The sequence below is a fragment of the Oryctolagus cuniculus genome, chromosome 7 (genome assembly GCF_964237555.1).
Source record: "Oryctolagus cuniculus chromosome 7, mOryCun1.1, whole genome shotgun sequence".
Lineage (NCBI taxonomy): Eukaryota > Metazoa > Chordata > Mammalia > Lagomorpha > Leporidae > Oryctolagus > Oryctolagus cuniculus.
In genome coordinates, this window is record NC_091438.1 from 87007866 (window position 1) to 87584581 (window position 576716).

At 38.6% G+C, this 576716-nt stretch overlaps 2 protein-coding genes and 2 long non-coding RNA genes across 21 annotated transcripts; 1 reads left to right on the forward strand and 3 right to left on the reverse strand.

Moving 5' to 3' along the window:
- Positions 1–34745: 34745 nt before the first annotated feature.
- Positions 34746–258613, reverse strand: PRKACB (protein kinase cAMP-activated catalytic subunit beta). 11 transcript variants are annotated; one of them, XM_070076959.1, is made up of 12 exons: positions 200351–200602; positions 81572–81595; positions 79906–79929; positions 76052–76113; positions 73932–74060; positions 67984–68082; positions 66902–66984; positions 63317–63443; positions 61937–62032; positions 58474–58596; positions 40462–40626; positions 34746–38013 (listed from the first exon to the last, which is right to left on the reverse strand). In XM_070076959.1, the coding sequence occupies exons 1-12, from the start codon at positions 200394–200396 to the stop codon at positions 37888–37890; spliced, it is 1104 nt and encodes a 367-aa protein (XP_069933060.1). In that variant the 5' UTR covers positions 200397–200602; the 3' UTR covers positions 34746–37887. The 11 variants fall into 11 exon arrangements, with proteins under 11 accessions (XP_069933060.1, XP_008263190.1, XP_069933062.1 ...); XM_008264968.4 differs by lacking the exon at positions 200351–200602 and adding an exon at positions 92988–93136; XM_070076961.1 differs by lacking the exon at positions 200351–200602 and adding an exon at positions 92397–92847.
- LOC138850412 (uncharacterized) lies at positions 185126–200343 on the reverse strand. The gene is made up of 2 exons (XR_011390149.1): positions 189611–200343; positions 185126–187280 (listed from the first exon to the last, which is right to left on the reverse strand). It is a non-coding gene; the product is annotated as an uncharacterized lncRNA (long non-coding RNA).
- LOC103350135 (uncharacterized) lies at positions 200784–256250 on the reverse strand. Of its 3 annotated transcripts, XR_001794510.3 has the most exons (3): positions 255262–256250; positions 204280–204407; positions 200784–202227 (listed from the first exon to the last, which is right to left on the reverse strand). It is a non-coding gene; the product is annotated as an uncharacterized lncRNA (long non-coding RNA). The 3 variants fall into 3 exon arrangements; XR_007924003.2 differs by lacking the exons at positions 200784–202227; positions 204280–204407 and adding an exon at positions 208050–229895; XR_011390148.1 differs by lacking the exons at positions 200784–202227; positions 204280–204407 and adding an exon at positions 233603–251102.
- Positions 255522–415822, forward strand: TTLL7 (tubulin tyrosine ligase like 7). 6 transcript variants are annotated; one of them, XM_070076955.1, is made up of 22 exons: positions 255522–255646; positions 307275–307472; positions 307673–307804; positions 309626–309747; positions 310611–310678; positions 314919–315077; positions 319805–320021; positions 325508–325672; positions 330739–330897; positions 337580–337674; positions 348659–348806; positions 348891–348964; positions 350238–350373; positions 354980–355066; positions 359084–359282; positions 365231–365436; positions 366786–366920; positions 368580–368660; positions 384609–384734; positions 388711–388871; positions 397577–397750; positions 410452–415822. In XM_070076955.1, exons 2-22 carry the CDS (start codon positions 307448–307450, stop codon positions 410570–410572), a joined length of 2790 nt encoding a protein of 929 aa, XP_069933056.1. In that variant the 5' UTR covers positions 255522–255646; positions 307275–307447; the 3' UTR covers positions 410573–415822. The 6 variants fall into 6 exon arrangements, with proteins under 6 accessions (XP_069933056.1, XP_051713491.2, XP_069933057.1 ...); XM_051857531.2 differs by lacking the exon at positions 255522–255646 and adding an exon at positions 255839–256010; XM_070076956.1 differs by lacking the exons at positions 255522–255646; positions 410452–415822 and adding exons at positions 255839–256010; positions 404321–406796.
- The last annotated feature ends 160894 nt before the right edge of the window (positions 415823–576716 follow it).

The window sequence follows — 576716 nt, forward strand, 5'->3', positions numbered from 1 at the left end:
GTAGGGACCCAAAGATCTGTTCTCTGCTGCTTTCCCAGGCACAACAGCAGGGAGATGGACAGGAAGTAGAGCAGCTGGAACTTGAACTGGGATATGGATGCCAGTGTTGCAGGCAGTGTTTTAACCTGCTATCCACAACGCTGGCTTCAATAATTTTCATATTGATTTTATACTGGATAAATATATATGTTATTAAAATCAATCCCACTTATTTCTTTTTACTTTTTCGGCGTGCCTACTAAATGTTTTTGAGAGGCAAAAAGACAAGGAGAGACAAAACTCCCATCCACTGGTTCATATCCCAAATGCCCACTACAGCTGGGGCTGAGCCAGGCTGAAGCTAAAAGCCAAGAACTCAATCAGGATCTCCCATGTAAGTGGCAGGAACTCAATTCATTGAGCCATCATCACTGTATTTTAGCATTTTCAAGAAACTTGAATTGGGAGCCACAGCCAGGGCTCAAACCCAGACAATCTGATATGGGATTTGAGCATCTTAGTTGGTGCCTGCCCCTTAAAATTTTTCAAATTATATTTGTGGTTCATTTGTGTGGCTCTCATTATGTTTCATTATGTTTCTATTGGACAGAACTGATCTACAGTATCTGGTCCTTAATTGAAATCTCTCATGATCTTGCCTCCTGCTTGCTCCTGTTCTTGGTCATTTCAATCAAGTCACATTGGCCAACTTGTTATTCCTCTAGCATATGAGTATACCAGCTATGCTCTTGCCTCAGGGCCTTTGCACCGGCTGTTTCACTATTGGATAGCCTTCCTTGCAATCACGTGGGTGTTCCTCTTCCTACTCTGGGCTTTATTCAACCTTCACCTTCTCAGCAAAAGCTTGCCTGCTCCCTGCTGAACCTCCTTGACCATACCTACCCCATTCCCATATTCACTGATCCCCTTCCATGTTTTACTCTTCCCCATAGCATTGTCACCAGGTAACATACTATCAAATTTTCATTTATTTTCTTTATTGTTTAACTTCCTCTCTAGAATCCACAAGGGCAGAGTTTCACTTAAAGGTATACTCCCAACACTTAGAACTGTACCTGGTACATAGTAGGTGCTTAAAAATGTTAAATAAACAAATCTTAATCAATCATAAAATTATATAGGTAAAGAAACTGAGGATGATATTTCCAGTGTCTCACAGTGAGTTAGGGGCCTCGTGGATGCACCCTGCATAAGATCAGATGCTATCAAGCAGAAGTTCATGTGTCACCATCTAGATCCAAGCCCTTTACTTACATCTGTGTCTCCTCACTGGCCTCTGTCCCCATTTTCATGCCTGTCCTTTAAGCCTGTGCTGTAAGGAAGAGAGATCTACAGAAGTAATGTGCTCAGTTTCACCCAGGGAATGACTTCCAATATTCTCTTTTATTCCAAGGATGAACATTTGAGATTCTTTTTTTTAAACCCTACACAGGAATTCTGTAAGTCTAGAAGTAAGGAAACTAACATTTCACTAAGAGAAAAAAATGCTTGAAGGAAACCACTACATTTGATTATATAACAAAATATTTAAACTGTCATCTGCAGGATTTAAACTTGTTTATTAGACTCATGAACACGTTTTCATTGAGCACTAATATATGCTGGGTATTTTTTTAATGCTGGGGATAAACAGATAAATGTGACATGGTCAAGGAGCTACAAGTTTAGTGTGTATTTATGGAGGAGAGGGCAAGCAGACCAATACACAGAATGTATTAGTTTCCCATTGCTTCAGTAATAAATTATCACAAGCTTAGTGCCTTAAAAGCACACGTTTGTTCCCTTACAGTTCTGGCAGTCAGAAGTCCAAGTTGGATCTTGTTCCACGGAAATCAAGGTGTCCAGAGACTGTGTCCTCTTGGGAGGCCCTAGGGAAGCACTTGCTTTCTTGCCTTTCCAGCTTCTAGTGGTTGCTTGTCTCCTTGGCTTGTAACCCCTTCCTCCATCTTCCAAGTCCATCACTGTCGCTCCCCGTCTTCGTGGAGGAACGACACAGGACCCTGCGCTGTTCTTTTGTCTGCTCGGCCCTCCCCGGGTTTGCTGCTGGTTCTTCCCGGGTTGGCTACCGTCCCTTCCACCTCCGTGGAAGGGCGGTTCCCCCTGCCACTTTCCCCACTTCCGCGGGGGAGCGGCATACCGCCAGCCGGCTCTCTCGGGGGCTTTTCAGGTGTTCCCCTTAGATGTTCCTGGTGCATGTTATCTCTCTCCTCCTTTATAGTCCTCTTCCACCAATCCCAACTCTGCTACCCACACGCCGAGTACGCTGCTCTCCTCCAATCAGGAGCAGGTCCTGCTGTTTATTGGTTGAACTGGAGGCAGCTGTGTAGAAGCTGTTTCCTCCTCTCCCAGCGCCATATTGTGGGAGAGCAGATGCATAGAATAAGTCTTAATTCCAGTAACAGTCTAGTCCGAGTTGCTCCCCACACATCACTCTAAACTCTGCTTCTGTTACCAAACACCACCTCCTGTCACTGAGACTCTTCCCTGAGGATCTTCATGGTGATACTGGCCCCCGGAGACAATCCAGGATAACCTCCCCATCACAAGACATTTGACTTAATCACGTCTACTGAGTCCCTTTTGCTGTCTAAGGTCACAGTCACGGGTTTGAGGATTAGGATGAGGACATCTTAGGTGACCTTTATAACCTGCCACATAGGACAAGGTGTGACAAGTGCTACAATGGAGGCAAGTATCAGATGCTATGAAAACACAAATGGCAAATCAGACAGGGTGTGCCAGAGGAGTGGAACAGCTTTCTAGAGTAAGTGAGTTTTTCTCTGATGCTTGTATGTTGGTATGGACCATGTATAAAAGAATGTGTAAAGGCTAATGCTATCTTCACTAGTTATCTATTGCTGGGTTACAAATCACCCTTTCCCAACCCTCGATTTAGCAGCTAAAGATAATAAATGTCCTAAGATCTCACACGGTTTCTGGGGAGCATGAGTCCAAGCGTCCCGACCATGTCCTACTGCCTATCGTCTCTCTGGAAGCTGCAGTCGAGTTGCTGGCGAAGGCTGCAGGCATCTGATGCAGCTGGAGGAGCCGTGGCTAAGTCCACTCGCGTAACTGTTGGTGGGAGGAGGCTTCAAGTCCGCACTGCCTGGGCCTCTCCCTTAAATGTAACCACATGACATGGCAACTGGCTTCTCTGAGAGTCTAAGATAGAAGCCCCAGCCATTTATAACCTAATCTCAGAAGTGACAGGCCTCACGTCTGCTTTTCTATTGGTCACACAGACCGACTTTAGTACCAGGTGGGTGGGGACCACACACAGTACTGAATTCCATGAGGCAGGGGTCATGGAGGTCACCTTGGAGTCTGGCCACCACAGTTGGGATTACAAGTAGTTTCTTTACAGAGGAGATCATGAAAGACTGGCAAGGACAAGGTTGGCATGGGCAGGAAGGGCTAGGGCATACAAAGTCTGTACACTTGGCCAAGGAGCCAGGAGATAACCTTTTTATGGATAGGGAGGCATTGCTGGGGCTTAGTCATGAGGGCCACATGTGCACATTGCTTTTGACAGTGATTGCAGGTCAGCATATGTGGGGGGTGGAGCAGAGGACCAAGAGATTAGGGTGAAAGAACCACGACTAAGGCTGCACGGTAGGACAGGGGAGAGAGGAGGAGGCTTGGAAAAAGACAAAGAGTGGGCAAGGACTGGCGAGGACAGTGGGTTCAGGCAATATCCAGTCGTAAATTGTTAGGGAGGCTGAGGGTGAGGGAGGCTGAGGGGTGCCTGTCAGGCTACTGGCTTGAAAGAGGGAGAAGAAACATTACGTGGATGCAGAAAGAAGGGCAGGTTGCTGCCTGAGAGTGAACAAGAGCTAAGATGCCCAGTTTGAATATACGTTGCCTGTAAGACATTAGGTACATCTATAACTAATGAGTAGTTAGAATGGGGTGAAATTAGTCTGGGCTAAATACAGAAAGGGCTTATCAGCATTTGTGGAGAGGAACTATGTGCTCTAGCCAGAAGAGAGCTCTTCTCACTCTGTGTTGGTGTAAGTTCCAGCCAAAGCCGAATGGCATTTTCTAGGTACCATCCTCATGTTATCATAATCCCTGTTGTATGCGATGATCTGTGCTTCTCACCGCACACGCTCTGATTTAATTTCAACTTCAGACTAACCCAGGGAAGAATGGAACACTACTGTTTCCGTTTTATAGGTGAAGAATCTGAAGAAGGTATCACTGCCATCCCTATTTTTCCTATAAGGAAGCAGACCTAGCTCAGGGATAACAGTGTCACTCAAGGATGTATAGCAAGTAAGTGATGGACAGAGCCCTCGGATCCAGGTCTTCTCACTCTGGACCGTGTACTCTTAGTTGAACTCTGCCCCTATGGTTTGTTTGTGGAATTAATGATACACTTTCTGGCATGGTTGGCATGGGCTGATGTTTACAATCTGATATGTGAGAGATGAAAAATAAATAAAATAAGAGCAAGCTCATGAATCCACACATGCAGTGGTATGAAGAAAGAGTTGAGTGCCCTATTCCTATTGGACATGTAGATGCCCAAGTATTGGCAGTGTTTACAATCTTCTTTCTAGAATGCTTCCTATTTTGATATTTCTAGAAAAAAGTGGCAAAGTGCTTTAATTCACTTTAAAAATAACAAATTGTTCATTCTCTTGCCACAAGAAAGTACCAGCATCCTGCATTAGCCAAATGGCTTTTCAGCCTTAGTATTGCTGCAAGGGAAACTCCCACAGTGGTACTTCTCATTAGAAAGGGGAGCGGGTGGATGATGGATTTCAGACAGATATATCTGTTTTCTTAAGGAAATACCCCACAATGGTGGACAGATTGTTCTGGAAAGAGCTGTCTATTATTTATGTTAAACCTCACTTTTTTAAACGATTTATTTATTTATTGGAGAGGCAGAGTTACAGACAGAGAGGGAGAGACAGAGAGAGAGGTCGTCCATCTAGTTTCGAGCAGCCCCATTGCTTAGAATCTCACATATGGTGTGAAGTGGGAACACTGCCAACCAACCCGTCATAATCTGCTTTGCCCCATGTTTATTGCCTTTAAGTCATTTCAAGGTGAAACTCTATTCCAAGGACATTCCTGACAACTGCAAGGAAGCTGTGAAGTTTCTCTTCTTTCAAGGGGACCCAGGCTTCCACATTCTGATCTGTATTTGAATGCTATTCCATCAGTCTCTTCTTAAATTCTATAGTATAACTGTGGATATGGGAACATTTCTTTGTCTTAAATTTGGGTTTTATGGGGTTGGTGCTGTGGTGTAGTAGGTTAAGCCTCCACCTGCAGTGCAGGCATCCCATATAGGTGCCAGTTTAAGTCCAGGCTGATCCACTTCCAATCCAACTCCCCGCTAATGCACCTGGGAAAGCAGCAGCAGATGACCCAAATGCCTGGGCCCCTGCACCCACATGGGAGACATGGAAGAAACTCTTGGCTCCTGGCTTCAGATCAACCCAGTTCTGGCAATTGCAACCATTTGGGGAATGAAAAGCAGATAGAAGATTGCTTTCTCTCTCTCTCTCTCTCTCTCTCGCTCTCGCTCTCTCTCTCCTTCTCTCTCTGTATTTCTGCCTTTCAAATAAATAAATAAATAAATGTTAAAAAAATAAAGAAACAAGAGAAACTGGAGCAGTACAGAGATGACTGAAAAACCCCAGTGGGCTCAGCCATTGGGAGCTCCTAACAACTTTGGACACAAGAGAACAGCTTGCTCCAACCTGGCTGCTACTGCTTAGTAAGCTCCACCTCCTTGATCTCACTGCCCCTTCCTCCTCATCTCTGTTCCAAGATTCTCGGAACCTTGTCAAACCCCCAGCCCAGGTTGGCTGTTCGGTCAGTCTCATTTCCTCGCCTTAATGATTGCTGTGTAGGTGAATGAAACTGCTCAGTATTTGGAGGCGTCCTAGATCTGGCTGAAATTGTTCAGTCTGGAGGGGGCACATGTCTCTGTTGTGACAGCCTGTGGGCCTTAACATAATTTCTCAATTTAGTTTTGGGTTTCCAAACATGAACACCTAACCAATATTTATTTAATCAACACTCATTAACAGTTTTCTTTCCCAAGTAATTTCAACATATGATGGTTGTCATTTCTTTTGTTTCCCATTCCATGAAATATATATTAAAATAAAGAAAGAAAATGTTGAGACTTTTCTGTCTGACTCTACAGTGAATGAGGTGCTCAGGTGCATGTCAGTATATTTGTTTTATTGTTGTGATAAAACACATAACTTCACACAAATGGGCTAAGGGTTGCAAAAGCTACGGAAATACAGGCTAACTGGAAGCCAATCCCCATCCCAAGAGGCCCACAATACGTCAAATATTGAATGCCTGAAGCTTTCTATGACCTGCTTGCACGTTATTACCACAAATTCTTTTACTAAATCAGCCATGAGAAATCAGCTCAGGGCCAGAAGGCAGCCAACCAGTGGACAAATACAGCCTTCAGTTTGAAACTCTACTACTGTTACAATCATAGATATCTTTAGGCTAGGACAGTCAGCATCAAGCGGCAATGAGGATTAGGGAATTAGCAAATGTTAACTTTGGAAAACCTTGGCAAGAAGTTGTTGTTTGTACAACTTGTCAAGTTTTCTATATTTGTCTTTGTAACTCAGCTAGATTTAATTTTGCTTGCTGAAAAAAAATCATTTTATGATTTTAGTGAAATGGACATCGTCTGAGAGGTTTTCAGAAAAATAAAATTCCATAAATGTATTTCAGGGTGGAATCTGGGATCTGTTTGGTAGCCTCCCCCTTCTCAGGAACACCTCCAGTCCAAGGAGAGGAAGTGCCCCACGTCCGCACACGGCTGAAACTTTCACACTGGATTCTAAATTGAAGCAGCCACAGAGCCCCAGCCCCCTCACCCTCACTCTGCTTCCTTTCGCGTAACCCTGCTCTGCTCCCTCCAGCTTTTCCTCTCCTCAGTTCTTCCAATTTAACAACTCTCTTCCAGCTGACAAGCTTCTCCCTTCTTCTTTTGCCCATATTCCCTATCTACACTGTTTCTTACTTTTTGACCTGGTGCTTGTTCCAAACACCACTTTGGCCACTGACCTTTCCTGCCCAACCCTGTAATGTGCTCCTGAAAGCACTGACCCTTGGGAGGTCCACCTTGTGTTTCAGGGGTATTTCAGCCAGCTCCTGGATTTCTTGCTCTGATTGGAGGCGTTTCTGCTTCTCCAGGCTACCTGGGTCCCATGTGGTAAATGAAGTTCCACCTGAAAGTGAAACCATGCCGAAGCATTCTCTGCTCAGAAAATATCATGGGATCTCACCCAAGACAAGACCTCATGGAAACCTTGGTATATAAAGGGTACTTCCAAAAGTTCATGGAAAATAGAATAAAAATGTATATATTGTGGTGCAAAAATTTTGAAATTCATGCATGTGAGAGGCCTTTCTAAAAGGTTGTGAAAGTTCAATATTATTAAAGTCCATGTATGGATTTCAATTTTTTTTTGCACCAAATTAAGTGTACCTTTCAATTCCATTTTCCATGAACTTTTGAAGTGCTCTCTTAGAGTGTGGTCTAGATGATCAATGCTTACTTGGCTAGTCATGTGAGCCTTGCTGAAGGACTCACACTGCCAAAAATGACACCTGAATCCCCAAGACTTGTCATTTTTATCCCTCTTTTCTGCATCAATCCTTTAATCATCGTGGGATTTCATTGCTTGTGGGGACGTCTCAGGTAAAACAGTAATGCACCACTTGGGTGTGGCTGCATATATTCCGTGTTCAGGTGCCTTTTCTGTTGTCGGGGACATGTTGACCAAGATAATGTGATTCCATTATCACTGCTGGTCCTATTTTCTTCCAAGAAAAAATGGAACCCTTACTGTTTCTTTATTGTGAAAAAATATACATAACATACAATTTATCATTTTAAGTGCATTTCAGGGGCATTAAGCAAATTCACTGTGGTGAAATCATCGTGGCTGTTAACCTCCAGAACTTTTTCATCTTCTTGAACTGAAACTCTGTACCCACTAGACAATAATTGCCCTTATCCCTCTCCACCTAGCCTGTGGCAAGCACCAATGTACTTCCATTTCTGTGTGTTTGACTAGCCTAGGAAACCTCATGTAAGGGGAGTCATGCAATAGCTGTCTTTTTTTTTTTTTAAGATTTATGTATTTATTTGAAAGACAGAGTTACAGAGAGAGAAAGGGAGAGACACAGAGAGATCTTCCATCTGCTGGTCCACTCCCCAGATGGCTACAACGGTCAGAGTTGGGCGAGGTTAAAGCCAGGAGTCAGGAGCCAGGATCTTCTTCTGGGTCTCCTATGTGGGAACAGGGACCCAAGGATTTGGACCATTTTCTGCTGCTTTCCTAGGCATGGAGCTGGATCAGAAGTGGAGTAGCTGGGACTCAAACTGACACTCATGTGGGATGTTGGTGTCATAGGCGGTGGTTTTATATGCTGAGTTATATGCCAGGCCCAGTAGCTGTCTTTTTATAACTGGTTTATTTTGCTTGGAATAATGTCTTCAAGGTTCATCCATGTTGTAGCATGTATCAGAATAAGGCTGAAAAATACCCCATGTATGAATATGCCATGTTTTGTTTATCCATTCATCCACGGACATTTGAGTTGCTTATGCCTTTTGGATATTTTGAATAATGCTTCTGTGAACATGAATGTACAGATATCTGTTTGAGTCCCTGCTTTCAATTTATTTGGGCATATAGAAGAGGAGTTGCTGAATTATATGGTAGTTCTGTTGTTAACTTTTGAGAAGCTACCATGCCATTTTCCACATTCCCACCAGCAATGCACAAGGGTTCCAACTTCTCCACTTCCTCACCAACAGTTATTTTCTCTTTTGTACGTTTATCTTCTATAACAGCCATCCTGGTGGATGTGAAGTGGCTATGTGGTTTTATTCTTTATACATCCCTCATGATGAGTGATGTTGAACATTTTTCATGTGCTTATTGGCCATTTGTATAACTTCTTTGGAGAAATGTCTAGTCAAGGCCTTCACTCATTTTGAAATCAGGTAGTTTGTTTTTTTGTTGTTGAGTTATGTCAGAAATCTAATTTTTTAAATGGTCTTTCCCAAATGCCAAATATTGGTTAGAAATAAAACATTAAAAAAAAAGTGCTGTTGTAATGAAAACTGTGGAGGTCAAACTAATCACATCAGCTGAGCGGCTCTGGCCACAGTACTGCCAGGTCACCGCCTCTTTCTTAAGCACCAAGGGGTTTTGGTCCCCAAAACAGTGGAAGAACCAAATCATGGACATCTGCAGTGTGAGCCTGTACTGTTTAACACACACAGTTCTTGCCAAAGTCTCATTTCCTTCCCCTTTATCACCATTGCAGGATCCATAAGGCTAACCTGTGTTGACCTCAACAAGGGAAGCAAATAACACATTTGGCTTTATTTAAGAGAGGACATCACGTGGCGGCAGGAGGTCCTGGAAAAAAAAGATTCCCATCAGCTGAATGAGAGAGAGTGAGCCTTTTGCCCCCATGCATATTTTTCACCCAAGAAATATCCTCTGTAAGAGTTCTGTTGACTCACTCTTTTTGCAGGAGGAGAAAACAGCACATTGGTATGGAACTGTATTAACCAGATAACTCAACAAGGGGCAACTGACCTTTGCATTGAGCTCCTCTGCTTGTGTCTGGAAATGGGCTTTGAGTGGGCTCAATGGAAACATCCCCACTGGAGGGTCCTAAGATTGATTTCTGCCCCTGCTGCTTCTGTATTACTGTGTGAACTTACTTTTCTGAGCTCAGTTTCTTACCCTAGAAAATAGACTCAGTAATACCTCTCTGGAGGGGCTTTTGGTAGGAGCAAATAAGACTTTTCTTTTTTAAAAAGAGGAAGTGTTTTTTAAATGTAATAGTCTATGCAGCACTGGTTAACCCTCAGTTTTCTGGATCCCTCTAATCCTAGAGACATTCAAAGGAGCGGGTGTTGCTTATGGTAATATTTAGTCCCAGGCTCTTGCAGATTATATTGAAATTTCTAGCACGCTGGACCTTGCCTTGAAGGCCAGTGGAGTTTTGCTTTGTTTTCCCACTGTAACCATTATTGTCCTGGATATTTGTCACTTGGCAGCACACATGCCTGCTCTGGGCTCCTCAACACACCTGTTGTGATTCACACTATGGCAGTCACAGTATCGGCTCCCCACATTCCTGCTTATACTTGCCTGGGCTGAGTGAGAATCTCCCCACAAGCAAGCACCATTCTTGAGGCCATACTCTGCAACTCACCTAAACAAGGAGGAAAACATTCTGATAAATGTGGAGGATCTCCAGGAATCTTTGGGTCCCAGGGAATGGTGTTCATCCTAGAACATGGTACTAAAATGTTTCAATGATGGGAAACAGGAGGCCTGTAACAAAATTGTGAACTTTACATGTTTGAGGCCCTCTCTTTGCTAGCTGTGTTATCTTGGGCAAGTTCATCAACATCTTGAATTTCAACATCCTCTTCTGTAAAGTTAGGTTAATAATATCCTTCTTTTCAATATGATGACAGTTCAAAGAGGTGTCAAATTTAATGTGTCTGAATCTCAGTAGGAGCTTACAAAAGTCAGTTCTTTGACAGGTAATGGATGGAAAATGTACAAGGGACAGAGCCATGAATGATTTGCCAAGTACCAGTCAGAGGTGTAGGTTGTCCATTCTTCTCTAAGGTGCCAGGGGTCAGAGAGTTCCCAAGCAGTGGGCCTTCTCATGCCACCTGGTGAGTTTCCTGTACATAGGAAGTAGGTGACTTCCTGAGATGTGGGTGGGTTGTGTCATCTAAGCCTTGTGTCATAGATGCCCACCTCTGCTCCTCTTCAGCACTCTCTCACGACGCTTGGGGGCACTGGGCAAATGCAACTCCTGTGGATAGGCCTCATAGCCTGATTGCTCCCAAATGGGTAGGAAGATTGAGCTCCTCACTGTGCCCTTTCTACACAAATGGCCATAGCTATCATTATTCAAGGCCATGCCTGTGGAGAAAATTGTTACAACTGCGAAGATTAGGGCCATAACAAATCCGTGGTTTTCAAAATAAGTTAACCCTTAGCAATCCTTTAGTCATCAGTCAGTTCCTTCTTCTAATTCCCTCATATGCTCCACTACGTCTTATCTCTGTTGCCCAAGTCTTGTATACTACCTCTGCTCTCACTCTCCCTGCACATGCACTGGCCTCCAGTTATCTTGGGAAACCCAGTTTGTTGGGACTCATTTTCACCACTGCACTTCTGAAGATGTCCACTTTGATGCCAATCCTTCCCTTCTTCCCCCCAGCCTGAGGAGATGCGACTACTTTCTCTTTTTTTTTTCTTTTCTTTTTTTAAATTTTTAGTGTACAATCTTGTATCTCTTTTTTTTTAAAAAAGATTTATTTATTTATTTATTTGAAAGTTAGAATTACACAGAGAGAGAAAGAGGCAGAGACAGAGAGAGAGAGAAAAAGATATATAGAGAGAAAGGTCTTCCATTCACTGGCCCACTCTCCAATTGGCTGCAATGGCCGGAGCTGCGCAGATCCGAAGCCAGGAGCCAGGAGCTTCTTCTGGGACTCCCATGCAGGTACGGGGGCCCAAGGACTTGGTCCATCCTCTACTGCTTTCCCAGGCCATAGCAGAGAGTGGATTGGAAGTGGAGCAGCCAGGTCTTGAACCAGTACCCATATGGGATGCCGGCATTACAGGCAGTGGCTTAACCCGCTATGCCACAGCATCAGCCCTGTGACTACTTTCTGACATGCAAGGGCACTCCTTGTACAGTGGGCTCATGTTCAATGTCCCTTCTTCTGACCAAGTGGCCTAGATTACATTTTTGGAACCATCTTCTAATCTCTGTCCATGTGATTTAGTTGGAATTGATCCCAACTCATTTCTGCTCCTAAGACAGATGTATGATCTGTGTTAGCCAATAACAACACACAACCTGCCCCTGGCTATTGTTAAAATATAACTTATGCCTTGGCCAATCAGAGCCAATCAGAGATTCTTGCCAGGTCCACTGAAAGAGGGCGTATTCATTTTCCTGAGCCTATAGGCCTTAGGGACCACGTCATGATGGAGACAGTGAGCTCCATCTTTTCTAGCATGTGGGTGCAGAAATGAGGCCAATAGGGAGGAAAGCGAAGGTGAGAAGAGGAGGAAGAAAATGATGAGGGAGAGAGAGGTGGTTATGGCGTGGAGATACAGGGAGTCCTGATGACATTTTCTTGAGATTTTGAAGCAGCCCTGTCTGGATTGCTTTCAGTGGCTTGAGTTGGCCTGTTCTCCTTTTCTCTGAAGATGATTAGGTGATTGTTTCATAGAAGTAAGGGTGGCTGGTGCTGCAGCTCAATAGGCTAATCCTTTGCCTTGCGGCGCCAGCACACCAGGTTCTAGTCCCGGTCGGGGCGCCGGATTCTGTCCCGGTTGCCCCTCTTCCAGGCCAGCTCTCTGCTGTGGCCAGGGAGTGCAGTGGAGGATGGCCCAAGTGCTTGGGCCCTGCACCCCATGGGAGACCAGGAAAAGCACCTGGCTCCTGCCATCGGAGCAGCGCGGTGCGCTGGCCGCGGCGGCCATTGGAGGGTGAACCAACAGCAAAAAGGAAGACCTTTCTCTCTGTCTCTCTCTCTCACTGTCCACTCTGCCTGTCAAAAAAAAAAAAAAAAAAAAAAAAAAAAAGAAGTAAGAGTAATTGAAAACACCCTGCCTTCCGGGCTGCCCACGTCAGTAGGGAAGGACTGTGCTTGTGTTATTCATTCCCAGCACTGTGCACAGAGACGGATGTGCAGTAAGTGCTCAGTAACCATTTACTGACTCACTCAACCATTTACTGACTGGTGCTGCGTCCAGCTTTCTTTTTTAAAAACATTGTTTATTTATTTGAAAGGCAGAGTTACAGAGAGAGAGAGAGGGAGGGAGAGAAAGCGCTCTTCCATCTGTTGGTTCACTCCGCAAATGGCCACAATGGCCAGGACCGGGCCAGGCTGAAGACAGGAACCAGTAATTTTATCTCAGTCTCCCATGTGGGTGCAGGGGCCCAAGGACTTGGGCCATCTTCTGCTGCTTTCCAGGCCACAGCAGAGAGCTGGATTGGAAGAGGGGCAGCCGGGACTAGAACCGCTGCCTGTATAGGATGTTGGGGTAGCAGGCGGCAGCTTAACTCACTACATCACAGTCACAATGCTGACCCCAAGTCCATCTCTTAACTTCACCTCCAGCTCTTATTTCCCTCATTTTATTTCCTATGTTTTAAGATTCTCCCTTCCTCAGATAATTTATTTGCTCAAGACCCTTTAAATCTAAAAATAAAACCAAGCAAACAACAACAAAGCCAAATATCTTCCTTCATTATGGCACTTCTTTCTAGCACCATGACCTACTTTCCCATCTCATCTGATATTTTCAAAAGCGTTCGTAACCCACTGCATCCTGGATTCTGCCCCAGATCTCTGAGTGTTGCCCCAGTTGTTCCAGTTGTTCCTGCCGTCGCTACCACGAAAGCACACAGCACTGTCGGTCAGCCACTCTCCTCACTAACCACAGAGTGCACCGAGCCCCTTTCCTCCTCAGAGCCAGGATGTCTCTCAGACTTTCCCAGAGTTCACCCTCTGGATCTCAGTTCATGGCTCTGCTTGAAAGTTCAGCTTGGAATCTGAGCCTTCCATTAACAGAGTATTTGGATTTTTTTTTTTCTTGCCTTGGACTGCAACAGCACAACACTCTTTCTTTGACCTTGGTAATTTGCCCCAAGTGGCAAAGTAGATCAGATCTCCATGATGCAGTGTGTCCAGAGCCTGTAAGACGTCACTTTTTTTTTTTTTTTTTTTAAGATTTATTTATTTATTTAAAAGGTGAAGTTACTGGTTCACTCCCGAAATGGCTGCAATGGGCAGAGCTGGGCCAATCTGAAGCCAGGGCCAGGAGCTTCTTTCAGGTCTCCCTCCTGGGTGCAGGGGCCCAAGCACTGGGACATTGTCTGCTGCTTTCCCAGGCCATAGCAGAGAGCTGGATTGGAAGTGAGCAGCCAAGACTTGAACTGGTGCCCATATGTAATGTGGGCACTGCAGGTGGCGGCTTTACCTGCTAGGCTACAGCGCTGGCCCCAGATGTTACATTTTGACCTTTGGAATTATGCCAAGTGGAAGATGGCTGTTGTGGTTCAGCACCCCCCCCCCCCCCCCCCCCCCGCCAAGGCTGGTGCTCTTAGCTCAACAAATATCAGGGGCCAATCTCTGAGGTAAGCTCTCTAGGTATTGAACTGGGAATATTCTCTGCAACAGCCCGGATTAGGATAGAAATTGATTTCAATTTATCTGGACAAGTATATTATTACCAAAGGCTGTTTCCGGAATGGGACTGTGAAAAGAGGTGCTTTGTCAAATTGACTCAAACAAGAACCCTTCTGGGGATGAACCCTGCCTCATTCTAACAAACACTGGAAGATTCCAGGCATCCAAACAGAAAATCAGGATCCCATGAATGTACATAAATCACCTGAATTCTTTAATTAATAGTAGCTTAAGAGAGAAATGATCTCTGTTCATTCTGCTAGTTTTGGGGAAAATATTGAGTCCTCCAGTGGCTACAGTCTTATTTCATTTCTCCATTCAGCAAATATTTAGCAAGCACCTACAGCCTACAAAGAGTTTATTATCTATGTAGGGACAAAAATCATGCAGATAAATAGCTTTAATAAAATGTGCTATTAAGTTTCAAATGGGTTTTCTTCTGTTAATTGCCCACAGGAGACTTAAAAGTAAGAGGTCAACAAATATGAAGTGCTCATCTAACTAGCAAAACATCAGGCCGACTCATTCACTGATGGCCAAAACTGGCTGTATATCAGAGTCTAGAGCAGCAGCCAGAGGTCGACCCTGGAAGCTGATTTTTCAGACAGTGTTTTTGGGTGATTCTGATGCACCCCTGGGCTTGATCATTGAAACAGCCCACTCTTTGCTTTCATAACCACACTTGACATCTCAGTGCCACTTGATGCTGTCTTATTGAGAACGGGTGTTCTCTTGGTTCTCTAACTGTAATCTCCCTGGTTCTTTCCCACCTGGTTTTCCCCAGTCTCTTTCCTGGATACATCTTTTCAACCAGCCATGTACTGGTTCTCTATGGCTTGCATGGCATGTGGTAACCCTAGCGGCTTGAAACCATGCAGATTGATAAATTTTGTAGGTGAGAAATGCACGTAGGGCTCCCTGAGCTGAAGTCTGGGTGTTGGCAGAGCTGCACTCCTTCCTGGAGGCTTCAGGACACAATCTTGCCTTGTCTCTTCCAGCTTCTAGAGGCTGACCACGTTTCTTGGCTCAGGGCTGCCTTCTTTCTTCAAAGTCAGTAACAACTGGCCAGTCTTCCGCACATCTCTCAGTCACCTGACCACTCTTCCGTTGTTCGCTGTCTCTAAGACTCTCCTCTCCTGCATCCCTCTTCATCCCTCCTCCTTTATGGTCAGCAACATTGGGCTAAGTCCTTCTCCTCTGCTTCATCTCACATCCTCTGCTGTCTCCCCCTCCCACTTCTAAAGACTTTCGTGATTGCATTGAGCCCACTTGGGTCATCCAGGGTACTCTCTCTGTTTTCAGGTCTATTGATGAGTGACCCTAATTCCATCTGGTACGTTCATTTCCTTTTGGCATTATCATAAGCTAGTCACAGGTTCTGGGGGTTTGAACATGGGCATCCTTGGGGGAAAGCTCTCTGTCATGCTGTTCTCTTTATTGTGGGTCTTTTTAGCCCTCTCTTTGTAAACTCAAGCCTTTCGGGTTGTTGCAAGTGAGAGAAGCTGAAGAGGGAGACAAAAATGTTGTCAGAAGTAGTGGCTGATCAGCCCAGGGCAACTGTTGCAGTATGAGAACGTGGCTTCAGCATTGCCAGATCTTCTGATTTTTCAAAAAAGCCAGAGCTTTAATTTTTCTTTCTCTGTTATATCCCATAACTTCCACTATCTAGAAGAATGTATTACTTAATTATTTCTGAGAAATGGAGATAGAGAGATGGAGCCACAGAGACAGAGACAGGCAGACCTTCCTTACTCTGCACATTCTCTGAAGTTCCACAATGGCTAAGGCTGTGCTGGGGATGAAGACAGGAGCTGGGAGCTAGTTCAGGCCTCACATAGAGGCGGCAGGAGCCCTACCCTGCAAGCCTTCACGGCTTCCTCCCAGGATCTGCATGTGCAGGAAGCTGGAGTCAGGAGCTGGAACCAAGACGCAAATCCAGGCACTTTGATATGGAAAATAGCATCTTAACCAGCACCTTACACAGCTAGACTAAATTCCCATTCCTCCTGAAACTTTTGAGTGTTGGCAACAAATGTAAATATTTCAAAGCATTATGCAAATGAAACCAAATGCATCTGCTGCTTTATTTGGCTTTGTGTTGTCCATTTGTAACCTCTGCTCTGTATGTTTTTCCTGGAAGTGATCCCACTATGCCAAAGGATTCAACTATCATCAGTACTGTGCATGATAACTTGCAAACCTGTTCATCCAGACCTCTCTGATGAGCTGAGAACATCTCCAACTGCATGCTGGACAGCCACACCAACTCATCTTCTCCCTGCACACACAGTTGCTTCTCAAGCACAAAAACTGGGCTTCTCACTTTCTAATCTAATAAGCATTGAATCCTGGTACATGTCCCTTCCTTACTCTTTTCTTATGGCCTTAATGGCTTTTTTACTGGAATATTGTACAACTTTTTAAATTCCTCCCTTAGGATCCATTCTTCTTCTCCCCAGTTCCTGCTTGTGTTAGTGTGTTTTATGAGCAAAAACTCATTTTTCATAGTTCTGGAGACTGGAAGTTGGAGGTCAGATTGCTGGTGTCGTTAGATTCTGGAGAGGACCCTCTTCTGGGTTGTGGCCTTGCCATCAGCACAATCTGCACATGGAAGAAAGAGAGCTAGCTACCCCCCTAGCTTCTTCTTAGAAGGACAATTTGGGGGCTGGTGCTGTGGCATAGTGGGTAAAGCTGCCACCTACAGTGCATCCCACATGGGTGCCAGTTCAAGTCCTGGCTGCTGCACTTTTTTTTTTTTTAGATAGTTTTACTTATTTATTTTTATTTTTTGACAGGCAGAGTGGACAATGAGAGAGAGAGACAGAGAGGAAGGTCTTCCTTTTTCATTGGTTCACCCCCCTCAATGGCCGCTGCAGCCGGCGCACTGTGACCAGCGCACCGCTGCTGATCTGAAGCCAGGAGCCAGGTGCTTCTCCTGGTCTCCCATGTGGGTGCAGGGCCCAAGGACCTGGGCCACCCTCCACTGCACTTCCGGGCCACAGCAGAGAGCTGGCCTGGAAGAGGGGCAACCAGAACAGAATCCAGTGCCCCGACCGGGACTAGAACCCGGGGTGCTGGCGCCGCAGGCGGAGGATTAGCCTAGTGAGCCGCGGCTCCGGCCCTGCTCCACTTCTGATCCAGCTCTGGGCTGTGGCCTGAGAAAGCAGTAGAAGATGTCCCACCTCCTTGGGCCCCTGCACCCGCGTGGGAGACCTGGAAGAAGCTCCTGTCTCCTGGCTTCGGATCGGCACAGCTCTGGCCATTGCGGCCATCTGGGGAGTGAACCAGCAGATGGAAGACTTTTCTCTCTGCCTCTCCTTCTCTCTCTGTGTAACTCTTTTAAGTAAAATAAATAAATCTTTTTTAAAAAAAGAAGGACAATTCATTCCTTTCATGAAGGCACCAGCTTTGTGACCTAATTGTCTCCCAAAGATCCTATTTTCAAATACTATAGTGTGGGGTGAGATTTCAACCTATGCACTTTGAGGAAACAGAAGCATTCAAGTCCATTACACAGCCTGATCTCCACAATGCAATTCAGATCATATCACATCTGTCTCCTACTTAACACGCTTCAATGATTTCAGGCAATCCACAAGATAAAGTCCAAAGTCCTAGCATGACATTCCATGATATGACTCCACATTGCCCTCTGCCATCATTTCTTAGCACTTTCTCCCTGCTATCTGGTCTTCCAGTATTATGGAACATCAATTGTAGTTCCCTTTACACAAGATTTTTTTTTAAAGATTTTATTTCTTTATTTGAGAGACAGGAAGAGACAGAGAAAAATGTCTTCCATCTGCTGGTTCACTCCCCAGATGGCTGCAATGGACAGAGCTGGGCCCATCCAAAGCCAGGAGTTTCTTCTGGGTCTCCCACGTGGGTGCAGGGGCCCAAACACTTGGGGCATCTTCTGCTGCTTTCTCAGACTATAAGCAGAGAGCTGGATTAGAAGTGGAGCAGCTGGGACACGAACAGGTACCGGGACACAAACTGGGATGCCAGTGCAGCAGGCAGAGGGTTAGCCTACCATTCCACAGTGCTGGCCCCCAAAATGGTGGTTAACACTTGCTGTTCCCCCTGACTTTCTATTCTTGATATACATGGAGACCTCCTCCTCCTTAAACCAAAGTCTGGGTTTCACTTACACTGTGAAATGTCCCTGAGTCTTTCCTTGTGCCCTTCTACAGCCCTTCATCCCAGCTGCAAGTGCACTTTGCTTACGCATTCTTTCCTGCATCTGTCTCATGTCACTTTCATCATTTGTCCCCATGCATCTTTATTCCTATCATCTTTGAATCACAAGGACTTATCAGAGAGCCCTCACAACAGACACATCTCATACTATTTATGAATGAACTCATGAATGAAGGAAGGAGTAATGCCAGGCAGATGGCATCTGTCCTATTTATGATCAAAATTACCCCAAGGAGGTATAATTCTTTGATGAGCTTCTCATTCCTCTCCTCCAGCAAGTTGCCATCTTCCGCCAGCTGCAGAAGCCTTTGAATGACTTAAAATGCAGAATTCAGAATTGGCTGCCAAGAAATGCCACTTCATTTCCTCTTTAGAATAAACTGATTTTCCTCATGACCTGGACAAAACAATAACCCTTGGCTAACTTTTCTGAAAAAGGGGAGATTTTTCAGGGGGAAAAAAAGGGTTACCAGCAGTGGACCTGGCCTCTGCTTGTTTTTTCAGCACGCTTCGTGTTCCCCAGGTGTGCCTGTGCAGATGTGACACGGCCTGTGTAGCGTGCACAGGGCAAGGCTACCCAGGTCAGGTTTCTAAGTCTGCGGTGATGCCATCTCAGGAAGTGCCTGCACCCTGTGAACCTTGAGGCTCCTGCAATGGAGTCACAGATCTGGGCGAAGACCACAATTTACAAAGCATTGCTCTCTCAGACGGAGAGTGGATTAGTCATCGTTCTAAAAATGGAAGGAACAGGCACAAAGGAGCCCTTGTCTTGCCAGGCCAGCAAAGCTTGTGGCCTGGCAAGAGGAGTGAGGCCGAAGAGCAGCTTCAAGGGCAGTGTCTCACACTCTGCCCAACCACAGGGCAGGCGCCAAGTGCAAGAAAGAAAAACTAGTTCCCAGGCTTGCATAGCTGCCAGGAGTCACCCTTTTACTGTCGGAGGTTTTCTCTGTCCTATGTCCCTTGGCTTATTAGCCACTTCTCCTCCTTGAGCAACAGAGGTGACCATGCACTGCTTATCTACCATAAACCGGGATGGGCTTTAGGCGCTTTTCCTTTTCTTGTTTTAATCTTGTTTGTATTTCTTAAATCTCCATTTTTAAAGTGAGGGGACTGAGGATGAGCAAGACTAAGTCACTTGCTCGATTCTACACAACCAGTACATGATAGGGGATTATAAAATCCATGCTTGCTCCATTTATGGTGCTGTTGATACAGAAAATAGCTGTGAACATCTAACTTTTGTGCTTTGGTTAGCTGTCTATTTATAACCTTCCCTGGGCCCAGGTGTGCAGAATATTGTCAGTGCAACATCTGAGCAATCAACTATCATATGTTATGCATGGGGACTGTCAGCTGGCCAGAGACCTAAGAACCAGCCAGTGCCCACTGGGACTGCCTTGTACCCGGTGAGACAAAAACAGTGAGGAATAATACAAGAGCCATGGCATCACCCAGGAGCTGCCTCAAGCAATTCTGCACATTTCTACCATGACACGTGGTGGGGATGATGTTGAGTGTGACTCTCCCCTGGGTATTTGTAAGGCCACAGCAGTCACTCTGCTTTTGGCTATGCCAAATGTGTGCTGGAGTGCAAGTAATCAGGAGAATGTTGTTAAAGGTATCGCTGCAATCTGCTCTAATGTTAAATCAAAACAAATCAATGAGGCTCTTTGGTGTTTGAATTATTATTAACTAAACACCAGCTGCTGGCTTACAGCAGATGACGGCACATCTGTGTGCTCAGAGCTCTTGTGCCTGAGAATCCCTGCAGGGGCAGCCACATGGCTGGTGAGAGCTGAGAGGGAGGGGAGCCCAAGGAGGCAAAGAGTGGTGCCTAGCCCAATACCTGGCCTGTGGAGGGGCTCAATAAAGGAACTGAATTGAAAAATTCAGGGCACACGCTGGTCTTGTGCTGAATTGCTGCAGATGCTGGCCATTCACACAGAAGTCCAGCACAAGGGAAGTCCTTCTCCCAGTGCAATGAGGACATACAGGTAAATCTTATGTCTTCTCCCTACCTGCAGATAAGGTATCATGCACGGAGAGTCAAGTGGAGGAGGTACTCTCGGAGAGACTATTTTTGAAAGGAACTGCTTGATACATCGTCGGACTGGATTCTGCTTGAAAACGAACAGCCTTAAAAATGAGTTACTTCCTTCCTTAGCCCAGTGGCGAGAAGTTTGGGAAAGAACCAGACTGATAGATTATAAAGGGGCTACATTTCTTCTACCCCGAGTGAGTGCAAGATAAATTTATTGATTCTGTTTTTATTGCTGTTTGGTGATTTTTCAGTTTTAGATGTTGTCTTATACCCTGCTATGGTTTGAACAGGATTTGGTTGCTGATCTTACATGGATGTATAAACTTCAGAGTCATGGGCTGGTGGTGCTGGGAGGGGGATGGAGATGGAGGCTTGATCCAGTCATGGTGTTTAGGAACTGGGACCAGTGGAAAGTTCTTAAGTCATTGGTGATGTGTCCTCAGAAGATGGTTCTCATGAGAGTGTTGATTATAAATCTGAGCTGGGCCCAGAAACTCTGCTTCCCGGCTCATCATGAAGTCGCTCCTCTGCACATATTCAGCTGAACCAGTGGCACCCGCTCGACCTTGGACTGTGAGCCTCCAAAACGGTACATCAAAATAAACCATTTTCCTCCATAATTGCTTACCTTAGGTATTTTGTTGTTATAATTAAAAACTGAGTGATACAGATCCAATGTCCCTGTCTCTTTCTTCATCCTAACTTTTATAGATAACAATATTATCTTTAGTTCTGTCAGTACCTTTGTGTAACTTTAAATTAAATCTGCATATGTCTTTTATATTCCATCAATTTTCAGCAAGGTCCCTGAGCTTTCATTTTGTATGACAAGGACACTCTTCTGTTTACTACTACTACTTGCTAATTCTGTCACTTTTACAAATAACATTCTATTTAGCCGTATTTTAGTATTATTTTCCATTACATAAAGGCTGATTCTATAAGGTTGAGAATTAAAAATAAATATATGCTATTGTGACTGTTGAAAGTTTTTAGAAACAGAGCCACATGTCAGTAGTGTGACTCTTGCTTCTCTCAGAATACACTGGCACCCAGGTGCTGCTTTAACAAATTGCTCCAGACTTAGTGGCCTAAAAACCATGAATCAACTTTAGTTTTGAGAGTTCTAAGTCTGCCACTTGTCACACTGTAGTAAAATCAAGCTGACAATGTGGTTGGTTCCTTTTGAAGTCTCTAGGGGGAAATTTGTTTCCTTGCCTTTTCCAGCAATAGAAGCCACTTATATCCCTTGTCTTAAGAGACCCTCCTCTATCTTCAAAACCAACATCATTACATTTCTTGGCCCTTTTTCCATCATTTCCCTCTCTGAGAAGATCCTGGAAAGGATCTCTGTGTTTACAGTCTCATGTGACACAATTAGGCCTACATGGATCATCCAGGATAATCTCCCTAGTACAAATCTCATAACCTGAATCACATCTACAAATTTCTTTTTGCCATGTAAGGTAACATATTCACAGGTTCCAAGGATTAGGGCATGGACATTTGAGAGGAGCTATTATTGAATTTATTACACAAAATAAAATGTTCCTCACGTTGAGAAAAATTTAATTCTCTTTACATCCTATCAATTCAACCCAACCACATTTATTTACCAAAACACATTACCATTCAAACTACCAAAAGTCAAAGACAAAGAGAGAATTTGGGAGCAACAAGAGTGAAGAAACATACTGCATACCAGGGAGCTCCAGTAAACTCTTAGCAGATGCCTTGCAGGTCAAGAGACAGTGGATTGCTATTCAAAGTGCTGAGAGAAAAAAACCTGCCAATAAAGTATCAAGAATACCTTACATAGCAAAGCTGTACTTCAGAAATGAGGAGAAAATAAAGACTTTTCCAGAAAACAAAAGTTGAGGAAATTTATCACCACTATACCTGCATTAAACCACAAATATAAAATTTATGAAGCAAAAGCTCCACCAGCAAAATTTAAAAATAAAAATTTTGGAAGAAAATACCATAATGTGTGAGTATGTAACACATACTATTCATAAAAACACTATTCTCCACTATCATAAAAACTATTCATAAAAGCACTATTCTCCACTATTCATAAAAGCACTATTCTCCACTGTTCATAAAAACAGCTCTATCTAAACATAATCTTGGGGCCTGGTATAGAGATGCAAAAGGTTAAGCTGATGCTTATAAAGGTGCCATCCCATACTGGTTAAAGTCCTGGCCACTCCTCTTCCCATTCAGATTCCCGCTAAGGCTCCTGGAAAAACAATGGAAGATGGTCCCAGTGCTTGGCCCCTGCCACCCAAGTGGAGACCCAGATGGAGTTCCAGGCTCCTGGCTTCAGCCTGGCCCCACTCTGGCCATTGTGGCCATTTGGGTAATGAACTAGTGGATGGAAAACTTCTCTCTCGGTGTAACTCTGCTTTTCAAATAGGTGACAACTTAGTAGAAGGTCTAGAAACTATTTTACCCTACAAGTATTCTTCAGTGTTTTTTACACAGTTTTTAACTCTCTACTGCATTTTGAGTTGTTTAGTTAGTTGTCCTTTCTGACTTCAATTTCCCTCTTCATCTGTGCATGAGTTACTATGCAATAGTCTTCTGTTTTACTCCCCAGTGGTTACTGTTACTATTTTTTTTTCCTAGAATTTGCATTTAATTCTTTTCCCAATTTTGCCATTCTCTTAAAATTTAATTTTTGAGGGTAGAGCACTTTTTTGTTGTTTTTTTGTCCCAAGTTCTTGCAGAGTTGATTTCCTGATTTGTTGCATTTGCCAACTCTCCTTCATGGCAGCTAACTCACTCATGTTATTATAATTTTTTTTAAACATCAGTTTTTGATTTTTTTTCCTCCAGCGGAACAACATGGTGTGGAGATACCACCATCACGTGGTTGTGCATTTGTCCCTGACAAATGGGCTCAAATAGTTCCACCCAGGCTAATAAAGGAAATGCTGATAACTCAGCAGAAGCTTCTCATGTGCCCTCCTGAGTTTCCTCTCTCTTCTCTTTCTCCCTCAGAGGTAACCATTATCCTGATTTGGTATTTGTCATTTCTGTCCACTTGTTTTTTTTTTTTAAGAAAATTGATTATTTATTTATTTATTTAATTTGAAAAGGAGAGAGAGGGAGAGGTGGGGGGATTTTCAATCCACTGGTCATTCACAAAATGCCTGCAACAGCCGTGGCTGGGAAGCCCAGAACTCAATCTGAGTCACCCACGTAGGTGGCAGGGACCCAATCAACTGCTGTCTCACAGAGTGCACATTAGCAGTAAGCTGGAACTGGAAGTGTAGACAGCTGGGACTTGAACCCAGAGACTCTGAAATGGGATGCGGGTGTTCAAAGCAGTGTCTTAACCAGTGGGCCAAATGTCTGCCCCTCCACACACTTCTTTTATTTTATGAATTACTCATTAACTAACATTCACTAAATGAGCATCTATGGTGCACCAGTCACACCTTTGAAGGAATGTAAAGTGCTCAATTTTATGAAATCTTCTTTGAGGTAGGCATTATTATTATTCCCATTCATTGGTGAGGAAACTAGAATACAGAAGGGGTAGGTACATTTCTCACAGCTACAAAGTTGGTTGTGTGTATAATTTGAATCGAGTTGGCTTTATAATCTCTGCTATTTACCGTTATGGTTACTCTGTATACTTGTATTCTTGCATAATATATTCATTTAGATGATATTAAACTTTGTATAAACTGTATCATATTAATGACCTTTTCTGCAATTATCTTTTCTCCACTCAGCGTTATGCTTCCGTGGTTCATCCATGTTGATGTTGGTACCTCTAATTCATTCATTTTCTGCATAGAATTCAATATGTGAGTTTAACTATTTGCTCATTTGCATTTTGATGGGTACTTAGATTGCTTCCTTTTTTGCTATTACAAATAATTCTGCAAAAATATTTCTTATATGAGGGAACTTCAAGATATTCTTGGGAGATTGAATTAAAAGGTAAGTTTATTTTGGTGGAAAAATTTAAGATTCATGCATGTGAGGAGCCTTCAAAAAGCTTGTGGAAAATATTTATTCTGAAAAATCCATGCATGAATTTCAAAAAAATTCCACCAAAAAAACCTTAACTTTTAATTTCATTTTTCCATAAACTTTTCAAAAAGGTACATCTCTCCTAATAGACAAATGAATTCCTCTAGGGCTATGTCCCTAGAGTGAAATGGATGGTCACAGGACATGTGTTTTGGCAATTTTACTGGTTTTGCTGGACTTGCCTTCAAAAATGCTTGATCAATATATGTTTCCAATGCCAGTGCATGAGAGTTTTGATTGCTCCACATCTTTGCTACTACTATTTTGTTTAGTGTTCAGGTTTTGCTCAGCTGATGTGTGTGCAGTATGGTTTCACTGTGGTTTTATCCACTGCATTTTTAGCTGGACATGCATGTTCCATTTATCCATTACTACAGAACAAATTACCCCAAAATTTAGTCTCTTAAAACAGCCAATTTGGGGCCCGAGCTGTGGCATAGTAAGTAGGCTAAGCCTCTGCAGGCAGTGCCAGCAAATTACATGGGTGTTAGTTGTGTCCCAGCTGCTTCACTTCTGATCCAGCTCTCTGCTAATGGCCTGGGAAAGCAGCAGTAGATGCCCAAGTCCTTGGGCCCCTGGACCCACATGGGAGACCTGGAAGAAGCTCCTGGCTCCTGGCTTCAGATCGATCAGTTCCAGCCGTTGTGGTCATTTCAGGAGTGAACCAGCAGATGGAAGATTTTTCGCTGTTTCTCTCTCTCTCTGTCTCTAACTCTGCCTCTCAAATAAATACAAATCTTTTTAAAAATCACATAAAAATGGCCAATTTATTAAGTTCAGCTATTTCATGGCTCACAAATTTAAATGGATAGTAGAAATGGTTTATCTCCATCCCCAAGGTGTCTGGCAGTTGAGTGCATGAAACAGCTGGAAGTGACTCACTGAGAAGGGGCGGTGTCACCTGGAGGGATCCTCATATATGTAGAGCTTAGTGCTGGCTATTGGTTCAGCCTGCAGATGAAGCTACTGATGCAGATGTTTCATATGGCTTCTAGGTGTGGCCTGGCTTTCTTATAACATGGTAATTCAGGATACTTGAACTTCAGTATACTTGACATGGTGGTTTAAAGGCTTCCAAACTGAAGCTGGTGCAGTGGTGTCACTGGTGTAGCAGGTTGAGACTCTGCGTGTGGCGTGAACATGCTATACGGGTGCCAGTTTGATCCACTTTTGATCCAGCTCCCTACTAAAGCACCTGGGAAAGCAGTGGAAGATGGCCTAAGTGTTTGGGTCCCCGCACCCAAACACGAGACCCAGATGAAGCTCCTGACTCCTGGCTTCAGATTGGCTCAGGTCTAGCCATTGCTGCCATTTGGGGAGTGGTCCAGCAGTTGGAAGATTCTCTCTCTCTCTCTCCTCTCTCTCTCCCCTCTCTCTCTCTCCCCCCTCTCTCTCTCTTTCTTTCTCCCTTTCAAATAAAATAAATAAATCTTTTTAAAAATAAATAAATAAAAGCCTCCAAACTAGAGTACCTATTGAAACAGGTCGAAGCCGTGCTCTTTTATGATGCACCCTGAGAAGTCACACACCATCACCTCTCTTGTACTCATTTGGCTAAAAGTGATCACCAGGGTAAGTGCAATATCAATGGGAATGAACATAGACATCAGTTCTGAATGGGAGCAATGACAAAGAGTTTGTGGACAGATTTAGGACTTCTAAGATATTCAGAAGGGATGTTTGGGTATTTTCCATAAAACAACATTAGTTAACAAGGTGTAGTTTGTTTTTGAAAAACACTTTAAATTTTTACGAATTATTAAATTTCATATTTTATTGTTAAAAGTCTCCAAAATATTCAACAAGTTAAAAGTTATGATGAAACTGCAAAATAAATACTTAACTTCATAACAGTTTTAAAATTCAAAACAGTGAAATAAATTCTATTGAGATAATTAAGAGTCTATACAGAAACAAATCTCTGAGTTTGATGATTTCTCTGATGCAGAAAAACATAAAGGAGAGGAAGGAAAAACCATCCATTTTAAAAGAAATATTTTGGGCAATGATTTTCCTTTTACCCGTGATGCTGTTTATTAGAATAATTTCTTAAAAGCTATAATATCAATGAAGATTTTTTTTAAAGATTTTTTTGAAAGGCTGAGTTAGAGAGAGAGAGAGAGAGAGAGAGAGAGAGAGAGAGAGAGAAATATCTTCCATTTGCTGGTTTATTCCCCAAATGGCTGCAACACTCAGGACTGGGCTAGACAGAAACGAGGCACCAAGAGCTTCTTTTGGATTTCCCACGTGGGTGCAAGGGCCCAAGGACTTGGGCCATCCTCCACTTCTTTCCCAGGCACATTAGCAGGGAGCTGGATCGGAAGTGGAACAGCCAGAACTCAGACACTGCAGACAGCAGCTTAACCTAATGTGCTACAGTACCAGCCTTATCAGTGAAATTTTATATATGTCACTCAGGTAAACCCATAAAGTTTTTCCGGAATAACAGAAAATAAATCTTTTCTGTGCAACATTATTGGGCTGCCTTGTTAAATAAGTAGAAAAGATTTGACTCACTCATCTCACCCTCTGCTTTCCTGGCTGAGTAGCACGTGTTTATTTGGAGAACTGTCCTCCCCCCATGCACATAATTCTGGTGAGGCTGTCAATCACGTGTCTCCCCTTGGGTAGCCTCGGAAGTAGGCTCTGACCCATCTCCAGCTGGGCAATTAGAGCCTTTTTTTGGGCCTTGATCGAGTGCGAGAGAGAGCTCCTTCTCCTTCATTTGGGATCATAAGCTCTTGAAAGTGCAAGCCTGGAGTAGTTTTGTTTCTGTCCCAGGGAGAGAGTCTATTGAGGGTGAAATCAATTCTGAGGAAAGTAGGGCCCAGATTTGGAGAGAGAGGCAGAGTTTCCATGATCCGGTTTGATCTTTTAGATCAGACTTCCTGAGGAGAGGAAGAGGCTAAAGGAACTTTGCATTGTGTGGTTTGTCACTTGCAAAAGCATGCTTTAAGGTTTCCTTTCTTATAGAAGAAATTATAAAGAAGTCAAACAATTCATCAAAGTAGGAAGGAGAAATTATGAAAAACCCCAAATCCCACGTCATCAGCAATGTTATTAGTCTTTTCTCTGTGCACATACATAGAGAGAAAAGTAGAGAGGTAAATAACTAGATAACACTAGTTTTAGAAAAATTATATCATACTTTTTATTTAATTTTACTTATGAAATCCAATTTGCTAGAAGAAACTGAAATGAAAATAACTATAATTGAATTTAACACAATAAACAGAAGTTGATGTCAAAATGAAAATGGCTGAGAACTGTTCCTTCCCTACCAGCAGAATTTTAAAAAATCTTAAAATTGAGAGGTTAGAGTCATTATTTTATTTAACCACATATGCTAATTTTAGAGTCTATTAGTAGACTCTGTCATAAAAGGCATCGAAATTAGAAATCTTCTATCTTCTCTCATTTCCTCTTTCCTCACCTTCCAATGTTGTCAGTCATATTATTCTGTGTTTGCCAGGGTTTAAATCATTTACATTTGGTATTACACTTCCAATGACTACAGTTTCTTATAATTAGTATTACAGCCAGGCAGAATCAGTGTTTACCATGGGCTTTATATCATTGCTTCTCCATTACTAAATTCTTTATTTGGACTTACATCCATCTGGATGTGAGGGTCCATACATTTTTCTAGTCTTTGTTTTTAGGTTAGTCCAACGCCTCTGTCTTTGTCCCTTTTCATTTGGATTCAGCTTGGCTGTGTATAACACTGTTGGCTCATACCTTCTTTTCCCCAGAACTTTCTAGTTTAACTGCCTTTTGGCATTGAATATTATTGTGCAGACATTGAAGGCCAGCCTGATTCCCTTCCCATCACCTTGAGGGTGGCTTAATTTTTAGGCACAAAATTTTAATTGTTTTAAACTCCAAAACCTTCACCAGGCTATGGCTTGATGTTGAAGGCTCCATGTCTCTTGTTTTCTGAAAAACATGGTGCTCTTTCAACAGGTAAATTCTGCTTTCACTTCACTGCAGGGCAAAGTTTCTGTGTGAAATATTTAAATACTTTTTCCATTTTATTAATTACTTCCTTAATTCAGGTATGTTCAAAGTGGATGCCCTTTATTTCCAATATCCGTTCCCATTTCTAAATTTTCTTTACTCTTTTTTCTTTTGTACTCACTGTAATCATCTCATTGTAATAAAAATCTTCCTTTCACGTTACTTGGTCTGTGGCTTCAGATTCCAGTTATCTCTGTGTATTTCTATTCTGTGGAGATATTTATCTTGTTTTGAGTGCAATGTGTGCCTTAAAGATATTTAAAACCATGCTCTAGCATTGTTATGTGCTTGGGATGGTACAGCAGAAGAAGGATAGGAGGGTCTCTGTGTCTTTAAGGTCCTGGCCAAGCTGAATTTCTCTTCTAAGTTTTAGAGACTGTTCTCTTTCTCTCTCATTTCTTATTCCCAGTGATGTTTATTTTTGGGTTTTCTAATATGTACACCTGTTTGTTTCCTTCAGTCTTCCCAGAGGCTATTTTTTTTTTTCTTTTTGGAACCACTTTCCTTCTTCCTGAAATAACTGTTTTCAAAGTTCCTTAATGAGGATGTATTGGTAGAAAAGTCTCTTTAGTTGAAATAGTATTTAATATAGCATTGTTTTTGCTTCTCTTATAGTGATGGCTAGATAAGAAAGGTGATAATGGGAATATCAATCAATGTCTAGTCAGGAAAATAATAAGCAATCTAGGAATCTCAACAGAGGAAATTATTAATATAAGAAATTGGTTACACAGGCCATGAACAAATAGAGAGCCAAACAAATGTGTTCTAAATAAACACAAATGAGTACCTATCACATTGTTACTAGAAAGTTTATAAATCCAACTATAAACAAAGACAAACACTAGGATGGTGAAGTAACCCACAGATGACAAATGGTAGGCGGCTCTATCAGCCCTAAGGCTTGAGAGTAAAGAGAAGAAGGATTCAGGGTTCAGGAGCTGCAGCCACTTCAACATGGAACCCTTTTGGTGCCCAGAAGGTAGGATGTCGAGAAGGTACAGAGAGCAAAGCAAGTTAGGGAGGTTTTGAAACACTTTGCTTTTGATCACTTCCTTGGGCCAGGCCTATCTGAATGCCTGATAACCGGGTACCTGCCTGGAAGCTAGAGTCCTCCCTAGTCCCTGAGGCTACCACTTCACACAAGGAAACATTAGCCAGCTTAGCTATGTAATGTTGAGTGAAAAAACAGTCAGTCAGAACTTCCGCAATGTCACTTTACCTTGTGTCTCATGTAAATAAGAAATTGTCCCTTTGAAGGTCATCTATCCTGGCTCCCTGCCTCCGCTCCTCAACACCATGGATGCTCTTGGGTCTTTGTTTCAGAAATCTTAGATGTGCTTACATTACTGAGGTACAACATATCTTACGTTTCTTCAGCTCAATGATATTTCTTCTATAATTTCTTTATTTCCTTTCCTTCGTCTCTGCCTTTTAGAATTATTAGACAAATCATTGTGTCTCTTGAAATGAACTTCTTGTGTTTCTTGAATGTTCTCAGGTTCTCTCTACCTTTTGAATACACATTGTCAAGGATTTTCTAGACATATATTTTAGATTACAAATCTTCATATACAAAAGATATTTTATTTTAAATTGCTTTTACATCATTGCTACTGAGATATAACATAATTATTATAAACACACAGCTCAATGAGTTTTGACAAATGTGTACAACTAAAAATGCTTTTTAGATACATTAATGTTGATTCTATCAGTCATTTGTGAATCATTTTTTGTTGACCCAGTCACCTGTTGCCAGACATTTGGATTGTTCATAGTGCAGGGGCTATTACAAAGCTGCTATGCACATTTATGTCATTGCATGGACAGAGGATTTTAATATCTTGGGTAAATACCTGGCAGTAGAATGGTCGGTCATATGGTAAATATATCAGTCAGCATTTCATTACTAAAAAACCTGAGAAGAGCTTATTAGCAAAGGTTTATTCAGGCTTACAGTTTGGAGGCTCACAGATCAGGTGGCTCCATTGGTACAGGCATCTGGAGGATGGTGGAGGAGTGATCCATGAGAAGAAAGCAACAGGGAGCAAGCTCTTATCTATCCTCCATGTGATCTCTGCTTCTAATGCCATCATGATTTGATCATGGGGCTTCACCACAGCAACCTAATTCAATCTAATCACTTCTCAAGGGCCTCACCTTCAGATGACATAATTGGATCAAGCCTCCTCCCTAATCCATGAACCGCTGACATTAATCCATTCACTGTTAATATGCCTTTGGAGTTTAAAGGTATACATGAAGCTGGGGAGCCAAATCCTATTCATATAGCAAACAGTAAGTGAGTAATTAATTTTATAAAAAGCTGCTAAATTGTTTTCCAACATGGTTTTCCCCCTTTACATTCCTAGTAGCAATGTATGGTTGTTCTAGTTGCTCTTCACCAACATGGAATTGACAGATTGACAGTCTTTCTTATTTTAGCCATTCTATTGGGTGTGTAGTAGCAGTTAATTGTGATTTTAATTTGTATTTTGCTAATTGAGGAGTACATTCAGCAATTACCGATCCCCATTACAGGGTATTTCCACTGCATGTGTGTGGTAAAGATTGTCCACCAGGTAAGGGGTCCAAACACTTAATGTCCACTCCATGTGGGCTACAGTTTTGCAAACTGTCCGAGTCTGTTAAACAGAATGTGCTCACGCACAAATTTTTTGAAGTAGGTTTAATACTTACTGATTTGATCCATGGTGAGCCAGTCTCCCAAGGCTCTAGAAAGCTACCTGGGGTGGAGGGTCTTTTTTTTTTTTTTTTTTAATAATGTGCATTTCCTTAATTGGCTTTTGGATTTTTAAAAACTTTTATTTTTCAAGATTTTTTATTTATTTATTTGAGAGGCAGACTTACAGACAAAGAAAGGGAGAGACAGAGAGAGACAGAGAGAGAGAGAGAGAGAGAGAGAGAGCAATTTTTCCATCCGCTGGTTCACTCCTCAGATGGCCACAATGCCTGGAGCTGGGCTGAAGTTAGGAGCTTCTTTCAGGTCTCCCATGTGAGTGTAGGGGCCCAAGCACATGACCATCTTCTGCTGCTTTTCCAGGCCATTAGCAAGGCACTGGATTGGAAGTGGAGCAGCTGGGTCTCAAACTGGTGGCCAATTGCAGGCGGAGGCTTAACCTACTATGCCACACTGCCAGCCCTGTTGGCTTTTGGATTTTTTTAAAAAAGATTTATTTAGGAGCCAGCGCTGTGGCGCAGCAGGTTAAAGCCCTGGCCTGAAGCGCAGACATCCCATATGGGCACCGGTTCTAGTCCCAGCTGCTCCTCTTACAATCCAGCTCTCTGCTGTGGCCTAGGAAAGCAGAAGATGGCCCAGGTCCCTCATCCACGTGGGAGACCTGGAAGAAGCTCCGGGCTCCTGGCTTCAGATCAGCTCAGCTCCAGCCATTATGGTCATCTGGGGAATAAACCATTCGATGGAAGATCTTTCTCTCTGTCTCTACCTCTCTCCATAGCTCTTTCAAATAAATAAAATAAATCTTAAAAAATATTTACGTTTAATTTGAAAAGGTAGAGTTACGGAGAAAGAATGAGAGAGAGACAGAGAGAGAGAGAGAGAGAGAGAGAATCTTCCATCTGCTGGTTCACACCCAAATGGCTCCAAAGGCCAGGATTGGGCCAGGCTGAAGCCAGGAGCCAGGAACTTCATCCGGGACTCCCACGTGGGTGGCAGGGGCCCAAGCATTTGGGCCATCTTCTGCTGTTTTCCCAGGCCATAGGAAACAGCTGATTGGAAGTAGACTGGCTGGGACGCATACCCTGGATGGAGAGGTACTTGTGTATGCCATACTTACAAAACAGCTGAGGGACCTGAAAGGCAGTTTCCCAGGGGTTATGGTTATGTGTCTCTAGGGCAATGTGATTTACTGAGAAAGCTTTGAAGGGTATGCCTGCAATCCCAGGAAATTCTTCCCTAATGTAAGATGTTACCTCTCCTTGGAGAAACAGGAATAAAGCCCAGGTTATATCAGGCAGTTCGTCAAGATATTACATTCCCAGCACCATTCTACGGTGATTCTGACAGTCAGATGTATATAAGAGGTGTGGGAAGCTTGCACTAGTCTAAGGCTGCCCAGAGAACTGTCTTGCACTAATGAATAGTGATATTAAGTATCTCTCAATGTACCTAGGTAACAGAAGGAATTAAGGTTGTTAATCAGATCATCTTCAAATAGGGAGATTAGCCTGGATTTTCCAGGTGGATCTAACGTAATCACAAGGGTCTCTGAAAGTGAAATGGAGGCAGAAGAGGTCAGAGTGATGCAGTGTGAGAATCTGGATCAATGTCACTGGCTTTAAAGATGGAGAAATGGTGTTGCGAGGCTATGAGAATGGGTGGCCTCTAGAAACTGGGAAAGCAAGAAAGAAGATTCTCCTCTAGAGCCTCCAGAAAAGAATGTAGCCCTGACGACATCCTGATTTTAACTCAATGAAACTCATTCTGGATTTAGACTTGGACTAAGTTTGTGTTATTTTAGGCCAGTAAGTTTGTAGAAATATATTACAGCAGTGATAAGTAAATGCATACATATATGGTAATTGCATACTGTGGGTATCGCTAACACTTGAATAATCAAGAGGTGATAAACCAACAGGGGTTTCCTAGTCAACCCTTCATTCCCATTCCCATTTGCCTTTGGATCATCTCATTGGTAGTATCAGCCTTATGATATGGGCAAAGACTCTAATGCAACAAATCTGGTCTGCCCAATTTTATGCTTTATTTGTACTCATTTAAGAGGATAGCTTGACACTAAGAGTAGGTCTGATCTGGAATTAGTGGTTTGAGTTACACTTGTTTTCCCCTGCTACTGTTTAGTATCTTCTGCTTGTAGTCCAGGAAAGATAGCAGGTACACTGAGGGGTGTGAGCACACTGACACATTTTTTGGTGGATTTTGCCCATGATAAATCAGTTCAGTTCTGGCCAAGCATAAAGCATCTAAGAGAGATCAATGTAAGCCTCTCACCAAGGGAATGCATAGCCCCATGGCTGTATTGGTTTGCTAGGGTTGCCACAACAAACTGAGTACCACAGATTGAGTTCCTTAAACAATGGAAGTTTGTTTTCTCATGGTTCTGGAGGCTAGAAGTCCAGGATCAAGAAGTCGGTAAAGTTGGCTTCTTCGGAAGTCTCTTCCCACAGCTTGAAGAAGCTCATCTTCTCCCTGTGTCTTCCTAGTCTCATCCCTCTGTGTGCTATGTCCTAATCTCTTCATTTCTTTAAGAAGGACAATGGTTATAGTGGATTAGGGTGCACCCATAAGACCTCATTTTACCTTGGTTGCCCCTTTAAAGATCTTATCTCCAAATACAATCACATTCTTAGTTCCTATACCAGGGATGAGGACTTCAGTATACACATTTCTTTTTCCTAACAAAATTCACAACTCAGTCCTTAATAATGTGCACAAAAGCTTATAAATAAATATATAGAAAATCTTCAGAAAAGCTAAAATGAAAATAAGAATTTACCTTCATTTCTAATATTTGTGCCTGAGAAAATTTATAGTTAATGAAATTTCAAATGATGACAGTCCTGAAGATTTTTATAATTATTTTTACAAGAAAATGTGAACATTGGAATTTATAGTAAGCTCTGATAATAATAAATAAAGCAAGCACTAGTATAAAAATAGTAAGCAGCATGTAATAAAATATAGGAATATTTACAAATGTTTGCAATAACAAATAAAATGGTAAAACTATTAAAAATTATCTAAAAAAATGAGTGTTTCTCAGAATAAAGGACAACTATAGAAGTACATACTAATCAGCCTGATTAAAATAGGTAGATACCATGTGAAGCTCCTGAAGAAAAAAGTGTAAGTTCACTTTTACAATTTAAGGATGCTGATGCAGTATCAACCCTTCAAATATGAATTTTTCCAATATTTCTTAGGTGTAATTTGGACCAATATAAGAAATAAAGAAGCAGAACTACTTTTTAGAAACTATCACATGAATATAGCAATTGCTTAATAAGCATCCACTGTGAATAGATCCTTAGAAACTCCCTTCTCTGTTGTTCTACTCCTACAAGTATCAACCCAAATGCATCAAAACTCAGAATCTATAAGTATCTGTAGTGCCAGCAAGAAAGAAATCAGGAGATAAGGGCATCAAATAGAATTCAAGACTCTGTAAATTATTTTATCTTTGAAGATACTTTAATTGTACAGTTATGGATTAATTAAAAAACACAGTTGTTTTCAGCATTTCCTAGCTATAGTAGTGCATAGGAAATTCCATTCTAAATAAAGAAGTAACTAATGAAATAACAACACACCTTAACATTTTACATTGATAGCTTACAGTGTACAAGGTGCTTTCACATACATTATTTCATTTGATTCTTACAACAAGCAGAAAAAACAATCAGGGGCAAATAAACATTTTTTTTTCAGGCTTACAATGAGTATTTTCAGGCCAATGGGCAGTCAATATAAGAACATACCAAGAACAAGACAACGATACCCAAAAGCCACAGTATCATTTTTGGTAGGCTGACAGTTTGATATCAACTGGGTATTTAGCATCAGTGAATGAGGAAGGAATCAGGACAGACACAAGGTTCTCATGATATCCAAGTAGAAGAACACTGTCAGAGATAAGTAAGATCCCCCTATAACATACCGCTTTACTGTGATGGCTTCAAAACACAATGCCCCTTCAAAACACAAGATAAAAAGAGACTCTTGTCATCACATCTGCAAGTTAGAAGAGACCTTAGAAACTGCCTAATCTAATGCTTCCACAGTACAGATAAGAGAACCATACTGATAGTTTTCTGGCCTGAAACTCACATGTCTTGACTTTCTTTTTCAATTCCCTCCTATACAATGTCATCTCTTTATTTACTGAGCAAAAGCACAATTTCTTCTGTTTCAAATAATATAACTTGTGGTTAAACACTGATTTATGCCACGGATTTCTTATTCAAGTTTTTATCTTGTTCTTGGCTACGCTGTGGCTGAATTTCATTTACTTTAAAAATATTCTAATTAAGTATATTTAGTCTTAAACAAACTCCCTTGACATATCTGAAAGCTTGCTCTTGTCCTTTAAATAGAGAGAAAATGGAATGGCTGCATAGCCTAGGGATTATCTACCTAGGTAGATTCTACAGTTGGGCACTAGGAATTTCATAGAAAAAATAATTTCAGAATTCATAGAAATCCTCTTGATTACTGAAAATTAAATTGCAATAATCAAATTGTCATCCCCATGATTTATTAAAATAATTTTACAATAATATACAACAAAGCTACCGTAGAATTTGTAGCATACATATAGAATACAATGATCATCAGCATGTTCTTGAATCTAAATGAAATACAAAAACATTGATTAAGATTTTTTTACAAATGCTATTTTAAATTTATTAACATGATGGTATATTTTTGTGACATAAAACTTGCTACAGCAGAGTATTTCAAATTTTTCTTGCACATTATAAATATAGGTGGACCAACTGAAATCAGTATTAGGCTTTACGTGAACATTATCATGCAGAAATACTTGGCAACCAAAAGACATACAGATTGGAGGAGAGAATATTTCAGACAGGATTTCTTAATGTTTTCAAAGGCTTTACAAGGGTATGGTACAGCTGAAAAGAAGTAGTATCAGTGACCTACCTGCACCAATAATAAAACAAACAAAATGGTTATATACATTAATATCAGTATGATAAAAAACAAGCGATTTTATATGCATATAGACTGATCATAAAGATGAAATAAGTTTATTTTAAACTATTTTGATGTGTTGTTTAAAGATAGGTCACTGAGACACAGATAAAATCAGGGGAAATTAAATCAAAGAAAAAAGTAGTTTAAAAATTGAGTTAAGCCATAGAATCTCAATAAACACTGAACTAAATGTGCAAAAGTGCTTGAAATTTCCACATCACAGCAATGTTGTTAAGTCAGTTGGCAAAAAAGTATAAAAAATAACTAACTCAAATACCAAAATTTGTATCTGCATGATCATTCATTCTGTTTATTGAGAGAAAAGAGGCTAGAAATGATGATTTATCTAAAAATATCATCCCTCAAAATTAAAATATAACTGTGGCAGTTTTATAAACTTTGTCCTTGTCCCCTTTCCTCTTTGATGAGACATGGGATAAAAGCAAAAGTTGCAACCATGCCCCTACCTTAGGCTTACAAATATAGCACACCAGAATAATAAGCTGGTGACAACTTCTTTTGTTCTTAACTATTACAAAACAAAACAAAACAAAACAAAAAGCTCATTTAAATAAGAGTACCTCTATACTATTTGCAAGAATCAAGTCATTTGTTTGACTTAGCAAAGTGTTTATCCAAACCAATGTTCTTTTTAGCTTGCTTCCTTCCCTGTAAAAACTTTACAATAGGGACTATTTGAGAAACTTCAAATATTGTCATTTTCACTAATCTTGTTCTATTAAAACAGCAGCTAAAACCCTTGAGGAAGAGGTAAGGTTTATAAGCCTTCAAGCCCTTCTGTAATACTTACAGAAATGCTGGTACCAAGTGAGAGAATTTGGGTGATGAGCCATATCATTAGAATTTGCTGCTGAAGGAGACACATTTGTCACAATGCACAGGGCTGGTTATTTCATTACTTAAGGGATAGAGGTGGGGGAGATAATATAAAAGGAAGCAAAGGGAAATAGAACCTCTGATTTATAGGAATCCAAATTGTTGGGTATAACTACTCAATATTAGTCTATCTAAATGCATTGCCAGAATAGTGAATTTCAAGGAAATTAAAATGAACTTCATTTATGCGAATGTCTTGGGTGGTAAGACATTATTCAATTAAAGAATTGTCTAGAGTTTTGGCAAAACTGAGTTTGAGCTGATCAAACAAAAACAATTACTAGAAAGTTCATCTTCAGGCCATTTACCAACAAAAACATTGGCAAGAACTACTAAAAGCAACAGTTGTCCTGCCCTTCAGAGATTGTGTAGCCATAACACTGTGCACCTGAAACACCAGCAAGATAAAATGCAGTGCTGTTTGGAGGAAAACTAATGAAAAAGAAGGAGGAGAAGAAAAAGACAAACCAAGAAAAGTAGTCTAGTACTGTGTTATGGCACAGGAAATGCTTACTTAGCGGTGCCTTTTTACATAGGTGGATGCAGAGTGCACACACAGATGACAGCAATAAAGACCTCACTCAGTCGCTGGAATGAAGGAACTAGGTAACTGCTTCAACAAGGAGGGTCTCAGCTCCACCTTGTCTCTCACCAGAGTGCAAAGATTGAGTGTGAGCTCTGATCGCCTCTTGTTATCCCTCTCTAAAATTCACAAAATTCTTTCGCACATTTTTCTGTTATAGAGACACGGATATCTTCTTCTTCATAGTCATCAAAGTTGCTGGTATCTCCAGAGCCTCTGAACTTTGGTATGAATGGAGCTTCAACCTACATAATTGGGATAGAGAGGAAAATAAGAGGAAAACTAAATTCCTGAGAGTTTGTAAACACTAAGGAAAATAAATTTCCACTCTTAATAACTGGTGGCATCTTTGAATGCCGTTAAATCCCTAAAATATATTGGCATCAGAAGAAGGAGCAAACAGTAGATTTGCTGTTTAACTCATCATTTTCATTCAAGGAATATAACAACATTGAGACATTCCTAGGATAATTAATTGTTGGCATCAAAATGTAGGCTCCTAAGATTACAGAATTCCAGTTTTTTCCTTTATTATTTATGTTCAAAGACTTTATTTTTCTATCCTCACTTTTATATTCCTTTCTTCTGAAGCTGACAGATAAATCTTAGACTTTCTTTTAATTGCCTTCCTTTTTTAATTTCCAAGTTTATTTTAATTATCTGTCTACATAAATGTGCAACTGTCATAAGTTGGAAAGAAATGTATCTCTTTTGGAATTATAGAACTGCTAAATCTTAAATGTTTTTCTCCTTTCAGATCCTGAAAGTAAACTGTCTTTCCACCATTCAGAGTATGGTCTTTCACAAAGATTATGTGGTATAATGAAAACATTTGAGGAAACTATTTAAAAGCTACAAACATAATAACACAATTTTCACAATCCTTACTGAATTTACAATTACACATACAATTTTTTCATTTCTTCTTCAGTACCACATTATGAAGAAGGCAGAGCAGGTATATTTTATTCTTATTTGTAAAAATCATAAAACAGAGTTGGCCAAAATCACATGACTAGTAGGAGGCTAAAGCAAGTCTCAAACTCATAATTTTCTACTTCTGGATCAGAGCTCTTTCTATTACGTATGTCAGTGGTTTCCAAATCTTTTTGATTTCTATCTCTTTCAGTAAAATAGTTCCTAGCACACATTATCAATATTTGTATAGTTATTTATTTATACATTATTCACATGGTTGACCATATAATATAAGATAAACACAGAAATATGACATTTTAAAAGAATAAAGTGAAAATAAATTGGAATGGAAATTCAAGTATCTTTATTTTTCAGCTGATTATCTTGCACCCATTGCTTTGGGGACTGCTGTTTTGTTCTAGAAGAATGAGTTAAACAGACAGTTGCCTCATGTCTAGCCAGACAACAATTTAGGATTCTACTTTTGGGCAATCATCTCTAGAGAGTGACTGTACAGTTTGAGTCATCTAGGCCATTTCTTTCTTTCTTTCTCTCTCTCTCTTTATCATCGTTCTCCTAGATTCATTTGGCTATTTCACATTCATGAACACTGGATCACAAAATAAAAACCATGACAACCATTCAAATTTACTATCTTTTTATTTTTTGCACTGCTGTGCATTCTTATAGTTGAGAAGATATTAAAACAAATGGCCAAATTAAAGTACTGGATTATTTCTATTTGTAAATCACCCAGGGATCCTAGCGTCTATTTTGTTAATCAAGATTTTGCTGTTATTAAACAAATTATCTAATTTGAACTATAATGAAGCATATCTCAACCAGAACTCAAAGGGAGCTTGGCTAATCTGTCTGATCTTTCTTCCCCAAACTACTCTTCCATCTTAAAGGTGATTAAATTGATGCTTTACAGAAGTTAAATTATTTGTTTAAGATTATAACAATAATGCTTGGTTGATCTGGGACTGAACCTCAGAGTTTATGCTCTTTTTTAACAGCCTTTTGAGAAAGAGTCTTCCTACCCTCAAGGGTCAATATGTGGAAGTCAAGCAGATGATATGAAAATTTTATGAAACAATGTATTGTGCAGTGGTTTGGAGCATCATTTGATCATGTTAAAAGGACTTTAAATGGGTAATGTGGCTCTGGGAATAGGAATCTGAAGAAAGCAAGATCAAAGATAGGCATCATTCAGTAGTTATAAGATTTTTACATTAAGTAACCTTTCTGAGTTGATTTTCTGATTAGTAAAATGAAGAAAATGGTACCACCCATTTCAAAGAATACTTTAAGGATTAATATGAAAAGTTAAAGGCAGTCGCTTTCAGTCATTATAAAGTATTGCATTGATGCTAACAATTATAGAAAAAATACAAAAATATGAAATTCTTTTTATGACAACTAAAGATTATTTTAAATTACTATGGACCCTGTTCTTGACTACATAGCATATCCATTTGTAATAACAATGTTAACAGATATGTTTCCTGAATGGTTGGAGAGTGAACTACTTTTTTGAGAAATAGAGGTTGTACTGCATTTACATTGTTTAGGTCTTGTTATTTCTTCTGTATGTTGCACTTAAAATTCTTTTACTGCTTTGTTTTTTCAATCTTTTATAAAAGTATCAATTACGAAGATACAAAAAATGTGCTTTTGATACTCAGCTAGAATATTAACATTTTCTCACTCTAATATGTGAAGTTGAAAATACTTCTACATATAATTAAACACCAACTTTTAAAAAGTCTTACCTTCCTCTGGTAAATAGCAATCCAATCTGTTGTGGCAAACCATTTGTGAGTTTTTATGTCACTCACACCATTCTTTAGATTTCCAAATCGTTTCGTCAAATCCACTTGCAGTAGGTTCCTTAGAAGATCTTTGAGATCTGAACTGAAGTGGGATGGGAATCGGACCTACACAAACACGTCAAATGATAAAACACAAATTCCAAAACTCATGATATTTCTATTTTGATTTCACATTTTTTAAAGGTAGCAGGGCATTATATTAACAAAATTGTTTAATGACAACTTCAAATGCTTTTAAGTAAAAGTCACAGTCCCTATAGTAGTCTTTTTTATAGAAAGCTTTTATTTAATAAATATAAATTTCCTAAGTATAACTTTTGGATTATAGCAGTTCTTCTCCCCATACCTTCCCTCCCACCCCCAAACAATCCCATCTCCTACTCCCTCTCCCATCCCATTCTTCATTAAGATTCATTTTTAATTATCTATATATACAGAAGATCAACTCTATACTAAGTAAAGATTTCAACAGTTTGCACCCACACAGACACACAAAGTATATAGTACTGTTTGAAGACTAGTTTTACTGTTAATTCTCATAGTACAACACATTAAGGACAGAGGTCCTACATGGGGAGCAAGTGCACAGTGACTCCTGTTGTTGATTTAACAATTGACACACCCTACAGTAGTCTTAAAGTAGAGAATTATTTGTGTGAATGAACTAAAACTGTTCCCTTAGTGTCTTGTTTTGGTCATAAATTCCCTTTTAGAACATGGAGCAGTCTCCAGGAAAATGTGCACATATTTAGAACTTTTCCAACAATATCAGTATGTTCACCCATTGTCAAGAGAGAGCTCCCTTGTCTCAGAGATGTGAGAACTGAAACTTGTTCTATACAAATAGAGCAAGCAGCATATGAAACAAATCAGCATGTACATTTTGAAGAGATCTACCAAAAAAGAAGTCTAAAAATGTTTGTAAAAACCCACACTCTTTCAAAGCACAGGGAACTATTTTTCATTTATTATAGATGGTTTTTAAGTATAACTCTGCTATTATGCAATAGTATAAAAATTATGAGAATTAACTGGGAGATAATATTGTAAAAATGCAGTTCCTGGGGCTTACCTTAAACAATGAGGACATTGAGTCTAAAATCTGAGCTTTTATCTTCAAATGATTCGTATATACATGCAAACTGAAGAAACACTATTCTCAACTCTATTCAATACTAACTCCTCAGTACTTTATGTAGAGATTTTGTTCTTTTTTTTTTAAACTAATACAACCTATAAAATTTTAAATGGAAATAATAAACTGAAACCATCATCATAACAGAGGAAAATTCACATTAGGAGAGAGAGAGGGAGTAGAGAAGGGAAAGGTGAGAGTAATGGAGAGAGTTAGGGAGAGGGGAGGGGAGAGAGTTCCCATCTGCTGGTTCACCACCCAAATGTCTGCAATACCCAAGGCTAGGTTTAACTGAAGCTGGGAGTCAGAACCTCAAATCAGGTATCCCACGTAGGTGGCAGGAACCCAATTACTTGAGCTATCACTTATGTCTCCCATGGCCTGCTTTAGCAGGAATTTGTAGGAGTGGGGTATCTAACTCAGATACTCTGATATGGGAGATGGGCTTCTAATTCAGCAAATTAACCACTAGGCTAAATCCCTGCACCTGTACTTTTAATTTTTTCTATACTGCTTCCATTATGCAATAACCTGAAAAGAGCTATTTCCAGGAAACATCTTAAAGGTTGACATTTTCATCATAAAAATATTTTGCTGTACATTTCCTTATTTATTTATTTTTTTGACAGGCAGAGTGGACAGTGAGAGAGACAGAGAGAAAGGTCTTCCTTTGCCGTTGGTTCACCCTCCAATGGCCACCGTGGCCGGAGCGCTGCAGCTGGCGTACTGCGCTGATCCGAAGGCAGGAGCCAGGTGCTTCTCCTGGTCTCCCATGCAGGTTCAGGGCCCAAGCACTTGGGCCATCCTCCACTGCACTCCCGGGCCACAGCAGAGAGCTGGACTGGAAGAGGGGCAACTGAGACAGACTTCAGCGCCCCGACCGGGACTAGAACCTGGTGTGCCAGCGCCGCAGGTGGAGGATTAGCCTAGTGAGCCACAGCACCGGCCTACATTTCCTTATTTATCCTAGTCAGAGTAATAACTAGAAGAGGGGCTTATTTTTCCAGTAGGTATATTAGTTCATAGTTTTTTCCAGTGGTAAGTCTAGTTTGTTTATACTTCAAAGAAATAACTTATTTGAAGTAGATTTTTCTTTGTTTAGAACAGAATTTGTGTGGACTTTCCAATGGTAATATGCCAATTATCCCCTTCATGATGTTCAGAATGGTAGGCAGTAATGGTAGACTACATATAAACTATTACTTCATATAAACTATCTTCTGAATTTAGGATATGCAATGCAATGCATAAATATATAAGCACTTAAAGGAGTTATTGTGGAATGCAAATAAAGTGATGTTCTTGAATTAGTTAATGTGGGGGAGTGTGTATGTATGTGTCTGTTTAATCTTCACAATAGTGATTTCCAAATGGGGAGTGGTAGCAGGTTGTGATGGAAGATATCAGAATCTTATGGGAATGTTTAAAAATTATAGACATAGTCTCCTCACCTCTCTTATCACATCTTGTTCTTGCACAGAGATACTGACAGGTATACTATGCTCACACAGTGGCTCATGATAATGAGGGGAATCTGTCATATCCTCAAAGTATATTGGAGGAGAAATAATAAGGGTCATTGTGAAAGCATGTTTTCTATGATTGTTCTGAAATGTAATTTCTTTGTTGACTGAACTTTCCAAACAGTTATGCTGATTCATCAAATTGGAATTAGCAGCAAAACTTCTACAAAATTATGTTTTAAATGCAAGACCTTTATTTGTAGCATATTAACCTGGAGACACCAATGATTTCTCTGATGGGAACAGTGACTAATTTTTTCCTTCAAAAGTATATCAACAGGAGTATTTTTAGTATATGTGCTGCCGAAGTGAGCACTCAACAGGAGTATTTTTATTATCAATTATATTTACTATAGAAAGTGAAATCTGAATCCTGGATATTGGCGCTAGAGGAGATTTAATTTATTCTATGCCTTCATATTAAAGAATCCTGAGCTCTAGTTAGGTTACCAACTCAGTCAGTGAGATCACAGAGAAAATTAGTTAATCGTTTCTATTTCCATAAATACAGTTTCCACTCAGTCCAGGATAGGGCATAATGTGATGGCAGCTGTAATAAGCCAGATGTAGAAAAGAGAAAGAAAGTCTATACTCATTAAACCATTAGGTATGAGAGAGAAGGTTCCTGGAAACTTGGAATATGGAAGAGGTGCTTGGACAACATGAAAGAGATATCTGGGTAACATAACACTTCTAAGAGTGTTTTTTTTTTTTTTTTTTTTTTTTTTTTTTTTTTTTTTTGGTGATCTTTTTTCCTTAATATTATTTCTTTGTTAGGATTCTTCTCCAACTGTTAGAGACTACCTTATACTTGAGAATTCTAATATATGTGTCTCCACTGAAAATACTCTCTCAACACATGGTGTAAATCAGAATTGTCTACTATCATCAGAAAAAAATACAGATGTTTGGCAGCCACATAAGACCAACTGAATCAGTATCTCTAGGGTGGGACAACAAAGTGGAGTCCAATTCATGACAGCTTCATGATGGCAGAGACCACAATTGATTTGTTCTCTCTCTCACTTAGAACTGATCTGGTATATACTATGTGCTTAATAAATTCATGAATTCAAATTAGACAAATATTGATTGAACACATACTATATTCTAAGCATAATACTATCAACACATAATACTATGAAAACATTCCTGCCTTTGTGGAGTTTACATTCTAGTGAAGAAGACATTCTAGTAAAAAATGATTTATATATATATATATATATATATAAAAAATTATGATTTAGCAATTGGGTTCTTTGAAAATGTCATGCTATCATTCCTCACAAAATATAGCATTATAAGATCTTTGAGTTTTACTCTGAAGAAAACTGGGAGTCATTTCAAGCTTTTGAAAGGAGTAACAGGATCTCACTGAACATTTCTAGAGAACCACTCTATTGCCTCAGATGAGAGTGGTGGCAGTGAAGACGTTAAGAAGCACTGAATTCTGTTATATATTCTAAAGGCAGAGCCAGAATGATTTCCTTCTGAATTAGCTATGGGAGGAGGATTCTCAGGTGTTTTAGCCTGACCAACTGGTCAAGGATGGTGTTGCTGACAACTAAAATAGGTTGTGAGAGGAATAGACTTGCTAGGGGGACCAAAAACCTGTCTGTTTTTTTAGGTTAACCTGAAATATTTATTACACATTGGAGTGAAGATCTCAGGTGAGAAACTGGATACATGAGTATGGAATTAGGTAATCAGGTAGGAACTAGAAAAATGATTTTTGGAATGATCAGTTAGTATGTAAAGTCATGAGGTTGGATGAAACTGCCAATGGAGGAAGTGTAGTCAAAGAGAAGAGGAATCAGAGAAGTGAAGATCAGTCAGTGGAACAAAACCAAGACTGTGAAAACTCATTGACACCAAATGAAGGAATAATGAATGAAACAAATGAAATTAATCCTACTTCCTGCTGTGTCACAAACTACTGCTTGTCTTTGAGTAATTCTGAGACTTATTTACCTACACATTGAATAAAGGATTTTTATTTGAATGGCAGAATGATAGAGTCAGGTAGGGGGTGTAGAGAATGAATCTTCTATTCACTGGTTCACCTCCCAAATGTCCTGGGGCTAGGCCTAGCTGGGGCTGGACCAGGTTAAATTCAGGAGCCAGGAAAACCACCTAGGTCTCCCATATAGGGGTAGGGGCTCAAGTACTTGGATCATCCTCTGCTGCCTTCCCAGGCACATTAACAGGAAGGTGAGTAAGAAATAGAGTGTGGTTGCCTGGACTCCAACCAGCACCACTCTTAGATTGGATGCTGGCATCACAAATAGCAGCTTAGCCCACTGTACCACAAATCTGTTCCCTCAGAGTATTTCTTTAGTATAAAGAATTATTAATGGTTTAAAAAACAACAGCCACCAACAAATATACACATAGACTGAAAGTGGAAGAATGCACAAAGATATTCCATGTAAACAGAAAGCAGAAACCAGCAGGTGTAGCCATACTAATATCAGACAAAATGGACTTTAACACAAAAACTGTTAAAACAAAGAAGGACATTATTTAATGACTGAGAGATCAATTCAACAGGAAGATGTGACTACTGTAAATGTATGTGTACCCCATGACTGGCTATTTAAAATAAGTGTTGATGGATCTAAAAGGAGATATAAACTCCAATATAATAGCAATGGGGGCCTTCAACACCCCACTTTCATCATTGGACAGATCAACTAGACAAAAAATCAACAAAGATACAGATAGACCATAGGTAAGTTAAGCCATAGGCAGATAAGCCATAAGTAAGTTTCAACCAATTCAAAAAAACTGAAGTCATACCATGTATCTTATCTGACCACAATGGAATGAAGCTGGAAATTAACAATTTTAAGAAATTCTACAAGATAAGAGTCGGAGAACTCAGAGGGCTTCCATAGCCTTGGAAACTCATGACTGGAGCATAGGGAGATTACTGATGCCATAGACAGGAGTGTCAATTGGTAAAGTCAACAACAGGAGTCACTGTGCACTTACTCCTCATGTAGGATCTCTGTCCTTAATGTGCTGTGCATTGAGATTTAATGCTATAACGAGTACTCAAACAATATATTTCACTTTGTGTTTCTATGGGGGTGCAAACTGTTGAAATCTTTACTTAATGCATACTAAACTGATCTTCTGTAAAAAAAAAAGAAATTATCAATTTCCAACTTGACTCTCAATGGGATTAAACATGACAATAGGTCTGATCTGATTTCATCATCATTTAAAAAATCATCTATTATTTTTCACTTTATGTTTCTGTGTGGGAGCAAACTGTTGAAATCCTTACTTAATGTATACTAAGCTGATCTTCTGTATATTAAGATAATCGAAAATGAATCGTGATGTGAATAGAAGGGGAGAGGGAGTGGGAAAGGGGAGGGTTGTGGGTGGGAGGGACGGTATGGGGGGGAAGCCATTGTAATCCATAAGTCGTACTTTGGAAATTTATATTCATTAAATAAAAGTTAAAAAAAAAACAGAAAAAAAAGAAATTCTAGAAAACATGCAAACACATGGAGACTGAACAACACGCTTTCCTCAGAAGTGAAATAAAAAATTCTTAGAAACAAATGAAGATGACAACACAACATATTAAAACTTGTAGGATATAGCAAAAAGCAGTGTTGGGGCCGGTGCTGTGGCATAGCAGGTTAAACCACAGCCTGTAGTGCAGGCATCCCATATGGGTGCCGGTTCAAGTCTCAGCTGCTCCACTTCTGATCCAGCTCTCAGCTATGGCCTGGGAAAGCAGTAGAAGATGACCCAAGTCCTTTGGCCCCTGCACCCACGTGGGAGAACTGGGAGAAGCTCCTGGCTCCTGGCTTTGGATTGGCGCAGCTCCAGACTTTGCAGCCAACTGGGGAGTAAACCATTGGATGGAAGACCTCTCTCTCTCTCTCTTTCTCTCTGCCTTTTCTTCTTTCTTCATGTAACTCTTTCAAATAAATTAATTAATTTTAAAAAAAGCAGTGTTAATTATAGCGATTAGTGCCTACATCAAGAAATTTGAAAGGCATCAAATAAATAATCTAACAATGCATCTCAGGGACCTAGAAAAACAAGAACAAACCAAATCCCATATTAGTAGGAGGGAAAGAAATACTTAAAATCAGAGAAGAAATAAACAAAATTGAAACAAAAAAAATACCAAAGATCAGTGAAATGAGGAGCTTTTTTTTTTATAAATAAACAAAAATGATACACCACTGCCCCAACTAAACAAAAAGGGGTGGGGGAAAGACCCAAATTAATACAATCAGAGATGAAAAAGGAGATGTTTCAATGGATACCACAGAAATAAAAAGAATCATCAGGAATTACTACAAATAGTTATATGCCAAGAAATTAGAAAATCTAGAAGAAATGGACAGATTTCTGGACACATACAATCTATCAAAATTGAGTTAAAGAAGAATTAGAATTAGTTCTTCTTTAAGGTTTAGTAGCATCCAGCAGTGAAGTCACCCAGTACTGGGCTTTTTTGGGGGGGAAGATCTTTATTACTGATTCAATTGAAAGGGAAGGAATACCCTCAAACTCCTTCTAGGAGTCCAGAACCACCTTAATTCCAAAATCAGAGAAAATACAACAAAGAAAAATATAGGCCAATTTGCCTGATAAACAATGATGCAAAATAGCTAATAGAAATCCAATGAAACATCAGAAAGATCATTCTCCCGGACCAAGTAGGATTTATTACTGGTATGCAGGGATGGCTCAACATATGGAAATCAATAAATGTTACACATTGCATTAATAAATTGAGGAACTAAAACTATATGATCATCTCAACAGATACAGAGAAAGCATCTGATTAAATACAACATTTTTTCATGATAAAAATTTTAAGCAAATTGGGTATAGAAGGAACATTCCTCAATACAATCAAGGCAATGTATGTCAAACCTGCAGTCAGCATTACATTCAATGGGGGAAGAGCTAGAAGCATTTCCACTAAGAACCAGACAAGGATGCCTACTTTCACTATTGCTATGCAATATAGTTCTGGACATTTTGGCTAGAGTCTTTAGCCAGAAATAGAATTTAAAGGGATACAAATTGAAAGGAGGAGGTCAAATTATCCCTGTTTGCAGAGGACACAATCCCGTATATAGGGGAATGGGAAGACTCTACTGAGAGACTATTGGAACTTGTAAGAGAGTTTAACAAAGTTGCAGAATATAAATCAATACAGAAATCAATAGCCTCTGTATATACAAACAATGCCATTGCTAAGATTGCCTCAGTGAAAATTATAAAGCATTAAAGAAAGAGATAAAAAGGCACAAAAAATGGAAAAATGTTCATGTTCCTGGATTGGAAGAATTAATATCATCAATATGTCCATACTAACCAAGCAATTTAGAAATTCAATGTTATCCAACTCAAAATACTAATGACATTCTTCTCAGATCTAGAAAAAATTATGCTAAAATTTATATGGAAACACAAGAGATCACAAAGAGCTAAAGCACTCTTAAACAACAACAACAACAACAAAAAAGCCAGAAACATCACAATACCAGATTTCAAGATATAGTACATGGCAGTTATAATCAAATCAGCCTGGTTACTGGCACAGAAAGAGACATGTAGATCAATGGGACAAAACAAAAACATGAGAAATTAGTCCATTCATCTACAACTAACTAATTTTTGACAAAGGAGCTAAAATCACTCCCTGGAGAAAGGACAGTCTCTTCAACAAATGGTGCTGGAAAATTAGGATCTCTGTGTGCAGAAATATGAAACAAGGCCCCTACCTTACACCTTGTACAAATATGAGCTCAAAATGGATCAAGGATCTAAATCTATGCGATGATACCATAAAATTACTAGAGGAGAACACTGAGGCAACTCTGTAAGACACTGTCATAGGCAAAGACTTATTGAAAAAAAAAAAACCAGAAGCACAGACAATCAAAGCTGAAATAGACAAAAATGAGATTATGTCAAGCTAAGAAGGTTCTGCACTGAAAAGGAAACATTCAATAGAGTTCAGAGGCAACCAACAGAATGGGAGAAAATATTTGCAAACTACACAATTTATAAAGGATTAATATCTGGATCTATAAAGAGCTCAAGAAATTCAACAACAACAAAACAAATAATCCAATCAAGAAATGGGTAAGGAACATGAACAGGCATTGTTCAAAGGATGAAATACAAATTGTCAACAGACACATGAAAAAATGCTCAGGATCGCTAGCCATCAGGGAAAGGCAAATCAAAATCACACTGAGGTTTCACCTCATCACAGTTACAATGGTTATCAAACAGAAATCAAAAAACAATAAATGCTGGTAAGGATGTGAGGGAAAAGGTACCCTATTACACTGTTGGTGGGAATGTAAACTAGTACAACCATTATGGAAGACAGTGTGGAGATTCCTCAAAAATCTGAAAATAGATTTACCATATGACCCAGCCATCCCACTCCGGGGAATTTTCCCAAAGGAAATGAAATCAGCATATCAAAGAGTGATCTGCACCTCCATGTTTACTGCAGTTCATTTCACAGTAGCTAAGATATGGAATCAACCTAGATGTGTATCAACTGATGACTGGACAAAGAAAATGTGATATATATATATATCACATACTATATATATATAGTATGGAATACTATTCAGCCATAAAAAGAATGAAATCCTGTCTTTTGCAATAAAATGGATATAACTGGAAACCATCATGCTTAGTGAAGTAAGCTAGTCTTAATATGACAAATATCATATGCTTTCTCTGATATGTGGTAGTTAATACAGAATATAAAAGTTACATAGGCGGCCATTGGAGGGTGAACCAACGGCAAAAAGGAAGACCTTTCTCTCTGTCTCTCTCACTGTCCACTCTGCCTGTATAAAAAAATAAAAAGATGTATTATTGCAACTTTTCCTTTTCTTGTTATATTTGCTGATGAATCTTTGAAAATTATTTATTTATTTATTGACAGGTAGAGTTATAGACAGTGAGAGAGAGACAGAGAGAAAGGTCTTCCTTCCTTTGGTTCACTCCCCAAATGGCCACAACGGCCGGAGCTGTGCCGATCTGAAGCTAGGAGCCAGGTACTTCCTCCTGGTCTCCCATGCGGGTGCAGGGGCCCAAACACTTGGGCCATCTTCTACTGCCTTCCCGGGACACAACAGAGAGCTGGACTGGAAGAGCAGCAGCCGGGACTAGAACCGGCACCCATATGGGATGCTGGCACCACAGGTGGAGGATTAACCAAGTGAGCCATGGTGCCAGTCCCTGAAAATTATTTTGTTAAATATTTTTGATTCAATTTATTCTAGGGATATCCTGACAAATGATGTAACTTCATATTTTAGGCAATCCAGTGTGTTTTATTTTGTATAGTTTTTTCTCTCTTTTAAAAAATCATCTTCTTTTATATTTGCTCATTGTTACTGTCTCTCAACATATATGAATTGTTTTTATTTCTGTGTATGATTCACTTTCATGTTTGTGTGTCTCATATGTTTTGTCGAAAATAGATATTTGAAGTAATATAATAAGACAACTCTGTTAATCAAAAAAAAATTCTTGACTTTCAATCCAAATTCTAGTTACATAAATATTCTGTGATCTAGGGCAAATCCTTTTACCTCTCTGAGTCTTAGTTTCCTCATCTATAAAATTATTATAGTGTATTTTATCTGGCAGGTAGGAAAAGAAGTTATATAACTCTTATGAAACTGCTTTGTATTATGCCTAATATATTGTAAGCTCTACTTCAATACAGCTTTCATTTTTAAGCTTCCAATTAGAATAGTATTTTAATGATCTGAAACTGAATTCCTGAATCAAAGAAGGAACTTGGAACAGAGTAAATCTGTAATATTAATATCATTGTGTTCCAGACTTTCCATGCAGTTTGCATTAGAAGTCATTTAGACAATAAGAAAGTTTCTCTTTTCTCATTGATTCATGCTCTACCTATTAAATTTCTGAATGAACATTTTCCCTTTTCTTTCATTTTTTAAAAGATTTATTTATTTGAAAGAGTTACATAGAAGACAGGGAGAGATCTTCTATCCTCTGGTTCTTTTCCCAGATGGCCCCAATAGCCAGGGCTTGGCCAGGCCAAAGCCAGGAGCCAGGAGCTTCTTCCATGTCTCCCATATGGGCTCAGGGTCCCAAGGACTTGGGCCACTTTTCGCTGCTTTCCCAATCAGATTAGCAAGGAAATGGATTGAGAGTGAAGCAACCAGGACTGAAATCAAAACGCACATGGGATGTTGGCAACGCAGGTGGTGGCTCAAACTTCTATGTTACAGTGCTGGCCCCTACTTTAATCTTTTTTTAACCTTCAGATTGACAGAGTGAGGTGGAAGATGGTGACTATTATCTTGTTTTATAAGGACAGCACTGCGAATATAACTGATATCCAAAAATACTTTGTCAAATTACATTTTATAACATGTTAAACAAACTGTGAAACTCACTCTGAATTGAGCCAACTCAATACAATATTTGTTCTGATTTCAGTACCAATTACAAAGTCTTATACTTTTCAGTTTGGGGAATGATTACTTTCTAAAAATTTAGGAGGAAGTTATATACAAATTTAGGAGGAAGTTATATACAAAAAGCAAATCAGTTCATGTTCTTATGATATCCACAGTGAATGATTTAAATTCACTAACTGACTTTTTTTTTTTAGAAACAAAATAATACCAAATTGAATTTATCTATACTGAGCTAAATCACAGAAATTACAAGGTTGATGCTTGACTGAAAAAAGGGAGAAATCTTACTGCTGATCTACAGTTAATCAGCAAGGAGATGGATTGTTTACCAACATTATCTTTTATGCAATGGATAAAATTTACAAGGCCTAAATGGCTCAAAAGAGTTTGTACACACCAAATAATCAAAAGTCTATTAACTTATGGCCACAAGCATGTTGGAATAAATTTTAAGAAATTGTGTCTTGGGAGTGGCCATTTAGCCTAATAGTAAAGATGCCTGTTTCCCGTATTGGAGTACCTGGGTTTGATTGCTGGCTCTAGTTCCTCACTCCAGCTTCTTGCTAATACAGGGGAGGCAGCACTGCTAGCTCAAATAATTAGATTTCTGCCACTCATGTCGGAGACCTGTATAGTCCCTAACTTTGTTGCAACCTAGATCCAGCCATTACAGGTATTTCGAAGGACTTCTCTCTCTGTCTCTCAAATAAATAAAAATCTTTAACAAGGATTTAGTTCTCTAAATTAGGTACAGCAAGTTCTAAAAAAGCTGCAGTTCTGGTAAAAGATTTATCTAGCAAAAATGGGCATATACATTCATCAATTTTTCAAAAGGCATAATAGTTTTTCATATATTAGACCTTCTATAGATAGGGTGTCAAGCTTCATACTGCCTCACAGGACTTAAGGGCAAATCTATTCAGCCTGGACTATATAGATAGATAGATAGAGATAGAACCCTAAAAAATTTTGTAAACATTGGTGCCCTGCCTGTGTGCTCGCTAACCTGTTATCCCCTTTGTGGAAACTGTGGTGGATAACCAACCTAGCTGGATGCAGGGGGCTATTACTCATCATTTTCTTGCTCCCTTCCCTTCTAGTGGCCTAATGACCACTAAAGTAAAGGGATGTCTTAAAACAATTATTAATATGAAATTTAAATGACCACAGTGAAGTGTTAAAAAATAGCCCTAGCTGATAGAATAAAAAAGGGAGAGAACGATCCAACATGGGAAGCGAGATACACAGCAGACCCATAGAATGGCAGATGTCCTGAACAGCACTCTGGCCTCAGAATCAGTCCTTAAGGCATGCGGATCTGGCTGAAAAGCCCATGAGAGTATTTCAGGCATGGAAAGCCAAGACACTCTGGCAAAAAAAAAAAAAAAACAAAAAACAAAAAAAAAAAACAAAAAAACAAACACCTAAATGAAAGATCTCCGTGAGTGAGATCCCAGTGGAAAGAACGGGTCATCAAAGAAGGAGGTACCTTTCTCTGAAGGGAGGAGAGAACTACCACTCTGACTATGACCTTGTCTAAATATGATCAGAGTTGGTGAACTCAAAAGGCTTCCATAGCCTTGGCAGCTCATGACAAGAGCCTAGGGTGATTACTGAGGCCATAAACAAGAGTGTCAATTTGTAAAGTCAACAACAGGAGTCACTGTGCACTTACTCCTCATGTAGGATCTCTGTCCTTAATGTGCTATACATTGTGATTTAATGCTATAACTAGTACTCAAACAGTATTTTTCACTTTGTGTTTCTATGTGGGAGCAAACTGTTGAAATCTTTACTTAATATATGCTAAACTGATCTTCTGTATATAAAGAGAAATGAAAATGAATGTTGATGTGAATGGAAGGGGAGAGGGAGAGGGAGAGGGGAGGGTTGTGGGTGGGAGGGAAGTTATGGGGGGGGAAGCCATTGTAATCCATAAGCTGTACTTTGGAAATTTATATTCATTAAATAAAAGTTAAAAAAAAATAGCCCTAGGTTTTATGCAAATAGTACAATTGCTTTTGTATTTTATGTACCTTTAGGAACTTCTGAATCTCTTTACCTATAGCGATAGACAAATAGAAAATGACATTTGCATCTTAGAAAATGTGTAGTGTTTAACTGCATAGGTGTGTGGTATCTAGGAAACAGAAGGTATGCAGAAAAGAGTTAACATTGTGGGCCTGGGATTGCCACCTTCTGAAAGGACTGCTTGTCAGTCTGGTCCTTGATCAGTTCCTTACACTGCAATGAAAGTTGCCCTCAATGATCAGAGCGCCTTACTATATTTAGATTGTTTGTACAGATAATATTGTTTTTGCTGAACATCTGCTTTCACTTTGGCAGCTTGCTGTAGGCTGAAGGTGCACATATGACCAGCTTCCAATGTAGAATTTGGGCAGAGTCTCTAATGAGGTTCACTGATCTATAACATTTCACATGTGTTGTCACATTTTGTTGCTGAAGGAATTAAGTGCATCCCTTGTGACTCTACTGGGACAGAACTCTTGACAGCTTTTCCCTTTTTTCCTCTAGACTTTGTCCCAATTGCCTTTTCCCCTTGCTTTGTTATCCTTACACTGTAATACATCTTAGTTGTGACTACCATTATATGATGAGTCCTGTGAGTCCTTCCTGTGAATCGGCAGTCCTGGAGATGGTTTTGGGGACCCCTGACAAGGAAAGGAATAGCCACTGGGCTGCTAATCAATTGCCCTGCAGATGGATGCTGAATTTTCCTTCCAGGAAAATAAATAGACTCTTTTGTCATTCAGTACAGACTTATATTCATACCCCTATATTTTGTACAGTATCTTCTTTGCAATGTTAGTGCTCATTAAAAGTGGCATAATATTTACCTCATATATAACGAAGCCAATGATTTTTTCAAATTAAGTCAAGGACTCTAAAATTAAGGTTTCTACAACTGTTCTTACTTGATTACCTTACTTGCAAATATCAAGTTTAACACAATATTTACTTTTAAATTTCTGTGGGTAACATAGGCAGAGTTGCTGTGGAAACTAACTAGGTTTTTACGACAGAATATATGGTGCTGAGGCATGAAATTTAAAGACTATATACAGAAACTCAGCATATGTATTGCTAGGATGAGGTACAGTTAATGCAGGAATTGTGAGTCTGTCAACTGTGCCTTTCTAAACCTGAACCTTAATATTACATGAATAATTTGACATTTAAATACCACCTCTTCTGTTTTTGAAAGGCAAAATATGTGTAGGAGAGAATCTAACAAGCTGATTGATCATCTTTCTGTACATTTAAAAATATCTGCCTGAGCTAAAATATAGTAACAGAGAAAATACTTAAAAATCTAATGCTCAAATATATTTAGTAATGTATCTAGTATTTAAGTATTTAGTAAATTATTCACAATATTCACTTAATAACTTTTTTTTTGAGAGAGAGAGAGAGAAAGAGAGAGAGAGAGAGAGAGAGAGGTCTTCCGTCCGATGGTTCACTCCCCAATTGGCCGCAATGGCCAGAGATGTGCCAATCCGAAGCCAGGAGCCAGGAGCTTCCTCTAGGTCTCCCACACGGGTGCAGAGGCCCAAGGACTTGGGTCATCTTTTACTACTTTCCCAGGCCACAACAGAGAGCTGGATCGGAAGTGGAGCAGCTGGCCCATATGGGATGCTGGCGCTTCAGGCCACGGCGTTAACCCACCCAGCCACAATGCCGGTCCCACACTTAATAACTTAACTTTGATAAGTCACTGGCTCCTATAATCTTTCATTTTTAACTGAAGGTGCCAGATTCTCCCCATATTGAATATAAAGTTATTTCCATCTTTGTTCCTTTACTCATCTAAAGCAGAACTCAGGAAAGTGGAATATTGCCATCAACTGATCTCTAGGATCTGTACTATGTGAAATATAAGTCATATCTATCACATCTCAATAAAACTATCTATTTCAACATGCAAATCCAAACTAGGATATGTCTTTACCCACATTGCAAAAAATAGTATTGTCTCTCTGCTTAGTAGCTAAAAGCCAAATTCAAAACTAATGACTTTTTTTCTGTTCACCTCATTAAAAGTACAACTTTGATCTTATATTTGTAGATTCTATATTTGCATTTAAACTTTTAATGGTTTTAATTATATAGCATTTAAGAAAATACTTTCCATACACAATTGCTTTTTCTGATTTTAAAACCATGCATTTTATGCAGTAAGATGTTTATATTGATTGTACTCCATCATATTTCTAAAAAAATGGAAAGGAAATAACTCATTTTGTGGTATGATACATTTTTTAAAAGATTTATTTTATTTATTTGAAAGGCAGAGTGACAGAGAGAGGAGAGAGGAGAGAGGAGAGAGGAGAGAGGAGAGAGGAGAGAGGAGAGAGGAGAGAGGAGAGAGGAGAGAGAGAGAGAGAGAGAGAAAGGGATCTGCTAGTTCACTCCCCAAATGGCTACAACGGCTGGGCCTGGACCAGACCAAAGTCAGGAGCTCCTTCCGGGTCTCCCACATGGATGCAGAGGTCCAAGCACTTGGCCGTTCTCTGACACTTTCCCAAGCCACTAGCAGGGAACTAGATTGGAATCTGAACAGCCCGGACTCGAATCAGTGCCCACATGGGAATTCCAGCATTGCAGGGGGAGGCTTAACTTGCTAAACCACAGTGATGGCCCTGATATGATATAATTTTATGTTGTTATTTTTTCTAGGGAGACTAGAATTTAAACTGTTATGATTTTAGGAAGTATGAAGATTATTGGATACAAAATATTAAAATTTAATATGAAATGAAACTAAGGAGCTGAAAAAATTTTTACCCAATATAGAATGAATGGCAAGCTGCGGCTGATTCATACAGATGAAATTACCTTCATTTTAACTAAAGCAATTTTTCTATGTAAATGTAAATTAGTTATGACACCATCCTTGTCAGAAAAATCTGGTTTCTCTTATGAAGAATTTAAGAACAAATAAAAGCAATATAGTAAAGATTGAAGAACTTTGTAATTACTTCTAATTAAATTATTAGAAGGTATTTCTATAATATCTGCTTATTAGTCTTTGTATTCTTCTGACTTAACCTATTTTAGTCTACTCATCATCCTTTGTATGACTCTTAGCTCTTATTTGCTCTTGAAAGTTAAATAATCACTTCTCAAGTTCTCTAAAAATAAATTACAACTTTGTCTTAATTTTCCCTCAATGTTTTGTTTTGTTCATATCAAAAGTTCTTTTACTATGACTTTTTATATTCTGCTGGGGGAAAGCAACTATAAAGACAACAAGTCTGAAACCTAGACGTTCATAAATATAACAAAGACAGCAGTGATACTTAATTTTTAAAATACATATTATATATGTCCTTCCGTATTGCCTCATCAGTATAAATCTTTCAATACTTCACTTAGTTATTTATCTGTAAGAGCTATTTATTTTGCCTTTGACATAGTTGAGGTATGAATTCTTTCTTAGTTTCCTAATTTGTGAATAATGACATAACATAAAATTCATCCATAAAATGCAGTAAAATATAAGGGAAAATCTTGTGACCCTGGTGACTGCATATATGCAGGAAAATAGGAAGGAAGGAAAATATCCCTTTCCATTTACTCTTTTATTGTATAGATTGGCTCCTTCTGGGTTGTCTGAAAGCCTACTCGTTCTTTGCTACATGGTAGGAAGCCTCAGGCTCATGGATATTGACATTTCTGTGATATAGTGTTTTTAAATAAAAGAATCTCAGGGGGCCAGTGCTGTGGCACAGTGGGTTTTGCCACTACTTGCAGTGCTTGCATCCCATATGGGTGCCAGTTCGATTCCTGGCTGCTATGCCACTTCTGATCCAACTCCCTGCTAATGTGCCTGGCCAGGCAGCAGAAGATGGCCCAAGTGTTTGGACCCCTTCACCCATATGGGAAACCCAGATGAAGCCCATGGCTACGGGCTTCGGCCTGGCCCAGCCTGGTTATTGTGGCCATTTGGGGAATGAAACAGCAGATATAAGATCTCTCTATCTTTCTCTCTCTTTGTAACTCTGCCTTTGAAATAAATAAATAAATCTTAAAAAAAAGTAAATAAATAAATTCTGAAAAATAATAACAAAAATGAAATAAAAAAAGATCTCAGGTTTGAGCTAAGGCAAAAGTGCATGACTGACCTCAAATGAAACACTTTCAGCAGCAAAATTAGAGATTATAAATGCAAAAGAAGGCGGGCTTTGGAATAACTTACAAAATATAAAATACCATGACAGCAAAACTTCTCATATACAAAAATACTATTGTTATTTTTCATATTTGCTAAAAATTAATGGCAATTATAATCAACATGAACAATTCTGTTAAAATCAATTCTATGAATTTCCATTCTAAAAGAAGTCTATCCACTTTACATTTACTTTTAATTTTGTGTGATTGACATAACTCAAACAAGAAAGCTGTCATAAAAAATCAAGGACATATAAAAGCAGTTCCTAAAACTTCTCTTCAAGGAGACATCCACATGCAATAACAATTTTTACTTATTTGAAGGGGTACTGAGAATTACCTCAATGATCCTGTGCTTTCAAAGGGATAAAAATTCTAAAAATTGAAATTGCCTAGTTATTTTGTTAATTTGCTTGTTAAACTGTGCTTTTTCCTTAAGTGACTACAGTGATTTGATACTTATGCTATTATCTTAAATGAAAGCTAGAGACAAGAGTAACAATTATGATGTTTTATTTTCCCCAATTTAAGAGAATATTCTGATAACTTATGATTTTAATCTACAAAGTTTAAGATTAATATAGAGAAATAATTAATATCAGAGGAAGAAAAATATATTACTTACTTTTCCAGAAACGATCTTTTCATAAATCTGAATTGGTTGGTCTGCAAAGAATGGGGGGTAGCCAGCTGCCATTTCATAGATTAGCACTCCTAATGCCCACCAATCCACTGCCTTATTGTAGCCCTAAGATAAACCGACACCAATGTCAATTATTACTTAAGTTACTCAAAAGAAAATGAAATCACAGGTAATTTCAAAATTATCTGGAAGCATGTTAAAAAGCTTTTAAAGCAGTTGCTAAGCAGCTATTCAGAATATAATTTTTCAAATTAACATATTGTTTTCAGGTCAGAACTAAATTAAACAAAGAGAATTTCCAGACAATAGAATTGAGTATTAAGAAAGATTATCAAATCCTCTTCCTAAAATAATTAAGAATATTATAGACAATTTCACTGGTATAATTTAGGTATTGCTCAATCATACAGAGGGAGCTGGATTTAATTACATCTTACAAGTCATAATCTTATGAATCAGATTATACATAACACACCTAGAAAGGTCAAAAGTTTTGAAACAATACAGTAGATATTGAAATTCACAATAAATACTGGAATTGACTTCAAAATATATTCTTGGAGTTAGGAGAGTAAATGTAGTGGGATAATCCCATGCATTTCACAGGATCTCGTGAATGCTAAATGGTTCATATGCAATCCAACTAATGTAAGTATTAAAGTATTCTTTTGTTAACAACTGTTTTGCTTCTCATCTTTAAAATAAATTCAAGAAAAAACCCTAGTACAACATAGGGTTTTTGAGGACTATATCAAATCAAAGGGAATAATATTTATAAGTAGTGCTTTGCAAATCGAATGTACAATTCACAGGTTGTCTGACTTTTAAAATATTAAGTGTACTAAAATTACCATCTTGAATATCTATAAGAAAATAAATAATAGACACATGTAATATGTAATAACATATTAACTTATTTATATAGTTTTAAAAATAAACTATGATTGGTGTTAACTTGCACTAAAGATTATTGGGGAAAAAAACCCAAAAGCCACCTGATCTTGAGAAGAAATAATCTGAGTTCTTCACAGATCTTTTGTTTTACCCTCAATGTACCCTCTAATTACCATCCCCACTCCCTACATTTCACCATTTTGTGAAAATTTTGGCTCTACAAATTATTTAGTTTTCAAATTATTAACTAAAGTTTAATACTACTATATGGAGATTTTCTTTTCTCTTTTTTCCTGATTCTGTATGTTTTTAAAGGGAGGAACTTGTATTAAAAGAATAACACTTTGTTTTGCTAATAGAAATGGGCATCAACTTTGTTTAACTTTCATTTCTATGTTTTAAATTGTGTGCTAATCTTCATAGTAAATATGCAAGAAACAAATTAAATCTGGGTATAGAGAATTAAAACAAATCAATACAAAAAATGCTCCATTTAATAGACAAATGGGCAAAAGACATGAACTAATAACTTACATACACACACAAAGAAATACCAAATGGGTAGTAAGCATTTGAAAAACTAATAATCAAAGACATGAGAAATAAAAAAGTAATATCATTTATTGAGTATTAAATTAGTAAATATTTAAAAAATGAGAATAACCAGTACTAGAAAGGGTGTGGTGAAACAGGTAATTTTATACACTACTGCTAGGAGTGTAAAATGGTACAAATTTTTTGAAAAACAATTTATCAATATGTATCAAGAGCCTTAAAAATATTCATACCCTTTGACCCAGTAATTCCACTTCTGGGAATCTATCCTAAGGAAATAATGTGAAATACAGAAAAAGCTTTATGCACAAAGATGTTTATCACAGTTATTTATAACAGCAAAAAATAAAAAATGAATAAAAAGAACCAAAAAAACCAAAATAGTAACAACAAACAAAAATAAAAAGAAAAGTTGAATATTCAGCAACAGAAGAATGGCTACATACTTTATGGTCCATTTGCAAACAAGCCAACAGAATGTTTGCATGCTTGTTATCATGCAACTGAAAAAAGTCACACACTCAAAACTATCCATTCGCTATGATCCCAACTATGATAACATGCATTGGAAAATATATCAAAATGTTAAAAATAAAAGAGGCTGACTCTGAGGGTGGGATTGCAGGTTTTGGAGTTGTTTCTTCATATTTTTCTGTTTTTTAAAATTTTGTACAATTTATATCTGTTACTTTTACAATATATATACATTTGTAAACCTTGTGGTGCTTATTATATCCCGTGGTCACATTATTTGTTAAAAGTAAGGAGAAGAAATCTGCTAACAGCAATGATATTTCGATTATAAAATACTAAAATATTACATAAGATTTAAATGATGAATGCTAGTAAGAGGAAAGCTATAAAAATTTTATTTTACTCTAACACTTCTACAGGTTAACCAAATTTCAATTATTCAATATATGACCATCCAGGCATGTGCCCAATGGCTTTCCCTCTCCTTGCTCCTATTTGTGTCCAATTCTTGTTAAGGTTCTTCTTTCTACTTTTCTCTATCAAAGGATGGTAGAAGAAAGGGAAAGAGAAGTTAATGCATTTTTTAAAAGATATGTTTATAGCTTTTCTCACCACATTTCATTGTTTAGAAAACTATTACTACTTTCAGTAAGACTAAAACCAACTCAATTGCTTTAAAATTCCTTTTAAAGTTGTAAATTTGAGACAAAAGAATGGACAATGAGCATATATCCTACGTAATTTTGTTTCTTTTTTTTCAAAATTAGTTAATTTATTTGAAAGAGCAAGAGAGTGAGAGACAAAAGATAAAGAGGGAGAGAGAAAGAAAGAGAGGGAGGGAGAGAGAGAGAGAGGATAGGGAGGGAGAGGGTAGGGAGGGTGAGAGGGAGGGAAGGGAAGGGGAGGAGGGAGGGAGGGAGGGAGAGAGAGAAAGAGAGAGAGAGAGAGAGAGAGAGAGAGAGCGAGCGAGCTCCTATCTACTGTTTCATTTTCCAAATGCCTACAATGGCCCCCTCTGGGGCCAAAGCTGGGAGCTAGGAGCTCAACCCAGGTCTCCTACGTGGATAACAGAAACTCAATCATTTGAGCATTTACCACTGCTTCCCAGGTCCACATTAGCAGGAAGCTGGAGTCAGGAGAGGAGCCAGGTATGAACCAGACACTCCAATATGGGATTTAACCACTAGGTCAAGTGCCCACTCCTAGATTTGCCTCTTGAGAGAATCAGCAAGTTTCCCCACTCAAGCATTAATGAGGATAATTAACAAAAGACTGTTTTTTTGCTTCAAAACATGTATCTAAAAGGCCAGATTTATTCACACAGTTTCTCAGCCCAAAGTTAAAATTAGGGGGTTAGTGGTAAACTGTAATTATTTCTTAGTTATCATGCATGGGTAGATAAAAATTTATAATATAGAACAAATAAAAATATAAAATTAGACCAATAAACTAATTTTTACAAAAGTCCACAGTGATGCATGCTTATATGTCTACTTCTTATATATTGACATTATAAATATACCTTGCTCAGGATTATTTCTGGAGCCAAATATTCTGGGGTGCCACATAATGTCCAAGTTCTGCCTTTAACTCTTTTGGCAAACCCAAAGTCTGTGACCTATAAAAGGAAAAAGAGCCTTCTGAGAATTTATTGTATCTAAATTGAAATCTAAAAATTCAGGGTTAAAAATAAAATGATGAAAAAATATAAAAAAATTAAGTTAGTCAGTTTAACAGATTAATTTGTGACAACTTAATGAATGAAGTTTAGGACAAGCCCAATTAGAAACTCTCTCCCCTAATCAAAACAAAGAAAAAACTGAAAACAACAATAACAAAAACTCTTTTCAGTCATTATCTTAAGGTCCCAGATTTAAGAAATTAAAAGTGAAAATAAAATGTTAAAATAAAACAATTTTAATGAAAATGAAACGATAAAAGTGTTCCTTAAGTTCAACATTAATTGCACCACCAGAAGTACAAAAACATCAATGGGAGACCTACTGATAATTGTATAAAAGGGGTGCTCTCACTCTCTAATGCTAGAAATGGAAAAAAAAGCATTGTACTCAGTTCAGTAGTGGTATTTTGGGTTCCTTTGGCAGTTGTATTATCGTGGTAAAGAGAAAGGACTATGGAATCACACCTGCTTGAGTTAAAATTCTGATGCTACCATTTACTGGCTGTGCAACCTTGCTATGCCTTAGTTTTGTTAGCCTTAAAATGAGGATAACAACAGTATTGTCACTTCATAGGGTTATCAGGATTAAAAGACATAATACAATTTGGTTATCCAAAAACTCTTGTGACAAGAAGTGTTTCAGATTTCAGGTTTTTCCTGTTTGGAATATTTACAAATATATAATGAGATAATTTGGAAGATAGCAAACAGTTTAAACATCAGATGAATTTATGTTTCAGATACATCTTATACACATAGTCTGAAGATAATTCATACAATATTTTAGTGTTCCTGTGTTTGGACTGCCTCTGTCACAGAGGTCACGTGCAGAATTTTCTACTTGTGATGTCATGTCAGTGCTCAAAAAGTTTTAGATTTGGGAGTATTCTGATTTCAGATTTTCAGATCAGGGATTCTCAACCTGTACATGGCCTGACTCTAATGAATGTTCACAAATTTAGCTATTATTTCTTTATTGAAGAGCCTGTGCTCAGCTCACAAATATAGATTATGGCTAATATTAAACAGGTTCCATCCTAGAGGGAATTTTTGATTCTCTATAAAAGTGGAAGAAATATGGGCTCAACTGAAAGATATTAGGAAGAAGTAACTGTCTCTTTCAAAAAAGAAAAATCCAATATTGATATCTTATGTTAAGTTTATAACTGTCTTGCCTAATATTTTTGCAAATATGTCATAAATAACATTTTCAAGTCATACCTGGATATAACCTTGATGGTCAATTAAGAGATTTTCTGGTTTTAGATCTCTGTAGATGAGGTCTAGTGAATGGAGGTACTCGAATGTTAGCACTATCTGAGCTGCATAGAACCGTGCATGGGGTTCACTGAAAAGAAATAAAACAGTAATTTTCTGTAAAATAGTTAACAAATATATAAGTAGATCAACCATGAAAATTAACATATGGAGAGGTATTTCAGGAGCTAAAAGTACTTTTTCTTCTAAAGAATATTTTTAGTTTCTAAATATTTAATATTTAATATTCTAAACTGTCTTCAATTAATATTTTATGTAAGGGATAGCATATGCTGAAAACAAACCTTAAACTAGCCATCTAATTGTAAGCTATTATTGCCTGTATTTTAATATATTGATGTCTTTATAATTATGTCTGACCTAGAGAATGACTGAAAAGCTAATGTGCCAACTGGATTTTCTATCAGTCACTGCTAAAGTTAATAGGCTCTGCTAAGGTTTGAACAGAATTTGGGTTCCCCAATTCATGGCAGGCCTTGTAAATCCCAAAGTTTTATGTTAACAATTAATGGATTAATGATGGTTGTTGATGGATTAAAGGTGGAGATGATACAGTTATGGTGTCTAGAATAGCAGCCTAATGAGAGGTCTTTAGGTCATTGAGGGTGTGTCTTGCAAAAGTAATTCCCCCAAAGGTAATTCTTGGTTACTTAAGCCAATTTCAGCCTAGCTTACTGTTTCCTAGCTCATGATGAGGTTCTCCATCTGCACACATTCCACCATCCATTGCCCTCATCAGACACCAGACTAATATGACCACCTAATCTTGGATGTGAACTTATGAAATTGTAAGCTGAAATAAACTTTCCTTTCTAAGTAGTTCCTCTCAAGTATTTGTTAAAAGTAATGAAAAATTGACTAGTATAGGCTCTACCTTTCTCACAGATTTCAAGTGCTTAAAGAATTTAACTATAGAGAAGCTTTATAACTGCACTGATTTGCAGATTAATTTCATTTTGTTTACTTATCTATTATCTCCTGTTATAAAAATTACATCTACTCAATATAGAAAAAAATAATATATTGGTGAAGAGTAAAGAACACCCACAGTCTCATACAGAAACCAGAGATACAATTTTGGCCTGTGACTTTCCAACTCTTCTACTATGCATGTCTACAGAGACAAAATGTGGGTATAATCTGTGAGTTTGCATAAACATGTACTGTTCTTGCATGCATATATTAAATCAACGTATCAGTACAATTCAGTGTCACAATCTAGTACTACAAATGGATACACCAATTTTATAATTTGGGTTTCTAATTCATTTTCTGGTATTCATTCAATTTTGCTAATCTGCCAGATAAATTGCAATGATTTTCAGATTTGTGTCTTCAGTGAATGACTGTAACAACAAATTGAATTTCCTTCAAGATACAGTCATGCATTTGATCTTGTAGTACCAGAAATAAATTTTTTTAAAAAAGATTATATAAGTATACATTGCTCCCATTATTTACCATCACTTTCCCAGGTCCTAGTCAAGTTTACATCAGTAAATACTTGTTGAATGAATGAATAGATAAAGTAAAATACTTTGAGGGGCAATATTTTATAATATTCTTCCAGTTTCATCCCATCTCAATACTTTAGCAATCTACCTTTGCATGTCAAATGTCAAGGAATGATGGGAACATTGTAAACAGAGATTGGGAAAATCATCCCAGTCATTGAAACATTAAACTTGAAAACACTTCATGTGAGAAACTTCATTTTTTTTCATGTACCTGTAAATATAAACATCTTATAATATTTATTTTTACATACTAATGTTTGGAAGAATACAGACATTACACAGATCTATCATCAAATTGCTGAACAGTGAAAGCAAAACATTCCAAATGCAACTTATTACTGGGCATTTCCAATTCATACTTAAGGAAATGCAGGAAGACAATAGTAACATTTAATGCTATAGCACCTTTAAGTCGATACATTCTAGTTAAGTAAGAGATAATCACAACGACTCTGTTGATTTTGATGAAAGATATGCTAAGCAATAACTCATATTCTTGCTGCCTCAATGTTTCTTTTTTTTTCTCCAGATTGTATTTTTTAATGTTTTTCCCATTCAAAGTATACAGTCAATAGTTTTTAGTATATTGAGGATTGTGCAACCATCATCACATTTGAGAATATCCTCAACAACTCAAAAAGGAATCCTCCTATCCTTTAGCTATTACTACTCCCTAACCTTTCTATCATCCCTAGTCTTAACACCCCAATCTATTTTCTCCACATATACAAGTGTAAGTTTTCTTTAAAAAAAAAAAAACAAAAAAAAACCAACCTTAGAGTACTGCAAGGGAAGACTTTCAAAGTTTTCCTAACATATTCTCTATTTTGTATTTCCTTCTTTTCTAACCCCATGGTTTGGAGACACAGACATTAAGCCCAGTTCTCTGCATTCCCTTTGGTCTGGTACCTATCCCAGAATGCACCATTCTCTTCAAAAGTAAGGCAGATTAATGTCTACTTTTCTAAAGCTTCATCTCATATCAAAGGACACCACTGTAAAAGGCAAAATACTTCATCTCTACTATGATCATGGAATGTCTTTGACAAGTTGGAGTAGGCTTTCCTTCATTTTTTAAAAATTATTTATATATATATATATATATTTTTTTTTTTTTACCAGAATAAAAGGAAAGGTTTTATTGTCGGGGGAGGGAGGACCCAACAGGCTGCTTCTCCATTCACAAGAGAACAACCAATTATTTATATATTTTAAAACCTCAATGTAACAACCTCAAGAATTATATTTGTGAAAACACTTTTATCATCACAATACCTTGATATCATTTTTATCATTTTTGTATATATGCCTTTCTCCTCTTCATCCTTTCAAATCTGTCTCAGAGTTGCATCATTAATATTTGTTCAGTAAATACTGCTATTTTAAAATTCAATTAACCTTTACATTTTTTGGCAATTTTTAAATAATGGACCTTTACAATGCTTACTAATGGTAGAATATTTAAATTGATTTCATAGTGCTTTTACTTGACTCTTTTTTTTTTTAAAAAGATTTATTTTATTTATTTGAAAGACAGAGTTACAGAGAAAAGTAGAAACAGAAAGAGCGGTCTTCCATCTGCTGGTTCACTCCCCAGATGGCTGCAATGGCCGGAGCTGAGCCAGGAGCCAGGAGCTACAAGCTTCTTCTGGGTCTCCCACGTGGGTGCAGGGACCCAAAGACTTGGGCCATCTTCCACTGCTTTACTAGGCCATAGCAGAGAGCTGGATCAGAAGAGGTGCAGCCGGGACTAGAGCCGGCAATGCCTGTGTGGGATCCCAGTGCTTCAGGCCGGGGTTTTAATCTGCTGCGCCACAGCACCGGCCCCTTACTTGACTCTTAAAACCCATATATGGTGTGGCTTCCTGTTAATGTTTCCACTTAATGCTTCATATAGCTAAAATATTGGTTAATTAAATGAAATAAAATTTTGACATTGGTCTTAAAAAAACTTCTGGTTTAAAACAAATACAGCATATGAAGATTTGAACAGGGGAAAAGCATTAGTTACCTGAACCTTCCAATTCTTCTTAGATGTGAAAACATTTCACCCCCAGGAACATATTCCATAACCATGTATAAATTAGAATTATCCTATGGACAAATAAGAAGGAAATAAATCAAAATTTATAAATACTAAAAAGGTACAAAAGTTTTTTTAATCACACCATGTTGAATTAGGAAAAAAAATCTTAAATCCAACTGACAGACTAAATAACATTGAGATATAAAGAACAGATGGAAAATGCTCCAGCTTTTTTATAGTGGGAACTCATTTTCTTTTCACTCCTTGTTATTTTGTCCCAAATTAGTCTGGGACTTTTGCTGGTCCTGCTCTTTTAGGGGAGATTTAAATATTGAACAATTAAACCTTGAGGCAATGACTTAAAGCTTCTGCATATGCAGAGAATAACTAAGTTAAAAAACAATTTTTAAAAGTTAATAATATCTAGATTTTATTAAAGAGACATTAATAATTTTAGTATATTAAAACGTAGGTGCTCATGTGATTTAAAGAATAAAGTGGGGTAGGAGGTTAAAATATTATATATGATTCAATAGTGCAGACAGATGTGAAGTATCATTCCAAAAGCTAAAAAGCTGCCAATTTAAAGAATATCTAGTGCAACTTTGCCAGACATTTGAACTGTATAGCAAAGCTGTTCTGCCTTGTATAAGTGAAAAGACCAGAAAATACAAATTATGAAATAAAAAGATGGTGAGATCCTGGCAGAAAAGATTTAAAAGAAGTAAAGATATGTTAAAGACATTCAGTTGCATGAGTGTAAGAATTTGCTTAATAAAGCATCATTATGGTTATTGATCACTTGAAATATTTGATTTTGTAATACTATCTCATGAATAATTATACATGTCACCTTGAACAATTAATTTCCCTAGACAGAATTAAAATCTTTTCAATTATTATTAAAGTTTATAAGCACAAAAAGATTTAAACACATAAAATCTAGAAACATTTAACTTTTACTTATACTCTCTAGGTTTACTACCTGGTTAGCTCTTACTAAGCTTTACATTTTAAAAAATAATATCAGTTGTAAAATATCTTATTTAGATGTTGTAAAAACTTACCTTAAAAGAATATTCCAGTCGAACAAGAAAAGGAAAATTCACTGCCTGTAATATTCTTTTCTCATTCAGGGTATGTTCTATTTGCTTCAGTTTAACAACCTGTGAGAGATAAATATATTTTAAACAAAATTATAGTTACTATCATTTTAAAAGAAATGTTTTCCATACAATAATGAATGTTGATAAGCAAAACTGATAAACTTGTACCATCCAGGCTTATTTGATTAAAAAACCCAAACCAAAAAAATCTAACAGAGATAAACCCTGGTCTCAAGAAGGTCAACTATGATTTAAGTGAAGAAGCAGAAGTCAGGGCAGGCGCTGTGGCATAGCCAGTTAAGCCACTCCTGCAGTGCTGACATCTAAAACAGGTACCAGTTTAAGTCCCGGCTACTTCACTTCTGATCTAGTTCCCTGCTAATGCGCCTGGGGAAGTAGCAGAAGATGGTCCAAGTGCTTGGGCCCTTGCATCCACGTGGGAGACCTGGAAGAAGTTACTGGCTCCTGGCTTGGGCCTGGCTCAGCCCTGGCGTTGCGTTCATTTGGGGAATGAATCAGAAGATGGAAGATCTCTCTACCTCTGCCTCTCTGTAACTCTCCGTTTCAAATAAATAAAAATGAATCATTTTTTTAAAAAAGAACTAGATCCATAAAAATTACTTTAAAATTAATGTGAAAATTTTAGCTCCTAAAGACTTACAGGCCATGGAAGAAGCTGGCTCAAGACATCATGTTGAGTGAAATAAGCAGGACACAGAAAGATTCTGCATGTTTGGTCTTATTTGTGGGAAATAATATTTTTAAAAAAATCGAAAAACAAAACAAAAAAGAAAGAAATGCCTGTGTATATCAGGTAACTATTGATTTTAAATAACTCAAAAGATTACTAAGGAAATTAAGGATTAGGAAAAAGTCAATAATTAAAAACTACATGAATAAATAGTGGTATAGATTCTAAATATTCAATTACACAGTCACAAAAGAAGATATGACACACTGGAAAACAAGTATTTCATCTTTCTAACAGGTCATCCAGGATTAATCAAGTCTCCTCTGCATTGTCTATTCAATAGAAGGAGAAATCAATTTACTTTGACTTTATGAAGACTGTGATTACATCCAATCTGGGATTCTGTTTGGAACATAAGAAAAGGTGACCTTAGGGAGGTAAAAATAATGCTTTGTATATGTATAAGTCATTAGAAAGCAGCATTGTGTTTTGCTAGATGCTTTTTTAAAATAAAGATTTATTTTATTTATTTGAAAGGCAGAGTGACACAGAGGGATAAACAAAGAGAAAGATCTTCCATTTTCTTGCATTTTTTATTTTATTAATTTTTTGTTTTTGATAACATATTTTCATTTTACAGTATAGTCAAAGGCTTTATGCTCCACTAAATAAAGAGTTCAACAAACTAAAAGCAAGGGCCATAAACAACAACCAAATAAACAGATGTCACCTTCACCAATACACAGTAAATTTCAAGACGGTCACAGATCATCAAAACTCTGGTAGTATATGACTCCCACTAATTTGCCTGATAAATATCCAAAACAAAGTTTGACAGAACACTATATTTGCAGCAAAAATTATATCCATAGGCATTTCTCTCTCTTTTTTTTTTATTTAAAAAAAAAACAAATTAGCTCCCACAAATAAGACCAAACATGCAGAATCTGTCTTTCTGTGACCAGCTTTTTTTTTTTTTTTTTGTCTTACAGGCAGTTAGACAGTGAGTGAGTCAGAGAGAAAGGTCTTTCTTCTGGTGAGAAATTTTATGTTTTTAATAGATAGCACTTACTATTCCAACCAGGAGTATAACAGCCAACTAAGACTGAATGTACCGTAGGCCTGGTAGGAAGAGAGTTTATTGGTAAAGGAGAAAGATCATGCATCTTTTTTTTTTTTTGGACAGGCAGAGTTAGACAGTGAGAGAGAGAGAGAGAGAGACAGAGAGAAAGATCTTCCTTCCGTTGGTTCACCCCCTAAATGGCCGCTACGGCCGGCCCACTGAGCTGATCCGAAACCAGGAGCCAGGTGCTTCCTCCCGGTCTCCCATGCAGGTGCGGGGCCCAAGCACTTGGGCCATCCTCCACTGCCTTCCCGGGCCACAGCAGAGAGCTGGACTGGAAGAGGAGCAACTGGGACAGAATCCGCCGCCCCAACTGGGACTAGAACCTGGGGTGCCAGTGCCACAGGTGGAGGATTAGCCTAGTGAGCTGTGGCGCTGGCCTGTTACCAACTTATTTTAATCAACATGATGTCCTCTAGTTGCAATCATTTGTATGCAAATGATAGAATTTCCTTCTTTTTTTATAGTTGAATAATATCCCATTACATAAATGTGTGTGTATGCATATGTATATGTTTGTATATGTGTGTGTGTATATATATATATATTTCACATTTTCTTTACCCATTCATCTGATGATGGACACCTTGTCTGATTCCATACTTTGGTTACTGCGAACAGTGCTGCTGTGAACATGATGGTACAAGTGTCTTTTTGATAAAATGTGTGCATGTCTTCTGGGTAAACACCCACTGGTGGGACTGCTGGATCACATGGAAAATCTATTTCTATTTTTAAAGAAATCTCCATACTGTTTTCCACAGTGGTTGCACTAATCCACATTTCTATCATGTCCTCACTAGCATTTGCTACTCCAGCTCTTTTGGATAACAGCTATTCTGACAGGGGTGAGGTGATTTCTCATTGTATTTTGATTTGCGTTTCTATGACACCTGGTGATGGTGAGCATTTTTTCATATATTTGTTGGCTATTTGTATTTCTTCTTTTGAGAACTGTCTTTGAGGATCTTTGCCCATTTGTTAACTGGATTGGTTGTATTATCAATATAATCACAGAAGAAGTTGAATATGGGTAAGAAAGTTATATATTCATTATATACATAAAATTAGGAGTAGACAATATTAAGCAAAGAATAATTGACTAGGGGTTAGAAGACCTGTGGTTTTTAAAATTTTTTAAAAAGATTTATTTATTTGAAAGTCAGAGTTATGAGAGACAGAGAGAGTGAAAGAGAGAGAGAGAGAGATATCTTTCATCTACTGGTTCGCTCCCCAAAGGTCCACAATGATGGGGGCTAGGCCAGGCAGAAGCCAGGAGCCAGGAACTTCCTCTGGGTCTTTCACATGGGTCCAGGGACCCAAGTACTTTGGGCCATCCTCTGCTGTTTTTCGCAGGTGCATTAGTAGGGGAGGTGGATCAGAAGGGAGAGAGAGGGGAAGGGTGAAGAGAGAGAACAAGAGGGAGAGGGGGAGGGAAGGGAAAATGAGGGAGGGGAGGGAGGGGGAGAGAGAGAGGAGGGAGAGAAAGGGAAAGAGAGAGGAGGGAGAGGGAAAAGGGAAGGGAGGGGGAGAGAGAAGGGGGGAAGGAGATGAGGGAAAGGGGGAAGGGAAGGGAGAGGTGAGGGAGAATGAGAAGGAGAGGGGGAGGGAGATTAGGGAGAGGGGAAAGGGAAGAGGAGGGAGGGGGAGAGAAAGGGAGAGGGGAAGGGAAATGGGGAGGAAGGGGAGGAAGAGGTAGAAGAAACAAGAATTAGCTTCATTCTGGTTCACTTCTCAAGTACCAACAATGGCCAGGACAGGGCCAAGCCAAAGCAAAGGGCTAGGAACTCAGTCCAGGTCTCCCACCTGAGTGGCAGGAACCTATGTACTTGAGACATCACCTGCTGCCTCCCATGGCCTGCATTGACAGGAAGCTGAAATTGGAAGCAGGAGCTGGTCATAGACTCAGGCACTATGAATTGGAAACGGACTTCTTAACTACCAGGCCAAATGCCCACCCCATTATTACTTATTTTAGCAAATTAAAGTAAGTAAACTCGGAGACATTTCAAAAGATAAAGATTTTTTTGTCCTAGTTATGCGTTTTGCAAGAATAAAAATAATATTAAATAGCAGCTATTCTTCTGAGAAATATTTAATTACTATGATTTTTTCAAGATGTAACCAACTCAATAACTGACTTAACAAGTCATAACCTTACTAAAAAAAATAGAGTTAAAGACTTCTTCCATAATACTTTGAATCACTAAAATGGTACTTTTTTTATCTTTTGAATATTTTCTGAATAAAGGCACATTCTATTAATTCCTTAAGGAAGGAAAAATGAAACATTATGGGTTATACATACAATAATATTTTATTGGCAGATTTAATATAAAAGATGTCTGAAGCATTTTGTTGTTGTTGTGCTACCAACACAAGTAAACAAGTCATCTGCCCTCTAAGAGACACCATAAGCAATATAGAAATGGGAGCAAGAGCTAAGTGCTCTTTGCTCAGACTGTACGAATTAGAAGTGTATAGCTCCAGAAATATCCAAGGCTATTAGATGAGAGGGTACAGAATAAGCAACAGAGAAGAGGAGCTACTGCAGAGCCTTGGGATTATCAAGCTTTAAATAATAGAAGAAAAAGCAGGACAAAACAGAAATACAGACTTAAAAAAAGAAGAAGAGCCCACGGGGCAGGAGCATAATCAGTAGAGTATGAGATTTCAGGAGTCAAGGGACAAGACAGTTTCAAAGGCATGGTGAGAACAGCCATTTGCTTAAAAAAATGTCAAATAAGATGAGCAGAGTCCACTGGACTCAGAGTTGAGGTCACGGAATTGGTGACACTTGGTAGTGCCATTTCAGTAGAGTATCAAAAGAGAGGGGATAACTACAGAGGAAAACAAGTTGTTGTGGACTATATAATTAACAGGATGGAAGTAAGTGGCTAGAGTAACTGAACTATTTTTTGAAGAATCATGGTTAGAAAAAAATATGAGAATGAGATGAAGATACATAACTAAATATATGTATTGGTATATTTAATTTTAGAGACTTACTCCTGAGCCATAACCCCTTTTCATGTTAAAGATGAAAGTTTAGTTAGATTGGAGATTGAACTGAAGTCTCAGATCAGTCTAATGCTAGGCTGTACAATATGGTAAGGATTAGCCACATGTGGTTATTTAACAGATGAGTTATGACTAGTTCAAATTCAGGTGTATTCCAAGTATAAAATACACTTCAGATTTTGAAGCCATAGTATGAAAATGCAAGATATTTCAATACTTCTTATTTTAATTACATATTGAAATCAAAATTATTTGAATGTTTTGGGCTATTAAACATGTTATGAGAACTGATTTCAACTATTTTTACAATTTAAAGTATGGCTGCCAGAAAATTTTAAATTGTGTATGTGGCTCACATTATATTTCTGTTGGATAGCATGAGTCTAGCCACTATCTGTAACCCTGACTTCTAGTTCAGTTCTGTTTCCTCCACATTTTTCTATCTATATCCCAATAGGCTGAAAAGTTATTCCTGGGAACATATCTTTAAAATAATATATCAAGATTTATTATTTTTCTTTTTCTTTCCTTTAATTATGATTACTAGTGAAGTAGAAGTTTAATATTTAAAGCATGAATACTTCAGATATCCTGAGTCATTAGGTTAAGCAACATGGGGTAAATACTTAAAAATTATTTTTGTTATATGTAGGTTTAAAATTTTTCTTTGCTTTAATTGGCATTTTAAGTTTATTGAACCCAATCATGTTAAATAAGAGTTTTCTACAATAAAACTGCTAAATTTCTGATACCTTAATCTAAGATTTAAAAATTGATTCCTACATTTTCCCAAAAGGCAGAAAGTATTGGACATGCTTGATCTATACATGCTGAATTCAATATTTTGTGCATAAGCATACACGTGCATATTATGTATAATTATTGAAATAATAATGTATCTTATATACTAAAGTCCTTATGCATCATATAATCACAATAAATAAGAATAAAAATTGAATATAACAATAACATCATTTGATTATATCAATACAGGTATTATGCTGCATCTGTTTAATAGTCTAGCTAATAAAACTGAAGTTTATCCTGCAGGTAGATACTGAGGAATACACTAACCTTCTGCTTATCTAAGATCTTCATAGCATAATACTGTTCAGTGGCTTTATGTTTCACCAGCATGACTCTTCCAAATGAACCCGTTCCAAGGGTCTTTTTCCTTTCAAAATCCTCAAGTCCGGCATTATTCTGTGTATACATGAAAAAAAAGACCCATAAGGCTTTAGAAAAAGATTATGGTAATTACAATTACTTTGGCAATATATAATCAGAATGTATAATTTAATTTATAAATATCCATTTAAAACAATAAAAATACTGTTGATATTCTAAGTCATTGGTCCTGTTTCCCCTTTTGAATAAGAAAGGATCTAATATCTGAAAATATAACTACATTGCCAAATACAGCATAATAGTAATGGGAGGGGCCGGTGCCACGGCTCACTAGGCTAATCCTCCGCCTTGTGGCGCCAGCACACCGGGTTCTAGTCCAGGTTGGGGCACCGGATTCTGTCCCGGTTGCCCCTCTTCCAGACCAGCTCTCTGCTGTGGCCAGGGAGTGCAGTAGAGGATGGTCCAAGTCCTTGGGCCCTGCACCCCATGGGAGACCAGGATAAGCACCTGGCTCCTGCCATCGGATCAGCGCAGTGCGCCGGCCACAGCGCGCCGGCCGCAGTGGCCATTGGAAGGTGAACCAACAGCAAAGGAAGACCTTTCTCTTTCTCTTTGTCTCTCTCTCTCTCTCTCACTGTCCACTCTGCCTGTCAAAAAAAGAAAAAAGAAAAAAGAAAAAAAGAAAAGGAAAACATAAAAAAAATAGTAATGGGAGGAAATAACAACCGCAGCTGAAATATTGAGGCTCATTACCAAATATGAATTCCTAGTACTGGTCTCTAATAAATTGGTTACACATTTTAATAATAAGAATCATGTTAGTCATACAGTCTAGGGATACTTGTAAACAATTTGATGAATAGACAAGCGAGGGATCAGCCCTTTCACATAAGATAAGCTCTGCTTACTTCATTTTTATTTTTATACATGCTTACAAAACTAGGTAACAGCAGTAAGAGAGATCCTAGAGGCTTTCTCTGTCTGATGTTATAATAACGCAGTATTACCTAAAACAGTAACAATAAGGAAAGAAGAGTTCTTCACTCCACAAAGAACCAAAAGCCAGACTCCCAGAACAATAATCAGACTCTCTTTCTTCTTCAATAGATGTTTTGTTAGAAGCAAACATCTTTGTTTGGCTTTGACTAAGCATAGAAGCAAAGAATCAGAAGCATCAATCTATTGAATTTGTTGCTGCCACAACAAAACGAAAATTACTAGGAACAAATAATGTGCTAAGTAGCAACAAATAGTAATTGCTGACCCATTTATTTAATAGGTTGTCATTACAAAGATCTCCATGAAAATCTCAGAAAAAATATTTTCAAGGCCTAGTCTTCATAATACTTAGTTTGAGAAAAATGTCTACAATATGATTCTTTTTAAAAATTAGGAATATAGTTATTAGAGTTCGCAGTTGTTGGATTTAATCTCTTGCAATTCAAACCTATCTTTCAAGATACAACATATTTTAATTTCATAATAATAGGATTCTTTACCAGTGTAGAAAGAGTATATAATTCTAATTAAATTTATTTTATAGATTAGTTTCTTCGTTTTAACAACTAGATGATTGAAATGTTTAATATAGTTTAACCAAATAATGGAAATAAATTTTATTAATAAACAGAACATGTCTTTATGCTAGTCCTTGATTTTCTTTCAATAATAAATATACCAACTGCCTCATATCCTGTAATATTTCAAGTTATATAATATCAAACATTTTGTAATCATATTGTCAAACTTTTGTATATGCTGTCAAAGACATAATTCTATAGTAACATAATAGAAAATTACAAGGGTTCATAGGAACCTGAAATTAGTATCAAAATTTATAATTAGCTATTATTGCAGAAATTAGTTCCTTCTCTAAGCTTATATAAAATGAATGTTTAATAAATCAAAACATGGCATTATGGCAAATTCCCATCTTAAGCTTGTATTTACTAATGTACTTGCAAATTGAAATTTCTTAAGTAGTAAATCATTAGGCAAGAATCATGATTTTACTTAGCACAAAGTTTTTAAATAAAGAATATAAGAATATTTTAAATATTCCTTACCGGAGGAGGATTCTCCCATTTTTTCAAAAAGTCTTCTTTGGCTTTGGCTAGAAATTCTTTCACTGAAATTATATATAAAAACAGATTTTGTCTTGTAAGAATACTACATATAAAATTTTCTCCTTAAGAAAAAGCAGACTATGTCAACTATTGCAACAAAACGTATATTCACCAACATGACACACTAGAGAGCTATTAAGTGTCTCTGAACAAGAAAGAAAACACTTTCTCAAATTTCTGTGATGCTCTAATCTTGTTCTATATGAAGATGGCTCTGATAATTTCAAATCTAATAACAAAAATACTGTTCCTGAAAACATACCTGAAAGTAATATTAAAACAGTTAGAAATTAACCCAGAACAAAATAGTGATTGTGGATCAATAAGTCTGCAGTGATAGTAACAGAGCCTTTAAACAAGACATAAAGCATCTGGAGGCCATGAACTTATTCATTTGTGGAGTCCAAAAATAACTGATTTTGATAGAAAGCTGTTTTCAGGTACAAGAATTTATGTTATTAATTTTTTGTTCTTTCTACTAAGGATAGAGAAAAGATAAAACCACCGACTAACAAACACACAAAGGATATCCACACCACCTTAAAAACAAAGCAGAACAAAACACCACAAAAACCTCAGTTTAAAAATCTCATTCTAAATCTGAAACAAATGTAAATGTTTTATTTAAAATTTATACTAAAGTAATTCAAAACCAGATATTTTTATATTGAACAGTAATAGTCATTATTTTATAGAGATGTGATATGAAATTTTAAATTTATTAATGATGAATCATTTAAAAGTATTATTTTTCATTGTTTTCCCCCAAATTTATTAACAATGGGTTCTGTTTACAAAACAACTTCAGCTGTTTAAAAACAAATAATAGAAAGAAAACTTTAAAGAGAAAAAATGGCATTAACAAAAAGCACTCATGTTTGTAGGTATAAGAGTAGAACTTAACTGTACTAGTTATTATCTTGGTTTCCTTTTGTTCAAAAAGTAGTATTACCATGAGGCATTTAAATATATACATTATTAGTTCCTCCTTGATCCCCAATGCAATCTTTGGCAAAAGATTTTTATTAACCAAAAGGCTGCTGACATTCTAAATGTTTTGAGATTGCCAATCATGTTGACTGTATCAAAAGCAGACATTAATTTTTAAGTAACAGTAAAGAATGTATTTCTGGAGATATTACTATTTTCTATAAAGTGTCATAAGTATTTTGCTCTAAAATATTCTCAAATACCTATTTTAGAAAATTTGAGAAAAATTATTTTAAAAATTACAATATTCCCATTAGGAAAATATCATACACCAAAATAATTAATTAAATAGTTGCACCTAATTAACCAAATGTGATCTAATTCCTCATCTCCCATTGTGGATAGAGGGCCAGGGTGCACTGTTGAGTGAAAAGTTCTTACATTTTCTTGGGGTTTAGGATCGTTCAAGTCATTTTATTTCTAAAACTATGTATTAGTTACAACTGAAGAATAGTGATTTTATAAGGTTTATTTTTGCATGAAACAGCCATGTCTACATATGGCTTTAACTTAGAAATCATGGCTATAAAATAAATTAAAACACAATCTATTACAAAATACAACTTGGCTTTTAAGAAACAATTTGTGATTCTCTGAATATACCTCTTATCATTAAAAATATATTGTAAAACTATTTTAAACCTGCACATCAAGTTCCAGTATAAACTTGAGATGTCTGCATGAACATAGAAATTTGGAAACAAGGAAGAGAACAAGAGAAAGAAAAAAAACTAATATTCTGTTTCAACTTTTCCTATCACTTTATGATGTGTATCTGGAATTAAGAAAAAATGTAGAAGGTAAACAATAGATATCATGAAGATATTATGAAAAAATTAGAAATGCATATTAGTCAAATATTCACTCTTGTGAATTGTTTCAACATAAAAAAGAATTCCCCTGTAAAGATTACTGTTAACTTTTTATTTTGTCTTTAAATACTCCTATGAAGCAATCTGTGTTCTTGAAACATTTTTGTCATATAAATATATACACATACATGAAATCTCTAGTTTATATGTACACTATTTAGATGCAAAGATGACCACAGTTAACTTTCTCTGAAAATATAATAACCATAATATACATCTTATAAATAACAGAACATAAATACCAAAATTAAACTATCTCACACTACATTGTATTATGAATAATCCTAAAACAACAAGCAATCCAGAAATACACATATTTACTTTCAATTTTATTATTTTTAGACAGTGGTAAGCTTAACTCTAAATACATGATTTTCTGCTTCTTTTAAAAACTTCTATCACAGACACAAGGTTTTTGTAGTAAATTGATAAGGGGTGAGAGAGACAGCCAGATTCAAACACTGTACCACATTCAAATCAGAATTTCCAGTAAAGCACATACTCTAAGGTTCTCAATTTTTTAGTTTTCTTGAGTTCTAATACATAAGCCATATGTATGTTTAACCGTTTAAACTATTGTGGTACCCTAAAATAGTCACAGGCTTTGGAACTTGGCCCATAGTTAAAATATTGGCTCTAATACTTAGCTGTGTGATCACAGGCATCTACCCATAAAGCATCTAACAGTGATTAGTAACTTTCCCTAGGGAAAAAAAAAAAACTCTCAAAGAATATAATGTAAATATATTTTGTTCTGTATTGGTTAATAAGGGAGCAAACTAGGTACTAGGGGAAGCAGGACACAACAAAAATTTTTATCCCAGTAGTATTCATTTTCAATTATATTCTCTTTCCAAATATGCTTATTTTCTCTATAGTTTGTATTTTTTAGAGAGTATATCAGATTGCATTCTAAAGAAGATGTACAAAAAGAAATCTATATGTCCATAACCCAGAATTTGTTTGCAGGAACATTCAACCATGTTCATGAGATGAAGAAAGAAGAAACAAAAGGCAATTTGTGTGCATTTCTATGGGTACATAAAGGCACAATTCTTATTCCCTCCCTGAAATACTTCTGCATTTACTTATATATGTCATAATTTAAAGTTCAGGTTACAAAGTTCGCTTTAAGCATTTTGAAAATTTAATAAAAATTCATATATGGCATAACTTTATCTCATGTAATTCAGATAATTCTACAATGAAGAACACTTTACAAATAACATTTTGCAAATGTATTAGGCATTTTGGGGTGCTCTTTTAGATAAACTAGAGTTCTGCTTAAATAAGAAAACTTGCTGTGAGTTATAATATATCACTATCCAATTCTTAAAAAGGATTATCATTCACATTTTATAAGAAGAGTTCATAAATCTATTACTGTATAGATTATGACTATTCTATATGTTTAGTTTTCTAGACTCTCTGCAATACATTTCATTTCCTTTTTTATATCTTTTTGACAATAAAAGCACAACTTTCACTTTTATTGAATGTAAGAAAAATAGAAAGGAAAAACAGAACACAGGAAATAGAGTAAACATTTTCTAAAGTAAATATTAAAATACTAGCTGTTTCATTCAAAATTAATAACTATATATATATTTTCTCAAAAACCACTCATTAACCTGAGTAATGTAACATAAGTGGTGTGTATTACAATTTGTCTTCTGCTACCCTGTACAACTTCCACTGCTTCATAGTGATATTTATTGTTTCTAAAATATCATAGAAGAAACTATAATACCTGTATGAATCATTTCTGTAGTTTAAGCCCAACATAAAATTCAACAAAGCATTTTTTTATCAACTAAAACATTTTAACTCAATACACTTAATAAAATAAAACTTTATGAGAACAAAAACTTGCAAACAACCAAATAAAAACTTTAAAGGTAACATTTATTTTATTAAAAAATAATCGCCTACCAGATATTTCTGAAGAGGAGCAAGCTTGTGTCCAAAAAATAAATTAAACAGTGATTAAATCATACTCATAGAAAATAACATATTACCATGAAGTCACCAAACACATTTCCCCAGAATATATACAGAAATAAAATGCTAATATAGAAACTCAATTATTTGACTGTATGTATTTGAGTAGGACACTTAAAAATTCAATGGGAAAGAAAGAAAACCAGTAACTACTGCCCAGTGCCAAGTTTCCTTAAAGCCACAAGTAACAAAAACTTAAATAACTCATGGTGATATGGCTAATAAGATTAATATATAAACATTAAAATACATATTCTGGACCTATTGTGATACCATTTCTAGATTTCTGTTATTAAACTCTACTATAGGAAAGACACCACAAATTATAACACTTTTTTCACTCTCTTCTGAAAGACATGAAGTTTCTTTCATATATTATACTTCCATGGTGCTGGTTTAATGTTTTCAACAATTAGTGAGCACCTTTAGCACTGTCTGATAAGGTAGTGATTTTCTGAATACTACAAAAAATAAATATCTCTCTACTGCTAAGGAGATGAGAAAAGCTAAGAGATACTATAATGGAGTTGATAAGGACCACAACCAAGGCAATTAACTATAAGGAACTATTAGCGTTTGCAGGAAGAAATTCTTGGATAGTAAGGTAAGGCATAATTGAAGACACACAGCTTTTGTACTGAGTATTGAATAATAGAGTCCCTCTGGCAGATAAAGTTGGGGAAGAAGACATTCTAAGCTGAGATGATCTTGTATAGAAGGCACAGAGGAACAGCACAGTTTATCCAGGAAATGGCAACTGACTTTTAATAGATGAAGCATAGGCTACGAGTGTATACAGCAGTGGGAGGTGCTTGTCTGCAGTGGTGATGCTTTCCAATGTGCAGGAAGGAAGGGGAGTAAACTGTATTAGTTCACAGTTGCTAGATTTTATTTCTCCTGGGAAACAGAAGATAAGCTCACTGGCCAAGATACAGGGCAGTCAGATGGAGTATAGAGGGAATGATGAGGGTTAGAGGCCTGAACATTATAAACCTTGATGGCTAATGCAGGTAGTATGAGAAAATTTTCTGTTATGACAAGAGCAGGTATTAGGTAGTATGTGGAAATAATGAATTTGTTTTTTAATGGTATCTTTCTTATAATTACAGTATCAATATTTGTTACTAAACAGATTATTATTCATGTGCTCCCCATTGTCTTCGTAATTAAAGTGTTTTCATCTCCCTCTTTTACATGAATAAAAGTACTATTCTATTTCAGAGTTATCTAGTGTATGTATGTCAAAAGCACAAAATAGGATAGAAATGGGAATAAAATAACTCATGAAGACAATGAAGAAAATAACTGAAGAGGGAAAGTAACTTTCTAAAACTTCTGGAAGGTATAAATCTAGTCAAGTGTGTGAGTCTGTCTTCTGCCATCTCTATTTCAAACACCCAACTCTTTAGAGCTCTATTTGCTTTATCTAAGAATACCTTCTCCCTCCCCACATAGACACACTATACTAAAATTCATTTCAATACATAGAATTCATGGAAAAGCTAAATACAGAATATTCTAATTGCCACAAAACACCTCAAAAATCCAACTTACAACAATCAAAGTAACAGTTATTCTGTAAAGAGAAGTTTCCTACCAGATGCATCTGATGATTTGCGTGCTTGATCAAAAAGAATAAATTAAACAGAGATTAAATAACATATAAATAACATATTCACAAGAAGTCACCCACCTATATTCACTATAGAATTTAAAATACTTGCATATATATTATAGAAGAATTATGATAAATCCTTTGAAAATATATATGTATGTATATATATGATATACATATACATATTATATATATACTTTTAACCAATAAAACCCCTACTCTGGAAATATGTTAATGAATTATAATATTCTATTCATATAATCTGAAGTATAATTCAGGGGTGCTTTATTTAGCTCATACTACTCAAGTAGGTTAATTCAAAGCAAATTCATTACATCCTTAAAATGATAATGGTTCAAAAAAACAACATTAATACTACTACTGGATTTGTGTAATTTATTGGATTGGACCATGACTACTTTTGATTTCTAAGGCATTAATCTTTATATAAAGAATAATTAAAGTATTTAATTAGAATTTCATGAATATATGGAAATTCAATAAGCAACAAAAGCTGCATTTTCTGTTGTTACATTTATTTTACTTGTCTTTGCCCCTCTTTATGCTTTATGATTAGCTAATTCTTTATCAAGTCTTGGTTACAAGTGAACAGTGTAATTGACTGACTCACTAAATTATGAAAAATAAAAACTTTTATTATAGTTTTTATACAGAAAATATACTTTGGTAGATTTTAAATAAATCAAATTCTAGAAAGAGACGCATTATCTTATTTGATTCATATCTACCTGGATATCTGGATGCACTAGGAATCCACACAGTGTACTCATTCACAACCAGTCATATGTAAAGTTCTCTCAACTTCCTCTCTATTTGAGGATGCTAAAGCTGTGAATACTATGTTTGATGGGATTTTGTAATAAAAACTTAAACCAAACTTATAGTCCTAAAACTAATGCTCCAAGGCAATCATTCGGATGCACTTTATAATATCTACCACAATTTATGTCAAGAATTTCCTTGGCAGTTCTGAATTCACACATTCTGCCTTGTTGCCAGACAGTATGATGCTAGAAGTGGATCTCTAGATGATAGGGAATGTGCATTATCAGTTTAGTAACTATCAATAAATGATTTTGTCAATTTATATTTGCACCACATCCCTAATATTCCATAGCCTTAACAAAATGTGTTACTGTCAGACTTTCAATTTTTGCTATTCTAATGAGTATGAATATCTTCTGTTAAAGATTAAACAAGTTTCTCAGTAAAATTTTGTATTTTTTCCTTTAAAGGACTCATTTATTAGACTTGTCTCTAAGTTCTTAGAGCTTCAGTTGCTATTGTAAAAGTAAGACACTTAAAAATCACTTTTCTGTTTGCTGCTGTTGAACAGAACACAATTTACGTTTATATATTGATCTTATTATATCTGGAAATCATGCCTGACTCTCTTAGCAATTCTAAAGTTACGCTAGTAGATTCTCTTTAATTTCTTGTACAGATAATCACACATCATTTATGATTAATAACAATCTGTTTTATCCATTTTTTCTTGTCTTTACTGTTCAGGTTTTGACTAAATGCAATCAAGGAGAGAAACAATGACATTGACCCTCTTTTTCCTAATTTCAGAGAAAATATTTCTAATTTTCTTCTCTAATGTCTTTCTTGTAAAGCTATATGAGGGCATTCAAAAAGCCTGCGGAAAAATGGAATTAAAACCTCAAGTTTAGGGTGAGCATTTAGCTTAGTAATTGTCAACCACATCCCCTATCTGAGTGCTTGGATTTGATACCTGGCTCTGGATCCTGATTCCAGCTACCTGCTAATACAGGAATGGACCAGGCTGAAACTGGGAGACAAGAACTCAACTCAGGTCTCCCACATGTGTCCCAAGGACCTAGTCAATTGAATTATCCATCATTTGCTGTCTCACAGTGTGCACATTAACAGAAAGCTAGCATTAGGAGCAGAGCCAGGAGTTGAACTCAGGTACTCTGATAGAAGGCATGGGTGTCTTAACCAGTCACTTAACCACTAGGCCAAATGCATGACTCCTTTGTCACTAGTTTTAGATGAGAGTGTAAATGTGACATTTCTGCAAGGGGGTCTAAATCTATTGTGTCAGAATGTCATTTGGAGTACATATTTGTGTATGTATCTATTTTGGTTTTGGATTGTGAACTTGAATTGCAGATATGTCCCAGTATAGGGTATTCCATTAGCTTCTGCTAGTCTAGAACTATCCCATTAATATATTTTATTGGTGGCTCCTAGTCCACACAATTAATATATTAAAAAACCTAATCCTACTTGAGGGAAAATCAGTTCATTATAAATTCTCAAGAGAGGTATTTCGGGGCCAATGCTGTGGTACAGTGGGCTAAACCACTGTCTGTGGTGATGCCATCTCATATGTGGGCCTGGATGCTCCACTTCAGATCCAGATTCCTGATAATGTGCCCGGGAAAGCAGTGGAAGATGCTCCAAGTCCTTGGGGCCCTTGCACCCACGTGGGAGACCTGGAAGAAGCTCCTAGCTCCTAGCTTCGACCTGGCAGAGCCTTGGCCCTTGCAGACTTTTGGGGAGTGAACCAGCAGATGGAAGATTCTTTCTCTCTGACTCTTTCAAATAAATAAATCTTGAAAAAAAAAAAAAAAAGGCCTCTCTGTCTCTCTCTCTCTCTCTCTCTCTCACACACACACACACACATACACACACATCCTTCTCTAGCCCCAGGAACTCAAACCAAATAAAACAACTGTCTTATTTTCTCCCAGTGTCATTGAAGAGGTTTTATCTTCTAATCCATGCTTTCACTGAGAGTAGGGTCCTTTGAGGATCCTGGCTTTAAGAAGAAATCCCAAATTGGGTGGATCAGGGTACTTGCCTTCTCTCTCTGTAAGGCCATTTAAAATGAAAGCTCTTTAGTCAATAAAGCATGAAAATCTCCTCATAGTAGTTTACAGCTATGGCTTTCATTTACTACTTTTTTTTGCATCCTGGGAATTTCTTTTAATTCTTGCAAATTCAGGAATTCAATTAAGGCAATGCATGTTATTGTTTACTCAGTATTTCAAGGTTTGTTGTATTTTCATTCATTTTTGTTCTAGGCTATTACCAAGTTACTTAGTCTCTAATTTTAGATTTTGGTCTTTATAAAACAAATTTTGTGTTAGGCTGTAACATGTAAATAGGCCTGAATGTTTATGGAATTCTTTATTTATCCTTGAAGTTAAAAATTTTCACAAAGACATATTTAGGAGTATGTTTAAAAATCTTGTTAAAATGCAAGAAGTTCTTTAGATTTACAGATCAGGTTTTTCTTTAACTTAAGAAGAGTCTTATATTAGATTATTGCCTTTTTTTTGACAGGCAGAGTTAGACAGTGAGAGAGAGAAACAGACAGAAAGGTCTTCCTTCCGTTGGTTCACCCCCTAAATGGCCGCTGCGGCCGGCATGCTCCAAAGCAGGAGCTAGGTGCTTCCTCCTGGTCTCCCATGGGGTGCAGGGCCCAAGCACTTGGGCCATCCTCCACTGCACTCCCGGGCCACAGCAGAGAGCTGGCCTGGAAGAGGAGTAACTGGGACAGAACCAGCGCCCCAACCGGGACTAGAACCCGGGGTGCCGGCGCCGCAAGCCGGAGGATTAGCCTGGTGAGCTGTGGCACCAGCTATTGCCTTTGTTTTATTAATCATATCTGTTTTGTGGGGGATACTATTCATTTGATTTGCAGAATGTTCAATTTTATTAACATACTTTTCACTTTATACTTTTCATCTTGTCCATTTCCCCTGGATTCTGGAAGGGCTTATCAGGTTAGTTCTTCACATCATTGATTTACCTTGCTGTATTGATTGTTCTGCTATTTACTGCCTTTAATGCAGCTTTATATTCTGCAAATGTTATGTTTTTTTTTTTTTATAATCCTTCCTTATCACATAAAGATACTGTTTTCCATTGCGCCTGATTCTTGGTCAGCTCTCATTTCATCCAGGTCTCTTGTTTTACCTTCTTATCTTTCATGTTTTATTTTCATGCTCACTTCAAACTTTTAAGGATTGACACTGATGCTCTCTATAATTTGTTAAGTTTACAACGTGCTGCAGAAATACTGTCTAAACATAAATTCAGCACATTATTAATTTACTTTCCTGCAGTGAGTATTCTGCTCTTTACTGCTTCTAATGCAGCTTTCTATTTTACAAATAATAAGTTAGGTCTAGTATATTAAGGCTATGATTTATTTTTATTTTTATTTTTGATGGTCCATAACCCTCTTTATAGGCTCTGTATTACTTTTCTTATTTATTTATTCATAAGCAAAAAGCTTTTCAAAACTTTACAAATATCCTCCAAACAACATAATTGTTTTATTTTTGAACTTCTCACTTTGATCAAGGTGCTGCTAGAATCAACTTCTCAATCTTTTAGTTTATACATATTTATATTATCATTTAGATAATAAGAAGAGTCCTGTCATAACTGGAGAAGGAAAGGCCACTTTTTCAATTTTGAATGGCTTAGTAAATTTTCGGTTGTCCCAATATAGTTGTTTGAGAGTGAAAGAAATTAGCTGTTTTGGGTCTTACATTAATTTTCCCCATGGTCTTTTATAAGCCTCATTGTTCTAAACTAGTGAAGGTGAAACATTTGTTCTCCATGAAGGCAAACTACTCAAACTTGGCTAATCCTCTGCCTGTGGCACCGGTACTCCAGGTTCTAGTCCCGGTTGGGGTGCCGGTTCTGTCCTGGTTGCTCCTCTTCCAGTCCAGCTCTCTGCTGTGGCCTGGGAAGGCAGTAGAGGATGGCCCAAGTGCTTGGGCGCCTGCACCTACATGGGAGACCAGGAGGAAGCACCTGACTCCTAGCTTCGGATGGGTGCAGCACGCCAGACGTAGCGGCCATTTAGGGGGTGAACCAACGGAAGGAAGACCTTTCTGTCTGCCTGTCTCTCTCTCACTGTGTAACTCTGCCTGTCAAAAAAAATCATTGTTTAGACTTTGCAGCCTGAAGATTAATCTCATAAGGTGCATATCTGGGCAAATACCTTTTTTTACTATAAGACGAATACACTGCTTTCCCAGTTTCGTGTTCTTTTATTTTCAGTCAGAATCTAGAAAGGGTATTAATTAAGTGCTTGTGCTGGTTTGTAAGTTCCCTAAAACTAGCAGGTTAACATCTCCTTCTTCAGGCCTTTTCCCTCAACTACTGTTGGGTCATAGTTCTCACCAAAGACTGTGATTCAGTGATGCTGTCCTATCAAGAAGCACATGAACTAGGAGGACATATAAACCATGAACCTGTCAGCTGACTAAGCTCTATCTTGTAGAAGCAGCAGAGCAACACACTCTGTATGTATCGAGACTAACAAAGCAGAAGAAAGAAAAAATGTGAGGAAGAACGTGATCTCAGCAAGAAAAACTGAGAAAGGTGCTGCTATGATCCCAGTCAACTTTCCAAATCCTAATTCTAATGAAAATTAACTCTAACTCTGCATCCAGATAAAATCTGTATTATTTTCTGCTTAAGCCTATTTGAATAGCTTGCTATTTCTTCTAATCCAACAAAACCTTAAGACAGTTCACTCGATTTTTAAGTTTTTTTTTTTTTTTTAGTATTTCTTGACAAAACTGACTTAAAGAGCAAAACTTTCCCAAAAAGATTTGAAGAAAAAAAGAAATATTTAGAATGTGAAGGCACTTTTTACATTTGTAAACAATTTTTAAATACTAGAAACAGGAAAGTCCTGATTCATACAAAATTTACTTTCTTAATCATTTTAATGTAACTTCATATTATAGAAATGAGGCAGGAATGATAGTAAGCACTTCAAAAATTCATAGAAAATTGAATTAAAAGATAACCTTATTTTAGTGCAAATTTTTTTTCCAAAATTGTTTTTTAGGTCTCTTCTAGTCTTTTTTTTAATAAATATTTTTAGTATTATTTATTTGAGAGGCAGTTACAGACAGAGAGATGGAGAGATGGAGAGAAAGGTCTTTCATCCACTGGTTCACTTCCCCAAATGGCTGCAATGGCCAGAGCTGAGCCGATCCTAAGCCAGAAGCCAGGAGCTTCTTCCTGGTCTCCCATGCAGGTTCAGGGGCCCAAACACTTGGGACATCTTCTACTGTCTTCCCAGGACATAACAGAGAGCTAGTTCAGAAAAAGGAGCAGCCCGGATATGAACCAGCACCCATACGAGATGCTGGAACCACAGGCAGAAGCCAAGCTCACTATGCCACAGTGCCAGCTCCAGTGCAAAAATTTTGAAATTCATGCATATGGGTCTTCAAGCTCATCGAAATTGTGTATTATAAAAGAAGCTATGGGGATTTCAAATTCTTTTTGCGCCAAAAATAAAGTTATCTTTTTTTAATTTTTTTCAATTCCATCAAGGTGGCATGTACCAATGCCATCTCACTAGTCCAAGTGATCAATTTCAGTTCACAATTGATCATAATGCTAGGACTAAGAATCAAAGAGATCACATAATCAAGGCTGGTGTCTGAGAATACTAACCGATAGAACAAAAAAGGGAGAGAACGATCCAACATGGGAAGGGGGATACACAGCAGACTCATAGAATGGCAGATGTCCTAAACAGCACTCTGGCCTCAGACTCAGCCCTAAAGGCATTCGGATCCGGCTGAAAAGCCCATGAGAGTATTTCAGGCATGGAAAGCCAAGACACTCTGTCAAAAAAAAAAAAAAAAATGACCTAAATGAAAGATCTCCGTGAGTGAGATCCCAGTGGAAAGAACGGGTCATCAAAGAAGGAGGTACCTTTCTCTGAAGGGAGGAGAGAACTTTCGCTTTGACTATGACCTTGTCTAAATAAGATAAGAGTCGGTGAACTCAAAAGGCTTCCATAGCCTTGGAAACTCATGACTGGTGCATAGGGAGATTACTGATGCCATAAACAAGAGTGTCAATTTGTAAAGTCAACAACAGGAGTCACTGTTCACTTACTCCTCATGTAGGATCTCTGCCCTTAATGTGCTATACATTGTGATTTAATGCTATAACTAGTACTCAAACAGTATTTTTCACTTTGTGTTTCTGTGTGGGTGCAAACTGTTGAAATCATTACTTAATATATACTAAACTGATACTCTGTATATAAAGAGAATTGAAAATGAATCTTGATGTGAATGGAAGGGGAGAGGGAGAGGGAAAGGGGAGGGTTGTGGGTGGGAGGGAAGCTATGGGGGGGGGAAAGCCATTGTAATCCATAAGCTGTACTTTGGAAATTTATATTCACTAAATAAAAGTTAAAAAAAAGATCTATTTTTTATTTATTTGAAAGGCAGCATTACAGAGAAAGGGGGAGAGACACAGAGAGAAAATGAGAGAGAGAGAGAGAGAGAGAGATCCTCCATATACTGGTACATTGGTTCACAACTCAAATGGACACAAGGGCTAAGGCTGGGCCAGGCTGTAGCCAGGAGCCCAGAGCTTCTTCTGGATCTACCACATGGGTACAGGGACCCAAGAACTTGGGCCATCTTCTGCTGCATTCCGAGGTATATTAGCAGGGAGCTGGATCAAAAGTGGAGCAGCCAGGTCTTGAACCAGCATCCATATGGAGTCCAAGCATTTGCAGGTGGAGGGTTAACCTACTATGCCACAATGCCGGCCCCATAAAGTTATCTTTTAATTCCCCTTTCTGCAAACTTTTTGAAGTACTGTCATATTTTCTGATTTGAAACAATCAAAACACATGATTGATATTTTCACTGGTAATGTAAGAAAATGTTTGAATATGTAAAAATATTTAAATCATTTATTCTACAAGTATTTGTGTTTTCCTTGCTACGTTTAGTGTACTTGGTAATTAATGGAAACACAAAGATAAAGCACTGTGTTTGGCTTAAGAAGCTCAAAATTTAGAGACCAGAAACTGACAGGCAAATATATAGTTTCTTTTTATTTATTTATTTATTTTTTATTTTATTTTATTTTTTTTGACAGGCAGAGTGGACAGTGAGAGAGGGAGACAGAGAGAAAGGTCTTCCTTTTGCCATTGGTTCACCCTCCAATGGCCGCCGCGGCTGGCGCGCTGTGGCCAGCGCACTGCGCTGATCCGATGGCAGGAGCCAGTACTTATCCTGGTCTCCCATGGGGTACAGGGCCCAAGTACTTGGGCCATCCTCCACTGCACTCCCGGGCCACAGCAGAGAGCTGGCCTGGAAGAGGGGCAACTGGGACAGAATCCGGTGCCCCGACCGGGACTAGAACCCGGTGTGCCGGCGCCGCAAGGCGGAGGATTAGCCTAGTGAGCTGTGGCGCCGGCCCAAATATACAGTTTCAATAAAATACAATAATTTTTTAAGTTTATAAGTTCACTTTGGGAACCCAGAGAAATCACTTAATTCTACAGAGTTGAAAATGGAGGCACTGAGAAGCATGGCTGCTTCTTGGAATATTCATTTTAAAGAATATAGATATGAAAAAGTAGAAAAGAATTATAAGTGGTATAGAACGGCTACATCAAAATTTATGAGACATGCAAATGAAGCCAGAAAGGTAAGTTATTAATCTTGCAGGGCCTGCTAAGGTGTCTAACTTTTCTTAAAGTTTTCATGTTGGGTTAAGAAACAGGCATAATTGCATTTTTAAAGTTGCAGTATGGAAATTTATCTGGAGAAAATTACCAGGAACTGGGAGAGCTGTGAGGCAATTATTGTAAAGGGATTGAGAAGAGACAGAGTGCCTGATCTAAAAGCATTCCCAGTGTTAGTGAGACTGGAGACATTGGAGTGATTTCTGAGGTATTTCTGATGTAGAATCAATAGAACTTAAGGTCTGAGTGCACATCTGGAAGGTAAGAAACATTAGGAATGTCTCCAAGATTTCTGTTTTTACCTCTTACATGGACAGCTAGGTCATTTACAGAAACTAGAATCATTGAAAAAGGAAGAAATGTGGTGATGGCAAGAGAAAATTCACTTTTGAAGTGACAAGTCAGGTAATGACTGAAGATGTATGCATGGATGAGATACTTTGGAGAATGCAGCAGTAAAAGAAGGTGAAAGATACATTCTCAGAAAAAAAAACTAACATTTAACTGTCACAAAGGAGAAGAAAAATCACATACACATACATATTCCACGTATAGTTACATAGACTTAGATTTCAAAGTCTAGCATTGCATATTTTTACAAATCAAATCTCCCTTCACTTGTGATTTTCTACATTAGGAATGGCCTGGGAATTTCAACACTTATGGCACTAGTAAAAATCAGTTGAAATTGAACAATTTTGAAAAAGTGAGAATGTCTACTTTCTATTGCTATGATTCTTATGGTAGAAGAAAAGCTTTAAGGGAAAGACCAATATGATCAAGTATATACTATTTACAATCCACATCTTTCTTGAATGAAAAACTAAGCAGTAGAGAAGCAGCAACAATTTTCTTCAGTTAAAACCAACATACTCTATTTTGAATAGCTCCAGAACATCACAGTGGTTTATATGACAGACTTTCAAAGAAAAACACACACTGGCCTGATTCAAAGAACCCCAAAATACCAAAAATAATCAGGTGTAATCAGTTTTCATATCTGTAGAAATACTAGGAGGAGTGTTGACAAGTTGGTTTTGTAATTTTAGTTCAGATTTAGAACACTAGACCAGAGAGATCTACTTCAACAACACAGATATGAAAGTCCAGAAAAATTCATAATATTTTCCACATAAAAATATTTCTCTACTATGTAAGACCACTCTATAAACAAATGTATAATAATGTTAAAGAGCTTTATGTTGTACTGCAGTAGGATAAAGAATATTTATTAGTGATAAAAAGCGATTTCCAGTTATGTAAGAAAAGGTTCATTGATTTGGTTAAACAGCAAAAATTCAACTCTCTCAGATTCTGAATTCCAAATTCAGATCTTTTAAATATAAATTATAGGACTGTTATGTGATCAGAGAAATCATATAATACTTCTCCTAACAAGGACATCTGAATAAAAGATCAACTTCTAAACAGTATTCCTTTTAGTTAAGCAAAAAAGATGCTACTGAATTAAGCTCTAACCAAATATTTCTCACACTGACAACAGGATATCTATTTTTAGCTGCAGGTTTGGCTTGAAGTGAACAGCTTTTATCCTATGACAAGCTGCAGTATATGCTGTAGTATATTTTCTTAAAAAACACTTTTTGAAATGTTTAGAAAATATAAATCATATTGTAATAACAAAAAGGAGAGTATTTATCACAAACATATGTATTCTAGTAAAATAGTCTCCCAAAAAACTTTTTTAAAAAATATTTAACAAAGCCATCAAAACCAACTTCATGTATTTATTTCATCACCAAATGCCTATGTTTCAATGAGTTATAGTGAAAGCAATCAATAAATCAACAAATTTTGGCAGCATCCCTTTTTCAAAATTACTATTTAAAAATAATAAAAAGGAAGATAAGCAAAAATTAGTATTAGGATTACAAAGCTAATCAAAAGGAAATTAAGCTAATTATCTGTAGGATCAGATACTAAAAAGAAACACAAATGAAAACAAACAATTTCCCTCTTATCAGGGTGGGTCTTCTACTCACTTATAACAACAATGCCTAATGGATTTAATAAATCAATCCATATATAAAATTCAGAACTGATTATTCATATTTGCCATTAACAGTAAGATCATTCCAGTTCTTACTGGCTTTTAAAAGCAATTTACAATAATACCTGATTGCACAAGCATCAACACAAAATGTAATTCACTGTAGCTCTGGCTGTATAACTGTATCTTTAAAAAATATTTTTCTCTTATCGTTAAATATTTTAAAGATATATATAGCTAAAAGTCTCAAACAGCATACTTACCACTCATGATGAAAACCAACCTTTCCAAAACATATTGTTCAAAACAACAATCCAACAGCAAAGGGAGTTATGCTAATCTCTAGAGGTAGAAGAACCGATGGTGTAAACACAGACACTGGAACATGCAGCACACAGAAAATGAAAAGAGCTTTCTTTTGTTTTAAAGAAAAGCCCCTAGAAGCAAAGCACAACTGCCCAGCATGTGATATCACTACTAAATGTCACATTAATCCCAAAGATGCATATAACCAGATTTAATTTCTTTCAAGCTGGTTATCTTAGCCTCCTTCATATACCACCAGAACAACTCAAAATGGCAGGGAGAAAATGTTCAAACCAGGATGTATAAGATGTTCTCAATTATATCAGCATGAGTTGTTACCACGGCAACATTAGACCAGAATTATCGGTTCACTTGTAACCAAGGAATAGCTTTTCTAAAGCCTTAATCAACCAAGACAAATAAAATATATTTTCTTTTTAGAGCTACATGATTTTATAATTACCACGTCCCTTAAATTTAAGCATTGATCTGCCGTTTTTACATCTTTCAAAGCTAAACAAAAATTGCTGCTTTCTTCAAATACTCACACAATCCCATGTTGAATCTGGCAAGGAACAAACAGCAGAATGATTGCACCTAAACGTCTTTCAATTACACCAGCTCTTACTGCTAGCTGTGGACCTCACTGATATTAAAATGCTGTGTGCTGTTGCTACTGACTATTGGCGATGAATCTTATTGCCCAGATCGCTGATAGCTTTCATTTTTCATGAGCCAGAAAGCTATACTGCAGCACAAATGTTAACCATTTAAAAACATTCTATATTATGGAAGAGACAAAATATAATACTATACACATGCATTTATAAAGGAGAATCATGAAATAACATAAATAAACTTCCTTTAAATTCAGCATTACAAACAGTATTGGATGCCGCCCTTGTGGTATTCCAAAGGAAGCAACACACACAAAAAGTTACTCGCAATTATTGTTGAAATATACAATTCCTCATATCAAACTGGATTTAGACAACCTATTGTACAGCAAGGTGGGCAAACTGAATGGCTTGGTAAAAGACTGTTCTGATCCCCAGAGACCCAAATTTGTGTCAGCATGGTAAAGAGATATAGAATGATGCCTTGCAAGGAGAATTTCAAGTTAATTTGCCATTTTAAAAGCTGCCAGGTGAGGCAGGACTTCTGTTGATGGGGGTGTGAGCAGGTCAGGAAATCTCCCCAAGAAACAAACACAGAGCTGGAAAAAATTGTCAAAAACAATGATTCCATTGCTCTGGTAAATGAACAATAACAAACAACAAATTGTGAAGCTTTTATACATGAAAAACTGCTGAACTTTGCACAAGAACAGTGGGAGTCTATGGTGCTCTTCCCTGGGGCTGCTCCCATTCCCTCAGTGTTCAATCAGTATAGCACTTCCAGGGAAGGACTGGTGAAGCAGCTTCACTGGTGGAAGGAGGTGACTTGATTTGGAGTGAAGGTAAAGATCCCATATGAGTGATATTTTCAGTTAAAGAAAACTGTATGATTTAATAGAGAAAGTGCTCACCTCATAGTGTAAGTCTGTGGCCCTATTAGGGGTGAGCATCAGATTGGAGGCCTAGTAAGAAATTTAACAAGGAAAATAAAAAGGAGAGAGGCAGAGAACGGCTAAATAAACTCTCCAAATATCCCTGGCTGACCAGAAGAGACCCAAGAGGGCCTCATGGAAAGTTAAAGCTAGTACAGACTCAAAAACTCTCTGAACATTGAATGTGCCCCCCAACCCACACACAGTTCTATGAGCAGACTGGCTCCAAGTGTTCAAAAACAGCTTCTGATCAACTGTTGAGTAACAACTAAGCTATGGAAACACAAGATAATCCCTAGGAAGCTAGGTTAAAAATTAAAAATTGTAAGAATAAAAAACATGAAGAGAGAAATCAACCATACATCATATGGACATGGATTCCATAGATTAAGATCAAGCAAGTTATTAAAATAATAGATAGATAATACCAACCCCAGAGAAGAAAAAATAACCAGAATCCAGAGCTACTACCAACATATTATTTTTAATAGCTCATTTTTGACAAAAACTTGTGAGGTCCATAATGAGGGGAGAAAATAGTAGTCCCTGAATGCACTCTGATGTAGCATTTAGCAGATGAAGACTTCAAAATAGCTATTTTTTTTTTTTGACAGGCAGAGTGGACAGTGAGAGAGACAGAGAGAAAGGTCTTCCTTTTGCCATTGGTTCACCCTCCAATGGCCGCCACGGCTGGCGCACTGCGGCCGGCGCACCGCGCTGATCCGATGGCAGGAGCCAGGTATTTATCCTGGTCTCCCATGGGGTGCAGGGCCCAAGTACCTGGGCCATCCTCCACTGCACTCCCTGGCCACAGCAGAGAGCTGGCCTGGAAGAGGGGCAACTGGGACAGAATCCGGCGCCCCGACCGGGACTAGAACCCAGTGTGCCGGCACCGCAAGGCGGAGGATTAGCCTAGTGAGCCGTGGCGCCGGCCCAAAATAGCTATTTTAAATATGTTAAAAGAATTAACAAGAAACTATGTTTAAAGAATTAAAGGTGGGGCTGGTGCCGTGGCACGGTAAATACTTTGCCTGTGGCGACGGCATCCCATATGGGCACCAGTTCTAGCACGGCTGCTCCTCTTCCAATCCAGCTCTCTGCTATGGCCTGGGAAAGATGTGGAAGATGGCCCAAGTCCTTGGGCCCCTGCAACCACATGGGAGACTGGGAAGAAGCACCTGGCTCCTGGCTTCAGATTGGCACAGCTCTGGCTGTAGCGGCCATCTGGGGAGTGAACCAGCAGATGGAGGACCTTTCTCTCTGTCTCTTCCTCTCACTGTAACTCTACCTCTCAAGTAAATAAATAAAATATTAAAAAAATAATTAAAGGAAAATATGATGGCAATGATGCAGCAGGTTTGGAATTTCAGTAAAAGGAGACACTATTTTAAACATAAAAATATAGACTAGAAATGTCAATAGCTGAAATTTAACAGCACATTAGAGGCCTGGGCAAAAGATCAGATAGTGAACTTGAAGGTAGAACAATAAAAAGTATCCAGTTTGAAGAACATAGAGAAAAGACAAGAGAAAGATGAACAGAATATCAAGAATTTATGGAACATCAAGGATGCCAACATATAATCAATGGGAATTTGAAGGATAGGAGACAAAGGATGCAGAAAGGATATTTGAAGAAATAATGGCTGAAAATGTCCCAATCTGACAGAAATCACTAACTTATAGACCTAAGAAACTCAACTATTGGCAACTATGATAAACACAGAGATCTACATCTAGGCACATACATTCAAGTTACTGAAAGAGGAAATCTTAAAAGCCACAAGAGAAAGGTATACCAAGAGAAAAAACGACTAATAAACAGGGGAAAACAATATGATCACTGATGATTTCTCATTAGCAATATTAGAAGCCAAAGGCAGTGAAATGATATACCCATAGTGCTATATTCATGAACTTTTTTTTTTTTTTTTTTTTGACATGCAGAGTGGACAGTGAGAGAGAGAGACAGAGAGAAAGGTCTTCCTTTTGCCGTTGGTTCACCCTCCAATGGCCGCCGCTGCAGCCGGCGCACCGCGCTGATCCGATGGCAGGAGCCAGGATCCAGGTGCTTTTCCTGGTCTCCCATGGGGTGCAGGGCCCAAGCACCTGGGCCATCCTCCACTGCACTCCCTGGCCATAGCAGAGAGCTGGCCTGGAAGAGGGGCAACCGGGACAGAATCCGGCGCCCCGACCGGGACTAGAACCCGGTGTGCCGGCGCCGCAAGGTGGAGGATTAGCCTATTGAGCCACGGCGCCGGCCAAAACTTTTTAAAGACCTCTCATACTTAAGACAATGATACCAGACAATAAATAACTCAAGATGACAGGAAGATACGAAGAGTACTGGAAATAGTAGATAGGAAAAGGATTATATAAAAATCTGTTATTCTGTTTTCTTCTTTTAATTGCCTTGGAAGACTTAAAATTGTGTGAAGCTATAATTATAATATGGATTGCTGTGTTTATAAAATATGCAGGTGTAACATGTGAAAATAATAATGAATTTGGAGAAGAAATGAAGCTGTATTGTTTGAAAATACTTCTAGTTTACCAGAAGATAAAATGAATATTATAATTTCTAAAGCAACTATTAGAGAAATAACTTTGAAAAATTTAGTGAAAAAAACAACAGAAGAATTAAAATGGCACAATTTATTTTTTTTTTCTCTCTTTTTTTTTTTTATCTTTTATTTAATGAATATAAATTTCCAAACTACGACTCATGGGTTACAATGGCTTCCCCCCCCATACCGTCCCTCCCACCAACAACCCTCCCCTTTCCCACTCCCTCTCCCCTTCCATTCACATCAAGATTCATTTTCGATTATCTTAATATACAGAAGATCAGCTTAGTATACCTTAAGTAAGTATTTCAACAGTTTGCTCCCACACAGAAACATAAAGTGAAAAATAATAGATGATTTTTTTAAAATGATGATGAAATCAGATCAGACCTATTGTCATGTTTAATCCCAGTGAGAGTCAAGTTGGGAATTGAAAATTTCTTTCTTTCTTTTTTTTTTTTTTTTTTTTTTTTTACAGAAGATCAGTTTAGTGTACATTAAGTAAAGATTTCAGTCGTTTGCACCCCCATAGAAACACAAAGTGAAATATACTGTTTGAGTACTCGTTATAGCATTAAGCCTCAGTGTACAGCACGTTAAGGACCGAGATCCTACATGAGGAGTAAGTGCACAGTGACTCCTGTTGTTGACTTTACCAATTGACACTCCTGTTTATGGCATCAGTAATCTCCCTATGCACCAGTCATGAGTTTCCAAGGCTATGGAAGCCCCTTGAGTTCTCCGACTCTTATCTTGTTTAGACACGGTCATAGTGGAGGTTCTCTCCTCCCTTCAGAGAAAGGCACCTCCCTCTTTGAAGACCTGTTCTTTCCACTGGGATCTCACTCACAGAGATCTTTTTGCCAGAGTGTCTTGGCTTTCCAAAAATGGCACAATTTATATTTACTTTATACAAAAGAAGGCCTAAAAAAGAGAGGAATAACAATAACAACAACAAAAACTATCAGACATATAAAACAAACAGAAAATAAAATATGCAAATCCAACCATATCAATAATTATTACAAAAGGACACTTAATAATGACAAAAAGATCAACATATTTGGGAAATTTAAAGTTAGAAATGTATATGGATCTAACAGAAGAGTCACCACAATACCAAAACAAAAGTGACAGAATTGAAAAAAGAAGTAGAGAATTCAATAATTATACAGTCATGTGATGCTTATTGATGGGGATATATTCTGAGAAATTCATCATTATAATATTTTATGATTGTGCAAACATTGTGAAGTGTACTTATAGAAACCTCAATGGCATGGCCTACTACGCACCTTGGCTATATGTTATAGCCTATTGCCCTGCTAGATTTACTGCTCTGATTTGCTGTGCCAGACTATTCTTGTTAGACTAGGTCTGGCAAGTAATTTTCCTCCACCATCTTACATAGTTAACAAGAATTTATCATCTGCCTTCATATCAGCACTCACAGAGTCACCACTCACTTCAACATCAGGTAATGAATAACAATTCTTGACTTGTTTAACCACTTAGAGCTGGCAGTAAATTTAATATTGTAGTTGAGTCCAGACTTTTCTTTCAACATGGCAAATAAACATTTTGTTTTGGTCATGATCATCATGGTGCTAAGGAGGATATGTTTCTGTATATTATCTTCAATTCAGCTCATTAGAAAATTTCCATAAATGATATAGGCTCTTCTTAAATTTTTATTAGTTTTGTTGCCTTCAACGAAGTAGATCCCTTAACAGTTTCTATCACTTTTATCTTTGTTTTTCAAGATCATAGCTGTGGTGATATGAAATGTGACTAATGAGCAAAAACCATCACTAATTTTCCACCTTTGCAGTCTTAAACACCTTGAATTTAATTTCCAAGTCAATCATTTGATGTAGCCTTTTACTGGTAATACTAGCAACGGATCTTGTAATGCTTAGGAGCCATGATAAACCAAGCAAAAGATTAAATCAAGCATATGAGAAAATGATGCAATCAAGAAACAGTATGAGATGAATGAGGCTGTTGCTAGTGTAATATGGCATACTATTTTACAGTAAGCTTTTTTAATAAATAAAGGTATAATCTAAAAATTATAAAATAAAGAATTAACACACAAGCCGGTAACATAGATTCTGATTATCAAGTATTATGTACTGTGCATAACTGTGTTATCCCTTTATTCAATTGGCAACACAGTAGGCTTTTTTTTTTAACAGAAGCATCACCACATACACATAATGTATTGTACTACAATGTTATGATGACTAAGATGTCACTGGGTTATAAGAATTTTTGTTTCATTATCTTATTGGAACACCATAATGTATGTTGTTTATCACTAACTAAAACATCATTATGCAGAGTTTGATTGCAGTCAGAGATTTCAATATCCTCTCTCAATAACTCATGGAAAAACTTGACAGGAAATCAGCAGCAATACTCAAAACTTGAATAAAACAAAAAAAAACTTCACATATATAAAAATAGTGCCTAATACCAACAGAATACGTATTCCCATAAAATGTATGTGGAAGTCTACATTAATCAGAGGATGAGCAATATAACACTTCTCAATTTTAAAGGATTATTAAATCAAAATATGAATTAAATTAGGAATCAACAACAGAAATAAACTTTGGAAAACTCCAAATATTTGGTTGCTAAACAAAGATCTCATGAGAAATTAGAAAATATTTGAAACTGAATGGAAATCCTATCAACTTTTATAGGATGTAGACAAAGCAGAGCTTAAAGGGAAATTCATAGCTTTACTAACTAAGATTTAAAAGAAAAAAAAAGGACTTAAATCAATAATTTAAGCTTTCACATTAAGAAACTAAAAAAGAAGAACAACAAAACAAAATAAAAATCCCAAAACAGGGGCTGGTGTTGTGGCATAACATGTTAGGCTGCCACTTGTAATGCCAGCATCCCATATCTGAGTGTCAGTTCAAGACCCAGATGCTCTTCTTCCAATCCAACACCCACCTGCTGTGTTGGGAAACCAGTGGAAGATGGCTGAAGTACTTGGGTCCCTGCCACCCACATTGGAGACTCAGATGGAGTTCTACAGTCTTGGCTTTGGCTCGGCCCATCTTTAGCTACTGCCACTCTTTGGAGGGTGAACCAGCAGATGGAAGATCTCTTTCTCTTTCCCTGTCTTTCTGTCTTTCAAATATGAATGTACATACTTACATACATACTACATAAATTATTTTAAAAAGAAAAATTAAACACCCTCCAAAAACAAACAAAAAAAACAAAAAGGAGAGATCATAGAACAATTCAATGAAATAGAAAACAGAAAGACAATAGAAAAAAATAAATGAAACCAAAAGTGTCATTGGTAAAAATTTAGCTAGACTGAATAAAAACAAAGAATACACTAATTAACAAAATCAGGAATCAAAGAACAATATCACCATTGATATTAGAGAAATTTAAAGGATTATAAGGGAGTACTAGAAACAACTTTATGCCAATCATGTAAGATAACTTGAGATGAAATGGAAATTCAAAGGACCCAGAATAGCCAAAACAATTTTTATATTACTTGATTTCAAACCTTAGGTTATAGAATCAACACAGTGTGGCACTGGGAAAAATCAAGAATTCAGAAATAGATCCATATATTTGTGGTCAATTAATTTTTTTAAAAGATTTTTTTTTTATTTGAAAGGCAGAGTTAAAAGACAGAAAGAGAGAGAGAGAGAGAGAGATCCTCTATCCTCTGGTTCAATCCTCAAATGGTCACAGTGGTCAGGGCTGGGCCAGGCTGAAACCAGGAACTTCTTCCAGGTCTTCCACATGGGTGCAGGGACCCAAACTCTTGGGCCATCTTCCACTGATCTTCCCAGGTGATTAACAGAGAGCTGGGTCACAAGTGGAACAGCTGGGACTTGAACCAGCTGCCATATGGGCTGCTGATGCTGCAGGTGACAGCTTAACCTGCTACCCATCAATTAATTTTTGACAAATGCAGAAAGGAAAACGTTTGCAACAACTGAAGCGGGATATCCACATTAAAAAACAACAACAACAACATTGATCCATACCTTATACCACATACAAAACTTAACAATGGATTTGTATGGGGCCGGTGTTGTTGTGTGGCTGGTAAAGCTGCCACCTGTGATGCTGCAATCCCATATGGGTGCCAGTTTCAGTCCTGGCTGCTCCTCCTCAGATCCAGTTCCCTGCTAATGTGCCTGGAAAAGCAGTAAAAGATGGCCCAAGTACTTGGGCCCTTGCCACCCACATGGGAGACCGGGATGAAGCTTCTGGCTCCTGGCTTCAGCTTGATCCAGTCCTGGCCCAGCCCTGGGCATTGTAGTCATTTAGGGAGTGAACTACCAGATGGAAATTTCTCTCTCTCCATCTCTCTCTCTCTCTCTAATTCTGTCTTTCAAATAAATAAATAAATCTTTAAAAAATGGTTTTGTAGAAGAAAGTACAGATTAAAATTTTCCATTGCTTTGGGCTAGACAAATATTGCTTCAATATTGGCACCAAAAGTAAACCCCCCGCCCAAAAAGAGAGATAAATTAGACTTTACTAAAATTATAAACTTTTGCACTTCAAAGATATCACTAAAAATGACAGGACAAGCTGCAGCTAGCAGAAAATGTAGAATTTCATATCTGGGAAAGAACAGGTTCAGAATATATAAAGCATTCTTGAGACTTGACAAAAAGAAGACAAACATTTCAGTTTTGAAAGTGGGCAAAAGATTTAAAAATATACTTCTCCAAAGTAAATGCAAACAGGATTACATCATCATCAGTTATTTGGGAAAACCAGACTGAAAACACAACTGAGGAACAGCAATTCACACCCACAGAATGGCTACAGTCAAAAAGACTGGTATCAAGAACTGGTGAGCATGTGCAGAAATTGCAAACCTCTTACATGAATGGTGGCAATGCAAACTGGTGCAGCCACTTTGGAAAACACTTTGGCAGTTTCTTAAATGGCACACATAAATTGATAATATGACCTAGCAATTCTATTCTTAGGTATCTATGCAAAAGATATGAAAATATATGTCCACACGGACATGCTTTCAAATATTTATAGTACCATTATCCAAATATCCAAAAACTGGAGACAGTGCTCATGGTCATCAACTGCAGAATGGATAAACAAAAGGTGTTAAATCCACATGAAATAGTGTAATTCAGTAATAAAAAGGAATTGCTGGTTGATAAGTTCTACAACACGAATATTATTTCAAAATATTATTTCAAGTGGAAGAAATCAGAAACAATATATTACATAATTTCATTTTTATAAAATTTTTAGAAGAGGAAATCTAAAGAGACAGCAGATTAGTGTTTATCTGAATTGAGGTGAAAGTAGAGATGAATTTTGGGTGATGGAAATTATCTAAAACTGAACTGTGAGAATGCTTGCATAACTTCATAAATTTATTAATTACTAGAACCATACATTTATAATGAGTTTTATGGCATATATATTATACCTCAATTTTAAAAAAGTTATCAAGTGCTATATCACCTAGGTAAAGAAAATCTACTTGGAGCAGATCTTCGCTACTCCCTTCAGTGGACAACTTCATTATGTAAATTTGAGGCTAGCAGGCAGCTATTACCTTTGGGAAATGATCTAACAAAACCTTATGGGATTTGGTAAAGGATGTTTCTTCTCAAAGCTCTGTGGTAAACAGAACTAATTAATGGGAAAAAGATAAAACACATTTGCATAAAAAATAAAACAAGAGTTCTGAATGTATATCAAAATAGAGCCCATCCTTTCTGAGGTTCAGAATGACCAGAACCTCTTTCATAAATTTTAGCAACAAATCTATGCACCACAAATGGGAAGACACACTCTAGCTTTATAAACAGACAATCTGAGTGATGATTTAGGCTTAACATTAGACACATTGCAAGGCTAAATCTAAGTGCTTGGCAAAGGCCAAGCAGGTAAAACAATAGAAGTAGTGAGTGTTACAGCAAATCAGACACTATACACCCTGATTGGAAATGACAGTTACTTAGCGCTGCCCACTATTTCTCATATGAGCCAAGCAGGTCACTATAACCAGTTTTTCTAATGGTTCAAGAATATAAAAATCTAGATATCTATATGACTGTTGATTTAAAATAATAGTATTTTATACTTCTGTATTATGTAAGTTATCAAATTCAATTATATTTTACTATTTTTATTTTTTTATTTTTATTTTTATTTATTTATTTATTTTTTAAGGCAGAGAGACAGAGGGAGACCGACAGACACAAATACACATACAGAGAGAGATCTCCCATTTGCTATTCACTCCTCAAAGGCCTGCCAAAGCCAGGGATAGGACATGCCAAAGCCAAGGGGTTGAAACTCAACCTGTCTCTTATATAGGTGTCAGGGTCCCAAATATTTGAGCTATAATCTGCTGCCATCCAGGGTGCACATCAGTAGGATGCTGTATTGGAGCAGATTCCAGACTTGAACTAAGCACTCCAATATGGCATGCAGGCTTTCCAAGTACCATCTTAACTGCTACACCAAATATCCGATCCAAATTGAATTATTTAAAAAACATGGTGAAGATTAAATAAAACAAATCTGTGAACTATATTTGGGTCATGAACTACTGGTTTACTAACCCTGGACTAGCTGTTTAAGGAAGGTAGGCTAATTTTGACAAAGTGAAGAAGGGCTGAAAACACCTCATACTTCCAATCTGGCAAGAAAGTCAGGATTGGCCAGCGCCGTGGCTTAATAGGCTAATCCTCCGCCTTGCAGCGCCAGCACACCGGGTTCTAGTCCCGGTCGGGGCGCCGGATTCTGTCCCGGTTGCCCCTCTTCCAGGCCAGCTCTCTGCTGTGGCCAGGGAGTGCAGTGGAGGATGGCCCAAGTGCTTGGGCCCTGCACCCCATGGGAGACTAGAAGCACCTGGCTCCTGCCATCGGATCAGCGCGGTGCACCGGCCGCAGTGTGCCGGCTGCAGTGGCCATTGGAGGGTGAACCAATGGCAAAAGGAAGACCTTTCTCTCTGTCTCTCTCTCACTGTCCACTCTGCCTGTCAAAAAATTAAAAAAAAAAAAAAAAAGAAAGTCAGGATTAAAAGCATATGAGTTTAAATAAAAGAAACAAATTTGCTGATGTAATCTTTGAATAAACATAATATTGGTAAAAGATGACTGTCCTCTGACTAAGAATCACTGAGGTGGCCGGTGCTATGGTGCAGTGGGAAAAGCCACCACTTGTGGTGCCGGCATCCCATCCGGGCACTTGTTCAAGTCCCGGCTGCTTCATTTCTGATCCAGCTTCTGGCTATTGTGCATGGGAGAGCAGTGGAGGATACCCAAGTACTTGGGCCCCTGCACCCATGTAGGAGACCAGTAAGAAGTTCCTGGCTCCATTTGGGGAGTGAACCAGTAGATGGAAGATTCTCTCTCTATATTTTTCTGTAACTCTCAAATAAATAAATAAATTTAAAAAATAAAGAATCACTGAGATCTCTGCAATTATCAGTGGCATCAAATCAAGAGCAAGGATACATTACATTCATTAGGACCAATTTTAAACCATGAAACTACTTAGCAGTGGCAAAATCAAAAGCTGCTGAAGATGAAAATCAGTGACTTACATATGGACCAAAATATTCACCTATTTCTTCATTTAACCATTGGAAAGATTAGTCTCTAATGTGCATTCTGGGAGGTAACAGGTGCTAGTTTAAGTGACTAGGTCCCTGCCACCTACGTGGGAGACCCAGACTGAATTTCTGGCTCCTGGCTTTGGCCTGGCCCAGTGTTGGTTGTTGCAGGCATTTGGAGAATGAACCAGCAGATGAGAGATCTCTGCCTGCATTTGTATCTATCTTTTTGTCTTTAAAATAAATTAAATAAAGAATAATTAATAATAGAAGATGAGACCTATTTGTAACCCAAGTGGGTCAGACTTATTAATTAGCAATAACTAGACCCCAGAGCTAGAAGTTGCAACAGTTTTAGGACTTGGCGTGTAATGCTGAATCCCTCAGAAAAGTTACCATTTTTTCAATTTTAACTTATTACCTCATTCTAGATTTTAAGTGATTTTCAAAATTCTTTTTCTCTCGAACAATTTTCTAGTAGTAACTGAACAATTTTCACAAATGAGGAAATTTTTTGTTCAAGGCAACTTTGCCTATTTGTGGTCTTTTATAGTTTCCTACAAATTTGTGGATTCTTTTTTCTATTTATGTGAACAATGTCAATTGAATTTTGATAGGGACTGCATTGAATCTATTTTTTTCATAATATGGACATTTTAACAAAAATCAACCTTTGTGATCCATGAACATAGGATCTCTTTTTCTATTTACTTGTTCTTTTTCCAATTTTTTCATTAATGTTTTATAGTTTTCAATTTCCAAATATTTCACCTCATTGGTTAAATTTACTCCTAAATATTTTTATGCAATTGTGAATGGGATTATTGACTTTTCTTCACATAATTTGTTCTCACTATATAATAATTTTACTGATTTTTATATTAATTTTGCTTCCAGCAACTTTACTCAATCCATTTTTTATTAGTTTCAACAGTTTTTTCTGGTGGAGTTTTTAGGAATATATATTCATGTCAACTACAAATGGGGAAAATTTTACTTCTTCTTTCTGATTTGGATGCCTTTTACTTTTCCTGCCTAACTTTACTGGCCAGAATTTCAAGTACTATATTGAATAGATAAATGGAAAGTGGGCATTCTTATCTTATTCCTGATGTTACTGGAAAAGCCTTTATCTTTTCTCTACTGAATATAAAGTTAGTTAGAAGCTTGTCATAAATAGCCTTTATTATGTTGAGGTGCATTATTTATATAATTAAAATTTATTAAGATTTTTATCATGAAAAGGCATCGAATTTTGAATGCTTTTTCTTTATCTATTGAGGTAATCATAGAACTTTTAACCTTCATTCTGTTGTATATCATATTTACTGATTTGCCTGCTGAACCAAACTTACATGCCAGGAAAAAAAAACATACTTGATCACGGCATATGATCCCACACTACTGGGTTTGGTTTGCCAGTTTTTTGTTGAGGATTTTTGGATCTATATTCCTGAGGAATTTTGTGCTGTAATTTTCTTTACTTTCAGTGTCCTTGTCTGGCTTTAGTATCAGGGTGCTCCTAGCCTTGTAAATGAGTTTATAAGCACTGTCTCCTCTTCCATTTTTTTTTGGAAGACTTTGAGAAGGAATGGCATTAATTTTTCCTTAAATGTTTAGAATTTACCAGTGGATCCATGAAGTCCTAAGCTCTTCTTTGTTGAAAGCTTTTTTTTATTTCTAACCCAATCTCTTTACTTGTTATTAGTCTGTTCAGATTTTCTATTTCTTTATGATTCAGTTTTGGTAAGTTATATGTTTCTAAGATATTATATATTTCTCCTAGGATATTCAATATATTGATTTTTATGTAGTTTCTTTGACCTTTGCACAGAAATAAAAAAAATTCTATACTAAAACTCACATGGAATCAAAGTAATCTTGAGCAAAAAGCACAAAGCTGGAGGCATTATGGCAGCTGATTTCAAAGCATACTACAAACCTGAAGTAGTCAAAACAGCATGGTACTATAAGAAAAACAGACATACAGACTAATGAAATAGACTAGAGAGCCCAGAAATAAATCCACAAAATCAACAAAAATGCCAATCACACACAATGAGAAAAGGACAGCCTTTTCAATAAATGATGTTGGGAAAACTCAATACTTATATGCAAAAGAAAGAAATAACACACTTATCTCATAGCATATACAAAAATCAATGCAAAATGGATTGAAGATTTATAAATAAGGCCTAAAATTAGAAAACTACTAGAAGAAAGTCTAGGGGAAAAGCATCTTGACATTGGCTTAAGCAATGAGTTTTTGGATATGATATCCAAAGGACAAGCAACAAAAGCAAAAACGGATATTTGAGATTTCATCAAATTAAAAAGCTTCTTCACAGCCAGGGAAATCATCAGCAGAGTATAGAGACAATATAGCGAATGGGAGAAAATATTTGCAAACTATCCATCTAATAAGGATTCAAACAACTCAATAGCAAGAAAACAAGTAACCTGGATGGGTGTTGTGGCACAGTGGGTGGGACTTCTATGATGCAGGCATCACATTGAGCCCTGGCTGCTCCACTTCCTATCCAGCTCCTGCTAATGTGCCTCAGAAAGCAGCAGAAGATGGCCCAAGTGTTTGGGTCATTGACATCCTTATGACAGTTCAACTTCCTGCAGATGCATACCTTGGAAGATGGCAGCTCAAGTGATTGAATTCCTGCCACCTACATGGAAGATCTAGATTGAGTCCCTTGCTCCAGTTCTAAGCCCCAGCTGGGGGCCATTCGGTTTCTTAGAGAGTAAACTAGCAGATGGTAGCTCACTCTCTCCCTGTTTGTCTCTCCCTCTCTGTTTTTCTGTCTCTCAAATAAATAAATAATCATTTAGAGGGGGCCTGCTCCATGGCGCACTAGGTTAATCCTCTGCCTGCAGCACTGGCATCCCATATGGGTGCCGGTTCGAGTCCCGGCTGCCCTTCTTCCAATCCAGCTCTCTGCTGTGGCCTGGGAGAGCGGTAGAAGATGGCCCAGACACTTGGGCCCCTGCACCGGCGTGGGAGACCAGGAGGAGGCACCTGGATCCTAGCTTCAGATTGGCGCAGCTCTGGCTGTTGCGACCATCTGAGGAGTGAACCAACGGAGGGAAGACCTTTCTCTCTGTCTCTCCCTCTCACTGTCTGTAACTCTACCTCTCAAACAAATAATAAATAAAATCTTTAAAAAATAATCATTGAGAAACAATAAATAAAATTCAGGGCCATGCAAGTAACAATTCGGTGTCCTGTCCAAATGAGTTTTTAAAAATTAAAAATATTCATTCCTCCCAGCAACCCTACTTCTGGGTATACATCCAAAGGAAATGAAATCACTATGTTGATACATGTACTCCCATATAAATTGTAGCATTATTCATAATAGCCAATACATGGAATCAAGCTAGTTGTACATGGATGGATGAACAGGTAAAGGAAATGCTTATGCACACACACAAACACATATACATACAAGGGTACTTCAAAAAGCCTGTGGAAATGAAATTAATTTGGTGTGAAAATTTTAAAATTAATGTATAGTTCCTTCATAAAATGCATTTTTCATGAACTTCAAAGACACACACACACACACACACACACATACACACACACATCAGAATACTGTTCAGCTTTAAGAAGGCACAAAATCCTTTTATCTGGGACAACGTGCAAACCTGAAGGTCATTATAGTGAGTGAAATAAGTTACACAGAGAAAGACAAACCTTGCGTGATCTCACTCATGGAATCCAAAAGTGTCAAACTTGTAGAGACAGATAATAGAATTATTATGCTGTAGACCAGAGTGGGTTAGAAGATGTTAGATACAGCATACACACTTATTAGTTAGGATGAATAAATTCTGAAGGTCTATGCAGTTAGCATTGTGATTACAGTTAATAACAACTTACTGATACTGAAACACAGCTAAGGGAGTAAATCTTAAGAGGTTTTTACCACAAAAAAGATAAATATGTAAGGTGATGGATATGTTAATTAGGTTGATTTAATCCTTCTACAATGTATACATGTCAAAATATCATGTTGCAACTTTATTTTATTTTTTTTATTTTTGACAGGCAGAGTGGACAGTGAGAGAGAGAGACAGAGAGAAAGGTCTTCCTTTGCCGTTGGTTCACCCTCCAATGGCCGCCGCTGCAGCCGGCGCACCGCGCTGATCCGATGGCAGGAGCCAGGATCCAGGTGCTTTTCCTGGTCTCCCATGGGGTGCAGGGCCCAAGCACCTGGGCCATCCTCCACTGCACTCCCTGGCCATAGCAGAGAGCTGGCCTGGAAGAGGGGCAACCGGGACAGAATCCGGCGCCCTGACCGGGACTAGAACCCGGTGTGCCGGCGCCGCAAGGTGGAGGATTAGCCTATTGAGCCACGGCGCCGGCCCGCAACTTTAATAAAGCTGGAAGGGAGTAGAAATAACTCTCCAGACTTAAGTTTATAAAGGATTGAGGTAATTATTAAATACACATTTTCTGTCTTCACATTTATGTTCTTACCATGGCAATATCAATTGCAACAGAGAAGTATAATGGGTCACTATATTTCTAAATTTCATTTAATGTCAATATATTGTTTTAATAATAAATTATAAAATATAAAATTTAAGAAAAAGATCACCTTCAGGGTAGGTAATAAGTATGTAATTACTTTCCAGATAGGCAATTGTTATAATTTATGAAAAAATTGTAATAAGGCATTGTTGTACCCCATGAAAAAGTGGAAAAAATTTTTGAAAATCACTAAAAGTAAGGGAGAAAATAAAGTATGCTTGATGCACCAGAAATTTTTATTAGGGAATTTAAATATTGTAATATGGTAGATGTTCTTACCTGAATAGTGAAACAAATTTAACTCCAAAAGGATATACATATACACCCTGGATGCAATTCATTTAACACAAAAGGTCAAACAGTTCTTTAAGTGTGTTCTATGCCTTCAAGGAATTCAAAATCAAATAAAGGAGATAGATAATATAAGGACTAATAATAATGCAATTTAATACTCTAATAGGAACCACAATAAAGTTAAGTATAAGATGATATGAGAACATAAGATGAAGAATTTAATAAGAATGAAGAACAAATAGCATGACATGGTGATTTAGGGTACATAGAAAATATCTGAGAGGAGCCTTAAAGTTAGAGGAAAATCTCACCACTGTTTGAAGCAGGAAAAAGTACTGTCAGATAGAATAAATACCTAGAATAAGCACTGGTACAAAGGGAATCCATTATCCATTCATTCCTGCCATGTTCACCATAGTGTCAAAAGTGTAAGACCTAATTAAGTACCCACCACAATCAGAAAATGTATAATAGCTATACACATTTCCTTGTAGCAGAATAAGCACACTCACTTATCCTGCATTTGTGCTAGTTAAAATTTTCTAGGCACTTTCAATAAAGGTTATATTATATAACTTTCTACTTTTAAAAACTTCACTGGTTCCCTACTGTCTATTAAAATGTACACCAAAATTCTGAATATCTAACAGAAAACTTTCAGAGATCAGGACCACAAACTCCATTTCCAGAGAGTATCTTACTAAATCTTAAAAGTAAATTCTAACTGTTCATGTTTTCACATACAACTTCAAAAAGTTCATGGAAAAATAAATTGAAAGAGAAGTTTATTTTAATGCAAAAAATTTTGAAATCCACACATACTTTTTTCATAATATGCATTTTCCATAACATTTTTGAAGATTCCTAATTTGCAGATTTAAAACTTTTTGCACCAAAATAAATTTATTTTGTAATCCCATTTTCCATGAACTTTTTAAAGTATCTTTGTATTTGTATATGTTATTTTCTTAAAAGGAAACCTTTTTCTCCTTCTCTGAGTCTCAAAATTCTATTAATTCCCCAGTATTCTTGAAAGCCCCATCTTCTAGCAATAATTTTTTCTTAAACCAACCTCCCATGGTAACCTATTTATACATTTTTATGTGACTACTTCACTATACCTTGAATATTATGTTAATAAATTTGTTCTTGGCACTCTTGTATTTGAGGTCAAGAACTACATTATTTTTCCAGAAACTTTTTTACAGATTACATTATAGTAATTACTTAAAAATATTTATCCAAATGAATAGAAATTGATTGCTATCAAGAAGCTTATAGGGGCAGGTGTAAGCTACTTCTTGAGATACCTGCATCTTATATCAAAGTCCCTGGGTTCAAGTCCCAGTTCTGCTTCTAATCCAGCTTCCTGCTAATGCACACCATGGGAGGCACAAGTGATGCTTCAAGTATTTGGGTCCCTGTCACCCACTTTGGAGATCCAGATTGAGTTCCTGGTTCCCAGTTTTGGTCTGGCCCAGCCCTGGTTGCTGTGGGCATTTGGTGAGTGAACCAGTGGTTGACAGATCTCTTTGTCTGCCTAACTCTATCTCTCTTTACCATTAAAATAAAATAAAATAAAAATAAAAATAAATAAAATAAAATCACTCTTTTTTAAAAAAGCAAGGAGAAGTCAATTGTTGCAACAGGTTAGCCTGCCACTTGGGACACCTGCATCCTATGTCAGGGTGCCAGTTTGAGTCCTGGGTACTCTGCTTAAGATCCAGCTTCCTACTAATGCATCCTGAGAGGCAGCACATGATGGTTTACGTACTTGGGTCCCTGTTACCCACATGGGAGACCAAGATGCAGTTCCAGCTTCTTAGCTTTGCCCTGGCCCAGCCCTAGTGTTGCAAGCAGATGGAAGATTTCTCTCTCTTTCTCTCTCTCTCTGCCTCTCAAATAAATAAAAATAAACAAACACAAAAGAAAATATTGAATGATGGCAAATGGGAAAAGTAAACAAAAAGATAAAAGTCTGCTAGCTTAGCGGTTAAAACCATGCAGATTCGCTGGTCTAACAAACAGGAAGTAAACCATCTGAAAGACTCCATACACTTTGGAAAGGTAAGACCAAAAAAGTGTTCTATTAAAATCAGTTTAGCTATCTAATTCTACGTGAGGAAATCCATTTTAAAAATTGATCATTAGTCAATATAGTATTTAAACCTAAGATTCCTGAATATAGATTTGTATCTACCGGAGAAACCATCCATCAATTCAAGGGAAAACAGGACATGTAAAGTGTTTGATAGTACTGACGTATTCACTTTAAAATGTTGCTGTTAAACATTCATTACACAAATAAAGTCAAAGATTTAAACCATGCAAAACTTCAATCAACTTTAGCACTGTATAATTCAACAGACCTCAAACATTTAAAAGCTAACAATAATAAATTTACTAGAAAGAGAACTCAATGAACATCAATATTCTCATTCATTCCGAAGCAGAACAAAAATACAGAATTGTCCCATACTTTTCCTTTGCACTTGATGTACTTATATGTGCATGGAATTAGCTGTTACATATTTAGGTTATCAAACAGGAATTCCTGTTACTTAATTTAATAGTAAAAGAAGAAACACCTGGAAACCACTATGTGGCCTTTGTTCTATATTTCTTCCTACAAATAATGTCACTGGAGAAGAAAGAAACTTGGATTAAAGCCTGTTACTTTTCTTATCTGCCTAACCTAATTTTTAGAAAATTACATGCAGTTTTTATGTTTGGTTGATCTCTTTAAATACCACTTTTGAGGCAAGCATACTCACAGTGTTTATATTCATTTTTCTTGTCAAACAAGTTATGCAAGCAATCTGCTTTACGTAGTTTGAAGAATGTAGTTTGTATGAATACTTCATATAGTCAACAACAAAAAAAAGAAGGAAAATTTCTGTTTTAGCCACAAAAATAAACCTTTGAAGTTTGAAACAGTAAGATTCCTCTACTTGTATTCTATCAGTGTTCTCTCCACTACATTAGCACATTCCATAATAAAAATCTAGAGCTCCATGCTTATTATTTTCATCCTTGCATATAAAGTTGTGTCAGCTACATTTTGGAGACAGGAAAAGAAGAAATGGGCAGAGGAAAATTAAGGAACATTCAGTTACCTTTTTAAGTATTTCATGTACATTGTTTTTTATTCACAGGGTTACACTGTTCCTAATTTTATTTGGTACAATGACTCTAATTGCCTTACTTGTTGATTTCAAAATAAAGAATCTGTCAACATCTTTTCAGTCTGTTTTTCTTGAAAAAAAAATCATGGTTCATAATATTATTTTCCATTGGGAGACTTTTAAAATGCATTTCAGAACACATCAAAGTTCCCATACATTTAAAAAATGGTGAGAGTCTAGCTTAAACATAACATTATTTTTTTATAAAAACATTTTTTATCCAAGAGACAGAGAGAGTGAAAGACAGACAGACAGACGTAGTTTGAAGAATGATTTGCTGAATGATTACGTCTGATTTGCTGGTTCACTCTCTAAATGTCTACATAGCCAGGACTAGGCCAGGTGCCAGGAACTCAATCCAGGTATCCCTTGTGACATTTATTCATTTGTAATAGATTCACTAAACACCACAATACAAGCATGAGTAACAGGTATTGGGGAATATAATTCAGTTTTGTCCTCATTCCTTATTTAACTTTCAATTAAAAGACCTTTGAAATGCATAGAAATGATTTCTGAGAGGGCTTGGGAAACTGCAACTGTACAGAACAGGGCAAGTGGAATAAACAACAAGCTTTCAAAATACTCGCAAAATTTTAGTAATGTATTACTAAAATTTCAGCCTTCAATAATTCATTAACTTGAAAATAAATGTGATTGATTCCTTATCTGTCAATTTGCTATAAAGACTAACTATAAAAAGTCAAAACCTTTTGAGTTAAAAAAAATTACGCCAAGTATGTTCATTTTTATCTTCTCCCTTAAATTTAGCTTGAAGAATGTAAAAACAAATCATGATGTAGTAAAAAATAATTCATATACGTTTCTGTAGAATGGTCAATGTGCTGTTTAAACCAAGGAGCAAATTTTGTAGACTGTTCTTACTTTGGTGTTTTTACAGCTAAGTTTTCTTCCTTAACTGTGTTGGAGTATATGAACAGAAGTGGCAAGCCTTACTGCTATTTGGTGATCCAACACCACAAATGGCAACAGTGCCAAGGGTAATTCTACTGTCCCTGTAATCACAGTGACAAAAATACTTTGGGGAGGGTCCAAGGTGAGATGTGGGATGGAAAAACTGCTCTTGTTTATATGCGAAACTTATCTTTTAAAGTGTACGTCACCAAAAATGATCCTATCTCACCATTTTAACAAAGAAATTATTCCAAATATTTTAATATGTCTAGAAAGAAAGTAATGCATACATAAACAATGTTTCCCTTTCTAGCCATATTTACAAGTAACATAAAATACAATTATGAAAGCTTAGATATCCATGGTTATAAATACAAGGTTTTTACATAGAATAATCATACTTTGCTTTTACTCTAGGAAATCCTACTAAAAACTGAAATGACTTTCACACATACATTTAAAAATAAGACAGGAACCACAATAGAAATTTAACTGCAATTCATGAGACTTCTTGCCTCTTTTAAAGTTTAAATCTTATAAATATAAGCAATTTGAAAAAGTAAACAAGTCATTGTATCTAAACTCTAGGTTTTTAATTTTAAAATACAATAAAAAATCAAAAACAATAACATACACTAGAAAGGATGTGAGGGTTTTATAGAAGATTTTCTAACTGATATTCAACTTAAATAACCATACATAAAACGAAACAATGAACAATGATTCTGCTCAACTTACAATCAAGTTTTAGTGAAATGCTTTCAACTTCATCTTGCAAAATGCCCTTGTGCAAATTATAAAAGACAAACAAAACCAGTTCTTTATGTTTGATTCTAAAACTCCAATTAGTATTTTAGCTGCTAGTTATAATGTATCATTTAGAAGACAAAAAACTTACTTGATCTGTCCCATAAGGCAGTATGTTCAGAGAAATGAAGGCTGTCATTTTCCAGGGCTGTTTTCTGATCATGTGCAGTACCTTTAGAGTGTCTATGAAATAAACGGCTAGCAAATCCTTCCAATTTCTGAAGAGCAGTAGTTGTACCTGTATACTGGTTACACGGTAGTTCTCTATAAGCTGCCATTCATGTACATTTACACTTTTCTTAAATTAACTGAAAATACTTTCAGAAGGAGTCCAACAACTTCTTACACAGAAGCTAAGAGCTATGCATGTGTCAAACTTCCTGTTTGCAGGGTATTCAAACCACTACTGCTGTTCTGTTTCCTGTTAATATAAAACAGCACATTACTGAGCTTTTCTTAGCCAAACCTTTTCATCTCAACTAGAGATGGGGATTTTTAAAAATTGCAATATTTGCTAAAGGCTCTATGTTTGAGTGTTTTAATATTAAGTATAGGTTTTGAGGAGAATAAATATAGAGTAGACTGAAAATTTTTTAAAAAGAAACATTAGTATAACCCTGCAAACAACTGAAGGCTAAACCTTCCAAATGTAACATGTTAAAATGGTAGACTAGTTTTTCCAAGAAATCACTAATATACAGATTTTATGAGTCTTTATAATTGGATAACTTTCGATAAAAATCTGGTATAGAATGGATATGACAAAATTCTTACAAAAATGTATAACACATATGTTATAATTAAGAAAAATCTGAAAAGCATTTTAAAAAGAAATGAATGTTGCTAATGTATTGACTTAACCTTAATTTATATAGAAACTACAGAAACTAAGTATGTTGGTATTGCTTATCGAGCTTAAAATCTACTAACATGTTTCTAACTTCTAGGAGTGAATTTTAGAACACTCTAAAATTTGAAAAGAGGTACAAAGTAGAAAATTTGAAGTTATATAAGGTAATTACAAATTATAATCATATATCAGCCATAGCAAGAAATTTCAACAGAGAGAGAAAAAAGTTCCTTCTAGTTGACTAAGACAAGTTAATTTTAAAATGTTAATTTGAAAGACTACTGCTTATTTGATCCTCTGATTTACTGGTCTCACTCAGAAATATATCCTTTTATAAAAGGTAAATAAAACTTGCCATCTTTAATTTGCAGGAAGAAAAGTAATTTTTGACATTTAATAAAGATTTAGAGTACCTGACTTTTGACATTAATTAAAGGATGAGAAATTTGTGTGCTATTTTTGAAAGCTCCAAATAACAGAAAAAAGGAAAAGAGAAAATAAAGATCTTTAAAAGTTCTAAAACAAAAATCTTATTTTAGATTTCCTGCCAACTAATCAATAAATACAATAGGAATAATAATGTAATCAAATTAGAAGAATTTCTAGACAGACACATACAAGTTTACAAATGAAACACTGAATTTTGCCATATATCATCTCAGTGTATTCTTCAAGAAAATCAATATTAATTTAAACAAATAGGAAACATTATCTATAAGACTACACTTCTTAAATATGAAGCTTTACATATAAATATTGCCTGTATTACAGGACAATTTATCAGCAATTGGCAATGCCTTACACAAAACAGACACTGACATCCACAGTCTTTAAAACACAACCACGGACCAGGATTTACTGTATATGCAAAGAAATGGGTAAAATTCCTGAATTCATTTGACTTGCCTTTATAATGAAAATTATCTTCATTTTCAAGGCTCACTACAAATATTACCTATTCCTAGAGAGTAAACTGCTTTCTCCTCTGTTTCTACTAATCTTACAATTTTATGTTAAAATTTACTGTTTATGAAAAGAAAGTGAGTTACTTGAATTCATAAATGCAATTCCTGTATTACATACTTGGTAAATGTTAATGTTCATTTTAATAATTTAAAGGTATAACTAGGATTATAAAATACATGAATATGTGGTAATTCATTTGTGATAGGAACATATTTGTAAGTAATCCAACAACCACCAAATTGCTTATGTGCAGAGAACAGAATACAAGCAATATCACTGAGCTTCTCCTTTTTATTTATAGTGTTATGAAATTTTACTCATTCTTTGAGATCTATTTTCATTTAGTGCAAATAGGGTTCCTAAAATAACATCTTACTTCCTTGCCTTTCATCACCCTCTTCATTCCTCTCTGACACATTAGCCTCCCCAAAATACTACACTCATGGTATTCTCTTGCCAAATATATAAATTAATCCTAACACTTCAGCCTGACCATATTCATTTTAAACACATGGCTGGTCAGACTTATTTATGTTCAATGCTGCTTGAGCTAAGTATGGAAATTCCTGATTCCTAGTTAGAACACTAGGATTAATTTTTTCAAAACAATGCATAAATTTTAAAACATAATTACTGTAGCAAAAAAAAAAATAAAAACACTTCATTAGCTGAGAATCTTGAAACACTACCTTTGAAGTTTGTACATTTTTTCCAATAAAATTGCTTCCTTTGGTTATAAAGTCCTTACAGAAAGTATAATATTCAGTCCTTAGAGAAATGTTTCCATAAATGGTTATGTGACCAGGAAGCTGTTGCTATGGAAATGCTCAATTTGATTTTTATTGAAAAAGAACTCTACTGGCATCTACTGCCAGAAAGAAACAACTACAGTTTTAACAGAAACTTAATTCCTTCATAGTTTGAATTAACCTTAAGAAGTATATTGCTTATTATTCTTCTTGAGAGTATTTCAGAATTTTAATTTTTAAAGTATTTCATTTTTATTTCAGAGGGAGAGTGAGTGAGTGAGAGCGCTCCCACACACTTGCTCCCTCACCAAAATATGACAACAGCCAGAGCTGGGCCAACCTGCAGCCAAGGCCAACAGCCAGGAATTCAGCTCAAGTCTCCCATGTGGGTAGGAGAATCCAATTACTTGAGCCATCAAAACCATCACCATCGTCTCCCAGGGTCAGCATTGGCAGGGAACTAGATCAGGAGTTTGAGCCAGGCACTGAAGCTATGTACTCAGATGTGAGATGCAAACATTTTAACTGGTGTCTTAATGACTAGGTGAAATGCTTACCCCCAGTTTTCAGAATTTTAATTTGTACTGTATTATCTAGTCATGTACTCACAGTTTACCATAAAAGCACATTTTGTAAATGAAAATTTAAGTTTCTAAAACTACAGCAATACTCAATTTCATGAGGATATAAAATCCTTATTTCTCATTCTGCATTTATAACAATTTGAATGGAAATAATAGCAATTTTTAGAGTTGAAGCTGCTTTGACTGACACAGATGATCGCAAAATGATTGTTTATTTTATACATGTAATAACAGCAAAGACATATTTGCCAAGAACTTTACAACATATAAAATAATCAGCATTTGTGAAGTTATTATAAGGCTTATGAGATCCTTACAAATGAAGTTAAGTAGCACAGGTATTATTCTTATTTTAAGATGTGAAAATAAACTTATTGTCTTGTACAACGTCACCTCCATCTTCTAACTCCAATACTGAATCTTTCAATGAATGATTCTGCAGTATCTCTTCATTTACTTGGGTTTCTGAATTCTATAAATAGTTTCAGCATGTAGCTCTTGCATATATTGTTAGATTTACACAAACTATATTTTAATTGGAGTTATCATAAATGATACTTTAAAAGTGTTTAGTGATATAAATTAGTTTTGAATGTTGAGTTACATAAATCAACTTTGCTAAACACACAAGTTTTAGGAATATTTTTCTTTTCGTAGATGTCTTGAGATTTTATATGTAGAGAATAATGTCATCTTTGAATAGTTTGTCTCCCTCCCTCCCTTTATTCCTTTCTTCTTCCCTAATTTTTTAAAAATTTATTTATTTGAAAGTCAGAGTTATACAGAGAGAGAGAGACAGAGAGAGAGAGAGAGGTCTTCCATCCAATGGGTCACTCCCCAACTGGCAGCAACAGCCGGAGCTGTGCCAATCTAAAGCCAGGAGCCTGGAGCTTCTTCCAGGTCTTCCATGCTGGTGCAGGGGCTCAAGGACTTGGGCCATCTTGTACTGCCTTCCCAGGCCATAGCAGAGAGCTAGATCGGAAGTGGAGCAGCCAGGTCACTAGCCAGTGCCCGTATGGGATGCTGGTGCTTCAGGCAGGGCCTTAACCCGCTGCCATCACAGTGCCAGCCCCTTCTTCCCCAATTTTAAGGCATTTCATTATTCTTGTCATTTTGCATTGGCTAACACTTCCAGTATAATTCTGAACAACAGCGATTACAATGGGCATCTTGGCCTTATTTCAAGTCTTGGGAAGAAAGGATTCAGTTTTTCTTAATTACACATGCTAGCTATAGACATTTCTTCTGTAGATACTCCTTATCAAGATAATGAAGTTTTTTTCTGTTTTAGTTATCTGGAAGTTTTTACCTTAGATATTGATTTTATCTAGTGCTTTTTTATCATCTGCAATATTATCACGTGGTTTCACTTCTTTGGTCTGTAATTATGGTGAATTAAATTGTCTAATTTTTAAATATTGCAATGGTTTTGAATTTTCAAAAGAAGTATCTTTTAGTTCTAGAATACTGTCTTTTTTATATGTTGCTGGATTCAACTTACTAATGTTTTGAGGATTTTTGTGTGTGTTCACAAAAAATTTTTTTTGTAGTTTTCTTTTCATTCTGTTTGAAATGTACAGAGAGAATTTTCCCATCTGCTGGCTCACTTCCCAAATGCCTGCAACAACTAGGGCTGGGTCAGATTGAAGCCAGGAATAAAGAACCCAGTCTAGGTCTTCCACATGGATTGCAGGGACCCAATAAGTTGAGCCATCAATTGCAGCCTTAGAGCATATTTAACAGCAAGAACTGTGAGCAGAGCCAGGATTCAAACTGAGGCACTCGGCCGGCACCACGGCTCAATAGGCTAATCCTCAGACTTGTGGCACCGGCACATCTGGTTCTATTCCCGGTCGGGGTGCCAGATTCTGTCCCGGTTGCCACTCTTCCAGGCCAGCCCTCTGCTATGGCCCAGTAGTGCAGTGGAGGATGGCCCAAGTCCTTGGGCACTGCACCCGCATGGGAGACCAGGAGAAGCACCTGGCTCCTGGCTTCGGATCAGCGCGGTGCGGTAGCCGCAGCGCACCGGCCAAGAGGAAAGTTACTAATAATGTGGAAATTATTGATTCAATTTTTAATTTTCTTGACCTATTCAAATACATTTCTCCTCATGTGAGTTTGGATACTTTGTCTTTAAAGGAATTATTGGTCCATTTCATTTATCAAATTTGTGGGAAAAGAGTTTTTCACAATATTCACTTATTATTCTTTTAATGCCCTAGGACTTGTAGTGAAGATTCATCTTTCATTTCTTATATTGATAATTTATGTCTTCTATCTTTTCCCATAGCCTTGATAGAATTTTATCATTTTATTGATATTTTCAAATAATAAGCTTTTTTTAAAATTTTCTTACTGCTTTCAGTTTCATTGGTTTTGGCTCAAACTTTTGTAATTTCTTTCCTTTCACTTATACTGAGCTTAAATTGCTCTTATCTATCTAGTTTCCCAAGGTAGAACTTTATGCTACTGATTTTCATTCTTTCTTCTTTTCTAATACATGTATTTAAGACTATCCATTTCCCTTTTTTTTTTTTTTAAATTTACTTGACAGATAGACAATGAGAGAGAGAGAGAGAGAGAAAGGTCTTCTTTCTGTTGGTTCACCCCCCAAATGGCCGCTACGGCCAGAGCTATGCCGATCCGAAGTCAGGAGCCAGGTGCTTCCTCCTGGTCTCCTATGAGGGTGTAGGGGCCCAAGCACTTGGGCCATCCTCCATTGCCCTCCCGGGCCATAGCAGAGAGCTGAACTGGAAGAGGAGCAACCAGGCCTAGAACCTGGCGCCCATATGGGATGCCGTCACCGCAGGTGGAGGATTAACCAAGTGAGCCACAGCACCGGCCCCCTATCCATTTCCCTTTAAGCACTGCTTTTGCAAAGTCCCCAAAATTCTGATAAATGGCATTTTGTCATTTTGCTTAAAATATTCTAAAATTTCTTGAGACCTCTTATTTGACCTATGTGTTACTCAAAAGGATGCTCTTTGATTTTCAAATATATAGGGATTGCCCAACTTTTTAATATTTTGTCTAGTTTAATTCCTTCTTGGTCTTAGAACATACTTTACATGATTTCTATTTTTAAAAAATTTGTTAAGTATATTGTATGGCCCAGAATGTGCTCTATCTTGGTGAATGGTCCATTTAAACTGGAGAAAAGTATATTCTGCAATGGTTTAATGGAATATTCTGTAAATGTCAATTAGCTTAGGTTGACTGATAGCACTGTTTGGGTCAACGACACACTTACTGATTCTCTGCCTGCTTGATTGACCATTATTTAAAAAGTAGTATAGAAGTATCCAACTGTAATAGTGGATTTGCCTAGTCCTTTCAGCTTTGGTTTCATGCATTTTGACTCTCAATTGTTATGGGCACACGTTTAGGATTATGTCTTGAAGTGACTGCTAAATAATTAATGCTTTTTTCTGAAATTAATACAGGTATTGCAGCTTCCTTTTGGGTAGTGATACCATGAAATATTTTTCTCTACCCCTTTACTTTTTAAATATATATTATATTTAATAAACTGATTATTTATATTTATATGTGTTTCTTAAAGACAAACTATAGTCTGGTTTTGTTTTTTATCATTTTGACAACAAATAGCTGGGTCTTTTTTTCATTTGTTAATTATTTGTTATAATTTTATTTGAAAAACAGAGAAAGAGATCTTCCATTTACCGGTTCTTTCCACAAATGCATGTAACATCCAAAGCTTGAAGAAGGCTGAAGCTAGGAGCTCAGAACTCCCAATGTGGGTGGCAGGGACATAAACATTTGAGCCAATACCTGTTGCCTTCCAGGGTGCCTACTAGCAGCAGGATGAATAGGAAGCAGAGTAGACTGAGATTCAAACCAGGAACTTGAACTTGAATTCTTTTGATATGGGATGGGGTTTTCCCAACCTGGATCTTTTTTCTTTTTTTTTTTTTAAGATTGATTTATTTTTTGAAAGTCAATGCTACAAAGAGAGAGGGAGAGGCATTGAGATCTTCCATCCACTGGTTCACACTCCAAATGGCCTCAAAAGCCAGGACTGAGCCAGGCCAAAGCCAGGAGCCAGGCGCTTCATCTGGGTCTCTCACATGAAGACAGGCGCCCAAACAGTTGGGCCATCTTTCACTGATTTTTTCCAGGCAATTACCAGGGAGCTGGATAAGAAGTTGAGGAGGAGGAGTTGGGACACAAACCTGTGTCCATTTGGGATGCTGGCATTGCAGGTGGCCACTTTACTCACTGTGCCAAAGTGTAGCCCCTAAGCAGGGTCTTAACTACCATGTCAAATGTCCATCCCTGCTTATTTGTATTTATGAGTTCTGTTTTTTACCCACTCTGATAATGTCTTTTCATTGTTGCATTTACATCATCCTTTAAAGTGATTATTGACATGATAGATGAATGTCCACGTTTGTACCTGCTTCTACTCATTGCCTCTATTCTTTGTCCCCCTATTCTGCCTCATCTCAATTAGTGTGAAGATTTAATTTAATCAATTAATGTAATTTAATCCAGTTAACTTTCTCTCTTAACATACTGACTATACCTCTTTTTAGAAAAGAATTTCAGGGGCCAGCACTGTGGCTTAGTAGGCTAAGCCTCCTCCTGTGGTACCAGCATCCAAGATGGGCACCAGTTCACGTCCCAGCCACTCCTCTTCCAATCCAGCTCTCTACTTATGGCCTGGGAAAGCAGTGGAAGATGGCTTTAGTGCTTGGGCACCTGCACCCACATGGGAGACCCAGAAGAAGCTTGTGGCTTCTGGCTTAGGATTGGCTTAACTCTGGCCTTTGTGGCCATTTGGGGAATGAAACTTTGTCTCTCCTTTTTTCTGTAACTTTACCTCTCAAATACATAAACTCTTAAAAAAAGACTTTCAGTGGTTGTCCTAGAGTTTGCAATTTATATTTTTAACTAATTGAAGCCTAAGTTCAAATATTACTATACTGACTCTTTGTAGTTCAGGTACATTTTAAAAGACTGTTCCCAAATCTTTCCCCACCCCTGATGTTATTCATTTAACTTTATCCATATTCTATCTTCACCCCATACATTGCTACAATTCATATTTCACATAGCTAAAGAATAGAAAAAAATAAAAGAATTTATTTTATCTTCTTTTTTTCCTTTTCTGGTTATTTTTGGTTCTTTATGTAAGTAAGTTTTAATCTTTATAATTTTCCTTTTCTCTAGAGAACTTCTTTTGTCATTTCTCAGAGAACAGATCTTCGAGCAATGAATAACCTTAATTTTTGTTTGAATAAAAAAGTCCTTATCTGTCCTTCATTTTCAAAGGATAATTTCACTGGATATAGAATTCTAAGTCACTGGTTTTATAATTTCAAATTATTTTACAATACTCTCTTCTTTCTTGGACAGTGATGAGAAGTTTTTTATAATTTGTTTTCTGTACATGCATAGGTACAGTTTTTTTTTCTTTCCTTCCTCTGATTTCTTTCAAGATGTTCCCTTCATGTTTGATTTTCTACAGTTTGTATATGATGTGCATGGTTTACTTATATGTGTATTTATTTTGCTTGATATTTTCTGAGGTTCTCAATCTATCTTTTGAAGTCTGTCATTAATTTTGTTACATTCATACCATTGGTTGAACTCTTTAACACACAATTATTCTTAGATGTTTAAATTTAACTGAAAAGTGATCCTTGTTAAATATAAGAGTGGGAATAAGACAAGGAAAAGAGGTACAGTTTGGCACATGCTCACTCAGACTTACCCCTAATGGTAGACCTAGAAACATGCCAGGGCATTCCAATTCAATCACATCAAGGTGGCATGTGCCAATGTCATCTCACTAGTCAAAGTGATCGGTTTCACTTCATAATTGATCATAATGATAGGATTAACAGTCAAAGAGATCACATAAACAAAACTAGTATCTGCTAATACTAAACTGATAGAATTAAAAAAGGAGAGAACAATCCAACATGGGAAGCAGGATATATAGCAGACTCATAGAATGGCAGATATCCTAAACAGCACTCTGGTCTCAGAATCAGCCCTTAAGGCATTCGGATCTGGCTAAAAGCCCATGAGAGTATTTCAGGCATGGAAAGCCAAGACACTGTGGAAAAAAAAAAAAAAAAAAAAAAAAAAAAAAAAAAGACCTGAATGAAGGATCTCTGTGAGTGAAGCCCCAATGGAAAGAACAGGCCATCAAAGAAGGAGGTACCTTTCTCTGAAGGGAGGAGAGAATTTCCACTTTGACTATGGCCTTGTCTAAATAAGATTGAAGTTGGCGAACTCAAGAGGCTTCCATAGCCTTGGCAGCTCATGACAAGAGCCTAGGGTTAGTACTGACGCCATAAACAAGAGTGTCAATTGTTAAATCAACAACAGAAGTCACTGTGCACTTACTTCCCATGTAGGATCTCTGTCCTTAATGTGTCGCACTACGTGAATTAATGGTACAACTAGTACTCAAATAGTACTTTATACTTTGAGTTTCTGTGTGGGTGCAAACTATTGAAATCTTTATTTAGTATATACTAAATTGATCTGTATATAAAGATAATTTAAAATGAATCTTGATGTGAATGGGATGGAGAGGGAGTGGGAGATAGGTTGGTTGCGGGTGGGAGGGAGGTGATGGGGGAAAAAAGTGCTATAATCCAAAAGTTGTACTTTGGAAGTTTATATTTATTAAATAAAATTAAAAAAATTTTTGTTACATTCTCAGCCCTTATTACTTCAAATATTTCTTTTGCTTTTCCTTCTCCTCATGATATTCCAATTATACATCTATTACACTTTTCAAAATTATACCACAGTTCTAGATGTCTTGGTTTTTCTTTTTCTTTCATTCTTGTCTTCATATTTTAGTGAAGGATGTTCCTACTGACCTATATTCTACTTCATTGATCCTTTGTTCAGTTGTGTACATTTTCTATATATCAACCCACAAAAGGCATTCTTCCTTGCTGATAGTGTGTGTTTAGCATATCATTTTTTTAAAAAAAACATTCGTTTTATTTATTTGAAAGGCAAAATTAGGGAGAGAGAGACAGAGAGGTCTTTCATCTGCTGCTTCACTACCCAAATGGTCATAATAGCCAGGGCTGGGCCAGGCTGAAGCCAGGAGCCAGGAGCTTCTTCCAGGTCTCCCACTTGGGTGCAGGGGCCCAAGCACTTGGCCCTTCCTCTCTTCTTTCCCAAACACATTAGCAGGGAACTGGATTGGAAGTAGGACAGCTGGGACTTGGATTAGCACCCATATTAGATGCTGGCACTGCAGGCTGAAGCTTATCCTGCTGTGTCACAATGCCAGTCTCTAGAATATCCTTTAGATTTTTCTTAAGAATTTCTTTCTGCTTAACATTACTCACACATACATGCTTTCTCCATTTTCTACTGGAGTCCTTAACATGTTAATCATGATTATCTTATATTCTTTATAACTCCAACATCTATGATATCTGAGTCTGGTTCTGACACTTGCCTTGTCTCTTCATACTGCTTATTCTTGCCTTTAGGAATGTCTTCTAGTTTTTAAAGTTAATCATTTTTGCATTGGATAATTGAAACAGAGGCAAATAAGAATTTATTTCTTGTTTTCTACAGGTGTCAAAAGTTTCATGTTCCTCTGGTTTTCGTATTTTTGCTTCCCTTATTGACTTTGACTTTCCCTCATACTCTTCCTTGGATAGAGTCTGTCCTTGCAGTTCTTCCAGCTGTAATGTGTTGTTATTATACTCTAGTCCTACCTGTATGGTGGTAATTTGTAAGGAATGAAAAACATTCTATACTTTTGAGATTAAATAGCATTTTATTTTATTTTTTTTTAAACTTTTATTTAATGAATATAAATTTCCAAACTACGACTTAAGGATTACAATGGCTTCCCCCCCATACCGTCCCTCCCACCCACAACCCTCCCCTTTCCCACTCCCTCTCCCCTTCCATTCACATCAAGATTCATTTTCAATTATCTTAATATACAGAAGATCAGCTTAGTATACATTAAGTAAGGATTTCAACAGTTTGCTCCCACATAGAAACATAAAGTGAAAAATAATAGATGATTTTTTTTTAAAATGATGATGAAATCAGAGCAGACCTATTGTCATGTTTAATCCCAGTGAGAGTCAAGTTGGGAATTGATAATTTCTTTTTTTTTTTTTTTTTTTTTTTACAGAGGATCAGTTTAGTATGCATTAAGTAAAGATTTCAACAGTTTGCACCCCCATAGAAACACAAAGTGAAATATACTGTTTGAGTACTCGTTATAGCATTAAATCTCAATGCACTGCACATTAAGGACAGAGATCCTACATGGGAAGTAAGTGCACAGTGACTCCTGTTGTTGACTTTACCAATTGACACTCCTGTCTATGGCATCAGTAATCTCCCTATGCTCCAGTCATGAGTTTCCAAGGCTATGGAAGCCCTCTGAGTTCTCCGACTCTTATCTTGTTTAGACAAGGTCATAGTCAAAGTGGAGGTTCTCTCCTCCCTTCAGAGAAAGGTACCTCCTTCTTTGAAGACCTGTTCTTTCCACTGGGATCTCACTCACAGAGATCTTTTGCCAGAGTGTCTTGGCTTTCCGTGCCTGAAATACTCTCATGGGCTTATCAGCCAGATCCGAATGCCTTTAGGGCTGATTCTGAGGCCAGAGTGCTATTTAGGACATCTGCCATTCTATGAGTCTGCTGGGTATCTCACTTCCCATGTTGGATCACTCTCCCCTTTATTTATTCTATCGGTTAGTGTTAGCAGGTACTAGACTTGTTTATGTGCTCCCTTTGACTCTTAGTCCTTTCATTATGATCAATTGTGAACTGAAATTGATCACTTGGAATAGTGAGATGGCATTGGTACATGCCACCTTGATGGGATTGAATTGGAATCCCCTGGTATGTTTCTAACTCTACCATTTGGGGCAAGTCAGCTTGAGCATGTCCCAAATTGCACATCTCTTCCCTCTCTTATTCCCACTTTTATGTTTAACAGGGATCACATTTCAGTTAAATTTCAACACTTAAGAATAACTATGTATTAACTACAGAATTAAACCAGTCATACTAAGCAGAACAGACAAAAAAACTACCAAGACACTTTTCAAAAGAGGAAACCCAAATGGCCAACAGACACATGAAAAAATGTTCAAGGTCACTAGCAATCAGGGAAATGCAAATCAAAACCACAATGAGGTTTCACCTCACCCCGGTTAGAATGGCTCACATGCAGAAATCTACCAACAACAGATGCTGGCGAGGATGTGGGGAAAAAGGGACACTAACCCACTGTTGGTGGGAATGCAAACTGGTCAAGCCACTATGGAAGTCAGTTTGGAGATTCCTCAGAAACCTGAAGATAACCCTACCGTTCGACCCAGCCATCCCACTCCTTGGAATTTACCCAAAGGAAATTAAATTGGCAAACAAAAAAGCAGTCTGCACCCTAATGTTTATTGCAGCTCAATTCACAATAGCTAAGACCTGGAACCAACCTAAATGCCCATCAATGGTAGACTGGATAAAGAAATTATGGGATATGTACTCTTTAGAATACTATACCGCAGTAAGAAACAACGAAATCCAGTCATTTGCAACAAAATGGAGGAATCTGGAACACATCATGCTGAGTGAAATAAGCCTGTCCCAAAGGGACAAATACCATATGTTCTCCCTGATCGGTGACAACTGACTGAACACCAAAAAAAGGAAACCTCCTGAAGTGAAATGGACAGTATGGGAAACGGTGACTTGATCAGCATGGCCCTGACTGTTGGTGGGCAACTTGGTACATTGTCCCTGTTGGTAGTTTTTTTGTCTGTTCTGCTTAGTATGACTGGTTTAATTCTGAGATTAAATAGCATTTTATTTTTACTTTACCTCTTTCCCTGGTCTGTAATCTTCAGCGATATTTCTCCAGTGATATAGCTTATATTATCTTTTATTTATTTATTTTTACATTTTACATTACTTTTATTTTCAAATTTTTATTTTTAACTTTTTATTTATATAAAGGGAATAAACTTAATGTATTTCCTATATACAGTTTTAAGAGCATAATGATACTTCCCACTGTACCCTATCTTCCTTCCTCACCTCCTCCTCCCTCTTTTTCTTATACTTCTTTTAAGTTTTACAATGCCATACTTTCAATTTACTTTATAATTATAAGCTTAATCACCATTAAATAAATAATTCAACAAGTAGTAAGCAGAAAAACAAATGTTCTTCAAGAGTATAGACAAGAGCTATAAGCAACAATCAAATCTCAAAATGTAAATTTCATTCATATACATCACATTTTTCTACTATGTATAGTAGTTTCTGCAAACCAGGGAAAACATGTGATATTCATCTTTTTGAGACTAGCTCATTTCACTAAACATAATGGTCTGAATTTGCATTTATTTTTTTCAACGACAGAATTTCTTTTTTTTTTTGGTCTCGGTAGTACTCACAATGCATATATACCACAATTTCTTTATCCAGTATCAGTTGATTGATATCTGGGTTGATTTCAGATCTTAGCTATTGTGAGTTGAGTTGCTATAAACATGGGGGTACAGATAATTCTTTCATATGCTGATTTAATTTCCTTTGGATAAATTCCCAGGAGTGGAATGGCTGGATCATAGGGTAGATCTATTTTCATATTTCTGAGGAATCTCCAGACTGTCTTCCACAGTGGTTTGAACAGTTTACATTCCCACCAATAGTGTGCTAGGAAACCTTTCCCCTCACATCCTAGCCAGCATTTGTATATTTTTAAATTTTTGGATGACAGCCATTCTACTTGGGGTGAGGTGAAACCTTATTGTGGTTTTTATTTACATTTCCCTAATGGCTAGTGATCCTGGACATCTTTTCATTTGTCTGTTTGCGATTTGTATTTCATCTTTTAAAAAATGTCTGCCCATATCCTTAGCCTATTTCTTAACTGGACTGCTTGTTTTGTTACTGTTGAGTTTCCTGAACTCCTTATATATCCTGAATATTAATCCTTTATTAGATGTATAATTTACAAGCCATTTTCTCCCATTCTGACAGCTGCCTCTTTACTTTATTCAGTGTTTCCTTTGCTGTGCAGAAGTTTCTTAGCTTGAAGTAATCCCACTTGCCTATTCTTGCCTCTATATGCTGTGCTTCTGGGGTCTTATCCAAGAAGTCTTCACCTAATTCCAATATCTTGCAGTGTTTCCCCTATATTTTCCTCTAGGAATTTAGTGGTTTCACGTTTTAGATTTATATGCTTGATAAATTATGAGTTGATTTTTTTTTTTATATAAAGTGCAAGGTTGAGGTCTTGTTTCATACTTCTGCATACAGAGTTCCAATTTTCCCAACACCATGTGTTGAAGAGGCTGCCCTTTCTCCAGGGAGTAACTTTAGCTTGTTTGTCATGCATTAGTTGGTTGTACATAGTTGGATTAATTTCTAGGGTCTCTAGTCTGTTCTACTGGTCCAACATGTCTATTCTTAAACCAATACAACCTGTTCTGATTATAATTGCACTGCAATATGTCTTAAAATGTGGTATTGTGATGTCTCCAACTTTCATTTTTATTGTTCAGGATTGCTTTAGCTATCCAGGGTCTCTTGCAGTTAAATTTCAACACTTAAGAATAACTGTGTATTAATTACAGAATTAAACCAGTCATATTAAGTAGAACAGACAAAAAAACTACTAAGAGGGATAATGTATTAAGTTGTTCATTAACAGTCAGGGCTATGCTGATCAAGTCACCATTTCCCATAGTGTCCATTTCACTTCAACAGGTTTCCTTTTTGGTGTTCAGTCAGTTGTCACTGATCAGGGAGAACATATGGTATTTGTCCCTTTGGGACAGGCTTATTTCACTCAGCATGATGTGTTCCAGATTCCTCCATTTTGTTGCAAATGACTGGATTTCGTTGTTTCTTACTGCGGTATAGTATTCTAAAGAGTACATATCACATAATTTATTAATTATTTAATGAATATAAATTTCCAAAGTACAGAATATTGATTACAATGACTTCCCCCCCATAACGTCCCTCCAACCCGCAACCCTCCACTTATCCACTCCCTCTCCCCTTCCATTCATGTCAAGATTCATTTTCGATTCTCTTTATATACAGAAGATCAGTTTAGCATACATTAAGTAAAGATTTCAACAGTTTGCTCCCACACAGAAACATAAAGTGAAAAATACTGTTTGAGTACTAGTTATAGCATTAAATCTCAATGTACAGCACACTAAGGACAAAGATCCTACATGAGGAATAAGTGCACAGTGACTCCTGTTGTTGACTTAACAAATTGACACTCTTGTTTATGGCCTCAGTAATCACCCTAGGCTCTTGTCACGAGCTGCCAAGGCTATGGAAGCCCCTTGGGTTCACTGACTCTGATAATTTTTAGAGAAGGCCATGGTCAAAGTGGAAGTTCTCCCCTCCCTTCAGAGAAAGGTACCTCCTTCTTTGATGTCGTGGAGATCTTTCATTTAGGTTTTTTTTTTTCCCCCAGAGTGTCTTGGCTTTCCATGCCTGAAATACTCTCATGGGCTTTTAGCCAGATCCAAATGCCTTAAGGGCTGATTCTGAGGCCAGAGTGCTGTTTAGGACATCTGCCATTCTATGGGTCTGCTGTGTATCTCACTTCCCATGTTGGACCGTTCTCTCCCTTTTTTATTCTATCAGCTAGTATTTGCAGACACTATTCTTGTATAAGTGATCCCTTTGGTTCTTAGTCCTATTATTGTGATCAACTGTGAACAGAAATTGATCACTGGGACTAGTGAGATGGCATTGGTACATGCCACCTTGATGGGATTGAATTGGAATCCCCTGGTATGTTTCTAACTCTACCGTGTGAGGTAAGTCAGCTTGAGCATGTCCCAAATTGCACATCTCTTCCCTCTCTTATTCCCACTCTTATATTTAACAGGGATCACTTTTCAGTTAAGTTTCAGCACTTAAGAATTGTGTATTGATTACAGTATTCAACCAAAAGTATTAAGTAGAACAAACAAAAAAAATACTAAGAGGGATAACATATTAAGTTGCTCATCAACAGTCAGGGTGAAGACTGATCAAGTCACCGTTTCTCATAGTGTTCATTTCACTTTAACAGGTTTCCTTTTTGGTGCTCAGTTAGTTGTCACCTATCAAGGAGAACAAGTGGTATTTGTCCCTTTGGGATTGGCTTATCTCACTCAACATAATGTTTTCCAAATTCCTAACAGGGATCACTTTTCAGTTAAAATTTAAACACCTAAGAATAATTGTGTGTTAAGTACAGAGTCCAACCAATGGTACTAGAACAAAAAAAATACTAAAATGGATAAAGTATTACATTGTACATCAACCGTCAGGACAAGAGCTGATCAAGTCACTGTTTCTCACAGTGTCCATTTCACTTCAACAAGTTTCCCCTTTGGTGCTCAGTTAGTTGTCGCCAATCAGGGAGAACATATGATATTTGTCCCTTTGGGACTGGCTTAATTCACTCAGCATGATGTTTTCCAAATTCCTCCATCTTGTTGCAAATGACTGGGTTTCGTTGTTTTTGACTGCTGTATAGTATTCTATAGAGTACATGTCCCATAATTTCTTTATCCAGTCTACTGTTGATGGGCATTTGGGTTGGCTCCAGGTCTTAGCTATTGTGAATTGAGCTGCAATAAACATTAATGTGCAGACTGCTTTTTTGTTTGCCAATTTAATTTCCTTTGGGTAAATTCCAAGGAGTGGGATGGCTGGGTTGAATGGTAGGGTTATCTTCAGGTTTCTGAGGAATCTCCAAACTGACTTCCATAGTGGCTTAACTAGTTTGCATTCCCACCAACAGTGGGTTAGTGTCCCTTTTTCCCCACATACTCTCCAACATCTATTGTTGGTAGATTTCTGAATGTGAGCCATTCTAACTGGGGTGAGGTGGAACCTCATTGTGGTTTTGATTTGCATTTCCCTGATTGCTAGTGACCTTGAACATTTTTTCATGTGTCTGTTGGCCATTTGGATTTCCTCTTTTGAAAAATGTCTATTGAGGTTCTTGGCCCATCTCTTAAGTGGGTTGTTTGTTTTGATCTTGTGGAGTTTCTTGATTTCTTTGTAGATTCTGGTTATCAACCCTTTATCAGTTGCATAGTTTGCAAATATATTTTCCCATTCTGTCGGTTGTCTCTTCACTTTCCTGACTGTTTCTTTTGCAGTACAGAAACTTCTCAATTTGATGCAATCCCAAATGTTAATTTTGGCTTTGACTGCCTGTGCTTCTGGGGTGTTTTCCAAGAAGTCTTTGCCGGTCCTATATCTTGCAGCGTTTTTCCAATGCTCTCTAATAATTTGATGGTGTCAGGTCATAGATTTAAGTCTTTAATCCATGTTGAGTGGATTTTTGTGTAAGGTGAAAGGTAGGGGTCTTGCTTCATGCTTCTGCACGTGGAAATCCAATTTTGCCAGCACCATTTATTGAATAGACTGTCCTTACTCCAGGGATTGGTTTTGGACCCTTGATCAAATATGAGTTGGCTGTAGATGTTTGGATTGATTTCTGGTGTTTCAATTCTGTTCCATTGGTCTATCCATCTGTTTCTGTACCAGTACCATGCTGTTTTGATTACAACTGCCATGTAGTATGTCCTGAAATCTGGTATTGTGATGCCTCTGGCTTTGTTTTTGTTGTACAAGATTGCTTAGACCCCAATACAATAGTACTGGGGGACTTCAATACTCCACTCTCAGAAATAGACAGATCAACAGGACAGAAGATCAACAAGGAGACAGTAGATTTAAACGACACTATAGCCCAAATGTATCTAACAGATATATACAGAACTTTCAATCCTACAGCTAAAGATTTTACATTCTTCTCAGCAGTACATGGAACCTTCTCTAGGATTGACCACATACTAGGCCATAAAGCAAGTCTCAGCAAATTCAAAAGAATTAGAATCATACCATGCAGCTTCTCAGACCATAAATAATGAAGTTGGAAATTAGCAACTCAGGAATCCCTAGAGCATACGCAAACACATGGAGATTGAACAACATGCTCCTGAATGAACAATGGGTCATAGAAGAAATTAAATGAGAAATCAAAAATTTTCTGGAAGTAAATGAGGATAACAGCACAACATACCAAAACTTATGGGACGCAGCAAAAGCAGTGTTAAGAGGAAAGTTTATATCAATAGGTGCCTACATCAAGAAATTGGAAAGGCACCAAATAGATGAGCTTTCAACGCATCTCAAGGATTTAGAAAAACTGCAGCAAACCAGACCCAAATCTAGTAGGAGAAGAGAAATATTTAAAATCAGAGAAGAAATCAACAGGATTGAATCCAAAAAAAATTACAAAAAATCAGCCAAACGAGGAGCTGGTTTTTTGAAAAAATAAACAAAAATTGACACCCCATTGGCTCAACTAACTAAAAAAAAAAAAAAGAGAAAAGACCCAAATCAATAAAATCAGAGATGAAAAAGGAAACGTAACAACAGACACCACAGAAATAAAAAGAATCATCAGAAATTACTACTGGACTTGTATGCCAGCAAACAGGGAAACCTATCAGAAATGGATAGATTCCTGGACACATGCAACCTACCTAAATTGAACCAGGAAGACATCGAAAACCTAAACAGACCCATAACTGAGACAGAAATTGAAACAGTAATAAAGGCCCTCCCAACAAAGAAAAGCCCAGGACCAGATGGATTCACTGCTGAATTCTACCAGACATTTCAAGAAGAACTAACTCCAATTCTTCTCAAACTATTCAGAACAATCGAAGAAGAGGGAATCCTCCCAAACTCTTTCTATGAAGCCAGCATCACCTTAATTCCTAAGCCGGAAAAAGATGCAGCATTGAAAGAGAATTGCAGACCAATATCCCTGATGAACATAGATGCAAAAATCCTCAATAAAATTCTGGCCAATAGAATGCAACAACACATCAGAAAGATCATCCACCCAGACCAAGTGGGATTTATCCCTGGTATGCAGGGATGGTTTAATGTGCGCAAGACAATCAATGTGATACACCACATTAACAGACTGCAGAAGAAAAACCATATGATTATCTCAATAGATGCCGAGAAAGCATTTGATAAAATACAACACCCTTTCATGATGAAAACTCTAAGCAAACTGGGTTTGGAAGGAACATTCCTCTATACAATCAAAGCAATCTATGAAAAACCCACAGCCAACATCCTATTGAATGGAGAAAAGTTGGAAGCATTTCCACTGAGATCTGGTACCAGACAGGGATGCCCACTCTCACCACTGCTATTCAATATAGTTCTGGAAGTTCTAGCCAGAGCTATTAGGCAAGAAAAAGAAATTAAAGGGATACAAATTGGGAAGGAAGAACTCAAACTATCCCTCTTTGCAGATGATATGATTCTGTATTTAGGGGACCCAAAGAACTCTACTAAGAGACTATTGGAACTCATAGAAGAGTTTGGCAAAGTAGCAGGGTATAAAATCAATGCACAAAAATCAACAGCCTTTGTATACACAGACAATGCCATGGCTGAGGAAGAACTTCTAAGATCAATCCCATTCACAATAGCTACAAAAACAATCAAATACCTTGGAATAAACTTAAGCAAGGATGTTAAAGATCTCTACGATGAAAATTACAAAACCTTAAAGAAAGAAATAGAAGAGGATACCAAGAAATGGAAAACTCTTCCATGCTCATGGATTGGAAGAATCAATATCATCAAAATGTCCATTCTCCCAAAAGCAATTTATAAATTCAATGCAATACCAATCAAGATACTGAAGACCTTCTTCTCAGATCTAGAAAAAATGGTGCTGAAATTTATATGGAGACACAGGAGACCTCGAATAGCTAAAGGAATTTTTCAAAATCATCATTTAAATGTTTTTACTGACTTACAACTCTAGTGGCTTCTGCTCCAGGTAGTCAGATCTCTGTGGGTCTCTAGATTTGCTTTTTTCTTTGGATTGCAGTCTGGTGGTTGTCCTGCAATCTCAGTTCTCTTATGTGTCCAGGAGAAATCACTGATCTTCAGTTTTACTGAATATTAAGTCTTCTTTCTACTTTTCATCCCTGTTTCCCAATTCCTGCCTCCTTTTGGATAGAGTGAATATCCATACATTTGTGTGGTTATTCTTTTACCTTTTTTGATGCTGTTCTGGAGATTTGATTTTTTTTTTTGGTGGGTGTATTTTTCTAGAGATTTCAATATATACATTTCACTTCTCAATCTCTTAGAATTTTGTCACTTCAAGGGTAATTTAGAAATCTTGCAATCATTTGATTTTCTATAACTTTACCCTCCCCATTATATCATAGTTGTCATATGTAGACATCAAAATACATTAGAATTTAGATAATATGATAACTTTTATTTCCATCATTATACACATTTTAATGAACCTAAGAAAACCAGTCTGCTATAGACTAAACAGAATTTCACTTTCTGTAGGCATGCAGACATTTAAATTCCAAAGTTTTATGTTAACAGTTAATAAATTGATGCAAATGGTTGATAGATTGGCATAGAGGCTTGATTCAATTACCATGTCTGAAGGTAGCATCTTTCAGAAGTGGCTGGATTGGATTAGCATAGTAGGATAGAGTGCCTCGATTGAGTAACTATGGTTTTATAAAGGAGATACCTCCTAGAAGGTAGAGGAAGAGTGTGTTCTCTGTATGTAGCTGCTTCCTTCCTCTATCATTCTACAAACTCAACAGATGCCTAAACTAATGGGCTAATCTCAGACTGTGAATCTCCAAAAACGTAAACAGAAATCAGAAATAAACTTTCTTTCTTCATAGGAAGCTTCCCTCAGACAATCTGTTAAAGCAATGAAAAGCTGACTAATGCACAGTACATTGGCAGGCATTTGGCCTAGCAGTTAAGCCACTACTTAATACACCCAGGAACCACACTGAAGTGCCTGAGTTCAATATTTGGCTCATGCTCCTAATTCCAGCTTCCTACCAACATACACCATGGGAGGAGGCAGTGACAGCCTAAGTGAATGGGTCCTTGCCACCTATAAGACACTGGATTGAGTTCCTGGCTCCCTGCTTAATCCTTGTAGTGCCCAGGGATGTTGTGGGTGATTGGGGAGTGACCAGAGGATAGAAACTCTTTGTCTCTATTAATATATCTCTCTATATTTCTAATTTCTGTGGGAGATAATAGGGTGATATATGTTCACTTCACTGGAACTAGAAACCAATCCCATAATATTTTATTAATTTAATATTAGATTCATAAATCAAATTTTTTTTTGACAGGCAGAGTTAGACAGTGAGAGAGAGAGACAGACAGAAAGGTCTTCCTTCTGTTGGTTCACCCCCTAAATGGCTACTACAGCCGGCGTGTTATACCAATCTGAAGCCAGGAGCCAGGTGCTTCCTCCTGGTCTCCCATGCGGGTGCAGGGCCCAAGCACTTGGGCCATCCTCCACTGCCTTCCTGGGCCACAGCAGAGAGCTGGAATGGAAGAGGAGCAATCAGGACAGAATCCGGCACCCTAAGCAGGACTAGAACCTGGGATGCTGGTGCCACAGGCAGAGGATTAGCCTAGTGAGCCGTGGTGTCAGCCCCATAAATTAAATTTTTATTTTATTTTATTTTTATTTTATTTTATTTTTTTTTTATCTTTTATTTAATGAATATAAATTTCCAAAGTACGACTCATGGGTTACAATGGCTTTCCCCCCCATACCGTCCCTCCCACCAACAACCCTCCCCTTTCCCACTCCCTCTCCCCTTCCATTCACATCAAGATTCATTTTCGATTATCTTAATATACAGAAGATCAGCTTAGTATACCTTAAGTAAGGATTTCAACAGTTTGTTCCCACACAGAAACATAAAGTGAAAAGTAATAGATGATTTTTTTTTTTAAATCATGATGAAATCAGATCAGACCTATTGTAATGTTTAATCCCAGTGAGAGTCAAGTTGGGAATTGATAATTTCTTTTTTTTTTTATTTTTACAGAAGATCAGTTTAGTGTACATTAAGTAAAGATTTCAATCGTTTGCACCCCCATAGAAACACAAAGTGAAATATACTGTTTGAGTACTCGTTATAGCATTAAGCCTCAGTGTACAGCACATTAAGGACAGAGATCCTACATGAGGAGTAAGTGCACAGTGACTCCTGTTGTTGACTTTACAAATTGACACTCCTGTTTATGGCATCAATAATCTCCCTATGCACCAGTCATGAGTTTCCAAGGCTATGGAAGCCCCTTGAGTTCTCCGACTCTTATCTTGTTTAGACACGGTCATAGTCAAAGTGGAGGTTCTCTCCTCCCTTCAGAGAAAGGCACCTCCCTCTTTGAAGACCTGTTCTTTCCACTGGGATCTCACTCACAGAGATCTTTTTGCCAGAGTGCCTTGGCTTTCCATGCCTGAAATACTCTCATGGTCTTTTCAGCCAGATCCGAGTGCCTTTAGGGCTGATTCTGAGGCCAGAGTGCTATTTAGGACATCCGCCATTCTATGAGTCTGCTGAGTATCTCACTTCCCATGTTGGATCACTCTCCCCTTTATTTATTCTATCGGTTAGTGTTAGCAGATACTAGACTTGTTTATGTGCTCCCTTTGACTCTTAGTCCTTTCATTATGATCAATTGTGAACTGAAATTGATCACTTGGAATAGTGAGATGGCATTGGCACATGCCACCTTGATGGGATTGAATTGGAATCCCCTGGTATGTTTCCAACTCTACCAATTGGGGCAAGTCAGCCTGAGCATGCCCCAAATTATACATCTCTTCCCTCTCTTATTCCCACTTTTATGTTTAACAGGGATCACATTTCAGTTAATTTTCAACACTTAAGAATAACTGTGTGATAATTACAGAATGAAACCAGTCATATTAAGTAGAACAGACAAAAAAAAATACTATGAGGGATAATATATTAAGTTGTCCATTAGCAGTCAGGGCTATGCTGATCAAGTCACCATTTCCCATAGTGTCCATTTCACTTCAGGAGGTTTCCTTTTTGGTGTTCAGTCAGTTGTCACCGATCAGGGAGAACATATGGTATTTGTCCATATGTTCGGGATGTCCATATCCCGGGATGCTGGTGCCACAGGCAGAGGATTAGCCTAGTGAGCCGTGGTGTCAGCCCCATAAATTAAATTTTTAAAAATACAATTTGACTTTCAATATGCTCTACCTTGATTTCAGTGTGAAATTAGCATATTTCTCCAAGTAAATCAGCAATTAAGTTATAGTACTTTTGTCAGTAAATTTATGCAAGAAATATTATATGTACACATTTTTTATATATTACATGCTCTGAGCAATTGTATATTCTTACATACAAATTTCCTTAAGATTCAATAAACTTCCATTTCTGTGTGGATATGGAACAGTAAGATGCTGTCTTTATATCTTGCATTGTCTCATTCCTCAATAATTAGCAAGTTTGTAAGCTTTATTGGATTGCTATATCCCATGATTTATTACCACATAATATTTTAGGAATTATGGAGATTCCAAGGATGAAAAATATGTAGTGTTCTCACTGAAAATTTGTTTAGATAGTTAACAGTGGATCAGTTTTCCAAATGTTAGTCAATTCCATATTAGCAAGCATACCATCTATGTTATTAATACCACATTTTCTATAAAATTTCATGTTTTAAAAAATGTGTACATATATTTCTTTCATAAATTTACTATGACAAAAGTACTATAACTTGATGAATTAACTGTTTCCTTGCACACTGAGTTTTTTTTTAAATTTATTCATTTATGTGAAAGGCAGCAGCATTAGAAAGAAAAGAGACAAGAAAAACAATCTGTTGCTTTTCTCCCCAAATGGCTGCAATGACCAGGGTTGGACCAGGCTGAAGCCAGGAGCCAGAGCTTCTTCCAGGTCTATCACGTAAGTGTGGGGGCCCAGGGACTTGGGCCATCCTCGCTGCTTTCCCAAGAACCTTAGCAAGGAATTGGATCAGAAGTAAAGCAGCCGGGACTTGAACCAGTACCCATATGGGATGCTGGCACTGCAGGCCGTGGCTTAACTTGCTGTGCCACACCACTTACCTCCACACTAATTTAAAGAACCTAGGACTTGCTATGCTAATAGATGGGTTTATGTCACTCCACTCATCAGTTATCTCTATAATACCTGGTTTCTTCTTCTTCAGAACAAGATCACTAATAATATTCTTGACTATATTACTAATTTTGTATGACTCAAATAAGGTGATACAAGTGAATCTTCTTTGTAAATGTAAATGATGACTATTACTGAAATACAAATCTTATTAATGAATATATGGCTGTTATTTATTTAAATCAGAATGAATAAAATCAAAGTACAATTTAATATTATTTTTAAATCTATGGAAATGACAAACCAAATATGTTGAACAAAAAGGTTCAACACACAAAAAAATCTGTTATAATATTTGAGTGTGTCTATAAGAAAGTAGTGGATATGTAATAACATAACAGTTAATTTATGGAACTGTGAGAGAATGCTACAGATCTGAATTAATATTTCCAGTAACACCAAGGCAATATTGCTCTCCAAGGAAAGGTATCAGTTCTCTCTATATACAGTATATAAAGGACTACATTTTGGTAAAACATCAGTTTTCAAATTGATCTTCATGGCATCTAAGGTACATATATTTGGGGGAAATTTTTAATGAAAAACAGATTGGATTCTGAATAGTAAAAATCTTGGTAAAAGTCTTTTTTGCATAATATACAACTTTACAAATTGGATTTCTTTCAAAAATTCCCACTAAACATGTTATATTTAATATAATTTTATAATATAAAATTATAAATATTATATTTTCATAAAAAATAAGCAGATGGCATTGTGGCATCGCAGGTTAAGCTGACACTTGCAATACTGGTGTCCCACATCAGAGTGCCTGTTCAAATCCTGTCTGCTCTGCTTCCTATCCAGCTTCCTGCTAATGTGCTGGGAAGGCAGTGGATGATGACCCAAGTTCTTGAACCCCTGCCACCCATTTGAGAGAGAAGAATGGAGCTCCTGGCTCCTGCCTTCAGACTGGCCCAGACCTGGCTGTTGCAGCCTTTTAAGGAGCTACCAGCTGATGGAAGAGCCTCTCTCTCTCCCCTCCCCTCTCTCTGTCACTCTGCCTTTCAAATAAATAAATATTTTTTTAAAATGTAAATATATTCATTGGAAGTATTTTTGTACAAATTAGTAAACATCCAGATAGAGAAATAGTCGATAAGAAAATTCAATGTGTTATTAAAACAACTTTTCAAAATTCAGAGTACAATGGAAAACAATAATAAATTTGATGTCTATAGCTATCAAAAATTTAAAAAAGGAAAAGGAGAAGTCATAATATTCTCATTTATTTTAGTCATAAACAATGAAATAGTTCAGTAAATTGCAAGGAATAACTAAACCCTTGTGGCAAATGATTAACTTCTGAACTCATGCTGTTTATCTAATTAAATACATCAATACTACCTGCAAGTAAATAATTTCATTGTTCTTTTCAGAAAGACAGTTGAATGATACTGTTGAGTATACCTCTAGCAGAGTTGATTAGAACACTTTTGTTTTCAGTTTTTGTTATTCCTTCCAACAAATAAAAGCTTTAGAATGTATAGCTCAAGATTTTACAGATTTTTTCAGGAATAGGAAAATTAGCATGCTTACTAATGATACATTTAAATTACTGATATACCTATTTTCAGATTTTATTTGATGGATGACTATCCCATAGTTATTTTACCCTTTTGTCTTCTACTCTTATTTTAAAATCACATGCAAATGTACACGTTTTATAATGTGTTTCAGGTAACACAGAGTAGAATTTATTCCATTGCTGTACACCCTCTCAAATACTGGTCATGACTTCAATCAGTAAAATTCTACTCATAAATGGCAGCTACTTCCACATGAACTAGCTTTATTAAGTTTTCAGAAAGTGGTTTTGCTATTAGTATAACGAACTTATTTCGAGGTTCAAGTTCCAAAGAATTTAACAAATTCCAATGCAACTCCGTCTTATTTTTCAACCTAATTAACAATTCAAGAAATAGAGAATATTCAAACTCCCATAAATACGTACTGAATATCTTTAATGTTCAAAGACTGAACTGAAGAGAATATAAAATAATTATGTAAAAAGTAAGTGTTCACAGAATTTAAAAGTCAAGTTAAATAAAATCTAGTACTCAAGATATATCATCATTTGATGACATGTCATCAAATATGTAACTGTGAAACACAGTGAAAATTTTACCTATTATTAAATTTTATTGGTACAAAAGAGTACTTTTAAAAACAAACAAATAAAATTACTCTTAAACATGCTTGTGAAATACCACTCAAATCACAGAACTCCAGTCACTGGGTCTATATGGAACACACCACAGCCAATGGGGGAAATTTTTTGGTTACTTCAAAAGCCTAGCACCCTTGATCATTTCCTGGTTAAGGGACATTGGTGTCCCAAAAGACGATAAAAAGTAGACAGGGGAGTTCAAGAGCATACTATGAATTGAGGAAAACAGACTGAAATATGTGAAATTTGAGAAAGGTCTTGTGTATATAGATAGGATTCAGACAGATGGGAAAAAGTAAGGCAATTAGAGATGAAACTATTTGAATGCTCAGAGGTAAATATAAATATGATACTTGTAGAACAAAGCTGAAAGCTCTCTGCAGAACAGAAAATATGTTGGCAAGTAATATAGAAAATGTTATATTAGTTAAATGGGGCCAGATTATGATTCTCTATGACCCAATCATTCCTTGGAAATGCCTTCTCTAACATACTCTATTCACCCAATTCACTTATCTCTTTGGATTAAGAAATGTGAAGAGAGAAATAAGATATGATAGAAAGCATGTGGGGAGAGGGTTACTTTATATAAGGTGATATAAAAATTTCTGAAGGGAGACGACACCATGGTGTAGCAGGTAAAGTCACAGCCTGCAGGACTGGCATCCAATATGGGCGCCAGTTTGTGTCCAGGCTGCTCCACTTCCAATCCAGCTGATGTGCCTGGGAAAGCAGTGGAAGATAGCCCAAGTGCTTGGGCTCCTGCATTCATATGGGAAACCTTGAAGAAGCTCCTGGCTCCTGGTTTCGGATGGGCACAGCTCTAGGCATTTGTGGTCATTTGGGGAGTGAACCAGCAGATGGAAGATCTCTGTCTATATATATCTCTCTTTAACTCTGCCTTTCAAATAAATAAGTAAATCTTAAAAAATTTCTTTTCTGAAGAATGTGACCTTTCTTTGAGTTGTTAAGATTTGTGGTATAACCAAACAGAATAAGCCAAAGGATGAATGAAGAAGAGTACATCAAGTAGAGGGAATAGTTAACTAAAAACCCTGAGATGGAAATGAGGACAGGTGTTTCAACACAGAAGTTAAACCACCTGAGATGCCTGCATCTCATATTAGAGTGCCTGGAATAGAGTCCTGCTCTGCTTCCAAGTTAGTTTCCTGCTAATGAACACTTTGGGAGGCAGCAGATGATGGTTCAAGTCCTTGGGTCCCTGCCAGCCACATGGGGGACCCAAATTTAGTTCCTGGCTTCTGGCTTTGATCTGGACAAGACCTAACTGTTGCAGGCATTTGGAGAGTGAACCAAAACATGGAAGATCTCTCTCTCTCTCTCTTTAAATAAGTAAAAACAAACTTTTTAAAAAGAAAGAAATATGGCAGAAAAAATGTAGCTACTGGACACATAATTGATTGTGAAACTGTCTATGTTGGTTGAAGGTAAAACTGGAAAAGAATTAAGGACTACTCCAAGAATCCAGGCAAGACATGACAGCTACTTGAACTAAGATGATAGGAATGACAGAAATGGACATATTTAACATTTTCATACACATATTTCATATATATTTTGGAGAACCAGGGAGATTTGGTGATAGGTTTAAGCTAGAGAGAGAATGAAAGGAAGTAATCAAAAACAATTCCTAAGTATTGGCTTGAATATCTGGATAACAATATTATAAATACTCACCCAGGACATTTCACCTTTACCCATAATCACCCTGTTAGAAGCTCAGACTTCCTCTCTTAAATACAGTACATAATCTGAAAGGCTCATTCTTCAGGTTACGTATGAAAAAATATTCATGATATGAAAGGGTGAATAGTAGTAATAACATGAAATGTGAAGTTAAATCAATAAAGATTGAACATAGATGCTCCACTTACATAAGAAGACCTTCTTCTGGCAAATTCCTACTTGTCACTTGAAGTTTAGTTCAATGTTCTTTCCTCTGACCTAACTCTTAAATATATTAACACCCAAGATTGTAATGGCCACACTGTACAATATGTGGTGATCCTGTGCCTGGCTGAGAGACTGCCTAGCCCATGCAGGAGGTTAGGAGGGCATGGCACACCATGCCTCCCGGGAAAGACCCTGGTTCGGGGCTCAGCACACTGAGACCCACATATGACCTGTCTGCTGGAAGGTGGCAGAGGCCCCAGGCACATTTCCCCACCCCCAATTCCTGTTGAGGGCCTTGTAATTGTCAACTAGGTAAACAGCTCCCAGGTGTGGCCCAGACCCATAAGACCACCTGGAAGGCTATGTAGGCTATGTGACCTTCAAACTGATTAGAGAAGTGTAGGGGCACCAGTATCAGCTTTATCTTATAGAATTAGTGTTGCTACCCTGAGCTAGGTACTCCCATTTGCCTGCCCTATAAAAGCTTGTGCCTGATTGTTAATAAACGGACATGTTCACTGAAACTGTCTCTGGTGCTTTTTGTCAAAGAACACCATTGCCCCACCATCCCAACAATGAGGGCCTCACAGGTCAAGCCCACAACAATAATTACATGTTTATATTTATAACTCTTTTTTCTGAGCTTTTCACATCATTTTCTACCTCCAGAATCCAACATAATGGTGATCACACAGGAAGCATTCAATAAATGTTTTTGAATTGATCAGTTTCTTAGAGACTCCATAGCACTTTCATGAGACAGTTTTTGGTACTTCAAGCCAAAGATGAGTCACATACAGAAATAGGGGGCCTTGAATAGGCCCTAGTATATCAAATATATTTTTACACTGGTTTAGAGAGCTTTGTATTTCCAATATCAAAGTTATTCCTCACAACAACTGGCCTTTAAAGCATTACATTTTCCAGAGACACAAACAAGCTGTGTTACAAAAAAATCTCAAAACTGTAATTCTATAAAATTTTATGATTTTTTTTGACAGGCAGATTTAGACAGTGAGAGTGAGAGTGAGAGTGAGAGAGAGAGAGAGAGAGAAAGGTCTTCCTTCCATTGGTTCATCCCCCACATGGCCACTATGGCTGGCGCACTGCGCTGATCCAAAACCAGGAGCCAGGTGCTTCCCCCTGGTTTCCCATGTGGGTGCAGGGCCCAAGCACTTGGGCCATCCTCCACTGCCTTCCTGGTCCACAGCAGAGAGCTGGACTGGAAGAGGAACAACCAAGGACAGAACCCAGAGCCCCAACTGGGACTAGAACCTGGGGTACCAGGGCTGCAGACAGAGGATTAACTAAGTGAGCTGCAGCACCAGCCAAAATTTTATGTTTTAATTCCTTCTCCTTATCCCCAGTCAAGGTATACTATACTCATTTTAAATAAACTACATTTTCAAAAGTTTTGAGCCTTTCCAAAAATCTTTTCTGAATAACCTGAATTTCTGAATAACTTTGAAAACATGCAAATACATTGAAATTTCACAAATCCAGAGATATAAAGTACTAAGACTTTAACATGCATATGGTTTCTGCTTTTATTTTAGTGCTCTATTAAGTTGTTACTGAAACCAACATTAATTTCTTTATAAGAAATTAGCAGTGATTTCAGTAACTTTCACTTATAAATTCTCTGAATAACTCTCTTCTTGTAACTGAAAAACCGCTAGCAAACTAGATTCAGTTTTAATGTCAGGTAATACTTGAAAAAACTTTAGTATTGTATTGTGAAAAAGTCAAAGTTATAAACATATACTATGGAGGAAGCAGCCCCACAATATTGTCTTGTGGTATCCTATTCCAATAAACTCTAATATAGTTTAAACTAAAAAATATATGTAAGCCTACAATTCTAGAACTGTGTTATAGCTCAAACTAACCTCATTTGGAATCTCCTAGGCCCCCAGATAAAAGATCTGGTGCCAACCAGCACAGGAACAGCTCCATGACACTGCTTAGTTCCTAGCACTGTAAGACACAAAGTCAGCCAGAAGGTGGCAGAATGGGACCATTTAGATTCTCGGCCAAATTCAGAAAAATCTTCCAGGTTTTGGCAATAAATAAGGACCACAATTTAGATTTTTACATAAATAATTTTGCATACTAGAAATCCACAAGAACATTATTCCATGTGTACAATTCAAACAATAAAATTTTCACATAAACCAGCATATTCAAAGACTAACCCCCATTCTCCCTCTCATAAACCTATGTATACATTTCTATGAAAAAAAAGTGTCCCCCAAAGTCCCCAATATCATCCCAATGCTGCATTTGAGTTTACTAATAACTTAATGGAAGATTACTAGTAAATGTTACATTATGTAATATATTTAATTTGGTAAGCTCTATAATTGTTACTACACAGCGGCAAAATGAAATCTTTCATAAAACTCCATATAACTATTTTAAAAAGCAGCTGTATTTTTATACTTGATCTTAGCCAAAAGTCCAAGAAGCAATAAAAGCAGCTGTATTTTTAAAAACTTATTTTATTTAAAAGGCAGAGTAACAGGGAGAGAGGGAGAGAGAGTGAGAGGGAGGGAAGGAGAGGGAGAGAAAGGGAAAGAAAGATTCTTTCATATGCTGGTTCACTCCCCAAATGGTCACAACATCCAGGTTAGGCCAGGCCAAAGCCAAGAGTCAGGAACTCCATTCAGGTCTCTCACATGAGTGACATGAACTCAAGCATTTGCGACATCATCCATTGCATCCCAGGCACATTAGCAGGAAGCTAGATTGGACTAGAAGGGGCACTCCAATGAGATGCAAACATCCCAAGCAGCAGCTTAACCAACTGCACCACAAAGCCCTCAACAAAAGCAGTAGTATTCATATTGAATTTGTTTAATGGTGTTTCAAACAGTGGTTTAACATATGGCAAATTAATAATATTGTTCATATTACATTGGACTGTTTTACAATAGATTTGTTTATCTCTGCATTCCCAGTCCCACCATAGGACCTAGAACACATAAAGCTTCAGAAACATTTGCTCAATTGAATATAAGATTTCAATGAGAAAACAAAAGGCTGAAAGAAGATAGTTAAGACACCAAACTGTATTAAAATAGTTCTCTTTATTTTTCCAGCAGGTGAGCAGCCCCACAATCACCCCAAGCCCTCCAAACTAAAGACAAAGGGGATAAGTGAAAGCTAATTGCCTGAAGGTAGGGACTAGACCACCTACAGAGACAAATTTAGAGTCTAAAACCAGATCTTCCAACATTAGTTAATTCACATCAAAGGAAGAGACTGAAGAATCCTGGTAAGAACTGTTGTAGAGTTGTCAGGTATAGGACAAAATTTAAGGGAAGGGAGTGGATAAAGCCACCTCTGCCCAGTGACAGAGTGAAAAGAGTTGTGTTGAGAGAAAGAGCTCCATTTGTAACCAAAGGGAAAATTGGTCTATGTCCCATGGACTTTAGAAAAAGGAGAGTGGGCAGTTAGAGTCTGAGAGGCATTTCCTCAGAAAGGGTGCTGAAATCCCAGGTCCACAGCAGTTTTACTGTGAGGCTAAATCTTAATCTTCAGGACCCTCAAGTACAGGGGCAACTTTTAATGGCCTGTGAGAAGTTCTAGCATTCTGTTCATAAGGACTTATGCTTTTTAATTTGCAAAAATAAGACATTTTAACTGCAGTTGGTTAAAACTGCTGTCTCTTTTCACTCCAATTTCCCCTCCTTCACATTTCCCATTATGTTAGGAACCAACAGAGTAGCTGCAGGTATTTTAGAGATTTTGCTGATGGGAAGCTGAGATACAAATATGCCATTTTAGTTGCAAGTGTGAAGATATGGAATTTTCAAATAAAGATAATAACATTACAGACTCTTGATATGAATGTAAATGAAGAGCACCTCTTTCTTCATATTTAAATATGTATTTAAAAACCAAGATAAAATTTAGATTAAAAACAGAAGGAAATAACAAAAAAACTATAAAGATGAGCCACAAAAATCAACAATATTATTGTATAGAAAAAAACAGATGTTTCTGCAGATCATACAAAAGCACTAAATTATTAAGACAAAAATCTAAATATATAAGCACTGTTTCATAATCTAATGAAGAGAATACACATGTTAGATAAAGATTTTTTTTGACAGGCAGAGTGGACAGTGAGAGAGAGAGAGACAGAGAGAAATGTCTTCTTTTGCCATTGGTTCACCCTCCAACGGCCACCGCGGCCAGCGCACTGCGCTGATCAGATGGCAGAAGCCAGGTACTTCTGGTCTCCCATGGGGTGCAGGGCCCAAGGACTTGGGCCATCCTCCACTGCCTTCCCGGGCCACAGCAGAGAGCTGGCCTGGAAGAGAGGCAACCGGGACAGAATCCGGCACCCTGACCGGGACTAGAACCCAGTGTGCCGGCGCCACAAGGCGGAGGATTAGCCTAGTGAGCCGTGGTGCCGGCCTAGATAAAGATTTTGAAAACTTTTGCTGATTGACACAAATACTAACTGACAAAGATACATAAAATTCATAATAGACTGTAGGAAAACACTATGAACAAGTGATTAATAGATATTTTTGTTCAAAAATTATTTGATTGGTTAAGAAAACTGAAATGATCTGAAACTATATTGCTCAGGGATGAAAGAAATCTGTCAGGGACCAGAAAATAGTGTTTTCCTCAACCATAGGTAGCTTTCCTCAACCATAATATACATATATTTAAGTGTCAGAGAGTGAAGGTAGGAGTGGTATACCTTACCAGTCTATTTCATTGAATGTAAGAGTATTAGTTGACAGAATCATCATTATTTCATGTAACACTAAGAAAGAAAAAGTCCAGCAATTAAACTCAGATGCCTTATTAGTTATAATTTTTATTAAGAAAATTACCTTAGACTTACTGAACCTGACTTTTTATAACACTCTGTATACACATAAAATGAAAAAATAAATTTAAAAATTGGTAAAAAAATTCCTAAAACTACTTCACATTCCAAATCTGCTTCTTCAAAACCATTTCTGATTCCTTCATTACTGTATTTTTACACAACTGTTTTTTATAACATCAAAAATATGGCTAATGCAGTATTCCTTGCAGTTTCTCTACCACCTCCTATATTTTCTTGTAAGCTGCTGAAATCCATTTTCATGTTTGTACATATGTAGACAATGACAATATATGTCACAAGAACTGCCTGATAGTAAATATAAGATGTCATGAAATTTAGGAAGCATTCTAATTTGAGAGACATTAAATTGTGAAAATATATGTAGGTTAGAATTAATTAAATATACATCAGAATTATCCACTTGAAAAACTTCTGTCTCCTAGTCCTGTAACTTTAGATTCTGATTTTTTTAGAAATCTTCATCCCCGGGTGAAAAAAGCCATTTGCACCTCAATATTTGTTGCAGCTCAATTCACAATAGCTAAGACATGGAATCAACCTAAATGTCCATCAACGGATGACTGGATAAAGAAACTATGGGATATGTACTCTATGGAACACTATACAGCAGTAAAAAACAACGAAATCCGGGCATTCACAACAAAATGGAGGAAGCTGGAAAACATCATGCTGAGTGAAATAAGCCAGTCCAAAAGGGATAAATATCACATGTTCTCCCTGATTGATGGCAACTAAACGAGCACCTAAAATGATACCCATTGAAGTGAAATGGACACTATGAGAGACAATGACATGAGCAGCCCTTGTCTAGACTGTTGAGGAAAAACTTACTATTTTGTTCCTTTAGTATTTTTGTTGTTGTTGTTGTTGCTCGGTATGCTCTACACAAGACCACTGGTTGAACTCTGCAATCAATGCACAATCATTCTTAAGCGTTTAAAAATTAATAGGAAATTGATCTCTGTGGAACATGGGAGTGGGAATAAGAGAGAAAGGAGATATATAGGACGGCACATACTCAATCAGACCTACCTCCAATGGTGGAACTGGAAATGTGCCAGGGGATTTCAACTCAATCTTACCAAGGAGGCAGGTACCAATGCCAGCACACTTGGTAAAGAGACAAATATAAATACACAACTGATCCAAGAGATAGGGTAAGTGTCGAAGAGAGTACACAAATAAGACCAGTGTAAGCAAATAATGAAAGATAGAATCAAAAGGGTTGAGAATGATCCTGCGGGGGAAGCAGGTCACACAGCAGACTCATAGAATGGCAAATGCCCAAAACAGCACTCCTGCCTCAGAATCAACCCTTGGGACATTCGGATCTGACTAAAAGGTCCATGAGAGTCTCGCAGGCATGGAAAGCCATGACACGGTGGCAAAAAACAATTTAAATGAAGGATCCTGGCGAACAACACTCCAGCAGAAGGATCAGGCCATCAAGGAGAGAGGCGCCTTTCTCTGAAGGGAGGAAGGAACCTCCACTGTGATATGGCCTTGACTAAACAAATTCAGAGTTGGTGAACTCAAGGGGCCTCCATAGCCTAGACAGCTCATTACAAGAGTCTCGGGTGATTGCTGACGTCATAAATAAGAGTGCCAATTGTTAAATCAACAACGGAGTCACTGGGTTCATGCTCCCCTCGCAGGATCTCTGTCCTTAATATGTTTATCTATGAAACTCAAAAACAACACTACTAGTCGAACAATACCCTATACCTGGTTCGGTTGTGTGAGTGCAACCTGTTGAAATCCCTGCTTAGTATATACTAAATTGATCTTCGGTATATGAAGGTAACTGAAAATGAAACGTAATGAAGGGGGGAGAGGGGAGAGGAAGTGGGTGAGGGGAGGGCCACGGGAGGGAGGGAGGTCGGGGGGAAGCCACAACAATGCAAAAGATGCATTTTATATTCTACTTAAAACTATTGGTTGAGCTCTGTAATTAATACACAATTACTCTTAGGTGTTTAATTAATGCTATAACTAGTACTCAAATAGTATTTTACACTTTATGTTTCTGTGTGGGAGCAAAATGTGGTAATCTTTACTTAACATACGCTAAATTGATCTTCTGTATATAAAGATAATTGAAAATTAATTGTGATGTGAAGGGGAAGGGAAGAGGGAGTGGGAGAGGGGAGCATTGTGAATGGGAGGGAAGACACGGGGGGGGGGGGGGGGAGGAGGCTATTGTGGTCCATAAGCTGTACTTTGGAAATTTATGCTCATTAAATAAATTAAAAAAAAAAATCTTCATCCCCATAAAAGAGAGCTTCTACGATGGACACACAATGCATCCCCTGAACTGGAAGTTGAGAGTCCCATGGGTATATTCTGGGCTCCTCATGTCACTGAAATAGCAGGCAAAAGGGGGGAGTTATTTTTGCTTAAAATGACTAATCCTAGTTATCAGTGAAATGCAGGTTCCTGCTATTAAATGAAGGCAGGGAGGAATATGTCTGGAACCAGATCTTGTGAGGTACCCTCTTACTGAATGTAGTTTCTGGTTCCTGGCTTTGGCCTGGCCCAACCCTGGCTGTTATGGCCACTTGAGAAATGAACCAGCAGATAGAAGATTCTCATTCATTCTCATTCTCACTCTCACTCTCTCTCTTTCTCTCTCTCCTTTTCAAATAAAGAAATAAAGCCTGACTCTGACTAAAGGACTTGGCACTGCCCTTCTTAAAATGATTCTGTGTATAAATTATTTTCAACTTATAATGGGTTTATTGGGATGTAACCCCAATTTAAGTTGAGGAGCAACTGCTTAGGAAACACGACCTGTCTCAGTGACTCAGGAATGATTGTCTGAACTACTACCTTGAAAAAGTACCCCTTCTGGGTAATATGCTAGCAGTGGGAACACAGAATGATCAATAAAATGTAAATATAAGAAATTCTCCAACAGAACAATTATTGTAGCAGCTACTCATGAATACAACCTTCCTCTCCTATATGTGTATTTATATGCATGCATTTTCTTCCCTCATTTCCCTAGTAATTTTACATAAGATTTGATAGTAACAGTTAACATTATAGTTCAGCACCAGGGTTACAGAAAATCAAGGTTACTTTTGGCAAAATTAAATGAGTGAATATTGTCATCCAGAGACTGACAGAGAGATTGATGGAATTTTGGGTCTCTCCTTTTGGGTAAAAGTTGAATATGTTTTCATTTAGATGAAAGACAGTAACATGAAGTTAGAGGTAGTATGTTGTGAATGCCATTGTATTTGGAAGTGTCAGTAAAAGGTATTAAGAGGTGATAAGTAGCCAAAGGAATGGACCATGCTAGATTGATTGATTCACTCAAAATCTATTTGATTCTCCTTCTATGATAGTAGGAGAGGCTGGAAAGCTATAAAAATGTATTTCCTGGCCTTGTGATTCCTAAAGTTTGAATGCATGAGAGTATATCACATGCACTTCTATGATATTTGAACGTATATTTCTGATGGCAAGCATGGTCATGGAAATGAGGTTTCAGTGACTTCCAGCTTCAAAACAATAAAATATCATATCAATACTAAAAGACAGAAACAGATAATAGAGGCAAAAATACAAAAGAAGAAAAAGAGGGAAAAAAAGATATCATCTGAGGTCCTGGATATTGTATTGCATAAAGGCCATTTGACTACTTTAGCTTTCAAGTTACTATAGAAAATTATTTTCCTTTTTGTTTTAATCAGTTTGAGTTGGGTTTCTGCCTCTTGCAGCTATAAGAAACTTATTAAATACGCAGAAACTCATTAGACATACTCTAGAAATAAGAATAACTTTAGGTTAGTGTACTTTTTACATATGTCAACTGATTTCTGTGTATAAATTTATTTATTTTTATCTGGGTAATAAAGTGACTCCCTACTTTCCTCAACTGAAGAAATGAATATCAAAAGTGATTCGAAAGTACAGCTGGATTTTATAAGCAGATATTATTGTTGAATAAGAAATAGAAGAGGATGACAAAGGTGTCACATGTGGCTATAAAATACTCAAATTATAACTTGGACAGCTCACTAATAATATTATGGCTCCTGCCAACAAAATGCCCCGATTCTTATGTTCCCTGTATTACCAGGCAGAGCCCTAGGTTTTCCTATTGTAGTCACTGACTCTGTTCAAAGGTCAGTGTCCTCAATGGGCAGCTGCTGTCCCACTCTTGTTATGGTCTTGTGGTCTGCTTTGGATATACAAGGTGATCACTGTCATTTTCAACTTATTTTTTCCCCTCCATTTTACAACTTTATGTTAGGTAACCAAAGAGAGAGAAAACTTTTACATCTGTTTCTTGGATTTTGGATTTCTGTCCTTAGTTTTATACCCAGAAATACTACTGGTATTTTGGAATATTTGATTCAAGTCCATTTTTCTGCTTATACTTCAAAAACTGCACAATTTTGAATTATAATATCTATTTAGAAATTGGAACATTAGAAACAAGATTACTAATTATTACTCTCATTCTGATTACTCTGCTCCTCAGAAGCAACTACTATTCTAAATTTGCTTGTAGCCTTTAATTTTTTAAAATATATTTATATATTTTAAAAATATACCTAGATACTACTGTGTCTTTTAAAACATATACATTTTTTTAAAAGATTTATTTTATTATTTGAAAGAGTTACACAGAGAGGTAGAGACAGACAGAGAGGTCTTCCATCCCCTGGTTCACTCCCCAGATGGCTGCAACAGCTGGAGCTATGCCGATTCGAAGCCAGGAGCCAGGAGCTTCTTCTGGGTCTCCCACGTGGGTGCAGGGGCCCAAGCATTTGGGCCATCTTCTACTGATTTCCCAGGCCATAGCAGAGAGCTGGATTGGAAGAGGAGCAGCCGGGACTAGAACTACAGCCCATATGGGATGCCGGCGCTTTAGGCCAGGGCTTCAATCCACTGTGCCACAGAACCGGCCCCAAAACATATACATTTTTATAACATACTTTGACAGTATGTGCTCTGCATATCTTCTTAAAAAATATTATTCCTGAGGCCCCTGCACCACGAGAAAGATCTGGAGGAAGCTCCTGTCTCCTGACTTGGTGCAGCTCATGCCATTGCAGCCAACTGGGGAGTGAACTATCGGATGGAAGACCTCTCTCTGTCGCTCTACGTAACTCTGACATGCAAATAAAATAAATAAATCTTTAAAAAATATATTTTTCCTAATGCAGGATCCTTGGGTTGGTGTTTTGGTGCAGCATGTTAACCTGAGATTAGCAATGCCAACATCCCATATTGGAGCTCAAGTTCAAGTCCTGGCTGCTCCACTTCTCATCCAATTTCCTACTAATGCACCTGGGAAACCAGTAGGATATGGCTCAAGTACTTGTGCCCCTGAAACCCACTTGAGAGACCTGGATAGAGTTCTGGGCTCCTAGCCTGGACCAACACCAGCCCTGGCCATTGTAGCCACTTGGGGAGTAAACCAGCAGATGGGAGATCCTTCCCCTCCTTCCCTCCCTCTCTGTTTTTGTTTCAAATAAACAAATCTTTTTTAAAAAGAAAAAAATGGAGGCCTGCATTGTGTTGTAGTGGGTTGGGCTACTGCCTGCAGTCCTGGCATCTCATATGGGCACTGGTTTCTGTCCCGGTTGCTCCCACTTCCGAGATAGCTCCCTAATAAGGTGCCTGGGAAAAGCAGCAGAAGATGGCCCAAGTGATTGGTCCCTTGTCCACTGATAGGGCCCTTCCTGGCTCCTAGCTTTGGCTTGGCCCAGCCCTGGCCATTGGCAGCCATTTGGAGAGTGAACCAGCAGATGGAGGATTCATTCTCTCTCTCTGTCTCTGTCTCTCTCTCTCCTCTCCCTTCCTCGCTCCCTCTTCCTCTCTCTCTCCCTCTCTCTCCTCCTCTGTAGCTCTGACTTTCAAATAAACAAATAAAAATCTTTTAAAAGAAAAAAATGGGGGAGGAGGCAAAATGGCGGAATAGGAAGGGAGCACACTGATAGTCCGGGGAGAGACAGTTTAATAAAAGTGGAGAGTAGGGGAGGAAACAGCAGAAGAAACTCTTCCGGAACGCGTGATTCACAGTGGACCTGTGTGGAGAGCGTGGGGGCCCACAGTTCGGGACACCAGCGGCAGACTCAACACACCAGCGCTGGAACACAAGGTGAGCCTAACCTCAATAGCCTGAGACACCGGCAGGCAAGTGGAGAGAGGAGACTAGAGGGAACGACCCCCGGGGGGGGAAAAGTTTACCAGGCTAACTGGAAGAGAGAGAGAGAGAGAGAGAGAGAAAAGGTGACTGGTACAGACACGGGTTTCTCTCTCTCCGCTCACCTCTCAAGGGCGAGCAAGACAAAGAGCAGGTGCCACCTTGGACATACGTCATAAGCAGAGCGACCTCAGGTCTGCACCGGCCCTGAGCCTAGCAGAAAACCTGACTCTGGGTGGGGAGAATTAACAGGAGATTAGGACCTAGTAAATATGTGGTGCTACTGAACTGAGACTGTGAAAAAAGAGACGGTGGGGGAGAGAACTCACGGAATTCACGTGAGTACTCTCCAGAGACTCTACAATTCCGTAACTTTGGCAACCCAGTGGGAGACTGAAGGAGAATTTGAGCCCACTCTGAGGGCCGAACAGATTCCCTGTGTGGTCCTTGGGAAAGAGCTTCCCATCTCTGGCTCCTGTGGGTGTATCATTTGCCTGATAACTACCTCCAACTTTGTTCAGCTGTGTGGAATTACTTCCCTTTTGAATCAAAAAAAGAAAGAGAGAGAGAGAGATCTACCACGCCTAACCTGGGAGTGTCACCTTTGGCACACCAAACAGAGCTCTCAGGCCACACCCATCTCAAGCCTCTAAGGCTCCATCTAAAACAGACAGTCCACTTAATCTAGAGTCTTAGTATAACAAGAAAAAGCACCACAGTGAAGAAACCAAATATCTCCAATATGCCAAATAACAAACACAAAAACCGAGGTAATAAAAACAAGGAAGTCACCATGATGCCCCCAAATGAAAAAGGCACCCCAATTCAAGATTATGAAGATGATGAGATAGAAGAAATGCAAGAAGCAGATCTCAAAAAATTGATAAGAACATTAAGAAGTTCTCAAAAACAAATTCTTGAACTACAGAAATCCTTAATGGACAAGATAGAAAATCTCTCTCGTGAAAATGAAATATTAAGGAGGAATCAAAATGAAACGAAACAACTAGTACAACAGGAAACTATGATAGTGACGAGAAATCATAATGAAGTGAAGAATTCAATAGATCAAATGAAAAACACAATAGAGAGCCTTACAAACAGAATGGGTGAAGGAGAAGAGAGAATATCGGACTTAGAAGACAGAGAACAGGAAAGGATACAGTCAGACCAAAGAAAAGAAGAGGAAATTAGAAATCTAAAACATATTATCAGGAATCTTCAGGATACTATTAAAAAAACCAACATTCGGGTTCTAGGAGTTCCTGAAGGCATGGAGAGGGAGAAAGGATTAGAAGGCCTTTTTAGTGAGATATTACCAGAAAATTTCCCAGGTTTGGAGAAGGACAGAGAAATCCTAGTACAGGAAGCTCACAGAACCCCTAATAAACACGACCAAAAGAGATCCTCACCACAACACGTTGTAATTAAACTCTCCACAGTGAAACATAAAGAAAAGATCCTAAAATGTGCAAGAGAGAAACGTCAGATTACTCTCAGAGGATCTCCAATCAGACTCACAGCTGACTTCTCATCAGAAACCCTACAAGCTAGGAGGGAATGGCGAGATATAGCCCAGGTACTAAGAGAGAAAAACTGCCAGCCCAGAATATTATATCCTGCAAAGCTATCATTTGTGAATGGTGAAATAAAGACTTTTCATAGCAAACAGAAATTGAAAGAATTTGTCGCCACTCGTCCAGCCCTGCGAAGATGCTTAAAGATGTGTTACACACAGAAACACAGAAACACGGTCATCAATATGAAAGAAGGTAAAGGAAGGAAACCTCACAGCAAAAGATCACAGGGAATTCAAAGCATATATTAGAACTTATCCTTGGCAAATGGCAGGGCAAAGTTACCACTTATCATTAGTCACATTGAACGTGAATGGCCTGAACTGTCCAGTTAAAAGACACAGATTGGCTGATTGGGTTAAGGAACAAAACCCATCTATCTGCTGCTTACAAGAAACACATCTTTCCAACAAAGATCCATACAGACTGAAAGTGAAAGGCTGGAAAAAGATATACCATGCCAACAGAAATGAAAAAACAGCGGGTGTAGCCATCTTAATATCGGACAACATAAACTTTACCACAAAAACTGTTAAGAGAGACAAAGAGGGACACTATATAATGATTAGGGGATCAATACAACAAGAAGATATAACAATTATCAATGTATATGCACCTAACTACAAGGCAACGGTTTATCTAAAAGATTTGTTACGGGACTTAAAGGGAGACTTAGACCCCAACACAATAGTACTGGGGGACTTCAATACTCCACTCTCAGAAATAGACAGATCAACAGGACAGAAGATCAACAAGGAGACAGTAGATTTAAACGACACTATAGCCCAAATGGATCTAACAGATATATACAGAACTTTCAATCCTACAGCTAAAGATTTTACATTCTTCTCAGCAGTACATGGAACCTTCTCTAGGATTGACCACATACTAGGCCATAAAGCAAGTCTCAGCAAATTCAAAAGAATTAGAATCATACCATGCAGCTTCTCAGACCATAAATAATGAAGTTGGAAATTAGCAACTCAGGAATCCCTAGAGCATATGCAAACACATGGAGATTGAACAACATGCTCCTGAATGAACAATGGGTCATAGAAGAAATTAAATGAGAAATCAAAAATTTTCTGGAAGTAAATGAGGATAACAGCACAACATACCAAAACTTATGGGACGCAGCAAAAGCAGTGTTAAGAGGAAAGTTTATATCAATAGGTGCCTACATCAAGAAATTGGAAAGGCACCAAATAGATGAGCTTTCAACGCATCTCAAGGATCTAGAAAACCTACAGCAAACCAGACCCAAATCTAGTAGGAGAAGAGAAATATTTAAAATCAGAGAAGAAATCAACAGGATTGAATCCAAAAAAAATTATAAAAAATCAGCCAAACGAGGAGCTGGTTTTTTGAAAAAATAAACAAAAATGACACCCCATTGGCTCAACTAACTAAAAAAAGGCCCAAATCAATAAAATCAGAGATGAAAAAGGAAACGTAACAACAGACACCACAGAAATAAAAAGAATCATCAGAAATTACTACAAGGACTTGTATGCCAGCAAACAGGGAAACCTATCAGAAGTGGATAGATTCCTGGACACATGCAACCTACCTAAATTGAACCAGGAAGACATCGAAAACCTAAACAGACCCATAACTGAGACAGAAATTGAAACAGTAATAAAGGCCCTCCCAACAAAGAAAAGCCCAGGACCAGATGGATTCACTGCTGAATTCTACCAGACATTTCAAGAAGAACTAACTCCAATTCTTCTCAAACTATTCAGAACAATCGAAGAAGAGGGAATCCTCCCAAACTCTTTCTATGAAGCCAGCATCACCTTAATTCCTAAGCCGGAAAAAGATGCAGCACTGAAAGAGAATTGCAGACCAATATCCCTGATGAACATAGATGCAAAAATCCTCAATAAAATTCTGGCCAATAGAATGCAACAACACATCAGAAAGATCATCCACCCAGACCAAGTGGGATTTATCCCTGGTATGCAGGGATGGATTAATGTGCGCAAGACAATCAATGTGATACACCACATTAACAGACTGCAGAAGAAAAACCATATGATTATCTCAATAGATGCCGAGAAAGCATTTGATAAAATACAACACCCTTTCATGATGAAAACTCTAAGCAAACTGGGTTTGGAAGGAACATTCCTCTATACAATCAAAGCAATCTATGAAAAACCCACAGCCAACATCCTTTGAATGGGGAAAAGTTGGAAGCATTTCCACTGAGATCTGGTACCAGACAGGGATGCCCACTCTCACCACTGCTATTCAATATAGTTCTGGAAGTTCTAGCCAGAGCTATTAGGCAAGAAAAAGAAATTAAAGGGATACAAATTGGGAAGGAAGAACTCAAACTATCCCTCTTTGCAGATGATATGATTCTGTATTTAGGGGACCCAAAGAACTCTACTAAGAGACTATTGGAACTCATAGAAGAGTTTGGCAAAGTAGCAGGGTATAAAATCAATGCACAAAAATCAACAGCCTTTGTATACACAGACAATGCCATGGCTGAGGAAGAACTTCTAAGATCAATCCCATTCACAATAGCTACAAAAACAATCAAATACCTTGGAATAAACTTAAGCAAGGATGTTAAAGATCTCTACGATGAAAATTACAAAACCTTAAAGAAAAAATAGAAGAGGATACCAAGAAATGGAAAACTCTTCCATGCTCATGGATTGGAAGAATCAATATCATCAAAATGTCCATTCTCCCAAAAGCAATTTATAAATTCAATGTAATACCAATCAAGATACCGAAGACATTCTTCTCAGATCTGGAAAAAATGGTGCTGAAATTTATATGGAGGCACAAGAGACCTCGAATAGCTAAAGCAATCTTGTACAACAAAAACAAAGCCAGAGGCATCACAATACCAGATTTCAGGACATACTACAGGGCAGTTGTAATCAAAACAGCATGGTACTGGTACAGAAACAGATGGATAGACCAATGGAACAGAATTGAAACACCAGAAATCAACCCAAACATCTACAGCCAACTTATATTTGATCAAGGATCAAAAACCAATCCCTGGAGCAAGGACAGTCTATTCAATAAATGGTGCTGGGAAAACTGGATTTCCACGTGCAGAAGCATGAAGCAAGACCCCTACCTTACACCTTACACAAAAATCCACTCAACATGGATTAAAGACCTAAATCTATGACCTGATACCATCTTGTTATTAGAGAACATTGGAGAAACCCTTCAAGATATTGGCACAGGCAAAGAGTTTCTGGAAAAACCCGGGAGGCACAGGCAGTCAAAGCCAAAATTAACATTTGGGATTGCATCAAATTGAGAAGTTTCTGTACTGCAAAAGAAACAGTCAGGAAAGTGAAGAGACAACCGACAGAATGGGAAAAAATATTTGCAAACTATGCAACAGACAAAGGGTTAATAACCAGAATATAAAAGAGATCAAGAAACTCCACAAAAACAAAACAAACAACCCACTTAAGAGATGGGCCAAGGACCTCAATAGACATTTTTCAAAAGAGGAAATCCAAATGGCCAACAGACACATGAAAAAATGTTCAAGGTCACTAGCAATCAGGGAAATGCAAATCAAAACCACAATGAGGTTTCACCTCACCCCGGTTAGAATGGCTCACATGCAGAAATCTACCAACAACAGATGCTGGCGAGGATGTGGGGAAAAAGGGACACTAACCCACTGTTGGTGGGAATGCAAACTGGTCAAGCCACTATGGAAGTCAGTCTGGAGATCCCTCAGAAACCTGAAGATAACCCTACTGTTCGACCCAGCCATCCCACTCCTTGGAATTTACCCAAAGGAATTTAAATTGGCAAACAAAAAAGCGGTCTGCACCTTAATGTTTATTGCAGCACAATTCACAATAGCCAAGACCTGGAACCAACCTAAATGCCCATCAACGGTAGACTGGATAAAGAAATTATGGGATATGTACTCTTTAGAATACTATACCGCAGTAAGAAACAACGAAATCCAGTCATTTGCAACAAAATGGAGGAATCTGGAACACATCATGCTGAGTGAAATAAGCCTGTCCCAAAGGGACAAATACCATATGTTCTCCCTGATTGGTGACAACTGACTGAACACCAAAAAGGAAACCTGTTGAAATGAAATCGACACTATGAGAAACGGTGACTTGATCAGCATAGCCCTGACTGTTTGGTTTGTTTTTTTTTTTTTTTTTTTTTTTTTTTTTTGACAGGCAGAGTGGACAGTGAGAGAGACAGAGGGAAAGGTCTTCCTTTGCCACTGGTTCACCCTCCAATGGCCGCCGCGACCGGCGCGCTGCGGCCGGCACACCGCGCTGATCCGATGGCAGGAGCCAGGAGCCAGGTGCTTTTCCTGGTCTCCCATGGGGTGCAGGGCCCAAGCACCTGGGCCATCCTCCACTGCACTCCCTGGCCACAGCAGAGGGCTGGCCTGGAAGAGGGGCAACCGGGACAGAATCCGGCGCCCCGACCGGGAATAGAACCCGGTGTGCCGGCGCCGCAAGGCGGAGGATTAGCCTAGTGAGCCGCGGTGCTGGCCATAGCCCTGACTTCCAACTTAATATATTATCCCTCTTAGTTTTTTTTTCCTGTTCTACCTAATATGACTGGTTTAATTCTGTAATTAATACACAGTTATTCTTAAGTGTTGAAATTTAACTGAAATGTGATCCCTGTTAAACATAAGAGTGGGAATAAGAGAGGGAAGAGATGTACAATTTGGGACATGCTCAAGCTGACTTGCCCCAAATGGTAGAGTTAGAAACCTAGGGTGATTACTGAGGCCATAAACAAGAGTGTCAATTTGTTAAGTCAACAACAGGAGTCACTGTGCACTTACTCCTCATGTAGGATCTCTGTCCTTAGCGTGCTGTACATTGAGACTTAATGCTATAACGAGTACTCAAACAGTATATTTCACTTTGTGTTTCTATGGGGGTGCAAACTGTTGAAAGCTTTACTTAATGCATACTAAACTGATCTTCTGTTAAAAAAAAAATAGAAGAAGAAGAAATTATCAATTCCCAACTTGACTCTCACTGGGATTAAACATGACAATAGGTCTGATCTGATTTCATCATCATTTAAAAAATCATCTATTATTTTTCACTTTATGTTTCTGTGTGGGAGCAAACTGTTGAAATCTTTACTTAATGTATGCTAAACTGATCTTCTGTATATAAAGAGAATCGAAAATGAATCTTGATGTGAATGGAAGGGGAGAGGGAGTGGGAGAGGGGAGGGTTGCGGGTGGGAGGGACGTTATGGGGGGGAAGCCATTGTTATCCATAAGCTGTACTTTGGAAATTTATATTCATTAAATAAAAGTTAAAAAAAAGATGAATTGGATGACTTATTTGAATCTCTTTGTAGCAACTGTCAATCTGTTTACATGTGTAACCCAAATTCAGTGTTTGTTTTTTTTTTTTTTAAAGATTTATTTATTCATTTGAAAGGCAGAGCTACAGAGAGACAGAGGTAGAGAGAGAGGTCTTCCATCTGCTGGTTCCCTTCCAAGATGGCTGAAATGGCTGCAGCTGAGCCTATCCAAAGTTAAGAACCAGGAGCTTCTTCGGAGTCTCCCATGTGGGTGCAGGGGCACAAGGAATTGGGCCATCTTCTACTGCTTTCTTAGAAATTTATATTCATTAAATAAAAGTTAAAAAAATTTTTTTTAAAAAAGGAATTTACTAGAAAAAAACAAATATGGAATAAATATGAATGCTAAGTGAAGTACAAAAAAAAAAGAAAAAAATGAAAACAAATGAAGCATCTTTTACTCATTTCTCCTTTAATGGGTGTTCAGGCTATTTCCAACTTCTATTATAACAAATCATTGAGTAATGACCATCAGATTCCTCTGCTTGTGGGCCTATTTGTGTGTTTCTATTTTGTTTATACTAACTTCATGTGCATTTCCACATTTTAAAAATTTCTCAAGTCCTAATATGCTTCTACCATGATTTCTCTTGGTTATCATTCATCCAAGAACTGTTAAACCATCTCAAGACTACAACATTTATAAAATTCATAATAATCATTTATACAACTTTATTGAGTTATACTGTTCATTTGTTTTAACTGTATAATCCAGTGATTTTTTAGTAAACTTATAGAATGGTGCAATGCTCAATACTATTTAATTTTAGAATATCATTCCCATTACCCCAAGAAGAAACCTCAAGCCAATTTGCAGTTACTCTACATTTTGACCCTCAGCTTTAGACAATCAATAATTTGCTTTCTGATTCTCCAAATTTGCCTTTCCTTTTCATATGACGAAACCATATAATATGTGGTCTCTTGTGTCCATACAACATGTGTTTTTGAGGTTTATCCATGTTGTAGCATGTATCAATATTTTGCTTCTTTTTATTACTAAATGTATTGCACTGATTAGAAAGACCATATCCTGACTATTTACTGGTTATTTCTACTTTAAGACTATTATGAATATTACTGCTATGAATATTAGTGGACAAATTCTGCATGGATATATTTTTAATGTTTATTTATTTATTTGAGAGAGAGACAAAGAATGAGAGTGAAAATGAGTGAGACAGAGAGACAAAGTACTAGCTCCAAGTTTCTGGTTTACCCCCCAAATGCCTGTGATGGCTGAAGTTAGGCCAGGCTAAAAATAGGAGCTAGGAACCCAGTTCAGATATCCCACATAGATGGCAGGACCACTACTTGAGGTATGCCTATTGCCAGGATGAACATTAGCAGGAAGCTGGAATTGGGTTGCAGCCAGGACTTGAAATTGTACGTACTGGAAAGGAGCTGTGAGATGGCATTAGTCTGGCCTGCTTCTAGTCCTGCACTCCCTCACATTCTAGATATAGATACAGATAATTCCCAACAGGAAAAAAAAAACCAAAATAATTTGATTTAGTTTTAAACTAACTAAACCCGTTTTTTTCCACAGTAGATTGGTCTTTTTGCAACTTTCAAAATGATCCATTAGATCTTAATAAACATTAACAGTATAGTAAAGATCATTCTGTGATTGGGGGCACACTTATGAATATTAAAATTTTTGGTGTTAAAGTCAATAAAAATGTCAGTACAATCACAGTCATAATAATGTCTTATTGTGCCTTAAAAGGGCTATAAGGAATAATAGGAAGGAAATCAAACAAGATAAAGGCGTCTAATCATGACAGGTCCTATAAGCTATATTATGAATAGATTTTATTCTATATAGGTATGGAGATCTATAAAAATAATTTTAAGCAGAAGTAATCATAGCAGATTTGGAATATAGAGTAGGAAAACTAAAAGCACGGAAATTAGTTAGGATACAATTATAGATATTTTGGAAAAGGGTGATAAAGTCTTGAACTAAAATATAAGTGGTAAAAAGTTTTGGGAAAGATAATTTCCTCAATTTGACTTTTCAAGGATCACATGAAATCAAAATTAGACTCGAGAACATAAGAATGATATGTATTGATCACAAAGACAAGAAGTAATAGAAAGTGACTATACTTGAAGTAATTAGTGCGCAAATAACTCACTTGAAGGAAATAAAATAGAGAAGGGAATCTCTATTACAGAGTAGGGGAATGGGGAGGCCCACAACAGAAAGAACTCAAGATTATTGATGATGCTTACAGAGCAGGAGGGAACAGAAATCAACTTGGGAGGATTTGAAAATAGAAGCTCTGCCACTTAACTAGCTGTGTGGCCTTGTTTATCTTCTCTAAGCCTTGTTTTTTTTACTAGAGAAAAATGATAATAGTAGTATGTACTCCACAGAGTTAACATGAGAAATAAATGATGAAGAGCAAAGCAGAATTTGGAAGGAAATAACAGAGACTAGAAAAATAATTGGAATATCAAAGAAACAAATCTAAATAAAACTGACAAACGCTTAGCTACACAAACCAAGAAGTATCTTTACTTAGTATATACTAAGTTGATCTTCTGTATATAAAGATAATTGAAAATGAATCTTGATGAAGAATGGGATGGGAGAGGGAGTGGGAGATAGGATGGTTGCAGGTGTGAGGGTAGTTATGAGGGGAAAAAGCCATTATAATCCAAAAGATGTACTTTGGAAATTTATATTTATTAAATAAAAGTTAAAAAAAGAAACAGAGAATACTCAAATAAATAAAATCAGAAAGAGGAAAGCATTACAATTGGCACCAAAATACAAAGGACCATAAGAGACTATTGTGAACAATTTTATGTCAACAAATTGGACAGCCTAGAAGTGGATAAAACCCTAGAAACATATAACCTACCAAGACTGAACCACAAAGAAATCAGAAATCTGAGTACATCAATAAGGATTAGTGAGATTGAGTCACTAATTAAAAGCCTGCCACCAAAGAAGGGCTAGACCAGACAGCTTCATGGCTGAATGCTACCAAACATTAAATAAGAACTACTATGAACTGTTCTCAAATTCTTTCAAAATGTTGAAGAAAGAATTCTTCAAATTCATTTTCCAAGGCCAGCATCAAACTGATACCAAAGCCAGACAAATACTCTATAAGAAAACTATAGTTCAATACCACTGATGGATACAGAAGCAAAAATCCTCAATAAAATACAAACAAACCATATTCAACAGTACATTAAAAGGATTATGCATCACAATCAAGTGACATTTATCCCTAGGATGTAAGGTTGGCTCAACAAATGCAAAGCAACAAATGTGATTCACCATATTAAAATGAAGAACAAAAATAACATGATCATATTGATGCAGAAAAAGCATTTTGACAAAACTCAACAGACTTGTATGATAAAACTCCTAACAAATTAGGCATAGAAGGAATGTTCCTCTGCACAACTTGTCATATACGACAACCCACATCTACCGTGTTCAGTGAATGAAAAGCTGAAAGTTTCCTCTAAGATCAGGAACAAGAAAAGGAATATCTACTCTCACTATTTCTGTGAACACAGTACTGGGAATCTTAGCCAGATCAATCTGGGCATGAGAAAGACATAAAAGGCATCCAAATCAGAAAGAATAAAACGAAATTGTCTGTTTTCTGTAATTCTTATATATAGAAAATCCCGAGAACTCCATCAATAAAAAAAAAAAAATCCTGTTGTAACTGACATATGAAGTCAGTAAAGTTGCAGGGTACAAAATCAACTTACCAAAAATAGTGTTTTTAATCATCAACACACTGTCTGAAAAAGAAATTAAGAAAACAATTCTTTATTTCAGTATCAGAAAACAAACCAAAACAAAACAAAACAAATACAGTGAGCATTTATCCCTGCATCCCATATTGGAGAACCTGGGTTTTATACCTGTCTCAGACTACTGATTCCAGCTTCCTGATAATGCCTTTCAGGAGAAAAGCAGCAGTCATTGTAAATGTGTTTCTGCCACTCATGAGGAAGACCTGGATTAAGTTCCTGGTTCCTGGCTTCAGCCCAGCCTCTCTCAGGACATTGTGGACACTTCAGGACTAACTAGAGAATGGGAGTGACCTCTTTCTCTCTCTCAAATAAATAAAAATTAAAAAAAAAAACTCAATAACAACAAAGGAAGTCAAAGAGCTATATACTGAACACTATAAAGAAACTTCATATAATTATTAAAGTTTTGATAACTTTCTAAAATTTCCTTTATTTTTATAATCCTTATATTCTTGGTGATCCACAGGTTATAAGTATAAAAGAGTTTCCTATAATCTAATAAAAAATTATCCTGGTAATTTGTTGCTTCTAGTTTTCTACAGTCTAGTTTAGACCACTTATTAAAAATGTGGTTAATAATCGTTAACCACAATCTATAAAGATAGTATAACTACTGTTTATTGATCAATTTCCAGATGCCCAGAGAAACACAATCATATGTAATTTCTAAACCTCACAACTTAAAACTATCCCCATTTTGCAAATGAGGAAAAATTCTGAAAATAACTCCATGAATTCTGATACAAATACTTTGAAATATCTATTACTGTTTTTTGAGAACATTTTTATTACATTTTGGAACTCAAAGAGATATAAACAAAGTTAATAAGATTAATTGCCCAGGTAAGTAATCTCTGTTCCCTTAAATAACTAGTTTCTAATTTCTCAAAGGACACTTAGTTAATTTAAAAACAGGGTGGGGGAGTATGGGGTGAGTATTTGGCCTAGTCATTAAGACACCCCTATGTCCCAAATCAGAGTGCTTGGATTCTATTCCCAGCTCTGGCTACTGACTCCAACTTCCTGTTAATACAGACCCTGGGAGGGAGCAGTGATGGCTCAAGTGATTGGGTATCTGCCACCCACATGGGAAATCTGGATGGTATTTGGTGAGTGAGTCAATGGATGGGAGCTCTCTCTCTTTCTGTCTCAAGTAAATAATTTTTTTAAAAGTGGGAAGGAGAAAAAACAACTCCTTTCTCAATTATATAAATTTATATTTGCTGTTAATAAAAGCAATATTTCCACAGAAAATAATACATTCTCATTTAATTATATAAGCATGAATATGATTAAATTAAGAAGAGATGCACAGTTTTTTAAGGATTTATTTTATTTATTTGAAAGACAGAGTAAGAGAGAGAGAGTGTGTGCACTTCCAACTGCTGATGTACTCCCCAAATGACCACAACAGCCAGTGCTGGGCCAGGTCAAAGCCAGGAGCCATTCTAACCTGTGTGAGGTGAAACTTCATTGTGGTTTAGATTTGCATTTCCCTGATGGCTAGTGATCCTGAGCATTTTTTCATGTGTATGTTGGCCATTTAAATTTCCTCTTGTGAAAATATTTATTCAGGTCCTTTGCCCATTGCTTAACTGGATTGTTTGTATTGTAGTTGCTGAGTTTCTTGAGCTCTTTTTAGATTCTGGAAATTAATTCTTTATCAGTTGCATAGCTTGCAAATACTTTCTCCCATTTTCTCGATTATCTGTTCACTTTGCTGTGTGTTTCTTTTGCAGTGCAGAAATTTCTCAGTTTGATGTAATCCCATTTGTTAATTTTGGCTTTGAATCCCTGTGCTTCTGGGGTCTTTTCCAAGAAGTCTTTCCCTATGCCAATGTCTATCAGGGTTTCCCCAATGTTCTTTAGTAATTTGATGGATGGCATCAGGTTGTAGATTTAGGTCTCTGATCTATTTTGAGTACATTTTTGTTTACAGTGTAAGATAGGGGTCTTGTTTCATGCTTATGCACACAGACATCCAGTTTTCCCAGTACCATTTGTTGAAGGGACTGTCTTGGCTCCAGGGATTGATTTTTGCTCTTTTGTCAAAGAAAAGTTGGTTGTAGACATGTGGGTTCATTTCTGGAATTTCTATTCTGTTCCATTGGTCTACACATGTTTTTGTGCCAGTACCAGGCTGTTTTGATTATAACTGCCCTATTGTATGTCATGAGATCTGGTATTGTGATGCGTCCAACTTGTTTTTGCTGTTTAAGATTGCTTTAGGGAGCTGGCACTGTGGTGTAGCAGGTAAAGTCGCTGCCTGCAGTACCGGCATCCCATATAGGTGCTGGTTCAAGTCCCAGCTGCTCCACTTCTGATATAACTCTCTGCTATGGCCTGGGAATCAACAGAAGGTGGCCAAGTCCTTGGGCACCTGCACCTGCATGGGAGTCCTGGAAGAAGCTCCTGGCTCAGCTTTGGATCAGCACAGATTCAGCTCCTGCAGCCATCTGGGGAGTGAACTAGCAAATGGAAGATCTCTCTCTCTCTCTGCCTCTACCTTTCAAATAAATAAATAAATCTTTAAAAAAAATAAAGATTGCTTTAGCTATTTGGGGTACTCCGAGTTTCCATGTGAATTCTAGCATCATTTTTTAGAGATCTGAGAAGAATGTCATTGATATTTTATTGGGATTGCATTAAATCTATAAATTGCTTTTGGTAGTATGGGCGTTTTGATGATATGTATTTTTCCAATCCATGAACATGGAAGATTTTTCTACTTTTTTATGTCTTCTTCTATTTCTCTAACGTCTTATAATTTTTATCATAGAGATCTTTGACATTCTTGGTTAAATTTATTCCAAGGTATTTAAATTTTTTGAAGCTATTTTGAATGGGATTGATCTTAGAAGTTCTTTCTCAGCTATGGCATTGTCTGTTTATAAAAAAGCTATTGATTTTTGTGTGCCGATTTTTATATCCTGCTACTTTACCAAATTGTTTCATGAGTTCCAATAGTCTCTTCAGGGAGTCTTTTGGGTCCCCTATATATAGAATCATGTCATCAGTGAAAAGTGATAATCTGACTTCTTCTTTTCCAATTTGTATCCCTTTGATTTCTTTTTCTTGCCTAATGGCTCTGGCTAAAACTTCCAGGACTATATTGAATAGCAATGGTGAGAGTAGGCATCCTTGTCTGGTTCCAGATCTTAATGGGAATGCTTCCAATTTTTCCCCACCCAATAGGATGTTGGCTATAGCTTTGTCATAAATTACCTCGATTATATTACAGAATATTCCTTCTGTACTCAATTTTCTTAAGGTTTTCCTCATAATAGGATGTTGAATTTTATCAAATGTTTTCTCTGTATCTTTTGAGATAATCCTATGGGTTTTGTTCTTCAGTTGTTCATGTGATGTATCACATTTATTGATTTGCAAATGTTGAAACTTCCTTCCATACCAAGGATAAATACCACTTGGTCCGGATGAATAATCTTTCTGATGTGTTGCAGGATTTGATTGGCTAATTTTGTTGAGGATTTTTACATCTATGTTCATCAGGGAAATTGGTCTATAGTTCTTTTTCTCTGCTGCATCTTTTCTGATTTAGGAATTTAGGTGATGCTGGCTTCAGAGAAGGAGTTTGGGAGGATTCTCTCCCTTTCAATTCTTTTGAATAGCTTGAGTAGAATTGGATTTAGTTATTTAAATGTCTGGTAAAATTCAGCAGTGAAGCCATCTGGTCCTGGGCTTTTCTTTGTTGGGAGGGTCTTTATTATTGATTCAATTTCCATCTTTGTTATTGGTCTCTTTAGGTGTTATATGTCTTCATGACTTAATTTTGGTAGATTGTATGCATCCAGCAATCTATTTTTTCTAGGTTTCCCAATTTGTTGGCATACAACACTTCATGGTAATTTCTGGTGAGTCTATTTATTTTTGTGTTATCTGTTGCTGCATTTTTTTCATCTCTGATTTTATTGAATGGGTCTTCTTCCTCCTTTTTTTTTGTTAGTTGGGCCAATGGTGGGTCAATTTTATTTTATTTTTTCAAAAAACAAGCTCTTCATTTTACTGATCTGTATTTCTGGGGATGGGTTTCAATTTTGTTTATTTCTTCTCTAATTTTGTTTCTTTCCTCCTACTAATTTGGGCTTTGGTTTTTTGGTTTTTTTCTAGGTCTTGAGATGCATTGACAGCTCATTTACTTGGTGACTTTCCAGTTTCTTGATATAGGCACCAATTGCTATAAATTTCCCTTTTAACAGAGCTTTTGCTTATCTCTTAAATTTTGATATTGTGTATTGTCATTTTAATTCATTTCCTGGGTTTTTAAAATTTCTGAGTTTTTTCTATTACCCACTGTTCATTCAGGAGCATGCTGTTCAGTATCCATTGTTTGCATATGTTGTAGAGCCTCTTGAATTATGGATTTCAAGCTTCAATCCATTGTGATCAGGGAAGATGCATGGTATGATATGGACTTTACTGAATTTGCTGAGACTTGCTTTATGGCCTAGTATATGTTCTTTCCTAGAGAAAGTTCCATGCACTGATGAAAAGAATGTGTATTCTGCAACTGTGGGTTGAAAAGTTCTCTAGATACCAGTTAGGTCCATTTGGTCCATAGTGTAGATTAGCTCTGTTGTTTCTTTGTTGATTTTTTGTCTGGTTGATCTACACATTGATGAAAGTTGGGTGTTGAAGTCTCCATTACTATTGTATTGGAGTCTATGTCTCCATTTTGATCCATTAACAGTTCTTTTAAAGAGTCAGGTGCCTTGGAGTTGCATGCATACACATTTATTATAGTTACATCTTCCGTTGAATTGATCCCTTAATCATTACATAGTGCCCTTCTCTGTCTGTTTTAACAGTTTTTGTGTTAAAGTCTATTTGGTCTGATATTAGGATGGCAACACCTGACCTTTTTGCTTTCTGTTAGCATGGAATATCTTTTTCCATCCTTTCACTTTCAGTCTATGTGTATCTTTATTGGTGAGATGTGTTTCTTAGAAGCAGCAAATAGATAGGTCTTATTTTTTAATCCATTCAGCCAGTCTGTATCTTTTTTTTTTTTTTTTTGGACAGGCAGAGTGGACAGTGAAAGAGAGAGACAGAGAGAAAGGTCTTCCTTTGCCGTTGGTTCACCCTCCAATGGCCGCCATGGCCGGCGCGCTGTGGCTGGCGCACCACGCTGATCCGATGGCAGGAGCCAGGTACTTATCCTGGTCTCCCATGGGGTGCAAGGCCCAAGCACTTGGGCCATCCTCCACTGCCTTCCCGGGCCACAGCAGAGAGCTGGCCTGGAAGAGGGGCAACCGGGACAGAATCCGGCGCCCCGACTGGGACTAGAACCCGGTGTGCCGGCGCCACAAGGCGGAGGATTAGCCTAGTGAGCCGCGGCGCCGGCCACCAGTCTGTATCTTTTAACTGGAGAGTTGAGGCCATTTACATTCAAGGTAACTATTGATAACTAACTACTTGACCCTGCCATTTTTCTGTGAATATTCCAATTGTTTGCTTTGGATTTCTTTTGTATTTTTCCTGGGGGAATTTCTGCCCTCACATTCTTTCATGAGGATGGCTTTCTCTGTGTTTCTGTGTATAGCACATCCATTAACATCTTTTGTAAGGCTGAATTAGTGGTGACAAATTCTTTCAATTTCTTTTTTTTATGGAAGGTCTTTATTTCACCTTCATTCATAAATGAGAGCTTTGCAGGGTACAGTATTCTGGATTGACAGTTTTTTTTCTCTTAAGACTTGGAATATATCTTGCCATTGTCTTCTAGGCTGGAGGGTTTCTGATGAGAATTCAGCTGTGCATCTAATTGGAGATCCTCTGAAAGTAATCTGGTGTTTCTCTCATGCACATTTTAGAATACTTTCTTAATGTTTTTACTGTGGAGAATTTGATTACAATGTGTTATGGTGAAGATCTTTTCTGGTCATGTCTGTTAGGATTTCTATGTACTTCCTGTACTTTCTGTCTCCAAATAGGGATGTTTTCTCTAATTATTTCACTCAATAAGCCTTCTAGTCCAGTCTCTCTTTCCATACCTTCAGAAACTCTTAAGACCCGCATGTTGGGTTGTTTTGACAGTATCCCATAAATCTCCAATACTGTTTCAAAGCTTTCTATTTTTTTTTTTTTTTTGGTTTGACTAAGATTTTGTCTTCTAGTTCAGGTTCTTTCTTCCGCCTCACCAAGTGTGCTGTTAAGTCTTTCCATTACATTTTTGTCTGTTGAATTATTCATTTCTAATATTTCAATTTCTCTTTAAAATCTCAATTTCATGGGAAAAACTTTCATTAATATCATGTACAATTTCCTTTAGTTCATGTGCTTCTGATTGCTTTTGAGTAATACTGTCATTAATTTTTTGAATTCCATTTCCAGAATTTCCTCAATCTCTTCATCTTCACACTGTAATATTGAAATTTTGTTGTGTTCCTTTGGGGGGGATCATGGTATCTTCCTTATTCTTGTTTTTTTGAACATCTGCATTTATTTTTAGGCATTTGTAGAATTAATTGTTTATTTTTCCTCTGATGCCTTTTATTTTTGAGCTATGCCTCTGTGGCTTAGTGAAGCATCTGCACTCTCTGAATACCAAGAGGTATTTGTGGTAGGTGTGGCTAGGGAGCTCTAGTTAGTGCTCCAGGGTGTTCTGAGTATCCAGGGTAACACTCAAGTTGGGCGTGCGAGCTCCTCTGGTTAACAGGATAGAGAGGAATATTCACTTCTGTTGGTGTGACCACCCCCTCATCTCTACTCCTCCAAGCTGAGCAATGCCCAGGTGTTAGCCCCAGTGTGTTCAATACTTGTCTGCACCACCATGTGAACTGCACAAATGATCTTCATAGTCCTCCCTGTAAGCACAGTTCCCTGTGCTATGCAACCAAAGAGCTCTGAGAGTATGCAGCAGTACTCAGTGGTTTCCCAGAAACCCAGCTACACCCTGCCTCCTCTCATGTGTCACAGTGTTTTCTCAGCTCAGCATTCAGGGCTCTCATGGTCAAGGAGTGCAAGAAGGACACTCCATCTTGCTATCTTGTTCCATCCACAGAAGAGAGACTGAGGGGTTCCCAGGGCCAGTGCCTGTGTGCATTCCACCCAGCTGGATAGAGCCTGATCCTCCTGGTCAGACTCAAAGTCAATGGGAATCGTGGGTTTTTCTCTCTGGCAAAATCCTTGGATTACAGGTGTGCACAATACCCACAGCCCTGCTCTCTTCACAACTATGCTGGGCATGTACAAGAGTCCCTACAGGCAGCACTTCCCTTCCATTGGGATGGCTCCCCCTCCCCACCCACTGCAGAGTGGGTGCAGCTGGCGAAGTGGAGACTATCCTTGCCAGTTGCTCTTAAACTACTATAGCTGGCCCTGCAGCCTGGGTAGAATGTGTCCCTGATAGTTGCTGGGTGCATGCACAACAGCAAGAGCAGCTGCTATCTGTTTATGTTCAAAAATGGTGCCAGTCCTCACACAGCTGGCCATAGGTCACTGTTGTAGGAGTGGAGAAGGAGAGAAAGAGATGTACCACTCCCCCTACACCGCCCCAGATGAGTTGTCACACTATTCCCCTCAGGGTCTGGGCTCGTCTCAAAGACAGTGGAGTCCACTAGGCTCTCCCTCCAGCTGTATCAACAGTGGCACAGGTCCAAGTGGTCTAACCTCACCTTGTTTGCCAGGGTGAGAGTTTTTTCTGGATGCAAGCTGCTGGATCCTTTGTTGTGTCCTTGCTCATTGCTGTGTGTCTGCACCTTACACACAGGTCTGAAACGTTTCTTCTGCTTTTGCAGGACCTCCCACTGTAGTTTATCCTGAGAGTGTACTTTCTCCACTTTTTTTCTATTAATTTTGCTTAGCCTGGATCAGACTACCCTTTCATTATTCTACCATCTTCTGCTGCTGTGTTCTTTTGAGCTCACTCCCTTTAATATCTCAACTCCAATATTTTTTTTTTTTTTTTTTTTTTTTTTTTAGAGACGGGGAGACAAGAGTTCCCATTCATTGATTCATTTTCCAAATGTCTACGTAGAATGGCTGGGTCTGAGCAAGTTTGAAGCCAGGACCTGGGATTTCAATGCAGGTCTCCCACAAGGATGGCCTGGACCCAACTAGCTGAGCCATCAATGCTACCTCCTATGGTCTGCACTATAGCATAGTGGAATTGGGAGAGGTGCTGGGACTCAAAACTAGGTACTCCAATATGGGACATGCTCATTTTAATCACCTGGTCAAACGGTTAAGCCCTTGACTCTAACAGTATTCAGACCATACTAAGATCTCCAATCCTTTTCACTATTCTTTATACTCTAATATGGCTTTTCTCTATAAAAAGCACAAATTTTAAGGTCAAGCATTGCAATCACCCCTTGCATACACTTTCAGCCACCTCTCTCATTTGTCCATCCATATTGCTTGGCATAATCATAAAACTGATGCAACCTTTCTACCCACTGTGTATCTGTACAAGTGCAGCTGTATGAGGCTGAAGAAAAATATAAACTACTTTAAATTTTACCATTGGAAATCCATAGCAAAAAACCTCAAGTGCATCTTTATTGATGTCTAGAAATCATGCTGCATATTTCCCTAGTCCATTCAATTTCCCTGCATACTAGAAACTTTACATATCTTCTTTTCTTTCCCAAACCTCTAATACTTTCTCCATAATTCTTACTTTCAGCTAACATTGCTTCCCACTGTTTTAAGAAATATAAGCATATCTAATTGTGAAAGATATGGTTTTTGGAAGAAAACAATATCTTCATGAACTTAGTTCTTAAATTTCTTAAATCAAAAAAAAATGTGCTAACCATAAAGGAAAATAAAGCTGATATTTTGAGCATAGTGAGACCTAGAACTTGTGTTCATTTAAAGATAACACTGAGAGAATAAAAACACAGCCCAGAATTAGAGAAAATACATATTCCTGGAAAATAACATTCATGCAAAATAATAACTTTAATGTTCTTTTTCCAATAGAAAAGTGGGTAAAAGATTCAGATACCACAACTAAAATGGCCAAAAAAAAAAAAACACACAAAAAAACAGTGCTCATCTTGATTAGTCATCAGAGAGATGAAAATGAAAAGCATAATTACATATTGATATGCACCCTCTGTGATGATTAATTCCATTTGTCAAATTGATTGGGCTATGAGATGCCCAGATAGCGGCAAAACATCATTTATGGTTGTGTCTGTAAGGGTATTTCTGGGAGAAATTAGCATATGAATCAGAAGATTGAGTAAAGATTACCTTCATAAATGTGGGTAGGCATTAACAAATTTGTTGAAGACTCAAATAGAACAAAAACAGAGGAAGAGCACATTTTCTATATTTAAGCTGAGAAATCTATCTTCTCCTGCCTTTGGATCTCAGTGCTGCTCTTGGGCCTGCAGACTCAAATAGGGTTACTCATGTAAGAGTTTCTACATATGCATGTAATATGAGATTTAATACGAGAATATTGTATTCCTACTTACATAAGCACACACCTTCTTTTAGGTCTGTTTCTCTGAAGAACAGTGACTAATATAACTAACAAAAAGTAAATTTACTTTGGCGCAAAATATTTTGCAACCCGGAGCTAGCCTTGTGGCACAATGGGTAAGGGCACGACTTTGGACAACCACATTCCACATTGGAGAGCCAGTTTGTGTGCCAGCTAGTCTGCTTCCAATCCTGCTTCCTGTTGATGCATTCGTAGAGGCAGCATATGATGGCTAAAGCACTTGGATCCCTGTCACTTACATGGGAGACCTGGATGGAGTTGTGGCTCCTGACTTTGGCCCAGCTAAGGCCTGGCTGTTGCAGACACCTGGGGAGTAAACCAGCAGAAACAAGATTCTCTTTCTGTTCTGCCTTTCAAATAAGTAAACTTCTTTTAAAAAAATTAAATCCATGCATAGCTTTATAATGAACTCTCAAACTTTTTGAAGACCAATTGATACAAACCAAAATGGCTAAAGCAAAGCAAAACAAAAGTAATGTTTGACAGTATCAAGGATGATGACTTTGTGAAGAAGTGGGAACTTCCCTTCACTGCTGCTATGAATGTAAATTGTTGCAAGCTCTGTGGAAAAATGTTTGGCATCATCTACAAAAACTGATAGGCATTCTTTATAACTGAGCAATTCTATTCACAGGTATACGCTTAACAGAAATTAGTATAAATGTATATGACAAAGAATGCTCAACAATATTCACAAAAGTTTTACTTATAATAGTCCCAAACTGAAAATATCCCAAGCATCCATTGACCGTAGAATGGAAAAATAAATCATGCTATAGTCACAAAATGGAATATATATATATATATAAATATATATGTAAAAAAATAAAGTACACCCCTATGCAAATTTCAGACATCATGTTGAGATAAAAATTCCAGATACAAAAGACTAAAACTGTGAATTTATTTATGTACAGCTCAAAAACAGGCAAAACTAATCTATTTTGACAAAATTCAGAATAGTAGGTTCCTTTGAGGGAAGGATGCTTACTTGACTTTGAAAGGGCACTAAAGATGCTTCTAGAATGCTTTTAATTTACATATTATGATCTAGTTGTAATTATGTAGGTAAATTCATTTGGCTCTTCAATATGTAAGCTTAAAAAAAAAAAAAACCCTGCCACCATGAGACTTCTGCTTCAATGAAATAAGTTATATCAGAAAAAAAAAATACCTCTTGCTGAAAATAGCATAAATACTGAGAGAATGGTGGTAATAGTTGAGTGAAAGTACTGGAAAGCAAACAAGGTGGCAATTTTTGAGAAGTCAAAATCCTGAAAAAGATGAGAAACTATTGAGCTAAAACCTAACCTATATTCTCTACTGCTTTTGCTGGCAAGGCTTTTTCGCAATTGGTATAAAGGCCAAGCAAAAAGCTACGATTCAGATACTCTACATTTGTCTGGAGAGAGGCTCCACTCATAGGGATAAGGATAAATACGGTACTGACCAATCACTACAAAGACTTCGACCAGCAAAAATTTCATTTCCACTGTTGAATACATCAACACGATCTGACTCGATTCTAAGCAATCTCCCAAAGAAATCCTCTCTGAAGAAAGATCTCTCGCTCTTGCTCTCTCTCTCTCTCTCTTTCTGTAACTCTGACTTTCAAAATAAATAAATAAATCTTTTTTAAAAAGCAACCGAAAAGTCTGGAGGTTAAATATCGAAAGTGTGCATTAGTACATTTGATACATACAAACGTACATATGTATGTAAGTACGTAATTTGTATTCTGTAAAAAGCAAAAAGAAAGGATGCAGTAGAGGCAATATGATTTACTGGCTAAAATTATTTTAAATGGATGAAAGCTATCAAGCCAAAGGTTCTAAAAAGCTACAAAAACCAACTAGGAAGAATAAATTTGCCTAGCATATCCTATTGAAACTGCCTAAAATCAAAGGCAAAGTCAAACATCTTAAAATTGAGTAAGAAAATATATATTACCTTCAACAAACAATGAAGCTAATAGCTGATTTCTCAACAGAACAATGGAAAATAAAACATGATGAAACCACACTAAAATGAAGAAAAGAATTCTCAACCTGAAATTCTATATCTATAGAACATGTCCTGGTAAACTAGTAATAAAAAATAGATAAGTCTAGAAAAATAAAAACTGACATAATTCATTACTAGGATACCTTCACTACAAAAAATAAATAAGGGCTTAGACTTCAGATCAGAGAAATACTCATGGGAATGTATGAAGAAATGAATACAACAAAGAGTGAAAAATATGAGTGATTATACATCAATAAACATTGATGGCTCAGAACAACAGTAGTCTTGCATGGTGGGGACTTAAATATATATACAGTTAAAAGCATAAAATTAACACATAAGATGAAAAGAGAGAGTGGCAAATGGAATTGGTATTCTAAAGTCCTATCCTGGAATTACTGTAAAAGTAATAATTTTATATTATACTGTAATAGGTCAGGAGTAAACACTGTAATGTCTAGAGAAACTAAGACAAAAGCAAAAAAAAACTATAACAAGCAAATGGGAGGAAGACTGGAGTACTAAAACTGATTAAAAATAGGACAAGAAAGGACAGACAAAATGAGTAAGTAGGAAAAAAAGTTCATAAATAACACAATGATAAAAATAAAACCAACTGTATCAGTAAATGCCTTAGTGTGTAAATGGACTTACTACACAAATCAAAAATGAAGATCATTAGGTGTTATTCACAGAATTATCAATTATACAAGAGACAGTCCCTAAATATAGATATTGAAAGGTTGAAAATAGGGAATTTACAGATGTATGTCATGAAAATGCTAACAAGGATGATGATTTAACTGTACCAACATCTGACAAACTAAATAAGAAAAGAAATATTACAAAAGATAAAGAATGGCACTGCATAATTATTTTTAATAACAACTGTAAATTTATATGTAAAAACATTAACTTTGAAATAATTAAAATAAAATATGACTGAAAGGAAAAATAGGGGGCCAGCACCATGGCTCACTTAGTTAATTCTCCACCTGCGGCGCCAGCATTCCATATGGGTGCCGGGTTCTAATCCTAGTTGCTCCTCTTCCACTCCAGCTCTCTGCTGTGGCCCAGGAAGGCAGTGGAGGATGGCCCAAGTGCTTGGGCCCCTGCACCCCCGCATGGGAGACCAGGAGGAAGCACCTGGCTTCTGGCTTCAGATCAGCACAGTGCTAGCCATAGCAGCCATTTGTGGGGTGAACCAACAGAAGGAAGATCTTTCTCTCTGTTTCTCTCATTGTCTAACGCTATCTGTCAAATAAAAGAAAAAAGAAAGGAAAAATAAGAGAAATCCATACACTATTTAAATGTCTCTGTACTAAAAAAATCAGAAAAAATAATAAAAATAAATAATATGAAACTATGCAATAATAAAAAGAATCTGTGTATTGGTGGGTGGAGGATTGGGAAAGGAGATGAGGAAAGAGACAAGGAAAGCACACTATAGGCACAAAAAGCAGAATACACATTGTCTTTAAAAGTCAACAGAACAGTTATTACTAGTATGTATGGTGGACCAAAAGTGAAGTCTCAATAAATTTCAAAGGATTAAAAATAGGTTTTCTGACCACAATGAAATTAGAAACCCCCAAATATTTGAAAAGTAACCAACATTGCCATTAGTCAAAGAAAAATTCATAACAGAAATTAGAAAACATATAGAGATTAAAAAAAAAAACCAAACTCACTGTTATATAAAAGGGATATAAAAAGGTGTTTCAGAGCCAGGATGGGTTTATTCTAGGTATGCAACATTGAAGTAATGTTTAAACCTCATGGATGCAGAAATAACATATGACAAAATTAAACATTCTCAATTTTAAAAAAATACATTTTAGCAAACAAGAAATAGAAAAGACCTTCCTTAGCTAAAAAGTATATTAAAATTTTTTATCTATTAAACATGACAATAGGTCTGATCTGATTTCATCATCATTTAAAAAAATCATCTATTATTTTTCACTTTATGTTTCTGTGTGAGAGCAAACTGTTGAAATCCTTACTTAATGTATACTAAGCTGATCTTCTGTATATTAAGATAATCGAAAATGAATCTTGATGTGAATGGAAGGGGAGAGGGAGTGGGAAAGGGGAGGGTAGTGGGTGGGAGGGACGGTATGTGGGGGAAGCCATTGTAATCCATAAATCGTACTTTGGAAATTTATATTCATTAAATAAAAGTTAAAAAAAAATTTTTTATCTAATGTCAAAGTATTGAAAGATTTTTCAGGGATGCCAGGAACACAACAAAAGTATCTATATCATTATTTGTATTTACAATTGTACTGAAAGTCTTAACCAGTATAATAAGACAAGAAAAAAAGGAATAAGCATTGAAAGAGAAAAAAAATTACAGTCACAATTAGGCTGAAGTATAGTTTTACTGTATGTGTCTATAAAAAATTAACATAGTCCCAAATTGCACATCTCTTCCCTCTTATTCCCACTATTATATTTAACAGCGATCAATTTTCAGTTAAGTTTCAACACTCAGAATAACTGTGTATTGATTACAGTATTCAACCAAAAGTATTAAGTAGAACAAACAAAAAAAATACTAAGAGGGATAACGTATTAAGTTTTTTATCAACAGTCAGGGCAAGGGGGCTAATCAAGTCACCGTTTCTCATAGTGTTCATTTCATTTAACAGGTTTCCTTTTTGGTGCTCAGTTAGTTGTCACCGATCAGGGAGAACATATGATATTTGGCCCTTTGGGACTGGCTTATTTCACTCAGCATAATGTTTCCAAATTCCTAACAGGGATCACTTAGCTGACTTGCCCCAAACGGTAGAGTTAGAAACATATCAGGGGATTCCAATTCAATCCCATCAAGGTGGCATGTACCAATGCCATCTCACTAGTCCCAGTGATCAATTTCTGTTCACAATTGATCATAATGATAGGACTAAGAACCAAAGGGATCACATAAACAAGACTAGTGTCTGCAAATACTAACTGATAGAATAAAAAAGGGAAGAGAGCAATCCAACATGGGAAGCGAGATACACAGCAGACTCATAGAATGGCAAATGTCCTAAACAGCACTCTGGCCTCAGACTCAGCCCTAAAGGCATGCGGATCCGGCTGAAAAGCCCATGAGAGTATTTCAGGCATGGAAAGCCAAGACACTCTGGGGAAAAAAAAAAAAACTAAATGAAAAATCTCCACGAGTGAGATCCCAGTGGAAAGAATGGGTCATCAAAGAAGGAGGTACCTTTCTCTGAAGGGAGGAAAGAACTTCCACTCTGACTACGACCTTGTCTAAATATGATCAGAGTCGGTGAACTCAAAAGGCTTCCATAGCCTTGGAAACTCATGACTAGAGCCTAGGGTGATTACTGAGGCCATAAACAAGAGTGTCAATTTGTTAAGTCAACAACAGGAGTCACTGTGCACTTACTCCTCATGTAGGATCTCTGTCCTTAATGTGCTGTACATTGTGATTTAATGCTATAACTAGTACTCAAACAGTATTTTTCACTTTGTGTTTCTATGTGGGTACAAACTGTTGAAATCTTTACTTAATATATGCTAAACTGATCTTCTGTATATAAAGAGAATTGAAAATGAATCTTGATGTGAATGGAAGGGGAGAGGGAGCAGAAAAGGGGAGGGTTTCGGGTGGAAGGGAAATTATGGGGGGGGGAAGCCATTGTAATCCATAAGCTGTACTTTGGAAATTTATATTCATTAAATAAAAGTTAAAAAAAAAACATAGTACCAAAAGGGGGGAATAACTGAGTGAGAATTTTTTAAAGGAAAGGATACTGAAATAGCCAGTACAGATATGGAAAAATAACCATGATTATCAGTCATCAAGTATGTGTAAATTAAAACCAGGACATGTTCATCAGAATAGGTATAAATAGAAATATGAAAAACACCACGTTAGGAAAGGATATAGAGCAACAAACACCCTGAAGCACTGCTGGTTGGAAATAGGTTCAATCTCTCTGAAAATATATTGGGCAGTATTTAGCAAAGCCACATACTCTATGACCCAGAAATCCAGCAATTTATTCAATCTCAAACTCAATCTGTTTCGGTCTTACTCTCTCTCTCACACATACAAATACATGCAAATACATATGTATGCATATGTATACATAAACAAATTCAGCATGTACTCATCAAAACATAAATATACTCACCAAAAATCATATATGAGCATTATTCCTTAGAGGAATAACATTATATTTAAGAGGTCCAAAGTAGAAACAATCCAAATTTATATCAAGATAAAAAATGCATTTTGTTAATCTTACACAATGATATATATCTGTGCAAATTAATGAACTACTACTATCACAAAAAATGGATCAATCTCACAAATACATTGAGTGAAAGAAGCCAGACATGAAGGAAAATGATGTGATATTCCATCTTCTAAGTCTAGTAATGATTGGGAGAGGCAAGAAGGAGTCTTTTGGGGTATCAAAAAATATTCCATTACTTGGTAGGAAATTCTCTTTACCAAATCCATTAACCTATACATTAGTATTTAACTGCTTTTTCCCATATATTTCCATTGACTTTTTACTTCCAAATATTATAACATAATCTCATAATTCTATTTCATGAAATATTGTAAAAGTAGACCCAACACAAAAATGCTTTCTCCTTGCCCACTCTGCCTCTGCTAGGATCCTCACTGTTACTATTAGAGAAATCAATGGGGCAGGGGGAGGTGGAAACTGGAGAATGTTGGGTCAGTGATACCTTTTAACACAAAAAAGACAAAGGACAAGAAGTCCTTAAGATATTTGCTTTCCCCAATAAACTTGTATAAGTAATATAAAGGGACTTCAAAATGCACCTGGGACAGTAGAATTAAAAGATAAAAATTAAAAAGTAAAACTTTACTTCTCAATGTAAGTTCCATCAAGTTCAAGACACTTGTAAGCACTCATACCTGCCACTTAGTCTGTCCCTAAGAATATTTATCAAGGAAAATAACTACGTCAATGCTTTTATATATTATATAACTGGAGAAAAATGGATGCCCTTTATAGACATTTTATAATTAAGAAACAAAAAGCCAAATGGTGAATGGCTAATGATTTCTCATTGATTTTGCCCCAAATTGCCCTTGATTAATGAGAGGAATGAATAGGTACATTGCAATGGAGACAGCCTGGCAAAGTTTTGACTAACTTTCCCTAAACCCTTCCTAATAAGCAGATATGACTGTTCTTTGCTACTCCAGAAGGTCAATAAGCAAATTGCCTTGAACATCCCCAAAACTGTTTCCATGATCTTTGTCCCTCACTAGTCAGTCTACTTCTGCTTCAATTGGACCACTTCCTCTTCTTGGTAACCATTGTTTTGATTGTGCTTTGTCTTCAGGATCAGTAAAGCCAAGTTTTGTCTCTTGCTCTAGTTCTTTGAGCCTACTAATTTAAGATCTGTTCTTAATTGCAGCTGATATGAGTGCCACAGTTTGGGCTCTTATCAAGCAAAAAGCTTATCACACTTTAATTTTTCATTCAGAATTGTGTAAGCTGAACCAGTTAAGATGTCTAAGGTATTGTTTATTATTTATGCTGTTAATTATCAATCCTTTGAAATAAGGGTATGATAAAGATTACTTTTTTCTAACAAATTGATGTGGATAGTCTGCCAGTATAGCCTTCATCTTCATCATCTCATCTTTTCTCGTTTGTTTTCAAGATTTACTTTCAAAATTTATATTTATTAAATAAAAGTTTAAAAATATTCAGAGTGGGAATGTGAGAGGGAAGAGGAAGAAGGAAGAAGGGTTGGAGTGTGGGCACCAGGGCGTGGGGGAAGTGTCACTATGTTCTTAAATTTGCATATATGTAATCCATGAAACTTGTATAACTTAAATAACATTTTAAAAATTTTTTAAAAAAAAGATGTATTTATTTTGAAAGTCAGAGTTACACACAGAGAGAAGGAGAGACAAACAGAGAGATCTTCCATCCACTGGTTCATTTCCCAAATGGCTGCGATGATGACTAGGCCAGGACGGAGGCAGGAGCCATGAGCCAGGAGCTTCTTCCGAGTCTCCCACATGGATGCAGAGGCCCAAGCATTTGGGCCATCCTCCACTGTTATCCCAATAAGGAGCTGCAACAGAAGTAGGGCAGCCAGGATTTGAGCCGGCATCCCATATGAGTGCCAGCCTTGTAGGCTGTGGATTAACCCACTGCACCACAGCACCAACCCCTATCTCATCCTTCCTTAAAGCAAGGTCTCCACCTGTAAACTCCTGATTTCTTTGAGGCATTGTCCCCATCAACTTTACATAAAGCATCAAAGACTTCACCATTCTCCCACTCAAGTGTTACATAAATTTGAGATTTGATCTTGCTTCAATTTTAGCACAAATTATTGTTGCTCTAAAATAAATTATTTTAAAACTGATTATCTTATCCTTCTTGAGAGCCTCAAACTAGATCATGTTCAGACACATAGGAACAACTGAGTATGAGTTTTAGTGTCATAATAAAAAGTTTTTGAGATCCATATATAGTTTTATTACAATATACATTTTTATGAACTTTTTGAGAGTCTCTTGTAAAATCGGGTTAATTCTTACCATAAACAAAATCAAGAGCTTGTTAGGTCAAAGAATCTAACGATGTTCAGAGGATAGGTTCCTATTTATTTACTGGATGGCACATTATAATTCAGACTGACATTTTTGTATTGCCATATATTTTATATAACTTCATGTTAAATACTCCAATATTAACAAAACTAACTTTCAAGCAAACTGTAGTCTAAAAGCTGAACTGTATTAAATTTAGGTTAAGGTCTCTGTATCTTGATTGTAGGTAGCTCTAATATAATGAATCTTCAAAAAGATCATGGAAAATACACATTACAGAAAGAGTATACATGAATTTCAAAATGTTTTGAACCCAAAGAAACTTTTAATTCCATTTTCCCAGGAGCTTTAGGAAGTACTCCAACATTGCATGCAAAGAAAAAAAAATACTTTCACCTCTTTTTCCATTGGCCTCATGTTTTATCCCAAACAAATTAAAATTACCTGTCTGGCCACTGAAGGCAAATGACATGACCACACATACTGTAAACCACAGGCCAGTTCCCTTTAGTAGATGAGAGATGAAAAGGAGAAAGAAGAGAAAGTAGAGTCAAATAACAGACTTGAAAGTTAAAGGAAATGAGATATGTGTTTTTAAATGAACAAGAAGACATATTGGATATAAAAGATAAGAATACATGATAACATAAAGACTTCCGGGAAAGCAGGAAGGAATGGGCTCTAAAATAACAATAGAGAGATTGGACTTTCTGCAAAATGTGGTGGTTTTTAAAACTCGTCTAAAAACTATTTTAATTCCTTGTACCAAGGGTAGAATCTAATTCGCCTATCTTTGAATATGAAATCACCTAAATGACTTACTTCTAGTGAACAGAATGCAGCAGAAGTGACACTGTTTGACTTTGGAGATTAGGTCATAATGGGATATTACTTCCACCTAGCTCTCTCCCTACCATGTTACAAAGAGGCCCAAGTCAAATGAAAGAGGTCACACATAATAGGTGTTCCAGACAGTCCTAGTAAGGTTCAAACTGCTAACAGCTAGCATCAGCAAGAATGAGAAAGTCTATAGGTGATTTATATTCCCAGCCTTCGAGCCAAACTAGATATCAAACAGAACAGGGACAAGCTATCTTTGCGGAGCTCCACACAAATTGTGTTTTCCTAACAAAAATAAATGTTGTCATGGCTTTAAGCCATTATGTGTTATATGATTATTTTACTATAACAGAATAAGAAGATAAAGTTAAAAACAATGGGTGTAAATGTTTGATAGAAAGAAGTTAAAGGGGTTCCCATCTGAAAGTTTTTATTTTGCCAGTAAAACATGGGTAAGATCATTTACTATAAGAAAGATATGGAGAAGTCAAAGGTGTAAAGAGAGAAAAATGAAATCGAAATTGTGAAAAATGGGAGACAGAGTTGCACAGAGTAATGTGGTAGAATTATAAGTGATGTTGACAGTCCATCTGAAGTTGAAGGTGGTGAATTTATACAGCCCTTCTGTGTGACTTTCTCAAGGAGTACTTAGCTCTTGGTTGAAAGCACTGAGAATACAGATACAGACAGCTGATTTATTAGAGTTGGACTTTTGTCTGAAGGATATGATAAAAACACAAAAATATAAAGGATTTTGGGAACCATGCAATCTCAACTGTTAAGAAAAAAAATGAAGAGGAGAACTGATGGGTGAATAGATGATGAGTTTTTTTGTTTGTTTGTTTGGTTTTTTTGACAGGTAGAGTTATAGACCGTGACAGATAGGGAGAGACAGAGGGAAGAAAGGCCTTCCTTCCATTGGTTTACTCTCCAAATGGCTGCTACGGCTGGCGCTACGCCAATCTGAAACCAGGAGCCAGGTGCCTCTTCCTGGTCTCCCATGTGGGTGCAGGGGCCCAAGCACTTGGGCCATCCTCCACTGCCCTCCCGGGCTACAGCAGAGAGCTAGAATGGAAGAGGAGCAATCTGGACTAAAAGCGGCACCCATATGGGATGCTGGCACCGCAGGTGGAAGATTAACCAAGTGAGCCACGGCACTGGCCGGAGAAGTTCTAATATTAAATGATCATAGCAGGAATATATTTTTTTAAACTTTTATTTAATGAATATAAATTTCCAAAGCACAGCTTATGGATTACAATGGCTTCCCCCCCCCATAACGTTTCTCCCACCCGCAACCCTCCCCTTTCCCACTCCCTCTCCCCTTCCATTCACATCAAGATTCATTTTCAATTCTCTTTATATACAGAAGATCAGTTTAGCATACATTAAGTAAAGATTTCAACAGTTTGCTCCCACACAGAAACATAAAGTGAAAAATACTGTTTGAGTACTAGTTATAGCATTAAATCTCAATGTACAGCACACTAAGGACAAAGATCCTACATGAGGAGTAAGTGCACAGTGACTCCTGTTGTTGACTTAACAAATTGACACTCTTGTTTATGGCCTCAGTAATCACCCTAGGCTCTTGTCATGAACTGCCAAGGCTATGGAAGCCCCCTGAGTTCACTGACTGATAATTTTTAGAGAAGGCCATGGTCAAAGTGGAAGTTCTCTCCTCCCTTCAGAGAAAGGTACCTCCTTCTTTGATGACCCGTTCTTTCTACTGGGATCTCACTCGCGGAGATCTTTCATTTAGGTTTTTTTTTTTTTTTTTCCCCAGAGTGTCTTGGCTTTCCATGCCTGAAATACTCTCATGGGCTTTTCAGCCAGATCCGCCTGCCTTAAGGGCTGATTCTGAGGCCAGAGTGCTGGTTAGGACATCTGCCATTCTATGAGTCTGCTGTGTATTTCACTTCCCATGTTGGATCATTCTCTCCCTTTTTTATTCTATCAGCTAGTATTTGCAGACACTAGTCTTGTATAAATGCTCCCTTTGGTTCTTAGTCCTATCATTATGATCAATTGTGAACAGAAATTGATCACTGGGACTAGTGAGATGGCATTGGTACATGCCACCTTGATGGGATTGAATTGGAATCCCCTGATATGTTTCTAACTCTACCGTTTGAGGCAAGGCAGCTTGAGCATGTCAGCAGGAATATTTTTAAAGTAAACAAAATGAGAGGATATTATGATCAAGAATAATGGTATTCCTAGACTTTGTGATTCTTGATCAGTTAATGAATAACATAAGATTCTTGGTGAGACTAGATGAAATGAAGTAAAGAGAAAAGGATGGGAGAGAAAATGGTCAAGAAACTGAGATGTAATAATGATGACTGGATCATCCACAAAGAATTTAAAGCCACTCACAAATAATGCAGGGCTTAGAGCACAGATAAAGATTTTGAGGGAGGTGTTGCAAAGTTTTTGATGAATGAAAAGTAAGGGCTTGGTAAATGATAGCAACAAGGATGAGACACATAGTGGTACAGTTGAACTATATGTCTCAAATCAAAGTTGTTGTTGTTGTTGTTTGAGAGGCAGAGCCAAAGAGAGAGAGTTCACTTCCACTGGTTCATTTCCCAAATACCTGCAAGAGCCAAAGTTGAGCCAAGCCAAAGCTGGGAGCCAGGAACTCAATCAAAGTCTCCCACATGGGTAGTAGGGACCCAATTACTTGAGCCATCTCTGCTGTCTCTCATGGGTACACATCACCAAGAAGCTGCAACAGGAACAGAGCTGGGACTTGAACCCAAACACTCCAATATGAGATGTGGGTATCCTAAGTAATAAATTAACCACAAGACAAAAAGCTTGCCTCTCAAATGATAGATTTTTCAAAAGGTTGGAAGCACACAGTTTTTCCTAATCCAATATCTTATCTTCCTGAGACCGATATCTCCCTAGCAGTTAAAAGTGATATGTTTGGTATATAAACTACTATTCTAAAAAGAGATAAAGAGGCATCCTCATACAAACAAATCAGATATTATCTCAAAATAGTTAGTATATTACAGAGAAAGTTCCTGCCAACTGGGGATGGTGGGAGATGATTATGCTTCTAACAGAGGCTTGAGTTTTTGATACATTTAACTATCTATACTCTTAGCTTCCAACATGACACAGCCCAAGAACTGCTAATTCTAGGGCTTAAAACACTAAACAAAATAGATGTTCTCTCTACCACCATAGATCACACTGTAGAGTAGGGGAAGCAGCTAAGAAAGTGATACAATGTGTTACAATTATAGGTGTAAAAATCTCCAAAATGAACTCAAAACAGGTTTCTACTCCATCAGTTTCAGTCTATTTCCCAAGATAACCTCAGAAATTCCAAACTTATTCCTATATAAACTCCTACATTGCATTTTCACTCTACTATCAATTTCGGGAATCAGCACATCATTATAAATATCATAAAATCTATCTCTCAACTTAAGTACAACGGCCAAGTCATATAATTTTTTGTATCTATGGACTTGCATAGTGTCTGGTACCACGCAGGCACTCAGTAAGTACACATTAAGAATGACTGAAGGGGCCGGAGTTGTGGCATAGTGGGTAAAGTCACCGCCTGCAGTGCCAGCATCCCATAGGGGCAACAGTTCAAGTCCTGGCTGCTCCACTTCCAATCTAGCTCTCTGTTATGGCCTGGGAAAGCAGTAGAAGATGGCCCAACTCCTTACGCCCCTGCACCTATGTGGGAGACCCAGAAGAGGCTCCTGGCTCCTGGCTTCAGATAGGCACAGCTTCAATTGTTGCGGCCATTAGGGGAATGAACCAGTGGATGGAAGACCTTTCTCTCTCTCTGCCTCTGCCTCCACCTTTGTCCCTCTGTAGCTCTGCCTTTCAGATAAATAAATCTTAAAAAAAAAAAAAAAAAAAGACTGAAGGATTGAATGAACAAATTAAATTAAATTGATTAATTAAGTGAATTAGATTAAATGAATGTCTTATCCCTCTGTCATTCTATGAGTTGACCTATGGCTTATTTAGTGAGCTCAAGATTACACTCAAAAGTACAATTCATCCTTCTCCAGTTTAATCTTCCATAGCTCCTACTCAACAAGGAAGTGAGCTGGGATCGGAGTAGCCAACACTATCAGCATAACTGGTCCCTATAAAAGAAGTTAAGTAACATCTGTATGAAAATGTTCTCTCAAATTTGTGGCTTACATATAATAGCCTACTGATGTTGTTGATAATCTACTTTAAAAATGTAGTATAAAAATTGAATATTCACTCTATTAACTTGGACCCTAAACTAATCAGACCTCAAGGCAGTCTCTAACTTTTTGAGGACAAAGACCTGATAGAGAAGAGAGGTTTGCTACAGATTTGAGGTTTAAATTCAACAGTTGCCTCACAAGAGTACGAAAGTTTCAGAAGTCACCAAAAAGTTAACATACAAACAGTAGGCAATAGTGAATACAATAAATTATGGCTTTATAACTCATTATCCCAAGCCAGATAAAAGATATGGCATCTTTGTAAGGCAGAACTAATTTCTATTATGCTGGTGCATCAATTCACTTAGTGCATTAGTGCATTTCTGTCTTTAAAAGAATCCTGGGGGGGCTGGTACTGTGGCATAGTGGGTAAAGCTGCAGCCTGCAGTGCCGGCATCCCATATGGGTGCCGGTTCAAGTCCCAGCTGCTCCACTTCAGATCCAGATCTCTGATGTGGCCAGGGAAAGCAGCAGAAGATGGCCCAAGTCCTTGGGCCCCTGCACCCAATTGTGAGACTTCGGACCAGAAGCTCCTGGCTTTGGATTGGCACAGCTCTGGCCATTGTGGCCATCTGGGGCATGAACCAGCAGAATGGAAGACCCCTCCCTCTCTCTCTGCCTCCGCCTCTAACTCTGCTTTTCAAATAAGTAAATGCATCTTTACAAAAAAAAAAAAAAAGAATCCCAGGCACTGGTGTTGTAGCACACCAGGTTAGGTTAAGTCACTGCCTGCAATGCCAGCATCCCATCTAGATGCCAGTTTGAATTCTGGCTGCTCTACTTCCAATCCAGCTCCCTGTTAACGGCCTGGGAAAAGCAGTGGAAGGCCTGGGAAAAGCCCTGGACATTATGGCCATTTGAGGAGTTAATCAGCAGTTGGAAGATCAATCTCTTTCTCTCCCTCTAACTCTGCCCATCAAATAAATAAAACAAATCTTAAAAAAAAATCCCGGCCGGCGCCGCGGCTCACTAGGCTAATCCTCCGCCTTGTGGCGCCGGCACACCGGGTTCTAGTCCCAGTCGGGGCGCCGGATTCTGTCCCGGTTGCCCCTCTTCCAGGCCAGCTCTCTGCTGTGGCCCGGGAAGGCAGCGGAGGATGGCCCAAGTCCTTGGGCCCTGCACCCCATGGGAGACCAGGATAAGTACCTGGCTCCTGCCATTGGATCAGCGCGGTGCGCCGGCCGCAGTGCGCTGGCCGCGCCGGCCATTGGAGGGTGAACCAATGGCAAAGGAAGACCTTTCTCTCTGTCTCTCTCTCTCACTGTCCACTCTGCCTGTCAAAAAATAAAAAAAATAAAAAAAAAATCCCAAGTTTGATTCAGAAAATCACTTGCATAGATACAGAGCAATAATGATTCAGATTTTTCATTATAATAGCAAAATGAAAAACCAAATTATTGTCAAAGAAAATATCCTATACTCTACTTCCTACAACATTCTCATAATTATGGTTTTAGCTATGTTAAATCTTTTAATAGACTGAAAGCTACATGAAAGGAACTCTTTATTCCTCATCCCCTTAGTTAAAGAATAAAAATCAATAAATAAATGCTTGCTTTTTAGCAAGTTGAAATATAAAAATGCATTAAAAGTTAAACTATACCTCCAGATCAGGAGAAATAATTTATTATTTATTTAATAGTAGTAAATTTCAATATTAGCAACAAAAAAGACACGCTTATGAATATTGATGATTCTTTCAGAAGGTATAGTGGACAGCAGGTTATAATACTTAGAAAAACTGTGAAAAGAAAAATAAAACTTTTCCAAATGTTTTTAAAGATTTATTTATTTATTTTGAAAGTAAGAGTTACAGAGAGATGGAGAAAGAGATTGATTTTCCATCTACTGGTTCATTCCCCGAGATGGCCACAGCAGCAAGCACTAGGCCAGGCTGAAGCCAGGAGCCAGAAGCTTCATCTGGGTCTACAACATGAATGTCAGGAGCTCAAACACTTGAGCCATCTTCTGCTGCTTTTCCCAGGACATTAGCAGGGAGCTAAATTGGAAGTGGAACAGCTGGGACAAAAACCAGTGCCCATATGAGAATCCAGCGTCACTGGCAGTAGTTTATCTGCTACACCACAATACCAACCTGTAGCTTTTCCAATTTTTAGATACACTAGCTGAATTTATAAAAATAAATGTTTTCAATTTTAAACATAAATGACAACTAATCAGTTAAATACATTTATTCTTTAAGCCCAGTTGATACCAAGGTTTACTCTACTTCCTTTTATTTTCTGTACTTGCTGTTTAAAAAAATTTTAACTGATATATAAAAATTGTACATATTTATAGGGTACCATGAGATATTTTGATACATATATACATTGTGTGATGTTAAAATCAGGGTAAACATGTTTCCTCAAATAGTTATTTCTTTATTATAAAAACAATAAAAATCTTTTCTTCTGGCTTTTTTTGAAAAATATACAGTACATCATCATTATGTACAGTCACCTGAGAAGAACAATGAACATATTTCTTCCAACTATAACTTAATACCCATTAATCAACCTCTCCCTATACCTCCCTTCCTGCTACTCTCCCTAGCAACCACTACTGTACACTCCACTTCTGTGAGTCAATTCTTTTAGATTCTATAGATGAGTATCATCACATGGTATCTGTCTTTCTATGCCAGGTTATTTCACTAACATATTGACCTGTAGTTCCATCAATGTTGCACAACTGGCTTGTATTGGTCTTGAAGAATAGTCTAGGGGTTCTACTGTTTGAAATTTAGGTGTAATACTTTATCCATTTTAGTATTTTTTTTGTTCTAGTACCATTGGTTGAACTCTGTAATTAACACACAATTATTCTTAGGTGTTTAAATTTTAACTGAAAAGTGATCTCTGTTAGGAATTTGGAAAACATTATGCTGAGTGAAATAAGCCAATCCCAAAGGGACAAATACCACTTGTTCTCCTTGATAGGTGACAACTAACTGAGCACCAAAAAGGAAACCTGTTAAAGTGAAATGAACACTATGAGAAACGGTGACTTGATCAGCCCTCACCCTGACTGTTGATGAGCAACTTAATATGTTATCCCTCTTAGTATTTTTTTTGTTTGTTCTACTTAATACTTTTGGTTGAATACTGTAATCAATACACAATTCTTCTTAAGTGCTGAAACTTAACTGAAAAGTGATCCCTGTTAAATATAAGAGTGGGAATAAGAGAGGGAAGAGATGTGCAATTCGGGACATGCTCAAGCTGACTTACCTCAAATGGTAGAGTTAGAAACATATCAGGGGATTCCAATTCAATCCCATCAAGGTGGCATGTACCAATGCCATCTCACTAGTCCCAGTGATCAATTTCTGTTCACAATTGATCATAATGATAGGACTAAGAACCAAAGGGAGCATTTATACAAGACTAGTGTCTGCAAATACTAGCTGATAGAATAAAAAAGGGAGAGAATGATCCAACATGGGAAGTGAAATACACAGCAGACTCATAGAATGGCAGATGTCCTAACCAGCACTCTGGCCTCAGAATCAGCCCTTAAGGCAGGCGGATCTGGCTGAAAAGCCCATGAGAGTATTTCAGGCATGGAAAGCCAAGACACTCTGGGGAAAAAAAAAAAAAAAAACCTAAATGAAAGATCTCCGCGAGTGAGATCCCAGTAGAAAGAACGGGTCATCAAAGAAGGAGGTACCTTTCTCTGAAGGGAGGAGAGAACTTCCACTTTGACCATGGCCTTCTCTAAAAATTATCAGTCAGTGAACTCAGGGGGCTTCCATAGCCTTGGCAGTTCATGACAAGAGCCTAGGGTGATTACTGAGGCCATAAACAAGAGTGTCAATTTGTTAAGTCAACAACAGGAGTCACTGTGCACTTACTCCTCATGTAGGATCTCTGTCCTTAGTATGCTGTACATTGAGATTTAATGCTATAACTAGTACTCAAACAGTATTTTTCACTTTATGTTTCTGTGTGGGAGCAAACTGTTGAAATCTTTACTTAATGTATGCTAAACTGATCTTCTGCATATAAAGAGAATCGAAAATGAATCTTGATGTGAATGGAAGGGGAGAGGGAGTGGGAAAGGGGATGGTTGCAGGTGGGAGGGAAGTTATGTGGGGGGAAGCCATTGTAATCCATAAGCTGTACTTTGGAAATTTATATTCATTAAATAAAAGTTTAAAAAAAGATTTTCTGTGTGTATACTACTTTATTTTAAATACTTCAATCATATAGCCCTAATTTATCTAGATTAAAGAGCTCTAATTTTTTAAAATTCATATTCATACAATAGGCCTTCCTTTTTCTTACTCCTATAAGCCACCTCTAATATAAACTTTCTGGTTCTGCCATATACCAAACATCACAACTACATATAGTATATATGGAGGGTTTTACATGAAAGTAGAATGCTATGTTTTATTTCCAATACTCTCCCCAGATGGGCAACATTTAGATGACTCTTTTCTTGTAATACAATATGAAAATATTTTAAAACATCAGTACAGTGATTCATAAATTTGTTTCTTGGGTCATAACTCAGAGACTATCATTCTTTAAGTGAAGATTTAAATTGTTCTCTAAATATATTACCTTATTTTCATTTGCATATATAGTTTCACTTACCATTTCTCTAACCCATACAATTTGTGAAAGCTTTCTATAATGTATAATTTACAAGAAAGTCTTTTTTTTTTAATAATTATAATAAAACCATTAGGTTATGAAGCTGGAAGAGATCATAGCACTACCATTGAATCCACCCTTCTCAATTTTATACCACAGCTTGGAGACTTCAGAAAACTCTAGGGGAAGAAAATTGATATTTACTTTGAATATAATCTATGTTGTTGCTATATTTTACATGTTATTTTCACTATTACAAATGATTAAAGTTCAATAGCTTACCAGATATATAAACTATGAAACTAGTATTTCATATGACTTTAAATTACTCTGCTGCTTTAAAAGTTACATTGCTCTAATCTGTACTTTGGCTTTTACACTTTTCAAAACAAAAATGCTAAAATTTTAGTACTTACAGTTCTTAATTTATAGAAATTATTTCAGATAACACAGTTTCTAAACAGCTGGTCTTAAAAAAGAAATAAAATGAATATGGAATGTAGGAAAAGCCCCTTAATTATCCAAAGTCATATCCCAGCCACCCATGGCTGGGAGGATGAAAAGCAGTCCATATTCACAACATCCAATCATTTTTCAGAAATGTCATGGGCATCCTGACTTCAGTATTTCCCTGACCTTACTACTTCCAAATCTACTCCTGCCCTGTGTTCATTTCCTGACTCCATTATTAGCATCACAACCTATCCATAAGACACGAAAGTTAACTTCAGTGTCACCCCCAATTTTTCCTCTCCCTTAATCCCTATGGGCAATTAGTAAAATACAGTCTGTTCTTCTTTGGTTTCCAAATTTCTCCCAATGCAGATTCTGGGCCCTATCCATGTCTCTCTATCACCTTGGTTCTCAGAATTCTTCAGACAAATGGACTATACAAGTTTTCTTGCTCCATTTGCTCCACAGTGATGCATCTTCACATGGCCATAAGAATAATCTCTTTAAATCCCAAATTTTATAATATCTTTCCCTATTTCAAAGTATAATAGCTCCTAAGTGTGCACACTAACTCTGTCCATTATGTGATCTTTGTCAATTCTTCAGTCTCATCATTTATTATATATTCTCTTCCCTCCCTACCACGAACCTCATACTCTTATCAATTAGTAACAATGGAAATTTACCTCTTTATCTTGAATAGCTACGGTGCTTCACTCCTCTGAATCTGCCTACTCTGTGCTCCCTCTACTCAGAACACCCTTCCTCTTGTAGTCCATTTAGTGAACAGTTTCCATTTTTACTTCTCAACTCAGGGTTCACTTCTCTGTGAAGCGCTTCTCGAACCTTTCCCCATCCCAGTAGAAATCATCATTTTTCCCTAGGTTACCCTATGGAACTTTCATGAAAGCATTCGTATCAGGGTTCCTCTCGTTTACTGTCGATATATCTGTCTCTATTCTGTAATAATAGGCACCCTGGTGAAGTTACTACATCCTATTTAATCTTTATTTCTATAGCCTTCCATAGAATCTGTCATATATTGGGAGCTCAATTATAAGTACTGAATGAATGAAACAACAAGGAAAATAGCTAGGCAGAATACACTTGATGGAATATTTTTTTAAAGAAAGACTGCTCAAAATAATACGGTATTGACCTACATATATATATATGTGTGTGTGTGTGTGTGTGTGTGTATATTTTTTTTTTTTTTGACAGGCAGAGTTAGACAGTGAGAGAGAGAGAGAGACAGAGAGAAAGGTCTTCCTTCCATGGGTTCACTCCCCAAATGGCCACTATGGCTAGTGCTACGCCAATCTGAAGCCACGAGCCAGGTGGTTCCTCCTGGTCTCCCATGCGGGTGCAGGGCCCAAGCACTTGGGCCATCCTCCACTGCCTTCCCAGGCCACAGCAGAGAGCTGGACTGGAAGAGGAGCAACCGGGACAGAATCTGGCACCCCAACCAGGACTAAAACCCAGTGTACCAGCGCGGCAGGCGGAGGATTAGCCTAGTGATCCGCAGCGCTGGCCGACCTACATATATTTGCCTCCTATAAATTCTGCACTTTCTATTTAACCTAATTTTTTAATTAAAAACTTAAGATTTATTCATCTGAGGAAATTTGGTTACATATGTGTGCTAACACTTATTATCACTTAGATATACTGACAATTTCATACATTATAGTAATTGTATCAACTTAATGGAATCTCAAAATTCATGATGGTTAACTTTTAACTGACAAGACCTTAATAACTATCCTGGCTTACCTAGGATTAGCTCAAGTGCTGCTTCTGCCACTCAGTCATGGCTTACTTTTCTAAGCTGCCTTTGGTGCTTAGAAAATGCTCTAGGCCAGTGCCGCTGTAGCTCAATAGGCTAACCCTCCACCTGCAACGCCGGCACACTGGGTTCTAGTTCCGGTCGGGGTGCCGGATTCTGTCCCGGTTGCTCCCCTTTCAGTCCAGCTCTCTGCTATGGCCCGGGAGTGCAGTGGAGGATGGCCCAAGTGCTTGGGCCCTGCACCTGCATGGGAGACAAGGAGGAAGCACCTGGCTCCTGGCTTCTGATCAGCGCGGTGCGCCAGCCGCAGCGGCCATTGTGGGGTACCAACGGAAAAAAGGAAGACCTTTCTCTCTGTCTCTCTCTCTCTCACTGTCCACTCTGCCTGTCAAAAAGAAAAAAAAATGCTCTAATTATCCTGCAGCCAGCAATGAAAAGCAATAATCTGTATATCCTAAGTGAAGGACACTGAGTAGGAGAATGTTAGATAATTTTATACAATAGATAATTTACACAAAAAATTCCCATAATTATGATGAACTGGATGAAATCATATGTAGGTCATCAAAACTGCATACAAGTTTTGACCTTTTTTAAAAACTAAGGAAGACGACTCCCAAGTACCTCTGCCCCATTTACTAAATTGTAACAGATATCTGCTACCAATTTTCCTTAACAAAAAGTCTGATAATGAAAGCTTTAAATTGGTAGGTAACTTTATAAGTTATACACAAATTATTAAACTATTATAATTTGCTAAGTTTATAAATGCTAATATAGAGGAAATGCTAAGGAAGTAAGTTAATTCCTAGCTCGAAGAAAGGCAAGTCTATAATTCTGTTCACCTATACATACTTATGTGGGTCCACAAATTACCAAGATACAGAAAGATGGGTTGACATTTTATTATAGGCAAAGACAGCTATGTTCCAAATCTGTGTTGTCCAATATACCAAACACCAATTAGTCACATGTATGTTAAATACTCAGTTCCTCACAGCACTAGTCACATTTCAATCCCATAACAATCACACATAGCCAGTTTTGCAATCATGTTGCACAGCATAGATGGAAAACATTTCCATCACCACAGAAAGTTGGATTTGACAGTGCTATTCTAAACTATGGTAAAATACAAGTTTTTAAAATACTTTAAAAATGTTAACACAAGTTTAAAAATAATTTTAATTGGCTATTTAACAGGAAGAGAAGGCATACATCTACAAGAATAGATAAGTATAATTAGTAATGAAGGCTTTAAATATATAAAATTTTACATGGCTTAGTTTTATGATACTAAATCTAAAAAAGATTTTCAAGGCAATTTAATCGTAATTTTCCAAATAAAACTGAATACAAAGATTGGTACAAGAAAAATTAATCTTTTTCATATATTTAAAATTTCAAAAAAACTACTGAGTGCAACCAAAATGTGCTACAATTCATAATAAACTTAAACAAAATATAAGCTCATATATGTGCTTTAGGATTGTCTTTTCCATTGGATACAGATACTATTTAGCATAGTGGTTAGGATTTCAGGTTCTGGAATTAAGTTGCCTAGATGTGAGTGTTGCTTGTTGACCTACTAACTGTGTTATCTTAAATAAGTCATTTATGCCGAGTCTTCACTTTTGCCTTTTGTAAATAGAGAAATAACTGCACTACTTCATAAGGTTTGAAAAGATTAAGTGAAATTATACATGCAAACCACTTGGAAAACTTGGAAAAAGACTATTATTGGCCCTCAAAATATGTTATCTGTTCAGAAACTTGTATTTTGTTGAACCTAATCTATTTATGGCTTTCTTTGATTTCTATTCACCTTCAAGTTATTCAAACAGAGATTCTCTGCAAAACATTCAAAGATCATTAAGTGAACACTAAGCTAAGGGGTCTTTACCACTTGTAGTCATGAGAGAATCTGTATCAAAATCTATAATAACTCTCAACATCTTTATCAAGAGTAAATAATACAAGGTCCCATTGGCAATCTGTAGGTGCAATATTTTTTAAAAAGTAATTGACAAATAAAAACCCTTCCCAGGTTAAAAGAAGTGGCATGTTGAGGCTGGTGCCATGGTGTTAGGAGTAAAAGCTGGTGCCTACAGTGCCAGAATCCCATATGGGTGCGGGTTCGAGTCCCAACTGCTCCACTTCCAATCCAGCCCTCTGCGATAGCCTGGGAAAGCAGTAGAAGATGGCCAAGTCCTTGAGCCCCTGCACCTGTGTGGAAGACCCAGAAGAATCTCCTGGTTCCTGGCTTTGGATTGGCACAGCTCCAGCAGTTGCAGCCAACTGGGGAGTGAACCAGCAGATGAAAAACCTCTCTCTCTCTCTCTCTCTCTCTCTCTCTCTTTATCTCTCACTCTCTTTGCCTCTCCTTCGCTCTCTGTGTAGCTCTAACTTTCAAGTAAATAAATAAATCTTTTTTTAAAAAAGTGGGATGTATTTTTTGTGTTGGTGACTGTGGGTAGAGTAAAAAGTAGGAAGCTGCGTAAGTAAAACAATATGGAATGATGAGTTTAAAACTTCATAGAGAATTGTAGTCTCACTTGTATATTGTGATTACTGACGCCATAAACAAGAGTGTCAATTGTTAAATCAACAACAGGAGTCACTGTGCACTTAGTCCCCATGTAGGATCTCTGTCCTTAATGTGTTGTACTATGTGAATTAACAGTATAACTAGTACTCAAACAGTACTTTACACTTTGTGTTTCTGTGTGGGTGCAAACTGTTAAATCTTTACTTAGTATATACTAAATTGATCTTCTGCATATAAAGATAATTGAAAATGAATCTTGATGTGAATGGGATGGGAGAGGGAGCAGGAGATGGGAGGGTTGCAGGTAGGAGGGAGGTTATGGGGTGGGGGGGAAGCCACTGTAATCCAAAAGCTGTACTTTGGAAATTTATATTTGTTAAATGAAAGTTTAAAAAAAAAAACTTTATGCTTCTGTGTATTAGCTGATATATTTTTTTTTGACAGGCAGTTAGAGAGAGAGAGAGAGACAGAGAATTATAGACAGTGAGAGAGAGACAAAGAGAAAGGTCTTCCTTCTGTTGATTCACTCCCTTAATGGCCGCCACGGCCAGTGCTGCACTGATCCGAAGCCTGGAGCTGGGTGCTTCCTACCAGTCTCCCATGCAGGTGCAGGGCCCAAACACTTGGACCATCCTCCACTGCCCTCCTGGGCCACAGCAGAGAGCTGGACTGGAAGAGTAGCAACCAGGACCAGTACCCTGCGCCCCAACCAGGACTAGAACCCAGGTTGCTGGCACCGCAGGCGGAGGATTAGCCAAGTGAGCCACAGCGCTGGCCAGCTGATATTTAATTAACTACACATCAACTTAGTTTGAAGAATAATTTTTATTTATTTATCTGTATTTATTTGAGAGACAGGCAGAACTCCCATCTACTGATTCACTCTGCAGTTGCTCACACCTCCAAGGGCAAGGCCTTATCAAAGCCAGGAACCAGTAACTTAATCTAGGTCTCTCATATGGGTGTTACAGATCCAACAACTCAAACCCAGGCTCTCTGATATGGAATGCAGGTATCCCAATCAGCTCCTTAGCCACTATGCTCACTGCCTGCTCCAAAGAATAATATTTTTAAAAACATAGGTATGCAAAGAGGCTACTTCTTGGTTTTTGGTCTAGAATCAGGTACATAATGTTAAGTTATTATTTCATTAAGTTTTAAGCCACATCAATACAATTTCCTAGTTCATTATAGTACAGCAGGTACCCAAATTAATGTTATGTCCAGAATTTGTGGAGATGAGACTGGAATATCCCTAGTTTATTCAATATAGGTACCACATAATCAAAGTTAACCAACTCTCTCAATCATCTGTATGCTCAACTTTATTCTTCTGGGGTACTTTTAGAGATAAGCTCTAAATTCACCTACCTGTGAGAGATTAGTCCTAACCATAAACTTTTAATCAACTTGGTATTTTCAAATCAAACATTTTCCTATTGGCAATTTTTAGAATTCTAACTTTGCTTTTTCACAACATTAGCACTTATATTTTGCCTTTCAGTTAACGTTTATATTCGCATCTTCTCTCTCAGACTAGACAGTAAAACTTTTGAGTTTTCATTTTAACACTTGGCAAATGTATTAATTGATTATCTAGTGATACAGAATGGTGTCGGGCCATAAGATTTATCCCTTACTCTGATATTATTAATAGCAGGATCTCAACTCCTGCATTTTCAGAAGTCAGGTTGTTTGGCTTTGGAATGGAATGACTACATAAGCTAATTTCTAAGATCACTTACAATTCTAAAACTTTATGTGTCACCTGAAGTTTAAGTAACTACATTCAAGTTTGGAAACATAAATGTTCAAGAATAGTTCTCTAAAAAAATACAGAGAACAGTTAGGCACATAATGCTAAGAGTTGTTCTTTCCTTAAGGTTTACAACATATCAATACAATTTCTTTTTTCACTACATTAGAATAGCAACATATAGCTAATAACATTGTTCCAAATGAAACTGCAAACACTGATCAACTTGTGATTTTTCAAATAGTTTTCCCTATGAGTAGTATCTGTTCTTTAGTCTCTGCACAACATTTTTTCAAACTATTATGATGACCTTCAGTTACCATAAATAAACAACATAAAAAGCTTAAGAACTAGGCTGTCATCAACACTTAAGATTTTAGACAAAAAGTTACTCATAGGAATCATTTAAATATGTTTAGATATGCATTTAAAGTTTCTATTCTGTTTTCTGCAGATATTCCAATTGTTTGTCACAGCTGTGAGTTTCAAATTAACACTATCTGGATAAGAACTGATTTGGTAACTTATTAACAGAAATATATAGATGACAGAAGAGTCTACTACCATCATTAGAAATATGAACACTGTACAAGATACCACTCACTAAAGAAAATCACTGATGTGATTCAATCTTCACACATGGTTTTGTAATTTAATTAGCACAGATTTTATCTTTCAGTCAGCAGAGCTTTAAATGAACAGGGAAAACATCAACCTGTCAGGTACAAATAATTCTTCATATTTTCTGAATTCGTTACATTTTTGTACAGCTGGTTACCAATTTTGTGCAATTTAAAAAAGATAACCCAAGGTCTACTTCCACGCTTACTTCAAAAAATCTCCAGATCACACTAACTAAAGTATGCTCATAAAGTTTGTATGAGAGTTCATCAAACTTTTCTGGAGCTCCTGAAAATTAACACCAAAACCTTATTGATGAGACACAAGTCATATAATCAGTTGATTTCATTCACATTAAACAAAATGAATGATTAAATCCTTCTCTATCAATTCTGCTTCAATACAGAAAAAAAAAAAGCTATTCGCTTCACCTTAATTACAAAAGTAGCCTAACTCTTAAGTTACAAACATAGAAACATTAAAAGATACTATGTACATGAACTTTAATAAATTACCAGGTTCAGTTCCAGAGCTGAGATGTCATTTACTCCTAATGATATAATAAATATCAAATGGTGTTATTTGGTCATTCCGAATTATAAAATCTAACATGAACCTTGCCTAGGCAAACCAATTTTCTTTCACAACAACAACAATGCAAACACACAGAAAACCACACAGCCACGGCCACAGCCACAGGGCAATTCAGTGGGTATGGATTTTTGCTGTTTGGTGTAAAGTGTTGAATGCCCGCACGCACTTTCAGCTCTCAGAAGAAATCACCAGTGTTCTAGAAGCACTTCAACTCCGCATGACCTTTAAGTTTTACAAGCAGTGCAGTAGATTCGGGGAGGGGGGTGTCTAGAGATAAAGCACACCTGCTTCGATTTTTCCTCTAACGGGTCAAATTGCCGTTTGATCTTACTACGTTTTCCATTCCTAATCAGAAGAGATGAAGGATCGCTAAGACTCGGGATTAACTTCCTTGCGGAGAGCCAGCCTCGCAGCCCCTCACCTTGCGAGAGGCTGGGTTGGACCCAAGTGATGGAGTGGAGAGCGCGAAGTCTACCCACAGCACTACCTGTGGCGCCCAGCGAGGGGCTCGGGTGGGATGGCACACGGGACTTCTCCTGGACCACCTTTGGGGAAGTGTCCCAGGATGTGTGCGGTCCCGCTCGCTCTGAAGAGAAAGGGCATCGCGGGACCGCTTTCCCTTGGCTCGCCCCATCCGGCCCTTCACGCTCAGCGTTCACCCCGGAGCTGGCGGAGGGCGTGGGGGAGGCAGGCAGCTGGTCCCCGGGGCCCCAGGACTGGTTCCCAGCGGCCGCCGCTAGGCCTGGGCCATGCCCGCGGCCTCGGGGGCTGTGATGAGAGGGGCGCTCCGGGTCCCGCCCCGGCTCTCCCAGCGCGTCCCCAGACCCAGCCCTCGACTCACCGCTCTCCACCTCGCTGCCTTTCTTGGCGGTCGCCGCGTTCCCCATGACTGGGGCGATGGCAAGAAGGGGTCAGGGAGAGGAAGGGGGCTGGGGCCGACTCCGCCGTTCCACAGTCTAAGCCAACTCCCGCTTCTGCACCCGCCAGAGCAAGGGTTGCGCCCCGGTGCCCGCGATCCGGGCGGGAAGACCGGGCCGGGTCTGAGGAAAGGGATTCAGCCAACTCCACAGCAGCGGCGGCGGCGGCGGCGGCGGCGGCAGCGGTGGGGTAGCGGCGGCGGCGGCGGCAGCGGCGGCGGGCAGACACTCCCCCTTCCCCCAGCCCGCCCTCCCTGCGCGCCCCCGGACAGCCGCGCGCCCCGGGCTCGGCCCTAGCCCGGGTATATCTCCGCGGGCGGGCGCGCGCGCCGGAAGTGACGTGCGGGCCCGGGCCCGGGGGGCCCGCGGTGGGTCCCCGCTCTGCTTAGCTGGGGGGCAGTGGACTGAGATGGGGCGCAGAGGCGGCCGGGGGAGGTTCCTCGCTGCTGTGTCCCCCGTCTGGCACTCGGGCGCCCGTCCTCGAGGTAGCGGGAGGCGGCGTGAGAACCGTTAGTTGTGAAGAACGGAGAATCCTCTCCTGCCTAGCGCTCCCCGCCTGGGCCCCCGACGTCCTGAGATGGCCGGGGTTGCTTTCCTTGTGCAACGCGGCGGCTCCTAGCTCGAAGGCTGCCTTCTCCCCGCCCGGGCCGGAGAGGAACCGCACCGTCGGGCTGGAGACGGCACGCGAAGGGAAACCTCTGGGCCGCGGTATAAGCCCGGTCCCTGCTAGGGTCCTGGGTCAAGCCTGTGTTTCCCTGGCAGATGCAGGTACTCGCGGAGCCTACATTGTTGTCCTTCCGGTTCTTGGGCTCCGGTACCCTAGCCCTGGGATGTTTGCAGTGAGGTTGTTCACTCGCAGGTTTTGTCAGACGTCCCAGAGGAAGATGAAGAAAACGTTACTGTTTCTGCAGAATTTCTGTGGATGTGGAGCACTGTACTTAGCAACTTTGTAGATCTCAAAGTAAAATACATTCGCCATTGTTAGTGCATTTGTTTTAATACAGAAATTAGGTTACTTGGGTTGCTATTAAGTTTACTTATCAGGTCGTTTTATGCGGCCATCTAGTATTTTCTTCTTGCATGTTCCTTTGGACTTTGTTTTGTGAACATTTATTCCGAATTTAAAGTAGAATGAGTCCTCTCGGAGGGGCAGATAATACATGAATGTATTTTGTGTCCACAGGCACTGCAGTTGTTTAATGAATACCTGTTGGCTTGAAAATAAGCTGAGGAAATTTCTCAGGATTAAAAAAAAAAAAAAGAAGGAAAAAGCTTCAATACTCACAAAAAAACAGAATGGTAACTGTAGGAGTTTCTCAGTAAACTCTTCTTATTGTTAGTTTTGTAAAAATATCACATATTTACATCATGCATAATGTATTCCAAATACAAGCAGTAGCTCATTTGATCCTTAGAACGCAATGCCATACAGCCTGGTACTTATTAACAGACAACATGGAGAAGTTAACTAACGCACCCAGTGGTATCCAGCTGTTACCTGGCAGGAGCAAGGTTGGAGCCTAGGCATTTGGGTTCTAAAGTCTGAGAGTCTGTCCATCATGCTATCAGTCAAATGTGTATGCTGTAGTAAATTGCATTTCCAATATTTGAAGTCTATAGAGTTGAAAAGGTAGATGCACAATGAGTATTCTTCTTGATGGAAATTCATTATATTGTTTTCTGGGTTTCCAATAAATCCAAATAAAACAATATGGAACCAAAGATTTTGATTAGATGATGTGAGATTTTGTATCAGCAGGCAACAATACCACGTTTAGTTTTTTGGTTGTGACATTTTGGCCTGCATAAATTAAAAAGTCATTAGCATCGAACCATATATATAATAAAAATTTTATACTCTATTTTTGGAGCAAATCCTTTTAGACTCTTGGAATAATCATATTGCCTTCACTGGTTCAGTTTTTAAATGCATGCCTTTTTAAAGACCAACTAATAATAAAAGAGTAGTTAAATGCATAATATGTCACTTGCCATTACAAACACACAGAGAGAGAAAGAGAGAAGTACAGAGAGTCAAAGAAAGAGAGTTTCCACTCATTGGATCACTCCCCCAGACACCTGCAGTACCTCAAATTGGATCAGGTGGAAGCCAGTAACCAGAAACTCAGTCCAGTTCTCCCACATGGTTGGTGGCAGGAAACTAGAGTCAGGAGCCAGAGCCAGGTATTGAACTCAGGTACTCTAATATGGGATGTGGGCATCTTACCCACTTAGCTAAATGTCTATGCCATCATGTAGTTTTGAATTCTATGTTTCTAATGAGAGGGGAGCCATAAGTTTAATAATTCATTAATTTGAAAAGGAGAGAGCTCTTATAAAGTTAGATGTAATAATAGCCTGGAAAATTAACACATAAAAATAAAATTATTTTGTTTTCTCAATTTATCATTGCTTAAGGAAGTATATTATTTGCTAATGGAAAAAAATCTATTTAAAATTATTTTACCATTTTTATTTTTTCTTTATATGGTTACTTCAGTTTTATATTATCTTACACTGCTGCTCTGATTCAATGAAGCTTATACTTTAAAAGTACAGTTTGATTGGTTAACATTCATAATTATTATAACTACATACAAGTTGTTTTCTATATTAAAAATGATTTCCCTCTAGGGAGCCACTGTTTGGGTGATATCTAAAAGACTATTTCAAGAATTGTTTCTAAATTCTAGAAGAGGCAGAAGTTTTATTACTTTTCCAGTTATTCTTGAACGATTGGACTAGTGTGGGACAATTGCTACCTTGGGCCACAAATGTCTTTGCTTTGCACCAGATCTAGATCTTTTTCCAGGGAAGCAGACTTATTAAGAAGGGAGTCATGGCCAGCGCTGCGGCTCACTAGGCTAATCCTCCGCCTAGCGGCGCCGGCACACCGGGTTCTAGTCCCGGTCGGGGCGCCGGATTCTGTCCCGGTTGCCCCTCTTCCAGGCCAGCCCTCTGCTGTGGCCAGGGAGTGCAGTGGAGGATGGCCCAGGTGCTTGGGCCCTGCACCCCATGGGAGACCAGGAAAAGCACCTGGCTCCTGGCTCCTGCCATCGGATCAGTGCGGTGCGCCGGCCGCAGTGCACTGGCCACGGCGGCCATTGGAGGATGAACCAACAGCAAAAGGAAGACCTCTCTCTCTGTCTCTCTCTCTCACTGTCCACTCTGCCTGTCAAAAAAAAAAAAAAAAAAAAAAAAAAAAAAAAAAAAAAAAGGGAGTCATACAGAAAACAGACAGCCTCCCTTTCCATATAATATTTTGGCTAACCTCAGAACATGTAAGACTATGTAGCAGGGAAAATTCTATCAGTGGTAGCTTTAAGAAATAATTATCCTTTTTTCAATAATTTATTTTTAATTAATGAATGAATGAGTTAATTAAATGTATTCATTTGAAAAGCAGAGAGACAGCTCCCATTAGTTGGTTCAACTCCAAATGCCCACAACAGCTAGGGGTGGGCTTAGGTGAAGCCAAGAGCTAGGAACTCAGTTCTCACCTCACATTTCCGTGGCGGGGGCCCAAATATTCAAGCCATTAACTGCTGCCTCCCAGGGTGTGCATTAGCCAGAAGCTAGAACTAAAATCAGACCTGAGAATTGAACCCAGGCACTCTGATATGGGATGCAGTTGTTCCAAAGAGTGTTTTAGTTATTAAACCAAATGCTCACTTCATATTTTCTAGTACTTTATAAAAAATTTTTCATGTATCATTATCTTATCTGACCCTCACAACAAACATAGAGAAATAGATATTAGCACCATTTTACAAATGTTTAAAATAAAATGCCAAAGAAATGCAGTCACTTGGTCAAGGTCACTCAAAGAGTAAAAGGCAAAGCATCAGATTACCTGCAATCACTGTGTGGCAGAAACAATCTTGATCCTCATTAAGATTAGGTTTTATTATTTCTAGTTTCCAGATGAGGAAATGAAGGCTTAGGAACAAGGAGCCTTGGCTCCCTTCTTCCTAGAATCATCTGTTCACTCAAGAATGAGAAAAGGGAAAGAATGAGAGAATGAGTAAATTTTTACTCATTTATTTTCTAGTTTTTACTTATATTGTCAACTTGATTTCTGAGTCCTTTCAAAGTAAAGCAGCATATAAACATAATGTATGTCAAAAATACTTGTTTTTCTTTTATGGTCAGTGGAACAGATAAACTTGAAACTGATAACTACTGAACAATAATGACTGAGTCATTTTGTTTTTATATTTTACTTTACATCAAATAAACGCAAGTGAAGACTAATTTAACCATCACAGGGTTGTGATTATTTTGACTAATAATCCATAATCTTTATAGTCTAATATTTTATTATTGGATAAGATTCCTAAACCAAATGCACCCCTATGAATATAAGGCAAAGTGCAAAATAATGCTTCCAAATGAGGAAGTAAATGTACAGCTAAAATGTTATAATTCTTCAAATCATGCTAGTACAGTACGAAGTTGTCTTGTTGGGAGTAATCCCAACTGCTTTATTCAATAATGAATTCAGTATCTGAAGTTTGTTATGCATTTTGTGGAATATTCTTTTTCAATAAGAAAACTAAAGTAGTTGACTTTGATTAAGTAACCTGGTAAAAAGTCAACAAAAATGAGCTAGCCCCAGAGTAGAATTATAGCTTACTTCTTTTGCAGAAGGACTAGAATACAAATGAGAAAACAAAGCAGGTTCAGAAGAGGAGAAAAATGATTTCCTTTCTTATATATAGGAACTCTCAAAGTTTACATTTTTTTCCACTGTTCTTGCTTTATTAGTGTGTTTTTATTGAAACTGTTGTTAAATGTGAATTTCAGTGGTGTGCTATACATTTTTTCACATATACATGCAGAACAAAGATTCAGATTTACAAAACACTTGCTGCTTTATGAGATTGCCAAAAATTGTGCAAATCTTTTAGGAAACCTCAGTTTGTAACTGGAGCCTATCTTGACCAAGGTGAAAAAAAGGAGAATCTGGCTAATGAGATTAACATGCTGATGTTATTGATATTGACAAACCAAAGTACGGTATAGTCAGGTAGAAAGGATTCAACATTTGCAGACAAAAATCTAAGCTCATATTGGGGTTTCACTACCATATGTGATCTCCACATAAATTACTTAATTTCCCTTGGTCTTAGTTTCCTGAGTGTAACAATACGTGGATTAAATTAAATAATCTATAAAATCACCCAGGATAACTTTGGTTATATAATAGAGATTCAGTAACTATAAATCTGCCTGCTACCTTTTAATAACATTGTGTTTTCTTTCACTTAGGTTTCAACAGTCATTCAATAGATTTGGTTATAGTGGATTTAATGAGTTCCTATGTGCAAAGCATTATGCACAGTCCAAATATGAACCCTCATGAAGTTTTTGTGCAAGGGAAGATGGATGTATAAGTAATTCTATAAAAATAAGACAAATTAAAATTTTTACTATAGTATAAATATAAGTGACTCATTAAAGAAATGAAAAGGAAAGTGCTGTTGAATCACAGACCATATAAGAATTCAGCTTTGGAATTTGATGTTAAATATGTGGGGAAGATTGTTGAGAACTAAAATCACACGAGCAGAGGCTTCCATGGAAATTATCCCTGTGTCATACTAGATCAGATTTTATGGAAGAATGCAGTAACATTTGCAACCTTCAAACCAAATTGTGATTATTCTGAGAAAACTTAAATTCCATTGAGATATGTGGGCTTTGTTTATTATGTGATAGAGAACCACTTAAGTTATTTTAAAAGAGTGGTAACATAATCTTACATCTTATTAATAAGCTAACTTTGATAGCAATATGACGGATACACTGAAGAAGCAATATAATGGCAGCAAGTAGACCTGTAAAGTGATTGTTGTAATAGAAGAATGACATGAAGGTATTAAATATTGTGGTAGTGGTGGAAGAGAAAAAGGGTGCCTGTGAGACATTTCAATGTTAAGATCAGTAGGGTTTGTTGTCTGTCAGGACTCTAAAGTATAATATAAGTGATAGATATCAAATTCAAATTAGCTTGAGAAAAGTGAATTTTTTGAGTCATAGAACTGGAAAGTCTAGGTTGGACATGGTTTTAGGTTTAAGTAGATCCAGTAATTTAAGGCTATGTATCTCCACTTATTGGCCCTTATTCTTTTTATACATTTGACTGTGTTCTACTAAATAGTTTCTGCCCACTTGACAGATTTACATCCTTCCAGTTTAGCTACTCACTGTACTGAAGAGTTTCATGTTTTCTCTTCCTTTTATTGGTTTCACATGGATCACATGATTATTCTTGTGCAAGGGACTTTGACATGGAATAAGAGAATTTCAGTTTTCTAGAAGTCTTTGAATAAGGTAGACAAAAACAACGGCCACCCAATATAGTGGAAATGAAAGACTAAAACTTCAGTTTCCTATCTTAGGTGACTGGATAAGAGAGATCCAGAATAAAGGAGAAAAAATTTATTTTTATATTAATGAGAGATCTGTGACTTGGTTCATATTGAATTTGAGTTGACAGTGGGACATCTGTATGGGGATGATGAACATCAAAGCAAATATAAAGTCAGATCAGTAGAAATATTGTTGACTAGGCTAATCCTCCGCCTTGCGGCGCCGGCACACTGGGTTCTAGTCCCAGCTGGGGCTCCGGATTCTGTCCCAGTTGCCCCTCTTCCAGGCCAGCTCTCTGCTGTGGCCAGGGAGTGCAGTGGAGGATGGCCCAAGTGCTTGGGCCCTGCACCCCATGGGAGACCAGGAGAAGTACCTGGTTCCTGCCATCGGATCAGCACAGTGCGCCGGCAGCAGCGCGCCAGCTGCGGCAGCCCTTGGAGGGTGAACCAATGGCAAAGGAAGACCTTTCTCTCTGTCTCTCTCTTCACTACGAAGACTAGAGTCAAAGCCACAGCTCTCAAAGAAATGGAGATAACATGTAAACCAGAAGAAGGCTGCTAAGGATGGACGAAGAAGAAAGAGGTCAGAAAAGAAGCCTGGTATAGCAGGAGCCTGTCATGGTCAGACAAAATCAAAGAGAACCAGGAAATATGGTCATAGAGGTCAAAAAGGAGACAAGAGCAGCAGTTTGAAATTGATGCTAGAAATTTATCCTAATGAATATGTATAAGCAAAACAGAAATGTATTGGAAGGATATACAGATGCTTGTAGAAATGAAAGGAAAGGTAGAGAAGCAGTTGGGGACATTCAGAAACCAGGCAGCGCCAGTGTTGAAATCACAGTGGCTGCTTGGCATCTATCCTTGATACAACCACCAAGGAGTGGGAGTGGGAAACTCCTCTCAGTCTTGTTCCTTTTCCCACAGTTCCATTTCTGAGGGGAGAAGTCCAATGGCCGACCTTAGGAAGTCTCTGCTTCTTACCTAGGATGAGGCAAATGATTAGTGGTCTCATAAGACTCTTCAGTGAAAGCAGAAATGTCCCCTTATCAAAAGAAGATGGAATGGAAGTTCAACACTCAATTTAAAAAAAAAGGCACAACAATGTGTGCTACAGAGGACTTATTTGATGGTATTGGTAAAGACAAGCAGTTCTCCCCAGTGGAGCTGCCTTGGAGGTAGTACCTTATGTACTTTATCATAAAGTCATAGATCTTTTTGGTTCGAGATACAACAAATATTCTGTTACCTGATATTGTGGGCAGAAGAATGCTCTTTCTAAAAATATCCATGTCTTAATTCCTAGAATCTGTGAATATATTACCTTACCTACATGACAAAGGGAAATTGAGATTTCTGATTAGCTGACTTTAAAATGGGGTAATCATTCTAGACTATCTTGGTGGGCCCCATGTAATCACAATGGCCTTTAAAAGTGTAAGAGGAAGACAGGAGATGAGGTCAGAGAAATGTGATATGAAAAAGACTCAACACCATTGCTTGCTTTGACAATGGAGAAAGGGGGCCAAAAGTCACGGAATAGGTGTGCAGCCTCTTGAGTGCAAAAAGCGTAGAAAACCAGTTCTTCTCTATAGTCTCCCAAAAGGAACATGCTCTGCCCAATGAGACCCATATGACTTCTGACCTATTGAACTTTAAGATCATTTTGTTCTAAGCCACTAAATATATGATAATTTGTTATGTCAGCTAAACTAAAACACACCACCACATTCAAACAGAGACAAATAAAGGGTTAAGTGATTTGCTAAATTGTCCTAAGCTTTAGATTCCAAAGTTAGTATTCATTATACATAAGTCACGTGTGCTAGATATCCTTGCCAATAAAACTAGTGATTGTTTGGAAACAGGATAAAAATGAAAAGTAAGTTTGATTTTCCTCTTAGTTATTCTGTTAAATAATTTTAGGGTTCAACTAAGGAAAACAAAGTTAAGTATAATTTCATAGTTTTTTTTTTTTTACCTATTGAAAGGGTTATTTAAATAATATCTGTGGAGTATAGCAGAACCATTTTATAATGTTAAGGTGAGTTTTATTTCTTTTTACTTTAAACCTGACAACTACCTTCCTCTCAGTATCATGTCCAAATGCTTTAGTTTTTAGTATGAATTACTTATAACCATAATTATTCTCTCAGAAAAGATGAACCTTACTAAATATTTTTTTTTAAATCAGTGACTATGCAAGTTTAGGAATGGGTAGAGAGAGAGAAATGTTTCTTCTTAGAGGAGATTTCAAAATGTCATGGTAATTTAGGAGAGTGGAAATGTGGAAGGAAGATATAAATGGAATAATTAGCAAGATATCAGGAGATTGGGAATATTATACAGGGTGGTGCAGCCAATGCAGATAACAGATCTGACACGTGATTACAAGTTATGTTTTACATAGCACATAAGGTAGTGCCCAAATCGTCTTCGATTAAAAGTTCTGCTTCATGGCCGGTGCCATGGCTCACTAGGCTAATCCTCCGCCTTGCGGCGCCGGCACACTGGGTTCTAGTCCCAGCTGGGGCTCCGGATTCTGTCCCAGTTGCCCCTCTTCCAGGCCAGCTCTCTGCTGTGGCCAGGGAGTGCAGTGGAGGATGGCCCAAGTGCTTGGGCCCTGCACCCCATGGGAGACCAGGAGAAGTACCTGGTTCCTGCCATCGGATCAGCGCAGTGCACCGGCAGCAGCGCGCCAGCTGCAGCAGCCCTTGGAGGGTGAACCAATGGCAAAGGAAGACCTTTCTCTCTGTCTCTCTCTCTCACTGTCCACTCTGCCTGTAAAAAAAAAAAAAAAAAAAAATTCTGCTTCATGCAACAGCAACAGTAACAGCCTTGTCAGTCTTCCTTCCTTCCTTCCTTCCTTCCTTCCTTCCTTCCTTCCTTCCTTCCTTCCTTCCTTCCTTCCTTCCTTCCTTCCTTCCTTCCTTCCTTTTATGTGAGAGAGCAAAATAGAGAGATAGATGGGGAGACACGTGGACAGATATCTTCCATCCACTGGTTCATTCCCACAATAACCAGGGCTGGACCAGGATGGAGCCAGGAGCCTAAAACTCATTCTGGATCTCCCCTATGGTGGAAAGGATCCAAGTAATTCAGCCATAATCTGCTGCCACCCAGAGTGTGCATTACTGTCTCTAAGGGTTCACATTAGCAGGAAGGTGGATTGGTAGCAGAACAACCAGAATTTAAAGCAAGTACTTCAATATGGGATGCAGGCATCCCAAGTGGTGACTTAACCACTGTATCAAACACCCACCCCAATGGCCTTGTATTTGTGGTTGCCTGAGGGGAATGATAAAATATAAAGGACCGTTTTTGCCTTTGGCTTTAAAATTATGGCTGAGAGCACTCTGGCCTCAGAATCGGCCCTTAAAGCATGCGGATCTGGCTGAAAAGCCCATGAGAGTATTCAGGCACGGAAAGCCAAAACACTCTGGGGAAAAAAAAAAAAAAAAAAAAACTAAATGAAAGATCTCCACGAGTGAGATCCCAGTGGAAAGAACAGGTCATCAAAGAAGGAGGTACCTTTCTCTGAAGGGAGGAGAGAACTACCACTCTGACTATGACCTTGTCTAAATATGATCAGAGTCGGCGAACTCAAAAGGCTTCCATAGCCTTGGCGACTCATGACAAGAGCCTAGGGTGATTACTGATGCCATAAACAAGAGTGTCAATTCGTTAAGTCAACAACAGGAGTCACTGTGCACTTACTCCTCATGTAGGATCTCTGTCCTTAATGTGCTGTACATTGTGATTTAATGCTATAACTAGTACTCAAACAGTATTTTTCACTTTATGTTTCTGTGTGGGAGCAAACTGTTGAAATCTTTACTTAATGTATGCTAAACTGATCTTCTGTATATAAAGAGAATCGAAAATGAATCTTGATGTGAATGGAAGGGGAGAGGGAGCAGAAAAGAGGAGGGTTGCGGGTGGGAGGGAAGTTATGGGGGGGGGAAGCCATTGTAATCCATAAGCTGTACTTTGGAAATTTATATTAAATAAAAGTTAAAAAAAATCATGGCTGAGAAATAAACAGTCTTAAGTTAATATGGAACAAAGAATAAAAATTCCCAGGAGGCAAGAAATCAGAGTGCAAGGGGTCCGTGAAAGTAAGCCCAGCAAAGCTGTATATAAAATCCTAAGGGGGGTTTTGGATACTAACACTCATATAATCAGGATTTGAATCAACTGTCTGTAGAAGCTGAGTAGCTGGTTGATCCCAACTGAACTCAAGGCTACAAAATCACAACCATCAATACTACCACTATCATGAATCCTAAAACTTACAGAAGGTTCTTCATGTACCAAGCTGTGCACTAAAACCTTGTAAAAACCATATAACTCACATAATAATCCTATAAGCTATTATATTCCCATTTCACAAAATGAAAATATATAGAGAAAATGAAAAACAAAACAATACAAAAATTTCCTTAACGTTTTTATACCTAGGAAATGAAGAACTATATGAATTTCAGTTGAACCCAGATTTATCTTATTCCAGAACCATACCTAGTAAAACAGTGAATCCAAATATCTTATCTGAACCATGCACATTAAAATGATGGGTGAGTGTTTGTTTTAAAAATACAAATTCCTAGATGCTATACAAGTCAAAATCTTTTTTTTTTCCTTAAGAATTATTTTATTTACTTGAAAGACAGAGTTACAGAGTGAGGTAGAGTCAGAGAGAGAGAGGTCTTCCGTTCCACTGGTTCACTCCCCAACTGACCACAACTGCCAGAGCTGAGCTGATCTGAAGCCAGGAGCCAGGAGCCAGGAGCCTCCCCCAGGTTTCCCACGTGGGTGCAGGGGCCCAAGGACTTGGACTTGAGCCATCTTCCACTGCTTTCCCAGGCCATAGCAGAGAGCTGAATCAGAAGAGAAACAGCTGGGACTCAAACCAGCACCCAAATGATATGCTGGCGCTGCAGGTCAGGGCTTTAAGCCACTGCACCACAGCGCTGGCCCCACAAGTCAAAATCTTTTGTGTGAACTCAAAATAATCTAACTTTTAGCAAAATGTGGTCTGTGTATATGGCTTTAATCCTTATGTGCTTAAGTGTGACCCATAAACCCACTTAAGTTTAAGAATCACTACACTCTTCTGTTGTATACAAATCCTACTTCCCTAGATCAATAGTTCTAACACAGGGTTGGTCAGGCAACCCTTGATTGTATTTAGGATAGTACCTAACTTTTGGAATTGGTGAAGATAATTTATATAGCATATTTTTACTATCTGTTTATGTAAGAGTACTTCAAAAAGTTCATGGAAATGTGCATTATTTTATAATTCCATTTTTCTATGAACTTTGAGGCCCCCTTGTACACATATATTGCATAGTATGGTATGGGGAAATCAATGAGAAAATGGTTGATAGAGGAAACTGAAGAATTATTGAGTCTTACTTGGAGCTATGGGCTGTGCTAGACATTTATATTAACCCTAATGTCAATCCTAAGTAATTATCCAAACTGTCTCCTCTCCCACATCTCGATAACAGAGCCCCAGATCTTCAGATTCTTTTGTGTAATTGCATTAGTTCTGTAATTAGTCTCTCTATCCCCTATGTTCCTCCTATCCCTGGTATTAAATACTCTCAGATTGTAGAGTATACTTTTAAAAGGCTGCATAAATACAAATGTGCAAATTCTATATAATAATCATAACCCAAAATTCCTGTACCCACATTCAGGCCAGAAACAGAGTATTATCATTCCTCAGATGCCTCTTACATGAGCCTGCCTGCCTCATTGCCCCCATCCAAAGATATATCCTTAATTAATTCTCTTTTCTCCTGTGTAGTTTCTGTGGGATTATTTTAGGGGTTTGTTCTTTTTTTTTTTTTTTGCTACCTAATAATATAGCTCTAAAAAATACTCCTCAGTTTCACCTGTTTTTGAAATTCAGAAGAATTTGTAAGAATTCTGTAACTTGCTGCTTTCATTCAACATTGTTTTTGAGGTCTAGTCATGTTGATGTATGTTCTGTAGTTCATTTTATATCTATAATATTTTATGAATATACCATAAATTATTTCTACATCAAACAAATGGATGTTTTAGAATTTTTTATTTGAACAATGTTTCCATGAGCACTCTTGCTTATAAGCATAGCATTCAATAGTTTATTTAGGTATATAACTAATAGTGGAATTGAGGTTATGTAGAGTTTGAGCATGTTCAGTTTTCCTGGGTAATAGAAAACTGCTTTCAAAAGTGATTTATCAATTTATATAAATGGCAGTAACAGCTAACAATAAATTCCTACTCTTGTACATCTTCGTATAATTATGTGGTCTAACATTTCCATTCTGACCAATCTGGAAAGTGATTTAACTTACATAGTGGAGAAATTGAGTATAATTTCTTATGTTTGAAAACTATTTATATATCTTTTAATGTAAAATTTCTATTCATTAGTGTTACCCACTATTCCATTGAGTTATTATCCTTTTTCTTATTGGTTCTTAGATGCCATTGGTATTTACTAAATTCTAATCCTTACAACTACAGTAACTATCTGGTTTCTATTTGTGGTTTGACTTTTTATCTTTATTATGATATTTTGATGCATTTAATATTTTATCAGTTTTATTGAAGATCATTGACATAGTTAAATGGACAATAAGGTTGTCTTTAATTTTTGTTTATATCAAAAAAATTTCATTTATTTCATATATACAGCTTTAAGAACATAATGATACTTCCCCCATGATCCTCCCTCCATCCTCCCCACTCTCCTCTTTTCTTATTTTTCTTTTAATTTTTGTAATGACATACTTTAAATTTTACTTTATAATCACATAATTAATACATATTGTCTCATGTATCAATGATTCACTCTTTTTATTGCTGAGTAGAATATCATTGAATGACTTTTTTTTTTTAATTTATTTGACAGGTAGAGTTACAGACAGTGAGACAGAGAGACAGAGAGAAAAGTCTTCCTTCTATTGGTTCACCCCCCAAATGGCTGCTGCGGCCGGCACGCTGTGCCGATCCGAAGCCAGGAGCCAGGTGCTTCTTCCTGGTCTCCCATGTGGGTGCAGGGGCCCAAGCACTTGGGCCATCCTCCACTGCCTTCCCGGGCCACCGCAGAGAGCTGGACTGGAAGAGGAGCAACCGGGACAGAACCGGAGCCCATATGGGATGCTGTTGCTGCAAGCAGAGGGTTAAAAAAGTTAACCCTCATGGTGCCAGCCCTGAATGACTATATTTTTTAAAGATTTATTTATTTATTTGAAAGTCACAGTTACAGAAGGAGGGAGAGACAGAGAGATCTTCCATGCACTGGTTAACTCTCCAGATAGCCATATCAGTCAGGGTTGGGCCAGGCTGAAGCCAGGAGCCAGGAGCTTCTTCTGAGACTCCCACATGTGTGTAGGGACCCAAGGACATGGGCCATCTTCTGCTGCTCTTCCAGCACATTATCAGGGAGCTAGGTCACAAGTGGAGCAGCCAGGACTTGAATCTGCGCCCATATGGGTTGCCAGCACTGCAGGCGGCAGCTTAACCTTCTAAGCCACAGCACTGGCCCCCCAAATGACTCTATTTATATGGTTATTAATTGACCAGCATTCCCATTAGTTCCATTTTTTTTTTTTGGTCTGTTTCAGCAAAGCTACTGTGACTATTCCTGCTCAAGTCTATCATTTTACATTTCCAACAGCATGAAAGTTCCAATCACTTCACCTCCTCACAGCAATTTGTATAATTTTTTTTGCTTTTTAGTGCTAGACACTCTTTTTTAAATTTTATTTAAGCTACACAAATTTCATGTATTTCATATATACAAATTTAGGAACATAGTGACACTTCCCCTCTTACCCTCCCTCCTGCTCATGCTCCATTCCATCTTCCTCCTCCCTCTCACATTCCCACTCTTAATTTTTACAAAGTCTATTTTCAGTTTACTTAATATAGTATAATTAACCCTACACTTAGTAAGAGTTCAATAATAGTATAAAGAAAACAAACAAACAAAAACCCTCTGTTCCTTAATGGAAGAGACAAGGGCTGTAACTTAATCATCGAATCTAAAAATGTCAATTTCACTCCAATACATCAAATTTTAGGTACTCTATTAGCTACCACAGATTAGGGAAAACATGATCTCTGTCTTTCTGGGACTGGCTTATTTCACTAAGTATAATGGTTTCCATTCACATTCATCGTTTCAAAGGACAGGATTTCATTTTTTTTATAATTGAGTAGTATTCCATGGTGTATATATCCCATAATTTCTTTATCCGGTCAACAGTTGATGAATATCAGAGTTGATTTCATATCTTAGCTATTATGAGTTGTACTGCAATTAGGATGGCAACACCTGCCTTTTTTTTTTTTTTGCTTTCTGTTGGCATGGAATATTTTTTCTATCCTTTCACTTTCGATCTACATGTATATTTGTTGGTGAGATGTGTTTCTTGTAAGCAACAAATACATGGGTCTTGTTTTTTAATCCATTCAGCCAGTCTGTATTTTTTAACTGGAGAGTTGAGGCCATTTACATTCAAGGTGACTATTGGTAAGTAACAACTTGGTTCTGCCTAGCATATTATGTCATTCACTAACCCACCATCTTGGAATCTCCAATGTTAGACATTCTAACAAATATGTCATGGTAGCCTATTGAGGCAATAATTTACATTTATTACTAGGATTGTCTTTTTGTGTGCTTACTTGCCATTCAAATATTTTCTTGGTAAATATCTGTTAAGACATTTTCCCATTTGTAATTGTGTTTTTATTATTGAATTTTGAAAGTTTATTATATATTCTGAATACAGGTATTTTGTCAGATATATATATATTTTTTTTTCATTCCATTAACAGTGTCTGTCAAAGAACAGAAGTTCCTAATTTGGATGGTGTTCAATTTTTTAATAATTTTCTGTTTTGGATCTTGTTTTATTGCATATCCAACAGTTTTTAACTTAGGCACAAATTTCAATCACAGATGGCTTCACTGGTGAATCTTACCAAAGATTTAAGAAAGAAATAGCACCAATTCTATACAGTCTTTCAGAAAATTGAAGAAAGAAGTATACATCTCAACTTACTCTATTGAGCTACCATAATTCTGTTACCCAAACTAGAAAAAGACATTACAAAGAAAAAAATCGTGAACGCACATACAAAAATTCTAAATGAAATTCTAATACACTGAATCCAACAATATGTAAAAGGGATAATACATCATTGCTAACTGAGGCTTATCCCAGAAATGCAAGGTTATTTTAACATAGAAAAACCTATCACTGTGTTAGCAACGTAGAACAGAAAAACCAAAATTATCTAAATAAATGAATAAAGCATTTGACAAAATACAACTTCCAATGAACTAGGAAAAAAAGAAAACTACTTCAGCCTTTAAATGACATCCACAAAAACCCTGCAGCAAGTATTCTTAGCGGTGAAAGAACAAATGCTTCCTCTCCAAGTGAAGTAAATGTGATGGCACAGTTGGTAAAGCTGCTCCTTGGGATGCTTGCATCCCTTTTTGGAGTGCCTGGGATCCAGTTTTCTGCTAATGTACATCTTGTGATGATGGCTCAAGTACTTGTGTCTCTTCTACTCAATGGGAAATCTGGATGGATTTCCTGGCTCTTGGCTTTGGCCCTACTCTTGCAGGCATTTTGGTAGTGAGCCAGTAGATGGAAGATTTCTACCTATCTGTAGCTCTGTCTTTCAAATCAATAAATAAACTTAAAAATGTGTATACACTGAGAATTTAGGAGTAAATCTTACAAAAGAGGTTCCAGACTTGACAACTTACAAATACAAAGCTTTGCTGTGAGAAGATTACAAAGAACTAAATAAATAGAGTGGCAATACCATGTTCATAGACCAGAACATTTGGTTTTGCTTGGATAACGATTCTCAAAATTCTCCTGTACACTCAATGCATTCCCAAGACAGATTACAACAGGACAGTGTTGTTTTGTTGTTTTTAATTGACAAGTTGATTTTAAAGTTCATATAAGAATGAAAAAGGTTTAGTATAGTAAACATAACTTTGAGAAAGAAGAAGCAGGTTGGAAGAATTGCACTACCTAACTGAAACACTTGTAATAAAACTACAGTAATGAAAAGAGGGTGCTATTGGTAGTAAGACAGACAAGAAAATCAATAGAACAGAATAGAATGTCCAGAAATGGACCCATACATTTCTTTTCTTTTCTTTTCTTTTCTTTTCTTTTCTTTTCTTTTCTTTTCTTTTCTTTCTTTCTTTCTTTCTTTTTCTCTCTTTTTTTTGACAGGCAGAGTTAGACAGTGAGAGAGAGAGACAGAGAGAAAGGTCTTCCTTTTTCCATTGGTTCACTCCCCAAGTGGCCGCTATGGCCCACGTGTTGCGGCTGGCACACTGCACTGATCCGAAGCCAGGAGCCAGGTGCTTCCTCCTGGTCTCTCATGCGTGTGCAGGGCCCAAGGACCTGGGCCATCCTCTACTGCCCTCCCGGGCCACAGCAGAGAGCTGGATGGGAAGAGGAGCAACCGGGACTAGAACCTGGGGTGCCAGCGCCACAGGCAGAGAATTAGCCTAGTGAGTTGCGGCGCCGGCTAATACATATATTTTCAACTGATTGTTGATAAAGGAACAAAAGATCCAAAGGTGTAAATTCAGCGAAAGATGGATAATCCTTTATCAATATTTTTTAACAAGAACTTTGATCTATCCCTTCCACTATATACAAAAGGTAATAATTTATGAAAAAGTTTTCAATTTTCTTATATAAGCGCTTGTCCATTTTACTTATCCTTCCTCCTTTCCCATGCCTGAATACAACAAGAAAAGACAGTTTCTCCTTGTCAGAGATCAGAAAGACAAGAGAAGTCTGGTCTTCATGATACTATGGTCTGAAACATAATATTCCATATATATATTTCCAAATGGAAAAATCTAACTCTGTAAAAGATGTTATTAATTTGCACTATTCCTGCATTGTTGTCAGAGTATATTCTTTGTATTATTTAATTATTTGAATTACATAGCTGTATGATAAAATTTTGTACATGTACTATGTATTAAAAGAATATATGTTCAATATATATGCCAGTGCTGTTGCATAATTGGTAAGGCCACCACTTGCAATGCTAGTATCCCATATGGGCACCAATTGGAGTCCTGGCTGCTGCACTTCCAATCCTGTTCTCTGGTATGGCATGAAAAGGCAGTAGAAGATGGCCCAAGTGCTTGGGCCCCTACACCTGCATGGAAGACCGGAAGATGCTCCTGGCTCCTGGCTTCTGATAGCCCCAGCTCTGGCCATTGCAGCCAATTGGGGAGTGAACTAGCAGATGGAATATCTCTCTCTCTCTCTATCTCTATCTCTCTCTCTCCCTCTCTCTCTGCTTCTGCCTCTCTGTAACTCTGCCTTTCAAATAAATAAATAAATCTTAAAAAAAGAATATACATTCAGTGGGAGTATTGATGAGAGGGATATGGGGTAGGGGGAAGAATCACCATGTTCCCAAATTTGTATATATTAAATGCATGAATTTGTATTCCTTTAAAAAATGCAGCCATACCTAATTAGCAACTATTAAAAAAATGTTCTGCAGTTGTTCTGTTGTGATTAATATATGTCTATTAAGTTAATTGTGTTAATCATGTTACTCAATTGTTACATATGTATACTGAATTTTGGGGTATTTAAAGCAAATACAGAGAGAAGTGTGCTAAAACCTTCCACTAGAATAACATAGATTTTGTTTTTTGAGTTCATTTTTCCTTATAAGTTTCCCAATTTTTGCTTCCCATATTTTGAGGCAATTTTATTAGAAGCATAAGTGATAGAATTAACCTCATTCATTTATTGAGCAAAACTTCCTGAGCTTGTAGTACCTCCCACTTATTGTGGTAGATTCTAAAAATAATAATGTCATTGAACTATCGTATGGGGAGAAAAGCAAACTCAATCTAATGCAGTCAACTTTTTCTAACACGGATGTTGCAAGTCCATGTGGGCACTAACGGGATCACTGAGAGGGAAGGCATTGAACTCTGAGGATTGTTAACCTGAGCACTGAGGTGCTAGGTGAAAGTTGCCCAAAGGATGTAGAGAGATGGCAATAGGCGTGTGAGACTTTTAACCTATCCTTATGTGTCTTTATGTTATCCTGATAGTGAAAGGGAATGGTTGAAGGACTTTTTATGGGAATATCTACTTTGTGTTTTCAAAATAATGTCTGTACCCTGATAAAGAATGAACTGAAAAAACTCAACACCAGAGATGCTAGTTGATTTCCCAGCCTTTGTCTAATCATCTTTACCTTTTGTTTGGAATAATGTTGTTAAAATACATATATACTGCTTTCCTAGGATTTTATTTTCATTCAGGGTAAATACATGATCCAATTTTGTACTAGAAGGTATAAGTTATTGGTTTATGAAAAAGCTTTCAGTTTTCTAATAAAGGTGCTTCCGCTTCTTATTTATCTTCACCTTTTTCTTTCCCAAATACAAGAACAAAAGCCACTTTCCTTACATGGAGGCTCAGAAAAACAAGAGAAGCCTAATCTTGATGATATTATTGAATCTGAAACAGTCTTCTGTTAGGCTTCCATCAGTTAGTTCACGTTACTTGCAGCTGCTGAACACCATCCTATTTGATATGCAGTAAATATTTTATTACTCTCCATATACCAAATTCTACCTTGATCCTAGGCAAAGAATCCCACATCCTCCCCTAGATACTCATCTTTTTGAAATATCCTTAGATATTTTCCTTCACAGTGCTCTTTCTATCACCCAGCACTTTAAATCTTGTCTTCTTGACAATAGAATCTATTCTGATGGACATCAGAAATCTTATACTTCTCAGTGTTTTATAACACAAATTAGGCACTCTAAATTTCAGCTGTAGTCCTGTTCCTTTCCTTCCAATTTGTATGTTACATTTAGGGAACAACTTGTCAAACCATATGAAAAATTTTTTTCCTGTGAGAAAATAATTTAAGTATGTGATAGATTAAGTATGTGATAGAACTCAAAGAAAATTTCGATTGGAAATACTGAAAAGAGGTTGTCAATTTTAAGAGCTAATTCTTTAATTTTTATTAACTTAATCAATTTTTCTGAGATTAAGAGTGCACCTCTAAGACCTTTCTCATTCTTTTTTTTTTTTTTTTTTTTTTTTTTTTTTTTTTTTTTTGGCCAGGCAGAGTTAGACAGTGAGAGAGAGACAGAGAGAGAGTTATAGACAGTGAGTGAGAGAGAGAGAAAGGTCTTCCTTCTGTTGGTTCACTCTGCAAATGGCCGCTATAGCCGGTGTTGAGAGGATCGGAAGCCAGGAGCCAGGTGCTTCCTCTCGGTCTCCCGTGTGGGTGCAGGGACCCAAGCACTTGGGCCATCCTCCACTGCCCTCCCGAGCCACAGCAGAGAGCTGGACTGGAAGAGGAGTAACTGGGACTAGTACCCAGTGCCCCAACCGGGACTAGAACCCTGGGTGCTGGTGCCTCAGGTAGAAGATTAGCCAAGTGAGCCATGGCGCCGGCTAGATATTTATTTCTAAAGCAAGTCTACTTTACAGTCAAAGGAATACACAGCTGCTATCATCTCCTTGCTAACTAGACTATTAGATTTAACAAGCCTGGTTACTAATATTCATAAAATCTGTGAAATACATATCACACTGGCTAACCACTAAGAAAAAAAGATTATTCCAATTCCTTACACCAAATTAATTCAAAATTATTACAGGTATACATACAACTAGTAAAACTCTCCAAGTGTATATTGGTGGAATAAAAAGACTTTTAACTCTATCATAAAATGGAAATTATACAATAAAAGAATGTATATATACTCTTGTATCTGTGTGCGCATACATATTGCACACATATATATCATATATGCAACCTAATTAATATTTCAAAGAGAGAAAGAAAAAGGAAAAAAGAAAAACCAAAAAAAATTACAAGAAAGTTTTATTTAAATATAAGTGGCAATTAGGAATCAGTAAGATGAGGGGCTGGCATTGTGGCACAAGGGTTAAGCTACAGCCTGTGGTGCTGTTATCTGATATGGGCACCTGGTTCAAGTCCCAGCTGCTCCACTTTAGAACCAACTCCCTGCTAATGGCCTGGGGAAAAGCAACAAAAGATGGCTCAAATCCTTGGGCCTCTCCCGCCCATGTAGGAGACCAGGATGAAGCTCCTGGCTATGGCCTGGCCCAACACTGGCCATTGTGGCCATCTGGAGAGTGAACCAGTGGAGAGAAGATCTTTCTGTCTCTCTCTCATCTCTCTGTAACTCTTTCAAATAAATAAATAAAGCTTAAAGAAAACTCAATAAGATGAAAAAGGAAAAGGAAATTGTTAATACAAGAACAGCTTAAAATATAGAAAAAGAAATTTGGATTTATGCATGTAAATTAAATAACATGGGATAAGGTATATACATGTCAACTAAAATAAAACTGGGATATTTTCTGCACGTCTGATTCACAACTGTTATAAAGAAGGATAAAGACTGTATAGTCTTCTTGCACATTAGATAGAATTTCAGTACTACATGTGGAGCCATTTCAAGCAACAAAAAGCATAAAAATGTGACATTAGATAGACTGGGAAAAGGACACTTGTTTGTAGCATGAGAACTGAAAAAAGAAGGGACCATATAACCTTGTTTGACCTCAGTTGAGGATGTGTGCCATAAATGATTCAAACATTTCATTGCTGTATGTAAGCTCAGATAGCCAGGTAAAATACTGTAAGTATTGATTTTGGGATTATGAATAAAGCTTAATGAGTAAGTGAATTTACAAACATGGAATCTATGAATAATGGAGAATTAACTGTATATTCACCTTGACCAGGAACTACTTCGCCTTCTATAGGGCCATGAGAGGTGGGGAAGGCATTGTTAACAATATTGCCTTTTATATTATATTAATTATAATTATATTATATTAATAATAACAAGCATTATTTCTGAAGCATATCTCATGTCAGGTTTTTGCAAAAATTTTTAGCTAAGGAGAGGCAGTTCTCTTCCAATGACGGATAAGAGCCTAGTCTACCTTTCAGAGTATTCTGGTGGTATTAGTTTCAGATTTGCCCATCCTTTTCTATCAGATCTCTGTCTTTAACATTAGACTTGAGAGGGTAAGCATTCGTTCTTTATCAGAACACTGGCACACTTACAAACAGATCCTAATTTTCTTATAGCCTCCTTGATGACAGGGTGGAGATATAACAGTCTCTAGCATACAGATCTCTTACCAGACTTGTTCACTACACCCAAGAACATGGCATAAGTTCCCTGCAACTTGTCCCAAAAATATTTGAACAGACATCTCTAACACCAAATCCTCAAACTCTATCTAGATCAAATTTTGGTCTAAGTTTTCTCTCTTTGACCACCCCAACTCCTTTCTCTCCCTCCATTCTCTCTGCCTCTCTTGCCATGTTTTTTCATTCTAATTCTCTCTTTTCTTCTTCTTTCACCATCTGGTGCACTCTTAAGAGAAAATTTTCAGGCCCTACTTCCTGATTTCTCAAGATGAGGTCCTGGGGCCAGTGCTGTGGCATAATGGTAGAGCTGCCTCCAGTGCCGGCATCCCATATGGGCGCCGGTTTGATTCCCAGATGTTCCACTGCCAATCCAGCTCTCTGCTATAACCTGGGAAAGCAGCGGAAGATGGTCCAAGTTCTTGGGCCCCTGCACCCACATGGGAGACCCAGAAGAAGCTCCTGGCTCCTGGCTTCGGATACGCACAATTCCGGTTGTTGGGGCTATCTGGGGAGTGAAACAGCAGATGGAAGACCTCTCTCTCTCTCTCTCTCTCTCTCTCTCTCTCTCTCTCTGCCTCTCTCTCTCTGTGTAACTCTGAATTTCAAATAAATAAATAAATCTTTTTTTTTTTTAAAAAGGATGAGGTCCTAATAAATACAGTCATGTTTTTCCCATTGACAAATAGTTTCTCGGGGGAGATTTGGATCAAGACTAGCATGACACCTACTAAGTAGAGCAGGAACAAGAAAAGACAATCAGTACATTTTGGAAAGGAATATAAACCTACCAAAGACCTACACAAAATCTCTATTCTAGATTATTCATTCAGTGAAACTATGTACTAATGTTAAATTTTCACACCTAAAGTATATGGCTGTCTCATCTTTCAATACTTTTATTATGATCTGGTTAAAACCCCACTTTACTTTGATAAATACAGTTAGAGTGTCAGTAAATATTATATATAAAGAAATAAAAAATTGATAATACAGTGAAATACAACATTTTCCTGAAATGGGGGAGTCTTCAAATAGTTCATGGAAAAAATGTGTATTTTGAAAGAAACCTATGCATGGATTTTTAAATTTTTTGCACCAAAATAAACTTAAGTACCCTTGTATTCCCAAGATTATTTAAAGCATGTTTCCTTGTAATATGAATCCCTGGCTAGAAATAAAATGTGTGTTTATATACTTTAGCTCAGAATTTAAATCATTTTTCTCAAAAATATCTTCTTTTGCTTAGATACAGATCTGTACAGTAATAGGAATATTATGTCACTGCTTCGTTTAACCTTTCTCATTGACTATAAAATAGGCTCCAAACTCCATAGCCTTTATTTATTTTTTTTAAAGATTTACTTATTTGAGAGACAGAGTTAGAGAGAGACGAGACAGCCAGAGAGATCTTCCATCTGCTGGTTCACTCCTCAAATGACTGCATCAGCTGAAGCTGGGCCAATCAGAAGTCAGGAGCCAGGAACTTCTTCTGGGTCTCCAATGTGGGTGCAGCAGCCCAAGCACTTAGACCATCTTGTGCTGCTTTACCAGGCACAATAGCAGGAAGCAGGATCAGAAGTGGAGTAACCAGGACTCCCAACTGGTATCCATATGGGATGCCAGCACCATAAGCAGCTGCTTTACCTGCTACACCACAGCGCTGGCCCCTAGCCTTTATTTCGGCTGTACAAGAATAGTTCATTTTTGGTGCCCACAGAGAAAAGGATTCAGGAATGATGTCTTGAAATGGCTGGGGGACATGATTAGGTAAGGATTTAGAGATGCAGCAGGGAAGAATGATCCAAATGAATATTCACAACAGATCTGAGACTGGAGTGTAGAACATGGCTAGAATACAGAAGACAGTAAGTTTAATTAATAGCAGTGGGGTTAAATTCTGGTTAGCCTAAAAGGAATTTTAGTTGGAGATCATTTATGGTTTCCGGAAAGGGAAATAAGTTCATAAAAAATGTTCCTTTAAGGAATATGCTTCAAACTATCGTGCAGAAACTATACTATCTTTCTGAGAATTCTAATTGTCAGTAAAATATATCAGAAATATTAAGAAAGATTTGTATTTGATTTAATTGCTTGCATATATTTCTTTTGATCATTGAAGTTCTGATAAAATGAAAAGCCTCATATATGGTCTTATCAAAGGAACACATAGAATTTGATAGAGAGCAATCAATATAATATCTTTCTTGGACCTGTGCCCTTGTGTTCTTTTTAAAGAACATTTTCTTTGAAGTTGAAAATAGGAATGAAGACTGATTTCCACTCCTGTATTTTGTGTGTGTTTATGTGTGTGTGTATGCATGTATGTATATATGATAATAGGTTTTGCAGACACTTACAAGAGCAAGAAAGTTTTTTTTTTGGCTTTAGTTTAAAATAGATACTCAATGTAACCAGGAAGAAATGCATTTGCAACTTTCACCGCAATATTATTTGAGCTAGTTTATGAAAACTTATATTTTCAAAATACTCTCACAGGCTTTGATATAATGATGAATAAGTTTTTCAGTAGAAATAAAATTACTATTTTCCTTGGGCCTAACAAGATCAAGGGTTCTGTTTAATTAAAAACATGGAACAGGGGCCAGTGCTGTAGCATAGTAGGCTGTCTCCATTTGCAGTGCCAGCAACCTATAGGGTTGCTAGTTTGAGTCCCTGATGCTCCACTTCTGATCTAGATCTCTGCTAATGGCTTGGGAAAGCAGTAAAGATGGCCCAAGTGCTTTGGCCTCTGCATGTATGTGAGAAACCCAGAAGAAGCTCCTGGCTCCTGGCTTCAGAATTAGTCAAGATACACCCGAGGCAACCATTTGGGGAGTGAACCAGTGAATGGAAGATCTCTCTCTCCCTCTCTCCCTCTTTCTGTCTGTAATTCTGCCTCTCAAATCAGTAAATAAAAATCTAAAAAAATGGAATATTTACAAAAAAGACAATCCAAAGGGGGACATTTATGATTTCTTTCAAATGATAGGTCTAATATTTAAAGTCTATGGGTCTTTTTATTTTTAGTTTTAAAGAAATAGGCTGACAAAGCAAGTAAGTAAGATGATAAATAGATACGTAGATACATAGTTTATTTTGTTCTAAAAAATCAAGGATTTCAGTTTTTATACTTAGAGAATAGAAGCTTGATCCAAATAATTTGGAAAAAATTTAAATAATTTCTGGACTTTAAAATAGGATCTAAACAAACACAAAATTCATAATTCTTTCTAGAAATTTCAAGGCAAGGAAAAGTATGAATATGTAGATATTATAATTCAGTTAAAAGGAAGCACTGTGTTTTTAAAGGGGCATATTTATAAAAGGAATTGTGTATACAATCTTCTCAATACATAATCAGTGAATATACAAAAACATGCAAAATACAAAGAATTAGGACTGGTTCATAAATTTTTAGCTCATGCATACCCTTTAAAATTTTTTTTTGATGAAACTACATTTTTGAGGCACATTTTGGGTTAGTACATGGATTATTGGGTTAGTACATGGATTATAACCTAAATAAACTTATTGATAATACCTGGAAGACTACGCTTTCCTAGTATTACATAGGTTTTTGTTGCTATCACATAGAATTCAGGAGTATTACAAAGGGTTGGCCAGCGCCACGGCTCAATAGGCTAATCCTCCACCTTGCGGCGCCTGCACACCGGGTTCTAGTCCCGGTTGGGGCACCGGATTCTTTCCCGGTTGCCCCTCTTCCAGGCCAGCTCTCTGCTGTGGCCCGGGAAGGCAGTGGAGGATGGCCCAGGTGCTTGGGCCCTGCATCCGCATGGGAGACCAGGAGGAACACCTGGCTCCTGCCTTCGGTTCAGCGCGGCGCGCCGACCGCAGCGCGCCAGCCGTGGCAGCCATTGGAGGGTGAACCAATGGCAAAAAAACAAACAAAACAAAACAAAACAAAACAAAAAAACCTTTCTCTCTCACTATCCACTCTGCCTGTCAAAAAAAAAAGGTTAAAAATATTTCTATTTTTTTCTTAAAAATGCTCAAAATAACCCTTAACAAAGTCTAAAGTGCTGATCTCCACTGATTTCTGAAGAAAATAATGATCTTAGAATGCTTGACATGCTGCCACAGACAGGCTATATTACTTTTGTTAACATGAGACCTAATGCTTGTTTAATTTGTTCACTGTTTTATTTCTCTAATTACCAGCAATTTTTGCATCTGTGTTTGGTATAAAATGCGATCTGAATTTTTTTCCAGTGCCCTTTTTCCATCCATGGCCTTGGACAGAAAATAGCAATTAACATTTTTGCTTGTATTACTGTTCTCTTTAACCTTTGGGAAGTCCATGAACAAAGCAGCATAGCCATATATGGCTATCTCAATGTTATGGTCACCCATGCATGGTTTCCACAACATAGATTTACCTCCTTAGACAACCATTAAAATTCTAACTCTCTGCTTGTAAGGACTGTATCCAATGCTGATAACCTTTTGAGTTTTGCTCACTATTCTAACTTTGAATCCCGTTCATTTCTGGCCTTTGAATTTGTCTTTTGTTTCTTTTGAGTTCAACAATAAAGTGTAAATAATATTTTGTAATTTATGGAGTGTTTGTATGTACTTGAAGCAGGTACCTGAGGTATCTTACACATCAGGTCAGTCTATAATATTTACCAGATCTCTATTATTTGGGGATTCTTTTTTGTCCTTGAGATTATTTCTTTTATTCCTAAATTTCCCATCCACTGGCCTCAGTGGCCAGGTAGATATATCCTACAAAAAGAAGTCTGTGAAAATGTTAAGTAAAAATTTCAAAATTTTAAACCAGAATCACAGTCTGAAACCAAAGAGCTTTTTGACTGACAAGGGCTAGTTCTTCTAAGGAAAGCTGTTTTGTTTTTATTTCTGAAAATTTTTGGTTTGAATCATCAAAACCAGGGACTATAGATTATAGCATAGATTATTTAAAAAGTTAAACATCGACTAGGGCAGAATTTAGAACATGGCATTAGAGGAAGCACAGAAAACAGTTGATAGCTAAAAATTAGTGTATTGACCAAGGAATTCCTGTAGGAGGAAACAAAGGAAACCTGAAGCAAAAGCTATAGGTAAACCACCCAAAACAAGGAGCCAGGTAGAGGATTTAGCTGAATCTCAAACAACAAGTCTATGAATGCCAAGGTAACGTCTGAGGTAACCACTCATTCTCACTCCATTGAAGACATCAAGCAACAAGCTACATTATCAGTGGGGAAGGCAAGTAAAGGGGCAGGCACCATCAGAAAGAACCAGAAGCCTCTCTTCCACTACAATGATAATGGTTAGCATATAGAACCTGTTCTAAGCACTGAATGGCTTATCTGTTTAATTCTCACAACTTACGAATTGGCAGTAGTGTTATATCTAGTTTTTTAATTAATTGATTAATTTTATTTATTTGAAAGATAAACAGAAAGAAAGAGAGGAACACACACTCACTCACTCACTCATTAACTCACTCACACAGAGCTCCTATCTGCTGGCTTACTCTCCAAATACCTACAATAGCCAAACCTGTGCCAGACTGAAGCTGGGAGATAGGAAGTCAATCCAGTTCTCCCACATGGGTGATGGGGACTCAGGAACTGTAGCCAATACTACTGCTTTCTAGGGTATGCATTAGCAGGAAGCCAGAACTTGAGGGGAGCTGAAGTTTGAACCCAGGCATTTTAATGTGGAATGTGCTAATCTCAATTGGAGACTCAACAATTAGGCCAAATCACCCCATTATTTCTATTTTAAATATGAAACAAAGATAGAAAATTTAAGGTTATATAACTGGAATGTAGTAGATTCATAATTTTATTTGTATCCAGATCCTACTGAAGGAAGAAAAATGAGGAGAAAAATCCTGGAGGAGGTTGAAGAGCCTGTTGAAGTTTGAACTTAAAATGACCCAATTTATATCCTAAAGAGGGTGAAATTTTACCCCAATTATTTGTGTTAGTCAGGATTCTTTAGTGAGGCAGAAGTAGTATATTAGATAGATAATAAAGATATATGATAGAAAGATACAGATAGATTGATAGACAGATAGACACATAGACAAGGAAAGCCAGTGATTAAGTTTCAGCCCAACTCTGAAGATCTGAGGACTAGGAGAGCTAATAGTTAACTTCCAGTCTGAAGACAGAAGGAAAGCAATGATTGATCCAGCTCAGTCAGGTAAAGAGAACAAATCCTCCCTTACTGTTCCTTTTGTTCTATGCAGACCTCCAATGGATTAGATGAGGTCTGCTTATGTGAATTGGTAAGAACAATAAGCTTTACACTCAGTCTACTGATTCAAATCTTAATCTCATCCAGAAACATCCTCAAACACACCCAGAGTAATGTTTAACCAAATACCTGAGGATGCTACAGCTGAGTCAAGTTGATCCTAAAATTAACCATCACAGTTCACCACTTCTCAATTCGACATTCATACAAATCTCTTAATCTGTAGTTAATCTCCAAATAAATAGGAACTTCACCTCACATATTACAACTGTTCTGTATGCAACTGAAAATGTATGCACTACAATTGTCCCCTTATTCCACAGCAGATATGTTCTGAGACCTCCAGTGCATACCCAAAAACACAGGTAATACCAAATTAGGTATATACTACTAAGTGATTAATGGGCAGGACCAAGATAATAGCATAAAATTAAGAAAGCTCCATAATGTTCACATTACATTTTAAATTCTCTCCAACTTTCTGTGAACTTGTTGACTATCAGTATATCTATTTCATCCCTGAAGTTCCTTGAACATGGATCATGACAAGTCCTGTACTGTCTGTATTTCTATATGTTATAATTAACCCAATGAAGGAAACACAATGTAGCAAACAGTGTTTCATAAATACTTGTTATCTAATCAAGGAAGAAAAATTGTCCATGTCGATACACTGGCCAAAGGAATGATTCACATCCTGGCCACTGTTAAAAACAGTGCACAATTTAAAACACATTGATTGTTAATTTCTGAAAATTTTCCATTTATTATTTTTGAACATCTTACCGTAACTAAAAATCATGAAAAGTGAAGCCTTGAATAAGATAAAACCATTATAATCTATTCCAAAGAAGATAAGGTAGAGTCCTTGAGTGATATTTATTTTTCTCTTTGTGACTCCATAACTTAAACACTGCTATATAAAATCAAGAATACTGAAATATTATGATTATAAATCAATATATCTGTGTCACAGGGGAAGGACATAAGAGAGGGCAGAAAACAAAGACACAGACACATACTCATAAGGAAATAAAGAGGACTACTCATGACCATTACACATGGCCATATTTGTAAGTACTTTTTCTACTACCCTGTGTTCCCTTTACCTTCATCAAGTACTTTAGCTAGTCATGGTTCTTTATCTAGTAAAGTGATCCAAATACCCATTACTGAATAAAATGAAGTTCTACTTGAATTGGGTTGGAGAAGTTTCCCATTGACATTAATAATAGACTATGTAATACTGAGACATCCCCAGGAAGCTCATACACAAGTCTTCCAGACAAACTCTTCCTCACAGCCATTGTGGAGCAGCAGTACAATTTCACCTTAGTTGTCAGGATCAGTCAATCATCCAGCCAGCACAGATATCCCTTCTTTACCAATTGATTCACAGAAGTGAAGATTCAAAGTAGCCAGGCAACATTCTTAACTCCTAGTTCAATGGAACCATTGCTGTATCTTCTGGTGGAAGCATTCTTATGTTTGGGAATAAGACCTCTAGGCCAGCAGAGCATAAGTTCACAGAATCAGGGAGTGGGTTCCTAGGGACAGTTGTGAGTAGTGCCACTCTCATTTCGACTCTTTGATTCCTGAACCTTGAATCCTGGCCAGGGAATAAATAGCACCATATATTAGACACTGATTTAGAGCACATACAGCATATACAGCCTTATGGAGAAACTTCCCTCAGTTACACAAGAAAGTGCCATCTAACTGGAGTTATAACTGGATCCTCAAAAGCCATTCCACTGTTCTGTCAAACCAGCTATTCAGGATGGAGAGGAAGAACTTGGTAAGACCAGCGACTTCCATGAACATGAGCTCACGGTTGTGCTTCTTTTGCTGTGAAGTGAGTTCCTTGGTTAGAAGCAATACTAGGCCAGCTCTGCGGCTCACTAGGCTAATCCTCCGCCTACGGCGCTTGCACCCCAGGTTCTAGTCCTGGTTGGGGCACCGGATTCTGTACCGGTTGCTCCTCTTCCAGTCCAGCTCTCTGCTGTGGCCCGGGAAGGCAGTGGAGGATGGCCCAAGTGCTTGGACCCCTGCACCCACGTCGGGGACCTAGAAGAAGCTCCTGGCTCCTGGCTTTGGATCGGTGCAGCACGCCAGCCATAGCAGCCATTTGTGGGGGTGAACCAACGGAAGGAAGACCTTTCTCTCTGTCTCTCTCTATCTCTCACTGTCTAAATCTGCCTGTCAAAAAAAAAAAAAAAAAAAAAAAAGCAGCAATACTATGTGGAATACCATAATGGTGGACAAGGTATTCTGTAAATCCGTGATTTGACAGAAGCATTGCATGAAACAAGGGCAAATTTGTAGCCAGAGTAACTATTCCAACAAGAACAAAACACTGCCCCCTTCTGTGATGGAGTGGTCCAGTGTAGTCATGGTGCCATATTCCAGACTCAGCATTGGTCTCTGCTGTTGGCATAATGGGCAGTCAGCAGTGAACATTGCCAGGTATGTATTGGTGAATGGAAGTCCACATTGCTGAGCCCATGCATGATCTCCATCTCTGCCACCATAGCCACCTGGTTCATAGGCTCATTGTTCACGAGGAACTGCAAAAAAAGTTTGGTTGTCTAGTCTACTTCATTATTAACATCCTCCTTTGCTGAGGTCATCCTTTGATGAGCATTCACAGAGACACATATATCTTTACATTTTTTTGGCCCATTTACCCATTTAAATAATTCTTTCCCAAATTTCCTTGTTACCAATTTCTCATTCAAAGTTCCTGACCAACTAGCCAGACCACTGGCCATAGCCCATGATTCAGTATAGCATCAGTTTCTGGCCATTTGTCCTTCCAAGCAAAGTGAACAATCAGATGCAGTGCTGGAAGTTCTGCCCACTGGGGAAATTTTCTTTCACCACTGCCCGTCAAGGATGTCCCAAAGAAGCTACAAGCTGTCAAGTTTGGTAGTACCTACATGTTAAATAGAACCACCTCTAAACTAGACCAAAGCTCTCTCTTCCTCTGTTAACTAATCATTTGGAATTCACCGTGAAGTCATATGTGCAGGCTTGGAGGAAGAAGGTAGTGTAGCTAGAGTAGGATCCTTGGGTATTTGGGCTACCTCTTCATGTAACTTACCTGTGCTTCAAGGATGTTCATGCCTAATCATAAATGCACACTCCTATTTGATGATGCAGTGCTGTTGTGCATGCCTACTGTATGGCTTGGTATGTCATAATGGCAAGTTTAGGACACATAGTAACTTGTTGATTCATGGTTAAGTAGTCGTGGGAGATGGCAGAGCTTTGCTCCAAAATCCTAAGGGCCTACACCACTAATTCACCTATAGTGACTTAAGTACCAGAAACTGCAAACAGTATTCTATCTGATGCTTCACTGAATCTGCTGGCTCATATGGTCCAAACTTCACAAGTTGTAAATCAGCCTTAGACTCATTGCAAAATCTTCCATTATGGACCATGTTCAAAACTAGCAGCTTTTGAGGTCACATGGTAAGCTGACAAGAGTAACACCTCAAGTAAGGGATGTGTTGTCTGTAAAATTCAAAGACACCCACTAGGCATTATGTCCTTTTCTTGGTTGTAAGAGGGACTGGATGCAAAAACTTATCTTTCACCAAGGAAGGGATGTCTCAACAAGATCCTGACACCTGGAACCTAGAAATTTCACATAAATGAAAGATCTCTGAGGATTTGTCAGATTATTTCCCACCTTCTAGTATGCAAATATACTACCAAATACCTATTTTAGTTGCTACTTCTTTCACACTATGATCAATCAGCATAATGCCACCAGTGTAATGGGCCTGTGTGATAGCATGTGGAAAGGAAGAGACATCAGGATCTCTGTAAACAATTATACACAAAGCTAGAAAGTTGATATACTGCTGAGGTCAGAGAGTGATGGTGTGTTGCTGGGCTTGCCAACTGAAAGCAAACTGCTTCTGATGATTCTTAATGAGAGGAACGAAGAAAAAGAACAATAGTTGTGTATCAAGTGCAAAGGGATAGTTAATTTGCTCATGCTATGAAAACACATCTAATGCAGCAGTTGGAACTGGAGTCATCATCTGGCTAAACTGTCATAATCACTGTCATTCTCCAGATTCCATCTGTCTTTTGCACAGGCCCCTTCGGATTGTTTAATGGAGATATTATAGAAACCATCACCTCTGCAGCCTTCAAGTGCTTGATGCTGGCGCTAATTTCTGCAGTTCTTCCAGGGATGCAGCATGGCTTTTGGTTTACTCTTTTCTGAAACAGAGGAAGTTCTAGTGGCTTTCCTTTGGCCTTCTCACAGTTATAGATTTCCCTCCATAGATCAGGGAATTAATGTGTTATAACACTGTGTTTTACAAGATTGTTTTTCTTAACTGCGCATAAATGGGGGCATTGCAAGCACATTAAGCTTAGTTATAAATAAAGGTGACTCTTATCTGTATTGTGACTGTAAATGTCAGACTGCTATACACTAAGCCTCCAGCATCTCAACATTCTACAAATGTTTGTAATTATTATTATTAACCCCCTAGCCTGAATGTAAATTGCTTTGGTTATCTATCCAAGAGTTTTACTCCAAAAATCAAGGATCTGCTTTTTTTCCAGAGGTCTCTTCTGGTCCCAGAGTTTCTCTGTGATGATGTAGTTTTCTGATTCCGATTGCTTCCCTTATAGTGCAAATGTTTGGCTCTTGCTGCTACCACTTGCTACTCCTTGGGTCCTTATATGAGTCTGCACAGCTGCAATAATAGAATACTGTAGACTTAAACAGAAATTTATTTTATCACACTTCTGGAAACTTGAAGTTCCAGATCAAGTTCCCAGCAAATTCAGTTTCTGGTAAGTGAAAGGTTCTCTTCAGGCCTTCTCACTATATTCTCACATGGTTTTCCTCAATGTGTGCATGCAGTGAGGTGGGGGCGGGGGAGCTGCAGGACGAGGGGAGAGGGAGAGAGAGAGAGAGAGAGAGAGAGAGCGAGAGCGCTAGCTTTCTTGTGTCTCTTATTATAAGGACACTAATCTTATCAGATCAGGACCCCTCCCTTCTGAAATCACTTTAATTGCTTCTTTGCAGCTTGGTAACAGCAACGGGGGTTAGGGATTCACCATACAAATTTGTGCATTTGTTGGGGAAGGGGTTGGAGACACAAACATTCGGTTAATAGTCCCAGTCTTTGCTTGTTGCTCCACCCTTTCCTGTGTTACCTTCTTTGCCGTGGAAGTATATTTGCTCAGTGATGGCCATTTCTTTTCTACCTTAACTCTTCAGGTCAATCAAAATATTCTGATCCATATTTTGCTGCCTCCACAATATATATATATATATATATATTTTGACAGGCAGAGTGGACAGTGAGAGAGAGAGATAGAGAGAAAGGTCTTCCTTTTTGCTGTTGGTTCACCCTCCAATGGCCGCCGGGGCCGGCGTGCTACAGCCGGCGCACAGCGCTGATCCGATGGCAGGAGCCAGGTGCTTCTCCTGGTCTCCCATGGGGTGCAGGGCCCAAGTACTTGGGCCATCCTCACTGCACTCCCTGGCCACAGCAGAGAGCTGGCCTGGAAGAGGGGCAACCGAGACAGACTCCAGCGCCCCGACCGGGACTAGAACCTGGTGTGCCAGCGCCGCAAGGCGGAGGATTAGCCTAGTGAGCCACGGCACCGGCCCACAATATATTTAAAGCTATTAACCTAGTAACAATAAATACTGTACATTATTCTATTTAATCCCATTTAATATTTTGTTGGCCACTATCAGAAAATGGCATATTCCATGGAATGGCATAAAATAAAAATTAAATTTGCATAGATTTTAAAAACACACTCTTCCCTCAAAGTTACTGTCACTGATTATTGGAGTAGTAGGGATGGCAATTTGCCTCTCTTCTCTCTGCCTCATTAAACTGAATAATAAGCAAGTCACTAGTAGTCCTACTTATTTCAGTTTCCCTGGCATTATTCCCTTCTCTCCCATCCTACCACTCCTTACCCTCACTTGGCATTGCCCACATGAACATGGACACCCACACCCACACACCCACACCTACACACTCACACACACACCCACCCACGAACACCCACACACACAAAGAAGGAGAAAGAAGGAGGAGGAGAAACAGGAGAAACAAACTCTCAATAATCTTTCAAAGTAAATATTATAATGTTAGAACTGAGTCTTAAATGGATTTTTTTTTTTGACAGGCAGAGTTAGACAGAGAAAGAGAAAGAGAGAAAGGTCTTCCTTCCATTGGTTCACCCCCACAAATGGCCGCTACAGCTGGAGCTACGCTGATCCGAAGCCAGGAGCCAGGTGCTTCCTCCTGGTCTCCCATGGGGTGCAGGGCCCAAGCACTTGGGCCATCCTCCACTGCCCTCCTGGGCCACAGCAGAGAGCTGGACTGGAAGAGGAGCAACCGGGACAGGACCGGCGCCCCAACCGGGACTAGAACCCGCAGTGCTGGCGCTGCAGGCAGAGGATTAGCCTAGTGAGCCACGGCACTGGCTTAAACGGATATTTTTAAAAGCACAACTTGCTTAAGCTACAAAAGGCAGAAACAACAAAGTTGGCAACAAGTACAATGATAGTTTTAGAGACAGCAGCACTCAGAAAGTAGAGCAGATATTAGAAGCAACAGCAGAAAACCATGAGACAGAAACCACCAGACCCTATAAAGAACGGTCAACATCTGGGCTTGGGACCCTCGCTTGCTCAATAAAAACAATCACTAAAGAATTACCAATTATTTGGCCATTGTTTGAAGTTTTTAAATATTTTATTTCAGAATAGTTTTAAATTTACAAAACAAAAATTGCGAGGCAGAAATACAAAGAGTTCCCATATGCTGTAATCCTATTTCCCCTATTTACATTTCATATTAATATCTTTGTCACAATTAATGAACTATATTCAGCTTCTCCTATTTTTTTTTAAAGATTTATCTGAACGAATTATAGGGAGAGAGAAGGAGAGACAGAGAGATCTTTCCATGCACTGGTTTATTCTCCAAATGGCTGCAACAGCCAAGGCTGAGCCAGGTAGAAGCCAGGAGCTTCTTCCAAGGTCCCACATGTATGCCAGGGAGCTGGATCGGAAGTAGTGTAACTGGGACTTCAACTCAGATCCATGTGGGATATCGGCATTGCAGTCATTGGCTTAATCTATTGTGCCACAGCACAGAACCCAGTTTCCCCAACTTTTATGCAAACTCCTTTTATCACTCCATCCCTCTCAGCTCTGGTAATCCACATTCTGTTTTCAGATGGGATGTTTGTTTTTGTTTAGCTCCTACATATAAGGGAGAACATCTAGCATTGTCTTTTTGTGTCTGACTCATTTTGCTCAACATGATGTCCTCCAGTTCCACTGATTTTGCTGCAAATGACAGCATTTCATTCTTTTTTATGGCTGAATATTATTCCATGTTTGTGTGTGTAAATATATATATATATAAAACCATATGACGATAGACACATTGGCTGATTCCATATTTTATCTATTATGAATATTGCTACTATAAGCATAGTGCTTCCAATGCTTTATTTAAACAGTAGTGAGGAAGTTATTTTTGTTATACTAATGACTTTAAGGTTTTAAGAAACTGATATTTTGGGGGGGCTGTGGCACGGTGGGTCAAAGTCCTGGCCTGAAGTGCCAGCATCCTATTTGGGCACTGGTTCTAGTCCTGGCTGCTCCTCTTCTGATCTAGCTCTCTGCTATAGTTTGGAAAAGCAGTGGAAGATGGTCCAAGTACTTGGGCCCCTGCACCCATGTGGGAGACCTGGAGGAGGCTCTTGGCTCCTGGCTTCAGACTGGCCCAGCTCCAACCGTTTCAGCCATTTGGGGAGTGAACCAGTGGATGGAAGACCCTTTTCTCTTTCTCTCCCTCTCATTGTCTTTCACTCTACTTGTCAAATAAATAAACAAATAAATAATATTTTTAAAGAAACTGGTATTTTGACTCAAACTGTACATTTTCATTAAAGGTTAACTATATGCTAACTGGAAGCATGGAGATCTTGGTTTGAATCCCAACTCTTCTGCTCTTTAACCTGTGCCAACTTGGTAAGTTTTTTAACCCCCATAAATCCATATTACTCATCCATAAAATGAGAAAAATAATAGTAACTAGCTCAGAGTGTTGTGGTGAGCATTAAACTAAATAATGTAGTTATTCATGTAGTATCTGACATGTAAGAAGCAATCAGTAAATGCTAGCATACATTTTTAAGTGCAGGGAATAAAAATTTAAAATTGACACTACCCTTAGTGGTTTAGTAGAAGTATCTAAAAGTGCAATCAGGAAACAACAAATAGAAAAAATAATTCTATAGAAAAATTGGGGAATACTATAGCATATAGATGATTTTTTAGTTAGAGCAGTAGAACTATATTTCTATAAGGAGAATGTATTGATGAAAATTTTTGAGGCAGAAAAATCAAACGCCAGCCATCCTTAGAGTGAGTAAGGTCATGAAATGACCATTTAATTCAGCTAAAGCATTGAAATCACGTTTTTCACGTATAATGGGAAAATTCTCATCCATGCCCAACATTATTTTACTCATATTTGCAATTCTGCTTTCTATTTCCTTTTTTATAAATCTAAGTTTTACTTTTAAAATCCTTTCTTCCTATAATATGATATAACTGTCAAAAAGTTAATGTGGTTTTAGTTTGAATTAGTAGAAATGTAGAGCCTAGAAAAAGGAAAATGATGGGATATCTCTACTCTGACCAAAATATCGAAGTATACTTTGGTTACTGTACTGAGTTCTGAGTACACACAATAAGGAACAATACAATCTGTAATGCTTTCCAATGAAAGCAACCTCTGTGGTGATGAGGAATTGAAATCATGAGCTATGCTAAACAGGTAGAAGATCCAGCAATGATTAGCCTAGAGGAGACCACAGGGAGAGTGGAGAGAAGCAGATGTTCCTCTCAGAATTAGCAGAATTAGCTGAGATATATGGAAACTAAAGATGTTGAAATCATTCTAGATGGGACTGTGTAATAATCTACATGGAGTTTGGGACAAAAAACTCAAAAAGCCACAAATGAATCAATTCTCTTTTGCTAGAGATGTTGGAGTTACAACTTAAAAATCTTGCTGGCCTATGTAAAAATAAACAAGAAAAATCATATCTCATTTGTATTTAAGCATTAGCTCCTTTTTTTGCACAGCTGAATATTTGTGATTATTTTATTTCTTGGGCATTCTGCTGCAAAAAATAAATAAATAAATGAAACAGGACATAAGGAAAAATAACACCCACATTGTAGAGCTCTTGGATGAAATGACACGTTGCTGTTAGTGCTAGATTCTCTTAGAGATTCTTTAAGACAATTTAGAATCTTGAGGATACATTAATGATAGAGTAGTCTGCCATCCAGACTGCCATTTTATTCAGATTGCATCCGGGATTGATAGGCCACATGCAAAAGGAGAATGATTATATTTAGTGTTCCTTAGAATGATATTCTGAAAAAATACTATCTAAGAGAAGTGAAGAACTTTTTCTTTCATCTGGTCACAGTGTCAAGTCTGGTTTTCCTGACATATGTTTATCTTGGATAGCTCTCCTTCTCTCTTCAATTCCCCAAGAAATATCTTTAAGTTTGAGCCTTCACCCAACTCCAAATTCAGTGGATGAAGTATTCAGAATTAGGACAGATCTTACAAATCTGATAGGGAGGGGCTGGTGCCACGGCTCACTAGGCTAATCCTCCTCCTGGGGTGCCGGTACTCCAGGTTCTAGTCCCAGATGGGGCGCTGGTTCTGTCCCAGTTGCTCCTCTTCCAGTCCAGCTCTCTGCTGTGGCCTGGGGAAGGCAGTGGAGGATGGCCCAAGTGTTTGGGCCCTGGAAGCACCTGGCTCCTGGCTTCGGATCAGCACAGCGTGCCAGCCGTAGGGACCATTTTGGGGGGTGAACCAATGGAAGGAAGACCTTTCTCTCTGTCTCTCTCTCTCACTGTCTAACTCTGCCTGTCAAAAAAAAAAAAATCTGATAGGGAGGAATGGTGACATTTGGCAATAAGAATTCAGAAGTGGTTTGTTTAATAGAAAAAGAAAGTGCATAGAAAATGGACATTTAAAATTTTGAACCATCTATGACTATAAACTCTTTGTACTTTAGTGAGAATCACAGAATAGACAGGAAATTCCATGAAATGAACCTATTACTAATAGCCACCCCATTTTAAGAAGTAAATAAGTGGTCCGCCTTGTGGCGCCGGCACACCGGGTTCTAGTCCCGGTCGGGGCACCGGATTCTGTTCCGGTTGCCCCTCTTCCAGGCCAGCTCTCTGCTGTGGCCAGGGAGTGCGGTGGAGGATGGCCCAAGTGCTTGGGCCCTGCATCCCATGGGAGACCAGGAGAAGCACCTGGCTCCTGCCAAGCGGCGGCCATTGGAGGGTGAACCAACAGCAAAAAGGAAGACCTTTCTTTCTGTCTCTCTCTCTCACTGTCCACTCTGCCTGTCAAAAAAAAAAAAAAAAAAAAGTGGTATCAATTACTATTGTTATTAGCTATCATTATTATGGATAGGTAGCCAGTTTAACTGTTGCCCCAAAACTATTAAAGTTTCTCAAGATACATAAGGAAGACAAAAGGGAAAAGTCAAATGAGTAAAATATGTTTGTGTCAGTTCTTGGATATATAAAATGAGAGATGTGTGTAATAGCTTTTCATCTCTCAATAGTCAGTATCCCATTCTGTGTTAGCCAGGTTTTTGTTACTTTAACTAAAAAACTGAGAGGAGCTGCTAACAAAGGAGGAAGGTTTATTTTGGCTCATGGTTGGAAGTTCACAATTCAAGAATGGGTGACCCTATTAGTATCTGATAGAGGTTGGCAATGGCAGAGCACTGGGATGTTGAGAGACACAGGAAGCACACCTACCTTCTATGTGACCTCTCCTTAAAACACCATTGTGAGTGTTCCTAAACCTAAATCAAGCCAATAAATACCAAAAGGCTCTACCTTCATCCATCATAATTGCATCAAACATCTACCCTTAATCCAGCAACTATGAATTCATTAAGAGCTAACATAAGACTTTGGAATTTGAATACCTTCATGTGTTTGGGGAGCCAAGTCCCATTCAAAAAATAACATCTTCTTTCTTAGTAATAGAATTCTAAGTTTCAACTCAGCCAAAGACTACATAACCCAATGAATTCTACACCTAGATTTGACTGTGTGACCACTCTGGCCAAAGATAAATGGATGTAAGTGATAAGTACTGCATCCAAGTCAAGTTCTTGGTAGGAAGCTGTTTTATCTTCTACTTCCTTCTTCTTTTTCTTCATGGGAATTGAATGAGTGTCAAATTTGTCAATAAGGACAATGAGGAAGAACCCCTAGTTCCTGGATGACCTGATATCCACTTGTAGACAATCTGCCCCTAAACAATTTTCCATGGTCAGGGAGCACTAATTTCTATTTTTTTTAGCACTGTGTCTTTAGTCTCCCCTTAGAGCAAGTTAGCCTAATACATGAAATATAATGCCTGGTACATGCCAATCAGCTGAAAGAGAAAAGAATACATTTGTATCATTATGAAAAGGAGAGATTTATAATTAATAAAAATACATCATTTAAGATGATGTCTAAAAATGTGGTCATTATTACAATTGAATTCTCTTGGTACAAAAACCATCATGCCTTTATGACACCTATGTTTACTGTTTGAATTTTTTGAGGAATATATTATGGGTGAAAGTAGGGGATTCTAAAGTATTGTTTAAGAGTACACATGCTTTGGAAGCTTTGCAGCTTTCTCTGCATTCAGAATATAAGCAGCAGTCTTAGACTTGGGGCAAGTACCAGGGGGCTCCTATTTAGTTGCCAGTGAAGCCAAGAAGTCTGCTCCCACATCATGTATCCAGGGCATGGATGAAAGTCTTCAAGTTATACAATGCAAAACAATGATGGCCACAATGTAAACACTAAGCAAAAGAAAGAAAAAAAATTTCATTCACAAAGAAAGCTATGTTTTTCTTTGTTGACATATTATTTGCACTCTTACTGAGCACTTGGTTCTTTCTACACTTTTTTTAAAAAAAAATTATTTATTTATTTAAAAGGCGATTGACACAGAGGTAGAGGCAGAGAGAGGGAGAGAGATCTTCATCTGCTGGTTCATTCCCTGAATGGCCACAATGGCCAGAGCTGCACTGATCCAAAGCCAGGAGCCAGGAACATCTTCCAGGTCTCCCACATGAGTTCAAGGGCCCAAGGACTTGAGCCATCTTCTACTGCTTTCCCAGGCCACAGAAGAGAGCTGATTGGAAGTGGAGCAGCAAGGACTTGAACCGGTACCCATATGGGATGCCAGCACTGCAGGCAGCAGGTTTACCCACTACACCACAGTGTTGGCCCATACACTGACTTTTCACATTGAATATATAGACACACCTAGCAACACAGCCATTTTTATTCTGAGTTTTATATTCATGTCTCATGTTCTCTGAATATACACATTAGATTTCCTGAGTCTCTACTGCCCCAGTTTTATCCTTCAATCACAAAAATCTCTGAATTTATATTTCTGCAAAAGAAAAGCCATTAACTAAATGAAATGACAGGTAGATTTCCAAAGACTACTAACCTAGAAGCCAGGCTTCTGGTTCCAGTTATACTATGACCCCTTATGTGACTTTTGTTCAATTACACAGTTTATTTGCGTTTCAATCAATAAAATGAAAGAATTGAATGGGATGGCTTCCTATTGGCCTTACGCTGTGATTCTACAAATGTGTGTTGTAAGGAGGATTTGATCCATAGGGAATCAAATTCTTTCCCTTACATTCAGGTCATGAGGAAAATGTATTTTCAAAGAATTTGTTCCAGAAAGTGTAAGCATCATACATTTTCTTGTATTTAAAGTGAAAATTCTGAAATTATGAAACTTTAAAAATAATTGAAAAGTTTTATAGAATGACTATTATGTGCTAGCCTAGATACAGAATGGGAACACAGTCCTATCCTGAATGGAGCTCAGGAAGGCAAATATCAAGAAAGGCAATTTACATGAATGATGAGTGTTCTAAAGAATAGATGTGGAAGGCTTTGGGCACTGCACACATAGGAGATTTAGGATAGTCTGCATAAGCTACAGTGTGAGCATAAAGAGGGTCAGGTAAATTTTGAGAATAAAATCCAATAAAAAATAAATGACAATTTTCCAGTGCTGAAGTAGTGCTTAGAAGCTGTATAGATCTGGGTTTGAATGCCAGCCCTGCCATACACTGCATCATCTTGGGTACCCTTTCTAAACTAGTTTTCTTCTCTGTAATGAGAAGGAAGATATTAGTATCTACCTCATAAGATTGTTGGGAGAACTGAATGAAATAGTGCTGTGCCAGACGCAATAGTTATACCAGTTATTATTATTGTTATTGCTATTTTTAAAAGTCACAAATTGCTACCAGACTTCCAGCTCTCCCCCAAATTCTACAATTAGTAAGGCAACATTGATTTGCAGCAGAAAATTTTTAACTTGTAACAAAACAAGTAATCTGTAGTTTATTCAAGAGAGGGTTTCATAAAGCTTTCCTAGGCTCTTATTCCCATGCCAAATCTGTACCCCAGGGAATAGGGGAGGAGGAAGCAGAAAAGGAGCATGACCTCTCTCTGCGAGCTGGAGCACATGTCTGAGAGCCAAGGATAAGGGATTTGGCCCTGTGCCACCCAACTACCATTCCAAAGGATGTGGACTCGATTGACCTATTTTGTATGCATGATAGAAACCTTATGGTAAGTCATGACATGTTTAATTTCAGTTAGTGATAGATACATAAGCTGGCAAAATAGGACAAACTTAAAAAGGAATGAAAAAACAATCCCATGAGGGGCAAGAGAAAGCTGTTTTTGGCTGAGCTACAAGTAGATGAAAAGAAGGGCATATTCCTCCCAAGTCAGCCAGCAGCATCCTTCCCCAGTGGCTCCAACACTTCTGCAGACGTTTTATAAGACAATAAGGTGTCTGCACCTGAGCCTCCATTCCTTCTTCAGGGCATTTCTGCTTCCTTGGCACTAGTCTTCCTTACTGTTAATCAGGCTTCATTGCCTAAATGTCTGTCTCTCATCCCTAACTCATATAGCATAATCTGGTACAGTATAATCATATGATATGATATGATACCCTTACAACAGAATATGAGTGAGCTTAATAGGTGTGATGATCTGTCCCACAATAATGTCTTAATATCCAAAATTACAAACTGATTCAGATGACCACAATTCCAAGTCCAGAATTGGACCTTTATGATGGCCCAGCTACAGCCATTATAGCTATCTGGGGAGTGAACCAGTAGATGGAAGATATCTTTCTGTCACTTCTCTCTCTCTCTTTCTGTAACTCTGTCTTTCAAATACATAAATATATGTATCTTTTTAAAAAGATTAATAGTATATTACTCTTTTAAAAAAGATTTATCATGATAATTCTTATCATTTATATATTCTGAGAGGAAACTGAAATCTTGCATTCTTCAGTTTTAAGTAATAGAAATAAGTTCTGGTTAACTTAAGGAAAAAATAAACCTTTGTGTTGATGATGGGGAGTTACCGGAATCCAAGGGTAAGCAAAAGAAACAAACTTACACAAGAACCAGGGTAATTTTTAGGGACCAGATAACAAGGGTTACTTAACTATCATATTGGAGGAACTCCACTGAAAGAATGAACTCTAACTATCACTGGTTCTCAAGATGTAAAACAGGAGACAATTTCCAATTGGCCAGCTTAGTCTTTATGCCTATCCCTTAGTTTTAGGAAGACACTGTGGCCATTCACAATGGAAAATAGGAAATGCTTTAAAATATTTGATGTATCAGTAGAGTATGTGAAAGGATTCTGGATAGGTAAGAAAATAATTTTCTTCTATGCCTCAAGATGTTGCTGATTTATGAATTTCAATATGTTGTAACCCACATTTTATTTGTTTATCCACTCAACAAATATTTATTTGACATTTGTTAAATGAAAGGCATTAAATGAAAGACATTTGGGGCAAATAAACACAAAATGAAGAATATTTATTAAATTATTAACTTATATACTTTATTTCTTGGTTTTTAATTTTATTTTAGAATGTGTGGAAGAGTAGACAGGTAGGTAGATAGATCTTCCATGTACTGGTTCATTCCCCAAATGCCTAACAATGGCTGGGCAAGGGCTAGGTGAAATCTGGAAGCCAGGAATTCAATCCAGGGCTCTCATGGGATCAAACTTCTTGATCCATCTGCCTTCCAGATTCTGCATTAGTAGGAAACTGGATTAGCAAGCTGGAGCTGGGTCTTGAACCCAGGAGTTCCAATATGCGATGTGGGAGTCTTAACTGCCTGCTAGGCAAAACACCACTTGTTTGTTTTTATCTTGAAAATTTAGATGATAATGAACATGTAAAATGTGAATATATTTTGTTTTGGCAATAAACAATAAGAGGAGAGTTGAGGATAATACTAGGGAATTTAATTTTACTCATGAAATCATGTGGACTACTACATGATACTGAAAGGAAAAGAAACCATAGCCTTTGGAAGATAAATGCTCTGTATGGTATAAAAATACACTTTTTCTCTTTTTATAATTAGATGAATTTCAGTGATTTTTCTTCTTGGGGAATTCTATGGGATCTCTTAATTTTGGCAATGACTTAAAAGGGCGATGTCAAAGACTGTACAGAATTACATTTGATGGAATTATTTCCTATGAGTCAAATTTTCATTTTTTGTACTTTTAAGGAAATTACTGTTCTAAGAATCTAGAATAGGCCAAAAGGTTAGCAAGTTTAATGTTATATTTTTTTTCCTTGGCAAATGGAATGATTTTCTTAAGGAACTGCCCTGCTGAGAAAATGCTCCATGTTTGAGATATTTGAGTCCCTAAATGTGATTGACCATATTGGCTTCTCCTCTTTAATGAGGAAGTGGAATGATGAAGTAAGGGTGGATAGAGTCTCAGAAATCACAAAGAGCTGAATTTAAGCAAACTTAGTTTCAAATTCCACTCTGCCAATTTCTAACTTTGTAACTTGGGAAGGTTTTGTAAATACATTGAAAATCCTAGTTTCCTTGACTATAAGAAGAATGTACTGTGGTATCCTTGTGAGGATTAAATCAAGTCCTTTGTATAGTGTATTTTGTTTACTAAAAGCTCAATGAAATAGATAGAACCACTACCCATTTACAATAATAATCTGTCAAACTTATATTTTTTATGGAGATAAATTTGATCCACTGAATTTCTATTATTAACAGATAGACTTCCTACAATTACTTACCAGAAATTTTAGTTCCACCCTTAAAATAATCAGACTTGATATTACAATTTTTAGAAGGTGTCTGTTACTCGGGGCAGCAAACAGAACATCTCACATCACATACCTGACAGAGTGAAGAAGTAGGGGTTGCACTGAATAAATCATATCACCCTAATATAGGAGCTATGTACAAGACTAGAGATATTCTCTGCCTGAGAGGCTAACAAGTTTGTAGTCTTCCAATTTGTCACAAAATAATATGGCTATAATTAGTAGAATAAGTATTTGAGAGTTTTTGTTTTTAATATGCTTTGTTGGTGATTTAATTTTGAATTATTTCTTCCCTAAGTGAAAAGGAGATGGTATGATGGGTTTTGAGATAGATGAGTTAGTTTAGTCTTTGGACCCATCATCGATTCCTTGTTGGACCCTGGAAAATGGCCCTGTGGCCCAGTTTCCTTCTCAGTTGCATTTTGATTGTAGAAGTGTGTTCCCTCAAACTATATCTATTTTTTTAAAAAAGATTTATTTATTTGAAAGGCAGCGTTACAGAGAGGCAGAGAGAGAGAGAGAGAGAGAGAGAGAGAGAGATGTCTTCCATCTGCTAGTTCACTCCCCAGATGGCCGCATCAAATGGAGCTGTGCTGATCTAAAGCCAGGAGCCAGGAGCTTCTTCCTGGTCTCCCACACGGGTGCAGGGGACCGAGGACTTGGGCCATCTTGTACTGCTTTCCCAGGCCACAGCAGAGAGCTGAATCAGAAGAGGAGCAGCCAGGACTGGAACTGGTGCTCATATGGAATACCAGCACTGCAGGCAGCGGCTTACCCCCTACGCCACAGCACTGGCCCGGTTCCCTCAAACTTCAGCAGCTGAGGGTAAAGATGGAGACATAGTAACCACAAATAGTCAACCTTGGCTATTCTCTGAGATAAGAGATAAAGGTATCTGAGGCATTTTGGGTTCCACTTAGGTTCTTCAGTTTTTTCAGGGAGAGGAATGGAGCTGGTGGATCTGCTCAACTCAGGACATTTGATTACTAAGGGCGTCCTTCCCTTCTGCTTGAGATTCCAGTAGCTCAGTCTGCTGCGACTCATGCTGCTTCCCCCCTAGTTTGCTGACATTGCTAATTCCAATAAGTTACTGCCCTTAAAGAAGGCTCAACTGCAATTGGGAAAACAAGCAACAACAATCCTGAAATTAACCAAAAAGACTTACTATCTTTGCCCAGGATGTTCCCAAAACTACTGTCCTGTGCTGTCCATGTGTTACTGAGTTTTCAGTAAGACTGACATTTTAGTTTTACTGGGCCCCCACTTTACCAGGACTTACACCAGGGAGCTTGGCAGCTTGGCCAGAGGACAATGTGAGCAGAAGATATTGAACCACGCTTAAATTACCCCTTCCTTCTGGCACAGACATCATGTGGAAACCAGCTTGTGTGCCTGGCTTTTTCCTCCTTTGGGATGAATGCTTTTTAAACCACTAAACTCCTTAGTCTCTCATTCAGATATATCCTTGACAGACATCAGTCTTCCAGCAAGTCCTAACTAATCTTCAATCATGGGCTACCTGAACTCAGCCAGGAACCCGGCTTCATTGTCCTTTTTATGACATGAAAATAGGAGTTAGGTCATGCCATAATAACCAACACAGACAGTCTGGCTCTATGCAGGTACCAAAATGGATAGATGACTCAGATCAGATGCCCATTTGTCTCGCCTGAACGTATCAGCCTCGTGTAAGGACTACACAGTTTTAACCCAATTCCAGATTTCGAATTGGCTGAGACCAAATCTTTATTGCCTGATGAAATTAAAAATTCAAATAAAAGCTAATTTGAGTCATAGAAAAACACAGTTATGCATAAGGGGGACTCTGGTCATAAGTTTTAATACAAACACAGCTCCTCTTCCATTTATTGTCAGTTCTAAGGTTTCTGCCTTTTAGGAGTCTAATGGCAGCTGGCTTTATGAGAAGCTGGATAGAAGTGAGAAGTCTTGGGTTCTGTTGAGATTTTTAGCAGATGGAAACCAGCCCCAAACTTTGTTCCCCACAATATGAGTAAAGAACATCATCAAGGCACTACTGAGAACTAAGAGTAGTCCTGAGAAATGCTGACTGGTTAGGGATCTCTGGAGAGAAGACAATGTTGGCTCATATCTCCTGACCCTGACAAGGCCAGGAAAGACCCATGCAGAAAGTCTGGATCTTCCTGTTCCTCAGGCTTTGGGGAAACCCAGAGAGCTGAGAGCAGGCAGCTGAATCAGAGTCTAGCAGCCTTCTCCTTTAAACCACAGACCCCTCCTTTCACTGGCTGTGAGATTCCTGTCATTTACAATCCGAGTTCCAATGAGCTGGTACAGAATCATCAATAGCTTAGAGAACAGCAGTTGTCAGAATAGACATATCATTGGATAGAGTGCTTCTGAAAGAGAGAGTGACAATTTGAACAAAGATTTGAGATCAGCATAAAAAGTTCTTTCTGGGATTGAAAATGTAACTTCTCCAATAAAATCTCAGGAAAAGAATCGAAGGAGATGATGGTCTCTATTGAAAATTGAACTAGTGGTTTGAAAGATTAAAGTCTAAAAATATATCAAAGTAAAAGGCAACAGGAAGTGAACCTCAAAAGAAAATGAAGTCCAATGCAATGCGCCTAGCATGTTTGGAATTTCACAGGAAAGAAAGAGAAAAAAAGAAAAAAAAATGGAGGTAAGGCCAATAATTTAAAATAGCCAAAAGAAAATGTCCCTGGTTTAAGATTTAAGTCTGATAAAATTATTGGATGCTAAAGATACATGAGAGAAACATCTAGGTTTCCAGTCAATAAAAGCATTAACTAGTTTTCATACATTACTCTAAGAATAGGACAACCAGAGAATTTAATGCCCTGACTAAATATCATTTACCTTTCAGCATAAAAAAGATAGAAATACAAGAAAGAATTTCCTACTTTATGTATTTTGTCACAGGTACATCAACAAGAAAAGGTCTGACCCAAGTAAGAAATAGACCAGAGTAGAAATTTCAAATAAGAGAGGGAAGAGATGTACAATTTGGGACATGCTCAATCGGACTTGCCCCAAATGGTGGAGTTAGAAACATGCCAGGGGACTCCAATACAATCCCATCAAGATTGCATGTACCAATGCCATCTCACTAGTCCAAGTGATCAATTTCAGTTCACAATTGATCACATGGATATGTCTAAGAGTCAAAGGAATCACACAAACAAGACTAGTGTCTGCTAATACTAACTGATAGAATTAAAAAGGGAGAGAATGATCCAACATGGGAAGTGAGATACACAGCAGACTCATAGAATGGCAGATGTCCTAAACAGCACTCTGGCCTCAGAATCAGCCCTTAGGGCATTTGGATCTGGCTGAAGAGCCCATGAGAGTATTTTAGGCATGGAAAGCCAAGACACTCTGGAAAAAAAAAATGACCTAAATGAAAGATCTCTGCGAGTGAGATCCCAGTAGAAAGAGGGCCATCAGAGGAGGAGGTACCTTTCTCTGGAGGGAGGAGAGAACTTCCACTTTGACTATGACTTTATCTAAATAAGATCGAAGTCAGCGAACTCAAAAGGCTTCCATAGCCTTGGAAACTCATGACTAGATCCTAGGGAAATTTCTGACGCCATAAATAAGAGTGTCAAATTGTTAAGTCAACAACAGGAGTCACTGTGCACTTACTCCTCATGTGGGATCTCTGTCCTTAATGTGTTGTCCAATGTGAAGTAATGCTATAACTAGTACTGAAACAGTATTTTACACTTTATGTGCTGTGTGGGTGCAAACTGTTGAAATCTTTACTTAAAATATACTAAATCGATCTTCTGTATATAAAGATAATTGAAAATGAAAAAAAAGAAATACCTTCTTGTAAGGATAAATATATTTTGAATTTCCATAACACTTTTACAAAAAAAAAATTGTGTGCTTAGGCAAAAAATATTAACAAATTCAAAGAAGACAGCTTACAAATTACATTCTCTTATCATAGTCCAATTAGGTTAATTGAAAATTAAGAAACACACAATGAGATGAGTCTGTTATAAAATATGAAATTAAAGAAAATAAAGAATTATTTTGGAAATATTTGGAAAATGATACACTTTTAAAGCAATAGGACACAGCAAAAAGTTAACTGACAGGAAAATGTGTTTTATCTAATTTTGTAAGCAGAAAGATCCACATAAAGGAATTAAGTACTTAACAAATCCAAGTAACAACAACAAAAGCAAAAAGAACCAGTAAAGAAGATAAACACCATGTGAGCTTGCTAAGGAAAAAGAAATGAAATAAAATCAGACAAGATTAATTATACGAAAGTTGAAAGGATATTAAAAGAATTCTAAGTAAATATTAAAGGTGACTAGGTAGCAATACATTAAATAACTCTAAAGGAAACTAATACTTCCTTAGAAAAATATACATTATCACAACTGACATAGAAGAAGTAAAAACCTGAACTGACCGAGTGTTATAGAAGAGACTGGAGAAGTGAATAATGACCTACTATTGAAAAAAGCTGCAGGCAGATGAATTCATAGCTGGTTTTTTAACCTACAGAACAGGTGATTTCAATATCATGTAAGCTATCATAGATTTTACCAAATGATCAAAAGCTCTTGCTATTTTGTGAAGTTAGACTAATTCAAATATCAAATCCTAAGATGGAGAGCAAGAACAATTAAAAGTACAGGTCAATTTTGTTGAAATGTTTAAATAACATATTAGAGAATACAATAGAGGAATGAATCAAAACAGCAATGTGTAGGAGAAAATAACTTTATTAGAGTAATGAAAGGGTGGCTGCATACCATACAGCCCAGCTATGTATTGACTATGCTAGAAAGGAAAAGGAAAAATTTTACCATTGTCAATACCTTTTGAAATGAATTAGATAAAGGTCAAACAACTGACACCTAAACAAATTCTAAGCAAGATAGGAACAGAAAGAAGTTACTTACAGTAGAGTCTACTATCAAACATCCTAAATGGCAAAAATTAAGCCATTCACTTAAAATCAGGAATCAGGCATCACCATAATCATTTAGACTGATGATTCTAGAGGATGTAAATAAAGTAAATGCTATGAATGATGAAAAAAGAGATAACATTTCTGACTGATGGAATGCCTGTTTTCTTAGATAACCTAAAAAATTCTCATGAAAAAACAAATAAGAGATTTTGGTGCTTTTGATGATTACAAACTAAATTTAGGGAAATTATCAGCCTCTTTCCTTTTAGACAAATGCATCTAGAAAAGGAATGGAAAGAACATTTCACAAATATTATAATTTGGTATAAATTTGGTATTGAACATAGATGAACAAAACCATAAAAACATTATGGGGACATGTGAAAAAATATAAACAAATGGGAAGCTTATCATTTTCTCAGATGATGATGTTATAAACATGCCAATTCTCCAAAAAAGTGAATACACAGATTTAACGTAGTTCCCATTACTCTGCTTTCTTTTACATAAAGTACTATGTATTTATTGAAGAGGTCTTCAAAGTCCAAATATTTACATAGAGTGGTAATTAGGGCTTTTGAAGAGTTGTCTGGAATGATCAAAGCAACACTGAAAAATGGTCCTGAATAGTTTAGTAAATACATCTGTTACATAAAAAGTTTAAAACTATACACAATAGATTTTAAATACCAGTCCCCCACTTCCTTGTCATTAAATGGTGGGTTAAAATGTTGAATATGGTGCCATTGCCCTGGCTCAATAGGCTAATCCTCTGCCTGTGGCGCTGGCACACCAGATTCTAGTCCTGGTCGGGGCGCTGGATTCTGTCCCGGTTGCCCCTCTTCCAGTCCAGCTCTCTGCTGTGGCCTGGGAGTGCAGTGGAGGATGGCCCAAGTGCTTGGGCCCTGCACCGGCATGGGAGACCAGGAGAAGCACCTGGCTCCTGGCTTCAGATCAGCGCCATTGAGGGGTGAACCAACGGAAAAGGAAGACCTTTCTCTGTCTCTCTCTCTCACTGTCCACTCTGCCTGTCAAAAAAAAAAAAAAAAATGTTGAATCTGGGAGACTGCATATTTTTTTGTGAGCTGCATTTTGTTCTTGCCCTGTGTGGTCTGGGCAAACTTGATTGTACACTGGAATCACCTATGTAGCTTCATAAGATTATGGAATCCAGAGTCTTACCCAAGAGTTTGTGCCATCAGAATCTGTAGCAAGAATTTTAGGGATCACTGACCACATTTTTGCTTCAAGGATCACTGCTTATTTCAGGGTCTTTTTTGAGGGCACAAAAATCTAGAAGAGGCTACCCAATGTTCCAGTAGGGAAGACTTTCATTGAAATCCTATTTTTGGAAATAACTCATTTTATGAATGTAAGTTGAAAATAAATTTTAAAAATAAATAAACAATAGATTTTCTACAGCAGAGAAACATGCAATGTATACCTTGTTTTCTGTGTATCAGGGAACAGTAAAATTATGTGGAGAGAAACATCATACGTTTGGGTTTGAAACATCCCTTTGCCTCTTTCTGGCCTTCGTCAAATTATTAACCATTGTAACTCTTAGCTTCTTCATCTATAAAATAGGGATGAAGTAGTACTTACTTCACATGGTGATAGTACTTATCTCAAATACACCAACAGCTTAACAGGTGCTGGTTAACAGCAAACAAGAATGACATTATTAAATACTTTCTTCAGCAGGAATAATTGGGGATATGTATCACATGCCTTAATGGGAGTTAATACATACTAGGAACTTTATGAATATTCTTGAATCAAGGGGCAGGCATTTGGCCTAGTGGTTAATTGTTGGGATGCCTTCATTGCATATAATAGTGCCCGGGTTCGAATCCCAGCTATGTTTCCTGATTCCAACTTCCTGCTAATGCACACCCCAGGAGGCAGCAGGTGGTGGCTCAAGTAACTGAGACCCTGCCACATATGTGGAAGACCCAGATTAAGTTCCTGGCTCCTGCTTTGGCTTGGCCTACACTCAGCTGTTGCAGGCATTTGGGGAATGAATCTATTCCCTTCCCGTGTCTCTTTCTCTCTGCCTCTTAAGTAAAGTATATATAAAATTAATAAAAATTTAAAAATTTTTGAATCAAGGTTTAACACTATGTGATGCACACTGAAGATTTATCAAAGGCAGTAAGTATTTTCTCTCTCCCTCTCTTCTTACTAGTATCATCTAAAAAACAATACCTTTTGAATGTCCCAGGTCAAGCTGGTTTGTGAATATGATTGAATTCACTTTAATGGCAGTGTATAAATAAGGTTTAACAACAATCTTTTTTTTTTTTTAAAGATTTATTTATTTGAAAGGTAGAGTTACAGAGAGACAGAGAGAGAGATGTTCCATCTGCGGTTCACTTTCCAAATGGCTTCAAAAACCTGGGATGGACCAGGCAGAAGCTGGGGGCCAAACCTCCCTCTGGGTCTCCTGTGTGGGTGGCAGGAGCCTGAGACCTTGGGCCATCCTCTCATGCTTTTCCAGATGCAGTAGCAGGGATCTGGACTGGAAGTAGAGCTGCTGGGACTTAAGGCACTCAAATGGAATACCAGTGTTGCAGACTGTGGCTTTACATACTGCTCCACAGTGCCAGCCTCAACAATAGTCTTATGTAACATTTATCTTCCCACACCAAGGCTCCCTCATTCATGAAGAAAATCTTCAGTTTTATCGCTCAGCTGCTCAGGAACAATTCCACTCCTTCTCTACTGCTCTGGGGTTCTGGTCAAGTTACCTTGACCTTGTATTGGCCAGCAGTGTGCTTCATGAGAATATGCTCTTGCCGGGAAAGCAGCTCCCTGCTGTGCAGTGATCCCTGGCAAACTAGGGAGACAATGGCTCTCTCTCCAGCTCTGTGCTGGACTTTGTCAGGAGGCTCAAAGTGTACTTCTTAGTCATCTGTGACTTTTCAAATGACTCCTCAGCTTCTGACCCCACCAATCCATCCTCAGGGGGCTCAAAATCATTCAAAGACTGGGGGAGAACAGAGGATGCAGCCATTCCGCTTCCCTCAATTCCTCTGTTCCTTTGGACAGTTTCCTAGCATGAGAATTCCACTTCCTCCTTGATTTGGAAATATACACTCCAAGGATGTCAACTGATGGAGAGAGAGAACATCAGCCCATCAGGTCCAAGAAGGACAAATTCTAAATTTCCCTAGGGTCTTATGTGGACCACCCACGATTTTTCCCTCTTTCCTACAGCCTTATCATCTAGCATCTTAGAAAAAGTACTAGTGCTCGGCCGGCGCCGCGGCTCTCTAGGCTAATCCTCCACCTTGCGGCACCGGCACACGGGGTTCGAGTCCCGGTTGGGGCGCCGGATTCTGTCCCGGTTGCCCCTCTTCCAGGCCAGCTCTCTGCTGTGGCCCAGGAGTGCAGTGGAGGATGGCCCAAGTGCTTGGGCCCTGCACCCCATGGGAGACCAGGAGAAGCACCTGGCTCCTGCCATCGGATCAGGGCGGCGCGATGGCGGCAGTGCGCCGGCCACGGTGGCCATTGGAGGGTGAACCAACGGCAAAGGAAGACCTTTCTCTCTGTCTCTCTCTCTCTCTCACTGTTCACTCTGCCTGTCAAAAAACAAAAAAACAAAAAAAACAAAAAAAAAAAGAAAAAGAAAAGAAAAAGTACTAGTGCAAAGGCACCTCGTCCATTCTTGTTCTATTCCTGTTATGTTTGCCTTTGAAAGTGAAATAACTGCACACGAGGAGAAGGCTCAAACACTGATGAGGCTCAGTGCACTCTGGCTCTGAGTTGCAGCTGCCTGGCTTCTCTGGGGACCCAGTACTCTGGCTCCTCACAACGTGGAGCTCTGGGCATATCTGTTGTGCTTGTACTCATGTGTAAATGTTTATAATAGCAGTTAATGGGGGCATAGCATAAGGACACCACATAATTTTATTCCTAATTTCTCAAAAGCTCTCTTGAGGTGGTGTGAGAATTGTTACTATCCCTGATAGTTTTTCTATAAATTCTGGTAAGGTAAGAAGAGGAAACGTGACATGAGGTCCATTTAAAAACTTGCTACTGCCTAGAAGATGGCCCAACTGCTTGGACCCCTGCACCCATGTGGGAGACTTGGAAGAAGATCCTGGCTCCTGGCTTTGGATCCACCCAGCTCCAGGCATTGTGGCCATTTGGGGAGTGAACCAGTGGATGGAAGACCTTTCTCTCTGTCTCTCCCTCTGTCTGTAACTCTGCCTCTCAAATAAATAAATAAATAAATCTTTACAAAATATTAAAAAAAAACTTGCTACTACCAAGAATTGGAAGACTGAGAAAGTAAAATGTTATTAGTGACAGTGTAAGTGTGAAGTATTACACCGAGCAAATGACAGTATAAAAATCAATAACCAGAGGGCAATAACCCCTCCTTACCTTCACAAGACCCCAACAACATGTTTCAATCTTGCTTTTCAAATAAGAATTATTTATATATAGCTGGGACTAGAACAGGTGATCATATGGGATGCTGGTGTCAAAGGCAGTAGCTTAAAATGCTGCACCACAATGCTGTGCCCATTTTTTAAAAACAAATGTTATGTTAGAGGGAAGTGGAGGAGGAGACAAAATGAATACCGATTCACTCCCCAAATGCCCACAATGGCAGCGATTGGGCTGGAGTCATAGCCAGGAACCCAAACCAGGTCTCCCAGGTGGGAGGCAGGAACCCAATTACTTGAGCCATCACCTGCTGCCACCCAGGGTCTGCATTAGCAGAGAGGTGGAGTCAGGGGCTGGAGCCACAAACTGAACCCAGGCACTTTGAAGTGGACACAGGTGTGTTAATCACGGGTTTAAAATGCTCATACTCTAACTGCAATTCTGCAGTTCTGATTTGCAGATTAGTGAAGCCCAGACTCTTCCTAATGCCTATTCCTACCTCAGGGTAATATCTGCCTTAGATACTTAAGAATCCCCTCTCTTTATTGTGAAACCCTGTTTTTCTAAAGCTAAGTTAAACTCACATTCAAATGCCAATCATATATGCAATAAGGTTTAATGTGCACCTTTCTCAGAGGCATTCTAGTGGAATGGCCCTAGTCAAAGACGCCAGGAAGCAATACCCACTCTTTCACTTACAATCTATGGGACTTGAACCTAACACAACAAACTCAGAACACAGTTTCTCTGTTTAGGTAATGGGAGCAATATTATCAATTGCACAGGAGTTTTTAATAAGCATAAATGAGGGGATGAAATTGGAAATCCCGGCTGTTCCAGGGGCGGGGACAAAAAAAGTGTCCAGCATCCCATATGATCACCTGTTCTAGTCCCAGCTGCTCCACTCCCCATCCAGCTCTGATGTGCCAGGGAAAGCAGTGGATGATGGCCCAAGTCCTTTGGCCCCTGCCACCCATGTGGGATACCCAGATGGAGTTTCAGGTTCCTGGCTTTGGCCTGGACCAGCCCCGACCGTTGCAACCACTCGGACTCTATCTTTCCCTCACTCTAATTTTGCCATATCACGTATTTTCTAAAGAAAGACCCTCCAGGTCTATAAAGTTTATCTAAGGACACGATTGCCTTCCAAGCAAGGTATTAATCTCAAACATCCTTGACTTTCTTCCATAACCTTGCAGAGTTCTGTATGCTGAAAAGGGTTTCCTCCATCTGCACTTTGCACCTGCAGTGACTCAACATTTGCTTGACAGCAACTCTGGGATTCCCACTGTCCCTCCTCTCTTATTTGCGAAGTGCCTACAGGGTGGGGGCCCCACCTGATTTTATTTGCTAACTTTCAAGCCCGCCTTGGATACTCCTTCATTCTTTGCTTCACAGGGATGCTGAGGTTAACAGATCTGAGGCGCTCCTCCAAGCAATGGGGACGTCCGGCTTGGTTGTGCCGTCGGACGTGCACCGGGAACCGGTGTCCTGGGCCCGGCGGAAGACGAGGAGATGGCGGCGGCGCGGCGCAGGCCGGCGGGCAGCGCCCCTCGCATCCCCTCGGGAGGGACCCCGCCCAAGCACTCCCGTTGCTAGGTCCTCTGTTGGCCGCGTTCGGGAGGAGCCCAGAGCCAGACCAAGGCGAACGCGAATGGGGGTGCCCGGAGAAGCCCGAGCGCCGGCTTCAGTCGGTCACCGGGACGAGCAAGCGGCTCCTCGGTGGGTACCTCGTGGCCCCGAGCGCTCCTGGCTCTGCGCGGGCAGAAGACCCCCTCGCCCGTGGTGCCTCCCAACCGCCGCCAGCCCCCGGCGCTCGCCGCTCGCGCCTCCCCGCTCGTTGCGCACCCCCGGCCGCAGCGGGCGAATGGTCTGGCCCGTCGGTAGCCACCACCCCCTAGGGCAGCGACAGCTGCTCCAGCTGCTCCTGGTCGAGCGCAGGAGCCCCGAGCCGTGGCTGCCGCGGGCGGTGGGCAGGCGGAGGGCATCGCCGGACCACCAGCGCAGGTTGCCCGGGCCCTGGGGAGCCGCCCGCGGGCAAGCCGGGGAGCGCGGGAACTGCCGAGGGACGGCCCGTGGCGGGAAGGTGAGGACCTGGGCTGGCTGCCCTCACCCCCAGTGAGTACCTGCTGCCGCCATCCCGCCCTCTCCCTCCTCCCCCCCGCAACCTCCTTCCACCGTTCCCACGTTCCGGAGGCCGCAGCCGCTGCCCTGGGGACAGTGTCCCCTCCGGGAGCAACGGACGGAGAGCTGCTGCTGCTGTCCGCGCTCATGATTCAGCACCATCCGCGCCCCGGAGGTGGAGGCAGAATGGGGGAGGGGGCGAAGTCAGTTGTGAGGCTCTTACCTGAGTTCCCAGGCTGCAGGTGCAGGAGCCCGGCGGGCAGGGTCGGGGTGGGGGCGGGGAGGCTCCCTGTCGGCTCGCTCCGTAATTCCGCCCTGTCCCCACATCCTGGTGCAAAGCTCCGTGAGTATGCGCTGAGTTCTTGAAAGTGTGTCAGAGGCATGTCTTTTTGGCACACGCGAGAGAAGTCCAGGGCTGCTTGTCAGTGCCTCTCAGCGTCTGTGCCTCTCGCTCCGTCGGATGCCAGATTCGTGCGGTCCTACGCTTCATTTCCTATCGCAGCATTCCCCTGACTCATGGGAAAGACGCCCTATCAAACTTGTCTTGTGTTCAGGGTGGGTTTGATTGGTGCTAGCAGAGAAAGAAAAGATTCAAGGGAGGTGGGAAAGGATACTTGCAGATCCTCGGTACTTACTTTTATATACTCGGATCGTATTTCATTAAATCATCGCAACCACCCCTTACCAAATGTGGAAAGTGAGGAGCAGAGAAGTCAAATTACATCCCCAAGGTCACAGAACAGGCATCGGAATACAAGTCTCCTTTAAAGTCCATGGACCTCCCACTGCATTTGAGTCGTGTGGCCAGATTTGTGTGTGCATACTGTATTAGTGATTAAACATGGAATTAATTTTCAGAGTAGTAACCTTAAACAACAGCAACAACAACCTGTAAACTTACTGCATGTGGAACTATTGCTCCTTTAGCATAAAATTAAAAAAGAAAACCTATTTTTCTTAGAAAGAAAGTATGGGGAAAATATCTGGACAACGTTGCCTGGACAGCTAGGTACTAACAGATGTGCAACACCTTTTTTGGCAGTGATATATGGTGGATGCTCAAGTGTTCAGAAATCAATTAGGAAAGTAAAAAATCTGGAAAATTTAAAGCTTTAGAGAAACATTTGAAGTAAGAATGGTTATTTAGCTCATAGGGTGTGGGACTGAGCTACTTCCTTCTATAGGAAGACAAACATATTTTTGATTCACCAACCTTCGATTTGGCATAGCAGGTGGTAACTCCAATGTAACAGACTAAGGAAATAAAATAAAGAGAAGGCTCAGGATCACTCAGAAAGTGGGGAAGTCTGGTACTAACTCATCTACAAAACATGTATGTTGTAGTAAAATGTTCTGTCTAGTGGGGGCCTGGATTGATTTTTTTTTTGCCTTGCCCTTCAGAGTCAGCAGTTGTATTGACCTCCTATACTCCTTCTGCAAGAATAATGAATTCTAGATCATTCTTCTGTCCTTTGGTGGGTCATTTGACTTGTTTTCATTTATGATTTATGGATATTCTCTTAGGATGTGCACCTCTTGTTGATGTCTCAAGAGGCAGGTTGCTATAATACAGAAGCTCATTATCTCTAGGTACTGGCATCAGATTTGATGGTAGCCAAGCACATCATTGTTTTAGTCCATCATTTGTAAAGTATTGGACATTCGCAGTGGAGAATTCCTTTGTAAATGAATGAGGATGTTGATGGATTAAGCCTACTGCCTACATAAGGATGTAAAATGGAGATACAAATTTATATTTGTTGCTTAGAGAAGACTATAAAATAAGTAGGGTGCAGTGAAGAGTCTTCAAGTTTGATCTCTAGAGGTTATTTCTTTTTGCTGTTTATGTGACAGTTGGCTGTACACTGAACCTTGGTGGGGCATGCAGTCCAATCTGTTTAATCCCAAGAAGAGTAGCAGAATTAGTAGTAATGAATAAGCAAAAAGACAACATCACTGCTATTTTAAAAACAAGGAAACAGGAAAGTGAATGTGCTAGTGCTGGACAGTCAGCAGCAGTGTTTGAAACAGAGGCATCCTGTTTTATTTAGATGACATCACTGAAAGTATGAGCGTAATGTCAACCTGGCTTTAGAATTGCACTTTCTGTGTATATTTGGCCGCAGATCATCTAAATTCCTGAGTGTTAGGAACTTAAAATCTATCTTGGGGGATGTTTACTTACACATGAATAGTTAGCACAATAAAGTTAGAATTGGCTTAATTCCAGAAAATAGTGGTACAGACCTAAGTGCTAGTGCTATAGCAATACCTTAAGAATTCAGAGAAATTGTAGAGATTGAGGGTGATCAGAGGATCAGGAAAGTCTTTATGGATGGAAGTGAATTAAACCAATCTTTGGGTTATGGGAAGGATTTTGGTAGATAAAGAGAATGCCAGGCAAAGGTTCAGCTGAGGGGCACTGTTTACATACATGCTGACAGATGATTTAGAACCTTGAATGTCAGGCAGTGAGATATGTTACTGATCTGGTAATCATAAGGAACTAATGTAGGTTCCCCTTTCTTTATTTATTTTTTAAATTTTGTTTGAAAGGCAGAGAGAGAAAGAGAGAGAGAGAAGGAAAGAGAAATAAAGAGTACTACCCAAACACCCACAGCAGTGCAGGGTTGGGTCAGGTCGGGAAGCAAGGAGCCGAAAATTCAATCTGGGTCTCCCATGTGGGTGGCAAGGACCAAAATGTTTGAGTCCTCATCTCCTGTCTGCCAGGATGTGCATTAGCAGGAGGCTGGAATTGGAAATGGAGATGGGATCTGAAACCAGGCACTCCCATATGGGATGCAAACATCTTAGCTGCTACATCAAAGTCTCACCCCCGATGTAGGTTTCTAAGCAGGCCAAGTTTCTCTTGTTCATGTTCTTCATATTCCTTTTCCCAAGCCTTCTTCCAGAAAATGGTGTATTTCTTGGTTACAGCTATTAAAAGGATTGGTTGTCAAGCAAACCCAGAAAAAGTATTTTATGCAAGTAAAATTAGTCCTCTTCCAAAAAAAAATTGCCTTTTAAAATGCTGCTCACTCATTATAGAATTATGAACAATTTGGAAAGGATAAGAACATAAAAGGGAAAAATATAATCATCATAATTTTACCAGCTAAAGCCAACCACTATTAATATTTTGATGTGTTTCTTCTCTTCTTTCTATACATAGTTTTAATCATGCTGTACACATTACTTTTTAGTAAAAATATATTTGGGGCTAGTGCTGTGGCGTAGCAGGTACAGCTGCCGCCTACAGTGCTGGCATTCCATATGTGCACCAGTTTGAGTCCTGGCCGCTCCTCTTCTGATCCAGCTCTCTGCTATGGCCTGGGAAAGCAGTAGAAAATGGGCCATGTGCTTGGGCCCCTGCACTTATGTGGGAGACCTGGAGGAAGCTCCTGGCTCCTGGCTTTGGATTGGCGCAGCTGCAGCCATCTGGGGAGTGAACCAGAAGACTTCTTTCTCTCTCTGCCTCTGCTCTGCCTTTCAAATAAATAAATAATAATAAAAAATATTTATTTGTTTGAAAGGCAGAGTGACAGAAAGAAAGGGCATGACAGAGAGAGAAAGATTTTCCATCTTTCAGTTCACTCCCCAAATGGCTACAGCAGCCAGATCTGAGCCAAGCTGAAACCAGGAGCTAGGAACTCCATCTAAGGCTCCAGTGTGGGTGACAGGGGCCCAAGAATTTGGGCCACCTTCTACTGTTTTCTCGAGCATATTAGCAGGGAGCTGTACTGGAAGTGGAGCAGCTGTGACTTGAACCAGAACTCTGCCATAAGATGCTGGTATAGCCAGTGTGGAGTAACCAGCTGCGCCACAATGCTGGCCCATGTATGTTACTTTTCATATATTTTTACATCATACATTAGTTTTGATTTAATTACAGTTAAGCAGTAAGCATTTAAAATACATAATTTCCCATTATTTTCTGTATTTTGTTAGTACCTTAAGATAGAACCTCAGAGTTAAAATTTCTGGGTTAAAAGGATGTGAGTTAGATTTGGACTGTTTAAGCAAGTTTTGAAAATCTAGATTCTATATGTTTGATTTGAATACTTATTTACATATTGGCCATGAAATATTTGCATATCAATAACTCCCTAGTTAATGACACCCAATCTGTCTGTGGCTCTTTTAGACAACCTCTTCTTTTGATTAGAAAGATGATTAAGTCATGAAGACTGGGAGAAAGGCTGCTGGGACTCAGGAGAGAAGATACAATTGAAGGGAGAGAACAGGTTTGGTGAGCAAGAGTTTCTAATCGGAGAAGGTGCACAGGTGATAGGCTGCTTTCTCATGCTAGTGTTGCAATTGTGGACCTCAACCACAAGCTTCCATTCCTCTCTTTCCTTAACACATACCACACGCTATATCTGTCTCTTTGAAACTTCAGCTTCTTCCTCCCCCCTGTATTAGATTCTTGTGCCTCCTGCTTCAGTATCCTGGTAACACAAGGCACAGATAAGAACTTACTCTTGCACTGTAATTTGGAGAATTTACATAGGTGAGGGCAGGAATTTGGGGCTTCTGCCCAGCTCTTAGCAGAGGCCCCAAGTACAAGATGCAGGGGTGAATGAGAGGCACACTTGTGGACGCTGAAGACTTCTGTCCCCTCTCTTGTGCACATTTGCCAAGGGATGGCCTTTGAACAGTCCCTACTGGGAGGTTCATTTCCTAATATGCCCCTCCAGCGTTCAGATTCTCCCTTCCCCTTGTTTCCAGTGTCCCTCTACCAAAGGAAATCCCTGCACACAGCAGAGAGATGGTGCCTCAGTTTCCCCCATCAGTTGTTGGGTAGACGTTGCTAGCTCCTTATGAGGAGAGGGGCGGTGGCGCAATGTGGGACAGGTATTTCCCCTGAGCTTCTTCCAGGTCCCATCTCTCCTCTCCTGGGGCCTCCAGGTTGGAGTCCAGGAATCCATGTAGGCAGGCTTGCCGGTAAGTGTCTCTGAGGGCCTGTGGAAGGGGAGTCAAGGCAGATGAATGTAATGAGCTGGCAAGCGAGGGAGCAGAGAGGCAGAATCTTATAGTAGGCAGAAGTCTTGGGAGACCTGGAAGGAAATGATGAAAACTAAAGCATCACATTGCAAACTGAAAAGAGGCCACCTCTTTCCAGGTCCCTAGAGAGAGATGCTTTCTGGTGGAAGCTGGACATTCAAATAGAGTATTTTAGACAGAATTTGTCCTATGTGTACATGTCACCTATTATTAAAAAAATTCACTTAAGCTCTTGGAAGGTGGTAAATCTATTTCCATTTCTTTCATGCATTATCTGTCAAAGTTAATGTGTTAATGTTCAAGTAGAAAGGTTAAATGTGGATAGGCTTGCATTTACTTCCCATTTGACATTTACTTGATTGTGCACTCCTGCTCATAGCACACACAGCAATTGACAAAGTCAAGCCATTGGGTTCATTTAGGCTATGGGCAGCGGCGCAAATGCAAATACATTTTTTTCCACTTTTTACTTGTGAACAAGTGGTTGGCCTATTTTTTATTTTATTTTTTTTGGTTGAGAATTTAGAGCTAAGTGATCATCAAGTGCTCACCTGGTTTTCTCTCATGCTGGTCTGAAGGTCTCTGAGCACTTCTTCCTTTTGAAGTTGATGATATTGTTGCTGCACTGGGTATGCTGAACCAGCCACATTATTTGTTTCTTTCTAAATTTTGTTGTGGCACCCAAGCTTCCGCACTTCTGTCTTATTTTTGTCCCTCTGCTTGGCCATGTGAAATGGAACATTATATTGACAAAGGATTAATTTGAACATTTCCATCTCTCTTACCCACTACTTTGCAGAGTGTGAACTGGTGTCACAGCTATTTCAACAAGATGCCAGTAGCCTGTTTCCATAAAATTCTCCCAATTCCATTATGTGCAGTGCACCTGCAGCAAAATTGACTTTTACTTTAAAATGAGCATTTGTCTATTTGGAGATGGATCAGAAGCAATCCAAGTAGCAGCTTCAAGATCATTTCAAGGCTATGTGTGGATTGAAATTTTAAGGCTGCTTACCTAGCCCTCTCATTGAAAGTAGTTTATCTTTCTTTGGTAACTGAAGTGCCTCCAGTTAAACTTGGTGTAAAATCTGCTGTAATTGACCTGATCTTGATACTATGTGTTACAGGTGGAATTTTGGTAGGAAAAGTTAGCAACTGTGGGTTTAATTTGAATTATTGAATTAATGGAAAAATTTTCATGTGTAATTTTCACATTACTTTTATTTAAAATCTAAATTTCAACCAATTAAAATCTGTGACCATCTGTGACAGTGATGCTAAAAACTCAGGACAACAGTTTTAGCATATACCTCAGTCTATATTTAGAATCAGAAAGTCTTCAGTGAACCAAAAAATACATTACATGCTAGTTATTTTAAGAAGAGAAAAGATAGAAATTGAGCCCTTTCTGTTATCAGTGCAATATGCATAAAACTGATAGGGGCTTTTTTTTTTTTTTTGCTCTGCTTTAGGTTTGGCCACATCTGAGATGATAATGTTGAGTTGCTTAGCATCTCTCAATCTAAAATCCTAAATATTGGCAGATATTATCTCCTCCATTTTAACAATGAGAAATATTCAGCTAAAGCTAGTAAAAAGCCAAGATAAATCAGCATGCAGAAGCATAGTGGAATTAGAAGTTGGTCCCAGCTGCCCCCTTTAGAGACTAATTGTGACACTAGATGCTAGTCTTTACTGTTATGTAAATAAGAGGATGGCCTTTATTGGTTTATTAGTCTTTTTGGGTTTCTTTCTCTTGGGGTATTTGAGGAAAAAAGGAAGCTAAGTTCATTGAATAGTTTTTACAAAACTCTGGTGTCTACTTTCAGGTCTCATTGTCTTCTTCACTGGTCAGCATGTACATACTTGAAACCATAATTTTGGGAAAATATAGCCCAGATTTTTCCGGAACTTGCCACAACAACTGGAAAGAAATGGATATTTAACTATTAAGAAAGATTTGAAACAGAAGGATCAGTGCTTCTCAAAATTAAGGAATTGTATATATGTGAAAAAGCTTTTTCACTTGTCAAAAATCAGTGCTTAATGAGCCTTTTTGACATAAAGAATAATTTACTGTTGTGCATGTCATAGGGTTATCATTTTAGAATTATTTTGTTTTAAAAATTTATCTGAGGGCTGTGACATAGGAGGTGAAGCTGCTGCCTACAGCGCCAGTATCCCATCTGGGCACCAGTTCAAGTCCTGGCTGCTCTACTTCAGATTCAGTTCTCTGCTGTGGCCTGGGAAAGCAGTAGAAGACGGCCCAAGTCCTTGGGCCCCTGCATCCGTGTGACAACATTATCATCTCAGATGTGACCCAGAAGAAGCTCCAGGCTCCTGGCTTCAGATTGACCCAGCTTTGGCTGTTGTGGCCATTTGGGGATTAAACCAGCAGATGGAAGACTTCTCTCTCTCTGCTTCTGCCTCTCTGTAACTCTGCCTTTCCAATAAAAAAAACCTTTAAAAAATTCATCTGGGATCTATAATATTAGTTGAGTTCTTTTTTTTAAAGATTTATTTTATTTATTTGAAAGAGTTACAGAGAGAGGTAAAGACAGAGAGGTCTTCCATCTGCTCATTCATTCCCCAGATGGCCACAATGGCAGGAGCTACACCGATTGGAAGCCAGGAGCTAGAAGCTTCTTCTGAGTCTCTCACGTGGGTGCAGGGGCCCAAGGACTTGGGCCTTCTTCTACTGCTTTCCCAGGCCATAGCAGAGAGCTGGGTCGGAAGAGGAGCAGCCGGGACTAGAGCCAGCAATGCCCATGTGGGATGCCGGCATTGCAGGCCAGGGCTTTAACCCATTGCACCACAGCACCGGCCCCAGTTGAGCTATTTTCATACTTGACTAATAATTTAAAGTTAAGTATGTTTTTCATTAGTGGTAGGATGGCATATAAACCTCTATATTGTGCTTAATGATGTATCTGTGGAATTTTGTTTTTAGAACATTAAAGCATTAGAATAAAATAAACATAAAATTTAGGAAGGTTCTAAAGTTTAGCTTGCAAAATTAAGCAAATACACCCTGCAGTATCTATGAATATGGATTAAGATTTGGATATAAAATTATTGAGATTTTCTCTCCTTATCACAGCTGTATATATTCTGGAAATGTGAAAGTGATCATCATATTTTCTGAAGAAAAAAGTACAGTGGTCCCTTCTTCACCATCTTTAATTGTACATTCTGTACTTCCAGTTATCTGTGGTCAAATTATAGTAAATGGAAAATACTAGAAGTAAATGATCCATATGTTTTAAATTGTGCAGTGTTCCAGTCTGATTACATTTTGTACAGTTGTGCACTGTCCCACCCAGGATGTGAATCATTCCTTTGTGGAGTGTATCCACTGTGGATGCACTACCCGCCTGTTAGTCCCTTGGTAGCCTCTTTGTTATCAGGTTGACAGTACTGGTATCACAGTGCTTGTGTCCAAGTAGTCATCATTTTGTTTAATAATGGACCCCCAATACAAGAGAAGTGATGGTGGCAATTCAAATATGCCAAAGGGAAGCCATAAAGTGCTGCTTTTGTGTGAAAAGGAAAGGAAAAACATACACCTGTGTTTGCTGCTGCCTACAGTATAATATGATATTTTGAAAGAAAGACCACCTCACCTAACTTTTGTTACAGTAAACTGTTATAACTATTATATTTTATTTTGTTTGTTGTCAGCCTCTTGCTGTGCCTAATTTATAAGGTAAACTTTTTCACAGATATGTCTGTATGGGAAAAACCAGTGCAGCTGGCCCTCTGCATCCATGGGTTTTGCATCCCTGGATTCAGCCAAGCACAGGGAAAAAATTGCTGCTGTACTGAAAACATAGAGACGTTTTGTCTTGTCATCATCCCCTAAGCAATACGGTGTAGAACTATTTACACAGTGTTTATATCATGTTAGGTGTTTCACGTGGTCCGGGGGTGATTTAAATTGTACGGCAGATGAGCTTAGCTGATGGCAAATACCATGCCATTTTACGAGAGGACTTGAGCATCTTCAGTTCCTAGTATCTGAGGGGTGTCCTGGAGCCAATCCCCCATGAATCCTGAAGTATGACTCTGTCTGAAGAGTTTGGCGCTATCAGTGGTTTCAGGCGCCTACTGAGGATCTTGGAATTTGTCTACTGTGGTGAAAGGGAGTACTCTGGAAACTTTGTCTTTCAGAATAGTGTACAAATATGGACATTTAATTACTTGGATGACTTCTAACATTTGTAGGCATTCTGCAAATTAAACTGCTTCTTCTAGCAAATATTTTATAGTTGGGGTGGGGATAGAAAGAGAGAGAGAGAGACAACAACTTCCAGTTTCTGGTTCACTCCCAAATGCCCGAAACAGCCAGGACTGGGCCAGGCCAAAGCCAGGAACCAGGAACTCCATCTGGGTCTCCCAGGTGGGTGACAGGAACCAAATACTTCAGCAATCATCTGCTGCTTTGTAGGGTGTGCATAAGCAGGAAGCTGGTCAGAAGTGGAGCGAGGACTTGAACTCAGGGACTCTGATATGGGATGTGAGTATCCAAGGCAGTGCCAAACACTGTACTAAATGCTCGCCCCATCTTTGCTCATTTTTAAACAGGGTTATTTGATTTTTTTGATAGGTCAGTTGTAGGAGTTGTATATCTATGAGTAGTCTAGATAGTAAACTCTTTTGAAATGCATGTGATTTATTTTATCCCATTTTGTAAATTGCCTTTTATTCTGTTTATCATGCCCTTTGATATACACAAAAAATTAGATTTAATGTAGTTCCGCTTGATTACTTTTGTTGTGTATGTAGCATTAGTTATTTTGGGAAGTTTAAAAATGTATTGTTACAGTTGTTTACTTATTCTTTTGATCCTTATTCCCTAAAGTCTACAAGATTTTTTTTAATAATGCCTTGTCATTATTTTATTAATTTAATTTAATTTTGATTTTTGCTGTCTGTGGAAGAGCCTCTATTTACTTTATCTAATGTAGAATTTTGTATTTATTATTTAACCAGATGTTAATAGAAATTGTGTTAAACCAATACAACAATTTAGGGAGGATTCACATTTTCACTATGTTGATTCTTCCAATCCATGAATGTGGTTTGTCTCTCCAGGTATTTAGATCTTAGTTGATTTCTTTTCATTAATATCCTGTATACGTTTTGTTACATTTATATCTAAGTATATACTTTTCATTGGAGCAGTTATTAATGGTATGCAATTTTAAATTTGTTTTCTTTTTTGATAGTATGTAGAAATGCAGTTAGTTTTAGTGTTTTGAATTTCTATTTTACAACCTTCCTGAACATACTTTTTGGTTACAGGAATTGTGATGTAGTGGGTAAAGCCACTACCCACGAAGCCAGCATATCATATGGGCCCCTGTTTCTGTCCTGTTTCTGTTCACTTCTGATCCAGCTCCCTGATAGTGGCCTGGGGAAAGCACTGGACGATGACCCAAGTGCTTAGGCCCTTGCCACCCATGTGGGAAACCTCGAAGAAGCTCCTTGTTCCTGACTTCAGCCTGGCCCAGTCCTGGCTTTTGTGGCCATTTAGGGAGTGAACAGTAAATGGCAGATCTCTGTCTCTCTGTCTTACACTCTCTGACTGTATCTCTGACTTTCATATAAATCCTTAAACAAAAACAGGCATGTCATCTGAAAATAGAGACAGTTTAATTTCTTTCTTTGCAATCTGTATGCCTTTATTTTTCTTGCATTATTACAATGACTAGAATTTTCAGCACAATGGTAAATAAAAGTGATGAGAGTGGACATCGTTCCCGTGGTCCCAGTCTTGGAAATAATTTAGTCTTTCTCTATTTACTTTTCAAATTTTCTTTTCACTGTTTAAGATTGATTTATTTTATCTATTTCAAAGGCAGAGTGCGCGTGCGCGCGCGTGCACACACACACACACACACAGAGAAAGAGAGAGAGAGAGAGAGAGAGAGAGAGAGAGAGATTTTCCCTCTGTTGGTTCGCTCCTCAAATGGCTGCAATGGCCAGGGCTGAGCCAAGCTGAAGCCAGGAGCTTCTTCCTGGCCATCTTCGGCTGCTTTCCCAGGTGTATCAGCAGGAAGCTGGGTTGAAAATGGAGCAGCTGGTTCTAAAATGGGATGCCAGTGTCACAGGTGGAGGCCTTATCCACTATGCCACAACACTGGTATATAATATATTATATTATTATAAAGACAGAGACGCACAGAAACAGATGGAGAGTCTTCCATCCACTGTTTTCTTCTCATGTGCATGCAATAGCCAGGACTGGGCCAGGCCCAAGCCACGGGCCTGGAACTCTATTTCCCACATGGATGTCAGGGACCCAAGTACTAGAGCCATCATTTGCTACCACCCAGGGTGTGCATTAATGGGAAGCTGGATCAGAAGTGGAGTAGCTGAGGCGCCAACTACGTGCTCTGATATTGGATGTGGGTGTCACAAGCAGTGACTTAACCACTGTGTCACACACTCACCTCTCAGCTTTTTCCTGTTAACTGTAGTTTTTTTGTACGTGTTCTTTTTAGTATCAAGGAAGATCTCTGTTCTTAGAGTACTGAAGCTTTTTATCCCAAATAGATGCTGAATTATATCAAATGCTTTTTCTACATCAATTGATATGGGCATATGATTTTCTTACTTAGCTTTCTGATATGGTGAATCACATTTTTTGAAAGATTTATTTATTTACTTTGAAAGAGTGACAGAGAGGGGGAGGGAAAGATCCCTAAACTGCTGGCTTCCTCCCCAAATGTCCACAATGGCCAGAGCTGGTCCAGGCAGAAGCCAGGAGCCTGGAACTCTTTCCAGGTCTACCATGTGGGTGGCGAGGGCCCAAGTACTTCTGCCATCTTCTGCTGCCTTTTCAGGTGCGTTTGTAGGAAGCTAGATTAGAAGAGGAGCAGCCAGGACTCAAACTGGTGCTTTGATATAGGGCACCACCATTGTAAGCAGGGACTTAACCCACTGCACTGTAACATCGGCCCCACTGATTGATTTTTGAGTATTACATCACCTTTGTATACATGGAGTGAATCTCGTTTGGTTGTGATGCACACACACACATAAACATATACACACATGAGGGTACTTCAAAAATTTCATGAAAGTAATGGAACTGAAAAATAAGTATTTTGGCACAAGAATTTTTTAAATCTGTGCCCAATTTTTCATAATATACATTTTGTGCAAATATCTGAAAACTCCTTGTGTGTGTGTTTTGTGTATATGTACACATCACTGAATTCAATTTGTAAAGTTAAATATTTTTATATCTAAATTCATGAGATACTGGTCTGTGTTTCCTATTCATTGTGCTTTCTTTATTTTCTATTTCTAAAGTATAGTTTATAAAATTGGTATGACTTTTTCTTTGAGTATTTGGGAGAATTCTATAATAAAATTAGCTGGGCCTGGAGATTTCTGTGTCATGAGCTCTTTAGTTACAAAATCAAAATGATTTAGAGTTAGACAGTGAGAGAGAGAGAGAGAGAGAGAGAGAGAAAGATAAAGATCTTCCTTCCATTGGTTCACTCCTCAAATGGCCGCTCTGGCCGGCGAGCTGCAGCCGGGCGCGCTACGCCAATCCAAAGCCAGGAGCCAGGTGCTTCCTCCTGGTCTCCTATGCGGGTGCAGGGCCCAAACACTTGGGCCATCTTTCCCTGCCCTCATGGGCCACAGCAGAGAACTGAACAGAGGAGCAACTGGGACAGAATCCGGCGCCCCAACCAGGACTAGAACCTGGGGTGCCGGCACCACAGGCAGAGGATTACCCAAGTGAGCCACAGCGCCGGCCAAAATCAAAATCATTTAATAGTTATAGAACCATTCAGATGATCTGTTTTGTCTTGATAGAGATTTGTTAGTTTGTGGGTTTTAAGGAATTGATCCATTTTCTTTTACTTGTGGAATTTAAGAATGTAAAGGTCCTTATAGTTTTCTCTCATTATGCTGTTAATGTGTCTAGGTTCAGGTTAGGTAGTCTCTTTTTAGTGTTCTTATTGGGCATTTGTGCCTTTGAAAATCTTTGTCATTATTGCTAGAAGTTTATCTATTTTATTGATCCTTTTAAAAGGTCCAGAGATTTTGTTTGTTCAGTTTATTTATTCCCTGTTATTTTCTTGTTTTTAATTCCATTAATTTCTGCTTCCTTTGTATTCTTTCTTTTTGTATACTTTGGGTTTATTTTTCTCTTCTGGTTTCTTGAGGAATAAACTTAATTATTGATTACAGATTGTCTTTTCTAGTTTAAGTATTTAATACTCTAAATTTCCCTCAGCCTGGGTTTAGTTGTTATATCTTACAGATTGTGATATGTTGTGTTTCCATTTTTATTCATTTTTATATATTTTAAATTTCTTTTGAGACATCCTTAACCTATAGTTTGTTGAGAAACATATTGTGTTATTTCCAAGAGCGCCACTTTTTCTAGTCTCCATGGTTGCACATGAGAAATTTGCTGCCATTTGAGTTGTTGCTTCTTTATAGATATTATGTCATTCCTCTTGGCTGTTTTTTCAAGCTTTTTTTCCTTTGTCTTTATATTTCAGAAATATAATTTGGGTGTGTTGTGCAGATCTCTTTGGGTTTATCCTGTATGGACTTTGCATTGCTTCTTGAATCTGTAGGTTTATGTCTTTTGCCTAATTCAGGAAATTTCCAATATTTAATTCTTCAAACATCTTGTCATTCATTCCTACATTCTCTCTTGGTTTCTTACAATATTAAATTATCTGCAGTTTCCCCAAAAATATTGGAGGCTTTGTTCACTATTTTTTCATATCTGCTTTCCTCTGTTGTTCTGATTGAGCAAATTCTTCTTCATATTCAATAACCCTATCTTCAAAAACTGGAAGTTTAAAAATGGATATGTTTGCTTCAGTGGGTAAGTTGCTATTTAGGACACCTGCATCCCATATCACAGCACCTGGTTTGAGTCCTGGTTACTACACTTACCATCCAGTTCCTGCTAATACCTTTTGTGGTAGGCATCAGATGATGGCTCAAATAGCTGGGTCCCTGCTACTCATATGGGAGACCCAGATGGAGTTCCGGGTTCCTGGGGTTGAGCTGGGTCAGCCCTGGCTCTTACATTTATAGAGTGAATCAGGGGATGGATACAATCTCTGCCTTTCAAATGAATTGATAATTTATAAATAAATAAGTAGTTCTATCCTCAGTCATTTCCACTTTACAGTTGAGACAATCTAGCAAGGTTTTAATTTAAGTTATTGTATTTTTAAGCTATGTGGTTTCCATTGGGTTCTTTTTTAAAAAAAAAAAAACAACATTTATTCATTTGAAAGGCAGAGTTATAGAGAAGAAGAGACAGAGAGAAAGAGACCTTCCATCCACTGGCTCACTCCCCAAATGACTGCAGTGGCCAGGCTGAAGCCCATAGCCTGGAACTGCATCAGATCCTACTGTATGAGTGGCAGGGATTTAAGCTCTTGGACCATCTTCAACTGCTTTCCTAGGCACATTAACATGGAACTGAATCAGTGGAGCGACTGGGTCTCCAACAAGTGCTCATATGGGGTGCTGGCTTGGTTGCAAATGGTTTAACTAGCTGGACCACAGACTGGCTCCTATTTAGCTCTTTTTTATAACTTTTGTTTAATTGCTGAAGTTTTCTATTTTTTTCATTTGTTGCAACAGGTTCTAAAATAAATTACTGAAGCATTTTTAAAAGATAGCTACTTTTTTTTTTCTTTTTTGATAGGCAGAGTGGACAGTGAGAGAGAGACAGAGAGAAAGGTCTTCCTTTTTTCCATTGGTTCACCCCCCCAATGGCTGCTGCAGCCGGTGCACTGTGGCTGGCGCACCACACTGATCCGAAGCCAGGAGCCAGGTGCTTCTCCTGCCCTCCCATGCTGGTGCAGGGCCCAAGTACTTGGGCCATCCTCCACTGCACTCCCTGGCCACAGCAGAGAGCTGGACTGGAAGAGGAGCAACCGGGACAGAATCCGGCACCCCGACCAGGACTAGAACCTGGGGTGCTGGCACCACAGGCAGAGGATTAGCCTATTGAACCGTGGCACCGGCCAAGATAGCTGCTTTAAAATTCTTGTTAGATAATTTTAATATTTGACTATCTTTGTGTTGCCAATGCTATGGTATTTTCTTGTTCAGAATTTGGTTTTCCTCGTTTTTAGTATGACATAATTTTTGATTGTGTTCTTGGCATCTTGACAATTATTTTGGGAGACTCTCAATCCTATAAATCTCATGTTTTAGCAGTTGATCACTGTGATTAGGTTTAGTGTGTAGGATCTGGTCTACCTTTCTGTGCTATAGTTTCCATGACAGTTTAATTTTCAGAGCCATTTCAATGGTACTTTCATGTGAGTAATTCTATGTGCTCCTCAATAATTCTGCTAATGATGTCTGTGATGTTATAAGGGACTTCTATGGGCTGCTGCCTTCTTAGGGATGGGAGGAGGTTGTAGCAGGTGCTATAGTCTTCTTATAACTTTGATCTAGGTCTTCTTATACCTTTGGGCAGAGGGAAGACAGGCACACAGTCTCTGCTGACACTCTCCACCAATGATTCAGATCATCTTCCAATGCCTCCTTTGTGAAGCAGATATCTCAGCCCAGTGCTAGGTCCCTGTTGAACTTTCCTTTTCTGGTCCTTTGCCTAGAGACAGGAGGCTTTATCTGTGCCTGTTGGTGGTTATGGATTCCAGGCCTCTGACACTCAACCCTTGGGTAGATAGGAGATAAAAAGAAAACCCAGGGAACTCAGCACACACATTATTGTTCCTCAGGTGCCAAGGTTCCTAGCCAATCTTCCTTCTAATTTCCAGATTTCAGAATCCTTTCATTGTTGTCTGATGGATAATTATCAGGGTAGTTAGTTGTATATAGAGAGGAGGAACAGGGGAAATAGAATCTGTTGTATTTAAAAAAATTTTTTTTTGAGAGAGATCTCCCATCTGCTGGTTCACTCATCAAATGTTCTCAACAACCAGGGGTGGGCAAGGCTGAATCCAGAAGCCAGGAACTCAGTCCAAGTCTCACATCTGGTTGGCAGGGACTCAGCAACTTAAGCTATCACAACATGCTGCCACTCCAAGTGTGGATTAGCAGGAAGCTGAAATCAGGAGTGGAGCCAGGGCTCAAACTCAGGCACTCCGTGAGAGATGCTGGTGTCTCAAGCAGCATCTTTTTTTTTTTTTTTTAAAGATTTATTTATTTGAAAGAGTTACGCGGGGTGGGGGGGGGCCGGTCTTCATTCGCTGGTTCACTCCCCAATTGGCAGCAACAGCTGGAGTCATGCCGATCTAAAGCTACTAGCCAGGAGCTTTTCCAGGTCTCCCACGTGGGTGCAGGGGCCCAAGGACTTGGGCCATCTTCTACTGCTTTCCCAGGCTGTAGCAGAGAGCTGGATTGGAAGTGAAGCAGCTAGGTCTCGAACTGGCGCCCATATGGGATGCTGGCACTTCAGGCCAGGTTATTAACCCGTTGCGCCACAGCACCGGCCTCAAGCAGCATCTTAACCACTGTGCCAAATGCCTGTCCCATTCTTTCTCCTTTGTTCCAGAATGAGAGTACATGCCTTCCTATATATTGTTGTTACTTGATTGACAGTATACATAGAGACTTCTGCTGTATATCAAAGTATGATGACTATCTCAACAAAAGTATTTGTGACATTTTTGAGTTGCAACTGAATTAGTGGCTTTTATCATGAAATACCCTTTTTATTTGAAGGAAAAATTGACATACAAATCATAGTTTTTCAGACTTTGCTATTTGGCAGTAATTTTTCTTGGAAATGAACAAAGTGAGCCTATCACATCAGGTAAAACCAGTGACAGGTTTTGTTGCCAATGCCACAGTTTGTGTTTGCAAGAGAAAATCAGTTTTGGAAATTTGGAACCATCACCATGAGCCTGTTAGCTTTCCAACACCTAAAGACTTTTCTGATGAAATCATGTAGTGATTTTTTTTTTAATGTTGTATAATGAAATGTATCAATGTTTTAAAGATTTGCATAAGTGAGTAAATCAATATTTTTAAATGAATAAATTGTGTTGTTATAAAATCATGCACTGGTAAAAGTTCTATTTGAAGTATAAGATATACCATTGGATTTTTAGAAAGTTATTATTAATATATTCTTGATAATGCACATTTGTAGGATGTGATATTTTTATATATGTATATAATGTAGCATTATTAAATCAAGCCAATTAACATAGCCATCTCCTCACTTATCTATTGTATTTTATACTGAGACATTTGAAATTTGCTTAGTTTTTTTGAAATATATAATACATTATTACTGCCAATCTGCTGCATAATAGGTCTCCAAATCCAAATTCTGCCTGTCTATCTACAATTTGTACCTCTTTAAAGATTTATTTATTCATTTAAAAGGGTGGGGAAAGAGAGAGAGAGATCTCCCATCTGCTGTTCCCTTCTTAAATGCCCGCAACAGATGGTGTTGCCGGTGCTACTGGGAACTCAATCTGGGTTTCCACATGATGGTAGGAGCCCAGCTATTTGAATGGCTGCCTCCCATGATACACCTGTGCCATGCTCTTAGACTTCCTAGCCTGCAGAGCTCTGAGGTAAACTTATATTCTTTATAAATTACCTGGTCCCACATATTTTGCATTAAGAAGATACTGTCCTTTCCTCATTGTGTGTTCTTTGTCAGAGAATACCTTTGTCAAAAATCAGTTAATTGAGTGTATGGATTTATTTCCTAGTCTTGTATCCTGTTCTATTGGTTAATATGTCTGTTTTTATTTTCTGTGTTGTTTTGATTACAATAGCTTTTCAACATTTTGAAATAAGGGAGTATGAAGCTTCTAAATTTCTTTTTTGGTCAAGATTGTTTTAGCTATTCAGGTGGATCATTTGATTTTGATGTAACAGAATGAAAGCTCATTAACATGATCTCAGATTTCACACTGCAAATCTAAGAGATTACTGCTTGTTGAGCTTTGGTGTTGTTTCGAATTAGAATATCTTTATTTACATGAAAAAGTTATGGAAATATTCTTATTTTCAGTTGCATGTTTCTGTGAGGTCAAATTTTCTCATATACTTTATTTATTTATTTATTTTGCAGCCAGACTGAATTTATTCAAAGAAAAGAAACTTGCAGAGGTTAGCCAACTGCCAGCATGTGCACAGACTAAACACATGGCAGAGGGCCCAGACCTCAGTAGGCTGGACCTTTTTGTATCTTAGGTGGGATAGGAGTGGGGGTGGGGGCAGTAGGTGGAGGTGAGTTTCCCCATTCAGATTCTTCAAGTTTGGTCCTGCTGGCTTCCAAAGCTGGGGAATAATGCAGGAGGTGGGGTGGAGAATAGGGTGTGAGACTGAATTGGTCTCTTGAAAGAAGGCAGGGGAAAGAAGAACCTAAAATGGCTGAGGCTTATGTCCTTGTTCCATCAATCCTGACTCTGAGTATAGATAAGGAAATGGGGCGCTTTCTGGCTACTTCTTGCCGATACAGGGTGTAGGTGTGGGGGGAAGATCTGGGTGAAAATGTATACTTGGGATAGGACTGATTGGAGAAGAGCAGGCTGTGTTCCTGCCTCATTGCTTGGGTGGGATATAGCGATCATACGCACCTGTAAGGACTTTTGAAACATGTTAATTATACATGGTAGGACTAGGAGCACTATGATCATGAGGATAAAAGGAGATGTTAACGACGTTGCCCATGGTGGAGAAGATGGCAAAAATGAGGAGGGCAAAAAGGGAAATAGGAAAGCAAGAGTCCTGTCCATATGCCTGGTTGCCATGGAGAAAGAACGCTCCCATTTAGCTTAATGTGAAGGTGCTGGCAATCAGCTGTGGGATGGAGTCAGTCTGGCCTGCGTCTGGTCCTGGGCTCCCTCATTTCTTCCCTCTGCTTATGGAAACCCTGGCTGCTGTCATGGGTTAACCAAGACAACTTGGATCGAATGTGAAACCATTAGCTTTTTTTATGAAGCCAACATATTAAAAAGATTTAAATACGTATAAAACAATTCTGGTGTTCTTATTTGAGAATTATAGTTATTTTCAAAATAAAATGTTTTTGTTAGTATGTAATTGTTTTATTAGTTATTTTAGAGTGAACAAATAGATACGTTAAACATTCATCAGTTTTGATTTCTAACATGGTACCTAGTGAAGGTATCATCCACAAAACTCAATAATTTTTAAGAGTTTAAAGCATTCCAAGACAAAAATTTGAGAATCACTAGCCTGTGAGTACTCAGGCAAGGAGAAAGGTGAAGTGAGAGGCGTGGGCATGTGGCATCTAAAATCTGGCAAGCAGAGGCATTGTGTTACTGAGTTGCTCCGTATGCCTGTTTAGTTCTTTTTCTTCTAATACTTTCATTTTTACAAAAGATGCTTTCCTTCAGGTTGACTCATTCATAGACATTCTTCTCCCTGAGAATAAATATGGGAAATAGACCAGTAGAATTCGACAATGAAATATTCACAAGGTGAAATGCTGGAAAATCACCCCTACCCTAACTCTAACAATCATCACATAAAAAAGACAACTATCTCTTAAGATATAAATTATAATAAATACATTAATACTGTTGATGTGGTGATGAAGCATGCAACAATGCAGTAACTTAGAAAGGTTTATCAAGAACTGAACAATATTACAAAAATATTTGAATTACTAGGTTTTGATTTTGATTATTATAAATGACTTTCCTTTTGTACTTTCTTCCAGTACTTTATTGAGGTATAATTTATATATAGTAAAAATTACAACTTAGTGATTTCTTTGCATAAAGAAATCTTGCATAAAGATTTCTTTTGATAAAGAGCTAACTTCACACATTTCTACATCATTAAAAGCCATTCTGGGCTACCCATGGAGGACTAACTGATTGACTATGGTGTCTTCAGGCCACAGAAGCTACAGGATAGTCTTCTCTCTGTATCCGATGGCTCCCAAAGGAAGGACCCAGATCCGTTCTGTCTAAACTAATCTATTGAGGAGGTCAAGGTCATGAGGTTCTGAGACCTTCAGGTACTTTTAATGTGTTGAACTAATGAATGCATGGAGAGTCAATTCAGAGGCAAGTTTATATCCTAGTCCACATCACTGTTTTGAAATTGTAAGCAACTAATTTGATAACAACCAAATGTTTTTCATGTTTTTATCACTGCTAGACTAGAGTTGCAGGGATTTAAATAAATGCTCTGATTTAGTTTTCATTCACTTCTTCTCCAAATACCAAAGCATTTTCCTTAATTGGAAAGCTTAATGGTATAATTTTGGTGTACACTGATCCTTAAAAATTAGTTATAGAAATGTTACAACTTTAGTGAACTATTAAAATATTGAATCTATGAAACCAGTGCTTGAATCTTACTTTCATGGTTGAGATTTGTAGTTTCTTTTTTTTTTTTTTTAAGATTTTATTTTTTTATTTGAGAGGTAGAGTTACAGACAGTGAGAAGGAGAGACAGAGAGAAAGGTCTTCCTTCCGTTGGTTCACTCCCCAGATGGCCGCAATGGTCGGAGCTGCGCCTATCTGAAGTCAGAAGCCAGGTGCTTCCTCCTGGTCTCCCACATGGGTGCAGGGGCCCAAGCACTTGGGCCATCCTCCACTGCACTCCCAGGCCACAGCAGAGAGCCAGATTGGGAGAGGGGCAGCCGGGTGCCCATATGGGTTGCTGGCGCTGCAGGTGGAGGATTAACCTGTGCCACCGTGCTGGCCCCGAGATTTGTAGTTTCTTATAGGAAAACTAGATGACTATGTTTGATTTTTGACAAAGTGCACTTTTCCTCTATAATATGTAAAATATATAGTATGCCATTCTAGAGGGTGATTAAGACAGGTAATTTTTCATTTTGTTTAGTGACTTTAATTTATATCCTATTGGAATTTCGGACAGGATTCTGGTTAAGGATTCTTTTGTTAGGATGTGACCTCTACTTTGTGGTTTCTTGCTGTCATGAAGAGCTAGATAAATAGGCTGGGAAGGTAAGAAAGACCTCACCATAGGTTATTTAGTCACCTGGGTGCATCTGAAACTCTGTCTCCATCACTAATGCCTGCACTTGTATCCTGATGTTCTGTTTAAGTAGCTACCTCAGCTTCCACAATGGGTGAAGGATTATTACTTTAACTCTGTGATGCTTAGTTATATCTTTGGTAGGTGAGAAAGATATCATATAAATTCTAACAAACTAAAATGAAGAAAATAGGAGATTCATTGTTTTGCTATAGGCTCTCCAGAGGGAATTATTCTACAAACATAAATATTTAGGTAAGACAGTCACATAACACTTGTTGATGCATTTAACCAATAAGGAAAACATTGTTCTGTTCTAAAACCAGACCAAAATTGTCTGATCTTGGAACTGCAGCGTGGCTTTGCAAATTATTGCTCATACATTTAACCTACTTCTGCCCCCTTTTCTGGTCCCAAAGAGCTAAATTTAAATTTAAATGCAAACAGTAGCAAGCTGTATGTCTTGTTTACTTTCAGTCCTCTGGTCTGTGCTCCAAGAGGAAATAGTTGGTTTAGGACCGGTTGTTTCCCTTCTTTGGACTTCATCAAAACTGTGGATGCTGAAGGCTGTTTCTTCCTGAGACAAGTCAGTGATGCTATCACCACGGCTCCTTTGGGCTAACAACTGAGCCTGTGGTGTTAAGTGAAGCCGCTCACAGCCAAAGATACAGTCATTTCAGTTGGGCCAAAAATTTGAGATAAAAGATCATATATGATTTTTTCTCCTTACATTTTAAGATTGTATGATGCTTGTGACTAGAAATTTTTTAGGTTAACCTTTCAGAAAAACTGGCAACATTTTTCATGTGGTTTCCTAAAATAGACTTTTATGGAGTTGTGTGTATGCTCTCTGGAATTCTCCTGAGCTTACATCTCATTTCTATCCTAGTGTAATTTTAAGTTACTGTCTTCTAATGCTGAAGAAATTTTAGTGTTATATATATTGTTTCCATATTCACTGGTACTTCTAGATGCAGTCAATTATTTTCATGAAATGTCTTAACTAGTCAGATCATTGTGAAAATAGAGGACCTTCAGCTAGTCAGGAACATAAAGCTTAGAAGCCATATAAATACATAAATGTATATGTGTATATAACATTAGTTTTAAAAATACATTATTTTTCAATAGTCAAAAAGTTCTACAGTTTCAATATAGTTAAGAAATGGGAAGACATAAAGTAACTTTATATAGATGAACGTAGATAAGAAAAAGAATTTGATGGAGTAAAACTGGCAAGATCAGGAGAGAACTGCTGGTTATTTCCTTTTGATTAGTGTAACTGTCAACTTTTTTTTTTATCACTACCATTCAGAAAATGGAAGCAAACTACAAGTTATTTAGTGTGTTTTATTTGGTAAGTATTCAATGTCATCATTGTTGAATTAATAGTAAGGAGGGAAACAAATTGGAAACAATCATTTCACCTTAGAATGACTAAGAGGATAGGCTGGTGTAAGGAAGGTCTGGTAACCCAGTGGGACTTCTGTAGGTGATAGATAATGCCTTCTTGCTCCTCTGCTGTAACCTCTGGCAGAGGAGAGCCTGTGGGGACTAAGTGTGGATAACCCAGCTCTTAAAGTACGTCTAGTAGGAACTGGGACTGTTTAGAAATACAGAAGATGCAGTTCACTCCCAGTAGCTTGTATTTTGTATAACCAAAATTTCATGTATAAAGAAATGGAGAGCTATTGTACCTAATTAAAAAAGTTTAACTCCACGATGTTTCGATCTCTGTGTTTTGTTCATATTGTTCAGAATGAGAGATATTCTCCTTTCTAATACAATTTTTAAGTGGATATCAGAAAGCTTTTTTTTAAAGATTTATTTATGTATTTGAAAAGCAAAGTTACAGAGAGGCAGAGGCAGAGAGAGAGAGAAAGAGAGGTCTTCCATCCACTGGTTCACTCCCCAGATGACTGCAACGGCTGGAGCTGTGCTGATCCAAAGCCACGAACCAGGAGCTTCTTCCAGGTCTCCTACACAGGTGCAGGGGCCCAAGGACTTGGACCATCTTCTACTGCTCTCCCAGGCCATAGCAGAGAGCTGGATTGGAAGTGGAGCAGATGGGACTCGAACTGGCACCCATATGGGATGCCGGCAACGCAGGCAGCAGCTTTACTCGTTATACCACAGCTCCAGCCCCCAGAAAGCTTTTGGGCTAATATAGTGGGTGTTTTAATAATGGCAGTGCACTGGAGGACAGTTGAATCTGTGTTCTACAGAAAAGGGAGGAAGGGGACAACTAAGCTGGGCCTGATGCTGTGTAGAGAAGGAAGGCACTCTAGGATTATAGGAAAACACAATGGTACATTAAGTCAGAAAGTGAATGATGTTTTCAGGGTGTTTTTTAATCTCTCTTTAGAATATCTTTCAAATTTATTTTGACTGTAACTTACGATAAGAAACATGTTTTACTTCTTGAGTTTTATGCACACATGTATACACATGCACAGAACTCAAAATTTCAAGACAGCATACTTGCAGTTAATACTTTATTTTTCTGGCACTGTAATGTTTTCATCAATTCTATTGTTACTCAATTAAAAATGTTTATTGAGACTTATATCAACAATTGTTAATGACCCTCTATGCATCATGGTTTGGTGTTTAAAAGTGAGACAAATGAAACAAAAGCATGTAGCAGAGCTCAAAATACATGAGAGATCTTCATATCCAATATGCATATTTACAAAGAAATTATTTGGCTCTTTGATAGAAACAGACTGATGGCGTTGGCATATCTGCTATTCAGAAGACAAAATTATGTAGCACAAAGGCTTTGAAAGCTGAACAGACCCATCCAAGTCATTGAAAGTTTATGAAATCTCCCTGAGTTTTAGTTTTCTCATCAGTAAAATATAATTAATAAAGCAATCTATAATGATTGAATGAAGTAACATATCTACTTAAAGTGTGCTTCTCAAAGAGGAGCCTCAACAATTCGCTATGCTCAGGTTGCATTCCAGAGCAATTGAAGTTTGGGGCTGGGATTCAGTATTTTTTTTTAAACTCCTTTTGTGCAGTCTGTATTGAAATGTCTGATTGTAAAGCCTGCAGTGCGGTGTGTGTAACAAAGCAGGCATCTGATACATATCTAGTTCCCTTCAATAAATATCAGCAATAATGTAGCACTTGTCATGTCATGTAGATGTATGCTTTGTTTTTGTTGTTCTGCTATATGATGGAATAGCCTATGACTGAGATAAAGAGAAAGAACATTGCTTATTAGAGAGGTTTATCCGGAGCCAAGATAATATGCATGAATTACTTCAGTGAGTTATGGGATTGACATTCATTGAATAGTCTCCAAAATGGAGATTGGAAACTTAAAAAATTAGATTAAAATTTAAACCTTAAATAAACTTATAGGGCAGATGCAACATCAGTTTGGCACAGATAAATACTTCAAACATGTACCAATCCTTATTTGAACAGAAATATTGTTATTAGGTGGTAGATAATATCTAATATATTTTCAGTATAGTACTTGGATTGAATTCTGGAGTTTGTGATAAGTATCCAAACCAGAGTTGAATCTTATGAAGACTGACATATATTATCAATATGATTATCTGCCATGTGGTTTCTGCTATTGTCATTCTCCAATTATCATCTCTGATGCTGTGGAATCAACCATAAGAGTCTCTAAGAATTAACCTACCAATGCTGCCACCATATTATTGTTTACATGACACCAAAATCTGTTAGCTTTCATCGTGAGAAAACATTTTAATGTGTTGATTAACAAGGTCCATATTTCAATTTTTATGTAGTGGATATACCTAGTAGTCTGCTGGCATACTTTTTGTTGTTGTTTGCTTTGATTTTTGTCTAAGAAGCTTATTTATTTATGGTAGTTTTTTCAATATGATTTTTTCTTAACTGCTTTATAAAGAACATGCAAATGAATAATTTGTTTTAAATACATAATTAATAGTTTTCATCACATATAAATAAGAATTTACTTACTCTTGTCATGGTCCTTAGTTTGCGTCCTACTTTTCAATAACAATATGAGTCTTTACACTTAGTGCATATTCAAATAACAAAACCTTTTTTCTCATGTCCAGGAAATGGATTTATAAGTGCTTATTTACTTTTTCCTTTGTGCTTTCTCATTATTAAAGCATTAGTTGGATACCTATATTCTTAAATGAGTTAATGGCACTTAGTAAGCATTTAATAAATGGTTTTATCTACTGTCAATGACTCACAAAAATGCATAATGCAAAAGCATATTATGAACTGAAAATTGGTTTCACTAAAAAATAAGAATGGGAAAAGAAGAGGGAGGAGGAATAAAGGTGGGAGTATGTGTGGGAGTGAGTTAGGGAGGGAAGAATCACCACGTTCCCAAATCTGTATATCTTAAATGCATGAAGCTGTATTCCTTAAAATGAAAAAAGGTAAATTGAAAGAGTGAAAAGAAAGTATATTATGATAAAGATATTTTCAAAATAAGCTAAAGAACTTTAAGTTTTGTGACTGAGAATAGAAGTTGCTATTTCTGATTTTCAATGTTCAACATATAAAAATGAAGTGCTTGAAATGCCAATAGGTATTATATATTCAGAGCTAAAATTAGGTATTTAAAGTTAAGGTGTCTGATTCCAGAAAGAGAAGTTAGATTTTTGATAATTTATTTTAAAAAGATTTGTTATTAAAGATAATAAGAATTTTGGAGAATTATAAGGCTAGAGAAATGCCTAATCCTTTATTTTATTTATTTGTTTCAAAATCACTTTTCTTAAAAGATTTATTTATTAGAAAGGTAGAGTTAGAGAGAGAGAGAGAGAGAGAGAGAAGAAGGAGGAGGATAGAGGTTTTCCATTTGCTGGTTTACTCTGCAAATGGCAGTGGCAAAGATCAGGGTTGGGCCAAACTGAAGCCAGGAACCAGGACTTTCTTCTGGGTTTCCCATATGGGCACAGAGGTCCCAAGCACTTGGACCACCTTCTGCAGCTTTCCTAGGCACATTGACAGGGAGCTGGAAAATATTAATAGTACCAGTTTCAGAGGACTTTGATAAGTATTGTATAAGCTGATTTGTGTAAAGTACTTAACACAGTGCTTCACACAGCAAATGTTCATTCACTCACTCAACAAACAATTCTTTTGTTACTGCTGTGACCCAGGCATTTTTCCAGGTGCTCGGGATGTAAAAGTGAGTAGAACCAAATGTAGTCTTTCTACTTTGCAAGTCCAATTAGATAGAATTAAGTAATTAAAAATAAATGCATGATTTCTATGTAAGTGCGGCAAAAGAAGTTTACCTAATGCTGTGACAGTAATGTCAGGAAAGATGGGCTTTAACTAGGGAAAGGTGGGGGACAGAAAGGTTGGGTTCCAAGCAGAAAAGATAGCCTGTGCACAATGCCTGTGTAGTGGGAATATGTGGTGATGACAGCATCACGGAGTGGAAGAGAAGGTGGCTCAGGATCAGATTGGAAAAGACAGCAAGGCTAACAGACTCTTGTAACTTGAGTTCTATCAGAGAAGCAGAGTCACTAGAAATGATATGGAATACAATATTTATTACAAGTATTAGAAGAAGTCAGTGGGGGAGGGGCACCATTGTGGTGCAGTGGGCTGAGCCACTGTTGCCTGTGATGCCAGCATCACATACAAGTGTAGGTTCAAGTCCTCTCTGCTCCACTTAGATTCAGCTCCCTGCTAATGTGCCTGGGAAAGCAGCAGACAGCCCGGCTGTTTGGGCTCTTGTCACTCATGTGGGAGACCTGAATGGAGTTCCAGGTTCCTGGTGTTAGCCTGGCCCAGCCATGGCGCTTACAGTAATTTGGGGAGTGAACCATTGAGTGGAAGATCTTTCTTAGTCTCTGGCATTCCCACTCTGTAACTCTGCCTTTCAAATAAATAAATCTTTAAAAAAGAAAGAAATGAATGTTGGGGGTGGGGCTTGTTAATCCCTGCATCTAGTAGTAGGTCAACAAGGCAGGCAATCAGATAGAACAGCCAGACATGAATTAGAACCCACTTGGACAAGTTGGAACCCATAAAGATGAACTGAAGCCTAAATCTGATTCTTATTTTCTCAAACCTTTACATTGTGAGGGATATCTACATGGAGCTAGTGCTTTTTGATGTAGAGCTGCACAGGTACCTGACCCAGAAAGCCTGGATGTTCCAGGGCTTACAGAACCTGAAGGAGAAACTCTGGCACGCTTTAGTTTAGTTTCAGGTTCAGTTGCTACTCTATACCAATAAGAGGACCAAGCAGATCAGTGCTGGGGGCAACAACTAGTGTGTGGTACCTAAGCTGACCTTCAGAACATAATGCCTGGTGCTTAACTTCTGCTGTCAAAATCATGTGCAGATTTCTCTATGGATAACTCTAATTTATTTTTTTATATTTATAAAGATTTTATTTACTTATTTGAGAGGTAGAGTTACAGACAGTGAGAGGGAGAGATAGAGAGAGAGGTCTTCCTTCCGTTGGTTCACTCCCCAAATGGCTGCAATAGCCAGAGCTGAGCCAATCTGAAGCCAGGAGCCAGGAGCTTCTTCCCGGTATCCCACATGGGTGCAGGGTCCCAAGGACTTGGGCCATCTGCTGCTGCTTTCCCAGGCCACAGCAGAGAGCAGGATTGGAAGAGGAGCAGCTGGTACTAGAACTGGCACCCATATGGGATGCCGGTGTCACAGGCAGAGGATTAACCTACTGTGCCATGGTGCCAGCCCCCAGGATAACTCTAATTTAAAACTAGGTAAAGGAAGGAATTCTTGAAAATATTGTTAGCATAGTTAATAGAGCCATTCCTTGCAAGGTATTTGTTTGCTGCTATTGGGCATTTGGATTTCATCATATAAGCATCAGAAAGGCACCAGAAGGGTCTAATCCAACTAAGATGGAGAAGGGGAAGCAGGAAGAGTAACACGACCAGATTTGCAATCAGATTTGCATTTTGTTGGAGTCTCACATTTCTTTGTAGAAAATGAATTGAAGGAGACCAAGAGTGAGTCTAGTAGATCTATTAGGAACCTAATGCTGTGGCCCAAGTGAGACATTGGTGGGTAAGAGGCAAAGGGGATACAAGCAGTAGATGATCTCCAAAAATATGTAAAGGGTAAAATAAACAGGAGTTGGAGACGGAATTGCCAAAGTTTGAGGGAGAGAAAAGTGCTAAGATAATGAGTTTGCAGTGACATTGAGAACATCCACATGGAAATGCTTAGCGGGCAGTTTTACATTAATAATAGTCATTGCTATAGTAGTGGAAGCAGCAGCAGTACTAGCTGTTAATATTCTTATTATTGACTTAATTTCCAGGGGCCTAAAGCCATTTCAGATTTATTTATTTATACACAGTACTCTGATCATTCCATGCCATAGCATAGAACTAATTTTGTATATCCCTCTTTCATTCTTTCACTAAATCTTTGCATAATGATGCATTTTCTACTTTTCCCAGGGCTAGTCTCTCTATGCTAATTTCATCTCCTTCCAGCTCCAAGAAGACCCAAGTGACCCTAAGTCAGGGGTCATTACACTGTTTCTGTAAAAGGCCAGATTATTTCTTCTGCAACTGTTCAACTCTACATTTTTAGGGTAAAATTAGTAATAGACGATACATAAACAAACAGGGCTGGCTATGTTTCGATAAATACTTATTTCCAAAGCAAGCATGTGTGGGATTTTGGCTTGTGGGGTGTAGTTAGACTTTGGTGCATAGTCTATGTGTTTCATTTCTTTTTTATTTTTTGTCATCTTCTCTAATTTTTATTATTTATTTTCTCCTACCAATTTTGGGTTTGGTTTGTTCTTGTTTTCCTAGGTCTTGAGATGCATCATTAGGTCATTTATTTGATAGCTTTCCAATTTTTTGATGAAGATACTAATTGCAGAAAATGTTCCCCTTAACATTGCTTTCACTGTATCCCATAAATATTACTATGTTATCATTTTCATTTGTCTCAAAGAATTTTTTAATTTTTCCTTTTGATTTCTTCTATGATCCATTGTTCATTCAGGAGCATGTTGTTCAGTCTTCATGTATTTGTTTATTTTATAGAGTTTCTTATGTTGTTAATTTCTGGCTTCATTCCAATGTGGTCAGAAAAGATACATGGTATGGTTTCAATTTTTTTGAATTTGTTGAGTCTTTGCTTTATGGCCTTTTATATTATTTATCCTGGAGAATGTTCTACTCACTGGTGAAAATAATGTGTATTCTGCAGCTATGGGACGAAATGTTCTGTAAATAACAATTAGATTCATTTGGTTGATAGTGTAGATTAGCTTTGTTGTTTCTTTTTGATTGCTTGTCTGGTAGATCAATCCTTTGATGAAAGTGGGGTGTTGAGGTCCCTCATTATCATTGTTTTGGAATTTATGCCTCCCTTTAGGACCATTAACATTTGTTTTAAATTGTTGGGTGGCCTAGCATTGGGTACCTATGCGTGTACTATAGGCACATCTTCCTGTTGAATTGATCCCTCAATCATTACAGAATGACCTTATTTGATGCTTTTTTTTTTTTTTTGACAGGCAGAGCTAGACAGAGAGAGAGAGACAGAAAGGTCTTCCTTTCCATTGGTTCACCCCACAAATGGCCGCCGCGGCTAGCACACTGCACCGATCTGAAGCCAAGAGCCAGGTGGTTCCTCCTGGTCTCCCATTCGGGCGCAGGGCCCAAGCACTTGGGCCATCCTCCACTGCCTTCCCCAGGCCACAGCAGAGAGCTGGCCTGGAAGAGGAGCAACTGGGACCGAATCCGGTGCCCCAACCGGGACTAGAACCCAGGGTGCTGGCGCCGCAGGCAGAAGATTAGCCAAGTGAGCTGTGGCACCAGCCCTTATTTGTTTTAAAGTCTATTTTGTCATACTATTGCTACTTCTGCTCATTTTTTATTTCCATGTGTATGGAATGTATTCTTCTATTCTTTCTTTCAATCTGTGTTTCTATATTAGTGAAATATATTTCTTGAAGACAGCATTTGGATGGATTTTGTTTTTTAATCCATTCAACCAGCCTGCACCTTTTAACTGGAGAATTTAGTCCATTTACATTCAAGGTTATTATTGGTAAGTAATAAGTTAGTCCAGCCAGTTTTCTGTAAACATTCCCATAGTTTGTTTTGTATTTCCTTTGTTTTTTTTTTTTTAATAGGAACTTTTATGCCTTCACATTCTTTGTTGATGCTGATTATCTTTCTCTGTTTCTGTTTGTAGTACATCTTTTTTATTCTTTTAAGATTTATTTATTTATTTGAAAGGAAGAGTTACAGACAGGCAGAGGGAGGGAGGGAGGGAGAGAGAGAGAGAGAGAGAGAGGTAGAGGTAGAGGTAGAGGTTTTCCATCCACTGGTTCACTCCCCAAATGGCTGCAACAGCTGGAGCTGAGCCGATCTGAAACCAGGAGCCAGGAGCTTCTTCTGAGTCTCCCATGCAGGTGCAGGGGCCTAGGGACTTGGGCTATCTTCTTACTGCTTTCCTAGGCCATAGCAAAGAGCTGGATCAGAAGTGGAGCAGCCAGGGACTTGAACTGGTTCCCATATGGGATGCCAGCACTGCAGGCAGCAGCTTCACCGGCTATGCCACAGTGCCAGCCCCTGTAGTACAACTGTAAGTATCATGGGAGAGTAAGTTGTTTGAATTTAAACATCAAATCTCAATGGATTTAAGATCAAGTAAATGATAGTTGAAGTTTCCAGCACAAATAATATAATTTAGGATTAGGTGTTAGGTGGATGCCCTCAGTGCCTTGTTCATATCTTTTGTTCTTTATCACTTCATTTTGCTCTGCTTAGTTTCTTTTTTTTAATTTTTATTTTTTTAAAAATTTTATTTATTTATTTATATATTTTTTGACAGGCAGAGTTAGAGAAAGAGAGAAAGAGAGAAAGGTCTTCCTTTTCCCGTTGGTTCACCCCCCAAGTGGCCGCTACGCCTGGCACGTTGCGGCCAGCGTGCTGCGCTGATCCAAAGCCAGGAGCCAGGTGCTTCCTCCTGGTCTCCCATGTGGGTGCAGGGCCCAAGGACCTGGGCCATCCTCCACTGCACTCACAGGCCACAGCAGAGAGCTGGACGGGAAGAGGAGCAACCAGGACAGAACCGGCAACCCAACCGGGACTAGAACCCAGGGTGCCAGCGCCGCAGGTGGAGGATTAGCCTAGTGAGCTGCGGCGCCAGCCTCTGCTTACTTTCTACTACCTGCCAATGTCTGCCTGTCTATGCCTGTTGGCTTGGGGACTTTCCTCCAAGGCTTGGGACTGGAGGCTGCTTGCTTTTCTAGGCCTCTCCTTCTCCATACCCCATCACTCAGAAGAGTGGGAAATGCCATGCAGTTAATACTCACTTATACACACAGTAGACTTTAAGCCATCTTTGACTCTGGCTGAGTTACCTATGAAGCTGTGTGTCTTCTACTGGTTCCCAGTTTCCTAGGGGAGTAAGCTTCAACCTGCCACAATGTAGCTGGGGTTGTTAAACATCCTTTATTGGCTGCCTTCCCTTCTTTGTCTTGCTTCACTGCTTCTCTAGCAGTGTTTCTGGCATTTCACAAAATAAACTAAATGCATACAATACATAATGAAATTTTGTTTAAAACATACCTTGTATATGATGGTGGTCCCATAGGATTGTATTACAGGGGTGGCGCTGTGGTGCGGTGGGTTAAGCCGTGGGCTGCAGTGCTGGCATCTCATGTGGACACTGTTTCCCAGCTGCTCTATTTCTGATCCAGCTCCCTGCTGGAAGGCAGGAAAGGCAGTGGAGGATGGCCCAAGTTCTTAGGCCCCTGCCACCCACGTGGGAGACCCAGAGAAACTCCTGGCCTTTCGCTTTTACTTGGCACAACTCTGGCCATTGCAGCCATCTGGGGAGTGGACCAGTGGTTGGAAGATCTCTGTCTCTCCTTCTCTCTCTCTAACTCTGCCTTTCAAATAAATAAATATATCTTAAAAAAGGGAAAGATTGTATTACTTAGTGGTGTCATAGTGCTCTTTGTTTAATACAGTCTGTGATGCTCAAGCAAATTAGCTAACAACCCATTTCTCAGAACATCCTTTCATAGTTAGGTGCCATACGGCTGTGCTTGTATTTGATCCTCATTTCAGAGTTTGTTTCTGAGGAAGCTGAATTAGGACAGATCTTTTGTATAATACCTACAAGGACACCTAAAAGGTGGATGGGGGAAGAAAAACTACATCTCATTTTCTTAATTCTCAGCTATTTTTTGACTGTTTCCTAGAATTTCTACATGGACATACTGTTGATATCTCAAACCTGACTTGTCTACACGGAAATCAGAAATTGAAAAGCTAACTGCTTCCACATAGATTAGGAAGAGAAACCATCTAGGATTGTGTGTGCTTTCTTTTTGCTCATCACTAAATGGAAAATCTTTTAAATGAGTTCAGTATGTACTGTGTATTCCTAATTTTCTCTGACTCGGGTGTGAATAGCACTTCATATAAATATAACTTGAACTGCAACTTCACCGCTTGCTATTTTTACATGATGACCTCAGTCTTGGCTTGAATTTCTGGAATCTAGGATCAGTTTACATTTTGATTTACTCTGGAAGTGTTAACCTCAGGTAGTTTAGCAAATATTCCAAGTGCCCAAATAAACACAAAATGTTGAAATTCATAATTATAATCCTTGTCAACTACTCAGGAATCAATCTGTTATGTAAGTAGCCAATTTTATAGATAATTTTCAGAGGTTTTTATTAATACTGCATGCTAAAATTCATCTTGGCATATGATTCATAAGTGACTTTAAATATCTTTAAAGTATTTTGAACATTCAGAAAATAAATTAAATATGACATGTAAAGCAGTTAGGTAGTGAATATAATATCCCAATTTAGGCATATTTGCTTAGGCTTAGAAAATTAAAGCAAATCTTTTACTACTTTGTCATTTGTACTAAGTATTTTTTATGAGTCATTCCTATTCTTGCTCAGATAATTATGTGTTTTCCTACAGCAGTAAAAGCTCCTCTTAGTAACTTTTTTTTTTTTTTTTTGACAGACAGAGTGGACAGTGAGACAGAGAGACAGAGAGAAAGGTCTTCCTTTTGCCGTTGGTTCACCCTCCAATGGCCGCCGCAGCCGGTGCGCTGCGGCCGGCGCACCGCGCTGATCCGATGGCAGGAGCCAGGTACTTCTCCTGGTCTCCCATGGGGTGCAGGGCCCAAGTACTTGGGCCATCCTCCACTGCACTCCCTGGCCACAGCAGAGAGCTGGCCTGGAAGAGGGGCAACCGGGACAGAATCTGGCGCCCCGACCGGGACTAGAACCCGGTGTGCTGCTGCCACAAGGTGGAGGATTAGCCTAGTGAGCCGTGGCACCGGCCTACTCTTAGTAACTTTTAATGACCATGTAATAACTCACTGTTTGGATATCACAGTTTATGGAATTCCCCCTTTGAATGCATGTAGATTGTTTTCAGTTAGACTACATACATCCTTGTTCACAGATGTTTCTCAATATTTCAGATGACTTATTAGGAGTGATTCCTAGATGTGATATTGCCAAATAAAGAGCACCAACACATCACATGTATTAGGGTTTTGCTTGTATACTTTCTAGTTTCTTTCAAGAAAGCTTCCTTTTAGTGATGGCCCAGCAGGGTTGGGGAATGTTTGGTCCATGGGCCATGGAAAGCCTGTGAAATCTTCTGGTCCTGCCCTGCCAAGGCACCTGCAGGTGGGACTTGAATCAGTGGCTAATTTTTAAGTTGATAATTTTGTATGGCCTACGAATGATACTATAAAAATCCAAATGGCCCTTGGCAGAAAAAAAGGTGGCCTACCCCTGCTAGAGAGAAAAAACATTACAGATTACCTTCAAATAAGTAGTCTAATAATAAATTACACTGTTTGATTTCAGAAATTCCCTGTGCTTGGTTCTCTAAATTATTAGTAATGAAGTCAGTGTTTTGCTTTTAAGATTTTTTAAAATTTATTTAAAAGGCAGAGTTAGAGAGAGAGAGGGAGAGACACACAGAGAGAGATCTTTCATCTGTTGGTTCACTTCCCAGATGGCACCAATGGGCCAGACTGAATCCAGGAGCCTGGAGCTTCTTCCAGGTTTCCTATGTGGGTGCAAAGGCCTAAGCGCTTGGGCCATCTGCCACTGCTTTCCCAGGCACATGAGCAGGGAGCTGTAAGTGAAGTGGAATAGTCAGGTTTTAAATCAGCCCCCATGTAGGGTAGCTGGCACTGCACACAGCAGCTTAGGCAACAATTCTAGCCCCTGGGACTTATCCCTTTAAGAGTCTTATCTAACTAGAAGCCTAGTAAAAATCAGGATTTAAATATAAGTGAGTTTTGGTTAGCCAAAATTGAGTAATGTCCCCACTAAAAACATGAATTCAGATATAATCTGCTTTTGGAATCTGCACTAAAGGTTTTATCTTGGCAACTGGGTGAGGAGTGGAGGTTGTGAGTATGGCAAACAGAAAAAAAAAGTGGCAGGCAACTTGGTTTTGGGATTTGATGCAATGGAGGGCTAGTACCCAATGATTCCAATATTTTTCTGGCCAATAATAGTTGGTCTGGGATCACAACCACATGCAGCTGTGAATTGGTCGTCCACTATTCTTTGCTTCTGAGTCTGCTGTTGTATTTTGGCAAGCCTGTAGGCATGGTGGTTTTGCATACTTTGTTAGTATTCTCTAGCAGTAGTAAAGCAGCTGTTTTTCCCAGCCTGCCAGCCCTGGTGGAGTTTACCAATGGGATTGGAGGGTCATGCTGTATGGGCATGGCTCCAGGATAAAACATCACTCCTACTGTTCTTACTCCAAGTTCAGTAGTTTTTCTCAAATAAAAGAAATTTCTTGTATGCCTTTGATCATTTTCCAAAGTCCTGAACTGATTTTTTTACAACATTGTATGGTTTTGCCATTGTTTATTTGAAGAGAATTGCTAACCTCCTATCTGTGCTGTTTTGGAAGTTCTGCCATTCTGGCGCCAATTTTAATTGGAATATTAAAAGCTTTATGTTGAGTGAGGACTGAGTTAGAAAACTGGCCTAGATTTTGAGTTAACTAAAGTACCTATTTTTTCCCTTAGGGCCAAACACTTTAGGAATTTAGAGCTTAAGTGTTTTAGGTCTGCTTTCTTTGTTTTTCAGATTAAAAATTGGAAGCAGTAGTGCCTTGAGCAGTTATCCCACAGGTTGTGTGTTAGGGTTTGATTTGGAAATGGATCATTGGTGAGGCAGTGGTTGCCTCTCCCACCTTGTGCAGTCTACAGGTACTGATGTCCCTCTCTCCAGGCCCAGTCCTCTGCCCCTGAGCTCATTGGGCCTAAGTGAGCACCTAGGAGGATTCTCTGCCCTGCCCAAAGAAGAGGTCTGACATGAGTTGTCTGCCTTGACTATGAAGCTTAGCAGTGGGGCCTGGCCATCACATTCTCCAGGAAATTCTGATATGTGTGCAAGTTTGAGAACTGCTGGCAGAGCAAAAAGGCTCAAAAGGTAGTTGCTCTTATTTTTGTTTCTATACATTAGAAATTTGGATAACCAGTAAGTTCCCGTTTTTCATGACAGCTACAATCAAATTCACTATAAGACATACTCTTGTTATATTTACTTGAAAACAAAACAAAACAAACCGCTAATTTCAACGCTACAACAGTGCTTTCTTAGAACTATAATTTTATTTTACTCACTTTGAAAGAGCCTTTTAAAGGTTTTAAAAATATCACATCACTTTGCTGCATATGAAAGAAAGGCAATATATAAGTAAAATAAATGGGTTAAATTCCTCAACCTTCTTCACATTGGAAGTCAGACTCTTCTGACGCGCTTCTTGATCGTGCCCTCACAGTCCTTGTTTTTCCACATGACATCATCCTCTGGCCATCAGATGATTTGGGATTTCCTAAAATAGTGTTCCACTATTGTATCTGCTTTTTTTTTTTTTTTTTTTTAGCTCTGACACTGACTCTGCAAATTTTGATCTGTTTGTACAGACAATGATAACCATGTCGGGACCGTCACCTGGTTGACAGTGATTATAAGATGCACCATAATTTTAAACATTTTAAATGTTAAAAATAAAACAAAGTGGTATGGCTTGGAATCAAAGAAATACTGTGTAATTATGGACTGTCTCTTATCTATTCATTTCTTCACTTCTGTTCTAGGGATAATCATGTAAATTGTTCTTTATACAATATTCTTCATCCATTTTCATCTTTTCATAATTATCTTAGCACTTCTAGTTTAGGATTTGGTTATATTTAGGTTGGCATTATCTTTTACTCCAGAAACTTTTTGCCTTACTAGAATATTTTAAATCAAATTTTAGTCTTAGGAAATGTAGCTGATTATGATAATGAATGTGTTAAGGTTCTCGAGAGAAGCAGAACTGAACTATATTTCAGTACAGATTATTATTTCTCTTTCTCTTTTTTTTTTTTTTTTTTTTTGACAGGCAGAGTGGACAGTGAGAGAGAGAGACAGAGAGAAAGGTCTTCCTTTGCCGTTGGTTCACCCTCCAATGGCCGCCGCGGCCGGCGCGCTGCGGCTGGCGCACCGCGCTGATCCGATGGCAGGAGCCAGGAGCCAGGTGCTTTTCCTGGTCTCCCATGGGGTGCAGGGCCCAAGCACCTGGACCATCCTCCACTGCACTCCCTGGCCACAGCAGAGAGCTGGCCTGGAAGAGGGGCCACCGGGACAGAATCCGGCGCCCCAACCGGGACTAGAACCCGGTGTGCCGGCGCCGCTAGGCGGAGGATTAGCCTAGTGAGCCGCGGCGCCGGCCCGATTTCTCTTTCTCTTATATATAAAGACAAAACTGTAGGCATGGTACTTTTCCATACTTTTATATTGGATTTACTCAAAGTTTACTGATTTAAATGTCAATATCATCTACCACATAGCTTGATAGCAACATCCACACTGGTTTTTGAACAAATATCTGGGTCCTGTGGCCTAGCTAAGTTGACACATAAAGTTCATCATCACAATGACCTTATTTATAATCTTTATTTATAATCTTAATCATACAATCTGCTGTAGACATCATTTTGAACTTCCAAATGATTTTAGCCTCCTCACCTATTATTAACTACTTGATAGCAAGTGGCAGGTTTAAGTTGTCATGCTCTTTTGGGTCTTGGGATGTAAGGTCAAGATGAGGAAGTTAGGTGTACTGATTAATTAACTAATTAAACACTCATTGTGGACTTAAAATCCAGAACATGACACCAAGTGCTGTGGTGAATGCAGAATATTTACACTGTACATTGCCTTGAAGAAGCTTATATTTTAGTTGTTAAAGAAGACAGCCAAGTGAAACATTTAATTGAGTAATCAAATAAGAATAGAAAGTAATGTAGGCAGAGAGAGTATTTAAATTTGTATAACTAGTGTATGTTGGAAGACTCATCTTTTCTGTTTTCTTAATGTAAGCAAGTTTGCTCTATTGTTTTCTTTAAAAAGACTGAGGAAAGATAAGTGAAGCACCTTGGAAACCATCTATTAGTATCAGTTATAGCAATGGGGCATGAGCACTGAAGCACTTACCCAGAAATGAATGGCAATTTTACAGTGTATTGATTAATATTTTTCTAAAGAATGAACTTTTCTTTTCTAGTTAGGCTTGTGTACATGAATAATTTTGGATAAAGGGTAAGACTAAAAATAATTCCAAATCTCATGAGACACAACTGAAAATTTTGTGTGTGATTTAGTAAAATACCTAATTTATAACAATGGTATACACATTGTGAGTATATGGTTGCATGTATAATTTAGTAGATTTCCATGGCCAGTTGCTATTCATGAGTATATTTATAGTCAATATAATCAATATATCAGTTTTGGATGAATTCTTAATTTTCAGGTAGTTTGGAGCTGCTAAGTATGGAAAATATGTTTATGTTGAAGGTAGGAGGCATATTTGTTTTTCTTGTTAGAGTGCGTGATAAGATGATGAGCACTAAAAAAAAAAATTACTGTGATTAATTTGTACTATTTGAGAGTGTCTTTCGAGATTGTATGCTGGTTAACTTCAGGCTGTGATTCTAGTCTGCATTCCATTATTGTTTGTTAGAATGAAAGACAAAAATAGTTCTTTTCCTTTCCACGTCTATAAAAGGATTGGTTTCATGGTGAAGAGTGTAGTGCCGGGTAGATAGTGTTGTCTTTTTTTAAAGATGTGGAAGGACTTTTGAGAAGGATTTTTAATTTTACCAGGAAGTAAACTTTTTAAACATATAAGATTTTGATTAATGTTTTTAAGAGGGCATATTAAGTAAGGGCTATTTGTATTTTATTTCTTTCCAAAGTTTATCTTGTAAATTTAGCTAGCATCTAAATTAAAGATCTAGAAACAAAATGGCCTTACCATTTCCACCTTCTTAAGAACTTACAGCCAGCGCCGCGGCTCATTAGGCTAATCTTCCGCCTTGTGGCGCCGGCACCCAAGGTTCTAGTCCTGGTCGGGGCGTCGGATTCTGTCCCGGTTGCCCCTCTTCCAGGCCAGCTCTCTGCTGTGGCCAGGGAGTGCAGTAGAGGATGGCCCAAGTCCTTGGGCCCTGCACCCCATGGGAGACCAGGTTAAGTACCTGGCTCCTGCCATCGGATCAGCGCGGTGTGCCGGCTGCAGCGCGCTGGCCGTGGCGGCCATTGGAGGGTGAACCAACAGCAAAAGGAAGACCTTTCTCTCTGTCTCACTGTCCACTCTGCCTGTCAAAATAAAAAAGAAACAAAAAAAAAAAGAACTTACAGTTACACATTTTATATATTATATATAATATAAAATGTGTAATATATATTATATGCATTTCTTTTTTTAACAATTAAGCTTTCTACATGAACTCATCCTTTATTGAAATGTCTTCTTAATCTGAGAATTTTTTTTTTATTTCTTTTTTAAAAATTTTATTTTATTTATTTGAAAGAGTTACAGAGAGAGGAGAGACACAGAGAGAGAGAGGTCTTCCATCCACTGGTTCACTTCCCAGATGGCCACAACGGCCAGAGCTGTGCCAATCTGAAGCCAGGAGCCAGGAGCTTCTTTTGGGTTTCCCACATGGGTGCAGGGGCCCAAGGACCCAGGCCATCCTCCACTGCTTTCCCAGGCCATAGCAGAGAGCTGGATTGGAAGAGAAGCAGCCAGGACTAGAACAGGTGACCATACGGGATGCCAGCGTTTCAGGCCAGGGCTTTAACCCGCTGGGCCACAGTGCCGGCCCCAATATTATATACATTTCTTAGCTTAGCAGTTGAAGACATACAGATGATATATGAAGTAGGTCCGTGAAGGAGTTAAAAATGTGGCATCTCAAAATATGCTGATTGTTCAAATCACTTGAGGAACTGAAACTCCAGAAAGGCCATTTGGCTTCTCTTGTCCTATGTGTAGCGAGCCATAAAGATTCTTTTAGGAAGGACAACCTGCGCATCCCAAGGCCAGAAAATATCCTTGATCACCATCGGGCTGCCAGTGAACCTGAATAAACAAACTCTGAAGTAATCCTTATCTTCCACTACTGTCTGCTTCCCTCTCCCTACCATATATCTCTTTGTGGTGCCTCTAGAATTTTACTGCCTTAGTCCATAGATTCATCTGTCCTGTGATTGTTTCAGAAATGTTTTTTTTTTTTTTTTTTTTGTCTTAAGAGTATGAAAAAAATCATGCTTTGGTCACTTCTTCAAGTGACCAATATCTTGGGAATCCATGTATGTATAAAATCAATAAAATGTGTGCTTTTCTTCTCTTTTTAATTAGCTCTTGTATTAATTGGGTTCCTAGGTCCAGCCGAAGAGTACACATGAGAACTAAGGGAGTTAGAGGAGAGCTTTCTCTCCCCTACATCTGTTCATTTGCGTTTTGCGTTATGGTTTTCTAAATTTTGCATGATTCTTGGACCATGTTTTAATTTTAATGGAATATACTTTAGTCCAGAGAAATTTGAAAGCCGTGAGAAATTTACCTGATTCTAGAAATCAGTACAAGTGAAATTTTTTTAAATTCAAAAACCTTCTAGAAAGCTGTATCTTTCTGGTAGGGTAGTTCAGCTGCTTAATTCCCATATTTCAGACTCTGTATTTGAGATTGGAGAATATATAAATTAAAAGATTTTTTTTAAGCCACTGTCTAGGACCCAGCTGTTTCATGGAAGAAACATGTATGGAAATCTCTCTTGTTTCACTTGAATTGTTGCATTTTATGCAAGGACATTTTGAAGTACTTTTTTTTTTTTTATTTAAGAGCGAAATAAAAAAATGAACCAGATTCGTTATCATTTGTTTTGGTTAGAACCTGGTTTAAGCAAAAGGAGAGCTTTTTTTATATATATATTACTGAAAATTTCAGGGATCTTTCAAAAGTTTGTTGTCTGTCTGTCTTTCTGTTCTGTCTCCTTCCTGTTGATTTTATCCCCAGCTTCTTGCAGAGCAATATGGAGACCAGCAATTGAAGGTATATAGTCTGTCAGATTCAAATCCAGCTCAGTAAAGACCTATGTCCTATGTTTTTTAGAATCCAAAAATCAGTTCTGGACCTGCCACTCACTGGCCTTAGATCCTGTGTTCACTTCTGAATCAATTCCATAGTCAAGAGAATGGGAGGAGTGGGCATTTGGCACAGAGACGGAAACACTGCTTGGGATGCCTGCGTTCCGCATTGGAGTGCTTTGCTTGAAGTCCCAAATCTGCTTCCAGTTCCAGTGTCCTACTAACATGCACCCCAGGAGGCAGCAGATGATGGCTCAAGCATTTGGATCTCTGGTACCCACTTGGGAGACCCAGACTGAGTTCCCAGCTTCCAGGCCAGCCCCAGCTATTTTGGAGGTTTAGAAAGTGAACCAGGGGCCAGCACTGCGGTGCAGTGGGTTAAAGCCCTGGCCTAAAGCACCAGCATCTCATATGGGTGCCGGTTTGAGACCTGGCTGCTCCACTTCCCATCCAGCTCTCTCTTATGGCCTGGGAAGGCAGTAGAAGATGGCCCAAATCCTTGGGCCCCTGCAACCGTGTGGGAGAGATGAAAGAAGCTCCTGGCTCTGGATCGGCGCAGCTCTGGCTGTTGTGGCCAATTAGGGAGTAAACCAGAGGATGGAGGACCTCTCTCACTCTCTTTGCCTCTCCTCTCTCTGTGTAACTCTGACTCTCAAATTGATTAATTAATTAAAAAAAAAAAAAAGTGAACCAGCAGATGGAAGATTTCCCTGCATCTGTCTTGTCTCTCTGCCATTAGGAAAAAGAGAGAATGGGATTTCATTATTGTTTTAGGCCAAGTAATCTATCTTTTGAGCTGGGGTTGACATCAACCCCAGCTAAAGCAGTTGGCTTAATATGAGGATAATGTTTCAGAGGAAATTCAGATTACTGTTAGCAGGAACTGGATAAATGTAGGCTGTGGCAAAAATTATACATGTTCAAAAAATCATTGCACCGCTGACTTTGTGTTTAGGTTGGTATATCTTTTTTAGAAACCAAAATAGTAATTTCTGCAGCAGTAGCATGTCTGTTAGAGGGGCCATTTAGTTAATGATAACAGTAAGTTAAAATAACAGAGCCTTAAACAAAGTAGAGATTTATTTTCTCGGCAGGAAGGCCATCCAAGACTGATGAAGCATTTCTAAGACAAAAACAATATCATGTTGAATTGCTACAGCTACTGTAATAGCATTTGCATTCCAGATTGGAATGATGAACAGCAAATATATGAATGTCCACTGATCACATACTTCTCTGACAAGGTGTCTTACTGGGAAGTCTTACTCAACAACTTCTATTCATTGGTCGGAACTTGGTTACATGGCCACGTACACTGGGGAAATGTAGCTTTTTATTTAAGCACAACGGTACCTCTAAAAAAAATCCAGTAGGTGTTTTATTAGTAAGGATTAGTGAATGACTATTAGGTAGGTTTAAAGCTCATAAAAATAGATGGAAATCTAAAGGGTAAACCTATAATATACTCTGACTTTGGTAATATGGTGTGCATTGAATAAGTTCAGACAATGAGGTCAATGGAAAAGCCAGTGGTGATTCTGATGTATTTCTTAGATGTTTGAAAATATGGTAATACTCTTTATCAAGATAAGGAACATAAGAGGAATACCAGGTTTTCAGGGGAAGTTAAAGAGTTAAGTTTTGGATATTTAGAAGTGTAAATGCTGGCATTAAATGGCATTTGGCTGATGTCATTTGTTCAGCAGCTAAACAGCTGCACATTTTTGACATCTATTGTGCATTTTCTGGCAAAGAATGGAAAAACTGATGGTTTCAGTAATTCTCCACTTCTCTATTCCCCTTCTTTAACCTTGTGGTCCAGGTTGCTGAAACCTGGGGAGAGAGTTCAGTCCTAGGTACCCTCAATTCCTACTCCATAACAAGAACAAGAGAGGTCTTTGTTGTTTACTTAAGCATAGATTGTTTTGAGAACGGGAGGTTTAACTCTCAGGTGTGGTACTTTTCTTTGAAGGATGAGGGAATGGGAGGAGGTAAATGGATTAATAAAAAGTGGATGCACATGTGAAAGTTAACAGAGCCCATCACATTGCTAAGGAGCAGCTGAGATTTTTTTGAGGCTACCAGAGAACTATTTAGAAATGCAATGTTGTCTTCTAGGAGAAATGTACCTAATGGTATTTTTGACGCTACTTGAATTTTGATAGCTATACTATGAGATAACCTCGTCTTCTACTTTAATAGCTGAATTGTACCTGTTTACTTAAACTTTTTTCAATTTACTCATGATGGGAATACAAATATTAATAAGGAAAATCTCTATAAGGTACGCTGTGTTGTCTTACTTATCAACCTCTACTTTTTCATGACATACCAAGCTAAATCTCCAAAACAAGAAGCTCCATAGAGCTTAGTGAGCATTTGGTAGGAGTGGTGTAATTTAATCGTAAACATTGCATAAATACTAAGCAAACTAAGGCCGATTTGAAAGATAAATAAGTACTGCATCAGCAGTAGGTACTGTTGAGCAAGGTCAATGTTAATTCTGTTACCAGAAAGAATAAATAGTTCTTCTGTTTATTCTTACAAGCTATTATACTTGACTCCTATCAGGTGTTTCAAAGTGGTTAATCAAATGGTTGTTTCGGGTCTAGAAAACACTACAGATCTAGCTTTGGAGAATACACACAGCCCAAGGAAGGGAGACAAAGTGACTATGTTCAGAGTAAGTAGCTTTTCTAAAAACCCTTTTAATTGGCACACACAGTGAGTGGTGCCAGCCAATGTATTATTGTTATAAGAGTTGTTTGAATGATGTCATTTGTTCACCAGTCATGCAGCTGTGCATTTCAAAATCTTTTGTCATTTCTTGGCAAAAAGCATAGAAATAGGATCAGTTATGCTTTAGAAGGGATCTGTGTTCAGTTAAAGCCATTTTGTTAATAAATGTAGAGGTTTTCCTTAACACTTATCTCTAATCACTAATTCTGTTTTCTTATTTTCTTCAGCCATTCTTTTCTTCAACTATGAAGAGGACTGAAGTCCTCTTACCACCCAAATTGATCTTTCTTCAGGCTGTATCTTGATGAATGGAGCCATCTTCTACCCAAATCCCAAAGACAGAAATCCACAAATTGTCTGAAATTACTTTTTCTTTTTTGACAGGCAGAGTTAGACAGTGAGAGAGAGAGAGACCGAGAGAAAGGTCTTCCTTCCATTGGTTCACCCCCCAAATGGCTGCTACAGCCGGCGCATTGCGCCGATCCAAAGCCAGGAGCCAGGTGCTTCCTCCTGGTCTCCCGTGCGGGTGCAGGGCCCAAGTACTTGGGCCATCCTCCACTGCCTTCTCGGGCCACAGCAGAGAGCTGGACTGGAAGAGGAGCAACCGGGACAGAATCCGGCGCCCTGGCCGGGACTAGAACCCGGAGTGCCGGTGCCACAGGCGGAGGATTAGCCTAGTGAGCCACAGCACTGGCCTGATTACTTTTTCTCTCTTGAGAACCCATGTCCAGTTGCTGTTCTGTAGTAGCAGGATTCTTTCTCCCAATGTCTGTTGCTTCTATCTGTGATTAAGCATTTGTCATTTCTCTCTTGGAATTCTGTAACATCCTCTTAAGACTCTATCTCCACTCCTGCCCCCACAGTAACTGTCGGTGCAATCTATCAAAAAGAAGTCTGGATTTTGTTAATCTTCTTGGAGTCTTTCAGGGACTCCACATTGCTGATGCTTCAGGATCAGGCCTAAGTTTCCAGAGTTTGATTTAGAACACAATACTTCCAAGGAGATACACATTGGCTCAACCAAAAGTGTTATAGCTATTTTATTTCCACCCATTATTTGAAAAGGCTAAACTGTGATATATGTACATTTATCCTTTATTGTAAGCATCATCTCTTTGGTATGTATAAACACAGGCAGTCACTCTCTGTAGAACAGGGCTGGTTACTTCATCCTCCCTCTTACTCAACAGGTATCAGACTTGGTGTTTATCATTCCCATGTGGTTCTTCATACTTTTTATTTCATGTGCGTTAATTTCATAGAGACCCATGTACTTATGTTATTTAGTATAACTTTAAGCTTAATGTGAATGCTGTACTATATATATTTTTTCAGTTGTTTCTGATCTGCATGGTTTATGCAGTTGATCATGTTGGTTTAGTTCATTTCACTGGTGCACAAGATTTTCATTCTAGAAGAACTACTCTTGTTGGTGTTGATTTGCATTCCCATTTCCCCTCCTCACCCTCACCACCATCTGCATTGTTCTTGTTGTCCATGGCCTTTTCCGATGATGTTCCCAGGCTTCTGGCCTGATACATGGGAATAGGTGTGTATCTTTAATCTCTGTCATTGCCGTTACTCCTCATAGGTTTAATGATTCTGTTGGGTTGCTTATTTATAAAATGAATGTGTTGGTTGGCCAACACTAGTAGCTGATTTGAAGTAAACTGTCTTTCCAGATTAGCAAACCTCATCTCACAAGCAGGATTGCTGGCAACAGGAAGTGAGATCCTTTGCAGCAAACTTCTTTTCCAGCTGTTCTCCAAAGCAGGTTTTGAAAGCAAAACGAGGGCCCTGCTTGGAAAATACTTTTTCTTCCAACTGTTGCTTAGTTCAGTGACTGCTGAGTCACTAGCACAGCTCTGCTTCAACACCACAGTGGGGAGGGAATAGACTGTAGGAGTGGTGTTCACCCACTTTCCTGGCACCTGCTCCATGCCACAAGCCATTGGCTCTCTAGTCCAGTGGTTCTCAAATGTTAGTGCATCAGAGTCACTTGGAAGGCCTTTCAATGGATGGGCCTCACCTCTATATGTGTGGTTGAGAAATTCTGAGGCTGGCTTTGAGAATATGTATTTCTAAGAATTTTGCAGATGATGCTGATGCTACTGGTCCTGGTACCATACCTTGAGAAGCACTGCTCTAGGTTAACGTTTCCCAATCCTTTTCATTATTTTATTGGCTCTGGACTCCTTTAAGCATTAATATATAATCTTTTTTTTTAAATTTTAAATTTTTTTTATTTTTGACTATTTTTTTTATTTTGACTAGAACCCGGGGTGCCGGCGCTGCAGGCGGAGGATTAGTCTAGTGAGCCGCGGCACTGGCCTAGTATATAATCTTGCAAACACATGAATTTTAAAGTCATTTTATAGTTTCCTAATTTGCTGATGTTATAAAGGGATTTAAGTTAACAAATTTGTAGCAACAATATATTAAACATAGTGGTGGTCCAGAGCCTTGCTACTCAAAATGTGGTCTGAGACCAACATAGCTGGGGACTTGGTAGTAATCCAGACTCTCAGGTCCTACTGTAGATTTAATGATCTGAATATGATCTTTTATTCTCAGGTAATTAGTATGCACATTAAAATTTAGGAAGCACTGGTCCAATCCTAATAATATTGAAAACAAACATTTTAACTTTTGGTGCCAAAAATGTTGATGGTGCATATTTCACTTTTATTCTCTTAATTTCATATAAAAATAGCATGGTATCTTGACAATAAAAATAATACAGCTGTCAAAATTAGTGTTAGCATTGTTTACTACCTTTTCCCCTCACTGGTCATATGATAGTTTGTACTTCCTAGCTCTTAGGTAGGGTCATGTGAGTACTTCATTCCGGTGGGCGTGTCTCTGTTACCTGTAGGAGAGCCTCCATAGCTCTCTGGCCTTCTGGAATACTGACACTGTTTAGATGATGGCTGTTCTAATAGCCTGCCTTCCTGTGTGACTCTGATAGGCAGAGCACCCCTGCCAATTGTGGTGGGTATGTAGTGTGATCAAGAAATAGATCTCAGGAGGTAGACATTTGGCTCCACAGTTAATGTGCTCACATCTCGTATTGGAATATCTGGTTGAGTCCTGCCTCTGATCCTGATTCCAGCTCCCTGCTGATATGCATCCTGGGAGGCAGCTGCAGTGATGGCATAAGAAGCTGGGTCCTTACTACTCGTGTGGGAAACCTAGATTGAGTTCTTGGCTCCTGACTTTTACCTGGTCTAGCCCTGGCAGTTGTTGGCATTTGGGGAGTGAACTAGAGAATGAAATCTCTTCTCTCTATGTATGAAATAAATGATTAAAAAATAGTTCTTAATAATTTTTAGCTCCTGAGATGTGGAAGCTTTTTTTTAATTGCAGCAAAATGTAGTCTTTCATGACTCATGAAGTTTTTTATCAGATTCTTCTTTTTTTTTTTAATAACTTTCATTTTATTTGTAAGGCAGAGAAAAGGAAGAGAGAGAGAGAGAATGAGAATGAATGTCTTCCCATCCGGTGGTTTACTTCCCAAATGCCTACAATAGCTAGTGCTGGGTCAGGGCAAAACCGGGAAACTAGAACTCAATTCCAGGTATCCCATAGAGATTGCGGGGACCCGTGTACTTAGACATCATCTGCATACAGGGTGTGAATAAGCAGAAAGCTTGATCAGAAGTTATGGAGCCAGGACTCAAATCAGGCATTCCAATATGGGATGCTTTGGTATCAGTTGGTGACTTAACTGCTGGGCCATATGCCTGCCCCTAATAAAGGTTGTTTTGGGTGGGTTTTGAGAACTGAAATGCCATATAATAGGATACAAAGTATGGAGTTAGGGTAGGGAGTGAGATAGATGCCAGAAACTATGATACTCCAAGGCCGACTCAAATATAAAATTTGATGGGTTTTGGTAGCAACATATTATTTTTGACAGAATCTTTTGTCACTTATGTGTTGATTTTGTGAATAAGTAATACATATGTATGGTACTATAAGGTGTGAATATAAGTAAGTTTCCCTTAGCCCTGTCTTGGAACCATAGTAGGCCACCACCGCCATGTGCATTTATCTCATATGTTCTCCTGTTGGCTTACCCAAGTGACAGTATAATTTGTACACTTTTATATACTTTATTTTTTTCACATAAAATGTGAAAGTAATACATTGTAAATGATACGTGATTTGCTTTACCTCTAGGGCTCCATGACAATCTCTCCTAGACCCAGATCTCATCAGTGAATTGATTTATTAACTCATTATCTTAGTCGCAATAAAAAATACAACTGATTAGGTAATTGATAAATAATAGAAGCTTATTTCTCATAGTTCTGAGAAGTTCAAAGTCAGTACACCGGCAAGTTCAGTGTATGGTGAGCACTGCTTTCTCTATTTATTCCCAAGTGTCTTGCTGCTGCATCCTCTGAAAGGGGAACACTGTGTGTCCTCAGTGCTGGAAGGGATGGACGGCATCAAGGGCTGAGTGCTGTTTTGAAACCTCTTTTATTAGTGCCTTAATCCCATTCATGAGAGTGGAGGCCTCATGACTAATCACCTTTTAAAGGACTTACTTTACTTCTTAATACTGTTGCACTGGGGCGTGAGTGGAAATATGAAATTTGAAGACATAAATGTTCAAGCCAAGGTACTCATTAACAAATGCATATTGAATACTGAGCCAGGTACAGTTCCAGGCTCTGGGAATGGAAGAATAAAAACAGATAAAAACCACCTTCTTCAAAAAGCTTATCTTCTTGGAATGACTGTGGTTATGATCAGTTATAAATAGAGGTCTTTATTATAGGCCATATGGGGGAGAAATGAATTTCTTTAGTCATGGTCAGAGGAAGCTTTAAGGAAAAAGTGGCAAATTTATCTGGATCGTAAGTGGTTGTGGTAAGTTTAGCAGTAATAATTGAGGAGAAAGTGCACTGTGGCACAAAATGTATTTACTTATTTGACTCTGTTTCAATCTTGTATATCTATTACCACTTTGAAGTTCTATTTCCAAAACTACCAGTTACTTGAAATTTTGGAAAATTTCTGAAATATTTCTGAAAATGAATTCTTCGTTTCTTAGAGATCAGTTTCAGCTGATATACTAATTCCTTTTTTTCTGTTTGTTTAGTTGAACTGGACATAAGGATTTTCATAGATTAATTTTATCTATTTATCCCTTTTAAAATTAAGATTTAATTATTTATTTGAAAGGTAGAGTGACAGAGAGGGAGAGAGACAGAAAGATCTTCCATCTGCTGGTTCACTCCCCAAATGGCTGCAATGGCAGGGGCTGTGCCAGGCTGAAGCCAGGAGCCTGAAATTCTATCAGATTCTCCTATGTGGGTGTCAGGGGCCCAAATACTTGGGCCATCACTTGCTGCCTTCCCAGGCTCATTAGCAGGAACTTGGATCTGAAGCAGAGCAGTTGGAAATTGAGCCAGCATTCCAAAATGAGATGGTGGCAATGCAAGCCCAGGGACCACAATGCTGAGTCTTGTCTTTTTTTTTTGAAATTGTTGCGAGAGTTTTCTTGTTTTGCCTTTTTCATATGATTTTAAATGTGTATGTTATAATTAACTATTATATCTTCAATATCCTTATGTGCTTACAATAAGGGTTCTCAACCTTGGGCAAGTATACTTGAATTATTTGGAGAGCTTAGCTTTAAAAATGCTAATGGCTGGGTCCCAGCTTGTGTTGGGATACAGTCTGGGCACCAGGATTTTCAAGGGCTCCTCAAATGATTCTACTTTGAAGACAAGGTAGAGAAGACACTGGCTTAAAGTATTCTTAAAGGACCTGGAACATGATTTCTGATTTTGAAAAGCAGGTAACTATGGCTTAAATGAGTGACATGATAAATCTAAAAATCTCTTGCTTAGCATAAAATGAAATAATTAGGATTGGGATAGTAGAATGAAGTCTTTGAGTTTGTTAAAGTACTTTTACCAACCATTCAGTAAAACGTATATGTGTATAGAATAATTCTATGGGCTCTGTAAGTTCTCCTTTGCATGAGGAGAGGGATGAAAATATATAGATTAAAGTTGTTTGCCTCATCCTTTAATTCAGAAATGAACAAGTCGGTAATTAGGGCCTGGTGTACTTAGGCAAACATTGTTTTCTAACTCTTGTTGACTTTGTCACCTACTTTCAATGTACTGTTACTGTAAAAGGGACCTTTGTTTACTCCAGTAACAAGATGTTGGACGAGAATTTATAAACACAAGTGGTTGCCTCCCTGAGGTATCAGAGGCCCTCCAGAAGGAAATCGAATGGAATTCAATCTGCTGAAAAGTGGTCCAGTCTATTTCCAGATTGGAATTAGGAATTATAATCCATTTAAAAATGTTTACTGTAATTTCACTGTTTGAAGTTTAGTGAATTCCCAAAACACCACCATAAGATACAGTCTGTACTGTAACAGAATGGAAAACTTCTTGAATGTCTATATATCTTATTAACAAGGTGGCTGAAAACAGTGAGATTTAATGAATAGAGAGAGTCTAGTTTTTATATTTCTAGGCTGTGGGTCCTTGATTTATTTAACTTATCTATCCTTAGTTTTCATATTTGGAACATGGGGTAAGAGGATACCTAGTTTCAAGGTTTGTTCATGAGGTAAACTATTTCAAATGGTTCTTACAGTGCATGTCCACAGTTGGACTATAATAAGTAATATTTCTCATCTTTTTTTTTTTAAAGATTTTTTTATTTGAAAGGCAGAGTTACAGAGGGGCACAGGCAGAAGCAGAGAGAGAGAGTTCTTCCATCCACTGATTCACTCCCCAAATGGCTGCAATGGCTAGAGCTGGGCCGATGTAAAGCCAGGAGCTTCTTCCAGGTCTCCCACATGGATGCAGGGACCCAAGTATTTGAGCCATTTTCTACTGCTTTCCCAGGCCATCGGAGAGAGCTGGATCAGAAATGGAGCAGCCAGGTCTTAAACTGTCACCCATATGGGATGCCAGCACTATAGACAGTGGCTTTACCTACTAGGCCACAGCGCCGGCCCTGACCCCAGTATTTCTCAGTTTTAATATTGAGTTTTATGAGAAAATTACTCTAGTAAAAATGGTACCTGAGATCAAATAAAGCTCTAAGATTTCTTTAATAATGGATCTTATTAATAATAATGAATATTGAGGATGAATAGGAGTCATAATTTGTGTAGCTGAATTTCTGATACACCTTCTGATAACCCCCTGAAAACAGTGTTGATATCATACCTTTGTTTATCATAATGAGCTTTATAATTTTTATTGTGTTTAGAGACATTTTACAAGAACTGAAAGATTCTTATAATATGAATGGGAAATTACAAAGTTGATAGTGTGGACTGGACAGTGTAAGATATTCAGAGTATAAATACCTAGGTTCATACATACTTGTACAGTGAAAAATATAAGCAAAGTATAATACAGACCGTGATGAGATGTAGCCAAAGCAAATTAGTTCATTCATAAATACATGTTTATTGTACTCCTCTGTATGTCCAAGCAGGATTGTTGTGCCTATGAATCTTCCCATTTTCTGCCCTTCAAAGTTGTTCTCGTTTTTTTTTTTTTTTTTTTTAATGGCACAAGTCAAGTGTGGCCTACTTTATGGAGACCTTCCCTCTACCCATTAAAAAGGAATCACTTGTGTGCATTCTCTGGACACGCGATCTGTACCTTGGCACTCCATTCACAGTCTCATATTTAAAGCAGTGCTGCTGCTCTGTTTTAGGGACTGGCTTGAAAGGTACTGGGGGAGGGGCGTCTGACATCAGAAGGTCCTCAGTTTAATCTTCACTCTGTCACTCCCTGTAAAGACAGGCACCATATTGTCCTTTCTGAGCTTAATGTAAATGTAAATATGATGCATGACTTAATAAAATTTTCTCCCCAAGACTAAATGCTCTTTCAGGACAAGGAACCATCACTTAATAGTTAAAAAGTTTGATAAATTGATTAAAAGGTATCATTGAGGTAACATATTTAGCTTTTTTGTTTTTTGGCTTTTAAAAATAATAGTATTGGGATATATCAAAAAAATTCCATGAAAGTTGTTTTCTAAATGACTTTGTTTTCAAAATCCCTACAGGTACTTTCTTATCCCGTAACTTCAGTGTCTTGAAATCTGAGGATTCCACCAAGATAATATGATAAGAACTTTCAGTGGTTTGGGGCCACATCCTACTTAGGCTAATGTGGGACTTTGCTTTCCTGAGAAACTAGTACAGCAGCACACACTGCTTGCTAATTGGATAGGCAGTCATGCCATCACTGCCTCAAGATGGAGGTAAGCAAATGTAGCCATGTTACGAAATATGAATGTGTTCTAGATCAGCACTGCCAACTTAAAAAAAAAAAAGTGTTAACAACTTAGATAGGACTTCTAAAGTATGATTTTACTTTGTTTTGGAGGGGGGCATTTGTGTTCCCGGTTGTGGATTTTTTGTTATTTTAGTGATGTTTGGTTGTTTTACATTTCTTTTAAAGTTATTCAGGGGTCCTCTCCCTTGGATCTGAATACAGAATTACCTTATCAAAGCACAATGAAAAGGAAAGTCGGAAAGAAGAAAAAGAAGGGGATCATCACAGCAAATGTTGCTGGGACGAAGTTTGAAATTGGTAGGTCTCCTGAGAAGCCCGGGACTTTTGTAATTGTGGGAAGAGCTGGTCTGGTGTTGAAAACAGTGTAGCATTTCAGAGAACTACCTTTAAAGCCTTCTATAGATTGTGACATAGTAGAGGGATTCCTTTTATGTGCTGTGGAAGGTGCTACGCTTCAAAAGATGCCAATCGCTTTCCAAAATTTCAGTTCCAACAAACATGTGATTAAATTATTTAGTTGAGAAACAAAAGGTTAAATACCTGACATTGTATTTTTCTTTGAAGTCCAACGTTGTCATCTAGCTGAGCTTTGACTCACATAGTAAAAAGAATTTGTCTATAGCCAACCTTACATATTCAATTTAATCTTTTCCACTGTTCTTGTAAACCCTGGATGTTCCCAGCCTCACCTGTTTGCATAAGCACAGATACCTCAGTTCAGGTGGCTCCTTTTACTCCCTTCCTCCATAACTGCCGGGAGTTCCATTTATCTCAGCAAGCTCTTCCCAGTTACTTCTGAGAGGCCCTGGATAATGTGCATCCTAGAACCCAGGGCTGCTCCTGGGCTGCTACTCTGATTTACCGCTTGGGAGGCAGCTAAAGGGCCGTGCTGCCGCTGCTTTCGCCCTCTCTGTGAGCTCTGGGTAGGTAGCATGGCAGCTGCTGAGCTCTCGGGATGCCGAGGGTACATGCCAGCCTGCGCAGATGAGAGAACGGCCCTTTCCCGACTGTTTGGTTTGTACATTCTCAGTGGGGACTCCTTACAACCCCAGATACCACCGAGTCTCTCATTGAAACAGTAAATTCCACACACACTCCTCTCCGGGCTCCCAAACGCACCCTGTCTCAGCCCCTTTCTTTTATGCCTGCTTTCCAGATACTGCTGCATAAAAGGTGCTTTCTTTCCCCCACCAACAATAATCGAGAGCTTCTAGGTATATGGTTATCAGTTCTGTACTTGATCTAAGTTGTTCACACAAATGATAGCATTTCTCCTTATCCTCATATGTAGGGTGCTAGTAAAAAGAAAACATTGTAAGAACACTGCTATATCATTCTGGTAAGACCCGGAATTCTGTTGGAATCCCAAAACTAACCTAAGTATTTGGCTTATTCTATCCTGTTGGAACCCCAAAACTTGAAATTCATTGGAAGAAAAAATCAATATGTTAACCGTGAAAATGTGAATGTGTTAATTGTGAACATGTAGATGGTTTGTACGCTTTCCTCTGAACATAAACTTTCTCAGTAAGATTAGAAGGTTGGGTGGACAGGAAGACCAGTGCTCACATCTCTCCTGTGCATTCTGCCTTGTTATTTCATAGTCTGGACAAACATAAATGACTTGGTTTTGGGTGCTAAAAATAATTCGAACTACAGAGGTAGAAAGTATAGCTTAGATCTGATGACCAGGAGCTATTTTTACCTTTGCTGCTTTTTTTTTTTTTTTAAACTTAGCTCATCATCACAAAGAAGCCATAAAAGAACCTTTTCCTGAATAGAGGTGTTGTCTCAGCTTTGTGTGTGTTCTCACTGTGCAAAAAACAATCACTAAACCCTCTGGCAGTTTTGTGTACCTGTGAAATCTGAGAAGATTGAAGCTAAGGATTTTGGGAGTAACCTAAAAACAATTCTCAGTTCTACTGAGTATAATTTGTCTCAAGGGAAAAATAACTGTTATAAGATTATATTATAACCATTGGATGTTTTGTAAATTAAATGATGTGAACTTTATGTGTGTGTGTGTGTGTATATATATATACAAAAATATACTTATGAGAAATGTTTCACACTGAATATGTTTCAGAAGTATTTTAATTCTGGCTTCACTATTTGCAGTTCGTTTAGTAATAGATGAAATGGGATTTATGAAAACTCCAGATGAAGATGAAACGAGTAACCTTATATGGTGTGACTCTGCTGTCCAGCAGGAGAAGATTGCAGAGCTGCAGAACTATCAGGTGGGAAATTAATCATGACCATTTATGGGTATGATGAAAATATTTTAATCATAATTTCCTTTAGAGGAGTTCTTAATATGTTGACTGATATGTTTCGGTTCTGACTCACTTGCCTGTTTTGTTGCTATCCAATTGCATTGACTCTTAGTTTGAAGGCTACATACATCCTTTTCAAATTTAACTTTGAACCTCTTTCAATCTTTAAGGAAGAACACACAGGAGAAACCTATTCCTGAGATGCTGCTTTGCATTGCACTTAGACATGTGTGATGTGGAATAGATTGCATAGGGAGATCAGGATGTGGAAATGTGTGGTAATGTCAGCTATATGTTGTTATCTGGCTTCATTCTTTTATTTCTAGAATGTATCAAACATATTCAGAAGAAAATGGACATCAAACTAAAAAATACAAAAACAAGGAATTTTGGACCATTGACATTTTGTGTAGACGTTATCTATTAATTTAGAGGGCAATACAAAAATTATCCATAAGGAGCAAAAACTGTCTCCATTTTCACTGATTTTTTTCTATACTGCCTAACAGTATTTATATGGTAAATATAGAATATAAAAAATAATTCGGATTGAATTACCACCTACTCAACACAGAAAATTGTAACTTTACCAACTAAATACACTTTTTTTTTGATTTCTTTAAAATTTTGCAATTTTATTCTCTGATTCACAGATTCTTTAATTATACAAATTCATTGTAAATCATTTAATTTTAAATATTTTACATTACTAATTGCCATGCTGCTAAAACATAAAACTCAGAAGATGGACCTAACTGTATTATAGCATAAGTGAATATATTCATTAAATTAATGAGATATTAATATTTACTTTTTTTATTTTCCAGAGGATCAACCATTTTCCAGGAATGGGGGAGATCTGTAGGAAGGATTTCTTAGCAAGAAATATGACCAAGTAATCTTCATTTTCTTGTAATAGTGATGATGTTTAAAATTTATGCTGTGGATATTATAGTGCCATCTTTCACAAAGTTACATTGATTCGAGATGTTACTTAGATGGTTAGATGGAAGAGAGAATTTTAGAGCTAGAAGTTTCTTAAAAGTTTCCTGGTTCTAGTCTTTTAGTTTGCAGAGGAGAGAACTAAGGGTCTGAGAAGTGCTTATCTTGGAATATTAAGTTACTAGTGGAGCTGAGTCAGAATCCCAGGACTCTTTTTCCTGCAACTTGGCCTTCTCTGAGTAGCACACGTTTTTCTTTTAAACATAAGAAGTTGTCCTTATGTGATATTCAACAGAAACTAGTTTATTTTTGGTTAAACCTTGCAGGAACTATTTTTTTTTGCATTATATGTGTGTTCCTTATGTGTACTTATGTTGGTTATTGAATGTCTAGTATACACCAGGCACTGTATTAGGTGCATGCATATATACACATACAACTAGACACATGTGTGTGTGCTTACCCAGGGACATATGTGCACATAGGTTTATCTCTGAGATCAATGTTTAGAGCAGTTATTTACTTCCATGGGAGACACTTAATAGATAATGAAGTGTTTTAGTGAAAGAACTGCAAAATTGTTATTAAGTTTATATTTTTGTTCATTAGTGTTTTTTTAAGAATTTTTTTTTTATTTGAGAGGTAGAGTTACAGAAAGATGGGGAGACTGAGAGAAAGATCTTCCATTGGCTGGTTCAGCCCCCAAATGGCTGCAGTGGCTGGAGCTGGGGGCCAGGAGCTTCTTTTGGGTCTCCTTTGTAGGTGCAAGGGTCCAAGCACATGGGCCATCTTTCACTGCTTTCCCAGGCCATAGCAGAGAGCTGGATTGAAAAGGAACAGCCGGGACTCGAACCGGCGGCCATATGGGATGCCAGCACTGCAGGCTGAGGCTTCGCCCACTACACCACAGTGCAGGCCCCTTGTGTTTTTGTTTTTAAGAAAGTTGTAGCTTAGCTTAAGAAAGAGACTTAAAAAATATCGGGACTCTAGTTAGTTTAATAAAGTTGTATTTGTGCCATGGACCACTTCGGGTTTTTTCCTCTCTTGGAAGCCCCCCTGCATGCCACTCTGGCTGGAGGTCTTTGACTCTAATAAATCTTGCTTTTTAAATCTCAAAAAAAGATAAAAAAGCAATAGTACTATTTCTATGCAGAAGTTAATAATTATGCATCTACTCATACAACAAATATTTTTCTATGGCTATTCTGTGCCCTAGAGACTGCAAATTTTTATGTCAATGGGATAAATAAGAACTAGTTTCTGCTTGTGTCTCCCAGTAGTAAGGGAGGAATGTTAAGTTGCATAAGACCATTTGATGATGCCCCATTAGAGGTGGGGTCAGTGTACAGTAGAGACCAACCTGGTTGAGGAGATCATTTTTTGCAGTTGAGAGTTAAAGTGCAAAATGGATACTGAAAAGTGTACAAGAGCTTACTCTTGGAGAAGAGGGTGAGAAGACTAGGCAGAGACAACAGTAGAGGGAAATGTATGGAGTCTTGAATGTATGGAGTGTTTGGGGGATCTTTAAGCATTTTCTTTGGTTGTACAGGATGTTAGGAGGCTCAACCTCAGTTGATTCTGGAGGTATGTGCAAAGGCCAGTCTTTGTATGCCATGTTGTTAAAATTCATTTCAGCCATCTCTTTAGTCAACAAGTTATTTTTGTCCTGAGAGAAATGGGAGGTTACCAAATGAGTTTTAGCAGGGAAATAATGTTTTAGGAAACCAGAAAACCATGGTGGCAGTTGATGAAAACAGAACTATAGGGAGAATGCCCTGTGAGGTTAAAAAATGACGAGCATCTAATAAACCAAAAGTGTGTTAGGAGAAATGGGAGAGGAGACTATGTCTGAAGCATAGCCATTGAATACTGCTCTATTGGAAGAATTAAAGACAGGGAGGTCAAACATGTCCAATATGACTCCTAGGATTCTGGTTATGATATTATGTTGGTATTTCGTTAACAATTGACTACAAGAAGAATGGACTGAGAGGAAAGGGAGTTAACCTCTGTAAAGTTTTGAGCCTGTGTTTCATTTGTCATGTAACAAACATTTTATTAAGGCAAGTATTACTGTTTACCAGTGCTGGGCCTGGACACATGAGTTTATCAAAAGCAGACTTGGGGTTCTTACAACATCCACCTGCAACTGTGATGTGTGCTGTGAAGTAGAGGCACATAGTTCTACGTTGGCGAGTCATAAAGAAAGTTGGTCTAGTTAGGGAGGTTTGGGGGAGTTCCCCTGATGCAGTGATGCAGAAACTAAACCAGAACCATCGAAGCAGCAAGGCTAGCATGAGCACAAGGTTATGTGGTGGAAGAAAGCATAAATAGTAAAGATTCTGAATAGTGTCAAGTGCAGCTGCAGTGCGGATGGATGGATGGGGAGCAGGGGAGAGATTAGCTGGAGGGGGATGCTCAGAATTACAGCTTTTATCTTACAAACCACAGGGGAGCTGGGGGTGGAGGAGACTGAGGGCAGTGGTAATACGGCCAGATGTGCGTTTTGAAAAGACCATTCTGGCTGCTTTGTGGAAAATAGGATTCCGTATTGTTGGACGAGATAAGAGGGATAAAATTTAAAAATGTAGATAAGCAATTCTCATCTTATGGAGCCCCTGAATTTCTCCTTAAGAAAAATTATTTTCTATTAGACAAAAAGTTAGGACTTTGTAATATAAAAATAAATGTAACTAATTTACTTACTTAATATTATTTAGTAAACTCAAGACAGAGCCAAGAGCAGAGGTTATCCCAAATCTGCAAATTCCTAAGTAAAACTGCATGTCTCTTTTGAACTAGATTATCTGAACAGAATAAGGTGTTTCATTTCGATAATTATGCGTAGATTTTTTCCCAGTATGAATGTGGAAGAATGGTATAACTCATATATACCACAGATAGTTTTTGACATGTTTTTCTAATTAAAGCTATAACTTGGTCTAATTTCATGTCATTGTTAAATATATTATACATACATTTAAAGGTGTTGGAAACAAAAGCATGGACTGTTAGCATGCTTCCTCAAGTTTTTTTTCTTTTTGAGGGGGTATATAATTTTAAAACTAGTCCATATTAGCCTATTTTGTACTGAGATTTAATTTATTGGCTTAATCTGGATTTTCAGATGGAGTTGGTAATTATTTCAGATGGAGCTGGTAATGTAACTTTCTTACAGGATTCTCTTAAAAGAGCACTTAAATTATCATAATCAATTGTGAAAGCCAAGTGGTTGATGTATTCCATGCTCTGGACTTAGAATTCTATGCAAACTATATACTATGGATCCATTTTGGTTTTTACTACTTCATTTGGGGATAATACTTTCCCATCTATAAAAGACTTACATACATTTAGAAAAAAAGTTTTTTTTCAAACATTTTTAATAAATAGTATTTAAAAATCTTTCTCATTTTTTCCTGGGAATTGATAAGTACAAAATAGTTAACATTTTTTGATTAATCAAAAGTCAATGTTTTATACCCAGTATTGTCCCTACATTGTATTTCAAATAGGCACCCTAATTTGCAGCTAATACAAAAAAAAATCGGGGCATATATTGTGGCTATAAAAAGCACACACAGAAGTGGTTCACATAAACAAACCTCTGAGTCAGAGGCTTTCAGTGTGGTTTTCTCAGAAATGTAAACTCTAAAATTAAACAGTGACATTAAAGGCAATCAAAAACTGCTTCCTTTAGGTGACCAGAAGACTCAAAATCACCGTTAAAGAAGCAAAGTAAATGGCTGTTGGCCTTAAAATATTCCCTACTCTCTATCCTCATCCCTGAGGCAGAGTTAATGACTCCTTCTATATGGTATCATGCCTTATAAGCCCATTAGTATACCTATTACATTCTTTGTAATTAACAGCCTATCAATAAATTCCTTGGGGGTGGAGACCATACTAATTTATCTTGATATCCCCAATGCCTGGCACATCATGCTTGCTCAAATAAATGTTTGATGCACAGTCTAGGGCAGAGGTTCCTGTCTATGTTTTTCAGTGATGTATGCCAGGTCTAGAATAGTGTCTAGCACATTGTTGGTGTCACTGAGGGAATCAATAAATGAATGTATAAGTGAAGGAATGGAGGGAATATAAATCTCTGTGGTAAATATCACTAGCATGAGAAAAGAAAATTTACAAAAATTTCAATAGAAATTATTTTTTATGTTGTCTCAAATTTACAGAATGATCAAGTCTCGGCCTCTGGATTATACCTTTATTCCCCGAACGTGGATCTTCCCTGCTGAATATACTCAGTTCCAGAACTATGTGAAAGAATTGAAGAAAAAACGGAAGCAGAAAACTTTTATAGTAAAACCAGCTAATGGTGCAATGGGTCATGGGTAGGTTTGTTTTTACCTGCAATATATAAAAAATTTAAAAATTTGGAGGAAAAGAATAAATGTGTGTAATTACCCATGGATGTGTATCAATATGAAAAAAATAATAAAACAGCTATCTATTACTTTTCTGTAAGTAAACACTTAGTAGGACTCATACTTTTTACCTCTACCATAGGCTTCAGTAAGTAATTGAAGTTACAAAAGTGAAAATGAAATCAGTAGGTTGCAAGAGTTTAATAGGAGACAAGACTTTAATAGGTTGTAAGCCTTCAATAGGAGATAACAAAATAGATAAAAACAGTTGTTTACTGATTTTTAAAATAAGCTTAAGTGTAAAATCAGTTGCTACTGTGAGCTAAACTGACTTAGAAAAGTGAAAAGAAATTTACTTTTTCCGTTGTTAGAAGTCTTGATGCAAAATATATTTCTTCTTTGCTTTCTAAATAAGTTTTCTCTTTAGGTAGCCATGGTAATTGGATTAAAGATGAGTAGCACACATTTAAAGTTGAAGTGCCAAGAACTAGCTGAGAATAGAGTATGCAACCCATATTCTTTCCTTTGCTTACTTTAGTTTCCTGCAGTGTACTTTTTCAAAGAAAAAGACTGCTTTTTCATAAAATACACTTGAGTAATTTTAAGTTTTTGATTTAGAATATTATGGGAAAAACTATTTGGAAATGTAGTTATTAGGTAAATTATTAGTTATAGTTTCCTTTTCACTTTTAATCATAGCTTAATTCAATCATGTGTCATTCTAATATTTAAAATTTTATTTATTTGTATTTATTTGAAAGGCAGAGATACAGACACAGAGAGATCTTCCACCTACTGGTTCACTCTCCAAATACCTGCAACAGCTAGGGTTCAGCCAGAAGCTTGAAACTCAGTCTGGGTCTCCTGCATAGATGGCAGGGACCCAAATACTTGAGCCATCACCTGCTACCTCCCAAATGCAAATCTAGAACTCAAACCTTGGCATTTCAATATGGAACATGGACATCTTAAGTGCTGCATCAATGCCTACCCCCATACATTATTTTTTAAATGTAATCTGGTAATTTTAAAATAAATAGTCTCTGGTGTTAGTGGAAATCTTGTATCAGTTGCTTAGGGTTAAAATGGCTCCTTGGATATTAGTATAAGAGGAAAATTTGTGGGTAGGGGGACAACTGAATTTCACATTTTTTTTCTCAATTTTAGTGTTTTTTTTTTGAGAAAAAAAATTGAGTAACTAAGTGTATTTACATTTGGTATTAGTATATTATAAGTAACTAATAATCTTCTAGTTTATTTTAATGACAACATTTTAAAAAGTAGTTGGGAAAGCAGATAATTGAAAGGGTATTCTGTGTTACTGGGTTTCGTTCATGTAATACAATAGTACCTAGGTAAAGGTTACTTCTCTCTTCTGTTGAGTATATCTATTTCCTAGCTAAACCTTTATCTAATTGTTTTACAAAGTAAAGTACTGAACATTACAACTATTATTGTTCAATTAGTTCTCCCTTCAATTCTGTTCATTTGCACTGGTTTTTTGTCATTACATATGATATCTTTGTCATAATTTTTTTTGTCTTAAAGTCTGTTTTGTCTAGCACTAGTATAGCCAACTCTAGGTTACTATTTATTTGCAATATCTTCAATCCCTTTAATTTTACCTACTTGAGTCTGATTCTGTAGGGACTTTCTTATACACTACATACCATTGGACCACTAAATTTTATTTATTCCCAGAGCAGACACACACACACACACACACACACACACAGCTGCAGGGAGGGTTGCTACCATCTGCTGGTTCATTCCTCAAAGCCTACAATGGCTGGGGCTGGGGCAGGGCAGAAGCTGGGATCCAGGAACTCTATTCAGGTCTCCCACAGTGGGTAGCAGGAAACCAATGACTGCTTCCTCCCAGGGTTCGAATTAGCCAGAAGATGGAGCAGGGCCCAGGGCCAGGTATTGAACTCAGGTACTCCAGTGTGAGATATGGGCATCTTAACTGATACCTTGACTGCTAGACCAAATGCCTGCCCCAATCATTTTTGTTTTATTTTTCCATTATGGAAAGCCCTGCCTTTTGTTGGAGAGTTAATCTAGTGCTATTTATACTTAGTGTAATTTCTGAAAGAAAAAGGATTGGTTTACTTCTGCCATTTTATAATTTGTTTCATGTATGTTCATATAGCTTTTGTTTTTTAATTCCTCCATTACTATACTGTTTTGTTTTATTTTCTTGTGTACCTTTAAAATTCTGTCATTTTTTACTGTACATTTTTTAAAAAGAGTTATTTATTGAAAGAGTTACAGAGGTTGTCCCTGTGGCATAGCAGGTAAAGCCACCGCCCGAAATGCTGGTATCCCATTCTAGCTGGGGTGAGGTGGTTTTGATTTGCATTTCCTTGATGGCTAGTGATCCTGAGCATTTTTTCCAGTATCTGCTGGCCAGTTGAATTTCCTCTCTTGAAAAATGCCTGTTCAAGTCCTTTGTCCAATTTTTAACTGGATTGTTTGTTTTGTTGTTTTTGATCTTGACCTCTTTATAGATTCTGGAGATTAATCCTTTATCAGTTGCATAGTTTGCAAGTGTTTCCCCCAATTCTGTCGGTTGCCTCTTGTGGAGTGTTTCTTTTGCAGTGCAGAAGCTTCTCAGCTTGATGTAATCCCATTTGTCAATTTCGTCATTGATTGCCTGTGCTTCTGATTTCTTTTCCAAGAAATCTTTGACTATGCCAGTGTCTTACAGAGTTTCCCCAGTGTTCTCTAGTAATTTGATGGCATTGAGATTTAGGTCTTTGATCCATGTTGAGTGGATTTTTGTGTAAGGTGTAATGTCTTGTTTCATACCTCTGCATGCTGAGATATAGTTTTTCCAGCATATTTTGTTGAAGTGAGTGTTTTTGCTTCAGGGATTGATTTTAGCTCCTTTGTCAAAGATTAGTTGGTTGATTTCTGTTTCTATTCTGTTCCACTGGTCAAGAGGCATTTTTTTTTTTTTTTTTTTTTGGCCAGGACCAGGATTTTTTGATTATAACTTCCCTGTAGTATGTCTTGAAATCTGGTATTGTGATGCCTCCAACTTTGTTTTTGTTGTTTAAGATTTCTTTAGCTATTCAGGGTCTATTTTGTTTCACTCAGTGCTTTGTACATAGTTTTTTTTTTTTTTTTCTTCCCTTTTCCTCTCTGAATAGATTTTAAATAGTTGATTATCCTAGTAAGACCCAAGTCTAGGCTTCCTCAGGGACAGTTTCTATTAATTGATGCTTTCCCTATATGTTTGTTATACTTTATTTTTCTTTCATATGCCTCATAATTGTTTGTTGAAGTGTGGACATTTGAGTATTGTGATGCAGCAATTTTGGAACCCAGACTTCTGCTCCCCACCCCTGCCACAGTTTGTTATTGTTGATTGTAGTACTTTTCGTTTAGTTACCTCTCAACTGATTTTATAAATTCTGTATTCTTTGCTTTGTATGGCCATTGAAGTTGCTGTTCTTTCATGGTTAGCTAGTAATTGGGCCGAGATTCCCTTAAATAATTGGAATAAAATAAATTGTGACCAAAAATATCTCACAATCTTCACAGAGGAGTTGTGTGTATTGTGCAGGCTGCTTACAACACTACCTTACCCCTTACTTCCTGCTTGTGCAGTCTGATGGTTGACCAGAGAGCTTAGGGTCTTCTTGGGTCAGTTCTGAGCATGCACCCTGCCTTGGGCACACAAGTGACCTTTTAGATTCCCCCAACTATGTCTGAGGTTTTTGAAGTCCCTAGATATTCATTTCCTAGCCTTTCCTCCCAATATCTATAGTTAATCTACTATTTTCCCAGCTGTTAATTGTTGTCCTAGAAAGCAGGAACTAACACATTTACTTTTAAATGTTTTTAACAATTTTACCTCAAACTAGTTGCCTCAGCACTGGTGGAGTTCTGAGTTAGGCTAGATAAAAGGAAACCTTTTGGGGTTTTCCAGGGAATCCCAGACAGGTCAAAACAAACCACCACCAGAATAAGGTTCATTTCTCCCTTTCAAGGACCAGTACCTGTTTGTGCTAAGAATGTGGGCTGATTTTCAATGCCACTGCTGAATTGGTAGTAGGTAACAGGACTACAACAAGTAAAATGCCATAAAACTGTTTTACACAGATTTAGCTGTCTTTTTTGATTAAGATTTTTTGGTTGATGCCAGCTTTTAGTTTCTGGGGTTCCAAAAATTGATTCTGACAATTGAAAAAATATGTATTTGTTTTTATTTGAGAGAGACTCAGAGACACACAACGCGTGCTCACACACACACACACACACACACACACGTCTCATCAGCTGCTTCATTACCCAAGTGTCCATCACTGGTCAGTACTGGGCTGGACCGAAGCTGGAAGGGATTCACTCAGTTTAGGTGTCCCATATGGGTTGCCTGGAACCAACTACTTGAGCCATCACCTGTTGTCTCCCAGAATTTGCATTGGTGGGAAGGTAGAATGGGGAGCCAGAACTAGGACTTGAACCCAGACATTTTGATAAAGGATGTGGATGTCTCACTTGGTGTTTTAACTGGTAGACCAAACACCGCCCCATTCTGACAGTTGTTTTAACTATTCATTGCTTTTGTGGAGGGACAGACTCTTGGCGCTCTACCCCACTATTTTCCATGTGAATATGTCTCTAGCTTTAAAAACATTTCTCCCTCTTATCAAATTATTCTTTTTATTTTTTTTCTTTAAACTTAGGATATCTTTAATAAGAAATGGTGACAAACTTCCATCTCAGGATCATTTGATTGTGCAAGAATATATTGAAAAGCCTTTCCTAATGGAAGGTTACAAGTTTGATTTACGGATATATATTCTGATAACATCATGTGATCCATTAAAAATATTTCTCTACCATGATGGGCTTGTACGCATGGGGACAGAGAAGTATATCCCACCTAATGAGTCCAATTTGGTAAGTGATACAGTTAGAATTTATGTTTTCATTTTTTTAAACAGGTACTTAAAATTACTTGTTTTTTTCAGTGGCAAAGAGAGATAGAGGTAGAGGTAGAGGTAGAGGTAGAGGTAGAGGTAGAGGTAGAGAGAGAGAGAGAGAGAGAGAGAGAATGTATACTGCCATCTGCTGGTTCCCTGTCCAAAGGCTCATTGAAGCCAGGGCTGGGGAAGTCAATTCCGATGTCAACATAGATGGCAGGAACCACTAGGTCTGCATTAGTAGGAAGCTGAAGTCAGAGTAGGGGCCAGGACAGAACCCAGGCTCTTTGATGTGGGAAATAGGCATCCTAACCAACATGTTAACTGCTAATTCAAACACCTACCCCAGCATGTACTTTTTAAAACACACATTATATGTATAAAGAATGTGTGGATCAATGTACCTCTTCTCAGGATTTTAAGATCTTGAAGAATCATGCTTAAGCAAGACTGCTTCTAACTTATAAGCAGTCTTGTGAAAATTAGAAAAGAATGTGTTTTCTCTAGACGGGCTAATTAGGTAAAAGTAACATTTGAGTATAAGTGCTTTGAGCCAGCCTGAGTTTCAGGGCACACATTTGTATGCAATGGCCCTAAATAGAAATGGCTGTAATATAAATCAAAGTAATATTCCATAGAGATACATGGATACATGGTTATGGGTTGAAGGGAGAGTTTGTGTTCACCTCCTCCCCATGAAGGGTGTAGCATTGCAACAGGCTTTGTATAAAAGTGGTCTTTGAACCTGCTGAATGTAGGAGAAAGTACATGAAACAGAAAAAGCAAAAGTTACTAGAAAGTAGAGCTATTCATTTTTGTTGAAATAGAAGTAAGTTTGTAAAATTTTAATTGAGAAAATGTGAAGTTGAGACTCAATAAGCCATTTCAGTATACATTTTAAAATCTATTATATGGAGATTTTATAGCACTTTTTCTATTAATAGTTTCTTTGTGAAGCCATAGTGTATTCATGAAAATCATAACTAACCTCACAAAAATCACAAAATATAACTTGTAGTTTATGAAAGTCAAGTTATGTTTGTTATCGGTACTTGGAAATTTAATCAACATTTAATCCTACTTTTAAATCTACTAATTATAGTAAAATTTTACCTAATTATTGTTTCTAATTGTCAAAGGCCTGGTGACTGTTTTTCCCTCAATATTCTATACACAACTAGCTCTATTAAGAATGACTGTATTTTCAATGTTAAATACTGACTGGATCATAAATGTTGATATTTTCAATAAATTGAAAAATGTTATATACTTGGCAATGGAAGAAGCAGGGAACCGTCAAGCTTATAGGAAAGAAAGTTAAAAGAAACATTTCATAAGGCATGGATATAACCAGTCACCAAGTTAAACTCTACTATGTTCTAGGCATTGTGCTGGTTTTGGAAAAATAGTGACCAAGACAGATACAGTGGTTGACCTCATGGAAGCAAGTCTAGTGGGGAAACAGGAAGTAAAATAAGCAAATATAATACCTAGTGGTAAGTGTGACGGTCTGAGAAACTGAAGGTGCCATGGCCCTGCAAAACTGGGGCACTTAACCCAGCTGGAGACAAGGGTTAGAGAAGGCGTTCCCTTGTGAACTGGAATCTGAATGTGGGTTAGGTAGCCAGGTTGGGGGAGCTCTAGGCAGATGGCCCTGTAGGAGGCAGAGAGTGTGGAATTCCTGGGAAAGTAGACACATTCAGTTTGGCTCCAGTGTAGCCTGAGAAGCTGTGGCTGTTCAGAGATGAGGCTGGAGCGTCCTGGGAGTCAGGCCGTGCAAGGCTTTGCAGGCCACGTTAGGGGTTTGAAAATTTAACGTAAGGTGGAAGGAAGCCCTGAAAGATCCTGAACAGAGGAATGTGGTTTATGTTTTTAAAAGCTCACCTGTGTATGTGGTGGGCAATGTGAGGGGAAGGTGGAGATAGGTACAAAAACCCAGAGCAAGGCAGACGTGAAGCTGTCTGACCACATGTGACAGAAGAAAGTGTTAGACAGGGATAAATAGCATTTAGGTTAGATGATGAATAAGAACATGGACCTCTGAAATATTTAAGATAATATGGGTGAAATTGCTATAAAGTGGTGACAGGCTAGATTTGTGGAGAAATCCAGGATAAAGCTCAGATTTGTGGTGTGGACCATTATTCTCTGTGAGACAGGAATACAGAAGCTATTAAAGGCTTTGTGGAAAGCTGACACATTTGGTTTAAATGCCTGAGTGCCCTCCAGATGGATCCATGTTCTGCAGGTATTTGGATATAGAGAATAAGTTTGAAGTTTGGAGGAGAGATCTGAGCTATGGGCATAATTTGGGACTTGTCAGCTAACAGATTATAGTTAAAATAATTGGATCGGGTAAGAATGGATTATGTATATTCAAGGCAGCTGTGATTGTTTGGTAGTATTAAGAAGGGTCAGCTCTAGAGGAGCCCTTTTAGGTGGTAAAGTGCTTCATTCTGATCTCTAAATTATGTTTGTAATTTGCTGAAGTACACTGGTTTAGAAAGTCATAATGAGAGATTGGGAGGAAGAAAATGTGTCCTCTAGGTTTTACTTTGTCAAGTGCTCTTGAATTATCACACAAACTTCTGGCTTTGGTTTCAACATGTATAGAAAAAGCATATTCTCCTATAAAAATGCCAAAATCTCTCCTATGTCTCTTTAATTTGATGATTGAATTCCCAGATGGAGACAGGAAAAAAATAAAAATTTTATGTAAAGTGAGACAACAGTTTTATGAAAGGTAAGTTTAAGAAAGAAGATTGAAAAGAAATAAATAAAAATGTTCTCGTTGATTGTTTTTAGATGGTACACAACAACATTTTGCCCTATGTCTTATTTCCAGTTTTTAAAATAGTGACTTTTTTTTTTAAAGATTTATTTTATTTATTTGAAAGACAGAGTTACAGAGAGAGGTAGAGAAAGAGAGAGAGAGAGGTCTTCCATCCGCTGGTTCACTCCCCAGATAGCCACAATGGCCAGAGCTGCGCCGATCCAAAGCCAGGAGCCAGGAGCTTCTTCTGGGTCTCCCACGTGGGTGCAGGGCCCAAGGACTTGGGCCATCCTCCACTGCATTCCCAGGCCACAGCAGAGAGCTGGATTGGAAGAGGAGCAACCAAGACTAGAACTGGTGCCCATATAGGATGCCGGTGACGCAAGTGGAAGATTAACCTAGTGTGCCACAGCGCTGGCCCCTGAGCTGTGTATTTCTACATGAACTAAATATTCACAAATTATATACAAAGATATTTCTAGAAATTTGTGGAAAAATGCAATTAAAAGATAAATTTATGATTGTACAAAAATGAAATGCATGTATTTGTCTTCAAAAAGTTCATGAAAATGAATATTATGAAAATATATTCAAAGATTTCAAAGATTGCACCAAAGAAAAACCTCAACTTATGTTTTAATTCCGTTTTTCCATTAACTTCTTGGATTGTCTTCAATAAGGAGATTATAAGAAAGAAAATTTCAGACATTAAAATATAATAAACATTATTTTTTGCTACCAATAGAATGATTGGCCAATCCTAGAAAAGTTTTGTATATATAAATTCATTATATGTAACTTATATGTTGAAAAACAGAGTGGGATGTATATCATTTTCATACGTTGCAGGTTGTTGTGTGGTTCCTTGTTGCCTTCATGCTGCTTCCAGCAAATGACCACTGGCAGTGAACTGTTCAGATAAAAGGGGTTTGTGTTAAGTTAGATATGAAACTGTGGAATTTCCAGCTCCACTTACAAAAAGAATGTTTTAAGAAAAATGCAGTCCGATTCCTTACTTTTTCAGAATAGCTAGTACTTCTTCATTACAAGTATTAGTTTAAAGAAATGCTTTCCAAATGGAGATTCTTTTTCTAAGATTTCTTTATTTATTTGAAAGAGTTATAGAAAGAGAGAGAGAGAGACAGGGAGAGATCTTCCCTCTACCGGTTCACTCACCAAATGACTACGACAACCAGGGTGGACCAGGCTGAAGCCAGGAGCCAGGAGCTTCATCTGTCTCCCATGTAGGTGGCAGGGGCCCAAACAGTTGGGCCATCTTCCACTGCTTTTCCCAGGCACATTAGCCGGGAACTGGATCAGAAGTGGAGCGGCTGGGACACAAACCAGCCCTGAAATGGGATCCCGGTGTCTCAGGAACTGAGAACTTATTATTTTCCTACCCTATTTTAAATCAAATATTTGTATTTTGAAAATAGGAAATGTTATAGCTTCATTAATATATTTTTTCTTAAAATTAAGCATAATGTTTATGCTCTTTAAGTGTCACTTAATTTAAAGCATTGGCTAAGTTTTATGAGGATGGAGACTGTGTCTGCCTTATTTATCTTTGTATCCACAGGGTCCAGCACAAATTCCTGCATATGGTAGGTGTTCCTTCAAAAGTGTTTAAGGAATGAAAAAAAAAATTGTTCATTAGTGGTAGTCACATGGGTTAATAATCAACATGTAACCCCAATTATCATTTCTGCTATTTCCTTCAAAGATTTCAATATCTAGACCTAAGGAACTATATTGAAAATGAAAAAGTGACATGAACGTAGTTGGTTTTAAGAAATCAAAATAATAATCATGTGAATGAAGTTCATTCATTGTGAGGCGCCATTGTTGTCTAAAGAAATGTTTGTGAATAGGATCATGAGGAGGATATGAATTAAAGATAGATCCCATGAATGTTTATGCTAGCTTGATAAGAAGGCCTTATATGTTTATTCTGTGACAATTATGATGAGAAGTTTTAAAATTTGGATTCTTTTTCAAGTTTATTTAAGGACAGTAGTATCAACAAACACAGGAATATAAAGAGACTATCACATAAGAGGTCCAACATGGAGCAATATCCACTGTTAATCACCCAGGTCATCTAGGCATCTGTTCAGCGTCCTGTGGTGCATTCTGTCAGCTGGTCCCAGTGCCCTCTGTCTCATTCATAACAATAGAGCACCTTCAGGCAGGGTGGGAGTGCAGAGGCTGCATTTTCTAGTCCTGCCTCTTGCTATATACAGCTCACTTGAGCTCTCATTTTTCATTTTTCTTTGAAAAGACATAGAATGCTCTTGCCAACAATTCCTTTTCCAAAACGGATTTGGATGAAAGCTCTAAAGGCCAAAAGTATTAGACAGATTAACTAAGACAAACTCAGTGCACTCTTCTCTCTTAGCAATGCATAGTTTCACTTTTGAATTTACTTATCCTCTATATTCTTACTCATTTGATTTTTTTTGACGTGTTTGGTATAGAAAGCAAATCTGTAGATTATTATATTCTGAATTCTTTAAGGGAAATATGCCATTCCATTCGATTTGAAAATTACCTAAATAACTGTCATATTATCAGTCTGTGTAGCTTAAACTTTAAAATTGTCTTTAATCTTTGAATGGCTTGTTTTCTGTGACATCTCGCGGCTCTGGAATCACATAGGTGCTAACAGCTTTGAATCCTGCTTGTCACAGACCCAGTTATACATGCATCTGACAAACTACTCCGTGAACAAGCATAATGAGCATTTTGAACGGGATGAAACCGAAAACAAAGGCAGCAAACGTTCCATCAAATGGTTTACAGAATTCCTGCAAGCAAATCAACACGACGTTGCTAAGTTTTGGAGTGATATTTCAGTAAGATTATACCATTCCACAATTATAATTATCTTCTCTCAGCATTAATTTAATATACCATCAAGAATTATTTTTTAAAAAGTTTATTTATTTATTTAAAAGTCAGAGTTAAAGAGAGGGAGAGACAGAGAAGGAGAGATCTTCCATTCACTGGTTCACTCCTTAGGTGGCCACAATGGCCAGGATTGGACCAGACAGAAACCAGAGGCCTGGAGTTTCATCCGTGTCTCACATGTAGGTGCAGAGGCCCAAATACTTGGGCCATCTTTTTCTGCTTTTCCCAGGCTATTAGCAGGGAACTGGATCAGAACTGCAGTAGCTGTGACAAAGCCCGGAGGTGGCTTTATCTGTCTCGCCACATCACCAGCCCCATACAGTCAAGCATTTTAAATAAATAACAAGTTACATTAGATCGGGCAAATAAAGGATAAATGAACAACAAATTACATTAGATTGGGCAAATAAAGGACATTTGCATGAAAGAAAATCACCTGTAACAGCTCTTGGTCATTAGAAATTTTACTGCTTGGGATCGGGGAGAGAAGTAATTTCAGCCAGAGGCAAAAGCTTCGGTAGAGGCATGGAGGTGTTATGATAAATGAATTATGATAAATGATGCAGGTTGTCACGTGTGTGGCAGATTTGTGAGGACTTAAGGCTGAGAACTTTAGATCTGAAAACAAAAGATTAGCTTAATGGGCAGTAGGGGTTCACTCAGTTTTTGATGGAGGAGAGTGATATAATCCAAATTATGTATTTAGAAGATAAATCTGAAAATGGGGATAGGCTATAGTAAAGGCCAGGAGTAGGTAGAGAGGGTATTTGGAAGGCCCTTTGTAAGTATTAAAAGGAAAACAAACTGTCCTGAGTTGAACCATAGTTAGAGGTGACAAGAAGGTGAACATTGGGGTTAACTAAATCTCCAAGATGAAGAAGAAGTTTTTGTAGATCCTTCCTTAAATTTTAAGGAGAAAATATAGGGAGAATCGGTGTGGCATTAGCTGAAATAGAGTAAGAAGCAATTTATTGTAAGAGGATATAGAGCTTTATTTTGATGATAAAGGAAAACATTCCTGCTCATTTGATGATTTGAAGACTTATAAGACATAATTCCAGTCTTCAAAAACTTACATTCTGATAGGAAAAAAGATGATAATATTAATAGAAGGTAGCAAGCACAAGAGAGCCTTGCATTTGGGTCTGTGGGTCTGTGGGGGATGCAGAGGGAAATCACCAAGAGTGGCTTAGAATGGATGAGGTAGGAGGAGGAGCTTCCTGGAGATGCCAGTAACTGAACTGCGGGCTCAAAGTCCATGAATCTTTGAGGGTAAGTTCCCACTTAGGTAAGTTGAATTTGAAATACTATCTCAGGTGGAAAGATCAGTTGGATGGCTAAAAGTGTACATTTAGGATGTAGTTGATAACAAAGCCATGGCAGTGAATGAAACTAAATGATAACGGTACCAAGAAAAAAAGGAAACAGATGTGAGAAGATAGCCTTTGTCAATCTAAATAAGAAATATGATTATAAAAATGCTGCAATTGTTTATTTATGTATTTAGCCTATCAGACCAATTTTGTGGATACTCCAAAAACTGTAATGATTACAGTTTACTGTCAGAGTGTTCCAGAAGCATCAAAATGGTGAACTTTATTATTTTCGGACAGTACCTCATTGATGGAAGATCACACTTGATACCTGGATGATTTAATGAATGAGTCATTGGATAAATGGCTCAATAAGACAAAGAAAGCTTTATAGACTCTTTGATATTCTGTTTTTGGTGATCAAAATTTTAGCTTCCAGATGAGTTTGATTCTTTGAGAAGACTTTGTAGAAAGGAGGAACATCTTACACTGTGTTGGTGAGGAAGGTACTGAGAGAATCAGAGAGAAAAAATGAGCATCATTAACTTTATTTACAGGATTTGTAAGTGGTACTTTCCTAATGCAACTGAATTAAGAGAAGGTATACTAGCAAGATGCATATTAATAAGAGGGTTTGGAAATTAACTTTCCTATTAGAGACTAATGAGTAATGTACAGAAATGACTCCAACATGGCCAATGTGGGCCTGTTAAGTCTTAACACTGCATGGTTTTGTCTGTAAATAGTAAGTTTAACATCCTTCTTAGAATGCAAATTAATAATCAATTACCAGTTGGTTATAATCAATCATTTTTAACCTTCCCAAATGATTTTATTATAATTATCTCTCTGCGTTTGAGTAATTATGAAAATTTGCTTTCTTCATAGAGAACTAGTATACTTAATATATCAAATTAAGATAAATCAATGGGATAATATATAAAAAAGGAGCTAGAAAATGCAATTATGTAGTGAATTTTTATCTTAATTGCTTAGTTTACAACTTCTATTAATTCAACTTAGGACATTTTCCCAATGACTTCTTCTATGAGGTTAATTTCACTCTAAAAAGTAACCACCTATTTATGAAAACTAATGTTTATCAGTACTCTCTACAAAGAACAAAGCTGTGTGCTTTTGTGCTTGTCAAGATTGAATAGGAAATCTATAAGAAATCAGACCATGGAGATTAAAAATGAGTGTAAGCACTCAGTGGATTATCCCATCTGAAGCCGTTTTTGGGTCCTTAAGGTACAGATCTACAAAATCATACTTCAGAACAATGACACCATGTTGGAAATCCTTAAAAACAGTGGGATTTTGTTCGGTTATATTATTCCTGATTTTCCCATCTATTTAGAATCCCACCTTTACAGTTTAAAAGTGTGTTGTCTTCCATGTAGCAAAAACATGTATTTGTAATATAGGTTCTAAGACTATTAGTATTCCCTGCCTCCACATCGGCTCCTCTAATCAGGTACTTTGTTTGTTCAAGTGGATTCAGTAGCATCGCCAAAGATTTAGGAGATGACCTTTTTTTGCCTTTTATACACTGTGGTGCTACTGTGAATTTATTATCTTAAACACAATTTTTAAAATATATTTTATTTATTTATTTATTTGAGAGGTAGCATTAAAAACAGAGGGAAAGACAGAAAGGCTTTCCATCCACTGGTTCACTCTCCAGATGGCCACAATGGGCCAAAGCTGGGTAGATCTGAAGCCAGGAGCCAGGAGATTCTTCCAGGTCTCCCATGCAGGTGCAAGGGCCCAAGCACTTGGGCCATCTTCTGCTGCTTTCCCAGGCCATAGCAGAGAGCTAGCTCGATTGGAAGAGGAGCAGGAGGGACATGAGCTGGCATATGGGATGCTGATTCTGCGCATGGAGGCTTAGCATACTACACCACAGTGCTGGCCCAGAACACAATTTTTTGAACACAGCTTTCTACAACATCTGTGATACTTATCTCCAAATAGGAACTCAGTTGTGGTTCTGACATCAGTGATAATTAGTCTCTATCTTTCCTCCTTTCCCCATATAATAATTATTGCTCCAACCAGGAAGTGGAATATTTGTGCCTGACCTGACACAGAGGTGAAGTTCTGGAAGAATGATAGGATACTATTCTGAAATAGCAGTAATGATAGTGATAGAGTAGCCAACACTTACTGAAGACTTACTCTGTTTAAGGCACTGAAAGAGTTTTGCATGAAGTCTAATTTTGTGCTTATATCAACCTTTTGCAGTTTAGATTTTGGAAAAACAGCTTACAGAGTTTAAGCAACATGATTGAGGTTGCACAGCTACCAAATAAGAAGGCCAGCAAGTAGCAATGCCAAGAGCAAACCCAGAAAGATTGACTTTGAAGCCATGTTCTTTACTGCCCTTCTGTAATGCCAACGCCTGTAGAGGGGATTTATAAAACAGTGTGTTATAAGCAAATCAAGTGATACAGTTTTTCCACATTCCATATCCTTGTTTTCAAACTTCAGTGGAATAATTATTTAAACATCAGCATAAATAACTCATCCTAGTAGTATTATGTGTATCCTCACAGAAAATGTTACATAGCCACTTCTTTTTAATTAAAAAAAGAAAGGTAAATTTACCTTAAAGGCAGAGAGAGAAACAGAGAGAGGTATTCTCCCATCCACTCGTTCACTTCCCAAATGTCTCAAACAGCTGGGATAAGGCTGGGAACTCAATTCATGTCTTCCCTGGGACAAGGCTGGGAACTCAATTCACATCTTCCCTGGGGTTGGCAGGTTCCCAATTACCTGCTCCGTCACCTGGTGCCTCCAAGGGTGCCTGTTAGCAGGAATGCTGGATTGGGAACAGAGTGAACTCAGGCACCCTGAAATGGCACATGGGCATCCCAGCTGGTGTCTTAGCTACTGCACCAGATGCCTGCCCCGATAGCCACTTCTTTGATAGGCAGCACTTCCTTCTTGGATAGACCTTATGGACTACAAAATCACCACTGTACAAAGAAGCACAGCTCTCAGAGGCTCTGCCTTTTGAGCTCGTTGAGCCTTTGTCTTAATGGTGTTTCCATAATGCTGTTTGTGAAATAATTCAATCTCCTTGGAATTTGTCTTCTGTGTCACCCCCACCGTCTTCTCTATGGAGCTCCTGCCTTACCTATTTAACAAACAGAAGCCACATTTGCCTATGTTTACTATACTGACCTTGTCTATGGATGTTATTGATCTTCTGCTAAATGCCAAGTTCTGTTGAAGGCACTGGGAATGGGGTTATGTAAGACAGATAAGGGCCCTGCTTCGAACAAAAAAGAAAACATACCATGTGTAGTGATGCAGTAAGGAATGGTTACTGGTGGTTACTTTGCACATGAGGGGTTGGGGAAGGTCTCTGTGGATATTAAAGAGCCAGACATGAGGACATAGGGGAAAGAGTGTTTCAGGAAGAGGGAGCAACTAGTGCAAAGGAGTGAAGTATGACCCACTTACGGGACCTACAGAAAGCAAGCATGACAGGAGCATCGTGGGTGGGTGGAGGTCAGGGAAAAGAGTTGGGCAAAATGAAGTCAGAACCGTGGCAGGGGCTGGGTGCCATGGAGCCTTGTGTATCTGGTCAGGATGCTCCTTTACGGGACCATGTTATATTTGGACATATGTAAATGAGGCACAAAAAATAAAAGGCGTTTTAACCTGCTCTTTTATCACGATCTTCATAGGAATTGGTGGTAAAGACTCTGATTGTGGCAGAACCTCATGTCCTGCATGCGTATCGAATGTGCAGACCTGGCCAACCTCCAGGAAGTGAGAGTGTCTGCTTTGAAGTCCTGGGATTTGATATTTTGTTGGATAGAAAACTAAAGCCATGGCTTCTGGAGGTAAGGCATTTGTTCAGAGGAAAGAAGTTATCATTGTTCCTTTGTATTAAAGGAGATGCCTTTCAGGGTGTGTGTGATGCTCTTGTCCTATCAGCTGACCAGAATGAAGCCTGAATGGGAGTATGTCGGAAAAAGAGAGGAAATTGAGGGAGGCACGGGCACTCTGTGGTGCAGCGGTTTAAGCCCCCGTTGCAGCACCTGTGTCACGTACCCGAGCACCAGGGCAAGTCCTGGCTATGCTTGATTCCCATCCAGTTTCCTGCAAATGCACCTAGGAAGCAACAGATGATAGCTCGAAGTACTTGACTCTCTACCACCCATGTGGAAGACCCAAGCTGAAGTTCCTAGCTCCTGGCCTTGTCCTGGTTCAGCCCTGGCTGTTGTGGCCATTTGGAGAATAAACCAGCAGATGGAAGAGCTCTCTGTCTCTCCTTCTCTCTCATCACTTTGCCTTTCAAATCATAAGTAAATAAATAAATAAATAAATCTTTTTTTAAAAAAAGCAAAGAGAAAATTCAGGGAATAAATCAGTTCTGAGAATAAATTAATATGTGTTTGATATTATTTTTCCCAAACTAGCATTGAGAGGATTTCTGGGCCAGGAACTTTGAATATATGTGGGGCTCTGCTTTATTTATTGGTTGGTAACCTGGTGTACTATTTCCTCACCTTCATGGTTCTATCATGTAATAAACTCTGGATGTTGTCTTTCCTGCGTGGGGCCTGGGCTTCAGGGTCCTGGCTTCAGTGTATCTCTCCTTAACTCTCAAAAGAAGAGAGTCTGTACTTGGTCCATTAATCAGTATTTGGTGCCTAAAACCCTGGGTGGCATAGGTGCTGCTTGGACACTGTCTTGTGTGCCTGGGTCTCCTTTCATGTCCTTCCTGGCAACTGTGTGCCATTGGGTGTGTTCCCAATCCCTGGTATGATTAGAATTGTCTTCAGTTTTCTTTGATCATAAAAGGCCATTTAACATTTGGAGAAGATGGAATAATATGTATTAGTCTGTTTTCTATTGTGTAATAGGACACCTGGCACTGTCCTTTTTAAAGAAAACAGTTCTTCATGGTTCTGGAAATTTGAGGTTGAGGAGCCACGTCCAACCAGGGCCTTCTTGCTGGTGGAGTTCGGTGCAGGGCATCATGTGCCAGTAAACATGGAGCATATGTGTGTGTGTGTGTGTGTGTGTGTGTGTGTGTGTCTCCTCTGATTTCTCTCTTCTCTTATAATGCCACCCACATGCAGAATAGGGGCTCTGAAAACTCCTGCCTCCCAAAGGACCACACCACAGCTATTCCTCCTACACTTCCTGATCTGGGGTCATAGAATCTCCTCATGGCCACTGAAATACTTTTTAGGAAAACAGCACCCATCTAAACAGTGTTCACTGGATTAGTTACATGTTTAGAAATATACTGCTATATGAGATATAACCCACAGCTGCCTTTCATTTTTAAATTATCTCCCTTTTTGTTCGTGATTCAGAAGTTAAGAGTTGCATCTGTAATATCGAGGTTTGCATAAGTAGACTGAATGACAGGTAGATTAAGATATTCAAAGTATATTTTTTAGGAATGAATTTGAAGGCCAATTTGAGGGTGTGTGTATGTTCATCTGTTGTGAACAAACAGTGTGTATCGTATTTCTATGGAAATATGTTCCCTCTGTTGGATATTTAAGTGTGCTCCAGTCTGGGTCCTAGAAATAAGGGATTTTGTTTATCTTTTGCTTCCCCCTGTTTGTGGATATGAAAACACTTGAGCAAGGCCTGATGTTTTCTTTAGATGTACTTCTTTGTCTGCAGTAATCCTTTCCTCTCGTTAGTGGTACTTTTTTCTTTTTTGTCCCTGCTACTTATCTTTGGTCTTAAATGGGCTGAGAGAGAAGAGCCCAAAGGAATAGCAGGGAGCAGCACTGTGTAGGTTCCCTTTTAAAAAACTCATTCACCTAACTGGAGTTTTCCATTAAGCTAAGTCAAAATTCACTGATTAGTTGAATTCTGTATTTTATTTTATTTTTTAAAACTCAAAATACTATTATTTGCATTGCTTCTTCATTCCTTATTCCCTCCTTCATCATTTTCATGTCGGTCAGATCATTTTAAAAAATTCCATAGTAACAAACAGCTGTGGATAATAAATATTCATTATTTTAAAACAATCAAAAGGGTCTTTGTAGTTCTTGTTTTGTATTTATTCTGCCAGCCAAAATTGTAGTGGGGCTTAATATACATCGTTTAAAAAACCTTTTGGCGCCATCAAGTGGAATAAAGTAGAAGGTGCATCTAAGAACATGGTACTGGTTTAACTAGAATAATTTCAAGTCAAATTGGTGGTGGTAAAATTGCAGAAATTTTCAAGCAGCGCAGAACATTTTTTTAGGGGGAAAAACATGGAAGTTGAGTGGATTGTGAATATACTAATGCTTTAGGGACCCTTAAATTTAACAAAGTGGTGGGGTGCAAGAAGACAAAATGCTTGCCTGCTCTGGTGGGGACTCACCTGTGCGTTTTATACAGTTATAAGTAGAATGAGGGGACATGGATTTAACACAGACACGGGATTGATTTGTCTGTGTCCGTGTGTGTGTGTGAGAGTTTATTAAAAAAGAAAAGTTTGCAAAAGAAACAGCTGAGAAGAGTTTTCAAGACTGCTGAGAGAGAGAGAGAGAGAGAGAGAGAAGGTGAGGGTGGGCGGAAGGCTGTAGGAAAGAGAGAATTACAGTAATTTAGGAACACAGAATTTGTTATTGATGCTTTAATATGTGCAGGAAATGGTTGTGTTTGTGTTGATAATAAAACTATGTTTTAGAAAATTAATAGTATTCTAATCTAATTTGTTTTCTAATAATTGTTATTGTTGCATGCCATTTATAAGCTGCTGGACTTTAATGCTCTAACATCTGCTGGGATTTGTCCATTTCAGAATGAGGGCAGGAAATGAGAAGCAAAGGAACCTCAGCATTACAGAGCAGTTGGCTGGGTAGAGCCCCAGTTCCCACAGTTTCTTCTGTCAGCGCCTTGCAGTTCTTCTTCTAAGTTTTTTCTTCACCTTTCTCATGAAATTTAAAAGCAAACAAAACCCAAGAACAATTGTGAATGATAAAATTGAAAAAAGTTTTCTGCCTTTACACTCTAGTTTATTTTCTGAAGGTACATTTGTTCGTGGGTTTGTTTCTTTTACATTATAGCAGAGAGAAGACAGGAAGGGATGTATGAAGTTGTTTTAAACGAAGACCTCAATACAGTCCAGGAGGAGGGATATGCCTGACAGAATTCCACCCTGCAAGTTGTCATGGAATTCCTATGGAATTCTGTAAAGATACACAACATTCCAGCGTGCCATTTAGTCCTCAGTTCTTAAATATCTTGTTTAGTTTAGATGAGATCTGGCACATTCAGGGTGGTATGGCTGTAGATTGTCCTGTTTATTTTATAATCTTGTCACACATAGTAACAGAGCTGTCATTCATCTTTCATTATAATTTTCAGAGATTTGCATTTGTATAATTGAAACTTTTTTCATGTAAATTGCTTTGCCCATTCTCTGAACTTGTAGGAAGAAATGTTCAGAGCTTTGAAGTAACAGATTGATAGACTTTCTTTCTTAAATTGATTTGGAATAAACGGATGTTGCAATTCTCAAGCAATTTCTTTCTCCTTGAGACCTTATCACAAAGACATGATGTCCATCACCTTGTAAATCAGAAACCTACAAAGAAGTCAAAATACAATATGGGTTATCTCTGTAGAAAGAAAGCCATGCATTCATCAAAATGCTGGCGTGACGAAAGTTTCTCATGACACACTGTTAAGAGAAAAACTGGGGTTATAAAATATACTTTTTATAGATGTGTGTGTGTGTTTTAAGATTTATTTATTTTATTTGCAAGACAGATTTAGAAAGAGAGAGGGAGAGGTAGAGATCTTCCATCTGCTGGTTCATTCCCCAAATGACCACAGTGGCCAGAACTGGGCCAGGCTGAAGCCAGGAGCTTCCTCCTGGTCTCCCACGTTGGGGCAGGATCCCAAGCACATGGGTCACCTTCCGCTGCTTTCCCAAGTGGATCAAAAGAAAGCTGGATCAGAGGTGGAGCAGCAGAACTCAAACAGGTGCCCATATGGGACACTGGTGCCACAGGTGGCGGCTTTACACACTATGTCTTGGTGCTGGCCCTGGATATGTTTTTTAAAGATAAAATGCTATTTTAAAAATGCATGCATAGAAAATATCTGTAGTACTATTTACCAAATGGTCAACAGACTTGAAGGAGTTCCAGGAAAAGATGCCAGACTGGTACATTAATTCCTTCCAGCTGAAATTGCCTGAACAACCTTGTATTGAGAAAGGGCCATTTGGCTTGGCTTCTCCTGCAATGCAGCAAGCTGTAAAGATCCCTCTGTGGGAGGGGTCCTGCCTGTGTGAAGGCCGAGAAATAGCCTTGATCACCGCAGACTGGCAGTCGGGGCTGTGGTGCACCTGAATAAACAGACTGGCAGGAGTAACCCTTATCTTCCACTGTCTCCCCCCGCCCCCCTCCCCAGTCTGTCTCCTCATGACACTCCCAGAGTTTACTGTCCTAGTCCAGAGACCGATTTGTCATGTCACCCCTTCACAGATGTGTTTGTGTGTGTGTAAAAGTATAAAGGCATCATACCTTGGTGATTTCTTGGACTTAACACTCTTTTGAATCTCCATGTACATGTGCAGTTCATAAAATTGTGTGCTTTTCTCTTGTTGATCAGCGTTGACTGCATTGGGGTCCTAGATCCAGCCAAAGAGCCGACATAAGAACTAAGGGGACAAAGGGGATAACTCCCCCTCCCCTCACTAGGTATTGGGGTTACAGCTGATCCTTTCTTGTTTATCTTTCTACAGTGAACCTGTGCCTTGTTTCTTTTTCTTTTTTAAGATTTATTTATTTCAAAGGCAGAGATACAGAAAGAAAGAGAGACAGATATTCTATCTGTTGGTTCATTCCCCAAATGGCCACAACAGCCAGGGCTGAGCCAACCTGAAGCCAGGAGCTTCTTCTGAGACTCCCACGTGGCTGCAGGGGCCCAAACACTTGGGCTATCTTCTGCTGCTTTCCCAGGTGCAGTAGCAGGGAGCTGGATCAGAAGTGGAGTGACCAGGGCTTGAACCGGTGCCCATATGGGATGCCAATGCTGCAGGCAGAGGCTTAACCTTCTACACCACAGCACCCACCCTCCCTGCATTTCTAATTAGAGAAATTGTATTGCTGGATGATTTATTGAGTGTAATGTGGTATTTCCTCAGGGTCTAGTTGTAGAATACATGCGAGCAGCTGTTTGTCTCTTGTGATGGTTTTGTATAATTATGACTAGTAACTTATATTCTTTTTTTTTTTTTTTTTTTTTTTAAGAAAACCTAAGAGGTTGGGGGTTGGTGATCACAAAGCTGAATCTCGGTTTTTGAATTCAGTAGTATTCTTAACAATTGATTTAATTGATTAAGCAATTTTCTTAAGCATCTGATATTGCAGACTTTACATTTTCTTTCCTTTCTTTTTTTAATATTTATTTATTTCTTTGAAAGGCAGAGTTACAGAGAGGCAGAAAGAGAGAGAGAGAGAGAGAGAGAGAGAGAGAGGTCTTTCATCCACTGCTTCACTCCCCAAATGGTCGCAATGGCTGGAGCTGGGCCAATCTGAAGCCAGAAGCCAGGAGCTTCTTCTGGGTCTCCCACTTGAGTACAGGGTCCCAAGAACTTGGGCCATCCTCTACTGCTTTCCCAGGGCATAGCAGAGAGCTGGATGGGAAGTGGAGCAGCCAGGACTTGAACTGGCGCCCTTATGGGATGCCAGCACTGCAGGCAGCAGCTTTTACCCATTACATGACAGCGCCAGCTCCAACAATTACATTTTCATAACAACAATAAAACCCAATATCGGTAAAGACCAAAAAAAAAAAAAAAACACCTGTAGCTATTGAAGTGGTAGAATATTGTATAGTGGATTTCAGGGTATAAACTGTCGCTTCTTACTTTTCATCTTAACAAAACCTTAGAAATGATGTCAGCAAGCAGAATGGTAGCACATTGCCTACTTATTCCCCTTACAATCCTTGCATAGTTAGAAAACTTCATGGGGTCTGTAGCTGCCCTTAGCAGTCTCTTCTGAAATTATCATTGCTGCCTTTTGAAATGGAGTTTGATGAATTATTGTTTGAGCCAGGTAGCAACAAACTAGCTTTGTTTCTAGGCAGCAATAGATGAACTTATCAGGAGGAGCTGGTTTGGTGCAGAGAGGGCACTGATCACTTCTGTATGGGAAATCTGTGCATGTATAGGATTATTATATATGTCGGTAATGTGAATGTCATCTTCTGTTACTGTGCTCCCAACCTTTCTGTCAGGGTAAACCACTTCTAACTTCCATGACGTGAAAGGGAAGGAGCCAGGTAATGCTGGCCGTGAAGACGCAGGAGTGAGGCAGCCAGGATGGACTGGCGCTCGTAGTCACTCCCTCGTAATTGCTTGACCTGTGGTGATGGGGAATGGAGATGTCCCAATGGTGACGGGGTCATCCACCTTGGGAAGTTTTGAGAGTCATTGTGCAGCCCTGCTGGTTGAAGATCCTCATTAGACTAACAAATATGTGTTGAATACTTACTGAGTTTCCAACATTAGGCTGCTTTCATTGTTTTCTTTGTAAATTTTAGATTAACCGAGCCCCAAGCTTTGGAACTGATCAGAAAATAGACTATGACGTAAAGAGAGGTGTGCTGCTGAACGCTCTGAAGCTGCTAAACATCAGGTAAAGTATTTCCTCCATCTCTTGAAACTTTTTCTCCAATTTGGCAGAGATGAGTCATTTACATGAAATTGGCTTATAACCTTTTATATTTTTTCTCTTTACACTTTGAATTTATTGATCTGTTCCTTAAACTGATACTATTTTTTTAAATAACAAAATCTTTTCCTTTCTCCCCATATATGGCTCTTCCCTCCTGTGTAATGTTCCACATATGTGGTAAATGCAGTCAGATTATGCCAGTGGTGGTATAGTTATTTAATATCGAGCATGAGGTTGAATTGGAGACGTCAGTTCCTTTAGGAGACCCTCTGGATTGCCTTCCTCATTTTACAAGAAGACCCGAAAGCACAGAAGGGTCATTCAGGAAAAAGAAAGAAATCGCAAACCTGAGTTCTGGCCTTGCTGAGCAGGGATCTCTCTGCTGGATTGAGCTGCCTGCGCAGTGAAGAGCAACGTTCTGACTAGTAGTGCAGACACAGAGGAAGCAAGATGTGTGGGCAGACGTAGAAGGAGCGATGGTGGGCTGGTTGCAGTGCACACGATCATGGATTTCAAACATTTGATGTGCTTTTAGGTGGAAAAAGCTGAACTCATCTTGAAAGAAGTGTGTCAGGAGTTTTCCGGAACTGCTTCCTAGAACGGTGTGGTGTTTATCGTTTTAAGTGTTCCAAATGAAGTTAGTGTGTTGGATGAAAGGACCTTTGAGGTAGTTTAAGCTCAAGAGATTTATGATTTCAAATATTCCAAATTGTCACTCACAAATTCCTGAAGAATTAGGGGATGCTCCCAAGCAATTGTTAAAGTATTTCCACATTTAGCAGATACTTGACCGAGAAATAGCCTTGTGTGGAAAGCATCATGAATGCAGGCATTGGAAATGTAAAGCTGTTGATAAATGTTTTTTTTTTCCAAATAAACTTTATTTAATGAGTACAAATTTCATAACAACTTTAGGAATATAGTGATTCTTCCCATCATATCCATCCTCTCACCCCCAACTCCTACCCCACCTCCTCCTCCCTCTCCCATTCCAAGTCCCATTTTCCATTAAGAAAAAATAAAAACTGTTCCCCAACAGTCAAGACAAGGGCTGTTCAAGTCATTGCTTCTCAAAGTGTCAATATCACTTCTACAGATTTCCTTTTAGGTGCTCTATTAGTTATTCAGGTCAAGGAGAACATACGGTATTTGTCCTTTTGGGACTGGCTTATTTCATTAAGTGTAATGTTTTCCAGATTCATCCATTTTGTTGCAAATGACCGGATTTATTTATTTATTTAACCACTGTGTAGTATACCATAGAGTAGTACATAGCCCATAATTTCTTTATCCAGTCTTCAGTTGATGGGCATTAGGTTGATTCCATGTCTTAGCTATTGTGAATTGAGCTGCAATAAACATGGGGGTGCAGATAACTTTTTTAGTTAATATAGCCGCTTCTTTTGTCTGATGAAAGGCTGACTTTTCTAAATTCTATTTTAGTGATCCTAAAAGAAATGAGTAGAAATGAGGGAGGTGTAGAATGAGTAGATTTTGTTTAGCAGATACACATGCATTAAGTATTTTAGATTATTTAAAAAATGTGCCTGTACATTTTTGTGTGTGTGTGAAAGTTTAGTACTATTATTCAAATAAGCTTGTGTTTAGGGTTTTTTTTTTTTTTTTTTTTTTTTTTTTTGGTTTGTTTTTGGCATGTTTTCTGAATTTGACAATGATGACACCCACTTAGGACATTAACTATGAATGTTTTGGGTCTTTTTAAAAACTTGTTTAGGAGCTGGCATAGTGGCACAGAGTTAAACTGCTGCTTAAATGCCAGCGTCCCATCTCAGAGTGCTAGTTCAAGTCCTGGCTCCTCTGATTCTGATCTAGCTTCCTACTAATGTGCCTGTGAAGGCAGCAGAAGATGGCCCATGTGCTAAGACCCCTGGCACCCAGTGGAAGACCAGGATAGAGGTCTTGGCTCCTGGCTTCAGCCTAGTCCAGCCCTGGCTGATTGTGGCCATTTGAGGAATGAACCAGCAGTTGAAAGATCACTCTCTGTGTATCGCTCTGCCTTTCAAATAAATCAATGAATAAATCGTAAAAATTTTTATTTAAAAGCTTATGTTAATATGTTACACATTTTTATGCAGTACAGTGAAATATTTCAACACATATATATAGTATAAACAGATCAAATCAGGAAATTAGTTGGATAATTTTGTTGGAGCCTATGATCTCGTCTCTTCTGGACTTTTTTTTTTTTTTTTTTAAGATTTATTTATTTATTTGAAAGGCAGAGAGACAGAAGCAGAGAGAGAAGTCTTCTATTTGCTGGTTCACTCCGCAAATGGCCACGCCAGCCAGAGCTGTGCTGTTCCGAAGCCAGGAGCTTCTTGCGGGTCTCCCACGTGGGTGCAGGGGCCCAAGCACTCGTGCCATCTTCTACTGTTTCCCAGGCCATAGAAAAGAGCTGGATTGGAAGTGGAGCAGCCAGGCAGGTCTCGAACTAGTGCCTATATGGGATGCTGGCACTGCAGGCGGTGGCTTTACCCACTATGCCACAGTGTTGGCCCCTGGACATTTTTAAGAGCCTATGCTAGGGGACCAGTATTGTGGCACAGTGGGTTAAGCTTCTACCAGAGATAGCCACATCCTTATGGGTGTCCTGGCTACTTCACTTCCAATCCAACTCCCTGGTAATGCACCTGAGAAAGTAGTTAAAGATAGGCCCCTGAACCCATGTGAGAGACCTGGATGGAGTTCCAGGCTCCTGGCCTCTACCTGGTCCAGCCCTGGTCATTGCAGCCATTTGGGGAGTGAACCAGTGAGTGAAAGATTCTTTCTCTCTGTCTTTGCACTCTGCCATTCAAACAAATAAATCAATCCCTCACCACCCCCCCCCCCCCGCCAAAAAAAAAGCAGGTGTGTGTGCATCCTATGCTGTACTAGGAGCTAGAGATAGAAAAATACATAAAATTTCCTCTCCTTAAGTGGCTGACTTATTGAAAGGGAAATATATGCTCATATATAAGTACAATAGAATAATAATCACCTAAACCTAGTTTTCTTTCCTTGCTTTGCTGGTTGATGATGAAACTATTTGCATAAAACTCCAGGCTACAAAGCAGAGAGTTCTCCTTAATTCCTTTCTTATTATTCTGAATCAACTGAATCGTGTCAAATTTGTGACTACCACTTAATTGCCTTTTCTCCTTTCCAAGTGTAAGAATTTCTTATCTCTCTCTTGGACTTTTTTTTTTTTTTTAAATCAGTTTCCTTCCTGCTTCTGGTATAACTCCCACCCCATTTTGCAGCTTCCACTCTCTTGCTCTGCAAATCATTCAACAACTCCTTGCATTTATTGAGTGCCTACTACTACTGGGGTAGGTATCAGGAATTTAAAGCCTCTACTGCTTCCTTGATTTCTAGCTTGACTATCTTGTTTGCCAATATGCCATTCACTTGGATAAAGATTATAGGCGAGAAATAGGTTTAGAGAAAGGATGGAGGCAGGTAGAAAGAGAAAGAATTTTAAACATGGTTATTTTTAGGTGCTTTGAGACATGAAGGCAGAATTGTTTAGTGGAAAATTGGACATACAGGACCCCAGGAGGTAGTGATATCTCTTTGATTGACATTCATGTGTAAATCACAATAGAATTTAATGAATGAGGTCACAGAGTGTATATTTTGAGAATTAAAGAGGGGCAAGGACAGAGAGAACCCCAAGCATTGCCAACATTTGAAGAGATATTTATAAACTCTGATATTCTGATCAGATTGTTTCTATACTATCAGATAAACTTTAACATCCTTCACATTATATACAAGGCACCTTTTGATATCTGGTGAGTTTCCACTCTTGTTTTTTTTTAAATTTTTGACAGGCAGAGTTAGACAGAGAGAGAGAGACAGAGAGAAAGGTCTTCCTTCTGTTGGTTCACCCCCAAAATGGCTGCTACGGCCTGCGCGCTGCACCGATCCGAAGCCAGGAACCAGGTGCTTCCTCCTGGTCTCCCATGTGGGTGCAGGGCCCAAGCACTTGGGCCATCCTCCACTGTCCTCCTGGGCCACAGCAGAGAGCTGGACTGGAAGATGAGCAACCGGGATAGAATCCGGCGCCCCAACCGGGACTAGAATCCGGGGTGCTGGCGCTGTGAGCTGTGGTACTGGCCTCTACTCATTTTTTAAAAATTGTGGTAAAATATACAATTTACCATGTTAGCCATTTAAAAACTTTTTTAATTAAAAATATTTTAAAGATTTATTTTATTGATTTGAAATGTAGAGTTACAGAGAGAGGGAGAGACAGAGAAAGATTGAGGGATATTCCATCTACTAGTTCACTTCCCAAATGGCCTCAAGGGCCAGGAGTGGGCCAGGTCAAAACCAGGAACATAGAACTCCATATAGATCTCCCACATGGGTAGAAGGGGCCCAAGCACTTGGGCCATCTTCTACTGCTTTCTCAGGTGCATTAGCAGGGAGCTGGATTGGAAGTAGAGTAGCCAGGACTCAAACTGGTGTTCATATGGGATGCCAGCATGGCAGATAGTAGCTTAACCCACTGCACATGACTGTAGCCCCCCCCCCCATTTTAACCATTTTTAAGTGTATAATTCAGCGACATCAAGTTACATGCACATTGTTATGGGACTGTCATCATCGTCCCTTTCCAGAATTCTTTTGATGGTGCAAAACTGCAACAATGTACCTACTAACCACTACACCTCATCCTCCCTTCCCCATTATGGCAGTCACCAATCTTCTGTCTCTGATTTGAGTGTCCTGCTGTCATAGTCCACTTTTCTGCTGGCTGTCAGTGAATCCCACAAACTGGGTAGCTTGCATATAATAAAGATCACGGTTCTGGGGATCCAGGTGTGAGAGGACTCTGCATCTGCAGAGGGCCTTCTTGCTGGTGGAGCCTTCTGCAGGGTGCTGAGGTAAGGTGGTACAGGCATCAAACAGGAAGACAGCGCAAGCCAGCTACCCCAAGTGTGTCTGTCTGTCTCTCTCCCGTTATAAAGCCATTAATGCAGTTATGGGAGCCCCATCCTCATGACTCCTCTAATCCTAATTACTTCCCTAATTTCCCACCTCTGAACACTGTTACAATGGCAATCCAGTCTCAACAGGAGTTGCTTGGTGGGAACAAACATTCAAACCATAGCACCTATGCTGAGTATCTTACGGAAGTAGAATAATGCAGTTATTTTTCCTTTGTTGCTAGTTCATTTCTATTAGTATAATGTCTTCCAGTTCATCCATGTTGTAGAATGTTTCAGAATTTCCTTCCTTTTCAAGACTAACATTCTGTTGTACATAATGCCACATTTCTATTAACTCCTTGTGTAAAACTTAGCCAAGCCTGACTTTATATTTGAAGCCCTCTGTTGATGGAAATAAACAGGCTCTGTGAAAATTTTATATGAGGTTAGTTCAGGGCAGAATATGACTGAGAGAGGCCTGGGAGAGAGATACAAGCCTGATGACTTTTAATAAGTTTTAGGAAGTATCCTGAAATGGTCAAATTCTGGTCACAATTTATGTATAACATGGAAGTAAATTTTCATTTATCATTACACTGTGAGCATGTATTGGCTTGGCCCAGAAGAGCAAATTTTAGCTAAGCAGGAGCAAATTTTCTCACAAGTTGGGCATTAGTTTTTTAAGAACATGAGTTGTTACAGACATCTTCAGATACAAGATACCTTGAAAGGAAGTTACTAAAAAGAAAGCTACCGATTATACTTAAGAAGGATGTTTCTGGGACCAGATAAGCTCTAGATCAGGACAAAGGATTGTTTAAGGTTGCGCTGAGCCGGTGCCGCGGCTCAATAGGCTAATCCTCTGCCTAGCGGCACTGGCACACCGGGTTCTTGTCCCGGTCGGGGCGCCGGATTCTGTCCCGGTTGCCCCTCTTCCAGGCCAGCTCTCTGCTGTGGCCAGGGAGCTCAGTGGAGGATGGCCCAGGTCCTTGGGCCCTGCACCCCATGGGAGACCAGGATAAACACCTGGCTCCTGCCTTCACATCAGTGCGGTGTGCCAGCCGCAGTGTGCTGACCGCAGCAGCCATTAGAAGGTGAACCAAGGACAAAAGGAAGACCTTTCTCTCTGTCTCTCTCTTTCACTGTCCACTCTGCCTGTTAAAAAAAAAAAAAAAGGTTGCTCTGAATAACTAAAACAAAACATCCTATGTGTACATTACACAAGTCAGATCGACATGGTGGATACTCTTAATAACCCAGTGTCCACATACTTCTCAGACGGTTCTCAGGAGATGGCTCTCTTGAAGGCTTTGCAAGCTTTCTAGAGGCAGTTTGTTCTCAGTTTGCCCTCTTGGCCACCTATCACTAGTTTGTGCATATGTAGGCAAACCACCAATATGATCCCATATAGCTGAGGAGGCTCATTCCCAGAAGGTCTCTCAATGGTGATGTAGCAGTGATTTCAGACTAGTAAAGCTATAATTAAATAATATCCTGGATCATATCTAATTGTGCTGTTATTATCTGGGCTTTTACTTGGATCTGTTGACATCTACAGCATCTTGACCAACATTTGCAAGCAACTCATTAGCAATAAATGACAGGAGAACAAGAATGACTATAAAAAGAATATGTCCTAGATAAGATACACTGAATCAGAAGGTAACATGTATCCTAATCAATGAAAATTTTTCTTACAAACATTGTTGTGTTCTTTTACTAACTCCAACATGTATTTGTCTTCTTTATCATAGTCAATTATTGGATCTTGTGATAGAGCTTATTGTTATCAAGTCTTGGTTTCGTATTTTTTAAAAAATATTTATTTGAAAGATAGAATGACAGAGATAGAAAGGGAGATCTAGAGGGAGGGATTTTCCATCTGCTAGTTATTCCTCAAATGACTGCTACAGTTACAGGATGCAGTCAAGACCTAGGAACTTCCTCCAGGTCTCCCATATGGGTGGTAGAAACCCAAGTACTTGGGCCATCAACAGCTGCCTCCCAGGCACATTAAGAGGAAGCTGAATTGGAAGCAGAGACAGAGGTGGGTCTCAAACTGGGCACTACGATATGGGATGCAGGCATCACAATCCATGGCTTACCCCACTGCACCACAACACCTGCCCAGGTATTTTATTTTTAACTTTTCTTCAGGCCAGGCTATTTCTGTTGGGATTAAACCATGGAGAAGAAAGGGTGGTGTCTTAGAGAGGATTAATTAAAGGGAGTCTACTAATGCTTATATGGTAAAATTTAAATACAACTCTAATCATTATCACAACCAAGTAAGAACTTATTCCAAGGATAATGCCAAAGATCCCAATCATGATCTTTAATAGATGAACAGGATCAGTGGATATAAAAATATAAGAATATAGGTCAAAAGCAAAGCAAATTTTGGAGTCATCAGAGTTCATCTGTTTGGGTCATTTTCCATAAATGCAGACAAGTTTTATCGATGGCTTCAGAAGTCTGCTTTGGTTTTATGTGTTGATTCAGGTACATGCTTGAGATTTAAACCATGTATTCAAGAGTTGACTCCCTTCAGTTTGGTGGTGCAGGAGGCGGTCAGGAATACTTGATAGGGTCATTTGCATTGAGGCTGTAAGGAGTTCTTCACTGAGTTGATTTTCAATACACCAAGTGCCCAGGGCTTAGTCTGTGGTCTTTGATGTCTTCATCTCTTGGAAGCTCACTGGGAACTTAGATGTTTTAGTTGCAAGCTCATGATTTTGGAGGTTGTTTTTCCCCTTTTCAGTTGTAGTCTAGGACAGTTGGTCAGCTAGAGTCACTAGACCGTCAGTGGGAAGACATACCTAGGTTACATTATTTTTTTTAATTTGGAGATTAGTTTCTTTAGCAAACACTTCTGTGAAGCCAGAATATAGAAGGTTGTCATTTTTGTGATTTTTAAAAATTTCAGGGGGAATCCTGGAGTGTTGTTCACAAGTCCTTTCAAAACAAATATGAAGATCAGGGAGAGGTTCATCAGGTCTTAACCTTATGCTGTGCATCTTAGCCCAATCTGTGACTCAAACTTTGGGCAGCCGTATACTCAATACATCCTAATCTCCTTATGAGTGTTCCAGGCATCAGCATCTGTTTTATCAAAGTCATTGAGTAGTTTCTTCCACTCTGCTCATCTAAACAATTCTTCAGGTTTACTCCCTGATTCCAGTAATTGAACTAATTGGTATAAATCAGATTACCCAGAGTCCTAGGTACTGGGATTAATTTGAAATTCTTTTGCAAATTCTAATGGGTCTTGGATTGGCTGATACTAAGGCTTTTGATTCTGTTTTTGTCAAGGGAGCGTACATAGTACATTGGTCACCACTGTAGTGAGTTTGGTTGTAAAATGAGTGGTTACAACATTCATTCCTTTCTCTGTGTTTTCTTTCTTTTCATTAATTATAGTTAAAGTTCCAGGTAGAGGGGGAGGAGAAAACTTGAGATCCAGAGCTGGAGGTAATTCAAAGAAGAAAAGATAGGGAAGAGCTGTGGGTAGAATAAGTGGATATGAAGGCTCAAGGGCGATTGGGTTTTTTCTGGCAGCCTCTGTTGCTCTTTTAATTTCTTTCACAATCTCAAAAATTATTCTTGAACTCCTTGTAATGAGGCTAATTTATCATTCTCTTTTTGATGCCTCAAGAAATCAGTCAACATAATTTCCCATTGACCCTAGCCTTTCCAATTTTACCCTAAGAAAAACTAGTTTTAGCATATAGGTGGGGCCGGCCGGTGGGTTAATGCCCTGGCCTGAAGCGCCGGCATCCCATATGGGCGCTGGTTCTGGTCCTGGCTGCTCCTCTTCTTATCCAGCTCTCTGCTGTGGCCTGGGATATCAGTGGAGGATGGCCCAAGTCCTTGGGCCCCTGCAGCTGCGTGGGAGACTTGGAGGAATCTCCTGGCTCCTGGCTTCGGATTGGCGCAGCTCTGGCCTTTGCGGCCATCTGGGGAGTAAACCAGCGGATGGAAGACCTCTCTTTCTGTCTCTACCTCTCTCTGTAACTCTGTCTTTCAAATAAACAAAATAAATCTTAAAAAAAAAAAAAAACGGAGAGCTACTTAAATCCTAGCATTTCCTTTTTCCTTAACTGAGGAAGCTCAAAGCCAAATTTGTATTCATCATTGGTAAAATTATATTCTCTGTCACCCAGTCACCAAAATTGGCAATCTTGCTGTCATCACAAATTCATCACTTTTCTTATTTCTTACATCTAATTAGGCTTCAAAGAATATCCGTTCATCCTCAAAAACACCATTCTAAACTCATACTCTTTCTCTAACCCCATTACTGCTTCCCTGGTCCCTGTCCTCATCCTTCATATTTGCTAAAGAAATAGCATCTCATTTGAGCATCTACCTCTAAGCTACTGTACATATTGTCAAGGGCATAATCTTTAACATACGGAAATATAATTATGCACTTTTTAAAATTCATGTCCTTCTCTATTACATAAAGTTAAATTTGAGGGATAGCCTGTTATTCAAGCCCTTCATGATTAGCTGGGATCCTTCTATTCCCTCATGGCACCAGGCATACTGAATGACTTGCAATTTTCTGGATGTCTTTATGTTTTTCCTCAAATTATTTCATTAGCCCTGACCACCAGTTAAACTCCTGCCACTCAGATCTCAGTGGTGTCTTGAAAGAGAATAGAATAGTTTCATAACACTGTTGCAAGTTCAAGTTATGACGGTGGTAGGTATACACTGGAGGCAAAGGAATACTGTCTCAGGCTGTCTCATGTACTCTCAGTGCAATCTCCCATTTAATTGAATGGGGCCATTTGTAAACACAATGCTTATTTTACATCACTACACTAGAAGCTGGCCACATGGCCGTTGTGTCCCCTTTTCTTTGGTTTTATCCTTATCTAGGCTATACCAAAGTAATGTCATTGAAAGGTATGGAATTGTAACCTCAATGATAAGAACTCTTTTTCTGCTCACTATGGCTGAGGTTGTAATTGGTGATCTTTTCATAAGAGTAGCAGTTGGAGGGAGGAGAGACTTTAGGCTTCCTTATCGCATCACCTATGTAGGGGGGTAAGAGAGACAAAAGGGGCTCACAGGAAAACAATCCCACAACAGGACTTTTCCTATATAAATCAGGGTGTTATAACCAAATTTTCAGGATTGTTAAGAAAAATGAGAAGGGCTGTGTAGATGTTTTCACATAGATGTTGATAGGCTGAGATTCCAGTTAAGATGTACTAATGAGTGGTCACTATCAATAAATATTTAAATATAAATGAAACTGGTTGAAGGGGGAGAGTAGAACCAGAATATATTTAGTATCTATTGATGTTGCCACAAATTAATCTTTGGTTTTTAAAGGTTTTTTTAAAAAAATGTATTTGAAAGGCAGAGTGACAGAGGCAGTGACAGAAAGAAAAAGATCTTCCTTCCATTGGTTCACTCCCCAGATGGCTGTGATGATCGGGGCTGGGCCAGGCTGAAGCCAGGAGCCTGGAACTCCATCTGGGTCTCCCACATAGGGGCAGGGGTCCAAGTATTTGGGCCTTCCGCTGCTTTCCCAGGCACACTGTCAGGAGACTGGATCAGAAGCAGAGCAGCCAGGACTCAAACCAGTGCTCCGATATGGGAGCTGGTGTTGCAGGCGACAGCTTAAACTATTGCACCATAATGCTAGCCCACAAATTAATCTTTATAACTTTAGGAGAAAAACATTACTGCTAACATCTGCTAGATAAGGAAACAGACACAGCAGTGAACTGACTCCTCTACAATTATTTGGCTAGTAAAGTTGCTAGGATGGATTATTAAACTCAGGGTCTCTAATTCTTCAGATCATATACCATTTCCATTTCATATTGTTATCTTCATGCATTGTATTTAACATACAGAGACCCATATTTGATGGATGGTTTGACAAACATATTGTATGGGAATCTATAAATCTAATAATAAGCATGGATTCCTGTCTGCACTGCATCTGGTTTGAATTCTGGAATATGGTCTTGTGTTGTTTATTTTAGGACCAGTGATAAAAGGAGAAACTTGGCTAAACAAAAAGCTGAGGCTCAAAGGAGGCTTTATGGTCAAAATTCCATAAAAAGGCTCTTACCAGGTTCCTCAGACTGGGAACAGCAGAGACACCAGTTGGAGAGGCGGAAGGAGGAATTGGTATGCTAATGTTCAAAAAGTAAACACAATTTGAATTGTATGATGTATTTTTCAGATTTCACTTGTAAATTTCCTCATTTCTAGAAAGAAAGACTTGCGCAAGTACGAAAGCAGGTCTCAAGAGAAGAACATGAAAATCGCCATATGGGGAATTATAGGTAACTATGACGTATGGATGGATGGAAGAAGCGCAGTGTCAAAGCAGTCGTTCTGTATGTTTTTAAACTCTTGGGCTTAGTTTAAGCAGTGTTCTTTCATTCTGAGGATGTGCTTTTTTGCATAATATCTTTCAAGAAAGAAAAGGTGGTCACCAAGTCTAGTCCAGCCATGAGACAGCTCCTTCTGGCTGACTCTGATGTGTTTGTAGATCTTTTTACACGGCTATTTTCCTGTGATGGTGTTTGCTTAGAGTGTGGGATTTTAAGAAAGTCCGGGTTCAGGTCTCTTAGTATTCTTTCTGTCACTTCATAATGGTTGTCATACTTTGTTTTAAACTCAGATGCTTCAGGAACCAGGCAAATAGTGAAAATGTTGGAAGGATCTGGGTATGAGATGATACAGGGGAGTGTGAACTGTGTTGAACTGGAGCCCCTCACAGTATCACTCTTTGATAGGATCAAAAGGGGACCCCTGGGCTCCTTGTGTTCTTTGAAAGATGGCCTCCCTTCCCAGCTCTGCCATTGCATCATAGGGATAGGGAACACTGGGCCGGCCAGCTGTCCAAGGCCTGTGACATCATTAGTCTGACTGTGCCAAGACAACTGCAGGCAGGTCTCAAATTCAATGAATCCACATATGAGGCTAATTTTTAAGTTGATAATTTTATATGGCCCACAGATGATGTTATAATTATCCAAATGGCTCTTGGCAGAGAAAAGATTCCTCACCCCTGGAATAGAGGCTCAGAATTTCTTTGACTCCTGATGAGAATGCTGTTTTCTGGCTTCAATACCTCACCAGTGGTGATGAGAAAACATTCCTCCTACCTTACTTCTACCCAGTGGTAAATTCCACCCCCTCATTAGAGCTCCTTGGGAGTAATGTGTATGTTCTTGTATACTATAGTAACTGCACTGAGCCAAGAACTTTTGCATTATCCCTCATCGCTAGAACTATCCTTTCCTACTAAGTTCTGTATTTCTACCATTATCCCAAGTGCCATTCCCTCTAACTACTTCTTCCCAAACAAAGCCTTACGCTAAACTTTCTGGAGCTGCATTGTGTAATGAAAATTATCTGGATGCATTTTAATTTGTGTAGGTAACAGGTAAAGATTTATGAATTTCTCATAATTGTCTTCATCCTTATTTCTAGCCACTGGTAATAGGACTGAAATGGAGTAGGGGTCAGGGATTGTCTATGCTGTTGACCTTTACTATTGAGCTTTGATAGAGATTGAAAACCAAATTGGTTTATATGATTTTATTGTAGACGGATTTATCCTCCTGATGATAAAATACTGCTTGAAAAGTATGAAAACTTGTTGGCTGCTGCCTTCCAGACCTTTCTTTCAGGAAGAGCAGCTTCCTTCCAGAGAGAACTAAATAATCCTTTGAAAAGGATGAAGGTAAGAGAATTAGTGCTTATATAGAGGACAACAAATAAGCCAAGCAATATGACTTCAAAAACAACCTATCTTTGTCTTAGATATAAAAAATATTTTATTATTAAGGTGTATTTTACTCCTTTTCATCTTAATGGTTAGTAATATTTCATAATGAACTAAGCCATTTTGTAAATAATATGTCTAACAGGAAAATTATAAATTAGAGGATTTTATTGTTATGTTGTAATATCAATATTTTTTTTTTGATTTTTTTAACTTTTATTTAATGAATATAAATTTCCAAAGTACGGCTTATGGATTACAATGGCTTCCCCCCCATATCGTCTCTCCCACCCGCATCCCTCCCCTTTTCCACTCCCTCTCCCCTTCCATTCACATGAGGATTCATTTTCGATTCTCTTTATATACAGAAGATCAGTTTAGCATACATTAAGTAAAGATTTCAACAGTTTGCTCCCACACAAACATAAAGTGAAAAATAATAGATGATTTTTTAAATGATGATGAACTCAGATCAGACCTATTGTCATGTTTAATCCCAGTGAGAGTCAAGTTGGGAATTGATAATTTCTTCTTCTTCTATTTTTTTTTTTAACAGAAGATCAGTTTAGTATACATTAAGTAAAGATTTCAACAGTTTGCACCCCCATAGAAACACAAAGCGAAATATACTGTTTGAGTACTCATTATAGCATTAAGTCTCAATGTACAGCACATTAAGGACAGAGATCCTACATGGGAAGTAAGTGCACAGTGACTCCTGTTGTTGACTTTACAAATTGACACTCCTGTTTATGGCATCAGTAATTTCCCTATGCACCATACATTATCCCTCTTAGTAGTTTTTTTGTCTGTTCTACTTAATATGACTGGTTTAATTCTGTAATTAATACACAGTTATTCTTAAGTGTTGAAATTTAACTGAAATGTGATCCCTGTTAAACATAAGAGTGGGAATAAGAGAGGGAAGAGATGTACAATTTGGGACATGCTCAAGCTGACTTGCCCCAAATGGTAGAGTTAGAAACATACCAGGGGACTCCAATTTAATCCCATCAAGGTGGCATGTACCAATGCCATCTCACCAGTCCAAGTGATCATTTTCAGTTCACAATTGATCATAATGAAAGGACTAAGAGTCAAAGGAAGCACATAAACAAGTCTAGTACCTGCTAATACTAACTGATAGAATAAATAAAGGGGAGAGTGATCCAACATGGGAAGCGAGATACTCAGCAGACTCATAGAATGGTGGATGTCCTAAACAGCACTCTGGCCTCAGAATCAGCCCTAAAGGCATTAGGATCTGGCTGAAAAACCCATGAGAGTATTTCAGGCATGGAAAGCCAAGACACTCTGGGGAAAAAAAAAAAAAAAAAAAAAAAAAAAAAAAAAAAAAAACCAAAAACCCCTAAATGAAAGATCTCTGTGAGTGAGATCCCAATGGAAAGAACAGGTCTTCAAAGAAGGAGGTACCTTTCTCTGAAGGGAGGAGAGAACCTCCACTTTGAATATGACCTTGTCTAAACAAGATAAGAGTCGGTGAACTCAAAAGGCTTCCATAGCCTTGGAAACTCAATATATTTTAATAGCATATTTTATTATATGAACATGTATAAGTAACTGGATAAAGAAGACGATTGAATTAACCTAGTGGTTTGCAATGCTCCTTATTTGAATTGTAACTAACAATATATGGGATTTTTTCTTGATACTACATAGACATGGCATATGAGAAGAGTAGTTAAAAAATACACATATATACACAAACTCTGTAATCTGTTTACCTTAATGAAAGATCTTTCAGTTATCTACTGAAGCATAACAAACCACTTCATTTATTTGCTTGGCTGAGCACAGCTGAGTGGTTCTTTTGTAGTCTTGCCTGGGATCAGTCATGTAGCTGCATTTATCTGAAAGCAGAATTTCTCACACTCAGCTGGAATTAGAACTGCAAGGAGGCTTCAGTCACATGCTGCCATGTCAGATAAGATAGCTGGATCTTCTGAAAGATGGGTGGATGCCTCTTTCTCTCTATGCCAGATCTCTTAAAATAGTAACTTGGGGTTCCAAAAGCTAGCATTTCAAGGATCCTCTTTATTCCAGTAGAATGTCTCCGCCTATCACAGACTTGATCTCTGCCCACCTATGTTCTGACTTGATAGATAACCTGAAAGTACAAAATGGCCACTTGTATCTGCTCACCTAGGAAGAACTTGTCCCTCTCGAGAATTTAATTCATTTATGTTGCTTTTTATCTACAGATTTCTCAAGTTTTGCAAAAATAGGATTGTTTAGTTCATCTGAATTTTTTAGTTACTAGGATGAACATATTGTCTATTATTCTCTTTCTCCTAAACAGAAGCAGACATCCTTGAGTTTCTTTTTAACTATCTCATACTGCTATATGTGGAATTCATTGAGGGATAATTGCTTAATCAAAACTTTATATCAAGAGTCTTGGTATTTGAATAGCTAACATTCCTTAGATTAGGACATAGAACAACTTATTTTAAAACTACTACTGCATAGTTAAATTTCTAGTTTCTTAAAAAAACCTTTTTATTGTTGTTGGTTGTTATTAAGGGGTGTGTGTGTGTGTGTGAGAGAGAGAGAGAGAGAGAGAGAGAGAGAGAGAGATCATCTACTGTTTTCTCCACAAATGTCCTCAAAGTCTGGGGCTGGGCCAGAGTGAAGCTGGGAGCCAGAAACTTAATCAGGGTCACTACCCACATGAGTGACAGCAGCCCAACTACTTAAGTTATCATTTGCTGCCTCCCAGGGTGCACATTAACAGGAAGCTGGAACTGGGACTTGAATCAGGGCAGTCTGATATTTGATGCAAGTGTTCCAATTGGGATCTTTTTTTTTTTATTTAGTAAATATAAATTTCCAAAGTACAGTTTATGGATTACATTGGCCCCCCCCATAATTTCCCTCCCACTCACACCCCTCCCATCTCCCGCTCCCTCTCCCATTCCATTCACATCAAGATTCATTTTCAATTATCTTGATATACAGAAGATTGATTCAGTATATATTAAGTTAAGATTTCATCAGTTTGCACCCACACAGAAACACAAAGTATAAAATATTGTTTCAGTTCTAGTTATAGCATTACTTCACATTGGACAACATATTAAGGACAGATCCCACATGAGAAGTAAGTACACAGTGACTCCTGTTGTTGACTTAACAATTTGACACTCTTGTTTATGGAGTCAGTAATCTCCTTAGGCTCTTTTCATGAGTTGCCAAGGCTATGGAAGCCTTTTGAGTTTGCCGACTTCGCTCTTATTCCGACAGGGTCATAGTCAAAGTGGAAGTTCTCTCCTCCCTTCAGAGAAAAGTACCTCCTTCTTTGATGACCTGTTCTTTCCACTGGGATCTCACTCACAGAGATCTTTCATTTAGGTCTTCCTTTTTTTTTTTTTTTTTCCAGAGTGTCTTGGCTTTCCATGCCTAAAATACTCTCATGGGCTCTTCAGCCAGATCTGAATGCCTTAAGGGCTGATTCTGAGGCCAGAGTGTTATTTAGGACATCTGCCATTCTATGAGTCTGCTGTGTATCCCACTTCCCATGATGGATCATTCTCTCCCTTTTTGATTCTGTCAGTTAGTATTAGCAGGCACTAGTCTTGTTTGTGTGATCCCTTTGACTCTTAGACCTATCAGTGTGATCAATTGTGAATTGCAATTGATCATTTGGACTAGTGAGATGGCATTGGTACATGCCACCTTGATGGGACTGAATTGGAATCCCCTGGCACGTTTCTAACTCCCATTGGGATCTTAACTGCTAGGCCAAAGACCCTTCCCAAGCCCTTTTGTACAGTAACATTGAAGCATAAATCATAACTATATAAATAAAGATTTATATTTGATAGATTGAAAAAATAAGTCAATGAAGTAGTTGATTACAACTCTTTATGCCTAACTGTTGTGCTCCCATTGCTCTGGTTTGTTAAGTTTCCGTGGGATGTATGTTTTTGTAACTTTTCCTTTACTTCAGAATGACTCTAGAGGAGTGCGAGAGAAGGTATTAGGGCACCTGTGAATTTGTGCAATGACTTGAACAGCTTTCATAGTGTTCTAAAAATATTCTTGTTCAAAAGTTAAATAGTGCCCATTAACTAAACACTAACCTTTGATTCTTTCTAATAGAAACTCTTAGGCCACTGATTAGTTTTGCGTCTGGAGTATTAATATTATTTTGTGCTAACTGGTATAGAAATTATTGATAAATTTGTAGTATGGAAAATTAGAATGGACTTCCAGAAATTTTAAAGTATTCCATGGGTTAACTTATTGATGTATTGTACACTGCAATTTTAATAGTACAGTATAATTTTAAAGGTACAGTGGATCATAAGCATACATTTGTTCACGATTATTAATACACAGTAGATTCCAAGTATATTATTTTTTGTATTACCAGATTTTAGTGGATATTTCTTCAAGAGAGTTTTCCATGACCCTTTATTTCTCCATCTTTGATCTGTGTTTCAGGAATTCATATACATTAATTTGTGGAATAAATAATGAACTTGGAAAAAATTCTAGAGAACATTAGTGATCACTATTTTAATTAAAATATTTTTTGAAGGAGGAAGACATTTTGGATCTTCTGGAACAATGTGAAATTGATGATGAAAAGTTGATGGGAAAAACTACCAAGCCTCGAGGACCAAAGGTATACTGACTCTCCCTTCCTTAGTATCCAAGTAGAGGGTACTAAATACAGTTGATTTTTTTCCTTGATGTTTCTCTTTATATGGAAGACTTGTGACACTTACGAGAAACCGTGGGTGCTGTGTGTCCAGTGAAGGTAGAATTGACAAGATGGTATTATCTTTTACTCATGAGAAGTTTCATTTTGTTAGTTTCCTTCATTTTTTTCCCCTCATGCTAGCAAAAGCCCTTTGAATCAGGGCCAAGATAGACCTAGAAGTAGTACCCTTATTCTCACTCAGTATAAAGTGTTTCTCAGATATCTATATAGATAATTAGCAAAGAAAGATGTGGCATTATGGATAAGGCAAATCATGACTTCAGAGTCTCTTACTGAGAACCCTACTTTTTGCTGACCTAGAAACATTGATAATGTATCAGTTAAAATAGGCACAGTCACTAGGAACCAATAGAAGGCTGTCATGTAGGCAAAAATGAGCAGGTGTGTGCTTTATCTGCATCTGCTCTGTGTTGGTCACATCCATATGTTCTAGTATAGGCTGAAGTTCTTACTAGTAGTGTAGGGAGTAGAGAAGGAAAGAGATAGATTGGAAAATCATTTTCATTCTGTTCCTTTTACCTTCTATTTCCACATTAGGCACGTGATGCTTTCCTGCTTTTCCATGCCTCTGAAATACTACCTGATAAATAAATATTACTGATATGTTGCTTGGTTGCTTAGAGGCCCCTTCCTAACCCAGTGTGCTGTTTCTGCCCTTGTGAAGCTTTTTCTCATTCCCCATTAGCCTTAGATATTTTCCTTCCCTTCCTTCTTTTGCTGTACCATAAATAACACTTCTACAGAGCGGTTGTAACAGATCATTATTTGTATGTTTGATCATACAAATGAGGTCATACATGCCTTAAAGGTAGGAAGTGGGTTTTCATCTTTTCATCTCCAGCACCTAGTACAGCATCTGGCATAAGCTCTCAAAATTCAGTGGTTAAATTTCTTTAAATGCCCGCAAGGTCCTAGTGGCTAGTGGATGAGATATGTAACAAAAAAGTAGGTTGCAATTTGACAAATACTGTAATAAAGGTTGTATAGTGTGCTATAACAGCATAGAGAAGAATGGGATTGGTAGGAGGGAGGTGGCTTCAAAAAGGCTTAGCTTTGACCTGCATTTTGAAAAGTTAATAGTACTGTAAACATTTCAGAGGGATGGGAGGATATTCAGAATAAAGGATATATTCAAGGCAAAGACATGAGATGTTGTAATGAAATGTATAGGATGACTGGGGTAGAAGGGTCTGAGAGGATGATAGAAGGCAGGCTGAGTCTGGTAGAAATCTTGTTTGTCAGATACTCTCCTGAAATATGTGCTGTAGTTTTTGAGGCACTGTGGCATATGTAGTTGATAATCTCTGGAAAAGCTATGGTTAGAGTATCTGTAAAAGTCAGTAACTTCATGAGTCATGACTTTCATTTGGGAAACACTGGGAGATTTCTAAGCTTTGTATATTAATTATTTCAGTTTGGAAAATTGGACATGAGACCACCTGTGGGGCACTGTGCATAGCAGAATAGCAAATGGCAGCCTTACACTGTCTAAGATTTTCCTTTGTTTCATTTATGTAAGGCTTGTCATCCAAACAAATGTAAAACCTCTTGGAGGGCTGAAGTCACATTGTATTTTCTTTGATCACACTCATTCTGGGCAAGTAGTGAGGTGCAGTAATGCATTAGTTGAAATCAAATTAATTGGATAAATTAATGTAATTGTTAAAGCCAGTAATATTTCAAAGTGGTTGACAGCAACACAATCCAGTCTGAATTAGAAGCATTTTTATAACATTTGACTTTAAATTTATAAGAATTTAAAGTAAACCAAACTTCAAAGGAGCCCTCCCTTTTTTAGAGGGATGATATCACATGCCAAACATTGATTTCCTATGTCTTACTGGTAGAAGAATAACAGGAGATCATCAGGGTTTAATAAAACTAGTGTTTGTACTAACTTTTCAGTTATTTGGGAGTCTAAAAAATATCAGCTACATGAATAGTAAACAGCACATAAAGTATTAGCAGTGTTCTTTTTTAAAAGCTGGGTGGTAGATTCTTGGACATTTTTTGTATATACATTTTATAATAAGATGGAACATAAAGATAAAGTAGTATGGTTTGTGTCACAACTCATGCCAGCTTACAAATCTGATTCTTTAATTAAGGCACTGTTTAGAGTTTATGATGCTGTGACTTCTAATTAATTATTGCTTGAACAGTTTATTGGTCAAAAAGTCCCAAATGCATATATGACACAAGGTTCAGCTATCCGTTTCCCCTTGTGATTCTTTATAGGGTCGAATAACTCATTATGTAGTCAAGCTCCTTAAGAATCCTTAAAGCTGTTTGCTACATGAAGGAAGGCACCACTAGCAAGCCTGATTGTGCCACTGTTTCTTCTGGGTATGCTAAACTTCTGAAGAAACATCCTTCCTCTAGAATTCATATTCCCCAAGACTGTCAAAATGTTTGATGATTATGTTACTGGTAAATGTTTTTATGCATATCTCTTTGATCATTCTTAGTGCTCAGTAAATATTATCCCATCAAAAGGAAAACATACTTTTAAACACAACTTGATACCTTAGTGTATTAAACTACTTTCTTGCTTTGGTTATTTTTCATCCTTTGCAAAGTCTGTAACTTAAAGATCATATTTTGGCATACTGTGTTTTCCAGGCACTTCCTGAAATGCTATTTCTCTCTATCTTTCATCCTACAGTGTTACACTAGAGGATATACCATCTTTCAGTGAAATCCCATGGTATCCAAGGATTTCATTATAGTGTATGCTAACATCAAAACATTTTTATTTGGTTTAACAGAGAAGAAACAACTAGTGTACAACTATAGGAACCTCTCCCAGTAGGAATATGAGACATATGGTGTGTGTAATAAATAGTCTCTTAAAATTACTGAGTAGCAAAACTGTCCTTCTCTTGGCTCTGCACTTTCTTTCTGAAGTTAAGCTGTCCTGTGTCTCTTCTCTGTTAATCCTTTAGTTGGCATCATTGGAAGTACATTAATTGGGGTGATTGGAAACAAGTGATTCTAATGACAGATTGATGCATCAGTACATGGCATTTTGAATCTTTACAGATTTACCCATAGGAATTATCCTCATAAAAATATTTATTCCATTGACTTTCACATTCTGTCATTTAAAAAAAAAATGTACCATGGGCACTGAAGAGCGGTGTTAAGGCAGACCCTCTCCCTGTGTGTCAGATTTAGGACTCCTCTGAGAAAAGATGTCTTTTGTGACAAGTTGGAAAAGTGGGTATTTAATGACTTTTTAAAAATGTTCCATCAATATCCACAGCAAATTGTCAATATGAGGGATATCTTTCTTCTTGCTACACCTTTTCTGAGTGCATGGGCTCTCAGGCTCTGTTTTAAGACGTGGCCTTATTTATGGTGGCTTTGCTGGCTGTTGCTTTCTTATTTTCTTTGTTCCCTCTTGCCCTTCCTTCTCCCCATCTCCCTCTCCTTTCTCTCTTATTATCTCTCTCTGTCTCTTTCACACACAAACACAGAAATATATATAAATATATACATATGTACACATTTATTAAGTTACTGAATATTAATGATACAACAAAAGTGTATCTCTTGAGTCTTGATGAGTTATCTTTATATGTGAAATGAAGAAAACCTGAGTATGCTTAAGAATTTTCTGTTTTATCTCTGATATGTTTCCTTTGTCTTGTTTTTCCTTGTTTATCAATACTGTGGTGCTTTATTTCAGTCATGTGGAAATAGCATTTTCCTTATCATGACTGTGCTGTATCATTTAGGAAACAATATTTTACAGACACAGAACTGTAAATAGGGTGACAGGCTAAGCAACAATGTAGCTTAAGCCTGCAGTGAAAGGCAGCAAGTGTATGGGGAGAAATTAAGAGTAGTAACTAACCGTGTTAAGAAGCCTTTTTAGATAGTTCTAACAGAATAACACATCTTCCTCTGTTTCAGCCGCTGTGTTCTATGCCCGAGAGCACTGAAATAATGAAAAGACAGAAGCACCACAGCAGTGATAGCAGTTATGAAAGTAGCAGCAGCTCTTCAGAATCTGATGAAAATGAAAAAGAAGAGTATGAAAATAAAAAAGGAGACAAACAAGTTACATATAATCTTAAACCCTCCAACCAATGCAAATTGATTCAACAATCCAGTAAGTCAGCTTCTTCTAATTTAGTTGACATATGAAGAATTATAAATCTGAAATCTGTTGAGCTCAGTCAAAGGTCGCTGGACCAACTGGATCCTCATCTTATATGAGGAGACCAGGCTTCTATCCCACTTCCTTCCCTAACGAGACTCAGGCACAGCCCGCAGTCCCTGGCAGGTCCTGCAAATAGAAACAAGAGGGTTGAAGGAAGGATCCACTCTTCTGTATTTCATGGTTTTTTGTTCAGTGACAGATTTTTCCTGGCTTTTATAACATATGTGCCTCCTGGCTGATCTGCTGAGGACTTTCTCTCTTAAGGCAAAAGTAGGAGGCATCAAGAAGTTCAAGGATGCGTGCAAACAAAAGATCATGCGAATTTCCCGGGAGCTTTTTGAAGCCCTTCAGACCTTCCTCTCAATCCATGCCCAGCTCTGTCACCTGAGTTGTTTTATACCATCACCTATTTTTAAAATGTATTCATCTTTCTAGGCATTTGACTTGAATGTATTTGAGAGTCACACAATTGAGAAATAGTTGAAGTTTTGTTCCCTCCTATTTTCATCTCATCTCAGGCAGGCGCTTACGTCAGGGATTTTGGTGCGCAGGAAGTATTTAGGACCGCAGTGAGCCAGCTTGTCTAACTTCCCCTCCTGCCTGCTTTTCTCTCTTTCTGCCTGCCTTTATTTCTGTGCACGTACACATTCTCTTTTCCTTTCTCCTCTCTTCTGTTTTTTCTTCAGCGCCAGGTGTGCAGTGTGCTGTTGGAGTTTGCCTGGACTCACTTGGAAAACTCCTTCCTGACATTGCCTTCAGTCCTGGACTTCAGAAAAGCCCTGTCTCTCTAGCTCTGTTTGCCTTGTGCTCTGTTGCCCTAGAGGTCTAGGGACCAGTTCAGTAATGCAATAAACAGTGTTCTTGAGCAGTGGTTGAACATACTAGCTTCCCTAATAATGGAGATACTTTAAAACTGGTCCCCTGTGCTTATGACAAAATACATCAGGAGTGTAGATCCAATCAACAGAGAATTCAAGTTATTTTGTAATGCCACTTTTATTCCTATCATTGAGGGTTTATGTATTTGGAAGGGACATGATGTGCTATGTTCCATTTCTTTCATTTATTTACTCATTCAAGAGATTTTTAGAGAGCTCCTATTCCAGGGTTTGTAAACTACTTTTCAATTGCCTCTTTTAATTCTTAAGGATTTCTTAAGTGCTTTCATTGTGTCTGTGTAAGTATACCTATATTATTTCTGCTTCAGAAGGGGACATTTTCCTACCCCAGTTATTTTTTTTTAAGTTTTTTTTTTTTTTTAATTTGAAAAGCAGAGTTATAGGAAGAGAGGTCTTCCATCCACTGGTTCACTCCCCAAATGGCTGCAATGGCCTGGGCTGGGCCAGGTCTAAACCAGGAGCCAGGAGCTTCTTCCAGGTTTCCCATGTGGGTGCAGGGGCCCAACTACCTGGACCATTCTCCACTGCTTTCCCAAGTACATGAGTAGGGATCTGGATCAAAAGTGGAGCAGCTGGGACTCAAACCGGCACCTATGTGGGAAGTGTTGCTGCAGGTGGTGGCTTAACCTGGTATGCCATGCTGCCGGCCCTATGTTTTGTCAGTTTTAAAATCCCTCTTCTATTAGATAATGGGTTCATTCATAATATCATGAATGGAAAGGGGCATAAGGAGAGAGTAGAGAACAAATTGCTAGATTTCTTTACAGTTCTGAGATTGTTCTTTGTGCTCAGATCAATAGGTTAATAAGTTGAGACCAGAAAATAGTGTACTAAAGTATGATACAGATTTTTTTTTTTTGACAGGCAGAGTGGACAGTGAGAGAGACAGAGAGAAAGGTCTTCCTTTGCCGTTGGTTCACCCTCCAATGGCCGCCACGGCCAGCACGCTGCGGCCGGCGCACCGCACTGATCCGATGGCAGGAGCCAGGTGCTTCTCCTGGTCTCCCATGGGGTGCAGGGCCCAAGTACTTGGGCCATCCTCCACTGCACTCCCTGGCCACAGCAGAGAGCTGGCCTGGAAGAGGGGCAACCAGGACAGAATCCGGCGCCCCGACCGGGACTAGAACCCGGTGTGCCGGCGCCGCAAGGCGGAGGATTAGCCTAGTGAGCTGCGGCGCCGGCCTATGATACAGATTTTTAAAAATGTTTTAAGTGTGGGGTGGCGCTGTGGTGTAGCGGGTAAAGCTGTCACCTGCAGTGCTGGCATCCTGTATGGGTGCCAGGTGAGTCCCCGCTGCTCCTCTTCCAATCCAGCTCTCTGCTATGGCCTGGGAAAGCAGTAGAAGATGACCCAAGTCCTTGGGCCCTGCACCCATGTGGGAGACCTAGAGGAAGCTCCTGGCTCCTGGCTTAAGATTGGCACATTCCTGGCCGTTGCGGCCATCTGGGGAGCAAACCAGTGCATGGAAGATCTCTCTCTCTCTCTCTCTGTATAACTCTGACTTTCAAATAAATAAATAAATCTTTAAAAAATGTTTTAAGTGTAAATCCTCATTTTAATGCTACTCTAATTCAATTATATATCCTTTTCCTATTAACTGTGGATTATAGTAGGAGTTCTTTTTCCTTCATTTTATTTTCTTTCTTTAATCCTACATTAAGGAACACCATAGCCATGCATCCTCCTCGAGTTTTGTTTCTGAAGAGGATGCAGGTGACTGAGAAAAAAAAATCCAGATTCTGTGTAGTATTTTTCTCATAGATAACTTGGGAAATTCAAACTTGCTGTAACTTCAATGGTATATATTCTGCTTTGATATAAGGTAATCATATAAAAAACTATAGAAAACATTTTTCCATGTTTGTGGATGTTAGTTGCAACCATTTTTCATCAGTCTACCCAAATATCATTGGTATATCTGGCTACTTAGTTATTCTGTATGAATTTCCAGTATATGCAACTGGAAAATTGGACTATGCTATGATTCAATAGATAGAATATTTTCACCACGCTGATCTGAAGCCAGGAGCCAGGTGCTTCTCCTGGTCTCCCATGCAGATGCAGGACCCAAGGACTTGGGCCATCCTCTACTGCACTCCTGGGCGACAGCAGAGAGCTGGACTGAAAGAGGGGCAACCAGGACAGAATCCGGCGCCCCGACCGGGACTAGAACCCGGTGTGCTGGCGCCTCAGGCGGAGGATTAGCCTATTGAGCCATGGCGCCAGCCAAGATTCATTTTCAAGTATTTTTATATACAGAAGATCAATTTAGCATATATTAAGTAAATCTTTCAACAGTTTGCACCCACACAGAAACACAAAGTAAAAAATACTGTTTGAGTACTAGTTATAGCATTAATTCACATTGTACAATACATTAAGGACAGAGATCCTACATGAGGAGTAAGTGTACAGTGACTCCTGCTGTTGACTTAACAAATTGACACTCTTGTTTAAGGCGTCAGTAATCACCCTAGGCTCTTGTCATGAGCTGCCAAGGCTATGGAGGCCTTTTAAGTTCGCCAACTCTGATCATATTTAGACAAGGTCATAGTCAAAGTGGAAGTTCTCTCCTCCCTTCAGAGAAAGATACCTCCTTCTTTGATGACCTGTTCTTTCCACTGGGATCTCACTTGCAAAGATCTTTCATTTAGGTCATTTCTCTCTCTCTCTTTTTTTTTTTTTTTCCAGAGTGTCTTGGCTTTCTATGCCTGAAATATTCTCATGGGCTTTTCAGCCAGATCCACATGCTTAAGGGCTGATTCTGAGGCCAGAGTGCTGTTAGGACATCTGCCATTCTATGAGTCTGCTGTGTATCCCACTTCCCATGTTGGATCATTCTCTCCCTTTTTGATTCTATCAGTTAGTATTAGCAGACACTAGTCTTGTTTGTGTGATCCCTTTGACTCTTAGTCCTATCATTATGATCAATTGTGAACAGAAATTGATCATTTGGACTAGTGAGTTGGCATTGGTACATGCCACCTTGATGGGATTGAATTGGAATCCCCTGGCACGTTTCTAACTCTACCATTTGGGGCAAGTCCAATTGAGCATGTCCCAAATTGTACAAGAGATAGAATATTTTCTTCCCATCCTGTTATCATACTATATATATCTCAGAGGGAACAGAACTACAGTATGGTTAGTAGCACCTGATTTTGGGCATTTTCTTTGTAGAAGTTTTACCTTTGAACACACTGGTCAGTTCTTCATTTAAAAAAGCAAAAGTCTTGATTAGTGATGTATTTCTTAAGTAACCTTTCAGTAGAAGTAGTGTCCTTCCATTTTTTTTAAAGAAAGATTTATTTATTTGAAAGGCAGAGTTATAGAGGGAGAGAGAGAGAGAGCTCTTCCATCTGCTGGTTCATTCCCTAAATGGTGGCAATGTTTGGAGCTAAGCCTATCCGAAGCTGGGAGCCTGAACCCAGGAGCTTACTTTTTTGAGTCTTCCATGTGGGTGCAGGGGCACAAGCACTTGGGCCATCCTCCACTGCTTTCCAAGGAACATTAGCAGGGGACTAGATTGGAAGTAGAGCAACTGGGACTAGAATTGGCACTCATGGGATGCCGGCACTGCAGATTTTAGCTTAACCTGCTACACTACAGTGCCAGCTCTAAGCATTGTCCTTTAAAAAAGTGGTATGAATTTCCAGTGCAGGAGGAAGTAAAGAGTTGGAACAAATGGACTTGTTTTTACACAGTTATGGCTAGAATGAGGATATTTTTTTTATACTCTCCAGAACCTAAATTAGATTCATTATCTACTCAAAATTTCTTTTAGATACATCTCTAGTTACTAGGTTTGTATCTGTGACCTTTATGAAGGTTTAATTTTTTTCTACAGTTAATGAAAAGAAGTATTTGGTTATACAACATGACTTTGTGAGTATTATTAAATTATTTAATTACTAGAGATTAATAAATTCCCCAAGCACAAAAAGAATATAGAACAAAGGATATATAGGCCATTGGATCTTAACACAGATTAAAATGTTGATAGCATTAAATGATAATGTATTTCCCTGTGTCAGAAACCAAAATTAATCTGGAACACTTGGTTCTTTCTTAAGTGTTTTGAGTATGCTGTGGGGAAGACATGGCCTATGCTTTTCCCCCAGATATTTGTTCTGATAACAACCCTGTAGACCCATGTGGTTTTCTTCCTTCACTCAAACCTTTTACTAATGGAATTGAAAATAAGTTTTTAAATTCTTTATTTTTACAAATACAAAGACTATTTAATAGGACTCTCAAAGCAACTAATTAAATATTGACACTTTATTAGGATAATCTGTATTTTCCTTCTTACTGTTTTCTAATGGTCCCTATATTGTATAACATGTTCCCCCCCCCCCCCCTGGACACTCTAGACTGCTTTCCACCCCTCCCTGAGATCTTGCAAAATCTCTCACCTAGATGCAGATTCTAATAGATGACCAATCTAATCCTAAGGCCAGGGGATGGTGTCATGTTATTATAGAAAGAGGGCAGCACCTGTAATTTGGTCAATCAGGGTTTGAGTCTGAGCTTGGCCACGTTCTTGCTGTGTGATCTTGAGAAAGTCCTTCCTCTGAGCCTCTGGACCATGTGGTTCCTAATTCAGAGGCTTTCCATGAGGACTAAGCTAAAAATGTGGCACCTTGCACAGTGCCTGGCTAACAGCAGGTGCTCCATAGATGCTAGCTATCTTTTCTTCTGGTTCTTTTTGTTCATGTTTTGATAACCTAACATCAAGGTACTGTTTATATTATTATTATTCTGTTATTGTAAGATAGCTATTCTTTCTCCGTCATGGGGATTCTGCACCAGGTTCACTATTTAAATTGAAGAGTTAATTCCAAACTCATATTCTCATGATGATGACTGTGCCTTGAAATTTATGGTCACTCTACTGCCACCTGTTCTTATTTTCAGTTTCTATAGACCAAACACAGGGAAGGGGGAACCTCTGCTAGCACTGCTGCTGTGCTTTCTGTCTTCTCCCTCATCCTTAGATTCCATGAGGCGTTCCGTCAGCTGTCCTCGGTCCATCTCTACGCAGTCACCTACCAGTGCGGACAGCCGCCCCTTTTCTGCTCAGCAAGTGATATCTGTATCACGGCCAACTTCCGCATCTAGGTCACATTCCCTAAACCGTGCTTCCTCCTACATGAAGCATCTGTCACACAGTGATGATGCCAGCTCCACCAGTTCTCAGGTGGTAAGTCCTGTTTGGCCCTTTGAAGATTGCAGGAAGCACTGTACTCAGAATCTACTTGGCAAAGGAGATCAGCTGAGAAGAGAACAGGCTGAACCCAAGCTCCTTGCTGTAATTCAGCTCATGGCCTCCTGGAATTTGGATCACTCATTTATGTTTCACTGTATTACAGAACTTGAGGGTGGGCACTGAGAATTAGCATTGTTTCATTTTTCATTTGCAGATGCAGTAGGATAATAGTGTGGAAAATCATCTAAATATATGATTTTTCAGTGTGCTATACAGTCTGTATATTTGGGGAAATTCGTTCTATGGGAAATTCATTCTAATGGGAACTATTGACTGATATGCTAAAATTATTGATAAATTCTCCTTAGAGAATTATTGATAAATTATCCTTAGAGCATAATGTTGAGTCCTTAGAGTATAATGTCGTTTATAATGTTTCCCATATACTGAATCAACATTTAGTATTCCCTTCTTAGAATGAGTCTCAGAAATTTGGTATTGAAGAAGTCAATTTATTTTGCAGGCAAGCTTACTTCTAGTACAAATAGATAGCTTTAAATTCATGTACATAAAACAGCAATTTATTTAATTTGTTTATTTAATGTGGATGGTGGTTCCAAAGGGAAGAGTTAGGAAACAGAAGCAAGTGAATCTAACTTAAAAACAATGAATGATTCTTTTTCAAATTAAGAAGACTTGCTAGGGCAGGCGTTTGACTTAGTGTTTAACTTGCTGGTTGAGAAACCCACATCCCATATTGGAGTGCTGGGTTTGAATCCCAACTCTTGCTCCAGCTTCCTGCTAGTGTGTACATCCTGGTAGGCAGCCAGTGATGGCTCAAGTAGTTGGATGCCTGCCACCCATGTGGGAGACCTGGGTGGAGTTTCTAACTCCTGACTTCAGCCTGGTTCCATCCTGGCATTTGAGAAGTGAACTAGTAGGTGGGAGCTCTCTGTCTGTCTCTCTGCCTGTCAAATACATTAAAAAAAAAAAAAAGGAGAATGAGGGATGAAGAAGAGGAAGAAATGAGGAAGAGGAGGAGGAGGAAGAAGAGGAAAAAAGTTGACTAAGGCATAGATAGCAAATGAAACTAAATAGGAAGTAGTTTTTAAACACTCATATTTTTAAGTATTTTGAGCCAAACACAAGTGGGAAAGATGCTCTTGGCGTTCATATCCATTCAATGCTAAGAATTCATGAATGTAAAGAAGTTATTTTCTCTCTCTTTGAAATTATTTTTTCAATTCAAAGTACATCATTTTTACCTAGAAATATCTTTCAGATTATACTGGCACAATGAAATAAGACCCCCCTCCAAATATCTGTATTCTTTCAAATTTAAGAGTGAGTCTTTGCAGCGACTGAAAACAAAAGAACAAGAAGATGATTTAACAAGTCAGACCTTAATTGTTCTCAAGGATATGAAGATTCGGTTTCCAGGAAAATCAGATGCAGAATCAGAACTTCTGATAGAAGATGTGAGTATCTGATCTATATAAAATGTCAAGGAGTTCATACCCTCTGTTATTTTAAAAGACATTAAAATTTATTTTTCCCAATGACATTTTATACTCAATTATATAGCAAACTTAATTAATGTTCTTTTTAACCTCTACAAGCTTTAGAAAATACAAGGGTTTATTTTAATTATCATGATTCATGATCAGTGAGATTCCATGTATAATCAGCAATGCAAAATATCTTTTAGTATAAGTCCCATTTTAATGACAAGACTCCTTCATCAAGTAAGGATAATTAGTATGAAATAAATATTGTTCTTGATGATTAAAGAAATACCAGGTTAAACCAGCTTCTACAAAGATTCACTAAGACTTAAGATAGAACGTGATGTGACGAAAAAACTGTGGCCTTGACATAAAATGTCAAGAATATTTAAATGCGACTCCTTGAATATCACATTTTTCACTCAAATTTTAAAATGACGAATGTGCAATTTTATGTGTGTGTGTGTGTGTGTTTCTTGGGAAATACATATTTGCACCACCCAGTGGAACATTCTAAAATGTAAAGTATCTGAAAATTTACATTAAAGTCAATGGCTTACTCTTAACTCTGAAACCTGGTCTAAGTTATTAAAATATTTTTGGTGACAGACTGTTTCTTCATGGAAACATCTTTTTCAAATGATCATTCTTGGATAATTCCTCAGTAATGGAATATTGTTTTCTCAGAGCCCTACATATTTTTTTTTCCAGAGGAGAAGGCACCATCTAGTGGCCAACTGTAGGATTAAAAATCATAGCCATGAACTATTTATTTTTTTTTGGTACTATTTTATACTTTCTAAAGCAAATATATACAAACAAAAAGCAAAATAACAACAATAAAAAGATTGCTGGTTTAATAAAATCTATAGTGGCAATTTATATTATTAATCATAACATTTTCATAACTGAAATCCCAAATATGCACTTCATTGTTATATATTTTTTGAAAAATTAAAATGGTGTCTTGTTTGCAAGTAAGCTTCTACTTGTTAGATCAGAGGAAAGGAAGGAAAAATAACACTATTTGTAAGGAGTTATTTTAGATGGAATATAGACAGGCTTATATAATTAGTAAAGTATACTTAATGATTATGTCAGACATTAGATTATTTACTTCATATTAACCATGTGTTATAAATATTTTAATATGTTACATCATATATTACAATATGTATACAAAAATATTACATATTTACATAGGCAAAAAACAAAAAAGGATGGCAATAACCTAATCCTATGAAGGTTGCCTTATGTTGTATCATTCAATATTCTGTTATTGTGCGTGATGTGGTGAATATAGCCCTTGGAACCACTATAGAAATCTGTTTCTTGGATTTCTTCCTAAACCTTATGTGCCTGAAGGCTTTTGACTTTCATACAATGAAGACTGTGTTGTTGGGACAACATGCAGAGAAGCTTCGGATTCAGATGTTTTCACTAGCATTCCTATGTTAAAAATGTTTGTATAAATCTTTTTATGAAAGTTGGCATCGTTTATTGAAAGTCATAGCATTATCATTGTACAAATTAATTAGTAAAATTGGTTTTCACCCATTTATTTACTATTCCTCTATTACTTCTGATGAATGTTCTAGATTAAATGTCTGAATGTTTCTCTTCTCCAAATAGATCATCGATAACTGGAAGTATCATAAAACAAAAGTGGCTTCATATTGGCTTATAAAATTGGACTCTGTTAAACAACGAAAAGTAAGTGATGCTGAAAAACAATTTTGTCCTTTTATATTATATATTAAGATGGGATCATTAAACCACACTAAGAAACATTAGTGTGCTTTAGGTGCTTGTTTCTTTGCTTACTTCTTCAAAAAATATTTCTGAGTACCTACTGTGTGTAAAGCACTGATCTGTATTCTGAAGATTAAAAAGCGAATTTAAAAAAAAGCCATGCTCTCATTGAGCTTACCATCTAATTAAGGTTTTGGATGATAAACAAGTTTATTTTAGGGGCTGGTGCTGTAGCACCAGGTTAATCCTCCGCCTGTGGCTCTGGCATCCCATATGGGCGCCGGTTCGAGTCCTGGCTGCTCCTCTTCCAATCCAGCTCTCTGCTATGGCCCAGGAAAGCAGAAGAAGATGGCCCAACTTCTTGGGCCCCTGCACCCATATGGGAGACCAGGAAGAAGCTCCTGATCAGCCCAGCTCCAGCCGTTGCGGCCATTTGGGGAGTGAACCAGCAGACTGAAGAGCTCTCTCTGTCTCTCTCTCTCAGTGTAACTCTACCTCTCAAATAAATAAATAAATAAACCAGTATACTATAGAGTGTAGGGTAGTATTAAGTATAATATAGAAAACTAATGTAAGAGAAACAAATAGAAGTTAACATTTGGGCAATGACTTGAAGAGAATCACACTGTGCAAATATCTACAGATGTGATGTATTCGGCAAAGGGAAGAGCAAATATATGAAGCCTGAAGTAGAAATTAGCTTAATATAATAAGTACATGAAGAAGAACAAATCACCATTTTATTGACTTATTTATAGGACAGTTTGGTTTTGCTGGGAAAGAGCAAGTGAGTGTTAAGGAATAAGGCTAGACAAATAGGTTGCGCCTAGAAGAATTTATAGGTTGTGGGAAGACTGGGTTTTATTCTAATGAATGGGAAGCAGTTTAAAAGTTTTGAATGAAAGAGTTGCTTAGTCTGGCTCATAAATTAAAAGGACCATTAGAGGGTCACAGATTTGGCACAGTGGTTAAGACATTGCTTTGCACACTTGCAGTCCATATCATCAGAGTACCACTTCCAATTCCAGCTTCTTGCTAATGGCCCAAATGGATCCGCACCACCCATGTGGGAGACCTAGATTGAGTTCCAGGCTTCTGGCTTTAACCTGAGCCAGCCATGACTGTTGTGGGCTTTTGGGAAGGGAACCAGTAGATGGAGGACTTCCCTCTGTCTCTACCTTTCTTTGTGTCAGTCTTTCAAATAAATAGGAAATAATAAATAAATTGAAACTTTAAAACAATGGATCATGGGAGCTACTTGTGGAGAACTGAACTGAGGGAGACAGAATGTGGTAGAATAGAAGTAGAGACTAGCTTGCAGATTCCTAGTGTAACTGATGCAAGGACTTAATGGATACTTAACTAGGGTGGTACCTGAATGGGTGGATACTGTAGAAAAAACAAGGTTTTGTTGTTGTTGTAGTTGTATTTAATTGTTATTTTGGAATGCTGATATTGATATATTGATTAGACAGCCAGGTGAAGATGTTCAAGTTGTAGTTCAAATGAGTTTAAATTTAGGGCTGGCGCTGTATATGGAGATAAAAATGAATGAGGCTCTAAGATACTTAGGGCCATGGGACCAGATGAGATGACCTGGACAGTGAGTGTGATTACAGAAGACAGGTGTTTCAGGGACTGAGCTTTGGGCCACAGCTTTACATGGAAATCAGAGGTGAGGACTGAGAGGGAGCAGTCAGTGAGGTAGAAAAAAATATGAGAACTGATGTCCTTGCATCCAAGTAAAGAAATTATCTAAGATCAGAGTAATCTGGTCTGAATGTTGCTGATAAGGGTATAAGATGTACACTGAGAAGTATCTGTTGCTTTCAATAACATGGAGGTTACTGGTGGCCCCAGTTACAACAAATTCAGAGGAATAAAACTTGATTGAAGTAGGTTCATTGGATGCAGAGCAGAAATGAAAAAAAAAAGTGGGTTGTATGGGTACTTTTTCTTTTTCAAAAGTTTTATTTAATAAGCAGAGAGACACACTGACACACAGAGAGGGAGAGGTAGTGGGGAAGCAAGAGGGAAAGGGGGAGGGACAGAGGAAGGGAGGGGAGAGAGATCTTCCATCTGCTGGTTCACTCTCCACATACTCGTAACAGTTGGGGCTAGGCCAGACCAAACTCAGGAGCCTGAAACTCATTCAGGGTCTCCATCATGAGTGGCAAGGGTCCAAGTATGTGACCTATCGCCTGCTCCTCTTGGGATGCACATTAGCAGGAAGCTGGATGGGAAGCAGAGCAGAAACTCAAATCAGGCAGTCTGATATGGGATGCAGCCATCCCAAGTGGCATCTTAACAGCTGCATCAAAACACTTGCCCCATACAGGCACTTTTGAAAGCAATTTTGCAGTAGAGGGGAAAGAGAAATATTTTGGTAGCTGGAGAGGGATGATGTGAGCTAATGAGGTTTTTTTTTTTTATTCATTTGTTTCTAAGATGAAGGTATCTACAATTATGAGAATGATCTAGAATATAGGAATAGCTTAGGGAAGGGAAATAATAAAAAAGTTTTTGAGTGGAGCAAGCATTTAGCCTCTAGAAAGTTAACATGCCTGCATCCCACAGCAGTGTACCTGGGTTCAATTCCTCGTTCTGGCACCTGATTGCAATTTCCTGCTAGTGCAGACCCTGGGAGGTAGCAGGTGAAGGCTCAGATCTGTGGGTCCCTGCTGCCCATGTGGGAAACCTGGATTGGGTTCCTGGCTTCTGACTCCAGCTGTGGCCCAGCAGCAGACATTGAGGGCATTTGAAGAGCGAAGCAGTCAGTAGGGAGCTCTTTGTTTTTGTCTGTCTCTCTAATAATAAAAATAACAATAACAAATAGTACTAAAAATTGAGTAAGGTGGGAAGGTTTGTTCTAATGCAGAACATTTATTCTAATAGAGGTGTAGGATTGTGTGCTGTGTGATGGAAAGATGGGAATGTTATGCTCTGGTAGGAATTTTGAGGAGAAGGTAACAAGTATGTAAATAGCTCTCTTGCTGAGTGGGAGAGGGGAGTGGCCAGCACTGTGACTGCCTGTCAAATGCACTGTACCATTGTTTTGGGGAGATAAACTATTTGAGTAGCTTCAGTGAAGTTGTAGTATTCCTTCACAAAGACAAACTATCATTTGTCCTTTCTAGAATCTATTGTTAATCAGACTTGATAGTAGTCAGATTATGACTTTTAAATTATAAACTTTTATCTGAGTAAACTAAGCTCAATATTTTATATTAACACATCCAACAAATATTTACTTTGTGTTCTGCCATGTGCCAAAGATAACACCACTATTGAGGAACTTATAGCAATGCTCCTTAACAGAAGTGGTTTGCAAAACATATGGTATGCCCCAATACATATTTGCCTAGACCCTGCCTCTGGCCTTGACTGATAATGATAAGAAGCTTTCATTAAAACTGGAGCCCTGAATTTCCTCAAGGCTCTGTGTGTAATCTAGAAAAGAGAACAATAGGTAAATTGCTAATTAAAACAAAATAGAGTCCAGAATCAGATTATAAGGTATCAATACATGATAAATGTAGCATTTCAAATCACTAGAGAAAAGGTGATTTTTCTGGTAAATGGCACTGAAACAATTGACTATGAGTATTTGCAAGAAAATTGTTAGAGCCTTATCTCACTATATACAAAGGTAAAGATTCCAATTTTATATGTAAAAAATAAAAATACTAAAGATTTAAAAGGAAAATACAAAAGAATTGTGTTTATAATCTTAGATTGGAAAAATTTCTTAAGAAAGTAGTAAAAGCAAGGAAGCTTAAAGGAAAAGACTGACAGATTTGATCATATAAATTTATGAATGACAACACACATCTGAAACCACATTAAAAGGCAGAAGTAGTGAAGAGAATTGCTGGGGGTGGAGTGGGGTGATGGTTTGAGGACGACAGATATTTCTAGCACATAAAATGAAAGTAACCACAGTAAACCAATACTTCCTACAAACCAATCAGCACAAGAGAAACTAGCTTGTAGGCATTGATACATAAAATGGCAACATGTATAAAAAGGCCATGAAAGGCATTTTATGGATCTTCAGATAGCCAGTTAATGTAAATAGATCCTTGGCCTCACCAATGATGAAGAAAAAGCAAGTAAAAACTATCATATTGGCAAAAATCAATAAGACAAATAGTATCCTGTGATGGGACTAATATGGATAAAAGAGCCTTTACTTTACTATTAGAGAGAGGATATATTGCTATAACGCTTAGAAAGGTAACTTGCCATATCTACTATGATTATAAATATTCACCACCTATGACTCCGCAAAACCACTTCCATCATTCTGTCCTTCAGATGAATAACTTGAATCTACAAAAGATTTATGTACATGAGCATTCTTTCCAGGGACACTCATATTTATGAAACCAAAACATTTGAAGCAACCCATATGTTTGTCAATAGAGGCTAAATAAATTTTAGGATAACCATACAATCTAGTGGTTTTCAATTGAGTACTATTCCACAATCATAGATTTTAACCTGCAATACAGCCCAAGACTATGACTTGTGATATGAAACAAGCATGCATCAGCAAATCACCCAAACTTTATTAATCATGAATGAAGGAAACACACAGGAAGCAGCCTCAAAAGGCAGGGTCTTCAGGAATCTGAGAGTCCCTTAGCTCTCTGCGGTCATGTCTTAAATACCTGGATATGTTCTGGGTTCAGAGTAACAAGTGCCAATGTTGGCAAATGGAACCTTTCAGATTTGTATGGCTTCCATTTTTATTCTTTATTCATCACTCATGAGGCCTGTGTGACTATCTTGTATTCCCTAGCTGGATGAAATAGATATTCCAGGTTTATTTACTATGAGCATTGTTCACAGAGCTTCCTGTAATGATAGAAATGTCCTGTGATAGCCCATACAGTAATCCTTAGCCACATGTGACTATTGAGCACTTGAGATTTGGCTTTTGAAAATAAGGAACCGGATTTTTTTCAATTTAATTCTAATTTACATTTAAATAGTCAGCAGTGTTTAGTTGTTCTTGCATTTGATAGTGTGGATCTAGAGAGAACAGGTAAAATTGAAAAACATGCATTGATAACATAAGGATTTCCTCCGTTTTCTTCCTGCTGATAAATTCAGTTGAAAGATTTATCAAAATGACCAGTAAAATCAACATTGCCTTGGGCATCTCAAAGAGGAAACACCTCTATTAACTTTTTCCTTTCTTTATTCCATCCTAAAAATATATCAAGATATTAAATGATAGAAACAAGTTATATAATACTATGTGTTGCCCTATTTAATTCACTTACTGTATGTGTACTATATATAACATATTCATATGTTACATATTAATATATATTTAGTATTAGACTGTTAAAAAACTGAGTACCAAATAGTTATGGTTATGATAACTTACATCTAGATGGTAGACTTACTGAGCCAGAGGATGGAAAGTGGTGACACTTAGTTTCATTTATTTCTTTTATTTTTGTGTATGTCTATATTTTTTCAAGTTACAAGAATCTTTTTTGAAAATGGAGAGATAACAGAGAGACCCAGATACCTCTGTCAGAAAGGGCTGGTGAAGTAATTGTGATGTAGGATGGTTTCAGGTCCCAAATGGTGATCTCATATTGAGATCTCATGTTGAGGTGAGAACAAGAGAGGGAGTCAGAGAGCACCGCATCTGGTCCCAGGTCCCTCCTTTTTTCACTGCTATGCACCACTTGTTTTTGAAGTTCCAGTCCCATCTTCATGAAGCTTGAAACCTGTCTGGATAGTCCTATGGTCAGGTGCTGTCTTTCCCTTTCTGACTCCTCAAGGCACTTTGTACTCAGTTGTGCTTGGAACTGCCTTGAGAGATTTTTGATTGAATATTTCCACCCCTCTGTAGCTGAGGGAGAGGTTTCATTTCCTAAATTCCTGTAGGAGGCATTCTATAAACATTTGTTAAGTTGATTCAATTCTAGACTCTTAGGAGCTCTGTCAATAGCAAACAATCTTCTTTCTGTACCCTGGTTTCTTTACCAGTGATATGTGCTTTTCACAACATATTAAGACAGTAGTCTTCTGTTGTTTACATGTCATGTGAGACAGCCTGATAAACATTGTGTGAGATGACCAAATGCTAGGTTTGAATAGTAATAATATCTATAAATTGGAAGAAATGATTTATTTCATGTTTTAGTGTTCTTGTACTCAACTGGCTTCTAAACTTTGAGTTAAAATAAATGTGTGCATATCAACTTACTAGCAAACATATATGCCTGTGATCTACTCCTCTCCTGCCCATTTGCTCTAATATTTGATGTGAATTATCTTGTGTAATCTTTTCTTCAGTTCTAGGGATGCAGGCATACCCAGCATTAATCATAACCTGTTCTGTTGAGTGATTGGGAGCACTCTCTGAGGGGCAGGGTCTTTACTACAATATATACACCTTGTCACTCTTTCTTTGTACCTCTTTGTAGCTTCTTTCTTTTAGGCACAAATCGAAAGATGGTGTATTTCCTTTGTGCTTGTAAGAAAGTAACAAGATAGTGTATCCCTAATAACAAAACTTGCTAACGTCTCAGAGTTTGTATTACTCAAGCAATTATAGTTATTATTCTGCATAGACAACTTAATAGACAATCATATCTCTCGCAGAATAATTCAGATTTTGAATTTTGATTCTCGAAGACCAGAAGGGGTTGATTTTTTTAAAAAAAGATTTATTGATTTATTTGAAAGTCAGAGTTACACAGAGGGCCGGCGCCGCGGCTCACTAGGCTAATCCTCCGCCTAGCGGCGCCGGCACACCGGGTTCTAGTCCCGGTCGGGGCGCCGGATTCTGTCCCGGTTGCCCCTCTTCCAGGCCAGCCCTCTGCTGTGGCCAGGGAGTGCAGTGGAGGATGGCCCAGGTGCTTGGGCCCTGCACCCCATGGGAGACCAGGAAAAGCACCTGGCTCCTGGCTCCTGCCATCGGATCAGCGCGGTGCGCCGGCTGCAGCGCGCCGGCCGCGGCGGCCATTGGAGGGTGAACCAACGGCAAAGGAAGACCTTTCTCTCTGTCTCTCTCTCTCACTGTCCACTCTGCCTGTCCAAAAAAAAAAAAAAAAAAAAAAAAAAAAAAAAGAAAGTCAGAGTTACACAGAGAGAGAAGGAGAGGCAGAAAGAGAGAGAGAGGTCTTCCATCTGCTGGTTCACTCCACAATTGGCCACAATGACCAGAGATGCACGGATCCAAAGCCAGGAGGCAAGAGCTTTTTCCAGGTCTCCCATGCGGGTGCAGGGGCCCTAGGACTTGGGCCTTCTTCTACTGCTTTCCTAGGCCACAGCAGAGAGCTAGATCGGAAGTGGAGCAGCTGGGACTTGAACCGGTGTCCATGTGGGATGCCAGCACTGCAGGCAGCGGCTTTACCCGCTATGCCACAATGCTGGCCCTGAAAGGGTTGATCTTAACTACAGCAAGTATACTTTGCAAAGTTGCCCACTGTCAGGGAAGCTCAGTATGTGGCTGAGGAATGCTAGGCCCAGGCAGTGAGCAGAAGCCAAAGCCCAGGATTTAGACCCATGTAACTTACTTATAATAATTTTTCTTCTATCCTCATGATTACCATGGCTCCTTCTCTTTACTTAGGCATTTCATCTTTAAGAGAATTTTCCCAGGACAAACTCTAATTTCTTACTTCTAATTTCTAATTTCTCAGAAACCAGCATCCAGGGGTCTCCCACATGAGTGACAGGGGCCCAAGTACTTGGACTGTCATCTGCTGCCTTCCCAGCCGCATTAGCAAGAAGCTGTGTTGGAAGCAGGAAGAGCCGGGGAGCCAACCAGAGCTCTGATATAGGATGTGGCCTCCAAAGCAGTGGCTTAACTCTATACCTCAATGCTAGTCCAGGATTTTTTTTTTTTTTTTAAGCATTTTGTGCACTGATTCAATAGCATTAGAATTTAATATGTGAGATACTTAAAATTCACCCCAGAACAGAATAAAAGAAAAAAAAAAGAAAATGTGGAAATATCATTTGGACAAACTTAATTCTGTTCAGTTGATTTATTTATATATGAGTATGTTATATGTATTTAAGAGGTGAATGTTTTTCCCCACCTCTTCTCTACCTCAAGTTCATTTCAGAGGAAATCAGAGGTGAGGTAGAGAAGAATTCACTGAAATGTTTCTGACCATAAGAGTTAATGTGATTCCAAGTGCCTGGAAAAATAAGTTTCATATCATGAAATTAGAGAGGCAACGTTAGGTAGAAGACAGAGGACTTGTCATATTGGCTTGGGTTCAACAGTGCTTCTGCCCCGATCTTTGGCATGGAACTTCTCAGAACTCTGACATTTATAATGCCAGCTACAGGAGAATGCTTGTGAGGAATTCGGACAGCATAGAGGATTGCACTCTGGCCTTAGAAGGGCTAAAAGGCAGCCTGTTTTTTTTTTTTTTTTTCCCCAAGGGCCTTCAAGCTAGGCTGTTTCTCGGATGTATTTTTACTTTATTAATAATTCTTCAAAAAAATAATTCTTCTCATGCAGAATTTCTAGAATATGTAGAAATGAGGATAAAATAAACTATTGTCGTATAACGTATTGGCCATGTATTGGACTATCAGTTTGAAATTTGTACTATTGCCTGCTAGAGCCAGAGATTGCATCTAAGAAAACAAAAAGAACCTGAAAATGTAGGTCAGCTGTGGGAGGCAGAATTAGATATAAGAAGTTACCTGTTTAAAAAGCAAACGACTCACGGCCGATGCTGTGGCGCACTAGGTTAATCCTCCACCTGCTGCACTGGCATCCCATGTGGGCGCCGGTTCTAGTCCTGGCTGCCCCTCTTCCAATCCAGCTCTCTGCTATGGCCTGGGAAAGCAATAGAAGATGGCCCAAGTGCTTGGGCCCCTGCACCCTCATGGGAGACCAGGAAGAGAAGTTCCTGGCTTTGGATCAGCACAGCTCTGGTGGTTGCGGCCACCTTGGGAGTGAACCAACAGAAGGAAAACCTTTCTCTCTGTCTCCCTCTCACTGTCTGTAACTCTACCTCTCAAATAAATAAAATCTTTTTGTTTAAAGGAAAAAAAATTAACTAATTTACATTGCTTGTGTGTTCATCAGATCCCTCCTTTGGCTGTGATGATAGTAATCACTGGGAAGCTTTGCCAGCTGTCAGTCCTCTGAGAAGCACACATTAAGATGGAATTAGAAGTAAAGACATCTACAAGGGAAAACACTCAGGGAAGATAAAGGGGAGAACGAGCTGGCCTCGTCAGGATGTGCCTTTAGCCCCCAGTGTAGGTCTGACACCTGTGAGGGAAGGGAGGATGCGGTGGGAAGAGCCTCAGGCTTTCAGGAAGTTCTGAGAGTCTGGGTGGCTCCGTCTGCGGGTCCGGGGGAAAGACTGCCTGTCTGAGGGATCCCACTCAAGAGGAGGAGACCTCCCCTGGTTCCCCAGCCACATTCAGTCCTTGGCCAGGAGCAGTGTGGAGGGAGCTTCTGTGTGGCTTGAATGTTGCTAAGGATTCTGGGTGGGGAAGCCATCCCCTGGCTGCCTGCCGTCTTTAAAACAGATTAAGTGGCAGGTCCTGGTGGCTGCCACAGAGGTTGTGTGCGAAACTGTTTAATTTAACAAACTTTTACTGTTAGCCGTCACAAAACACACCGAACACTGGAGTACGGGAAAAGGTTTACTGGGGAACACCCAACAGACCAGAGGGGTGAGGCGGCAAAGGAAAAAGAGAGAAAGAGTATAAGAGAGAGAGAGACAGAGGAGAGGAGATAGTGAGGAGAGAAGATAGAGCAGAGAGATGAGCCAAAAGAGAAGAGCCAAAAGAGCAGGAGAGAAGCCAAGAGAGCACGTGTTCAGGAACAGGCCCTTTTAACACTTTGCCAGGGCGCACAGGGAAGCAGGAGCCGCGAATCCCATTAGGATGGGGGTGGAGCTTGACCACAGAGGTTGGGCCATGTGCCCACCTGGCTTCCAGCAATGGTGGCGGGGGCTAGAGCTTGGGAGGTAATGTGCCATAGATAAAACTGCACCAGTTTCCTAACATTTACTGATTGTCGTTTTAAAAATAGGAATCATGCTAGGTACTCTGGGAGGTTTTGAGGGCTTTTGTTTAATTAACATGCATTCAACAGGTATTTATTGCGGGACTGCTGTGTCCCAAGCACTATTGCAGGTGTGGAATGCAATATTGATTCCATGTGGAAGCCATTGTTGGAATACATATCTCACTTTCCCTTTTGCAGGATCATGGCATTTACTAGTTGTTTATTAGACTATTGTAATACTCTATGATTAGAATCTCATACACATAAAGTCTCCCACATGTTTTACTTTTTTATGTTCTTGGAAATAAAATAAAATTATTTGCTTTACTTCAAGTTTTCCTTAATTGTATAAAATTTAAAGTCAAGGGCATGAAAATTCGATACTGAAAAAGATCCTCACTAGGTGAAAATGAAAATAGTTAATCTTATTTAGTGTCGTGTTGCAGTAAGTCCAAACTTGCATAATTTAGCTTTCTTTCAGAATGCAGTTATTCTATCCTTGTGTAGTTTATAAGGGGTGTGTATAAAGTATGAACATATTGCAGTGTTGGTGGACTGCGAAGAATGCCAGATTTGCTGAACAGTTTCTTCTCTGATGTGATATCCAGGCATAAAACTAAGATTGGAGGATGAAGAGAAATAATAGTGGTAGTAAGGTTGTACTATATTTCCATTTGTTTTAAGGTTCTAAGATATTCTTGTTTATTCCATATTTATTCTCTAAATAACAATTCCTTTTTAATACCTGCCATGGTGGCTTCTGCATGTATTTTGGTGATATTATTTTCAATCTCTTTTTCATTTGGGCTGACATCGATGCTGTTCGTTTTGCATCAGCAAAGCTGCCTTTACCCTATAGCCATGGCTGCATGCATCATTAGTATAGCATGTAGTGATTTTAATGTTATTTCTAAACCACCCTCACCTCATGCCATTATTTTAATTTAGGACCAACTGTTCAGCCATATGGAGTAGTTTGTCATTCAACATCTGTATGTTCTTGCAAAATATGAGTTTGTCTGTGTGCATTATGCCTTCAGATGTGCTATATTTCATATGGAAAAGACAAATTTTTTCATTTTATTAATGCTGTCATTGACCGAATCATTTATTTTTCCCTTGGAAAGCTTAATGTTGAATTGGGATGCTTTTAAAAGCTGTAATGTAAAGAAATGGATATCCATGTTCCGTAAGTTAGTCTCACTTGGTGCCACAGATAAAAACAAAGGCACCTTATTGACATTTTTCTGTGTGTTTCACAAATCACTCATCTTCCACCATTTTCTTTTTACCTCAAAGCATCAGAAATAAAAGAAAAAAATCACAAATAAAACTGGCATGGATTTACCTCATCCCAGTCTAATTTTTTGTCTGCCTGCTCTCTGCCTTCTTACAATTATTCAGTGGATGTTTTGCTAAAGGTGTAATCATTGTCTCCCTGTCTGCATAGCCTCCGAAGCAAATTAGTCCACACTGTCCTTTGTGGCTATGGCAGAGGGCACCTGGGCAGCCTGGTTTGCACATAGTGCTCCCACTCTTCTCCCCATGATCAAAGCTTGCCTTCTTGGAGAGGGTCCCTAAAAATCAGAGGTGACTGGGGTCAGTGTTGTGCTGTAGTAGGTTGAAGTCCTAGCTGCCCCATTTCTACTCCAGCCCCCTGCTAATGGACATGGAAAGCAGTGGAGGATGGCCGAAGTGCTTGGGCCCCTGCCACCCGTGGGGGAGACCTGGAAGGAGTTCCAGGTTCTTGGCTTTGGCCTGGCCCAGACCTGGCCATTGTACCCATTTGAGAAGTAAACCAGCAGATGGAAGATCTCTTTTCTGTAACTCTGCTTTTTAAATAAATAGATAAATAAATAAATAACCCTTAAACAAGAGGCAAAGAGAAACAAAAAAGAATGTGTATTCCCTGTGGTTTGCTCTGAAGAGGAGTGAGGAAGAGCCTGCATTGCCCAGTCCCTGTTGAGCTAGGAAATTCCTCCTTGGGCAGGGGTCTAGCAGTGATGCTAAGTTATCTGAAACATTTCCCATCTCCATATTAGAGAAAACATTGAGAGTGGAGCAGAAGCATTTCCCATATGTAACTCCCTACCACCATTCTGAAATTACTAGAATATTAAGGCTAGTCATACTTTTAAAATTCATTCTCAATTAAGAATAAAATATATGCAGAGCTGTGATCGAAGTTTTATTAAGTAAGGTTTTCCTCACTACACTGAAACACCTAAGACAAACTACTCACAAAGGAAGGAGGTTTATTTGAGGCTTGTGGTTTTGGAGCACCACAGTCTAAGACTGGTTGGCCCCATTCGTTCAGTGATCTAGAGAGGCTGGAGGATGGTGATGGCTATGTGCAAGGAGCAATCACATGATAAGATGGTGAGCCAGGAGACAGAGAGAGAAAGTGTCCCACCCCCTAGATGCTATGATTGGATTAAGTCTCCACTCTGTTAGTATCATTAACCATGACCTTATGGGCCATGTAACAGTCAATCATAACATTCCACCCCTAGCTCCTTGGTACTTCCTTCCAGTCACTCCAAAGTCTTAACTCAATGTTCATCTGAAAGTCCAAAATCTCATCTGAGACCCAAAGTAAATTCCTTCAGCTGTGAGCCTGTAAAAATCCAAGTCATGTACTTCCATGAAGCAATGGAGGGCTGGGCATAGGGTGTTGATTTTCTTCTCAAAGGCTGGGGGTGGTGGGTGGGGTGATAGAGAAGTAGGAAGGATTAATAGGACCAAAGCAAGACCTAAAACCAGCAGGACAAACATTAAATCATAAAACTCCCAGGCACACTCTGGGAAAGGTAGTCCTGCCTGTACAGCTTTGTTGGTCAGAGTCTGTGGTTCAGTTCTCACAGGTTACAGTCTTGTCTGCAGCTCCCGAGGTGTTTCCCTGGTGGGGATCTGCAGCAGCTTTGACACCACATTTCTGCTTGCCATTACTCCACTGAAGGCTTTCCACAGTGGCTCCACCTCTGTGACAGTTTCTGTCTGGGTCCCCAGGTTGTCCTAGACATCCTGTGGAATCTGGATGGAGGCCTCCATGCCTCTATGGCCATGTAGCTTCTGCCCACATGGCTGCACTGATGTTGGCAGCATTCCCAGGCTTGCTAGACATGTTGCCTGCAGCTTCCCTCAGTGGGTATCTCATGTTGCTGGTACCTTTATTCTCAGTGGTCTCCACATGGCTTCAGTCCCACAGCTTTGCTAGGCATTAGAGCCTCCACACAGGGGCTCCAGCCTTGTACCACATCTCTGTCTGTCCTAGGCTTTCCTTTGAAATCCCCATGGAACGCACGGTCATTGCATAACTCTTGCATTCTGTACATCTGCAAAAACAGCATCATATGGATGACGCCAAGGTCAGCCTCCAGGATGAACTGTCCTTGGGCCAGCTTGAACCAGGGCTGTGATTTCCTCAGAGCACTTTGCTGGCCAGGCAGAACCTGGAGCTGGCTCTAGGTGAGCGGGTTGCTTCAGGGTTCTTTCTTGAAAGCCTTATGCCCTGGAAGGCCTTGGAAACAAATTTGCACTTCTAGGCCTATAATAGGACTGTGAGGGGAGGGAGCATCTGAAGATTTCTGAGATGCCCTCCAGGCCTTTTCCCACTGTCTTGCCGATTAGCACATGGCTCCCTGTTACCTGAGTTACTCAGCAAGCTGCTTCTGTACCACACTGTAACTGAACATGCTTTTTCTTTGTTCCTTGTCTGGCCAGGCTGTGGATTTTTCAAATCTTTCTGCTCTTTGTGTTCTTGATTCTCACTGTAAAACTGACTAAAAGCAGCCAATAATACCCATGCTGCAGCCTGAATGCTTTGCTGGTTTGAACTCTTCTCTGCCAAATATACCAGGCCACAACATCTAAGCTCACCCTCTTGCAAATACTCAGGACAGGGACACAATGTAGTCAAGTTCCCTGTATGATCTGACAAAGGTGGCCAATTCCCAATAGACCCCCCCATTCCCCATGGCTGGTCTTGTGGCTCAGCTGGCTGAACCGCTGCCTGGGATGCTGTATCCCAAATCAGAGTACCAGTTTGAATGCTGGCTGTTTTACTTCTGATCCAACTCTCTGCTAATGTGCCTGGAACACCAGCAGAGGGTGGCCCAAGTACTTGGACACCTGTACCCACGTGGGAGATCTGAATGGAGTTTCTGGCTCCTGGCTTTGGCCTAGCCCAGCCCTGACTGTTGCGGCCACTGGGGGAGTGATCCAATGGTTGGAAGATCTCTTTCTGTCTCTCTTCTTTCTAATAAATAAATAAATGTTTTTCTTTAAAAAGAGTCCTCATCCCCCTCAGAAACCACATCAGCATGGCCTTTATTACCCATTTCTGTCAGCATCCTGAGCCCTCGTCTGAATTGCCCATATTGGTCTGCTTATAGCAACCCAACCTTTCCCTAACCTGCTTCTCCAAACTCTCCCAACATTTGTCAGTTTGCCAATTCCAAAGCCATCTCCATGTGTTAGGCTATAGTTACAGTAATGACCTTATCCCTTAGAACCAGTTTTCTGTACTGGTCAACTTTTCCTCACTGCAGCCAAATACCCAAGATAGGCTGCTTACGAAGTAAGGAGGCTTATTCTGACTCATGGTTTTGTAGGCTCACAGTCCAACATTGGGCAGCTCTCATTCATTTAGCCATCTGGTAAGGCTAGAGAATGACAGTGGCAAAGTATGTGTAGAGGAATTATCATATGTGAGCTAGGAAATGAAGGAGGGGAGGTGCGGAGGAGGGAGAGAGGGAGGGAGGCAGGGAGGCAGGGGGAGAGAGAGAACGGGGCGGGGCTGAGTCCAAGTTGGCTTTTTAGGGCAAACTTCTGAGAACTACCTTCTCAGGACGTGCAGCCAGTGACCTAAGACCTTCCACTCTGCCCACCCCTAAGCAAGATAATGGGATTTAGTTTTCACTCTCTTAGTATTATTAACTATAACTTTGCTATCTAACCATTTGCGTGAGTTTGGGATCCATATCCTTTCCAAACCATAGCAAGAGTCTAAGTAACTTACCCAGTACAGTGGTTTGAACAGGCAGCCAGTATGTGTTAATTGTCCTTCTCCTAGGCTCTAGTGTATCATGGGCAATTTGCCATGCAGTATATTTAAAAAGAAATGAATGAAAACCCTGTAATCTCAAATTCTGTATCCTTTTAAAGCCAAATATAATTATTTCATTATATATTGTGAACACTGATTAGCTTAGGCTAATGATAAAATTTCCAAAATTTATAACATTTTTCAATTTCAATCATTTTATATAACTGTAATTTATTCTTGAGACTAGTTTAAGGGTCATCTTGGCTGCTTTTTTACTCTTTCCCTCCTGCATTATGACTTTTGGGCTCCTATTACTTTCTAACATATCGACTGAGAACAGAAAGAAAAATTGAGAAGAGAAATGATTTCAATTTATCATTTACTGCTAATATTGATTCTTATATCGGTCACAAGTACTACTTGCTACATTAAAAAAACAAAGAGTTAAACAGCTTAAATGAAAATTATAAAAAAAGACATGGATTAATGCCTGATCTGCATATTTTATCAGTGTTATTATGAATAATTCATATTAAGGTTTTAAAAAATTCCTCTTTATAATTAAGCATTCATTAACTGTAATAGTGAGGTTTTCCAGGACAAATGTTTTTCACAAACTACTTGGCTTCCCACCACACCCGCCTGACACACCCTGGCCTCTTGTCAAGTTCACATGAATGTCCCCACTGCAAGTGAAGGAGCTAGGACAGGAAGGGAAGGGGTGAAGCCGCCCCCACCATCCAGCATGGGAAACTGTAGTTGGTATTCTTCACCACATAAAGCGTTAGTTTGAAAATTTGTACTGAACTGAATTTTTAAGAATTTTTATTTATTTATTTGAAAGGCAGAGTTATGGAGATGCAGAGGCAGACAAAGAGAGAGAAATCTTCTTCCGGTGGTTCACTCCCCAAGTGGCCGCAACAGCCGGAGCTGGGCTGATCCGAAGCCAGGAGCCACCAGCTTCTTTCAGGTCTCCCACGTGGGTGCAGGGGTCCAAGCACTTGAGCCATCTTCTGCTGCTTCCCCAGGCTATAGCAGAGGGCTGGAGTTGAAGAGGAGCAGCCAGGACTAGAACTGGTGCCCATATGGGATGCAGGCACTGCAGGTGGCAGCTTAGCCTGCTGCATCACAGTGCTGGCCTCTTCTGAATTGATTTTTAAACAGATCTTTGTTCTAAATTTGCCTTGATCTGAGATAACTAATATAACTGTTATGAAGAGAAACAAATAACTTTTTTCACCTGCTTCCAGTTCTTCGTATGTTTCTCTCAACCTTTATGTTTGAAAGTCTTTTTATCTTTTCACTCTCATTTTTATAGGTAGTTCCCATAATTTTATGTATGTATATATAAGATTTAAATATACATATATAAAATTTGTGCACATACAAAACAAGGGAAAACTACTGTAGTGAGCTATAATTAAATTGTATTTGTTGGTATTTGCTTTTTTACAAAAAAAATTTGCCAGAAATACATACATTGCCTAAGTATCAAGTACCTATGAAATAGATAACTTATCTTTTTGGGGGTTTATACATTTTTGGAAGGCCTTTAGGATTTCAGTTGTCCAGATTAATCACAGTGCATTTCTCTCAATGCTTTTTCATTTTTGCCATCTGTGTGGCCTGATTTTACTTACTGTTTTTAGGTAACTGTACCATCTATGAACTGAACACTCAAAACACAAGCTAGGATCTTGGCAATAACATTTATCTGTCTCACCAAATGATTCCCTCTATCCCTCGGAGATCCTCAAGTCTCACATAGTCATTTTCCCGAGTCGCTGTTCACCAATCTCTTGCTTGCTTTCTTTACATTTTGTTATATATATGTAATATATACGTTTTTATATATTAATGTATATGATCTCTCTCTATATATAGTATATATATATATTTGTGTGTGTTAAATTTAGTTGTTTTTACTTCCTATTTTTTGAAAGATATCTTTATTTTTCCATGACTTCCTTTTAAACATTTATTTACTTATTTTCATCTACTTGAAAAGCAGAGTGACAGAGAGAGTGAAAAATATATCTGCTGCTGGTTCACTCCACAAATGCCCACAGTAGCCAGGGCTGGGCCCGGCTGAAGTCAGGAGCACGGAATTCCTTTGGGTCTCCCATGTGGGTAGTAGGGCTGCAAGCATTTGAGCCATTATCTGCTGGCCTGCAGGAAGCAGGGTTAGAAGCAGAGTAGCCAGGACTAGATCTGATATGGGATGTGGGTGTCCCCAGCAGCACTTAACCCTCTTTGCCATAACACCTGCCCCTGTTTATTTCCATTAAAAGGGTATCATAATTGTCTGTAATCTTGGATATCTGTTTTTTTTAAATTTGCCTTTCTATTACTAAGATGCTCAGTATTGTGTGTTGTGTTTCGTTTATTTTGAATACTGTGTAATAGTCAAGGGAGGAGTATATTTGTATTTATCTACTTTACTATTGTTGGAGAGTTGTTTCTAAGTGTTTATAATTGTGAACAGCTGCTTTGAACACTTTCCTATGTGCTTCTTGGTTGTGTTTTTTTTTTTTTTTTTAACCATTGAGAGTCTCTTAGGAATAAAACTGCTAGATCATTGGGAGAATGAATTTTCAACTTTGGCAATGAGGCCAAGCTGTTTATCAGAATGATTGCACTAATTTATACTTACACCAACAATATCTAAGAGACCACATCCTTGCTAGTACTTGCTATTGTCAAATTTTTTGCCAATTTTTGTTAATTACATTGATATTAAATTGTCTTCTTATATTTTTACTTTTATTCTTTGTTTATTGTCTTATTTCCTTTTTTATGAAATGCCAACATATAAATTTTTGTACATTTTTTTCTTGTTAAGATGTTTGTAATAGCAATTTTGGGGCTTTTTAAAAAATGGATATTTCATATATTTCATGTACACAGACCTAGGAACATAGTGACACTTCCTACCCTACCATCCCTCCCACCTATGCTCCGACCATTCTTCCTCCTCCTTCACACATTCCCACTCTTAGTTTTTACAAAGATCTATTTTCAGTTTATTTAATGATCATATAGTTAAGCCTATACTAAGTAAAATAGTTCAATAAATAGTATGAAGAAAGAATACACTGTTCCTCAATAGAAGAGACAAGGGCTATAAACAATCACTGGACCTCAAAATGTCCATATCACTACAACACATTACATTTTACGTACACTATTAGGCACCTCAGATCAGGGAAAAATGATATTTGTATTTTGGGGACTTTCTTATTTCGCTAAGTATAATGGTTTCCAGTTGCATCCATCTTGTTGTAAAAGGCAAGATTTCAATTTCTTTTATAGCTGAATAGTACTTTATAGTGTGTATATGGTATCATTCCCTTACTAGTCAACAGTTGATGGACATCTGGGTTGATTCAGTTTTTTAGCTATTGTGAATTGTGCTACAATGAACATGGAGGTACAGATAACTCTTTCACATGCTGATTTGGTTTGGGTAAATTCACAGGAGTGGGATGGCTGGAGCATATGGCAGGTCTGTATTCAGATTCCTGAGGTATCTTTACACTGTCTCTTACAGTGGCTGTACCAGTTTACATTCCCACAAACAATGGATTAGGGTACCTTTTCTCCCACATCCTCACCAGCATTTGTTTCTTGATTTCTGTATGAGAGCCATTCTAACTGGAGTGAGGTGAAACCACACTGTGGTTTTAATTTGCATTTCCCTGATGGCTAGTGATCCTGAGCATTTTTTAAAGTGTCTGTTGGCCATTTGAACTTCCTCTCTTGAAAAATATCTGTTTGAGCTGGCACCATGGCTCTCTAGAGTAATCCTCTGCCTGCGGTGCCGGCACCCCCAGTTCTAGTCCCGGTTGGGGCACTGGATTCTGTCCCAGTTGCTCCTCTTCCAGTCCAGCTCTCTGCTGTGGCCTGGGAAGGCAGTGGAGGATGGCCCAAGTGCTTAGCCCTGCACCCGCATGGGAGACCAGGAGGAAGCACCTGGCTCCTGGCTTCGGGTCGGCGTAGTGCGCCAGCTGTAGCGGCCGTTTGGGGAGTGAACCAACTGAAGGAAGACCTTTCTCTCCGTCTCTCTCTCTCACTGTCTAACTCTGCCTGTCAAAAAAAAAAAAAAAAAAAAAAAAGAAAAATGACCGAGTCCTTTTAGGTCTTCTTTATGCATTCCTGATACTAATCTTTTGTTTGATGTATTTGTTTTGGATATATTTTCCTAGGTTATTCATTTGTGTTTTATTTTCTTTAATGAACATAATTTCTTAGTTTTTTAAAGTTTTATTTATTTATTTGAAAGGCAGAATGAGTGTGAAAGATAGTAAGAGAGAGAAAGATCTTCAGTCTACTAGTTCATGCCCCAGGTATTTGGAAAAGCCATGGCTGGCCAGGCTAAGACCAGGAGCCAGGAATAACAACCCGGTTTCCCATGGGGTGGCAGGAATCCAAGCACTTGCACCATTATCTGCTGTATCTTATTTGCATTAGAGGGAAGCTGGGTTGGAAGCAGAGGCAGGGGTGGATCTCAGCTGGATATGCCATGTGGACGTCCCAAGTGGTGGTTCAACCCCCTGGAGTACAATGCCTACAACTTAATTTTAATATAATCAAGATTGGTTCATTTTTTATGATTCATACCTTTCTGTGACTCAAGTAAACTTTTCACTCAATGGATTTTTTTTCACCTAAGACATTAATCCCTTGAATGTTAATATTTTGTTAGTTGAGTGAAGTAAGGGCTCAAGTTTACCTATTTTTTCATAAAGATCACTACTTCTAAATTTCCACTTACTGAACAGTTGTCTCACTTGCCAGATTTGTCATATGCCAAAGGTTTATAAGTGCATAGACTGGTTCTGGATTTCTTATTCCATGCTGTTGTTTAATTGTATGGAGTATGTGTACTCATCACTGAATTTTAGAAACACATCCATACCTAATTTTAAGTAATTTTTTTCCACTAGGTTTTGGACATAGTAAAAACAAGTGTTCGTACAGTTCTTCCACGCATCTGGAAGGTTCCTGATGTTGAGGAAGTAAATTTATATCGGATTTTCAACCGGGTTTTTAATCGCTTACTCTGGAGTCATGGCCAAGGACTGTGGAATTGTTTCTGTGATTCAGGGTAAGTGCTAAGCCACGTTTCATTATTGTAATCATAAATATTTTACTATTTAAAAAGGCAGTCCAATAAAATGGTTGAATTTCTTTAATAATACTTTCAAATGTAGTTATTTTTATTGCATGTAATTTTTAGTATTCAACTATAATTTATATTAGTTAAGCTGATTGAGATAAGATGATGAATATGAATATGAATACAATAACACCTAACTAATTTGAATTCAATGGAGAGAAAGGAGTCTTAATTAATGTTAAAATCTCAATTGCAAGCCAATATCCTGAAACTTCTGCTGTTGGTTTTATATAACAGACTGTTAAATTATGCTTACACTCCTGCTTGTCTCCAGAGTTTCAGTGCTACTAAAGCTCCTATGATTTAATTGTCATTTTAGCCTCAAGTTATCTAAAACCAGAGATTCCTTCCATACCCTCTGGTTCAGAAATGGCTTCCCTACCTGCCTTCCCTTAATCCTATGGTTATTATGGTCATACAGGTTTGATATCTCCCGTTTCTCTCATTGTCTTTATTTAGTTGTTTGCTAAATCCTATTAGTTTTTCTATCACATTCAAACTGTGGCTACTCTTGATTATTTTTATTAGTTCTTTAAACAATTATTAAGTACTTAGGGTCCGGTGCTGTGGCATAGTGAGTAAAGCTGCTTCTTACAGCACCAGCATCCCATATGGGCAACAGTTTGAGTTCCAGCTGCTCTACTTCTGACCCAGATTCCTGCTAATGCACTTGTGAAAGCAGCTGAAGATGCCCTAAGTCCCTGAGTCCCTGCACCCATGTGAGAGACCCAGAAGAAGCTCTGGCTCCTAGCTTTGAATTGGCCCAGCTCCAGCCATTGGAGCCATTTAGAGAGTGGGCCAGCAGATGGAAGATCTCCTAGTGTATCTTTCTCTCTCTGTAACTCCGCCTTTCATATAAATAAATGAATAAATAAATAAATAAATAAATCTTTTTTAAAAAAGGATTATCAAGTACTTTTCTGTGTTAGATACTTTGAAAGATACAAGAACGAAGTTGAGCCTGACACACATCCTCTCCTCCAGAAACTTAGCAATGATGAGAAACTCCTCTTGCTACCACGTTTCAGGCTTTGTTCTAATCACTTTATGTTTGTCAAGTGATTTAATGTTCATAAGGTCACTTTGCATCTCATTCTGTGTTATCTGTCAAGGCACAGACAGATGCTAAGGAGCCAGTAGAACTGGGATTTCAACTAATTTAGCTTTTACCCAGAGTTCACATTCATGATCACTAAGCTCTGGTCTCAAGAAGATAAAATATGATTTACATAGAAGCAGTCATCAGAAAAGAAGCACAGGTATACAGATAAAGTATGACACAATTTCACATAGAGGGGGGTCTTTTTTTTTTTTCTAAAGATTTGCTTATTTATTTGAAAGGCAGAGTTACACAGAAAGGGGGAGAGAGAGATCTTCCACTGACTGCCTCACTCCCCAAATGGCCACAACAGCCTGGCAAGAAGCCAGGAGCTTCTTCTGGGTCTCCCATGTGGGTGGCAAGGGCCCAAGAACTTGGTTCATCTTTTGGTACTTTTCCAGGCCATTAGCAGGAAGCTGGATTGGAAGTGGGGCAGCTGGAACACAAACCAGTGCCGAGAAGTGATGCTGGCATCGCGGACAGTGGCTTAACTTGCAGATTCTTGCAATTTGAGCTCATCATTTAAATGTTTTCTGTTGCTGTTGTTTGTTGATCCATTGTTTTGTGTTAACAAACTGGAACTCAAACTGGCACCCATATGGGATGCTAGCACTGTAGGTGGCAGCCTTACCTGCTATGCCACGGTGCTGGACCCTAAGTACTTGATAATTGTTGAAAGAAACAAATGAAAATAATCTAGAATAGCCACAATGGGAATGTGATTAAAAAACTAACAGGATTTTGTGAACAACTAAATAAAGACAGAGAGAAGGGAGATATCAAACCTGTATGACCAGAAGAATAACCACAGGATTAAGGGAAGGCAGGTTGGGAAGCCATTTCTGTCTATGAATCTCAGCTACTTTGCACCTTGGAAGGCACTGAGACATTCTGTTACTGAAATTGGTGCTGGTGGCTTGGAGTCCATGGCTATTTGCTAATGCTCGACTTGAAGACACCCATAAAATGTATTTCCTTGCCTCTCTAGGCCAACACACCTTAACTGGATTTAGAATCCTTTTTCTCCTCTTGCAGGTACAATATTTCCCTCAAATTCTCCTGATGGTATCTCTACTATTGGTAATGAGAGTGATAGTAAATGATATTAATTGAAGGCAAACTAAATGTCTGATAATCTGTTACATAGTAAATGTTTGGAAAATCTTCACAAAAATATTTTGAGTGAAGTATTGCTATTGTTCACATTTAACAGTTGAAGATCTTGAGCCACGAACAGAATGAGTAACTTGTCCAGCTCCCCTTGTAAGTGAGTGAGCCTGAGGCAAGAGCCCATTCTCCTACATTTGTGTTTCACTGCGTTTCACTGCCTCTCAGAGCTTGCCGGTGGTTTCAAGCTTGTCTTATTCTAAGTTCCACAGCATTAGCTAAAGGCCAAGCATTATGTCTGGGTGTGTGGAGCAGAAGTAGCTTTGAGTCAAGTTTGACTCTACTCTCCATTCATTTCTTTCAGTTTGGTGATTTGTAGAGGTCACTTTAACACCAGGTTTATTTTGCAGGTTTATTTACAAATGCAATTCTTAGGCTTCCTCAGTTTGCTGAAGTCATATAGTACTATGAGTGTCTGATTCTCAATTTGGATCCAGAATAATTCTATTTATCCTTTGAGCTGATACAAATACACACACACACTGCTTTAACCTTTGATCTAACTAATGGGCAGTCAAGGTGAAAATCTACTCTGCTAATTTTTAAAGGAATGTTTTCTATATGAGGTGTAACTTTATTTCAAATTTAGGTGTAAAATCTTGAAAACTATAATCCACACAACTCTAGGCCACCTTGACTCCTGCCTCTGCCTGTCAGCATCCCCAATAATAAAACAAAGTAAGTAAGCCATCCACTGTCTGCCTCCATAGACATCAAAGAGTGGTATAGATCTTTGTGGCAGGTTTCTGTAGGATTGGCCAAGGGGTTTTATGAATGCATCAAACAGAAAACCTCCTTGTCCCTCTTTTTGCTCTTGCAGGCTGCTAAAGAGCAGGCCAAGGAATGCTTTTATCACATGTGGGCTTGCAGAGTGCTAGGATGCCCCACATTCTGAATTAGTTCTTTTAGGGGAATAGCCCTGGGAATTTTCTTTTCTTTATTTACCTAAAGGGAACAGATTTCATATATTCAGTTTTAAGGGCATAATTATACCTTCTTCCATTCCTCTCTCCTTCACACATCCCCTCTTTCCTTATTTTTCTGTAAATTTTTGCGATGGCATACTTTCAGTTTACTTTATAATCACAAACTTAATCTTTCACTAAAAAAGGAATTAATCAAGTAGGAAGTAGAAAGATCACTGTTCCTCAGGAGTATACACACAGCTATAAACAATAATCAAATCTCAAGATGTCAATATTACTCATATACATTACATTTTTTTGTACTGTCCACATTCATCACTGCAAATCAGAAAAAACATGATATTTGTCTTTTTGGGACTGGCATATTTTATTAAGAATAATGGTCTCCAATTGGATCTCTTTTGTTGTGAAAGACAGGATTTCATTCTGTTTTATGAATAATACTTCATCATGTATATATACCACATTTTCTTTATCTAGTCATCAGTTGTTGGAAATCTGAGTTGATTCCATAAAAAGCTTTTTTGAATTGAGCTGCTGTAAACAAAGAAGTACAGATAACTCTTTTATGTTCTGATTTCATTTCCTTTGGGTAAATTTCCAGGAGTGGAATAACTGAGTAATGTTTTCAAATTTCTGAGGAATCTCTTTACTGTCTTCCATAGTGGTTATACTAATTTGAATTCCTACAACAGTGTGTTAGGGTACTTTCTTCTTCCACATATTTGCCGTCATTTGTTATATTTTGATTCTTGGATGATAGCCATTCTAACTGGGGTGAGGTAAAACCTCATTGTGGTTTTTATTTTCATTTCCCTAATGGCTAGTGATCCTTAGCATGTTTTCATGTGTCTGTTGGCCATTCATATTTCATTCCTTGAAAAATATCTGTTCATATTATTCTTAGCCCATTTCTTAACTAGATTGCTTGTTTTGTTGTTGACTTTCTTGAACTCTATATATTCTGGATATTAATCATTTATCAGATGTATAGTTTGCAAATATTTTCTCCCATTCTGTCAGTTGCCTTTTATCTTTGCTGGGTGTTTTCGTTGTGGTGCAGAAGCTTCTTAGGTTAATATAATCCCATCAGTCTATTTTTGCTTTTATTGCCTTAACTCTGGAATCTTATCTAAGAAGTCTTTGTGTCGGTCAACATCTTTCAGTGTATCCCCTATGTTCTCCTCTAGTAATTTGATAGTTCCAAGTCTTAGGTTTAGATCCTTTTTCCACTGTGAGTTGATTTTTGTATACTGTGTGAGGTAAGGGTCTTGTTTTATACTTCTACATGCAGAGATCCAATTTTCCTGATACCATTTGTTGAACAGACTATCCTTTCTCCAGGGAGTGATTTGTACTCATTCATCAAAGATTAGTTGGTTGTAGATGAATGGATTAATTTCTTGGGCTTCTACTCTGTTCTGTTGGTCCACATGTCTATTTTTTGTGCCAATATCAGTCTGTTTTGTATATGACAGCCTTGTAGTATGCCTTGATAGCTGGTAATGTGATGCCTCTGACTTTGTTTTTATTATTTAATATTGCTTTAGCAATTTGGGGTCTCTTGTATTTCAATATGAATTTTAGGGTCTTTTTTCTAGATCTGAGAAGAATGTCTTTTATTTTTTACATTTTTTTAAATTTTAAATTGCTTTCGGTAGTATAGAGATTTTGATGATAATTCTATGAATATGAAAGATTTCTCCACTTTTTGTGTCTTCCTCTATTTCTTAATGTTTTATAATTTCCATTACAGAGATCTTTCATGTCATTGATTAAATTTTTTTGTTAGCTTTTGGAATTTTCTTGATTAAAATTATCTACTAGGTTTCACTGGGATGAGGAGCCTTAGGGCTCTATTGAACTTGAACTCATGCCTGGGAACTCAGGGAAGGCAGCTATGGGAAGTTAAAACTTGGGTAGTATGAGAGAAGGAATACCCTGATTTGGAAAAGCCAAAATGTACCCGCAAAGAATAGAATCTGTGGAAGACCCCTGTGACCCACCCTCCCTTTTTTTTGGCCTGTTCTGGCCCTGGCTGCTTCTCCATTCCATTCCCTGTTACTTAGCCTGCATTTCTGCTAATGCCAGGCTCCTGTAAAGGATGGAGAAGTTGCATGGTGTTTTCTTTTCCCGTGTCAACAAACTTTAGGCTAAATGTGTGATTGGACTCTGGAATAAGTGTCAGTATGTGTGTATATATGCGTGTGTTTTAAGTTCTGTATGGTTTCCTATATTACATAGACATGCACACACAATAGTACTTCAAAAGTTTGGGGAAAAAAGAAATTAGAAGATAAATTTATTGTAATGGTTTGGACCCTTGAGCCAAACGCCTTTTCCTGAGATACTTTGGAATGTGTAAGCTTTTTTTTTAGACTCTTAGGACAAGCAGACATTTCAAGGGATGTTTGAAGGGTGTTCCTAGGATGAATTATGCCTTCTTGAAAATGCATGCATAAAATAGAGACCCTTAAATTGACGTGACTCTTGCTTTTCTCATGTCCCTTTTGATTGGATAAGTTCTCATTAGTCCTTGTTTTCGGCTCAGTAATCTCTGTTGGTGATTATTCTGTTGGCATATTGCACAGTTTTTGTTGTTGTTTTTGTTTTTACTTTCCTTTGTTCTTTCTGCTAATTATCTTTGAGCCACTCAGTCATCAACTAGGATTTTTCTACCATAGGAGAAAGAAAATCAGTTTCGTTCTTTAGATAATTACTTTGTTAAATGTTTTGATGAGAAAAAGGGTGAAAATTTTTTGGATTACTGGATAATTCGAGGATTTTTTTAAAGCCTTTGGATTTCATTAATAACTCCTTTTATTGCCAGAGTTACTCAGTATTCTGTATCTTATCATTATATTACTTTAAAAACCATTTAAATTCATTTCCCTTTATATTTCTGGGGGGATTAGGAAGAGTGAGAAAGAACTTTTTAATCATTTAATTTTTCTTTTTGAATTCGTAGATTTTTGGCACTCCCTTTTCTCTGGAATTTAGATTCAGAGAGCAAGCAGATGGTACCCAGGGTTCTTTGAAAAAGCCCTGTTTTTTTTTTTTTTTTTTTTTTTTAACTATTTCTAGCTCCTTTCTTTTAACAAAACTTTGTGTTGCTCATAATGAAAATCAAGATCCAGTATCATTGCAAAAGCATTTTCTATCTATTCAGGCATGCCAGGTGGCAGGGAAGAGGTGGGAAATAGTCTGATGCACTCGCTTTGAGGAGCATGTCTCCTTCACGCAGGAGCACCGATAGCCTATTACCATGCACAGAATATCTGATTCGTTTTATTTCTTTCTTATTTTTTTAAAAAATTTATTTATTGGAAAGGCAGAAGTACAGAAAGAGAAAGAGAGAGAGAATGAAAATGATATAGACAGACAGATCTTCCATTCACTGGTTCACTTCCTAAATGGCCACATGGCTGGGCAGGGCCAGGCTGAAGCCAAGAGCCAGGAGCTTCTTCCAGGTTTCCTTGGGTCATCTTCTGCTGTTTTCCTATGTGCATTAGCAGGGAGCTAGATCAGAAGTGGAGCAGCCAGGACCCATTGGTGCTCACATGGAATGCTGGCATTGTAGACAGCAGTTTAACTCATATGCCACAGTGGCAGCCGCATATATTTGCTTAGAATATTAAAGGAAGTTTGAGAAGATGAGAAGCCAAAACTAGTTATTTATTTTATGACTCATATATTCAGAAATTTATATCAAATTAGGGTATTACAGAAGAAATTCTTTCATCTTCCTTCCATTTATTTGTTTTTTCCTACCTCTAAGTCCTGAATTAAGTAAAGGGAAATTACCATGATCAGAACGACCCTGTTAGTAGCTCTCATAAAATGGCTCCAAAATATAAAAGCAATGTATTTCCAAGTTGAGAGTAGGTGGACTTTTGTATGCATATTCAAAGTCTCTGCAGAGAGAAGGGAATGTGCTAGACAGTCAAATTACTGGATGTTTTCTGTATATATTTATGAAAATCTTATTTTTCTGGGTGCAGATTTGTAGGGTCTGCTAGAGTAAGACATAGTAATTAAAAATATGTTCCATAATTAATTTTCTACAATGTTTTTCTTGATCAAGTTAAGTAAATACATTTCATTTCTTTATTCATCTTGATAAACATATATATAATCACATCTAGTTTTTCTTATATTTGGTAATAATATAAATTTTATTTTTAGAGTTAATTCAAGTACCATATTATTGTTTCATGAATGAAGAGAACGTTGATTCCTTTGTTAATTGAAAACACCTCAATATTATATTCAGTCTTGAACATCTCAGAACAGAGAAGAAAAATTATTTCTTCCAGTTAACTCATTTGAATCTTATTTCCTTTAAAAATCTTGTCATTCACTGATGAAATGCTATATTTTGGGGACCATGTTTCTCCTGATAAAATAAACAGCATCTTTTCTACTAAAAAATTACCTGAACTTCTAAAGCATTTTAAAAAATTCCAAATATATCAGAAGTCCACAGAAGGTTGAAAATGCAGCCTTTGAATTTTCCATTGGGTAGTACATTTCTTTAGGTAAATATTTTCCTTAATATTTTTTTCTTTCTGAAAATCTACTCTCTTTTCTCTCTGAAGGTAGCATGAAATAGTTTATGTAAAATGAAACTTGAACCATTACTAAGTCTCAAATTAAACTTACCCCTCAAGGCTTCAAAAGAGTTTCACTTACACTAAGGAATTTCTCTCTCTCTCTTTCTGCATGTGTGTATATGTCTCTTTGCTCATTGATAATGGTGTGGTAGTAAGGTGGTTTCTGATTTCAGCCGTGATAGAAAACTATTGTTCTCTCTCACACACACAATTAAAGTTAAACAAGGGTGAGCTACCACTTCTTTGAAATAAGCTGAGTGTCCGGAAGGAGGAAGGATGCCACTTTGGGGATAGCAGTAGAGCAGCGTTTGTTGAGACATCTTTACTTCTGTAGTGAAGAATCTGCCTGTGCTGTAAGAATCTCATGGGTAAACCTATGTCTGAAAGATGTAGAAAAAGGTGATCATAACCTAAATTCTCCTAAGGCAGAGAACTCACAAATTAAGTTACAGGAACGTTTTAATTCTTTTGTGGGACCACTATTAATATTCAGGTAAATATTGATTCCTAGAAACCTACATTGCTAAAATAGTTAATTTTTGAAACATTAGCTCAGTATTTTCCAAATCACTCGACTTTTTAGAAAGTACTGGGAAATCACCTTGTTGTCTATGCATTAAAGGCAATAAAGAAAAATGGTATATGAATTTGATGTTTTGTTTCTTAAATGCAAAGGATAATTTCCTAATCTGCACCTATTTAAGATACTTTCAGCCATCCATGGTTGCTGCGAATGTGTGAGGACACAGTTTGTTGCTAGGTAAGTGATATAGATGATTGCCATTTTTAACAGTGAACATGAGGTCATGTCTGTTTCCATGCCAACAGATCCTCTTGGGAGAGTATATTCAGTAAAAGCCCGGAGGTGGTGACTCCTTTGCAGCTCCAGTGCTGCCAGCGCCTGGTAGAGCTTTGTAAACAGTGCCTGCTAGTGGTTTACAAATATGCAAGTGACACAAGAGGATCACTCTCAGGCTTTGCTCCTGACTGGGGTCATTCCAGGTACTTGTTTACATTCTCTGTTCCCTGTGAGTTTTACATAAAGTAATGCCACAGCACTGTTTGAAACTGAGAGTCTGTTTTTGCTTCTATGGCTAGAGAGAATGCTGAATTCTGAAAAGTCTTATGTGCTGTTATCTACAAATGATTTCTAAAGTACAATCTTTTAAGGCACTGACCATGGACAGCAATCCCAAGCCTGAAGGTTATATCGATTATATACATAGAATGAGACTGTTTGGCATATATAATTTTGCTTTCAAAAAACATCTAATATAGTAATAAATTTTACTTTTGTTTTCCCAGAGGAATAGGTCACTGCTTATCCTTGAGCCTGCTACACTCAGGAAAGATGCTTCCAGTTAGTTTTTATTGTTCAGTATGCTTCTCTTATGCCTTTCATCACCAAACAAATCTGTAGGAGGCGCCTTCTGATAAGTTCAATCTAAACATTGAATTTTATAAATATTGTCTAGCTAAAAAGGTAATATTCCAAAAGCACACAAAAATATTATTTTAAACTGAAAAAACATAAAGAATAAGCAAGAAGTACATTTTAAAATTTCTCAGGGCAATTGTGGTCCCCATTAGAAATAAAGATGAGCATATGACTTTTGATTTTGGTATGTGTAAAACCGCAGTGCTATTCAGGATTGAATAAAGTAAACTGTGACTCTGAAAAAGTAGTGAGGACTTAAAAATCAACTGCTAATGGAATAAACAATGAGGCGAATGGGACCAGTATCACTTAGGTTTTCTTTTTGAAAGACCTACAAATTGACATTTATAATAAGGGTTTCAGGGAGTATAAGAAAGCTAACTTTTTACAAAAGTAACTTGCAGTAGAAGAATGGCTCAGAATTTTATACACAAAAAAAACTACTGAGAGAAATTTTTAATCTTTTCCTTGGTTTCTGTCTTTGTACTTTTGTGGGACTTCTAATCTATTCTAAGCTTTCTGTAAATAGAAACTGATCACAACATTAGCATTAAACACCAATATAGAAAATATGTAAATGACAGTTAAATTATTAAAATAAAATGTTACTTTCATTAATACTTTAACATAATTTAAAAGAACAACAGCTATTTTTAGACATTATAGCATATAAACACAGAGCCTTCTCTTTAAGGGGTGATACTCTGGGGCTGTGATCAGGAAGACCTTAAATTCCAGTATAAGGAAAAGTTTACTAAGATTCTTAAATGCTAGTGCTACCAGTTTCAGAGTTCATAACCCAATTTCATGGGTGGATCTTGTTGCTTTAGTGGGTAGGCAAAATGGGATGAGTCTTCCTGCTTGCACTGGAGGAAGAGTTATGTCTTACAGTTGCTCAGACCATTGGATTTTCTTCACCACCTGACAGTCAGTTCTGATAATTGCTCAAAGTAACCCCAGTCTAGTGACTGTAAGCATGTTGGGGTGCCGGTAAATGCACCTTTGTTTCTGCTTACCTTCAGAACCATTTGAAAGAAAAATACCAGAGTCAGACAGGTGGTCACCAAAATAGAGTTCTACTATTGATCAAAGTTACATTGGGTGGAGGGAGGGCAAGGGGCATGGTGTAGATGTGAACCAAGTGAGTTTCCTATTGTGGAATTCAAGAATTAAACTTGTCCACCCCAAAGCACAGCTGGGTCAACCCAAACTTTCCACTAACACTACCCCATGAAGTTTAGCTCCTTGAGCACTGACAGGCAAAAAACAAGAATGTATTCTTTCTGCAGAAAGGATGAGTCAGAGAGAAGCCAAATACACCTTTTTCTCCTTTTAAAACCCACAGTTTGGAAATTTGGATAACTCAGTCCTGTAAAGAGGCCAGGAAGTTCTTTTACATGGAAACACACATGTGGAGGCAGGAATATAAACATTTCTGCCTAATATTCAATTATTAAAACCCAGTCAGTGTCACATAAATTTAAAAACATGTAAAAAGTGGCCATATTTCCTTCATATGAAAAGGCATCTATAACATTGACTGTCCATGAAGATGTCACTTAATATTTATTAATAGATTGATAAATTTCATTTATGAACTTTACCTGATGAAGCATAAATATAAATTTATATGTGTGTAAATAAGTATACTTGATATAAATAATTTATGTGATATACATAAATAATTTATGAAGAAATATATTTTTGGCTAATTTATCCATAAAATTAAGAAAGGAAAAAAATAGAGCTCACATTAGTCAGGTTTTGAAGACTATATTTATCTTGACCAAAGATCTGTGGGATATTTTTTAAGAGGATTTAAAGACTATAAGACCTCTGTTGCTTGAAAGAGAGGGTCATCAACATTACAGTCCCAGAAAAATGATAATAATTTCATAGGCACACCAAGTGAAAAGCCATTTCTCACAGGTAGATTCATAGTGACTTACAGATAGGACTGTACTTGAACCTCCCTGGTCAATTAGAAATATATAACTACTGGTTTATCTCCAGGACACTGGAATTCTTGACCAGCTCCACAGGTCACTTACTTGAGAAGCAATGTGAACTCCAAACACTTTTCAACCTCAGCGTCTCTGTGTTTCTGTTTCTTATGCACTGAGCCTTTACATAAACTCATCTCACAAGGCGTTCCATAGCTAAAAACATTTTTTAAAACCATCAAGTTAGCACTTTGCTTTGGTAACAGCACTAGATACATGGACAAATCCTTCCTCTGGTGACAAGTATGAAAGTTGGATTAAAATACCAATTTATTAGCTTGAGGACGTTAGAGGATTAATCAGATACTTGTTAATGAGTACTTGTTAGAACTGAGTCATGCTTTGACAGCCTTGTGAGTCTAAGGTAAAAAGTCCAGGACCTTCCAAAGATTGGGGGTCTTATTAAACACCCCAGGTTCCTAGGAGTAATGGTGCCTTAGATGGTTTGCAAAGCAAAATTTGACAGAATTCAAAGGGAAAAGTATGACGAATCTTTAACAAGAGAGGGATATTTTGAAAGTCATTTCTCAGGAAAAAAATCAGTAAAGATGCAGAAAATTGTGACAAAATAATTAATGGAAAACTGTCTTATATGGAAGTGAATCAACTTCAGAAATGCAATATACTGAGCACATTAGGGACTTTTAAAAAATCAACCTGGTAGTTGAGTAACAAAATAAATTTCAACAAATTTCAGAAGATTGAAATCATGTGAGTATTTCTTTAAAATATTTATTTTATTTACTTGAAAGGCAGAGTTATAGGACACGGGAGAGATAGAGAAAGAGATTTTCCATCCACTGATTGTTGCTCCAAATGACTGCAATGGCCAGGGCTCAGCCGAGCTGAAGCCTGGAGCCTAGAATTCCCTCCAGGTCTTTCACATAGGTGACAGAGGCCCAAGTACTTGGTCCATCTTCCACTGCTTTCTCAGATGCATTAGCAGCGAGCTGGATCAGAAGCTGAGCAGGCCAGCACTTGAACCAGTGCTCAGATACGGGATGCAGAGTCACTGTTGGCAGCTTAACCTGCTACACTGCAACATCAGCCTCACAGAGCGTTTATTCTGTCCACAATGTCTTTCAGCCTTCAAGTGTATAATGAGCAAGAAATCCATACTTAAAAGATGCTATATAACTGATGAATCAAAGAAGAAATCATAATGGACACAAAAATATTTTGAACTGAATAATATAAAAATATGAATAAAATTTATAGGACATTTCAAAATCATTATTAGAGTGATATTTACAGACTTTAGTGGGTTTACTAGGAAAAATAAAGGTGAAACTCAATCAGTAATCTGGAAAGATAACAAAAACCACATTCAAAAACAAATGTCAAAGAGGGCTGATGTTGTGGTGCAGTAGTTTAACCCATTGCCTGCAGTGCGGCATCCTCTATAAGCACTGGTTCAAGTCCCAGCTGCTCTACTTATGATCCAGCTCCCTGCTAATGTTCTTGGAAAAGCTATGGAAAATGGCCCAAAACCTTGGGCTCCATGCCCATGTAAAAGCCAGGATCCTGGCTTTGGCCTATCCCAACCCCAGTGTTTCAGCCTGCTGGGGGAGTGAACCAGTTGATGGGAGACCTCTCTCTGTCTCTCCCTCTCTCTGTGTCAAAATCTTTAAAAACAGATGAACCCAAAGAATATAGAAGAAAGGAATAATAAAATTGTGAGCAGAAATTAATGGTATAATGAAACAAACAGAATAAAGATGATAAGCATAGCCAAAAAAAGATTTTAGGAAGGAATAATAAGAATGGATGAATATCTGATTAAGAATATAAAAGTAATGAATAGTTAACATCTGCAACAAAAAGGGAGATCTGACTGCAGACCCTACAAATATTTAAAAACTTGATAAAGTATTATGAATATTTTCATGCCAATAAACTTGGTAATTTAGATGAAGCTAAAAAATTCCTAGAAAAGTACATATCAGCAAAAGTGACACAAAAAGAAATAGAAAGCCTTAAATAGTTTTATAACTACTAAAGAAACATATTTGATAATTACAATCCCTCCCACAGAGAACACTCCTGGTTTTATGTGGCTTCAGTAGCCAATTTGATCAAACCCACTCAGAGAACAAAAAAAGAGGGAACTTTTTTCCCTTGTTTTATGAGGCTGCTATTTTTGATAGCAAAACCTGACCAGGGCATTATGGCAAAGAAAAATGAAGTCCAATCTCACTCCCACACATAGATGCAAAACTTTTAAAGCAAATATTATCAAACTGAACCCAAACAGCTTATACTGGATAATAGTCATTATGAACTCCAGCTTATTGCATTAATTTAAGGTTGCAAGAACATTGAAAAATTAGTGGACTTTGCTACATTAATAGAATAAAAGACCATTTTAAAAGATACAGATAAATCACCTCATACAATTCAGTATACAGTCATGCTTTTAAAAATGCTTAGCTCGCTAGAAACAAAGAGAAATTCCTCAATCTAATAAAGCATAACTACATAAAAAACTTGCAGTAACCATACTTAATGTTGAAATGTTGAAGGTGTTCCTTTATACCATCACTTCTATTCAGCACTGTATTAAGGACCCGGTTTAATGAGGCAAACAAAAGAAATAAAAGGCATTAGGCATGAAAGAACTAGAGTTCATACTACTAGATTTAACAGTGTTAGTATAAATCTTAAAAAAACCTGTAGATAAATTTTTAAGTAAATGTGACTTTGTTGATGAAATCACAATAAGAAAGTCAATTGTATTTTTATTTACCAAAAATGAACTAAAATTTTAGAAATGATTTTAATAGCCTGAAAGAGGATCTAAAACTTGGGAGTAAATTGAGCAAAAACAATTAAGACATTTATGTCAAAAATGTAAGCAGGAGAAAGATATACCTACTTCATCATTGAAATCAACATTATTAATGCCAATTCCTCTCAAATATTTCCATGCATCTATAAATTCAATGTAATACTATTATAAAGCCCCCTTCCATTTTTATTTTTATTTTGGAACAGAAAATGTTTCACTATATCTTTTTTGGGGAAATGAAAGTTCTAAGACTCATACAGAAAACCAAAGGAATAAGAATAGGTAAGACAATCTTGAAGTAGAAAATGCAATGATAGGGTTTATTATCTATAATATATCAAGATTTAAAGCTAAAGCTATGTAAGATAGTGTAATACTGGCAAAAAAGAATAAACAAATATACCAATAGAACCATTCATAAAGCATAAAACCAATACAGATCTACCTGGAGCTTTGAAATCTGTCCAAAGGGAGTATGCTTGATTTATGGCAATTGGTAAAAAAGAAGTTTATTTAAAAAAATTATGCTAGGGCAGTTGGATTTCCAAATAATAATAAAAATTAAACTTTATCTACACTATGAAACACAAATCAGTTCCAGATTAATTTTTTTAATAGATGTGGAAATCAAAACTAAAGATTTCAGAAGATAATATAGGTATCTTGAGGTATGCAATGATTATAAAAATGGAATTAAAGAGTACTAATCATAATGAAAATATGAATACATTTGACTCTATTAAAAATAAGAATACATGTTGATCAGAAGATCCAACAAGAGATGAAGAACCTTGCAAGCCACAGGATGAAAGAAGGTGTTTGCAACCCATAAAATCTATAAAAATGTTTGTGCAGATTATGTTATGAGGTCTTGCAAATTTCTAAGGAAAAGAAGTCTACTCAATAGAAAAATGGGGAAGAAACTTGAAAAGACCAATAAACATTTGAAAAAGGTATTTAATAATCAGGCAAATGCAAAAATCACAAAAACACTGCATACCAATTGATGAGCATGTAGAGTAACAGGAACTCTATTGCACGGCTGTGATAGGGAAAATTGTTGCCTTTTACATACACTTTTCTGTTTCATACTGAATCTACGTTTTCACAGCTATTCTATTCACAATAAACTCAACCGAAATGTATAGACCATGTACCAAGGTCCTTATTAAAAAGTTTTAAGGATGAAGTAATTAAACACATAGTACCATTTATAGTCTTAGTCTAAGATAGCTTGACACATCTGTTTCAAAGCAGGGATGGTCTTGCTAGTGAGGCTGATGTTCTAAATCTATAGATTATAAATAGTATTTATTGTACATTTTTCATTCTATTTGAGCTAGTCATGGATTTTTTTCACAATGAGAAAACAGGCCCAAAGAGGTTAAATGGCTTATCCAAATGCACATTGGTAGCATGTGGCAGAGGTGGAACTTGAAACCAGGACACACCCATCAAATCAAAGTTAAGATCACAGGACAAGGCACTTCTACTATTGTCAAAGAGGTGCAAAAAAGTAAGTGTTCATGAAAATGAGAAGGTGCAACCCTTGTATCTTGCTGGTGAGCATAGAAAATGGTATAGCAGCTGTGGAAAAAAGTTTGGCAGTTTCCTAAAAAAGTGAAATATAGAATTACCATACGACCCAGTAACTCCACTCTTAGGTGTACACCTAAAAGAACTGATAAAAAGGAGTCAAAGAGCAGAGCTTTAGACATTAATGTCCATAGCAGCATTATTTATAATAGCCAAAGATGGAAATAATGAAATTGTACATCAATAGGTGAATGGATAAAATATATATGCTCAAATAGTAGAATGCAATTCAGCCATAAAACAGAATGGAATCATGCTACAACATGGTAGACCTTGAACATATGCTAAGTTAAATAAGCCAGACACAAAGAACAAATATTGTGATTCCATTTATTTTAAATATGTAGAATAGGCAAACTTATAGAGATGGAAAATAAAATATATGACACCAGGAAGAGGAAGAAGAAAATGGGAGTTTAGTATCTTTTGAGTGTGGAGTTGTTTTTAGGGTGATGGAAACATTGTGAATATACTTACTCTGAATTGTACACTTAAAATGATAAGAAAACGAATAGTGAATTTCATATTTTATGTATTTTACTACAACAATTTTTAAAAACCCACCTACTAGGAAAATGAGCTTACTTTGGGGGTAGGGATCAGGAGTCCTGGTCATATTCCAGGAAGATACCAGAAGAGGTGTAGTTTACACTTTCAAGGTTCGTTTCCTACCAGTGTTTAAATGCTCCATATTCTAGAGATCCTCCCACAGTCAGCAATAAAATGGCACATAAAAGACCAACTGATTATTTATCCATCATGAATTAAACAAATACATGTTCTTTTTATTTTTATTATTTGAAAGAGTGACAGAGAAGGAGAGATAGAGACAGAGATCATCCATCTGCTGGTTCACTCCCTAAATGGCCACAATGGTGAGGGCTTGGGTAGGCCAAAGCCAGGAGCCAGGAGCCAGGAACTCCAACCAGGTCTCCCATGTGAGTGGCAGGGGCAGAGCACTTGGGCCGTCTTCTGCTGCTTTCCCAAACGCATTATCAGGAAGCTAGATAGGAAGCAGAGAAGCTGGGACTCAAACCAGCACTCCAAAATGGGATTCTGGTGTTACAGTTGGTAGTTTAACCTGTTGCACCACAACAGCTGGCCCCCAAATGTTTGAAAATTGGATAAGTGGAACTGTGTACACCTAGCCTGAGGGATGAGATGAGGCCATGTGTCTGAAGTACCTGGAGACTGTGTAGTCTGAGGCATTTCTCCTTAGTTCAAGGTAGCTATTTTGCATATCAAGAACTTAACCCTACCATTCAACCCAGCCATCCCACTCCTTGGAATTTACCCAAAGGAAATTAAATTGGCAAACAAAAAAGCGGTCTGCACCTTAATGTTTATTGCAGCTCAATTCACAATAGCTAAGACCTGGAATCAACCTAAAGGCCCATCAACAGTAGACTGGATAAAGAAATTATAGGATATGTACTCTACAGAATACTATACAGCAGTAAAAAACAATGAAACCTGGTCATTTGCAACAAAATGGAGGAATTTGGAAAACATCATGCTGAGTGAAATAAGCCAGTCCCAAAGGGACAAACATCATATGTTCTCCCTGATCGGTGATGACTAACTGTGCACCAAAAAGGAAACCTGTTGAAGTGAAATGGACACTATGAGAAATGGTGACTTGATCAGCCCTTACCCTGACTGTTGATGAACAACTTAATACTTTATCCTTCCTAGTATTTTTTTTTGTTTGTTCTACTTAATGCTATTGGTTGAATTCTGTAATTAATACACAGTTATTCTTAAATGTTGATACTTAACTGAAAAAATGATCCCTGTTAAACGTTAAGAGTGAGAATAAGAAAGGGAAGAGATGTACAATTTGGGACATGCTCAAGCTGACTTGCCCCAAACGGTAGAGTTAGAAACATACCAGGGGATTCCAATTCAGTCCCATCAAGGTGGCATGTACCAATGCCATCTCCCAAGTGATCAATTTCTGTTCACAATTGATCATAATGATAGGACTAAGAACCAAAGGGATCACATAAACAAGAATAGTGTCTGAAAATACTAACCTATAGAATAAAAAAGGGAGAGAACGATCCAACATGGGAAGGGGGATACACAGCAGACTCATAGAATGGCAGATGTCCTAAACAGCACTCTGGCCTCAGAATCAGCCCTTAAGGCATGCAGATCCGGCTGAAAAGCCCATGAGAGTATTTCAGGCATGGAAAGCCAAGACAAAAACAAAAACAAAAACCTAAATGAAAGATCTCTGTGAGTGAGATCCCAGTGGAAAGAACAGGTCATCAAAGAAGGAGGTACCTTTCTCTGAAGGGAGGAGAGAACTTCCACTTTGACCATGGCCTTGTCTAAATATGATCAGAGTCGATGAACTCAAAAGGCTTCCAAAGCCTTGGCAACTCATGATAAGAGCCTAGGGTGATTACTGATGCCATAAACAAGAGTGTCAATTTGTTAAGTCAACAACAGGAGTCACTGTGCACTCACTCTCCATGTAGGATCTCTGTCCTTAGTGTGCTGTACATTGAGATTTAATGCTATAACTAGTACTCAAATAGTATTTTTCACTTTGTGTTTCTATGTGGGTGCAAACTGTTGAAATCTTTACTTAATATGTACTAAATTGATCTTCTGTATCTAAAGAGAATTGAAAATGAATCTTGATGTAAATGGAAGGGGAGAGAGAGTGGGAAAGGGGAGGGTTGCGGGTGGGAGGGAAGTTATGGGGGGGAAGCCATTGTAATCCATAAGCTGTACTTTGGAAATTTATATTCATTAAATAAAAGTTAAAAAAAAAAAGAATACTCTAAATTCTGGTGGGCACTAGGTGCAGCATTTGAGATGCTGCTTAGGACCACCCACATACCATATCAGGGTGCCTGGTTTTAGTTCTAGCTCCTCACTTCTTGTCCAGCTCACTGCTAATGCATACCCCCAGGGAGGCAGGAGGGAATGACTCAAGTACTTGGGTCCCTGGCACCTCTGTGGGAGACTCAGATGAGCTCTGGGATCCTGGCTGTGATCTAACCTACTCTTGGTTGTTGCAGGCATTCAGGGAGTGAACCAGCAAATGGGAGGTCTCTCTCTGTCTTTCTATTTCTCTCTTTCAAATAGAAATGAAAATAAAATTTTAAAAATTGAAAGAATATATAAAACATACAGAATATGCGGAGGGAAAATGAAGCTGTAAATTGTTCACATTTTTTGGTGCTTTACGCAAAGTAGTCAGACATGGGCTAGAAATCCACTGCTTTGAAATAGTCTTCCCGCTAAAAATATACATTGTGTTGTTTAACTTTATTTCAAAAATAATCTTTGATGTTTAGGTAGTATGGGATCTCCCAAGAGATATTAATGAAGATACTAAGGTAAATAATCCATTATGTTTCACTGCAATACTTTAAAATATCTCACAGCACTTTCTTTAGGGAAGCAAAATGTTCCTTCCAAGTACGATTTCATAATCTTTTCTTAGTTAATACTGAAATTCTTTTTCTTTTTAAATATTAAAAGAAGTTTCATTTTTACTTTTTCTGATTCAATTAAAAAGTTAAGTGTTGTGGAATGTATATTTTTCTGCTTTTTAGGTTATTTGATATTTCATTATTTCTGAAAAAATTATTTTAATAATTATACATATTAGTTTTTAAATTGAGACTCATATAGCAATGATGTGAGATTGTGATGTCAATAGGTGTAGTTGCTGGGAGCACAGATGTTGGGCTTAGCCTGCCTGGTGTTTGAATCCTAGCTCTGCCACTTACTATCTGTGTATCCATGGGCAAAGCAGCTAATTCCTTCTTGCTTCATGAAGTTTATTCATCTATAAAATGGAACTAACAATACCATAGAGAACTGTTGTTAGAACTAAATGAGTTAATATTTGTATAGCAACTAGTATAGTGCTAAAAATACTATTTAAATATTTATTCAGTAAAAATAGCATAATTTAGCTGTCGTACTGGACTCTGTACTTTTTTCAAGTGTGAAACGGAGATCTTTTATTCAAAAATTTATGTGATGGTTACTAAAATGTCAATTGTAATTATTGCTTGGACATTCTTTGAAAGAAAGCTGTTGGGAGTTACTATGTATCATTACTTGTCAGTGTCAGTGTAATTAGGATGAATTTTCAAGTGAAGTACAAATAACCCTCATTTAATATAGAATTGTATTTTTTTTGAGCAAAAACCTTATTCTCTTCTGTACCTCCATTCTAGATATGAAGGGCAGCCTTCTCATGGCAGAATATATTAGATTAATCATCATGACTTCAACAGTTCTTAACATAATAATTCATATAAATTACCCGAGTTATATTAAGAAAATAATTTATGTAATTTATGATGTGAGAAATCAATTGTTTCATTATTCATCACCCATTATACAATTTTGTTTTAATTTGGTTTGTTGTCTATTATTTTACTGCTCTATTAACTTAATGATTTGAGCAATTATTTATAGTTTGTGATATTAGATAATAGATTTAGAGGATATTATTAGATAATTCATGATGAAGATGATGTCTATGGATATTAGAGAAAATTCTGTTATTTTAATCTGAATACTATGTTCAGTTTGATTATAATGAATTCATTTTCTTTTAATAAAATTCATGTAACACAACTGTAAGTATAATTTTCCATTGACATAATGGTATCCTAGCTATCAATATTATTTAACATAGGTAGGTAGCTAATAATGTCCTTGGACTTCACTTTCTTCATATATTTATATATATACATATATTTATGGAAATATCACTTGAGGATTCTAATGTCAAATGAAGAAAATATAATAAATGATTTGATATTCTACTATTGTTTATTTTTCCAAGACCACTGCTAATTAAAAATTTCCTATCACTATTTCTGTTCTTGGAATTCCTTAATTTATAAGTATTTTGTCCTTTATAGCATGTCCTTATCATTACAAGGACCTACACTTTGAATAACATTGTTTCTTTGCATTATGTTTACGTGGATTTCCTCAACCACTTCTGTCTGGACATATAGATTGAAAGGGCATACTACTAACCAAGGTTTTTCACAGAAAAATGGATTATACAAGTGCACAATTTCCTACTTGCAATTCCTAATTTCCAAACCTTTGAAAATAAAAACAAAAACCAAAGAAAAGGATGCATTTGTTGACAAATCTACCTGCATTTATATTAAGCTATTTATAATCTCTGTCTGATTTATTGTGAATATTTGTGCATTTTATTACAGAAATATTAGTGGTTCATTACAGGATGCTTACCCAGACTCTGATGAGGTGTCACAGAGTATATACACTACATGGTTTTACTAAAATCTGAAAAAAAATCATATAGCCTATAATAGACTAATTTGCAAGAGTTACTTACATGTGATATCATGATTATTTCTGATGTTCTGTAAACATAAATACTATGCTATATGAATTTATAATTACAATTGTTCAACTTTTTCTTTAATGAAGCATCAATGATATTGAACTATAATTAGTATTCTCATCATCCTTGAAGCAAATAATTATTGCAAATATGGATAGTCAAATTCTCATGTTGAATATTTTTAAGAAATATTTGATTGACTCCACATACTAATAACAAGAACTGATGCAAAATTCTAAATTAACATGAGCCACATAAACAGTTTCATAGCATAGAGTGGAGTGACTCCTGAGGAGATGTTTGGATACCAACATTCTGTTACATCCATAGTCAATTCTTTCCTTCTCCCCTCCTATTCTCAGTCTAGGAAAGAAAATCTTTTTCTGTGAGTTGCTTTGTTGTTATGGTAACATTTTTCATGTATGATAAGTATGTAAATTACTAACCACATAAATAAAAGATGTTAATACTAATTTGCTTATAATAGTCTAATTTTAAAACTATCATTTCTAGGTATTTACTGCCAGGAAGTACCCAGTTCTTCATGAGAACACCAACTTTCAACATGAAATACAATTCACCTGGAATGACTCGCTCCAATGTTTTGTTTACATCCCGATATGGCCATTTGTGAAACAGAAGGGAAGATCGCCATGGGTTATGCATAATAGTAATTCATTTTTTTCCCTCAAGTGGAACATGCAAAGAAAGTGACCATTAAGTGCTGTTTTATGTATATATGACTTAAATATGTGTGAAAATATATACACATGCACTCAAATAACATATATATTTATTATAATATTTGAAAGAAGAATTAGCAGAAAATTGAAGACTTAACCTTTCTGGAAATATAATAAACCATGTTAAATTTGTTTACACAAATATGTGAATGTCTAGAATTTGCTAGGTTTATAATTAATTCCTTCCTACTAGAAATGTTATTTTTGCTGCAGAGTATATAAAACAGAATTAATCTTGAATATCCCATTACAGTGTTAAATTATTTTCTAGATAACACAGCTTTTAACTTGAAAAAGCATTAATAGCATAATACCTTATTAATACTCCTATATGTAGTAGCCATTTAAAATGAACCAAAAAAGATTTAGAAACCTGATGTTGCTTGATGATAGAATTAAGTATAAAACGGGTTTATCATTACAATAGCACATTATAAACTACTGGAAACATCTTAACCTGATTTTCCAATATTTTTATTCCCCTAAGTAGAAATTTAACTGCTTGTAATAATAGACATTTTCAGTAAGGATCTGGTAAGATCATTATGATTCAAGTGGAAGACAATCTGGTGGGTTAAAAATAAAAATGTAAACCAGCTTTTATTTTTACTTTTCATAGGGAATCACATAAAGGAATAGAAAATGATGGCAATGATAAAAATCTTTCTGTATGATTTTTGTATCTCATACCACTAATTTTTATTTGGAAGTTATATCTTTGATGGGTTTAACATGTGGTTAAATAAATTTTTTCTGTTCTACATAAATAGAAGAGCTGACATTTCAAACTCATTTTGGTATTATAGGATAATGTGTCACTTATTTTATAAGTCTCTCAAGAATGAGACCAACTTACATTGTGAAGTCTAATACAGTAGTTTCTCATTACACCATATATAGTCAATGGTTTTGACTAGAAGATTCCAGTTACCACATAATTAATATACCCTTGAGGGTTTTGTAAAAAATCAATAAGATTATAAAGTTTTCTTCCTGTCAAAAGTTATTATGCATAAGTTTCATAGCAATTTACTTCCTTATTTTGCTTACAGTTTCAAAAACAATGAGTGAGCTTTCAATTTTCCATAAAAATATAAAAAGCAATGCTTTGACAATGATACCCCCCAGAAAGTATATTATTTACCCTTTAGAAATTTATTTAAACTCCTTCCCTGAATAATTTTATTTTCTCATAAATGCTAATTGTTTGCAAAATTATGACTGTTTCACCTTTTTTTTTTTTTTTTTTTTTACTATCCTCAATACTATTTTCAGTAAATCAGGGAATGTCTCCAAGGCACAAAGAGAACAGAGAGGGGCAAACTGGCTGGGTCTAACACAAACTGGATGGACAGCAAAGCTGCTAGACATGTTTTCTTTTAAAATAACCTTGTGAGGCTGTATTAGACTGAAATAACTCGTTTCTCTCCTAAGTTATTGCTAGTTACCAGATTCTTATGACTACCTTAGATCCAAGTTTCAGTGGATGTTCTTCCTTGCTGGAAGCTTCCTGAAGAAGCTGCAGTGGTCTTTGTGGAAGAGGAGGATAAGGGTGTCAGGAGGGAGCAGTTCACAGGGTAGTGTTCATGATTTCATTTTGAGAACTCTTAACTATGTCATAGATTTCTTAGAAAAAACAATGCGGAATTTGAAATATTACAAAATTACCATAAGAATGATCAACAAGTAAGTCTTTCATGGAGTGGTTTTTTTTTTGTCAATTTTCTTTTTTTTCTTTATTTGATATAATTAGACAGTGAAATAGAAAGAGAAAGGTCTTCCTTTTTCTGTTGGTTCACCCCACAAATGACTGCTATGGCCAGAGCTACTGGCCGACCCAAAGCCAGGAGCCAGGTGCTTCCTCCTGGTCTCCCATGTGGGTGCAGGAGCCCAAGCACTTGGGCCATTTTCTACTGTTTTCCTGGGCCACAGCAGAGAGCTGGACTGGAGGAGGAGCAACCGGGACTAGAACCCGATGCCCATATGGGATGCTACTGCTGCAGGCAGAAGATTAACCAAGAGAGCCATGGCGCCACCCCCATCAATTTTCTTTTAAATTCATCATTTGGCAATGAAAGAGAAATGACTCGAAGTGTCTGATATATGATTAGCTAACTCACAAATGGCTAGTTAATTTGCTAGAATGTATGCTGGAACTTCCATCCTTATTGTACAAGAGTAAAAATTTCATTTAAAACAAAAATTAAGAATACCCAATTTTGAGAGGAACCCTCTCCTCCCCAGAAACACACACACACACACACACACTTTAAAAATGAAGAGTAAATTTAGATTATGGAACTGCCCAACTAATTCATGAACAGATGCAATTTATATAGCTATTTAAGGGTCTGTCCTTATTTTGAGCACTAGAATTTTATTGTTCACATTAACCTATTTATACCAATGCGGTTTGATATGGTGAATTTGTGAATAAAAGCCATGTGCTCATTATTTATATATACTACCTGGTGTGCTTTGGACCATGGCTGCTGTAGTGCTACTCCCTAATGAGCAACTAAGAAGAGAAGATGCAATAAACTATGGAAGTCTCAAGAGGCCATAGAAAAGTTTTAGGGGTATGAAATATTCCTTTGTTTTTATTATAAACTTTTTATTCATAAGGTTAAAACATATCAATATAAGTAATGGTACAGGCCTGACTTTCCCTTCTAGGAGAGAAAATAGCTTTATCTTAAAAACTGCAGAAGCTACTCAATCTTAGCAGGGGGTTTTAATAAGGGATTTGATTTATTTACACTGAAAGCATATTTTCTTCCTGTTACAGAAAAACACATGCTTGCTTATTTGGTAAATCTAAGTTTAGAATGCTTTCTGGAACTGTATGAGATTGATATGATTTCTAGAATTGTCTAAGAAACCACCTTCTTATTTTAAATCATCACCTACAAACATAGTCTGAGATTGCAAATTAGTTTTCACGTGAATAATCCACTATTATAGGTTACATACCATTTGCTTTATGGGATGTGTGGAAGGAGCTAATTGGGGTTCATACTTTAATTTTACCAGAACAAATTTTATCTTACTAGCATTTCACTTATGTTGAATATATAGAAATGTAATGTTACAGGATCAAATATGGAAACGGCAGTGGTAACTCTGGTTATTCATAAAGTGCAAAGATCTATAAAAATTTTATCATATGCCTAAATTAAGACCAAATAAACAAAATCTTCCCACTAGATTCTCTTCTCTTAAACTAAATCCAAATCAAAGCCGAACAAACAAAAAAACCCTGTCTCTTTTCATCTAATATTTATACACAACAAGGTAATAGTGATGTCTTGAACATTAAGAAAGCATTTTCATTTTAATTCTCATTCTAATTTGAAAGCATGTGAGCACATAATTGTGTTAGAATTTTCTTTTTTAAGATTTATTTATTTACTTGAAAGGCAGATTTACAGAGAGAAAGGAGAGACAAAGGGATCTGTCATGCACTGGTTAACTCCCCAAATAGCTGCAACAGCCCAGGATGGGCCAGGCTGGAGCCAGGAGCCAGGAGTTTCTTCCAGGTCTCCTAAATGGATGCAGGGGCCCAACCACTTGGGCCATCCCTCACTGCTGTCCCAGGCACATTAGCTGGAAGCTGGATTAGAAGTGGAGCAGCCAGGACTCGAACCGGCATCCATAAGGGATGCTGGCACTGCAGACAATAGCTTAACCTGCTGTGCCACAGCATTGGCTCCTATTATTGAATTAAAATTTCAGATATTTTATTATAAATGAACCCAAATATTTTCTCCTGTAGCATGTCATTCTGTTTAAAAGTTCTGATCTTTTCAAAAGTACCAAAAATTGCATACAAAAATACCATTATTCGATTTTCTGTAAAGTGCTGTTTCATTCTTAAAGTATAATCTTTAAAAAATAATAGCAATTATCTCACAAATGATAGAAAATATAATACTTTCTATTCTATAATGCTAATTTACACTTTGAATATTTTACTTCTAAGGGTTTAAATAAAAAGTTTAACTGTATAATTGTGTTCCTATAACTTGATGATTCCTTAAATATTTTACTTTCCCCTTAAATTGAAAAATTTGAAATTTTAAAATCCTTATTATTTAAATATGTTGAGCTAATGTTGTCTTACAAATAAATGAAATATTTAGAAACATTCATGATGAAAATTTTATTTCTTAGTATTTTCTTTCTTTCTTTATCCTGTTTTGCAATCTCTAAGTTACCTTTGATGCTTTGACCTTTACATGCACTAAATCAAGAAAAAGGAAATCCTGCCTTTCACACTGGTTTTTTCTTATATTTTATGGTGGTATGTTTTTGCCTCAGCAACAATAAAGCTTAGATAAAATACACTATTGAATCAAGTTCAGGTTTTTAGCTGACATCTTTAAGAATCAGGTATAAAGTCTTTATGCCTAAAAATAAGCATTAATTGTCTGAATCCATATAATGCAAGACACCGACTACAAATAACAATGTTGTAACCAAAAATTGGTATATTAAGACTTATTTCACACTATCAGAATGCCACCCTTTTTTGGTGCCCTTTTTTTTTTTTTTTTTTTTTTTTTTTTTTTTTTTTTTGGCTTCATCATAAATGGGTAAAGGAAAATGTTGAAGGAAAATAAATCAGGTAACATATTCTGCATGAACTGGACTATATTATCTAAGAAAAGCTACATAAAGCTTTTATTTTGTCCCTACCTATTAACTTGAAAGCTGTTGGTAAAGGCATTTTTCAATAGACTATTAAATTAGTAAGAAGGTTTACATTACAAAAGTAATCAAATGATGCTGATATTTCTTTTTCAAAGCCTAACAACGATTCTTGGTCCTGAGCTGTTCAATTCATACAATAACCACTTTACATGCTACAACATTTGAATATTAATGCATTTGCTAAAGATTCTGAATTTGAAGATTAGCTTGAAAGCAATACATTTGGTAATATGAATCATGATTCAAATTATCTCCATGTGCTTTATTACCTGTATATGAATGCAAATGTTGTTACAGAAAATATGCTTGAAATGTCAACACAATGTGCAATTAGCATTGCATTGTCATGCTCCAGCATGTGCTATCTGTATGGCAAAGTTATTTCAATTACTCGGGTGTGTTATTACAATAAAAAATGTTTAACAAAAGAAGGCTATAATATGTCATCAAATGCTTATTTCTGTTTCATACACACACATACACAGATTTTGTAATAGCAGAGACACTTGAAATTGAGCTTTCAGAGTGATCAGATATATTGTCACAGTAATTTTTTCTGCTGTATGTATCTGGCATCATAGATTGTAATAACAGTATTACTTATCTAATCACAATTATGTCAACATTTTAAGGACATTCTCAGGTACGAATTTATAACTTCATCATTGCTAAAACTAAAACTCAGAAGTAAATCTTAGTCTTACTGCCATTTATAACATTGAGATAATTATATATAAAGAACTTAGAATAGTTTTCCTTTAGGGAAAGGAAGTACTTTGAATAAAAGATCCTATGATGGAAATTTTTTTTTTTTGCTTTGTTTTAAGATTGATTAGTTGAAAGGCAGAGTGACAGAAAAAGAGAAACAATGACATTTTCCATCCACTGGTTCACTTTTATATCTTTCTGCAACAGCTGGGGTTGTGCCATCCTGAAGCCAGGAGCCAGGAACTTCATCTGGGTCTCCCACCTGGGTGGCAGGGATCCAGCCACTGGGGTCATCCATCTGCTGCTTCCCAGGCACATTAGCAGAGACCTAGATAACAAGCTGAGAAGCTGGAAATTTGCCTTCCTATATGGAATTGACAACCAAATGGTAGAAAGGTCAACTCAAAAAATTCATTTTACAGCATTCACTATTATCTTATAAGGTTCAAATATACTATAAAGTATTTTAAAAGTTCTTGATTTTTTTTCAGTAACAAAAATGGACTCCCTGTAGGTAGTTTGGCATATGTCCCTATTTTATCAAAAAATTTTCAAGATGTATATAAAGTTAAATGAGGAAAAATCTTTAAACATTACAAAATAAGTCATATTGAAATATTTTCAAGTGTTAGAAAACTTCATTTAGTTCCTTAAAAACAAAATGTACATTTAGCTCCTTTGTAGAGAGTAAAACAACAAATCCTTAAATTAATTTGGAGAGTTATCTTTTAATGACTAATCATAATACATAGTAAGAGCATGATGAAAAAATGCCATCTCCATGATCAGATACATTTGGAAGACTTTAAAAATTGGAATGTGTTTCTCTACTTTCAAAATCTCTACAAGTCTTTAGTAGACTAAGATGCACTTGGGGCCAAAGCTGTGGCATAGCAGGAAAAGCTGGTGCCTGCAAGGCTGGCATCCTATATGGGCACCAGTTCGAGTCCCTGTTGCACCTCTTTCTGTTTAGCTCTCTGCTAAGGCCTGGGAAAACCCTGGAGATGGCCCAAGTGCTTGGGCCCCTCCACCCATGGGGGAAACCTGGAAGAAGCTAGGAAGTGAACCAGTGGATGGAAGACACCTCTCTCTCTCTCTCTCTCTCTGCCTCTGGAACTCTACCTTTCAAATAAATGAATAAAATCTTTAAAAAAATGCACTGAGTCTAGAAAGGGAGAAGAGTAACATGTGTCAGTTCCCAAACTAATTTCAGCACAGTACCTCTTATTGCAATGCATCTCCCAAGATACGTCTTCTTATCTAGCAAACACTGGCAAACACAAAATTAAATCAATCACTAATAAAATAATCAAGTATCTTATCAAATATCAACACTACGCTACTGGTCTAATTATAAACACTGACAAATCTAATCCCAGAAATGTACTGGAACTTGACACTTGATAATTTGATCACTTACAAATGAATATCTGAACCAGAGTTTCAGGAGGGATGGCTTGAGGGATAGAGGGTTGGTTGTAGTCAAACAATGATGAACATCAGCTCTACTAGGCATTTGCAACATAAGTGTGATGCAGAAAGTAATATAAAATGCTTTGGAATGTGATCAGAATGTTATCCAAACACTCGCAAAAAGATGAATCATTTATTGGATCATATTTAAGTAAAAATTTATCTTTAATCAGAATCTAGAGTTACCCATCAGCAGTAAGAACTTTGCCATGAACAAATGATATGTCTGGAAGCAGCTGCTACCCTTCTGAAAGTCTCTCTGATACAAACAAAAAGGCCTGTTTTTGCTGGACCTACTTTGTTCAAAACAAGAATTTACTCAGAGTTTGTCATAGTGTTTGTGAGACAATATTTATCATGTCATATTGTTTGTCTTTGTTTTCCTTAAGCAACATGTTAGGTACTATGTGAGCCTTGGGAAGTTTTGTTTACACTCCATTCTCTTTTGTCCCCTGTGAAATATTGCCAAATTAATCTTTCTCTTTAAAGAAATACAATAAATCTGTTTCTATTCTGTATATTTATAGTTAGGAAATGAAACTGTGGTGACCTAAATTAAATTATTTCAAGTTGTTTTAGAAAATACTGAGATTTTTGTATTCTGATAGTATTCTGACTGTTGCACAAAAAGGGGCACCCTGTTTTCAAAGTGTTTTATCAGGGAAGATTTTAATATTTGATTTATTAATAGAAATATGTGTTGAGAATATGTAGATTCCAACTACTGTTCTAAGAATAGGTGCACATGGACATAAGCACTTTAAATATGGGGTAGACACTAGTGACAGAATTCCAGGAGAACAACAAAGCTATTTAATTCAGCCACACTCTATTCTACTAGAGACGTGCTGCAGCTTGTATTAGAGTAAGATAGCTTTAGAAAGATCAAGAAACAATAAAATTGATGTTTTCAAAACCGCTAGCATGCTGTTAGCAGTAAGAACAATCAGCATGTTCATAATAGATCTGATTTAGAGGGAAGCATATGACACAGTGTATATGAAAAATGCGGAGTATATAAACCTTAATGCAATCTAAGAAAATGCCATTTCAGTATATTACCTCATTTTCATTAAAATGATGCAAATATGAATTCCAAAAACTACTTAGGCCTTAGGCTAAAAATAGGTATTTCATCAAAACCTAATATCATTTTAGCTCCAATTGATATTTGTTCAGTACATGATAATAGTGAGAAGTACAAAGAGAAACTCAAATTTGGGGAAGAAATTGAAGAGATTTAAAAAAAATAAGCAAATTTAACTAATTCCATTGTGCTTTGACTTCCCAATGGAAGCAATAGACTTGTCATGAAACATTTACTACAAATAAATAATAAAACGATTCCTCAGAGATTAGCTTATTTTTCTAAAGATTTATTTATTTATTTGAAAGTCAGAGTTACACACAGAAGAAGAGGCAGAAAGAGAGAGAGGTCTTGTATCTGCTGGTTCACTCCCCAGTTGGCCACAACGGCTGGAGCTGCTGCGATCCTAAGCCAGGAGCCAGGAGCTTCTTGCAGGTCTCCTGTGCAAGTGCAGGGGCCAAGGACTAGGGCCATCTTCTACTGCTTTCCCAGGCTGTAGCAGAGAGCTGGATCAGAAGTGGAGCAGCCAGGACTTGAACCTGTGCCCATATGGGATGCCAGCACTGAAGGCGGTGGCTTTACCGGCTACGCATAGCACCTGCCCCTGCTTAATTTATTATTCTAGCCTCAGGCTTCTCAATCAAATGTTACTTATTTTTGTTTTTTGAATATTTTTTCCTGGACCATTTCTCCAAGTCTAAATTCATGTCATTTAATGAAGCACTGCCACCTTACACTGAACCTACAAATGCTGAGTAAACCTTCCCTTGGTTGTTCTAACGAACACATTGAGTTCCTACATTTATAAGAAAGAGTGGAAAGGGCAGAGATGGATTCCACTTCATCATTGTTGCATTTTTGTACTAATTTGTACTAATTTGCCCTGGAGTCCTATTTCTGAGCAGCGGGTGCGTGAGGACAGTTCTTCTACATTCTGCAATTACTCAGACTCTCTCAGGAATATACTCCTGAGTCACTCCTGGAGAAGCAGAAGCTCACTCCAAGACCTGAACCGTCCTGACGTCGATTTCCTTTCTTCCTATACATGCTAGGACGTTTCCATAGCAGAACACACATCTGATCTAGGTATCCAGTGAATAGATGGGGGATTACAAATTTTTAAAGGGTTGTACACCACCATAACGCTTTGCCAATTAGTCCCAGGCTTTGGGAAAATAAAGCACCTCACAAATGTTGAAGTATCCACTTTATTATTCTCGTTGGCTTATTACTGCGCCCCTGCTTTATGGTTTATTTTTGTTATGTAATAAAATATACACTGGGCTAGGAGGCAGAAGCCGGGGTTCCAGTCCTGGCTTTGCTATGCACAAGCCTGTGTTTCCTAATCCTAAATACCAACGTGGTTCACGTGACAGTGCTGTGAGGAAAATGGCCCAGCACTAGTGGCTGCAGCGCCGTTATCTCCTCATCGTGTCCACCAAGTCTCCGAAGGTCAGAAGCATCCTCCTTCTGTGATTCTGAGTCTGGCAGGTTATTGTTGGGATCTGGGTCCAGTAAGAACGGGCCTCAGGAAACGTGACATCAGTAACATCCATCCATTAGTAGGCTTTGTGGACACATTCATTGGCGGGCCCTCCTGCTGGCACTAGTGACACCCAGTCGACAGCAATACTTCCATGCGGTGACAGGGAGATGCCTAAGCCGCCCACGGGCTCGCTGGTCCAGAGGCTCAGTGTTTGCCTGGCCCTGATTGGCCTTCATGCCTGCGGGTCAGAGAGTCAGTGGCAGGACTGCCGGAGGTGTGGCAAGTTCCGTGGTGGCAGAGGTGTTGGCCTGAACTGGACTTGGATGATGACATACACCAGGAGAAATCCCGCCCGGGCCGGTCCTCCGCGGTCTGCGGCTCAAGCTGGACTCCCAGCAGGGCGGGTGACGATGGGGATCTCTCCGGGGTCTGCGGCCACTGCGTGTGGAGGAGGTGGGATGAGTGTCCTTTAAGACTTGCGCAGGTCTCCTTTCTGCCCACGAGGGATTCTAGGCGTCAGACGACAAAGTGAGTTAAAAACCATATGTCACTTAACTAAGTGTCTGACCTTGGATAAGACATTGTGTACCGTGTCAGTCAGTGTTTTGTTGCTACTTTACCTACAACATCTGAGAGGAGCGACCTAGGAAGGAAGAAGGGTTATGTCAGCTTACCGTTTTGGAGGTTCACAATTCAAGATTGGGCAGCTCCATTAGTCTAAGCGTGCGGGGAGATTGAAGGCTGGTGGAGAGATGATCACATGATGAGGAAGGAAGCAGAGACCCAGGGAGCATACTCTTCATATCCACCCAACACTTGGCAGAAACTATCATGTAAGGGCAAGACTACAAAGACAGAAAGATGTCCTAATATGCCTCCCTCCCAGGCGCTACAATTAGATCGTCTCCACCCTTTTTAAACATTTTAAGATAATTTTTAAATTTATATAAGATGAACAAATTTCATGTTTTCATATATACAGATTAAGGATCATAGGGTACTTCCCACTCTACCCTCTCTCTTCTTGCTTTCTTATTCTTTCTTTTAACTTTTATGACATACTTTCAGTTTATTTTATAATCATAAGATTAACCATACACTAAGTAAAGAATTCAAGAAGAAAAAAAAACCCACTGTTCCTCAGTTGGAGAGACAAGGATTGTAAATAATAATTCTCAAAATGTCAATTTTTCTCATAGACATTATGTTTTTTTTTTGTACTCTTTTGGTTATGACAGATCAGGTATAACATATGACATTTGTCTTTCTGGGACTGGCTTATTTCACTAAATATAGTGGTTTTCAGTTGCATCCATTTTCTTGCAAAAGACAGAATTTCATTCTTTTTACGGCTGAGAAGTATTCCATAGTGTAAATGTACCACATTTTCTTTATCTAGGCATGGGTTGCTGGGCATCTGGGTAGATTCTATATTTTGGCTATTGTGTACTGATCTGCAACAATAAATATGGAGGTACAGATGACTCCTTCATATGCTAATTTCATTTCTTCTGGGTAAATTCCTAAGAATGTGATAGCTGGGTAATTTTCAGACTTCTGAGGAATATCCAAACTGTCTTCCACAATGGATGTATTAGTTTACATTTCTACCAGCAGTGGGTTAGGGTACCTTTCCCTCCAGAATACTTGCCAGCATTTATTGTTTGTTGATTTCTGAATGGGAACCATTCTAACTGGGGTGAGGTGAAACCTCATTGTGATTTTGATTTGCAATTCCCTGATTGCTAGTGATCCTGAGCATTTTTCGTGTGTCTGTTGGCCATTTGAATTTCCTCTTTAAAAAATGCCTATTCAAATCCTTTGCCCATTTCTTAACTGGGTAGTTTGTTTTTTTGATGTTGAGTTTCTTGAGCTCTTTATAGAATATGGATATTAATCCTTTATCAGTTGCAAAGTTTGCAAATATTTTCTCCCATTCTGCCAGTTGCCTCTTCATTTTGTTGAGTGTTTCCTTTGCAATACAGAAGCTTCTTAGCTTGATATAATCCTATTTGTCTATTTTAAGTTTGATTGTCTGTGCTGCTGAGGTCTTTTCCAAAAAGTCTTTGTCTATAACAATGTCTTGCAGAGTTTCCCCAATGCCCAGTATCTTCCTCTAGTAATTTGATAGTTTCAGGTCATAGATTAAGAACCATGATCCATTTTGAGTTGATTTTTATATAAGGTATAAGGTATGGGTCTTAATATTTCTGTACATGGAGATCCAATTTTCCCAGCACCATTTGTTGAAGAGACTATCCTTTCACCAAGGATTGATTATAGCTTCTTTGTCAAAAATCACTTGGTTGTTGATGTGTGGACTGATTTTAAGGGTTTCTATTCTGTTCTATTGGCCTACAGATTTTTTTTTTTTTTGCCAGCACCAGACAGTTTTGATTATAACTGCCCTGTATTATGTATTTTTTAAAGCTTTTATTTAATGAATGCATTTTTCATATGTATAACTTTAGGAATATAGTGGTTCTTCCCCCCATACCCACCCTCCTTCCCTGACTTCCATCCTACTTCCTACTCCCTTCCCATCCCATTCTTCATTATGGTTCATTTTTAGTTTAATTTTATATACAGAGGACCAACTCTATGTTAAGTATAGATTTCAACAGTTTACACCCCCCCACACACAACATACAGAGTACAGTTTGAGAACAAGTTTTGCAGTTAATTATCATAGAACAACTCATTAAGGATGGGGGTCCTACATGGGGAGTAAGTGCACAGTGATTTCTCTTGTTCCTTTAACAATTAACCCTCTTATTTATGCTGTGGTATGTCTTGAAATCTGATATTGTGGTATCTCTGGCTTTGTTTTTGTTGTTAAAGATTGCTTCAGTTATTTGAGGTCTCTTGCGTTTATGAATTTTTAGCATCTATTTTTCTAGATATGAGAATAATATTGTTGGTATTTTGATTGGGATTGCATTGAATCTGTAAATGCCTTTTCATAGAACGGATGTTTGATGATATTCATTCTTCCAATCCATGAACATGAAGATTTTTCCATTTTTTAGATCTTTCTTTCTTCTTTCTTTCTTTCTTTTTTTCTTCCTTCCTTCCTTCTTAAATTTATTTTACAGGTAGAGTTACAGACAGTGAGAGAGAGAGAGACAGAGACAGAGAGAAAGGTCTTTTTTTTTTTTTTTTTTGATAGGCAGAGTGGACAGTGAGAGAGAGAGACAGAGAGAGAAAGGTCTTCCTTTGCCGTTGGTTCACCCTCCAATGGCCGCCGCTGCAGCCGGCGCACCGCGCTGATCCGATGGCAGGAGCCAGGAGCCAGGTGCTTTTCCTGGTCTCCCATGGGGTGCAGGGCCCAAGCACCTGGGCCATCCTCCACTGCACTCCCTGGCCATAGCAGAGAGCTGGCCTGGAAGAGGGGCAACCGGGACAGAATCCGGTGCCCCGACCGGGACTAGAACCCGGTGTGCCGGCGCCGCAAGGTGGAGGATTAGCCTATTGAGCCACGGCGCCGGCTTGAGAGAAAGGTCTTTCTTCCATTGGTTCACTCCCCAAATGGCCACAACGGCCGGAGCTATGCCAATCCGAAACCAGGATCCAGGAGCTTCCTCCTGGTCTCCCACGCGGATGCAGGGCCCAAGCACTTGGGCCATTCTCCACTGCCTTCCCAGGCCACAGCAGAGAGCTCGACTGGAAGAATAGTACCCAGGACTAGAACCTGGCATGCATATGGGATGCCGGCAACACAGGTGGAGGATTAACCTAGTGTGATACCATGATGCTGGCCCCCTATTTCTTTCTTTAATATTTTGTGATTTTCATCATAGAAATCTTGACCTCCTTGATTAAATTTTTCCAAGGTTTTTTTTTTTTTTTTTTTTTTTTTTTTATTGTTATTGTGAATGGGACTGATCATATAAGTTCTTTCTGAGCCATGGCCTTGTCTGTATATACAAGGGCTATTGATTTTTGTGTGTTAATTTTACATCCTGCAATTTTACCAAACTCTCTTTATGAGTTCCAATAGTTTCTTAAAGGAGTCTTTTGGTTCTCTCTCTATAGAATCATGTCATCTGCAAATAGGGAGAATTTGACTTCCTCTTTTCCAATTTGAATCCATTTGATTTTTTTTCCTTATGGCTCTGGCTAAAACTTTCAGCACTATATTGAATAGCAGTGGTGAAAGTGGCCATCCTGGGCCGGTGCTGTGGCTCACTTGGTTAATCCTCCGCCTGCGGTGCTGGCATCCCATATGGGCACCAGGTTCTAGTCCCAGTTGCTCCTTCTGCAGTCCAGCTCTCTGCTGTGGCCCGGGAGGGCAGTGGAGGATGGCTCAAGTGCTTGGGCCCCTGCACCCACATGGGAGACCAGGAAGAAGCACCTGGCTCCTGGCTTCGGATCTGCCAGCACCAGCTGTAGCGGTCATGTGGGGAGTGAACCAACGGAAGGAAAACCTTTCTCTCTGACTCTCTCTCTCACTGTTTGCAACTCTGTCAAATAAATAATAAAAAAGTGGTCATCATTTTCTGGTTGTGGATCTTTGTGGAAATGCTTCCAGCTTTTCCCCATTCAATATGATGCAGGACGTGGTTTGTTGTATATTGCCTTGATCTTCTTTACAAATGTTCCTTCTATATCCAATTTACTTAAGATTTTTATCATGAAAAAATGTTGTATTTTATCAAATGCTTTCTCTACATCTATTGAAATAATCATATGATTTTATTCTTCAATTTGTTAGTGTGATGTGTTATATTATTGATTTTTTGTATGCTGAATCATCATCATGTGATTTTCTGTCTAGTTGATCTGTACATTGATGAAAGTTGGATATTGAAGTTTCCCATTACTATTGTATTGGACTATGTGTTAAAGGACCTATATGTTCCTTTAAGTCCATTAACATTTGTTTTAAATAGCCAGGTGCCCTAGCATTGGGCACATTTATATTTATTATAGTCACATCTTCCTGTTGAATTGGTACCCTAATTATTACATAATGTCCTTCTTTGTCTCTTTCAATACTTTTTGTGTTAAAGTCTATTTTTTCTGATATCAGGAAGTATACACCTACTCTATTTTGCTTTCCATGAGCATGGATTATCTTTTTATATCCTTTCAGTTTTAGTCTGCAGGTATCTTTGTTGGTGAGGTATGTTTCTTGTAGACAGCAAATAGATAGTTTTTTTCATCTGTTTATCCAGTCTGTACATTTTAATTAGAGAATTTAGGCCATTTGCATTCATGGTTACTATTGATAAATAATGACTTGGCCTCGCCCTTTTTCCTTAAATATTCCCATTGTTTGCTTTGGAATTCCTTTGTACTTTTACTAGGAGATTTTCTGCTTTCACATTCTTTCATAATCATGACTAACTTTCTTTCTCTGCTTCGTGTATAGCACATCCTAAAGCATCATTTTTAAAAAATATTTTTTTATTTGAGAGACAGAGTTACAAAGAGAAAGAGAGGGAGAAAGAGGGGGAGAGAGAGAGAGAGAGAGAGAGAGAGAGGTCTTACACCTACTTTTCATTCTTCAAATGGCTTCAATGACTGGTGTTGGGCCTATCCAAAGCCAGGAGCCAGGAGCTTCTTTTGGGTCTCCCACGTGGATGCAGAGGCCCAAGCACTTGGGCCATCATCTGCTGCTTTTCCAGACCATAAGGAGAGAGCTGGTTTGGAAGCAGAGCAGCTGGGACATGAATTGGTGCCCATATGGAATGCTGTTGCTGCAGGTGGATGCTTAAGCTACTATACACCACAGCGCTGGCCCCCTTAAGCACCATTTGTAAGACTTGATGAGTGGTGACAAATTCTTTCAATTTATGTTTGTTATGGAAGGACTTAATTTCACCTTAATTTGTAAATGAGAGCTTTGCAGGGTACAGTATTTTAGATTGATAGTTTTTTTTTTTTTTTCCTTTTAAGACTGGAGTATTTCTCACCATTCTTTTCTAGCCCCATAGGGTTTCCGATGATAAGTCAGCTGTAAGTTTCTAGAGGTCCTCTGAAGGTAATTTGGCATTTCTCTCTTGCACATGTTAGTATCTTTTCTGTACGTTTTACTGTTGAAAGTTTGATTACAATGTGTTGTGGAGAAGATCTTTTCTGGTCATATCTATTTTGAATTCTATGTACTTTCTGTCCCTCTCTTCCTGTCCCTTTCTTTCTCCACATTAGGGAAATTTTCTGTTATTATTTTACTGACTAGACCTTCTATTCTAATATTTCTTTCCATACATTCAGGAACTCCTAAGACCTTCATGTTGGGTTGTTTGATAGTATTCCATAAATCTCCAGTACTGTTTTAAAATTTTGAATTTCTTTTCCTTTTTTATCTGAGATATTTTCAAAAATCTGTCTTCTAGCTCAAATGTTCTTCTATCTCACCAACTCTGTTCTTTAAGCTTTAGATCATATTTTTCATTTGACATATTGAATTCTTCATTTCTAATATTTCAGTTTGATTTCTCTACAGAATCTCTATCTCACATGTAAATTTTTCATCCATGTCATGTATGGATTTCTTTAACTCAAGCATTTGCTTCTCATTGCTACTGAATAATCCTATGGTCATTCTTCTGAATCTTTACATTCTTTTTTTTTTAACTTTTATTTAATGAATATAAATTTCCAAAGTACAGAATATTGATTACAATGGCTTCCCCCCCATAATGTCCCTCCCACCCGCAACCCTCCCCTTTCCCACTCCCTCTCCCCTTCCATTCACATCAAGATTCATTTTAAATTCTCTTTATATACAGAAGATCAGTTTAGCATACATTAAGTAAAGATTTCAACAGTTTGCTCCCACACAGAAACATAAAGTGAAAAATACTGTTTGAGTACTAGTTATAGCATTAGATCTCAATGTACAGCACACTAAGGACAAAGATCCTACATGAGGAGTAAGTGCACAGTGACTCCTGTTGTTGATTTAACAAATTGACACTCTTTTTTATGGCGTCAGTAATCACCCTAGGCTCTTATGAGTTGCCAAGGCTATGGAAGCCCCCTGAGTTCACTGACTCTGATCTTATTTAGACAAGGCCATGGTCAAAGTGGAAGTTCTCTCCTCCCTTCAGAGAAAGGTATCTCCTTCTTTGATGACCCGTTCTTTCCACTGAGATCTCACTCACGGAGATCTTTCTGAATCTTTACATTCTAATATTGAAGTGTTGTTGTGTTCCTTTAGGGGAGTCATGTTACCTTCTTTTTTGTTGCTTCTTGTATTTCTGATTTATTTTTGGCATTGTGGAGACACTTACTGGTTTTCTCCACTGTTGGGTTTTATCTTGAATTACGCCTCTGTGTCTTAGTGGTGTGGGGAGCAACTGGGAGCAACTCGGACTAGACTAAGTTACTGGAATTAAGACTTATTCTATGCATCTGCTCTCCCACAATATGGCGCTGGGAGAGGAGAAAACAGCTTCTACACAGCTGCCTCCAGTTCAACCAATAAACAGCAGGACCTGCTCCTGATTGGAGGAGAGCAGCGTACTCGGCGTGTGGGTAGCAGAGTTGGGATTGGTGGAAGAGGACTATAAGGGAGGAGAGAGACAACATGCACCAGGAACACCTGAGGAACATCTGAGCAGCCCCCGAGAGAGCCGGCCAGCGGTGTGCTGCTCCCCCGCGGAAGTGGGGAAAGTGGCTAGGGGGAACCGCCCTTCCACGGAGGTGGAAGGGACGGTAGCCAACCCGGGAAGAACCAGCAGCAAACCCGGGGAGGGCCGAGCAGACAAAAGAACAGCGCAGGGTCCTGTGTCGTTCCTCCACGAAGAGGGGGAGTGACAAGTGGAGTGCCCCTTCCTTCAGTGCATATCCAGGGGCATGTTCTGGGTGGAGGCAGGGAGTTCTGGTCAGTGCTCAAGGATAGGGCAAGAATTTAGGGTGACACAAAAGTTGGGTGTGGTAGATCTCCTCTATTTTCAGTATTGGGGAGGGTATGATCATACCTATTTGTGTAATCATATCCTCATCCCCTCTCTTCCAAGGTGACCAATGCCTGATATTAGTCCAGAGTAGGTACAACCCTTACCCATGGTGGCACCTGTGCTGCACAAAGGATCTGTGCAGTCCTCAGTGTTAGCACAACATCCTTTACAATGATCCACCCAGGCAGTCAGGGGGCTCTGAGCCTCTGGTGGCAGACACAGTGATTCACCAGAGACCCAGCTATGCCCCAAACCCTATCATGCAGCTACAGAATTCCCACAGTCACAGCACATAAGGCTCCAAAGATCATAGGGTACTGAAGATCCTCTCCCTACCTGTGAGCATGCCCTATCCATGGAGAGAACAGAGATGTTCCCAGAGCTAGCTGCCTGTGGGTGCTCCGCCTTGGCAATTTGAGTCCTAGAGCCTGTGGTAAGTTGTGAGGATGGTAGCACCTCACAATCCTAAGTGATTGCTCAGCCCCCTGTCAACACTTCCAGCCATATTGAAAGTCAGTGGGAAATATGGCTTTTTCCCTCTGGTATAATCCCCTGCTCATGCATGCAAGAGCTGCTGCAGCCTCTACTGATGTCATGATATTGCCTTCTCCCCACTAGTTGTCAGATACCTTTGCTCTCTGAAGCTGGCATCTCCTCTAACCACTGGCTGTGGGAGTTGTGTGTGGTGTACTCACTCGCTATTGCTCATTTACTCTTTCCAAGCTGCTCCACAACATACTTTTTTCCATGGAATTTCCACTGCAAACTTCTCTCCATCTCTTCCCTTGGAATACACTTTCTCTACTTTTTTCCTGCTATATTCCCCTGGTCAAAATCAACATATCTTTTCCCTATTCAGCCCTCTTGGAATCCCCTCAATCTCCACCCTTAATGCTTAAGTCCATGAACTATTAACACTTTGGATTTTAAACATCTATCTGCATAGGGACAGCCACATCCTGTTCAGACCATAGCATTCTACCCTTGGCTCCCCCAAACTCATGTCCCTTTCACATACAACCTATGATCACTCCATCTCTTAAGTACCAAGATCAGTTCAGCATTGATTCTGAAGTCCAAAATCCATAGTTTTAACAGATCCTCAAGGCAAACTCCCTGAGCTGTGAACTTTTGTATAAATAAAAAACAAGTTTATAACGTCCATAATTCAATGGTGATACAGGCACATAATAAACACGCCCATTTCAAAAGGAGGATAAAGATAGGGGATTAATCAGGCTAAAGAAAGACCAAACACCAGCAGGGCAAACGTTAAGCTCTAAAGTTCCATATCTGGCATCCTAAGCACATTGTTCTCACAGGCCCCATCGCTGCAGTTTCCCTGGGCATTATCTTGGTGGAAGACTGTCTGAGATAGCTACATGGCCCCACATTTCTTTTTGGCACAACCCTAGCAAAGACTCTACTCTGACTCAGTACCTGTGAGAGATTTCTGTCTGGGGCCCTGGTTTACCCAAAATGTCATTTAAGATCCAGATGGAGACCTCCATGTCCCAATGGCTCTGTTGATCTCTGTTCACTTAGCTGCTGTCTGAGGCCACATTTTTATGTCTGTGGTTTTCCTAGGGTTGCCTGGTATACTGCCTGTAGCTTCTCTTAGCAATTGTCTCACATTGCAGACATTTCTACCATTGTGGGGCCTCCATTGTGGCTTCATTCCCACAGCTTCACTAGGCATTGCTCCCTGCAGGGACTCCAAACCTGTAGCACAGCTCAGCCTGGCTTCTCAGGGTTTTCTTTGACATCTCAGTGCCAGTTGCCATGACTCCATAATTCCCATGTTCTGCACACCTGCAAAGCTAGCATCACATGGATGATGTCAAGGTTTGCCTCCAATAGGAGCAACACCTGAGTCCACTTGAAGCCTGGCTATGGCAGTGATGCAGCACTTTGCCATCAAGCCAGAATCTGGAGTTGGTCCCAAGTGAGTGGATCACCCCAGGGCTCTTATATAAAAAGCTTCTTCCCTGGAAGGTTTTGAAACAAACTTGTACTTCTAGACCTCTCATGGGACTGTGATGGGAGGCTCTGCCTCTAAGTTCTCTGAAATGCCTTTGGAGTCTTTATCCCATTGTCTTGCCTGTTAACACATGGCTTCCTTTTACCTTCTTTTAGCAGGCAGTTTTTCCACCACATTCTGTCTGGAACATATTTTTATTCACTTCTTCCCAGGCTAGGCTGAGAATTTTCTAAATCGTTCTTCTTTGCTCCCTTTTGCTCCTCATTCCTACCATAAAACTTAGGAATGGCAGCCAGTAATACTCAGGCTGCAGTCTGAACACTTTGTTGTCTTAAAATCTCTTCTGCCAAACAAACCAGCCCACTCTCCTTAAGTTCAACCTGCTACATAGTCTCAGGAAATGGATATAAAAAAAAAAAAAACAAACAAAATCAGGTTCTTTTCTACCATGTAACATAGGTGACTTTTAGTCCAGTTCCCAACAGAATGCTCATTTTCATCTGAAAACTCATCAACAATGGCTGTTGCTGTCCACATTTCTCCCAGAATTCTGGTCTTCTGAACTTTTTTGAGAATCACTCATAATGCCTGATAACAGCAACATTTTATATTTTCTCTAGCCTGCCATTCTAACTTTTCCAAATTTTCTTAGCAAACTACTTCCGAAGGTTCCTCTGTGTCTTCAGGAATAGTTAACAGTAATAACCCCACATTGCTGGTATCATTTTCATGTATTATTCACTTTTTCATTACTTTAGATTACCTAAGGGGACAAACTTGGGAAGGAAGGTGTATTTTTGGCCTGTAATTTTGGAGGTTCACAATGGAGCAATCTCATTGATTCAGGCATTTGGTGAGGTCAGAGGATGCTGGAAGAATCATCATATCGTGAGCCAAGAAGCACAGAGAGAAGCTAAGCCAAACTCAGCTTGAATAATGAACCCTGTCTGAGGGTAAGCCCTAAGGACTTAAGGACCTCCCACTCGGCCCTCTGCCTAGATGCCATAATTAGTTCAATTCTACACCTTACTTCACTAGTCTTAATCCATTAACCATTAATATAAGTCTTTGATGCTTAAATGTCTGCATAAGCTTGGGAGCCAAATTCTTTTCCAACCATAACAGATAATACTTTGTATCTCATTTCCCTTATCTGTGAAATAGGGATGATAATGGTGGTACTTGTAAGGTTGTTACAGAAATGCTTAATGTTATAGAAATGTATGCGTGCATTTTCCAGGTCAATGAGAGGAAGTCTCATTTTCATTCCCTGTGAAACACAAACTTCAAAATAACTGTACCCTGAGGTCAGATTTTTATTTTATTAAATAAATACTTTATTGATTTGGTGCAGCTTTTAAAAAGTTATTTTTTATTATATGGTTTCACAATAGATTCTGACTATATGTTGTATTTAAAACTGATTCTCATATATCTTCAACTTAATGACTTGTAACATTGAAAATTACATTTTCATTGATTGTTCTTTGTAGCCTGATGATTCTTTCTTTCTGTGTCACTGATATGATGATGTTCCTGTTTGTCTGTCAATAATATTAGAAACAATCTTATATCACCAGGTATTTTTTTTAAGATGGACATATTTAGTCTGAGGTTTTAGTGATAAACAGACAACTCTTGCTGTCTGATGATTATATTTTTCTAGCATCTTTTTTTATCTTAAATATACCTTTGTTTTTGGTTTTCCATCTTTCATTCAAGGATGAACTTAAATGGCTTTATTTCTATCTTTCATGACCAATACTATTTATCATTTGCTCAGCTATGCTATTGCTGTTAGTGACGTTGTTGAAGCTAGTTAGCTGAACTATTACTCAATTACTCTTTTCTATTATTTATATGTAATTATTAATTAATTAATATTATATTCAACAGAATAGTCATCTTGAGGTGTAATATCTTCAAGTGGATTCTGGGGATAAAAGCAGAACTGGAATAATAATCAGTCAAAGCTTCTCTTGATACTCCCCTTCACTCAGGGAACTGTACCTAATGCAAACACAAGCTAACAGACCTTGTGTTGTGAGTTCATTTCCATGCCTTTGACGGATGTGAGCTGCAGAAGACTGTGATGCTTTAGAAGTTAAATTTTTATGTCTCGTAGGTAGGCAATTCTACTTGAAGATTTTAAACGCCCTATCATTGGCTTCTGAGATTATTTCTCTAAACTTCTGGATGAATTTCCCAAGTGCAAAGACTCAAAAGGCTCCCGACTCTTACCTTTTCAAGGTGAATATCTAAGTGAACATATGAGGGGCTTAGATTATGGAACATAATTTTCAAGTTTGCTGAGCGAAATTTTGATTACAACTTTTATACCTTCGTGCCATTGAACATCCACATGCACTGTCTCATATTTAAAATACAAACCCATACATTACTTGGCTTGAGTGTGGTATTTGGATAAGTTAAGAATTTCCCAATAGTTACTCAATTCTATCTGACTACTATAGAGAACTGATTCTAAATGTGATTGAAGTGCCACTTTCTGAAAAGACTTTTGATGTGGAGGAGAGGAAATAACAATTACAAGTAGTTTCTACCCTGAAAATAAAATGCTATATATTATTAAGCTTATAAATGTATGAAGAGATGGACTAGATACTCTTCTGTTTCAAAACAGTATACTAAATTTAGCAATATTTTCATTTACACAATGTTTGATTTGTAATCATTTTCCATGGAAGTTCTTTATTCAATATTTATACTCATTGAAATTTAAAAACTTTGTTAATTATATATCAGTTGCCATTAGTCAAGCGAAATGTCCTCTTTTTTTGAGTCCTTTGGCATTTCACTGGCATGCTGGTGATCGTTTAATAACTAGTGCTCCAAATTACCACCAACAACCACAACTCACACACACACACACACACACACACACACAATGAATGGCAAAGCCCTTATTTTTAATGTTTGCTAATTTCTGTGGGGAAAATACTCCCACCATGATAAATTTGACCACCAACATTGTGTTACTGGATATGGAGTTGGAAAGATATGTGCAAAAGTCAGCTCTTGCAGGCTGGTATACAAGCTGGCTCCAGCACACTGCTGGTTTTCATATTAAAATTGGTTAGAATAAAAGTTTTTTTTTCTTTTTACATGTTTAGACTTATGCTGCTCTATGTCTATTCAGTAACTTAAAAGATGGATCGTAATCTGTTTCTGTATAAATGTAAATCCATAGAGCAATTAGGAGGCTTTGCCAATATTTTCACCTTCTTTCAGTGAATCAAATTTTCAAAGCTGAATTTCCTATTTTGTTAGTAACCTCCTGCTTTTCATTTTATTTGTTACTTTGTTTATTATAAAATGAAATTTCCTGGAGGCCATAAATGAAAACATTTGAATGTGGGCTCCAACTGGCTTTTAATTCATGTCAATTTAGAAACTCAGAATTATTTAAAGTAGTTCTAGCTGTTCTAAGGTTAGCAATTAGCACTTTAATTTGTGCAAATGGCACTGAAAATGCTGTATCAAAACAGACTGTTTCTCTTAACAAGAAAACCTTAAAAAAAAAGTAAAAAAATTCCGTGGTAATCAATTTGAACAGTACTACTTTTTCACCAAGAGAGAGCAACATAAGCACACTTTACAAAAATACATGTAAGTGGCCATTTTACATTGTCAGCAGTAACATCATGTCCATGCTTCATGTAGGAATCTATTACTTACCTGCCTCTGAACCTGATGGATGAGGTGCACTGATTAGCTAGGGTTATGGCAGTTGATAACACATTTTGTAAAGATCACATTTTTGTCTTTAGATGTCTTCTATGCAGAATGTTTCTTCATTATGATTTCCCTTATGGTTTATGCTTATGAATTTATAAAAATCGACATCTTTTTTTTTCTATCAGAAAAGGCTTTCAACAGGATACATTTTCTCTATCTGTTATAATGAGGTCAGGAAGAACTGCAAGAGTTTTAAATATGTGAGTGACGGATTTTTAATTTTTGTATTGCTTTAACATAAAGATGTAAAACAGCCAACTTTAAGAGAATGGTATGTCTTGAAATTTTAGAATATTTTAGTACTATTAAACGTAATGGCAACTCTTTGAATATAAACAACCAATATATGACTATACACCAAATTTTGAACTTCTAAAGAATTAATGATGATTAACTTTAATTAAAAACTTTACTGGATTTTGTGACTTATAGTCTGGCCTTAATTATTTTAGGGACAGTGTTCCCACTCATGGCTTTCACACTTCAATAAAATATAGTGTCTTTAGGTTGCAGTGACTAAATATTAAACTTATATTGCTTCCATATAACAGCAGGAGTACCTGCAAAACATATTAGTTAAAACTCGATAAGGCCAAATCTTAAAACTGCCAGTAACAAGTGATTTATTATTCTTATTAAACTCATGTCTTATGGATCTTTAGGTGCTTGTCATCCTGGGGGGTGGGGATGGGGCAGGGCACAGGGGCATTCCCCATAAAGACAAGAAATGGTCATGGCTACACATACATGCAATACCTCTGAGTTTCTAGGACAATTATTTTCATGTGGTTTTCAATTTGGAAGAAATTAAAATATACAAATTAATTATTGTTAAAGGATATATTTTAGAAGACTTTATAGGGAAAAGTTTGTAGATTGTAAAAATGTTTTGTAAAAATTTATCTGTATGTATGATTTCTAGATTTCTGTTATGAATGTGACAGGCATGTGTTAGGAACTTCAGTGCCACAAGGAGGTATTTGCCCTGTGTACCCTGGTCAGGTACTATTGGTCTTATCCTTTCATAGCTATTTTTGAAAAAAAATTGTAAATATATCTAAGATTTTGGGTACAATTCTATACTTCACATATTTACTTCAGAATATAGAAAACTGTGTATTCCATGAGCCATCTTTAACTGAATTTTATTTATTTGAGAGGTAGAGAGAGGGAGAGAGACAGCAAGAGAGAGCTCCTACTTGCTGGTTCCTTCCTCACATGTCCATAACAACAAAGACTGGGTTGGTCTGAACATGGAAACTGGGAGGTAGAAGCTCAATCCGTGTCTTCCATGTGAGTGGCAGAGACTCAACTAAACCATCACTGCCACTTCCCAGGGTATGCATTAACAGGGAGCTGGTCATAAACCTAGGCACTGTGATATGGGATACAGATGTCTTAACTGCTAGACCAAATGCCTGTCCCCAACCTCTCTTAAAATTTATATATAAATATTTGAGAGGCAGGGAGACAGAAAGAGAAGAGGCAAAGAGAAAGAAATAAAGATAGCGACACCTCCTTTTTAAAAGAAGCATTATTAGATACATATAACCCATTTATGTTATATACATTTGTCTATCCTTATAACTGCAAAATCCCATGTCTAATAGTGTAACTTAAGAATGATTCTACAAGGGGACCAGGGAGTGGCATAGCAGATAAAGATGCCGCCTGAAGTGCATGCATCCTATATGGGGGCTGGTTTGAGTCCCGGCTGCTCCATTTCCTATCCAGCTCTCTGCTATGGCCTGGGAAAGCAGTAGAAGATGGCCCAAGTCCTTGGGCTTCTGCATCTTCATGAGAGGAAGATCTTGGATCTTGAATCTTGGATCTGGATCAAAATCTGGATCCTGGATCTTGGTTTTGGATTGGCCCAAGACCAGCTGTTGAGGCCTTTTGGGGAGTGAACCAGCAGATGGAAGACCTCTCTCTCTCTCTCTCTCTCTCTGCTTCTGCCTTTCTGTAATTCTACCTTTCAAATAAATAAATAAATCTTTTTTTTAAAAAAAAGAATGATTTACAAGCTTCAAAATATGTCACTTCAGGATTCCTTCATATAAAACCCTCCTCTAGTGAATTTAGAATGTAAATTGAATGAAATACAGAGTTGTGAAACCACCTATCAACCCATAAGTTGAGCATTTAGTGAGTATATATGATGTTTTGGGCACTTCTGGGAATCCCAGTGCTAACAATCTCTCTACCGGTGGAAGAATGTTCCACTGAAGCTCAAAGTCCCAAAGAGGCACAAGATACCCTGAATAGAGAAAGGCCAGTGCAGTTGGCATGTGAAGAGTCAAGGAGAGTGGTGCAAATGAGCAGTGGAAGTAAGAGCAATGTACATGGGATATTCAAGGCCATGGTGTGGAATTTGCTTGTTAAGTTCAGGAGAAGCCATTGGATAATACTATTCATTACTTAGTACTTTGAACTAAGACTTAAGGCTAAAGCTTAATAATGAAGAGCAACCAAATAAGAATGAATAAGGTGAATAATCTGACTGATTTTAGAATATTAGAGTTTAATGTATTTGTGAAATGATTTTATTTCATACTAGGGAATTAATTATCTGAGGACATGAAATCAATTAAAGTGGTGATCAAGAAAGGTATTTCTACAAGTTATTTTCTAGGCATTAAAGAATTTCTCTTCTTGCTTACAATCTGTTCATTTCCAGATTTATTTTAAGGGTATTTCTTGTTACCTTCAAATTAAATTGCGTTTCCCTAGCCCACATACTAAATGTAAAAGGAATCAAGCCAAGCCTAATGAAAATCATAGTGAGACTTTTGATAATCAGACAATGAATAAAAATGAGATGAATAATAACTACCCTATTATTTATGGGTTTCTAAAATCACTATTATATTCTATAGGAATCTGTTTTGGGATGAAATCTGAGCTATCTCTAATATCTCTCTCCCTCTCTCCGCCCCCAACCCCCATATCTTATCTGGGAGTTGTCTACTCAGGAGGTTGAGAACTTACTTTTCTATCAAGTACTTCTGACATTTAAATGGAGAAAAATCATACAAGAGATACATTTGTAAATTACAGAGGAAGATGTAAAGTTTAAACATTAAGATTTAAGATCAGAGAACACAAAAATGTAACAAATGTAACAAAATAGGGTTTCACTTAACTCAGTATGGAAGAGTGAATGAGAGCGTTGAAAAGAGAGTTGTGACATTCAACTGGGGAGCAAAGACTGGTCAAGATAATCAGATTTTCCCTTGAACAGCAATACAGAGTATAAATGTAAAGTTCAATATACACACCCAGTTTTCCCAGATAAATTGAATAGGAAGGAAGAAGAGACCGCCATATAAATACACTAAATAAAAGAGATTAAGAGCTCCCTAAAGGCAAGGATTATTTCTCATTTATCTTTGTGTCTTCAGCTCCTAGTACACCAAAGTCGTTTCTTAGCAAATGTTTGTTAAAATGTTGAAAAACAGAGAAAACAATTTGTTATTCAGTAATATCTCATCTTGTAGCCTACAAAGGTACATTGCAACTATAGGCATGAATGGAATACATAAACTGTTTGTAGTCACTCCTCTGAGGACTATAAAGAATTAACTGAACAGTGAAGATTTTCACCTATACTTTAGCCTATTGATACGGAAAGCAATAGAAGGAAGGCCTCCTGACTTGGAATTGTTGAGGTCAGCGCTAAGAGGTCATGAAATGGTCAATACAAACACATTTCCAAAGACCTGCTAGGAAGTTTCTATAAGGCTGAATGAAATGTCTATAACTATTGGGAAATGCACAGTGTACTATAAACATTTGCAGAGACCTGATAAATTTCTGGTATAGTCAGGTGCTGCTCAATGACAGGGACACATTCTGAGAATTGCATTGTCAGGCAGCTCTGTTGTGTGAACATGATAGGGTGTACTTATACAAATTAAGGTGGTACAGTCAACAGAAGCCTTAAGGTGTAGCCTCAATTGTAGGTACAGCCTGTCATTGACCAAATCATTACATGTCACATGGCTGTATATAATTTTGAAAACTGTATATCACCTAATATAACATATGGCATATCCAAATACTTATGTTGATTTGAATAGAAGATCTTCATTGCCAAATCTCCTTTACTTCTTCTTGGTTTTCTTTTGATAAGGCAAGGAACCTTAACTTAGTTAACTTAGCTTAACTTAGTTTCCAGAAAAGAAAAAGTGTTTTCTTGTACCATTCTTAATATATGGGGCCAGGGAAGAAATTGGTTTGAAATTCAGTTATCATGGAAAGCTAGGTTCCCCACATATTCAAGCTAAGAAAGGAGTTTAGATTGGTAATGTGAATAACTTGTAGTAAGTAGAACAGAAACTGTCTTTGCCTTATTCTGAATTTTTCGAATTGTTGGGTTCTATTTTTCTTGTTGTTATGTTTTTCTCCTATGTAAGCCTTGGGTTATTGCTTTTTTTTTTTAAGATTTATTTATTTATTTGAGAGACAGAGTTACAAACATAGAGGTCTTCCATCCGCTGCTTCACTTCTCAAATGACCCCAAAGGCTGGAGCTGGGCCAATCCCAAGCCAGGAGCCAGGAGCTTCTTCTGGATATCCCACATGGGTGCAGGGGCCCAAGCACTTGGACATCTTCCACTGCTTTACAGGGCATAACAGAGAGCTGGATCAGAAGTGGAGCAGGGCTGGCACTGTATTGTAGCGGGTAAAGCCATCGCCTGCAGTGCCAGTATCTTTAAATGAAAGCAGTGGAGCAGCTGGGACGTGAACTGGCACCAATATAGGATGCTGGCACTGTAGGCAGAGCCTTAACCTACTACACCACAGTGTCAGCACCTGGGTTATTGCTTATAAGTGTGTTTAGAACTTATCCTAAGAGAAGCACTGTCTAACAGTGGTGTTTTGGCATAGGCTTTAGGGGATTGGGTGACAGCAGTCACTCAGAGCAATCTATGTATGGAAGAGAGGGCTGACAGTCTCTCCTTCCACAGTGATAATACCACAGTGATACTCAAGGTCACCGTGTTGGGGCCTTTTAAGTGTCCTGGACCATCAAGGGTTGGGGGTGGAAAAGAGGGGCAGAATGTCTGTAAAGGTTGATTTAGAAGGGGCTGAACATACTGGCTTGATTACCATGTAGTAAGAGGACTGCAGTGGACACTAAGTCCTCTGTTGATGATAATGGAAGGTATAGTTGATATTTTTCAGCGTAGTTCATGTACAGTTGTCCATCAGATGCTTTGGGAGATGGTTCCCTCTGCCTTTCTCCCGCTTGCTGGTCATATATAGCTTTTTCTCTGGCAAAGATACGACAGTTTTTGGATGTCCCATGTTTTGCCTATAGTCTTGGGTTCCAATCCTTGGTCTCCCTAACTTCTCACCCCAGTCACATTCTCCTCCAACATTGTTTCCCCTCTTCCAGCACTCTGATTCTTTATCTCCTCTGGCACGCAATAAAATCTTGGGGCCTTCCTAATTAGTGTTCGTGGTTCAAACTTGATGTCATGAGTTCCTTTAGTGCTTTGCCTGTTTTATTTTTTACCCAGTTCCCCAAAGCATGCATTTTAAAAAATGCATTTTTTTAAAAAAATGCTTCTTTCTTGCAAAACAATCTAGTTCTTGCAAGTAAAAGCATTCGCTTTCATATTTCTTTGCTATCAGTTTTATAAAGATCCATTAATTCACAACCGAGCACTGTTTCTTTTCACTCCCTTTTCATTTCTGTTATAACAAGGCTGATCTCCCTGAAAAGGAAAGGCCATTGATTATTGGTGTTGGGGAACACATCGAGATTTTGTGGGAGCTGGGAAGCCACCGATGCTGGGTAAGAGGCAGCAGCAAGATAATTCCTTGCTGTCATTATTTGATGTCAACACACAAAGGACAGGAATAGTTGGTAGAGAATCACACACAGCTTCATTGAAATAAAATGTATTTCCCTTTTCTCTAGACTTTTACCTCCCTGGTTGACCCTGGAGAACATTGTCTCTGGAGAAGCCAGAGATAGATGGTGGAGGAGAGAGAGTGTAAGGGAAAGAACAGACCATGCTCAGCTTCTGCACCACAGGAGCTTGGAGTCAGAGGGCCCTGAGCCCATGCTAGGGTGAGGGTAGTAGCTTTGATTGAGATGCGAGATTAAAATTTAAATGTAGCAACAACATTCTACCTGGAGGTGACTCATAATTACTGAAATAAGGCTCATTGTTATTGTTGCTGAAAATGACTAGGAAGCTATGGGAGCTGCCGGCAACCTTAAGGTATAGGAAAGGAGAATCTGACATATTGAACAGCAGGGCTAGGAGGAAAATACAGCTGCTTCCTGTTTGTACTCATTATGCTCAGCCCTTTCAATAAACCGGTTACACATCTATTGATTGTTATGTAGTCATACAGTGACTAATAGCTACCCACACTGCATCTCAATAGAAGGAAGGCTAAGGAAGGAGAATAATAGGTACAGCATGGACGTATCCAGGTTTCCCAGCCTATGGAGAGGCATGAATGAACTGATCTGTATGTCTAGTGAGACAACACCTAGAACTCAGAGCTCTATTTACCTTGTTCTCAACTTCTAAGCTGAATTTGCCAACATTCTCCATTTAACCTCTGTCTCATTCTGTGTTTATGACTTCTTGCTCAAGATCATCCTTGACTTAGGCTTGACTTTGTCTTTGACAGCTCTTCTGGTTCTCCCCTTCACATTTAACAGGTAATTCTATAAATTCTACCTCTGAGACAGTTTTCAAAAGCACTTCTGGTTTAAGCTTTCATTACTTCTCATTTGAACCTTCACTTTATTCATAAATGTTGAAGGGCACAATGTTGTTGACAAAGCACACACACTGACAAGAAATTCTTCTTGTTCTCTTGGCACTTGTAGTTCAGTGTCATGAGGCAACAGTGGTGATGCGTTCAAAGGTACCTGGAAATCTAGTGAAGGCAGTAGCTAACTGCTTAGCAGCATGGAGAAGAGTCAACAGGGGAGGGACATCTGAACTGGTCTCTTAAGGAAGAAACACAGAGAAGTGGAAAATCAAGGGAGTGGCACGTGTTGTGCTGCAATGGGTGAAGCTGCTGCTTGGGAAGCCCCCATCCCACATTGGAGGGCCTGGGATTCAGTCTCACATTTACGTCTGATTCAGCTTTATGCTAATGTGCCTTGGAAAGAGATGACGGATCAAGTACTAAGTCCCTGCCACTCATGTGGGAGACCTGGATGGAGTTCCTGGCTCTTGGCTTTGGTTTGACCCAGCTATGGCTGTTGTGGCTATCTATAGAGAGAAGCAGTGAATAGATGATCTCTCTCTTCCTCTCTCTCTCCTTCTCTGTGTGTCACTCTGCCTTTCAAATACATAAAAATGAAGAAATAAACATTTCATTCTTTTTTTTTTTTGACAGAGTGGACAGTGAGAGAGAGACAGAGAGAAAGGTCTTCCTTCACCGTTGGTTCACCCTCCAATGGCCGCCGCGGCCGGCGCACCCTGCTGATCCGATGGCAGGAGCCAGGTGTTTATCCTGGTCTCCCATGGGGTGCAGGGCCCAAGCACTTGGGCCATCCTCCACTGCACTCCCTGGCCACAGCAGAGAGCTGGCCTGGAAGAGGGGCAACCGGGACAGAATCCGGTGCCCCGACCGGGACTAGAACCTGGTGTGCTGGCGCCGCAAGGCGGAGGATTAGCCTAGTGAGCCGCGGGGCCGGCCAAGAAATAATCATTTTAAAACATCAGATAGATTACACTTTAAAAAGAAAAAGCAAGGAACAAGATCAACCAGCAGGAAGCTGTAAACAAAGGCATAGAGACAATAAGAAATGTAAGTAACTCCTTGTAGTTGGAGGTAGATTGATGTGGGAAACGACAAGAGACAAAGCTACAGAGATACTTTAATATTTGAGATCATTTCTTTAGAATAGGTTTTCAGAAATAAGAGCTACTTTTTTTTTAAGATTTATTTTATTTATTTGAAAGACAGAGCTACAGAGAAAGGTAGAGACAGAGAGAGAGGTTCTCCATCTGCTGGTTCACTTCCCAGATGGCCGCAATGGCTGGAGCTGTGCTGATCTGAAGCAAGGAGCCAGGAGCTTCTTCTGGGTCTCCCATGTGGGTGCAGGGGCCCAAGGACTTGAGCCATCCTCCATTGCTTTCCTAGGCCACAGCAGAGAGCCAGATCAGAAGAGGAGCAGCCGGGACCAGACCCGGCACCCATATGGGATGCCAGTGCCTCAGGCCAGGGCTTTAACCTGCTGCGCCACAGCGCTGGCCCCAGGAGCTACTTGTCTTTAATATTTCCGCTGGGAGGGAAGGAGAACATAGTTCCAACAGAGGCTGAATGGGCTTAGGTAAATCAACAAAGAGGGTGGGGAGATTTGTGTTGGTGGATGAAGATAAAGAGGTAGGTTTTGGCCAAATTTTGACTACATAGTGTACTGTGTCCTTTGTTAGGCATTGGTACCATCAGTGGTTTTGAAGTAAGGCAGCGAGGAATGTACATATATTTTAGAGACATGATTCTAGCAGTAAAGAGAAAGTCAAAGCAGGAGGGTATTGTAGTCATCCAAGTAAGAGGTAAGGAGGATCTGAAGAAAGCGGTGTGATTGGGTATTAAATGGTGGGACAAATTCAACAAGAGACAATTAAGAGTAGTCAGTCACTCCCAATCTGGCTAAGCATCCAAATCACCTCTGGCTAACTATTGTTAGAGAAATTCAAAGGCTGTACACTAGCCCACCTAAATCAGAAGCTCCTGAAATTTGGACAAAGTCTGATGATTAACCAGGTTTGTAAACTACAACACTAAGTCATCTGATTTTGCTTTCTCTCCTAATTCTTTTTGTACCTAGTTATGATTCAGGTTACTATTTAATAATCATTATCTACCGTCACCAACTTCTTGTAGATCTCACCTCTAAGGACCTCTTTTGCCCATATGCCTTTACATGTGTCAGTACCTTCTGCAATATCTTATGCCCTGCTTCCCTGTTAGCCCAATTCTCATACATACTTGGAGGACTACATGAATTGAAATCTGTTCTGTAAAGGTTTCCCTTATTTTTCTTCCTTCTTTACCTGACCTTGCCCAGCTGCCCCCGCCCCCCCGCCGCCGCCGCCGCCGCCGCCGCCGCCCCCCAGTGAATGAGATGGTAATCCTCCCTAGCGCGGAATCTGCCTCAGAGCAACTCACCTATAGTTCACTTACAGAACCATCACTCTTTATTGTGTAACATAGCTACATGGTACATATCTTTTCTGTCATGCTGTGAACTCCTTAGCAAAGAGATTGTGTTTTGTATTTAGTAGGTGCTCAGTAAAGAATAAGTAAGTAAACATTAGTAATCACTTTTAACAACTTATTACTAAAGAATAGTGTGAAAAAATTTATTTTTCCTTACTGAGTGAAAAATAAATTTAAAAGATAACAAAACACAACTTTTTAATTAAGTCCTCCAATTTGCTCAGGATATTTGCACAGTTTTCTACAACTGAGACATGATTTCTATCTTTAAGGTCCAAATATATCAATAATATTTGTTCCTTATTTTAATGGAGATAAATTCCTTTGCAAAGGAAAATTGTAACCCTTTCAACAGTAACACTTACAAAAATAACTCTCCTAATTCTTTCTAAATAAATCTCAGAGAAAGAAATGCCATCAGATGAATGTACCTAGGTCATTGTAAAGTGTTGGAACTCCTGTCCTAGGAGCCCACAATAGATAGCTTTGCTGTTTTCCAATGGCCATCATTATTTTTTATCTCATATAGTTGCTAGTTTAGGATTTGCTGGAATGCTAAATTATTTCTAGCAAATTGCATGCAATATGGATGAATGGGCATGGAGTATTTCGTTTTTGCCTCATTATGCTTTAGATTTGGGATCTCCTGTTTTGTAAATGATAGCTGTGATATGTCAGTCCATCTTCACACATGCTCATGCTTGAATGCATCCTGCTTCTCCTCCCATATGGAACAGTGTCAATCATGATGTACAACCATTGTTAAGATATATCTTTTGTCTACAGAAAATAATGCATAAGTATTTGTTATGGAAAATATATAAGATTACACAGACACACAAGAGAATTGGTCTTGGTCTTAAATCACACACACACATGCATGTGCATGCACACACACACACACACACGCACACACCTCCTTGGCATAGTTTTATGTAGACAGAGATAAAAGGTATTCCAATTTCTTAAGGCTCCAAATTCCCACTCATGATCCCTTTTACTCTCTGGGTGACCGAAACGTTTGGTATCATATTCCCAGTCCTTGGTTTCTTCATTTGTGGATAACTTTTAGAGTTGACAGCATTTTGTGAGGAACAACAAATACAAAGACTTTGAAAGCCCTTTGCAAGGCTACAGTACTCTGTAAATGCTTAATGATAATAATATACAGTAGGGCATCTTCCCTTGAAAACAGCAGGAGCGTTTCCTTCCATAATGACCTGACAGATGGGTTATGGTATCTAATCCCCTTAAACCCCCAAAGCTCTTTGATAGTGGATGTTGTAAAAGGCCAGATTAGAGCACATGCTGCTCTTTTATTGAGCCCTTTCTTTCAGTGTCTATGCCATATTCAATTGCTTCCTTCTCTAAGTACCTTACATGTTAACCTACTACCTGCAGGAACAATTAGGAGCAAAAATAGAGACTAAAGGACAGTGCACTCCAGTAGGAAAAATTAGTTAATGCTTGTTGTCCCCAATATTAAAAATCCACTTTGGCCTTCACATGTGGCTTTTATCAAAAGTTCCTGCCCTCCTAATTCCTGACTATTAATCTCAAGCTGTGGGTATTTGTCAATGTTGAACACAAGGCTTTTTTTTTTTTTTTTTTTTTTTTTTTTTTGTGAGACAGTTTGTATGCTGTGAGAATGGAGCTTTAGTGATATTAATTCTAAACCAGTGATGCTTAGGAAAATCACAGGCAGTTTAGGATATTTGTAGCATTTATGTAAGAATTGGAGCTTTCAATCAGTTCAAAATGAGAAAAGGGTGATTAGCAGTTATTCTACTGTAACCTTAATTCAGCTCTTGAACCTGGATTGGACCGAGAAGCTTTTTACATTTCCACTTTTGGCCATGCTTGTCTTTTGAGAATAGCTATTAAAGTTATCAGCTTTTAAAACCTTTTGTGACAATCTTTCAACCCAAATTCATCATCCTTCCTTAGTTACCAACTTTGCTTTCTTAGCATGTTTGAAGAGGTATAAATTGTGAAATCACCCATGGCATGTAATCTGTATCATCAAAGAAGAGAAAAAGAAACAGGAGCACTTAATAATAGGATTTTATAAAACCTGAATATATGCCAGCACTGCAATAATTGTCCCAAGTGCACTATTGCTTTGAACTTGGAGTATTTAAACAAATCCAAGATGGGTGTTTAAGGACCTCTTGGAAGGGTCCTCCACAGTTCTGCTACATCCACCTCTTCTCAACCTCTTCGAGATACCACTTACACATTTGTGCCTTCTTTCTCCTGCATCGTCATATATTCCTTCTTATCTGAATCATTCCCCTGTTACAAAAATGCAGAAATAGCTCAATGCTTGATAAAACAAACCTTTACTTAGGCTCTACATTCCCTTCATACGCTGTTATTCTGAGTCTCCTGATAGCAGAACTTCCCCAAACAGTAATAGCTACTGTTGTCTCTGTGTCTTAGTCTGTGCAGGCTGTGGAAACAAGCTAATACAGACTGGATGATTTATAAGAAATTTATTTCTCACAGTTCTGGAGGCTGAGAAGTTCAAGATCGAGGTACTGGAAGGTTTAGTGTCTGGTGAAGGTGCTCTCTTCTTGTTACTGTGGCCCCCAGAAGGAATGGAAAGCAAAAGGAAGAGACTTAAGCTAGTTCCCTCCAGCTCCTTTGGAAGGCACTCATTCACTTTGCAAAAGGCCTACCTTTTTATAGCACCATAATGAGATTAAGTTTCAACATCAAATTTTCAGGGGACACATTTAAACCATAGCACTTCACTTTGTTTTTTTCCAGTTCTCTCTGCCTATTCCATCTCTTTCAATACAAGTTTGTGTGTGTGTGTATACTGTATGTGCATGTGTATACATACAATATATACATACATGTATATACTATATATACCACACACACACACAATGCACATTTTTTTTTATTTGACAGAGTTGAACAGTGAGAGAGACAGAGAGAAAGGTTTTCCTTCCATTGGTTCACTCCCCAAATGGCTGCTATGTCTGGAACTATGCCGATCCGAAGCCAGGAGACAGGGGTTTCCTCCTGGTCTCTCATGTGGGTGCAGGCGCCCAAGCACTTAGGCCATCCTCCACTGCCTTCTTGGGCCACAGCAGAGAGCTGGACTGGAAGAGGAGCAACCAGGACTAGAACCGTTGCCCATATGGGATGCCGGCACCTCAGGCAGAGGATTAACCAAGTGAGCCACAGTGCCAGCCCCAATGCACATGTTTTGATAGGTGTTAAACACTGACCATGAGTCCCCATGGAAATTTTATTTAGTTCAGTTTATTCTTTTTTAAAAGACATATTTTGAAAGTCAGAGTTACATACAGAGAGAAAAGGAGAGTGAGCAAAATCTTCCATCTGCTGGTTCACTCCCCAGATGGCTGCAATGGCCAGATCTGGGCTGGTGGAAGCCAGGAGTCAGGAGCTTCATTTGGGCCTCCCACAGGGGTGGCAGAGGCCCAAACTCTTGGGTCATCTTCCGCTGCTTTCCCAGGCACATTAGCTGGGAGCTGGATTGGAAGTGGAGCGGTCAGGACACAAATCGGCATCCATATGAGATGCAGGTTTTGCAGGTGGCAGCTTCACCCCCTATGCCATAACATTGGCCCTGTTTATTCTTTTGTAATTCACAGCTATCATCCTATATATTTTTTACAGAATTGTGTGAATTGCTAGTGTACAATTAAGTGGACAAATGTGAACACTCATGTAGCACAGTTCACTAAAGATGCAGATCATTCCCTCACTTCAGGATTCCCTTGTGCCTCTTTTTAGGCAATCCCCAAGCCAATAGGTAATCACCGTTCTGATCTTTTAATACCTAGATTATTTCTTCCTGTTTCTGTACCTCGTATAAATGCAATAATAATAAAGTATTTTTTTTTTTTTGCTTAATGTAAGGGTTTTGTGGCTCATCCAGTTGTTGTTACTTATATTAATAATCCATTTCTTGTTATGTGAATGTGCCACAATTCTTTCTGAACCTTTATAGTTAAAATCTATGTGAGCAGAGCCGGCGCCGTGGCTCAATAGGCTAATCCTCCACCTTGCGGCGCCGGCACACCGGGTTCTAGTCCCGGTTGGGGCGCCGGATTCTGTCCCGGTTGCCCCTCTTCCAGGCCAGCTCTCTGCTATGGCCAGGGAGTGCAGTGGAGGATGGCCCAGGTGCTTGGGCCCTGCACCCCATGGGAGACCAGGAAAAGCACCTGGCTCCTGGCTCCTGCCAGGATCAGCGCGGTGCGCCGGCTGCAGCGGCGGCCATTGGAGGGTGAACCAGCGGCAAAAGGAAGACCTTTCTCTCTCTGTCTCTCTCACTGTCCACTCTGCCTGTCAAAAAAAAAAAAAAAAAAAAAAAAAAAAAAAAAAAAAAAAAAAAAATCTATGTGAGCAGTATATCTTACTTTCTTAACCAGATTGACAATCTCTGACTTTTTTATTGGTTTACACCATTTATATTTAGTATAATGATTATTATGGCTGATTGACATCCACCATCTTGCTATGGGACAGATTTCCCATACATTTACTATGGGACAAATTTCTTCTGTTCTCCTATCCCTCATATTCCTCTCTTATTCTTTGGTGTTTTATTCTATTTCAGCCATCATCCTCACTTGCTCAGTCTCCTTCTGGGGTAGGAAACCTTTTTTCTTTCTAGGGTCACTTTGATATTTATAACATCATTAGTGGGTCATGCAAAATTATCAATTTAAAATTAGCCTGCTATAGTTTTATTGAATTTCTAGTCCTGCTTATGGTCACCTTGGCAGTACCAGACCCAGTGATTTTGCTGCCTTGTGCAGCACTTAGGTGGATGTTCCCCATCCTTCATGCACTCTAGTGAACAAATAAACACATTTCTACCTCGAGACTTTACTGGTATTTTATGCCTATTGGGTTCTTCTCCCAGATATTGTTTCAACCTATTGGCTTCATGTCCCCTCTGCTCAAATGTGACCTTCAGGGGCTGCCCTTCATTATCCTTGCTGTTAAGCCTCTTTCACTGCCTGATTTTTCATTATGGTACCTTTTTAATTCCTAACATTATATTTATACTTGCTTGCTGATTTTCTTTATCCTCAGACTCTCATGTAGGCTCCAGATAACAGACATCTGCATTGTTCATGGGTGTATTGAATCACCAGAACTCAAAATAGGATCTGCTGAATAGAACACACCCACAAATGTTTTTGAAATAAATGAATGAAAAGTATATGTTTTAGTCTTGTTAACATCATTATTATATGTCTATTCTATGTTTTAAATGACATGGTCACAGGATGTGAATCTGTGTGAACAGGGTCACAGAGTGTGAGAGATATAGATGAAATTCACCTGTTGGTTAGGAATGGCATTTAATCAATAGTAATTAAAGGAATGGAATAGACCTATAACAATAATATCAAAACAATTAAAAACAAAATACTGAGGTCAATTTTACATGTTAAGAATCCATGGTATAATATTGATAGAAAATTGGAGAAAAAAGCTCTAGAATTACTCAATTGTTTTTGCTTCTGTTATTTGTCAAGTAAACTAACCTTCAAACTACATCTGATACACGTGAAGTTATACAAAGGAAATAGAGTCAAGGATAATAAAGAGATTGAAAGAACACCTAGAAATTCCATTTGATGCTGAGTCTTCTAGCACAGGTGCTTACATTGCAGATGTCATTGTCTGCATGATCATGGGACATGCTGGAAGGCGAGAGAGAGAGAGAGAGAGAGAGAGAGAGAGAGAGAGTGGAGACAAGTGGAAGGTGAGGAAGCAAGACGCAAAGAGCTTAGAGAAGAGCTACTCCTATCCATGGTGAAGTCTGATGGACATCCAAATTATAAGAAACATAGAAAACTCTGATTCTTCCCAGACTTTGGTGATGGCAAGGGGCCATTTGAGGTGACAGAGCAGGGCTTGGCAATGGAGTGGGTAACTGGTAGGTCATTTTGCTGTTAAAGTTAATAATCAGAATATCAGAAGCAGAGTATGGCCTCTGGCTAGAAATAAACAGAATAATTCAGGACTCCTAGCCTAGAGATTAGTGCTGGACTCAGTTCTAACTATAGTTGGATACGAAGATAGTCAGACATTTACAAACACATACTCATATTTTAACATATGTGGTCAGTATTACAATGAAGGATAGAGGTCAAAACTTCTTCATACATTCAGAGAACAAAATTAAATACAGCATCACATGGTGTGAGAGCCACAGATAAAATTTCCTGGTAGGGAGGGATAAGAATTGCCTGTTATTGCCTCTGGGTCTGGTCAAGACTAATCCTGCCCATAGCTGCATAGGATTTTTGCCACTTCTGTGGCAAAGGACTTCTTGAGAACTTGTGGAAGAACCAGAAAACTAGAAACAGAAAAAAAAAAGTAGATTAGTGAACCACAGATTCTTTCATTCAGCCACCATTTGTTGAATGCCTACTGGGTGCTGAGCTAGGTGTAGGGCTCTCAGAGCACCAGGCAGTTATAAGTGCCTGTTCTCATGGAGTTTTTGATATACCAAGCCCAAAGATAAATTCTACAAATTGATGTCAATTCCAGGGAAAATTATAGGACAGTCATTGAACGGATGGATGGATTTATTAAAAACAAGACATGTTAATGTAATTTTCTTTGCCAGATCTATTTTGACTGGAAGATCTTGGAAATGCATTATTTTATTTTGACTTTTGCCAGCTGTATCTTAATAATCTTGAATTAAGGAGACACAAAGGCTGCCTGGAAGTAAAATGAGCAGTGTCATAACAAAATGAGTAACTATATCCAAATCTTTCTGATGAACTAATCAATATTAAGCTAGTGGGACGTTTATAATATTTCTTTTTCCAAACATATTGTGGTAGCATTCTGTTAATAGTTTGCTTGAAAATAGAAAGGTGTGATTTTCAAATTTGCTGATAAGATAAGTCTGGGAAGAACATCAAATATTTGATGCATGAAGACATCAAGAGATGAATTGGAAGATTTATCTCCCAATTTCATTGCTTGTGTCATAAATTTTTTTAGTCTCCTGTAATTTGTATGGAAAATGCCTTTTTAAAAAAAATCCACATTCAGGTAGATTCCTGTCCACAGCAAAAGACTCTCCTGTATAGAAATTCTGCAGTCACTTTGATTTAGACGACAGAATTAGTAGTGAAAGCATACTGACAAGCTAAAGAGATAAGTATACTCTATGATTAGTTTAAATAGTGTTAACTGTAAGGTCATGTGTGTTGGTCCAAATCAGAAGTAAACAAGCTCCAATGATGGAGAATTAGAGAGAAGGAACTGGGGTAGGGAGCTAGCTTGTTGGCAACTTTTGTTTAAAAAAATAACTGGGCGATCTCAGTCAATGGACTTATGAGATATAGCCAGCCACAGGCTCATGTGATCATGGCTTGCAAAAATGAAATTACAGCATCTAAACTGAGCCAAGAGCACTTGAAGTATCTAAGAATAACAGAATCACACTGAAGAGCATTAGATAAGGGCAACCTGTAAGGTAAAGAGACTTCAAATGTTGACATAAGGGAAAAAATTAGAAAAGCTGGAAATGGCTAACCTGGAGGTAATGTGAAAGTAGAAAAGGACTTAATGGACAGAAGAGTTGCCCTCAAATATCAGAAATCCTGTGAGTAAAATAAGGAATTGTTGTTACCCATTTTCATCTCAAGAACTAAAGCAGGTGCTATTGAATGTAAATCTACGTTTAGGTGTATTTTGGGTCAATGGAATTAAGAACTTCACATTACTCAGGGTAGTTTTAAGGTGCAGTGGGCTATATCAGAGTGACATGGGAAGGCTGAACAAATACATAGATTGCTAAGCTCACTCCAGAATTCTTTCCAGCACTGGGAGTCTAGGAGATGTATTGCTTTTAACCTTCTTAGATGCTTCTTATATGAAACCAAGTTTGGAAACTACCAGGTCAAACAATCTGTTTTGGACGTGATGTGTAATAGAATAACCAGTAATTGATGGAGAGGTCAAGATGCAATTTGACTCTGTGACCTTGGAAGGCTCTTCACCCCAAAACTCATAAAGTGGCACAATATACTTTATGTGTGTGAATTCACCTGGGTTCAGACACTGGTCCCTACCCTTGCAGCCCTAAAAACTTAAATTTTTCTTCATGTCAAATGGAACCAGACTTGGGTCCTTTGACTCACATTGAAAACAAACAAACAAACAAAAAAACCCACCACCACCACAAGAAAACTTGTGGCAAGATGGCTGAAACCAGAGGACATTATAGTGTTATGTGAACTAAGCTAGACAGAAAGACAAGTGTCACATGCTCTCACTCCTACAAGGAAGCTAAACTCATGTGCGCTACAGAAGTAGAGAATAGAAACAGGGAAGGGTAGGTGGGAGGGAAGAAGGAAGGTTGGATAATAGGTACAAAAATACAATTAAATAGTAACAGTGCAGTGACTATAGTTTGCAACACATTATTATAGATTTTGTAAAGAACTAGAAGAGAGGAGTTTAAAGGTTCTACACACAAAGAAATAATGCATGTTGAAGGAGATGGAAATGCTAAGCACCCTTATTTGACCACTATACATTATATACAAATATTATATTGCCTCTCATAAATATTTATACTTATAAATACGTATCTATTTAAAAGATCTCCTCGGAACTTGGAGTGGTTGGTTTTGGTCATGAAACAACTCTTCTACCTTCCCTCCAGCCCATTCTTTGAGGGGGAAAATACTTTTGTCATGTTGTGTGTTGTCTGGATGATACAGTAAATTCTGGTACATGCTTTTCAACTGTAGTAGATGAAGAAGCTCCTCTGGCCATATTTTTTATCTCATGACTTTATTAAGCTTAGGGACAGTTATGTGATTAACCTTCACCAATCAGGTATTTTCTCCTGGGATGTAGGCAGATGACACAAAGGCAGGAGGGGTATAGAAGTCAAGCATTCTCCTTGTTACTCCCTGTGCAGATTGCCCCAGCTCCAAGGCCATCTCTTGAGTTCTTGCTCTGGAGCTACTTTTCTTCCTGCATGTTCCTCAGATTGGATTCTCTTGTCCTCCAACGATTTGCTCTTACAAATGTTCTCTTTATTATATTTAGCCAAAGTTAATTTTTATTGCTTTCATTCTAAGTGATATAAAACTTATACAAACATAAAATCTGAAAGTTTAACTTATTAATTTACATAAATATTGAACATTTGCTATGCAAGTGAAGTATCTTTCTATAGAAAACCTCCTAGCAAGCTAAAATACCAGAATGTTTCCTATTAAGAATAAAATAAGAATAAACCAATTTATTTATGATTGATGTTTCATTATAGTGTCATGGTGTTATTAATATATAGACCTGTCAAAATTCTATATGCATATTAACCTGCAAGGCATCATGTCTCCCAAAAGTGTTTGAGGAGTACAAACTGAATTTTTTCCAGGACTCTTCTTCTTCTTTGTTTTGCAGAGATTGATCCAATTCAGATGTTCTAACTCTTTTGCCCAGGTTCCTGGCAGTCCATATAGACCTCAGATCCTGTGTATTTAAGTAAATTTTGCATTCATACCTCTGCTTTGAGAAGAATAACTTTATTTCCATCCTTGAGTCCTCTCAAAATGTCCTTGGCTCTTTTATTTCTCATGTATCCCTAGATTCCCAGGTCACTTAAACTCAGGAGTTTTGTCTTCATGTTGGCATGACACAGCAACCACAGAAGCCTTAGCCCATAGCTGAATCTTTTATAAATGGAGGACTTTCTCTGGGTGCAGCTAGTTGGGATTTGATTTCATGGGATTTCTCACAGGACAAAAGTAAAAGTTGACTGCCTTAAAAAAATTGATCAACCCTGTGTTTCGTTATTCAAGAATATTCCTAGATGGAATTTTAGAATTCACTGGTATTTAGGAAGATATGTTATGTGGAACATGATGCAATGTATAAATGGAATTATAATTTCTTTAGGATCAAGCTGGGTAAGATTGATTTTTTTTCTTTCTTGCAGAATATTTGCCTTGAAAGAGAGATATGCTAGATCTAGTTTCACTAATGATTTTCCCCATTACCTAATTGGCCTGTAATTGGTCTCCTGTTTATTAGATGATATGCAATATAAGGTGGTTCAAGTTGTAGATATTTACATAAGGACTATTACAATTACTGACTCTGGACTCTTCTCACATAACAAGAAAATGGATTTTCAATTTTACTGACTCAATTAGAGAATTAGACTATGAGGAGTCAATTTATAAATGAATGACCTCTTAAATGTAGAAGATTTAACTGTATGTTTAGGTCAATGTCCAAATGATATCTATTTGAAATTCTAAAACTATGAATTTTAGTTTTTGGCAACCTAAAATATTTAAGTATGTCAACACATATATATTGACCTAATCATATAAGAGAACCACTTTAAAAAGAAAAAAATGTGAAGTATTAGTAACAGTATGAGAAATAGAAAGCCAATTACAAAGTTATGTTCAAGAAAGATTTGGTTAGATTCCTCTTCACCTCTTAAAAACTGTGTGTCTGTGGGCAAGCTGCTTAATCTCTCTAAACTGTATTTCCATTGTTTATTGATAGAATGAATGTAAAAGTAATTCTGCTGTCATATTTTGTATCAATTGAATAGCAGTGAAGTTGTCTAGACAAAGATTCTGAAGCTGCTCCTTTGAGTAGTAACATTTTTGCTGTTCCATTTGACATCCTTTTACAAAGGTGTTTATTGGGTGTTTCATTGATTAGGATGTTGAGGCCAACACTGCGGCTCAATAGACAAATCCTCCTCCTGCGGAGCCGGCACACCGAGTTCTAGTCCCGGTTGGGGCACAGGATTCTGTCCCGGGCCCCTCTTCCAGGCCAGCTCTCTGCTATGGCCTGGGAGTGCAGTGGAGGATGGCCCAAGTACTTGGGCCCTGCACCCCATGGGAGACCAAGATAAGAACCTGGCTCCTGGCTTTGGATCAGCGCAGTGCGCCGGCCGCAGTGCGCCAGCCGCGGCGGTGGCTACTGGAGGGTGAACCAACGGTAAAGGAAGACCTTTCTCTCTCTCTCTCTCACTGTCCACTCTGCCTGTCAAAAAAAAAAAAAAAAAAAAAAAAAAAAAAAAAAAAAAAAAAGAAAGAAAGAAAAGGATGTTGAACTGAACTGTTTCTGTGTCTCATGTTTGCAGGTAAGTCACCGCATGTGAGAACAATAAACCTCCTCTTGCATAGCCTCTAATGCCTCTTGCAGGACCTACCTGGGAGGTGGCAGAACTAGCTTATCTATTATCCTGTCCAGTTATACACAGTCCAGGAGAGTAATTAGAGAGGTTTTCAGTTCAGTGGACAGTAAGTACATTTTGGACACCTATCTCTGCCTACACACCAAGTCAAGTGAGGGGAATCCTAAGAAAGATTTTTAATGTTTAAGAGTGTTTGAAAAAAAGGAGACAAAGTGGCTTCTTCCCTCCAGATGGATCTGTGTATGTCATAGACTTAGTGATTTGACTAAAGAACAAAGGAATTGGCTCAGGATGGCAGAACGAAAAGGAATGGGAGTACTGCTTAAAGTCATACAACTATTTGGATTAGCAGGGTTCCATGAGTTTCTTTTGGATGTCTGGGACTCAGTTGGAGCTAACCAGGCTCCAATCATCTGACTAGGATGCTGACCAGGTGCCAGATGACAGGACATCAGCAGCAGGGAGGCAGTGAGGAGTCATACCAGAGGCAGATAAAAAGATGGAAGAAATCATATCAGACAGCACTGTCCCCTGACAAGGAAGTATGCAGCAGGCACGAAGCCTTGCAATGTTCAGATTGTTCCATATACCAGTTACACTGGGTTTCTTCAGGGATTTTTGTCTGCAACCACAACAGGATCCCAATAATGAAAAGCAATAATCTCAGGCTTAGCACTCACACGTGAAGTCACTGGAACCATAGTTTCTCAAACTCTGCCCATCAATAAAAGAAGTATCCTGTGGTCTTTTAGCAAGTCCTTTGACGCAGTAGCTCTCCATAAATCTCCTTCCTGTTTCTGCTCCATCACTCTCAGGAAAGTCCTGGTGCTCCCAGGTAACTGAGGTATTATCTTTTTTTTTTTTTTCCAAGTGACTTAGTTCTAGTAGTTCTTAAGTCCTGCTCCAGCAGTCTCTGCACAGAAGTGAGAAAATATCCTCTTTTCTCTCTTTCTTTCTTTCTCATCTCTAGTGGTTTGATTCTGTCCAGTAAGTTATCCCTTATGCCAAGAATTTTCCTTTGGAGATAATCTGAGTGTCACCAAACACAGGTGCTCAAAGCCATTCATTTGTCCCCCGTGATCCTGCAACAATGCCCCTGGGTCAAGTGTGGGACCTCAGCCTTTTTATGATGGCTCATTATTCCCGGGAGACTCAGCATTACCTCCTTTATCCTGCCAAAGTGTGTCTAGCTAGGCACTGTGCCTGGTGCCTGTGGAATGTCACCTTCCTGGACAATTTAGCAATCTTAGTCCTGGCAATCAAATGTTGGGCTTAGTATTTCAAAGTTTTCTGGACTCCTCTATCTTCTTACAAATAAAACCTGGCTGGCCTTTGCTGCCAGCCTCTGGGACGAGAGAAACCCAGTATTGCAATGCACTTGTATATTCAATTTAAAACCTGGTTTTGACACACATTCATGGAACTAATAATTCTTTAGGAGACATTAGTGGGGAAAAGATCTGAAGAAGACAGGATATGTTCATAGCAGTTTTAAAAACAATACTTCCAGTTGATTTTCTCTAGTGAATCATATCTTCATAATCCAGCTTTACTGTGTTAGCAACTCTCAAGGCTTTTCTAACTGCTTTCAGAAATGCCAATAGCTACAAGTGATTGTTAACAAGCATATATATAATTTTGCAATAAAATGAATCATTACAGAGGGAAAGGACCAAGCGAAAATTTTTGACAAGAATAGGGAAATGTAGACATTAACAAGATTTGTTTTTGAGATGTTATTTGGGAGATTTAAATAAATCATGCTAATTATTCCAATTTTTGAGCTATAAGTGGTCCTTAGTTTTAAGATTTTTTTTTTTTGTTGGGCAAATAGTGTAAGGAGGAACCCCCCCCAATTGCTGAATGTGATGGCCTTCATGTTTAGGTTCATGGAAAATTGTACATTGAAATTCTTGAAAAATGCTTCCATGCTCATTATACCACTTAAAAAACTGCCTCCGGTCTTGGGCTTTTTAAAGACAGTGGTAAAATTTTCTGGATTCAACAACTTGAGATCAAAGTTCACATCCTAAGTCAGGCTAATTTGGGCAGATATTTAAGTACTGTGCAATCCAAGGTGTTCTCTTCAACTCTAAATTTCAATTTCTTGTCATAGAGACTCTGAGGATACCTGTCAGAAATAGGTTATTTAAATTCACTGGGGCTTTGCAATGGCACCTGGCCTGGTAGGACCTAGTCACACCGAGAAGGATCGTCCTTGAAAACCTCCAGACCCAGAGGTCCCATAAACCCTTCAGTCATCTGCACCAATTGAATGTCCTACTGTGCATTTGAGGGCTTCTTTCCTAATTTAATTTCTTTTCTCCCAGTGGAGACAGAGAATAGCCGGTCCATCCCTGTGTAAAATTCCTTTATTTATGATGCTCCCTGACTCTGATTAAAAGTGAAATTCTATTATTGTTATACTTTATGTATCTGTGTGGGTGCAAACTGTTGAAATCTTTTCTTGGTACATATTAAGTTGATCTTCTGTATATAAAGTTAATTGAAAATGAACCTTGATGAAGAATGGGATGAGAGAGAGAGCGGGAGATGGGATGGTTGCAGGTGGGAGGGAGGTTATGGGGGGAAAAACCACTATAATCCAAAAGTTGTACTTTCAAAATTTATATTTATTAAATAAAAGTTTAAAAAAAGTGTTCCTTGATTTAAAATGTAAAATTCTAGTTCTTTATGCATTTAGTAAAAATTGCTGCTTATTGAAACCATAGGGAATACATTCCTTTGAAAAAGTTCATTTGCCAATAAATAAAGTTTCATGTCTCTGTAATAAACCTTTTTTTTTTTAAAAAAAAGAGATTTATTTATTTATTTGAAAGTCAGTGTTACACACAGAGAGAAGGAGAGACAGAGAGAGAGAGAAAGAGAGGTCTTCCATCAACTGGTTCACTCCCCAAATGGCCACAATGGCTGGAGCTGTGCCAATCTGAAGCCAGGAGCCAGGAGCTTCTTCCAGGTCTTCTATGCAGGTGCAGGGGCCCAAGGATTTGGGCCATCTTCTACTGCTCTCCCAGGCCATAGCAGAGGGCTGGATCGGAAGAGGATCAGCTGGGACTCTAACTGGCCCCCATATATGATGCTGGCACTGCAGGAAGCGGCTTTACCCACTATGCCACAGTGCCGGCCCATGTAATAAACCTTTCTTAGCAGAGCAGTTTCCTTACCAGGATCTGCCTTCGTGGAAGCTCAGGTAGGTAGATATGTGTGTCCATCATTTTATAAATGCCTTGAAGTAACCAATGTGTAGGAAATTAAGTAACAGTGAAAAGCTGAAAGGCCAGTTAGAAGAACAACAAATTCATGCCTAATCTTCCAAAACTATCACAAATTGTAATAATCTCTTAGTTGCTTCATGTATGAATGAAGTTTTTAAAAGTCAAATTTTTAGTTTACAAAAACTAGGCATTCACAGCTGTGCAAGCTGGCTTCTTTCTTCAGATTTCTCAATTTATGACCATTCAACAAGAAGAATGTTATTTCATATCTAGAGACATTTTAATAAAAGCCTTCAGCATTCATATCCTTTCTTCAAATTTTTAACAGATGACAGTATCATTCTTGATTCTTAGAGACAACTTGCTTTAAGCAGTATGAAAACATGAGCTTAATGTAAAACAGTGATGTGTATTTTTCAACCAGACGCTGAAAACAGGAAAAAAAAAAAAAAAAGCGGCCATGTTAACAGTGGGCTTGTCTCCTTTTACAGAAATGTACTATTTCTAACAATATAGTGAATACAGTAATAAATTACTGAGTGCTTCTTATGTGTTGATCATGGTGCTTAGCTCTCTATGATATTTGACAACGCTAACAGATATTACTTTCTGCACTTACAGCTCTATTAAATAACTGAATTTTCTCTAGAGGGCAAGTGACTTGTCCAAAGTCATTCTTTTATTAGGTGACTGAACTAAGATTTAAACCCAGGCTATCTGATTCCAAAGTCATGCTCTTAAGCCATCTGATGTCTTCATTTTCTACTAGAGGAACATACCAGTTGTTCACTCATTGAGGTCTTTAAAATCTCAAAGGTTTTCCATTTTAAAACCACAAAGTCATATGCAAGCAGTTTCAAAAGATGTGGAGCTCAGCATCCTGAATGTCAAGACCTTGTCTTTCCTCGGAGATTCAGTCTGGTCACCAGCATTTCAGAGGCGCATGCTGGTTGCAGCAATTACATTTCTCTATTAGCAGAACTCGGGGAACAATACTTTACTCTTGAGCTGTTTTTTCTCTTTTTAATTGCTTGGATGGAAACTGCCGTTTCCATTTATTTAAAAAGAAAGTTAAGCCTTTACTTAATTTTTGTGGAATCGCCCACACCCACTCTATTTTAAGTTGACCTTTGCTCACCAATTTAATTTCCCTTATCCCAAGACTGCTCCTTGATTGAGCAACTTGAATGGGCGTCTCACAAAACTGCAGTCTGTGTAGATGACGACTTCAGGATACAGGGGCTTCAGATAAATCACATGGCTCACGATTCAGACCATTTCTTCTCCCAAGTGACATTTTTTCTGTGTATGATCAAAAAGCAGAGAAGTCATATGATTCATACCAAATGGTGCCTAAAACCAACTTCAGTATTTCATATGTATAGCTTATTATTCAGAGTTATTATTCCATCAAAATAATGTTATCAAGACAAAAATAGACAGTGAGATGATGTAATACCCATCAGTCTGATCAGTAGAGACTCTGCTTACTAGAAGCCACTCTCACTCCTTATAAAATTTTAGAATTGAAAGTTCCAGCACACTGTACAATCAGAGCTATCTATAATTGACAGTAATGTTGAATTGAAAAATTGAAATGGAGTAGTTTTTCCTAAGTCTTGAAATTCAATTTATAAGTTTTAGTGTTATATTAAGAATTTACATTTTTAATAATTAAGAACCATAACTTTGAGAGGCAACTGATTAAGTGATAAACTTAACAAACTAAATTTTCTTTAAACAATCAATCTCATTTACAAATGTGGGCATTTTAAACTGCAGCTGTAAATGTAATATATTCAATTTTCTTTTTAAGCTCTTCAGGTACTTGACCAGACAAGTTCATGTCTCTAATGAGCAAAACAATCTTGAGAATTTGAATAAGTCCTTTAGGTCTAATAAATTATTAAACTTATAAATATAGTAAATCTAGTTCTCTTAAACATTCTAATTCTGTTTATAAACTTAGTCAAAAATCTTACACCTTCAACTTGAAGCCACAAGTCAATTACACATTTTAAATTGGAATCACAAGGCTAATCTGTCAGAGTCTCTAATATGCCAGTTCTAAATCATTACCAACACTTTAAATACTGAATATACACAGATTGTCCCAATGATTAAAAACCTACTCCTGAACTTGACACAGAAGTATTAATACTTCATCATCTTTGTAATTAATTCTAAACCATCCTGGATTTGGAAAGCCACTAGGAGGACAATTTGATCATTTCAGATGTGGAGTCTGGGCTTTGCATGTTCAAGATGATTTTTTTTTTACCTCAAATGTGGCCATCTGGAGCCCTTTAAATAGTTTCTATTGGGGGCCGTTGCTGTGACACAGTGGGTCAAAGTCCTGGCTTGAAATGCTGGCATCCCATGTGGGCGTGGGTTAGAGTCTTGGCTGCTCCTCTTCCAATCCAGCTCTCTGCAATGGTGTGGGAAAGCAGTAGAAAATGGCCCAAATCCTTGGACCCCTGCATCCACATGGGAGACCTGGAAGAAGCTCCTGGCTCCTGGCTTCGGACCGGTGCAGCTCCGGCTGTTGTGACCATTTGGGGAGTGAACCAGTGGATGGAAGACCCCTCTCTCTGTCTCTACCTCTCTCTATAACTCTGTTTTTAAAAAAATTAGTTTCTATTAAAACAGCATCTCCAAGCTACATCCTTCAGATAAGGAGTTTCTTAGAATTCCTATTTCCTGGGTTCAAAATATTGCTTCAGCTGATAGAGCTGGGGCAAGTCTATAATGTCCTTAACCTGGATATTATAGCGTGCCAGCACTCAGCCCTTCATTTTCCATTTCTTGATTACATTCTGGACATTTTCCATATTCTCCCTGACTTTTTGCCAGAACACTAGTCTAATGCCATCTCATTGGATCCTCCTGTTTCTCATACTGATAAAGCCATACTAATCATAGATGCATTTTTGAAGGAATATATTACAAATTGGAAATTAATTTTAGTAAACTTTTGATTAAACATGAAATGGGTGGAAAAGATCACGGAAGACTCCTTTATTTTTTTCATTGTCTTGATGAACAAATTAGTTTTTCTTTTCAATGAGTCTAAGAGTGAAAATCAAACTTTAAGAAACTGGTATCTTACAAAAAACTTTTTCAGATATGATACCAAAAGCACCAGCAAGAGAAAAAAAAGATAAATTGAACTTCATCAAAATTAAAAGATTCTGTGCATCACAGAATACTAGCAATAAAGTGAGGGGACCAACGTTGTGACAAAGTAGGTTAAAACTCTACCTTATGGCATCCCACATGGGCACTGTTACAAGTTCTGCCTGCTCCACTTCTGATCTAGGTCCTTGACAGTGGCCTGGGAAAGCAGTGGAAGATGGCCCTTCTGCTTGGGCCCCTGCATCCATGTGGGAGAACCAGAAAAAACTCCTGGTTCCTGGTTTTGGATTAGCCCAGTTCATGCTGTTGTTGTCATTTGGGGAGTGAATCAGCAAATGGAAGATCTCTCTCTCTCTCTCTCTCTCTCACTCTCTCTCTCTCTTCCTCTCTCTGTAACTCTGCCTCTCAAATAAATTAATTAATTGAAAAAAAAAAAAGAAAGTGAAAAGACAACCTGCAAATTGTCAGAAAATAATTACATTAACGTTTCTCCCACACAGAAACATAAAGTGAAAAATACTGTTTGAGTACTAGTTATAGCATTAAATCTCAATGTACAGCACACTAAGGACAAAGATCCTACATGAGGAGTAAGTGCACAGTGAATCCTGTTGTTGACTTAACAATTTGACACTCTTGTTTATGGCATCAGTAATCACCCTAGGCTCTTGTCACGAGCTGCCAAGGCTATGGAAGCCCCCTGAGTTCACCGACTCTGATCATATTTAGACAAGGCCATGGTCAAAGTGGAAGTTCTCTCCTCCCTTCAGAGAAAGGTACCTCCTTCTTTGATGACCAGTTCTTTCCACTGGGATCTCACTCCCAGAGATCTTTCATTTAGTTTTTTTTTTTTTTCCCCAGAGTGTCTTGGCTTTCCATGCCTGAAATACTTTCATGGGCTCTTCAGCCAGATCCGCATACCTTAAGGGCTGATTCTGAGGCCAGAGTGCTGTTTAGGACATCTGCCATTCTATGGGTCTGCTGTGTATCTCACTTCCCATATTGGATCGTTCTCTCCCTTTTTGATTCTATCAGCTAATATTTGCAGACACTATTTTTGTTTATGTGATCCCTTTGATTCTTAGTCCTATCATTATGATCAATTGTGAACAGAAATTGATCACTGGGACTAGTGAGATGGCATTGGTACATGCCACCTAGATGGGATTGAATTGGAATCCCCTGGTATGTTTCTAACTCTACCGTGTGAGGTAAGTCAGCTTGAGCATGTCCCGAATTGCACATCTCTTCCCTCTCTTATTCCCACTCTTATATTTGACAGCGATCACTTTTCAGTTAAGTTTCAGCACTTAAGAAGAGTTGTGTATTGATTACAGTATTCAAACAAAAGTATTAAGTAGAACAAACAAAAAAAATACTAAGAGGGATAACATATTAAGTTGCTCATCAACAGTCAGGGTGAGGGCTGATCAAGTCACTGTTTCTCCTAGTGTTCATTTCACTTTAACAGGTTTCCTTTTTGGTGCTCAGTTAGTTGTCACCTATCAGGGAGAACAAGTGGTATTTGTCCCTTTGGGATTGGCTTATTTCACTCAGCATAATGTTTTCCAAATTCTTAACAGGGATCACTTTTCAGTTAAAATTTAAACCCCTAAGAATAATTGTGTGTTAATTACAGAGTTCAACCAATGGTATTAGAACAAAAAAAATACTAAAATGGATAAAGTATTACATTGTACATCAGGACAAGAGCTGATCAAGTCACTGTTTCTCATAGTGTCCATTTCACTTCAACAAGTTTCCCCTTTGGTGCTCAGTTAGTTGTCGCTGATCAGGGAGAACATGTGATATTTGTCCCTTTGGGACTGGCTTAATTCATTCAGCATGATGTTTTCCAAATTCCTCCATCTTGTTGCAAATGACTGGGTCTGGAAATTTATATTCATTAAATAAAAGTTAAAAAAAAAGAAAATAATTACATTTGTGTATCTGGTGAGGTCCTAGTATCCAAAATATATAAAGATCCTTTTCAACTCCACATCAAAAAGACAAAAGCCAATTTAAGAAAAGGGCAAAAGACTGGAACAGACATTTCTTCAAAGAAGATATGAAGTTTCCAACAAGCACATGTAAAGATACCCAACATTATTAATCATTAGGAAAATGCAAATCAAAACCAAAATGTAGTATCACCTCACAGCCACCTAGGAAGTTATAATAAAAAAAGTTGGAAAATAATATTACTAAGGATGTGAAGAAATTGGAACACCTGTACATCACTGGTGGGAGTATAAAATGGGATAGCTGCTGTGGGAACATTTTGACAGATCCTCAAGAAGTAAAATATAGAATTACCATATGACACAGTAATTCAACTTCTACCCTAAAGAATTGAAAACAGGTATTCGTTGCAACACTATTCACAATAGGCACAAGGTAGAAATGACTTTGTCTCTCTGCTAATGAATGCATTAGCAAAATATGGTAAGTCCTTACAATACACTATTATTCAGCCATAAAAGGAATGACAGATGTGCCAACATGAGGAGCCTTGAAATATTACAGCAAGAAATCAGACATGACTTGCTGTCCATTGGGATAGCAAGCACATTGTTGGTTTCTAGGGACTTAGAGGAGAGGCAATGGGGAGTGGCTACTTGATGGGTATGAGATTTCCCTTGGGGCTGTGAAAATTTTTTTGGAAGTAGATAGAAAGACGACATTTTGAATATATTAAATGGCACTGAATAGTACATTTTAAAAGTCAATCAACACTACCTGAATTTTACTTGCATTAAAAATTTTTATTGGAGAGGGAGACTTTTTCAACAAAGTCCCATTTTTTCCCCTTTACTCAAGGTGATGTTATGGATCAGATGTTATCTGTACTCTTTGTTCTTACTTTTCTGGTGAGATTTCACTACATATAAGGAGGCACTTTCACCTAAGGAATGGACAAAGCTCTGGAGAAACATCATGGTCCCAGGTTTATTAGAGGCACCGTGACTTGACTCACTCATGTAAATGAGATGTTTGGCAATGATGGCATCAATTATGACATTTCCTTCTAATTTGGGCCACCAAGTAGCCAGCTTCCTCCATTCTTTAACAGAAATTTTACGAAGTACCAAGACACCTAATTACTTACTCAACCCTGAAATCAACAAAGTTTTCAGAGCATTTCAAATGTTCTGTCCTTTCTGTTCCCACATTTGCCACTGATGTTTTGCAAATGGAATGGATCAATTCTTTTGGTATCACGCCCTAGAAATACTTACAATAAAAACAGAACAGCACATTAAATCCCTAGGAAAAAAACTTATGAAATAGATAGTTTTCACCCCTAGTTCCCAAGGAGGAGATTGAGGGACATCAAGATTAAGTAAATTGGCTAAATATCCTTAATAAATAGTAGCATTAGCATTCAAGCCCAGTCAATCTCACTCCAAAGCTCAGATGCTCAAACTAATATGCTTTTCTGGTTTGCCTCTGCTAGAAATCGTTTATCAAGCCTATCATGCTTTAAGTGAAGAAAGTTTTGGAAAAAGTAGCTTGTGTGCACTGAATATCCAAGGATCCTTGACCTTTCTCAGCCTTCTTTGCAGCTGTGTTGACTAATTTAGGTGAGACGAAGTGATGTTTGTCACTGCTAAATCCAAGGCAATTAAGAGCAGGGATGAGTGCTCCAGGTTCTTCAATCCCATCTGCAAGCTGGAAAGAGAGATGTTTGAGATGATCAAGTTGCAAGATGGAGCTACCTGCATCCCTGAATGACTATTAGAGGAAAGTTACTTCCCCACTAGACCCACATCAGACATTGATGGGAGTGAGAAATTGAACCTGATTATGTAAAGTCATGAATTCACTTGTTACTAAACATATCCCAACATCTTCTAACTCAAGATTGTCCTAAAATAAATGACACAAAAGTTGTACTAATGGGGCAGAATATTTCCAAGAGCCTCCCGGTGTCCTTAGTGACTATTAGGATTGAATTATGCTCTCCTTCTCTCACTAAGGTGGTTGGAGATATAAGTTGTCAATATGAATTCAGCAGGGTGAGCTCTAATCCAGTATTACTGGTGTCTTCAGGAAGAGTAGAAATTTGGACACAGAGACATGTGCACAGGAAGAATGCCATGTGAAGATGAAGGCAAGTATTATTCATTAACCAAGGAACAAGAGAAATGGTATGCAAACCACCTGGAGTTAGGGGAGAGGCCCAGAACACATTCTCCCTTTCCACCCTTAGAGGGAACCAACCCTGCCAACATTTTGAACTTGGACTTCTTGCTCCAGAGATGTGAGAGAAGACATGGCTGTTGTGTGAGCCGTCCAGTTTGTGATGTTCTGTTATGATGGCTCTGGCAGGCCAGCATGTGTGCTACCTTAGGTGGAAGGACAGCTGGAGTCACGCATTCTTGGGCTGACTGACTGAGACACAAGCGTAACACCCTGGCTGTTAGAATTCTCCCCTAATTCGCTTAAGAATGACCACAAATCCATTAAGAATGACCCAAATGGAACAATAATTTCTTTGTTTTAAAAGAAAACCTCTTTACAAATAAACATGGAAAAGATCACAGGGTGAGAAAACACATTGAAACAATAATGGGAAGTGTACTACAATACATGGTGTAGACAGAGCTTGAGGCTGAGAGACACAATTTTAAGGTCTGAAATTGAAATTTCTCACTAATAAATTCTTTACCCCGTGACAAAGGGGAGCCTCGAACGAGAGAGCTCACTAACCCCTGGGAGCTTGTTCAGACACTGATAGCAAACTCAATCTTCCTGGGCCAGGCAGAGGTCGAGCCCAAAATGGAATTCTTTTTTTTTTTTCTTTCTGCCTGTGGATTTTGGTTACTCCCTGCCTGCCCGAGCTACTCTCTCTGCATCCGAAAGGAAGATACCTGAAGCAGGAGAGGAGAGAAGGAAACTCACTTTGTGCAGGCAGCCTGACCTCAAAAAGGGAAGAAACCTTCTCAAATACTCATCAAGCAGAGAGAAAATATTCCAAAGTAGTCAGCATCTTCCTCATGCAACAAAGCAACATGGGATAACCCCTGCCACATGGACATGTCCTCAAAATTGCTGTAAGAACTTTTCCCCTCTCTGAATAAGAACTGTAACAGAGGGACATCAGTCACTCCAGTTCAGCCCAAGTGGTATGCCTTGAATCTGAACTGAGAAATCCAGGCCTGAGCACACTTTGCAACCCTATTGTTTCCCTCTCACACACCTTGCATAGAAAAAGACGGACTGTTGTGAGTCATGGTTGGGTCTGCTATTTATTTACTTAAATGGTTTTCATTTCTTTAATGGAGAGTTTAGAGAAAGGGCTTTGCTGTACCCATCTACACTCTGGCTTTCCTGCCCTTGCCTATCTGTATATATCCCCTGGCAAGGTTTGCTCATTCAAAGTTATGAGTAAGATATTGATTGTCAGGGGGAAGATTAGAAACCAAAAATTAGTCCAGGCAAGGGCTTGAGGGATAGCTAATGAGTTGTATTCATCTACTGGAATTGTAAGAGGAAGGAAAATTATTTTCTTTGTTTTTAAAGATTTATTTGCTTATTTGAAAGTAACAGAGAGAGGGGGGAGAGAGAGGGAGAGGGAGAGGGAGAGGAAGAGGGGGAGAGAGAGAGAGAGAGAGAGAGAGAGAGAGAGACCTTCCATCCAGTGGTTCATTCCCCAAATGGCCTCAACAGCCTAGGCTAAGCCAGGCCAAAGGCAGGGGCCAGGAACTCTCTCCTGTCTCTCACATAGGTGGCAGAAACCCAAGCACCTGAGACATTTTTCACTGACTCTTCAGGCACATTAACAGGAAGCTGAGCTAGAGGAGGAACAGCCAGGACCCAGACTGGTGCTCTGATATGGGATGCCGGCATCGCCAATGGTGGCTTAACCCTCTGTACCACTGTGCCGGCTCCTAAGAGAAATTATTTGAACAGGATATTATTACTTGTTCTAGGTAGTATGAGGCTGTCACATCTTTTCTTTGCAGTATGCTTCCTTGTTCCAAAGAAGGAACATCTGAGAAATGGGAGCAATTGTCTCTATGGCACAGGCTAAGTCCCTGAACTCAGGAAATATCTTGAAAATCAAAATCCTCACCTCCCAGTCAACAGTCATCAAGTGAGCAGAACTGCTGTTCAAAGCACAGAAGGGCTGTGCTGATATGAACTTGAAGCAGTCTTGACTTCTACGAGTTCACAGAGCAGAAGGAAAGAAAGACAATAATATAGACAATGCTATCCCAATCCAACTCAATTCCATCTCACAAAGATTTATACAGTTCCAGCCAGGAGCATGGAAAGGGAATGAAATAAGGAAATTCTGGGACATTCATTTGGGTGGAGCTGTTAGAGAAGCCTGGGTTTTGGGCAGGGCCTGAACGATGGGTGTTTGGCTGATCCAGATAGGCAGAAGGACACTGCATGGTAGAAAGGGTGGTTGAAGACTGCTAAGCTGGACAGTACAGAAGGAGTGATGGAAAGGAGGGTCACAAGGAATACGGCTGGAAATGGGGCATACCATGGAGGATATAAGAAGAGCAGGATACGCCGTCTCTGCTCCAGAGCAGAGCAGCTTATATGACTTGAAGCAGGGTGGAGGTGAGGGCTCTTGCTTTAAAAAATATGCATTTATTTATTTGAAGGGCTGAGTGACAGAGAGAGGAGAAGGATGGTGGAGAAGAGAGAGAGAGAGAGAGAGAGAGAGAGAGAGAGAATATGTTCAATTCTCTGGTTCACTGCCCCAAATGGCCCTAACAGCCTTGGCTAGGCCAGGCTGAAGACAGGAGCTAGGAACTCTATTCATATGGGTGACAGGGACCCGAGAACCTGGGGCCAGCTTCGACTGCCTTTCCAGGCTTATTAGCAGGAAGATGGATTGGAAATGGTGCAGCCCGGACTTGAATGGGCACTTGAATATGGGATGTCAGTATCACAAGGTGAGGGGTTTAATTGCAGTGCCACATCCCCAACCCCTGAGGCAGTCAGTGGAAGGTTATTTAAGGAAATTAAGATTATGAACGTAAAATTATGTGTGTAAATAAAAATTACTTAGGTTGAAGAAAAGTTAGATGATCAAGTGATTGGAGCCTTGAAGATTCAGGTCTCTACTGTTATAGACCTCTTTAAGTAATTTACCAGGAATGCCAACACTGAATCCTCTGTGATTGAAAGCTGACTTTTACCTCCCTACTAGGACATTGCAATTCTCAGCATGTCCCATGCTCACCACTCCCAGGAGCTTGTTCTAATGAAGTTTAAACCTCTTTAGTGTCACCGTAAATCCACCTGTGCAGAAGTCTCCAAACTTTGCGATTCCTCACGGGTAAAATGTTTGAATCTTCTGTGTCTAGGAGGGGATGGTTGTGATTAGCAGGATCACAAATCACTCTGAAATGCAGTTAGAATAGGGAAGCAGCAATTTTTTTTTTGAAAGGCAGAGTGATAAAGAGAAAGGGAGAGACAGAAAGAGAGAGATTTCTTCCGTCCACTACTTCATTCCTCAAATGGCTACATTGGCTGGAGCTAGACCAGAACAAAGTCAGAAGCCCAAAACTCCATCCAGGTAGGGGAGCAAGTACTTGGACCATCACCTTCTGTCTTCCTAGGAGCATAAACATGGAGCTGGAATGGAGGTGGAGAAACCAGGGAGTGGAAATAATGCTCCAATATGGGAGGCTGGTGTCATAAGCCATAGCTTGATCTACTGTGGCACAACACAAGCCCCATTGGAAGCACAGTTTCTTAAAAGAATGGGGATGGATTGAAGTTTGGGTTATAAAAATAGTATTTGAGAAGACAAGTATGGCAATGATGTAGAGAAGACACTGGAAAGCAGGGAATCTTTAGGTGGGAGGCCCAGTTAGGAGACTAGCACAAATTTGAAAGGATAATATGGGAAGGTAATGGTAAAGAGATGAAGGATTGGGGCTGCATTGTGGCATAGGCATCTCATATGGACACTGGTTGGAATCCCAGGTCCTCCACTTCCCATTCAGCTCCCTGCTAATGGCTTGGAAAAAGCAGTAGAGGTTAGCCCAAGTGTTTGGCTCCCTGCCACTCACATGGGAGACTTGGAAAAACCTCCTTGTTCCTGGCTTTGTCCTGGCACAGCCCTGACTATTGCTGCCATCTGGGGAGTGAACCAGTGGGTGAATTATCTCTCTGTTTTTCTCCCTTTCTCTCTGTAATTCTGCCTTTCAAATAAATAAATAAATATTAAAAGACAGAGGGAGAAAGGATCAACCGTGAGTCACATTTTGAAGAAGAGATTAAGCACACTTGGGCACAATAGCTTTCAACATCATCAGTGAAGTCCTAACAGTGCAATGTCTCTAACAATACATAACAGCCCAGAAGAGGTTATAAAATGCCAGGCTCTGTTTAGGTATAGATTCGATTATTTTGAATCTGACTTCATATCCACCCGGTGCCCTCAAACTGACCCATGGATGATAACTGTGGCATATTTTGAACCCCTGATGGTATTTGAAGTACACCAACTCATCAATTCTCAGGGTAGAGGTTCTACTTTTTTTCCCTTCTAAGGGATCACCACACATATCACCCCCACACATGGAGGTGGCAGAAAACTAGTGCCTTGTTTACTCAATAGGACCCTCTAGGACAATTTTGGTTTCTGTCTTTGCAATGGAAACATCATTATTTCTTGAATATCAGTCTCTGTCCCTCTTTATAAGTAACAGTTCAGCTTCAATTTGTAATGGCTCCCGCTTAGGCTGTAAAGCTTTGATATACTTAAACTAGTCTTTTGCCAAAAGTTAGCAGTACACGACCAGCCTCTAAAGCTTTCCAAGCGAACACTTGCTCTTGTGCTCTAATTATTACTTCTCTCTTCCTGATGACCCCTGAGGAATATAGCTAAGAAGCAGAGATACCACCTCTCTGTTTTCCTCCATCTGTTTATTTTTCACAGCAAATTGCCAGCTCTTTGTTTGACATCGGAGTAAAACACTGCTGTGCCTCTTATCTATAATTCTTGAAAGTGCAGCAAAGCATATACCCTTTAATTCCAACATAATCAAGAATTTACTTTTCACAAACTACATTTCATCTCTTTCTCTCTCACGTGGCTACTGGTGTTTGGAGTAGTTTCAAGTTGTTTGAGAATGTGCTTACATCAACAAAATCAGCAATTTATTTCTGCACACAATGTAAAGATGGAAAAGTGGAGATTCCACTGAGATTAGTGGGAAATCTACCCGTGACACTATAACTCAAAGAATGCTTAATTAGGCAACACATTCATACCTACAGGTGCCGTGATCCTCAGTGTGGTAGGCCAAGTGGCTGGGATTCTAGCGTCATTTTGTGTACTTCCAAACCTTCGCATCTGAGGGCATTGGAACTTCTCTCATTATTTGTGACCTAGTTTGGCAGTATCAGTTAAGCAGTCATACCTTGGAATGGCATTGAATGGGGCAACTTTCTTCCCCACTAGAACTTAGGAAATGGAATAATTGTGCTCTGAGTAGTTATGCACCCAGAAATGGTTGAGATGCTAATTAATTCACACATCTGCAGACACTGGTTCAGTTTATTCAACAAATGCTTGCTTAGTTTACCTTCTGTGCCATGTCAATAAAATACAGCCATAGCCTCTCTCAGTGCAGCTTCTGTTAGGGAAGAAAGAATTGCTAATTGACTACTTTGATGCAGTGTTGTAAACTCAGTGATAGAAAGATAGACACCAGGTAGCACTGGATAAGGTATACCTGACTCAGTCTGAAGGTGGTGAGGGAAGACATAAGGGAGGAATTCCTGGAGGAGAGGCACTAAGCACTGAGTCTTCAAAAAGGAAGTAGGACTTAGGGGAGCAGTGAAGGCAAGGGCTAGGGGCCACTAGAGAGCATGGATGTGTGCTTGCCACCCAGCAGTTTCAAGTTGAGCAATGGAAAACATGAGGTAAAAAGTAAGAGACAAGATAGGGGAGCAGAGACAGCTAATGGACAGGCTTGGCTGCCATCCTGCAGAGGTGGAACTTGAACCTGTGGGCAGTGGTGAGGTTGTGTATTAAGTCACATAGTGAGTGCCTACTGTGATTCCATGTGATTTGGGCAGCCTGGGTAGAGTGGATTTGAGAAAAGAAAACTGGCAATAGGGGACCAGAGCCACTGCAGCAGCTCAGGAGAGAGCTGAAGAGGGCCTGGGGAAGGAGAACAGTGAGATGAGGCACTGACTGGACACAGGGATGTCCAGAGCTGAAGCCTGGGGCTGGGGTGTGGCTAGGGATGCACATCATTACTATGTTAGCTCTGGGTAGGCTCAGATTACATGTGATTAGCAAGCTCATGTGCAGTGTATGAAGTAAGAACAAAAAAGCTAAGTTCAGTGCTCTGGGGAAAACAGCCTCCTTGAGAGTTTACAGGAAGACACTGCCCATGATGGAGGCTGGGTAAAGAGGAAAGAGGGTAATGGGCAAAGCAAGGTACTACACAGTCAGGTGAGCAGAGAAGTATACATGTGAATCCTCACATCTGGGGCTGTGCTGTGAAAGCTAAGGTTAATTCATAAATTCAACAAATATTTACCTAGTACCAACCATGTATCATGCATGTGCTAGATAGTTTGCAGTATTTTAACTTTACTACTTTCCAAAGGCCAATTTGCAAATTAATCACAAAATGCAATCTACAAGATAGGTGTGTAGAATTCCACTCTGGCAAGTATTTCTCTGCTCATAATTATTTTCAGTTGATCTTTCATACTGTACAAAAAGGCAAAGAATTCCATCCAAGTGTGGCATTCAGGAAGGCAGTGACAGAGATGTTGTTGACTGCTGGTGAACTAGATATAATAAAAAGAGAAGAATGCGTGTTCTTTCCATTCCTCATAATAAGCAGGTAGGATGCTTTGGAAGACAGTGTTACTGTTTAATTGAAACAATTGTTCTTCATTGTTCCAGTTCCCAGAATGTGAAAACGTGTCACATTTCTTTGACACTGTCCTGCCCAAATATACTCCTAACAATGGACAAGTACATGATATGGAACATGGAAACCCCATTACTTAGGTTCACCTTCATGTCAAATGAGTGAAATTTGCTTCTTTTAATCATCTCCAACTATGACAGGAAGGGTCTCCTAGGCTACGTATGGCTAATTAGTGATTTTTCATTGTTTAAATAGGTACTTCTTCATGTTTTATTCCTTTGTGTGCCCAAGCCACACCCAAAGTAAAGGAATCATCATGGCTCTGTTGATCAATGGGCCCAGTCATTCTTTGATCAATAGGCATTTGCTAAGCAACTTGTTAGGACTCACACAGACAGGAAAAGTAAGAAAGATGGACGAGCTCTACTTATGGCATTTGATTATTCATCATATAATAAGATAATTCATATATGTTGCAATTCTTCGCTCACTCTTGGCCCCTTTTAGCTTTCATAAATTCCAGTATGCACGATGGCTTACAAAAAAGGTGCAGCATCCATTGTAGGCAGTGGCTGGTCTCAGGTGACTGGTCTTCACCTCCCTCTGACTTCATGATTTTTAAGAGACATTTAAAAATATGTATGTATGTTTGCATTTATTTATTCGAAAGAGAGAGACAGGTCAGGAGGGAGAGAGGGAGAACAAGTGAGTGCTCCTGTCTGCTAGTTCATTCCCCAAATGTCCACAAAGTCTAGGGCTGTGCCAAAGTCAGGCCACAATCTCAAAGCAGGACTCTTATTTGGGTAGCAGGGATCTAATCACTTAAGCCTCTCTGGGTCTGCATTGGCAGGAAGCTAGAATTGGGAGCCAGAGCTGGTAATTGAACCTAGGTACTCTGATTTGGGATGCAAATGTCTTAGCCACTAGATCAAATATCTGCTCCCAGACTTCAAATTCTTTCACAATTTCTGGCCTGATTCTTTGGGTCAGGAAGCCCTAAAAATTATCATAGATGGGACATCCACTTATCTTTTTTTCTTTTTTCTTTTTTTAGAGATTATTTATTTATTTATTTGAGAGGTAGAGTTACAGACAGTGAGAGGGAGAGACAGAGAGAAAGATCTTCTGTCTGTTGGTTCACTCCCCAGTGGTCGCAAAAGCCAGAGCTGTGCTGATCTGAAGCCAGGAACCAGGTGCTTCTTCCTGGTCCCATGTGGGTGCAGGGGCCCAAGGACTTGGGCCATCTTCCACTGCTTTCCCAGTCCATAGCAGAGAGCTGGGTTGGAAGAGGAGCAGCTGGGACTAGAACTGGCTCCCATATGGGATTCTGGCACTGAAGGCGGAAGATTAACCCACTGCGCGATGGCGCCAGGCCCAGGGACACCCACTTTTCCTGCCTTGGCCTGCAGGATCCATCACTAAGAGATGATTGGAAATTTCATAGTTTTATGTAATCATAAAATCTTATATAAAATCCCAGTGTAAACTCTTCATTTGAGTACTTGTAATTTCAGGATGACCAATAGCTTATTAAGTAGTAAAAGACATGCTTATTGTAATATTCCCAAAAATATGCTCTATTCTCCTTCTAGCTAAGTGTTTATATGTATTGATTTGTTTTATGATTAAAAATCTTAAAATTGCATTTTCTTCATGTTCTCAAATGCCATTTGCTTTAAAGATCTGATGTTTTCTCTGGTAGCTTCCACATGGCATCTGCTTAAACTGTCCTTCAGACTACTGCAGTAATTTGCTGAATGTGAAAACCTGTCTTTTACGAGTCGCCCTTCCTCCAAATCAACAACACATCGGGATGTTCCATCTGGCAAAAGCATTGCTTCCCTCAAGGCAGTGTGGCATATTGGTTAAGAGCTGGGGCTCTAGAGTCCTTTGGGCATGGGTCTGAGTTCCAGGTTTAGAACTTGCTAGACCTATGATCTAGAATGATTTAAATTGTTCAAGTATGTAAATCATCCAAGAATGTAAATCATTCAAGTGATCTGTGGGATTCCTGTAAAGTGATTAGCACAGGATCTGGCCCAGTATAAATGCTTAAAGTTTCTTTTAAAAGTTTTCTGTCTGGGGCCGGCATTGTGACATGGTGGATTAAGCCGCCACCTACATGTTGGCATCCCATAGTGTGCCGATTTGAAACCTGGCTGCTCCACTTCTGAACCAGTTATCTGCTAATGCACCTGGGAAAGCAGTGGAAGATGGCCCAAGTGTTTGGGCCACTGCACCCACGTGGGAGACCCAGATGAAGCTCTAGCTCCTGGCTTCAGCCTGATTCAGCACCAGCTGTTGCAACCATTTGGGGACTGAACCAGCATCCTCCTTCAAGACCTCTCTCTCTTGTCTCTCCCTCTCTGTGTAACTCTGCCTTTTAAATAAATAAAAAATATATTTTTAAAAAAAATGCTTTCTTTTCTTGATATTATTTTATATCATAAATAATATATTGACATAATGAGTTTATAATTATATAGTGTTATATAGATACTATGATTTTCTTGTCACAGTGGTCTGAACACAAACATGGAAATCAGACCAACTCATTCAAATTCTATCAAAGAGTGAACCAGTTGCCTTTCTGAGTCTGTTTCCTCATCTGTTATATGGAAATAATAATTAAGATAAAATAGATGCATATAAAATCTGCATTCTTCTTGGCCTTTGCTATCCTTCCAACTATACACACATTTTCCCACATTTTACACTTGCTAGGAACTGTATTTGTATTTCAAGACCCAGGTGAAACGCTGCCTCTTTCGAGGAGCCTTAACTATGTCATCCAAGTAAAGTTAAAGTTACTTGTGCCCCGAGTGCTGTGGATTAGATGGCTGCCCTCTTGTGAAACTGTCAGTTATTTCATGGACTCTTATTGCAGATCAGTACACTGTTTGGTCCATAGGAGACAGTGCTGCTTACTTGAATTCATCAAATTGAGCAAGTCACCTCTCAACTTTGAGTCTAGGCTTCCACAACTTTATGTGTGTTAATGACACATTTTCATGAATAACAGGTAAAGATTAAATGAGATTAAGAGAAATATAGCTAATTATTTGAATGCTTCTGATGATGGCTGACATAGGGTTTACCTTTAGTAAATGTCTTATGAATCTGACCTTATTTTCTAGATCATATTTTTTTAATAATGAGGTTTCACCACCCATTTTCTTAACACTTTTTCACTGTCTAATGATTTTGTGATTGTTACTATTCTTTTTCTTTGATTTCCAAAGGAAACCCTTCCTTCAGTTTTTTGTTTCTAAATGAGGTTTTTTTTTTTTATTCTTTTTTTTTAAAAATTGTTTTAGATCAGTGTCAAGTTCACAGCAAAACTCAATGGAAAGTACAGACAGTTCCCACCTTTTCCCCTCCTCCCACCACATACAGCCTCCCCTACAATCAGCATCCCACAAAAGTGAGGTGAATGTGTTGCAAACAATGAGTTAACATTGGTGAATCATTGTCAATCAAAGTCTATAGTTTATATTAGAATCTTATAGTTCATGGATATACATTCTAGGTACAGTGTAAGAGTATTGTACTTTTTATGGGTTTTGACAAATGCATAATTCTCTGTTGCATTGTACATTCTATGGGTTTTACATTCTGTGGTTTTTGACAAATGTATAATGACATATGTCTACCATTACAGTATTGTACAGAATAGTTTTACTGCTCTAAAAATCCCCCATGATCCATCTAATCATCCCCCCTCCCCTTGAACCCCAGGCTATCACTGACAGTTATACCTTTCCCATAATGTCATACAGTTGGCATCATACAGTAAATAGCCTTTCCACTTCATTATATGTATTTTAGATTTCCCCATGTCTTAGTGTAGCTCAATGCTTCATTTTCTTTTTCACATGGAGTGAAATTCCATTGAGTATTATAGTTTTTTTAAAAAACTGTTTTCATCCAGTTGAGTCCCCGATAGAGGTCAATCCGTTGCCCTACTTGATCACCTAAGTCCACACTACCAACCACCTCTGTTTTTAGGTTCTCATGCACTGGGCTATAACATGGCTCCCAAATAGCCTTTAGGCCATGTACCTGACAACATGGCACAGCCTTTATGCCCCATAGCCCTCTGAAATCATCCAAACTTCCAATCTTAAGTCTGCTTAGCCTTCCTCGTCCATGCTTCCCTGTGGAAACCATAATTAAAGGTCCTTCCCACAGCTCCCTTCTACCCTCCTATCTTGTGAAGAAACCTGGTGCATCTCCTAGGTAGCCCCCTGTGGGAGGGTGATTGTGTTCGGCCCTCTTGATTTGTGTCTCACCTCACCACACCTCACCCAAAATAATATGGGTAAAACATTTGGTCTAATTGTAGCACAGTTTGTCCATTCACCTATTGAAAGACATCTTGTTTTTTTTTTCCTAGTTTCGGCAAGTGGGAATGAAACTGCTATATATACTTGTGGACAGATTTTGGTATGGACATAAGTTTTACACTTCTTTGGGAAAATACCAAGGAACATGATTGCTGGGTCCTAGAGTATGTTTAATTTGTGTAACAAAATATCTGACTGCCTTCTCAAGTATAGCATTGTTCATTCCCACCAGCAGCAAATGAGAGTTCTTTTTGCTCCATATCTTTGCTGGAATTTATTGTTGTCAGTGGTTTGGATTTCAGCATTTTTTTTAAAGGCAGATTGGACAGTGAGAGAGAGAGATAGAAAGAAAGGTCTTCCTTTGCCGTTGGTTCACCCTCCAATGGCTGCCACAGCTGGCGTGCTGCGGCCAGCGCATCTCCTGGTCTCCCATGTGGGTGCAGGGCCCAAGGACTTGGGTCTTCCCCCAATCCCCGCCCCGGGCCACAGCAGAGAGCTGGACTGGAAGAGGGGCAACTGGGACAGAATCCGGCGTCCCGACTGGGACTAGAACCCGGTGTGCCAGCACTGCAGGTGGAGGATTAGCCTATTGAGCTGCGGCGCCGGCCTGGATTTCAGCAATTCCAATAAGTATTTAGTAGCGTCCCATTGCTTTCATTTGTAGTGACCAATGACACATGATGCTAAAGTATTTTCTCAATGTTTATTTGCATCTGTATGTCATCTTTGGTGAGGTGTCCATTGAGATATTTTGTCTAATTTTAATTAGGTTGTCTAGTATTGTTGAGTTTTAAGTGTGCTTGGATAAAAGTGAGATATGTCTTTCATGCGATATGTTCTTTTCAATCTGCTATCTGGTTCTCTAACAATTCATATAGGAACTCTTTTAATGGATGGTTCTCTGTATCTGTCTTAGTTTATGTAAAAGGACATTTTGTTAGTCATATTTATTAAAGCAATAGATTGGGAGATACTGACAATCTTTATTGTTACTTATAAAATATTAATCAATTTTGAGTTAATCCAATACTTATTAGGTACCTTATATTTTCTAGATTCTGTGTGAAATTACAAGACAATAAAAGGCCTGGTCACTGGATAGTCATAGCATATTATGAAGGCTAATTTAAATGAAAATGTAGGGCTCACTTTGGTACTAATTATAAGTGCAATAGAAATCCAGAGAACAAGCATCTGTGTGGACTAGAATTATTAGGGAAAGATTCATGGAAGGCATGAAGACTGATGCAGGCCTAGAAGATCAAGTAATTCATGGGCAAATGGGAAAGAATAAAGATATAAGGCCAGGCAGAGCACCTTGTAGTTAAGTGCCTCAAGCATTATAAACACAACATTTTCATCACAGAGCTAGCTCCTCAAGAAGGTGATAAGACAGCTTTTTACTAAATGATTGATTTGAAAGAGTCAGCAGGACCTCAATTTCTGTATCAAAATATCATTCCTACTATCTGTCTACTCTTAGCATACCATGTTAGATATTTATTCATTTGGTTCTAAAAAATGTGTAATCTTTAAGAGACACTAGTTAAAAAGGAATGCATTTATGAAACAAAGAGATATTTATAAATTAATTGCTCATCCACTCATTTATGTAGTCTTTTCACTTATTTATCAACAAGTATGCATTGAGTCCCTACTCCACGGTAAGCATTACACAGAATCCTGAGTATAAAAGATGAATTAGCTCTAACCCCTGCCTAAAGTAGCTCAGGCATAGTGACCCTGTATATGCCAATGACTGGGATACAATGTGATTTGTTTCATTTAACATGTGAAAAGGAGTGTTGAAGGCTTTTGGATGGAGTATTGTGAGGATTAAGGGGTAAGAGAGTTGGCCTTGGGAACAACAGAGAGAAGAGCTTTTTTTGTTTTGTTTGTTTGTTTTTTGTTTTACTTTTATTCACCTTTCTCTTTTGTGTTCCCTGCTAAACAAATTCTTCTCAAAGGCTTTAGAAGAATACCAGTGGAGTGGTGTCTTCAGGGAACAATGAGGGGGAACATCTGTGGTAAGAAGAGGAAGGTGACCACACAGGTAGCTTGTGACCCACCATGGAGTGCTGGGGCCCAAGTGAGGTGAGAAGTGCCTCCCTTCGAGAGAAGCACTGAGTGAGGAGCCAGAGCTCAAGCAGTAGATTAGGAGTCCATTGGAGGAGAGCAGTGGCAGCCATAGAGATGGACCAAGTAAATAAATATATTAGGAATAGGTGAGACACATGCATGTGAAAATGAGAAAGCAAGAATGGACTCAGCTGTATGGTATCAGAATTTGAGTTATCAGTAAGAACCCATGACTTTATATATACATACATACACACACACACACACACACACACACACATATATATATATATAGAGAGAGAGAGAGAGTCACAGAAACAAATATAGGATTGGTATGTGTGTGTGTGTGTATGCACATATATGTCCCAGTTCACAGAAATAAATATAAGATTGGTATGTATATGTGTGTGGGTGTGTGTGTGCACATATGTGTCCTAGTTTTGTACCCTGAGGGTGCACACCAAAGTTCTAGCTCTTTGGCTTATTCAAAATTGGTGTGGAGCCATTGCAAGAAATGACTCAAAATAAATGATATTGCCATACATTTCAACTTTTGAAAACAAATAAGAATCCATGCTCTCACAATGATAAATTATTCAATATATAAATTGAAAGTTTGGCTTAAGTAATGGAATGGCTGTATCAGCTGAAAGTATTCCTCACAACATGCTTAATTATAAGAGAGAAAAGTTACTGTCCAGTGGATAAGCCTTTCATAAATCATCTTAATTAAACAATCAACTGAAATATAATCAGAAATGGGAACCACCAAAATCATGTGCTACCTGGTGAGATACAATGAAACACATACAACATCACTTCCATGATATTCTTATCAAAAGTTTAAGAAACTGAATGCAGTCATGGGGAAACATCAAAGATAACATGAGGAACAATATACAAATACTGTCATCTACTCTTCAAAAATGTTGAGGTCATAAAAGTCAAGAAAGCACTGAGGAACCATTCTACATTGAATGAGACTGTGACAGCTAAATACATTGTGTGATTCTGGACTGGATTCTTGACCCAGAAAGGATACTTTTGGGAAACTGAGGAAATGATCTGTGGGTTACATGGTAGTCATGTATCAATGCTAGTTTCCTAATTCTGAAGTTTGTGGTCAATAATATACGAAAAATATATTTTTATAACATAGGTATATCTTTATTTATAAGATACATGCACCAAAGTGTTTGTGGTCTTAGAATACCATGCTAGCAACTATCTCTCAAATAGTTTAAGGAAAATAGTTCTCTGCATCATATGCAAAACTTTTCCACAAGTTTTGTGCCTCAAAATTACTCAGAACCAAAAGCAGTAGAAGAGAAGCTTCTATCAAGAGGCCTAAATCTATTGTCAGCTAACAACACACTAGTGGATGCTTCACTGACGGTCCATTGAGAATACAGCTCTGGAAAATACAACACTAGGGGGTTGCCTACAATGGCTCTGGGATTCTGGGCATGGGGTCCAGGTCTGGGTTTGTAGTTTAACAGCAGAGTGTCTTTAGATAAAACCCCAACTCTCTGTGGATTGCTATTTCCTCATCTGTAAAATGAAAAGTTACTGAAGCTGCCTTCAAGCTCTAAAATTCAACACGTGGCTTCATCTTTTGGTATATCACATCTTGCTGCCACCTTGGTGGTGTTTTTTATTGCAAAGTCCTCTGTATCCATCCGGTCCAGGGAGGTCTCTGATGAATGTGGAGCTGCCCAGTTTGGCAGTTTGGCCATGTTGGCCTTATTTAATTCTTGGGCAGGTAGGATTAGTGTCTCTGGTACACCTGGCCCCGAGAAGGGAGCACACCCTGCTCTGGTAGTGCAGCAATAGCCTGTGAGATAAATCCATACTCTCTTCTGTCCCGTATAATCCCAGAAGCCTGATTTGAGGCTCGGTTGGGATCTTGCCACAGAGAATGTTCAAATATCCCCCTGGGGGCGTCCAAATGTTAATTCTGGAGATGATGGTAGAACCAGGAGGTGGTGCGCCAGAAGGGCAATACTGGTCCACGGTGGGGTTCTCATCTCCCACACGTCAGCCTGTCTGAGTTTCAGAACACATCAGGACGCTTTAGCAGCCTCCACACATGTCCATGCCAACCACATATGAAAAATGGGCATTCCAATTGACATTTGGCTGATGGAAATTAATATGCTGCAGTGTGCTGAAAATTCTCTCTTCTTAATAATAACCAGATTTAAGAGAATGAGAACAAGATGCAAGACTACTGAAAAGGGAAGGGCCATGATCTGTGTATCTCATTTTCTCATCCGGTGTAAATTTCCAAATTCCAAAGGCTGTAGGTTTTCTATGTAATTTAACTGGGGAGGTTTCTTTTAGGTATTATTATTAGAAATTTTAACGTATTAGGGGGACTTGATTGCTTCAGAAAGAAAGCCAACAGGATATGTACATTTCTTTGCTCAATTGCTTCAGTGCCTGGTCTGTAACTGATGCTCAATAAGTATTTTGAGAATGAATGTAGAAAGTTTACATATTCACCTATGATGCATATATTCAGGGAAGTGGACTTGACAACTGACTATATTTTAAAAATATTGTGCAACTTATGTACCTTGTAGAATTCTAAAACAGATGGAGATTAAGTAAGAATTGGTTAAAACTAATTATTAGTGTTTCCTGATTGAAACAGAGTGTTCAATCTGAGAGGTCTTTTCCTGTTTAGCTGAAATTCTGTTTCTCTTTTAATTTTTTTTAGTTTCAGGTAAGGGAGTTTGTTGTGGGGGAAGACTTCTTCCTCCATACTGCATCCCTCCAATCCCACAGATAAGGGCACTATAAACTAGAATGAAGCTCCTTTATATGTGCAGTGAGATTTCTCCAGTACAGTTCAGCCCTTCCACAAGGATGATAGCTTGCTTATACAGCTGGGGTAATGAATAGCTTAAGATTTATTTTCACATTTATTTAGGGCAATCTTCTCACTGTCACTGTGCCAACACCATCAGCACAACTTGATGTTGCATTAAAAAAGCACAAGCTTTGAAGAAAGAGAAAAAAAATCTGTGTTTCAATGTCTGCTCTGCCATTTATCAACTGCATGACCTTGGGATGGTCACTGAACATATTTGAGTCTCCTTTTGCTTGCAGCAATGTTGTTCCAGTTAAACAAGATGGCATTTGTGCAATGCCTGGCACCGAGTAGGCCTGCAATGTTAATTCCTTTTAGTTAAATTCCTCTTTTTCCCTCTTCTTTTCTATGCAATATTTATTTGGAAAGCAGAGATAAAGAGGAAGAGAGGATGGGGGAAGAAAGAGCGAGAGAAATCTTCTATCTCTGATGGTTCATTCTTCAAATTCTGGCAACAGCTTGGGCTAGGCAGAGAGAAGCCAGGAACCAGAAACTCCATCTGGGTCTCACACATGGGTAATGGGAACCCAAGCACTTAAGACATCATCTGCTTCCTCCAAGAGTGCAGATAATAAGGAAGCTGAATCAGAATTTGAGGTAGGTCTAGAACCCAGGCATTTCCAAATGGCATGTGGGCATCCTAAGTGGCATCCTTAACCCACTGCACCACAATGCCTGGCCCACACCATCTTCCTCCCTCTCTTCCTCCCTTCTTCCCCTTTTCCTTCCCTCCTTCCCTCCCTCCCTCCCTTCCTCTCTTTCTCTCTCCCTCCTTTCCTTTTCTCCCTCTCCCCTCTTTCATTTTAAAATGTATCTGAGAGGCAGGGAGAAATAGAGAGCGCGTGAGGGAGATAGAGAACAAACTCCTTTCACTAGTTCACTCCACAAACTCCCACAATAGTTAGTTCTGGGCCGGGCTGAAGCTAGGTGTTGGGAACTCAGTTCAGGTCTCTCATGTAGTAGGGACCCACCACTTAAGCTATCCCTGCTGTCTCCTAGTAATGAAACCCACACAGCTGCCAGAGCGATTCTTCAAAACATGTCAGATAATAAACGACACTCTTGCGCTCAGTACCGTCCAGCGGCTTCCCATCTTCCCTGGAATAACAGTCAGGCCCTTGTATCCCATGGCCTGGGTGACCCTGTGTGCTGGGGCCCTGCCTACTCTCCGACTCTGTCTCCTCATTCTCTCCCTTATTCACTATATGCCAGTCCGATGGGCCTCTTTTGCTGTTTCCCACCTTACAGAAATCAAGGTTCCGGTTTCCACCTCAGGACTTTCATTTCTCGTCGGAAGCTCACCTTCCTCACAGCCACATTGTTCTTGTTCTGCTCCAACACCGTCTCCTCAGGACGGTCTATATTAGCCCCAGTGACCACCATGCTTTGTCCCTTAATAAGCTTTATTTTTCTGCCCACGTGAACACACATGCGTTGGTTGTTTAATGTCTGTCTACACTTGTAGAATGCAGGCTCTCTAGAAGACAGGGACTTGGCTTCTTCACTGGTGGTATGGGATAGAGCAGGGCCTGGCTCAGAAAAGAGCCTCAGTAAATGGGGACTGACGGAAGGAATGCATTACTTTAGGAATAGCCCTGAGGTTTTATGTAATTTGGTAAGAAAAGGGCTGTGAAACCGTTTTTGCTCAGAGACACTGAGATGCTATGTCTTCATAATAAAACAGGAACGACAGCAATGTAATAGCTTCAATTTATTGAACATTATGATGCCTTGCTCAGTAGGAATCTACAAGTTGTTTGTGATCATTCATGAGCTTATAATTTTATCACTTTGGTCTATGGGAAAAATGTGCAATCGTTTGTTATAAGGTTATTACAAAGGAAATTTGCAGTTTTTAAACTACTATGCTAAGATAGCGTACCATGAAAATTACACTCTTATCTGTTGATGTACACACACTGCGGTGTCGTAAGAGGCCCTCTTACCATGTTAGTCCTTCCTGATACATTGTGTAACACTGTGCCCTGACTTCCCAATTTCCTGGCAAACAGAGATAAAGTCTCCCAGGGCATGGGACTAGGATTCCAAAGTCTGGCCTCTAGTTCCAGACAGGGGTGGTTCAGATTGGTATGACGTTGAAAGATTTACTTAAAGTCTCTGTGGTTCAGCTCCTTAATCCATTATGTGGAAATAGTGATAGTATTGGCATCATAGATATACACTATTTGAAAAAGAAATAAAATAATGGCAAAGTCATTAGCATAGATTCATCACTCAATAATTATTAAATAGAATTTAAGGAGGCAGTGCCTACCTTCACCAATTTCTACCTTGAGACAAGAATTAATTTTCTCCAAGATATAGACATTTATATATACATACATATATATGTGTATATTTATATATATATATATATATAAATCATATCAGTCTTTGGAAATTCATATACTTTGCCAATTTGCATGGTTATTTTGGCTGGAACAGTGAAGGGTGAAGATAATGACATGAATAGAGTGAAGTAGGTCATAGCAAAGACTGTGAAACCATTGGGAAAGAATACAGGAAGAGCAGGAAGAATGATGTAGTAAAATGAATAAGTAAATAAATAAATACCTTTCAAAGATAAAATGCCATTGTCCTCATAGCTATCACTATAATTAGCCACCTGAGTCCAGCACCTTCAGCTCTCAACCACTGCATAGAGTGTGCATATGCTTTGTTAAACAATCCTCATTGTTTTTTATTTTGGGGCAATTTGGCTGCTTTCTGAATGGTGTGTGAGAAGTGGTTCCAGGAATAGGCCCAGGAATGACAGATTTGCTGTGTGAGGTCAGATGCGAGCAGAGCTCCGCTGAGGGCAGATTCATGTGTCACTCAGAAGGAGATGTTAAGAGCTCTCTTCTCTCTCTTAAACCATGGTCATTTTATACCTTGAGTCTTCTTTTCTTTAGTCACAACCCTTAGATAAAGCATGCATTATTGTCCTCACTGAGACACAATGGTAATTTTATTAGTGTTCCTTTCGTTGAGCATCGACTTTTATTTGGAGGAAGAAATAGATGCTATTTCATATAGTAAGACACATGCACACACACACACATATATGTACACATCTGAGTCTGAGGTAGATCCAGAGAGACCTCCAAAAAAGAAAGAAGAGAATCTAAAGGCATATCTCTGAAGTGATCTTGAGTCAACTTTCGGGGGCAAAATTTGCTTAAAAACCACTCTTTGTCTCTCTAGGGTAAATTCTATAGTCACATAGGAAATGTCAGCTCAGAGTTCTTGAGCTAAGGTGTGTATGCGTATGTGGTTGGAGGTGGGGGTAGGGGGTACCAGGATAACGAGGGGGGATAAGAAACAGATATTGCTCCAACAGAAATAATGTTCTATTTATTGCATATCCCCCCACTCACATAAAATATAATTTTCCAAATTACACATCAGCTGTTTGCAGTGTCTGAGGCAGAATGCCTGAGCTGGGAATATGTTTTTTTTCTTTTTTTTCCTGGCAAGAAACTAGGAAATGAGTCATAAAACATTAATACTACCTTAAAATAACTTAGGGAAGGGTGATCCCAAGATGAACTCAAGTTGAGCAGCAGAGGGAAGCTGCACCTCCGGAGGAGAAATTTCATTAAGGAGGGCCTGCCCTTTCCCACGGAGGGCTTTGGGTCTGACTTCTTGAAGCTGTGAGGGCTGTGTCATGCTGAGTGAGAATCCTGGCAGCTTCCCACATCTGCCTCTCCGGAGAAACAGAAACTATAGAAGAAGGAAGGCACCTCCCCCAACTCCCCATTCTAAACAAAGGGATTCAAACTCATCAGCTGATCCCAGTTTCCATAAGCTCAACTATAGTAAGAACTTCACTCATGTGGAAATGGGGAAACTTAGGTAGAGCCAGGTTGAAATATAGAGCATTGTTAAGTGCATGGCTTTCACAGTCAGACAGGCGTGGGTTAGAATCCTGGCTTTGCCCCTTATTAGCTAAGACCTCCAACAATTTATTTGTTTGCTGCTAACACTGCTTTCTTTTCTGTGAAACTGGAATAATCATCCCTAATAATAATATTGTTAAGGTTAAATAGGATAACGACTGCATAACAGTCCATGGTTAAAAAAAAAGTCTTCAAGCAGAAGTTGCACAGTGGGTTAAGCTGCTGCTTGGGATGCTTGCATCCCATATCAAAATGCTGCTTCGAGTCCCCCATCCCCACCCCCTCCACACCTCTGCTTCTGACCCAGGCTCCTGTTAATGTGCTTCAGCCAAAGATGATTAAAGTGCCTAGGTCCCTATCACTAACATGGGAAACCCATATGAATTCCCAGGCCTCTGGCTTCAGCCTGACCCAGCCCTGGCTGTTGTAGCCATTTGGGTACTAAACCAGCAGGTGGATGATTCTCTCTCTCTCTTTCTCTCTCTCTGGCTGCTTTTCAAGTAGATGAAAATAAGTATATTTTTAAATGAAGTCACATTCTCTCTCATATTTAAATGATTCCGTCTTCATCCTATTGATTATATTAAGTTAAATTTCCTATTGGATTCTTCTCCCCCAAGTTACTTATGGGGACAACAGAAAAAAAAAAATACTTGTAAGTTGACCCCAGTAGTCACTACTCATCTGAGCGATTTCTACTCCAGAGATCCTGTGTAACTTCATGCCCTTGTATAGCTCATGTCTCTGGGCTTAAATGAGAATGAAACCTCAGCTCGAATATATAGTGCCTTTGTGTGAATCAGCAAAAGGTTCTCCCTCCAGATCAGGCAATGACTCCATGAAGAGATCAAGCCTTGGAACTAGAATTAGAAAATGAGTCCTCTTTCTTTGTCCAGATGCACGCAGCACCATGTCAGGATCCTTGGGTTGCTGAGGGGAGTGCAGATTTAATTTCAGCCCCTTTCCTCTCCCAGAACCAGATGTTTTGGGACAATAAAATAGCAATACATCTCTAAGCAACAGGCCTGAGTAGGCTTTGGCTGCAAGTAGCCAAAGAAAACTGAGGCTTATTTCCTGCTCATGTAAAAGACAGTAGGTTTTCCAAGGTGTCTCTGAGCATTTCACAGTGTTGGTAGAGTGCTAAGTTCCTATTTTTCTGTCCCATTATCCCAAGTGCCTAGCTTCTATTGTCAAGGTGATGTAAGGGTTCATGATGGCCATGCAGGTCATGCTAATATCCAAATTCTAGGCAGCAGAAAGGAAGAAGAGGTGATGACTAGCACATCCCCAGTGCGCACGGATAGTTTTGTATACATCTTATTGACCAAAAATTCATCCTATGACCACACATGTCTGCAAAGTGAAGGGAGAAATGTGGAAAAGGGGCTAATGGGTACTGGGGATGTGCAATGGTGATTGCCCACAAGGTTTTTCTCATTCAGTTCTACTTTACCATACACTCTCTTACCTCAACTCAGACAGCCTAGATTCTGATTCAATAAAATTTAGTTGCATGTAGAGGAGGATAAGAAAGCAACAATACAGAGAGCTGCAGTAAGGTTCTTATGAATGTTAAATATATGTAATAGAAATATATTTATATATAGTGTTAAATATATATTTATATTTATAAATATATAAAACACATAGCTCACTTAGCGCAGAATGGATGTATTCCTGCAATATCACACTCTAAGGGATGCGAGAGCAGACAGACTATGACATATTCCTGACCATGGTCTCTTGTAGATACCATTTGTAAATATCTTGGTTCATCCTTCCATTTTGTAGCAATATTTATGAAGTTCTTCCTAATGTCATAAGACTCACCAAGACCTAATTGCTGACTGATCTTTTTCTTTGGTTTGTCCTATTGCATCCTTGAATAGCTTGCATTTGAAAGAGTTTGAAAGAAAACTTGCATTTGAAGAGTTAGTGTGATTCTCATTCTTTGTGTCAATTAGCACAGATCATTTGCTTACCTTTGCCAGTCATTGTTTATCAAAACTACTTGCCAAGAATAAATGGTGGAAAGAGAAACCACAAAGGAATGAAAATTACAGAAGGCACTCAACTCTCTGGGAGTGTTTGCAGCATCTAATTCTGATGCTCATTGGCCGCTAGTCAACAGTCTGGGCTGTCCTGCCAGCTCTCCTATATTTATCCGCATGGCAATATGTGGACTATATTGGATGGCCATATATAAATGTTTATGTTCTTAATTTTTTATATTTTAAGGAAAATATTTTTGAGACAAATGGAAATATAGTCAGTACTGTGGCAGGTAACAGCAAACAGCTTGGGGGGATGTATAAAAATCATACTATTTCATTGAGAGAAAGTTGACAAATAAGTGTTCAGCGAAGAAATAAAAATGAAGATACACACTGCCACCACTGGTGATTACTGTTGGAGTTTGTAGGTGCTGACTCCAGTCTGAAGGTCCTGACTTTGCTCCTGACAAATTCCCAAGCAGTACAGGCCCCACTCCACTGTCATGGAGAATCTAGGCCCCTCCTGCCTCAGTCCTCAGTTTGAGAGATGGGGAGGTGCCCTGTCCCTCTGCACAGGTCACAGGATTTCCTCCCTGAGCATGGCTGGCAGCAGAACCTCATGTCCTTCAGGGAAGCTCCTAGCCCTCCCTTGGGGCACTGTCCTGACAAGATCATAGCAAAGGCTGAGAGTGCTCAAAAAGTGGGGTTTTTCTCCCAACTGAAGTAGAACCATATGTGGATTCCAAAATCCAGCCTAAATCTAGTTTAATCCATATTTTCAAAAAAGCATTTCTCTATATGTATAAGGATATAGTGCTGGCTCTTGCTTATATTGTAACAATAAAAACTTAATATCTTGATCTCTAGCATCATCATTAAGACATACAGTGACTTCACAGACTTTTTCCCTCCAAAAAAGCTACAAATAAGAACCAGTTTTATTTACATTAGTAACAGTAATTTTTCCTGAAAATAATATCAACCCACAGCTCCCAATAGGATGTCCCAAAGGTCTCCATCTAAAGAAACTGAAAACCATCAACAATTCCCAGATTGAACTTCTCTTGCTTAAAAAGAAAATTAAAAGTGCTTCTTTCACTGGGGACTAAATGCGCATATAAAGCTTTGTAAGTATTTCACATATTACGGGAAGCACTAAAATGGAATCCATTATTTCCACTTACTTCTTTTTTTAAAAATGTACTTATTATGACTTTGGATAATGGACTTATGTAAAATGAGTTCACAACATTATAAAATCAGGATCATGTAAAAGAAATGATCTCTGTTAACTGTAGAAGCAGTGCATTGCTGTGAGTTTCCTTGCAGCCAGGGCAAAAAAAGGAAATACGTCTAGCTTTATAATTTTTTTTAACTTTTATTTAAAGAATATAAATTTCCAAAGTACAGCTTATGGATTACAATGGCTTCCCCCCTATAACTTCCCTCCCACCCACAACCCTCCCCTTTCCCACTCCCTCTCCCCTTCCATTCACATCAAGATTCATTTTCAATTCTCTTTATATACAGAAGATCAGTTTAGTATATATTAAATAAAGATTTCAACAGTTTGCACCCACATAGAAACACAAAATAAAAAATACTGTTTGAGTACTAGTTATAGCATTAAATCACAATGTACAGCACATTAAGGACAGAGATCCTACATGAGGAGTAAGTGCACAGTGACTCCTGTTGTTGACTTAACAAATTGACACTCTTGTTTATGGCATCAGTAATCACCCTAGGCTCTTGTCATGAGTTGCCAAGGCTATGGAAGCCTTTTGCGTTCACCCACTCTGATCATATTTAGACAAGGTCATAGTATAATTCAGAGGTGAATAAACATACCAATTCTTCAATGGAGCAATTTTTCATGGCGCCCATTCTAAAAGATATTTCCTTGGGAGCTTCTTTTTCTGCTAGGAATATCTAAGCAAGATTTCCTTAGTGTCTAGTGAGAGACATAATAATCAGAGACAGGAGGGGTGCGAGTGGGAGGGAAGTTACGGGGGGGGGAAGCCATTGTAATCCATCAACTGTACTTTGGAAATTTATATTTACTAAATAAAAGTTAAAAAAATAAAAAAAAATCAGTGTCCTTGAAAACAGATTTATAAAACCTACACCAGCATGTTTCTTGTGGCTATCTCTTGTAACAACTGAGAAAAGCTGATGGCGCAGTGTTTTTGAGACGCGTCTAACCACTGTAAGAGTGGTTGGGCTGCTGGAGAGGTGTGCCTAGGACAAGGGATAGGCATTGAAAGATCTCAGGGATCTGGATACTGGATTCTGGAATTCTCAGGAGTCAAATATTCCTTTGTCTCAGATATTTAAGGGTAAACTGTGATTTTCAGAGGATGTGGAAAGGACCAAACGAGTAGGTAATATTGTTGAATTTGATCTTTGGTGTTACATTTTTAAAAAGTTTTCTGAGTGCATGGATTATAGATATGTTTATAACAACTTAGATACAAATTTGTCTTTTCAAAAGGCTTCCATAACCTAGGCAGCTATGTCAAGAGCCTTGGGTGATCAATGATGTCATACATAAGAGTGCTAATGGTTAAATTAACAACAGGAGTCACTGTGCACTAACTCCCCATGCAGGACCTTTGTCTTATGAGAATTAACTGTAAAACTTGTTCTGAAACAGGTTTTTTTTGTGTGCATGCAAATTTTTGAAATCTTTACTTAGTATAGAGTCAATCTTCTGTGTATAAATTTAATTGAGAATGAATCTTAATGGAGAAGGAGACTGGGAATGGGAGACGGAGGAGGAGGTGGAGAAGGAGTGGGAGTGGGAGGGCGGGTATGGTGGGAAGAATCACTATATTCCTAAAGTTGTACTTATGAAATTTGTACTCATTAAATAAAAGGTTTCTTTCGAAAAAAAATAAAATAGATATAACACAGAAAATTGATGGTAAAGAAAAAATTACCCACATGTCCATCATCTTAACTTAGAAGCTGTGGTGATTTTAAAGCATATCCATAAATTCCTTGATAATCTTTTTTCAAAAGGTGGATGCTAATTTCCCTCGCTTTGAGGGGGAGCCGTACCTTGTGTGATTTGATCCTCACAACAGAGTGTGTGATGTGCTTACCTGCTCTTGGATCACTTGCTCTGAAAGAAGCCCGCTGTCGCTTTGTGAGGACATGTAGGAAGCTTTTGGCAGGGAATAAGTGCTCCCAGCCAACAGACAATAAGGCACTGAGGCCTCCCGCCCCCAGCCCTGTAAGTGAGCTTTGTTAGAAGTAGCTGCTGTGGCCCCGGTCCAGCTTCACCTGACCATAGCTGGAGCCTACAGCTTGACTGCAACCCCGTGAGAGGCCCTGAGGCACTTCTGAATTCCTGACCTGTAGAACCTGGAAGACAATAGGCACTAGCTGTTTCCAACTGCTGTGTGGCTGAGGGTCATTTTGTCACACAGCAGCAGGTAACTAAGACAGTCACCATTAAGACCCTTTGGGTTTATTAACTGCCATTTGCTTCTCTCTGCTGCAGGGATGCCTGTGGTCTACATGTCCAATCAAAATGTTTGTATGCTGTGGCGTAGCAAGTAAAACCACCACCTGCGGTGCCTGCATCCCATATGGGAGCCAGTTCGAGTCCCTGCTGCTCCACTTCCAAACCAGCTCTCTGCTATGGTCTGGAAAAGCAGCAGATGATGGCCCAAGTGCTTGGGCCTCTGCACCCACGTGGGAGACCCAGAAGAAGCTCCTGGCTCCTGGCTTCAGATCAGCCCAGCTCCAGCCACTGGGGAGTGAACCAGCAACTGGAAGACCTCTCTCTCTCTCTCTCTCTGCCTCTCTGTAACTCTGCCTTTCAAATAAATAATAAATAAGTACTTAAAAATGTTCATAAGTTTGTCCTCTATGTTTTTCCTGTAACGGTTGAGAGGCAGGATGGTAGAGTGACCAAGAATGCACAAATCCAATGTACCTGGATTTGAATCCTGCCTTCTCTCTTCGTGCTTTTAAGCATGTCACTTTCTTTGTGCTTATTTTTAATATTTTCACTAGATATGATAATATATACATAATAACCCCATAATGGGATTACTCTAAAGATTAGATGAGTTAATATGTATAAAGAGGGGCCGGTGCTGTGGCGCAGCAGGTTAATGCCCTGGCCTGAAGCGCTGGCATCCCATATGGGCGCCGGTTCTAGTCTCAGCTGCTGCTCTTCCGATCCAGCTATGGCTCTGCTATGGCCGGAAGAGGCTCCTGGCTCCTGACTTCGGATCAGCACAGCTCCGGCCGTTGTGGCCATCTGGGGAGTGAACCAGCAGGTGGAAGACTTCTCTCTCTGTCTCTACTTCTCTCTGTAACTCTGTCTTTCAAATAAATAAAATAAATCTTTTAAAAATATGTATAAAGAGATTAGGGGTATCTGACATGCAATAAGCACTATGTAAGAGTAAGTGATTATTATGCTATGTAGCAGTTGATCATTATTTTTAATGACCACATAATACTGTGTACAGAGATGTGCCATATTTGTCTCATCACTTCCTTACTGTCTGACAGTTAGGTTATCTTGACTTTTTTTGCAGTTATAACTTATGATGTGAGAGCGAGAGAGTTTAACCTTATGCCTAAGAGGCCTGCAGCCTGTATTGAACACCTGAGACTGATTCCCAGCTCCGGCTCCTGACTCCAGCTTCCTGCTGATGCAGGTTCTGGGAAGAGGTGATGGCTCTAGTAACTGGGTTCCTACACCTGTGTGAGAGACCTGGGCTGAGTCCTTGGCTCTAAGAGTTGGCTCCAGTCCATCAACGGCAGCCATTGTGGGCATTTGGGGAATAAATCAGCAAAAGAGAGCCTCTCTGTCTGCCTCTCTCCCCTTGCCTCTCAAATAAATAAAATACTGTGACAAGCATGATTGGCAACATACTATTTCCTCAGAGTCTCAATACATAAACATTGAACCAACTCAAAAATATTGAAAGTGATTAAGCTATGCATTAAAAATTATGTAATTCAGATTTTCAGTTACTCAGCGTACACTTTAGTTAATGAATGGCTCTTCAGGTCACATTTGTGAATGTTTTAGTAGCAGGTCTGCATGTGGTGTAAGTGGCGACAGCTCCTATGCAGGGGCTTGGAGACTTCAGGCACTAATTTCATTTGAGTTTTACAACATCAAAAATCACAACTGTGCCAAGGCCCAGATAACAGGGACCATGGTTCCAGACACCAGGGAATCAAGGCAACTGAGCTTAAATTTTAGTGCTGCTACATGTTAGCTGTGTGACCTTGAGCAAAGTCAAGGCTCATTGTTCTTGCATGTAAATTTCTAGGATAATAATTCCTACCTTATGAGGGACAGGCAAAGGATACAGTAAAATAGCTTTTGTTCAAGTACAAAGTAAAAATACAAAGTTGGTTGTTATTCCTAGGACTGTGAGCTTCCTGGAGGCAGGAAACTGTGACTTTTTCTCCTTCTGGTGAATAAATTCCATTGCAGCTTTGATTGTGATTGCATCATCAATAGAGGCCATACATCTCCAGCATCTAGCACATAGCAGGCACTCAGCAAATGTCAATTGAATGAACAAACTAATTACTCTTACCTTGAACAGGGACTCGTGTCCTCTGGCGAGCTGTTCACCATCTGAATCCCTCAGCTAGACTTCACACTAGGGCTGCTCCTCCAACCACAGGAATTCCTCAAGGGTGAGCTGTTTCACAGCCAGAGCCAGTGCCAGCACTGCTGTTGGCCATTATCATGGGAGAGGTCCTGGGACTTCACTCAATGGCATCCCACTGGGATGACTGAGGAGTGAGGGAGAATGAAGCAAAAGCATTAGCTTGTCTCAGCATTTCCTCATCTGAGTCTTGGCATCTTCCTTGCCTGCCGGCTTCCCCCCATCCTCACTTTCTCTCTTCCATCCAAAAAGACACACACGTACCTCCCAAGTATCACTGTAGGGCTGGAGTCCAAAGTCTTTCCTTATCTGAAATTCACTGTGCACTTGCCATTTGGCAGAGCCTGCAAACAGCTCAGTGGGTGTTTTTACAGTCAGTATTAAAAAAAAAAATGCCACACTACTAATAAAGTTTTCCTTATTGTTGGAAGTGTTGGCAAAGGCAGATGTCTGGGGAGATTGACTGCCTGAAAAGCTCCATTATGCTGCAAGAATATATTTGATAGAATTTCTACAGCTCCTTACTGACTGTCAACTGCACCGTGTAGCTTTTGAAAGTTCCTCCCCACTTCTTCCTAACAGGTCCTCAAACTCACAAAACACTCAGGTCAGTTGTTGAGTAGCTGAATCTTTCCTAGTAATTAGCATGTAGAATTACCAGGTAGCAGGCAATGTTTGCTTGTAATCTGTCAATAGGCGCTCCAGTATGGTAATTGTCATCTTGAGTGGCCTTGCAGCCACGTCTAAATTAAAGTGTCAATAGAGAGTTTATTTCTGTCTTTTGTTCCCACTGCCAGGCTGTGAGTTTTTCCTTTAGACATCCAAGCTCAAAGCAAGACAGGTGTAAAACACATGAATTTCAAGGGAAAAATCTTTCCCAGTGACGCAAAATAGGTAAATGAATTTAGGCCTCCTTCCTCTATCCACTGACTTGGTCAGTTTGTGTCAGTTTATATATTCAAGGGAGCTATACAGTATCTGATCAAGGCAAGATGGACAAGAAGTCTTGAAGTAAGCTGTGAAACTGTACTTTGCCAGCTGAACTGGGGCTGGACAAAGGTGGGAGGCTCTTTATTTTTGAATTTTGATTTTAAAGTTTCTATTCATTTACTTAGGAGGAAGAGAGAAGGGGGGGGGAGAGGAGAGAATGAGTGAGCGAGCTTCTATCTATTCGTTTACTTCCCAAATGTCTACACCAGCCAGAGTTGGCCTGAGGCTAGGCAGGGATGGTGGGGGCAAACCTAGGAGCCTGAAACTCAATCCATGCCTCCCAGATGGGTAACAAGGACCCAATTATTTGAGTCATTGCCACTGCCTACCAAGGTCTGCATTAGCAAGAAGCTGGAGTCAGGATCAAGAGGAAGGGATCATCACCAGGGTCTACAATGTGGGACAGGGGCCTGAGGGTGGGGGGGGGTCTTAACTGTTTGGCTCAATGCCAGCCCATGAGGGTCTTAATGATTCATTGACATTTACCATATAGTGTCAGCTGTTACCACCGCTGGGCTTCCTATTTTGGCTTCTTATCCTTTCTTTCTTAATGCTTCCAGTAACAGTTTTCCAGCTCAAGACAGGTGGATTTGCCAAAATTACAAAGCCTACATCTCATACAGTGTTCCTAGATTGACAGAGCACAGATTCAGGAACACTTTTCTCCATTAGGAGAGTCAGTCCTGGCTGACTTCACGTTTTGTGATTCTCCTGGAATCAGTGGGTCAAGCCTCTACGAGGTCCAGCCAGTGCTTCATTATCATCAATGCCTTTCCTCTTTGAAGTTCTCTTGATTGGAGAAAATCATTTCTCATTTTATATTAAGAGACAGGATCTTATTTTCCTCCTTTCGTTCATTCTTTTCTTTCTTTTTTTTTTTTTTTCCTTACTCACATATAGAACCAAGATGTTGGTCTCCAGAAGTCCATATGCTAATTCACAGATGGCTTTTACGGATGTTTCTTCGCCTTACCATTTGAATCATTTAGGTAATGTGCTTTATTTTCCAATACAGGATAAAAAACATTCTAAATAGACATTGGTGTCATATGGTATCTAACCATTTCTTCAGGTACTGCAGTCAATGTAGTTTGGTAATGATCATGAACAAGACACAAATATTATTATGAGGTTTTTCTTGGATTTGCCTTCTTGAAGATTTCATTTAAAGTTGAAATCTGAAATGTTGTGCACACAACAGTTGGTATTCAGCATTTGCTTTGAATTCATTTCTAATCAAGATAAATAGATTTTCTTCATAGGTAAAAAGAAATCCAGAATGGAAAAAACAGAGGGATGTCCTTATAATCAATACGTTCTGTTAATGTATCTTAACTTCAGTGTTAATCAGTTTGTTGCAGAGGGGGAGAGCACAAAGAGAAATGTGTGATTTAATGTGGTCTTTCCTAGGCATCCAATATCTATCTGGCCTTGGTAGGTCATCATACAAAGGAAGATCCAAACTTGAGAAAGGAACCCCCTGGAAACTTGTCTCTATAACATCCCAATGATTAAAAATCAATTTCCCAAACCCCTGTATTAGATAGCCATCAGCAAATACACAGGTGATTCCTGCAAATTTTGGTAGAAAGAATCAAAAATGTGTTACAAGCCTATCCATGATATAAGTAAGCTTCAGTGCATAAGTCCCCTCTGATGGGGATTTTTGACAGTCTGTGGCAACTTGACAGATGTGTCATAATGTCTAATCCCTTTAAACCCCTAAAGCTCTTGGAAAGTGGATGTTTTAAAAGAGCAGATTGAAAAACATGCTGATCTTGTATTGAGCTTTTTCCTTCAGTGTCTGTACTGCCCCCCAAATCCTTTCCTTCTGCAAAGTGCTAGAGGATAGGCAATATGCAAATCTAGACCTTGAAACAGCAATAGGGAAACAGGAGCTGGATGGTATTCCCTGCAGCTGAAACAATAAAAACAGAAGAAGGTGAACCTAAACGAGCCCTCCTTTCCCCAGCTGAAACCCCAAAGCTCTACTGTTTTAATAAGAAGCTGCCTTCCACCAAAGCCCTCTGTGGCCACATGCCTGCATACCTCAGTTAAAGAAATACATTCCCAGTTGGGGTCTGGAAGGGCAAGAGAACAGAAGTGGGGATATTCTCATAATGAAAAAATAAGACTTGACCTGCTCCCAGCCCGCAAAGTTCCTCCCCATCCTGGTTTGTGATTTTGAGCTGTGGTCCACAATTCTGAATTGTGGAAAGCCAAGCTTAGCGTGCGGCTCGGTGCCAGATTCGGTGGAGGCCAGGAGGTGCTTTCATGGAGCACACTGACACCCTTGGAACTGCACACAGTTGTGAGGTCTGCTTCTCAGACATTTGGCCAACTGCCACGGGGAAGGGAGGGAGGAAATTGGGCCAGTTTGCATTCTGTTACAGACCAGCCTTTTGGATGACAGAATTCTTTCCAATCAAAATGCCATGGATTACTCCCTGCTGTGAGCTAATAGGGCGCTAATTAGCATATTTCATTTATTTACTTAACTGGGATAGAAACCATTGGGCATGTGGCCCACTTAGAATGGTTTCCTGGGGAAGCCATGAACTGCTCTAAGTGCTACCTCCATATGCATTAAGGAAACCAGTTCACAGAAGCATAGTATGAGGCCCCCGCCTCTGCCCTTCTCCCCTTCACACCTCCCGATCCTTCAAACACACACACAACACAGGCAAGGGCTGAGTCTAATCAGGTCACACTTCAGTAAGAATCTGAAGTGAGAAATGAATTGCTATGGCCATTTCCAAATGTCCACCCTCATAAGTGTGTTTTGGCCACTGTGTGGACCATTGTTGATTTGCCACATCACCCATTGTGATGATGATGATGATGCTTGGGCACGAGTGGAAGCAAGGGCCCCTCCTGATCTCTTCATCACTCTCTTAGATGGAGAGATCAACTCACACAGTGGGCAAAGATGGTTTGCTGTGTCCCAGGGCCTCTTCCGCACTATTAAGTGGGGAATCACGAAACACTTACTTGCCATAACTTCCTCCTTACTTAGGGAAGAACCGACTATATATAATACATACAGTTCTTACACCACTCTGAAATAGGTCTAAGTTCTTTGGAGTTCCATGTCTGTTAATCTCTTACAGGGGTGGGGAAACTTATTTCTGGAAGGGCCATTTAGATATTCAAAATATCATTCATGGGCCATACAAAATTATCAGTTTAGGTGCTGGCACTGTGGTGTAGTAGGCTAAGCCTCTGCCTGTGGTGCCAGCATCCCATATGGGTGCTGGTTCATGTCCCAGCTGCTCTTCTTTTGATCCAGCTCTCTGCTATGGCCTGGGAAAGCAGTAGAAGATGGCCTAAGTCCTTCGGCCCCTGCACCCACCTGGGAGACCTGGAAGAAGCTCTTAATTCCTGCCTTTGGATAGGCCTAGCTCCAGTTTTTGCAGCCATTTGGGTAGTGAACCAGTGGATGGAAGACTTCTCTCCTCTGTCTATAACTCTACCTCTCAAATTAATAAGTAGACTCTTTAAAAAGATTATCAACTTAAAAATTAGCCTACTATAGATTTATTGAATTTTGAGTCCTGCCTTCAGTTGCCTTGGTGGGGCTGGAGCAGATGATATGGCGGGCCTTATATGGCCCATGGGACATTCCCTACCCCTACAATGACATTTTCAGTTTGTTCAGGGACAAATCATTAACGAAGCATCCAACACTCACTGCTTCTTGTGGTGCAGGGCCCAGGTGCTAAGTAGGCGCACCAAGGGATTGGAAATCAGGCAGTCAGTGCTCCACCAGGACCTCTGCCTGAGTGGTCCAAGAGAGCCAGTCTCATACAGTGGAAGAATTTCTCAACAACTTGCAGAATTAAATATGTGCAATGGCTCTTACATTTCTGTATAGTCTTTATTTACCAAAAACTCAGTCAATGGCTCCATAGTCCTGCTAATTATCCAAGATAAAAATCTGAGTGCCAAGGTGAAGGCTTCCTCTCACTTTTCCATCCTGATGTTTTTCAGCCCTGGCATCTCACCTGCTCTCCCTCTGTTTCTTCTTCTTCTTCTTCTCCTCCTTCTCCTCCTCCTCCTCCTCCTCCTCCTCTTCCCCTCCCCTCCCCCTTCCCCCTCCTCCTCCTTCTTGTGTGGTTTTCACTTCACAGTATCACTGACATTCCTAAGGATCTGGCATCACCTGGAAGTGAACTGGTCACTTGCGGGTGTCCGTCTGTCTTGGAGCAGTCTTCAGGCATGGTTATAGGTCCATGCTAGTGTTCACTGAGCAGCCAGATCTCCAGCTTTCCTTACTATTACTCTTGATTTTGACTGTCTTTGCTGCTTCCTCTTGTGGCACTTGTTTGTGACAATCAGAAAGTTACCTTTGAGCAAACTGGCTTTCTCTCTTTTTGGCTAACTTTAAACCCTTCTCAGAGGCGTGTAGAATGCCTTGACTGCTCTCTGTAGCCAAGAGGGATGCAGTGGGACTGCCCAGATCCTCTGTAGCACAGACTTACAGCTCTCGTCCTCCAGAAAAATTTGTACCCAGGCACTTGAGGGTTTTATCTACCTTTTAGCTGCTGTTTCTTTTACTTTTTCTGCTACTCCAAATTTTGCACTGTGCCTTATCAAATGAAACAAGGATTTCTCTGCATCTTCAGCCTCTTAACAGACCATCCCCTATACCTTTCTCCTAAACTGTGTGTAGATTCAGAGTAAGTACATAAATAAAGTAAATGATTCAACAAATGAAATTTTACCATATACTTATAAAATAACCTTGAGGCCTTCTGGCTCTGGGTCTGCTGACATTCCTGACAGTACACCATGGAACATATTGACTCCCAATTCTCCCATTCAACTCACCTGGGCTTTTTGGATGGGTCACTTAGCATCTCTGCATTCCCATTGTAAAATGTTTATGAGAATGATACTCTCTGCCAGGTAATTATGATGTACTTTGAGCCCCTGGGAGAGGAAATAACTATAGGTAATGTTTGCATATATCGGTTTCTCATATTTTGTCCAGAAATTCTCTCCCTTTTCCTTTTTTGCACAACTCCTTTTAGTGAGATATTAGGCAATCTGTAAGGCAAAGACTCTTTCCTTGCCTTCTTTTATATTTCATAGGGATTAGTGCAAAATGAGGTATACAGTTGGTACCTAATGAATGTACACATAATTAATAAGCAAATAGAATTCTACTCTTGTATTTCCTGAACCATGTGAAAGGTCCTCTATCTCGGTGACATTTATGATGCAGTTTACTGCTTTATTCAGGAGTGTTTTCACTTTAATATCACAAGCTGTTTTTAAATTTAAAGCACTCTTCCTTGGCTTCAGAGTGCCAGCTATATCATATCAGAGGGTCATATTGCGTGCACTTGTTGAGGACATCTTTCCAAATGAAACAGCACATATGCAGCCACAATTTGTCATTCTCCCAGTTATGTACAAGCTCAGGTGTTAATACATAACTAAAATCAATCAATGGATTTAGCTTTCCCTCTCTGATCTACTTAATCCCTTCTCAGGGTGCTCCTTTTGGAAATCTTACCAAATTTCTCATGTCCTGATTTGAAGTTACCATCCCTATATAGTTTATAACATTTCCTATTAATTCTAAATTGATGTGATTCCTTCTTTTAAAAAATTTACCATACTCTATCTTTTATAGATCTTGATCAGATTTCTTGATCAGATTTGAAGTTCTCAGAGCAGAAAGCAATATAATTGTTTATATAATTGTTTCGGACTCTATAAAATTCCATGCAATAATTGTCTAGTAGCTGAGCTTCCTTAACTGAATTAATGTGAAGTCTAGTTTTTTAAACTATTTATTTATTTATTTTTTTATTTGAAAGGCAAAGAGAGAGGCGGGGGGCTTCCATCCACTGGTTCATGCCTGCAATAGCCTTGGATAGGCCAGCCTAAAGCTGGGAGCAAGACCTCAATCCACATTGGTGGCAGAGACCCAACTACTTGAGTCATCACTGCTGCCTCCGTGGGTGTACATTAGTATGAAGCAGAAGTCAGGAACCAGTGCTGGGACTCAAACCCAGGTTTCTAGGCATTTCCATCTCTGATATGTGATGTGAACATCTTAACTGCTAGGCCAAGTGCCTATGCAGGAATCCTCCTTTTATTTTTTAATATAAGATGCTATTTCTTGCTTGAAACATGGCAACTATTGAATAGTATCTTAATATTACAACCTACTTCTCCAAATAATTAACCTCATAAACTAAATTCTCCTATTGAGGAATCTAAGATAGGTGAATAAGGAGAAGACACGCCGAGTTTAACCATGGGAAGATATTAGAGAAACAAATCAAGAGCCACATCCCCAGGGTATTATTTGAGACAAATTTTCAGGTGAGGAAGTAGAGAAGAGAACAGATGCTGAGTAGCAAGACAGTGTACACACACACAGCAGTTGGCAGAACACCACCAGTGACTCCTGTAGCCAGGAGCAGGTGGGGAAACGTCATCTTCCCAGGCAAAGATAAGAGGAAGTTTCAGTGGCCCACATGCCACTGGTGATTTCATGTGAGGGAGAACTCCATAGTCACCACTAACATTGAGTTTGGGAGGAGAACTGATGGGTGGAGGGTAGATTGTCCACTGAACCTTGAGAAGTGTGGCCATGTTGCTACCCTTCACTCCCCCAACCAAAGCACCAGACTCAGCTTGCTGAAGCAGAATTCCAACCAACCGCTGTTGGGCAGCTTGCTCCGAGAATGGTTCAGCACACAGGGCAGACACATCCCCTGCACACTGTGATTGTAAGAATCCTGTGAGGATGTGAGCTCTGCATAGGCTGAGAAACTGAGAAGAGTGTGGAGTGCATCTGGATTTATGGGCACTCACTCTGTCTGACTCCTGAAAATCAGAACCTCCTGAGTGCTGGGGAGATACTTCCTGGAAGTCTCAGCACTCGTACTATGGAGCACATAGGTACTACGCACAGTCCATGTGCCTGAGTGAGTGCAGTGAGTCAGTTCACCTAGGCACAGAGAAGGACTGAGACTGTGAACATGCCAGCAGCATGTGCATTCCCTACCCCTACTGATGACAGTCAGAGGAGATCTACCATGCCCAACTTGGGTGTCACTCTGGACTCTTTCCCTACCCACAAAGGGTGGCTAGAGTTCCCTGGCCACACCAAGCACACACATCTGGATGTTTGCTGTAAGCCACAGGCATTCTGCCATGCTACAGAGGCACATTTCCAAGAGCAAAACCTTCAGAGGAGATACCAACAATTGATTCTCCAGATGCATGAAAATAAATGCAGAAATAAAAGAAATATGAACAAGAAAGTCAATATGACTCTCCAAAAGAAACACAATAATACATCAATATTAGACTGTGAAGACTAGGAGAGTGACAAAATGCCTGAAAAGAAATTCAAGAGAATGTAAGATTACTTAAATTAAAATTAAAATTACTTTGTAAGATTACTTAAAACATGGAGAAGCAGTTACATGAAATAAAGAAATTTGTACATAACACAGATGAAAACTTCAGCAGGGTTATGGAAATATTAAAGAAACAATCAAAATGAAATATTATAAGTGGGCTGGCGCCGCAGCTCAACAGGCTAATCCTCCACCTAGCGGCGCCGGCACACTGGGTTCTAGTCCCGGTTGCCCCTCTTCCAGGCCAGCTCTCTGCTATGGCCCGGGAGTGCAGTGGAGGATGGCCCAGGTGCTTGGGCCCTGCACCCTATGGGAGACCAGGAGAAGTACCTGGCTCCTGCCTTCGGATCAGTGCTTTGCACCGGCCGCGGGGCGCCAGCTGCGGCGGCCATTGGAGGGTGAACCAACGGCAAAGGAAGACCTTTCTCTCTGTATCTCTCTCACTGTCCACTCTGTCTGTCAAAAAAAAAAAAAAAAAGAAAGAAAAAGAAAAATTATAAGTGAAGAATTTACTATTCATATACAAAAGCATAGCGGAAAGTCTTAACAAAAGACTCAGTGACGCAGAAGAAAGTGTATCTGAGCTGGAAGACATTAGACATATCTTTTGAAACATCTCATTCGATGAAGAGGAGGAGGAGGAAGAAGAAGAAGAAAAAGAAGAAGAAGGAAAAGAAGAAAATGATAATTAGAAAAATCCAAAACAGAGTTTCGGATCTATGTGATACCATTAAACAACCAAATATATGTCTTAAGAGTTCATGAATGAGTGGAAAAAGCAGAATGACTTAGAAAAATTTCTCAGTGAAATAGTAGCAGAAAACCCTCCCAATTTGGAGAAAGATATGGATATCTAAATACAGTAAGCACATAGAACCCCAAATAAGAATGCTCAGAAAAGATCTTCACCATGGCACATTATAGCTAAACTTTCAAAGGTAAAACACAAATAAAATACCCTAAAATGTCAAGAGAGAAATGTAAGAATACATTTAAAGATTTACGGTTAGACTGGCAGCAGATTTTTTCATCAGAAACCCTATAAGCTAGGAGAGAATGAAGAGATATACTCCAATTCCTAAAATTCAAAAGAAACAGTTATGCCATAACACCAGCCCCAAAGATACCTTTCTAACTGGATGCAATCAGTCATACAGTATATAATCCTAGTCAGTTTACCTGACAATTAGATTAGGACTTTGCTTTTTCAATGTTAGGAAACCTACTGAATGACAGTAATAACTATCTCCCATGTGGTTCAGGAATAAAACAGAACAAATTTAGGGTTATTAAGGGACAAAATAGTGTTCTTGTTAAGAGTACTGAATTGGCATACAACTGTGATTTCCCTGGTGTCTTCAGAATGAGACCTGATAAAAAATGAAGTGAAAGTGCAAAGTCAAATTCCCAGATCTAGTTCTCTGGGTTACACACTTTCCAAGGGATCAAAAATTAAAGTTGATTATGGAATCTCTGAATCTAGCACTTCCTTCCCTTAGTATCCAATGCCTTAATAAGAAAAATATGATAGAGATGTTCAGGAGAAAAAATGAAACTATGTAGAAGAGCAAAAATATTGATGGAAAACTATATATATATATATATATATATATATATATATATATTCTTTCCAGCTTCTTTCAGAGGCTGCAGGGTGTATATGGGTTTAGAGGAAATCTAGACTATCTTTCCTGAAACCTCCTTTATGGGAAGTTCTGATAAGTGACAATCCCATCCCTCATCTTACCCAAGAGTTTCTGAGAGGACTTTCTGTTACTTTCCAACTGTATGTAGTGTAAGATACAAGGGAGGGAATCCTATGTCTATAGGCTACAGTTGCTGATAAGGGGAGGGTGGTGGGTTTGACAGGTGCAATGTAAGTAAGGTTGTTGCTTATGATTGGTGGGTACAGGAATTTGAAAGTGGAGTTATTCTTTAAGAGTCTAGTTGATAGCAATTGCTATCTGAAGATGGTGGACAGTGAACAGCTAAAATGAAAAACTATAGACTTTTAAACAGTCATTTGATAAGGTTGGTGACCTTCTGGAAGCTGTAGTTGAATACTGTGTAGCATGAGAGTCTATACAATCAGAAAATGTTTTGATTAAGTAGATTGGAGGAGATAAAGTTGATAAAATAGCTCTCATATTCTGGTTTTCAAAGTAGGGTATTTTAAAAAAATATTTATTTATTTGAATAACAGAATTATGGGCCAGCGCTGTGGCTTACTTGGTTAATTCTCTGCCTGCAGCACCGGCATAGCATGTGGGTGCTGGGTTCTAGTCCCAGTTGCTCCTCTTCTATTCCAGCTCTCTTCTGTGGCCCGGGAAGGCAGTGAAGGATGGTCCAGGTGCTTGGTCCCCTGTGCCCACATGGGAGACTACAAGAAAGCACCTGGTTCTTACTTCGGATTGGGGTAGGTCCAGCCATAGCAGCCATTTGGGTGGTGAGCCAATAGAAGGAAGACCTTTCTCTCTCTCTCTCTCTCTCTCTCTCTCTCTCACTGTCTAACTCTGTCAAATAAATAAATAAATAATTTAAAAAATATGAATAACAGAATTACAGAGAGAGTGAGAGATGGAGAGGGAGATCTTTCATATGCTGGTTCATTCCCCAAATGTCCACAATGGCTAGGGCTGGGCCAGACTGAAGCCAGGAACTGGGAGCTTCATCCTGGTTTCCCACATGGGTGCAGTGGTCCAAGTACGTGGGCCATCTTATGCTGCTTTTCCAGGTACACTAGCAGGGAGCTGGATTGGAAGTGGAGCAGCCAGTACTTGAACCAATGCCTGTATGAGATGCTGGCATCACAGGTGGTAGCTTAACCCACCAACCCACAATGCTGGCCCCAAACTAGGTTTTTAATTCACTATTTTGGAGCACGTGATACTTATGAAATGGAAAAGGAAAGTGTTCAAATAATGATGATTCTCCTTCCTCTCCCATGATTCTGGGGCAATATTACTTACTACAGTATAATAGTATACAATGGGATAAACTAAGAGGCAACATGAGGTTTATAGAGGTCAAATTGATTGGAAATAAAAGCCCTCAGCACTGAATTTCTATAGGTCTTCTTCAAAATATGAGGTTATTTCAAAATGTTCATGGAAAATGGAATTGAAAGATGTTTATTTTCATGAAAAAATATTGAAATGCAGGCATATGAGAAGTGTTCAAAAACTTAATGGAAAATTTGTATCATGAAAAAACTATGCATTCGTTTAAATTTTTACACCCAAAACATTTATCTTTTAATTCCATTTTCTATTGAATTCAATTTTCTATGAATTTTTTGAAACTTGCCTTGAAGAGCATAGGAGGTTTGTAACAAAGACAAATAAGGTCTTCTTCCCCTAGAATACAGCAGTGGTTTAGGGTCAAAGCAGCAAACATAAACTTAGAGAAAAATGCACCCTGGAAAGTAGAAACTAAGTACATGGAAGAGAGAATCCTGTGAACATTGGAGGGATTAGCTGTTTTGGGTTGCCTTGAGGCTATGTAGTTTAGAGCTGGCGATACCTTATATAGAACTCCTCTTGAGACATTCTGGTATATAGTTTATTTTCCATAGCTCCACCTTGCATTTTCAAGTATGCATATTTCAGAGTTAACCTAATAGTGGTGGCAACAGGTGTTGGGTGAAGGTTCAGGCTCATTGAATACCACCTAGATATATCATGTTGGAATATCATTAGGTAGGCTATGTCTTCTTGCTTTGGGAGACCGTGTGAGATATTTCTTAGAGTTGTATGTTACTCAATATGGAAAGTCATCTTTGTCGCTCCCCCATTCGCAGAGGAACGACACTAGACCCTGCGCTGTTCTTTCTGCCTGGCCCTTCCCGGGTTAGCTGCCGTTCCCTCACTCGCAGAGGAATGACACCATCCTGGGTTAGCTGCCGGCCCCTCCACCTCCGTGAAGGGGCGGCACCCCACGCCGCTTTTCCCGCTTCCGCAGAGGAGCGGCACACCGCCGGCCGGCTCTCTCGGGGGCTGCTCAGATGTTCCTCAGGTGTTCCTCCAGATGTTCCCGGTGCATGTTGTCTCTCTCCTCCTTTATAGTCCTCTTCTACCAATCCCAACTCTGCTGCCCCACGCCGAGCACGCTGCTCTCCTCCAATCAGGAGCAGGATCAGCTCCTGCAGCTTATCAGTCAAATTGGTGAGAGGCAGCTGCGTAGAAGTTTACTCCTCCCCAGCGCCATATTGTGGGAGAGCAGATGCATAGAATAAGTCTTAATTCCAGTAACTTAGTCTAGTCTCAGTTGCTCCCCACAATCTTTTATTCATGACCAGAAACAGGTGAGGTTGTAGATGTCCTGGTATCTCATTTTATAGAGATTATATAACCTCTTTGAGCTACTTTATCTTTAGGACTTGGTGATGTCCCCAGAAGGGTAATATTCAGATTAATAACTGTGGTATTCTTGTCAGAAGTAGAATTATCCATTCTCTAGAAAACATACTCAGGCCTATAGGGTGAAAGCAAAGCTTCATGGCCTCTTGCTCTGAGCTGGTGTTCATGCGGTTGTAGAACACTCTGGCCTTTGGTTTAGAGAGACAAGGACATAAAACTCAAATTCTGTATCATTCATGTTCCCAATATAAGATTGGCTCTCCAGGTTTATAGCTGAACAAACACCTAAGAGTTGGCATATGGGCAGGAAGAGTCCAGGACTAATCAAGAGAGGCAGAGAATAACTGCAGTATACAGTTGAGATAAGAGAAAGTTTGGGTTTTCCAGATCATGGGACTCTGATAAATGAAGTCCTAGAAACAAAGAGAAATGTGGGCTGCAGATAATGGGAACCATCAGTTACTTGCTATGCTAATCTTGATGACAACTGTTTCTTGGGTTTCTGATACCTCAGGAAAGGAGAAACGTGCTTAGGACAGGATAAGAAGCTGGTTAAAAGACTTGGAATTTAGTCTTTGTGGCTGCCTCTGGGATTATGACTCTACAGATTCAGCACCAGCTGACTGACTACTCTGAGTATCACAATTTCCCTTCTTGGTCAAGGACTGGAGTGTTAGGAGGTGAAGGCCAATAGCCTGCTATTAGAGTGGACCACACTTCCCTGGGGAGGTCACTTATAGGTGATGATGGTCTTCCCACTGCAGCAAAGGAACAGTTGCTCACTCTGGAGGCATATCTCAATAATGGTTCCTGAGTGTGAGCAGCAGACATCATTTCTGCCTTCAGATCATGGTCAGGTTTTTTTTTTTGTTTTTTTTTTTTTTGTTTTTTTTTTTTGACAGACAGAGTGGACAGTGAGAGAGAGAGACAGAGAGAAAGGTCTTCCTTTGCTGTTGGTTCACCCTCCAATGGCTGCTGTGGCTGGCGCGCTGCGGCCGGTGCACCACGCTGATCCGATGGCAGGAGCCAGGTACTTCTCCTGGTCTCCCATGGGGTGCAGGGCCCAAGCACCTGGGCCATCCTCCACTGCCTTCCCAGGCCACAGCAGAGAGCTGGCCTGAAAGAGGGGCAACCGGGACAGAATCCGGCGCCCTGACTGGGACTAGAACCCGGTGTGCTGGAGCCACAGGCGGAGGATTAGCCTAGTGAGCCGCGGCGCCGGCCTATGGTCAGGTTTTGATAGTCTGAGCTATCAACTCCCAAGTTTTATATCAAAGCTTGGATTTTCTCCATTTTTTATGTTGTGGACTAGGAAATAAGAGAAAGAGAGCAACCCAGATAGGTGGTTAACATTTTCATTCTCTTTGGGTCCTGCCAGTACATCATTTAGTATTTGCTTTCCAGGAAGATAATAAGACATATTGCTTGATAAAAGTCTATATCCTAGTAGTCTCTCTGGCCAGAGAAGAGACTCTATCATCTTTTCTGCCACTTGAAAGGGCCAGCACCCATTGTTTGATGTTTACCAACCACATATACGTAAATACACACACACACACACTCTCTCTCTCTCTCTCTCTCTCTCTCTCTCTCTCTCTCCATACCTAGCTTCCTGGTTGATTCATTGTGTATATTTTAACCAAACTTGTTGACTAAAAGTTAATGACATTATTGGCTCAAGTGAGTTAAAAGTGAGTGAATAGCTACAGCTATGCATTTTAAATAATTTTGTATATATGGATTTTTATTTGTTTTTAACCCTTAATTCCAATACTGGTTTTAACCCAAAGGTGATTAAATGGTTCTACATTGTTCTAAAATGGCTTTGAACAGCTTCTGAGGCAATATGCTTTTCAATACATTCAGCAGGAAGTAAAAACACCTCTCTTTCCCCAGGAGTCATACACAACATCTCCCGTTATCTCATTGGCTCAAACTGTATTACATGCATATTGTTGGACCATTTACTGTAGCCTGGGAGATGAGTATCACTGGTAGGATTAGGTTAATCAAGGCACTTTATAGGTATTTAAACCACTAATTATTTTTTAAAAATTAAGTAAATACATTGTAATACTTAAACATAATCATCATTTTTGGGAAAGAATTATTCTGAATTAGCTATAAAAGAATTCTGAGTTTTCCAATAATTCAATGAGGTACCAGGTAAAGCATGAAAGACTTGCCAAACTACTTAATGTTAGAAATGTATTGTGGGGCAAGTGTTCAGACAGCAGTTAAGATGACAGATGGAACAAACCTGTTTTGGAATGCCTGGCAGGCAGCAGGTGATGACTCAAGTTCTTGGGTAACTGCCACCCACTTGGAAGACCTGGATTGAGTTTCTGGATCACAGGCATTTGGGGAGTGAACCAGCAATGGGAATGCTCTCTCTCTCTCTGCCAATTAAATTATATGTATACACACACACACACACACACACATACACACATATCTTATAGATAAAGTTGGCTGAGACTGTATTCCTTAGAAATCTGGAAAATACCTTATTTTCAATTAGACATTTGGCTCACCCTTTCTGATTTATGGGATGTCCTGATTTAACCCAAGAAGATAGAATAGATAAAAGCTCAAAGATACTTTTCATCTCTGCAGTACTAGGAAAATACACAGGGAATAGTCTGTATTCTTCTTATTATGAAGAAAATTTTAAAAACACATACACACACTTGAGAAATGAGCTTTTTCCTGTTAGATGTCTTGATAATATTGCCTCAGAGAGTAAGAAAAGCAGGGGATGAAAACCTGGAGAAAACTGGTTTCTGTTCTCTTCTCTGTCACATCCCAACTGTGTTACCTTGGTCAAACCATTTCAGCTACCTTCTTACCTGTAAAATGTAGGTAATAATTCTTATTCTCTTTCTGCCTTATCAAGTTGCCATGAGGACCTAAAAGAACTCTTAAACAGTAAACAACTCTCTGTATATAATGTATTATAATCATTACTAATATTTGCTATATTTACTCCAAATAAATAAAATTAATAACCTTGACCAACTGTTTTCAACATTTTCACTCTCATTTTTTCTACTTATAATAATAAAAAACCCAGATGTTCTCTAATATCTCTTCTAGCTCAGTTTTGGAATCTCTTAATTATAATTTCTTTCTAGTGACTATTGAGGAATACTTACATATTCAGCAAAGAGTTAAGGGGGCATGTATTTACAATGGTCAGCTTTGGCCAGCAACGCTGAGAGTCACCTACAGCTATGCCCTTGATGCAGTGTTTTGGAATTTTAGTCATGATGATAGCAACCAATGCAATACGATTATTCAGTGCCTTTAGTTAGTTTTTTTTTTTTTTTAATATGCAAGCTTAGTTATACATTAATTTACAGGTTAGTTTAGTTTGTGGACATACTTAATTTTAAAAAATTTAAAAATCTATTTATTTTAGAAACATAGAGAAAGAGAGAATTTATGTGTTCTCATTTGCTGGTTCAGTTCCCAAATGCCTGCATGGCTGGAACTGGTCAAATCAGGGAGCCTGGAACTGAATCCATGTCTCCCACCTGGGCAGCAGGGATCAATTATACATGGGCTCAAATTAGTAGGAATCTGGACTCAGGAGCTGGAGGTGGAATACTAAATCCAAGAATTCCAATATGGGTTGCGGACATTCTAACCTGGCATATTAACTACTAGATCAAATGCCTATCCATGGAAATACTTACTGAGAGAGAATGTGCCCAACACAGGGAAATAATAAGTTAACCAATGACATCCAATTTATTGGCAATTTCAGGAACAGAACTCATACATTTTGATCTTCATGGGGCAGGATTTGCAGTTATTATATTTTTAGTTTTGAAGAAATAACTGAATTGGTGAGAAAATCGCCTCCAAAGCTAATGAGGAAGGGTGGCCTTTGATGGTAGGAGATTCTGAACTATCTTGATGCATAGGAAAATGAAAGGAAAGCTCAGAGAATTAGGACTTTGAAACAGTGAACTCTTTTTTGTGAGCTAAAGAAATGCCATTTGTGAATCTTCCTTATGGGAAGATCTAGACAGCACTTTTATCTGTTAATATTTTGAGACCAGAAATATGAATTCCTTTGCCAGAGATGATGATAACCACAACAGGACAATAATAATAACTAACATTCATTCTATACTTATTCTCTGCCAGTTTCTACTACAAGTGTGCTACATGTACTCTCTAATTTTCTCCTAACTATGACTTCTGGTAATGGGCACTGTTATTACTATTATTATTATTATTATTTTGCAGAGGAAGAAACAGAAATACAGAATGGTTAATTAACTCACTCAAGATCACATGGTAAGTAAGGGACAGAATTGTGATCCAAGATTGTAGAACACTGACACTACATTTATCCAATTCAATATATCCCTTAACACCATCACCAATGTGGACCATCAACCACACTGATGTCTTTGTTATTTCACGAACATAATTTGTCAATTTATTTGATCCTCTTAACAAGTCATGGCAGTATATACTGTCATCATTTCCATCTTGTGTGTGTGAAAGTTGAAGAGGGCTAGGCTAGCTCTATAGCTCCTGTTCTTGACTATTATACTGTAACATAGCAATATATAAAAACAGCAATAGAAAGCACTTTAGAAATAATAGCAACAAGGAATTGAGATATTTTTGTAGGTTGGCTGCAAAATAATCTGCTATTTTTTACTATAATTATTTTTACTCTGATCATATTACGCACAAATAGTTTTAGCCGCTTCTTACAAAGGATGAAACTGAGATTTTAGAAAAACTAAGAAACTAGCTTCCAAAATCTCAAATATGATGATAGAACCATGACTCAGACTTGGAGACTGAGCCTCAATATGCATGACCGTAATTACACTACTTTGAATCATGTTCAATCACATTTGGGACAGAACATTATGAAATGTTGTCTCTTCATTACCACAACATTTCTTCATTAATTAATTAATTCTTTTAATAAATGCTACTGAGTACTACATACTGTGTACCAAATGATATATGATATGATATATATGATAAATGATATATGATATATGATATATGTGATATGGGTTTCCAGGGAGAGGGGACGGCAAGGAGTAGCTATAAAATGGTGCATAATATTTCCTCAACCACAGAAAGCCTCTAGATAGTTGAATAAATGATTGCAAGGATGTTTTAGAAATGAAAAGATAGTCTGATAGTGATAATTCTAGATTCTGTCTCAGGAAATATTTAAAATAACAGATCACATTTTAAAACAAAATGTTTAAGTTGACAAGTAGCAGTAAAAATTTCACAAACTGATTATAAAATAAAAATTATACAAACTGATCAGGACAACTTAATTAATTCAGAATTATTCCAGATTTCTCTCCTTATTGCAGGAACTAAATTAGTGAAAATCAAATGAGCTTACATAGTGCAGTGTTTTAAAATTTATTGAAAAGTTTCCTTCACTATTTTACTTGCAAAGTGAGTATCAGTAAGGTAATAGTCTTTGGACTAGAATATTTGGCTGGGAGCAATGAATAACAACAATTAGGAAGCCAGTCACTTTATGGCTGGGAGAAGCTACAGGGCATTCTAGACAAAGAGTCTGTGTGTGATTCACCTTCTTCTCCTGTTGGACACTTGATATTTCCTTCTACCTGCTTTTATGCATAGGACTTTTCATTTCAAAAAATCTAATTCCTTGGCAAATGTTTACTTTTACTCTGTAAAAATGAGTCTAATTGTCTCTGTTGCTTTTCTTCTGTGTTTTAAGAACAAAAATGTGTATTAATGAAGTGTTTGTTGTCAACATAACTTTGTTAAAATTCTAGAACTAACCAATGCTGGCAGAAATGGGCCCTCATGACTCAGATCACATATGTATCTAGCCCTCTTTCAATTTTCAAAATGTGACACTTCACAATATATGATAGTATATTCTACATGGTAGATTTTAAATATATGCTTGTTGGATTGGAATTAAAACATTTTAATTGACATATAATTAACATAGAGTGAAATCTTCAGCATTAATTTGGTGAATGTTCCCAATATTCTCAACCCTATAAACACTACTCCTGCTAAAAATATAGGTCATTTCCACCATCCTGAAAGGTCTTGCTCAATCCCTGTCCTCGTGCTGGAATTCTCCCACTTTCTAGCTTCTTCGATTGATTTCTCCAGGTATCAGAGTTCATATGAAAGAAAACATGCAGTATATTTTCATGTCAGGATTCTTTTGTTCATCTTAATGTTTTTGAAACTCGTTTACATTGTTGCTTGAATCTGCGTTCATTATTTTTATTGCTCAGTGGTATTCTTTTTTATGAATACATTTTGCTTGTATATTGTTTTGCCAATGGACACTTCAGCTATCTTGGGTTTTAGCCTATTGATAGTCTAAAACAAGGTGTGTGGATCATTGTCATATCCTCTGGATAAATAACTAGGATGACATTCCAGGTTTTCAGGGTAAATGTGTGTTTTCAGCTTTACAAGAGACTTCCATACAGTTCTTCAAAGTGGTATGCCATTTTACATTCCCACAGGTATCAAGATTCTAGTTGTATCCCATCCTCACTAACACTGAAGATTTTCAACCTTCATAATCTTGTCCACCACATGTAAACATTTTATGGTGTAAAATGGTATCATATTGTGCATTTACTTTGCATTTTTCTCACCTCAGACATTAGCATGTGCTCATTGGCTATGTGTTTTTCTTCTTTGTGAGGTGTCCAAGTCTTTTGCCCTTTTACAATTAGTTAGAATATGTCAGAGTCTATTTCTTGACTCACTTTTCCACTGATTTGACATGTTATGACAATATCCATTGTTTTGATTATTGTGATTTAAGGATTTATTTATTTGAAAGTCAGAGTTGCACAGAGAAAGAAAGAGAGGCAGAGAGAGAGAGAGAGAGAGAGAGAGAGAGAGAGAGGTCTTCCATCCACTGGCTCACTCCCCAATTGGCCACAACAGCTGAAGCTGTGCCGATCTGAAGCCAGGTACCAGGAGCCAGGAGCCAGGAGCCAGGAGCCAGGAGCCAGGAAACTCCTCTGGGTAATCCCAAGGACTTGGGCCATCTTCTACTGTTTTCCCAGGCCATAGCAGAGAGCTGGATGGGAAATGGAGCAACTGGGATTTGAACCAGCACCCATATGGGATGCTGGCTCTGCAAGAAGTGGTTTTATCTGCTATGCCACTGCGCCGGCCCCAGATTACTGTGATTTATAATAAGTCTTGAAATAAGATAGTGTGAATCCTGTAATTTACTGTTATTTTCATGATTGCTTAAGCTATTCTAGACCCATTGCATTCCACATAAAGCTTAAGATTATAATCATTTTTAAAAATGCCTAACGGCGGCTGGCGCCACGGTTCACTAGGCTAATCCTCCGCCTGTGGCGCCGGCACTCTGGGTTCTAGTCCTGGCTGGGACACCGGTTCTGTCCCGGTTGCTCCTCTTCCAGTCCAGCTCTCTGCTGTGGCCCGGGAGTGCAGTGGAGGATGGCCCAGGTGCTTGGGTCCTGCACCTGCATGGGAGACCGGTAGGAAGCACCTGGCTCCTGGATTTGGATCGGCGCAGTGCACTGGCCATGGCGGCCATTTTGGGTGGGGTGAACCAACGGAAGAAAGACCTTTCTCTCTAGATAAAAAAAAAAAAAAAAAAAAAAAAAGCTAAAAAAAATGCCTAACGGCATTTTGACAGATATTGCATTGAAGATACAGGTAAATTTGGGAGGAACGTGCATTGTAACATTATCAAGCCATATGATACGTGTATATGATATTTCTCACTATCTACTTACGTATTTATTAATTTTCTTAACCATGTTTTGCAATTTTCATCACTTTAAAAAGTTATTTGAAAGCATTGTAAATTGTATTTCTAAAATGTCAGCAATTTTCCATTACTAATATATGGATACAAAATTGATTTTTACATAATGATCTTGTATTTTGTAAGCTTGCTAAATTCACTTACCCATTATATTTTTTGTAGTTTTTTATATACATAGTCATAGAGTCTGTGAATAGTTCATTTTTAATATTTTTTCAGTGTTTGCTTTTTATGTATTTATTTTCCTTCATTAGCTTGGACTTCAATACAATGTTGAAAAGTAGTGACAGTATCCGTATTTATTTTGTTTCCATTCTTAGCCTTGGCAATTAAATCTGATGTTAGTTATAATTGTACTTAAATACTAATTAGGATGAGGAAATTCCTATTTATTCCTAGCTTGGTGAGAGTTTTTGCCCTGGACAAGTATTTTTAAAAACATTTTCCTGCTTCTGTGGAGATTTTCCCCTCCATTTACCCTGTTGATGTGGTGAATTCATTGATAGATTTTCAAATGTTGCTCAAAACTTCCACGTTGGCATAAAACTACTTGGCCGTGTTGTATTTTTGAACTCAATTTAATAATTGTTTTTAAATATTGATTTATTTAAAAGTCAGAGTTACACAGAGAGAGAAGGAGAGGCAGAGAGAGAGGTCTTCCATCTGCTGGTTCACTCCCCAATTGGCTGCAATGGCCAGAGCTGCACCCATCTGAAGCCAGGAGCCAGGATCCTTTTCTGGGTCTCCCACACGGGTGCAGGGGCCCAAGGACTTGGGACATCTTCTATTGCTTTTCCAGGCCAGAGCAGAGAGGTGGATGGGAAGCGGAGCAGGCAGGACTTGAACTGGCACCCATATGGGATACCAGCACTGCAGGCAGTGGTTTTACCCAATACACCACAGTGCTGGCCCCAAAAATAGTTTAATCCACTCTATAATCACAGGCTTAATGTACCACTAACCATAATATTCAACAAGTAAAAAGTTCTGAAGGAATATAAACAGAGGCTAAAACCAAACAATCTAATCATAAGATGTCTGTTTCATTCCTCCTCCTGTTCTTCCCAAGGACTTGGGCCATCTTCTACTGCTTTCCCAGGTCATAGCAGAGAGCTGGATGGGAAGTGGAATAGCCAGGATTTGAATGGATGCCCATATGCAGTGCCAGCTTTACCTGCTATGCCACCATGCCAGCCCCCAATTTGACAATTTTTTAAAAAGGAATTTTATGTCTGTGTTTGGAAAGGAGATATTGGCTTATGATTTTTTGTCTTATAAGATTTTTGTCAAGTCTTGCTTTCAAGGTTATGCTGGCTTCATAAAATCAGTTGGAAAGTGTACCTTCTTCTGTCTTCTGAAACAAGTTTTTATTGGATTAATGCTATCTCTTCCTTGGTTATTTGTCAGAATTCACCTTTATGGTCTTGTGGGCCTGAAGTTTTCTCTCTCTTTTTTAAAGGTTTATTAACTTGGAAGGCAGAGTGACACAGAGAAGAGGAGAGACATAGAGAAAGATCTTCCATCTGCTGGTTGACTCCCTACATGGCCACAACAGCTGGAGCTGGGCCACATTAAAGACAGGAGCCTGGAACTTCATCCAGGTCTCCCACATGAGTGTAGGGGCCCAATAATTTGGACCACTCTCCACTGCTTTTCTAGGTGCATTAGAGGGGAGTTGAGATGGAAGCAGAGCAGCTGGGACTCGAACAAGTGCTCTGATGGGGATGCAGACATCGCAGGTAGTGGCTTTATGCTTTATGCCATTATGCCTGCCCCAGACCTGAAATTTTCTTTGTTTTTGTTATGTATCGAATGCATGTAATTGCTACAAATGTAGCAGCTTAAAACAATTATCATATTGCAGGCGCAGCACCTCTGAATCCTCTGCTTCTGGGACTCTCACAGGGTGCAGCTGAGGACCAGGTCTCATTATGGCTTAAATGGAGAAAGATCTGCTTCCAAGCTCACTTGACAATTGATGGGATCCAGTTCCTTTTGGGAGATGCAGGCCTCATTTCTTTGCTGACTCTGGGCTGGAGGTTTGTTTCGCAAGCTGTAGTACATACAAATTTCACCAAAGCCAGCAAGAGAGAGCATATAGAGAGAATGCTAACAGGATTGGAGTCAAAGTCTTTTCTAACAATGATCATGGATATGACAGCCCAACAACTTTGCCTTAGATTATTATGAGAACCAAAGTCAACTATTTCCAATGGAAGGGAATTTCATAAGTACATGAATTAATGGGGATGGGAATAATTGTTAGATAAGTGTTTGTACCACATGAATATAGCGCTTTTTAGAGTTTCTATGTATTCCTGTGTCAGCTTTGGTACATTGTGCTTTTCAAAGAATTTTTCCATTTCAACTAATTTGTCATATTTATTCGTATTATCTCTTAAAGTATTTCTCAAGTGATGTCCCATTTTACATTCTCCATATGAATTATTTATATTTTCTCTATTTTGCTTTAATAAACCTTACCATGGGTTTATCAATTTTATAAATTTTTTTAAAGATCCAGCTTTTTTAAAAGGTTTATTTTATTTATTTGAAAGACAGAGTTATAGAGATAGAGCTAGAAAGAGAGAGAGAGAGGTCTTCCATCTGCTGGTTCACTCCCCGGATGACTGCAACAGCCAGAGCCAAATTGATCTGAAGCCAGGAGGCGAGAACTTCTTTTGAGTTTCCCATGTGGGTGCAGGGACCCAAGGACTTGGGCCATCTTCTACTGCTTTCCCAGGCCATAGCAGAGAGCTGGATGGGAAGAGGAGCAGCCAGGACTTGAATTGGCTCCCATATGGGATGCCAGTGCTGCAGGTTGGGGCTTTAATCTGTTGCGCCACAATGCTGGCCTCCAAAATCCAGCTTTTAATTCTATTTTTTCCCTAGGGTTTAATACATTTTCTAGTTTACTCTTTTCTCTATCACTTATTGTATTATTTTAATTTTAGCATAATTTGCTCTTATTTTTCTCTTCTCAATTTAGAAGCTTATATTGTTATCTTTACACCACTTTTTCTAATATGAGCAAAATTTTCATAGTTATACGACTAGGTGAATACATTAACAGAATCCCTCCCAGGACATTGGAGAGGGCCTATGCACCAGAAGCTGTGAAGCTGTCTCTTCATTAGATTCACAGTAAATCAGCAACTTCTATTTCATGTGAGATATAAATATTCTTCACATGTTGAAATCCCTGAAAATGGAAGTTTTATAAGCTGTGGTGTCAGCCAGACAGAAGTCACAACATAGTCATCACTGACCATGTATGAACAAACTTGGTTACAGCTGTTCATATTGTCACCATTTAAGTTGAGTTATATGCCTTTCTGGCACCTATGTTGAGTGTAAATGTTAAAATATTGTAAAATGATTATATTGTGATTCAGCACAGAAACCAAAATACAGTGCATGCTATAAAGGAAGGAAAATATAGAAAACGTTAATGAAGCAAGTGTTTTGGAAGAAATTATCATAATTTGATATTTTCTTTCAAAGCATCAATGAATTCATTTCATTTACTTTTTGGGTTTTGTGTGTACATAGTAATACTGTAGGAGAAAAGCCTTCAGTAAATCATAGCTAAAATGAAAGCTTTAAGTGATGAGAAAGCACTGATTCATAATTTTATTGACATTTACTTTATATATATATATATAAAACAGCTGATAGTGCCTTCAAGCTAATGAAATATGGGTAATTCATTTAATTCTCACATAAAACCCCATGATGTTGCTGTTATCACCCACTTTCAGACATGAGAAAATGGAACACCGGAGGTTAACTTGTCAAAGATCACACAGCTAGCAGGTGGCAAAGGTGGTATTGGAATATAGTCGTCTATGCCTTTCAATGTTCCGACCCCAAGGTGTGTTGACTCCCTTGCAATGGTAAGTAATGAGAGGTCAACGTACAATCCAGACAAAGGTTTACTGGGGGCTTGTGCTTCAGGTTGAGGCAGAAAGCACAGTGGGAAGATGTTCTACCCACTAGTCTAAGGAAGGGAGCTGGACAGGGATTTTTATCAAGTGGGGAAGCAGGGCCATCTCCCCTGGGAACGTGGCCCTTTGCACCCAGCCCAGCGTTCTGGTTCAGCCCCCTCTGCACACGACACTTCAGTTTCACTTGGCCTACTGTTCTACACAGTCGCTGTTATTTCTGTTACACAGGATGTGAACAAAATGATGGTGTTGTTCACAAGCGCCACCTCAGGAAGGATACATGTCTGTTGCCTTGAGCTAATCTGGGGCATGTGCACAAAGGCAACTGGGAGACTTTTGCATTTAGGATGTGAATGCTTGTTCCTGATTGATTTGGGGCTGGGTGGAGTGACCAGGATGTAGAGGTGGATCCTCATCCAGTTGGGAGGGTCATGACTTTGTGAGTCTTGTTTCTGTCTTCTCTCAACTACAACGCTACTACTGCATTGCCTTGCTACCGGAGAAGAGGGGAAGAGCCGTTTCACGTTAGGGATCCTAATGAGATCCTAATTTTTCAGGTAGGTATTGACCTTTTCCCTCTCCTGCTTAAAAATCTATATTAATTTCCCACCTTGCATAAAGCCTAAATATCTTGCAATTCAAAACCTTTCATCAACTGGCTTCAGGCAGCTCTGCAGTTCTGCCTGCTAGGCGCCCCAAACACCAACAGCTACTGTCTCATACGTTACCACAACCATAGGTTCTCACTGGGACATTTACAGTTCACAATCCCAGCATGGATTTGATGGATCTGGCTTTCACTCTTAAAAGAGTGCTGGTTTGGATATTAAGATCACCCTACCTAGGGTCCCTTTAGCTCATATTATCCCCTGGGCTGAAAGACTTAACCAAAGCAGGCCTACCTACTATCTTTTGAAAGGCCTGCCTACAAGGTTGTCCTTTGGGTGCCCTCTGAAAACTTGACTTTCAGGTGGGGTCTGCTTCAAACCATTTGTAGTAGTGCTAAGCTTGACCAAACTGTGCAAACAGTATGTTTTATGCTGTACACCTGTTTTACTTCTGAGATTGGGAATTTTGGTACATGATAGGCACAGATGTGCACATCATGCCCAGATCCCCAGTAAGAAAGCTGGGCTCTGGGTTTTTAGCAAGTATCCCTGGTTGGCAATGCTTCACATCTGTTGTCCCAATTCATCTTGATTAAACAGGTTCTATGCAAGTTTGAACACTCTTGGAAGCTTACTGTGGCATCCCCTGGACTTCACCCTGGATGCCTTTTCATTTTGCTGATTTTTCTGTGCATCTTTTCATTGTAATAAATCATATCCATAAATATGTGCAGGTAGTCAGTCCTTGAATGAAACATTAAATCTGGGTGTTGTCTTAGGCATCCCCAACACACGCTCCTTTGTCCTGTGTCCTTCTCCTTCATTCTTGGCCTAGAATAATATTTTCCAGGAAGCCCTCTCTGAATCCATTGCCTCTCCATCCTGCTGCATTCTTCCTTGGAACTCCTATAATATCCTGGGGCTGTCTCTGCTATTACATTTATCACATCATTTTATAATTATAGAGATGTTGTTTTGTACTTCACTGCACTGAGTTTCTTGAGGGCAGAAACTACTATATTCATCTTTCTATCTGCACACCTGCCACACAGTGGGGTTCAACTAGTATTTGTTGAACAAATGAACACTGTGGCCAATACAGAGTAGTCTTGTGACTGCTAGTGATATCTGTAATTAAAATAATATGGATATAGAAGTTTAGGATAAACTTTGCTAGCCTCTTTGAAAAAAGACATCTTTGCTTACACAATTAGCTATTAAATTATTAAATGTTTCCTCATTCAGTAGATACTTAGAAAATAATTGCTGTGTATTATATATTAAACTGGCTTTGGAGTCTAAGAAACAAAGGAAAAAGACCCAAGAGGGCTGAAATTATATTATAAAAAATTAGGAGAATTAAATATAGATTTCAGCAATCCTGTAAAATTGTGCTAAGGGAACCTCCTCTTAATTCATAGTCATGACAAGAAATAAAGGGACCTAGGATAATGCTTTGAGCAAAGGTGCCAGGCAATTTCAAGTCTTCATCAGAAATTTGTGTGCTTCCCTATTAACAAAGAAAATGCACATGTTTTCTATTCTGGATTATTTGCTGGCTAGAAATTTATACTCTTGTTCTAATGGAATTCATTTCTTTATGCATTCATAAAGATGGTATTTAGAATTATTTTTTCCTTCATTCATTTGTTTGCTTATGCTTTTCTTTTCTCTCTCACAGTTACACAAGCAGCTCACTTTTTCAAATACCTCATTTGTGACAAAATCAAATCTAAGCTTTAACAGATACATTTTCATATCTTGGAAGTTGCCTCAATGATTCACTCTGCTATGAACTGAATATATTAAATATCTTTTTATTGTTCTTAATCTTGAAAAGGATATTCCTGAGATGTGATTTTTTTTTCAAGTTAAAATTAGAACTAGAAAAAGATACTCTCCTTTCGCGTGTCAAGGAGCGGAAGTTGTTGGTAATTCAGGATAGAAATAGTTTCTGCTAAGCTCAGCCAACGTTGTAATTACATCTTATATTTTCTATTCATGATGTGGATGAATGTGTAAGAACGGCTGGTGTGGAATTGATCAACGACTGTAACATTCAGTTTGTGAGCAGTTCAGTTGCTCTTAAACTGCTCAAAGCATCTTTCTCACACACTCTCCTTTGGTCACTCTTAACAACCATTGTCCTATCAAGGACAAAATAATGCCTGGGACCCTGCTTTGGGCAACTTGCAGGGGCGTGGAATTAAACCCATCTAGGTAACTGTTTAGTTCTTCTCTTAATTTTGGGTGCTATACCAATTTTGCCTGTATCATAATCAGTGAAGAATTATTATATGTGATACGTGGGAATATTTTGGATTATTAACATTAACAAAATCATATATGCCATAAGTAGAAAAATCCAGACTTGAGGTTCAGTAATTTATAAAACTTGTAAAGATACTCTGGAGTAAATATTTTTAAAAGACATTATTTAAATTTGTTGCATTGCTCAAGCCTTATACATACATATACTTTTTTTTTTTACCAGAATAAGAATTTATGCCAAAATCAAGTCCATGAGAGAGGCAAAAGTCCATGAAGGTCTGGATAACTAACAAAATTGTTGTTTGTGAGAGAGTCAGAAGCTTCCCTCCCAAATGTTCTCTTTTCACCCCCTCTCTTTCTCCCTCCTCTACAGAAATATGCAGAAGATCTTTAAATTATCTGTTTTCTAATCAGGGGCATTTTACCTCTTTAAACATAAACAGTCGGCATTTTCAGGTTATATTTTGATTTTAAATTTTAAGAGAGTTTAGAGATTTTGTTCCTTGGCCAGAGCTATTTACTGGCCCACATTTTAGTCTGATGATTCTATCTAAAGCCATTGAAGATACCTGAGTATTACAGTTTAGGTTAATCCTTTTTAGATAGATTTATTTGATACAGTTTTCATTGCTTACGGTTGTACTCTTTCATAAGTCCTACTTCAAGACGTTTGCCTTAAAAAAGAAATGATTTCCTAACATTTCTGATATTGCAACATAAAACTACAGTTGCGTATCCAAAGGAGAACTAAACCAGACTTACAAATTGTGTGGGGAACGGAAGATAGCCAAGGAATCACAAGATGCCACCATTCTGCTTCCTCACTTCTACTCTTTCTCTTCCCCTTGCAATTGCTCAATTCGGTAAAGAAACAGGAACAAAGAGTATTCTGTAGGCATAGTTTCTCTTCCACAGGAAAGCTGCTAAACGTTCAACATCTTAGTGTGAAAATAACTGTTGGAGGAACAAAAGAATCAAAATGAAAATCTCTCACACACTTGAAGAAATATTTTAGCAACAAAGTTCAAACTGCCTCATTAGCGCAAAGCTATTTTTTTCTGGCTCTGAACACTGGTCTGAGAACTAAGGAAAACTGTTCTCATTATTAGTGTCCCCATCCCCAAGATCTCTCATTCTTGCCTTTCAATTTCTGATTTCCTATCAGAATTCCAACTCTCTCAGGCTGCTTGTGAGTGCTGACAGCTCTGGGAAACCGAGCGGCGACTGAACATACAATGATTGCTTCTTGCTCTAATTGCGGTAACAATAAAAAGTTGCCAGATGAGAAAGACGACTTATTGTAAAACAGCAACCCAAATAGTCATATTTTCAAAAACACTCCAGTTTGATGATCTTCATTTTTCTCCTGTTGCAATATATTTGCAAATGTTGAAAAAAAAGTGCCCATAAAAGACTAATTGAAATGTAAAGAGGTGTGTCTATGATTAGGTAGTCAGTTTATTATTTTTCACCACTTGTTTTATTAACATACGTCTTACGTTACACGTAGCTTTAATCTCCTTTATTAAGATAAGCTGAAAGGTCCTGTCGTTATTTACTATTTCAATGCCTCAGGTTCCATGTTTTGTTCTGAATTTTCTATGCCAACTTCTGACAATGAAAGTGAAATGTTGTTTGGGTAGACATGCGAATGGGTCTAGGGTGGGTGTTCTACATGAAAACAATCACAGAGAATCAGTTGTGTGAGCAAATTCTATCTTCAGGCAAAAAAAAAAAAAAATTTTTGCTGCAAATGATATCCCACTGTCAATGGCGCTTAATATGGCTTTCTCTGGGCTAACAGGACTTTTCTCATTGCCGCCCTCCCTTTCCTGCCCCGGACTCCAGTGAAACCGGAGAAACACACGTACTTCTTTCCAGAGGCTCTTGGAGCGGAAAGGGAATACACCACAAACTGCTTCACCACTTTGAGGCAGCTCCTGTAAAGAAGAAAGAGTTAACTTCTCAGTCTGCAGCTGATCCGTGCTTAAGCAGTTCACTGGGGCATCATGGTTATAAATGTGATCGAGCATCCCAGGAGCCTTGCATGGTTTTATGCTATTTTTCATAAATAAGTAAAACTGCATCAGAAGGCATTCCCACTTCCCAAGAAGGCACAATTAAAGAAAAACGGAGGAAAACAAGAGGCGACGGGACTCCGGCTTCAGCCCTGTGGAGGAGAAAGCATTCACTTTTATTTTTTTTTCGTTGTTCCGCTTTCCTCCGTCCTCTGATTGAGTAATGACAATAGTTCAGTAGGAAAGCGCACAGAAAGAAAATAATGCCCTAGAGCACATCGGTAGTAAAAGTAATTAGTTCATTGTTAACATCAGGGTGCTGTTAACAAGCACGCAGGCCCTGCTCTCTGGCTATGCTGCCACATATCATGACAGTCAAGTCCAAAATAAAAATTATTTTGTGCAGGAGGAAGGAGAACGAGAATGATAAGAGTGAGGAAAAGACTAAATTTGAAGATCGAGGATATTTTTTAAAAGCATAATCAGAATCTACAAACGTAGCTTTGCCTCCCAGATCTGGTCATTATGCACCACATGTGTATTCAAAGCATGCATGCTTATGAGAAACAGAGAGACACGGGAGAAAGAGAGAGAGAGAGAGAGAGAGAGAGAGTAGAGGAGAGGAGAGAGGAGAGACTTGGGGGGGGGGGAGCAAGAGCAAGCTAGTGAGTGTGGGAGACAGAGCAAAAACCATTATTATACACAGCACCTAGGGAACACAAGATCTAATTGGAGAATCAATAACTGAAACCCCATTTTAAATATTCTGCTCTATTAATTCTTCAGGTTAATAAAAGCTGCCCGCATGATGATATTTTGGGATATAGATATTCAGAGTTGGATTACTTTTGACAAGAGCGTAAGGAATCTATTCAAAGCTGATTTTCCCCCCTTTTGTTCACTGAGGACCTGCAGAATCTAAGATAAAAATGGCAGTTGTCCTGAGGGCACCCTGAGGCATGTCATTAAAATTGGAATTTGATCCTCTTTTCATGGTTACTTGGGACAATCAAGCGCAGGAAACCTGAAAACTCATCAGTTTTCCAAAATATGACATGCCCTTGACTTTGTCAGTTTGGCTGCCATATAGCAGCCCTGGCTATTTCAAAATCCCTTTAGATGTCACTCTGTCTTCAAGAATGTATGCTGCAGATCTTGTGTGCGAGATGAGAGACTCAGAGCCTCCTCTTTGCGCCCTTGCCTGGTTGAAGTGCTTGATTCTCTGTTTTCCATCAAAGAGAAATTCCACCAGTCTTCCAGCAAAAGACCAGGAAGAGGCTAGTGTTTTCTAAGCAGCAAAGCAATTTACTAATTGTAATTCATGTCAGTCTTAGAAGTGTTTTCAATCTACTTAGTCAAGCTTTCAGGTAATGGGTTACCCTGGTTTTTAAAGCTCTGGGACCACAGAGAATCTTGGAGATAATTCGTTATCATATAAAAACATATAGCTTGCTGTCCATTTCTTTGTTGTTTGTTTGTAATGATTTATTCACTTATTCATTTGAAAGCCATAATTACAGAGAGAGGGAGAGATGGGAAGGTGGGGAGAGAGAGAGATATCTTCCATCTGCTGGTTCACTCCACAAAAGGCCTTGGTCCAGGGCTGGGCAAGGCTGAATCCAGGAGCCAAGAGCTTCATCTAGGTCTCCATGTGAGTGCAGGGGCCCAAGAAATTGGGCCATCCTCTGCTGTTTTCCTAGCCATTAGTTAGGAGCTGGTTTGGAAATGGAGCAGTTGGGACTTGAACAGATGCAGCAGATGGTGGCTCAACCCACTGTACCACAGCACATGCCCCCATCCATTTGTCTTTGTTTCTTGGCTTTGCATTTGGGTTTTAATTTCGACTGCTAAAACCCTTCTTCATTCTATTGTTCAGATTGTCCAAAGTCGGAGACTCCATAAAACTAAAATTACAGGCAACGCGGGTTGTAGGAAAATGAACTGTGTGTTCTGCAAGGGAATCCCCAGGAACCAAAGTTTTCTTTGAACTAATACATTCTTAAATGAATTTGTGAACCAAGGTCTCTTCCCACTTTCTACCCTAACATCGGCTTTTCAAAGATGAATGGCAAAGACAGCCTCCATCTCTGAGCCTTGTGTATTGCCTTGACCTCAGAGATGTGTGAGTATTCCCGGCAGTGAGAATAGCTTTTCATGAGGAAAGGGCAAAACTCTAACCCCAGGGCAAACAGGAGCTTTTTCCAAGTAGGATGCATGTGGGTTAGCTATTTTCCCATTGCCTTAAAACTAACTTTTCTTCTTCCAAATGCAAAAAATGGAGAGAGAGAAAGAGACTGCACGGGAGAGGGATCTGGCTACTGAATTCTACCTGCCCACTGAAACCAGCTGCATTTTGATAGATATTGCCTGTTGCAAGTATTGTCAGGTCAAGTCTGTGCAAGGGGCAGCTACGTGATTAACCAGTGTGTATGGGAGAATGAAAGTAATTTAACATTGCTGGCAGGTTTAGAAAATTCTTGTAGTGCTTGGATATTATACTTGAGGTAGTCTTCCATTTATGTAGAACTTTACCATATCTTCTCTTGGTCAAAGCTGTTGTTTAACAATGTGAACTTCCTTTATGAGTTTAATTCCTTTGTGGCTATCACTCTACTACCTGTCACACAGTAAAATTCACCTTTGGCAGAAGTACGCACTGCCACCCATTTCCTCAAATCATGCCTTTCTGTAGGAATGGCTTTTGAGAACATTTTGTCACACCATAGTTGCAGTTCTCATGTTAAATAGTCTGTACCACGAAAGGAGTCCCTGTGAGCGAGCAAGCTCTGCTGCATGTCTGTGACATTGTTTCTTTCAGTTCACCAACATAACTGTTTCATGTAAACTAATCTATTTGCTTTTTTGTTTCCTTTGTTCTATGATTTTGGCATGATTTTGCCTTACCTGGATGTCTTTTCTTTTTCTTCCATCTCTACATGCCCTGATATCTCTTTAAAAAAAAAAAAGTTCTAAAATTAGCTCCTTCTGGAATCTTTTCCTGACATCTTGACAAGGATCACTTACGTACTTTTTCTCATTTTGTCATTGTGATATGATAGCTCATAGTTCATTATCGCAGAAACTTGACTATGTTGTGAGTTAATGAATGTGCCCACAAAGCCCAAAGGGACATCCCTACATAATGTATCCTGTTGCCAAGTATTAGTGTTATCAAGGGCCTAGAGTAGACAATTAGTCCTCCTGGATGTGTGGGTTGCTAAGCTCTTTTCCCATATGGGCATGCTATTTCAGCCACCCTCGTTTCCTTTCTGTTCTCTAGGGGGCATGATATAGTACCTGGAACAACTAAAGAAAAAAAGGTTATTTTAGTTCAGCAAAGTAGTATGAAGCACTTGTCACGTACAACTCAAAGTAACCTATGATTATGAAGATACACACTCTCTGGTGGTCATTTAGACACTAGCTCAGAGGTTTTCAAACAAAATAGCCATGGGCCACATCTAGCCTGCCATCTTTTTAAGTAAATGAACTTCTATTGATGTGCGTCAATGCTCATTCACTTACATATTATCTGGCTGATTTTGTGCTATGACTTCAGAGTTGAATAGGTCAATAGACAGAGATTATGTGACCAACAACACTGAAATATTTATATCTGGCCCTGTGTTTACAGGAAAAGTTTGCTAATCGTTTGTCTACATTTTGCAACAGATCACAGTAAGAAGACAATTACTGGCTTAAAGTATGACAAGGAGTAGTGTAAAAATCAATCTATTTAAACTATTAACAGATAAAGTACACAGATGTACAGTGCTGAGCAACTATAGAGGCAGCATCCCTTTATGAATAAATATATGGAAATGTTTTCAGTGGGGAAAAATCTGGGCCAAGAGAATTGTAATTATCATTTCTCAAATCTGCATAGAATTTCACACTTATCAAACATTATTTATGTAACTGTCTATAAAATACACATTTTGTTTATTTACTTAATAAATATTTAAAGGCTTATTATGTTCGGGTCACTAATGCTTGGCATTTAGGGACCATACTTTATTTTTCCCTGTAAGTTTTGAAATATGAGACTCTAAGAGGTAATTTAAGTGTGACACTGGTACTGATATTTACTAGCCGCATGAATATCATTTCTCTGAACTTCAATTTCCTCATCTGTACAACAGGAGTAAATAGCATCTAACTCTTAGTTTATGGAAGGTAATTTGGCATAACTCTATGTACTGCAAATAAAAAATGAAATCCTGAGCAGTTTAGAATTAAAAATCCCATAAATGCTGTACATAGAAAACTTCTGCCTGGCATCAGGTGAGGCACACTGAGGCATGGATTCATATATTCATAAATTCACTAACAAATATTTACCAAGAACTGCTACACGCAATCCAGCCACTCTCATTGTCTTGTGCATGACCTGGTTTGCTTGACTCAGAGCCACAGTTTTCTTCATTGTACAAATGAAGACAGAAACACTAGCCTAACAGATTGAGAATGCATTGACACAAAGCATGAGAAGGCTTCTAGCAATGAGTCCAGTATGTACAAGGGGCTTGTGATATATCATTCTCTTTTCTTCTGTTGGTATCCTTTTGAATATCAAGTGCCAATCAGGATTACACTACTACAGTATTAAGAAGCAAACAAAATTGTCAAACAGGAGGAGGAAGAGAAGGGCCTATTTCTTACTCTACTCAGGTATATGTTGAAAATGGTCGGATCTCCCATGGTGACAACCTTGCTGAACGTGGCCAGGCACCTCAGTGAATGAAAATATGTTAGTACATCCCATCAAATAGTCTTGCTGCTTTGCCTGGCTTTGAAATTTGAAGACAGGAGGGAATCCCTTTTATTACTTTAGTTGCCAGGAGGGATTAGACAAATTACACATAAAAATAGTATTTAAGGGTCAGGTAATTATTCTAGTAACTTGGGGAAACTTTCTTGGTAATAAAAGAAACACTCTCTTATCTCCTCTTAATCCTGAAGTCTAAACTTCTTTGGTGCTAGTCTGCTTTAAAATTAGATGACACTGCTGCTGGCTGTCGTTCCATGATGTTCAAGAAAGTATTGAGCGCTTAATGAATTTAAGGGTGTGTTTCCAGGGATGAGCTGTCTTGTGTTAACAGTGTCAGTGTGAGAGAGACTTGAAGGCACAAAAGACTATGTTTATGTAGGTGTTCTTTCATGTCAGGTGCTGCACTTATTGCTTTTGATTAAGATGTATGATTGAGTTACTGAATATGACATTTGTTGAGAGACGGAGGATTACCATGGGTGAATTGCAAGAGAGTAAAGAATAAGGTGGTGGATGAAGTGTGAACGAAAGGTTACATGCATTGATGTCTTGTTTGTTTGATTTAGGAGTTTAAGAAAGAATTAATCTATTTCGTTTTTTAGTGTGTTAGAAGAACTATCTTAAAAATGTGCTCTCCAATATGTAATCAAAATACATCAAAATAGACTCTGACAGGTAGCTTAAAATCAGTTTTAGTTCTATAAAAGTGTGTGTTGGGGGATTGGGATGAGTGTTGGGGGGCACTAGAGGAGCTTATCCTGCTTTCACATATATTTATATTAATTTTAGTTTATAATATTCCAGTATAATAGTCAGATTTTTTCATGAAGTTTAAAGGTTTCAAGTGGAAAACTCATTTTATCTGTTATTTTCCTGAAATACTGTGAATGCAAACTAAAGCTCATCATCTCTGAACATAGAAATTAAAGAATGAAATGGACTATAAACTGAAGCTGAACAATCTAATTTCACTGTTGCAGTTAATACAGTGAGAAAAACCTCAAAACCACACACATTTCAAAGGGCAGAAAGTAAATGCTGTGTTTGAGGTTAGATTCTCTGAATAACATGTAGATTTGGGTAACTGAAAATGATGTTAAACATCATAACGAAGAACTGAAATTCTTGCAGACTAATCATGTTGTGAAGGTGTGCAGTGTATGCTCCAACTATTTGCTCATTAGGCTTTGCAAAAGGGTCATTCTGGGAATGTTATTGCTTCCATTTCACAGATAAAGACAAATGAAAGAGTAGACTTCTGTTTTTTTAAGATTTATTTATTTAGTTGAAAGGCAGTGTTAGAGAGAGAGATGAGAGACACAGAAAGAGAGGTCTTTCATCTGCCAATTAACTACCCAAATAGCCACAATGACCATGCTGAGCCAGACTGAAGCCAAGAGCCAGGAGCTTCATTTGGGTCTCCCACGTGGATGGCAGGGGCCCCAGGACTTCAGGCATCTTCTACTGCTGTCCCAGTTGCACTACCAGGCAGCTGGGTCAAAAGTGGAGCAGGGGCCGGCACTGTGGGTAGCAGCAAAAGCCCACTGCCTGCAGTGTGGGCATCCCATATGGACACTGATTCGAGTCTTGGTTGCTCCTCTTCTGATCCAGCTCTCTGCTATGGCCTAGGAAAGCAGTGGAAGATGGCCCAAGACCATGGGCCCCTGCATCTGCATGGGAGACCCGGAAGAAGCTCCTGGCTCCTGACTCCTGGCTTCAGAACGGCATATCTACTTCTGTTGTGGCCATCTGGGGAGTGAACCAGCAGATGGAAGACTTTCTCTCTTTCTCTTTCTCTCTCTCTGCCTCTACCTCTCTGAAACTCCATCTTTCAAATAAATAAATAGATCTTAAAAAAAAATTAGTGGAATAACTGGGATTCGAACCAGCACCCATATGTGATAGTGGTGCTGCAGGCCACGGTTAACCTGCCGTGCCACAGCATTGGCCCCAAAGATAGAATTCTAAACTGAACTGATTCACAAGTTGAGTCAGTGGCACAGGCAACAATAGAAACTTGGCTCTTTTTTTCTAGGAGTAGTGTTATAGTCTCTTAACCAAATTCCTACTACTTGGTAGATTCTAAATCAATTCGCTCATTTGCATCTTTGGGAAGGAACACAGTGGCCAGGTAAGCCCCAGCGTTGGGGCCATCAGCATTCTTCTGTGAGCCTAGGCTGGCTTCACACTCCAGGAGGCTATTATTGCCCCTACAGGCCCTTCCTGGGTAACATCTTGTATTTTCTCAAAAGGACCACCTCACCTGCCCTGAGGCCTCCATGCTTCATTTTTGTTTGGAAATGAATTATAAAATGATAAAATATTTGTTAATAAATTAAAATAAATACTTTTAATTTTAAAAATTTCATTTTTCTAAGAATATGGAAATTTTATTTATGTATAAATGTATTTTTATTTATTTGAAAGGCAGAGAAAGAGAGAGAGAAAGAGAGAGATCCTCTCTCTGCTGATTCAGTTCCCAGGTGCCTGCGACAGCCAGGTCTGGACTGGGCTGAAGCCAGAAGTCTGAAACCCAATCTAGAGCTCCCACATGGCTGGTGCAGTCCAAGAACTTGAGCTATCACATGCTGCCTCTCTGGGTACACTCCAGCAGGTAGCTGGAATCAGAAGCAGAGCTGGGACTCAAATCTAGGCATTCTAATATGGTATACGGGCATCATAAGCGACTTCTTAACTGCTATACCAAACGTGCAACTCCCCTCAAAAAATTTGAAACTGCAGTTGATTTTTCCCATCCTTGAAAGTAGTGTATCTTAATATGGGAAATTTTGAAAGTAATCAGCATAATAGTTACAGCATGAAACTTCAGAGTTCACAAGGAAAGTTAACTTCTGTGAAGAGTAAAATAAAACAAACATCTTAATTTCTGTTTTTGATTCATTCAAATGGTTTAGCTCTGTGGTTTAAAACGGAAAGCTTTTATTGCATATTGTGTGTGTGTGTGTGTGTGTGTGTGTGTGTACATTTATATCTACATCTATGTTATATTAGACACAGAATCAGAGGAAGTATTCTCTCTCCCCTACTCTTTGTTATGATTGCATTGTCTCTATTTTTCTAATCCACCCAGAAGTTGTGAAAACAATGTTGCTGGAAACATGAAAGGGAGCACAGAGTCAGGCAGTGAACTTTCCTCTGTTGAATCCCAGGCCACAGAGACAGTTTTCCTTCTCTCCCACACAAGGTAATTTCAAATTGCATTCATTTGAGGATTTCTCTTGAAACACACACACAACCAAAAAGCCCAAGTCTGTCTTTCAGAACAGTCTGGAATTTAGCAATGCCAGCCTCACTCAAATAACTGTCTGCCTCCCTGGGCCCCTGATCAAGTGAGGAGCCAGAGGGCATGGATAGAATCTGATATGAAAGCAGCCTATTGATTCTTCAGATTATCTCCTTGGGAAACTAATTATCATGTAATGTTTAAGAGTGCATTTTTGTATTTAAAATTCTACATTTTGGGTCACTAAGAAAAATATTGGTTTTGATGCTCAAAAGTTCTTGTCTCTGAATTTAAAGGGATATTGCTTTAGTTCTCCATCTTTGATGGTATCAATAAACTAGTGGAAATGGTGGCAAACAAATCCCATAGAAAGCAGTCAGAGAAGATCAAAGATACCCTTTACTGCAGACCTAGAGGTGCCTCTTCACTCGAAACCATCCTGACTTGGAGATGCCCTCTTTCACAGAACCAACTTACTCTTTTCTCTTTTGCTAATATTTACACAAAAGTAAACGGTCCTGCTTAAATCACAGATCCAAACTGTTTCATTAGTTTATTCCTAACTAGGTATCATTATAAAAGCATAAATAATACCATGTGTTTGGCGGCCTGGGAACGAATATTAATAAATTATTAACTTTTAATAAATGAGGTTGCCAGGAATCTTTTTAACATAACTTAATCTTGCTGTAGTGTATCCTGCTGAATTGCATTAGTAAATTACTTATCAACTCTGATAATTGGGAGATCGTTTCTTCTTTCAGCGCCATGAACACTGAGAGATTTAAAGATATTTAAGAACAATTAGTCTTTGAGGTATATTTCATTTTATCTTTCTTTTAAAAATACAAAAATGATATTTCCACATGACTTATTTGTGGCTTTGAAATTTCTGAATGTTTACATTTTACCTGCAACATCACATTATTATTCTACTTAGGATTTTCATGACAGAAAAAATTAAGTACCATGGTGGTTAGGAATGTTATCGAAGAATTTGATGCTAACAGGGCAATTGGTTAATGAGGGGTTGTGCACCCAGTCAAAGCATGGAATTCTCCTCTTAGGTTGCTCTCTATCTAGATTTTATGACTTTAAGTACTTTATGATCAGTAAATAATAAATTCAATTTAGCAGATAGAAGTTTTGTCACTTAGAAATACTCACTTGGAATATATATTTCTTAATTGGCATCAATGGCACATTTCCCAGGAAGCATAACAAAATGGATCATTTAATAGATGCCCAATCTCTCCATCCATCTATCTATCAGTGTGGCACATGATGTTTTGACTTTAATATGGTAATTATCTCAGGCTGACTTCAGAGCAGGAAGCTGCCTCCCACACAGCAGTGCTTAATTACTTTAGACTTCAGCTTGCCAAGTGAAAAATTGACTGTTTTTTTGCACGTTGCTTGGAATTGAAATGATTTCATTGTCATTTCAGTTGAAATACAGCCTGACATCAGCATAGAATCATGGGAAAGATAATGCAAAATTTCTCTGAAATTCTAAAATGGTCTGAAAGCTGCCTTATTTTTTTATGAAGCTGCATTTCATTTCCAGAATGTTAATGAAGATCCACTTCATCTTGAGAGAAGCAAACTTTTAGGAATTCACTTCTATGTGCATTCCAGCGGCAAGTCAATAAAAGGCTGTGTTATGAGGTAGCTACAACTGAGTTTGAACTTTCACTTTCACAATTAGGGGGCAGAAGAGCTATTGGAATTGATGTTGACATAATTAGTATTAAAAATTGTTAGCTTGAGCATGTAACTAATAAAAACGATAATACCCATCTTATTCAAAAAATTTAAGAAAGTGCATTTTATGCAGATTATGCATAATAATACCTTTAATGTACTTCTACACTACATAAATTAAAATCCAGGATATCTTTGTGTTGAGATCTATCAAAATTGCTTTTTTCATCAGATTTCAGCTGTCTATCATCGTATGCTACTAATTGAATAATTTTCAAGATACCAAGGACAGATTTCAGGAATAAAATGTCCACAAGAATGTGTGATTAGATAGAAGGAAAAAGCAAAATTAAGAGGGAAGGCATTGGTATAATGGAGCAAATCATATCCAAGCTTTCGCTTTGGCCAGAAGCACTCCGCAAGTAGCAGTGACACCTTTGCCATGTAAACCGCAGGGGAAAGTAATTAAATTTAACAGAAGCTGCCCTTGATTTAAAGCCACAGGGGAAGTAATTAAATTTAATAGAAGCCACTACTTCTAAACAAAGATATATGGTATTTCTATCACCAAATGCTACCTTACTTTTTTTTTAATGTGCCTGTAACTACCAGTGATCTGCCTGTTGAAGCCAGTTGCAGAACACCTAGTGGACAGCATAGGTTTGAATATTGTGAGTTGTATTGGACAGTACTCTACTGTCAGCACAACTCTTCTGCAGTTTAAGAACTGGCAGGGTTCTGCTCTCTATAGCAACCTATTCAAAACCAGTACTTGGCATTAAGAAGGAGACAAGAAATTCTGGATAAAATAGTAAATTTGTGATTTTCTTGGTAAACTGTTGATTTCTGTGCATCAGTTGTCCTCCAGCTTCAGTATCTGGGGCTGCCACTACCTTGTGGACCTGATTCAGTATCCTGGCTTTGGAAAAAAATAAAGTTCCCCTTTCGTAGTATGTGTACTCTTGCAGTCAAGACTCTCCAGGTCTGGCCACAGGGATCCACTTGTTTTCTTCCACACTGGATCATTTCAGTTGACGTTGGTCACAGGATCATCTTGGACACCTGAATACTTGTATAAGATGCTTACTGGGAATGACAGCTGGTCTTTTCACCAGGCCCTGGTCCCTGACCCTGTATGCTTGGCAGAAATGGTGCCTTTTAAAATTTTGTAAGGATATCCTGCTTGTCAAATCCTGTGTCTTCTGCACGTTGTCCTAGACCTCAAAGGGGCCATAAGGGCCAGCACAGGCTGGGGTTTTCCTGGCTTCGTTTCAACTTTGGGTACTGCTATTTATTTATTTGTTTTTACCAAGTGAGATTGGAAGGATAATATTGGTAGAGGATGAGAGGATTCATGTTCCTTGTTGAATTAAAAAAATTAAGAAAACCAGAAATAAAGAGTGAAGAAACAGCGGATTGGGTTTCATCCAGAGGAGCATCCCCATGAGGACCAGCTGTTAAGAGATTTCCAATCTCAATACAACACAGTTTACGGAGGCAGAATTATGAATAGCTGGACTCTGGCAGGACTATTTGATCTGAATCAGGCAGAGCCATTCCTAAATGCATGACATTGGTTGGCAAGTTACTTTCCAGTATCTTAGCTGTATGATCTCTGAAGTAGTGATAATAACAGTATCTGATACACAGAATGCTGGGAAGGGCCCCCTAGATTCATATATGTATGTATGTAAAGTGCCTAGACCAGCATCATCTGATGCATAGACAACACTGTCTACATGTTGAGTCTCATTACATGCAAGGTATATTGAAGTTAATTGACTGTTGACAATACCCAGTGTCATAAAAGAGTATTTCCTATAGTTTCACTGGAATTGTGCACTCCAAACTTCATTGTAAACATGAACCTGTATGTATTATACTTTTAAGTAGAACCTATGCATCCCCAGTTCCTATTTCTGAGTCTGGAGAGTGGTAGTCACCTTGTTGGAAAGCTGTGGTGTGGACCTGGGGGTGGAAGCAGTGAAAGGATGCAACAGAAGGTCAAGTTAGGAAGGGGGTGTGGTGGTGAGAGAAATAGGTCTGTGCATCTTGTTAAATCCTCAAGAAAACCTCGATGACTGCCTCTAAAGCAGTTGTGGATAATGCCAGGTTTCCTGATTAGCCCAGAGTTGCCATCATAATAAGCGAAATGAGTCGCTATCCCTTTCAGGACTGAACACATAGTCACAACACATTTGTCAGCTATGTATTTTCCTGTCAAGAAGCTGTTGGGTGGAAAACCACCAAAAAAGAATTTTTCTTTGTCAAATAAACTTTTCACAATAGAAGAGTGTAGTGAAGGCTTCTAAAATAAATCTAGTGGCACTGGGGAGTTTACAAATACTAGCATATTAATATACAGCTAAAATAATAATAAAAAACACCATGCTGCTAAAGATGTTTAGTATTATCAGCTCACTGCAGGAGTTTATTAGAAACTCCTGCTTTCTTTTATTAAAATTTCAATTGGCTTGGTGAATGAGATCCTATGTTAGTGTCATAAAGTGAGAAGCCAGAAGGAGAGGATATTGGCATTTAAGTGCAGATTTCATTTTAAAAACACTTTACATTATAAAAGAAGATTGCACATTGTAAATATTACATATAATGCTAGTGGTGTTAAAAGTAGTGTTAGTTTTTTTTTAATTCATCAAATTGTCTTTGTTTATGACGATATTTCGCAGATTTTATACTTCTTAGTAAAGGAAAGTTTTAAATTTGTCCCAAGATGTTTTTAGTTATAAGTAGCAAACATGGTTTTTTGAAAAGTTTTCATAAAATGATGCATAAGTCTAATTTGGTGGAAATCCTCTTTGGCAGTAGCATATGACAATTGCTTAATTTTATAATTTGCTGATTATTTTTCCTGTGCATTTTGCAAGCTTTGTTAAACTAACTTGGTTTAGCTGGGCAGCAAGGAGGGATTACAAAACTTAATCTATGGTTGACGGTTTGGACTGGCAATGCTGGAGTAAATTACATGGAACACTTTCTACACTAAGCCTGAGATTTTCTTCCCTGGCATTATATGCTCCCTGCTTCTTGACCTGGTGAAAACTGCTCAAGAAGATGGCGGCAGGCAAAGCTCTAAGATGCAACAGCTGGGCAGCCAAGAGGAGACCCTCGCTTCCCCATCTCAACATCTGGAGTCTTCATGGAAGTGAGAAGTTTGCAGGTTTGCAGCTGTAGCCCTTTCATGACAAGTTCGGTAAATTTTACACATGGTTGCTTGCTTAGAAAATGTTTTCCAGATTTAACATGTTTACAGCATTGACATTTGAAGCTGAAGCCCTTTCCCTCTTGATTAGAGTAGAGAGTGCTCACAGACTGCATTCTAACTTTATGGGGCTGGAAAACCGGGAATGGGTCATTTACAATTTTCAAACAAATCAAAATGCACTTTGATCTACAGTCCAAGTTTCTTTAAATGCAATGAGTAATAATAATAAATTAGCCCAACTTCACTATTTCCTCCTTAAATATAGTCATTTTTAATGTAATCATTTTATTGCATTCTCAAATCTAACCAACATATTCAATCCATCTTATTCAAAGTATATATTTTCTGAGAAGGAACATTAACTCAGCAAATTAGGTAGAAGAGAATGTGTGTGTCTGCATGTGTGTATATTTTACATTTTAAGCTACAACACATTCTGTGAGGGTGTGCATTTACAATAAAGCAACATTTATCTGTACACATATCTTCTAATTGAAATCTCTCATTTTGCTTACGAATACTTTGGTGCACTGAACGCTGTCAAGCAATGTATTGAATCGTTCAGCAATGAGATGCATTCAAAACAAAGAGATTATGCTCTTGAATTTTCCAATGTTTAAGATTCTGAGTTTGAAATTTATTTTAGCTGGTTATTTTTACATGAATAATATCAGTTTTGTTTAACATTGATTTTAATCATACCCTTAAGATGAGAGATAATTATCTTTTTTTTTTTTTGGTACCATAAGTGTTCAGTTGACTGTCAAAATGCCTGTAGGTTGCTAACAGACATGTAAAAGGCATTCATTTCATATGTTACACTTTACCATCTTCATCTCCACAAATGTAAGCCTTGACGCTTTATACTGGATTTACTGGAGTCCAGATGCACAATCTGGGGCATTAGTCACTGTGTTGAATACAGAACTTCTCCTTCATGATTTAGGATAAATTATGGCATACAATACATGAAAAAGTCTTTCATATGGTAGATTTTAGCTTATAATTTTTAAATATAAAATAATAGCCACCTCTAGCCCTCAAATAAAACAAAACCACACCAAATGCCTTACCATTGTGAGAAAAATGCAATACCTAAGTGTCAATATTGTGCCTAAAATTTGGAAAAAGCAAAGGTGATTAATTCTTGTGTGTGCCAAGTTTATCCCCCAACTCTTCAAAAAATAAGCTTAATGTCTAACTTAGATCAGGATGATTTATATGAGAATTCAAATTAGTTGCATTGATTCTGATTGTTATAATAGCAAAAAGATATTTTAGCAAGTTTTTTGAAAGAAGAAAATACTTCAAAATCAAATCTATTTGTGATTAAGTACAGAGTCAAACATTTTAATTTTAACTGGGAGGAAGGAACAAATGCAAAAATATGAAGACCGTAATGAGAGCAGTAAAATAATCTAAGTGAATCATTTTATTAAAATGGTTATTTCACTATAAATAAAGAACCATAAAAAATACAGTTTGTATATTTTGCTACAAAAGGCCTCACTCTAGGCAGCCAACTACTAAAATTTTATATGGGGGAAAAATGCTCCCCTAAGGAAAATGTGCATATCTGCTGTTTCTTTTTAACAAAGATAGAGATGCTTATAAAGAACTTTGCACAGACTTCTAAAAATAAATCCTTTGCTGCCGTCCTCATCCCCTCTATTGCACACACGGTGCTTGGGAGGGCTGGCTTTTTCTTTCCTATTCACGCCGAATTGTCTGATTCCAATTTAAATTGCCAGTCAGGGTTTCACAGCTTTGCACTGCACTTTCTACCCCTTTCCTTGTGGGCATCTCTTTTTGCAAAGAAGCTTCCCCGTCTCTCTCGCATACCGGAGACAAACAAGTGTACCTGCTTGATAGTTCAATTGTACCTGGCCAAGCTCAAAAATGAACAGCAAGTTCAGGAAACATGCAACAGGACACAGCCAGCCAGCAAAATTCAAACCCTCGGCAGAGCCGCAGAGATGCAAATGATATTTCGTTATTGGAAACAGCTGCCGTATACCCTCAGACACTTGTTTTCTTCCTCCAGATTTTTCCTGAATCACTTCATGCTCATGTGGGGTACCCTTTCATGCTTTCCCCAGTGACTCTCATGCCATTTACCTTGCTCCAGGTAACTTGGGGAAATACCACAGACTTGTATCATTACAGGGTCTGTATAGTTGTTTGGCTGCTAATTGATTCTCAAAGGAAGCAGACTGATGCTGTCACTATGATGGATATTAAAATTCGTCGATTTAAGCATTGCTTTTTTTAGTGAAATTAAAACTGCTAGCTGAGTAGATACTTGACTGCAAAAAGCTTTCACGGAAAAGGTTCTAAGAAATATTTCCACTGATGAGTCGGAGAAAAAGAAGAAATTCGTGCAAGTTTTCAGAAGTGAGATGCTTTTTCATGTTTTAAAATTTTACTCTGGTTTTCACTGTGGGTGTGCTTGATACACTTTTTGATAAAAATTAAAACTGGGTGCTTGTAAGATGTGGTTCAGGGGGACTCACACCCCCTCTGCAGCATCTCAGAGGATGGCGTAATAAGTGCTTGTCTTAAAAATGGCTTCACATCTCTTAAGTCTTTACCAGGTAACCCTGCTTTCAGTGTCAGTGTTGCAATAAATGTAGTGATATAATAGAAGCTTTCACATAGAAGCGTCCTTCCTTTAAAAACAGAACGTGGTGTCTATATTTTAAAGGTACATTATTCCTATGAATGGGTTTATCAGCAGTACAACAACATTACAAGACAAGCTAAGCCATAAAAAGGATTAAGTGGTGCTGTATAATACTGATTAAGTAACAGAGCAATACGAGTTGGGAGAGTAACTAGTGCTGCCAAGTCTTCTGAAACAACACAGTCATAAAAGTTTACTTTCCTTGCAGACCCAACTTTTTCCTCTGGGACCTTCTCTAATAATATTCCAGCATCAGCTCTTCTACGGTCACTAAATTCTGGCTGCATTAAAAACAGCCATCAACAACAGAAAGCGTTTTTAGGTCTTGCTGCTTTTGTAGTGCTGCTAGGGTATGTTTAATTCTGCCACTGCCACTTACTGGCTGCGCAGCCTTGAGTACGAATCCTAAGCCCTTCAGTTGGTTCATCTGTAAAATGGGGGCAGTGAGACTTTAAAGATTGTTATAAGATTGAAACATAGAAAGCCTATGAAGTGCTAAAGACACTGGCACATTTTAAGCACTGACCCTTAATAAGGGGAATGATGACAAGTCCTTTTCAAAGGCCCAGGACTAATTTTTTTTTTAGAAATGAACCCACTTTTCTTTTAAAAGTTTGCAGCACTGCCCCTTGTTTTATTTTTATTGAAATGGTGGCAGATACCCCGAGAATATAATGCTTTGCCCTAGAAAAGGAACAGTTACAAATAGTCCTTGGTTTAAATTACAGGAAATCTAAGATGGGCACAAAAGGAGATTTCAGATACATGTACTTTTAAAACGCTTTATATAAATGATTTGGATGATTTTCCCAAATGACATATTTCATGTAAAGAATATTCCCAAATTGAAGTTCTCTCACAGAAAATTCTTTACCTGTCAGTTGCTTATGAGAAAGGTTCACCCAGTTCAATTTTTATGTGAGAAATTAGTTTCAGGAGATAATTTCACCCATATCACTTGAAATGTTTTTCATATGGGCTATGCAGTGTTATAAATTCTAACTTAATGCGAGGCAAAGAAGGAAAAAAAATGCCTGTAGATTTCACACATGGAATCCATTGCACATTGTTTTCATGAGTTTTCCCAAGACCCCAGGGGGATCCAACAACAATAGGTTATGTTGAGTGCAATTAGAACCATAATGCAGAAGCAAGTAAATTAGGGCAGATGTTGATTTTTCGGAACTCGTCTGCTTTCCTTACATGCGGACACAGTCCATAAGCTGCTTGGCAAGTTCTGTGATTACTGACAACATCTCTTGTGCAGTACAACAAGACCATTTTGAAAAAGTACCAGAAATCCTGCATCCGTGCCACTCCAAAATCCCACCCCAAACAATAGGAGTCTGTAATCCAGCGAGTGTTGATTATGTGATTGTATCTGGAACTGGGACCTTGATTTGAAATGTTTAAATGCCTCTCTGTCAGTTATCTTTCCCAGTTAAGCTGCAGACAGGTGTGGGTGGGAATGGGGTGCCCCGAGGCTGGGGTTGGGACCCACTGGGGCCCAGAGTGGGGTGAGCCAGTTGAGGGAAGCTTTGTTTCTCCAGCCAGCGTTGTGCAGCTGATGGCCGCGATTCTGAATGGGGCTGCTCTGCCTGAGCTGCAGAGGACTAAAAGGACAAGAGGAGCCATGGCTGGGGGCACATGGCGTGCCGAGGGGCAGGGTGTCAGGACACAGACCATGGAATGCAGCTGCCCTCTGAGGGAGCTGAGGGACGGGCCCGGCCCGCATCCTGGAGCGGCTTCCTGAAAAACTAGTCTCCTTTTTCTCCCCGTCAAAACAGAGAAAAACAGTAGAGTGAGCCAACCCCAGAGGACCTCCTCTGCCAAAGAAAGCCTGCGTTTGGGAGGTATATTTTATTTTTATTTATTATCACAACACAGACTATAAATTCTAAAAGCGATTGGAGTAATTTCCCTGAGGAAGCAATCTGACCCCATTCCCACAGCCTCCCCGCTCTCCAAGTGCTAAGTGTGCCACAGAGCATTTGGAATGCGTTGTGAAAGTTCCAGATCATTCGACCACTCCCACCCTGCTAGCGCTCAGTTCACTGCCCAGTGCAGGGAGTGGTGGGCAGGGTGGGTGGCAGCTGCATGGCCTCGCCCCCCCCCCCCGGGGTGGGGCATAGTGGCAGGTGGAGGCTAAGGGCTACATAATGAACTTTCGGAGACAACCTCTGTAAGCAACTGTTTGTTATACAATAAAAACTACTCGGTGGCTCCGAGCATGAACTCTCCTAGGGAGGGTGCTGCGGGAGGCAGTCAGAGCGGTCGCTTTAAGCAAATGAGCACGCGGGAGCTTGGGGCTTTGTTGTGAGGACGATGACTTTGTGGCGGGCCTCCCTGCTTGGCAGGCAACAGGGCTACCCCCGAGGGACCCTGGGGATGAGGTGACTGCAAAGAGAAAACAGATTGCAAGAACTGGGCAGGGCTAAGGATGGCTGAGAAGCTGCAGAGCAGACGCGGAGCAGAACAGAGTTTTGCAAAGCGCCTTCCAAAAATACACAGCTACGTGGCACTTCTTTATCTCCTTTAATGGCACACATTTTCATAAACACGGAAGCAAGTTTCACACCAGACCCTAAAGCACACGGGCTTTGAACTGTGTGAACTGTGGCAACTGACAGAAGCATTGATTCCCAGGGTCCAACCTCACTCCCTCTCCCCGGCCCCGCTCCCCCAGGATAGCTGCGTCTCTGGGGGCTCCAGGGCCGAGCAGCAGGAGGGAGAAGCTGCAGGGAGTCCCTCTGAGGCCGCCTCCAGGGGGCCTCCGGGTTGCTGCTCCCGGGACAGCTCTGCAATGCCGCCGGCATCTGCGGGTGTGAGTGCAGACAGCAGCGAGTGTTGAGATCACACGCCCTGATGCTGGCTCCGGGCCCCTCTTCTGCTTAATCAAGAATGAAGGCTAACATATGCCATTTGCTGGTTTCAGGGAAAAAGGTCCGTGGAGGAGCCAGAAGATAGCAAAGAGAGGCTGGAGCATTAGCGCAAAAAAAGTGAGGTCAGCCCACACCAGAGCCTCGCAGAGCTTTCCGCGGGTGTCTATAGCCAACCAGAGGCAAACGGGCCTTGGACCCGTTCGGCCCGGGAAGTGCGGGGAATGAGTCCCGGCTGCTGAATTGGGCTGCGGAAGGGTGATGCTCTCCGTGGCGCCTCGGGCTGCTGCTGTCTGGGGCTGCCCGCCAGCTCATCAGTCTCCGTGCATGTAAAGCTGGTGATTAGAGGACTTAAGTCTTCCGTGCTCATCTCTTTGAAGCCGATTCCTGGCTCAGAGCGTCTCCCTGTTGCAGGGAGGTTGTGACTCTCCAGCCGGTCCATCCTGTGAGCCGCCCGCCCAGCGTCCTATTGTCCCCTGGCGTTTGCATGTGCCCCGTTTGCATCTGGTGGAGATGCGCTCCCAAGGACCGGGCGCCTCAGCAGGCATCGGAAGTTTAAATGAGTGAATGGCACAGCGGCACCCGGGGAGGATTCGTGACCCGAGCATTTGTAAGGTTATTTGACGTGGGAGATTTGAAGCCGTTTAGTGGTGAAGAGAAGACAAAGTGGCAAATGTAAAATGCGCAACTGACACCGGATTTCCATTTATAGGATAGTAAATGTGATTCCAGATTTCTCCAGTGGGCAGCAGGGAAAATAAACACTTGAGGCACGGGCCGAAGTCAGAGGACAAACCTTGGGTCCCGTTGTCCATGGCTTCAGCCACCTCCTAGGGACTCGCTTTCTCGCACTGAGATTTAGCTGTCTGAGCAGCCGCCTTATGAGGCAGAGTTACTGATATGACTGCTTTGAATATGAAAAATAGGAAGAAAACCCTTTTTAATCTTTGTTTTTATGGCTGCAAACATGATTGCATTGAGGAAAATCAATCCCAATGGAACACAATGGATAATACAAAGTAATTGATTGGCCTTTATCATTTTCCGTGATGATATTAAAATAACACCATAATAACAAGTGGCAGTCACTGACACATAAAGGAAAACAGGAGTTGATTATGTCTAAGGGTAATCAGGTCAGGGAAGTGTGAAGGTAAGATAGATAAGGTAAATACAAAAATGGAAAAAGGCTTAAAAGAAGCAAAAGGGAGTTGGTGGCAAAGAGGCGACATAATAGAGGGGAGATCTGAGGTTTGGAATATCATTAAGCAGGAAGCCACGAGAGACAGTCTATTGCTGCTGTGTGATTGCAGTACGTCTCGGTCGGTGTCCCAAGCCATGGGGGCAAAAGCTGAGTGACTTTCACTTCTCAGGAAGTGCAATAATCCTTTCAGAATACAATGCCTGCAGCCTGACTGCTATCAGGCTATGAAATTTAGAAAATGAAATAGGGGAAGCATTTTACTATTGGTATTTCCCAGGCACTAATGCCACCAGCATGGCATTGCAAGCAGCCGCTTAGAAAACCTCCATTTGCAGTCAACTTCCCAAACTGCCAGAGACCAGGATGGCTTTGTCAGACCCATGGTTTGTGTCCTTGTGGAAAGGAAAGCAGCTGAAGCAGAGCTGTTGAGAAAATTGCATCAACAGGATGCCAAAATACATTATTCTATGTTCTGGTCTATTTTATCTTTCTCTATATATACATATATGTACTTATTCCCTCTTTCATATTTACTAATGCATATATAAATGTTACAAACTATGCCAATTCAGGTAAAAGTATGACCAAGTTTCAATTCCCACCAATATTTTTATTCTTTAAGTATGATTCATATATAAAAATATGTATATGTGCCTTGTGTCTGACCCACAAATGAATACATGCAGAAGCCAGTTCATTAAAAATGTACAAGGTGTTTGCTCCGGTCTCTGCATCACTACATAACACACTTCTGATTTAGATGGCATAACACAGTGTCATCCATGTGCTACGCAGTCCTGCTAAATAATCCCATGTTGTAGCTGGAAGATGGCTTGTTGCATTCACACTTAAAACATAGTAGAAAAATATCATGCCCACCAGAGTGATCTGGGCCTGGATAAGCAGTAATCAGCAATAGAGCTTGAGGTGGTGCAATAGATCTCTGTGTGGGCTGGGAGCCTCAGTGGGCTCGTTCACTGTGATACCATCCAGAGTGGTGGGAAGTAGTTGCTTAGTCATTGGGAGGACTATAGGTATTGTAGAATTTGTTTCTGACTTTTCTAAAGTCTGGAAGTTTGAACTCATTTGTTCATTCACTCACTTATTTGTTCGGCAAACATTGATTAAGTACTGCTATGGGTGGGTCCAGAACTGAACTTGGTTATAAGGTAATAGACAGTCTCAAGGGGCGCTGTATTTGTCAGAGGCCTCCAAAGAAACAGATCCAATAGGAGAGAGACATATACACATACAAATACAAACATATGTAGATAAATATGTATAATTATATTTATAATATATTATAGGTAATATTTGTATATTATATATTTAGATACGTATTTATATTATTTGTGTATACGTACGTATATCCATATATATATATATAATATATATATATATATATATATAGAGAGAGAGAGAGAGAGACGAGAGACAGAGCTACTTTTTTATGGAATTGGCTTACTTGATCATGGAAACCAAGAAGTCCCACTCTGCCACCTGCAGACTGGAGAACCAGGAAAACCAATGATGTGAGTCCTGAGCTGAGTCTGGAGGCCTGAGAACCAAGAGCACATATGTCTGAGGGCAGAACATGGATGTCCCAGCTCACACAGGAAGCAAATCCACCCTTCTGCCTTTTGTTCTATATGGGTCCTCAGTGGGTTGGATGATGGGCATCCAGATCAGTGAGGGCAGATCTTCTTTACTCAGTCAATGGATTCAAATGCTAATTTTTCCCAGAAACACTTTCACAGACATAATCAGAATACAGTTTTGCTAGCTACCTTGGCATTCCTTAGTCCAGTCACATGGACACATAAAACTGCCCAACAACAGGTGCACAGGCTCATGGGGAGGATAGATGCATGTAAACAGGTGCTTGACAAGGCATTGGTAGATAAAATACTAAAGGTAGAAATACAGAGAAACAGAGGTCAGAAAAGGCTTCACAGAGTTTAGGTATGGATAGAAAAGTAGATTCCAGATAGAACGGATGTGGAAGGGCATTTTAGCACATCCCTCCCATGGAAGGTGCAAGTGACACAAGGAAAGCTGACATTTGGGGAACAGAGGGAAAGCCAGAATGATTTGTTTTCAAGGTACTTGGAATGGAATGGTGGAGGAGTGATGGAATTCCAGGTCAAACTTGTTTTCCCAAGTGCCTTGTCTGTTGTGGAGGAAGTTTTCCTCTATGGAAAATTGGAAGCCTGCAAAGGTGTTTAAGCAGAGATACAATTGATTGTTTGGGAGTGATGGGTTATAGCACTTTTATATAGGGTAGATAATAGGTGGGAGTAGGGACAAGCAGAACCATTACACAATATAGTGATCTACCATCCTGGGTGAAGCTTAATACACTAAATGTGGTAAGTGTGGAGAAATCACCCCAAAACAGCCATATGTTGCATATCAAGGACAGCAAATGACAGAAAACTGGCTTAAGCAAAATTGAAACTTATGTCATATAGTAAGAAGTCTGGCTCTGTGTGTGGTCTGTCAGGTCGCAGATCCCCTTCTCTGTCAGTTTCTTATTTATACCTCTTCCATGTGTTGACTTCATCTTCAAGATGGGAGCGATGTGGCTGTAGTAGTTCTAACAGTCGTGTCTAGACAGACAGTTTCCAGAGGAAGGAGATCCAGCTATTGTTCTCTTCCTAGGATGCTTCTTAGCAATTAAGAACTGAGGAATCCTTTTCTAGAAATTTCCAGCATGCTTTTCCTCACATTTCATTGGATATATTAGATTGAATGCCCATTCCTAATTCACTGAAAAGATTTTGCAGCAAACTTTGCCTACTCAATTAACATGAAAAATTCCTTTTTGATGTTGCATCTTCTCTACTGAGATGATAGATTCTAGGTAGTTTTGTAACTGGTACTAGATTATTCTTTGTGATTCTGTGTGTACATACTGCTATATTTCTTCATAGAATCAAGTCTGGCTTATCGTCACCTGTGAAGATTGGTGGGATGTCTTCTATTAGTTGCTATTCATGGTTCCTTTCCCCTTCTTCACGAAGACTCAGAACAAATGGGGAGGCCCTGGTCTTCAATCCAGGGTACTTTATTCTTGCACTTCTTTGCCCAGGCTTGTAGAGGGTTCTCAGATATAGTTTAAGGTCCCCACAACCCTCTCAGAATCTTCAGGTTCTATCGTATTCCCAGGCACTGGAGATCCAAGTCTTTCCTGGTATAGAAAGTTGTCTTTCTATTTAAATCTGGACACATTTAGCTTAGTTATGTCAGTGGGCATATCTAGGCCTTTTTGGGGGTTGTCTACTTAAACAGAGAACCATCTCCACTTGGTAATTCCTCCCAGACCTCTTGAGTACCCAGATAGTTGGTCACCCTGGCTCAGAGACAGGAGATATGCAGTGGAAAGTTCCTTCAGTTCTTCATGAGGAGCCCAGGGCCAGCCAAATAATAGCATCAATTACTCAGTTGTCTATTCCACAGTATCAAGTGTTCTTAAATTTCCTGATATAGTTTATCATTGTATCAAAGGAGGAAACACAGCTATCCTGGGCCAGCCGGAGTCTCAACAGGTCTCCTAGAGAAAGCCTGACCCATTCCTGCATATACAGTATTCCTTTCTTCTGTTCTCCTTACTCCTCAAGTCCCAAGAAACCCATGTTTCTTGAGTTTACTGATGGGAGGTGTTAGTGGGGAAATAATCAGATTCATTAATTCACACCAAGTAAGAATAACTGACAATCCTGAGAAGGTGATATTGTTATCAGGGCTATTCAAAATGTAAAGAAAGTCATCCTTTAACCCAAATGAATCAACTTTTAGTGCTGCAATTTCAGCCAATATAATGGAACATAGTTATTGACAGAGTTTCAAATGCAATCTCTTAAATCCATATTATGTGTTCTAATAGCACATTTTATACACCTTTTTTGTAGAATATGTCATTTTAATTGCCAGCTTTCTTCCCCACAAAACAGTGACTTCCTTGAGGGCAAGACCATACCTCATTATTGTTTGCTCCTTAGCTCCTAGCACAATTCCTATCACAGAGCAGCTTCATGTTTTTATGTTTTCTTAAAGCATCTTTTTTACAATTAAACTGTTAATGGGCTATGGGGACATTCAAAAAGAAAATGAAGAGATCACTTTCTTCTTTTCCAACCACTAAATAATCCACATTTCCTACCCTTTCACTGCATTTCTATTCTGTAGACTTTTATTGTCCAAGTTGGAACCGTTTTAATTTCCTCACAAGTCCTTTAAAATGCAGAGTCTGTCTGGATGTTTATGTGACCAGTTAAGATGTTCCCATGGTTGAAGCATTCTTGCACAGGGTTTGAGTGCCAGAGGCAGATGTGACTTGCCTCTCACCTACTTTGCCTCTAGATGTGTTTTATAGAGATCTCTTCCCAGAGAAGATTTATCTGAACTTCTTTTCTACAGAGTTAAAAAGGCCGTATTTCAGCCAGAGCATGCAATTCAAGTTTAGCTTTTTAGGTGTTCATTTTCAGCTGGAATATGATTGGAAATACATGTGGTTCTATGGCTAATTCTCACTCATTCTTTGTTTTATTTTATTTACTTGAGAGGCAGAGAGAGAGAGACAGGGGGAGGGGAGGGAGAAAGGGGGAGAGGGAGAGGGCCTAAGAGAGGTGTGGGGGGGGAGAGAGAGAGAGAGAGAAAGAGAGAGAATCTACTGCTTCACTCTTCAAATTTCTGCAATGGTCAGGCTGAAGCAGGAAGCTGAGAATTCAGTCCAGGGCTCCCAAGTGGGTGTCAGGAACCCAACAACTTGAAATATCACCGTTGCTTCCCATGACCCTCCTGCCTAGCAGGAAGCTAGAAAGATAACAGGAACTGGAGTCAAAAAAATCAAACCCAGATATTCCAATGTGGGATGTGGGCTTCCTAACTGGCGGCTTAACCACTATGCTAAATGCCTGCCCCTCACTCATTCTTCAGCATAAGTGACATTGTTTCAGAATGAATTAGTGAAAAGGACTCACACTTCAACATTCTCCTGTCCTGGCTAAAAAATAAACACATCATACTTAATTGTTTCATATTATAATGAATTGCTGTATGCTGGTTTTTTTTTCCCAGTAATTATTCCTACCAATATGATAGAGGAGTTGATCACAATCAGGTGCCTTCATCAGGCCAAGCAGGTTATCCATCTCTGCTCTTGTGATTGTTCATAGATGACCCATGGCCAATCAACGTCTTCTACAGTATTTTTTCAGGATTTATTAGGAAAGAAGGTGTGGCTTCTCTTTGTTGCAACTAGCATGATATGAGAATTGAATTAAGTTGTTAGGGACTATTTTTACCATCATGTGGAAAGGAAAAACAGAACCAAGAGATGGATGGTGATGGGAGGGAAAGGGAGAGAAAGAGTGAGAGCAAGACAGAGCAGGAGAGATAGAGATAGAGATAGAGATAGATAGAGAGAGAGAGAGAGAGAGAGAGAGAGAGGAAGAGAACTGATGATAAGTTTTGAGGATTGAGGACTTGGCTCTAACCATATTTGAAAATTTAATAGATTCTCTTTTATTCTACTTAAAGTAATTTAAGTTAGTTTCTGAAAACTGTATCAAAACTACTTCAGATAAACAAATAAATATGTCCCCAGTTTATTTACACAAGCACAAATTATATAAGCTTTACAAGATAAGGGTGCATATATTCTTTGGCCATTTAAAAATTGCAGTTTGAAATTGCCATCTGAATCTCTTGAACTGGGCATTATCAAATATTAACTTTGAAGAAACTAAAAAGAACTCATACGTGCTATGAAATGTGCATGACATTACTTCACCATAAGAGCAATTTCTACAGCATACACTTAGATGAAATGTGCAGTTGATTCAGATCCAATGACTTCAAGGGAATTCACCTAAATAAGTAGTAGCTAATGACTAACTTTACAAGCAGCCGAGAATGTGGAAAGTAAGAAAACTGGTTCTAGACTAAAATTATGATTATATTCATTTCAAAAATGACAGAGAAAGAAAGTGATAAGAGCAGAAATTTTTGAATCAAATTATATCCAAAAGTCAGCAATTCCCTCACATATGAGCAAGTGTCAGCAGCTTTAGGATCATCTCTGCTCTTCAGGTAGCAACATGGATACCACTATCTCTGAGAAATCCTCCTCCATGGTACCTTACTCCTTGGCCAGCAGTTACTACACTGAACTGGAATTGTAGTTTCACTTCTTGATTTGTCAACTAGACAACAAGCATTCTGAGGGCAGAGATTGTCTTGTTCATTGCTATATTCAACTTAACTAGCTCAGTGCTCACCACCTGAGCCACTCATAAGGCATAGTGAGCAGAGACACATGTCTCAAGGTTGGCTGTGCAGAGGACCTGTGTTCTGGGGCGTTTGCCCTCTGGGGCCAGACCTGGAGGCTACTATTCCTTCTCTATCATCTGGCACTCCCTTTATGTTGATGATTATGCTTTATTACTTGTTAATGTTTATTATGTAGGTGCCTTGATCGGAGTCCAATAGTCAGTGGGAACATGATCAGACAGTGGAAACTGTATGAAAATTGATCTGAATTTGACTTTGCTTCCAACATTTTACACATGTTCAAGCTGCTGATCAATACATGTGGTTCCCAGGGTGGGAGAGAGAAGGTATTCTAAATGTTCCAAGAATGGTTTCATGTATTACAGGCTTAGTTTTACTTAATTCTTCCCTTATTATCCTGTAACTATTATTTCCATTTTAATGGTGATCAACTAACACTGGAAGAAACTTCCTCCGAAATAGAAAATTTTTAGCTAGCCAGGATTTGAACCCAGTTCTACCTAAATTCTCAAATCATGGTGTTTTCCATAACAATACTTTGAAGAATAACCTCAGCTTGGGTATTTCAAGCCTAGGTTAGAATAAATTATTTATTTAAAGTTATGTATTCCTTGACAAGAAAGCAATGTGTTACAAGGCAAATTCAATTACATTCATCTATCAATTATCAAAAATAAATTTTTTTTGAGGAGAGCAGATTGCCAGAAGGTTTTATGTAGGTAAACTCATAAATAATATGTGAATAAGCAAAAATTGCCATCAGACTGCAAACTTGACTTTGAAGAGACTGGTTATAAGTGAGGTGTGATAAGGACCACATTAGTCCAATTGACTCTTCCAGAGTTTATAGCAATTATTTAACAGATGAAATTTTCTGCAGGAAAATTTCATTTATTTGCTCCTATTTACTTATCCCATTTTTTCACAAAGTTAGGTCTATTTAAAAATTGCTTCTGGGATTCTACTTTGGAGAGAAATACAGATTTATTTTACTCAAGAGAGAAAACAAAAGATTGTCTAAACATCAGTTTAACCCACAGAATGTAGTCAAGGCACTATGTCTGTTCCCCATGAAGAGGTCTGAGAGAGTAGAATAAATTTTCTGTGTGGACAATCCAGAAGGGACCTCTGTCATAGAGTCAAAATTATGAGGTGTTCTCAGGAAACATGTATTTTATCCCAGGTCGAGGCCAGCTGGGGTTGCAAAGGCAGTCTCTAAAGATTCAAAATTTCCCTGATACCTCCTGGAGGAAATAGTCGAGTTCCTATAGGGGAGTGTGTTCTGGGCTGACAGCTCATGTCTATTTTCAAGGCTCCATTGCCTATGGCAGGTGATGACATATTGTGTACATTTTGACATGGTGAAGGTTGCAATGATTTCAAATGGCCTTGCCCTTGTAGACTGAGATTGCTGCACTCACTATGAGTCTTTACAGACCTCTGTCTCATGTGTAGAAATAGACATAAGGGATCAAGCATGCTCACATATGTGCACATACATGCTCTGTGATACAAATATGCATACTCCTAATTTTGTAACTTTGCACCTTTAAAAAGTTATTCAGTTTTGTTACTTGTGATATGGATAATATTTTGAAAATACCAAGCTATGTATTTGCCCCTTTAAATATTGTTCCTTTGAAGCCTTCCATCTCCAATGCTGACAGTGATTCCTATGGCCTCAGGGAAGATGTGGGCTGGGGTATATACCACTGAGAACCAAGAAATCAAAACTACCCTTGCTATGGATTGAATGATCGTGTACCCTCAATGCATATGCTGAAACTGTAATCCCCAATATGGTAGCATTTGGAGATGGGGGTCTTTGGAAGGTCAAGAAGTCAAGAGGGTAGAGTCCTCCTGATAGGATTAGTGCCCTCACGAAAGATAGGGCAGAGTTTGCTTCCTTCTTTTCTGTCTTCACCATGAGAGGATATACCAAGAGGGTCCTAAACAGAAACTGAGTTGTCTGGCACCTTCATCATACACTTCCCAGCCTCTAGAACTGTAGGAAATAAATGTTCATAGTCTAAGCTGCCCACTCTATGGTAATTTGTTAGGGTAGCCTGAACTGAGGCAATGATAAAGAGGATGCCCTGACTATAGAAGAAGAAAAAATAGGTGTGCCTTTTGTCCTATGGGATGATAGAAGGAGACAAGGTAAAAGCAGAGAAATAAATGGGAAAAAAACATTTTTAACTCTGATCTATAAAAAAGGATGGGAGGTCACCAACTGGAGGTCACAGAACTCAATGCTGCTCCCTACCCTCCACCCGTGTCAGCCATCCAGCCGGGTGGGGACTTGTGAGAAATTCTCCATTATTTGCAGAAAACAAACTCCCATTTCTCTGCACATCTGGTATGTTAATTGTGACCCTACTGACATAAGTAATACCTGCAGCACAGTTCTGGAATTCTGCTGGGACAAACGTCATTTTCCAGGTCTGCCATTCTCTAAGCCCAGGAAAAGCAACATTAAGTAAAACCTAGCAGCGTGTCTCAGTGTCTTGCTTCCTGAATTTCTACAGGCTCCCAGGTTTGGTTGGTGCTTGTTCAGAAAATGAAAAATGCCTTTTGGCCTATGTTTTCCTGTGCAGATAAAGATCCTAATTGTGCCCTTACAAGCTGGTGCATAAATCTGTGTCAGGTTTCTCATAATATTCTATCTGCAAATGAGATCTTGAAGGTATTGTTCTCCCCTTCACCTGATTACAGAACAGAAGGCTTCATTGAAAAATGGTAAAGAAAGATGGTTGACTGAGAAAGAAAGATGATCAGCCTGAGCATTTGAATTTGTATGGTATTTTAGGGAAAATGGACCCAGAAAGCAGAACAGTCTTCAAACACACCAAGCAGACAGGCTGAAACATCAGGAAAAATCCCTTTGTGATTGAGTGCATATGAGGTACAACAATGGCAACAACAAGTCTCCATCTTTACTTTTTTATTTGTTTTTATTTTATTTTATTTATTTGTTTATGTGAGAGGTAGAGTTACAGAGAGAGGGAGAGGCAGAGAGAAAGGTCTTTCATCTGCTGGTACCCTCCTAAATGGCCACAATAGCCAGAGCTGAGCCAATCCGAAGCCAGGAGACAGGAGCTTCTTCCAGGTCTCCATGGGGGTGCAGGAGCCCAAGGACTTGGGCCATCTTTTAACTGCTTTCCCGGGCCGTAGCAGAGAGCTGGATTGGAAGAAGAGCAGCCAGGACATGAACCAGTGGCCTTGTGGGATGCCGGTACAATAGGCGGATGCTTAGTCCATTATGCCACAGTGGCTGCTCCTGTTTGTTTCTTGATTGTAGTGGAGAAATCGAGTTTCCAGCAGATCTTAAATTGGTCCTAGTTAATACGTGGTATTATTTGCAAAGATATTGAAAAACCTCTAAGAAGAGAGAAAATAAGATGTTAAAATACCTAATATACTCTCTACAAATTTAAGGAAGAAAGAAAAAAGTAGTTAAAGCACCTGCAGTAATTGAATTAGGAGTCAGGAAATTTCACCCAAATCTTGCTTTTATTTGTGGCTTCATTTTTCTCCTAGCAGGATATTTACTAGAGTTCATAAGAGGCCTTTGTATTTATTAACATGTTTATTCCAAGTAGCTCAGAGTCTCCGCAGACATTCTTTTATTATTTACCACGATATCTATAAGGTTTTTGGCAAGAGGATAGGTATTATCCTTGTTAAATCTGTGAAGAAAAAAAGTATTTTCAAATGTAATTTACAAAGACCACCTCTTAGGTTGAAATCTAAATTGCTGTTAAGGAATTCTCTCTTAGGAATGAGTTCTCCCTTTTCCTCTTTCATTTATAGCATCAGATTGTCAATTCTGTCATTAGTTATTGCAGTAACTTTTCCCTCTTCAGACCAAGGTCAAAAGTCTCCCGCTGTTAGTCTATCCAAGAAAGCGCTTGAACATACACAGCCGCATATCATGCATATTTATGCTGCACAGGTATTAGAGTAAACATAAGAGGAATGAATTATTAAGGGCAGAGGAAGACTGATGAAATGCTGTTGGTTTGGATAGTTGACTGATTTGTACTTTTATGAGCTTACATGAAGCAGTTGAAGGCAAAGGAAGCAAACTTGGCCTTGTTGTTATGCTAACTCCTTAAGAATGATAAGACTTAGGGATTGGAAATGGGAAGAAATATAAATATGTACATACATAGACAGTCATCCCTTAGTAGCTGCAGTGAATTGCTTCTAGAACATTCTCCTCCCCCCCTTACCAAAATTTGTGGACATCCTGAATGTAAAATGGTATAATATTTGCTTATAACCTAAACACATGCTTCTGTACACTTAAAATAATCTCTATGTAATTTATAATATGCAATACAGTGTAATTTCTATGTAAATAGTTGTTATAATGTATTTAGGAAATAATGACCAAAAAATCCTCTATGCATGTTCAATACAGATGTAATGTAATGTTTTTACAAATATCTCCAGTCCTTGGTTGATTGAATCCAGAGGTGTGGTATGCAGAGAGGCAGAAACCACAAATATGTAGGGCCCACTGTGTGTTAGTTTACATAGATGTGAATTCTTTCAAGTCATGCACAAGAGCTTCTACTACTTACTTTCCAGTGTGCCTAAGCCCCTTGGACTATGCTATGTGGGTTCCTCTGCTGCTTTTGAGTGTTCTGGGCTTTGATTTTGTACTCAAGAGTTAGTATGTATGTACTTCCAAGCCCACCTGCAGTCAATAATTAGAATCCCTGTCTGGAAGGCCCCTTTCCATATCCTTGACTCTCATGTAGATGGTGCAATATCCTTTCTTTCAACACTTCCACCGTTTCTTAGAGATAATTATTCTTCCATGTTAAAGCACTTCAGTCATTTGGTGCTTAGGGGTCATCATGTTTTTAAGAACTGGAGTCTTTTTTTTTTTTTTAATCAGATCCTGGTAAACAAGTCCCAGTAGATTTCAAGAGGAAATGCTTCCAGTCATCTGCTAAATCTGTTCTGTCTTCTTGGGATTCTCCTTTTGATAGTGGCGGGTTGACTGGGCAGGGAGAATGAAGAATGCTTTAGTCTCTTGGAACAATCTGTTATAATTGGTGCAAAGGGGTGGTAAAACTTTAAAAAAAAGGCAGGGAGAGAAAGAGACATTTCTTCCTCCTCTTGTTTGAAGATGTTCTGTGAGCTAGGTGCTGAAATGAAATCATGGACTGTGGAGATGTGGGGATGAGGAAAGCATAGATGAGAGAGACAGTTAAAAGGCAGGATATGGCATGTATCTGGAGATCTGAATTTCATGCACAGGAAGAGAAAGTCAAATTCCAATTTCCAGGGCTGCTACAGTCCTGTTTGCCAAGCTATTTCTCTTTCTGTGGTTGAATAGATTGCAAGTTATCAAAAAGAAAAAAGAAACCACCTAAAATAAAATATGCTACCAAAAGTCTTAATATAGAAAAAGGCTCTTTAAGTCAATAACAATAGCAACCCACAACTTATTGCCTGATATGATTTGACTCTTAAAATATTTTTCACCCTCGCAGACTCAAGACATCAAGGTGCTAGAACCAAGTACCCACCAAATAGCTGCATTTCACAAAGTTACATTTATATAGAAGGTTGTCACATTGTCCAGGTAGTGCTTATCATTTAGAAAATAATTACTTCTTCCCTATTGCTTATAATAACTACTTTAAAGCTCAGAAGTGAAATCTGTTTCCTCACCTCAATTTTCTCTCCTCCATCAGGTCTGCACACACTGTGGGACCTCTGGTGACTGCTGGGTTGCTGGCACTGATCTTTTCTTCCCCTGGGGAAAGAAAGTGGCCTTGAAAATTTTTCCTTTGGGGGAAAATGTCACACATTTTACAAGATAACCAGGTTTCCTCTTCTTTCTTGTGATTCAGGTTGTTTGCGTTATTAAACTGCCTTGGGCTTAACAGTTACTTATCTACCCACCCGTTTATATACAAGAGTACTTCAAAAAGTTCATGGAAAAAAATGGAACTGGATCATAACTTTGTTTGGATGCAAAAAAATTGTTGAAGTCCATTCACAAAGTTTTCGTAATGTATATTTTCTGTAAGTTCTTTGATGACCACTTGTATTCATGGATTTCAAATTTTTTTACACCAAAATAAACCTATCTTTTAATTCCAGTTTCTATGAACTTTTTGAAGTTCCCTTATCTTCATACACTTGAATATTTACCTATTAATTTGTATGATACTTTAATGTCTGTCATGTGCAGAACTTTGTGCAGAATGTATGGAATGATACAATGACTACAGCAGATACTGTATGTATCTTCATGGAGCTGAAGGCCTGTCAAGTTCCACTAAGATAGGGAGAAGACTGTACCACTGGCTGTTCTCATTCCCATGTAAAATGGCAGGAGAATTTTTGCCAAAGAAGATAGCTGGTATAAGGAGTTTGCCCTTGTATTCACTAATCTTGCCAATAATCCACTAATTACTTGTTCAATTCTTCCATGATGTGATAAACTTTTGGAGATATCAGGGCAATTCTAAAATGTGGATAAAAAGAAAAAAAATCATGGAATATTCAGACTCTCAGACAGTAGGTAGAATACAAGGAATTGGGTAAAATAGCCAGCTGTTTCTCTGTCAGTTCACCTGTTTGGTGAAGAAAGTGCCAATCATTGTATTACATACATTCCCTCAGAGCTGGGTTGGGAACAGCATTTTAGGCTTAGGGAGGAAAGGTCCATCTTAGATGCAAGTGAGAGAGGTAGTGCCATCTTAACTGCATAGAACCTAGATAAATTAGAAGTGTTAGAGGGAAATCAAGTTTGGTTAACCAGGAGGCATTATTATGCAGCCCACATCTGAATTTCCCCAATTCTTTGGAATCTCCTATACCAAGTCAGGGTCAGGCAGTGTGCTCCAATCTTGGTGACAGAGCGTCCCACGTGAGACTTGGTAAGCATGAATTGACTTAGGGCTGTGGTTTTACTGGATGCAAATTTCCTCTTGGACTCTGAACGGCAGACCAGAGGAAGTTTCATTGCCAAGAGAGTGAAAGGCAAAAGGAGACCAATACTTCTTTGACCTCTCTTTAAAGTCGCTCCCCTCTGTTTTATTGCTTTTTCAACACTGCATCAAAGCAAGAAGCTTTCAAAGTCTCAGTGAAACAGGAGGATACTGTTTTTCTAGGGAACAGAGTAGTTTTAATCAAAATAGGGTTTTATTTTGGAATGTTTGGCTTTGCATATGAACTGAAAAGAAGGGAAGGAGACAGAGAAAAATGTAGGGCAGTTGATGGTCTCCCTAATGGCAAAAAGATCAATTAATTTACAATGGGGGAAAAAAAGAGAGCTGCATTACAGATTTACAAAGTGTTCATTATCTATGGACTTTGGATATGACCCATCATCAGCTTAATATCCAAGGCAGAGATCTGACAGTTCCAACCCTGAATTCAGGGACCAGTTGATAAATTAAAAATCATTTTAAAATTTAATATTAAAATTGATAATTGCTCTGTGGGAAATAGATTTTCTGAACTTATACTCTTTTCCTGCAGTGCTGAGCAAATGCAAAGCGATAAACTGTCCATTTGTCACAATGATAGATAGACAAATCCTACTTTTACCCTTGTTCCCTGGTACTCATATATTTCAATTAAGGAGAATAAGTGCTACCATTTGTAACACATATCCATATTGTCTCATATAGCTCTTTAGGGCTTGAAGATTTCTCATTAAGAATAGGAAAAAAGTGTCCTGACACATCTCATACAATAAGGGGTGTTCTAGGAACACAGGGAGCCTACAAAGGAAGTTTGTTTCTTTTTAGTATCTTGGAAATATGGCATAGTAATACTATCTAGTAATAATCTTCTAAATCATACAACTCAAGGGAGCAACTAACTCATGTTGCTTCTACTGAGTTCTTCTCTGTCTGGCAAATGCTGGATTATACTTGAAGTTTTATAATGATTGTCACTTCTCCATTGTTCCCTAATCCTCTTTGCCACGTGGCTTCACAGAAAACTGGAGTAGGGGTGGCATATTTCCCATCCCATTGTTGTGGGGCTTGGCTGTGTGACTTGTTGTAGCCTGTGGCATATTAGAGGATGTGACTTTAGCAAAGATCTTCCATATGTATGTGAGGTTGTGCTTGTCCATTTGAGCTCTGCTCATCATGAGGATAGCAAGTCCTATTACCCAGAGTGAGATACCTGACCTGAAGTCTGCAGACAAGTCCAGCCAACTCAAAATTTGAAACAAACTGCCCCAGATAATCTGCAGACCCATAAGTGGGAATGAGAGGTACTTGTTGGTGAAAGGCAGTAAGTTTCAGTGTAGTTAATTATGAAGACTTAATTGCAGCAATAGTGTCTAATACATCATTTGGTAAGGAAAATCTCCAAGGCCCTCAAGACTATGACTCACTACTAGTCTTTTATCACAATTAAAATGAATCTATATTTTGTTCACCACTCTATCCCTGATGTTATATGAGTTTTTTTTAATTTTTATTTTATTTATTATTATTATTTTTTGACAGGCAGAGTGGACAGTGAGAGAGAGAGACAGAGAGAAAGGTCTTCCTTTGCCATTGGTTCACCCTCCAATGGCTGCCACGGCCAGCGCGCTGCGGCCGGCGCACTGCGCTGATCCGATGGCAGGAGCCAGGTACTTCTCCTGGTCTCCCATGGGGTGCAGGGCCCAAGCACTTGGGCCATCCTCCACTGCACTCCCTGGCCACAGCAGAGAGCTGGCCTGGAAGAGGGGCAACCGGGACGAATCCAACGCCCCGACCGGGACTAGAACCCGGTGTGCCAGCGCTGCAAGGCAGAGGATTAGCCTAGTGAGCTGCGGCGCTGGCCGTCATATGAGTTTTTAATAAGTGTGTATTGAATGAATACATGAAGTGCTTCCCAGGTCTAGTTTACTTGCGACTTCATATCATACCTAACTGACTTGGATCCATTTTATGTCCATAGATAACATTCTGACTAAGCCATATTGAAAATATTAACTTTGTTTCCAGCTATGTCTTTCTTCAATGATATACAAGCCGGAAGGCAGATAACAAATTATTAAGTACATGAAAAAGATGTGTTTGGAGAGCACAAAGTTGGGGAACTGAAATCAGACTGCCAATGAGGTCGTTAGGAGATGCAAGATGTATCCTAGTAGATTTCCTGGGGAAGAAATGCTTGAGTTTTTTGGGGACATTTATGCCAAGTTTTAGAGCTAATATTAAGTTAGTTAATATTAAGTGGTTTACATATGTTATCTCACTTGCAATAGATATTCTGATTATACTTGTTTTACAAATACAGGAAGAAAAGTTCAGAGACAGCCAGTAACTTGCCATATTTTTTTTGAAAGATTTTATTTCTTATTTCAGAGGTAGAGTTACAGAGAGAGAGAGAGACAGGGAGAGAGAAAGGCCTTCTATCCACTGGTTCATTCCCCAAATGGCTGCAACAGCCTGAGCTGGGCTGATCCGAAGATAGGAGCCAGGAGCTTCTTCTGGGTCTTCCACATGGGTGCAGGGGCCCAAACACTTTAGCCATCTTCTACTGCTTTCCCAGGTCATAGAAAAGAGCTGGATTGGAAGAGGAGCTAGGACATGAACCACTGCCTATATGGGATGCTGGCGCCAGAGACAGAGGTTTAGCCTACTGTGCCACAGCGCCACAGTGCTGGCTTCAATTTGCCTGACTTTGCAAGTTAGTAAGTGGTAGAGATGTTGCCAATGTCCAGAGCTCTTCCGCTCTAATGCCAACTTGTAAGATGATTCAAAAACACTCAATGTAGCCATTGAGTACTATGCCCCAGACTGGGGCTGTTGTCCCTCCCGACCCCTAATTTAATTCTCCTGGTTTGGGTCATTATTTTTTATCTCCTCCTTCCATTTCCCTGAAACAAATTCATTCATAACTATGTGCCATAGAGAGAAGAGAACGTGCAGGAAGGGGGTCACTAATTAGCTGGTCCCAGCCCTTCACTAGGCTAGCATGGTTTCTTTATTTTTAAGACTTCAAGGCAGGGGCCAGGCTGGGCAAAGAACAATGAGTAAGTCATGGAGGTGATGCTTTTAATGATACATCCACTAATGAAATGGCACTCCATGGGTTCACTTATTAGTAACTTAGCTCAAACAGCCATGTCCTACTGTCAGCTTGCTACTGACGACCCAGTGTGACCTCAGAATTGTCAGCTCTACCTGAAAAAGAGCAAATGTAGCAGAAAATACAGAAGCAGCAGCATAATTTGGAGTAGAAAGATTAGCAACAACAAGAAAAGCTCTCGAATCTCTCTATTTCCAGTTTTCTGTGAAATTATGCCAGAAATGTAGCTGTTTGAAGAACACACTAACCTTGCAGTATTTGGGTTTACATCCAAGTTGTAAACAATAAGACGACTTGATTGAATGTTTTCAGGGACTGGATGACAGTGCTGGTATTAGAGGAGTGACTTGCACAACTCCATTCTCAACTAATTACATACCGGGGATCTTCCTTATGTTTTTCCAGGGCATTGGAATTTTAAAACTTATGTTCAGAAAATGATTTATGGGGAAAATACTTTTGAACAGATCTTGCTTGTCAGTTGAGGATCATGAATGATACATAGATGTGAAAGTTTATGATATTTCCCATTTATATAACTTCATTTATTCAAATTATTCAATGCCCTTTGCATCAATTATTGAATTAAACCTTTTAATATTCCTCTGTCAGATGTGAAGTGTGTATTTACTCTTCATTTTATAGTTGGGCAGACAGGGTTGTGATGATTTGAACTGTCTTTTTTGAGGGATGAGCTATATCTTATACTCATGCTTTGTACCCATGCTTAAAGGATATTCCCTAAATGTACACCAATAAGTGAAATTTTCCCTTTTCAAATGCCTGTTTGTAGTCTTATTAAAAATTCATGATTCCTATGCATTTAGTACTTTTTTTGTGCAAAGCTAAACAAACACATGATTTTGTGTGTGTGTGTGTGTGTGTGTGTTTCTAGGCTCTGATTGTAAAACTAGAGATTTTCCAAGGTCAAATGCATCCCTAGAACTATTATCACATGAAATCCAATGGTCTTCATTCTCACTGGTGAAGGAGCCAGGATTGTTGGTGATAAAAATTATGGAAAGGTCAGGGTATCTGAGGGTTAAATCAGCAGCTTGAGTCAGACAGGCATTCCAGATGCCAGTTGTATGGCTGAATCAAGCTGGAGTAGATCCTTTTTTCATTTGTCCTCTCAGAGTCTTTTTCGTAACTTCCCAGGTCTGTGCATCCTTCCACATAGTGCACCAGCTTCTCACTTTGTCTTCTTGTGAGTTCTGAGTAATCAGCTCATTTCTCTCAGATACTAACACAGCCCCTTCTCTCCCAGCTTCAGCTATCTAGTCACGAAGCCAAGCAGTAATGAGAATGGGTTTCATTAAACAGGAATCCTACTTATTTTCTCAAACCACTATGCTAATAATCTCCCTTCTCAATATAAAGGCTTAAACACATACCAATATAACTAGTTTTTTTTTCCAGCTATTTTTTTCTAAAGAAGATTATTTCCTGGGGATAAAAATATCCCTCTTCAAAATCCAGGACTTTGTTGTTAGAAATGAAGATCTAAAGTATATGGAACTCTTTTTTGCTCCAGAAGCAAATGGAACTTGCAACTGCCACCCTTTAGTCATTCCATTTTTAAAATGACCACAAAGAGATATGAAGAGCTAAAACATTTCCTCACTAAAGCATGAATTTTGCAGTTCCTTATGAATAAATCAAGATGAGTATTAGAATACAGAAATAGTTTGTAGGCATATGAGTATGGGTATTAGGAATATAATTTTTTCCCAAGAACAACTGAAACACGTGCCAGGACATAAGCAGTACAATATTGCAGGGAGACAGTGCACAGGAACTCCGAGGGGCATTGTGTCTTCATTGACGAAAGCCTTGCGTTTGGTAGAACGTCACCCTTTTCTCTTGGCAGGCTGTTATTGCAGACCTTACGCTGATTGGAGTTGTAGCTCTTTGGCCCTGTACCCTCTATCTAATTCCTGTAGTTGCTAGTGGAGTATCTAACTTCCTATTTATATAGATAGAGGCCTGTTTGAAATTGTCCTTGTTAGTCGTTTCCTGGACATCCTGCATCAGAGCCCCAATCTTCCTTTTTTTCCCTCTGTCCTGTCATGAAGTTTGTGATCATCAGCAAGAAGTCAATTTTGACTCTTTTCACTCTCTGGAGCTTTTAAAGCTCTTTGCAAATACAAAGAGCATGACCCTGGAAATTTCTTTTCCCTCAGAAAAGGAGCAAGCTCCACTTGTCAATCAGTCATCCTGAGCATACGTTCTCACAGAGGAACTCAGAGCAGCCCCTGTCTAAATCCATCCAGATGGAGGGGGAATGAGGAAGTGGGGTCAAGTTACCAAATACCTGCGTTCAACTGTAGAGTCCAGCTTCAGCTATTACTCACATTGCCTTCATACTACTCCAACAAAGCAGAGATGCACAAAAGAATGAAAGAACATCAGCTCTTTTGTAAATGGGCAAGTTTAAGGAGCAAGTCATTCTGATTAATGGAATTTCTGGTTAATTGAATCTTAACTTATTTATTGAGGGAGTTAGCCCGGGGCAGGGCTTTCAGTGAAGGGTACAGAAGGATGGATGTTTTATTTCCACATATGCCCAATTCAATGATTCACCCCATCCTGCTTTGCATCTCTCTTCTGATTCTTATATTTGTTTTATTTTCTAGTGTGCTGTCCATATGTTTCTCTCCCTTAGGAGTTTATGGGAAATTTTAGAGCAGGAAATATTTGTCATCTTTGTAAAATCTGCAAAAATATTTTACATCATAGATGTTCATTAGTTATTTGCTGAATTGAGTTGCTCTTGCTTTCCTAACATGTTTTGAGATAAATTGCTTTACTAACAATGAATGTCCACTCTGTAGCTCAATGTCCTAATTACAAAAGAGAGGCCCTCAAAAGATGCAGTGTGTGCTTTGATGAGTCTCATGAAACTTAAAAGCAACACTTTTACTTAAAATTTTCAATATTCACAAAATAATATCTGAAGTTCTGGATGGAAATATATATATGTATGTATATATATGCTATTTGTGATATTTTCTATTAGAAATGTGAAGAGATGAAAGTGAATCACAGAACAATAAAGCCCCTTGAAAATGCTGAAATATGATTTAAAGAGAAAGAGACTGAGAGTGATTCAACAACAAGTATTTATTCAACATCATTTAGCTTTATCATCTTTTATTATTTAATTTGAGAGTACAAAAATTGAGGTGCTATGTTGCTTTATACACTGTTCTAGGTCCATATGATGCAACACTGAACAACCAAACATATCATTGCTCCTTGTCTTCATGGAGCTGGAGGGGAGAGCTCAAGGATTAACAATTAACACAGTAAGTAAAGTATATGGTGGTAGAAGGGGCCAACCCCCAATAAAGAAGAAACATGGGATAGTATGTTGAAAGTGTCTGCATAGCAAGTTAAGTCCTGTGTGCAGGATTGGCTTCATTGAGAAGGTAACATTTGAACTAAGAATTAGAGAAGGTAGGGAGTTAGCAAGCATCTGTCTGGGGGAGAGAGCATTCCACACAGAGGGGGTGATCAGGGCAAAGAGTGAACAAGCAAGCCAGTGTTGGGGGCCAACAAGCAGACCAGTGCAGAATAATCAAGGAAAAGAGCATAGAAGACAAAATCTGAGAGTGTCAACAGGGCAGATGACAAAGGGTCTTAAAGACCACTGCAAGTGAAAGTTGAGTGAAATGGCGATCCATGGCACTGTTTGTAGCAGAGAAATGCTGCAATCAGATGTAACTTTCAGAAGACTCACTCTTGCTCCTGTGCTGAGGTCCACGAGAAGCAGCAGAAGGAGTATATAATCCAAGTAGGATATCATGATGATGGTCGATGAGTTGTCTGTCTGCCTCCATTTGGACTGTGAGCTCCCTAGGGGAGGCCCACTTTGTAAAGTATCCTTTTTAACACAGGATCTGTCACAAAGTAGGCACTCAACAGATATACATTGCTTAAATGGGTATGTAACTTCAGTGTATTACAAAATGAACAGGATTCCCCCCAAAGGTTGAGAGGTAGTACTACATGTATGTACTAGAGGGGGAAAATCATCTGTAACTTGTGCAGTCTAAATATCTCAATAGGACCAGAAGGACTGGAAGTGATGACAGTGATGACAGTGATAGTAACAGAAACATGATAATAATAACAGCTAACATTTATTGCAGACTACTACACTCCAGGCTGTGTGCTAAATGCTTCACATGTACTGTCAGCTGCAAAGACCAGCAGAGGAAAGCAAGCTCTGGTTTTGAATAGGAGGGTGACTAGTCATTTTGCTTGGTTGAGAACCTGACACAGACTAAATACTAGGAAATAAAAGTGGAAAGACAAGCTGAGGCTAGATTGTGGATGACCTTAAATTTATATATTATACAAGTGTGTTGGATGCTACTCAGATTTTTAAGTTTGTTTATTCAGCAGAATGATAGGTTTAAAGCTGAACTTGGAGGAGATTAGTGTAACTCTTAGATTACCTCTGGATCATTTACTTAGAGAATAAAACTAGATGAACAGTTGTTTCTAAGGTCAAAATTACAGTTTTATCATTCCGAAGCACTGATGTAGAAAACAGAAAAATGACACACCCTAGCATTTATATGAGCCTGTGCATATTGCAAAGGCCCCACACGTGTGTTATCTCCCTTGATCATTACAGCAACCTGGCTAGGTGGCATTGTTACCACGTTTTATGAATTGAGATAATTTTTACAAAGGTTATCAGTGCAGTTAGGCCTGTGTATACTCAAGAAATGGAAGTTGAAGTTGAAAAATAAGGAAGCACGGGCTTAAAAAGTCTAAGCCTATTACTTAAGGTCATAGAGCTGGAAAAAAATGACAGAACCAACATTTAAAGCCAGTTTGTCTGAGTTTGAGACTAATTCTCTTTGCTTGTATTCTGACACCAGAGAATCTCACACGTTCCCAGGAAAATGACAGGAGGGTGGGGCTGTTGTGGTGCAGTGGGCCTGCAGTGCTGGCATCCCATTTCGAATTCCAAGTTTGAGTCCCAGGTTTCTGCTTCCCATACCGACTCCTGCTAATGTGCCTAGGAAGGCAGTGAATGATGGCCCAAGTACTTGGGTCCTTGCCTCCCAGGCGAGAGACCTGCAAAGTTTCTGGCCCTTGGATTTGGCCTGGATCAGACCTGGCTGTTGCAGCCATTTGAAAAGTGAACGAGCTGATGGAAGATTTTCTCCCCCTACCCCAATCCCAACCTCTTCCTCTCTCTCTGGCATATAAATCTTATAAAAATGATAGTAGAAGAAATCAAGCATGATAGTTATTAGCCAATTAATACAAACTCTACTTGTGAAAATATGAACTATTATTTAGTACAAAATTTTATTTTGTCTTAGTGGTTTCTAAACTACAAATATGTATATAAGTTTATGTCTGTATTATATATGCAAGATCATTTCAAAAGGGTTTGTAAAAAACTGAATCAAAAGGTAAGTTTATTTTGATACAAAACCTTTTTGAAATCCATGCATAATTGAACATAACAAATATTTTGTGAACTTTTTGAAGACCTTGCTTATGCATGGATTTCAAAATGTTTTGTATCAAATTAAAATTGTATTTTACTTCCACTTTCCACAAACTTTTAAAGGAACCTCATATACAAGTTCTATATTTTTATATGAAGGGTCTTCAAAAGGTTCATGGAAAGCATGTTATGAAAAAAACTATGAATGGATTTAAAAATTTATTTGATTTATTATAGCATGTTTGAACAAAATCTAGTTTGAAGTACTACAAGATATCAGTTTGAAAACGAAACTTCATCAATTCTGCTGAAATTGAAAAAAATCACAAACCTCAAATTTTTGGGGAAACTTCGGTGGTGGAATGGTGAAATCATTGGTATTTTACAAAAAGTGGGTGAGGATAGTGCCCCAAAGAAATCAACACTTTACAAATGGATAACTCATTTTAAGAGGGGATGAGGAAGCAACGTTGAAATTGAAGCCCACAGTGGCAGACAATCCACAGCCATTTGTGAAGAAAAAAAATTTATGTTGTTTGTGCCCTAACTGAAGATTAATGGTTTATAGTAGAAACAATAGCCAACACCATAGATAGCTCAAAAAGTTCAGCTTACACAATTCTGACGAAAACATTAAAATGGAGAAAATTTTCAGCTCAGTGGGTGCCAAGACTATTGCAATGAGTTGAAATGCAGAGGAAAGCAAAGCTTTTAATGGAAATTTTAAATAAATAAGATCAAGGTCTTCAAGTATTTTTTTGAAGAATTGGAAGATAAACTGAAACATGGCTTTACCAGTATGATCCTAAAAATAAAGCACAAAGCAGTGGCTACCAAGAGATGAACATGACCAGTCAAAGCAAAAGTAGAGTGATCAAGAACAAAGGCTAGGGCAACCATTTCTGGGGACACCCAAAGCCTTATTCCTGTTGACTTATTGGAGAGACAAAGAGTGATAACATTTTCTTATTGTGAGATTTCTGAGAAAATTAACGAAGATTTAGCAGAAAAACGCCCTAGGAAAGCTTCACCAGAGTTTTTCTTCACTACAAAAATGCTTTCTGTCTTCAAATCAGGACAATTCTGTGAGACTTTTGATGGGAAATTATTAAGTTTTCAACTTACAGTCCTCATTTGACTCTTTCTTTCTTAATTCTTTTTGTTTCCTCTTTTTTTTTTTTTTTAGAAGATTTATTTATTTATTTGAGAGGCAAAGCAAGGGAGAGACAAACTCTTGGGCCATTTGCTGGTGTACTCCTCAAATGGCTGCAATGGCTAGAGCTGGGCTGATCCGAGGCCAGGAGCCAGAATCTCCTTCCAGGTCTCTCACATGAGTGCAAGGGCCCAAGCTCTTGGGCCATCTTCCACTGCTTTTCCAGGTCAATATCAGAGAGCTGGATCAGAGAGCAGCAGCTAGGGCATGACCAGTGCTCATATGGCACGCCAGCAACAAAGGCAGAGGCTTAACCTACTACGCCACAAAGTCTGCCCCTAGTATCCCATTCTGAAAAAAGTCTATGGGGGCAGGTGCTATAGTCCAGCACTTTAAGCCTTTGCCTATGATACCAGAAGCCATATCAGTGCTGGCTACTTCACTTCTGATCCAGTTCGCTGCTGGGAAAGCATCGGAGAATGGCCCAAATACTTGCACTCCTCCCACCCATGTAGGAGAACCTAATGGAGTTCCAGGATCGTGGCCTTATCCTGGCTGAGCCCCAGCTATTGTGGCCATTTTGAGCAGGTGATTCAACAGATGGAAGATCTCTCTCTCCCCTCTCCCTTTCTCTGGAACTTTGCATTTCAAAAAAAATAATGCAAATCTTTTAAAAAAAAACTTTTAAGGGCATCCATTTTTATTCAATTAATAATATAAAGAAGATTGCCTTGACAAGTTAAATATCCAGGTCTCCTAGGTTTTTAGGGCTGGATTAAATGGCTGGTGCCAATACTTAGAAAAGTGTTTTGATATCTAGAATCTATAAAGAGCTCAAAAAACTCAACAACAGGAAAACAAATGATCCAGTTAAGAAATGGGATAAGGACTTGAACAGGCACTTTTCGAAAGAGGAAATTCTAATGGCCAACAGACACATGAAAAAATGCTTAGGATCACTAGTCATCGGGGAAATTCAAATGAAAACCACAATGAGGTTTCACCTCACCCTGGCTAGAATGACTCTGATACAGAAATCAACAAAAAAAAAATGCTGGTGAAGATGTGGATGGGGGGGGGGGGGAAGGTACCCTAATCCACTGCTGGTGGGAATATAAACTAATGTAAACTGGTACAACCACTGTAGAAGACAGTATGGAGATACCTCAGAAATCTGAAAATAGATCTACCATATGACCCAGCAATAGCACTCTTGGGAATTTGCCCAAAGTGAAATCAGCATATGAAATAGTTATCTGTACCTCCATGTCCACTGTAGCTCAATTCACAATAGCTAAGATATGGAATCAACTCAGATGTCCATAAGCTGATGACTGGATAAAGAAGTTATGGGATAAATAAACTATGGAGTACTACTCAGTAATAAAAAATATGAAATTCTGTATTTTGTAAGAAAGTGGATGCAAGTGGAAGCCATTATACTTAGTGAATAAGCCAGTCCCCAAAAGACAGATATCACTTTTTTTTTTGATTTATGGTAACTAATAGAGTACCTAAAATTTAATGTATTGGAGTGAAATTGACATCTTGATATTCAATTATTGTTTATAGCTCTTGTCTCCACTGTTGAGGAGCAGTATTTTTTCTACATAAAAAACAGTGTCTTGAACTTGATGGAACTCATGTTGAGAACTAAATTTATATTTTTATTTTTATCATTTAGTTTCATTTTCCAAGGATATTTTGAAATTCCCTCACACACTGTAATTGCATGTGTATATGAGCTTGTGTGTGCTGTATTAGTTTGTTAGTGCCCCCATAATAAAATTCCCCAGACTGGATAGTTTCAACAATAGAAACTCATTTTTCATGGTTCTGGGGATTGGAAGTCAAGATTAAGGTGTTTGTAAGTTTCTCTTGAAGCCTCTCACTTAGCTTATAGATGGCCACCCTCTTGCTGTGTCCTCACACAGATTGTCTTTTGTGTATGTGTATCCCTAGTGTCTCTTTGAGTGTCTAAATTCCTTCTTTTTATAATGACATTAGTCACACTGGATTAGGGCCCACCCTAAGGACATCATTTAACTTCATTGCTTTTTTAAAGACCTTATATCAAAACAGTCACAGTCTCAGTTATTGGAAGCTAGAGTTTCAACACATTAAATATAGAAGATATGATTCAGCTTATAGCACACACATCTTTATTGTTATCATTACCTTTATTAGTATTATTGCTCACACACATGCAAGGATATTTTAATAAGTTTGGGAAAAATGGAATTAAAACAAAAGTTTATTTTGGTGCAAAAGAATTGTAAGCCCTGCATGTGAATGTTTATTGTTAATTTTTTTTTTTTGCTTTTATAAATAAATGGACAAACCAGTCTCCTTCAACTTCCTACTGTCATTTTTGTTTGTTAAACATTTTTTTGAAACACTGAGGTCTTAAAACAGTGACACAAGGCAGGGATATGGTGTGGTAAACTCGTGGATATGGCCTGCGTTGTGGATCACATGCAACCTTCATCTAAATGATGATTTCATTGTCATTTTCCATCAATATGGCTAAAGGTGAGTTACTTAAATCCAGTTTCTTTCTCCATAAATTGAGGATGAGCTGGTCCTTTAAGCAGGTTTGGGTGGAGATTAAAGAATCCATGAGAACACGTAAGGCCAACCCCTTTGGAGGAGCTTGGTAGTGCTAGTTCTTTTTTAGGTCACTGCCCCAAGGAAACTCACAGGGTGTACTTCCTCAGAGAGAAGCAGAAATACAGAGAGATAATTCCACTAGAACATGAGGAATGCCATTAGGGCTATATGGAACAAAAGGTTGTTTTCTGCTTGAAAGTTTTTATTAGCTTAACCAAGATATTTCTGTGATAAATAAATAGCACATCATTCATGATTCTATAGAAAAATCACTAGTGAAGCTTTAAAAAATGGTGTGTTATATCTAACTTATGAGTATAAAAATAAGTAATTTCAAGCCTAGACATTTATCCCACTGCAGTGTGTGGCCTCCAAAATGTCCACCAATGTTTCCTGTGTCCTGATGTTTACATCCTTGGTCCATATCTACCCTCTGCTGAATGTAGATTGGACATAGTGATTCCTTCTAACAAACAGAATTGGATAAAAGTGATGGGTGCACATCTGATACTTAGTTAAAAAAAGACTGTAGCTTTTGTCTTGATCCCTCTCTTTCTGGTACATTTTTCACCAGCCCCCACTTTGTTCTCTGTTTCTCAATACCAGCTGCCATGTCCCGAGGACACCCAGGCAGCCTATGGAGAAACCCATACTGTGAAACACACACAAGTGAGCTGAGCTTGGATGTGAATCCTCTAAGCCCTGCCAACAGCCACGTGAGTAGTCTTGGATGCAGATTCTCTTGCTCTGGCCAAACGCTTGACTGCACCTGAGCCAGAGGCACCCATTAAGCTGTTCCCATATTTGTGACCCACAAAAAACTCTCAGATAATGAATCCTTATTGTTTTAAGTTGCTAAGTTTTGGGGGTGCTTTTCTGTGTAGCAACAGATGATTGCTATACTCAGCATGGACCAAATATATATTTTCTTGAGCACAGAAATATTCACACTTCATCCAACTTGAGCATTTCAACAATTCTCTTTACTAGAACCCTTGCTCTATACATCACTAAAACAAAGGAACCAAAAGCAAGTAAGAAAAATAATCAGAGGGCAAGTTTATATTGATTATTTTTACTTAATGGAATCAATAAGTAAAATGTTGTTAGATTTAACAAAACAAAAAATAAGCAAAGATGTTTTATTTTTAATCACTAGTAAAAAACTTTGCAGAAAAACAGTAATAGATCATCACACAATTTAGGATCATGGCTCACAAATGTGATCTGTGTGCATGGAACTCTGGATACTCAAAGGGTGTCAGAAGAAGCCCTAATAATGCAGGTCTTAAGAAAAGAGGTTGTGTGACTGACTAAAAACAGACCCTGTTAATTTTCATTCTACTGGTAAACACAGAAAATATCTTCATCATACACTGTTGTAAAAAGATTATGCAAAACCTATAATGGTGTTGATAAGTTGGATTTATAGGGCACTTTCATGGCTGATTTTCATCTTTTTTTGGGTTCTGTCTTTTATGTTTCATAGTTCAGCTCTGAAATAGGTCAGATTACATTTCTTGGCCCTATTTTAGATCGAAAACACAGATTTGACTCTATTACCTTGGGATGTCAGTTGACTAAGTCATCTTTCATTGTAACAATTAGTTCATACTTCATTAAGAAGGTCTCTCCCACCCCCAGCTACTTATGTATATACCTACCAGTCCATCCATCCATCCATCCATCCATCCATCCATCCATCCAGTGATTCCTCCACCCATCCATGTATCTTCTGCCCTTATCTAAAGGTCAGCTAGCTGGCAATCTCAAATTTCTGGAAGCTTGTAGATACAGCAGAAAGTCCTCAACCTTGGTTAAAATAACTGTGGCAGAGCACATGTACAAAAACCTAGACTCTGAAACAGGAATTCTTCATTCCTGAAGAGGACTGCAAACATTCAATACAGACGCTATGAACACTGATTGCAATTCAACACAATGCTAACAAGTTGGTTTCTATCCAAGACCAGAGCAGACTAAATGAGAAAAGCCTAAGAAACGGTAGTGAGAGGCTGGAACATCGCTAGTAACCCTAGTTATCTGACAGCAAGGAGAGATAAAGAAGAAAAATTTAAAAGCAACCATAGAACTCAAGAAAGCAGTTTTTGGACACTTTTAAGGTGGTGATAAACATTGTGACCCATTTCAAAATACTATAAAATGGGCCGGCACCATGGCTCACTTGGCTAATCCTCCGCCTGCAGCGCTAGCACCCCGGGTTCTAGTCCTGGTTGGGGCACCGGATTCTGTCCCAGCTGCTCTTCTTCCAGTCCAGCTCTCTGCTGTGGCTCAGGAAGGCAGTGGAGGACGGCCCAGGTGCTTGGGCCCTGAACCTGCATGGGAGACCAGGAGGAAGCACCTGGCTCCTGGCTTCGGATTGGCGCAGCGCACAGGCTGTAGCGGACATTTGGGGGGTGAACCAACGGAAAGGAAGATCTTTCTCTCTGTCTCTCTCTCTCTCTGTCTAAATCTGCCTGTCAAAAAAAATGCTATAAAATGAATAACAATCCTAATTATTACCCCAGAATCATGAAAAATGTCAAAATAAGGTCAGCATGTTGAAGGAGAGAAGTGGGTTTCGGGAGGCGAATACTGAGGATCTACTCTGTAGCCAGAGCTGTGCTAGGTGCTTTACATACATTATCTCTAATCCTCTCAACCCTCAAGGTTTCAGAAATGAGAAAAATGAGACTCAGAGTTTAAACCACTTCTTTAAGGTCATCCATATGCTAATAAATGTCTGCATGAGTCAGGATTCAAACTCAGATTTCTCTGACAGAAAAATGTACACTCTGCCCACTATTCCACACTACCTGAAAGATGTCTACCAAAAACTGCTTAAGGGGGAAAAAAAAAACAAAAGTGTTTTTATGCCTATGAGTGGAGTTTGCTCATCTGGAAACTGAACCAACCCTGTTCTAGCCATCATTCCCCCAAAGTATTGTGTAAGTGAAACATTAAACTCTGTGTCCTTTATTTTTGGAGGAGAGGGCAAACATTTTCTGCTGATGTGAACAGAACAGAATTTAAAAAGCAAAATTAGAATTATACAGCAGCAGGACAGGCTGCTTTGTGGGGTAGTCACTTTCCTATCTCTTGAGAACGTTGCAGTCACTGCTATTTAACATTTTCCAAGGAGTCCAGAGGTGTTATTTTGATACAGAAAAGGAAATGGATTACTAAGAACCTACCTCCTTTCTAAGAATCTGTGTCTCTAAAACTCTATTTATGCTAATATGCAGTATTTATAACAACTCATAAATGGTGAAGAAAAATCTACCACTAGATGAACTGTCATTCTTTAGAGCACAAAACTAGTGAGTTCAGCCCTCTTGGCTGTTGCATTTAGCTAAGAAAATTTTTTTTTGTCTTTAATTTTTGTCAAATGGATCACTGTATGTTCAATGCTTAATTACCAAACCTTCATCATCCCCAAATAGTTCTGTGCTTAATATTTATTAAAACCCCCTTTTTCAGTGAGATAAACCTCATCTACCATCCAAAATCTAATTTCCCTGACACTTTTTAGATAGTGGATATGAACTAATAATACACAGTGCTATTTGAAATCACCATTCCTTATGTTGTACTATAAAATTAATTTTTCCTTTTGATTTTTAATACATTTCTCTTATTCTATTCAAAGAACAGTAGGGTGCCCTCCTAGTGATAATTTTGACCAGTCATTTTAAATTGCTATTCAAAATGGACTGAGTAGTGTTTTACATGAACATTTCTATTAAATTTCCCATGGTGTTACTTGTGGATTAAAAAATAACTAGTGTGATTTTAAAAAGCCAATGGAATATATAATCAGATTATTTTTATCTCCTACTCAAAACAGATGATATAAACCTAAATTACCTTATGAAAGTAAAAATAAATATCTAATAGATGAGTTTTATTGATTAATACATTTGGCCATTCATTCCAGGGTTGGCTTAACCATTAGTCTCAGTAAGCATATTGTGTAGGATCCACAATACTTTTGGAGCACATGGAAGTGTTTATTTTAAAATCGAAAGGATAAAGTGACTTGTATTCATATTTATGCCAATTCAATTATAAATTATAATTTAATTTTTTAATGGAAAAAGTGACCCAGGAAGACAAACATGGCTAGGAGCCACCCAAGACATAATGCAGTCCTGATTTACTCATTCTATCAAGGTTTATTGGTTTCCTGCTATTTGTCAGGGACTGTGCTAGACCTAATATATGTGTAGGATGAAGGTTAAATGGAGTCAAGCGATAAATTAGATAAAATGGAGAGGATTCAACTCTTGTATTCAAGGAATGCATGATCTAACCAGTGGAGAACAACATATGTGAATCAATAATTGCAATTCAATGTGGTAGAAGTAAACAGATTTACCTCATGGAAATGGGGAGAGGGGAGGGTTCATATAGGATCTTATTGATCACACTAGATTCTGATAAATGAATTAATAAATGGCAAATTCTTGGCAAGTGCAAAGGCCGAAGGCACAATGGGCCTTGATATTTTCTAGAAACTATGACAGAACCTATGGTTGCATCTAGTGAATACTGTCACACTGGGTATCGTGAGAAAGGTATGCAGGGCCTAGAACAGGAAAAGACCTGGATGCCATCATTCTCATGCTAATGAGACTACATTTTATTCCACAGGTTAAGTTCTATATTTATTCTTCTTTTTTTAAAGATTTATTTATTCATTTATTTATTTGAAAGGCAGAGTTACAGAGAGGCAGAAGCAAAAGCAGAAAGAGAGGTCATCCATCTGCTGGTTTACTCCCTAGATGGCTGCAATGGCTAGGCCTAGGCCAATCTGCAGCCAGAAGCCAGGAGCTTCTTCTGGGTCTCCCACGTGGGTCAGGGGCCCAAGGACTTGAGCTATCTTCTACTGCTTTCCCAGGCCATAGCAGAGAGCTGGATTGGAAGTGGAGCAGCCGCGACTTGAACAGGCACCCATATGGGATGCTGGTACTTCAGGCGTTGGCTTTACCCACTATGCCACAGCGCTGGCCCCAAGTTCTATATTTCTGAACTATGGCATTAAAATACTTTCACATCTGATTTCCACCCCCAAGATGTGCCATCCCCCAAGATGTGCTACTGATAATCACCTGGTTAGATTTTCTTTCCCACTTTTGTTCTTTTGCATGTTTTCCCTTGATCTGGAGTGCATTTCTCTTAAACCAGCTATCTCAGCATTGACTTCACCCCTGAGGTCATACCAGTCCAGGTAGACACGCACATGGTCAATTCAGTTCAAAGCTGCAAAGGACCTTTGGGATTAATTGGTCTTTAGCATTCATTCTACAGAAAAACGTAGGCCCCAAGGGATAAGCAACTTGTACACATTCTCACAGCCAATAAGGAATGGAAGCAAAATGGAACTGCATTTGTTTGATTTAGGGTAGGAACAATTGCTATAGCAATTATCTTCTTAATTTATTTGGTGATTAATCATGTATTGTCTTGACAGAGCTGGTGTTGTTTTAACCATAATTTTACCTGTTGATTTGTCTATATACAACATACATGTTTTCTCAGCCAGATTTTATCGTGATGTGGGCTGTGACTGCCTCTTCCAACGGTTTCCCATAGGGTCTAAATCAATGATTCAATATCAGGAAGTCCTTGAATAGTTAGTGATCTGATTTAGTTTCCTCATTATCATGAAGTGACTTGCCTACACTATGGAGATTACAAAATCCATGACAAGACAGAAAAGCAAACAGTATCTGTCCTAGTTTGTGTCTGCAAAAACAGAGCCTGTGATATAGTTTCTTTGCCTTTGGTTTCTTGAGTCTGTGTGCTCTTCAGAAAAGAAAAAAGAAAAAAAGAAAAAAAAAAGCTTGTGAGAGAGAGAGGACAGCAAGAGCCAACTCTTGTCTTAGCCTCATCTGTTGGATGCCTCTGGAGCACAAATCTCACCACAGAGCTGCCCTGCCTGGAGCCAGAGGACCAGCCTTTCAAACCCCCTTGTTCGATGCCAGTCTTCATGTATGGGCCACCCCAGAGTGACTGTGAGAGGTGGGGAGTTAATCTTGTTGCTGTTGTTGGTGGTGGAGCTCTTGTCTGTTAGCAGACAATTCTCTGAGGCTGTGAATCACCAATCACAGCAGCTTGGGAAGGTGCACTGGCTGGGGCACCAGGACGTGGGCAGAGCACTAGCAGACCTACTCTACTTCCATCTGGAGAACAAAACCAAACAAAACCAAACACATACAAACAAACAAAACCTCCCCCAAATCAGAGAACAAAACACACAAACAACAAACAGGACCCGAGAATTAATCCTCTCTGTGGAAGTCCAGCCTCCTCTGTAAGATAATACATACATTTTCTCAAGTTCTTCCTACAGAACCTTACCTAATCTAATGTCCACACTGACCCCATTCTAATAAAAATAGATTTAACATGCAAATTACCCATTTCTTCACATGGCATGGCACACTGTCTCAGAGGAATGCAGCTTCTACTGAGAAAAAAATGGCACAAGTTAAGGAATACAAGAGTGCTCCCAAGATTTTGAAGAGCAAATAATTCAGTTTCCTGGTAGGCCTCCAAATAGCCACAATGACTGAGGAAAGCACTGAGCCCCCAGAAGGAATCCTTCCCCTACCCTCACCCATCTAAAAACCCAAATGATTTTTCCTACAAACAACATCAAAAGAAACTGAGTCCTACATAAATTGAGATTTTTTTTTTTCTTTAAGATCTCATCTGACAAAATCCCTGGTTGGAAGCAGAGGCACAGCTCGAGGGTTATAACACAAGCCACTAGCCCAGTGAGGTGTGTTCTGGCCCAGATGAATCCTGAAGACACTCCTTCTCCCTTTGGGCCACAAAAATCATTTTGCTAATTCTAATGTTGATTTGAGCCCAGCAATTAGGATCCATCAGGTCTCTGCTACTGCAAATGGCCTCTCCTCTGGTTCCTATTATTCTCTCAAAGGGAAGTGCCCATTTTACTTCAACCGTGGGTGCCTGGGTTTTCTCCAGTTAATCTACACTGCCTTCGGGGAGTGCATGGTTCTCTATCTGAATTTGGGCTTGGTAACCAAAGGAGGTTTTTCTCCTAGTGATGCCAGTGAGCAAGGAAAATGCCTGAAACCAGTTTGTGGTTTCTTTCTCTGCAGTCATTTTTACCTGCTGCTCCAGGTTGATTTTTTATCTTCTTTATTTGGTATACCTCTCACAGTGTGAAATTTAGAATAACTCAGCATTCCATTGGAAAGATATGGCGGGAGGTTCACACAGATATACTTGAGCACCGTGAAGCTTAACCTGGACCCGGCTTCTGTGCTATTTCCATTATTAGTCCCCAGTCAGTCCAGATGCAAGGCAGTCTCTGTGGCTTTTGCACAGGATTTTAAGAATATAAATTTGTAGGAAATAATTTATAATAATAATTTCTTTAAAAAAAACTGGGATCTAAGCTTCCATAATGTCTACGCTTCTCTTGAATTTATACCTAATTACATTACATTTAAAATATGACAAACCCTTAATGCATTAGGCATAGATAAAAAAAGCCTTCAATTAACAAATGAGCACTCAAAACTGTGTTCTCTGAGAAACCATTTTATCATGCAACCTCTATAATTAAAATTCTTTAACCCGCAGATTGTGTTTGAATTCATGAGAAGTTAAATAAGCAGTCAAAATGCACACTTCCCATAACTTTCCCTAGTTCTCACTTCACTTGGCACATTTTTTAAATAAAAGAAAAAATATGAAAGAAAATTTTTAAATGAGTGGATTTTACCATGACTCATTACTAACTGTCCAATAAATGAGCTTTCCCTAGAAAATCACAAAGAAAGTCTTAGTTGACTCCAAACTTTCTAGCTTAAGAAAATGGGAGAACAGCAGTAATATTAATGGAAACGTGGAAAAGAGAATTATTTTGGGAGGAAGATAACACTGATTTTGTAACATAGTCTTTTTGAAGTGACTTGGGACGTCTAAGTTGAGATTCCACTTGAGTCTATGAGGAACTGACGAAAAATGGACATAATGAAATATTTGGGAGTCACTTCTGCCTTTGTGCCTGTGGAGCACTCCTAAATGTACAGGTGAACTAGTTCCCAATCACCTGTATGTCTGTGCTGGACGCAAGAGATGCCAAGTGAAGGCAGGTGGCAGCAACCGACACACATTACTGGGAGGAAGGGAACAGCTGTAGAGGCTCCTGCAAGCCCCACTCTATATGTTAATACTTTTAATGGGTTTGTCCTGATGAGAATTCAGGAGTTAGAAATTGGTCAATTTCATTCCCATTCAACTGATAAGGGGTGATCAGTGAGACACTTTAAGCCCCAGGAGATTATGGGTTTTGACTTCGCTGCCCACATGACTAAAGGAAACCACAATTTCTGATAATTTTTCCTCCCAGAAGGTAGAGAAAGGGAATGGAGAAACTGTTAGTCTGGTCCTAATTCCGAGCCATAAGGGGAAATTGGTTGATGAAGTGGAAGTGATTGAAACCTGGGAGGAAAAGTGCCCACACCATTCATCTTAAAGCAAAAACCAGGGGTGAGTAGGTTGCACCTACTCAGATGTATCCCTGGATTTGTGGAGGTCTGGAATTTTAAAAGGGGTTGGGGGGAGGTGGCAGACAGACAGGTATAGTTCTATAGCAAAATTCTTCATTTAAAAGTTTTTTACTTCTTTTTATTTATTTGAGAGGTAGAAACACACACAGAGAGAGAGAGAGAGAGAGAGAGAGAGAGAGAGAAATAGAGAGAGAAAGGGTGTCAAGAAGATGGACAGACAGATGGATAGACAGACACAACTCCCATCTGCTAGTTCATTCCCCAAACATCTGCAGTGCAGGGCCAGGGCCAGGGCTGGGACCAAAGCAGTGACCTCAGTCCATCTCTCCCACATTGGTGGCAGGGACTCAACTACTTGAGCCAGCACCTGTGCACATTACAGGAAGCTGAAATCAGGAACAGAGCTGGGAGTAGAACCCAGGCACTCTGATATGGGAATGCAGGTATCTTGAAAACTTCATCAAATACTCATCACCACACAAAATTCTGAAAGAGAAGAAAGTTTAAGAGAATCGGAAATCCTTCAAGAATAGGATTCTAACTATGCACTTTCAAATGACCTTTAAGAGTAAGAAAAAGGAGACTTAATAGACCTAAAGATAAATCAGAGGACAGAAAATTTCTTATAAACTTAGTTTTTTAAAAGACATGAATAACCTTCTGATAAAAGCATAATTTAGCCAAATAAACTTTTTTTCTGAGAATTGTAGGATTTTTTAGTTAGACTGAGCATTCCAAATTATTTATTCTCCTTGTGTTATTTCATATGAGGAAGACTGATGTTCAGAGGGACAAAACGACTGGTTATTTTTTCTTGGTGACACAAGCATAGCTACAGACAAGATTTCCTTATTATCAGCCAGCACCTTTTTTTACCGCACCAGTGATTTCTAAACAATGACCTTAGGATTCTGAGGGAATCTTTATTACACCCAACTCCCACTCCTGTCAACCCCATTTTCAGCCAAAGTGTTTACTATACCTTCTGTTTTATTCATATGATGACAACATAAGATTCAATCTTTAAAATAAGTTCTGTTGCAGTGTTTGAAAACCTGCAACCATCCATGCCATTTCATTGAGTATAATTCCCAAAATAACCCAAAGAATATTGAACCATAATGTGTGTGAGTTAAATCAAAATGATTGTGATGGAGCTGAAA

Bases quoted from the DNA above. Each gene is read 5' to 3' on its own strand.
- PRKACB (XM_002715892.5), bottom strand. From the start codon at position 114,186: ATGGCAGCTTATAGAGAACTACCGTGTAACCAGTATACAGGTACAACT. The intron at 76,114-113,999 runs GTAAGTTTTTTG...ATATAATTTCAG, and splicing joins TGCCTTATGGGACAGATCAA to TGAAAGAATTTCTAGCCAAA. The intron at 74,061-76,051 runs GTAAGGAATATT...ATGTATACACAG, and splicing joins AATGGGAGAATCCTCCTCCG to AATAATGCCGGACTTGAGGA.
- TTLL7 (XM_070076955.1), top strand. From the start codon at position 307,448: ATGCCATCACTGCCTCAAGATGGAG. The intron at 337,675-348,658 runs GTAAAGTATTTC...TGTTTATTTTAG, and splicing joins CTGAAGCTGCTAAACATCAG to GACCAGTGATAAAAGGAGAA. The intron at 368,661-384,608 runs GTAAGTGATGCT...TTTATTTGAAAG, and splicing joins ACTCTGTTAAACAACGAAAA to GCAGAGTTATGGAGATGCAG.